This window comes from Temnothorax longispinosus, chromosome 3 (genome assembly GCF_030848805.1).
Source record: "Temnothorax longispinosus isolate EJ_2023e chromosome 3, Tlon_JGU_v1, whole genome shotgun sequence".
Taxonomy (NCBI): Eukaryota; Metazoa; Arthropoda; class Insecta; order Hymenoptera; family Formicidae; genus Temnothorax; species Temnothorax longispinosus.
The window spans coordinates 7,292,581-7,749,281 of record NC_092360.1 but is presented as its reverse complement, the minus strand read 5'-3'; the positions used below and the strand labels follow the sequence as shown (position 1 = coordinate 7,749,281).

The following is a 456,701-nucleotide window of genomic DNA, read 5'->3' as shown; positions in this document are numbered from 1 at the left end:
TTAACGAAAATATATCTGTATTTAAGTTTTTAGACTGGAAACTGAAGATTGCTAATTGATGTCGTATTTTGGCTAAAGAAAGTATGTATGCTGTATTTTTGTTATTAACATGGTATTTGCATATCGTGTACTCTCCAAAGAGCGACAGTATTAAAATTGTTAAAGTGGTAAATGATAATAAAATAGTAATAATATCATCTTTTTTCTCATTTTACTTCACCTTCTATAGTTTCCCAAATATTCATCTTCAATCGCGTAATATTCGTCATTAAAGGAAGATGTTAATGTTTTGTATTAGCGTAACATTTATAAAACATAAAATATTAACGTACTAAAATATTAACTAAAATGATAAATTTAATGAAGTAATTATTGGAAGAGCACTGCAAAATGTTTGTATAACTTTTTTACTTTAAAACTTTGAAACTTTTCATGAAATATTAAGCTTATTTTCCGTAAAGTCGGCCGTAAAGTTACTTCGGGCAAAGCGGTTAAAGGAAGATACTGTGAGCGACAGAGGCACTTTTCTCATATTTCTGAACGTTTCTTGACTGAACGTGTTTTTTTTTATGTCGTAGGTTTGATTTACTAGAAATGGAAGGAATCAAGAACGAAGGCATTCGGGGTCCCCATGCATTCTTTATCGAGACATCTCCAAGTATCGCCGAGATAATCAACACGGAGAGCAGTAAAGAAAACAGGAATGTAGTGAGACGCCTGCATTACGCCTGCGACGTTTGCTCGTTCCCCTGTCGGACGAAGGGAAACTTAAGAAAGCACATGCAGCTTCACAAGTACACGTGCAGAACCTGCAACGAGCGGTTCGCCTCGTCGGAGAAGCTGGAACTTCACATGGTCGTGCATCACGGCGAGCCCAAGTACACCTGCAAACTGTGCTACTCCGTCGTGTGGAACAAGCCGGACATGAAGAAGCACTTCCTCGTGAGCCACTTGGATCCTTTCTGCAACACGTGCACCGCCTGCAACAAGGTGTTCCAATCGAAGTACGCTATAGAGAGGCACATGTACAGCCAGCACACGAAACTCTCGGTGGCGTGCACCATTTGCAGACGCGTCTACAACAGTTACCACGCGCTCAAGGCGCACACCAAGCTCATTCACCTGAAGACCGGCTACCAGTGCGAGATCTGCAAGCGGCGTCTCCTCTCCGCGGATTCTCTCGAGGCGCACCTACGACGGCACGAGGGCACGCGAAACATGGACAGCTACATCTGCACAACGTGCGGCGAGACCTTTCTCACGAAAAACAAGCTGAACAAACACGTGACCATCCACGGCGAGATCAATCCCTACGTCTGCCCGGTCTGCCAGAAAGCCTTCGAGAAACGGGCGAATCAGGTGCAACATATTCTGACGCACATGAGTAACGTTTACGCGTGCGACATATGCGGGTTGAGGTACTCGCGAAGGGCTGCCCTGATATGGCACAGGAAAATGCATCCTGGACCGCTCGGTAAACTGCCAGTTATACCCGTGATAGGCATTGTGAGCGAGTTTGTTAAGAATTATATTAGCAAAACGAAAAACTTACCAAACACTTAATCCAAGTCCGAAACCGTTAAATCTAGAAAGTACTATAATCATTTGTTTAAACGTTATCTTTTCCTTTATAGAGATAGGATTTTTCTAAAGATAAATTTTTATCAAGCGCGTGATATTTCTATATCTTCAGTAATTGCAATTATAGGATAAGACGTTTGTTATTTTTTTCCCCGGGTATATTGCAAGTTTCTGTTAAATGATGTTACGATGCTATATTTTGTAATAAACGCAGTTAGATTTATATATGATTACTTCGTACATGTACAGCGAATATTTACTTGAATATATATATATATATGAACGATTAATCCAAATCGCTTTTCCTTCAAATTGTTTTCGATTAATCTATTCTTCGACAATTATATTCTGATCTGTAGATTTTACTTACTCGTCGTCAGGTAAGTTATACCATTTGCCATTAATTAATTATGCCGCATAATTAATTATGGTACTGATACGCACTCTTTTTTTAGGTGATCCAAGAGTTTTGCGTTGCATATATGAAAAGCCGATATTTAATCCTCTTTCGCAAATCTCTGCAGACTTCTAATCACCCTTTAAGGAAGGTAACTTGAAGAACGATGGCAATAAAGCATCCAAATGTTTATTAAACCGCCTCCAATAATTATTGTAAACCGTTCCCAACTACCTCCTCCTCGTTTTTATCAAACTCTCAATGATTTTTCTCGACAGGCACATAAGCAATCGTTCCTTCGAGTTATAGCTGTTGGTAACGCGAACTTTTGTCTTTTTATGTTTTAGAGTGGATCCGTTGAATGTTGAATCCAATGTCCAGAAACCATTTGTCGGAATCGAATGTGAATGGACGAAAGGAAAAAAATCGTTAACAGAACATGAAAGACGACCATCGGAAAAGATGAGTGCAAGTCTAACGAGAGAAAAGCTTGGTTCGCGGATCGTAACCGAGGAAAATCGACCGACTAGAAAGAAGACGACGTGCGTGGAGTGCGATCACTGCCGCCGCAAGTTCTTGAAGAAGAGCAACCTCGCCGAGCATCTGAAGCAGCATAGGCACAAATGCGCCGACTGCCCGAAGACCTTCAGCCTTCGGCGTTATCTGGTCTCCCACGTCGAGAAGAATCATCGGCAACAGATGTACGAGTGTAGCGTGTGCAAGTACAAAAGCAACAACAAAGGTACCCTGAAGAATCACTACATCCGGCTGCACACGAGTAACTACGATTACGCGTGTGACACGTGCGGCAAGCAGTTCAAGATAAAGAAGGCCCTGAATCACCACGTGAAGCAGAATCACAGCGAGGCTCCGCCGATCGTGTGTGACGTCTGCGGTCACTTCAGTAAGAATCTCCACGCCCTCAAGGCTCACATGAAGTACAGGCATTACAAGCCGGAGTTTGTCTGCCGGATATGTCGACGGGGTATGACGACACAGGAGAACTTGGAGCAGCATCTTACGTGGCACGAAACCAGGGAAAAGGTACTCTGTCCGACTTGCGGCAAGAGATTCCGGGGACGCGACCTGGACTCGCACATGAGAGTGCACACCGGGGTGAAGCCGTTCCCCTGCCCTGTCTGCGGAAAGACTTTTCGACGGCAAACTGCTCAAGAGCAGCACGTGTTGATCCACACCGGAAAGAGACCGTACATTTGCGATATTTGCGGTCAAGCGTTCGCTCAAAAACCCGGTTTAATCTGCCACAGGAAGAGACATCCTGGCCCGCTGCCCCCGCTACCTGTAGTCTCCATCAAGAACATTGTCACGGAATTTACGAAAGAATACGCGACGAAAAACGCAGTCATAAAGATTGAATAAGATGTACAAGTTTGTAGTATTTTTAGTGGATACCTCTACACCTGACGAAATTAATTGTGGATTAAATGCTTCACGATTACATAGAGAATAATTAAAAATTTGATATAAAAAGAGCCATGGTCAAAAAACAAAAATCTCAGAAAGTTGCTTATTTAAATAGTACTTTTTATCTATATAGAAGAAATGCATATTTCTTTTACATATTTTGTAGATATAAATGTGTGATATTTGTATAGATCTTATAAATATTCTTACAAAAATTAATATTTTTTATTGATACTTTTTATTCATACATATATAAACTTTTTGAGCAATATTATATACATGTATATGTATACATATATGCACACTTTTTTATATCAAATTTTGAAATATGAATGTCTTTTGCAATTTTCTACTGTATTTTGTATGTAGTTTATAATAAAAATTACAATTTTTATCAATTTTGTATATATTCATTGATTTCCTTTGTGCAACACAATGAAGTAAGACACGAGAGAATTAAAGAATACATAATATTCTATTTACTTAAGATAAATATGATATCGATACAATATTGTTTGTTTAACAAATACATAAACACGTAATTAACTAGTCTTTATTTAAATCATAATATTAATCGTCCAGAGTATATTATTTTCTTTCATTTAAAAATATTTTCGGCAATGATATTCGGCAATGAAATTTTTGGTAAATATAGATTAATTTCATTGTTATAAAAGAATCAAAATTTTTATTAAGTAAATGTTATTGTTAAATAATTATTTAATCATTTTTTAATAGTCTTGGAATACTACATTTAAAAATATTTTATGTTACATTAATTAATTACGATCTATATTTGGGATTTAACTTAATGTAATCTTTATATTTCTCGCAGTCTCTTTGTAGATTAAAAATATTTTCGTGTAAAAAAAAAACTGGAAATCATTCAACAATCTTAATATCCCAAGTAAGTAAGCTCAATATCCAGCGATAGATCCTGCATATCGTGTGTAATAAAATTTAATTCGTTCGTAATTTATGTTTTAGTGATTCACCCGTGGATCCTCTGAACATCGTGGACGCGGAAAGCATAGAATGCGTGCCCGAATACGACTTATTATCAAATAGAATTAAACGGCACATCGCCAGGAAAAGAAAAATGAGAGAAGATACGAGAAAGCAGAACTTGAATCGGGACAAAGTTGACAAGAAGAAACCTAAATTTTCCTTGGAGTGCGCCACGTGCGGCCAACGTTTCAGCCAGAAAGCAACCATGGTAGTACATATGAGCCTGCACAAGTATCAGTGCGAAACCTGCTGCCAGAGCTTTAGTCTGAAGCGAGAGCTAAAGCGCCACGTCATGAACGTTCACGGACCTCTTCTGTATCCCTGCAGCATCTGCGAGTACAAGAGCAACAACAAGTGTACCCTGAAGGATCATTTCATACGGAAACATACCAGCGGCTTCCAGCACTCCTGTACGGTCTGCAAGAAGGAGTTCAAAATCAAGAACGATCTGAAGCAACACATGAATCAGGTGCACAGCGGCGAGCCACCCATCATCTGCAGCATCTGCGGACATGCCTGCAAGAACGTGCCCGCCATCAAGGCGCATATGAAGTATCGACACTACAAGCCTGCTTACGAGTGCAAGATATGTAAGCGCGGTCTGACCACGCAGGAGAATCTCGACCAACACCTGATCTGGCACGAGCGAAAGGAGAAGGTCGTCTGTCCCACCTGCGGCAAGACCTTCGGCCAGAAGAGGGACTTGGACCTCCACTTGAGGATCCATCAGGGTATCCGGCCGTTCTCCTGTCCGGTCTGCGGTAAAACCTTCCCTAGAAAGACCGCACAGGAGCAACACATATTAATTCACACCGGGAAAAAACCGTACATCTGCGACATATGCGGACATACCTTCGCGCAGAAACCCGGGCTCATCTGCCACAGGAAGCGGCATCCCGGACCGCTGCCGCCGTTGCCTGTGGTATCCATTAAGAAAATAATCATGGACTTTACCCAGGAATTGGTCTCCTCTACGCAACAAGACAAAATAGATAGCTAAATAGTTATTTGAGAAATTGCTTCAACGTGTATCGACGACGAAATTAATTAAATTCATTTACATTAATCCTGGGATGCACACGATCCCATATGCGCGAAAGCACGTGACATCTGTTATTGTGATTAGTTCACGAATTTTGCAATTTGTTTCTCTGAATAGCGAGGATTGTCTTAACAATTTGATTTAAAAAAAACGCGGAATGTAGTTTGAAATAATCGACACAGAGTTTACCTATTAAAACATTAGTTAAATAATATTGATCCATATGAATTCTAGAATTAAACAAGTTTAATTTAATTTCCTGACTTGTACTATCTAAGTTGTACTATCTATACGACGTTTGCCTCTCTGTCGCGTAAGTCAATTCTAAATAACGTAATTTTTAATTAGATGTATTACCTAATTAAAAAATTACCAAACTAACTGACACGCATTTTACGTAAAAATGGTAAAAAGTAAGATTTTTAATAGAGAAGAATTTTATAAATCATAATTTGTTCGTATCATGTACGTATCAATTTATTCCCGGATTACTCTATTCACCTCACATACTACTTTACTTACAAATTCTCAAACCTATAAACTTTCCAATCGATTTTTTATAAACCTAGACATAGACGGCATCAGAGAATACATACAAGAGAATCAGGAACGAATCCGGAAACGTCGAATCAACTGCTCTCATATTAGGATGTTAATTATCTGATTATATTAGTGATTCTAATTATTTGTTATACAAATTATATTCTGTATATAATTTTTTAGGGAAGCAAATTCAGAAATTAACATTCTCAAAGTTTTTATACACACGAGCGCTCTATCATATTTCAAAAAGTTATATATTTCAGTTTCTCTATTTACGCTACGGTGTATATAAATAATTATGTATTTACTTCTTTTAAATAAAAGAAAGATATTGTCTAGTAACCTTGATATTATTTTTCTGAAATTTACAAAGAAACCATTATTTTTTTTAACTAAAATGCCTTGATGCAATGCTCACAATAATTTGTTATATAGTTATATAGTTATGCGTATTATTGTTGTAAAATTAAAATTAATATCTTTAAATGTAATCTGTCCTCTTTAGTATACATATATTTATAAGAGAATGATTGTCGTTTTTACTTGTTTTACAAGATTGATGCATATTTAATATATCGTAGCTAACACAACAAATTAGTTGTTTTCTCTCAAAAATTTGTTTGAAATTTGCTCGAATAAAATATTTCACATTTATTTACAAAATCTTGTAACTTAATTATCTTGTAACTTAAATAACTTAATTTTGTAACGGTTATGTGATTCCTCCTTATTTATAATTTCTATTTTAATTTTACAAAAACGACTAAATTTTGTAGAATTATTACGTTATTACATTGTTAATGTTTCTCATGTTATCACATCTGAAGACAAGTGGTAGAAAGGGTAGGTAGCGCTCACACAAATTGAAGAAGTAAAAGTAAATCATTCAAGATTCCAACTACAAGTATAGTATAAAAATGTGGCGTTAATTTTTCAATTAAAAATTGTTTCAATTAATTTTTGTTTTTCTGTGAAATTCCGTCATGAGATGCATATTTTATTATCCTTCCCTTCTTTCAGGCAACGACGGGGAGGTAGATTGCGCGCCATGCACCAATGCGTCAAGTGCGGGGCTCGTTTCCGTCACACGCGAAAGCTCGTGGAGCACCTGAAGAACCTGCACAACATCGACCGGGCGTTCAGCTGCGACGAGTGCAACAAGACGTTTCGCAGCCCGATGAACATAGCTCGTCACAAACTGATCCACACGGGGCTGAAAGCGTTCACCTGCGATCTCTGTGAGTACAGCACCAATCAGAAGTCCAATCTGGAGTGCCATCGTCGACGGCACGCGAAGGACTACAGCTTTAAGTGCGAGACGTGCGGCAGAGGCTTTTTCCACAAGGCCGAGTACCTGGACCATCAGAACGCGCACACGAACAAGCGTCTGTATCGTTGCGAGCACTGCTGCAAGAATTATCTGTACAAGAAGAACCTGTCGGTGCACCTGGTGACGCATCACGCCGGCAAACATGCCGCCGCGGTCACGAGGAGCGCGAGGACCAGGCACGCGTGCAAGTTCTGCCCGGAGAGATTCGTGTACAAGAGGCTGCTGGAGAGGCACATGAAAAACCAGCACGGATTCGCGGACGCGCCAGCGAAGCACCTGTGCGATCTGTGCGGCGCGGAACTGTCGTCGATGAGACGACTGCTGGTGCACAAACGCAATCACGCGGGCGAGAGGATCTTCGAGTGCGACACGTGCGACAAGAAGTTCGCCAGCAAGGAGAATCTGAGCATTCACAAGCGGACGCACACCGGCGACAAGCCGCACGTGTGCCAGCAGTGCGGCCGCGGTTTCACGCAGAGAACATCGCTGGTCCTGCATCTGCGGTACCACTCGGATCAGAGGCCTTACCAGTGCTTGGACTGCGGTAAGGGATTCGTGTCCAACACCTTACTCAAGAGGCATCGCAAAGTGCACGAGAAGATCGTGCAGCCGAAGCTGTGAGATGGAACTTCCGACGAATACGACATTTCGATCTCTATCTAATTAGGATTATTTTAATGTTTTTTTTTACAATTGTATATACCTCAAACAATTCTATTATGCTAACAGAAAAATGTTTTAAACACCAAACACTTAAGAATGAAATATTCAACAAGTATTATACATTTATATTTTTGTAATATTTGGAAATTTGTAATTTTAATATTTCAAACGATCACAATTATTTATATTATTATAAATTACCTTCAACAGATCTATAACTTATGTTACTATATTATTTACACTGTATATGTTATTCAATATACAGTGAATATATAGGATTGACTTGTTGACTGCGATTGTAATATTTTGTAATAAATGCAACGTAAATCTGGAATATATAGAATTGATTTTAATTACGTCTTTAAAATGTACCATTGAATCTCGTTCGCCACTTGCGGTTCTTTAACGATGCGATCTGTGAGTTCTCCTCAGCTGTGGAAGCACACTTTACAAAAGCATCGACTTTATCCTAGGTAAACGAATGTTAGTAGAATTTACAGTTACGTTTCGACGAGGCTTTATGTAAATGTGTATCATTATTGCAGCCAGTGGACAAATAATCACGATTTGAAGGTGAAGAATGAGGACCTACCTGATATTGGACAAAAGTGAGTTGCTTATAATTTATATATTAAGAGGTTACAGGACTTTGAACATTTCAAAAAATTAAACACTTTTTTCATTTTCCATTAGTTTAAAATCATACAAATGGAGCTGATGTAGATTAATTGTGAGTAAATTGTTAAAAATTACAAAATTTATGTTCCAAGAGAGAGATTTAAACGCGCTTTTCTCAAAACATTATTTTTGAAAACGATGGCCATGATAACTCAAACACGGTTTATCCGATTAATTTAAAGATTTAAAGTAACACTTAATAATATTTCGCTTTGGTTTTGCAGATACTTTTAATCTTTTTTTTTTTTAAGTTGTAACAAATGTTTTCATTGATACTTATTTGTGATCAGTTTATTGACTCAAATTGTATATCTATTTTCTACGTGACGGCAGTTTGTTTAAAAAATAATTGCGAATATAGATCTGACGGAATCTTACTTATTGTCAGACTTAAGTATCAAGTTGTCGACCCAGGTCTGTAAAGAAAAGAGACCCGTCGAAATGCTTGCTGTTTTGAATGGTTGCAGATTCGAAGGTGGCGAGAAGGTCTGCGAGCTGTGCCAGGCAAAATTTCACTTTGTTACCAGACTGGTCGCGCACCTGAGAATAGCGCACGGCATCCTTCGGCCCTTCAAGTGCGTCACCTGCGACAAGAATTATCCCCAGCAGTTCATGCTTAACGCCCACGTGAAGAAATCGCACACGCCGAAGACCGCGCCGTGTAACCAGTGCAGCTTCATGGGCATCAACGTGACCGACGTGGAGAGGCACAGGCGGCGACGTCACCGAGCCCCGCCGAAATTCACGTGCGAGATTTGCAGCCAGGATTTCGCCGATAAGGACACTCTGATCGCTCACACGACGATGCACGACTTCATGCAGTATCAGCGATGCAACGCGTGCGGTAGCATCTTCAACGATGTGTACAGGTATATCTTCTTGATCGCTTAATCTGCTGTTATATCGCTGGGTTTACTTCTGATCTGACACTAAAACTCAAATGACCCGTACACGTTTAGATTTTTTTCTGAATTCGAAGGAAGTTCAATTTCGATTTCGCAAGTTCCCCGATCGCGTTTTATATTAAAAAATAGATTCTTCCTTTTCTTTGTTAGCTTGATTTGTTTGTCGACAAGCTATACATACTCAATCTGTTCTAGAAAATAAATTATAAAGCTTCCCTGTTTTTCCTTTGGGATTAAAAATAGTATCACACAGTATCTTAAATCAATTAATTCTACGATATCGAGGTGATGTAAATACAGATTGCAAAAGAGTATATTGCGTAGCTTGAAGGAACACAATCGTCTCTACCACTACGATCCTGCGTCGGACGAGAAGTCGTTCGAGGAGCCCAGCGAGAACGAGTCCGAGCACAAATGCGACGTTTGCGGCAGGGCCTACAAGTATAAGTCGATGCTGAAGCAGCACAAGATCAGAGCTCACGGTGACCAGTCGAACCACGAGAGACGCAGGTACCTTTGCGCGCTGTGCGGCAAGGAGTTGAAGACGGCGAAGGGCCTCGAAATCCACAACAGATCGCACACCGGCGAAAAGCCGTATACTTGCGAGGTGTGCGGCAAGTGTTTCGCCTGTGAGACCCTGTTGAGGACCCACAAAGTCACCCACACCGGAGAAAGGAAGTACTCGTGCGACCAATGCGGCAAGGCTTTCACGCAGAGGTCCACTCTGGTTGTTCACAAGCGATATCACACGGGCGAACGACCGTACGTTTGTCCTCGATGCGGTAAGGGTTTTGTCACACGAACTGTCCTTAATACTCACATGAAGTCCTGTCGTTGAGGTGGATTTGTCTTCACGGGATTTATCGAGTCAACGCGAAGGAATAGATATCACCTATATATATCACGAATGCTTAGGAATCCTACAGACGTTTGAAGATGTTATGATGTCTTAAATAATTTTTTACATAATTTTTAATTCAATAACGGAAGACTTGAATATACTGAATCTTTTACATAACTAAAGTTCCGAAGATATTATAATTAGGGATTACACTTTTTTACCTCAGGATGATAGATAAATATATTTTCTAATTTTAGTAATGACTAATGAAGAAACCGTCCGTGATATTAGTGAAAAAGATAATATCCCTTTTTTGTGTTAGTGGGATATCTATTGTTAATTATAAGTTATAAAATAATGCGTAGACTACTGCATAAAGCAAAAGATAGATATATATAAAACATTACAATAAAAATGCTCTTTTTGATATTGTTTTGTTAGACTTGATGAATATAACAAGATAAAAAATACTTAAAAGCATCAATGAGCATTTTCCAACACAATTTAGAATTATTTTTTATACATTTTTTTTACATATTTTTTATATAAAATATTTCTGATTGTGATATATCATGTTATTCGTTATATGCAAACAGTATTTCTTCTATAAAGTATAGATTCTTATAATTGATATGTCATTTTGATGTATATATATTTTTCTATAAATAATTACTGCCATTTTTTATAATCACTGCCATTTTATACTACTATATTTATTCTTTACGAATAATGTAAGGAAACAGAGACAAAATGCAATTTAACGATTTTATGTAAATTTTATATAAATTGATAGCAATTATATATATTGAATAAATAATAAACTTTATAATACTCATATATTATATGTATTATTATGCCCAAACATACACATATAACAGTCACTTAAAATTCGAGTCAAAATTGATTGTTAATCAATTTTAATATTTTTATACATAGTGCTGGTTGCTGTGGTATAGTACAACTATGTATTATTTCGTTCTTGGATAATTTAAAAATTGTTATTTTATCGTTATTTTAATTGTCATTGTGTTATTTGATAAAAAGAAAAATGACGTCGTAAAACATTGGTATCAAAATAGAATTAAATTTTTTTTGCCAAATTGTAAACATTCAAAATTATTGACGAAAGCAAGATAACTCATCAATAAAAGAATAAGATCGAGGTAGGATCTTCAATCCGAAAGTCGACTTCTTGTTCGTGCATTTTGCGATCGTATCGATAATTAATATCGTTCAGTATAGCACGATTATGAATATTGATGTTCCGAGGTTTCACATGTATTGTCCTGAAATCTACGATCACGTTCAATCAGATTTACTGGTGCCGTAAAAAACATTCCTACTCACGGGTTTTGCGTTCGGCCTGAAGCTGACATATCTCGCGTAGAGTCTCGAGGCTTCTTATAATTCCATCATACTGCAATCTCGTCAAGCGCTTGCAACGTATCAGCATGGACACCAACAGATCGTCGAGTGATTCGCGATTGTTCCTAAGCTGCAGCATAACTTCAACTGCAAAAGAAGATATTTTTCCTCATTCTGTTACGATGACAAATTTATAATAACGGACACAGAATTCATTCACCGAAAAGAGCTCGATTTATAATTTATCTTATGAAGTTTATGTAACAAATCCAACAGCATCGAATATTTTATTTTATATCGTTAGGTCTCAAAAATCGATTAGCAAGTAGCAGCTTGTAAAATACCTAACGTATTTGTGTATTGAGTAATTATCAGACCGATCGTGCTCCTGAAGTTCCGTGACCTGCTCTGATCCCATACGTGCCCGCTGAACATGTGGAACTTAGCTAGGGGGATACTAGGCAATAGTAAGTAGTACATGTCCTCATAGTGCGAGATGTTCACTGAAAATCAAACTTGAAAAGCTGAATGGTGCAATAATTCTCAATAAGAAATAAAAATCAAGCCTATTTTTATTAAAATAAATTTTTGCACTTAAATATTACTTACAAAGTCCCTAATAATAAAAAATAAAAATAAAAAAGATTTGAAAATTATTTATCTAATTACATTTAATCGAACTACGAAGACCATAGAACGAGCTTGAAAAGAAATAGAGACGGATTCAAAGATGGATTCTATATACTTTTTAGTGAAGGAGGCAATCTTAGATTATGTTGTTTAGCAACATTTTGTTATAGTGTTATACCTATAGTATAGGACACTGTCAAATCAGGGCAAGCTAACACCAAATTGCGCCAGGCAACGTCCGCTACCATGTGCTGCCTAGAGTCCGAGTCCCTTACGGATATGTACAGGTACTTTAGCGTTTTCGATGCTCCATTTGCAAGAGCGTCGAGAGCGTGATTTGATAAAGCCGGATAATCCAATTTCAACAGAGTTAGCGCGTGAAAACGACCCAGTAGGCGCAAGTATCTAAAACAATGATGTTGTGTGTTAATCACGGTTCATACAGAATTGCCGCAAATAAATTCTGAAGTTGCGAAAGCACTTGAGATTTTTGTTTAACAATTTACTTTTATTTGTGTATACATATATATACATTTTTTAAAATGAGATATAAAGATACTAAAAAAATATTGTGTTATTACATTTATAAATATATAATATTTTCTAACGTCTTTATATACCTCGGATTGTCATGAGGAGCTTGCCACTCTCTGAAAGCACCGCGGAGATCCAGCGAGACTAGATGTTCACCGGACCCTTTGACAACCGTTCCCAGCAGTCGCAAGACGTCCGTCACGCCGAAGTCCGCGTTTAATAAGCTCAGGATCTCCAGGCTGCGTTGACCGCTGCAATACAAGAAAAAGGATCAGCTCGTAAATTCTGTTAAAATCGGTATAAGAACGGGAGATCACCGTAGAAAGTTTGCCAGGGCACAGAGCAGCGTTCCCCGATTGCCCCATTTGTAGCCGAACACCCAGTTTGTCAATATCAGTCGCCGCAGCTGCACATCCTTCGCGCGTACGATCGCCAGAAAATCGGCGCCCGCCTCGGCCTGAGTGTTGCGCCTGATCCTGATCTGTCTCGGCGAAATGTACGGCCGCGAAAAAGCGAGCTCCAGGCTGCGCATATGCTGTCCATATTTCGCCTGTCAATATGATGAATCGAGCATTTATATCGTTAGCACAATTAATGAAAATATGATATACGACAAAATCTCTATTCAGGATCATCTTTTAACCCTCCGAGAACACACCTATTTTTTCATTCACGGAGAACACTCTGGGTCAATCTGACCCTACACACACTTTAATCGTCCACCATTTTAAATTGACGAGTGCGATCAGCTGGAAAAAATTTCCAGATGTACTTAGAACATTGTTAAATCAATTGATATAAATAAAAAGTGGCACTTGATTTAACAATGTTCCAAGTACATATGAAAATTTTTTCGCAAGTTGATCGCACTCGTCAATTTAAAATGGTGGACGATCAAAGTGTGTGTAGGGTCAGATTGACCCATGAGTGTTTTTTTGAAAAAAAAAAAAAAAAAAGAAACGTAATTTACGAAAAAAATCTTATTTTTTTTTATTTTTAATATTTCTGGCTAAAATTTTTTCTGGCAAAAAAAAGGGTCAAATTGGCAAGGATTCTTCGACAAAATTTAAGAGAACTTAATAACTTCATAAAATAGTCATGTAGTGAGTTTTTTTTCTCTACCGAAATATTTATTTCTGTCCTTTTTTTTGCCTATTTTCCAAAGTGAATCAGTTCCTTAATTCTTGAACTATATATAATATTTTTCTTCAAATTCACGATTTCGATTTCGCTTGATTATCAATTCTACGATAGATTTAATTAAATTCACCGGGAAGAATCTCATCGGATGGCGGGGGAAAAAAAATCTCTTACGGCGAGTTCTCCTGCCAGTGGGAAGTCGCCGCGCAGATCGCGATCGATGAGAACCGTGACGGATCGCCAGAGCACGGGTGAGGACAACGTGCGATTCCATGACCGGCAGACCTGGCTGACGCTGGCGCGATCCGCGCGATCGAGATGGCCGAATATCTGCGTCAATATCAGCTCAGGTAGCTGATCCCACATCTCCCGGCTTCAGCTTGGCCCGTCCTCATCTCTCCTAAAAGGCGGTCGTTGGTCTAAATTACCGTTGGTCGTTTTATTTCCCGAAGTCCCGTTGTCGAGCTTCGTCGATTGCTCTTGTCAAAAACGATCGATCACGAAGAACTGGATTGAAGTGAATTACATATAGCGAAAAAAAGTATCTTGAAGTTCTTTTATAAATATTGATATCAACGTTCCGCTTGTGTTATCGATATAATGCCAATATTATAATAATATTAATTTTCACTAATTTCTTGGAGATAGAAATGCGTATTACATTATACATATAAAATATATATTTCAATTAAATATGAATATTAATTATTAATTATTGATTCATGTTTTTTTTCACATTAACATTTTGAAAACAAACATTTTAATAATTAAATTGTAAATTTTTATTTTAAACAATTTTATATTTTAAAATTTTATCGATTTTACGATTATCGACGGTTCGATATATCGAAAACCGAACGACGTACGGACGTAGTCGATATATTCCACAAAACACGTGTGTAGGTTGTAGGACGCCATAGGACGCGTGTTTAAACTTTAAACGCGAATCTAATCTCATTGAAGAAAGTAAAAGGAGGAAGAAGAGAAAGAAGTCATTAACGTGTGATTCGTATGATCTTGCATGCTGTTACCTATCGAAAGAAGATTCCTGTTACCTGACGTAGCTGGAATTCAACAAAATCCTACATCCTAATTTTTTAGTGAAAGCTACATCAAAACTATTTATATTCTCAGAAGTGTAAACTGTTGTGGAAGACATTTATAGCGTGAAAACAATGCATTCTCTAAGGAAATTGTCCGGTTCGTTTAGTCGTACGCTGAGAAATAACGTACGACGAACCCTAACCTCTCAGCCTGCGGCGAATGCGAGTGTCGACGACAAAGGTAATGTATTTGAAATATCACGAAAAGTATAACAAATAAATATAAGGTATCGGCACACATATGTTTCATTTCAGAAAAACCGATACTGGTGAAGCAGATGGGTAAGGTGACTGCTATCGGTATTAATCGTCCAGAAAAGAGGAACTGCCTAGACGTTGCAACCGCGCATCTACTGTCCGAAACGCTGGATGCATTTGAGAATAATGAAGAGTCGTTAGTGGGAGTGTTATACGGAGTGGGAGGCAATTTCTGTGCCGGTTACGATCTCAAAGAAATCGCGGACTATAACGGCGAAAACGAGGAAAGCATACCACATTTTGGACCGCTGGTACAGCCGCACTTGCAATCTCAAATTACGAAACGGCACATTTGTTCAGTATACTAACGGGTCTCTTTGATTCTTTATAGGCGAATAGAACTGAATTGTCTAAGAAGCCGTTGGTCGCAGCTTTGAGCGGGTATGCGGTTGGAATAGGATTCGAGCTTGCTCTGATGTGCGACTTGAGGGTTATAGAGGATACAGCGGTGGTGGGCTTCTTAAACCGACGTTTTGGCGTTCCAATTTTATGCGGAGGCACCGTCCGTTTGCCTGCCATGATCGGATATTCCAGAGCTATGGATCTTATACTGACCGGAAGGGCGCTTACTGCACAGGATGCATTCAATTGGGGAATTACGCACAGATACACATCTTGCGGTTCAGGTACAATAAAGATTCTTTTGAATTTATTTTAAATCTCGTAAGAGAAGACATTACGAGATATGTAAAATTCCTAACTGTTCTTAGTTTATAAAATAAAATAAGTCAAGATAACGATTGTACAGTTTTTTTTCTCATATATTTATACATATTATTATTTCAAGCCATTTGATCATATAAAATCATTAATAATAACGTGTGTCTATCTTTTTAATCTTTTCCAGCTCTGGGTACAGCGATGAACTTGGCGAATTCTCTTGTAAAATTCCCGCAGAAAAGTATGCTGGCGGATCGTGCGTCAACATATTTTGCCATGTTTTCGCCGAAGCATATAGAAGAGGCGCTGCAGTTCGAGAAGGATAACTCTTCGCACTTAATATTAGAGGAGGGTGTTCCAGGCGCCAAGAAATTCGCCGATCACAAAATTGGAAGGCACGGGAAGTTTCATGATATCACTGTAAGAGATGAGAGCATTCGAGAGTTAGATGAAAATTTATTATAAAGAACTTCTAGCGCGTGTATGTGTATGTATATATATATAATGTACATAATGTACTTTTAGAATAGCTCTCTCTAAATAAGCCTAATAAACTTCATAATTTTCATAATGTATTTTTGTCAGATAAATTGTACATATTAAAAATATCATTTAATATATCCATGTCTAGTCTCTCGTGGATTAACGCTATCATACGCACATACTTTACAATACAGCTGCAATTGTAAAGTAATTTATTCATTAGATTTATTGTACGTTGTTATGCTTTTTGAGCGTAGATTTAACAGAATTTTTTCGCGATGGTCTTTGGATCTTCGATAGAATGTCGCAATATTTTTTGGCTGCTTTGCCAGTTAGAAGCGGTGTGAGGTTTATCATCTGTCCGTTCTCATCCCCTGAAAAATATTACCTGTAATTCTAATAAATAAAATAGTCGTACATTATTATTTACGTTCGAAGGTGACGATAAAGTATGTTAAATCTGATTGAAGAATATCTGTTCCATTTGTACAGGGTTCATAAAAAGAAACATTTTTCAGTTGACAATTTACTTCATCGCACAAATCGAATTCGCCTGAAAGAAATTGTTTTCTATGAGATTTTAATGCTGATTTTAGTTAACTAAAAGGCTACGTGTTGTAATTTATCAAAATCGAAATTGTACGCTATATGAGCAATAAAGTTAATACTTTTATATAATTAATAGATATATTTAAAGATTTTTATTTCATTTCACTTTTATTTACATGTATTGCTGACACGTGCAATTTTTCTTATGTAATTGAGTATCATCCTAATCGGACAATTTACGTTCACCAACACTTCTCTGTCTACAGACATAGTTTCTGAATGTCCAGCGTCATCGCTATTCGACAAATATTCTGTAATTATAATTATAATCTTATACCATTAGTATGACTCACTTTATAAGAAAATAATCATGATTTCATACCAATGTATTTAACCCTTATCATAGTCGTCATATCTGATGTCTGTCTAACATTATAAAATGTGACAAAATAAATTGCGCGTTCTTTTTTTTTTAAATGCATCTTTATCCATGGATGTGCGGTTATAAGCAATAACATAAATTTGTACTCTAATATTGTGAAACGCGCTCATTTCTTTGCTATAATTCTTGCTGCACAGATTTTTGAAAAAAAGATTGTATTTTCTAAGAGAAACCTTTTTTTTTCCTTTTTTTATCTCAGAAATGTGGATATATATTTCAGCGTAAGATATCTGGATCAAAGAGGTCTTTGATCTGGATATTTAACATATAAGGATAGAGGATAGAATGAAGGACATTCGGAACATTTGAGAGGCGCCAACTTCTGATCTTGCATGAGTGAACTTCGAGCCACACATGCGTAATCTTTTGGATTTATTGCACCTTGTTGAGTTTATTTATTACAATTGCTTATTACTTTCACTTTTTTACTATTGTGGCTGTTACTAGCCCGGGAATCGCTCCCGTAATTTGCGCAGTCCGCTTAGAACAATCGATAATAATGATCGGTACTTGCGTTCATTACCAGTTTCCCCTTTCATTACGATATCCTTTGCTTGTCGAGTTGTATGCAATCTCGTTCACCGTGCACTGCACGCGGTTTTACTTTTACTATGTTCCAACTGCCCTTATAATGCAATTTTAGTGATCTTGCTGCACTAATTGCTAGTTCCCTGACTTCCCCACGTTATCACTCGTCGTGCACTTTTTTCTGACTCTCTATCTATTGATCTCCATTGATTCTCTTCGCGCTCTCATTCACTCCGCGGTATGTCCGGATGGATGGTGAAAAGATACAATCTAATGCAAAAGGATTTCGTTTATTGCTGTCAAGCACATAATATACGTTCGTTTTATTAAATCCTTTAATATTATCTTGGTATTTTTTTATTACTCATTCTGACATACTATACTCTCGTGATACGCTTGAGGACCCCTGCCGCCTTCATGCCCGTGGAAGCACTTCTCTTGGAATCTCGAGTCATTCTAGAACCTCATATTCGCGGATCAAGCTACCGCGCGGGCTTAATTAGCGAAAATAATGAGAGTCGACCGACGCAAACATCACCGTCAAGCCTGTTTAAAACCGTCGCGAGGTGACGAAACGGAGTGTTTAAAGCTGATGTATTATTTTATGGAAACTAATAAGGAATTGAGAATCCTGGCTTAATTTTTAATAGTTTTTGGTGATCGTCTCCGTTTGTCCTGAGGCATTTTTGTGCTTTAATGACCAGAACCATATATATATTTGTCCAACTTATAAAGAATTATAAAACTATTAAAAAGAAAGCCAGAATTCTCAACTTTGAGTTTCCACAAAATGATACGTATATGCCAGCTTCACACACACACACACACGCGCGCGACGAGACGAGTGCAGGTGTATTGTTGTAATTTCCCCTTCTCTGTCGTTTCTCTTGTAATTAGTATAAATGTAATTAGTAACCAAGCGTCAGAATCGAAAGTCCATCGCAGAATAAATCCGGAAGTAAGCCGCCCACACCAGGAAAGCTCTCCCTCCTAGTAGACATTCCCGGCGAACGTTCCATCTGCTTCATGGGCTCTTTTCTCTCATGAGGCTCTCCTCTCTTATGCCTGCCGTTATCCCTCGCGTCTCTCTCTCTCCCTCCTGGTCTTCCGTTGCCGCCCCCGGTTCCTTTGCTCTTGACAGGTACTCACGACGGTAATGCGTCAACCGCGAGGTACCCTTTTGTCCCTCGGTACTCGTAACCGCTTGAAAAAGCGACGTAAGATGATTTATGTCCTGAACAGAGCATGCCCCTATCCCATTTCGCGCTAAACGCAAAGGTACCAACGCGGAACGCGGTACATGGAAGCGCGGAATCGCCTGATCTGTCTCTCTCTCTCTCGGACACGACTTTCGAAGACGACTCCAAAGGGCTCCTTTTGAAGCAAAGTCGGCGGCGAATTGGTCTGAAACTTAGTCAAACGCAAATACCAAACGTAATGAGCGAACGGAATCGATCCGCGAATCCGCTTCGCTCCATAACTTCGTGTTCTAAGGGACACAGGGCTTGCATACAAAGCGACAGTATACATATCCTAGATCGCCGCAGAATACTTTATAGGAATACAAAGCGCACGCTGTTGCGCGTTTCGCGCCGTTGTTTATGCGTAGACGTCTCCCCCGTTCCCTTCTTTCCCTCTTGGCGATCCACCGGTTCGCTAAATTCTTGGCACACGGTTGCGCGTTGTCCTCGCCGTTGCAACGACCTATATGTCTAAAAGAAGAACGGCCGGCCGTACGCGAAATCGTTAACGAGGCAATTCCCGGAGAGGCGCATTCGTCATCCGCCCGTCCGGCTGTCGAGAGACTCGCGAGCGCTCGTTCCTGTGTACAGTTTCTTTGTGATCGGCCTGCGCTTAATACATGGCATTTAAGACAAACGCGGAGGCGCCTTTCACGAATCGCCATTGTGCGCTCTCTCGACGATCTGTTATTATTAACGGCTCGAGCCGGCGCGGCGCGGCCGCGGCGGAGGAAAAGTTCTGCCTTATGTGCGAGAGAACCACAACTACCACAAGAATGCATTCTTCGCCAAACGGGGCGTTTTACGTGTACGTTGCGCGTTGCGGAAACCGCGCAGATGTATCTCGATGCACGACCTCGTTCGGGTCCTCCCCGCATCCGTGGAGAGTCCGTCTTCGAGATGGTTCAGATAGTTCAATCCTATTCTGTTCGCCTCGTTCTTATTTGTTCTTATTCTGTTCACGAAATACGGAGGAAATCCGTATTTTATCAACGCGTCGAGAAAGAAAGCGAAGAAAGAGTTGGCTCGCGTTAACAAACGCGCTTTATTTTTCCATCTCCTTCCCTTTCTTCCCGTTTGGGAATATTCGGTTTCACTCGCGTAAAGGACCCCGCACACATCACAGGGAAAATTGGCCCTCCCGTCGAATTTGCTGAAATTGTAGTATGATGTAGTTCATGTCGTCCTGATCAAAAGTCATAATGGGTCTGAGGTCAAAAAATGGACAGTTCCCGAGATATGGAAGGTCAAAGGTCGATAATAGTGCCTTATTCGAAAATTCTATTCTTTGTACACATATGTATGTGTATTTGTACGTGAACGTAGCTTCGTAGGTCGAGTCGTCGAGAATCATACTACAATTTCAGCAAAATCGACGAGAGGCCAATTTTCCCTGTGATGTATGCGAGGTCCTTTGCTGACATCGAAATAGAACATGTTACAAATACGCAGCTACATGACTGCTTATACATGCAATCAGTTGACGCAATTTCAAGAGCAAACGGTCCGCAATATTGGTACGTTGTCTGCAACATATGTCGTGCTATCACAAATCCCTCACAAATTGATGCTGTCACGTTGCAATCAATTTGCTGTTAATAGAAATATAATTCATATGAGTTCAACCCGACAAGCATAATGCTGTCTCACCTTGTCCCGAGTTTGTCAAAATTAGTTGCATTAACGATTGTTGGCAACATGGCAGAAAACTCACAGCATTTTGGCTATCTGGGAATGTTTTTAATCGTTTAATAGGCTATGGAAAACATTTGGAATTACGCCTGGATTTGTAGGATATAGCTGCACGGATTCAATGAAATGAAAAGGAGGCGGATGGAAAGACCAGACGATGAAAAGACGTAAGGAAAAAGAAGCGAAAGATTGAGCCGAAACCGTGAGAAATACTTTGAATAATATATCAATTCAAAGTCCGTGAGAAAATAAATTGTGCCAGCCAGTCGGTCTAGTTTTCTTTATTCGTATATACACATATACAGACGAGAGAGCGACGAACGCATTTGTGAGACGCGCGAAAATATTCCATCTTATTCACACGATAAATGCTTAATTAATTGACAACGCTACGAAGAAGTGAAAAAACAGCTTTGACATTTTGTAATACATTTACAATTTCAAATACGCATGTATATCAGAATCACGCTAATTTAATCTAATAATAATGCTCATTCTTCATTCAACAAAATTGTACTTTTACAATCAGGTTTTCGATTTCTTATAAGAATTATAAAAATTGGAAAACAATGACAAGTTTACAATGCCATTAAGAAATGTCGCGACAGAAAAATATTTCACACTCATATTACCGCAGTTAAGTATGAAACCTTGCGAACTGCCCACCGTTATGAATGCTATTTGTGCCTGTTTTAATAAAAGCAATATTTAATATCAACAAGTATATCGACAAATTAAATTCAGAGCTTACCATTTGTATAAGAGTAATCCACTTCTTGAATGGTAGAAGTATTCGTTGCATATTTGATCCAAAAGTGCTCAGACAATAATAGGAATACATTATCACGTGTATAGAACAATTGAGTGCTATGATAGTCATGAGGAAACTGTGCGGAGAGTATCTGAGCGTCGTCCAAGCATAGATAACCGTGGAAATATGATGGTACGTGTGTAAAAATGAGACCTGACGATCTTTTTTCCTCAATACAAATATTATGGTTTCAATGAGATCAATTATTTTAAGCAACAGTGTCCACCATATAATTTCAAGTTGCTGCAATATTAAAATTATATCTATCTGCGAAATCGTTATTATCTCAATTCTGTTAATTCTTACAGAGTTATATCTATTCTCCAAATTTACACGTTGAAATTTATCAATATTATTGCGTATGTCGTATGAGTAACAATTATTTATTATATAATTCTCAAATATTTAAAGTGTACTAATTTAAATCCATGCAAATTATTTCTTATTTTTGACAATTTAAAAGGTTAACATACCTTTTCACTGTTACGACTGCAAATTTTATCGAGTGACTCGCAATATCTCCACACGGCAGTGAACGGTCTACCATCTGTCATGACGTTAAACACTAGCCAAAAATTTGCACCAATTTGAAAAAGATTGTAACATTGTATAAACCTTTTCAACGAATACGGTTTTCTGTTTTCCATAAATTGCGGTCCAATAAAGTAGACGACGTATAAATAAGCCAGCAATATAAAAATAATTGGCATCGGCGAAGATAACAATAGCCATTCCATCGTTCGTGCATCTATGAAATCTATATAATATGAGTTAACACATAATTTTGAGGAAAAATAATAAGAAGGATTTTTGTAGTGTCCCTTCTAAAAGAACTTTTAAATCTTTAACATTTCTTTGATATATATATATATATATATATATATATATATATATATATATATATATTTAGAACTTACTAGCCATTATTTCCGAATTATAATGTTTAGATTCCAGTTGAGCCACAGTTTCACTTTAAGTATGTTTCTCCTAGCAATCCCAAAATAAAACTGAGTGGTTCCGAAGAGAGACCGCAATTTAAAAACTACTGATGTTATTTTTATTCACACTTTTACATATTCATAGCTGTTATATATTACGCATATATATGTGTATTTGTATGTGAACGTAGTTTCGTAGGTTGATTCGAGTCGTCGAGAATCGGGTCGCTTAATTATTTGAGGCCGAATCTCACTTCGGCGAGTTTCGGCTCTGGCTACACCGATTGTCTTCCTTATATAGCTATTACCAATCTTGAAACTCTACCATTGTGTCAAACCAGAGAGTACGAGATCAGATGGCAATATAACGTCAGTGAGGGTAATATGGCCACTCACGGTACGCATGCTTAAATAAAAATAAAACCCTTTTTCGACGGTGAACATGCTGGTCAAGTTTGATCTCGATCCGTGCATTAGTTTCGTAGGTGGCCATATTGCGAACGCCCTATATTACTATATTGCCATGTATCAAACCAGGCTACGCTCACAGAATGGCACATACGCACACAACAACGCTGCTCACGTGCGGATATACACAAAAAATAGAATTTTCGAATAAGGCACTATTATTGACCTTTGACCTCCCGTATCTCGGGAACTGTTCATTCTTTGACCTCGGGCCCATTATGATTCTTGATCAAGGCATGAACTACATCATATTACAATTTCAGCAAATTCGACGGGAGGCAAATTTTCCCTGTGATGTGTGCGGGGTCCTTTCTTTTTTTACGTTTACCGCGTTATAATTGTCTTCAACCGTTCGTATAATTGCACGGTTATAGCTACAGGTCAAGACGCTAATAAGATTCATAAGGTGTCATAACGTGACTAACGACCATGACGGAGTTATAGCCCTCAAACCCTCCCGACGCGTTAAAGCAAGGCGGCATGATCTTAGAATGGGAATTAAAAGCATTGTGCAATATTATAGCGTATCACGCAACGAGTTGAACGAGTGGAAATCGGTGCTGCTGCGCCGAGAATTTTACGAGAGAGAGAGCTCGAGCAAGGGAAAATCTCAACGGTGATCTCGCGGATGGAATCTCCCCCGGAAGTCGTACTGTTAATAGCGACGCGATTATTCGTACATTATTTGTGGGGATAATCGCGAATATCCAGAGATCCAAAGTTGAGCAAAATCCACTGTCAAACAAGATCCGCCGTTGACAAGATATCGATACCTCTTTCATATCCAATGTGACAGACAGAAACTTCTTTGAAATTAAATATGATATTATCCAGCATTGATTTAGATTTTAGATATATGGAAGCTAATTATAATAAAGTCGCATCATCAAAAGGAAACAAGTGCATAATTCGTTGGACATATAATACGATATTCCTGATTGTGACAAAAATAAAAATGTACTAAAAAATTGATCAATTAAACACACCACGCGATAGGTCATCAAGTCGAGAGGAAAATAACGTGCCAATATGGAAATTAAAGTATATTATTTTTACTCGTTCGCTTCAGTCTCAAGAGCGCGCAGACCTGAACATAACTCGTTCGCCGCTGAGAAATGTATAAAAAGTGAAAAAGGTCCGCGACCTTCTGAACGTGAGGACTCCGATCGTCCAAAGGTCTCGACAACAGCCTTTCGTCAAAGGACAAAGATGACGACGTCGCGGAGCACGTCGTTCGCGGACCCGCGGATGCGTAATGAGAGTCCTAGAGAAAAAGAAAAAGAAGACACGATCATCCTTTACATGGTTGGGTGTGACATGTCGGCATTCTCGCCCATTCTGTCGTACCTCGTACCGATCGTATCTGCATCGCACTCAACCATTGGGTTTTACGAGAGAGGTGGATGGATATATAAAATACCATCTCTTTCCCTTCTTCTCTACGTCGTTACTCCCGACAGCAACAGGTTATACCGTCTCGTTCTATTCGACGACGACGACGACGATGATGACGGCGACGACGACGATGACAACGAGGAGGAACAACATTTTCTCCCCTCCTTCGCGTACGCGCAAACAGAACCTGATGCGTCTCATATATCCGCGAAATTTATTACCAACGCCCGCAGCATCACGCGATAGCATCCTGTTTGCGATCGCGACGATATAAAATTATAAAATGTAGTGTCTCTCACTCAGCTACGAGTCGAATGGAAATTCGGAAATGGGGCGTAAGGACTTAGGACAGAATACACGAAAAATAACCCGGCACATATTTCTGCCATCATATAAGAAGATATAAATTGTATTTATATATATTGTGTAACACAGAATAAATATTTTCAGGTAGGATTTTATGCCTAATAATCATTTTTGTGAGTTTTATGAATTTCGCGTTTATGCTTTTGATTACTATTCAGGCTTGAAACACAGTTTTATGTTAGAAATGTAATTTTTTACATTATTAAATTGATACACAATTTAATATATATATATATGTATATATATATATATATATATATATATTATTGATGTCAACGAGCATTTTATAAAGACTATTGCAAAAAATATTATCCCAGCCAGAATACAATAATTATATTTTACAAATGCTTTTATACAATTGTATTTATAAAATAAAATTATATATAAATCCCGAATAAAATATCGTCGCCTTATCTTCTTTTCTTCTACTTTTCTTAACTCTTTTCTCATAAATCTTTTTTGTAACCTTCTTTTTAATTATAAATGTAATAACAGACTGTACAAAAGCGATTACCAGGTTATTACCTGGAAATTTTATCGATCTTAATATTTTCCTTCTATCTTCTTTATTAATTTCGAGTGACACATTATGAAGTTAATAAATAAACAATTTGAGTCTTAATCGATAACTAAAGGGAAAACAGAAAAATTGTATATACATAGAAAAAAGTGTCTCAACTCAACACTGATATACTCGTATATACGCAACAATGTATAATCTTGAAATGAGATTATATTGAGTTAAACGAAGAAAACTTGCTTGAATAAAGTCATTTATATAGTTAAACGAAGTTTTATATATAGTTCAACCAACCAAAAAAAGGAAGTTTAAATAAAAAGTTGAAATTCTTATAAACTTACAAGCATTTGCGATTAATTAAAATGCTTGAAGTAAATTGATGCAACTATGCATAATTAAATTAATATTAATAATCGATTGCGTTTACATTCTTGCATGGATCACGTAATCTTCGGAAGAAGATCACGTTGCAAAATTCAATAACTAATGTGGTTTGAAATACAAAGGGAATGTATTTGTCTTATACACCAATATATTTATATCTCACAAAATTAGCCGAGTTCTGATCAACAATATGCCATGCAGAGGCTAGCGAGCAGTAGTTTTGCTCTGATAGCAAATGTGTGTATTTGCTATAAGAATACATTATTTTGCTTCAATAGCAAAACGCGATTCTAAACACAAATACACTCAACTAATTTTTTCTATTTTCGCAACAAAACAAATTTTACTCTAATGACGAATAATTCGTAAAATTAGTTGCGTTAACTAAATTTTGTTGCTGTCACTACGAATATACAATAGAATGAAGATTTTGCTACACAGTAGAATTATTTTTTCCATGAGATTATTATATATTTCTGCGTATATATACGAGTATATCAGTGTTAATTTGACACTTCTTTCTTTTCTGTATATATTATTCGACATACAAAAATTTCTTCCCAAAGAAAATGATCCATTCTACAGTAGAGATATATTAACCTGTACCAGAAAAACTTGGGAAAACCTGTTACGAACAGTTCGATTGCAGCCTAAAATGAATCGTTAACGATAATGTTTGCGAGACGCGGAATTTATCTCGAAGCGAATTTTATCCTGGAGGTCTGCGGAGGGCACTCGCTCGAACACGCGCGTATGTCTATCCGCGAGCGCAATAACGGTGTCTATTGAGAGTTCTGTGCACGAAACGAGATCTGATTATATTTCAGCTTAGAAATTTGCAGAAAGCCGCGTACCTGCCTCGTTCTGGAAAATATCTCGTGTACATAACTGCGCGAAACACGTAAACATATGAAGAAGTGTGTATGATTATTACACACCGCCTCATGTATGATTAGTACACACTCTCTTATCACAAGAAACGCTACATCAGAAATATTTTTATTAGCTATAATACTGATTACTATATTGGCATTTGCACGTGCATTCTCGTTGCGTGACACGCGACCAGATTACCATAAGCTCTAGGTACACACGCTTCTGTTATTTATAACGGCAGATTACATCCGTAAATTTTTGCATAAAGACGATAGTTCTCATATCTCGTATTTTTGAATAATGAAATTTTCCCAGCAAATGTATTTTGAAGAAAAAGTAATTGGGTTCTTGCCCAATTTTCTTTTTAAATTATCACAGAGCTTAATACATATATCGGTATTTATTTCACTTCAATGCCATCCGGCTCTCTCTCAAACACTACCAACCATTCATTAATGAAATCGATTAACGAAATCAATTAATATAAGAAAGAACATAAGAAATTACATTTAACCCTCAATTAGCACACATGTGCTAATTCGCACCACTTTTTTTTCGCGTTCAGCACTTTATATATTTCAATTTTTTATATAAAAATCATTTCTTTTTCCTAAAATAAAGTGCACTACTCGATTGCCAGGGAAATTTTACATAAATTTTTATTAAAAATGACTGAGATACGACAGTTAAAAATTGTCAAAATCTCAAGTCGCACTAGTGTGGCATTTGAGGTGGCCCAACCGAGGTGTGCTAATTGAGGGTTAACTACATTATCATCAAGAATTGATACATTTTTATCTTGACCTTTAAATTTCCACGGGGTCTCTGCGTACATATTTTTCTTTTTCAACATTTTGCTACCGAGCCTCTATCTTTCTCGTCCACATCTGTTTGCCTTAGTCTTCTCCGTGACGTGAAAAGAAGCGAGCGTATAATATATTGAATCGATTGGAACGATTATTAGATTTCCATTTATCAAACTTTTTATTTATCCGTTTTTTTTATGGAGTAGATTACATCACGCGTTTTTTCGTTCCATTTCTTTTTTATTGCAGATTACGCTTTAAGTAAGCGCAAGCTCTCGTGTACCCCTATTCTATAATTCTTAACGACAGCGTCGTTATCGTTAGATATATTGTCGTCACGCACACAGCTTTTACCATATATTACACCTGCGCAACGATAACGACACTGTCGTTAAGAGTTACAGAATCAGAGCCCCGGTCAACGGCGTCACGAACGCGTAACGTCCGTGTACAGGTATACCTATACATATACTTGGCTTGGCTGCCTCTGCTTTCGAAGTTACACGCCTCGAGGAAGTTCGCTGCAAAGTGAACAAAGACTCTCCCAACGTTTTCACCGACTGCTTTTGAGATTGGTGGTCAGATAAACGCGGATAAATGGCAGAATGATGCTTTATAGAACGGGTCATTAAAATCCGCTCGATCTTCCCTATAAGTGCGCTTATATAATGCGCATACCTATAATTCATAAGCTGCCATCATAACAATAAAGCGGATAAGATCTGCCTTGAGAGCCCGTCGACGATTGCATGCTTCAGTTCCGCTGAGGATGCGTGCCGAAGACAACGTGGTTGATGTCAATATATTTATCAATTTATCGCGATTTAAGTAGCAGTTATCGCGCAGCTGCGATCTTCGCCGCTTAACACACAGAGAGAAATATTGTTAGTATACAAAATTTTCAACTTGTATTAATGTTACATTCACACTGAAGACAGGAGGTTGGTGTTAATATATTATGCATCAATTTATTTTGATTAAGTAACAGTAATGTATTAATTTATCGCGATAAAATAGCAGTTATCGCGCAGCGTTGATCTTTGCTGCGTAACACTCAAAGAAATATTGTTAGGATACAAAGTTTTCAACGCGTATGTTAATGTCACGTTAGTACTGAAGATAGCGAAGTCAACGTCAAAATATTATGCGTCAATCTGTCGCGATTAAATAGTAGTAATCGCGCAACATTGATCTTTATTGTGTAACACTTTATTGTCAGAAATATCATTAGGGTACAAAATTTTCAACTCGCGTAATGACGTTAGATCGATGCTAAAGATAATGAAGACAGAGAAGGTTGATGTCAATATATTATGCATCGATTTATCGCAATTAAGCAAATTATCGTTGATCGTTGATCTTCGCTGTGCAACACATAAGAGAATATCGTCAGGATACAAAATTTTCAACGCGCACGTTAATGTCACGATTGTCACGTTAATGCTGATAAAAACAGCGAAATTGACGTCAATATATTAATCAACTGTCGCGTCAATTTGTCGCGATTAAATAGTAGTAATCGCGCAACATTGATCTTTATTGTGTAACACTTATTGTCAGAAATATCGTTAGGGTACAAAATTTTCAACTCGCGTAATAACGTTAGATCGATACTGAAGATAATGAAGACAGTAATGTTACGTTAATGCTGATGAAAACAGCGAAGTTGACGTCAATATATTAATCAACTGTCGCGTCAATTTGTCGCGATTATATAGTAGTTATCACGCAAGATTGATCCTTGCCGTGTAAGACTGTCAGAGGAATATCGTCAGAGTACAAAATTCTCAAACTCGTTAGATTGATGCTGAAGATAGAGGGGTTGACGTCAATATACAATATATTATACATTGATTTATCGCGCGCATCAAGTAAGTTGATCTTTGCCGCGTAACACGCAGGGAAATATCATTGCAGGAATACAAAATTTTCAACGCGCGTGTAACATAATTAATGTTATGCTAACGCGTTCATTTGCATTTTATTGTTATCTCTTTCTCCCGTTCAGAGGCGGCCGGCGCGGCGGCAGATGTCAGGGGTCGAAGCCGGCATATTTATTATGCCGTAAAATCAAATATCGTCGAAGGAGTGAACTCCTTGTTTGCACGTGGTAATGGAAACCAATGGAAAGGACTCGTTTAACGACTCGTTTTATCAGTATCGTTGGAATTTTCACCGAAATCGCACCGACGACGTCGATCCTCGCTCGGTCAAAAAGCACAAATATTTGAATCAGAACGTAACGTTCGGGACGAAAGGGCGAAAGAGATCGAGCACCTACTATTGTCATCTTTTTTTCCTTTCGCGCAAATTCGCGATGAATGCACGACTGGTGTGTAGGTGAAGAAACGCCTCAGGTCACGTAACAGCTTGCATTTTATTTCGCTGCACTTTTACTACATAGTACGTCGAGTACGCGTGGTGCGAGGCCGTGGGGAGTGGTCTTGATGTGGTTTGAATATCTCGAGTTCTCCGTCGTCGAGACCTTTTCCATCGTCGCACCATCGTACCGTACCGTATTATTTCATTATATATCCAACGTTTAATTGACGATATTTTAGAAAATGGCGTTGATCGATGTGCTGTTCACTCAATGACTTGATGCGACCCGGTACGTCCCTTCACAGCGGCATCCGAAGGACGAAGGTCAGGCGATATATACCTGCGATCTACAGCAATGTTTCGATCCTAAGTAGTAAAGCTGCGGCGAGCTTTCGCCACGAAAAAAATAAGACGTCTTCTCACAAGAATTATGCTTCGATTTTACCGCAACATGCGAGACGATAGCAAGCTTTGTTTTGGGAAGAAGAATGTAAAAGTACACGTATAGTTTTAACAGTTTGTCTCTCTTTTTATATTTTTCTTTACTATTATTTCAATTATTTAATAATAGATTTTTCTTATGTAATATTTGTTCTTTTTTAAATAGTACAAATAATTACTAATTATTGTAAAAAATTTTGAAATAAAAGAATGAGAATTATAGTATTTTAGAGCGTTATGTTATGTAAGTAAAAAGTTACCTGTAAATGGCGTACTGTTGCACAATGCACAATTTAATATTGATATACTGTAATTAGCGAAACGTTATTAATATAAATCAGGAAGAAATAACGACTCCCTCCATACAAGAAGAACCATAACAAAACGTAGCCGCAGTTCCCTTCATTCTGTTCTCCGTGGTATAGTGCCGAAATAAAATATTGAGTGAAAAGTTCACGTGTAGTTTAATAGCCGGCTACTTTGCCCGTTTTCTCGGCTTGTAAGTACGATAATTAGTACCGCGTGCAGTAGATTAATTTCGCGTATCTCTATATCCGTATACCGGTACGACCCATAAACAAGCGTGTTTTTCTCCAATGGATTTTCTTAACTGGCACACGATTACTCAAAAAATACAAACGGGGCGAGTACGTATAAGCATGCATTTAATTAAGGCCGACGTATCTCGTACAGGGGGACGACGTAAAAGTATCCAGAAAAGGTAAGGATTAATAAGCTGAGCCGTGTCACATTTTTATCGCCGATCAATTCCGTTACAAGATCAAAACCCCAATGAATTCGAAACGAAAGCGAAAATCCAATTAAAGCCTCCGAGTTTTTTTTTTATCCGAGCCGGTATACGTGTATGTCCAAGGATAAACCGCTGGTAGAGACGATGCGGGCAAATTTAATTGTCGAACAGATGTAACTTTCAAATATGATTTGTCTAATGAACGTGATGAATTTTCCCCCATTCTCTTTTCGAATAGCAGCAGAAGTGATTGAATTATTTTGATCTATATGAACGCGGAATTTATAAAAGATGATATAAAATGTGTAATTCATAAAAAAACACCGCCTTACACATTTATCTGCGGACCATTGGCCATGATGGAATAATATTTTCTCTAAAATGACAAAAATAATTATAACGCTCGACGGCACAGATGTTTTTTTTATACCTTACATAACATCAAGCCAGAATTACGTCGCGGCGGTATTATACTTGTAAATGAATTTATCCAATGAGAAGCGGAGAGTCCCCATCAATATCCTTCAACTATCGGGTGTTTTCGATAGTCACAGATTCTTCGAATTTAGAGTGTGGTTTTCTTGTTTTCTTCCTTAATATCGAAGGTGAAGAATGTTGAAGGCGTTCATCGTCGACAACAAGATGTTAACAAGGCGTTTAAACCGTTTTTTTCCGTTAAGTTACGAGGATGGGTACGTCATGTTGATGTGTGAAGAATCTCTTGCCCCAGCCATGGAAGTAAATTGTATGCGAACTTTTTAATTGGATTTCGCTTTTATTTTTTTCGTCGACATTTCGCTTCTGCGACGGAATTGATCGGCGATAAAAATGTCACGTGGCGTGGCTTATTATTCCTTGGCCTCTTCGGGATACTCTTACATTGTCCCTGGTACAAGAACAGCGCCGCGGTCTCATTACGAATGCGGGTATCGCGCCGGCGGCGAACCATACTCTCAATTTCCGACTGTTTTTAACGTGCCGGTAGCGACGGAATTTCACCTGTCGCGCTATTAATTACACGCCGATCTGCGATGCAAATCTTCGGTCGCTCCTCCCATCCGTCAATGCGAGCTGTTGAAATATGTCTTTCTAAATACCGGGGAGAAAGGAGAGAACCGTTGTAATAAGAACGCGAATCAATTATTTCGATATTTTCTTATAAGTATAAGTATAATTCATCGCGAGGTAGGTGGACCCATAAGCAATCGCCCACCGGTGATGACCTGTTAATTTTTAATCATCAATCGCAGTGATTCGTTACTCGATCCCAACACGCAGGCCTCACCTTGGTGTTCTCCTTTTGCCATCAATTTTAAACGGTGTAATTTCTCTGCTGACAGTGCTTGAAAATTAAAGCCGCATTAATATGCGAAGAGAACAAAGGGGCGTGATGCGAAAAATGATGTCTTCATTTATCGAGCGATCAGGCAATCGTGTGATGATATTATATTTATTCCTTTGTTTATTCCATAATTAACATACTCACCGCCATGACGGTCATTGGTGACCGACACCAAGTTTTTTATTTACATTTTGTCGATTATCAGCGACTGTCAAATAAATATCATATCAATATTTTTGTACTACTCAATACATTAAATTCAACACCATAAAGTGTTTTATTGTTCTTTTTAATAAAAAATTATTTAATCCAGCGTGAATGGAAAATAGCTAAAGTATGCTTGGTGAATGTGTTCTACCGAGACGGTAGCCGATTTTTCAGCATAACTGTGCAGGATTTCGTGCGGAACTTCTCAGGAATTTCTCTCTCGTCTTGTGCCTCTTTACTCGAGATAGCACGTAGCAAAATTGCATCGACGTCGTCGTCCGTTAACTGTGATGCCATTCTCACGGCGCAAGTCGTCGTCATTGTCATCGTCGTCATCGGACAGCCGGAATAGCAATTTGCTAACTTTTTTACCTGTCGTGGATTTTCACTTTTTTCGACATTGCAATGTCGCTCCAGTGCACCGTAGCCGGCCGTCGGCGTCGCTGGTTCGCCGGGTGGTCGATCTTTCGACAGCCCGTAACACCGAAATCGGCAAATCGCGAACCGATCGATAATCAACGCTCTCTTATTAACGCAATTAATTCAGCAAATTATACGCGCCATGTCGCATTAAACGTTTTAATGTCGTAACGCTGGTCGAACGTAATCAGTTGTAAAATATTTCGCGACGTTTTTTACCACATAAAAGCTGAAGTGACTCTTTCAATCTCTCTCGCGTGACTTACTTCAATTCGACGCAAGTGAAATTCAAGAAGAAAGAGAGAGGAGACGTCAATATCATATATTCAAAATCCTTCGAAAAGCTTCACACTGCGTAAAATTATGTATTCGAAATGTTCACTCACGTCAGAATGACCACAAAAATTCCACGTTATTACATAAATATGTATAACCATTTTATGATATATAAATATTAATAAAGAATTTAAATTTTTCAATTTTAGTTATAATAAAGTTAAATTATTTATATAATAAAGAACATATAATTAAAAAAATATATAGTATATACACACATGTACCTACATACACACTTTCACTTAAATGCTCTTAGAAAAGAAGACAATAATTAGAGATAAGAGAAATGAGATGTTTAATGAAAAACATTTGATTACACATTGTGAATTTTATATTTCCTATCTCTTGTTACAAACTATATAATTAACAATGTAAACTTCAAGTCTCGTGTCATTAAGACATCGCTAATCGCGTTAAATGATTAAGATCTATCAATCAACTAAGACTTTTCTGCGCTAATGGAATATCTAATAGAATTGCTGTGCGACTCATCAGGATACACGATATCTCGTACTATGTACTTTAATCCTGTAAAAACTGACTGAGAAAGAAAAAGAGAAACATGGTTTATTAATAGGGTAAACGTTTATAAATTGACACAACTGAACGTCCTCGACTGGAGATACACTCGAGCCGCTGTAACTGACCGAGCGCAACGGAAAGGAGCGTGCGTCGCTCAAAACACTGATTATCGCCGGTATTAATGACGCCCACCGTGTTAGACCCCAACGCGTCGCATTGAGAAATTATCCCGGTGTCAACGGCGAAGTGCATCAGCTTGTTATCTGCGATCTTGCCGAGCCAATGGGCGCTTCGCGATCAATTTATCTTCGATCGACTGTTGCCGCCGTCGCGGTGTGTGTCCTCGCGACAAAGAAGCGGCGTGTGATTTATCGGCAATTATACGAACAAATATTTTAGCATTGCGCGCGCGACGAGGTTCCGCTCTTCTACGATCGATCGATCTTAAAGAGGAGATTTCGTCGGGTTATCAACAGAGGTTTGTCCCGGCTACCACCAGCCGCTTCAAAGTCCAATTTTGACACTCCGCCGCGCGGCTGATAATCCCTGCCAAGCACGTGCTCCCCCCGAACTCGATCGGGATTTTGCAGCTCCGAGATGCTTATCGCAATAACAGAGTTATAGGTCAGGTGCGAATAATCGACCGAAGAACATAGTGTCGAGAGGATTCAATTCAATGGTTTCGCTAAATAAAAGTGTCCTTTTTTTCATTGCAGTGCACTTTCTATTAAACTTTAGCCTGTTCAGCAATTGACTGGGAACTAATAATATCTGATTATCACTTTGTGTGTGTGGTCTTTGATTCGATTTCCAGAATTCGATAGTAAACGAGAAGGTGTTGACTTCATTTGATCTGTCATTAAAAAAGAATACTGAATATCTACATTGTTTTACTACGCACGCTCTTCCCTTAAATTCAGGTTGGCTAGAATTTCAATCAATTACATTGTGATCCTACTAATTTAAATTTCATTTAATTTAATAAAATTTGAATTTTTGAATTTCTTTATGTACGGAATAAATAAATAAAGTCTATTAAATAGATAATAATTGGCTCGTCTGTAGATGAATGATTAAAAATCTGTTACGTAGCTTTATGCTAGAAGAATATTATTTAATTTATTTGAATAATTCCGGAGGAAAGAATTGCATGTTTTAAAATAGATCTGGATAGTATTAGAATGCTCATTATTATTATTATTAAAGACAGAATACAGCAATTTTTAATAATTTACTAAAATCTTACCGAGTATTAAGTCTATACTGTTCCAAAAGCTAAAAAAAAACTATAGTAAATAACAAACTCTTTTTTTGTCCGTCTCGAAATCACTGTATACTTTTTTCAGCATAATTCACATGTTAAAACGACGTCATCACAATCACATTTACCTTCTGTCTAACTGACATTTGCATAATCTTGTCGCTCCTGTGTTTGATTTTAACTGCCGATTTTAATTATCTACGATTTTATCCCTCCATTTCATAAAGGGAGAGGAGTCAGGTGGGACCTCAAGGTTGAAGGAAGGTTCCAAATCGCGCACGGATATATCCACGGCACGTTTTCCTTGCCGACGGATCTTGCTAAACCAGTCTGCGCGTCGCGCCGCAATCCGGCAGTTAAAGTCAGATTACGACCAATCTCGGGGACCGAGGCGAGGGACCTGCGATTTCCAGGAATCCCGGATCTCCGCGGCCCCTCCTGCCTTGACCTCGCGGGGCTTTCTTCTTTCCGCGTGGACGCGAAGCACGCGATGTTCACCGCGCGCTTCCATTACCTTCACCTTCGGTGCTGGCTGAACTTCTTCGCGCTAAAGCGACTTCTCTCTCGTGCACTCGTTTAGCCGGAGGAAGCTCCGAGAAACTGTCGAGCTGATCGTATTCTCCAGTTACGATGCGTATACAACGTTAATTTGCTGAAGCTACGACTTTATAATGAACTTACCCTGATGAATGCCCCAGAGACGACGGTCAGTCGACGTGTGCGCGAGGAGGATATGTTTCAAGCATCTAGTATCTAGACACATCTCTGGCGCTCGTTAAATTATGCCACTGTATCCGCGAAAAGTATTTTGCATTACATTTGCAAAATGACATGCAATGATTACGGTTCTCTCGAAAGATGGATGAAATACATTTCTTCGCTGGCGAGACTGATCTCGATAATAGCGTGTCGGATGGAACGGGTTTAAGAGCCACAAGTGAGTCCAAGTGAATTCTATCAACTTATCGAAATAAAGTCACAACATTTTTTAAGTTTAAGTAAGAGCGGTAGAGAGATAAATATTTCTCTCTCGTGAATATTCGAGAAACTCGAAGAGTCGCTCGAGCCTAGCGTGTGGCAAGGCGACGAAAGCCGGTTCTCCATTGTGCGCTTGGTAATTTCTAGCGATTTCTATTTATATCAATATCTCGTATATCGCTGATTGAAATGTCGTAACTTTATATACATATATGCGATGAACGATCGCGTTCGAGGCGGGAAGTTAAATCGCGGCGAGAAAAACCGGAGTACGCGCGTGTTTCTTTTTTTTTTCCTTCTTTTTCTCCTTTTTTTTCTCGTTTTCAAGCGGCACGTTTGCTGTAATCATAAATAATCGATTGTTACCGGTACGCAAATACTGTAATTAATACCGTCGGAATAATTGTATACACTTGTCGCAAATGGCATCGACGCGCCGAGCACTTTTATTAGGCCGGCCGGTAAAAGGCGCGAAATACACACGCACATGCGTTTATAATTACAGCACGCCAAGCCGGAGCGTGCACGCGCGCGCGCACGCGGAATTATACACCTCGTTATTCCCGCTTATAACATATTACGACACCGCGCGCTGCCCGCGCGCGGGCAGCGCCGTGTAACGCGAAATACTTCTTAATATTTCCAAATAATTGGTAATAACCGATAATGACGGAAGAAGTTCGTTACGCGCGGGGAAAGTGCGCGCGCGCTCGCTCGCTCGCTCGCTCGCGCGCGCGAGCCGCATCAGATTTGGATTCCACGCTTCATTCCATGGTTTTACGGTTGCTCCTCTCGAAGGGAAAGAGAGGGAGAGGGGGGGTTCTTTTTTTTTCTCTCTTTTATTATCCTCCTATGCGCCGCGCGATACTTTTCCCCAGGATCGTTCCAGCGACGCGGGGCAATAATTATAAGCTCCATATCGAGCACTGAAATATTACACCTATTATTATCCTGTGATTGATTTAACAACTCGTTGCTTCTCTCGTTTCGTAATTTCCCGATTGGACTCCACCGTGCGTCCGGCAAAGCGCATTTTCCCGCGTCACAATAAATGGCTACTTTTGTTATGCAAGAAGGTGAGAATGGGGAACGCAATTATTTATATTATGCAAACCCGATTTGAAATATACTCGTAACATCTCATACTCCCGTATAAGTTTTAAATAAAATATATGTATAGATATTATAAAATTGAATTCCGATTTATGAATTATAAAAGTTCTCAGGCCCGATTGCACCAACGTCGCATAATATTCAACTTTAGCTTAACTCACTCTTCATCTCTCTCTAACTGTCCCTTTAGAAAGAGACGAAGAATGAGTTAAGCTAAGGTCAAATATTATGCGACATTGGTGTAACCGGGCCTTAGTTATACAGCGCGATGATTTTCAAAATTTTGCGCAATTACTTACTTCATACAAATGAGTGATCAAGATAATCGATTCCCATGTTTGATTAAAGATTTTCTATTGTATTGATTATTTTAAAGAAACTGGTATCTTCTTCTTCACGTGCAAGTTGACTTCCAGCATCGAGAACTAATTGGACTCGCATCCTCCTGGATTATTGAGACATCCAGGCCGGTCAGGCCGCCGTACTGTCGGTCTATGTCGACGAATTCTAACGCACTATGATCCAATAATAACAGCAATGGGATCGGCATCGTATCCGCCTTGTCCTCCACACCCTTGGCTTCGATTCCATTCCGCTTGCGTCGTAACTCTATCAACGATCTCATTTGCGGATTAACCTCCCCCCTCTCTCCCTTCTCTCTCTCTCTCTCTCTCTCTTTCTTGCTCTCACTCTTTCTTTTTCTCTCCTTCTCTTTCTATCTCTCATTGTCGTCATCAGTTTCTCTCTTTACAGGTACCTGACTGCACTGTCTCTGTCCTTCGCTCCACATCCTCTCGCTACGTCTCTCTCTCCCCGCGTTTCTTTAACTCGCTATCCCTCGTTATTCTCGCCATCTATTCGTCTCTGTCTCGATATTCTGCTGTCTAGTTCTAGTCGACTTACGATCCCACAGTGGTAACCTCGCTGCTGCGATCCGGGTTCAAAATAAATTTCACGTCGGATGATTACGCGCTAACGGAACTGCCTCGGATCAGCTGTTCCAGTGTTTACGTTTGCGGATGTCGCGATTCAAGCGAATGTAGAGATCGCATCGGATTACGGCGGATCTCACGAGCCCGTCGGCTTCGTTAACAATGATAAATATATAAGCCGATATATCCTTACATATATATAATATATTATGTGTGTGTGTGTGTGTGTGTGTGTGAGTATAAATACAAATTACAATATTACATATGTATATAAATTATATAATTATATTTATTTTTAAATATATTGTACATATTTATATTATTTATAATATATTAATATAAAGCTAGTGTGTGTATTTCAGATATTTAAAAAATATTTAAAAAATATGTTCTTTGATATATTCATAGTCAATTTTGTTTAAACGAAAGTTTCCAAGAAAATTCTACATGCAAGGATAGATTCATATCAAAACTTAAAAGATTTTAATAAAATACAATTATACACATATATTAAAAAACGATGAAATAGTATATTGTGCATCAAGGGGAAAAAGCAGCGTTTTTTAGACGAGTGTGAAGTTTGCCGCCTGAGCCGAATGCGAACTCGCCTTCGGTTCGGGCGACAAATCGCACGTATGAGTCTGAAAAAGCTTTCGACCCGAGGTGCACACGATATTTTTCACAACACCTTTAAGGAAATGTTCGACTTTTGAATGCTTGTAGAGTATGTGCGTTTGGTGTTCCATTCGTACAGTTTATATGCGCGTATCGTTAAATAGAAAGAGAAAAATAGAGTGATGCGGGGTTCAGGAACGAAGCCCCTGGTGAGGGGTGTGGGGGGCAAAGCTTCCCACATAACACAAATTAAAATAATAAAATTTCAAAAAGAAATATAAATAATTTTAATTATTGCACTAAATCTGATTGATTTGGGATTTTATTTAGGGATATTATCTATAAATATATAATTAATTATCTCATTATTTAGTGATATTATTAAGAAAAAACAATTCCAAATCAGTAGTTTTAATACAAGTAATTTTTGAAATAGTAATTATTTTTTCATTTATTGAAATTAATATAATTTTTACAAAGAAAAAGTCTTATTAGTTAGTGAATTTAATATTTACATTACAATTTTCAAATTGAAAGATTGCTTTCGCCCCTCTCCACAGGCATGGAAAGTCGGACTTTCCGTGGAGGTGTTGTGAAAAATGATTTGACGACGGGTCTTACAATTAGACTCATCACATCACAAACTCCACAAAGTGGCAAAGTAGAGCGGCATTTCTGGGGCATCCTGCATGATCTACTAAGTTACATAATTGCAAAGATATCTGTTTACACACACGCACACGTGAAATTAGAACGTAATCCGCTTCGTAACTAACTCCGTCGCGTTTAATTTTGCCGGATTCAATCACCGTCGCGCGACCAGATGAATCCGTGATGAGTGATGAACCTAGCCGGTGTACACCGGCGACAAAACAAATAGAGAAACGATTCCGCAATAAATGAGACAGTTCGCGAGAGCGCGCTCGATTCGATTAGCTTACACGCGCGTATCACCGGCGCGGCGTTCTGGCAGAGAAACTGCAAAGGTTGTGCAAGACTACGGGTGCGCGCGGCCACACGTCCCCGAGTTATCTTTAATTTAATGGAGGACCATTAAACGTAATCTTGAGTGATGTGACATGCCCCGGCTAGAGAAATCTTTAATCTAAAAATTTTTTTATCAAGGACGCGGCGCGCACGCGGCGCGACGAGACCGCGCTTTCACTTTTGCGCGAAGTTCGAAACTGCGCTCGCGTGGCCGCTTCTGCAAAATGTGCACAGGTCAAACGAATTATATCATGTCGAACCGGGAATGCACCATTCAGTCATTTCTCTCTCTTTCTCTCTCTCTCTCTTAAATCTGCCGTCATACGGGACATATTAGAGATATACTTTTCCTCGACAGATCATTGTTCGAAATGTAAAAATAATTTATACCCAGCATAACTTGAGAAAATATCAATTTTATTCGCAATATTGAACTATCCCTGAACAGGGAGTGTTCAAATTAAGATACCATTATATACTTAAATTTATTTAAAATTGCGTATCATATTAATATTTAACCATTAACCCGCAAACATTTTTTGGCACCTTTATGCCGCAAACCTGGGTTCTGACTTTTTTTTTTAAGTGTTAAAGGGCTGCAAAAAATCTGAAAAAATTCATGAAGGTGTTTCAAAGCTTCACTTTGAAATATCAATCATAAAATTATAAACAATTTAATTTTTTCACATAATTTGTATTCAAAAGTTACACCTACATTTGATTTTCGCCCGGACAAAAACGACCCAGGTTTGCGGGTTAAGGGTTAATATATTTATATAACATTATGTGAACATATTAAAGAAGAAATATTTAAATATACATATTAGGGATTAACATAAATGTGAGAAAATAGAGAAGAGCACTTTAGCATTGACGCTGTTCATCTCTTATTCGAAAACTCGAGGAGAAAACATACACCGTACGTGTGGCTTGGTGACTCGGTGGCGCAAAGTCGATCAGCGACATGTAAAGCAAAGAGAAATATATTAACCATGGCTGAAGTGAGATTTTATTTTCGCTGGGAATTATAAAAAATTCAGGGCGACCCGTCATATGCCGGGCATTATAGCTTCTTCGTGCAGTTACCCGCGCGCGTTTTATGTAACCCCCCCGCCCCTCCCCCGGCGCGCGACGGCAAGGACGGTCGTAGGAATAATTCCGCGTCAGTGTAAAATTAATTCGATGCCTCTATAAATATTAATAGATCCGCCGCCGCGGATCGGGATTCATGGATTTTCCCAGCGCAGCTTTGCGGCGCGCGGCGCTCCGCCCGGAGCTAGCCGAGGCACCGTTTGAATAATCGATACACTTATGACTGTCGCAACGTTACTCTATACGTCCTTGCGCTCACTTATAACGCGCATTGTCACTCTCCGCATCCGCCTCGGGTATCCGCACTTTTATGCCTCAGCGGATTGATTGTCGGGGCGACCGACACGAGACGAACGACCGTAAAAACGTTTACGTGGCAGGATATTTTGACCCGATTTTAAAATGTCATACTGGGCTTTCGGTGTCGATGATCATCGCGTTTCAATGGGTCTGAAAACGTAGAAAAATTCGAAATATGGAGAAAATTGTAAATATACTTATATAATATATTTAATTAATATATGCTTAACGATGAGACGCATACATAAAAAATGAATATATTTGTACGTGCGTTAACACAAAACTACTGGAAGACTTAAGAGTATCAATATTGTATAATAATACTTCTATACTATAAATATTCTAAAATAATCTAAAAATATAAAACTGAATAATAAATCGTTGCTATAGAATAGATAAGGAATTTGCACATATATTAACACAATAAATCCCCATAAAAGCGGTAAAGAACAAAATTAGTCCGACATTAGTTAAGTAAGTTTTAAACCATGAATTATAGATATTTCTTGTCGAATAACTGCTGACGAATAATCGCGATTATTTCAATAAGCTACTTTGTTCCATTATCCGCATGAGTATCCGAACAATTTATCGATTAACCAATTAATCGCTACTTTAAAACGCAATTCAATATCCGGATCGGTTTCGTAATTGAGATACTTTTAAAATAGTGCATTTTTGGTTCGTTGATGTTAACGAATTTATTAAAATATGGCGTACCGCGGTTTATTCTCTTTCTCTCTCTCTCTGTTTTCTTCCTCTCTTTCTCTCTCGCCCATGCGCCTTCAATTTATCTCCATTATGTACTCGATCAATTTAATTCATAGCGCTACCCCGTTCGTTGACTTCTCAATTCGCTCATAAATCATATCGAAAGATCCATGATTTACCCGATAATTAGGTTGATATTTCGCCGACTTGAATATAAGTTTATTTTTTTTATAGAAGCTCAAATTATATGATAAAAGATAACATCAATACATGTCACTAGTTTTTCGAGTTTTTCGAGTCACATTGAAGACTATAGTGTATAATTGACATTAATTACATTAGCCTTCGAGAAAGCAGAGAATAAACACTTCCTTAGCTGTTTTATCAAGCCTTTGTTTTAACAGATTTTTAATTAAATGGTATCGCTTTTTTTACTCTTACAATTAGTTATTAAGTTATCATTATAAGTAGTAATAATCCTAATCATATGATAGATTCCATCATTACTGAATCAGTAAACATCCCAAGTACAATTTTTAAAATTTTTAAAGTCATAAAGTTCGATGTCAATTGCGCATCAAAATTTTATTGTAATCGAGGGGAATTATAAGAAAATCGCGGTTGACACTCTAAAATACAAATAAAAATAATTTTTCTTTTTTTTTTAATAGTAACGATCGCAACTTGTGCTTACAACTTCCGCCATGCATCGGTGCATCCGGCGCACAAAAAACGCGGTTGCCGCAACCTCGGCGAAGTACACGGTTTTCTCTGCTGCACAAACGTGCGACTCGTTTGTCGAAAAAATAATACGAAACCCGCGTCGAAAGTTCAGACCGCAGAGGTATCAGAGCGGCTTACGTGTGCAACCGCTGCCAGGAATACCGATGCGAATGTCGCTCGAAAGAAAAGGAGAAGAATGAGAGCAAAAGGCGCCCGATGCATCTCTCTCGGACGCGCGAGCGCATCCGATCGCAAAGCGCATAATAAAATCGCGCAAGAAGAGGAGTGTTATCCGAGAGAGAGAGGGAGAGAGCAATGGGATCCTCATCTAAACAGCAGATGATGCGTTCCACGTTGACGGGGACGGAACTGCTTCACTCGCAAGCCGGAAAATTGCGACTCTTCCCTGAAGATCGAGCTTTTAAATCCGGAGCCGGAAAGAATCCGGTTTCCTTCGCCTGATCTATCGATGTAACACGCCGACAAAATGTATATGTGTGCGGTCGTGTGTGTGCGCGCGCGCGCGGACGCTAGGGAGACCTTTACGAGCGTGGAGAAATTGCTGCTGGAGAGATCATCCGGACGAGTTATGGAGGTGCAAGTATAAAGGCATGAAGCAAAAATGAGAGCGAAAGAAAGAAAGAGAGAGGGAAGGGGGGATAAGTAATGCAATCACGCAGCAGTGGAATCGCTCAAGCAAAGGGCAGCTTTATTCTTCGTATTTAAGTTAACAACGCCGCAGCATATTAAATCTAAAATAAACCAGACAATTATATAATGAAAATGTATCAAATATAGATAATAAAAAGAAATGTAAATATAAATTATAAAGATAGATTATAGGAAAATGTAAAAATAGCTATAAAGAATTTAGATTATTTTTGGATTATATAAGAAAAACGGCGAATATTTCTGCCTCCGTCAAATAAAAGTTAAAATAATTCCTCTTTCTGTATTCGCATGCAAAGAAATATCGCGTATATGCTTAACTTTGATTTTGCAAAATAGTTCATGACCAGTGTTTTTATTTAAACTTATTATGTCACAACTTTTTGATTTTTGATACTTAATAGCTTCATAACTAAGAGATCCAAAGAAGAATGAAGCTCGCTTATCTAATTCCGGAATGTTTTCTATATTTAGTTGATTGTAATTGAAAGAGTATCGCGATATGATACCTTAGAACTTAGTGTGTTTGAACTTTGCTTTGTAATTTTCTTAATAAACCTACCATATTAATTCGGTATAAATAAGCTCTGTATATTACTTTAAAAAATTAACATTGCAAAAACGAAAAATAGCTGATTAGAGATTATACGTGGCTGGCTGGGTAACGGAGTTAACCACCACGCAATTTGCAGGTAGCAATCGCTGGAAAAAAGAAACGTCATAGGGTCACAAATAAAAGTAAAACCGGCGTATCGCTGACGGAAACGAAACGAGGGTGTAAAAATTGACGGGGCGCGTTGATAGGAGCGCGGAATTCGCGCTCCGGGTGCATCTGCCGATTCGCGTTCCGATCGGTGTACGCGCGGCGGTTAGAAATTTCAAGGAGGCATCGGTCATAAATCCGCTTCGCTTATCCCCTATTGCGCCATGTAGAAAGGGAGAAAGGGAAAGAGCGAGAAAGAGAGAGAAAGAGAGAGAAGAAAAAAAACGGAGATCAGAGAAAGGCAGGAGGGTGATAGTAAAAGTAAGCGTTGCGCGAAGATAACCGGTAACAGTAACCGGCAAAAGCGATGCACTCTCGAAGCATCGACCTGCGTGCGCTTGTGCATTATCTAACGCGTATCGCACGGCTGCATGTAGTATTTTTCTCGGGACGGGGATGGGAGACAGGAGATTTCGCTGTATGCGCATAAGCCGCTTTTATCTCGGCATAAATTCAAGAATGCGAGAAAACGATCTCTCTCTCACGTGGGTACCTATACTAAGGTACGAGATTGTATCGAAATTAATTACCGTAATAATATCCTTAACGCAGGAACGACGAAAAATGTATGTAACAGGAAATGGCTTTGCTCATACGCGCGCGAGGATCTAAAGGTTTTTACAACGCAGAGGAACGTTTCTAGTCGTAAAGACTAAATTTATTAATATATATAGGATTCTCATTCGCGAACAAATGACGTATATATGCGACACAGTCGGTTACAGTTAAAAATCTCTCTCAGATCTTTTTTCCGATTTCACAAAGGTTAATATATGTAGGTACACAACATTCGGAAGAGCGGGCGTGCTACCTCAACGTCGTTAAATTCTTCGCACAAAAACGGATTTACGAAGGCAAAGCAACGCCGCCGGTCAATTCACGCGAATGGAAGATATTCGCGGAGTTCGCCTCGGGGCGAATTAAGTCTCGGGGCATCTTTATGGAAGCGACACAAGCGCGCCCGGCGTCTAAAAAAAATCCTTCAGCTTCATAAATTATAGGGGATTTAGATAAGAGATTCAGATAAAAATCGTGCGCGATGCGGGTGATTATCTAGTCGGGGGAAAAAAAATTAAATGCGGAGGGGCGATCGATCGATACGACACGCCGAACGTAATCCGGATGGAAATGAACGAACGCGAGAACGCGCGCGCGTCGCTTATCGGTCGTCGACGTAATTTGGTGGAAATTAAAGCCGATTGATCAATCATTAATAATTAAAGCCGTTTGATCAATCATTGATACTTCGCGGACGCGCGAGAAGCGTTAATAAGTATGTCTGCCGCGATTGAATCAATTCAGATTGTTCGTCGATTTCCCAGGTAATTAATCATCTCTCTTAAGTTCTCTTGTTAAGAGAGTTAATTTTGTGCCATTGTCCATTCTTTCGATATCAGAACGTGATAATGACAGGTCGGACACATGGGTTTTTCCAGATCTGTGTCTTTATTAGCGACAGATCCAGATGGAATTTTGCTTATTACATGATCAATACGCATACCTATTCTTTATAGAAAGAATCTTATAAAATTCATCCGACTGTGAAATAATTTTCTTTTGTTTTTAATACAGCCCTTTAGATTATTTGCGACTCAAATTATCTGTAATTTTTTCTATCGAATATTGTAACAAAATAAAATAAATCATAAGGTGAAATGTATAATATAATATGAAATAAAATATATAACAATATAATATATATATACAATATAAAATCGTATACGTAATACAATGAAACGTAATACAATAAAACGTAAGGGAGATGTACATGTATTTTCTCTCGCCGAATCTCTTTAACGGGTCGCCTTTATCGATGGCGTTTTATCAGTTTCTCTCGACAGTGCGGTCACCGTATACTTAAATCTTCTTGGTGACCACGCGAAATCCACTCTCGCGATAGTACCTCACCCGTAGCGATGCCGCTCGTTACTTGCGCGAATGTATTCATGGACGCGCGTGAAAAGCGTATATTTCGGAGCGCGCGATCCCGCGCGGACGCATTCCGCGGGTCAACTGACCGCGACGACCAAGAAGAATTCAGCCTATTGCGATCTCGCAACGCCAGCTGAAACTTTTCGTCGACCTTGCGTAATTGCGGTCGCGCGTTCCGCGCAGCCGAATTGATCGGCGATCGACCGGGTAATCAACCTGAAGATCGCTCATGACCGCAAATTACGGAAATAAATATTTACATCAATTACGTCATGATTTGCATCACCGCGAATGAAATCAAGGATTATTTTTTCGTGTTCTTATTCCGAATACTGCACCAAAAATAAACCGGCTCCATCGCTGATTAATATTATTACGCGTAAAAATACTTCGTATTTCTTGTTCACCATGACTGACCGCCGCTAAACAAGCGATCAAGAAACCAAAGAATGCTTGCATTGTGAAAGATTAGATCTACTGAAGAGAAAAAGCTGCTGCATATATATATATATATATATATATATATATATATATATATATAAAATATATATATATATATATATATGTGTGTATGTGTGTGTGTGTGTGTGTGTGTGCAATATTACATGCATGTGATACGTAAAAAGTCAGATTTCACATAGTGGATAATTTCGATTAGATAACAACATTGAGAGCGCATAAATATCACATTAATTAGAGATATAATTTAGAATCTAATTTGTATTTTGTATAATATAACTGACTGCGTGAGAGATTCTTCTGTAAATATTTAACTTTATGCATTAAGTCAACTTCTCAGTTTTATATACTAAAAGATTTATATAATCATTTATTTCTATTCTCTTCTCTCTTTATTTTATTTTCTCTTCTCTTTCACCGGACCTCTTTTTTCATTTGCATTACAAAGGATTTTTCTTCGCTAAATTTGTCAAATGTATTTATAACAATATCACATACACTTATGAATGTTGCAGTAACGTAATTAATTTGATTATTGTCCAATGGAAATGAGAAGCGAACAAAAACATTAGTTTCTACATCAAAACAACAAAAACGATTGATTTGTTATTATTTTGTTATTTGCATTGGTAATTTATTTAACTGATAGGAATACAGGAAATACATTTTGCAGAATGTATTTGCTTATATTATATTAATAATTAAATTATAAATTTCGTAAAACAAAATGGCATTCTAATAAACATATTAAATAATATCTTTTAATTCTTTAAATTTGTACTGATCCATTTTAAATCGGATACTCTTGTGAAAATCTTTAAACGTGATTCGTACGAGTCGTACGTCGGTGCAGAAAGTTCATCAGGGAGTTTGCGGCTTAAGATTCCAATTAGATTTCCATTGGCTACTAAAGGGCTACCAGGATGATACTAAAACAAAAATTTTTCGCTTATTAATAATAAAACATTAATATTATAAATAACAATAAATTATTTACTATTGCAAATTATTGCTATAATAATTTCAGTATTAAGCTATAATTAAAATCGGCTGTATAATAAATATTATTAGATGCTATTAATATAATGTTTTATATTATAAATATTCTTTCGGTGTTGTAACATAAACATATATGTATCAATTTGTTTTATAATATTAATAATTGACAGTTTACTTGTAACGCAAGTTCTTTTTCTCCTGTCAAAGCACGAAATTGAGTAGTCGCCAAGTCTTCCTGATTATCCCAAACTATCAACTCAACTTCTTGCAAGGAATCAACAACGACTTGAAAAGCCTAAAAAGGATAAATATTATTTGAAATCGGATAAATGACATTCGAAGGAAATGACGAACAATAAATAATTATTACAAAATCTTTTCACTTGTTACTTTTCATTTGTTATATTATATATAAGAAGAAAATAATGAGTTTTTCTAAAAGAGTGCCTCATTCTTAGACATTAAACTAGAAAATTCCTGTATCATGATGAGTTCGATATTACCCCTCTACTTCCCCATCCAGTTAGTGTGCACGGATTGCCAAAGAGATCTTTATCGGTTGTCATAAGATTTATCGGTTGTACTAGCTTGTTGTATTCGATAGGAGTTTTAAGGTGAATTAAGGCGATATCATAATCCTCAGTGGTATTATTATATTTTTCGTGGATGGTAACATTGGCTACGTCATAAATATCTCCTGGCACGGTAAAGAAGTTTGTTCCGACATGAGCTTTTAGCTTATCCAGCTCATCAAGGCTAACGAGATAAAACGAGCATATATATAAGTATGTATATGTATATATATTTACATATTATGTCTAGTTTTACATAATATGTGTAGTTTTACATATAATGTTCATTTGACTTATTAAAAAACTAGTTTTATATAATTATATTTCATTAATACGATATTGACATAGATTCAAAATGTGTAACATACTTGATACAAAATGCTGAGGTTAATATGTTACGATTATTGAGAATAGATCCACCGCAATCGATCCCAGGACCGGAGATGTTCTCATATCTCAAAATAACTTGATATGGAAATTTGCCGATTGGAGCATCTCTGCTCCCCAGGGGACCTTTATAAAGGTCCGGATTTCCTTATTGGAAAAATAAATAAATAATGTTAATATACGAGCGAACTAATATCTGTTACATTACGACATATACTTTTATTTAACAATAACGATAAAACAATTGTGGCAATTTTACGGCTAACAAAATAAATGAGCTGCAGTTCGGGTAAGTTATAGATTTATTTTGAATAGAAATCTTTTATTAAGGAAAAAATTGTATCGTTCTCGTCACATTAGTTTTTCATTTTAAAGTTATACGTATTTAGAGAATATAGAAAATGTACGTATTATTTTACATCTGTTTACATAAATAATTAATTAGCGACAAAAGTTGTTGATATTTGAAAATTAAGATTTAAGAAATATGATTAATTATTTCTAGAAGTATGTATATATTAAATATATACGTACATTGATATTTACAGAAGCTATAAATGCTATACAATAGATATTAATGACATTATTAATAATTTTGCTTATGTTGGAAAATAATTGCGCTTCATATATTATCAAAAAAACACGTGTTTTTTCATTTCTTTATATATATATATATATATATATATATATATATATATATATATATGTGTGTGTGTGTGTGTGTGTGTGTGTGTGTGTGTGTGTGTGTGTGTGTGTATGTGTGTGTGTATCTACTTATCTTTATCTTTTTATTATAATAAAATATTTATATAAATAATTTATAAATTCGTACCTCGAATGGCGTGTGCCAGAGCGATAAATACAAGACAAGCTAACGCACGCATCTTTACTTGTAGATTTGATGACTGGAAATGAAGTAAACAGGGGTTTTTATATTATGTTTCTAAAGTAGTTGAAATAAAAATATTTATCATGTTTGTGACACTTTTATAAATTCTGCTCAACTCGGTCTCGCTATAAAATACTGATATTTACAATTTACATTATGCATTTCTTAAAAGAATTTGTATTTACGTCCATTTATCTGGTGGTAGCCTCATGATTAATTTCCTCTCTTATCGATTACTTATATTTCGATTACTATATTCGAGTCTACAGTATCTTAGAAGCTTATATCTTAGAAGCTTAGTATCTTAGAAGCTAAGCTTAGAAGTCAATGTGAATCTTGCAAAGAGAATCTTATAAATAAGACCTACAAATCCGTCTGGTCAGAATCGTATTTATAGAAGAAGAATGTATTTACTTTAACCCTTTGGACCAACGGTTTAACGTCTCTTTCTAGTATTTATAGAATCGTATTCTTATAGATATAAGAAAAGAAATTTTATTTGTAAATAAGAAATACATTTTTAATAGAATCTCGAATACAAGCTGTTTGCATGTTAAGGGAATAAATATCATTTAATGAGTATTGTATCTAAACTTTGACTACCATGTCACTCATGTTTGTTGCGTGAATTTTTGCAAGGGTCCCACAAACTTCTGTAAATACTGTGGTATATGTATATTTTATATAAACATATATATACTTCTAAAAATAATTAATTATTTAAACATATTTTTTTACAGAAATTTTACAATATAACCAGCACCATAGAGTTTTTCAATTTTAACATTCTTAATTTTTCTGTAAAAAAAAAATTGATATTTTACAGCTATATTTTCGTATCATTTCAACATTTATACCATGAGAACCCGATTCATTATTCTTAATCATACGTCAAGAGACTCTACACACAGAAAGGTTTAATCCAGACACTGTGGTATTAATTCTATATGAACGATATATATACATGACTTGCGAATTTTTATAATCTGACCATATTTCACCGGCTTAGTTTGTAAGTGACGGTTTTTGTTTAGTGCGCTGAAGATGACCTTATTACAGGTCGAAACGTCCATTACATTATTATTATTCTAAAGTAATATATTATTAGCACGTTCACCTTGCTTAGTTCGTTGGCCCCTTTTATCTCCTTTATTTTAAAATTTTCTTTTTATCTACCAGGGTCGTTCAATAAGTCAAAATGTTTTACATTAGAAGACAAAGGAATTGCACCAACCTTCAAAAGGACACATTAGATCTTTGTGACGATTGTTCTTCGATTATCGAGTGACTTCCACACAACTGACATCCTTTGTCTGTTTTATTTATTGACTAGCTTTATTTCTTTTACATATACTGTACCTTGTGTACAGTGTTTTCAATTTTGCATGAAAAATTTTCTAAGAACTTATTGAACGATCCTCGTATTATTACAATATACCAGATTTATTAATTTTTGCTTCCTCATAAAAAAAGCTTTGTTTTCGTGAAAAAAAATTTTTAGATATCTTTGGCAACGGTTTAGAATGTCCTAAAACGTCGAAAAATCACTTTTGTACAAAATGTCCGTGTGTATGTATGTATGTATGTCTGTATGTTTGTGTGTGGGTATTGTTGTCCGTATGTGCTCTAACTTCCGTAATTTTTGAGATATCGGGATGTTTTTTTTTAATCGATAGAGTATCATGTAAGGAAGGTTGGTATTGAATTTGGCGATGATCGGTAAAGGGGTTTTTTTTTTTTTAATTTTGAATTTTTTTAGAAATGTCCGTGGTTGCTCTAACTTCCGCAAATTTGGAAATATCGATCTATTTCTAATTGTATTATATTTTTCAGTCTTTTCTATCCCTATTTTATTATAATTTTTTAAGATTTAGTTGATTAGCTTTATACGCGATCAAAGGTCTATAATTTTGATTGCATATAAAGCTAAGTCTAATCAACCAAATTTAAAAGAATTATATATGAAATAGGGGTAGAAAAGACCGAAGTAAAAATTGTTTTTTGAGTTTTCGATGCCAATGTGTTGCTTATGTTCGAAAACGTCGAAAAATCGTAGAATATCATTAAAGGTAGGTTAATTGATGTTGAATTATCTTTTTTTTGTTTATGGTATAACTTCCGCAATTTTTGAGATATTGGGATGTTTTTTTCTTAATCGATAGAGTATCATTCAAGGCCAAGTGCAAATTTCTAATTTGCACAATTTTTTAGTTTTAAATGTTTTGTCAGTAAAGAGTAAACAATCCCAATAATAATAAAGAAAAAATAAATTTAATTAATGAAAAATAAAACCACTTTTTGCTTAAGAAAAAATCGATTCGATCGAAATTGTAACGGAGCGGAAACGACGTGCACTTTTCTAGGCAAACAAAGCAAACTTGATAAAATGTTCGAATGGCGGAAGGAGCGGTGTTCCATAAGAGTTACTCACACGCCGGTTCGGATTTATAACACGCGATAGTCAATTTATTCTAAGATGATTCTTATTACCCTGTGGTTTCTATTTTCTACAAATTAAATACCTTTACACTTTAAACAAAACATACAACTTTATTAAAACATTAATAATAAAATTAAGCAAAAAAAATTACAAACAATTTTGAGCATTTATTATAATTTTAAAGTCCTGTTTAAAGATGCTTAATTTGTATACCGATTTGTAGCTGCTTAATGTTTTCAAAAAAATTTCAGGAACTTTTGTGTCACCCTGTATTTTTTCAGATGATTTTATCTGAATGATTATATATTTAAAACAAATGTACTTAAAAAATATAAATCTCTGCTTTGTACTTACGACTAGCAGACACGTAGCAAGCAAGATAGCCTTTATATTCTGCTCTATTCTTTAAATATTCTCCTTACAAGAAGTATTTATAAAAGTTGCGACAAATTTTCTCTATATATATACCTCGGCAACGTATTTATTCTGAAAATAAATTGAATTATGTTTAGCCGTCATTAATTTTGTTTATTTTCACTACTGTTATCAGAGACGGTGACAGACTTATAACTAATTGGTACCGGAAACCCACCTTTTCGGGACGATATATTAATTATTACAGAAAAAGCAGAGAGATAGCAGAGATGTTTTTCATTAGGAGACACGGCGACACGATAAATATGCAAAAAGATACGGAAAATTTGAATGCATTATATGATTCAGTGATAGCTGCTATATAACGTCTGCCTTTATTTATTTCATATGTCTTTATTCATTTCACATTTTATTTATTTTCATATTTCTTTATTTATTTCACATTCTATTTATTTCCATATTTCTTTATTTATTAGCCTTTATTTATTACCTTTTGTTTCTTTTTCACATGAATTATTTATTTCCGTATATCTTTATTATTGCAAATTAATGTCATTGCTGTTATTGTTAATTTGTTTACTGTAACCACACCGTTGTCTCGATAACTTATTTCTCCGTTCGCCAGTTGCTCTTTTGGAACCACGGTGGCTACTTGCTACCTTGCTTAAGTAATGTAATATGTGACACCATGGCAACTCATTACATTAAATTAGGAAGGCTTATGACTCACTTTATTTTGTCTTTTCACATGTGACTTTTATCGATGTAACCGAGGTACTTTCTATTTTTAATTTAAAGAGAGGAAAAAAGACCTCTAGAGTGAGCGAGAGAGAGATTGATTGATTGATGTTTATTTATGCCATAGTCAAGACTTTAGGCAAATAATGAGTTATACAAAGATACAAATGTGATATAAACAAAAGCGAAATATAGCGGACAGAAGTTGGTGTGAGTTTAAACCAAAATAGATGCAAGACGGAGTGTAATCGCTACCAATGAAGCAGTAAGTAAAAATGGAAATAATCAAGATAGTATCGACAAGCGGTGATACACCCCCGGCTGAGGACGCGACATAGGTATAAAGGAAAGAAATTAAAAAGATGAAATACTCAAGATAAAGGATGCTACTCGCTCCTCCGCGAAGGGTGCCATAAGGAAGCGGTAAACTATTACTAATTTCGCAAAAAAGAAACTAATCGCAGGAATAATAACATAAGAACTTAAAACTAGATTAGATTTTTGAAGTCAACAACAGTATATATACAATGACTATATCACACTTAAACTAAATTATACTTAAACTAAATATCACAATTAAACTACATTATACTTAAACGGTAGATAGCCCCACGGTAGAACCATGAACAGAACTCAGCTCGAGCGAAAAAAGATGGTCTTGGAGCTTTCCCTTAAATTCATTGACAGACGATAAAGACACTACATCGATAGGAAGCGAGTTCCAAAGATAAATTCCCGCAAGGTGGAAGGAATTGTGGTAAGTTTCAGTTCTATGAATGGGGATTTGGAAGGTCTGTGATGACGCCAATCGTGAGAATCGCCTTACCAAGGAGACATTCCGTTGGATTAATATAAAATTATCGTTAATCGTTTGGGCAGATGTGCACTCCGACGCGACGATGCTTAGGAACGTGTCGGAATGCACATCTACCCAAACGATTAACGATGACTCGATGTTTGCGGTGTAGAAGGTTTTATATAGTCCTACATTTATGTTGAATTTACTGTTATACAATGCGCTGAGGAGGACCCCAAAAAAGAGTCGAAACGTTCGTAATTCTGATCACATGTATTTTATAATAAATTTGAGCGGTAAAACGGCACGCTTGGCTCTTATATTGCCCATATTTAAGTTTTAATTTTTTTAATTATAAAGTCTTTACATAGCTACAAAAAAGTAACTTTAATATAAATATAAAAACAAATTATAAACGTATCTGTTTTAAGGTTTAGACTCTATTCAATGTAACATTTAATAATCTGGTTATAATTTTAAAACTAATCAACAATATATAAATAAAAGAAAATTGTAATTATGTTCTTAAATTAGCGGTTGGCGGTGTAGTTGTTAAAAAAGTTGAACTTATTGTATATCACATAACTGACTGCTGTCGTTTGAATAAAAAGAGATCATGGAATTAGCTAAGAAATTTCACGGCTCACAGGTTTTTCGTAATAATGTATAGTTCACTCACCAAATTCACAGTCAATCTCGTGACAGTCACCAGAGTCTGTGTTCTATAACGAGACGATCGAGGAGACGATCCTTTCGAGCCAAGATCAGCGCATCGACTAAACACTTATTGTTAGATTCAATTACAAAGGTGAAATGGATACAGAACAACATCACGAAGCATCGTATGTAAAAGAAATAAAGCTAGTCAATAAATAAAACAGACAAAGGATGTCAGTTGTGGTGAAAGTCACTCGATAATCGAAGAACAATCGTCACAAAGATCTAATGTGTCCTTTTGAAGGTTGGTGCCATTCCTTTGTCTTCTAATGTAAAACATTTTGGAGATACTCCTTTTAATGTATGTAATGATTTCTCCATATTTAGGATTTTAATGTTATCCCAATCAAATTTATGTCCGTTCAATCTGTGTATAGAAACTACGGAATAGTCTGTAATATTTTTTTGACATTAATTTAAAAATTATTGACGAAATTATCGAAAATGATTGGTTTCACAAGTCAACTTTCTCAGGGAGATATATCTTAGTATCTTTTCGCATCATCCTTGTTGTCAGAATGAGAGTGCATAGTTATCTCTTTTTGCTTCTATCTCCGTTCCATTACACAGCTATTACTTCTTTCCTCTCTTCCTCCCATCTTTGTAAATATCATCATGTTGGAATTTTCGCGCTTAAAGTTAAGTTTCTTCTTTCAAAAAATCTTGTAAAGCTTCTCAGCATTTTTCCCCTTATCTAGTCCGCATTCCTCGGCCTGTTCTAGATCATGTTTGCGTTTCCGATAAAATCTTCCTTTCTTCTACTTCTTTTTTTAATGTTTTTTTTTAAATTATAGCGTAAATTTTTTATGCTGTGTTAAGCAGCGTAATTCCTCAATAATTTGATGTTTTATCTTTATATCTTTTCTTAAATATAGGGACAATCACTTCTTTTCTCCAACTTTTTGGAAACCATTCCCTATTTCATACTCTTTCAATGATCGGGAAAGAGCTGCCTCTCAAAATGCCGGGTATATAGTTTCGCGCGTTAAAATGCGCGAAATATTCGCGGAGATTGTTAATCTACACTTTTAAACGAAGGAATTCGGAGTAATTAGCCGAACTCGGGGGGGATAGTAGCGAAATACGCGATCATAAATTACAAGAATTTCAGTAATTACGAGTTCTTGTCGAACGTTTTTACATCGCGGAATGCCGATCGCGTCTCGAACTATGCATCGATAGATCTTTTCGAACCGCTGCCGATTCGCGTTGCTAATTTAGCGTCCGCGAGTTCTTAAGTCGAGACGAAGCGTTAATCGCGAAATCGGGGGAATATTCCTGGGCCCATTAACATACCCGATACGTTTCTTATGAAATTCATGCATCCGCTTTGTTAATTCGCATTCTTCGGCGACGATCGAGCATCGAGCTAAGAATCCGAGAATTTCGCGAGAGCGCTTAAAAAAAAAAACGCTTAAAAAGTACAATTCAAAAATGCGAGATGCATAATGGAATATAAATACATTCTGCTGATCGAACCGATAAAGCGTTCGATCGTTCGTTCCGCCGATCTGTCTCCGATCTCGCGGAGTCTATCATTGATCGATCGAGTGCGGAATTCCACGAGCGACAATGATGCAACATTGTTGCAACTATAACACACAAAAAAACTATTCCTGCCTAAAAACTGGCTATAGCGGCTGAAATATTGACTTTTATTTTTAACCACCAGAACCACGTAAATATTTTTTTTTTCTTCAATAAGTAAATAGATAGACCGGTATTTATGCAAATATTTTTTGCACAATGTATATATAATGTGTGTAATATATGCATAACGTATTTTTTTTTCTCTGAAAGCTAAACCTCCGCGCCGATGTGCGTAACGTATAAATGTGTGTCGAAATATCAATCTGCATTTTTAACCGCAGAGTGCCCGGCATGAAAGGGGAAAAACGCTCGCTTGCGACAAGCGAGTCCCCCGGCCCCGTCGTCGCCGTCGCGACGAATAAAGCGCGGCCCGCAATTAGCGACGAGGATATCCGAAGGGATTCGGAATAGCGATGGCTTTTCGAGGAATTTATACGTTTCCAAGAGAAAACGAAAGTAAACAAGCAAAGCGATTTAGCGTTTCGACACTATTGCATTCGAAATTTTGCGGCGCGCTTACGCAATATAACCGGCACGAGCGCGGCGCGGCGCGGCATTCGGGAAATCGTGGGTGCAAAGGAGAAATTTATTCGACGTCGTTGCGTCACGACCGCCGGAGTGTTTTATTCTATCGGATGGCCTCTAGGACACGTGCACGCATGCGACACTCGTATCGCGCGTATACTCGCGCGGGCGCGCAGGAGGCGTTATGCCGGAGCGGATATGACAATTCATATTGAAATTAATTGCTGCCGCGAAACGCCGCGATTACGAGACTGTCGCGAGTGAATGTCACGACACGATTGTACTTTCGATCGATCTGAATTCATAATTGCCACCGCCGCCGCCACCGCCGCACGAGAAAACGAGTTTAATTACACGCTACCGTAACGGGTTATGATAAAACGGGATTTCGTTTTCGAATACCGGTTTAGTAGTCGACTTACCTCATACAGCTGCACTAGCAGCTCGCGCAGCTGCAACGCCGCGAAATACGCGCCGCTAAAGCCGGAGCGGGCTCGCGGCGGAAAAATGACAACGATATACGCATGCCGAATCTGGGCGACTAAAATCGAATATCGCCACTAAAAGCGGCCGTGACCAATCGAGCAGAAACATCGTGATAGGAACGTTAAATTGTGATTTCGAGTTCGGGCTGAAATTTCGTAAATCGGAGGACCGGACAATGCCTGCAGCGACGTTGGCAGATAGTTGCAGAGATCGGCGGAAGTGCGTGGAATCCCGTCTCTGCTGCCCTCGATGATTTCGACGAAATTTCACAATGCCGCGTCGATTCGTCCTTTAAATTGCCACGCGAAATTCATCCGAGAAATATAATGATATGCACATTCCAGATCCACCGGATATCCTGTTAATCATACGTAGAGATACCGCGGGCCGAATCAAAAAGAATAGCTGCTGTTTCAATGTCGGGCGATGATAATTGCGAAATTATTTAATCGTTCTCAATCAAAGGTTTTTTTCTCTACAATTCTCGACACAATGTCGACTGCACAATTGTATATTCTGAATTGAATTATTGTAATATACTCGTAAATATATTTTGTGTATAATGTATATAAATAAATGGTCTTGCAACTATTTTTATGCAGCTTAAGAAACATTTTCCTTACGAATTTTCCATACAGAAAGTATTAAAATTTAACGTTATTAAACGTTATTAAAAAGAATCTTTATAAAAAATTAATTTATTGTCTTCGTTTAATTTTTGAATTCTTTAACTTTAGAATTAAGTTTAAGTTTCTAAATAATTGAGCGCGTTAAAGGTTTAAATCAAATTTACTTTGTGTGAGAGAGAAATCAAGAATTAAAAAAGGGAATTTTTTAATCTGTTCTCGCAGAGAATTTTAATCGACGAAGTTTAATCTAATTAAATATTTATTATGTGATACGCCTTTGAGGTGAAAATAGTCGTGTACGTTCTGTATAAATCTCTCACAGCATAGATATTATATTATATTAATCTCTGCGTGCAACTTTTACTTCTTCGTCCTACATAAATGTGAAAAAGAAAATCAGCTGTTGCGCGAAATTAAATTATACGTAACTTTCAAACACGTTAGAAACGGATGAAGATAATGAATTAAGTGTTTAATCCTCTTACGCACGCAGTGCACCTTTAATGTTTGAATTATGCTTTGTATATCTCATATTACAAATTAGCATAAAAGAAATGATTAACACACTCGATACTTACTCAAAAAAAGATAATACATGCAAAGATAAGAAGAAAGGGAATAAATGACGATATATCACTCGATTTGTATTCTCGGGGTTTACATATTTATTTTCACTTTTTATAGGTATTCTTATAACATTTTTATATATGGGAATATATAATCATGGGCAAGTCAAAGAAATAAAAAAAGAAATTTACCAGATCAGTGCCCATACTTATGCATTCGTAAATCGCACGAAATAGATAGCTCGCTCTTTCTCTCTCTTTCTTTCACTTGTTTTCTTTCGCATTCTCTCTCTCTCTCTCTCTCTTTCTCTCTCTCACTTTCATTAACTCCCTTCATTTTATCTTCTTAAAATACAAACGGGGATAATGTTAACTTTAATATTACAATTATTATTACCAGTAAATCATTCATTAACAATAATCATCGTAAATTCCGTACGCGCGATGTGCGTGCGTCGTTGTTTTTAGGTTTTTCTCGCGTGTACATGTGTATATGTGTATATGGGGTATCGGTTTATTTAAATGTATTATATGCGTTTATTGTTCACGCAAAGTGCGTTTGATCATATCTATCGCAAGCACGTACACACGCACGCACGCGCGCGTCTATGTGGTGTGTGTGTGTGTGTGTGTGTGAACTTAGGATCGAGCTTTCGACTCGCTGTCATCGCGAGAATCCAAAGAGAAGAAGATGGCGAGAACTGACAATTAAACGACTGAACGAGGAACGAAGAGGAACATTTGAGAAAAGAGGATATCGCGGGAAAAGGGAAAGCGCGAGGATAAGAGAAAAAACAGGAAGAAAGGAATAGGAAAGCGCTCCTGGCACGACGGCTTCGCGATCGCTCTAATCGGTCGCCGGAAGTCGGCTCGATCTCGATCTCGAGAGAGCGACCGGCGGAACTTCCGGCATCGCTCGATCCGCGCGCGAAATCACGCGAGGGTGATCTTCATCTCCTGAATCACGCGCCGATCCGCGCGGGATCTTCCGGGTTGAACGGGGCGGGAAGATCGTGCATCGGGAGGAAGACACGCGTGACACACGTGAGATGTGTGCGCGCTCTCGATTTCGAAAGAAAAATTGCGGCGAAGGGCTACAACGATATTTTCTCGTTACAGCGCTGCGTAATGCTCTTTCTCTCTTTCTCTCTGCGCGTCCTACCATTATGATATTGCTATGTCACTACATATCGCAGCAACCGTGGGCTTACACATACATACGACACGTATACATACATACACACACACGGCCAACGCGGTCACTATACTCATTAGCCGCTACTAGAGAGTAATGGCTACTACAGCCATTAATCAGTGTAATAACTTAATTGTAATGGATGGTCGAAGGGACGAGATCTCTTTTCTGACGCGCCGCGGACAATTATGAAATATCGTTGTAGCCGAAATTTCCCATTCGCCATATTCGTAATTCACGAGCGTATGAATTATTAATGCGACGGTCGCGACCGACGTATCGCGCGATCCACCTCCCGTATATATGCAAGATGGAAAGGCGGAAGAGCGGGCTTCTCGCGTGATCTTCACAGACCACTCGTTAATCACTCCTCCTACTTCCCGCGAGATGTTCCGTTGATCGACGTTCGATCGGAATCGGGCGATTGCGATTCGACCGCGATCTCGATCGGAGAATCCTCGACGCCGTACTATACAACAGAGATCATTGTATAGAGATATAATAAATAGAAGACGAGAAAAAAATGATTTTAATTTACAGTACAGTCCGACAGAATTGCACACGGCGATGCGCCGAGTTTTACTTGATTGTTTCGATCGAACGGGACCGTAATGCCGAGCAGGAACAACGAGAACCCGAAGGGTCCAGTAATTCTCGAGCCGATTGTCTCGGAGCGACCGGAAACAACGTGCACTTCCAGAGGATCGGGCCGTTTAACTTCCTCGTTAGTGATGCCAGATCAGGAGGCGTGCCATTATCCTCGACTCGACTTTTCGCTTGCCTTGAGGAGAAGTCAGAAGACAGAAGAAGAAGAAGAAAATCTATCGTGTAAATATCCGAGAAAAATATCCCTTTTTGTACGTAAGTTTCGTTCCCTTTGCATATTCTTTTTTCTTCTACTCTCTCTCTCTCTCTCGATGAAACCCTTCCCTTGGATTCGCCGCGAGGGAAACGTTTGATTCGGCTCGCAAAAGAAAAAATATCTGAAGGGCATCTGGCATCACCGAAAGATACGTAACGAACAGAAAATCATCGTCGTTTCCGCCGTTGAGACGCGCGTCTCGCGCTTCTCATGTCACATTAATCTTGCATACAGCGTTAGATTTGTTGGGATCTTCCTCTCTTATAGACATTTTAGAAGTTCGTTATTATCCGATAATTATCTTCGAAGACTCGGTATCGTGTACGATGCTTTAGAATTACGCTCGTAATCGGACTAGCGCGCCGGAGATATCTCTCGTTGTCCCAATAAGAGAGAGTGCATGTAATCCGTGTGAAATTCGATCGGCAATCAAAGATAAAGAAACAATCGTCCGAGTGTAGTCTTATCGTGATCCGCGTTAGTATCAGAGTTGAACGATGGCAATCACTGGCGCAAGCTCGACAAAAGGAACATTGTGTATATTTCCCTGATTTACACGTGCGAATCATTGTTGAGCAAAAATATTCAGAAAAGCTAATTTTGCTAAAGATTAATCCATCGAAGTCTCGTAATTAAAATATCTTTATGACTGCATAATAAAAAAAAGGGATAGGTCTCTGATACGCTTCAGAAACAATATCGATCTTCAATGTTATTTCTTTCGTGTGACAGGTGTAACTTTAAGAATGCCAGCTGGTTAAAATTCTCCACTTTATTGCGTATTTATTAGATCGCGTTCCACAAACAATATTAACATTTAGTTATCGCTTCTACAATGTGATAATTTCTCGACAATTCGAAGATTGAATACTGCATCGGAAAGTTAATGCAAATTACTGAGGTTGATATGAACGCTATCACTTAAATCGTTTTTGACAAGAACTGCGATATACTACGCCATCGAAGAGACAATTAATTTTGCCGTTGAACAAAGTATGTTGTATCATTGTTATTAACGATTTTTACGAACATTATCGTAGCGCGATCCTCGCGTATTCCGAAATTCTTCGAGCAAATAAAATCACAACGACGTTCAGATCGCAATCGCCTTTACACGGTATGACGTTTTTTTGTCACGACCGACGCGTGATTATCGTGTTCGATGGATCGGGCATGAGGGGATCAAGAGCGCGCAATGCAACTTGATAATTAATCTTATTTGATAAGATCCGCGCGAGCATTCGGGAAGCGAGTAGCGCTAAATATTCGATATATTATCAAGACTGACAAATCCGAGGAGAATATATGAAAACTAGAGATCAGAAGCCGAAACGTCAATTAGCATTGCATCACAAACAAGTCGGTTCACTTCATTACAGACGGTAGTTGCGTGATAAGAGCCGCTGTTAAATAAACAAATCTATAAATCGATGTCATTAACATAAACAAATTCCTCCGGTATTTTCGCAAATTAAATTCATGTTAATTTTTTGAAGAACTCATGTATAATTATGTTAAAACCGGATGTAAGAAGCAACCGACTTATTTCTATGCGGATTAGCTCTTTAGCTCTTTTGCCGAGAAATAAACAGCTGAATAAATTTTGGATTATTTACCATCTCGATCGCCCGGGTGCTCGCTAGACCAATTAGCGCGAGTGATTAAAACCGATCAGCCGAGGGACGCTCGCGCCGAACGTATATGTATTGTATTTTTCCCCGACAATTTACCGTAGCAATTATCTAATTAGCTACGCGGTTCCGCGCTAAATAACGTACGCTACATATAACGACTCACTGGGGGTTTTCATCCTGTAACCTGTTCAAAATTAAAGCGGTTCATTCGCAAGGCAATCTCGATTCGTTCGCCGCTCACGCGTCTAAAAAGGAGCTAATCGCTAACTACGAATCGTTACATACTTATTCGCGTCGTCAGTTAAATCCGCGCAAATTCACACGCATGTGTTCATCAAGCGACGTTAAGCGTTTCAACGCGATCGGTTCCGATTAGGATCAGTAATTGGCCGATCGTCGTTGTCCTCATCACGATCGTAGAGCAGCGACGCCGTACAAGAAAAAACGATTAGATTTATAGATATATAGATCTTTCCTCGCAAAAAATTTAATAATTATATCTTAATATGTATATCAACTACTCTCGACTATATGTAGATCGATAGAATTTAGTTTCCATAAAACTTCTCTCTCCTTCCATTTACTTTACGCCTTAATCTAGCCACAAAAAATAGCGTTGCCTTTACTATACACATACTTTATTATACGAGTCTTATGATTTTCACGAAGTATCTGAGTCCAGACGTACAATCACCGTCCGAAATCAGAAAACTCCACAGGCTTCCGGTTAACGGACGAGGCAAGAATATTATTTATCTCGAGGCCTTATTATTATTGTTATTCATTATTATTATTTATCTGTCGCGAATCCAGTCAAGTCGACGTCGCTGTGTTAATCAGCGTCTTAATTGCTAATTCATTATCTTATCCTTATTACACAAAAGTCTAACGTTAAGAAAATCGACATCAATTTTTTATATTTGCAATTTTAATAACTTTTCATTTTTTTATCCGTTTAATCTATATTTATTTATTTGCTTACGATGTATATATTTATATATATATATATATTAATTTAGTTATCCGATGATAATTAACACAGTCAGAGGCTAACACTATATACAATCACAACCAATTCAAAAATTATTTCGAAGCCTTACTTTAAAATCGTTTCGTGATAGATCGACCTTATCAGTAACTGCAATAACACATCCTTTCAATATTTCCAAACGTTTTATCTCAATTTTTATCGCTGTATATAATATCTATGCGATCCCAGTTCTACATAGAGCACGAGCTCGCAAAAGCCGGTCGATTCTATCTCTCATAGATTCTCAAGCGACGTCGATTCGAAAGATCCTCGAAAGTGTGTGTGTGTGTGTGTGTGTGTGTGTATGTGTATGTATGTATGTATGTGTGTATTACATACATTTACACACATATAAATATATGTATATGTATTTATATAAGTATATACATAAATATATATATACATATATTTACACAAGCATATGTATGTACGCGCTATTTTCTTTTTGCAGTTTGGACGCACACTTCGTCGGGATTATTCTAATAAAGACGCAAAAGGGCCCGCACAGTTCTCTCCTCTCTCTCTCTTTTCTTTTCGCAGCTGATTCGCGTGTAACGTAAACGCGGCAACACGTTTACCTTAAGGTATGGACGAGGATGCGTGGGCACGCACACACGCATACACACACATGTGCACGACGTGCGAACGCGTCCAGCGGCGAGTCGAGTCTCGTGCCTCGTAAAAAGTTAAAAAAAAAGAGAGAAAAAGAAAAAAGAACGCACACACAAAGACGCATGGATATGCGACGAACGAAATTAGAGAAATGTTCATCATGGAAAAGGCGGACTGACCGCGATTTCCCTCGATTATTTTCGGTCCCTCGTTCCCCCCCTCCCACCCCCCTTTGTCGTTAGGACGAATTGAGATTACCCCGGCCACGGGCCCGTTACTCGTCTCTGGACGTAATTATACATATACATATATATCTTTATTTCTATCGACATGTACGTGAAGTATGTATGTACATATATATCCGTTTTCCGCGATCATTCTGTCGTTTCTAAGTCCCTCGGCACCCACCTATTGTCTTTCCCTCTCTTTCTCGCTCGCTCGCATGTAGTAGGTCTTACTAAAGGATTAAAAATCGTAACGGGTAATCTATTAAACACTAAGGACGATAATAGCGTTCTTTAAATACATCTCATCTCTCCTTTCTGCGGCTGTGTGCTATGTTTCCTTTAATTGTAATTACGTTATAGCGTCCCATTACACATATTAATAGAAAGATAAATTCATTAGTGTCGTATTTCCTGTAGTAAAATATATAAACGGTAATGTAACATGAGCGTATGTGTCCTCCGCAATACCTTTCGCAAGAGATATATGTATATATATGTATAGTACATAGTTACGTATCAACCCTGGACCTTAAAGCGCTTAGTGAAAAATCAGAGGGCCTGTCTCGATCGACTAAAGACGAAAGACAATTGCTACGAGAGAACGATGTTATTGATCGACGATCGGGATCTCGAGAGGACGAAGAACTCGGCTTCTGCTTTCGTTCGATTCGTAGGACCCGAGGTGAAGGATCAATCGCGCAAACCGCAAACAACAGCATCGAAGCTTGTATTTTAAGAAGAACTGATATATCATTTTGCAAATTAGATCCGGGTCCGTTTTTTACCGTGCGAATATAATGATTTTCTTATTAACACAATCTTTTTTTTTGTGCACAAGCTCTTACGCAATTTTCTCTCGCATCGCAAAATTCGATAGGTTCTAGATTCTTTTTAAGATACCTCGGTCACCCGATGAAATCATCGAATAAAGAGATCAAAGCGGAAGCCTTTCTACCTACGTTCAGCCTTTTGCGCGTCGTCATGTGAACACTCAGAATTTATGTATCGCGCTTACAACACGTTTTAAAAATACGTGCGACATTCCCGCTTTGATCCTTCCCCTTCGCTCGGGTGTCATCAGTTCATTGGCGTGTCTCGCTACATAAATGCATCTTTATCAATGTGTGGATGAAGATGCATCTACGTTGCTCGGTTTTCTGAAACGTATCGATGCCTCTTCGCTCTTACGACGGTAATGATAACATTATGCAGCCTGAAGATCGCGGCACGGCCTTTTGGTTATTATGTACTTGAGAAAAATTTTCATCCTACACATTACGCAAAAAAAAATATATATATACATATATATTTAAATACATATACATGTACGATTTATATACATACACATATACGTGTACATATGTATATGTATATATACTTCCATGTTTCAATTTTATATCATTTTCAATTTTCATTCGACTTAACGTACGAGTTACTAAAATGCTGCCGACATGGAAGCAAAAAAAAATATCATTCGACTCACATTTCTCGTACTCGTTTTTTTGCTTCTTCTCTCTCACGCTGATATATTAAATTTTGATTTAACGCACAATCTATAAACAAACAAGCTTTCACGTTGATTAACTAGGCAAGCTCGTCGAGATTACTCCCGAGACGCACGCAGAACGCATGTATTATGTAAACTTGTACATTATTATTTTTACTATTTTAGACGTAATTGTATTCGACGACCTATACAAGTTGCAATTAACGTTTATCGCCGAGTAATTAACGTAATCAATGTGTCGTTGATAATGGCAACTAATTCCGAGACTTAACGTATAGACACGGTTAATTATTTCAATAAGTTGGCACCTGTTCCGGCCATCCGCGTGAATTTCTCTTTCGTAATTAGGCGCACGGTTTAAACCTACATAAATACAATCATTAATAACAAAATGCGCTCCGGGACATGCTAGATTCGCTATTCGAAATCTCCAATTCACAAGACGAAGACGTGCGCGTGATAGACAAATAATTTTTTTCGCTCATTATTTTTTAACGAGAGATGCACATATATAAATCACGTATAAAAAAAACAACGCAACAAAATTTGAACAACATATTAATGCTAAAAATGTACGCTGGTTCCGATTTTGTAATTTCCGATTACTATCAGCCTCGCTTCTTACTACCACCACGCTTCTGGATATTTTCGGCGGGCTGCCAGTTGCGATTTGTAGTTATAATTCTATCATTAAGTATCCTCAGATGACTACATTTTCTTCTTCCTTTTTAGCAATATACACTGACGTTAACTTTTGGCATGGCGCCAAAGTAACGGGTGACAGTATAAAAATCGTTCACAAGATGTTCAAGTCGAAATTCTGAAATAAGTCACCATACAAATCAATATTTGTTACGTATAAAACAAATGTTAATTCGAAAGAAAGGAATAGCCTACTTAAAAAAAAAAGAAAAAAGAAAAATGCCTGTATCCGCTGAATTCATTGTTCGCGTCGCCATTTAAATAAAAGAGGTGGAAAGCGACGAGGAGGAAAGCGAAATGAGCTCGCTGCCTTTTATAGATAACGGAAGGCTTAATTCCGCCGACGGTCGACTCATCTCAGGCTCATCTCTGGTAGATTAATTTGTCGATCGATGAGCGCCGCGAGTGGCTCGGATGTGACGCGAAGGGGTAGATAGGGAGTACGACGCTCGACTCTTACTTAAGAATATCATTAAAGCTCGATTGTAGGAATTCGCCACGATTCGCGAAGTGACGAGTCGGCGTTAATATTTTTTTTTTTCAACGCGAGACACGCCGAATCGTTAATGTTAATAACAAGTGTTTTCTCAGTTTTCTGTTAATCGAAATTGCGATGCGGTAAAAAGACTCTAAAGAACAGGTCTCGACGAATCATACCGAAATTTAGATTTACATCTCTCATCATCTTTTCAATTACTTTATTACACCTCAAACATGTACAGAGTATCTGACTATATATAACAATAACATTTCTATATATCCATCAATCTCTCTTATCCTACGTTGCACAATACCCTAGCATATAGGATTTCGTCAAGATTTAGAATTGGATCGAATGAAAATCCGCCACGACGCGGCATGTCGAATGTGATCCAATAGCGAATTTCGCGAACGTCCGATCGACGGATAATTTAAGCTCCCCGTTTATGCCAGGGGGGGATGCCGTTTCCCCGTTTGCGGAAATTCATCGTTCTATAATCGAACGGGCCACGGAGATACGCGAGATACGCGAGAGAGGCGTCTGGGAAGAAGGAGAAGGGACGTGACGGTGGAACAGGCGGTGGTAGTAGAGCGATAGGCGATAGGCCGGCAATAGAGGCACTCCGGCCGCGCCGGCGGCTGGATCTCCTTAGCATTAACACGCGATATACCTGAAAAACCAGTTTGCGGGCTTTTTATTAGGCCTTTACTTTCGCTCGCGAACTGAAAGTAAGAGTGAGCGAGCGAGCGAGGCAAACGAGGCCTGTTAGCGAGCGAGCTAACTAATGGGGTCACCAGTCGATACGGATACGCACGTAAACGGAGACGGAGACACACATACGTACACACACGCACGCTCGCACGCACCCGTATACACGCGCACACGCAGAGACGGACACGTACGCGCGCGGATCTACACGGAGAAAGACATAAGGAAAAGAGGAGAAGATAGAGAAGCGTACGTAAAAGTACGCACATATTTTGCACGTGCACATGTACAACTTGCGCGTATACATGTGTCCACTTACGCGCACGCGAGACCCCGAGCGCCACGTCCGCCGCTGCCTCCGCGTATGTATAACGCGCGGATACACACGCGGATGCATGCGCGCGCGCGCTTGCTACTAAATGTTTACGATGTCTAATAAAGAAAAATGCGGGCTCAGTCGCCGCGCCACGAAAGAGAGAAAGAGAGACCGGGTCTGTTACGTCGTGCCGATCAGCCGCGATTCGTGATATTACCCCCTTTGTTCGACGCAAATCGCGTTCCGTTCATACACGGAGGGCGAAGTAGTTTTGCATTCCCTTGTTCTCTCACTTCTATCTCATCCTCTTTTTCTTTCGCTCGGTCTCTGTCTCGTGTCCCTATCTCCAATCGCCATCCTTTTCTTTCTTTTCTTCGAACGTGTGTGCGCGCCGCGAGTTTCAGGCTGCAGAAATGTGCCACCTTCCAAAACGAATGTTCAGAGGACCCGTGATTAATTTCTCCGCGCGCGGGACGTCGCGCCGACAACCGTAGTTTCTTTTAACGATAGATAATACGTGAGTAAATAAAGAGGAAAAAAAATAACGTGATAGATGCGGTGGTTTTCCGATGGGAGTGGACCAAAGTCTTCGCTCGGCGCGCGCGCGCGCGCGCGCACACGCGGGAATGTGACGCAGATTTCGGACGAGTTACGGCGCGATATGCGATTGTCGAGACAATGGCACTGGATGACAGCGTTATAGTAGAATTAGAAACGTATCGACGTGTTCTGACACAATACAGCATATTACGACAAACATTACGAAAAACGGTTTTCAAATACTCCTCGCTCATCCTCGACATATCTCGCCGTGACTCGAATTACGCTGCACGGTTTTCCTTCTCGTCACGCGGGGTGCATATATTTCGCTCTCGTAGGGAGAGAGAGGTCTAATCATCCCCCATTAAAATGCGGTTGCAGCCACAATTTCCTTTTTAGCGCCGTGTGCCGCTTCGGCCACTCATGTAGTATTTATCGCCCAAGAAAAGCACGGTCGGTCGGACACGTCCGGTGTACGTGGATATGTGAATACACGCGTCTGTGTGTATGTGTGTGTATATATTTGTATATTTGTATCGTATTTACGCTCGCTCGCAGAAATGAAAGAAAGAAACGCGGCTCGGAAGCGTTTCCCTCTCGAGTCGCGCGCATTGCCCGTGCTTGTTCCCTTTCCGGCGTGCCGGCCGTGCTACCCCGCTAACATCATCTTCCCGAGTTAAATCTTATCACGTTATACACAGTATCTAAATGAAATGTGTTCACAGCCACACATTAATTATTTATACATAAATTTATACATATATCTGTATATATTTAAATATATTTATATTTATATATATATATGTATATATCTTTTCGTATCCCTCAACGTGTTTCCTCCCTCACCAAAAATACCCCTTTCCATTCCTTCCTTCGCTTTCTGTCTCTCGCCCCCTGTTGTCCGGCACGCGATCGACTCCGCGATAGAAACGGAAAGCAAACGAAAGATCGAAACAGGGGGGGATTGCGTCTCGCACGAGCTGTCCGTTCATTCGACCACTCTCTCCTGTCTTCCCTGTTTGTACGAAGTTCCGCCGTGGTATATTCCGCCTCGCGTCCACCTTCGACTGTTTCTTCTTCGTTTCCGCTTCCTTCCTGACATGGCCTCGTCCAGAATTCGCTGTACGCAACGTCGAGGTCCGTTCCGTCGACAAACGCTCGTTCCGGGACGATGCCGTCATCTGTTCTCCAAAAATTCGTGTTTAGTCAATAAAAGCGGCGCTCGTTCCATTAATCTAAGACCGTTCTTGCTCTTTAACTTTTACGGTTTTATGTCCGTCCTTTTGTTATAACTCATTCGGAGGAACCGTCTTTTCCATCTTCCTAGTCTTCTCCGATCTCTCTTTTTTTTATTTTTATTTTTAGGCACAACACATCGTTTCTGGAGTCTTTATAGTCTTTTTTTTTTTTGTTGCTTCACACTGCAACTGTAGCCGGTATACCAGTGGTTCGGTCCTAACTTCGCTGCAGCGATTGCCACCGAGTTTATGTTTACGAATGCCTATATAGAAAGAGCAGCACTCGCGATGGCGGAGACTTGCGATAAGAATACTCCGCGCCCCGTACTTGCCTACCGCTTCTCACATCATCGACGATATCATACGTTCGTCGTCCGAGCACGCCGCCTTTTCGATCCACGATTTTGTTGTTGCCGCGTTTGCCGACTATCATCCTCGATGCCGAAGAGATGACGTCTTTCGTATACCGCTTCTGTATCCAAGCATCCCGCATCACCCCGACGAACGTCAACTGAGGAGTTTAGATTCTTTGACGTTGGACACGGAATGATCGATGTTCGCCTCCGCGTTCTTTGGCACCTCGCAAGGACCACAAGCGCAGCAAAAGTCCCCGGAATCTTCCAGAGGGCAATAGAGGCCGTAAGAGCAGAGGTAACAGAATCCGCACTCGTATCTCTGATTGTACCAATGATTGTAAGAATCGACGTGATTGAGTCGGTTAAAGCAGCAACAATCAACGATCGTGGTGGCGTTAGTGATGGAATCGGTGGTAGCGGTGGCGACGTCTACGGATACGACGTTATCGCCGATATCGTCGCATCACGAGGAGCACGCCATCCAGTTGCAGGTGCACGTGTAGCACGCCGTCGTGGGTATCACCGGCGCGTAGTAATAGCCATTGGCGTAAACGTAGGTGGCAGGCGGACCTTGCGGTGCCTGCTGATGACTCGTCAGCCGCTGCTGCTGCTCCTGGCAGAGCACTTGGTAGGCAAGGTTCTGGATCAGGGCGAGTGTCTGCCGTCGCTCGTGGCCCATCAGGCAAACGGTCGACTCTTCAACGACGCTGTGCAGCAGCATCAGGTACTGATACTTGAGGGCCTCCTCCTCGGGCCCGACGAAATGGTTCCACAGGTAGTTCTCAAGTTTGGAGCGCTGCTGTCCTATGTCCGGGAAATCGATGAAGAATCTCGAACACATGTATCGTTCGAGAGTCTTGATGTAATCTGGTTGAGACGGTTTGTACATTTTTACCAATAGGTTGCAGTATTTGAGCAGACCGCCGCCGCGTATCTCCTCGGGATGCCTCGTCGAGATGAGCTTCTTGTGCAGATGGTAGAGCGCCTCCTGGAAATCACCGTAGACGGACTCGCCCACCACGGTCGGGTAAAAGTTCTCAGCGATCGGCAGCTTGCTGCACTCGTAGAACAGCAGCAGGGAATCGAGAACGATTTGGAAGGAGTCGACGGAGAACTCGAATTGCCGTCTCATCGAATCAACGAATTTGAGCTCGACATTTCGATGGCCCCGGGAGTTGCCGAGGGAGATCAGGGACCATCGGTCGCCGTCGTTGTTCACCTTCACCATTTTGCTCACGTAAGCCTCCTTCAGACTGCAGGTAGTGATGCGTTTGCGGCTCACACCTTCCGGCAGCAAGTCGAACAGGGACCCGAGCACCGCGGCCTTGACCTTGTCGTAGTTACGGCCGCTGGACAGTTCGACCGCGAAGATAAGGTCCAGGTCGTTATAGGGCTGGGACTCGGTGGCCAGCACGTGGGAGGCGGCGCCGCCGTTCAGCCGAATGTCACGTACCCTCATGCCGGCGCCCCCGTTGCTCGGATCGGTCTCTAGCTTGCTGCGCACCACCGTCACGAGATCCCTCAGTCGGACCTCCAAGGTGGGGAAGTTCCCTCGGCCGTGAATGCTGACGACTTCGTTCATCACATCGTTGAGGCGGCGGACCTGCTCGAAACTCAGCACCGCCAACCTCTGCTGAGGATCTGGGCAATCGGTGGCGTTGCTGTTGTTGTTGTTGTTGTTGTTATTGTTATTATTGTTATTGTTGTGGGTATTGTTATTATTGTTCGTGTTGTTATTGTTGGTCTCGTTGCTAACATCTCCATTGCTGATGCCGTTGGTTTTGCTGCCGTTTACCTGGCAGAGCGACTCCATCATAGCGACCCGACGCTGGCGTTCCTCGTCGATCTCCAGAGAGCCACACTGCAACAATCAATAAAAGACCAGACTTTTACGAGATTCTCTCTTGCAAGCAATAATTAAAAAAACCGAACATTATAAACGTTCACATTTTCTTTGATTAATTTTATAAATTTTTCAATAAGAAAATGTAACCCCAAGATTTTTTATTTTTATTTTTTGTGAAGGATTTCGTATCATTTATATGAGTTATTTATAAAGAGTAAAGAATATAAAAAATATTTATTTTCCTGTACGACTTCGATATAAATATCTTTAAAAACAATCTTTCCTGAGATTCTGATCTCTCTTCGGTAAACAGATTGTTGTTTCTGTAAAATTATGATATTATTCTTTAAATTATTATCATATTATTCGCATCGTAATCTTTTTAATGGCAGTAATAAATCTTGAACACGCATGCATTTTTCTAAACTGTTGTGTGCATCTGTGCATCACATAAAAACAATGTGCGTATGCATATGCAGATATGCAAATTTACGTTATTACGGAAAATTGTAACTTTTTGATAAATGTGAACCGCGATAATAAAGGTCTTCGTATGCTAATGCTTTCAAAACTCGCGTGATGTTATACAATGTCACACTTTGACCCACGTGCGGAATTAAAGGTCAGATTAAAGGTGAAAAAAAGGCGTTCGTTTTTAGTGCCGTTTATCGTGCATCGCGCGAATTTCCCCGACGAGTGCATCGCCGAGCGCGCGCGCGCGCGCCCTTCGGCGAGTATCTATGTCATGGTGGCTCAAAGTGTACGGGTGCACGACAGAGAAATGCCACGAGGTTACGTCCGGGTACGCGCGACGTATGCGAGCCAGTCAGCATTCAAAGTCCTCCCGGCTATTGGCTTTCGTGCGCGGGTGCCGTTCAGAAAAGCGCAACAAGTCGAAGCGCCGGTACTCCCGGCCCTCCCGGCGTTAACGCGAATATCCTCTTAACTTGGAACTTCAATCGCGCGATGCTCATTCATGCGTCTTTTTAAATTATATCGAAAGTATACACGTAGGGATCTAGCGAAATATAGCTCGGGACATTGAATCCTTTGGCACAGGATCGGGCCCCGATATTTCCCATCTCGGTAAAAATACTGATAAAAGATAGTATCCGCTGTTACGAGGAGTGACGTCATCCGTAACGAATTCTAGTTCGTAATTGGCATTCCAGTTCCCGATTGCCGCGCAAGAGCTTTCATGCGGCGCCGATCTGTCGCCAGAAATCAGCCTATCGGTTATTATCTGACTTCTATGTGTGCTGTACGTGTTTTTAGATAATAGGTGTACTTCTTTGAAAGCAATTATGTCACGAACCAGATTTGTAGCAAGACGTCATGAGAGATACGACCGGGAGTTACAGTCTTTAATCTCGAGCAGCTTTTAGAAACGCGACGTGAAGTCTAGATACGCTAAATGATCGCGCAGATAAATATTCAATGTCAACAGGTTGCGAAAAAAAAAAGATGACCATCAGTCAAAACTTTATTAGAAGTATCGCAGCTGATCGAGGATCGCGGATGAAAGGAGTCGACGGAGACGAGAGGAGGCGCCGCGAGAGTTCTAGAACGTCCCGTGTATACCGCCGAGAAAGCTGGCGTCGAAACTTAGCGAAGGTCGCGCGTCTCGGGACGACCCGAGAAGTCCAAACTGAACTTCGGACTTGCATTAAACTGCTGAAATTAGTTCTGATTGAGTGTCACAAACGAGAATTGATTAGATAAAGTAACGGCGATAAAATGCATTTCCGGCACGTCTCTCTCTTTCGCATCATTTGCCGGAGGATTATTCAGCAACTGTCAATGAACACGCGTCATGTTTACGGATATATAAAAAAAAAGTCGATTTATCGCTCCAGGCTCTACAATCCCCCTTTATTCGGCCCCCATGACTGACACCGCTTCGAAACAACAAAGCAGCGAGCTGTCACTTCTCTGTCAGATACTATACGCACAATCAAGATCATGGATATGCCTTTGACGCACACAAAGTAAACCGCTATTACCACTTATTGACACGGGAGTGCTGTAATGCGGAAGAACGTGACCTTTTCGAACACATCTGTTTGACACTTTCGTCTATTATTGACAGAGCGTGCACCGAGGATCAGCCCGCATTTTTCAAAACCGTCATTCGCCTCGAGCTACAATCTCGCGCTGCTCAAATCTTGGGTTTCGATCCGTAGATCGAATTTTAGCGATTGATAGATCGGGCTTTTCCGCTCGTCAGTTTTCAATGCCGTTGTTTCGTGTATTATATTACTTTCAAAACAACGAGTTTATTACGCTGATGGGTTAGCAGTCCTAACTCGCATGTAAGACAACAACTTCAGCGAGACGACTTCGCACGCTTGTCAGACGTGCCGTCATAAACAAAAGGGTTAATTACTCACGGTAAACCGCCGTATTTCCCGAACGCTATATTATTTGCTTATTCTCGTACGACCCGCGAAAAGAAAACGAGCCAGCGAATCTTCAACCGGCACGCACCTCCTTTTGAAACTCCGACACGACAACAACAGAGAGAAAGCACTCGTAGCGGATTTGGAACGCACGCCGGATACGCTATCACCGCGGTCGTAATGCCTCTCCACGGTATTGTTCCCTTAACGTTGGCACACGATAGCGTAAAGAGAGGCAGCTTCGTAAAAGAAGTCCTCTCTCGTAGACGAGAATTGTGCAGATAAATCACTTTTCCGGAGCTTGCTTCACCTCCGAGAACCGTACATCGACCACTCTTGAAGCGGGGTTCAACGAGCGACGCGCGTTCCTCAGATCGACGCTCTTCAGCGGGCTGCGTGAAACGCAAGAATGACGAAGAAACTGGTATCCGCGGATCTATAGATGCGACGCGAACAAACGCGTTTTCCGAAAAGCGTAGTAACGTCCCGAGAGGGACGTCAAGGAGACGTAACAAAGGACACAAGGTATAACTACCTACAAAAAATACACGTCGGACTGAACAGGTATCACAACGTTGGGCTGGTTGCGTCGTTCGAAGAGACCCGCAGCTGATGAGGGACACCAGCGAACTGAGGCCCGCGCGAGTGAAAGGCGGAGGAGCGGCTGGACTGGTGGTGGCAGCAGCGGCAGCAACGGCAGCAACAGCAACCGCAACCGCAGCGGCAGCGGCAGCGGCGGCAACAGCAATAGCAGCGACACTCGGGGGGTGTAGGAGGGCAAAGCCAGTACGAAGCCCTCTACTACCGCTACTACTGCCGTCACCACCGCGCTACCACCACTATCATCGCCTGCTACCATTAGCAGACGTAATCCTGGACCGTAGACGTAGATCGTGTGCGCGCATCCTCGATCGTTTCGTCTTTGTCTCTCTTATTCCACTCCGCTCCGCCTATCGCACGCGCGCGCGCGGGGGTAGTGAATGCTCGCCGGTGCTCTCTATGACGTCACGTGGAAGAACGCGGGGGTGGCTCTGAATGAAGTTTGTAGATTCGCAAGGATAGATTCGATCCAGTTTTCTCCCTCTTGGACAAGGAGCGTAGGTATCGGGGGTGTCGATAATTAGGGGTTCAATTCGCTGGGCAATTGTGAAAAACCGTGGTCGTGGTCGTGATCAGTCGAGTTCGGTGATCTGAGCCTAATGCGGTGAAACGAAACGAAATCTCGCTTTTTCTTTCGTACGACTAACAAATATCTATCTTTGCGGTTTGATTTGAATCGATTTAATTTCGCAAAAACGCGTAAATTCTCGTTAGACCCCGTTGGGGGTTGTAAAAAAGAGCAACTTCTACCCTTTTCGCAGTAAACATAGATTGGAATACCGAGATATTTTTCATGTAGAATTGAGTCGCTTGCTCCTTTTTCACACGAAATATGTGGCGGAATGCGAAGCAATATGTGATATTAACTTATAAATTATTTCGAACTCAAACGCGCGCCTGGAACACAACATTTTTCCCGAAACGCGCCATTTGTCTAAATTAAAAGGTAAACCCATCTTTCTGCGAAATATCGGAGAAACATTTTTCTCATAGTGAATTGCAAACTTTGTCACAGCGAGTCTCGCGCGCTGAATGAAAAAATTATTCGAAAATGAGAGAGAATCGTCTCCTTCTAACGCTTCTCGTTATTAGATAGACGTTATTAGATTCGTGAAGTGATTTTTCGCGAGAAAATTAAATCCCGTGTAACATGGGATACCGGTGCGAAACGAAATAGGATGCAATTGTTCATTCCGGCAGCAAATGAAAGTACATCAGAGGATTGAATTGCTCCGCGGCACGGAAAGAATCTGGCGAGGCAGGGCTCGCTCTCGGTCGCCAAGTGCCGCAAAGAGGAACGGGACGTCCGGAACACCCGGTGTTACCTCGGGAACGGCGTACCGAATGCGGGGAGCCAGAGACACGCGTCACAGACAGATATAGGTATAAACCTGTATATATTTCTGGACGCCCACGCGCCTCGCGTCGGGGAGATGGCCTGGACCAACAAGGCGGCGACTCGCCAAGTACTATCGATTTTACCCCGACACCCGCCAGTCGTCAACCCACGTCAAAACCGGTCGGGGCCGTCGGGGGTGTCGCGTTTACGTTACGCGCTCGCGCTATTTCGCACCGCGTAACGAGAGTACCCCCGCCCCCTGCCTCTTCCGCATTTCCCCGGTCCTCCTCGGCTGATTTGATCGCGAGGGAGAGAAATATTCACCGAGTGTTACCGCCGAGTTCCAGGTGCCGGCGCGCGGCGTTTCGAACCGGCGGTTCTCCGCCGCGGCTCCGGCGCGGTTCCACGCCGTTTCGTTCCGCGCAGACGCGATGACATTACGAACGTCGCGCAGCGAACTTTTTCCCCTCCCTTCCCTTTTCCTTTTCATTTTCCCCCGATATCACAGATTGCGAAATAACACCCGCCTCGCCGAGATTTGCGGCGCATCGACACGGAATTCACGCCTTATTTACCTTCCGGCTGCGAGAGGCGAAGAGCCGATTATCTGCGATAAAGCTATAGCGCTCTTTTCTTTTAACGTAACAGGAACGCACGTATACAATACTTTTGTTATCACCGCGTACTTTTGATCGTGAAATTCTCAACGTTCGCCGGCCGTATATCGCGCATCTTTTGAGAACAGTTGTAACTTTTCGCGGAATGTGTTTCTCTCCGTATATGTTAAGTCGTTTATTTTTAATGTTCCTCGTAAATAAAGCAATAAATACATTTTCAGCTAAAGGATTAAATTGGAATAATTAAGTATACGTATCAACAGCTGTGAAATTACTCGATCGTTCGTTAAAAATATTTCGCTCGATTGGTCCGCACAGGATCGCGCGGCGCGCCGGATATTCATTACGTTACATCCCGCATTTTAATCTCCCCGTTGAAATGCGCATTACCAGAGGCGGAAAAACGGCGACGACGCAGTGAAATGACATTTCGCGGCGCGCCGCGGAACAACCTGCGGAACAAACTTCAAATTCACGTTTAATCACGTTACAAAGGTCAGCCGTTGACAAATTACCCACGTGAGGAGATTGGAAAGTGACGGATGCGAAGATTACTGCAGCCAATCAGACGCGCATCGACGCGCGATGGCGGCTCACTACGGGGATCCAAATAGTCGCGCTCGCAAATTGCATCCGCGCTGCAAAACGCCGCGCGGCATTCCTCGGTCGCGACGTGCCGCGCGCTGGAGAGTCAACTCTCCATGCGGCCGGGAGAGGACTTCGGACCTCGCGAAGGCGAGTAATCGTGACGCGACGTGAAAACGCGGAAAGAGACGTGCGTGCGCGCGCGCGCATCCGGAAACGCGTGCCTGCAAACGACGACACTCCGTAACTCCGTCCTCGCTGAGAAATACCGTGTTGCGCGGGGTCAACGAATTAGCGCGGCGAGAGATATCTCCCATGCGATCGCACCATTACAAGTCGTAATGCGGGATTACAGATCTCCTCCGCGCGCCCCTGGAATCTGTCTCTTGTGCCGGTTTGGAACGTTAAACGGCGCGATGTAACTCGAAATGCTAAAATACACAAAGAAAATATTGTAAAAATTATATAAAAAGTATATTTTCTTTTACAACGTTTTTTGCTCGTTAAAACTGGGATATAAAGACATTATGTTTATTATTATAAATTACTATATAACTATGTAATTTATTATCTTTCGCTAATAAAAATTAACAATGCGTATTGTAGAAAATATGCATTGTTAATGAAAAATATGTAAGTTTTTTAATCTATGGACATTGTAAAAACTTATATAATAATTTCGGTTATGATCAACGTTTTGATGTTGGCATCTAAAATAAGTATGTTAATATTGTAATTTTCACTGCATATAATAAAACGTACAATTTGTATAAAAACAACTACACTCAGGTTATATATATATATAAGATTTCTATCTCACTTTAATAAAATCCGCTTTATATGACATATTAATATACGAGTAATTACAATCATCCCTTTGTAAAATACAAAATAACATTTATAAATATCATACTTTTCGTCATATACCTCAGGATAAAAACTTTATTTCAATTTTTATTACATTTTCTTCGTCCGTCTTCCTATATTAACCACATAAAACGTTCATTTAGATAATTTACACAAAGAGTGTAGAGTTTAAAAAAGTAACGCGAAAAAATGTCTATTGAGCGTATACGTGATGGAGTTTTAAATATAAAGTCGTAGCTTCGAGGTATGTAATCTTCGATGTGTAATCAAATGAAATCGAGAAGAGAGCGACAAAATAGCGGAGAGCTATTTATATCGAAAGAGCACAAAGCAGATAAAAACTGTCATACGATAAATTGAAAGTTGTTGTAAATATCCGTTCTGATCTCCGATATTAAAGCGGGTATTTTCATTGCATATTTAAATGCGACTGCTCAATCTGCATTTTATATCAACAATTAATGCGATCTTTATTAATTTGAATATTTATCGATTGCTCTCTACGGGAATACGAGTTCTGATTACGTAACATAAACGATTGTAATATTTAATATCCACATCGATCGAGTAACCCCTTTTCCAAAGGCGGCTGCTTTAATTCAGTTCTCCTGAACTTTAATTCAGTTTTCCTGAAACGTTGCGTGCACCCGGCTACGCATTCCACTCCCGTAATTATCTCGCAGCAGGCTAAACGAGTTCGGGTAGGAGCAGGTTTAATTGATAATACATTTTCATTCAACGTAACGTAACGATCACGGCATAGTAATGGGGCCATCGATCGATAACGCTGCTTAGACAATAACATCGTAACTCGTAAATCTTAAAACAATAAAATCGTTAAAGCCGCGTTTAACGAGACGAATGAGGCGAGTCATGATCGAGTAGTTACGAGTGCTGACATTAAAAACGCTAACAGACTATACTTGTCAAAAATGACATAGCAGATATGTATATGTGTTCGAAGAAACAGGTGTACTTCAAAAAAATATACAGGACGTCTTAAACTCATTTTATATATTAGTTACCGTCTATTTGATACCCTTTGATTAATTTTATGTTTTTTTCCACACCGAAAATTTGGTTAGACGCCACGCTTTTTTGTTTTCCTTTTTAACTTTCAGTAATTTCAACTTTATTTTTGTCGAATAAATATCGCGATTCCTTCAATCGGAATAATTTTTAATGAAAAGAGGGTGGTGAATATGGAAGATGCAAAGTATCATCGTTACATTATTATCATTGTACGTTCTAGACTAAAATTATCCGCAAAATAACTGGTATAGTCATAACGTATATAACAGTGAAATAATTTGATCCCCTTGTTCGCACAGGTATGAATTTTAAAGTGAAACATCCTGTATAGCATTGCGAATGCTCACAATAAACGTACAATGCTGATTCACGTTCCTCTAGAATCTAGAATATATTCACAGCTTTTAATTCACGTTAGAGAGATATATTTTACTATAGTAATCGTGATTCCGTTGCGCGCGCGGTAAATTCATAAAGCCATAAAATCGGGGATTGAAACGCATTATTTCCAGCGAGTTGTTCGTATGTACGTGTATTATGATCGCGATCGCAATTACGAGTATTACGTGGCGTGTCTGACTCGTCGTGTCGTCGCCACAGAATAACCAATCCTCTCTCTCCTCCCCTGCAATATTCTCTCGCACGCTCCATCGTAATAGCCGGCACCCACGTTGAATACCACAGCTGTGCGCAGATTAAAATTCTATTAAAATGTACCATCCACTTTGAATAGAATGAGATTAAACAATTGTGTGTATTATCCACTTGTCATTTTGAAGATTAATTCCTTAAAATTTGCAATAATCTCGATCTTTTTATAATTGCAGCGTCGGTATGTCATTTTTATTAAAAATAAATTAACTATCACATATGTGCATACGTACATTTATCTTCCAAAAATTCTTCAGGTGTATGTGCGCGTGTAATATAATATTTATATAATATTTTTTATATTTATATTATATATATTTTTACTATTACGTTTTTTTATCTTATACATTTTTTATATAAGAACATATACATAGATGCATATTCTTTACTTCCATCTTACATATTCTATACACGCACAAACTTTCCTTCTGTCTTTATCTCTCTATTATGTCGTGACTCAATCTCTATCCGGCGATATGTATCAACGCGCAGGCAATGAGTAAGTACGTACATCGTCTTACATCGCCGCAATATGTGCGAGCGACGCGATATGCGCAACGGCATTACATGCTTGTTGACAAGGGCGCGATGGCAGTTAGGGAGATACGGTTGTCCGAGAGAGACTCGACATATATCTCTGCCTCGGAGAGACGTCAGAGCGCGCATCGTTTCCGCGTGATTCAGATTCTGGCAGGCCGTGCCAGGCACTCGTGCGCACACCAGCAATGCACTATGCCACGAAGGTTTCCCGGTGTAATAATTCGAGACATTACCGCGCGTGACTCGGGCGAGCGCGGGGACTCGCGGGGCAAACTCGCCGTCCGGGTCCGAATCTCTCCGCGCGTCGTTGCGCTATTGAGCGAGCGCTGCGCGTTATCGATCGCGACTCCTAATGGAGTTCAATTATGGTGAAAAGGGCACGAGCCCGATATGAAAGATACGTTTATAATAGACCGAGGTTATCGACTGCGAAGTTCAATCGATGCTCGTACGTTAGCATTATCTAATATCTGCACACAGGCCACCCGCGCGTACGAGCCAATTCCGCCAAACAATATCGCATTACTAGATTATGGATAGCATATTGGGATATACGCGTTCGGAGAAATCACGCGTTTTCTCTGACCCAGGGTGCTTTGCGGGTCAGTCAATCACAACGCTCCCGCACCTTCGAAATCATTGATCGAATAAACATCGTTAACGGACCCGCCGGTTTTTTTTTCTCGCAATTTCGACCCCTAACCTTTGGCCTTCCTTGCTATTTTCGCGCAGGAAAGTGGAGTGGCGTTCGACCAGCCGAGAGAATAAATACTCAGGGTGGATCAACGATCGTGAAAGACGCGGCGAGGAGCCAATGATTCGCCGGACGACTTCATCGGTGCGAGGTGCTTATAGCATACGCCGCTATCGAATCGCTACCGGCGGATCTATAGACGCGCGGCGAGGAGCTGATAAATAATTAATCGCGCATCGACATGTTAAAGAATTTAAAAGGCGTATCTGTCGCGGATGTGCGCGCTACGCTGTCAATCCGTTTTCGCGCGAAACGTCATTCGCTGGCCTACATCGCCTCCCGGGGACGTGAACGCCGCGCGCGGCTTGGGAAAAATTGCCCCTACCGAGCCATCATCCGACACACGTGCCCGGGGCACACGAGGCCTCTCTTTTACATACGTGCAGGCGGTAAATCCCGCGCGTCCACGACAGGTGAGAGACGATTTAATGTCGAGTGCGCGTCGCACTCGATGCCTCGCGATGTGCTCACCCGCGATCGATCTGCATCCGTGTACCTATATCCTATGTGGATAGGGAAAGAAGTTGAATTTCAGCGCGACGTTTCAGTCGAGAGAAAATGGGAGAAAACAAACCGGTTAAAACGAACTCTGATCCTCGACGCGGAAGAGACGCGACGAGACACGATTTTGTCGAGTGGATTATAAATATTTGATCGAGGTCGGAATTTTTATTTAGCAAAGAGATCTAATTATATCCAAACACGTATTATCGGATTACAGGATTTATTTCGCGTCGGTGAGAAGGAAAGAGATATCGACTCGTACACATGTACACATAGGTTTAGAATCATGTAAAAAAACAAATTCTTACTCTCTTTAAAGGCCTACAATAGGTCCACAATACGTGGAGTAATCCTGGAGTAAGGAGTAAGAGTAGGCAGGATTAAGCTTTATAGCCTGTTGGGTCTTGATTGGTCGAGCGTAAGTGTAAGAGTAAGAGTAGGAGTAAGATATAAAATTAATTTATTTCGCTTACGCCCTTACGCCAGCTCTCTTAAACCGAAAATAGCCCTCTTATGCCTACTCTTACTCCTTACTCCACGCTTACTCCGTGTATTGTATTCGACGCTTAATAGATCGAATTTATCAGGGTACATGTGACGGTAGACTATGAAAACTATGAAAAAGAAGAAAAATACTAGGGAAGACTGAAGAGCAACGTGCCACAAGATGCATATCGGAAGATAGATTTACTAAGTATGGTGTAACTCGCACAAAATTAGATGTAAAAAGAAACTGGATTACACGCGCAATAAAAATTAACAAGCACGCAAACAGCGGGAGGGGGTGGAGAGGAAGATACGAGCAGACTCGTGCAGTAACTATATCTCACGGAAGATTGTGAGATATAGTTACTGCGACTGTAGAATCTACGACGGCACACGAGCTAAATGATGTGCTATAGCGTATAGTTACTACAAACGTTGCGTGATTTATGTATCACTAACGACGGCGTAGTTTACAGAAACTTTCCCATTTGTAACGTCAAGCCGGTCGCTGCGCCACGATACTGTGTGGGATAAAAAGTAAACGTACCTAGCAATGAAATATAGCTGCTCGAGGGAAACGTCAGAAGTCAAAGTTAGAGGAACCGGCGATAAATACAAGCCCCTCCTTTTCTCGGTTTATGTCGTTCTTCCGTCTACTTTGTTTACCTTCGTCTTAATGGAGACACAATGTTGAAGCAGGATTCGGCGGGATTCACGTCGGACACGCGAAGCGCAGTTACCATCGTGTTTAACGCGGTTGCATATAGGCGACGTATGACTGCACGTTGCCAGACGCGCGATTCGCGTGTCCCGAGAGCCGCCCAATCCAGATAACACTCTACCGAGTGTGGGTGCACTTTCGCGTGCAACGAAATAGCGTGCTACCAGTTGCGCGCATATCCGTTTTTCCCGAATCTGCCGAGCGAGCGTTCTGAAGCCTGACCAAACAAACGAGTGTGAATGAACGAATCTGTTTCAATGAACGCTCCGGATGGTACCGCGAGCACGAACAAGTTAACAACGTTCCATCTCCTGTCGGTGCATCAAAGGAAAAGAGACACGCTCGTTCGAGCTCATCGTTTCGACGTTTCGAAATTTTTTTCCTGCAACGCGTATTTTAAAATCCTCCAACAACCCTTAAGAGCTAAAAATAAATCCCTTAAATTTTCTCCCAATAATTAAAAGTTAATTCCAAGTTGAGATTAGCGGTAAAGGGAGGCTACATACACTTTGGCTACTTCCGCGTTGTTCAGATATATTCGATTTTATGAAAATACGTGACATAAAAAGACGTAATTAAATGTATCATAACATATACCACAACACATACTTATACAAACAAAAAAGCAAACAGTTGGGGGCCAAATTATTCCAAGTCAGACCGAACGAGCCAATGTAATCTACTGTGTAGCGGGTAAATAAGATTTTAATATAGATACATATAACAAGAAGGTAAATATTCATAATAAATATAATAAAAAAGCTTAATTTATATTATTATAAATTAAATCAATACAATTCTCAACAATATTACAAATCTTTGCATTTTCTTCCCAAAAAATTCCTTAAAATTTCTTCTAAACTTTTTATTCCCTCCGTAAAAATAAAAAAACTCCAAATTTGAGAAAAAAATTTAATAACAATGATATCTCGTCTCTTCGTGATCATTCATCCCTAGCTCGGTCCGAATTTATTCACGATCGTGGATTTTTTTACACAATTTCTTCTCTTTTATTTTTATTTTTGCATGTGAAAGCGCGATCGCGGATCGTATATGAATCGAATCTCGAGTTCGGGATGTTCAAACGTTTTATCGTTTCGCAGTCAATAACGAATCTATTACTAACGCAATTGATTTGTTAATTGGAAATAGAATTCGATCTAGAAATTCTACACTGTACAGAGTGTACATCAGAGCGTACCACCTAGGGTTCTTGTATTTTTCATCCGATAAACTTCATATTTTACAATGATTTTCAGTACAGCCTGAGCAGATTCTCAAAAGGTATCACCAAAGTTTGGTAATACCTTTCGAGAATACTTAATTTTTTAGTCATGATTCGCCAAAAAACCTATATAATTAGACGAAATGTATGTTCGAGACCCTCTTCACGTCATCGACGAGTTTTTCGTAGAAAATCGCTAACTGTCGCGTGACGTCAAACGACGTTGATCAGTGCTAATAATCGACCTCGGACGGCAGAACCCCGATCTATTATCGTTCGAGTCATCTGCCGGCCACTGCTCGATATATACCGAAAGAGAGCAAATATAACGATGCGGAAATACTATCGAGGGTGAACGCCGGTTTCACCATGACGCCGGTAGCCTGAATCAACTGAAGGACGTGCAGGTAACAGCCGACAAGAAAAGGAAGGACGTCTCGACAGTTGTGCCGACAGCTGTGTTGGCTTGACCTGTCGCGTCGAAAGTATGAGTCGACCTACACAAGTACCCGGTAATTCGCCCACTTTCTCTTGACTGAATGGCCACTTGTCACGCACTTAGACAATTTGAAACCTTTCGTAGGAAAGACGTAATTGAATATTCTATCTTTCTCGCATCTTAGACATGTTTAACGTCAAGCATACTATATAGCCGCGAGGAAAACTGAACGAACCGTGAACGGTTTAAAAGCTTAGATTTACGTACAAATATAAGAATATGTATAGTTGAATTTCAAGTTCGTAAAATTTCTTTGACTTTTTTGTTTTCGAGACCGTTGGAAATATTAAAATTGTCAGAAAGTTCGTTTTATTTTGTGCACTGAAATGATTAATTCAAAATGAGACTAAAATCAATTGATAAAGGAAGAGTAAAAATGTAACGCTTACGATGAATTGATAGCGAAACTTTTAACTTATTATGCATTATCGAGCGTAATTCTATATATAAGAAAAATGAGTTTTTTTAAATAACTAAATAGAAATTCTCTGTATTGATATTATATGAGGTACTTAGTTAGTTACATTAAATAAAAATAAATCACATTTCATAAATTCACAAGGAAACATTTCTGTTCGCTGAATTTCTCTCCTCTTAATCCCAAATTAAAACGCGATATTCGTTATTCATAATATTAATTTGCAAAAAGCTTTAAATCTACAATTTTAGATATCTTTGTAGTTAAATTTAAATTTTAAAACTCAGTAAATAAAAATCAAATCTATATGTAGAATCCGATTAACGATTACATTGAAGTGTGCGCCTCTAATTAACGCATCAGAAAAAAACTTTATTGTTCACGCTAGTAAAAGCCTTGCCGTTCACGCTGATAAAGACTTCGTCGCTCGCCGTTTAGTATGCCGACGGGGCGACGTTTCGAATCGCGCTCGGGGCACCCCGCGACTTCCGCTTACGCGTCGGGTGAGAGGTGGCCAAGGAGAATGAAAATCGAAATGAATATTCGGCCTTCGTTCGAACGGGACGCGCGGTACGGTCGTAGGGTCGTCGTCGTCGTCGTCGTCGTAACTGGAAAACGGGGTCACCGTGTATACGCGAGTAGGGACGACGTCGTAGAAGAGCCGAGGATGTCCCAGTTTCGTGCCGCGAGGGTCGTTGCACCCGACCACCGTCAGCCGGTGCCGCATCGGGTGCATCGTCGGTTATGTACGCCGGTTGCGGAACGGGGGGGGGGGGCAAAGGGAGAGGCAAAGGCGGGGGGGGGGAGAGAGAAAAGTTCGATTTCGCGATCGCGCGCGCATCCGGGAATCCCCGACTCGTCATTGTTTTCATCACTTGACGTATGGACAGCGCTGAAATGCGAGTCGAAAAATGAAAATAAAATGAACGAGGAACAAAATGAAATGTACATACGATAATTCAAAGGATAAAATGTTGCGACTGAAATAGAGAACAAAGAGGCATGGTTGGGAATTTTGAGATATTAGAAGCTGCTTGAGATTAAAATATTATCTTATCTTGAATAAGATTTCCCACATTTTTCAACCTCCCGGTTAAAAAAAAAAGGAAGATACTGTGCCATACACGTACCACACAAAACTCTGTATATCAGATTACCGTATAGATTTCAATTTATCTTTTGCTTTATTTTACGTTTTATTTTCTTCTTTTGTTCCTTTATTATCGTGCTACGGCATGTTTCGTATAATCGTATGTTGTAATAGAAAACAAGACGCTGCAATCATGTCGAAAACGTTAAGTAAAGTGCGTCAGATTGAATGATAGAAAGACAATGCGGCACGGAGTTTCCCTCGCGCTGCACGCAATTCACGAATTTGCAGAAAATTAATTTATACATCAGATACAGATGTTCGTAATTGAAACATATACGGTCGTCTGAAAGGAAGAAACATAAAATAAACGATGTAGAAACTATTTCATAGCTATTCAGATTTGTAGATATTCTGTATATTTATGATTATAATCGCGATGTAATAATATAATGATAAATTTCCTTTTCGAGTCCGCGACGTCTACATAAATAAAGGTACTTAACATCTTAAAAATACTACGCTTGGAATAAAACCAAGGGGAAACTCAATCTATATACTTGACCCATTCTAACGTCTTTCAGCTTCAAATTCCTTTCTCTCGATATTGGTATCTGCCGAGTTTATGCCGTTGAGCACTTTGAGTATCTCACTTATCGATAACCCAGGATGCGAACAAGAATCGTCGTGCCGTTAAAGCTGACGCTGTCTTTGAAGTAGCGAAAGGAAAATATTGTGCGGGATGACTGCACCGCGGCGACAGACTTTTCATCTGAAGTTGAAGAGAGACGCGATAAGTCCGAGATAACCGGAATAACGAGACATCACGTCTCTAATCTCGTGGAGCGAGTTGAAAAAGAAAAATTTAATCCGCGACTTCTTTCATATACATAAGCCTGAAGCCTCTCCCTGGATATCTCATGCACGCTTTTATTGTTTGTGCATAGAGATGGGCCCGGGGCTGGTATGAAATAATAGTTTAGATAATCTACGCGTAGATTACACATATAAACGGGACCAGGATTGCTGTAGACTATATAATTCACGTGGTTTCTCTACGTGGGAATATCGTGCATAATGAGAATATCAACGTGCACTTCTTTCTCATATAAAATGTAAACTACGAGAAAGGAAGGAGGGGAGCAGAGGGGGGGGGGAGACGACTAGGAAATTAGCGCGAACCGCTCCTATAATTTCCACTCTTTACAATTACATACATACGTAAGAGATACACCTGTTAAATGTATCATGTTCATAAATATATCACGTGATTTATGAATAAAAAGAACTGTTTAAAAATAAAGGAAAATGGAATAATTATCATTGATCTTAATACAAGATGTTACGATAACTAAGCTATCTCTCACTGCGTGAAAATAAAATATTCAGACGAAAATTCATTGGTAAAAGATATTCATTTTCTCGAAATTAAAAACCGGGTTCTTCTTATATAGATCATACAAGAATAGTTCTCTCGCAGATGACGTAAGGAAACATGCACAATAGAAGAGACGATGAGAGAAAGATAGCGAGAGAGTCGAGCTAAAAAGCGCAAAGAGAAACACGAGAGCTCGCTGATAGCGAAATGGCAGTATCTGACGCGGTTTGAGGGGGAAAAAAAAGGATGCTCGAGAGACGAAACGAGGCACCTCTCTCGTATATAAATTTACTACCGCGATATAGGCGTACGCGGCTGGCGTGTGTGGATGATCCTGGGGTGCGCGCGTGGTGTGCGGTAACGCGAGCGGTTACGTGCGCGAGCAACGCGAACCAACCGTGTGACGTCATTGGTCATTGATCTTCGGTGCGTTGACTAGCGTCCGCGCTGATAGGTACGTCCCACTCCCGCATCACGTGTCGTACTCTTCCCTCCCTCCCCGACCCTCAATCCCGATTCTTGCGGGCAGCTTATCGCGCGGGCTCTGCCGTAATTTTTCCACGTATATAACTATCTCTCCAACTGGATAATTCCCCGGTCGTAAACACGTCCTGATTCGCCGAGGAGTCGCGCATTTAAAAGTAAAACGCGCGCGCGCGCGCGCATCCGTTTCGCTATCACGAACGTGGATACACATTGCACAAATCCGTTTGCCTACTTTTCCCTTAATAGAATTGCCAGAGGATTCGACATTAAAATTTCACGCGAATTGCGCGAGAGGCTCTCCCGCGTGTGAAATTTGGAAGGGAGAAATCAACTCTTGGATCTGCCACTGTTACGCAATCGTTTTGTACAGAGATCTCGTCTTACGTTTACATACGCGACACACACGTATATGCGCTCATCGAATATACACGTCCTATTTTTAGAGATCGGAATTTGCAAAACTCTTTTATGCAAAACTGGTTTTATAATTACGTGACAGTCGCGCAGCTGCGAGGCACAGACGTTGCGACATTCATCGAAGTCCTTGAACTTCATTTTATTAGATCTTCGTGATGCAACGCGATTCGCATAATCGACAACAGTTATAATATTAAATACGATTATCATAAATTAGCATACAACTTTTAACCCGTACACACATGCCGAAGTAGGTATTTCACCGTGATATACAATCAGAGATCAAGACTGAAGTTATAAACAATTTTCTCGATATTCTCTGTTATAAGATACCGGAGATAAGATACCGGGAATTTGATCTCTTCATCTGTCACCTGTTAAATAAATTAACACAGCCAGCATATAAAGTACACTTTTCTATATACAGCAGTATTGACATGGCAAAATAATATTCTTTTTTTGTTAACGCAATATTTTATCCCATATATTATTATTTTATCTCTAAAAATAGTAATCATACTTCTAATCTCACGCAAAAATATTACATTTGTAAGAAAAAAAACATATATGGCATTTTACTTTAATTTTAAAGAAATTTAGATTGCGATATCAACCGCAATGTTATATCTGAGGTATTAATTGTCTCATAAAAAAGCACAATCATTTCCATCGCCTAAATAGGAATGTAATCAGGCTAAATTTATAAACGAGATGTGTTGTACTTTCGTTATCTAGCGCTTTTGGAAGTCTGAAAATGTTCCTTCAAAAATGGAAAATTTCTGTCGTCGCCACGAGTTCCAGAGAATTTCGTGCGTAGGATCCGTTCCTAAATAAAAATACAGCGTTGAAAGCAAAAGCAAAAGCAGAAGAGAAGATCAGATTCGTTGGTCGCATAGGGAGGGAAGTCAGTTGAGATCCAAACGGCCGTTAAATTAATAATTAACCGTCACCGAATCATTGACGTCACGTTGGACCGGGGTCACCTCTGTTATTTTCGCAAAATACGACTGAGCTGATGCGATGGCGCAGGGAGAGAAGGGATGTGATAGGGGAAAGAAAGAGGACAGAGGAAAAACGACATCGTATCGACTGATTTGGCGAGGGCCGGGCGGCAAGGAGAAAGGAAGCGAAAAGGGACGGGGCGCGCGAACGCGTGGGGGACGAGAAAAAGGAGGATAATAGAGGGAGAAACCCGAGGGGGTTTCGCCAGGAAACGCGGCGACCTTGCCGAGGTTAAGCAAACCCTTGATGGTTACGTCGACCAAGTTCGCGGCGGCTTCAAACGCGATTCAACTACCGGAGTACTCTCTCGGTCATCATCGTTGCAAGATCATGGGGCAGAACATTATCCTGTTAACGATGATGATAGAAATTTTCCGCTACTCGTTTCGCCGAAGCGGTAAAGAAACTCTTATCAGGCTTCCAAACGTGCCGAACAACAAAGGCGGAGAGTATTGCTTTCAAATTAGTTTGAATGGATTCCTGTTTATCGAAAAGCCGACGGAGACGGTCACGTATAACGAAGCGAGTTATCCTATATAGGTATTCATGTAGTTAGCTTTCAACTAACGTGAGATTATCTCTTGACGATTAAATTTGCAGTACGGTTTAACTATTAAGTACGCAGAGACGTGCGATTCAGTTAAATTGCGTTTATTAGGAGAGCATACATCACTGGCGTAGCGTTTACGCTACTTGGAATAATTTCGCGAAATTATGTGCGTTCCTTGCGTTAAATAATTTATTATAATCGCGTAATGCAGACAAAAATTACTTCTAGTATTAACGACTTTTTGAATATAAAGGAAAATAATCTCAAATGTTGAACAAATATAAATCTTATTTATAGCAATTTGTGACGTTTCGAACTCCAAACAATTGTGACACCATATAAATATGTAACATATGTACAAAGGATAAATATGCTACATAAAATATATGCTGCACAGTGGAATGATAATTTATTTCGCGATTGCATAACGACTGGAAACGATTGGATCGCTCGGAGCGCAAAGTATCGAGACATCTCGAGGGCCCGTTAAGCCTCGCGCGACGAGAAAGTGTCGCGGATAAGTACGTTTGTACGTGTCATCGACGGACGAGCGCGAGCGGCGTAATTCGCGGGTAAATCTGTTCTTTATCCGCGCCGGCCGCGCGAGAGCACGATGAGAGCGCCGCGCTATTATAATTCTCCCATTTTCGTGCCATTAAGTAACTCCATTTATGCATAACAATGCAGCGTGCGTTTTACATTGGTACGGCGACAAAGCCACGTGTGAATTAATCGCGCGAACATCGTTAACATCGCGCAATGCAACGCAACGAATGCGCTTTCGTCGTAAGCATCCCCACATTTCCCGCTCGGCGGATTGTTTCGTTGAGCATTATAATCGTTGAACGTTAAAACGCTAAAAGCTCTGCGCGCCACACCTTAAGACTTCGGCTTTAAAAGAGCCGAGTTCAATAATACGTATAATACTTAAAGAGCTTTGCCAGGATCGCACTTTCGACCTCTCGTTCCCTCACAAATCTTCTCCTTCTATCTACATGCGCACGTAGAATCCCGTCACGTGAGTAGGAATGCACGTGAAGCTATGCGAAAGAATGATGATATGTTGAAAATTTATCGGCATCTACACTAGCAGAGTTTGGAATGTCATAAATATATAATATTACATATAAATACAGTTTCGAAGTGAAGCACGGATTTTTTTTAACGTCAATGATTGAAACTTAAAGACACAAAAATTAAATGTGGAGATTATAATCTTAATGTTCTAAGAATTTCAGTCGAAATTATACCTGTCTCGATTCACTTATCAGTAGATATAATATAATTCATTCATTAAGATAATTAATATTATTTATATCGGTGATAACTGAGTTTGATATTTGCGTATGATTAAAAAAAATTCTTTTGTATTATAGAGAGCTCTTAATATTTGATATTATTTAATATTTGATTTACGTAATCTCTCTAAATTAGAATCTTTTTTTTATATCTTAATATTGGATAAGTGCCATCTTCAGCAAGATTTTGATGGGAGAATCTCATTAATCTTGCAACTATTTATATTTCAATATTAATAGCGTAAATCTGAGTAAAACATTACCATTATCTGCCTTGAATTAACTTTTTATTAAAATAAAATCGTACATGTGGTAAATAAACACGTATTATAGATAAGATTATTTATCGAATATTTTCATACCCATTATCTCGTTGTTCATTACATTGTAACTTACTTAAAGGATATAACATTATCGCGACCCGTGATATTTCACCTTTGACTTCTGCTAATTGTAAGCCAGTTACTACCTAACGTCAACCCCGATACCTTATAAAATACGATTCTATAATGTCTACGTAAAAGAATCATCCTCGTACACAGCACAATATGGAGCAAGAGTCGCTTTTCAAAGCGTATAGAACATCGACTTTTCCTGATTTCATATTCTAGCAATTCAAATCGTTGATATTAATAATATGCAGTTTCATGAAATACCAGTTATACGTGCAATTACGGCTGCATTTGTCACACAGATTTTATATAGAGTAATCAGAAAGTGTAGCTCGCACGATTTATCGTTGTTGTTTCATGTTAACAAATAACATTACGATACCATTAACAACCTTTGGGCTGTTTGCTCTTTATCGAAAATATATAACCTCGGTATATCAGGTCAAATACGGCAACAATGTAATTAACGAACATTTAAACATTCATTAATTTTGAAAGATTGGTGATATTGTTGTTATTCACGAGCACGATTTTTCTCTCGGTCGTCTGCGCAAGTGATGCAAGCTATTTACGACTTCAGAAGTCTGGAATTGTAGACGATTAAGCATCGTGTGCAATTGCAGTAATTACATTATCTTTAATATTATTATGCATTATAAAAACTTTCTTATTGTTTGAGTATAATTTAAAAAATATTATGTATATTTTTTAACGAAACTATTCGAACGTCGTTGGATCGAAATGATTATTACTGAGCTATTTAATATTTTATTGTGTAAGTTTTTTAACTTCTATAAATAGCGTGCGAGTTGCGCGCGCGTCGCTCTTATTATCTAATCGCATAAATACAAAAAGTTGGAATTAATAATTTCTTGGTAAAAATTTGTCGTATTTTTTGAACTTTTTTTTGCGTAAAGTATTTTAAATATTTCGAACTTGAGTGATTATCCGAAAAGCTTTCAAGTGAAAATCGGTTATCGCATGAGTCTCGCAAAAATTTAAGGTTTTTTAAATTTATGATTTTCGTGCCGAATACTCACGATGATACAGACCCATACGTATCGATACAAAATATTTACGCTTTGTCTGCCGATTTTCACATTGTAGATATCTTTTTCTAAACATTGTTACGAAATATCGGAAAGAACCTATCGCATCCTGTGTCAAAGGGTCAAAGGGACCAAGGGTCAAAAGTTAACAACGGGATCAACATGTTTCTTTAATCTCTTATGCAGTTCTTCTAGCGATTACGTTTCTCCAAAAATAGTCGCCGTGCATATTATATCAGGCCAACGCGGCTCAAGCGTGCAACGATATCGGCGCAGAATACGATTATCGCAAGTTGCAATTATCTCAGCGACATTGTGTGCTTGTTTTTTTTTAAATAAGTTCCTTGAATCCAATCACATTCCTCACGATATCTTTAAGGATATTTTTTATGAGCAATTACATCTTGTATTATTTTTTTGGATTAATTATACGTCTCTCTACGATTAAACTCTTTCAAACGTTTGACTTGTCCAATTTACAAAACAATTTTAATATAATATCAAGTGCAAAAAGATATTCAAGAAACTATGTGATCACTTAAGAGCAATTTTGGAAATAGAAAAATTAATAAATCAGAAAACAACATGATGTCCATCATAGTGGAGTTAAATTATAGAAGATTTTAAATTTACAATTATTTTCCGAAATTTATAATAAATTTCAATTATAATGAATCTTTAAAAGATTAGTCAATTTTTTTCATATATGATTAAAAAATTGTCTCTAATTCGATCATTATAACTAAACTTGAAAGAAAAATAATAAAAAGCGCACAAGAGATCGGACTGTATGAAAAAAAATTAGGAGAAAAAGCAGATAAATGTAGGTTCTTTTGATCCAAGAATAGATTAAAATAGTTCACAAGATAGATTCTATGGTTCGCCTCGGAGCTGTTAAAACCAAGCTGAAGAAAATTACTCGACAACCAATTAACGAGTCTCCTCCTCGTATTAATAACGAGTCGAAGAGAAAGAAGGAGAGCGAGAGAGAGAATCCAGTTTGTAAGAGGGCAGCCTTGTACAACCTCATCGTCACCATCCCTTTTACGAGACGGAGTAGATGCATCTGACCGAGGTTGATCGGCGACCTTTCGGAGGAAAGGGAAGCCCATGATCGAACTCTCGCGCGAAGAGAGAGGTACGGCCAAGGACAGGAAACGGCGAGAGAGAAGGAGCGGTATCCGTATTCGAAGGATCAAGTGGCGTTTCTCGTTTCTGCGAGAACGGCGCGCGGCAGCGCGTATATTACCCAACCGGATAAATTTACATTCACGAAGCGCCTGGCTAACGACTGACGTCTGGCAAACAAACTATAAAATAAGCCGCAATTTTTTGCGGCCGAGCTCATTAGGTACACGCAAATTAATTTCACAATCAAGTCCGCGCGTGGAATAATACCCGCTCGTCCGATCGATGCACGTAGACAAAAGATTCACTTTTTATTGCTTAAATTGTTCCAATTATTGGAATAATTTCGGATGAAGAATTGAAAGTGCACTGGTCTGAGATTCATGTTTTTAAAATCGAGCGTTGTCCACAGTGTGATATGTACCTTCAAGTTACTGCTGATTAATTGCTATTTCCATTGGAAATAGCAATTAGTCAGCAGTAAAACTTTCAATTCGACGATAATTTTCTGTGATAACAAACGGCGGTATCGCGCATGAAAGATAGAACTTTATTCATTATACTGCAACTTATTATGTGATTAACGATAGTGCGAAATCATAAAGTTAGACCGGACTATGATCGGTAGATTAATATTTAATCTCGGCTGATATCTGTGATCTTTTAAGTACTATTATCTCTCTTCTTAGAGATTAACAGTACCCTAAGCTCTTCTGCGCTTCTCTATCTTTCCCTTTAAACAATTTCTTTAAGAAGTAGAAACTCCCAATCTGCTAAACAGATACTTGTAAAATATTCAAACGTAATGTTACGAGTAGAGCAAAGTAAGAATACAATTTCAACGAGTTTCTCTCCGGAAGTGTTACCTTATGAATTAAGAATACGCTGTAACATAAACCTCGAAAATGCGAGAGGGTGCTCGATTCCGCTTCGTTTTCACGTCGGATGGAATTTCGTGACAAACATAAATCCCGAAAATGCGAGAGGATACTTGATTCCGCTCTGTTTTCGCGTCGGATGGAATTCTGTGACAGACACCGAGAAGCTACAGCAAAAGGGTCTGTGGAACATTCCTGCGGATCATCGACCGCTTTTCGCTCGTCACACATGCACACGCTTCGGCATTTCTTCACGGTTGACACCTCCTCCGTTTCGGAGGGTCGTTCGATCACACGTTCTGTGTGTGCACCGCGAGAAAACGCGTTCTCACGAGATAAGGTGACCCACTGACACACACGGAAATGTCGCTAATGTCTAAAATTATCGTAGCGCGTCCTCCATCTGTTCCACGAGCCAATCCGTAAACGCAGTGGGCGAAAATCGTCGCGTATCGGAATACTCCGACGCGCATCAACCTCCTATGTCGTTTGGTGTCACGTCTGCGTTAGGGACTTCGATCTTTAAAGTTAAAGCGGAAAGAGTGCCGGCCGATTATGAGTAAGTATCAAAGAATCCACGATAATCGGAACACACCATATACTCGTATACTCGGAAGATATCCGTCATTCATAAAAACGTGTCGTCTCGCTGAGAAAAAAACCTCGTCGAGACATGAAAAATCCCAATATAGAATTGATATAGTCACGATTGTATCACGTAATAAAGATTCTGCGAATTCGAAATCTTCATTGCATAATATTTCATGTGAAAAAAAAACTCCCTGATGTAGACTTTTATTGACAATATTCAAATAGCCACATTACTTGGTATAGTCAATCGCGATTATAACTTCCCGAAAGAAACGCAAATATCGCGGCGTGAATCGTTAAACGCATAAAGTTCATTACTGCTACATTATTTGTCATTTAAATTATTATCTAACAATTTTCGCAGGATATACAAATTGACGACTGTAAATTACACAGTAGCTTGTGGATTTTTTTAAACATAGTTCTTAAACGACTTGGCAAGAAAGCATCAATGGAGAGAACTTCTAATTAAAATACTCGTGCGTCACTATTTATCCGATCAGCGCGATGTAAGAAACGGCCGCAAACATGTATATTTGATTATCGATTTAGCCCGAAGCCTCGTAGTTATCCGGAGGTCCAGTCTCTACGGTTGAAAACTTCAGCTTGCGTAACTGCGGCGCACACAAGCGCATGAATGTTGTTGACGCATATGCGATTATCAGACTTCCGTCCAAGCGAGCTTGGCAATCGGTATCCAGAAAGAAAAAAAAACCGACGACTAGTCGTGGGCAATAAGTTTCGACGTGGCACAAAACAAACGTGGCGTAAAATAAATGTCGCAAGATTTATGCCGTTAAGAAACAATGTACGTATAATGTGTAAAGCATAATTTCTAACTAAAGGAGAGGGAGGGGAAAGAGAGAGAGAGAGAGAGAGAGAGAGAGAGAGAGAGAGAAAGGGGAAATTTGAATTCTTATCCGTATAATTTATGCAGAAAATTATCTCTTCGTAAAATGGACTGATTGTTATTTACTAGAAATCTTTTTCGAAGTAAAATTTACATTTAAATTCAACATTTGAATACAGTATTTCTGTGTTTTTTTTTCCACCAGACGATGTCTAATATTCTTCCTGAAAGTTACGTAATATCATTTCAGTTTCTTCAAGTCAAAGCAACATTAATCATAGTAATTTTCACTGGAAGTCTTTCCAATATTCATCTTCAGGACTGCCAAAGGCATTCACAGTCACTCGTGCACTTTTTTTATAAGAAGAAGAAAGTTAAATATCTCTGTTTAATGATAACATATTTTGATAAAACGATTGATAATAATGTATTATTTTACAAAAATATGCACTGATCAAAGTGTGTTTCCTTTCATTCGAAATATTATCGTTATTACCGTTATTATCGTTCCTCAATCAAGAAATAACGGGAATAATAAATTATTTCATGCAAATTTGTGTTGGAATCACGCACACATATGTCTTCCTTCGGTTGCTTCCTTTTAAACGAACACGAGGCACGCACACGCGCGAATTGGTAATAGCCCAATTTTGCTGGTGGGGAGATGACTAATGGTGGAAACGTAACGTCGCAATAAAGCGACGCTGCGGCACCGAGGCGAGAGACACAAACGTGTTTCTGGCAACGAGGAAGTCCCGAAGTGAAACAATGGCACCCGGTGCACGTGCATCGTGGAATCTCTAAATGCAACAGGATGAAAGCTGGCTCAGAGACAAAAGCTACTTCCGTCCCCGAGACTTCTTTTGGTTTTTCTCTCTTTCTCTATATCTCTCTTGCTACTCGCTTCCCGTGTATCTCGTGGTAGTCTGCCATCAGGAAACTTTCGGTAACAATCGAAGCACGGCGCCATTTTGCACGGTGCAACCTTCGCCGCGACCGTCTTGTAAAATACGTGCAAAAATCACCGCCGTCGCGCGAAATTGTGACGGCTTTATGGATCCTGCGAGACCCGTGCAATTTACTCTCCCCCCCCCCCAATTTATCCTGGCTATATAAGCGTAACCGAATTGTGCCGCGGCGCCAAGCGACGTGCCGAAATGTAAAATGCGTATAATTGCAAGGAACATTATAGGGTACGTCTAACATGATAACGGCGTTTCTTGTGCGCCGACATAATCTGCATATTTTGAATCGCTCGCGTTTATCGCGTTTGTTTTAGTTGCATAATTCGACGTCATGATAACGTGAACGACATGCAAAATGTATGTCAAATCCTTCCAAAAACAGTGATTTTTTTATAAATTATCTAACTTTCTGCAATTATTATAGACTGGAATACAGAATGTATTACAGAATATATTTTTATAGATTAATATATAAAACAAGTTAATCATTATTTATCAGCGATAATACACGTATCCTATAATTAGTTATTAAGTAAAGTAAACATTACGTGATCCAACAAATTTTGTAATATTATTATTGCATATTTGACGTAATATTATATAAATAGATATTTTATTTCATTTTACATTAAAAAAATTTTTTAATCGTATTTTCTAAACTTATATGTCTATTTCTAAATTAGTAGAATTATTATCTCATTGTTTGTCGGTATAACTGCGTCAAGTTATAAAGACGGTGAAGTATATTGCGCATTATGATTGAAAATGCACCTTAAAACGTAAAAGCAGTAATCAGTTAAGTTTCATTCAAACTACGAAGCGTAGCCGTAACAGAATCAGATTGCCTGCCCCGTAAACAACGTGTCAAAGTAAGACGACGTCTTGTTCCACTACCGTAAACACCTCCGTGAAAGGCGACTCCTTGAGTTTCATTTTGCTTGTCATCGTACGTGACGGGACGATTTCGATGTACGACCTCTGGTGCAACAGCCTCGATCTTCAACAAGTAGCACGATGCGCGTAATAAAAGATCGTGCGACTCTATTATGTCGAATGCTGCACTTTAACTTTTAACATATTGATACACGAATCAAATAACATCTTTTCAATGTAATCGAAACTGTGTACTTGTGTCAATAGATGAAGCTATGCAGAACAAAAATTATGCGTTGTATTAACAGCATTAGTTAACAGCATTAAATTAACAAGATTATTTTCAATTAGATTTCTGTTAGCTAATACTGTTACTATAACTATAACATCATTTGTTTCCCGTATATTTTTGAAAATATTATCTATTGTCTATTATTTTCAGGATATTAAATATTGTCACTTTGCAAATAATGTTTTACGTTGTTCAATAATTAACCAAAAAGTAACACAAAATTTTTTATAAAATTAATTGAATAAATAATAATTGTTTACAGAAAAATATATTTATAGAAAAACTAGGCAATAAAATTTTGTACATATATGTTCACAGACTTTACCCCAACTTAGGCACGTAAAACATTCAATCAAGCATTAACATATTGCAGTCAATTATAATCTTGTAATTTTCGTCAAGAAATAATTACGGGCATGCAGAAACCCGTTATTGGCGAAGCCGATTGAAAACAATTGAGGCAACTTACGAAATCGTTTGTATTCGACAAACACGCGGTCGGGAAACTATAATGTAAATTCACAACAGCTGCTCCGTAAATATGTTTATAAATACAAAAGTTTCGGAATTCTTGATTGGACATAAAATATATAATACCACATTTCAAAATAGATGTTAGGTATCTCAGAAATGCGTATGCCGTTGCACTAAACTCGTCGACACAAGTCTCCTCGTTCTAAGAGCATGCATTATTTTTACTGATAAATATTTACTGATACATATAGTTGTAGAAGAGTGACGCAGTCGAGTCAATCACGCACAACGCTTCGCAACAATTTATCATAAGTACACGTTGTTCTCTTATCGGAGCCGCAGGAAAGAAAGAAAAAACTCGTTCGTAACTCACTCACGGGCCGTGCCTGCTGTCCATTAGTCCGAAATGGCTAAATAAACGAACAGTAACGTCGCCAAAAATGGAGCTAACTAAAGCCGATCGGAATTAAAACACTCCGGGAGCTCAACCTAATTAGCTCCGGTGATCATTACGACGCACGTAGCAACGTTGCACAAAAGCTATCGGAGACTTACGTGAATGCACGTCCTCGGCGCGGCACGCGAACCCGCCGGTTTGTCGACGATACGAGTTGCGCGAGATACCGTCGGGAATCGGAATCCCACGAACGACAACGATTTGTCCATTAGCATAGCTTCGCGTCGTTATCAATTTGTCGATCGATCGTGCACTCGAAATCGCACGCTCGCGACCCGTTTCTACTGTGATATATTTTTTTTTATTTCGACCATTACGTCGCGCGACCTATGTTCTATAGCCTTTAGCGGCGGTATAGCGACTCTACATGCGAAACTTCTCCGTTCAATACGTGAGAGAGAGGCTTCTCTCTATCCTTGTAACAGCTTTAACTTTTTTTTTTTCAATGCAAATTGTATCAGAACAACGTGCGAACTTGCGGAGATTCGGAATAGAATAAGTTGAAATTTGCGGGATTTTCGGATTAACGTAGCACCGTTCGTAAGATTATAAAAATACATTTACATAACGAAAAGATTCATAAGCTAAAAATTTTATATTTGTATTATATTTCATATTTTTATATAGTTACATTTTCCGATAATTACGTAAAATAAAGACGTATTCGCTTCTGTTAATAAATGATAACGCTTTTATTTGAGCATTTCTTCATTATACTACCTTACTGACAATGTACGTACATTTCTTAGGGGGGAGGGGCGGCAAACGAGGAAAAAAACCCTTAGTTTTTACGTGGCTCGACTGAATGACATTAATGACAACATATCGAGTATCGCATCACCAGTCGAGTCATGACAAACCACGTTACGAGCGCTTATGCAACCGACCGCGAATCTTGATAATAGCCTGTACACAGGCCGATACGAATATAATTGCTCAATTATCTCGAACAAAACTCTCTTACATTATTTGCATTGCAGCATGACTTTGTTACGTGCGCGACTCTCTCATTCATAACGATATCGATTCGTCGGAGCGTCGACCAAACGTTGAAAATTAACAGAGGACAGTGAAACATGTATATTAAGTTAATTCCCCGCGTTCGCGAAATCATTAGGTATTCGCGGCGTGAACTAACGCTCGATTTTGTTCGCGAACAAGGCAGCGTGCCAAAGGCGTAATCGCACGAGGAGGTAAACACCGAGAGCGTCAAGCGGCGAGAGAATTTCGCGAGGACGAGCGCGACGGCATGGCAGCGGCACGTCGCTCCTTCTGTCATCGCTGTCATTATTGTCATTAATGCCATCCTGGGAAAGAATGCCATGGAAGATTGATTCGCGCGGCAAGAGAGCGCCGGCGGAGCGTCTTCTGCAAATGCCTTGGCTATTCTAAATACCAGAAAAAGGTCACGTTCGCGGTAAGCATCGGGTTCTGGCGCTTGGCGCGCAGCCCCGTAATACCTACTGCAACATTGTCGGTCAGATAAACTAGGCTCGTACTTTCACGCGATGAGCGCTCGAATGCGCGCGCGCGCGCGCGCGCGCGCGAGCCGGTCTTTTTCCCGCCTCGCACACAGATTTCGCTCTCAAACGAAACAAAGAAAGCGAACGTTATAGCAACCAGGAAGTGGATCTCCCCTTCGCCTCGCGGCGACGGCGGCGGCTCCACTCGCTTCGCTTTCGATATTAAGAGAGAAAGAGACTTGATAATTTCATTTGACACACGAGGATACGATATGTATGTGAATGTTAATCCTTAATCCTGTTACGGCGATCTTTTATTATGCAACTATTGCGTCGAATCGACGTGACTTTTGATTTGTAACGGTATCTCGAAGATCAAAATCTATAATTGAAATCGTGTAACTGAGAAATTTTATTTACTCAATTTTAGAAAGTTCAATTATATTTCATATAATATATTATTATATGAAATAAATGATTTTATTCTCATCAGGATATCGACACATTAAAACTAAAAGATGAAACACTTAAAAGAATTTTCTCTCTTTCAAGATTAAAAAGAACAAATGCGTTTCTGTTCGCGCGCTGTTATTGACATGGTCCGTTTTTAAAAAAATGTTGTGGATTTGATTCGAGTTTTTGAATGGGAGGTAAATATCGCGAATCTGGAAGTAAGAGAATATAATGCCGCACGTTCCAGAGCGTGCTACAATGGTACATTGTGACTGACTGCCTATAATCCTCTTTTATTCGCATTCCGCACTGTTTCAAACGCAATTCTTCCTAGCTGCTTAGAATTATCATTAAAAAGAAGTGTAATTCGACATTTTATGCGACGCATTAAAAGCATATCAAAGAGAGAAATAATGAGTAGAAAGTACAGAATGGAAAATACTGAGATTATTCGAAAAGTTAAAAATTCCGCGAGACCAAACAATAATGAGTATGACAAAAGGTTTTTTTTAACTTATTTGTAACGTTTTTTAATGCCATGTGTTACATCTGACCTCTTTTTTAAATCATAAATTTAAGTATACTTTAATAAATTGTTAGGAGATATTTAAGTAATAAAAACCGGTGCAATGATAATGGTAATAAATGACTTAATAATTATATATGTTGATGATTAATTTTGATCGGACAATAGTTCGAAGGCCAAGTTCCCTTAGTCCAAGTTTACATTTCATTGGTGTAAAAAAGACACGATTATAATTGACAGATTTTAGTGGTTCAATATTTGCTCACCGATCGCGGTATTTAAAAACAATTTTTTTGTAATTGCGTAACAAACGCGCTTGTGATGCTTGTAATGACCGACTTATATCTGGTTCAATAGACCCCTATCATTTTTTATAACGTTCCCTCATAAAGCTTCGGAATTTTCTCGATTTTACTTTTCGTTTGTTCTTACGCTACGAGCTGACGTTTGATTGCCAACAGAAACAATCCAATGCGAGTGAATGTTCCTGTGGAGCCAATCGCGGGTCGTGCCTGCGTGAAATATCTCCGGCTCTATCGGCGAGAAAGATACGGGACATAAAACTAACGCGAGATCCGAGCGCGCGTTCGCCATTTCCATATAATCCGATATAATAAAATCGATCCCGACTGGTTTTATAAAATCGTTTCATAAACCACGATTGTAAAATTGTAGACGTCGAAAAAGCGAGAAACAATTATTTATGATTAGACGGAATTAAGAAACATCAACAACTTACTTAATACTTTCACTGCCGTTTAACGTTTGCACAACGACTGTTTTTGTCACCGGTGATACGTTGCAAGCGTGAAAGCGTTAAATAATATCACGAGGCCATTTTCACGCTTCCAAAAATGTTTAACGCGGAATGTATCGTTCATGTTGACAAATGTTGAAATGCTTGCGTAGAACAGGATTTTTTAATTAATCGCCGCTGTTTCATTTAAATGTGTAAACATTCTATAAATTTGCCAAGTTACGTAATATGCATAAATATATACATGTATTTATAACTTTAGATAAATAACACGGAGTAATTATGTCAATGAGAATTCAATAACAGTGTCCTTGTGGAATAAAATTCTGTGTATTATACATTTTAAATTTATACATGTAATATTAATTTACATTAAATTTGTAAATTTAATTCGTGCATTAAATTTGTGGTGTTTTTCCAGCAAAAAAAATATAAAGAATCGAATAAGCGGCATCGAGCAGTCGAAACAAATCGAATCTGCTCGTTAACGTTACATTTATCACCGACGATCATGTAATAATTTTCGAGAGATTTGACATTTACGTTGTATCCTCGCGAGAGGTTAATAGCTTCTCTCGGGACTCGTTGACTCGTAAGAGTAGTTAATGAGTGGCGTGCACGCAGAGTCAACACTCGATGAGTAGGTGCGTTTCACCTGCGAATGAGAGTGCGAAGTGTAGAACAATGTCGTCCGTCGTGTCGAAACGGTATTTTCTCACGTTAAGCCACGATGGGTTTTATAAAGGCGTCGCGAATTTGTCGTCAAGCTTGTAGATTAGTTCTCTCCTTACGGGGATCAAGTAAAGGAAAAACAGAGTATCACGATAAAGTCCGCGCCGCGGACGGACAGAGTCAGCGCATCCACGACGTTTTACGCAACCACGCGATGCCACGCCGGCATTTAATTATCGCACTCGCGATTAATCATCGGCGCTGTTATCGAAATCTAACTCTACGGTCTATGAGTTGCGGAGATTTTTCAATAATGCATGAAGACAATGTTAACACAGCAGTTATAGCGCCACGTCAGTACGAATAAACTCGTTTTATATAACCCGACGAGGATCACTTTTTGCGACGGACACTCGCGCTGCATAATGGACGTAATCGCGTATCTATAATAGGCAACGCGCCGACTTATTTGCGGACGCGCGCGAGCGGGGTTCCGCCTACAAATCCGCTCGAAAACGATACGGGGGAAAGAGGTTTTATCACTTGGCCGCGTCCCGTGGTCCATTTCTTCGCGCCTATCTCCGTCGCCATTTATTTATTATCATCACGGTCGCCACGCTGCGAGCTCAGATTATACGGTTGCGGCGCTGCGCGATACTCCGTACAACACCAAAGAAACGAAGGTTTGGAGCGGATAAATATAGCCCTCCGATACCTCTTCATGCACAAGGTACAATGGGATGTAAGAACGTGAGTGAGAAACCTGATAAAGAATCCGACCACATCAAAAGACATATCGGTGCGCAACCCGCGTATATATTTGTATATACTCCTCTTGTATTTTATTTCAATGCGTGACGTCGAAACGTATTTCCACGCCATTCGATATAAATAGAATCATTCTACTTACTTTTATTCGATTATTTTACCAATATACTTGCCATACAAAATAAATTGCACCGAATTTGACAATTAATTTGGCGATAATTTCAGCTCAGGAAATTGTAAACACTTTTTTCAGTCTTCCGCGTACATGCTACTATATCTTATTCGAAGAGATTCTATTTCGGAGGCAACGACAAAAGATACGTCAAGTTTTTTATCGCACTTCAGATAAGAGCCGATATTCTTTGTTCCTAGAGTTCTCACTCGATCACGCTTAAGCAATAAGCGAGAGTGAAAATGGATCTCGGCGATTCGACGTTCTCCGAGCGTCCGAGCTGTTGAGAACGCGCGAATCATTGCACTCTCACCGCCTCGCGATACGAATTCAATCGCTACGTTTGTAACGAGCAAATAAATGGGCAATGGATATCCGTACAATAGAATTGAATCCGTAGGCAAAGGAAGGAGCCTGTATAGCGTTCTTTAAAATTTTCGATACATATAAAGCGATGTATATTCTTATTACGTATGCTAAATACAAGGTAAAAATGTGAAACAGAGCACGAGATCTCTCCTTCCCCATAAGCTTCTCAAACGAAACATTGTCATTTAAAATAGGCGATTCTTTCCAGATGTTACAGCATTTTGTTGTTACGTTTGCAGTTACGTTTGATACTACAACGAATGTTTATTTTTCAGCTCCATTAAGATTGGCAAGACGCGGATCATTAATTAAACATTTATACGCTAACTTTTAATGAGTCTAATGTGAATGACACAATGCCCAATTAACGTATTATCAGTATTACTAAATAGTTCTGCAATATTTTTGCAAACAATTTTTCAGCTAAAATTTTCCTCATAATGCATAAGCACACGGTAAAAAATAATGTATATAAATAACAGCATTAGTGTAATTGGAAATAATCTTGTTAATTTAATACGTTAATATTTTTGTTTTAATAAAACAAATAACTGTTTCATTAATATTGTTATTGTATTAACAGGATTTCCAATTAGATGTAATGCAATATTATTTTTTTCCGTGTATATTCAAAGATTTATATCTTTGCTTTTAGCAGTATCTGTTAATTTTCAAGCTTTTTGCTTACAAAAATCGCATGTAGGATTAACCGATAAAACGTGAGTAAAGATAACAAAACTGATAAATCCATCATATAACGATCAGTGCATTCCCGTGTATATAGATTAAATCTTTATAGGTTTAATTTAAGCAAGAGTGACCGACCTTTGATCTATGAAACAGATGACCGAGACAGGTATCATCAAATGCCTGACAACATCGTTGAGGAAGTTCAGCTCGAGTCGACGTCACGCCGATAAACCGGACACTGACAAATGGAGCTCCGCTGCACATGTATAATAAAAGGATCGCGCCGATCAGTGTGTTACAAAAATAGCACTGATAAGAACGACATCATTGTTTTACGTCCGTTGTTGACGTCAAAAACTCATATAACTACGATAAACGAACGAATTACATATATGATATTCAATATCAAAATGTATAATACAGGAATTATATCGAACCGAAGTACAAAATAAAAGGCAAGCTTATTAATTGACTTTATATAAACGTGTTGGCTACGTTCTTCGCTGAGCAGAAGTTTACACGCCATTTCTGAGGCTCTACGGAAAAGTCGATTCAGTGAAAAATTAATTTTCGGCGTTACCCAGTCTCAGGGAAAGGCTTTTTCGTCTAATCGGACGTTCGCGTTACGCGTATCGCATTCCTTTCGCATTCCGAGTCGCGCGACTTTCACGATGAGCGATCATAGATCGGCGTCGCCATCCGCGGGTAGTACGACCTCGCGGATCCACCGATGTGGGACACCTCGATAAGAATATACGCGGAGGGCCTTGACAGAGACGCGACCGCTCCTCCTACGAGTGGCCAAGAGAGAACGCGATCTCTTGAGCTCGGCGTCTTTCCGCGCGGTCGGCCGCCTGCCCTGGCTCGGCCTGATCGAAACGAATTTCCCAGACGCTCGAGCGGTCTCGCGCGCGGATTTCAACAGCGAGGGGAACGCGCTGCAATCGTGCGCGCGCGCGCGCTTCGTGACGCAACCCGCGACGCTTGCGAAATAACCGTAAAATAGATGCAGAAAGGGACAGTAACACTTTAACGACGCGCCGCGCAAGCAGGTGAGAGCGCGAACGCCGCTTGATCCGTCGAGGAATTTCTGTTCATCTCGGCGGGAAAGAGGCGCGGGGCTCTCTTCTCGGACCGCAACGTGATTTTAAACAATTCCCGGCGAATTCAAAGGGAATCTGTTCTCGGAAGAAATTTTTAAGAGTTAATTATGCGAACGCTTAAGCGTGCGAAAAGATTTCGTAAAATCAGGTTTCTATTTTACGTTATAGTTTTTCATTTTATTTTAATAACTGAAAGAAGACGCAAAGTAAAGCTAATATCTGTTGCTTACGCTTTATGGATTCAAAAGAAAAATAGATAAAGCCTTCCGTCACGTAGCACGACGAGAGAAAAATAACGCGGACAGAGCGGGAAGAGGAAGAGAAAAAAACTACGCGACCGAGGAGAAAACGCTGCAGCATGCGAAGCAACGCTCACGCACTCGATTTGCCAATCATAACGAGATCGGTTATTGCTCAGTGCTAGTACGAGCGTTTCCACGTGCATACCACGTCCTGGTACGTGCCGGCAAACCTTGAAAACCAGCCACACGTTCCTTTTGCAGGGCTAAACCGGAGCGTTCTCGGCATTTAAAGCGCGGTGACGTCGAGAGAACGAAGCGGACTGTGATCGGCGAAACCGTCGCTCGGCGCGGCGGTTCGCGCGGCGACGTTTATCGATCAGCTCGCAACGCTCCACTTCTCTGCGAATCTTACAGCGAAGCTACGAACCGCCGCGCACCGGCCGTACAAAAGGCTACGAAGACTGTTAAACGAGCACGACTTCTATGACTTCTACATTCAACATCTAAGTTCTGCGTAGTATACATTTTTGCCGACTTCCTATTCACGATTGATATAATTTTATTTAAATGCAGATATATCTGGGGAAATCGTTGCGTCTTTAACTTAGGGTTGTACTTCAAATTGGTTATCTCAAGTCATATGAGCCGATTGGTGAATTTCAAGTAGCTCTTAATTTCATGTATTATACCTTACGCAATATCGCTTTATAATATGTAATTTTGCGGGATTTATTACGTTACACATATGTATATTATGTATTACCCCCTTTAACGCACGCCAACATTTCGCTACGACGGACACCGTAATAATACGCTATGAGTAGTGGCACGCTGTGTTTATATTAATAAATTTCATATTACACATATCCGGACGTATATGTATAATCGAGTATCCTTCGTTGAAGTCAATAGTAAAAAAGTTGTAGAAAAGTTGTAGAAAAGTTAATAGGAATATCTGTACATTATCAGTAATAACACTTTAAAAATTTTGTAATTATAATATCTTGATAACTTGAACCGTCATATTACGCCATATTTTTGTATATTTAAAAATTGCTCGAAACAATATAACTTTAATACTCGCCCGCAATTCTTATTGCCGTCAAGGCAAAGTCGATTTCAAGCTTCGCAAAAGAACATTCTTACTTCTGCCTTTCCATATAATTCTGGAGCTGGCTTCCACCGACCGTACCACGATGCACGCTCCAATTCTGCGTTACGGAAAGGAAAAGAGGAAAAAAAGAAGAAATGCATAAATGCGAGGAGGAGACATGTTTTACACGCGTGAGACACGTGATCATCGTCGATGGCGAAATCGTGACGGTTAAAGAAAAATAACTGGGCATCAAGGCCGGGTAGAGAGTTGATCGAGAAAGAAGATATAAGATGGAAGGCGCGAAGTGACAGGAGCGGAACGGAGAGAGAGAGAGAGAGAGAGAGAAAGAGAGAGAGGAAGAGAGGGAGCGAAGGAGAAAATATATTTGCGGTAACGCAATTCAGCCTGACCACTTTCGGGGCCGTTTTTCGCCACGCCCGACATTCGCCGGCCTCTAATTGGCCGCACGACGAAGTCAGAGCGCCCGAGGTAAAGTCTTTCGCCCGCCGTATTTAGACGAACATTAATTATGCACTTTTACCTTAGACGGCCGTCACCTGTTTCGAACGCCCGTGCACACGCACGGCTTTACGTCTTACTTCAACGCGGGCGCTCCAAATATACAGGGTGTCTCGGACCATAGAGCGTTGCATTGCAGATTTGTCGATTTGGAGACGGAAAGACTCAGCAGTGAATCGCCGATTGTGCAAATTTTAAATGAGCGTAAATTTCTGTCGAGTTAAATTGACGTTTATTGACGCATTTATGCAAATTTATGCAAATGACATCAGTTTTCTCAAATTAAATTCATTTCAGGCAACGAACCATAATTATCTTTATATCTTTTCCATTTCATTATGAGATATAATCTACAGAGTAGGAGAAATTAAGATATTTTCTTTCAACAAACGACCTTCGCCAACTTGATTTACCAGTTTTGAACACCTTTCGATTAAGTAGTTACTATTTAACCTCGACATTTTGGAATCATTCCAAGAATCTATCGTAACAAAATTATACGATGATGTAGATATGAGCCACTCATATGAGTACACACAGACTCATCGAGTGTACAAGTATAACGAGATGAAACGTCGAAAGACAATAGTTCGAAAAGCCTATAGCTTTCTACCGCTCCTGAAGATTGATTTCCGCTATGTTCGCTACAGCCGAAGTGAAAATGTCTGCCGGAACTGATCGCGAAAGCCATGTATTTGCTCTCAATTGGCATGACTACAATTGCTATAGCTAATTTTCTCTCAAGCTTTATTAACGTGAACGATCCGTGAAAGATACTAATAGTATCTCGCTGGTATACATCACGATTATATACGCATTGATCGAATAGAATTATATTAAAAGGTGAATCTAATTACGGTAAAAAAAATTGCCTTTCAAAAAAAAAAGACTACAACTGCTTCTTGGCAGTCAGGATCTTTTAACAGCAGAGTAAGCTAACAAGTAAAATAAATAAATAGACGAGATTTGAAATCAACGCTTACGCTAGAAAATATTCAAACTAAACTTATCAGAAAAGACTTGAAAAGAATAAAATCTTTTGAAGGATATAATATTGAATATCACGATATTCTATTTCGCATTTGATCCTAAGGATCGCGTGTTGCATGATTAATTAATACCATACCATGAATGTTAATTATGGTGAGACGCAATTTGCGTGCATGAATGCTTCTATATCTTGAGTAGAGTTTGGATCGCATGCGACGTATAGATAAGGAATTTAGCTGTAAATGCCAAGTAAAATAAAGATTATGTAGAAGCATATAGTATTTATACCAAGATTACGCCAATTATCGTAAAAATATTATCGTAATAACATAAACGGTTAAAGGTCTATTATAAAATTAGACGGTTGGTTAAACATCGTCCGTCATGAACCTCTCGATAAAAAATCTCGCGCGCGCGAATATTTATCAGCAAAAATTATACTCGATGTCAACAGCAATATTCTTCATAATTATTTTATAACTACGCTAGGCGGTACTTAATAACCGCATTTATATTGCGTAACAAACGATTCTAACTTTAGTTCTTCAGTTAATGGCGCAGAAAGTAATTCGAATATAAAGACTATAATCTTTTCCGATAAGACGTACGTTACGTATCATATAATATACGTTTATATATCTCTATATCATAATGAATATTTTCATAGATGGAAACTTAATTGGGTCAATTAATTTAATTAATGATCAATTAAACATCGTAAACGTTCAAACTAGTTAAGGCCAATAAAATTAATAACAGAACGTCACTGTTATTATTTTATTAATCTGCATATATTATATCAACTCAAGGTTTTGGCACAATTTGTGAAAGTATTTTGTTCGAACCGGATACGGCGACGTCTTGTTTTATTCGAGTAACGCATGGAGGCAATCATCCTGTTGGTGCACTAAGAAGAGAGGATCAGAAAATAAAGTTTTGAGTGATAAAAAATAACAAGGGACACGACAGGCGGAGCAACGGATATAAAACGGATATAAAACAAGAAGGCGTGGTTGCATGACCGAATAGTGGTTCGCAAAGAAGCGAACAAAAAGCCAACGGGAACGAATGAGAATGTGTGGCGATACCACACTTTGTGCGAATAATGAAAGAAAATAAATATCGACGAAATATATGCGTAATGATACTCGTATCCGCACTTGACCCAATGGACAGCGAACGTATGATATTCGACCATGGAAAATAAAAGGGAGATCGCCGCAGATGTGACGCATTAAACGCCGTGTAACATCGCGGGAATGAAAGAAAAACGTTGCGATCGTAAACAAGAAGCGTGCAAGGTGTACGCCTTATTCCATTAATAACATTCGATCGCGGGCAAGATAAAGAAAATGCCGCAATGCGCGACATTGTATGTCCGGCGAGTAATGCATCAAAACGGACGTCGATAGGTGCCATGATAAATATGCGCGTGTTGCTCCGGGACAATTGCCAGAGATCGATCTTCCGTCCGCTTGGAATTGACAATCTCCCATAAACAAAAATTTAATTGGCATTTTCACCATTTCTGAATGTGCAATCTTAAATAGCTCGGTAATTAAGCTTTAGGTGAAAAATCTGTGAGAACAGGCTTCGGAGGTAATAAATCAACGTTAAGCTGTTCAACCGTCCTTTGCCTGAAGAGGCAAAAAGAGGCCGTTCTGCAAAAATGCGTCGGTCAACGTAACTTGAGCGCGGTGCACTCGCACCGATAAAACACTCGACTCGTATACGTGAGAATGAGAAGACGCGAACCAGTTTATACGAAGTCATGCGAAATCAAGGAAAAAGAAACATGAGAGCGCGCGAGAGTGACGAAAGAAGAATGCAAAATTAGGCAACGCGTTCGATTTGCAAATGCACGCGGCAAAACGTGTCGTTGCTCAATACGAATATTGATAATTATTTCATAATATTTTCCATTATTTATAATATTTCGTAATATTATTTTATTATCCGTATCGTAATTCTTAAAGTAATAAATAAAGAAAATAAAGAAGGATATTCCGTTGTAATAAATTCTGGTAACGTACGTGTATCCTTTATTTACTTTTACTTCTGATTCTCTCCTACTAAATATAAAAGTGCGTATATTTAAAACTACGAGTGCTTATTGCGTTTATTTGCCATCGTAATTTGGCAATGACGGCGAATAACGGAATAATTTTTCATAATGCCGAAGGGCGCACTTGACTCGTCGCCGCCCACATTGTATAGCGATTACGAACGATAAGGAGGAAGAAGAAAGATAGAAGAACGGCGAGGGAAGATGATCAGGGAAGAAGAAAGAGAGAACGGTGGGCGGGAGGATATTACGCTTTCACGATGGAACGCATGTAAGTGTACATTTTAATGTCAAGGAAGACGTGCGCACGCGCGCCCGTTTTGCAACAATGCGAACGTGGGCTTACCACGGTAAATACACAGTAGCGAATACGTCTTACTCACAACGCACGCTGAAACGACCTAGAAAGAATTAACCCTTTATAACCGCGTCGTTCTATATCTCATCCTACTTTCGTCGAAGTCGCCAGCTCGGCGGTCTCGTTCATTGTATCTTAATTGTATCTTAATATAATGTCCGACATGTAAGTAATTAATGCAACAGAGTCAATTTGATTCGGTTAATTAAGATACCGTTTTTGTTTCTGGCAAACCGAGTTCTCAGTTTCGAAGATATATTACGTGTTTTGCTAGACTTTCCGGTTAGTTCGCGTTTAAACAGGAATTTAATGCGCGCATATTGAATGCCGGAGTAATCTTAAGAATTTAAAACAATTCGGTTTACAGTTTACAGTTATGTTACATACATAGCTATCTAAATTTGCAAAATTCGAATCCAACGAGGTCACGTATGAATTTTCATCAGGCTCTACGCATTTACTATAACCGTCTCCTTACTCAACAACCACTCAATCATACGAATTCCGAAACCTGACCTTCAACAAGCCGAACGATATCTCGTGTACAAGTTGTTTGGAATTATCGAAATAAAAGGTAAACACAGGGGGAACGAGAGATCAAAGACGACAGGATTATGTGTCGAAATTAATACTTGCGACTGGAATGTCTGCGAATTCCCGGGACTTGTCCAATTAATAATCCACGCGACACGATAAAATTTTATTAAAGGCATTAAATCTTAATATATCAGCCCAACTTTACTTAATGTTTTCTTTCCCACATTAAGATTCGGCCATGTCCCTTTTACGTTAAATCAATTTCGATTTTAATAGGTATTTCATTCACCTTGTGAAAGAGATTGTTAGAATATTTGCTTATTAACTTACAGTGGCGCATATTCGCGCGGATTTAAATATGGGACGAAGGTATTCGCGAGGATAATAAAAGCGATGACATCCAGTCACGGGGAATCGGCACATGTTGCAAATAGAGCCGTTGCACAATCGCAGATCGCGGCTGATATTTTCGAGAAACATAACTTCAGAACATAATTTCTGCATCTGATGAAATTAAATTATGTATTAAAAAAAGATTGGTTACAGTTCTTAAAAAAAATGAAGGATACCAACAGTTTGTGACAGATGTAGAACGTATTCCTCCTATTTTCAAGTATGCCCCACTTACTTCATGTGACGTGGAACGAAGTTTTTCAAAATATAAATCCATTTTATCGTCTAATAGAAGAAGTTTTAAATTTCAAAATCTAAAACACCTTCTTATAGTAAACTGTTTTCATAATTTATAATTAATTAATTTACATTTAAAGAAATATTCCTATTTACTTTTAATTTCAGAAAAATAAATGTTAAAAATAAATTAAAATATAATATATCTTTAAAAATAAAAATAAAAATAATAAAAGACGGGAAAATTAAAAAAAAAATAAAAATAAAGTTTAAAAAAATAAAAACAAAAAAATAAAAACAAAAACTAAAAAAAAAAGGCAAATGGAACCGGCTCTCCACCACGTCCTCGTTCGTGGTTCTGGTGTAACTAAGCGTGGAGAATCTTAACTTATTTTCTTTTTTAAATTAAAAAAAAAGAACCCCTTTACCGATCATTGCCAAATTAAATACCAACCTTCCTTGAATGATACTCTATCGATAAAAAAAAAAACAGCCCGATATCTCAATATTTACGAAAGTTAGAGCAACCACGGACATCAAATCTGCACATACATACATACGGACATGCGATTTTAATGCGATATTTTGACATTTTAGAACACTGTGAACATATTGGCATCAAAAACTCAAAAACCAATCTCTTCGTTTTAAATTTGATTGACTAGGCTCAACTTTATACGCAATCAAAGGTTCATATACGAAATTCACGAAAACAAAGCTTCCTCTATGAGAAAGCAAAAGGTATTAACTAACTACTAAAAGTACTTTAAATATTTCTTTAAATGTAAATTAATTAATTATAAATTATGAAAACAATTAATGATGAGAACTTCATTTTTTCTCAGAACTGTGAACAATCTTTTTTAAATCCATAATCTAATTCCGTCAGATGCAGAAATCATATTCTGAATATTTTGTACTTCGTTGATTGCGTCGAGTATAGGAAGAGTCTGATTTTCTAGTTTTTTAATTGCAATCACCAGGCATTCGAAATTTGTATGAATCAATTCAAACTCTTCCTGGATCTTTGTCGACTTAAATAGTTTCTTAGCTGTTTTAATAGCGGCGGAATCATTTGGCAAAGCCTCAATGACAGATCTTATTTCCAAAAAATGCTTCTTAGTTCTTATAGTAACTTGCTGCTTCGATCCAAGTACCCTAACGAGTTGTAATTGCCGTAATTGGCGATGGCGGTAAAGGAACATTGGGAAGCATTTCTTTCAACAAGTCGACTCTATGTGGAGCTTTGTAAAATATTTTTTTTGCTTTCCGAAATGATCCAGTTTGCTTTTTTATATGTACACCTAACTTCTTCGGCTACACGGTGTAATCCGGGCAAGACAAGTTACGTGGATCAATTTCGGAAACATACGCCTACGTCAATATACAGCCGCGCGGCGCGGCGTAGCAACAAATGACCCGCTTGATCAAACGGACATCTCGTACCATTGTTTGGCGTAATATAATCGGCCGTTCTGGAACACTCGCCGTGAGCATTGTCGCCTGCCGCGTCGGATTTATTAAGCTTAATATGCAGGAGAAAGGTTATGCGCGCCGGCGCATGGCTGATCTATTAATAATGATGAATAACGGGTGTTGGAATTATGAATAAGAGAAACGCGGGGAAGATGCTGCGGCTACTGAATCTCGGTCGCGAACGAGACGTGAAATGATATGTGTAAAAAAGACGATACACAAAGGCGCCCCAGATTTCCCTTTCTCTTCTTCTTTAACCGAAATCCGATCTGGATTTGTATTCGATTTTAATAAAACTTTAATGTTTTCATAATTAGCTATTTTAGACAACTGAAAAAAACGTAGTATATTGCATTGTCAACAATCTTGTAAATTACCGTCACGTATCACGTTTAATCGTCACGCATTAGTTACAAAAACACCGATAAATTCGAGTGCAAAGTACGTTTCGAAAGTTCGAAGTTCGATTAGTGATTAAGCGGATGGCACCGCGAGGAAACGCGGCGCGCCAGCCCGCCGCGATTTCCTCGAGATTTTAACGCCGATTTATAAAAACGCAAGTTCCGCGCGTGGATGCGCGCGGCTGGCGGAAAATTGACGGGCCGATAAAAACGACATGCCGCGAATGTAACGTCGAATTACGCGAATTTACTGCATAAGTGTAGGAATAAATACCGTCAGCGTCGTCACGCGGAGATACACCAGTCGTAAAGTTGTCCATCTTGGAAAATATTGGCAGACCTCTTGACCTTTCCGCGAATAAAGCGACGATTGCGCGACAGGTTTCAACGCGATTTCGGTGCGAAACTTCGGAAGAAAGTCGTCGCTTCTCGCTTCGTGACATATCGGCCGATTCTCTTTCGGGATTTTTACGGGTTGTGTGTCTTCTGCGTTGATGGAGATGCGACACAAATCGCGCGCAAGATTCTACACTCGATAAAGATGCGAGATATAACGTGAGAGAATGACAAAGAGAGGAAGAAGTGGTACGTGAAGTTTAATGTCCCAATAAACTCCTGGTTATTGTCGTATCGACATATTTAGGGTCACTTTACGTTAACCGATACGTGAGATGAAATTCATGAAGTCCCGTAAAAGAAGTACTCTCAGATACCGAGAAGTGCAATTCGAAAAAAGTAACAGCAAAAAGAGAATTATAGAAGAGAAAATTAGCATTAATCAATGTAATGCAAGGAAATGACAATGTTGCAAGTTGTTCCCATATTGCGTTATCAGCCTGTAAACGTAAATAAATTAAAATCGAGCAGATAAATTCGTTTGACGTTTATCGTGTCGCAATATCGTGAGAAAATATGGGCTCGAGAAACAAACTGTCACATTACCGTTAAAAGCCATCTGCTGTAACACCTATAAAGACCATTCCAACACAGAAGTTTAGCGCGAGCGAACTATATTTATGACTTTACATGGGCGGCGCCGTAATTTAATTGGTTAACGTACACCGGAAACTCGAAAAAAAACTTCGCGCAAGCGGAGAATGGCGGAGTGTGAAAAAATCCCGAAAGAAAGGAGGAAGTACTCGCGGGAGTGAAAGGCGGGATCGGGTCGTTTAAGTGATTACTATGAAGATTACTATCCCTCCCCCCGGTCGACTGACGAGCACGTCACGTTCGAAATAGACGGCGGGCGCACCATTGTGTGTCGACGAAAAGAAAATCAATAATCGCGACGATTTGCCGATGCGTCGTTACAATGCGAAAAGAACTGCCTGGCATACCGAAGGCGGAAATTGGGTGGTAGATCGAATTGAGTGAAAGGTATCTCTCTATACGGAGCGCGCGATAACACGGATCCAACGCGTGTCGTGTACGTCGCGCGTCGTTACGCTTGCGAGCCACGAGCGCGATATCTTCGACCGGAAATTCGGGTGAGAAGCAGGGTCAGGAAAACGTCAGGAATGCATCATATTGCGATCCCGCGAGGAGATTCGCGAAGAAAGGAGGAAGTGGCCGCCGAGTGAGTGAAAGGATGCGGGATCAAAAAATTCAACCGAGAGATTATAACACGATCTCTCGACGCACGTGTACGTCGTATCTCTCTTCCTCTCTCTTTCTCTCCTTTTTTTTTCTTCGCTCTTTCTGTTTTCGCATACGTAACACATTGGTATCTCGCTATCGCTCTTTAATAGGAATCATAATACAGCGCGACCGGAATAAAGCCGGTTCCGCGGACGCGTTTGTTCGTCAAATACAGTATATCGCAACAAATAGGATGAATGCGACAATACAATAACGGTACATGGCTACAGCGCATTTGCGTACATTCAACGTTTCAATATTTAGCGAATAAATGCGCTCTCTTTGCTTTGGTTCGCAACACAATGCATATATTTAAATAAAGATTCAATAATGCGTGTTGCTCATCGACAGCTAGTTTATTTATTTATTTATACATTAGCGACGTGGTGAAATTATCGCGTTGTTATCAGATCGATTTGCTACTCGGAAAAAATAAAAATGTCCTAATTAGAGCTCATTTCCATCAGCGCTAATAACGCTATTATAAAAATTGTCTGGAAATTTAGGAAATAATAAAATAAATAAAAAGATACGATTTACGATTAATTAGTGGTTGATTTATGAATGTAGATTCGTAGATGTAATAAAAAATGTCGTATCTCTATACGTAAAATAATTTTTATACGAGTCTTCGAATACTGTTTTCCAGCCTCCTATCTAGCAATCGGTTGTTAAACTGTTCCAATATTAATTATGATCGCAATATGCAAACAAGTAATTAAGACAAACAAGTTTTCGCTCCCGCGAGGCGAGCACGCAGCTGCACGGAGATCCGTAGGTGTCGCGCACCCGCCAACGAACAAACGCATGGCACGTCACTCGAGTTAAACGAGCTTTTGTTCTTGCGCGAGTAAAGAAACAACCTGTTGGCTGTGTAATCAACAACGGTGAGCGCGTTATTTGCACACGCGTCGCATCGCGCCGCGTATTAGGGTCTTGGCAAATCTGCTTAAGATTCCATTGACACCTCCCTCAAACAGCTGACATAAATCGGCGGATTATCTATCTTCGTGCGAACAATGTTAAAACGATTAAGAGGCAAGATCGTGCGGACGGGGGGAGCCGAACGAGCGTTCCGAAACCCGTCTGGCGTAATAATTTCCCCGCGCGAATTATTCCACTCGCGCCGTTCGGCTGGCATTCGCGAAACTCTGAAAAGAAAGAGGGGGAAAAGAAGAAAACGAGGAAAATACCTTGACCCCTTGCGAGCGAGTTTATCTTTAGCTCGACGTTTCCGACGCGCGATTAGGGTGATGTCACTACTTAGGTATTCGGGTAGTATTTCGGGAATATTCTGGTATTTTGGAGTCTGCCTCGAATAGCACGTGGCACATCGAATAAATCAATTTGTTAGGGAACGACCATGTTTACACGGCGACTTGTAATCCGGTTTGGTCACTATACCGTATACTCTATCCGATCCAAAATTTGTCTTCTTTTCATCATAACGAATATAACGATCATTTAAATATGAACCTATTTTGATACTCTAAACATTTGAAACAATCTTTATTATATATTTTGTATATCAAAAGTTGTAGTTTAAATATCGAAAAGGCTCATATCTAAACGATCATTATGATCAAAGGAAGAAAAATTTTGGATCGGATAGTATGCGGTAGAGTTATTAAACCGGATTACATCAAGCCGCCGTGCAAACGTAGTCAATGTCTTATTGCTCGACCGCTTTCGCGACATCATCTGACATCATCCGCCGCGATCGAAAGGTGAAATGAGAAATGACCGTCGCTTTCGCAAGCGCGGAAAAATTATCTTTCGCGCCGACGAAACATCGGCCGTATCTCTCTCTCTCTCTCTCTCTCTTTCTCTTTCTCTATTTCTTTCTTTCTTCGTCTCGAGGAGCGCACTGCAAGCGGAAATGCAGCACAATGTAATTTAATCCGTGCTAATGCTAAGATCGTGAGACGGAGCTTGTTTTGCCAGCTTGTCATTAGTCATTTTATTCAGACGATTAACTGTTAAGTCATAGAAACTTCCCGTATACGCGAAAATACGCTCGTTGTTGCACTACCGAGAGTGGAGCGTATATAAAATTTCAAATATTTCTCGCGCGTGCTTTATCACTCCCGCTGGATTTAAATATCGCAATGGAATAAAGCTTCGAGATAAAACCGCTTTCGCTCTCCATTATACACGCCATAAACGGATATATCGCAGAAAGGCATAAACATTTATCGCATATATATTTCCTTTTCATATGTATCGATGTATCGTTTTCACGCGCAAATAAATCGGACAATTCGATAGACGCCCGCTGATCTGCTTTGCGTAATCCCGATATTCTCCCCCGTTCCCTTCGCGCTTTTCGCGCCGCGACGTAATAATTATTTCACCATATTGCCAAGACTGCTCGTTAAAGACACGGTAAACAAGTCGGCGGCGGCTTTTAATATACCGCTCGCGCGTGATCGCACGTAACGGATGAATTAACGTAACGTACGTACATTAAGGCATTCGTGCCGGCGCGCGGCGGCGCGGCGATCCGACCGTGCGTTGCGTGCGCGCGAGTATATCTGTGTATGTCGCGATTTGTTGCAAGCAAGATATCCCGACCTTGACTACTAATCTATTCCCGCAAAACAGTCGATTCCTCAGAGTATCACGTGTACACAATGACATAATTGCGCGGCGCTCGTAATTTCAATTTCCTCACCTTACGTTGTAGTTGAAAACGAATCGAGCCGCGAATCAAGAGCGTATCTCCGGAGATTTCCCGTTTCTGCTCATTAATCATTTACGCTATATATATATATTTTTTTTAAGATTTACGGCAGTAAGTTGTGCCCTTTATATATACGTGAATTTATTTACGCGAGTTGCAATTTTAAATATATCTTGGAAAACTAGCCACGCGTCACGAAAATAAAAGAATTGTGCGCTACTACTGTTACTTTCTCGATTTTAGCATCGAGATCATCGCGAAAGTAGGAAACAAATCTTTTTTACATTCGTTCATCATTTTACCAGAATTAGGTGTACATTCGACGTGTTAAAAGGCGCATTACTCTAATCTTCGCGTTTTCAAGGATTAATCAGTTCCGCGTTTGAGAAACGCAGTAGTCATAAAGTAATTTAAATTGCAGAGTGAAAGTGAACCGCGCAAAATGAACCACTAGCCTATAATTATACCAGAACAAGGAAGAACGAGTTATTTTCGCACACAATGTCTCGAGTAGACGCACCGGCCGCGGCGAATGATCGATAGTCATCAGCGGACAGCTGTCGACTTCGCTTCCGCCACTTACAATTGCACAAAATCAAGTAAACATCGTTTGCGAAAAGCCACCGTGAATGCAATTCGTAAATTAGCGCGCAGTCGTCAAATAAAATCGTTTATCAGAGTTGATTCATTAACGATCCCAATATCTCCGCCTCTCTACCATAATGCCGCGTGAAGTTAGCAGCGTTCGAAATTCAAATGCTGATCGCAGACGAGACTTGAAAAGCAAGCGCGATTGATTGATATTTAATTACTAATTAGTATCCCGTGTCGCGGAGAAGTTCCTCGACCGATCGCACCGGTGCGTTTACCCTCGGCATCGGGGGTGCATCGACATCACGCGGGGAGCCCGTCGCGCAAAAAGTTCCGCCTGAACTCGGCGAGAGAGGCAGGAGAGGATCCGAGAAAGGTCGCGCGCGTGCGCGCGCGCACCGCGACGTTTCTAGAAAGAGCGCGATCGCTCGCAGAGACGCGAATGGGAATGCGTACTGATGTGTATACGCACGGGGATGCGAGTGGCGGGTTTTTCAAGCCGAAGCGCGAAGAAGGAGAATTCGAAAAGAGCCGAGTAAGAGCGACTCCGAAGTCACTCTGAATTCCCGAGGGACTTCGGAGTTTTCAATTGGCTAAACGCCAATTCACATCAGGAACGATTCTGCCTTGACTCGAATCGAGACGGAACACCGTGAAGTTCGCGCCGTTAATTTCTAAATACGAATTGAACGACTATGGACTACTATGGAGACAGGGTGATAATCGGCTATATTCTCGCTCCTTATTCTCGCAAATCTTCTGTCTCGTCGCCGAGCTCGCGAGGAACGAGCACGAAGGGCTAACATATGGCGAACGAGATTTAATAACACAGTCGGATACTTACAATGCGTACAAGCCTTCTGCTCCTTGTCGTCGTCGGGACACTAGGTCACGGCACGTTTCACTGATCTCTCGCGAGGTCGGGGTGTGTTGTCACGTACAAGGTACGCAGAGACAATAACATCCGGTCCGAGAGAGTTTCGCTTCTTAATCAACGCCTCTCTCAATTGCGGATAAACGCCGCTCGGTGGCCCGCGCACTTAAGTGTGTGCCCGTTTTCTTCTCGTACACCTCGATGTGTATATTTACGATAGAACTCGTCGTTCAACGTGGAGTATAGCGAGGAGCGCGGCGTTCCGCGCCGTTTCCCGAACCGATCGAGCTCGTTGCGCCACCCCAGAAAGTCGAATATCGCACGTCGCGTAAGAGAACTTGGCGCCTTTCGCGTTTGCGTCCGTATACGAAGAGAATCAGCCGTGTGTCGTCTCTCTCTATCTCTCTCTCTCTCTCTCGCCGCCCGTCCGCGTCGACGGGCAGGCCGGTCTCGTGTAGTCGCGAGAGCCGCCGCTCCGTTCTCGCGCCCGCTCGCCGGAGGAACCGGGAAAAACGTACGTTTTACTCGGCCGTGGGCAAGACGCGCGCAAAGGGGAAACCGTGTATACGTGTACGACCAGAACGAGGAGGTTCAAGCGTGAACACGTCTACGACACCACCAGTCACCGCGGCGAATCAACTGACACTGACAGCGACGCGTACGCTCCGAGCGCGCACGCACCCGCGTCGCCCCACCACCGCCCGGCGACGAGTCCCCCTCCCGCCTCGTGCTCTCCCGGCTCCCCACCCCCTGCCCCACTCGCGACGACTCCGGACTCCGGAGTCCGGCCGGCCGCGGTGTCCTCGTCGCCGTCCCCGCGTGACGCCGCGCGCCCACACACGCTCGCGGACTTCGCGGAGTCGCAGCGCGAGCGCGACCCGAGATCGCCGATCTCCGGGAGTTTATTATACAACGCGGAGACCGCCGCGGCGACACATGCGCGCAATGCGAGCCGGCGCGGTGCGCGGAAACGCGCGGGTAACCGGCGAAACGACGAATCTCTAGCGAAGGGAATTTTTTTTGTAGCTTTCGAGCAAACTCGGCTTTTGCGTCTCTCGCTGTCCTAATTGCTGCGCGCTTTTCATCATTCCGTCGATTTTTCCTCTCACACGCAGCGCGTAACGCAAGGCTCGGTTTTCTCTCTCTTTCACGCGCGCGCGCGCGTGACTCTTCGCCGCTCCGCGCTCGTGGGATCGCGGATGGTGCCCGAAAGAGAGAGTAGGCCACGACGCGCGAGTAGTGGCGTGTGTTGCGCGATCGATCGGTGCGCCGAGACTTCCGCGATTTTCCGGTATTGTCCGAGACGTTAGTCGTCTCTTTATTTTCTGAAATTTTGCAGCCTGTCACAATCCTGCACGCCTGACGATTTAAAAAGCGTTTTAAGTTTCTTAATGTCTGCGTCCTACGTTTCAGGGGAATTACGAAACTATTTTGACGAAATGCACTTGTAAAGAATTAGACAGGAGCTCGGCTACACTCGCCACGGTAAATTATGCATGCAAAATTCTTTGTGTAAAAGTTTTCGCTATAAGCTGCAGGAATTGTTCGCGTACGTTTATTTTGAAAGAAATTGCAGGCTGATGTGATGCGCTTAAAAATGTTCAGATATTGTGAAATCCGAAATTATGAGACAGAATTAATTAATAGATTCTATTTGGTTGGCTCGTAATAGATAATTTCAAGTCGTGCCTAAGGCGCGAATTAATGTTTTTTTTTTTTTTCAATCTTTAAAATGGTTGCTTTTAATTATACTCACTATGTGTAACGATATACTTTTCAAATTTGCATGGCTTAGAATATAAATTAAAATTATGTACAAAGATATACGCGAAGAACGCCGAGGAATCCTACAGACTTCCGCTTAAAGTCTTCCCGCGCACTTCCGTAAAACGGTAATAATAATCAAACACGCTGCGTACTACATTATAATAATCCTGAGAGGCGAGGCGAGCATTATGCGCCGCGAGAGACAACGTTGCGACGTTCCTCTATCCCAAGTCTTACGTAATAGCCGGATCAATTACTTCTGCCTATAAGTGGGACGACTTCGAGACGTTACGCGGCCTTGTTTGCGCTCTTTATCTTCGAAATTGTTGCAATTTTCAAATAGCGTCGTTCTTTTTTTTTTCCTCGATCTTACGTCCACATTCCAGCGCGGCGGTTCCTCCGCGCGCGGAGGTATACGCGCATTCGAACGTTTCTAACAGCTTCTAGAAACGGCGAACTATAGACATCGATGTCAGATAAGAGCTTATAGCCGTCTGTTTCTCGTAACCTATAGGCTAAATACGTCCTTCCGCGCACCAAGAGTTACCGTCCTACTTTACGCTCCATCGCGTTTTCCGGATTCCCTTCGAACTGTCGTTCCGTGCAGTTCTTTAATCACGACGACCTCACCTAAGCGGAAACCATAGAACACGGGAGATAGTTAACATCAAACGCCTGATAGCGATCAATTTGACGTAATTAGTATTGAATCGATATTTCGACGTACGTGTCTTTTCATATGACAAGAGAAATGGGTTAATATTTTTACACAAAGCTATATAAAGACGTGAAAAATGCAGAAATCAAATGAGATTAGACATTAGATTAGATATTTGTTATTTTTAAAGATATACAAAAACTCTCAAAACAAAGTAAAAACATATCGATAATATAATTTCTTTGTATTGTTGCACACGTGACTGTTATCTTCATTTCTTGAAATGGAAAATATTAAAACTAATACTATAAAAATCAATTTTCGATTTTATATTCAATAAAAAAATTATATTTTATATTCTATATTCAATATAATAATATTTTTAATTCCACTTTTGTGAATAAATGTCTCTTCAAAAAGAATTATTAATCACGTTGTCAATAACACGCCAGTATCGATAAAGTTCAAAAATATTACCTCGACGTTTATGAATTCGTATAATGAATGGATAAAAAACGGATGAAAAAATCTTTTGTTTCAATCGTATCGTACGAAAAGCTCGCAATAAATTTAACGTAGGCAATGAGTAGTATGAATAAAACGTAGACTGAACTTAGAAGTACTTGGACAGCGAGTATTTACTTTGATATTAAACTCTGGTTGTGGAAGTTTGATATTAAAATTTATACGTCATTAAACGCGCAGTACGAATGCCGGGGAATTTATATTTACAACAAGGGTATATACTTCCGTATCTAGATCCTACATAGACTCGCCCTTCCATCCGCAGAAATTCTCAGTGCAGAAACACAATGGAAGTCGAGATATCATTTGAAGCAGATTAAAATCTGCAATCCCATGTTTTCTTTCATTAATCCGTTTTTTTTCTCTTTATATATATACGTTTTTCTTTTGCATAACAGAGTATCTATCGTGAGTGCATTAAATATGTTGGACGTGTTTTCTCAAATATCAAAGCGATACTTGCTGCTCATGTAATCTCACGCACGTTAGATACTGATTATCTCACTAAGAAAAATTCTGGATTTCCCGAACGCGAGCTTGTATTCATTTTTACTCATATATGCTATTCATACCGTGTGGCGGGTGATTCTTCCGTGTATTGTCTTCCGAGGCTAATAAGTGCGAATGGATATTTATGATCGAGGAAAGAACGCACAGGAAAGGAACTGCGTTTAGACGGACGACGCGAGTAGAGCATCAGGACGTATCTGTGGGAACGAATTGTGGTCGTGTTATCGTGATATATAAAACGCGCAAACGATATCAAATTTAACAAGTCGACGAAACTACGCCTCATTAATATATTTCAGAACTGACTGATTTAAAAGCGTGAAAGACAATCGTCGCGGCAGGTCGAGCGTCGCGGGTTCCGAGCTGCCCGCGGAAAAAAAACCTCTTCCAGGGTTCCAAAGACAATTTTAGGTCAAACAGTTATTGCAGGTTATTGACTCGACATCAGATCGTTACTTTCACGTCATAGTGTTGGTCGTGCTTTTAAATCGAAGCGGCGGTTAATCTATTCTCGGACGCGCTATACCGCCGATGTAACAATCCTGCCATTCATCGTTAGGCAAAGAATGTAAGGAAGCGATGATAAATTTTTTAGATGTTCACAAGTCGATGGTAATGTTTCAGCACGCGTCTTCTCCCATATGAAAGAGGGATTTGTAAAAAAGATATCCGGGGATGCGGGGATTCCCATTAAATGTTCGCGATCGTTGACATTTGAACATAGATCACATCACACGAATATCGTCCAACTATTGCAGACAATTCTACTTGAAAAGTCTGTCTAAGTTTCTTTAGCTCTCGAGCTTGCAATAATTTCAAGATATTTCAATTCCTCTACATGCGAGTAAAGACGTTTCGTATTATAAAACTCAACAACTATGTTTTTCTTCCATATTAAAAAGTGGATGGAATTTTATATTATTTATTTTCACCTAAAATTTATTCTGTAAAATTCTTTAGGTTTCTTGTCGCTTTACTCAAAAATAATTTACGGTATAACATTGATTTCTCTAGTTGTGAAACATCCTAAAGTATATGCATTCGTGCATATGTCTATAAATAAAGTAAAAATAAATAAAATTAATTTCACTGAATTAATTCGTAATATCTAACAGATCTAGCAAATAATTTAGCACAATCCAAAGCTGCTGTAAAATCGGTTCTCTTATCCTGTTCGAGTTAAGTCGCTGCGCACGTATTCAATTTGTAATTTACACGATGCCAGAGCATACGAGATAGGATTACACACCTACGACGGTAACTTTGCACCGTGACTAATAAAGCTTTCAGAACCGGGTAATGTAATGTCCGAGAAAGTAGCTTCAGTTAAGCCGTAAGCTTTAATTTCTGTATACATACGAGCCTTGTTGATATTAGATGGGTCTGCAATTTTCTCTTCTCTTAAACAAAGAGCATCGCCGTTATCATTTTACTTTGTCTTGCAGATAATGTTAAATCTAAAAATATATCCTGAAAGAAACATTTTAAGGTAAATGTACCAATGCCGGGACACTTAAGATCTACATATGTCTGGACACCTTTATCATTTTAGTTTTTAAACAAGTATATAACGCGAATTAAAATCAAAAATAAAAATACAATACAAAAAAATATTTTTATCTTTGATTCTTTGATTTTAATTCGCGTTATAATTTATTTAAGAACTAAAATGATAAAAATGTCCAGACATTATTAGTACACTTACTTTAAGTAGCATACATTGAGGAACAGTGAGTTTCACAATAAATTAATTTTTTCTTAAAAATAATTTTTTTTTTAATTAAGCAAAGCGACAAATCCAGTCGTTAGACTTTTTGAAATGTATTTCAAAGCAACTCTTTTTCGATTGTAGCTTAAACTTTGCAAGAGATCATAGAAAAATACGACAAGATGGTGATATCCGTTAAATTCCAATGTGTCGCTTTAACGGAAAGATGAAAGGGTTAAATTCAAGCAACGATCGCGAAACTAACGACGCTAATTCTAAGACCCGCGACGGTGTGGTGGGGACACGAACGCAGGCCGAGAGACGACGAGAGATCGCGTCGTCGCGCTCGGACAGCGCGAGCGAAGTGAAGGTGTTGATGACGTAATGTGCGCACGGCAGCAACCGCGTGCGTGGTAAAGTGGAGAGTTGCTCGTGACTTGCGGTGTGCATTAAGAGAGAGAGAGAGAGAGACAGAGAGAGAAAGGAGAAGAGAGAGAGAGAGAGAGAGAGAGAGAGAAAGATAACAAGAGAAAGAGTGAGATACGAAGAGAGGAGCGGAGCGTAGAAGTTGCGCACAAGCGCAACGACGTGCAACGCTGCGCTGCGCTGCGCTGTCGCCGTCGCTACAGCGACCGTCAAGGACGTTTGCGCTCGGTTTGCCACGCCGAGAGAAAGAAAATGTTGAAGTGAGACGCAGAAAGACGGAACGGCGGTAACCGAGAGGGAACGTGACGGAAAGGTAGATGAGGAAAGGAGAGGGCCACGGGAGAGGCAGAGCGAGAGAGAGAGAGAAAGAGGGACTGAGAGAGACAGGCGTAGACGCGAAAGAGAAGAACGCGCACGGACGCACGTTTCTCGGGAGAGTTCCTTCTCTCTATATCACGCGCCCGCGAGATCGACGCGACGAATTCGAGCCTCTCGATCCGGCCTCGAGTGGCCTTGAATACGTCGCTGGCGACTCTTGCAGGGTGTGTGGAGAGCGAGAGATCAATCTCCAGGGCATTTTCCGTCGCTACGGGCATTGCGACTCGCGGTGTGCGTGGTGTTTAATTATCGGTTCTATATATAGGCTAACGTAATTTTAAAGTAACGTACTGTATTATTAGAAGGTAGAGTTTTATTACTTTTCTTTCAGCAATGTATAAAAAATTTAGGTTAAAAAAATGAGTTTGATCTACGTAGAGATTTATAGAAGTATTTTAAATGCTTACATATGTCGATTCCGATTTTAATCTGATTTTAAAAGCAATTCTTATATATATGATACATATTTTATCTATCCTTTACATAAAACACATAAAATTTATAAAATATAATATATATTAAATATGATAAATATCGTTTAAAAAAGTTATGCTTAAAAAAATTGTAAACGTTAAGTAAAAAATTTCATTTCTCGTTCCATTGAACTTTTCGCTACATCATTCATCCATCTTTCTCCGCCCATCGCGCGTTACGCAACGGCTATTGTATCGAAATGTGCGCAACACGCGAGCGCTTCTTCTGTAAACATTATTCGTCATTCGCGAACAACTTCTGGTACAGGAGAGATAAACTCGATCGCTCGCAGAAACGCCGTTTGTTTTCGCTCGTTAAACAGTCGGACAGCGACAGAATTACACTTGCCGCGATCCGCCGCGCCGCAGACATGCCGTCGGCGACATGTAATTTCTTAAAACCTCTACGAAAGGTGGCCTCCCTCCCGCCTGGCGTTCTCGCCCGGCTCACAGTCCACTTTTACTTTGTTAGAAAAGTCTGGCGCGTATATCAAGGCCATCAGGTTTATCGATCAGAGCCGCGCGCGGGCTTCTCTAATAACACGAAAAAAAAGAGCGATCCCTCTCATCAAACCGATTGAAATTGTAACTCGATATACGTCACCGGTCCCTGCCTCGCTTATACGTTTTCCGCGTAATGCAAGGTTCTCTCGAGGTACTTGCACCAAAAATCTTAAAACCTTGAATACAATACAGACAATAGGAACAGGGAATAAGCCAGGCAACAAAAATAACCCTAACTTCAACTTATAATAAAACTGAAGTACTGTGATTGTTTAGATATAGGCAATAAATAGATAATAGAAATCCAACCGAAATTCTGTTCCTATTGCCTATTAAGGCCCTATTTCATATTTCATTGCGTTAATACCCAGTTTTTGATAAGTTGAAATGTGGTTATTGCCTGTCTTATTCCCCGTTCCTATTGCCTGTATTGTGTGATAGGCTTAATACCTCGATACTTCAGAAATTGTCGCCAACTCCCTTTGCTAAAGATTCCACGCGCAATCGATATTCGGGAATCCCAGCACGAAAATCCTTCGTCAATCCGTAATCTTTTTTGAAGTAGCTAATCAACTCGATGGCCAGTGCACAATATTTCTGATACATCGCGTTGGGTATCGCGTGGAGAAGTTACATTTTGGTAAACGCTGTTGCGAGAAGTACCTATAGCCGCGCGAATGTTTGTCTCGCGAAGTTAACTTCTGGAACTTCCTTCCCAAGGGTTAAAGACTTCATTTATTTTTGTCCGACGCGCGCGTGGGCAGCGTAAAACCGTGTAAATCCACCGCGCAATTTCGTTTCATCGGCGAATCTGTCGCGCGGGAATCACGGAACCTCTGGAACAGCCTGTACACGACACCGACCGCCGTTCGATAAACTGCCGAGTGCGGGAGAGGCGATTGTAACACTCGTGCATAGGTCAATCGGTTATGAGTATGCCGTAAAATGATCGATGCGGCACTTTTCCGCGGGATTGTGTTACCAACCAACGTGTCTCGGCCGGCGACTCGTAATAACAACGAGATCTCAGCCGTATCGTAATTCGCACCGGCTGATAAACGAATGCGGCAGAAATCGACGAATTATGCCGGGGGTAATTAAATGTCGAAACAACGATGACGGCAGCGACGACGGCGACCGTGTGCTCTTATGTTGTGCTCGCAATTACGTTTTCGCAAGCGAAGCGCCGCGCCGCGCCGCGCCGCATTGTGTAGACCGGCGCGGCGCTCCGTTCCGGAGTGTTCGTTTGCAACACGGAGTTTTTAGCGGTTGTGTCGTGGTGCCGCGCCAGGCAGGAACGCGGAGAGAGATCGCGGTGGTTTTCGCAGGAACGCGAGGAACGCTTATCCAATCGGCAACGGCAACGGATAAACGTAACGCGAGTCGGTCGGTTCGGTTGGGAAAAAGTTTTGCATAATGTATATAACAGCCGGTGCTACTTCTCGCGGGTATACGAGCGCGGTCGTCAGCTAAATCAATGACCCGCGGCCAGCCTGATCGAGCGTTTCATCGTCCGCAGAATTTATATCGTTTCAACAACTACATCGTGTCACTGGAGTAACTTATACAGAGCGTTCCAATATAAACATTGTGTATGTGTATATTTGTACGTGTATAATTTAATATAATATTCAGTATTATATTAAATATATAATTTAAAATTAAATCATAGTGAATATTTTATACATGTATAAACATCGACAATCATATTTAAAGCGACAATTATATTAGTGAACCTAAAAAGCGAACGTTTTTATGGATACCCAATTTTGGATACCTCAAACTAGAAAAGAAGATCAAAGAAATTTTTTAAAATTTCATAATGCTTGTTATATATTCGCATCGCGTACGACGTCCTCTGTGACTTCATAGATCTTTAAGCACAGTTATCTGACTTTGACTAATGTTCATATACCGAAATCTCTCTCAATTCAGCAACCTTCACCACAACCGTTTCACACGTGCTACCTTGCTAACTTGCGCTACCTTGCGTAAGATAATCCTGTAAATCGCGAGCGTTACGGTAGGTGAGACAATCTTGCACAACCGTACCAACGTACCAACGTTAGCGGGAATGCAATCGATGATAAGCGAGTGCGTGTATTTCACTTCGTTTAAAGCGCGGCTAGGCCGCTACTTTCATAGATAATGCCGAGCGTTGGAAATATTAGAAAAAAAAATTCCCATTGCGAAACGGTGAAACGTATGTCCGTATTTTTATGCTTGCGTTATTACAATAAGTAACGATATATGGACGATAAAAGCACGCACGTAACGAGTAATTGATCGGTGGGTTTACGTCAGCAACGTAAAATTCCAACAATTAGATTCGTTACCTAAAAAGCTTTCCTCATCGCGAAATTGCTGGGTATTCTTGAACTGCTCCGTATAAGGATGAATATTCCATGTACCTACATTGTTTCGGTAGCATTAATCGTCACGTCTTCTCGTAACGAAGAGAAATCGGACGATTAAGGGCTTTGGCACATAGAAATATTTAAGCAGTAAAACTTAAGCAGTATTAAGAAATCAACGGTATGGATTCGTTACCGCTTAGGGCCGTGCCTTAAGTTCTTGACTGTGATTGGTCGATTTGCTTACTGCTTGAGTTTTACTGCTTAAGTTTTTCTATGTGCCTTAATGCTACCGAAACAATGTACGATTATCGAAAACGTATCATAATGTATAACTATGTGTCTTTGTGTGCGGGAACATTGAAGTAAGTTCAGAACAGCAAATAATTATTCATTATTATTCATATATACACCCGTAAGCTGTTATAAATACATAAGCTGTTTAGTTTGAAAGTGATGTAAATCCGGTTTTCTGGAACTTCATAAATTTTAATCAAGCGTAAACTGATTAAATTAAAATATAAACTGGAACTTTTATCGTCATCAATAAGTATAAATACCTTACATAAAAAATAGTGCTACTTCTGAATCGTAAACATTTTTGTTCGAATTTTCTTCCATCATTCAAGAAACAGTGTATGTAATCAATTTTAGCAAATGCTTATGTATTATTATGAGCTTACAATAAAATTCATTAAGGTTACGAGACACAGTTTCGCATAAATGTGGTCCCGTTACATCAAAAGCAAATAGCATCTTCATAAGTTAATGAAAAACACATGATATATTTAATCTAAATGCATTAAATCGTATTTAATTTGTATGCAAAAAGTTATTTAAATTATTCTCCGAATATAACTTTTACTTGATGTTGACATTTATTACCTTTCTCCTAACGTTCGCTTCTTTCTCCAAAGTAAAGCGCCCGAAAAACGTAATGCGCAACAAGCTCTTACAATGTCCACTTCATCGTAGTTACCGGAGAAACAAGGACTATGACCTTTCTTCAGAATGTCACTCGCGATCGGTTAAATATATATTGTTCGCGCGCGAACTTTTACGAAGTCGAGATATGCGACGAAGAATTTTCAGATTCCGGTATGAAGAGTGCGTGCAATATTTTTAAGTAAACCGATAAGAGGTGCGATAGTTTTAAATCACGCGCAGGTTTTTTAACGTCAATTTTTAAACTGATAATTATTCTCATGTTATCAAGTGCACCTTAAGTGTATTTTGACGCTATACTTTCAAAAATTAGCGTGTAACATTATTAGAAAACATAACGGCGTAAGTGATATAAATAAAATAGTAAATAATATGTAAATAGAGTATAATAGAATAAAAATAGAATTTTTTACATATCCTGATATGACAAAGTTATAAATACTCTGTTTGATCCGATATAAAAATATAATATAAAACTGATAAATAATAAAGATGCAAATGTATAATAGCTGTGAATTTTATATTTTGTACATTCAAACAAGCTCTTTCGCATCTTAACCGCACAAGTCGAAGATTAAGTCTAGCCAGATTCGTATACATTTATACGCGCGATCTCGCTTGAAATCCTAATTTTCTATTCACCCGTAAGATTCTCTCAAGTTCACTGCGGTACGGTAACGATCCTCGCGAAGGTTGAAGAGATTTCGAGTAAACTCGAGCGCGGTAAAATGATACGGGACTCGGTGTCTCAAGGATATCATTGAAACCCTCGACAAACTCATTGCCGCCGGCACCGACATCACCTTCTCTCTTATCTCTCGCTCTTATAAGATCTGTTCGACGCGTTATCCTACTAGCGACTGAATACCAAGACCCCGTTGCTATTGCTACTTAAATTGACCTTTACACCGTAGTAACGTCGACTGCAGATATCATTCGCTATGTGCATACAGACGGTTTAGTTACGGGAAGTAACAAACATGTGGCTAACACCATGGTTTGAGTGGAACATAAATTACTCGGTTACGCGCAACATCCTATCAGAAACGTCAAAACCACCTTAAATCTGCGTACAACATAGATGATAAGCAAATAAAATAAATAAAGCTTGAGTAAAAGAACATTTAATATTCAATGGGGCGACATAAGTTAATAAAGAAGCTTTATATCGTAAATATCTTACATCAAAGTATCGTGAGTTTTGTACGAAATCAAGAGTCAGTGTGAGCGAATAATGAAATCATTTCTTACTCTCATACACTAACTCTTGTCTTATGAAATCTCTTCTATGGCCGAATGAATTTATAGAACAAAGAGTAGAATTTATATAATGTTAAAGACTCTAGAACCTTTTTAGAGTAGAACAAAAAAGAAAAGAAAGTATATAGTGTTTAAAATATCCCGTTTTGGAACATTTTTCCTAAATTTGTTTGCAATCTTTGACGATAAAAATTAATCATGGAAAAATTATAAGTTTTACAAAAAAAGCGTAAACCATAAGAAAATATTAGATCTTACAATTAAATAAAACAGAATGGCCATCTAAGAAAATTATCACCGACAAAATTTTATAAAATATTTATAAAATATGTAATAATATTTGTGTTAATAGTCAAAATAATAAAAGTTTGAAAAATAATAATAGAAAAGAGACGCAGTCTTTCAATTCACGTTAGATTTGCTAACAATCTCTCGTTGAAATTTAATCAAGCGATAATGCGACATCTCGTATAGTCTCCGAAAAGACTAGCTTAGTTTATCTGTATCGATCTACCGAGAGACGTGTCCGAGCAGGTAATACGAAAAAATTTTGCTGATCAGCAGCTCGAGCCAAGTGACGGGTCAACAAACGTACGATACGTCGAAATTCTACACGCGCTTTCGCTTTCGTGATCCCTACGATCGATTTACCTGCACCGCGAGTTTTCATACGACACCTGTTGCTGATTACGCGGTTGCTGCTTTCCAGAGAACGGACGCCAACCCGTCATTCGTCGTTAAACGATAACTTGAGCAGCCGCGATCGAATCGCCCTTTTGGGAAGCGTGATCCTATGCATCACGTATTGATCTCGATACTATCAGTATCTTTTGTTCTATATGATCAGTGCAGAACTTCTACTTCATGCAAGACGACCTTCTCATTTTTCTTTTCCTTCGCGTCCTGTTGTTGTTTCCCTGTTATAATTCCTATTTATTGCAATTATTAACGAAACACGAAATTCGATATAAAAACACAGTAAACTCGACACGCAAAGTGGGACACTGCATAATGCAACAGCATTATAATCAAATTAATGATAAACGTTCGGTTGCCTCCGCGTCCGATTAAATTTGTAATTCAATTAATAATAACATTCGCTTCCAGATATTATTATTGGAACTTCGCCGGACGTATAGAAATTATAATGTACAATATTTCATTCTCGATACGATGAAAATTTCTAAACGTTTATCAATAAAGTTATCACTTTTTACCACGAAATATTATATTATGCCATCGCATTTTGCAGCAACAGCAATAAACAACTTCTGTGATTGCATCGTAGATTTTTTATAGACTGATATAATGTTGTGCAATTAAAAAACGGAATAACATCGTGGTCAAGCCACTGCGACTGATAATTCTATTCTAGACATTGAGACAGAAAGGAAGACGCTAACTTCCTGACTCGATAAAGTAGGTATGTGTGAGATGAACTTCCTGAGAGAATTTAGAGCATGTATAATACAATATCTTTTTTAGATTTAGGATTATCTCGGATTATGCACAGTTATGTCGATTCTAGTTGTATCGACTTGTTGATTTATATAAAAATGATATCGCACAAAACGTAGTTTTATATAGTATTGATGAATTTTTTACAGTGAAGATTTATTACCTTCGAGATATTCAAAAATGCATGACTTCGCAATTTATTCACATACTATTGTATGTTACATATTAAGTAAAATAATGTCTGTAAATTTTTAAATTAAAACATAATATTAGCCAGAAATAAAAATGCTATTTTTGAAAATTGTTGAAAGTATTCGAAAAACATGGCTTAGTAAACATATGTAATAAACATTTCTAATAATTTCGAAACTCAATATAACGTTTTTTCGTGTGTTATTTCACGTTTTATTATTTCGCTATACAGGGTGCAATCACAAGAAAATCAGTTTTTCTTATAAAAAGTGCGCCAACTAAATGTCAACGTGGGTTTACCAATATTATATTGCGTGAGAGAATGGCGAGCACTAGTATTACGCAGCTTACTGATATGAATATAGTTGCTAAGCTGACCACATTAAAGTCGTTAAAGTAATAATATCTTATTTCGTTAAAAGTCGCAGAGCCGTTATAAACTATTTAAGCGTATCAATTGCAACCAGATTTTCAAGAAACCAATAGACTCGTTAACCGAAGTCGTAGATAAAATAATAGTACGCATGCAAATTTATGTACATGTATTTGCCTTATAATTATAATTTACATATGTAATTTATAAGTAAATGATATATATTTATATACATATATACAAAGATATTTTGTTCTATCGTATATTCAATAAAACGACACATGTCAAGCTGTGTGCTATTTCACTAACGATAAATGTTGCGATGCGAATGAATTCAGCGCTACAAAAACAGTAAAAAAAAAAAAGAGAGAAAGAGAGAGAGAGATAATGAAATTATCGACGTGACGTGACGAAAAATAAAAATCGATTTTCCTGTCACTTGCGGCCTTCCAGTGTTTGAAACTGGTGAAAACCGAGCTCTCGGCTTTTGCATCCAGAATCAGGGTGTGGTAGGTAACGCACAAGGTTGACTACATTCACGCTGGCGCCATTATCTACCCGCTCTCGAACGAATTGTTGAAGGAACAGGTCTTAAAATTGTCCCCGTTCCTATCGAAAGTCGCGCTCTCGACACTTTGCCGACACGTGTACCTCCCACAATTCGTTTTACTACAGCGAAACTTATACGATTGCAGAAGAAATGCTGTTTATAACGATAAATCGATCCGTATTAATTAATTCAAGACAATAGTGAATTCTATAATAAATAAGCAGCATTCAATTCTTTAAGGAAGAACGTGTTGAGGGATATTTTTATAAAATATCCCTCAAAATATGGTTAATTATATCAAAGATTATATCAACAACAATAAGACAGACTGTATTGCAATATAAAATCTTTGTACTATTTAATATATAAAAAATAAAAATTGTTTTAGCTTTAGATTACTAAATCCGTATTCCATCAGATTTAGTCTTAATGCAGTATCGAACTATGTTTACTTATTTATCATTTTGTGCATATCGTGATAAAATACACTTTTAACAGTCTGTGACTTCTCTTGAAAGTAAATTTTTCTCGTTTGAAAGTAAATTCAAACTATCGTATACGACTACAACTGTCGCAGAACAACTTATAAGTTTTTCTCATAAGAGTTGACTATTTTTCACACGATCGACTTCGTCGTAGATTATAAAAAAAAAGTGCGTTAGTAGGCCTCGTTTCGCAAAAGATGCGTGGAAGATGTAAGACGGATAATTGGAAAAGAATGCGAAACGCGGTTTCGCAATATCGCGAACCGGGACGGTAACCTTGTCTTACTAGCGCAGGATCGATGGGGACTCTTAAAAAATTAAGCGCCACATCTCGTGGGGATTTATCGTGCGCCGTCACCTGGGTGTAATTGCGTTTCTTGAGTATAATAGCGGGACAAAATAAACATCAATCGATACCTTCTAAGGAAACCTGGATAAATGTTTCAAGGAAAAAAAACGCTACGATCGATTTTTCGTGCATTACACCTAGCGACGCGGTTCTGCTCGTTAGAACCAGAAGAGGACGCAGAGTGGATCGAATGCAGATTACATGATGTAGCCAGCTTAGCGCGAGAGTCTCTTCTATAAAACACGCCGTAGGCGATCTCTCATATAGCTCGACTATAAAAGGAATGCATTAATGAACCCTGACAAGCTTTGTTTCATCGTATCAAGTAGTTTGACAACATAATTACGGGTTATAACGTCTATTGTACTCAATGCATCGAGGCATTGATAGTCTTGTACTAGTTCGTAGCTGTACTTAACACAGTACGCGAAAAAAAAATCCATCTGATAATTCTTTTACACTCGCCAGAGAGAGATTTTTATAAAATTCTCACAAATTAAATATATTATTACCTAACGCGAACTTTTCTGTCTTTCGGAAAAAAAAGGACGAAAGACATCTAGTCAAGCCTCAATGTTTCGTCACCGTGCATGGCAATCGAGGTAATTTAGCTGGGCGACCGTCATTCATCAGAATCAGTGTGCATCGAGTGACGAGGCTTCGCCAAATATTACGTTATACGTTAAGTATGTCCATCGGCGTTACGAAAATGCCTCGGGCTGTCGAGTCCGAGCAAGAGCCACGCCAAGCGGAGGAGCGAATCGCCGAAGCGCGCGCGGATGATGTTACTATAATGTCAAGAGCAACCGGTATATCACACTCAGCGACTCAGCATACGCGCTTAGCGCGTAGCTGCGCGACAGCCGTCCACCGCTGTTCCTCTGCGTATTTAGGATACGGCTGCTAACGCGTCCGCGACATACGAATGCGGTTTTCTACGTGCGAGGAATTGCGTGCTTACATACTCACGCGTCGCGTCGCGTTGCGTTACGTTGCGTTGCACACACAGGGACCCTGACTGCTAATCACGTATCTCATTGACGAGACGCAAGAAAAGCGGAAGAGTCGCGATGAAGAAAGATAACAATTACAGAATGACCCGAAATGGGAGGCAGCAATTTGTTTTCGTCAAGCGTGATAGAAGACATCACGGATTCGACGCGACGCGCGAGCTATTAATTAATTTGCGGTGATTAAGCGCGTTTGCGGAATTGTAAAAACTTTCGCTGCACTATCGATCACTAATGTGAGCGCTACATAATATACGTGCTAATTTATGTATCCTGATAAACAGTCCATCTGCATCTTCAGTCATTTCCTTTTGTTATGTAAGTGCTATCAAAATGCTATTTCTTGATTATGTATACACATATAGTCTCGAAAAAATTATCGTTATTTTTTCAAAGATGGGTATATAACTATAAAAAAATCTGAGGAAAGTATAGGGCTAAAAAGCATTAAGCGGAAGTTAATGATTTTACATATTAAAAGATGCAAATGAATAATTCTAATATTCTAAAAAATCTATAATTTTTGTTCTATCCAATTTAACATCAATTTAAATTCAATTTCAGTTTTTAATTACATTTTTGAAACGAGAAATTTTTTTTTAAATTTTTAAAAATCTTGAAAAAATTTTCTCGTTTCAAAAATGTAATTAAAGACTAAAATTGAATTTAAATTGATGTATGTATATACATACATGTATATACTTATCTATTGCTAAATCCAAGTGCCCGTAGGCAATAAATTAACGATAATGAAGCATTTTGTTAACGATAATGTCACGACAGCTGTGCGTACAGTAATTTGATAAAAATATTGACGCGAACATCATGTTATTCCACTGTCGTGCACTGACAGAAATCATTGAGTAGGATAAACAGAATATTGAGTAAATCGGAGATCGACGTCAGTACCATTTTCGATAACGAACATATTGTAATAACACCTGTGCGTGCGCACGCCGTGCGCAATTGATCCAAATAAATATCCTCTGAAATATATTGCTCAATTGACGTAAAACCTACGTTACGCACTATGCGTTAAGATAAAAAAAGATTTTAAAAAAACGATAAATATAGATCTGGATAAATATTGTCTTATTTATATCATATTAAATCTGGATAAGTTCAATGAACTTCGTCATATTGTCAAGTTAAGCTCATTATATCGCAATTTCGTTTTATGTTTTATTCTTATTAGAATCTTACTACGTATTTTAATAATAATAATAAATAACTATATAGTTATATTTAATGCTCCATCCACAGAAGAGCAATTTTATTACATTCTATTTATATGGAATTTAGGATATTTACAGCAATAAATCTTTTCCTTATAACATTTACATCATAATAAATCACGCGCTTATATCTTGTTTATACGTAAGCTTTGAGATGTAGATCAAACAAGTTCTTTTTCTGCATTTCGTACACTAAGCAAAAACTTTATAATTAAACCTTAGAACGCGTTTCACCTCACGTACGTTTTTAGCTAAAATACTTTCGAACATTTTTTCGCGATGCCGCAGAAGCGGCATCCGTGACCGGCATTTCCGACCTAATTCTATTCGGAGTGGCCGACGTTATCATTTTCTGGCACATAACGACATCCTGACGGTATTGTCGTAGCTTCCTGACGTAGCCGACGACGCGCCATGCTTTTCACATTAGCGGGCGCCGATGGCCATCATCGGGACGTGTTGTCTCACAGAGTGTTACGTAAAGATATATTAACGTACGGAAGCAACATGTTAAGTGACACTCGGTTAAGTTGCACAGACATAACTACATCGTTTTGCAGGAATTGCAAGACTGCAGAAAAGAAAATAGAAAAAGAAGGTTGACACACGAGGTAGTCATCGCAAATATACGGCAAAGATCTCCCAAAAAGTGAAATTCGAGAAGTCAAATAATTACAGAAGTTTATTGAAAGAAAAATGTACTGGTATAACTTGACGAGTTATCACGTAAAGTTAATACACTTATTTAAAAATAGTCATCGTTGTGTGGAGATCAACTTTGTTGAGCAAGAGTGCAGACATTACTCTTGAAAGAAGATATTACTACGTAAAAAAAGATAAAAAAGATATCACGCACAGCTTCTGTCACCGCGCGAATTTCAATGGTATTTTATCGATCGAGAGCGGGAACGCGGCGATTATATCTGCGAGAACGTAACAATTACGACATAGAATTCCTTTCAAGGATTCGCTTCATGATTCATGCCGGGTATACAGAACGAGCGTTGCGCACATCTCTCACCGCGAAAGCTTAGCAGAACCGAAAGAAAGCGCTTTCCAAGAAAATATTTGTATAAGAAACGCATAGTTGATCATCTGTTTCAATTTTGTGCACTTCTCACAATCAGTCATCTTAAATTATACGTAAATAAGTTACTCAAAATTTTACGTACGTCATTTCTGATGAACTGCATATCGTTGATCTTTTTTTTGATCAATATCATTATTCAAATAATAATAATTAACTGAGGACTCAATAATGAAATTAAACAATTTAAATTACAAATTAAAAGACATTGAGTACTATGCGGTTACCACCAGTGTGTTTAGTTATTCATATAAAACATTCATTAATTAGCAATACAAAACATATAATTAAACATCGATCGTTTCGGCTCTGTTTTGAGCCATCTTCAATATTAAAACATTTATTAGTTACAGATTACATGTTAAAAACATGTTTTTAAATATGATAGAGTACTTATCGATGCTAAGAGCATCCTTTATTTTGATTAATTTCCTATTTTCTCTACACAAATAAATTTATCGTGCTTATTTCTCTTATACGTCACCCACGTATCTATAATTGCAACGTAGCTTTTCTAACATAAGCTCATCCCATTTGGAATCATTTTCTTTAGCATTTTACTCGTTTGGCATTTCGTGTCCTATATTTAACAGTGGAAATCCGACCATCGCGGCATCGTAACTGTTAGAAAGCAACGACTACTCACAGATTGCGATTAATCAAAAAAACATGGTGAAAAAAGTGGATTCGTGTACGAGACATTTATCTAACCAACGAGTTTAATCCGCGCCGAACAAGCTAAAGTAATTATCCGGGGAAGCAACGTTCCGTATAGACCAATGCGGGATGCGGAACACGCGGAAGCGAGAACATTTATTACAATAATTGCAAAGCAATCGATTTCCCGCATCCGTCTCGTTGCTAGCATTGCTTACTTCGCTTCCTCGCGCAAACTGTCGACATTTTAATTTTTGTAGTAAAAAAATGTTGATTAAATACAATTTCATTCGTTTGATAAAAATCCTATTATATTCTTATGTACTGATAGTTATTAACTCAGTTTATCGTAATAACCAATTTTAATAATGTATAGTTCTTATCATACAGATGCAGAAAACCTAAGTTATTAATTAATTAATTTATAATAATTTGCATGTGTGTGTATATGCCATTTCTCGAGAATATTTCAAATAATATTAAATCGTAATAAATAACTATGGCGACTTCACACAAGAACTCGACCAGAAAATCCGGCCGATTAAGGCTCAATGACGTCACAGCGTTGACGTCACAGTGTCAATGACTCGGCATAGTAATCCGCTTAAACTTCTAATACTAGGGAAGTATATTAATAATTAACTTGTTGGAGACAAGTTAAAATATCATAGAATTATTAATGTATAACGTAGTCGATTGAAAATATTAATGATCTGCTCTTCGTAACTTAAATCGACTAAAGTTAAGTATGAAACTTTTCCTATACGTGGTATATTAAGACTTCCAAATAAATAAATAGAGCAAACGTTAAACAAAATTATTCGAATAATTTCTTATATTATACATTTTTTAAATATTCAAGCATTTGTTATATGTATATTGCGCATTTCATAACAGTTCAATAATTAGCGGACAATACGCTGTAATCGTAATCATTAAACGAATTGTAAATTATGTCATTGTCATTAAGATAATATAATAAATGGAAGAGCATAATAAAGAATAGTTTTAATAATCCTGGTCATACCAGCGTAAAATATCGATTCCATTCTTGCGGAAAGAGACAAGCTGAACCAAAGAGATTTATCTCGCGTAATATTTCACCGCAACATTTCTTGACAATACCGAGGAAATGGAGAATCGATTAAAAGAAATGCAGGGCATAAAGAACGAAACTTAATATCTTGCGTTGGAGCAAGGATTAAAAGTTCAAGAGTTAATTCGAGCTTCAATTTCATTCAGAAGTAGGGTAATGAGTAAAACTGAGACGCGGGAAAGATAAGTGTATGGATAAATAAATAGAGTGATGTATTTCCTTAAAAAAGTTGAATCGTCTCGATAAACTATCGCATTCTCGCGCTATACAATCGATTCGATAGTGACTATTTAAATTGTACTTCAAATTCATTAATTCACGCTATATTCTATTGAGACTTTTATTGTAGGGTAAATTCGGGTAAGATGGCCATACAGGAAAGATGACCAACCCATGTTCATTCGATGTTTCATGGTGAGCTTAGATTGAAAGAACATAGGTTGGCCATCTTTCCTGTATGGCCATCTTACCCGAGTTTACCCTAATCAAAATTGATGGAGCCTAAGGATATTATTACAAAGTTATAAAAATTTTAAAGATTTTCTGCTGTTCTTTCCGTTTATCGTCAAGAATTAAAATCGATATATTTTCAATGAATTCAAATTTGTCACATATCGTATATTGAGCGTGACAATTGATGGATTATTTTATCATACCCAAATATGAAAGATTAAACTCATTCATATTTTAATTCACGCTATATATTCTGTCACGAGACTTTTAATTGTACTCAAAGCTGATCTAAAAATATTATAACAAAGTCTTATAAAAATTAAAAAAAATTCCTGCTATTCTCTCTTTCTCAAATCTTTATAACACTAAGAATGGAAGCCGATATATCTTCGATAAATTCAAATCTCTTATAGACGCGAGAATTATCGTATATTTACTCGTGATAAGTGACAGAATGAAAGGTTGAACTCATCCCAGATTATAACGGTTTTAACGCCCCCCCTTCGTTGCCCATCTCTTTCGTTCTTTTTCGTTAAACCCGCAAATTATCATCCCCTTTGACTGTTCGAACCCTAAGGCCTCCTGGGCGACAACGAGACGCCCCCAGGGCAACTTTGTTCGCAGGGGGACAATCGTGTTCGCGACCGACACCCAACTATCTAGGTCAATCGGTTGCTTGGCAACGGTTCAGTAAGCTCTTCCTACGCTTTATCTTCGACCAACTACGTTATACGTAAGTAATGCTGGGTCGCACCGTCGTCGCTTTTTTTATCGCGTAGGAGATACGCGTATTCCTGTACATTGTGACTACGAGACGCCGACGTCCCTAGACACCCCTGTAGCGAGCATATTAAAATTCTTGTAGCCGTGCGAGCGTGATGTCTTGCCTAACCATGCGCCGTTAAAAAAGAAAAAAAGAAACACAAATTACGTAGATCTACTCGACAGAAAAGCTGACGGATACTTACATTATCTATATTCCAATTTTCAGTATTAAAATATCTCGGCAATAAAGCTTTCACTTGAATTGAAAATTAAAATGTATTCCAAGTGTTTGCAGGATCGACGAATTTTCAATCATTCTTCATTCTTTTGGCGGACTATCCATCTTTCTATCGGTCAACAGATGACACGATCAGAGACAGTGAATAAATACTGATGGCGCCCGGCTTGACTTCCTGTTTGTATCCCTCAAGTTTCGAGCGACGCCGGCGCCCATGCTTCGCATCAGCTACGCTAGACTGTTGCGTCGCAACAGAATTTGTGTGGGTGCAACGCGAAATCGCGTGGGTGATGGGCGGAATGGATGGATGGATGATCGCCGTTGTAAGCGGGCACGCGCACTCATCCGAGTACCCGCGTGAATCAGTGCTCCCCAAGCCCCGAGACGTCGAGATTCCATAACGCAAAAATAGATGCCCGGTGATGCCCGCGCGCTCTCAGTTCGCTATCTTCTGATGAATTTTATTAAGCGTCGCGTACACAAGCGCGCGGCTACGATCTTCTACAGCTATTACGTAATCGCAAGTTAATTTGCATTACGTAATTGGATTACTTTATTGGCGCTAGATTACTCGCTCGGCTTTTCATCACTCCGACCTTTCCGATTTAAACAGCACGTTCTTCGCGTAAAGTTAACAGCGTTCGAGAATCTGCTTGATCGATACCCCAATCAAGGAACGAAAAGTTAATAAACGAATGGAAAATAACATTTTTAATTCTTAACACGAGATTCGCGTCGTCTCTCTCGTCCATCCTCTATACACAAGTTCCCTCTCTATCCTTATAAAATTACAGTTGGGAGACACTGACGCACGCACGATGTGCGTAGTACAGGCGACGTGCTACACGTTGATGGTGACTACTATGTCATTACCCCGTTATGCGGACGGCGCGACACGCGGCGTCGCCCGATATCATTCGGCGTCGATAGCAGGGATGAGTTTTGCGAGGGTGGACGGTGGGGGCGAGCGACGGAGATGGAAATGACAGACGATCGACTTGCCGCGTTGTCCCGATTCGACGCGCGGTTAACGCTTCGACGTTGACGTCATTCACCACGGCGCGGCGGCCGCTGTATATATATACGAGCCTCAATAAACGAGAATGCTACATCAATGAGAACGTCGGAGCACGTCGAAAGACATCGAGCTGGAATTCCGGTACGCGTCTGCGAACGTTTTCGCGGCTAGACGGTGCGATGCGGCATACTAAAGTGTTAAATACCTTTTCTCTTTCTCAATTCATAATTCATAATAATTCATAAACATATGTATAACACTAATACTCATTTGCTACTGTAACGTTAGTGTCATTGTTTCGCACTATAGCTTTCTTAAATTATTAATATTATGATATTCTGCTTTCTCATTTCGAGAACGAGTGTCCTCGCATGAAAATAATGATTTTTCCTTAAGTAGCTAACGAAAGATCAATGTTGAGAAAAAAATCGGTATATCCCTCTTTCTAATTTTTTTTTCAGATGTGTGAGAGGATACACATATAATACAATGAGATACAACGGCACAACTAAACTTGAGAGTTTATTGAATCGTACAATCTTGGATAACTATTATTCAAGGCAGAAATATATGATAACAAAGTCGTAACACCGGATATCGCGTTATCGCGTATTTCGTAACGCACTTGCCAGCAATATAGATAAACGTTCGCTTGTTTAAAAGAACTCGAGTTAATTGATGATAATGCTGGCGTTATGGCATTGACATTGAATACATTGTTAGAATAATATCCCTGTTTGCCTCGTAGTCGGACATTCACGGGGAAACACATGTATACGTTCACGGTATGTTCCTTAGTATTGTGGTATTATACTACTTACTGTATTTTACTTATCTTCCGTAATTTATAGACGCAATTTTTGAATGGATGACAACAAAATTGATCGTATGGCATTGACATTAAATACATTGTTAGAATAATATCCCTGTTTGCCTCGTAGTCGGACATTCACGGGGAAACACATGTATATACGTTCACGGTATGTTCCTTAGTATTGTGGTATTATACTACTTACTGTATTTTACTTATCTTCCGTAATTTATAGACGCAATTTTTGAATGGATGACAACAAAATTGATCGTTTTTCGAAAAATAAAAAAAATATAAAAACGAACATTTTAATGCACAAAAAGGTATTCACAAGGTATTAGCAGGGGTAGAAATAGAGATAGGAGAGGGAGAGATAGATAGATAGATAGAGAGGGAAAAATATTCGAGAGAAATATTACAATTGTCATGAATTTAAAAAACTGATATTTGCTACAGTAAAAATATTTCTCGATAACATTATCGATATCGGCGATATACGATATCAACGTATGATCGTAAAAGACTTTCATTATTTCTGTCGCGTACAATATGTAATATGATTTATTTATTTAATATAAAATTTAATATGAAATTTTTGTAATCTTCTCATATTTGACAAATTATATTTTTGAATATGAAAAATATAGATTAAAATGTATTTTATGTACTGATGCAACTTAACGACCTTATTCCTCTCTCGTTCTTCTTTCAAGCCATTTTTCAAAACTGCAAAGTCGTATATCAGGATTTGTTCAGCTGAGTAAAATATTGTTACACTGTTGTATGATGATCCATTATGCGACCGGAAATGCAACGTAGGCGTGTAATCGATGAGTTGCGAAATGGTAATGACGCAAATACATAGGTTATTAATTAGTTCGGATCTGGTATCAGTTTTCCCAGCAACATCCCCGTCGTAACTCAATTCCCTCTCTGTTAATATTTACACAATGTACGACGTCGGTCGATCAACCGAATTTATTTACAGACGCTTATACACGCAACTGAGCTGTACTTTATACGTGAGAATAACTCGAATACAATCAAATATTGTAATTAAATATTTTCCTACAATATTATTGCTATTGTTATAATTCTTATCTCTTTTTTTACATTTTTGTTTTAATTCCGATTTCTTTTCCGACTGTTATTTCCTTCCTATTTTCCGTCATAAAAATATCACATTAATATTATATCAATCTAAGATTTTTATTTATTTATATACATTTAAGCAAATGATAAAAAATTTTTAATTTTATATATACATATATACAAAATACAACTGAAACCACATACTTGGCACTTGAAAGGCGACATCAACACAATTTCAGTAAAAATCATCATATGCGAATATATATGGATATATGTATATGTACACCGTTGCACGATTCTTGCCGAACTTGTATTGATGTCGCTTTTCAAGAGCCAAGTATAGTGGTCTCTGGCATATGTCCACGACCTTTAAACGACTGCCGATCGTATCGACGAGGAAGTGAGCAAATTTCCTACAACATTGCAGCTGGCTTTACGATGCATGAAGCCGGCCAGATTAGTACATGACAAAATTCCGAAAATCATCTGGCGCGTAACAAAATCAGGTTATTTAGTTTAAGTATATATATAAAAAGTAGATATATATAGTCAATTTTCATTATATTACTTTATCATATTACTTTTCCATTAACAGATTTTCAATAATTCAGCTATCAAAGTATTTAACAAAATGTACCAGATATATTCATTTCAAGTGAATAAAATAAATTAAAAGCAAAAGTAATCAATAATTAACAATTGTTAATTAAATAAAAAAATAATTCAAAATTGATCGAAATATCTCTCTGCCAACAGAATAAATAGCGTACTTTCTTTTTAAGGAATTAGTATACTTTGTTGAAAAATTTATACATATACTTATATAAAAAAAAAAACAATGTCCTTTTGTGCAAGACAAACGAGATTATAGCGTAACAATATAAAGCATAACAATTATTACATATAGGAATGTAATAATTGATTAATAGTTGACACAAGAACCGTTATTAATTAGCAAGTGTGTCAAATCGCCGCATTATTATTATGCGCAAATCCAATAATTATTATTATTAACCGCGACGCGTAATATTACGTTATTGTCGACACCCGCGCTAAAATGCGTAAATGCGCTAAATGCCTTGGCCGAGGCGTTCAAAAGCGAAGCGCGGATTATAAATAGGCGGAATTTGTTCCGACTTGTTTGTATCGTGCCATTGGCGAAACATTGGAGAACGTGGGAAAATGGGAACTATGTTTTCACTATCGAACGACAGCGTCACAACTTCGAGAAATAAAGCAAAATCAATGGCAAAAGCTGTTTACATTCCGCACAGTTGGATATTAAGTAAAGAATGAATTTATAAATATATGTATACATATGTAGAGTGTCGTAGAACTTCTTCTACCGACGGATGATTCGACCAATATAAAGTAAAATCTTCTGTAATCGAAAATTTAATTAGATATATCGATCTTTCTCATAACTCTCAAGTCCTTGAGATTCAATATCGTGACTAAATGTAAGTCTGAAATTAGGTTTCTCTTAAAGTGCTCTTGAAAGTAACTGAGAATAAAATCTCATTATTTGTTCGCGCTTTGGAATTAAGTCACCAAAAATTGCGTTTTAATTATTCACAAGTTGAAAATAAATGGCATACCAAATTCAACTGATATCAAAAACCTGCATTAACTTTGATTTGTCTTCAGTGCTTAATAATCAAAAGTTGCGAGGATATTTCCACTCTACGTAATTTTATATCAGAACAAAATCATATTTTTACCTCGATTTTCACCAACCGCAAATTGAAATAAAACGTTCTGTCACATGATTATTTAGAAACCAATTACTGCGTATATTAAAATGAGAAATGTATTGTATGTGCGAAGTTGGTGTATTATTTTGTGGAAACTTATAAAGTATTGCCAGTTCTGGCTTTATTTTTAATAGTTCCATAATTCTCTATAGATTAGAAAAGTCCCTATTTCTAGAACTTGGTGTAGAATCACTAAATCTTTCTTAAAATCTAGGAATAAATATTAAAAGAGAATTCCCGTGGGACAAAGTGAGACGCTGCATGAACCTGGCGTCTCAGTTTGTTCTGATTTTTTGTGCTTTAATAATCAGAACTATTTGTCTAATCTATAGAGAACTAATAAAATTAAGTTATTAAAAATAAAGTCAGAACTCTCAATACTTTATAAATTCCCACAAAATAATACGCCAGCTTTACACACATAAATATATTGTATTATAGGTATTTAATGTAATGCATCCGTAATTTTAGACTATAACCTAGAAAATAGATATGATAAAATAATAAATAAAGAACAGGCTCGTATGTATATAACAAAGAGATAAAGGTTACCGGCCAATAACGAGCAACAAGAATGTTGAAATTTAAAAATACATATTATTAACAATGTTAAAATGGGACGTTTCGGCATGATTCATTCCCATTGTCGACTGAGAAATGAATCATGGACCCTTTCCAACTTTTAAGCAAGTTTTTTAAAAATGCGCTTCAATTCCGGTTTTTTTCGTTTAACAATATCACGATAATCCTCGTTTACTCATCTTTGGACTAAAGACATTAGACATTGGACTAAAGTATTTGTACAGCAATTGCAACTTATATTCGGGTGTTGCCGAAACGTCCCATTTTAACATTGTTAATAATATATATTTTTAAATTTCAACATTCTTATTGTTCGTTATTGGCCGGTAACCTTTATATCTTTGTTATGATAAAATAATTTATTTTTAGATGTCTAATGATTCTTCCAATTTCGCTTATGTTCGATATTCGATAACGCCTGCAGTTATTAAGGCAATAGGTCGTTGCAATATTATAGCAACAAGTGGCAGCGAACGTTGAAGAGGGAGCTTTCTTTACACTCGGTGTTTCTTATCATCTACATTGCGGATATACGCTCCCTTATATCAATCCCGCCTGACATGTCGCTATGCTACGCCACTTCCAGGAAACTAATCTGTTGTTTTGTGTGTGCGACCGAAACAACACATTTTAAATACAGCAGACAGATATCTTAACATAACAAACATTATTATTACTCCGCGTATCTCGAGTCGTGGCACAACTTTTCACGATAAAAGTGATCGGAACAACGAAACGGAAAACTACCGACTCCGAGAGAGAAATTTTTACCACAGGTAAAAAAAAAACCAAAAAAACGACGAATTTTATACGATTTAAATATCTGCGAATTAAACAAAGATTAATAAACGAAAGTTAAAAACGATGTTTGTATACAAAATCGATAAATAATACAGACCAATCAGAAGCGTTGTGAAAATTTATATTATGTGTCGATATTACACGTAAAAAAATAAAACAAATTAAAAATAACAGTGGAACATATGGCTATATCTAATTTGTGATATCATCTAATTCAACGCGATAGCCATGCAGGAATCATTGTGTCGAGCTTGTTGCCTTTTTATCTCAGCATATATGTATTATATATGTACAAAATAATGAATTCTAATTTAGGTCTAGTAATGTTTTTGTGCGTACGCCGCGAGCTACGAGATAATGTAAAAGAGCATAAACAAGTGCAGTATATAAAGTGCGTCTATTTAAAAACGCGCAAACTGATAAGTAGATAAATCGTATCTGATGTCATCGTCATAATTACGCATCTGTAATCACGAACGAATACCGTTAATTTCGCGGCCAGAAGTTTAATTTTTATGATGCGCGTATTCATTCCCGTTGACCAAAATATTGGATCCGTTTCTTGATTATAAAGAATCTTTTAACAAAATTATTTATGAAAAACTGGAGAAATACAAATTATTTAACATTTTATCAATTGTATATATAACTCAATTACAGACACATTGACATCAATTTTATTTAGTAATATATGTATTTTTATCTAGAGTAATATATTATTATCACGTTTTAGCTATATCCTTTGTCGCACGTATCACTAAAAAACTAATAAAATAAATAACATATTTCTGCGGCTATATGTTACGCGACAACATCGTGATAATATCATGTCAGTAGTTTGCTCGCGCGTAGCTCTATATTGTGTTGAGAGGAATTACCCTTTCACATTACATATTTGTAAATCGATGATAATAACATATTGTAGAGAGGATTGTGTGATTTTAGTATCGCAAAGATAGCATTGATAAAACTATGGCAATAATTCTAAAAGTTGACATTTTTTACTAAAGTACTTAAACTTTTGAACATAAATTAAATACAAAAAATTATTGAACAAAATGTTAAAGAAATATTTAAGATAAAGAAAGCTTTTTGTCATTTTAAGAAATTCAGCACTTCCAAATCACGCGCTTTTATTTCTATAACTTTCTATTTATTATTTCTATAACTTCTCGCAGTCTTTCGGTGCAGAACGAAAGAGAAATATGAAAAATGCAAAAACACAACTAATGAACGTATACGCGAAGGATTTCTCGCACTAATAACCGCGGTACTGCTTCCATTGTTCGTACTGATTATTTTTTTCCTAGCGCCACGCAACCTTGCAGATTACTCGCTGTCAAGCACGATGTGCACGTTGAAGGCGAAGGACGCCGTGATTTATTATTCCGTGCGTCCATTTTACCCAATCGTGAAAAATAATAATCTTCTCTTGTACCGTCATTCTTTTTATTCGCGGATTTTTTCAACCGAAAAATCTAACAGTTCGTGAATCAATTTACAAAATAGATTTTTTTAAATAGAAGTAAAGCTCAAGACTCGATTATGTATATTAAGAGCAACAAAAATGTGAGTGACTAATATATTCCATTGCTATATCGTCTAGTATTACAAACCAGTTCTATGAAACTGTGCCGATACACTTTTATCAGTTAGACAGCTGTCGTTGAATTAAGTAAGCCATGTTAAATCTCGCTGTGCATCTTAGAAATGATATTAGAATATATACAATTGAAAGCCACACGCGTAAAACCGGATAGAGCAAAGTTTGTGCGGTTTGATCAAATGACATGCCGTCTAATCGTTCGCTCGGGGCCTTTCTGCTTTTGCGTAACCGCGCGCGTGAAGGTGTGATTAAAATGAAATACAATGTTCAATCCAGAATCGACTTAGCTAAAGAGCGAGTAGACATCAGTATTAGTCGAGGTATTAGTATAAACAACAATAATATAAAGCATATATCTTTCATGTGTTTACGTGTTTTCGTGTAGAGCAATTATCTTTTTACTACGTAATCTAGTCGTACTAAAGAGATAAATAATGACTGCTACACGCGCGTTTCTATATAAAATGTTCAATCATTATTCATCATTATAAATAAATTTAACGTATATTACAACTTGCTTGTACCGTAAAATAGTAGAATAAAACACGTCCATTCATTTTCTGCGTAGTTTAAGTACTTGGCAGCTTAGGTAAGAAGAAAGTTCAAGCAATAATTTCTAAACGCAAAACAGCGACGGTAACTGTCGTAGGACAATAATCAAATCGCAGACCAATGAAGCGTATATAGCAGTCGCAAAATTACAGCAGCCACGACGAGATTGGAATCCCGAAGAGCTTTCGCGACGTATACCCGCAGGTGCGTCACAAGTAACGATTCCAGGAGTAAGAATATAGACAAGCGCCGTAGATGCGACCGTAATCGAGAGGAGCGATAATCATCTACAGCGACATAGATGAGTAACGACGTCAAGACATCAGTTCTCTTTTACTCGCTTTTTCTCCCGCGGCTGCGGCGGCGATTTCCTCGTCATTAAAATCCGCTCGAGCCGCTCAGAATTGATACTCGGACGTTCACGAGAGGATACGTGCATTAATTAGCGATTATCGCGACGGCCGTTGCCTTCTTTTTACGATTACCTTGCGCAATGAACCCGATAATATAACGCGGTTGAGCGAACTAACCACGGCATCGCTTCTCATGCGAGATCCTCGGAGCTCCGGTTTCTCCGTGTTCGGTCGACCGAACTGTCATTGTGGAAGTGCTCCGTCGTTGTGCACCGATATTAGAAGTCCGTAATCGTATCTTTAAACCGCCGCGCCGCTCCGCCGTGTTATCGCTTGCGTATTGCGGTATTGCGAGGCGAGAATAACAGCAATTAGTTTGACTATAATGTTTCTGCTTTCAGAAAAAACATAAAAAAATAATTATCCTAGAACGTTTTTTTTGTTGTACTTTCATCTTAAAGCAAATGGTTTTTATCAAGAGGCGCGCGTGAGAAAATACATCAATAATAGTAAAAATTATCTAATTATACTTAAAATCAAAATATGATAGAAAAAACGGCCGAGATGTGACGAATTTAATTCGTAATTAAACTAATAATCAATCTATTGCAATAGAAGAGACAGATGATAGAAATGTAGTTTTTGTTAAGCTAAAACACATGGGGAATGAAAAATAATAATAAGTAATGACTGTTTTTTTTTTCTTGTTTTTCTCGACTCTCATTCACAAAGATTTATGTTTTCCTCCTACAACATCTTATCTTTACAAGAGCCACGCTGTGACGCATGGCATTCATTATATCAATACGTATCTGGTCAATATATATATGTATTTCACTTTAATGATTGCGGAGCTATTAGCGAATTTCATTCTGATGCACGAGAAGAGGCTAAAAATACCCGATGAGGTAACTTCAGTTTATTGGAAATGAGATACAAGCGCTATACATTATAAAGTCGTTGTCTGCAGAGTATCAAGCGTGTCGCAACTTTTACTCGAGTTTTTAAAGAGCATTAAATAAAATGCTATTGTATATTTGACACCCTCCACCGCGTAATCTGTTGCTCGTGGCTCAAGAAAAAAAAGAGATACGTCTCATGTCATTCTAAAGTTAACAAAGTTAAGAGATATGAATTAAAAGAATAGAAATAATAGAGAAGATATAAATACCGAGTATACGGTAAAAAAATGTTCGGAGTTAATTCGCGGTGATGCTGTCATCGACCGATCTCATGAATATTGTCGATTATACCGATACTGTCTTCGTTCGGATCGGCCGTAAGAAAAAAAGGAGGAAAAAAGGAACGATCATTGTAAACGCACGTTCGGACTTATCGGTTCGTCGAGCGCATGCTTAAGTAACATTGCATAAGCGATCGGAGACAAAGTTATTCCGTTCAATGATCAATTTGTCGCGGCGGCAGAGAACGCAGGCACTGCCCCCGTGCTCGGCTGCAACCATGTACGGGGTTCAAGTGGTCTCGAAATGATGCTCGATAACGACGAGGGATCAACGATTTTCTGATCTAACCGTTTAATCGCGCCGACGGACTTTACGTAAACCGTATACGGAGCGACTATTACGTTTAGTTACGATTAGTTTCAACTTTTAATGGACGTGAAAGATATCTATAGTATATACATATAAGCATGTTTGTACGCTTTGCACATCGTGACAGGCGCTTTTCTCCCGACTAACATTTATTCTGGGAGGACATTCCTTTTTTCGCGCGTCGGTTTATTTTCCTCTTTTTTCCACGTATTCAATCGCCCGTCCGTTCGTTCACCGTATGTTCCGGAGCGACAACGGCGACTCTTTCGACACATCTAGTTTATCGCATAGTGACCGATCGCCAAACATCGATTTCAATTAGCGTTTCTTTCGGCAGCACTAACCATCGCTGTTTGCAGCAACGCATTTGACATTTCGCCTAAAAGGGTCGCGATACTTCAAAGGTAGTCTTTCCTTCTTGAAACAGAAGTTAAATGGATCAACCTCACTTTTTATATAAAGTTCTTATTTTTAGTACCAGAATTCATGATTACTATTTCACAAATTTTTTCAACTATTTACCTCATAAAGGTAAGACATAAATCACATACGTCGTATTTGTAACTTTTCGTTGCGACCATTTGTAAATGGCTCGACGAACGTAAGGTTACCCATGACGATATACATATATAATAATTTTTGTCGTAAATATTACAATCTCAAAATCTCTCGATCTGACCAAATCCTGCTCGAGGAAAATACGAACGATGCGCTAATCGCCGTAAAAGTAATCGAAGAAGGTATCGACTTATCCTGACAAATTAGTCAGCAATTAGCCTCGCGCCCGTAAAAATTCGCAACGTATTGCCACAGATTAGCGCGCGGAGTGCAATTATTACGCTCCAACGAGAGATCTTTCATTTTTCTCCCTCCCCTCCCCGGTTCGATCCGCGCGCTGTATATAATTAATCGCGGTCAAACGGGTTTGATTGTTTTTTCCGCGCGCGTTTTCGCGCTGCCGGTTTTCATACGCTGCCGCGTGACGTGACCTCACGACAGACGCGTGTGCGTGACGTTGCTGTCACGCGTGTACACTTATCGCGGCGTACACTTTTGTCCAACAGGCCTTCGGCGATCGCGCGGTGGACAGCGGGGCGCACGGAGAAACGGGTAGGCAGATACCGGGAGTTGAAACCAGGCCTGTCCCGGGGAAATAATTCTCAAAGCTTATTACACGAAATATCAAGGTCTTGCCTTTCTACGGTACGTACGTGCACAAACACGCGCAGCGCAGCGCAGAGCCGAGCGCAGCACGTCTCCGCGAAACACGCGTGCGGCACGTTCGTGATCGGCGAAATTTCCTCAACTGATGACCGACGCGACGAGACGAGGTTCGTTCGGCTGCGTTCTCCTCGCTTAGCTAATTGTAAGTAAAGAGCAAACGAAGGATCGCTCGCAACGCCGAGCGATTTTAAAATTAAAATGTATTTAAAATGAGGGAATTGCGTTTATACCCAGTCGCACACCCCAGTCCCCGCATTCTCGACGTAAATTCAGCGTTAAATGAAGCGACTAGTTTGCACTCGTCTCGTATTAATCTGTCGAGCAGAGAAACAATTTAAGCTTGAATTTAAAATCGTTAAAATAATGGCTTAATAATGACGAATTCGTTCTTCGCTAAGGTTCAACATGCGCAATGAAATTTGTTGGACGAATTACATTAAAATATCATCTTTCATCTTTTTGTCCTTTAAAATTTATTTAAGTGTGCGTATTTGAAAAAACGTGCACATTTATCGTGTGTCCCTTATTTAAATTTCAAATAGCATGTTTTCAGGCGCGCGACATTCACAAACTAAAATGCCCAGTCGATAATCTTGTTTCGCGCCAAGCTAATAAATTTACTAAGTAGAAATATATTAAGTGTACGACATATATAATTCTTTCTACTTTAAATAAAATAATTTGCTTTAAAAGAATTTGCCTGAAGTATATAGAAAATGATCGATTATATCAACGCGTATAGCATTTAATCGAACGTGACTAAAACGATAATTTTCATGACTGCAGGGGTTTTGCAATCAGGATCGTTTGTAATGCTACATTTACTATGAATACATGCATAGAAATGATATTATAAATGTTATGATGTTATAAATGTAATATTGAAGATAATGGTCGATAATAAAATATACGACCAATTTAATCACGCGCTTCAATATCTTTTATTATTACTAGGAATACGGCGCCTATGCAGACATATGCGTGAACTTTGTAAATTACGCAGCGCACGTTCCAATGATTCAATTTTAACAAAATTTAATATCAACAGTTTAATTTCAGCAAAATGTTATCTCAGGCTGTTGCGTATAATTGATCGATTATATTTATAAATGTAATTATCTGATAGCTATAAATCACAGATTTTTGTATAATAGATTTCGTAATGCAAATAAAAGATGCTCCTCTTTGGTTGTTTATGGAATTAAAAAAGAGTCTGGTATCAAATATTGCCCGCAAGAAACCGTCACACTCGACACAACATAGAGATAATTGAGAAAGAGAACGGCATTGGCCGCCGACAGCTGGCTAGCTTCCTGCGACTTATGACCTATGTATCGGGATAAGAGCGTAGCTTTATATCTCAAATCATATCTCACGATGGTGATAGTATTTCACGATAACTTAAGGAAAAATTACGACGGTTTTTTTTATCGCGAAAGCACTCATTCCGTTTTTACACGCTATCTTTTTAACCGAGTTACTCAAATTCGCAACTCAACTGAAAGTATTAAAATACGTAAAAAATAATTTTGTAACGCGTAATATTTATTATGTTTTGTATTCTTCATTACATAAGTCTTGTACACGCCGCGCCGTGTGTTTTACGATCAAGTTCTAACAAATAACATGCTAAAAGTGGGAATTTCTTTTCATGCAACGATCGTCAGGCATTCCCTCCCCCATACCTCGTGACTTCATTTATTGTTTAATAAACACAGACGAGCGATAAAGCGAGTTGGCCAGGTGAATGTGTGTTGGATGAAGACCAACAGGTGAGCCGCCTGACGTATTAAAATAATCGCGATAAGTCGCATGTTGGAAATACCAAAGTTTATCGTTGCGTGGTAATTAATCTGCTTGTCATAACTGCTCGATGGTTGCAGTTCTTGTCTATCACATGGCTCATATATGCTAATGCATCAAATCTCGTCCTCCTTGTTTTTCGTCTTCCATCATTTAATCAATTTTTTATAGAAACATTAAAACAATCTAGTCATTGTAATTCCTTCGCCAACAAAATTAAGCTTTCTTAATAACTATATATATACGCTTCGAATTAAACACTTAAAATAAACTGCAGATATTAGAAACAATTCTGTCTCTTATTTATAAGCCATTTAGTGAAGCTTAATATCTACTTTGAATCTCCCTATACGTCAAGAAAGAATATGTATTAAGGGTACAAAACCGGTAATTTGTTATTAATTGTTACGTAGCCTAATGTTTCCACGATAGAAGGCAAATGTACGCTAATTTTCTATTATCAAGGAAAACATTAAACGTAGGATTAAATATAATTTGCCAGTAGACTAAATGTAACGTTTGTACATGTACATTACAACATATTATATACCGCGACCTATACGTAATTTGCATTTAATCATGATAAATCACACTTAAATTACACTTAAGTACAATGTGAGTAACAGGTAACTCGTGATGCTTGGCATCTTATCCAGGACTCCGCGCCTCAAATGTTCTTATATCGAGAATTATCTATAAAAATCATCTATAAGCCATTTATAAAAATCATTTAAATCTTAACTGTTTTAATATCATTTTAAATATCACTATATTGCTCGCGAAAGTATCTGTGAATAAAAGTATTTTCTTAATAATTTAATCGGACATACATTTAAGTTATAAATTATTTCTCGCATTAATGTGCATATTTTCTTTAATAAAGCATATTAAAGCATAAAATAAAGTAATTGCAAAAAAATCAAAGTAACTCTCGCCATTGAGAGTAGCAGAAATCTTTTGATGAAGCGATCGCACGTATTAGAGCTTAAACTTTTACTTGTATCAGTTCCTCTCTCTCTCGCAACTGCATGATCTTATATATATTTCTTTTTCCGTACTCCTACGGTTTATCCAAATATTTTTCTGAGTGACGATGAATCTCATTACGAGCGAATCTCCCATCCAGGAGAGAAGATCGTAACGAGACTCAATCTTTTTCAGCAGCTTTCTTTGTGCTCGTCCCGCCGTCGTGTTGGCTATTTCAAAACCTGGTCGTGCAAAAAAAAATCGTCTCTTATTACTCAATCTGATCGTGCAACCTTTCACGAATGCATGCCGAGAGTGATGAATCCGGTGGGTTAGAAACCGGCCGACCCACGAACGGACGGTGTCCGACCGTCGCGTCGGCCATGTGTTATACATATCCGTGTGTGCGTACGCATCATGAATCGAGTATTGAGTGGATATCATCTTCGATGGTAGATTAGTTGATCATTATGTAACGAACGAGAGGAACACGTCGTGTTGCGTGTTAGTTCGATTACTCTCCGACTTGCTTCCACGCATGCCAACTCTTACGTCGAATCGCCGATCGCCGATCGCCGATCGCCGTGTCGAAGATCACGTGCCGATATGCATATAATTAAAGAGTTCTCAATTAAAATAACTTGGCATCGTACTTCTTTGCCCGCGGGCGAGAGAAATCGATTCGCGTCCGCGCGCGGCGAAAACGCCGCGGCGTCAAAAGTCATCCCACACGGTTTGCGCAAAGCGAAATACATGTTTTCGATAACGACGCGACACTCCGGTCACGTTAAAATACGCAATCCGCAAATACATCGCAGCTTGAATTACTTGAATTGCGCTGAGTAATTGGGATTCCGTGTTGTTCTCATATTGAACGATGTAACGATCATAATGAAAGTAACTCTCTTCTTGCAACAGTGCTCAATTGGTCTTTAAATATCATATACTCCGCTTTATCTTAACCTGTTTATATATACACTTAATTCCGGCTAACGATATCTCCACACTCACGTTACGCTTTTCACCAGACATCTTACTGGCTACACTTAAAATTCCGCGACAGTTTGCGCAAGTAGTGAAAAGGAATAACGAGATACGGCATATGGATCCGCGGTATTGTTACGAAATTTCTGTTGATCGCATTTAGCAGCTGCTAAATGTCGGATCCCAATGCCACGTCGCGGCACCTTATTAGTTGTTATTACTTTGGATCACGAGGCGTCTCGTGTAAATAATAATGAAAAGAAATAATGAGATATGACGTACATGAATAGTCATTTAAAGTGTTGTTAAGAAATTTCTATCGATTACGGGCGACGAGAGACTGTACGTTTGGTCTCGCACGCAAATCGCGTCGATCATTGATGATTTTCGTATAACTGTAACTCATGAAGCGTGCGGGTAACGCTGTGAATAAATCTGATAGATAACAGTCGTTTCGAGAAATTTGTGATCGAGAATTGTTATATATATATATATATATATATATTGCAAGATAACTGCAAAATATGCTATTTTCATTTTATTTTGTCATATCTTGAACTTTTAATTTAAAAAAAGATTAAAAGCACTCATTTTGAAAATACCTAAACTAAATAAATTATATATATATATATTCTCCGTTGTCTTTCAATGCATTGATAGGTATATGAGAAATATATAAAAAATATCGCAGAATTTAAAAAATCAATTACCAATTCAAACACAAACAAATAAACATCCTAATTTTCGTTATAAAAATTTAATTTAAAAAAGTGTGAATTGATACGTTAATATAATAACGTGATTTGCAAAAACATATGTTAACACCAGTGTAAAATTATTTAATAATAGTTTCATACGCTCGAGACCAAATTAGAATGAGGAAAAGTAGTTAACTGGAATAGCGCGTTGAACAGGTGTGTCGAAATCGAAACTGTTTAGCATACACATGTGTATGTGCGCGCGCGCGCAGAAGTATACGTGCGCACATGTGCCGTCCGTGAACGCAATCACGTTTCGCGCACACCATCCATCGGTCCGTCGAAATTCGATTGCTCGCAGATCTGACGAGATTTCGTCCCGCCGACCGAACAAGGTTGATACATTTATCACGAGTGTCCGCCAAAACGATCGTAATAATACCTTGTGACTTTGTTCACCGTGTATCGTCGAGACAGTTCCCGTCGTTAACGGCGTTTCTGGTCGGCTTTGAAAATCCGGTTTTCTTGAATACGTTTCACATGTGTTTGTTTTTCTACCACGCAAATTGACACAAGTGTAAGATTAATTTGGTGTGATGAAGGTTTTAAAAAACATAAATTTTAGTTCTAATATCATATTTATCCCCTTATTTTTTATTTAAAGTTTCTAATTTTCTAGTTTCTAACTTTAAAGTTTAAATTTAGGAAAATAACTATCACTTTTTTTATGTAATAAGAGAAAGAGAGAAAGAGAAAGAGAGAGAGTTCTTCAGTGTATGCTGGTTCGTTAATTTAATTGCATCTATACAATGCATATGGTCTGTGTATAAAGTAAGAAATTTTGTACAGTTTGCAACGTATCATCACAGTAATTTGCTCTTTCACGTTTCGTTAAGCATATGTTTAAATAAAATGCGAGATGACTATTTCGTTAATTACTTAATTTGCTATTTAACTTCCTCGAGAATTGTTTGTGTAAAGTTAACCCGTAGCATAATTAAGCACTCTTGCGTTTGTTTTCGGTAATTGTGAGAAGAGCAAGTATATAATATTCAATTTTCTTGTTAGTAATAATGCAGTTCAAGAAAAAAAGATTTCCTGTCATTAAATTTACAATAGAAATTAGTATAGCGTTGAAATATATAAAAATTTATATAGTAGTATTAAATTCATAGGCGCAACGCAAATATATTTTTGCGACCTTTTCTTTAAAGAGATATTTACAGTCGTTAATGAATCTCGTATCAAAAAGCGTGATATTTAGGCGAGATATTTAGAACAAAGTTTTATCTTGAAATACAGATAGTTCACATTTTGATTAAACAACGACTGATTGTGAGAGTATACTCGACTGATCGTGAAAAACGGCACAATTACTCTCGTGAAACCTGACGCGATTGAAGTATTGTATGATTATTGTGGAATATTCCGTACAAATATTAGAATACGCGATGAGATGGCTATTAGAAATAGCACATAACATCTAATGACTAATAAAATCTAATATTACATAAGAGTTACTCATCAGATGAGTCATCATACACATAAACATATCAATCATGAAATTTAATAACTATCTTATCTAGTAATATAAAGTCAAATTATTAATAAAAAATAAAAATGGATAAGTTATGAACAAATGCAAAAAAAATAAAACAATATCTAGAAGACTAACTGTTATCCATAAGTAAAATAATTGTAAATAAACAATACTGTGAATAAGGAGTAAAATAAAAAAATAATAATTTGCTCACTTCATGGTTTGCCGTCGCCTGATACCTCCCAGGCTTCGTCTTTCTCTCAAATTCGTTCGTGTAACACAACATTCGCGAAAACATGGCTAATTATGACCGTGCGTGCCAACCATTAAAATAGAATAATCACACGGCATTTTGGACGACACTCTCGACGTTAATCACACACGACACGCACTTTACTACTGTATACTGCAACGAAATTCAATTAAAACGCGATCGTGAAAACGCTCTTTAAAAAGATATGAAGCTCTATTGATCTTTCGACTGCACTCGCAACTCGAATCTCGCAAATTAACACATGAAACGACATGTCAAATAATCAAGGGTTTTGATAAATCACGATATATATATTTATGCCGTGCGATTGACAAATATCAAAATACGAGCTTAATTACGAACGTACTTATTAATTAAATATATACAGTGAGATATACATATTAGTAGTAATAAATAATCGATATATTAATTGTTCATCATTTTAATTAACTAGACACCACAGACGCTTCGCGCGCGCTATTTAGCTTTAACATTATGCTATTACTATATTAACTCCTTGATGCACACAACTGTCAAAATATACGATGACAGCTGCAAATGAAGTAATCGGCATCGCGGAAAAACGACAACAATAAACTTCGATATAGATTCGAGTACTCATCGACTTTACATCTCTTTTTTAGGTGTGGATTCACGCTGTCCATCCAATTGTGACAAGCAAATTACGTTCAGATAAAAAAAATCAAAGTGTTCCATTGTAAAACACATTCAAACTTGATAATTAAAAAATTATTATTGCCTGCGATAAAACGATATCGCAATAAAACAATATTTTATAATCTCCATTCCCTATCGCTTCGAATCCACGAAATAAACAAGTTGCGCGAAGTACTCTTGCTTCGAAAAACAGTCAATGCACTTACAATCGTTAATCGTGGGAGTTAATTAATTGCGCGGGCGGATAGTAATTAAATTGTTCGTAAGAAATAATCGTGTTCGGTGTCTTCTCTCAATACGATCGCGTTTCGGTGAGCAGTGCAACAAAACGTAGAACGATACGCGTCACTTACTTGCCGACTCGAATCTCATCAAACAAGTAACAAACACGGCGCGCAGCGGCTTTGCAAATCAACAAACAAAGGCCGTGTGCCGACCAGCTTTACAGATATAAAAATATTTAACGTATTTATATATGAGAGATAAAGGTACGAGATATTCTGTGCTACTTCCGCTTTAAATTATAAATATATAATCGCAGCATTTTGTTATCTCGAATGACTCGATCTAGGAACTCGAATATTATATTCCACGTTATCGATCTCAAAAATGCCAGTTAAATTATATTTAGATTATAAAAGTTTAAAGCACGATACGAGATATATCCGAAGCTAAGCATCGTTAAGAAGATAATTGTTGCCTGTTAAGTATAGCGAAACAATAATTTATATAATCTCTCCACCGTTCTTATCCTACTACTCCAGATAAATAAATCATGTAAATATTTGCTTCGATACCTTTGTAAATTCTTACTAACGTGAACTAATAATTGTTTACTGTACAATTATGAGATCATAGATACGAAATAAATGCTGAACATATTAGATATATTCTTTACGTCTAGAAAAATGTTACAAGATTTAAGAATTATAAACGTACATACGCATATGATCTTTTGTCAAAAATCGAATCGCGAGAGATAAAACTCGGACTGTGTCTCCAGATGATCTTCATCCGAGTTCCTCGATTAAATCGCAATTGCAAATACAAATAAAAAATGGCCGGTAACCTTTATCTCTTTGACAAATAAAAAAACTGATTCTCAAGATCCATTTATTAGAATGTATTACGTCTCTCAAAACTGCCTTTATTTAGTTTTCCAGTAGAATTATAACTATTAAATGCATGCCTAAGAAATGTATTTTAATCTACAAATCAAAGGTAGATGTAACATATATTTTAAGACCTTATCTGATCAGAATTCGTCGACATTCTCGTTGACACAGGCCACAATGAACAACTATTAAATATTGCCACGTCACATCCATGTGATAAATGACGTTTATCAACGTTTATCAACTCGGGCATCGTATAAAAAATAATTAACCGCAGGCGCGCTTTGGCCTCATTTAAAAATCATGTTGATGTAATTAATATTACATGCTTTCACTCGATTATTATCAGAACCTCATTGTAAGACGCTGCCAGGATATTAAATGACAAGAAGTAAAGGATCATAGTATAGACCAAGCCTTATATAATTTATGCGGAACATAGTAAACATCGTAAAAACATGAAAAATCCATTTGTAGCGGAAAACTTTTCAATATTCTTTTATCTAATGATTTACGACTTTACATAGTCGCTGTTAATGCGGCATTTATAATTATAATTATAAATCTTGAAAGCATTAATATTCCTTGTATTGTCAGAATAAAATTATAACGACAAACATAACGGAAATTTGAAAAAACTATTGTTACGGATAAGGCAAGAGAAATGTATAAGAAAATCACTTAAAAATTAGAAAGAAATAGAAAAATCTGGTTGTCTCCTTTTTCATTATAAGACGATAATGTCCACATAGAACGGACTCGTTGTTATTTCTTCATAAATTCTAGAATATCTCTGCACGTATCATCACGTAGCTCGTAAGAATATCTTTAAAAAAGTACTAGATTCCATATAAAGAAAATCAAAATGTATAGCACGCTACTAAGAGTTAATTTAAAAAAAAAAAGTTTCGTGCAGCAGATTTCTCGTTTCCAACTTTTTTTTTAATTTACTCTTAAGGGCATGCTATAAATTTCAATTAGAAATAAGACGATAACTCGCTGGAAATTGCACGGCGTAGAGTGGAATTTACCTTGTGCCCCAGTCAGCACGGTCCAGATTCTCCCGCGGGATCAATGGGTCGTTGCTCCTATGCCTGCGACGACCAGTATAGGAGTAGCGACCGAGGCTGCGTTTACAAGAAACAACGACGTTTAAACGTCAACGCGTTTATTGTTTCTTGCATAATACATGCGCGTAAATGTTAGCAGTTTGCCTGATTCACTGAAGCGGCATGCAAGCACACGACATATGTGTGAAAACATTTTGTTTCAATTCAATAAGAATAAATATATTCTGGATTGCACGTTAAAAGAACGGAGAGAAAATATTTGTTCCTTTTTATATACAGCCTTCAATTTATATTTATCGTGCTCCAAAAGATCGGCCGGCTTGATCGATTTCTCGAGGAAATCGTTATATCCTTCTTTAAGACTTCTTTAAGATGTTTTTAATCATAATATTTTCAGAGCGAAGACGAGTATTTCTCGACAAGGGAAAGTACATTGCGGACGATCGTCTTTTTCATCGAGCGCGATAATAATTCCGTTATAAGTCCCGATTTCGTTACGCCTGTCCCTCTTTCTCTCACACTCTCCTTCGTCAGGGAAGACGATATTTATCGCGGCCTTCGGGGAGAGATATATCGCCGATCGAATCGAGCGATCCTACATGGCCTACGTACACCACAGCAGCATCGACGCCACGGAGATTGGAAAAACTTTCCCTGCATGGCTTAAGCACCGTCTTTGACAATACGGAAGAGGGCAATTTACGAGAAGATTCCATCGGGTGCACCGTGCGGCGTGTTGGCTAAGGAATGCGAGCCAAGGAAAAGGAAAAAGAAAAAAGAAGCGCCGTACGATCGCCCGGTAAAATGGATTTTATATCCCGCGGAGACTTTCTCTAAAACATAGACGGTCACGCGGATCACCACTTCGCGCGCGCGGCGAGACTTCATCTACGAGCAATATCCGATAACTCGGAATTTACGCGTGGCTGTCATCATCGAAACTCATCTCGATATTCCCCCATTATCTCTGCGCGCTGCGCCTTCTCTCAATATTCTCTCCCCTCGCCGTATTGATTGCATCTTGATATCTTGCGTTGCGCCATCACCTTTTGTAATATACGTCCGAGGAATGTTTCTGTATATATATATGTACGGTGAAAAACAATCAAGGCACATAGGGTTTCATTAAAATTGAAGGTAAATTAATCCAAAATACACACCAAAAAGAGCTGTTAATTTGTCGATAGGACGTATATTGAAAATTCAGCGCGTAAGTATATACTTTCACGTATACATAAACTGTCCTCGCTGTAAGTACTTCCATTTATTTCATTATTATTACTCCCATTATCATTTTATAATAGTCGAAAATGGCACGTAATCAAATATTCTAAAGCGCTCGGCTAATAATAGAAAACTATGCACCAGAAATTTCAAGGTAGTAAGTATCTCCAACGGCCGCGGACAGCTGTTCCAGCTTTAATTTTCATATCAACAATGCCACTGTTTCGCGACCATATCTCGGTGTGACCGCACGGACTTACGAATCGCCTGCGAATTGGGCACATCCTTCCTTCCGTACTTCCTGCATAATACGTTTATCGCTTGGCCACGAAAGATTATACAGTAGGTTAACATACATACATATACATACATACATATATACATACATATACATACATATACATTACATACATATATATGTATGTGTGTGTGTGTGTGTGTGTGTGTGTGTGTGTGTGTGTGTGTGTGTGTGTGTGTGTGTGTATATATATATATATATATATATATATCACGGATATTTAATGTAACAGACCGAGGACCTCGTATCTTTCAGTAGACCCGCTTTTCGCCATTCTCGCTATCTGAGCCACGCACTTCCGTTCGATACAGCCCGCGTTAATTACGGGCGCATACACGTTTCTTTGTCGCGTTGAAGCGGGAAAGGGATAATTGCATTTTAATGAAGGCTGAAAAGTGAGCGGCCCATCGCGTCGATGTCGTTTCCTTTAAATGGCTATAATTAGAGAGCGGATCGTCATTCCGCGGTAATGTTACTCACGGTCGGATAAACAAATCGTTTTGGTTTGTCGATGCGCGTTAACGAGAGCCCGCGACTTAATTATCTCGCCAAGCAAATCGGGACGAATAACGTATACTCGTGCGTTAACATATGTGACGAGCTGCCGTGCCGTACGGCACGTATTAATAGACAACACTCGCATCGTGTGCATGCGCGTCGTGTACACCAATGTTAAATGTCTGTCGAATGCCGGAAAACCGCGCGTACCAACGTATCGTGTCTGAAATGACGCTCGCCTTGATTGATGAACGCAAATAAACGACGACAAAGCTGTATCCGCCGTATCAACGTCTGCGAATGCGTGAAATCAAACGTGAGACCGGGTCACATATTCGCACCTGCAGAATGCGACTAACATTTTTAAAACGCCTTAAAAATCATCAGAGAAGTTGTGGCATTAAACGCTTTCTGAGGTAATCTCTCTTGAGAATTATGTTGGAGAAAATTGCGATACTTGAAATAAAGAACGCTTGAAAGAAAAAAAGTTAATCGTGTTAATTAATATTTTCTAAAATACAACAGGTAACGTCTTGTTCCAGTTACTAGCACTAATATTTTTTTTTAGTTAGATAAGACTTATTTCAAAGTTGTAATATCTGTTTTTTTAGGTCTTTATAAATACTTAGTAAAAGCATTCTTAACCGGATAAATAGAACCGTTATCTAACAATAAGTAGGTAACGGGATTCTCGTGGAAACTCACGCGTTATCCAAATATGGGTAATGTAACAATCAAAGTGTTAAATTAGCATAAAATCAAAACAACTGTCTAGATACCAAATAAAAGAACTTCTATGATAAACTTCGAATAGAAGTTCTACAAGTTTATATATAAACTACGAATTGCAAGAATAAATTTTATTTTACCGTTATGAAATCGTAGATCAAAGAAAAAGAGAGATAATTCCAACAGATCTTATATATATGCGTTCAAATATATTAAAAAGCGAGAGAGTTAATACCATTAAAAAATTTACAAAAAATTCAGAAAAAGTATTGTTTCCGCGACGTATATTACATCATTATGCTTGTTTTTTTTTTTTTTTTTTTTTTAATATGCAGGTATGATGGATAATAATAAAGCAGTCAACATTAATGCTACTTATCGCATTAGCCAATGAGCTTTTTATAATCGCCCGTAAATTGGATAATATCGCGCGTATTATACACGTTTTTGTCGTGCGTCAGTCGTCAAGAAATTACCCTTTCTCGGTGCGCTTACTGATTTCTATATTACTCGCGCGAATTATAGCGCGTAAGAAGACTGGGATTTACGTAAAATCGCAGGCGCAGGCACATTTATGTCGCAACTATCGTCCACTTCTTAATGCTAGCGGGATTCACGCGCCGCGCCGGCCAGTACCTGTATCGATGGAGCATTACATCCGACGCGGTATGCGTTTCTCCGTTTACGCAACGGTTGCCCTCCAGCGTTTTGCGCGAAGGATGAAGGATTTGCATGCGAACTATGTGGGCATTACGGTTTCATAAGGTCATCCGCCGACAGAGACTCCTCGCACTCTCAACGGAACTCGGTCGATCTTTTTCCTCTCGTGCAGCGAAGTCGCGGTGTACAACTGCTCGTACAGACCCTGTCCACGCTTTCGCAAAATCGATTCGCGATTATCGCGGTGGTGCACGAGCGAGGCTAATTAAAAATTTTAAAAATTAACGAGTGCGCATAAAGCGCGACGCGACGCGAAGTTAAATATTTCGGTTACGTAAAAGGTTCAAGCGTTTTATAAATCTCGCCATAAATAATTGTTGTGATATAAAGTTTGCTATGGCTTAACGCATACGTGGCACGTACATTTTTCTGTTAATTTATCGCTCTTCCCGGTACATTATGATCTCCCGTGCAAAGTAACGAATAGTGCCGACTCATTAACCCATCCGCCTGCCATTCCGAACGTTGTAAACGTAGCAATAAATTACCTCTTACCTACAAATTTTTAAAATAACATAATCATGCTATCATAGTTTAAAGCACCTGCTCGTATATGTCCTAATTAATAAAAATAATAGTTTCTCTAATAATTTCTTCCTCATAATAAAAGCTCTTCACTCGTAAATCACGTGGAAAATTAATCAGTATTATACAAAAATAATTAAACATTATATAAATATAATCTCTCTCTCTCTCTCTCTCTCTCTCTCTCTCTCTCTCTCTCTCTCTCTCTCTCTCAACATTCGTTTCTATTTAAAAATTGATTTATACCACATATATGAGAACGATTACTTGATAACTGAACAATTATTTGATATCCACGGTATATTGTAAAATTAATATTATATCACTTATATCTAATGATGGCTGCAATTATCACTAAGCGATTGTTAAATTCGGTCAATAAATTACGCGATGCATTTAATGCTGTTGTTGAATAAATGACGATTAAATTAGAGCCTACAAACTTTCCAATTTGAAGCAAGACAAATAACTGCTGTATATATAGAGAGAAGTAAAGTCTATACACCCTTTTCATTAAAATCGGATTACAAACCTCTTTTATCGAGCTTTCAAAATTATTTTTTATGCATATACACTGCGTTACTCATACTCACAGAATTTCTTCCAAACATAACTATTGATTTTATAAAATTTAAAAATTTATAAAAGGAGCAAAGACATTATCGCTGTACCATCAAATCTTTTTTAAATTAACCTCGCAAAAACTAAACATCCGTTAATTAAAAAAACTAACCGCGTTGTCTTTGAAAACATTAGCGGACTTTTTTCATAAATATTTATAATACTTCAAGCATTTTTAATTAGCAGCTCGTCTCGATAAAACATTTTCGATAATTATTTATTTTTAAAGCAAAGTACGACAGATCTTATCCAATCTTGATAAATAAGTCGTTAAAATTTATAGGAACGAATTTATGAAATCATTCAAATCAATAAATTTATATAAAAGGTTAAGGCTTTCAATATACGATCGTTCGAATATACCAAATCAGTTATACCCTTCTTCACATCCTTTCACGTACGATTATCGACCTTTGACTCCCGCCGACGAAAGCCGATTCTATTTAAGGATCCTCAGCGGTGGTGTGTCACCGCGACTAATCTCGTTGCCTTATGTACGAGAGAAAGACAATCACTCCGTAACGGTCGTGACGTAAGACGCGCGAAATCTTCGGGTTTCTATGCGCAAAACTCCGATAAGATCGTCCGCTTTGTTACACACGAGGGAGAGTCATTCATTATCGCGTGCACGCAGTCGATTATGGTGTTCTGCGCCGGAATGTCGCGAATGAGTTTTCACCAGGGAGAGTGCTGCTGGATGGACTTCCGATGACGCGTCGACGCCTTTCCAGAGAGGCAGACGCGCTTTTGAATCGATAATATCGGGGTGAGAGAGAACACTTCCGGCGCGCGACGGGCCTCGTCGATTTTCAATCGGGCACGACCACGAGAGAATCGTGTCGGCCGGATTGGCGCCGGGATAAGTAATTTTAAAGTCGGAAGCGTGGGATTATCATCGGGGAAACCTGATTGTCGTTGTTACATAACGCGAGCCCCGCGCGATAGGCGTAATTTATTGCGTTTGCACGCGCAGAGTTTTATTCCCTCTACCCGTTATCATCGCTATAATGAAACATAAATTTTAGATACACGAGGAGGTGCTAGTGCCCGCCTTGGCTTATTCAGGCCATTTACGCAATTTTTCCATACTGTAAAAATAAGTACTATATCTCGGAAACGAATCAAACTTCCTTCGGGCGGCTCGATTTGTCCGAGTTAGATCTTTAAGATTAGATAGAAGATAAAAAAACTTAATATGCGCAGCTTATTTTTATTTTATAGTTAATATTAACTGTAGCTCGATATGATCGAAATATCACAATATGGTAATTGATCATGAAAATAAACTTAATGCACAGATATCTCCTGATAGTATCTAAAATATAATATTTAGTAATTAATCTTAGAAATCAATTATGTAAGCTGAACAGTTTTACTATCTCTCGGCAAATCTTGCAAAGTTTTGTTTGTTACAACCATTACTTTCTCATTTATTGAAACATTTAATCTGGATGACATTTAATAAATCTACTTGGGTAAAAATCACAAAATGATTCTAAATATAACTTGTGCGCGAACTATCAAATAAAAAAATTTCGAGCAGCCAAAACATATCTGTCAAAATAGCGAACGTATCCAGCTTGTTACGAGAGTTGAGAGGGAAAGAGAGAAAGAGCGGTACGCGTGTGATATTCACTTAAATATTCTTGAAAAATTATTTACATTGAGATAAGCAAGCAAATTATCGTGTTGAATCGAGTCACGATAAGAAGAAATCTGCATTACGTATTTAGAAGCTTAAACTCTCATCAAGTGCGTGAATCTTTCAATCAAACAAACAAGCTCGCTTAATTATCCTCCGAAAGATAATGCCGCTCGTGCGATGTGTACTCAATTGCCCAAAATACGATAAACAATGTTGCGTTATCAACGCTGCGTAATGGAAATATCGTAAAGCGAGGAGTATACCCGTGCCAAAACAACGCGTGGGTCTGTTAATCAAAAGATTAAGATTATTCTATTTTCGTCGATCAAATTAAACTCATCCGATTTCCAAGCGCCGCAATATTATGTTTTTTTTTTCGCAGGAGATAGTGCATGCTATTCGCTATGAAAGTTACGAAAGTGACAAATGCGAAAAAGAGTCACGATTTTAATGTCTGCAATAACGCGGGAACTTTAATAAAAACGAGACATAAATATACTTTTATCTTTTTGCATTAAATGTATTTTCTCTGTAATTTTATTTTATGTATATCGGATTACAGACTTCACCTTTGTTACTTGACTCCGAAAGTCGAGATGTTATTAATGAGTTTCAAGCAATGAAAAATGAAAGATAAACCCGCAGAAGGGAGAAAAATTGAGTTTTCATAACAACTTTTCAAGTCTCATCATTTTTAGATATTATTATCTCGGTACCGATCTATTTCTAAACGAGCATTAAAATTCTTTTTTTTAATCTTATAAAAAATTTCAACAGAAATAACATGTATCACGTTAAAATTAAAAATCGAAAGTTGTTACATTAAAATGCACATTAAAAATATTTAATAATTCATAAATTAAATAATGCAGACAATTAATTGTGAAATAAATACTACATGTTCATAAAGTTTTATTCCTTTATACAAGAATGTGTTTATAAAATCTTTATGTTCGTCACAATCTTGATATCGCACCTTGGTTTCATCAACAAGGTATATGGCAAACATAAATATTGCAATGTTCGTAGAAACACACGAAACACGTGTGATGGATAAGAAAACTCATAAAATGTGCTAAATAATCTCCAAAACACATGCTATATAAATTCTTAACAACAATCACTTATTTGACAAGCTGCTAAGAATTGGATCGCGTTGCGCGGGCACGCCGCCTAATTTTCGACAAGAAGTCACTGCACTCGAGAATGGAGGCACGTAGACGAACGCACATTGACGGGCTCCTTTCGCGGTCTATCGACCGCTCCGCGTCTATACGTCATCGTCGTGGTTGCAATTTAAATCTGCGAATCCACGAGTCACCTTTTACGCGAACCGCACACGTTGTATATCAGAGCCGGTCGAGCCGTGTGTCTGGCGGGATTAATTACTGTAGCAGGAGGTCTAAAAGCACATCTCATCTTCACCGCGAGCATTTTCGATTTATGACATACGTAAGTATGTACGTCCGATCCTTAACGCATTAACCTTTCGAGCGAGAGCGAAAGAGACGAAAGAAAGAGAGAGAGAGAGAGAGAGAGAGATACCGTTAGCCGACTCTCGTTTCACTTTCGCGACACTTGTAACGTTACACGGGCGCGCGACCTTCTTCTGGTATTTTCGGGTAAATAAGAGATGCCGCACTCGGGTTGGCAACGTCAGAGGATCGTGCGTGTGTCTGTGCAATATTCTCCCGCGGAATATTACACATACACACGAACACATACACACGCAAAAATAACATCGACAAAAAATACAAACGCCGACTTCAGTCGACGTTACGAAAATCTCGTTGTAACTTTAGCCTCGGCCTCGGCCTCGAAATAGGCCATGTATCGGGCCCCCAACGTATCTCCGAAATAAACTTTCCATCAATAATTGCGATTGCGCAAATTAATACTTTGAAAGTAAATTTAAAAAAAATCTTTCACGTTTGCTATCATTAATATTAAAATTCATGCGACTAATCAAATTTTATAGTATGTACAAATAATTATACTTATATATCGATGCAAATTCTAAAATCAGTTTCGATCTCTACTATGTAAGATCCTTTGGAGCGGAGTGCTCTTCTTCATTTGCGATTAAAAATTCGAAAATTCGAAACAACTCTCGATCTTAAGTGTTATCTCTACGAAAAAAGTAAAAACAAAATGCGGTTGGAAATTCACTTTCAGTATATAGGAAATATATGGAATACGACGTGAATCGTAGATGTCGACGTTCTTTATTTGACACGCTCAGATTATGCTTATTATATTTAGATTATGCATATCATTGGACGAGATCCCACGCATGCTAAAATTACCCGTACTTTTCCTTCGATATTTTCGTTACTTATCGTCGACTAATGGTACAAACATCTTCGGAATCTATGTCACTGGTCGATCGATCGTTAGTTTGCGTTAATGTAATTTTATACAAATCTGTATAGATAAACTTTGCCTTTCGTATCTAAAAAAATTATGTTCGGCCGCTGTTATCGTTCGTACATTAGCGAGTTAGATGACGATTGCAATCCGGCAAGAAAATACACCATTCAAGAAAGTTCGATCTTCAATACGTCGGCAATAATCTTATTTGTCGCGATTCAAAAACAGTCATCGTCCATTCCTCCTCTCCGGTATCATCTCCCCAATCTCATTTATCGCGTGTATGCTCCACATCTGCACGAATCACGAGATTTTCAGTATTGCATAATACGCGGTAAACATGTTTGGCACATTTAAACACGATTAAGGATCCATTAAAGCATCGACATTTTAATCATTTACGCACTTGCCGAATATTGCGAAGCAACCGACAGAACCGACAGCCTGCAGCGTCGCAGATGACATAATCTCGGAGAGAAGCGTTTACAAAAAAAAAAAGTAAATTAACAGAAGCGCAACGCGAGAACGCGAGTAATTTCGATGTAAAAATGCACATTCCAAAATTTATTAGAGATTCTTATGCAGTAATGTAGCATTGTTCAGCTCCCCGGTATTTCTTCCCTGTAACGCTGCCTTTCTCAGGTCACGAAAGTATTTATTATCTTGAGAGCAATAGTATCGATAACACTTTTCAATCAAAATATTATGTAAGTAACTCTACGTTTATCACACTGTGGCCTGACCAATCGATAACCGTGCCATTGCTCTGGGAGCAATCTCGTTGTTCGGAGGTGCAGAGAAGATGACGTCATTGCAGACGCAAATGATCGTTCGAAGAACGGAGGAGTGATGCGTGGGAGTGCGATACAAGAGTATTAAAAAGCTCACGCTAGGCAACGACGACCACAATTAAGGTGAAATGAAACAGTTAAAAAGTATTTATGTGAAGAAAAAGCAACTCGTATAGATACGAGAGAAATCACTTTCTTATTCGGTTACGAAGTTTCGGTGTTTACGTCCAAATTTTGATTAAAAACGAGTTTTCAGCAATCGGCTAATCTCATCTCTTCGTAATCACGTGCCAATAGATATTATCCAATTTTCTTCTTTTTTTCTCTGTTACATCTTGTATTAAACTTTTTTCTTTTATATATTGATATCAATTTTTAAGACAATAAAATTTAACCCTAATCCCTCCAACCAGGAACTTTCGTGTCCCACGCGTTTCTAACGTCGTTTTGTTCCGGTCGTTTGTTCCGGAAAACCAACGGCCGTGGGATAATCCCCCCTATCTATAAAAAAATTGTTATAGTAGGGAACATCAGGTGGAAATTTCAGAGCCCTAGCTTATTTACTTTCGAAACGGCAAACAGTCAAAATCTCGTTAATTAAATGGCGGAAAAAAACGTTGGAGGGATTATGGTTAATTTTTAGCAAGTTTTAACCAATTTTAGCCAAAAATTGCTAAAAAAATATTTCTGAAAATAGATTTTAGTGAAAATAGATTGTCATACGATATTACACCGTGACATTCTTAGATACAGATAAAATTATTATTATTAAAAATTAACTATTTCAGAGATCTCGTTCGCCAACAAACTTTTCACGATCTCTGATCTAACGAGCATGTAATGATAAATTATTTTTTATCCAATGTTCATTAGCGTGATGATTTATTAAACTACTTTGTATGCTTAAATTATTAAAAATGAATGAATCGTCAGTTTAAAATCGTCAATGCATATTTCAAAAATGTTAATGATATCATTGATTACTTTGTATTTATTCTCACTACGTAAGTAAATAATTATCTTATCACGCGTGACCCTTTTCTCAACCGCGGTGGAAAATATTTCTGCCATATGCGCGCATCGAGGGCATATGATAAAATTTCCGGAATGTATAGAAGTCGTGATATCAATGTCATTCGTATTTTGATCGTTTGTAATACATGTTGAATAGCATTTTTATTAGAGACTTATCTTTATGCTACACTATGGAAAGTAACGCAAGTTAGAATGCGTAAGAAGGCAGGATTGCGTAACTTTGTACTCATGTTAGAAAATTTTTTTAAGAATATGATTTTCTCTATACATCGATATTTCCATTTCATGCCTACGTAAAGAAAGAAAGGCATATGAGCAGTATTTCGTTACGTAAATTTAGTCAGAAAAACCGTGTATGCTCTGTATACACATCACATACATCCGAATGCAGAAACAATTTAAACTTCGCTAAAGTATTAATTAAGTTTCGTTTGAGGTGCGCATTACTTGACGCTATAATAAATACAGTACATATACAAATATCATCAAAGTGAGCATCCGTGCATGCTTTCATAAATTTTAATAACGGTCGGGAAAATTTTGTCGCACACAGATATCCCACGTATCACATATTTATCACAATGTCATTTAATATGTGCTTCAAGCAAAATTTCAAACTTTAAGTAAAATTTAAATTATTTCTCTATTCGAATGTGTTTATGTAAAAAGATACTTTGCATTAAATTATATGTTTTTATTATGTATTTATTTGTATTATATATTTTTTTACGTACTTTATTTTACATATATGTATATATATATAATAAAAATAAATATATAATAAAAACATAGATATAATTTAATGCAAAGTGTCTTGCGACGAAGCAGACAATGCCGCGCGGCGAGCCACGTGATCAATATCACCTTTCATTGAAACTGCGACCGGTAAATTAATACATACCGCGGCACTGATTGGCCAACGCCACCGTCGATCGTGGCCAGCCGCGAACACCCGTTATGCAAATTTAATAATTGTCGTTCCTTATAAATTCTGCCCTTTCCATTCGTTTCCCTTCTCGCCGTGTGGCGATCAAATCGGAGCGCAGTTGCGTTCGGTACACGCGGCACACGCACTTAAGCGGAAAAACGGCATTTAAATGGGAATGCTCTTTATCCACGCCCACGATCAATCAAATAGCGCGAAATCACCTATCGACGGATCATTCCGCGATATTTCGTAAAACGGTATCACACTGAAGTAACCGAATTCTCGACAGAATGTTCCAAGTGCTGGAATAGAGTCTCCGTCGTCGAATGTTTCGTGAAAGATCCGGTAATAGATTACAAGACTGTTTCACTCTAAAGACAAATAAGTTGCGGAATTGTATTAAAAATGATTAACTCAAAATATCGCCATCGATATTTTCAGGGTGTGAAAAATTCTACAGATATCTTCTTGTCCTTTTTGAGCTCGCCAATGAAAGAAAATAAAGTATTTCATGCACTTTCTTTCTCATTGAAACTTCTAGGGCAATTTAAAAGTTTGGAAACACGGACAATTCAATTGAATCTGTACTCGCGCGAGTAATTAACTCGATCGAAGATCAGCGATCTCCGATTGCTCGAATGCGCGCGATTCTTAAAGAGATTCCTCCAATTTCACTTATCTAATCGCCATTATCTTTTTCACGCACGAATTCTCTTGCACATGCAATAAAGATTCCGATTTGATAACGCGCAAGGAAGCACGTTTCCTCGAAGCCCGCAATCTCGGAAATAACGAAAGACGAACTGTTTAGATTTAGAGAGATTGACGTATCGCGTGTGTGACTCCGGATAATAAATAACGCAAGCGAACGACAACGCGGATGTATATACGGAAAATATCATCCTTGTAACCTACAAATTCTTTGGCTTTGAAGAGGATCTTCTCGATAACTCGATAACGGCGAAGGAGAACTATTTTACTTGAGTTCATTTTTAGACACGCTAATTTTCAATATTAAATATCTTGGTAGATTTAATTTAAAATTCCACTAAGATAACTAAGATAAGATGATCACTTAAAATCAACTGATAAATAAATTGTTATATATAATTCCAAAAATTCTACAATTTTATTCAACTCTTTAAAAAAAAAATGATTTAGTATTAAAATTGTTAAAGAATCTAGAAATAAAAAATCTTGAGACTGTCTTTAGAAAGTAAAAATACAATCGAAAAAAATTCTATGAAGCTACAGCTGTTCTAAATTACTTGTTGCTAAATATATATATCTATGTATTATTTCATTATATTATTTCAGTTCATAATTATGTATCATGATTTTTGAGAGAGAAGTCTTACACGTGTGTTCAATTTATCATAATTTATACTTAAAGAGGTATTAAATAAGATAAGTAATTAAATTGAAATGTTACTTGTTTTTAAATCTGTTTTTATATACTTCATTAGGTATACGATATTTATGAAGGGGGCTAGATATTTCGTCAAAAAGACAAGTTTTTTAGAATTAAAACTCTCGATTTAGGAAACAAGTTTTCAATGCAAATCGTAAATCGAAAATATTCGTATTTTTAATTTACAATTTGCATCGAAAACTTGTTTCCTACATCGAGATTTTTAATTCGCTTTCTTTTTATATTCGGTCTTCTTTTTATTCAAATTGGAGCCACAATATACTTCATATCTGTTAATCTGAGAAATAGCCACTCTGAGAAATAGACGACAAAATAAATTATCCTTTTTTAATAGCTATGTAAATTATAAGAAATAAAATATTAAAGATAAATCAATAAAAGTAGCTCTTTTTTCGATCACGTTAATTCACTGGCACAAAATTAATGGCAATCCGAATCTAAATAATTGAAACGAGGAAGAATCATGCTACTACAAATCGTGTAGAATCTATCGAATTCCAAGCACGTTATTTGTCAGTCTACTATCTCGTTGACCCTCACAATCAGTTACTCGCGTGGGTTGTAAAACACACTCCAGTCTCAGAAATCAACTAAATTCACAAAGTAAAATTTTATCGATCGAATGCAGCATAATTTGTTTCACAAAAATAAAGAACTTCCGCACTTGTCTTTATCTAACAAATATACAGAATATTATTAATCTTCCTGAGAGCGTTTTTCCCGATTCTATTATTAACCTTTATCTAATTGTAAATCATTAAAGAGAACGATGAAAATTGAGATGTAACGGGGTGTTATAAATACACCTCTCGCGCGAGTAATTACCGAGAAAAAACCACGCGATTGACGTTGGGTTACGAAGAATTACAATCGCAGATTATAAAAGTGGGAAAAAAGATATAAATCGGACAAGTTAGAGACACGCGTCAATGTTGTGTTCCAAGCGTCAGACAGATTCGGAGCGACCGCACGTCTCCGGCAACGAAACAATATATTTATACTAAAGTCAATGTAGGACGCGAGCAAACACGCGAAGGACAGAGGCGAGGTAAACAGTGGTACGTGCGCGCGAGGGGAGCAAAAAAAAACAACCCGCGCGCGTTGACGTTTCGCGGCTTTCAGATTTGCGTACCGGAACCCGGAACGCGAGGAGAATCGTCCCGAGTTGCCGGGGAATCGATCGCGGGGATCGATCGTATATGCGCCGGCGAACGCGCGGGGTGTCGACCTCCCCGCCGCAGTCTCCGGCCCGCGAGAGGGTTGAACGACTTGGTCGCTGAGTCTCGCAGCCCCTCTCGCCCTCCCTCGTCCCCGGCCGTCGGCGCTTGGCGCGCCGCAAATGGGCCGAGAGGCGAGGTTCGCTTGCTTCGCCTCGCACCGCATATACGCGCCGATGTGTGTATATATATATATGTACGACTTGAAGCATTACGTAAGACGTAAGAGCTTACCTGCATCAGCGGCACTTGGACGAGATCGGCGGGTCTGGCTGACGGCTTCCCGGAGGTTACCGTTTCGTATCTCGCAGGGACAATGACGGCGGGGACCTCGGTCCGCGCGGCTTTCGGCTTGGTCGAACGCGGCGCGTCGCTGCAGGCTCCGGCCTCCATAGTCGCTTCCAGGACGATTCTCGTCTCCGTCGGGTTACGATGACAACGACGACGGCGGCGACGAGACACGAGAAATTCCAACGGATGGAAACGGGGGACACCTTCGGGTTGCGCGCCGATCGCGGATCGATTTGCCGGCGCGACGCGACGCGAATCGGGAGATCCGTAGAAGGCGACGCCGACGGTGTCGATATTCGAGATCGCACAGATCACGCCGCGCGAGGCGCGAGGGGGCGAGCGGAGTAAGCGGACTTCCGACTCCGAATTCGGTTACGCGCGCGCGCGCGCACGCCCGATTTTCAGCGGCGCGAATATCACGTGATTTCGATTCGCGAGCGCGTAAACTGACGCGCGCGAGAGAGAGAGAGACGACTGCGTCGTCTCTTCTTCGGTCGATTCTTCTAAATTCTTCTGATAAGGCGGCAAAAAGTCGGGTGGTGGATCGTCGCACAGGGGAGTCGCGCGCGCGAGGCACACAGACAAGTCGAGGCACAAACACGCTCGATCGCGGACACCTTCACGCTTGTACTCCGGCCGCGGCGGCAGCGGCGGCGGCGAACGGCCCGAAGTCAGGCACAGGTACTTACCGCGGTATTAACGTGAACGGTATTATTACGCGATTATTATTACAAGGTCGAGAGAGATGCGGAAGATACGGAAGAGCGACGAGACAATTGCGTGGCGAACGACGGGGTTCGGCACTGCGAGAATCTCTCGTCGCAGTCGTCGCCTCGGCCGGTCCCGGCTCGCCGCCGTCGCCCCACCCGAACGCAGCCGAATGCCGAGCAACAGCCTCCCCCCCGCCTCCGCCCCGCCCGCCTACCGTCTTCTCGCTTCTCGCTCTCCCCGCGCCACCCTTGCGACTAACCGTCTGCCGTCTGCCCGAAATTACCCGAGAGAGAGAAAGAGAGAGAGAGAGAGAGAGAGAGAGAGAGAGAGAGAGAGAGAGAGAGAGAGAGCTTCTACCGCCGTCGCGTCGTCGTGTGTCGTCGCGGTGTTGACCGTCGACGTTCGCGTCGTTCCCGACGTCGTGGCCCGTTGTCTGAAAGCCGAGCGAGGTTCGACGACGACGAGGAGCGACGAGGAAGATGGTTAGCTCGGCTCACCAACCGCAATTAGCCAACGCTGGCGCGAACGCGGAACGCTTCTCGCGACTCGCCGACCCTTCTCTTAATGCGGATTACGTTCGCACGCATTGGTACTTTGGGGTTGGTTTAGAACTATTGCGAATATTATCTTAATCGCGATATCCATATTGTTTCAAAATCACGGTGAAAACGAGTGTCAACTCGATTTTATAATCCAAGTGTTTAATTTGAAGTTATAAAGTTATAATTGTATATCAAATTATCCCTTTGACAAGCTTTTAAATACTTGGGTTATAAAATCAAGTTGACACTCATTTTTACTGTGATTTTGGAACTACATGGATTAAGATATATGTATATGTATAAATCCGAAATTATTATATAATTTATATATACAATCTAAAAAAAGTCTACAATGTAATCTTATAAACTCAGTTTCGTAAAATATCTGGATTGCACATACGCATGTGTGTGTTTTATTATTCAGTTATTAAAAATATTTACCGTAATTTGAAAAAAAATCTAAGTGAAAGATACAGCGATAATACGCACATTAAAGTATGAGAATTTTCAGAAATTAGATTTACGTAGAAAGCAAGTTTTGAAATTCACGAGAATTACAATAAGTAGCATGGTGATATCATAAATAGTTGAACATTTTGCAACACATCCTATGTTTTGCCATAATTAATGAAAGAACGAGCGTAATGAGAAATTTTACTTTATTTCCTCATCTCTATGTTTCAGATAAACGCAGATAATCTTATCCTGTTTCTGCAACCAGATCTGTGTTTCTACAGCCGCGTCGTCGTATTGTCTTGGCAGGATGTACTCTCGAAAGGTAACGCGTCAAATTAATAATATTTAAGAGCTTCAGTAGGCATCGCCGTTAATTGTTCTGTGAGACCTAATACATACATCGTGTGAGAACTCTAAAATAACAGCTGGGAGGTGACCGTGACGGTTGCGAAGCCGCAAAAATATTTGTTTACACGTGGCTGACAAACGTGTCGAGCGAAATATCTAGCAGTTATACGAGATCACGTAAATAGGAAAGGAAATGAGAGAAAACAGATGGGAGATGTACTTCCAGTTTATAATAATGTCTCGAAAAGTTTCTATCCGTGATTGACGCGAAGTTAAATTAAACTCCCTCTTGCTTGTTAAGAGAATTTAATTTTAAAAGTTTTCTCTTAATAACATTAATCTATTTTAATTGCTTCTAAATTTGATTTTAAATACATTGTACTTTTAGTGTGCTTATATAATAGTATATATGTATTCATTTCTAGTAAAAGAGAAATAAAGCAAACGAATTTTCTTAATCTCAAATACGATTCGATTTCAAATCAAATCGGCCTGACCTTAATCTTAATCACAAGGCAAAATTTATAGTAATCAACACGGACACTAACACATTGCAAATTTATTCGGATAATAAAATTCAGTTAAATCTTTAAGAGTACTTCAAAATAGAGAACTTACGTGTAAATTTTAGATTTTTGAACAGTCAAAGATAAGAACATTTAGGTAATCGCAGATAAAAATATTACTTCTTTTCTCGTTAACGGTCAGTAACTTTTGGTCGCACCTTATCGAATTAGTTTTTTACATCGTCTAATTAATATTTCCACGCTCTAGAAACTCGCCAGTATTCTTTTTTTTACGTAACTCCTCCAGTATTGCGCTATATTATTCTACATTGTATTATATGTCGGAAGTAATAACTCGCAAACGTGCAAATACGTGCGTTAAACGTTGATTAGATTCGCGGATAGCCTCGCTGAAAGATCGTTTATAGACAATTAAGTAACTTTCCTTTTCGAAGCAACGCTTGAGCAATGCAATAATTCGCGCGTATCCGCCTCATCGCGCCTTTTAACTATTCGACAAGGTAAAAGATATCGGGACTTATCGGCGCGATCAGATTCTTGAAGCATTATCGATATCGATTTATCGTAGCTCGCTCTCATTGATAAAAATATCGTATCTTGTAGCTATCTTACGAACATACGAAATGATTCGCTTTGTTCCATTCCCTCTGCAGATCGAGTTATCTCTTTTAACGATTTTTGATATCAGCAAACGGGTTTTCGTCGATCAACGAGACGGACAGGGTATAAGTATTCATACCTGCAAATGAGATAATCCGATCGGCGGATTATTACTGCACTTGTGCACTGCTGCAGGATCGAAAATACAGTCGACCGTACATGTCGTATATGTCGACGATCAAGAATGGAAAGCCGTCCGAAATCAGCCCGGACGTTGGTAAAGATCGGCCGGTGGATGTAAAGCGAATTAATTTGCCGCTTTCTTAAGAAAGAATGTGTGTGGCACAATAATTATTGCATCGCGGCGCATCGGTGCGTCGGATTGACCGTGTTCGCCGCGCGCATCGCGTGCATCGGTCGGCTGGCCGCCGCGTCGCGCCGCAGCCGCGCCGGCCGGCTGCAGGCCGTCTTTTTCCCCATTCGTTTTTCCTAATGAGCGCGCGCCGGTTACGCTCGACGTGCGTATATATGTACACGTAAACATCTCGCATCTCGTCGAGAAGGAAGCAATTTGCAGGTAAAAGCGGTCAATCGAGATGAGACCGAGAGCTGGCGAGGAAGCCGCGACGCGAAGCCGCGCCTGCCTCGCCTGCCCGGCCTACCCACCTTGCCTATCTTGCGTGATTACCTATCCGACGTACGTAAGTCAACAACCTTTAATTCTCACAGGCAACGAACTACGTGCGCTAAACGTAGCGTTCATCTCGATTTTGCGTGTCTTCAGATACAAACCGGTGCTCATTTAATTCTCAGAACGTCCCTCTCGCTTTCAATGAGCTTCCTCCGCCTCCATTCATGTGCCTGCAAGCTTAATTAAAATCTTAAGCGAGTAATATAATTTAAAAATTCATATAGTTCGGCTTGAATACGAGGCACTTTCGGATTCCTTTATTGCGAAGAGATATTTTTTTAATTAAACAAGTTTAAGAGTAATAATTTAGGTAATAAGTTTTAATTTTAATTAATTTTTAAATTTTTGTACTCATTAAAATGCACTCCCTACATTGGCGCAATTATTTCCATAATTTATTTGTAATGAATGTGATTGACACCGATTTAAAAAACGTTTAAAAAAATTGATCGTTTAAAAAATATATGTTAATATTTTATTAATGAGTTTTAATAGATTTTAAACAGTTTAGTTATATTTGCAAAACTTTTATATATTTATTTACATCAGAAATTCAACTTGGTTCTTCACATCGCTAGTTTTTACGCGATTGCTTTGTATGTGTTAATGCTTATCATTCTTTGCTAAAAGAATGCCCAGCTAAAAATAATTCTTTTATCATTCATTAAATATCTAAAAGTTTTAAAATTTGCACAATTATTTCTTTATTTCACATAAATATTTCAAAACAGTGAATAACAAAATAATGATATATAAGAAAAAAAGAGAAAATATAATAAAAGATTTATTTGCTTATTACATAAATAGATAGCAGAACAAATATGGACTGTTCGGTACTCATATTTGTGTCTTAAACTTGAAGCGAAAGATGTACAGAAACGCGCATAAATTGGAATTGTGCTCTACATTTATGTAACTCATTCTCAACGATTGCAAAACGTGACAGCGAGTTGTCTCTACGGCATTCACTTCTCAGAAGAAGTTACGTCCGTGTTAACGGCCTAACAAAATTGCAAAGAGAACGTAATCTGCCTATCAGTTTAGCCAATTAACATTACAATAAATCTATCCGAGCGCGCGTATTTGCGATAAAAAAAAAGAAATGCATAATTTATGAACGTTTCTTTGCGACGGAACCGCAATCCGAATAATTACGCGTGTAACGCGTGTGCGCCACTGTAAATGTAGATCAGCGATTAGTTTATCGTAAGACTTATTTGTCGGTGCACATTATCGTTGACGTTTTTTTTATGCGCATATCTAATCACTATTGATTTTTGCAAGAAATGCACGGATAGAGCGAAGGGATCCACATTCACCATGGTCGACCATGAAACGATACAAAATTGCGAAATTTATCGCACGTCATATAATGAACTCAAATCATTATTCCGTCGATAAACAAATCGTCGTTAGATATCCAAATATATCGTAATGTTAGCTATCTGAAAAAATATTTTAAAACGGAGTAGTATCACATCGGTGCGGAAATAGTTTTGCGTCGTGAAGACATTACTAAAGATATGTATTACTTGAAATATCTGAGAAATATTTAAATAATATTATAAATTATGCCGCATGAACTGAATAATCAGAATAATGTTTATGCAAATGATTGTATTATAATATGCATATATAAGCGCGGCCGCAAAATCATTTTTTTCTTTATCGTATTAATCGCGCTGATGTAACCTCGTCTTAAATTATTTTAGCACGTCGAACAATTTCCCGCGCTCGGGATGGACGCGTGCTATTTATTATCTACCGATTGTCAGCATTAGTCAGGATAATTCGGACGTGGCAAACGCGATACGCCAAATATTTAGAGCGGTCGAGCGGCGCTTTAATTGCGGTTGCAACTCACTTGCGTCGCGTGTACGCTCATAAAGGAAGCAGCCCTCGGGGTGTTGAACCAGAAACTGCGTCGTACTTGACTAGAACGAGATGTATGTAACACAAATTATATGAACATTAGTTATCCGATCGGGTGGTAATCTTATATACGCTCGTGAGTGTTACACCTTGCTCAAGCGTAAAATAATATTTTTTTAACAATCTTGCAAGAAATTGTCTCGTAAAATCTCATATACTGCATTTTTCTTCCCCTAATAGAAATGGGAAAGATAAAAAAATTAACTTACGTGAGTATTATTTAATTTCCTACGATTAAGGAAACAAATAAAATAATTATTGGGGGACAGGTCTTTTCTCGTTTAATAAATATGTGGATGTTGCGGGAGCGAGAATGGTGAAAAAATACGCGGGCGCGTTGCTAATGGTATAGAGATGAAGACACGTGAGGATCCTGGCCGCGATCCTTTCAAGATCCATCGGTTCCTCGTTTTAATTTTCTTCGCGGCTTGATTTCACCCTCACTGCGATCTCGACACCAATCCGAAATATCAACCCCCCCCCCAAGAGCGGAGCAGCCGCGGAGATTTCTGACTGCGACGGGACCCACCCCAACGTGATCTCTCAAGAAGTGTAAAGTCTCGGCATCCTCGGTTTAAAAAATTGATCCGATATCGCGCCGTGTTGGTTCCGCAATCCCATGGGGACTGAAAGGGACAATGCCGCGAGACGAAATACGAAGAAGGGAGGAGGGGTTCGTGTCGACGAGAAAAGGAAAAAGCGTATATATATATAAACGGGATTTTCCTTCGCGTAAACGAGATTTTGTAGTAACTTACGATAATTTACTCTTCGTAAACGAGTGATATATCGTAAGTTACTACAGAAGTAACGCTCGCGTAAACGTAGTAACATATACACACACTATCTGTCACGTACTACGTTTACGCGAGCGTTACTTATAGTAAGGGCCAAAGCTGACGCGAGACACTACTGTGTCTCATCTTGATTGCACGAACTTTCTCTCGTATGTTTTTATATATTTTACGTATTAAGTGATGTGTCTATGAGTAGCAGCCTATTAGCTGTCAGCTATTAATGTCGCGTTTTCTACTTGGAGTTCCGTTGATATTATTGCACGACGGTAATTAACGACTGTTTGGTAATTAATCGTTGTAAATTAAAAATCGCTGCAAAATCATTTGTTGCAAGAATACACCGAATCTTTTCCTTTCGCGCGTTAACGATCTTCTTGAAACATTAGCGCACTTTCATCCGTTTAATCTCCGTTGGAGACGAATAATATTATTTAAGATAAGATAAAAGCACAGCTGCGTGTTAATTTCGCGATCAGTAAATATGTTGTGTTCCAATCGGACCAATGGAAACTTTCATCCCTGGCTACTTTACGCCGTTGTAAATATGTATGTTCCGTGTTGCCTCGTATAAATCGAGATAACAGGCTGCTGTTTTTAATTTGGCCCGAAGAATGCTTTCTCTGACACTTGCGTGACATTGACACGTGGGAGAAGAGCGCGATATTTGATCCCAATCGATCGTAAGAAGAGATCGAGCGCGAACAAAAACAAACTGCTGAGCCATATGATATGGTATAAATAGGATTTATGTAACAGCGCATATGTAATTCCTCGTATACTTAACGAGCGGCAGTTGCAAATAATTTCGTAGCATAAATGTTTTGACTTTGCGTGCGTTTTCTGCGCGACACACTGAAACAGGCATCAGATAAACCGCAGCGCGGTTTTATTAATTTAATTTTTAATTTTTTACGACAATGGAACGCTAATTATTAAATAACAATAAGTTAATTCTAACATTGTATTAAAATTCTATCTGAGAACTTGTATTAAAGGTCGAGGCACACTGTTTAAATATTTAATGTAGGAATAATAAACGAAACTAAATCGATTTTTACAAAAAAATGTACACGAGAACGAAAGCAAATTTATATTTTTTCGCCAAAAAAAATTGTATCATTTCAAGATGGAAATTATATTCAGAATTGAGAAGTTCTAATAAGTCATAAAGAAGCTGAATCAATTTTTACAAAATATTTTTACGAAAGCGAATATCTTTATCGACTACTTTTCTCGACAAAGAAAATCGCTGCTTGTCATTTCAATATGGAGCCATTATTGAGAATTAACAGATTCTAGTAAGTCGTGAAAAGCTTAATCGATTTTTACAAAAAGTATTTTTACGGAAAGGATTTTTTATTGACTACTTTTCTTGACAAAAAAAATTGCTGATTGTCATATTTCAACAGGGAACCGTTGTTGAGAATAGGGAGATTCTAATAATTCGTATTTCTTCATATTTCTGGAGTATCAATTCATAATCACTGTCGAAGAGAGTGAGACTCTCTCAACTTTCGATGTCTGCGGGCGCATCGGCGCCATATGTTAGCGTGTAAAAGCCGTTGGTCTATTCTCGCAAAAATCGACCAATAAAAAGGTAACTCGTCGACCTTCGATATAGTCTACGCTTCGCGGCGACTGGTTCTCCATCTCTCTTCCACTGCTACCAGGTCTCTCTACCTTCTCTCTCTGTCTCTGTCTCTCTCAGCTGATTTTCTTCTCTCTCTTTCTCTCTTTGCGCTCTGTCTTCGTATGTGTATGTATGTACGCCGCTCTGCCAACTTTCACGTATCATAATATACAGTAAAAGAATGTGGTTTCCCTTTCAAATTACAAAATATGCCACGAGCGTGCAGTTCAGTACACTTCCTTTTCTTTAATTTCGTTTTTTTCTAAATGTTATCTCGATAAGTTTTTAGATTTTTTTTTCAATCGCCTACTTTTGAAAGTAACGCGCAATTGACAGTAACAATAGATATTTCTAAATCAGATATTAAGTAAATGAAAAAGATTTGAAATAATCAAATATATTAATCCCAAAAATGACAGAAATGTCAGTACTAGCAATGTGAATGGGAGCAAGATATACTTAGATTATATATAGTTTTTACCTCATAATTATAAATATATGATATTATAATGCATTTTAACATATGCTAAAAAAGCAAATATCATTTTCCATATTTTTTGTCTTCCTTCAGAGAGAAAATATGACATCCCATTATCAACCTTTACATTTACATTGGGAGAGTTGTAGTCGATATCCCTATGTCGGCAGAATAAGGAGAGGAGAATCGTGTTAACTATGTTGACTACATTTATCAATTTGTGAAGAAAAGATTTCTGCAACTGCATTCTCTTTCAAGAATTCGTTTAAAAATAGATCTCCTGTGCTTATACTTTTTCTGGCTACAGTTTTTTTTTAAACAGGTTTCTGTGAAGTTTGTGGTAAAAATTTATTTTTATAAAAAATATCGGAATTTTGCGTTTACGTTGTCTCTATCGCTGTGTCTCTGTATTCTTACGTTTCTTTTTTTCAATTTAAAACTCAAACCCTTCTCCAGTATTTTTTTACGCCTTTATTCGATCGAAAGTGTACATCCTGTTGACAAGCGGAACATGACGATCTAAAGGTTTAGACTGGAAAGGACAGCGCCTGGGACTGAAACCTTGATTGAAATATTACATTGCCACGGCGCGCACAATCGGTGCGTAGTTTTATTATTAAAGAAGGACTTGACCCAGATTTTATCGGTAAGAAAAAAAAAGGATACCTAGACGATCCATCCTGACTGTCTATCTGACGTCTTCGTCAGAGCGACGCGTTATTGCCGCCGGCGACGATTTGTATCATCTTTCATGTTATTAATTTAGACAAGAGGGATGGATTTATGTGGGTTGCGACAAACTGGGTCAGGGACACGGGTTTGCATGCGCGTGATGTGCGCGCTAGGCAGGTCATCCGGATTCATATATCCATGCTCGGCGATGAATGATACATGTAATATGCTTTATTTATTCCAGATAAACAATCGTTTTCTAGCAAGACCAAATTAATAATTCACACTGCTTAAACATCTTATATGTTTCACAAATACGAGCAATTACGTGCGAGTTGCGTTGTGAGCGGTAATTTGTTCATACAATATATAAACGACGAAGTAAATATGTAAAGTGCATACGCGTGAATTAAAACGCGTTATAAACTTCAAGCGGCTATTATTATATCTTTTTTTTCTCCACTTTCTTGGGTCGTGTAATCCTTCGAATACTCGGCAGAGGAAAAGGAGGTAAAATTATTATGTAAATTATTATGTAAAATATATAGAATATCGTGTCTTACAAATTTTAAACGTTTTATTCATAATAAAAACAGTAAAAAAATATTTTTAACATAATTAGCGATCATTTCGTGATCAACAGGTTCCCTTAGGGGAGTTCCCTCTTTTTTACTGCGACGTACTGCAGCAGCCATTGTGTATGTAGCCACCCTTTGTCGTGATCTCATTGTCAGTATACGAGGACGTCTCGGACAGCTGCGAAGCAACGCCACTTGTCCGGTAGGTAAAACGGCTCGAAGACGTGCGGGAAGGGACTGTCCCATCCCGTGACCCTTTGAACCGGCGCTTCCAGGTACAGGAAACACTCCGCCTGCATAATGATTTGACAACGCTCCGTCAGGGCGACTCAGTGATTCACAATTAGTCCGCGATTAGCCCGGATTAGTTTTACAGCCTTTCCGTCGCGCGCGCAACCGACTTTCTAATTTATAAGAACCGATCGGTCGGTATCGATTAATCGCCGGCAACAAATGCGGATTTGAGAAACAAGACCGGCTAATCGGCCACCGTTAAAAACCGGTTTAGAGGACTATTACGCGTGTATAACATTACCATCCCGCGCGTCATTTTATAGCTCGGACGTCGAAGACTTCCGACTTGGGCACCAATTCGCAACGCGCTACATTAGGGTAATTCACGCTAATAAAATCTGGCTGTTAGGTATCTGATTTGCGTTAGGTATAATCTTTCCGTTTGCGTAATCCCAATATTCATTGTTGCCGCGAAGAGTCCGAGGATTCGACGCCGACGGTGTGGACCTTACCTGGACGGTCGCGGCTATTTCCGCCCCAAATCCATTCGTCATCGGCGCTTCGTGGGCGATGATGACGCGTCCGGTTTTCTTCACCGACTGCAACATTCGAATACACGATATCACCGCATATACGGTAATTTATTATCGGTCGCCGGCTGGCGGGTTTAATTCGCGCGTGATTTACGTCTCGTCCCACATTTGCGGTACAATAATAACTTCACATGCACGGCCGATGCGCTAAGCGGGCGCATTAACGACGGCACGATGACGGCACGCGGGCCGTTTTGTAACGGCTATCAAATACGGGTCTACGACGTGATCGACGTTAGAGAAATACACGCCGGGAACGACCGGCGCGATCGGGATATACGTAGGCACACCTGTGCCTCCATGTACGCGTGTATATGTGTGTGCGTCCGTCCTGTTGTAAATCATTGACAAAGGTAGCTAGATAAGCGTGACTGAATACGCTGGATACAGGTTCCTATGACATTTTCGACTCAAACCGTCCTTCCCGGCAACTTTCAGGAGTTACAATCTTTCGTTACGGATACACCCCACAGAAAGCCTACATCTCTATATTTATCGGATTGATATTTATGAGTTTCTGTATGTCCACTATTAACCTTTATTAACGGCCGCCTTGCTGTCACGATAAACGTTTGAATTATTGCCCACCTTCCTCGTAATGTTCGATCCCTTTCAAACGCCTAAGGAGAATTAAAAATTAACGTTAATTAACTTCGCGTTTATGTTTAAAGGAATAAAGTCGACAACGCTATTAATTGTATCACACCCTTTTACTTTTAATTTTATTTGTAATAGATATTAAGAGAAAGACACTTTTATTATATATAATCTAGTTTGACGTAATGCATTATGCAATACTATATGCAGCTTGTTAAATCTTTTAAAAAAGCTGAGCTTTTTTTCTTGGTTGTTAGTAAGAAAAAGTACCAACTGCTATTGAAGACTAAACATTCTAATTGAAGCGATTTGAATTAATAATTAACCGCGCTATTCAGTGTTTCATAATTTTTGTGTTCATGAGTTGTCTGTTTTTAACGAACTTAATCGATATATGTTATTCTTCCTGCTTCGTGCAAGCCGGAGGCGGTTTCTCGCCGAAGCGACGCATCAGAATTTTGTTTTGCGCGAGCAGTTCATCTCGTTGCGAAACCGTGCGGCGTTTCGCAGGCAGGCATGTCGGAGAGTAGACAAGACGGCGAATCCGCGACTGTATCGAAATTGCGGCGAAACGGGTTTTCAATTACGATCACCTCGTCATGTGTGTGTGCGCGCGCGCGTGTGTATATATAATATAGCGGCGGTTTGCGAGCCGCGAGTGGATACCGCGGTACGATCGAGCATATCATTAAGCGACCAGCGATCGATTAGCATAAATCAGCGCGATATTAGCGTCTATGGAAATCCGTATGCTATCGTAATCTGACAGGGCATGCGAGCGGTCGACTTCGCTCGACATCACGACCGCTTCTCGTTTTTGCTACGGCGGCGCATCCGCCTCTCTGTCGTCAGCGACACGACACAGGACGTCACGTCACGCTCGTCGCGCAAGATCGAATCGCGGCATCGAGTGCTCGACTCCTCGTGCGACTGTGGGCTATACACGCGCGACGATGAATCCTCGCGCGGTCGAAAAGGAAGCAGGCGAGGGTGGACGGGCGGGTCTTCTTTTCGCGCTAACCCGATGTTCCGCGACGTTTCACACAGAAAGAAAGAATATTCTTGATTTAAAAATGTCTTTAATTTTAACGTGGAAATCTCGAAATGAGATTATATTGCGTTAATCGAAGAAAACTTGCTTGATTAATAATAAAGTCATATTTTATATAGTTCAAAAAAATTGAAATAAATATAAATACAAATGGTGCGAAAGGCACTTTAATTGCAGCTCTCGTGCCCGGCAATTTTCTGCGTCGAAATGTGCGTTTCGGAATTCACGGTCACGACGCGTTTGTCTTACCAAACGTCTCAGAGCTTTGAATTAAATTCCGGAACCGGAGCAGGAAGGAGATTCCGCGCGATCTCTCGGCCCTTGAAATTCGGCGTCAATGGGGAACGAGCAACGAAAAAAAAAAAACGCGAGCGAGAAGGGTATACACATCTCTCTCTCTCTCTCTGTCTCTCAAGGAAACGGCCGGAATAACGACGGCCGTTATTGCCCACCTTGCACACGAGTTCCGCGTCCCAAGGTAGAATGGAGACGAGGTCTATCACCTCGCAGGACGCGCCAAGTTTCTTCTGGACCAGGTCGGCCACCTCCAGCAGTACGTGCACCTGAGTGCCCCAGCCCACGAGTGTCACGGCGTCACCTATGCGACAAAAGAACCACAGATGCATTCATGTGTACGCGAGTACGCACATCAGGGATTAATCGCTCTCTGGACGTCTATATATATATATAGGGATTTATATATATATATATATATATATATATATATAACTACCTATACGATAAAAGCGCGCGTTTCTTCTCGCGTATCCTGTTTCAGGACCGGTCACATCGGACGAGATCGCCGCTCCGCTCTGGCGATATAATGGAAGGACGCGATCACACACTCTCGGTAAATTATATTTACCTCTCGCGCTCGAGAGTGCGAATAGTTACTTTCTACGACTTCAAACAACGCCTTCCGAGGCATTATTTTCGTTGGACGGCGCACGTTCCGCGGTGAATATAATGTAAAGGTAAAGAGCGAAGAACCGGTCGTTACGCTCTGAACATTTCTCCGAAGAATGACTCTACAACCGCAAATATTTATTCATAGTGCATAATCATTTCCACGTAGCCCGAAGATCCAAGAACTTCTAATAATACTAATTATAAATACGTCACATAATAAACTCGCAGGTGGAAACTCTCAATCAATGTCGTTAAAATCGGATTAATGAAATACTGTCAATTATCGCTATTATAATAGTTTTGAAGGCCGAGAAAAAGCAGCAATTTTCATTAAGTTATATAAAGCAAGAAACGTATAGAATATATACTTCTTCATACAAATTGCATGTATAAATTACGCATATAAATTACATATTCGAAAAGTATCGTACACAAATTATCCATTCACGATATTGGTGCTGTCCAAACAATGTCAAATATTTAAGTATCCGATTATTTTCTCTTCCCAAATTTTCTCTTGTTTATCCTTTTCTTTCTCTGCATACATTATTGTACTTATTTTTCATTCTGTATGTTATCCATTTGTTATCTTACTTATTTGGTAATCCTACTAAAGGGATTTATATCCCGTCAAATAAAAATAAATAAATTTCTGAACTGACCGCTTCTTACAATCTCGGCCTTGCCGATTTCGATTTTGTAATGTCCCATAGGCACCTCGTCGACCGCTGTACGATAAAGAACTTTAGGCTCGAATAAGATGCAGGGATCCGGCTCGTCGATGCAGCTCAGCAGGAGACCCTTCGCGTGCGTCGCTCCACGAGGCACGACGATCTAAAAAAGAAAAAGAAAGGTGAGCTTGTTCAAAAACGTGAATCGCATCCTCCGTGATCCCTCTCGCGATAATTGACAGCTCTTCGACAAGCTCAAAAACAAGCGTGAAATCGATCGACTCCAGGTCGTCGATATTACGCCGTTCCTCTCGTAATCACGGTGTACAACAACGGCGGTCGCACGCATTAGTGTGCGGGCAAAACTTTCTTCATGCATACGTAGATCGTATACCCCGTACAATATTCATGGAATTTGTTGAGGAAAGTTGTGAGCTCACGACTCTACGGCTGACGCGGGACATAGCGAGGGCTATACCCGAAGAATGTTCCCGACAATAAAAATTCGGTGGCGAAGCTCACCTCGCCAAACCATTCGATCAGGTAAACGCGTCGATTTTTGGAAATGAGATCCTACGTCCCAATCGTCACGTAGCCGTTACGCGTCATGAGCTCTCTCGTGGAGCGGTATAGACCTTGTTGTTCAGCATTGTAGCAATAGCCGTCAGATGTTTACAAATACTGAGGCGCGGCCTTTTACGACCTTATTACGAAATCGCTTATCTCGATAAGGAACTTGTCTTTTCGCTCGGCTATTAAGAGAGGTACCTAAGATTAGCCTTAAGATACACTCAAGAGGAGCCGAGCCTTCTGCGTGTTACGTTCGATTGTTCGATAAATAAAATAAAATAAAAAGTTGAGATAAAAATTTCTACTAACCTTCAAGCCGGGAGTGTGTGCGAAATAGGCTTCAGGGCTCTGAGAGTGATAAAGACCGCCGTGCCCGACGGCTCCGCAAGGCGCACGAATCGTAAGTTTGCCGCAGTCAAACATATTGCCGCTTCGATACCTCATCTTGGCCGCTTCGTTTACCAACTATAAGGGAAAGGTATACACATACAGAGTCTCGTTAATAGTCTGAGGTAATTAATATTTACCTATTTAATAATTTGCGTGACGAACGGAATACGCATTCCGTGTTATTTAATCTGATCCGCTCGCGAAGTTTTCAAGCTATAGAAAAATAAAGTTTTCACGCTCCCTACATTTTTAAGCAAATTTCTATTTTTATAGTTTTGTTTATACTTTTTCATTCTTTGAATAATTAAATCTTGTTAAATCTTTGAATCTCTTCTTACAGTCTCGATATAAAATTATTATAAAATTATATTATTATAAAATAATAATTATCAATCGATCTATATTATATTCATATGTACTGGTTGAATAATGTGGCACCTGATCGAAAGCGGGAAATATGTAATCCGCAAATTGTATTTCGGCAATCGCCGATATTCCCGCGTTAGCTAAACCGATTCCGAAGCCGGCAATTCCTTGCTCGCAGAGAGGCGTGTTAAAGACACGATCGGCACCGAAACGTTTCTTCAAGTCCATCGTGCAACGAAAGACACCTCCGAATGCCACGTCCTCGCCGAACACCACTAAAATTAAAAAAAAAAAAAGAACCGTTAGCAATACTTCTTATTTAAAAAAATGCAAATATTGTTAAAGATTAAGTTGAAGTTTTAAAATTTTCAATGAGAAATTTAGGTTCTCGTGTAATTCTATTGATTTTTTAGATAGTTCAAATAATTTTCTCGAGAGTTTAATTAATATTCTAAATATTTCGAAAGTATTGAAAAGTTGACAATATTATTAAATTAAACATAGAGAAAAATGCTTTAATATATTTACTTAATATGTATATAGGTGAATATCCCAATTAAAGGAACAAGTGTAACAAAATCCTTACCTGAACGTGGATCGTTTTCCAATGCGATACTAAGTCCATGATTTATGGCTTGATACATATTCAGCTTTTGTGTCTCACCTGAAAGCACGACTCTTTTACGTAATCACATGAATAATGCTTAAGCGTAAAATAACTTTAAAATGAGTAAAACCTAATAGACTGGTGCAATAATTGAATTAAAAAACAATTTCTTGGGGATATTGTAGGAAATTTGAAAATCTTAAGAAAAGGACACAAATTCCATAAAATATAATGTGTAATAAAATCTATAATAAAAACCTGAATCACTTTTGTTATGACGTTATCTCGAACGTATTTCAAAACGATAATTCTCATTATAGCAAGCATGACAAAAAATCATTAATTATCGTTGCGTTATATCCGTCAGTTTAATTTATGTTAAAACCGAATTCATTCTTGACTTACTATTGACTTAATATATTCTTGCATATGAAAGAAAGACGATCACCTTCGACAGAGATACGAATATTTTAATCCGTATATCTGAATACTCGAATATGTTTAGAATTTAAATTTGTTTTGTTTTTTACTTTCATGGAAGGAAATATATAGGTAATCAATTTATTCGAAAAAGAGAGAGGGACGATGAGGAAGCAAACGGGGAAGAAGAGAGTCTCGATAAACTCTCGAGTTTCGATAGACCTAAATAATCTCTTTATTCTTACTTGCTGTAAATTCTTTTTATCACACTACTTTTCTATTATGCCAATTTAAATACATGTTAAATTACATTCTGAATTTTAAACTCATCACACTCGCTTACGTATAAGCGCATCTTTAAATCAACTGGCTGATGAGTAAAACTGCTTTTATCAACCGACACATCGCCTCGCATATGTATATACATACACTGACCGGCAGGAATCAGGAATGCCTGGACATTTCGATATGTATAATAATATGACACGTATATGTATTAGAATCGTATACATATATGTCCCGTATGTATGGTATATGTCCAGGCATTCTGCCGGTTCAGTATGTACACGTGTGCTGCTGCTGTTGATTTCCTATACGTGAATTCATCAGGACTTGACGCAGAAGATTCTTCTGGAAAATGATTAACATGTCCGAGTGGCATCCACTTACCGACGATCTCACGCGGCTTCTTACACGGGAAATACGTAAAGTGCGCCTCTCTGACATGGCACTGATGAGTGGTGGAATAGGCGGAAATCTCGCCACAGCTCAAAAGCAGCTTCTTTCCAGTGTGCCGCAGTCTCGCGCTCAACTTGCCGAGCATCATTTCTCTCTCTTTCTCCCTCTCTCTATCTATCTATCTAGCTCTCTCTCTCTTTCTCTCTCTCTTTCGTTTCGGCTCGTCCGAGCAGCAAACCGTTCGCCAAGAGGTCGTCGCGAATGGTCTTACGTCTTATCTCTATTTTGCACACAATACCGATATTCCACGGAGGTTCTCTCGACCCCACGTGGGATTTCGAAAGAGCCTCCAGTCGAGGTCGAGCGAGAGTGCGCGCTCGCGCGCGCGCACACACGCCCGTGATCGGCGATCGGCGTGATCGAACGATCGGACGATCGACGCGTTGCTGATCGTAGACGCGCGAACGAAAACTGGTTTCTCACGATGTACATACAACATGGAGCCTCGGGAACGCGAGCGTGACTCGACCGAAAAGGGGATAAGAATTTTCCCGGAGTGGGAGAGCAGGGGAATCGCGATAAGTCGCTGACGACATTTAGTAATATGCTTTATCGCTCGGTGTGCGACATATATGGTGTGCGATAAGTTCGGAGTTGACTTTGATTTTCCGATTTAATCTCGGATCTCGAGCGACGCTTGACGTCAACTCGGCGGCGCGCGGCGCGGTCAGAGGGATGGCGAGCACTTTGAAATCATTTAAACGCGTTGTCATAAAACATTGGCCGTCTCAAAAGAATTTGTTTTTTTCGCATCGCGTTTCGTCGACCGCCGCGCCGATCCAATGGCAGATTCCAACGACTGGACGATTGACAAAAACGGTAAATAACTATTTACGTCAACATAAACGAATGAGAATAAATAAATGTCATATTTTTTAATTTGATTCTCGCGCAATTTTTGTGCTTTGTGCAGCTCGCGTGCAACGAAATCGGAATTTCTTTCTATGCCTTCAGTCGACTTCATTTTCCCGACCGATGGTTACGAAGAACACTTTTAAACGTATCATCAGCAGGCGATCTACTTTAACGACTGTAGATTTAAATTAATATGAACTGTCAAAAGTACCGACAGGAACCTATTACCTACGATCGATGAAACTCCGCGGCGTGAGACCAGACCGCAGTCTGCCGCCACGGTCGCGATCCTCGGCGGGATCGGCGGGAGATCATCAACTGGGTGCGCGCTGGGCGCGTGCACGTCGTCGGCCATTACAGATTCGTTCTCACAGACGCGTCGTTGTGACTTCGAGGTGCGTTTTTTTGACAAGTATCCCGTAACGCGTGGGAACCAAGGGCATCGTCGAGACCGATCGAACGAACATCCGGATCCCGTTGAACATGGACATGGACAGATCGAGCAACGGCGAGTACAAGTATCAGAGGGACGATGATGCCGACGATAAACCCAGGTCGTTGGACGAGTCTGAGGAGAAGGACGACCAGCAGGTCGACAAGGCCGGCGAGTACATGCACGAGCTCTTGCAGGAGAAGATCGACCTGGACGCCCAGAAATGGCCCAACGCAATCCGCTTGCTGGACCAAGGTGAGTTGACCCGAGATAACCCCCAAGTAAATATATATATATATACTTTTTCGCCGATCTCAGATCTCGGAGACGAGTCTCCGTCGCGTTCGCGACGAGAAACCGCCGCGATGTCCGTGGACCGTGATTTTCAATGAAATTGGATTGAGTGCGCGCGATCCTGGATCAGTAGAGTTTTATGATGCAACAAAATTCAGCTTGAAGGCAATATGGTCCGTTTGAATTTTATTGGGAGATAATTTTAGATCAATTATATCAATTCCTCAAAATTCTTCGGTTCTCAGTTAATTTTAGATATCTGGGTTGTTGAAGTGTCTGTTATCTTCTGTTTAGTTTGATTTCTGATATAGATAATTTACATCCAACACCAAGCGTAACTGTAGGGATCGCTTTGGATTTTAATCCAATAATTTTGATACGTATCATTGATGCAAGTATAAAGAAGGAAAAAAGAATAAATTAGTTGTTAACAAAACTGTTTTTAACAAAAGGAGGAATATTTCTTTAATTCTTTTGAAATTCCAGATACACATATGCGCCATTAAATTTAAATTCAGGACTAAAGTTTAAAACAAAAAAAAAAGGAAAAATACACAAAAACTAAGAACTTTTTAATTTTTTTTGTGAACATTCTTTTTGCATATGTCTAATGGTTCGTATAAGTACTACAATAGTTATTTGTGTAACAAGTGCGGGAAGATGGAAATTCACGGGTGCGGAGTGGACGCACGAGCCGAAGGCGAGTGAATTTTCAACTTCACGCACGTGTTACACACCCTATTTTATATTACAAGTGCGTGGAAAGTGGTCTATCACGCGCGTGTCACGCGCGTAATGTGCCACTTTCCACGCACTTGTAATATAAAACAGGGTGTGTAACACGTGTGTTAAGTTGAAAATTGGACGTGCGGGTCCTATAACTATTAATGGTGCATATAAGTATCACCATTCACATTATCTCTTTGACTTTTTTTCAATATGTTTTAGCATAAGAGTAAATATTGATTTATAGAACTAAAAACAAAAAACTTTCCTACTGTCCTAGATTAATACTATTTTGAAAGGTTAAAGAATATAATAGAAATATTTCTCACAGATGCCCTGTGTGTATATCTATTGAGATAAAAAATTAATGTAATAAATATGAAAATACATTAAATTAAGATTTAATATAATAAATTATAACTACTTTGTTACACTCCCGTGTTTTATAGAGATACAAAAAACGGAAACTATGCGAAGACCAATGAGAGAGTCGAAATATGTGGATATTTACCGTGAAAAGCATGTTCGTGTCTCTGTCAAAGTTTTGATACCTATCCGTGAACATCCTAAGGTAAGTATCGCTATTTACAGCAATCTGAATTACAAATAAATTTGAGATGAATTTGGGTTATGTTTTGCCTGTTGTAGTTTAATTTCGTTGGGAAATTGCTGGGCCCGAAAGGCAATTCCATGAAACGGCTGCAAGAAGAGACGATGTGTAAGATGGCAGTGTTAGGCAGAGGATCGATGAAAGATAAACAGAAAGTAGGTGACAAAGGAATAATCTTACTTTCTTTTTTACTCTTTATTCTGAAAAAGAATTGACGCATATTTTCCGGGTGGATCTTTTAATTTTAGGAAGAAGAACTTCGTGCTTCCTTGAATTTGAAATATGCACATCTTTCCGACGATCTACATGTGGAGATTACGGCTATTGCCCCACCGGCGGAAGCTTACGCTCGCATTGCTTTTGCGCTCGCCGAAGTACGGAAATACTTGATTCCCGATAACAATGATAATATACGTCAAGAACAGATGCGCGAAATGGAGATGACCATGACTGACGATCCTGTCTCTAATGATCGGAGAGGACCTTCAATGAGAGGACCTTCGAATCTTGGCGTTGGTAATGTACCAAGACCCGCTGCAAGACAGGCATTACCTAGAGGAACGTCTAGAGGTTGGTTACATCTCTATTATAAAAATTATATGATATGTAAAAGTATGCAAAAGATTAAAAAATGTTGCGATCTATTTGATATTTGTTATTATAAACTTTTGTTGAATGTGACGGATGTTTATCATATCGCGATAAATGTACTTAAATCTTTTATGTGTACACAAGATATTAAAATGTATATATTAAAAAAATATGTATATATTTGAGTTATGTATATATAAAAGATATATATGAATTGCTTATTTTTTTTTTAGCTATTCTTCCTCCACCACCTGTAAATCGTGGGCCACCTAATCGACCTGCACCGTCGAAATCGAAGGTGTTCTCAATATTGGATCGTGCAAGGGCTGCTATGGATCAAAGTTATAAGTGAGTCTACATTATACACAGACATAATATAACCAAATCGCTTTATGAAAATTAAATATGTTGAGTATTCGAATTTTTTCGTTTTTGTAGCTATGATACCCAGACTCCTCCGCCAGCGAACCGGACTGGATCGCATCATGATTACGATTATCACGGATCATCAGGTAGTAACGCTCGATACGGCGATCGTTACCCATCGAATTCTGGGTATGTATTATAAATTATAATGTTAATTTATGATAATAAAAATAAAATAGGAAATAATATAAAGTGAAAAATAAGGTTTTCCTATATATATAGATATATACGCATTAAAATTTTAACGTACATGAAAGTTGATGTAATATAATAAAAAAAATTTTTTTATAGAAATGCAATTATTTTTTCTGCATACGTGATGTTCTTATATAATTATTTATTATGTGCTAGACTTTATATCTGTTTAATAAATATGACATGTATCCTTCTTCAAGATACACAACTTACGAGTACGATGATGACTCTGCACCACATTCTTCACGCGATTATTACGAATCTTCGGACTATCCAGGTAAGCTATTATATTTATATATTTGCTTGATTATATTAAATAAAAAAATTTTTTACATGAACTTTTTATGATCGTATTTTAATAATAAAAAATTTTTATATTAGATTGTATATTTATATGGGTATTAATTCTTTTAATTCTTTTACTAAATGATGTAAATCCTTTATTATGCTTACGCAGGGTTTATTATCACGTACGAATCTTATAAAATTTTGTAATATAAATATTTATAAATAAACATTCGAGAAATTATTTATATTTATAATTATTGATATAAACTGAAATTATTACAATTATTGAGGAAACATCATTAATAAAGTATATAATGTTTATATGTTTAAAACGAATCTATTGAAAGCTTCCATGGGAATGCATTAAATACTAAAATTGTTAATTATATATAATAATTTTTAATTGTATATTTATAAATTTAAATTCCTATGTCGTAAAAGAAATAACTTTAGACTAATAATTATAAACATCCTTTCTATTAAATATTGACTATTTTTTAAGCCCCTAATAATGATCAATTACCAAATGAATAAATCTCAGAACCAAATAATGCCTTTATATGATTCTATAAAGATTAATAATATTTAAGAAATTTTAAATAAAAACTTTTATGGAAATTAATTTTAATGTAACTTAATATAAATGTTGCCTTTTATTTAAATCAGTTTAGTTTACCCCCCCATAAGAGAGAATTACGTAGATAATATACAATAATTTACATTGAAAGCAGATAATGTATTATAATTTACATTATTTCCCAAATTTATGAATCGTGCAATTCCAATTGAAGCATTGTAGGCGTAACTTAAATCCGCTGTAATAATGAAATTTAAACCCTGCCGTAAACTATACAAATATGCATGACGTTGATGTCGCATGGTGATACATCAACACGTTGATATCTTTGAGAATTTGAATATCTCACTAAACTAAGGAACTGCCATCGTGTTCTGCCTAAATAATTAAAGCGCATCAATCCATGTAATTCGCAGAGGATTCGTCGAGCCGCGCTTGGAAATCTTACAAGACCACAACGACGTCAGGCGCAGCCTCGCGCTACCGCACCACCCCATATACACGACCTTCAAAGTAAAGACTTAGAAAAAAAAAATCATCCGCTAAATTTTCTTTTATCTCAATTATCCATACTCCTCTAAATATTACTTTTTTTTTTTATATTATTATTTCATAGCGTTGTTACTAATCCGTTGGTGGCTAATCTTCCTAATGCACGGCGGCCTATGATGCCCACTATGCAGAAACCGGTAAACGAAAGAAATCGTCCTTAATCGATCGACGACATGAAGGCTAACACGGTAATAATGCCCAAATATTATTCCCTCTTGACGATTACTAAACACTAACGTTAATACAAATTTCCTATTCTAAGGGAGATTTATTTATCATTAAATTTCCTTTCTTATAAAAAGCTAATAAATCTTTAACGAAATAAAAGGCTCATGCTGTCTATCGCACTCTATTCGTATCTTTTTCTCATTCATAAATGTTTAATTTTAATTTTATTTTATATTAATTTTTTTATAATGGATTCAATAATTTTCAGATTATTTTTCGCGGCCACTGGATAAACAGGAACATATAAACTAACCCATAATTAAAATACATCCAATATAGAATTTACACAGCCAAAATTCAATATTCATCATATTAAATTCAATATTCTTGACCATGAACGCGATAAATTTATTCCTTTGAAAGTTCTCCTCAATCCTCAATTGCTTCGTAGTATAATTTTAATTCAATCACTTCATAATATAATTTTAATTCAATGTATCTAGTTTGCTATAAAACATTAATTCCGTTTCCTCAGTCCTATTCCTAAAATTTTTGACTATAAATGGATTTAATTATTGACAAGAAGTAAAGGACCAAGAGGATAGATGGGATAATTTACAGTAAAAGATTCAAAGTAAAACTTTGAATAAGCGATTAATATTCCATAAAGTGAAACGAAAATTATTAATTTCATAATTATATACTCAATATTACATGTATAAGTTAAGTGTGAATTAGAGGCTAAAGGATCCTCAATATCTTCTTTTTTGTACTTAATGTCTTTTATGATTTGAAAAAAAGTTAAATAAGACATTAAAAGATAACAAATCTAATCTGACTTATGATCAAATTATGTATTAACATTACTCTTCCACTCGCTCGAACGAGATGTAAGTCGAATGTACGTATTGAAATATTTGAAATATCAAAATAATATTGCATTGTAAATAGAATAAATTATTAAAAGATTTAAATTATATACAATGCAAACTACAATTATAAATTGATATGAATTTTTTATTATTAATATAATATGACACCATGTTACTTACTTAACGCACACAGCCTCTATTCATTAAAATTAAACTGGATAATATGTAGATTACAAAAAAAAATATTAACAACTTGTATTCTCTATTATGTAGAAGAATAGAAGATTAAGATAAATCATAGTGTTATATATATATATATATAAATAATTTCCAATATATGAATATTTAAAAACATGTAGACTGTAATTCATAAATCGTTAAAAATATATGTAACATGTAACCTTCAAAAATTGAAATAAACATGAAGTAATAATATCAAACGTTTGTTTTGAAAGATGCCAAAATAAATTTCCCAACCAACGATAAAGCTAATTGTAAGATTCTAATAATAATTTTGAACAAAAATACTCTCGTGTATGTAGTTTTACTCCCAATAAATATTGTAAATTTTTAAAATCATATATTACGTATGAAAACTTACTATTATTTTATAAATAATTGTTATTAAAATACTTTCATAAATGTTCACGGTTTAAATATTTTTAATATAATAACATATTATATTGAAAAATTTTCATAAAAGGTATAAAATATAATTTTGATTGAATGTATAAATTAAATTAATAAAATGTACGAGAGATATCCTCTTTACCAAATAACTGAATAATTTTATATATCTATAATTTTATAGCACGCGAAATAAAGTTAATAAATATAAAATACTTGACAAAAGGGAGTCTTGATTTAAAAAATCGTTTCATAGAAATGTCATGAAAAACCATTTCGAGTTTTATTTTATTCTAATATTCTTATTCATATATTTCACATAGGTGGGTAAAAGATGATGAAGATCTTTGATCATGAAGATTAATATAATGGGAATCACATTAATCATGATGATGGACTTTGAAGTGCCATGAGTTTAACACGACGTGAGTATACTTATGCTTTATTTACAATTATCTGCTACAAACATAAAAATCAGATGTAAAATAAGTCTGCTTTAACGATCTCTTTCCTTTTTATTTTTTATGCTTGCATAAGATTGAGTAAATATCTTAGAATAAAAATCCAAGAATAACAGTTGTAAGAATTTAATTGAAAGAGTAAACGGAGTATTCAGTTTATTAGAAAAAATAGTATAATAACTTATTTATAGGATATTTTTATAGGATATTGAGAAAATTACTTATCCGAGTATTTTTTATGAATATACATCCATTTATGCAAAGTTAGCTAGTGAAAGTACAATTTTTTAATAAATAAACGTAAGTATAATTAAAATAGCAATTATTTTATATCTACTGTATTTTATCTTCTATGCATTATTATTTTATTATTTATTATTTTAATATGTTCAGCTATTTGTCATGTATGATTTACGTAAGATGAAATCAGCAATTAATGCTTTCAATAAATTAAAAAATTATTACAATCCAATCTTTTATGATAAATGGTTAGTTTTTATAAATATGACAAAAATATTAAAAGGATCGAAAATAATGTTACATATTTAATGATTCTTTTATTATTTATAGCTATAAAACATAGTTGGCGTTTATTCTAGAAAGAAATATAAACGAAATCAGAGATTTTTCTTAAAAAGATATCATTACTACACACAAAATGTATTCGATATTTTTTTGCTTGTGCTTTAATCTGTTACAAAACTCACTCTCTCAACATATTGATTATATTATAGCAAAGCAAATTATAAAACCGTCGGCAATTCTTGTAATTACTATCATAATATAACAGGTAGTCATTTTATCACGAGGGATTGCTTAGAAACAATATTCTTATTTATTTATCACACACCAATATACAAAAATGAACTGTATAATCAATATCAGAATATAATATACTACGAAATTCAAATATATTTAATAAAGATATATCTGAGTATCTTACAAGATTAGAATGATGCTTCAACTTGAAACAAAAAAATCATCTACAACATTCTTTGCAGTTGGCACAGAAATTCTGGTAGAAAAACGTATTTCTACGGCCGTCCTAAGGATTATAAATAAGTATTAATTTATGGGAATCCTTAGCTTCTAACAAGTCGCATCTAAGTAGTTGTGAGTGAAAATAAGGTGCCGAGTTTTTCTTTTCCCTAACTTTTTCCCTAACTAATCCCTCTGCATATGAACCGGGGAGCCGTAAAAGATGCTTCGTTCGTTATATTCGTTCGCTTAAAGTGCAACCGAGGGCTGCGTTGAAGCGTCCACGCATCTTGTATCTGTTGAAACGCATGCTGATTTTCGCCGTACTCTTCGCATAATAATTACACCATTATTATGTTACTTATCTCGTATGCGTCATTTTATTTAGAACGATGTCACAATACTAAATTGTTTCTAACGTGCATTGATGTTTCGGTACATCAGGCGATGATCAGCAGAGCGATCTTTGATTTATACTCGCTAACGCAAAATTTCTTCCTGCCGTGCAATCACATATATAGCTAAGATAAAAAAGCGCGCGTGATAAAGATGACGCTGCTGATCACTCACAATAGATGTCTTCTGAATTAATAAACGTGCTATATTATTGATGAAGAATTGCATTATTTGCAAAATATGGCGTATAAATGTGAAATTATGTAACAAGTACGGAAGTACGGAATACGGGGAGACGCCAGATTTAAAGATTTTATTTAATGCGTTTTAACATTTACAAAACTGTCTTACGCTTTGCGTAGTGCAGAGGCGGCTCCACTGTAAGGACAAGCTACGCGAGAAGCTATACAAGTCCCATATGAGTATTCGAGGAATTCGCTTACACGATAAATCTTCGTAAGGTATCCAAGAACTCGTGTAAAATGTAAGAATGTGAATATAAAGAGGTGAGATCCTTTCGAGAAGACCTCATCCTCAGTGTGAAGAATGTCACATTAGATCTGGCAGCACAGCAGTATGAGTTTTTTTTTTTTCCCTAAAAGCTTTGCCAGTCCTAGAGCCGCCTCTAACACCAAGAGAAGACGTGTGTCTTCGTGGTATGGTTCCTACGGCAACGAGCCAGTCTCTCATGCTGCGCGACCACCCTGCTAATACTTCACTTCTATGAAAAAACATGGAATGTATAGTGTATTTTTTTTTTATCGGTTTACACCTTAGTAATGTGTACGATTATATCACAAGAAAGATTCAAATATTCTGTACATAATCCGCGACGACGCGAGACGCCTGGTGTTCAAGGTCGCCTCTTCTTCCTCTTTCTTCTCTTGATTCTCGTCTTCCTCGTCTTTCCCGCTTTATTTAATCTTACATTTATATATATATATTTATATATACGCCTAAGATTTAATTACAAAGTTAGATATGTCTCAGGTTCACCTGGTATTGTACTTCATACAATTTCTCGTGACTGGCGAGTCACGACGGCGAAATGCGGCCAACGAGCGTGTTCGCGCGTCGCTCCCGAGGAGACTTCCGTTTCGTTACGCGCGCGTGTCATTCGCGTGCTCGAGGAAGCGCTTTTTCGTCGCGCTGTTACCGCTTTCCCTCTGCGTCCGGTTTCCTTAGCCGCCAGTCGCTTACGTTAATAACTCGATATCGATAATTGGCACATCTTTTTAATGGCAAGTTTCGCATTGGCACGATAATGGCCCTGGGGAATAGCCTTGAGTGCAGTCTCTTCGGAGGAGAATTTAATCGTTGACAAGCGTGATGCTGATGGTTCTTATTTTTAAACGATAATAATTCTTTCTGTCGAGTAATAAATAGAACAAATATATTTGCCAAAATAGAACAAAAATATTGTAGAAAAATTTGCAAATAATTCGTTGAATTAATGACATTACTCATTTTTCGATGAAACGTTTAGGGAAGGATATAATCTCGTCAGAAGGACTTCAATTTTGGCGATTCCCTGGACTTAACGTCGTTCCTGACTATCACGCGAGTGTGCACCTATCAAAGGCAGAATCCTCGCTTGTGGCTAATCGCACGATGTCCCATTATGATTAATATCAGTAGAGGTGACTAAACTGATACATTGGTTACCGAGGACTAAGTTGCACTTTGATACTCGTACACGACCGCTTCTGATTACACGGCAAAGAATTGTTGGTCCAGGTAAGTCTCATTGATGGAAGCACAGCTTTACTAATAAAAAAAGTTATCTAAAATTATTCCATAAATCATAAAATAATCCAAAATATATATTAAAAGAGAAAGAAGTAAATCTCGATTGTTTTTGTTCTTTCTTAATTAATGTTTTTTTTTTTATAATTTAAAACGATCTGCGAATTTTATCTTTCTTGCGGATTGCTTATTAATAATTATAAATTGTAGATGATTGGATTACAAGTTACAGGAGACAGTAATACTAATAATTTGTTGAATTAATATTAATGATTGCACTAAGTTTTTCGCATTTTTCGACTATCATAAATATTTCACGATTATCCGATCTCTCCACAAATCACAAATTTTCTTGTGTGAAATTTTCAATAAAAACGAAGAATAACGGCGCAAGGGAATCAATTAGGATCTCATATGTTCGTATCTGTCGCACTTTTTTATCACACCCGTTACTATGTCGTGTTACAGTTTCTGTACAAATAATAATTTCGTATAATTTCAAATTTACTAACCGAATAAGGAAAACAAAGATTTTTATTCACATCATCCTGTTATTTAATAAAATTAGAGTGATTAAATACATGCGATAAAGATGAAGAGCTAAAGTAGAAGGTGAGCACCTTCGTTATCGTTAGTTATCCGTTTAATGAACTTTATTAACCTTTCTTCTCAGTGAACTTCACTGGCCTCATGTTCAAAAGCACGCGAAACGATGACTTGATGTGACGGATGTGATTTACGCATTATCGAATCGCAGCTCTTTAAAAAATTTGATCTGTCATATTTGCGGCGAATCGGTGGGATAACGGGCGGATTATATAAATGTTTGCGAAAAATCGTAGCTGTATACCTTTGATTCTGATTTCGCGGAATGCCTTCTTTAAGAAGACGGTAAATTATTTGTATTTTTAATGTTCGTCCCAAGTAAAATTATCGTACACTGTATTGAACTAGATAAAGTTTTTGGAATAATACTTTTTTTTTTTTTGTAGAAGATCTAGATGCAAAAGTATACAATCTTAATGTATTTCCATATAACACAAATATCCAACAGATATTCTCAGATATCTTTTTTCCTGTGATATTCGTGTTTTTAAATATTGATTAACACGATTTTTTACTGTATTTCTATCGTAAAGAGATTGCTTATAAACACAAATTATATATCAAAATTTCGATACAACATTTCTAAGAGAGAAAAAAATCAAGAATCATCAATTATAGAATATATTAATTGCACTTTAAAGAATATGTGTACTATTTTCTTGAGAATGTTTAAGAATATCTATTGGACATTCATAAGATATGTAAATTTGACTTCTTTTGTTCTATGGCGTGATGCATATTTAAAACAAATATATATTCACTGCATACAGAAACTATTTCCAACTTTTTGTAAGATCGTATCGATAATAATTTAATCGCGCAGATGCAGGTTGACGAGGGAAGGTCCTGAAGATTTTCATAGGCAGAAAGGTCTCCGAGACATTCTTACAATTAGACATTTTCAAGATAACGTACAAAACGAATAGAATCTATACCAAAGGCGACCAGCGACAAAGAGTTGAGCCCGTCGGTATTCGGCTTCCCGGGGCTCAGTTACGAAATGAGAATTTTCCTCTCCTCCCGTTTTCTATTCATCGACTATCCCTGATTGCACATTTTTCGCACGTATCACGCAGCCTGCGTGTGGAATTGCCTACGGAAGCTTACGACCAGCCAACCTCGGCGTACACGGTGGGCACGCGGCACGTCGCACGCGAGTGCCAGCAGCGAGTGCGACGCGTCCGCGAGCGCGTGTATGCGCGTACGCGTTTCTCAGTGGTCCACTGCGAGCTTTCCGCAAGAGCGATGGACGCACGGAAGCTCAGTTGTATGGCCAGGAGTGCCTGATAGACGTGACCACGTTCGAGGTAGGCGGGTCTTCTGTGCGTCACTTCTTCATGTCGTTCATCATCGCGCCGTCCTTGCTCTTCGAGTCGAGATTCGACTGTTGACTGCTCGTCACGCTGCTACCGTTCCCGGGATACATCTTCTCCAGATGATTCAAAGACTCGCTTAGGAACTTCTGCAAGGGGAACCGTAAAAGCTTTCAGTGGAGCCGTATTTTTAGGTGAGAATCTTTAGAGAAGAGACTTCAATTTCTTCTCATATAGATGCTTGAAATCGCAAGAAGAGAAAAAACGGTGGTATAGACAAAAAATAACTTCTCATCGTCTCATTACCTGTATAGCCGTTAAAGCGGCCACGATCGCAGGACTTCCGAATCCGTGTGATATGAGAGAAAAATGGGTGAGATGTCTCTGTATACTGGGATCGAGGATATGTTGCGGCCGCGTATTGCAGAGCGGCGATCTGTCCTGGTTCAGAAGATCCATCAGCTCTTTGGTGATTTGTCTGGAAACAGCGAAGTCGCAAAAGTCAATCGCGCGGTTCTTGCCGTGACAATGCGAGGAATGTGCTTTTTGTCGAAACCGATATTATTGATATTTAATAAATATTAATACTTAAATGAATTACTAATTATTATATGACTAATTATCATATCGATGCTAGAATAGCGTCGGATGACGTGTCGTACTTCAAATAAGAGTTTCGACACTTTGTTAGACAATTTTTTATGACCCACCATTTTAGACTAGTGAAAAAATTTTATTATTATTTATTTTACAGATTCACTTATAGTAATAATATTTAATGCTCTTGAAGAGCGCAGCGTAGTTAACTTTAAAAATGACGGACGGTTCAAACTCTTACTCTTGAGGAGAGTGTCTAGTGTTTATGCTTACTTGGTGGCATGAAGAAGTTCTTTTCTCCTGTAGGAGTCTTGCGGTTCGCAATGCTGCCGACTGAGGTACTCGGCGACTTGCTTCGCGGGGAATTCGGTTTCGCAAACGTAACCGAAGTCTCTGGCAAGGTGAATGGCTTCTCCTGAAAAGAATAAAATATTCACGTGTAATATGCGCGTGATGCCATTATGTAAACTCGCTACGCACGAGTATGCATAACGGACGATGAAAACGATCGCGGAGTTTTATTTGACTTGCGAAACGCTGTCCATCGTATTTCCGAATAGTTCAACTCGAGTTTATGATGGGCGTCTTGCCAAATTCGCAAGTAGGAAGTTTCAGAGAATCTCGTCTCACATTCGATGATAGGTCCTCAGATTTACAGACTTATAATTGTCGATAATCCATAAAATATACTTTTTATGAACAACACGCTGTTCCTTTTGCTTTATAAAAATTTATTTTAATAGAATTTCAACTTGAATTCCTACCCGCCTTGACCATGACTTTCTAATTGGTTTCCTAACATATTTAACATTGAAATTCCAAACTTGCAATATAATCCTCCATAAAATGTTGGCTATTAAAACGATCACGACGTTTTATTTGATTTCCGAAACACTGTCCATCATATTTCAATTTTATGATAGGCATCTTGCCAAATTCACAAGCAGGCAGATTTATAGAATCCCGTCACTCAATAATAGATCTCCAGATTTACAGATTTACAATTATCGATAATTTGATGAAAGCTCTCTCTATATAGTTTGATCAGATTATTTTTCGCAAAAGACGCAAGCTAAACGCTAAACATGGAGTCCATTCAAAAAAATCCATTAAGAAATTATGAGCGGATTCATTGGAATGAATCTTCGGATGTCCTCGATGCTACAGGCAAAGCGAAATTAACTAATTACAGTTAATGAAACACGCATTATCTTCAACGTGCACGCCGCCCTCCCCTTTTTCGACCACCCCTCTGTAGCGCATTCCTCGCAACTTCTCTCTCTCTCTCTCTCTCTCTCTCTCTCTCTCTCTCTCTCTCAGTGTGATGGAAGGTAATTAGGTAGCTACATGTATGTATATGTGTGTATGCAAGTACGGTCTCTCATGCACAAGCTGGAAGTAGACCTGCTGGGCGTTATTATCGATAAACCAAGCTAAGCCACCCGCAGGTATACCGCGGCCGTGTATCACCCACGAGATCGGAAACGCGGACTTACAAACGGACAAAGCCACCTGCAGTTAACGAATTATCCAATTTCGCAATCCTGCCCACGCCTCCTTTTCCTCTTCATAACCGAAAACAGAAATACTTGTACGCGGAGATAAGCGCACACCTCGTGCTCGTTTGGAGAACGTGAAGAACTGGCGAAATTCTGTTGCAACTTTGTTAATAGCAATTAAATAATTTTTATATGAAAACTTAACATTCTAAAGTCAACTAGAAATTGTCTTTTTTTTTTTTAAATAAGAACGAGAGTTGGGTTCTTTTTAGTTTCAAATTTGTATTCGCGATTTGATTTCACGATGTTTGATATCAATTTACACTGAATATATTCAATTTACACTGAAAAAATCTAAACTGGTTCAAAATTAATGAATTGCAATGCGATGCACCGTTAGGGACGTCCCCTACAGGGACACCTGCGAACGTGCGAGATTTCAAGTTGTCGCTTAATTCAGACTTTGAAGAAGCAAAGGTTTCGCACGCGAGGATCCTTACACGCGCGAATTCTTTGTTACACGAGCGACGGCCGACACGTGAACGGTCGCAGTTAGCAATGGTCCTGCATATTTGCGGAAATTCTCACATATTAATAGCCATCTAATGGCGTTCTAAGTGCCGGCCCAATTTCGAATGCGGGAAATAATGGGATTTTAGCAAGACCGTCGTACATGATTGACAGCCTTCTAATTTCGATGTAATGGCCGCGCGCAGGATTGTTGCTCGCGCAAGGATCTTGCACGCGCCGTAGCCCTGGGCAACCACCTAGATCACCGCAGAAGTCGTATTTGGAATATTCTCTTATTTTTTTTCGTTTTAATGCGTTACACTTAGGTTGCGCGACAACACGATTGAAAATACCATGGATCTCATAAAATTTAATCGTCGTATCGGTACATGTGAAAGTATGCGATGTTTATTGCCTTCAGTCGTACAGATTGTAACTATATCAGCCGTTCTACTGGTAGAACAAGTGGAAGCTCATTTGTAACGACGTAAAATGAATTTAATTGTATCTGGGGATTTTTATGATTACGTATATATATCTATTAGGACGGAACAAAGTACGATAGACAGTAATGGAACAGCGAGTTCTCGAGAGTAACGAAGTTTCAGTTCTTTAGGAGACATATATAATGCTTGCCTCGTTATAGCTTCACGATTATAGCGTAAATAAATCTGCTCTGGAATAAAAAATATATGTCCTATGATTCTTATTTTATTATCACAGGAACGAGATAAAAAATATAAATGAATTACACATGTTTAAGCCGGGATGCTCATCTTCCAACACGTACATCGCATCTTGCTATATTTATAATTATTATTTACGTTTTCGTAATGCGTTTGAATACGTCCGTTTAATACGCGAAAGAGGTGAGTGCGCCGTAATTGTTTTCAACGACAGCATATGCAGATTTCGAATGTCGGGCCGCTGCTACATATATATAATTTGGACTGCACTTTGCGTATACGTCGTTGTTCTATTTTATGTGACATAAATTACAGTTCGTGCGGTCGCAACCATCGTTATTTTAATAGACCGCGCGCCATTGATCCTACGTGTTTATGCCGGACCTGTCGTAATGCTTTGTGTAGTAAAGTTTTTACTGCGGTCGCGACGAGAGAGAGAGGGAAAGAGAGAGAGAGAGAGAAAGAAAAAAAATGCGTAGCGAGCAGACGCATTAAGCGAAACGAGATACTGCTAACGCAGCTATGAAAAGCATGTAAGTAGTTTGAAATTGTCGATGTTTTGCGTTGTTTAACGTTACACAATGTTGCATATGTAACGTTGTTGCCGCTCGCACTGATTTTACGTAATCCCACATGTCTTCGCTCAATGTATTCAATAAGAACGGATGCACGCGTAAGGCGGAACGAGTAAAAGAAGTAACATTTTTATTTTCCATCGAAATTGCAAATCGCTCGGTTACTCGTGTCTGATACATCTAATCACTTAACCGTGGTGTGACAGACGCACTTGGCGAATTAATGTAGCGAAGAGTATAGAGCTTATAATAAGGATATTTACATGTTTTGAGAACTGTTATCGTAGATGACTGACATAAATTTGCGTTCCGGTTTAGTGACATGAAAAAGAAAAGAAAAAAAGGGAGGCGTGATTGAAAACTTCTGACGCACGCATCGTTAGCTATCGGAAAGATGCATGACTTTGTTGAAACTTTATCTTCGTTTTGCATTAGACGGATTTATCTAAACTCAAAGGTGGCAAAATATCTGATTTTTTCACCTTAATACTTACTTCGTTGCGACGCAATGCAGACTTTGTATTCGAAATAATCGAGAAAATTTTCTGTAAGAGAAGATCTCTCTTGATTCCCTATTTTGATCTCAATCACTTTGTCGATGCAAACTCGATAGAATAAAAAAAACCCCCCGGCGAAGCTAGAAAGGAGACTATCTGCTCCTAGGCAAAGAAAGGATCTTTTCAGCTAGAAACGAGTATCCCACGATGTGGGACGTCGAGCGGGTATAATATTATAGTTTCGTGCGATATTTATCGACGTGGATGCCACGTGTGTTTTCGCCGTTTTCTACGGAATTCTCGTATTAGGCGCGCAAAACCGACAGTAAGTTAACTATCGGCGATCTTATCGACATCGTCGGACGTGGTGCAAATTTCCATCCCCCCTCGCCCCTCTACCCTCTTGCGCGAGGTGCAACAGGTCGTTTCGGCTACGCTTTAGCCTGCCACGGGCAGCTCTTCCGCGCGGATTTGCATATCTCCCCTCCCCCCCCCCGTGTCGTATCTCTCCTTCTTCTAATCTCTTTTAAGTAAATTAGCGTGTCTGTACCTTACCAATATGCATGCGCTGCGAAACGTTTACGATTATGATCGCAAATGCGAATGTATGTCTTGCATTTTATCACATTGGTACATTGAACTTCTTTGAGAGATTCTCTTGGCAAGCAGACAGCTGTCCAACTGCAATGTCGGCTTGGCGCGGAATGTTAATGACACTTTAATCAATTTTCGTAAATTTTATCCCGTATTAAGTATGTCATAAATTTTATCCTGTATTAATTAATCCCTGATAGACTAAAAGAAAGCGAGTGTCAAGTATCATAAGATATAAAAAGCTAATCATTTTATATATGTCACTTGAACTAATCATATATAATGGCACACGTGCTGCTTCAATATATGTAGAACAAACTTTACAAAAATCTATTAATTAGAAATTCATTAACATTTTGTCATTGACGTAACATAAATTACGCAATGCAAAGTTATCGTTATGTTGCCGAAGTAAAATATTACAGCGCACAGTGCTTTAACATTATCGTTAATCGCACCCGAATCGGCGACGCGACGCGAAGGAATGTCCGGCTTATCGAGTACGAGGGAATATGACTCAATAAAACGAAGGGACTCGCAGACCGCACGCCGCAGATTGCCGCTAAGGGAGCTCGCTCAGATGGGAGATCCAGATTGGCGGTGCGCGAGTAAACGAGAACGAGAACGAGCGGGTAACGTGACTCGCGCGAATTGTGCGTGATGAACGGCCGGTGCTGCCTGACGACTTCACCGTGTCGGTCGCGAATCAATAGATAGCCGATCAAAAGCTGTGCAATTGACGCGCGATGGCGCAGCAAGAAGATCGGTCGAGAAAATGCGCTTAATTACATGGCTGAATAATTACATCTTTTATTTCTTGCCAGCAGCACGTGCTGGCGTATATGATTATGCTCGAATCTGTCCGATTTTGTTGATTGATTCAGTAAAATTTTTATTGGCAACGCCAATTCATAAAGTTCTGAAAAAAAGATGAGAGAAACTGCTGTCGAACGAGAGAATTTTTGTTAAACTTCTCCTCTCACACATTGAATATCTTATCCGTCCTTACTGCGAAGAAGAAATAATATTCTTTTAAAGCTACAAAGTGCAAAAAATTAACGTGGATTGTAAAAACTGCTCTTGATATTTAATAATATTATAAATAAAGTTAAGAAGGAATGCACTGATCTCGCGCTTGGCGCAACCTGATTTCTCTATTTTCGCTTGTAAGTAAATATTCTTCCATAACGAGTTCTCATCGAACGATCGTTCGACTCGTCGGGGCGATGGTCGTAGAAATTTGCTTGCCGTTCCGAAGCAGGGCCAGTGCGGCGATAGAACAGCCTTATTCGTCTCTGAGCTCTGTTACAACGATAGCCAATATGATGCGCTCCATCTCGGCCTTCGAGACCGCAAATCACGTTCCATTATACGTGCTGATAATCGAACCTGCGAGAAGGATTTCGGGAATTCTCTTCCGCGTACCACGAGATCGTCGTGTTCCGATATACCCCTTGCGGTTTCTCATACCGGTTAAAACTTCGCAACGAGTCGGCTGCGGTCGACGTATACAGGCGTATAACGCGTTTAAAATACGCATTCCTCGACCCCCGTGTACGTTATACTGATGTAACTCTGAATTACACGTTGCCCTAGCCTTCTAAAATTTTGCACTATACGTTATATTACCGGAGATCAACCGATTAACGACGCGGAGATCCTCCGGACGTAAAACGTAACTGTACAATTATATTAAACACAAAATCAAATCAAGCTATCAAATATAAAATTAAGTAAACATGATGGCCAAATTAAATATGAATAATTATAATAAATATCTAACGGTAATTTTATATACGTAATTAAGTAATCTCAATGATGATCAATTTAGAATATTTCAATCTAGGATAATCTCGTTTTTTATAAGGATAATAGAAGTCCGAAATTAGATACTTTGCCCGTTTTATTATTATTTTATGTTTATTTTTACTGTTGAATGTTTACCTAAAGTATGCCATTACCTACTTTTCGGATATACTATTTGGAGCCGCAGTAAATGTCTCGTCTCTTTTATTTTTACAGCCTTTAAGAGACTCGCTTATACCTCTTTGAGCATGAGAGCTCAAGTTGTGTCACCGCGACGATCGGGCGCGAATTTACGTATGAATTACGCAGCCATAGGCGACAGATATACGTACGAACATGAGTATACTACACACCTACGTGCGTCGCGCAAAATTTCCCACACTTTCGCCTTTTACTCTGTAAGCGTCTTTGACAACATTCCCCGTACGCACGCATCGGTATTCTTTCAGTTGAAGAATGAGGTTCTTCTAATTAGACGAATCGTTGCGTATAGCAATTGTCACGTTAACAGGAATTATATTTATTTATTTCGAGATATATCACATTTTTTGCGCGTGTTATGACAGTTTTCTCACTTTACTCTATACGCAAATATATAATTAGAATAACGCAAAAACCGCGAAGCACATGTATATCCAATCATCTTTTTCACACAGATCGGCTAGCAGACTCTAAGGTATAGGAATCGGCGTTGCAACAGTGATTTGCAAATAGAGAATTGACGTAAGCAGAACGAGAAATAAGAAAATACACTCTAGAATCCATTAACCTGATTTATTGGTTCACTATATATCGGTCAGAGTTTATTCTTTTTATCTCAAGCAATTATTATCACTTTACGCGATATGGACGGGAATATTAAATACGAAAGATATATTGGTTCTTGCGACGGATAAGGACGATAAAATATAAATAACTGTGACTCTCCATCGCGCAGCCATGCATGCGACTTAATTAAATTAGAAATCATCTCTGTTTTTTTTTTTTCCAAATCAATTAATGTTGCAAATTTTCAATGTATAAATTGTAAAAAAATGATGTAACGAAAAAAGCGACTATTTTTCTCTTTGATCGAATTTTATAATGTGAATTGTTTTTAATGTATAATACGTATCGAAATCGATACTTTTAATCTATCTGTTTTTTTTGTCACACGCGATAGATTACGAATTAGAGTAAATGAACTGTATAAACAGTATTGTTCATAGAACATTGCTCATTGGTCTTACGTGTAAACCTAAAACACGAGACTCTCGCGTCGAGTTGATGTACCGCGCACTAGATCGCGTAAAAAGAATATCGCGAGCGTTGTCGTTAGTTCATTACTATCGTTGAGAAATCTTCCCTGTCATTAAAGCGCGATAGAGGCCCAGGTACCAATTAAGAAACGGTATCGCCGCAAAGCTGTCGCAAATTTATATGTTTACGGTTACATTACGCGTGATTTTCGATCGCTTAATAACAGCGATCATCCTAATCTCCCGGCAGGCTCGCACACGAAATTATCCGTATATGCAAATGGTAATTATACGCGTATTTGAGGTTCTTCCTCGGCGCGGTCAACTGAAATATTAATCAAAAAGACGAGATTAACGAGCCACGTCGATGGACGCGATAAATTAGCTTTTTCTATTTTATTTTTTTATACTTTTTACTCTTTTTAAATACGGAAACGCTTGGTATGATGGGAATTCGGGGAATGGTCATTCAGTTTTGCTTTATCGCGGCTGTTATTAATTTCCAATCCGCGAGATAAATGCGCTGCGACATCATTAAAACGTGTATCGATAATGTTTAGTTTGTTCGACAGCTAATGATAGGTATCAATCGACAAGTCGACTTACGCTTACTTTACCACAACAATACGTTACGACAACAACACGGCCGCCGGCACGACAGATACAACGAAACAATATGATTTATTATCTTGCAACGATCTTGAATTTATACATCGCAAAATGCTAATCGACTCGCTGCATCGAGTTTCATATTTACTGGAGATTTAGATACGTCGTATCTTTATTCGAGATATAAATATTCATGTTGCGCAAGATTCGCGGTTCGGGCGATATATGAAGTGCCAAATATATTTTTTCCAAATACATGCTTGTGAATATATCGAAAAGATTTTAAAAAGATAATTAAAAAGTCGTATGAAAAATTGCTCGAGAAACCAGAGTTAATAACCGCCATAAGTTATCGGGTAATAAAATAGGTGTGTGAATTGCTTCGATGTAAGAAAGTAGCACAATTGGTCAAGGTGTTTGTTCCAGATATGAGAATCTCATTACTATGTATACATATGTAATAAACGAAGACGAAGATTTCTCAAGTTCCCATAAGCTAATAACTTTGTTTAAATTTGGTATTTTTTGGAGAGAACAATTCCGACATTTTTTTAAGAATTTTGAACGTGTTTTGATCGTTGCATCCTGACAAAGTGTACCCTCGAATCTCTCTGGGTTCTCTCCAGTCAAGGAGTTACAGTCGCGCGTGGCCGCTCGTCTCACGCCGCGCCTCGGAAAGAAAAGCACGGCCGATGTTTTATGGAAGCCCCGCCGACCATAAATTATAATCAACGTCCGTGCCAACACTCTAACAAACTTCCAGGCGCGTCATTAGGGCGCTGTTGGCGGAGGTGCGGGATGGCGATTGTACGCGCGCATACGCATTTGTTGCGCGCTCGTTATTAAGCGCTCTCTCGCGCAGATGGGATATCCCGTAGGAGTTCCTCCCTCTTTCTCCTCCTCTCTTTCTTTCTCTGATTAGAGAACCGCATGTCCTGTATCCGGTGCAAAGAGCTTACTCTCGTTGTTACTGTCATAACGCGGAAGAACGAATGCCATGTCTCTAAAGCTGAGTTTACGCGGTTCGCTCTTGGTAATCATTTGAGAGAATCATTCAGAAATGAAAGCGCGATGAATCAGATGGAAAAGGCAAGAAGGTATGGTACTGCTTCTCTAGTTTCGTTCTCAGAATTAACACTAAAGAAAGACTAACTTAGAACAAAGCAGTCAAAATAATTATTAATTAAAAAATATACTTAAAATTTATGACGGTGCATTTTCTCAAATTTTCCGTGACTTATGTTGCAATATTTAAATTATTAAGTTGATTACTTTACTTTTTCCCTTCATTCTTTTTTCAATTTATAATATTCAATATATGTATTTCAATATATGTAATTCAATATATGTATTTACTTCAAGTAATCAAACATCAATACTTAAATAGTAGAAATTAATCATCGGTATAGTTCTAGTGTTAATCATTATAATCGAAAGCTGAATGATTGCAAAGACAATTAACAAATAAGATTTACTCTTTAATGAATTAAATATAAGTAAAATACTATATAACGCAGACAAAAATAAAGTCTCTCGAATTAAACGTTCGCACTAAATGTGAGATACAGATGATGGATCCTTAAAGTTTATTTTCTTGTAGTACTTTGTTTGCAGGGTTGTTCGGTCTTGCGAGGCTTTGGGATCGGTGCCGCGTGTCTAAACAAAAATCCATTCAGCCGTTTAAATGACTCATTCAGGACGATCATCAAGCGTAGACCGTGTAAATTCGCCTTGATGCGCGCACGTTATTCCGAAGAGATGATTTCATCACTATGCCCTACGAGACAAGTGGGCGTCGCGAGGAATGTAATTCTTCGGAGTCACGGCGGAGGAGGGAGGTAAAAGCAACGACGTGAGTGTGCGAAGAGGTAACCTTCTGCAAATTACGGCGGCAGTAAATCGGAAAGCGTTACATTTATCGCTCGCGATAAATCGCTGGGAAAACGCGTGATTACGGTTACAATCGCTAATGCGTCGTCCGCCCGTCATCGATTCTAATTAGTAATTTAAAGAATCCCGCGAAAACACAACACACAATACATATGTTTTATTTATATAATCTAACTGAGCTAAATAAATTAAAAGTGTGATTTCTATTAATTTGCAATGAAAAATACATTAATAATATAACTAAATGGATAACGATATTAATTTAATATTAAGATACTTTTTGCATTTCAAGTGACTCTGTCAATATTTAAAAACTTTTTATACTTTCGCAAATATGTCATAACGCATACAAATGTTCAATAAAATCTCGTTTTTTTTTATAATTTGAAAAAAATTCACATTACTGCGTCTCTTAAATTATCAAGCTGTTACAAATAAAATAATATTCACCCACTAAACTTTTACTACGAAAAAAATTAATCTTAAATTCATCAAAGGATGCATTTTACAATATCTTCATATTTTTTCTTTGAAATATATAGCAAGTTAATTGACAAAAGTATGTTCTGCCACATGAACGTTTCCAATATTCTTTTTGCAAAAATGTTACCGATATCCCTAGCTTATCGTTACACGGATATTAATGCATGGAATGTACAAATTGCGTATAAATATTGCGACCGTATTGTGGCACTAGGATACCTTACCTATGAAGCTTTTCGTCTGATTGTACGTTTTTGCCGTTCGTACAGGATATGATCAATGTTGCTAATGAGGAAAACGATTACCGGTGAAGAAAAAGGACACATCCACCATTACCGTGTAGGAAAGAGGTTTTACGTTCGCGTTATTTCACAGAGATGATTTCATCAGGGCGCTTTATGGGACGAGCGTATGCTGTACCTGCTCTAAGATGTAATAGACTTTATGAGGATGTTGTGTAGTTCACAAGCAACCTTAATACTGCTTTGCCTGACAAACGTAATGTCTGTCAACTTACAATATATAGGTAATAGGAAGTAATTTGCACCGGTCACTATTTTAAACATATACAAGCTGTTCTGGAAAAGTGCGCTTTCTCTTAAGCGCAGCGATTCGTGTTTAACGATTTAAACGCAATTTTTCTGTGGTCAAGAAATCTCGTTTGGACGGCGTTCTTCTTATAACGTAATATCTATTAAATTATTATTCGGATCAGTGTACCGTTAAAAGTTAAGGTCAAGATGAAGTTAAATGAAGATTCAAATATATCTCAGCCTTTTTTTACGAATAAAATTCTAATTCCATTTCAAGCGAAAGAATCTTCATTTTGACCACATTAGTAAAAGCGGCAGTTTGTACATAAAATTCGTATGTAAAGTAACGTTGAAAACTTGAAAATCAGGAATAGAAACGATCATGTATAATGTATGTATATATACCCGCGATCATATCTATCTGCTTAGCAAAGTCATTAATCATAGCAATATATTAATATTTAATTATTACTAGACTATTAAGTCTGTAATACATATTATGTTTTAGATTTATCGGTTCCTAACGTTACATGTTTTTTAAATGAATTTTTTAATTAGTTTGTTCGTTAGGACTTTTGGAATAAATGAGAGCACTCACCTTCCACTAAAGATGTTAAGAGCGTGACGTTGGCGGCCTTCCTTCTACCGGCTGGCAGATTCAAACCAATTTTTTCCAGCTTTTCCCTAAGCAGACGCCCGCCGTTTTTGGATTTCGCCCTGCAAAATATATTTTTGCATGAAACCATTCATATTTTCGTAACAATATCAATGTCATTTAATTAGCATCATTTTATCGATGAAAAATTCATGGCATTATTACAAGCATAATTGCAAGTGTCATCTAAATATTTCGACTCTCATGTGTTTGTGTACAATTTTTTCAAATATTTGTACAATTATCTTTTGTATTTTCCCATTACTTGGAAGAATAATTATACATATTGCATTTACATTTCATGTAATTAACATTTGATGTAAATCGTAGAACTCGGCCAAAAGTTAAAGCTCTCGTGTAGTGACATCGTAGCCCAAACCGACACGATTACGTCAGCGAGACGATTATTAATTTGATTTATTCTCGTGCGTGAATTTTACGTATGCCGCGAAACAAGAGATTCATCGGTCCATCGTCATATTTATCGATCAATTATTTCTCTACCGTTCTCCACCAAATACTTGTTCAGACACACGGCGAACGCCCACGTCTCGACTCGTGATCGTTCCGGCGCGTGAGAATTTCGAAACGGAACTCCTCCATTAATCATTTCGCCGTGATCTCTAAAAAGATGAAATCGTGGCGCGACGAGAGGGGACGGCGGCAACGAGAGGGAAATACGGTAGGATTAGCATAATCCGCGGACTACGTGTGTCATCGGCGATTGAGCAAGCTCGACGCGAGCTCGAGGATGCGCTCGTACCGTTCATGCACGTGCGTTTTGCGGAATAGGATCGAGCCTGAAAGAAAGAAGCACTGTGTTCTTCGCACAGAGTGTGCTATTCAAGCAAAAGCGTGAGCACATCAGGCGAATAGAATTTTTATCAATACTTTTATGGTCTCCTCCGACACATGTATCTGGGTTAATCATTGGGCGACGTAGCGACCCGTGTGCGATCGTAAAGCTGAAACGTTTATGTTTCACGATTAATTAAAGAAGTAAAAGACTTTTTCGCTGTAATCGTGATTTCGATTAATTAGATGTGCCGTTCATTCGTTGTTTCAAAGAGCGTTTGATGGCGATTAACATTAATTGTAAGACTAAAATCGTAATTCAAGTTATACAAATGAGAATAATTGGCAAATTTCCATGTTAAATACCTTTAGAAATAGCTTCATTAAAGGATACAAGGACAATGTGTACGTCCTTTCGATATTGAATAACGCAAGTAGCTTGATTAATATATCGTATCGAATAAATACATATTTTTATATAAATTTTATAAAGAATAAACAACTTTTATTAATTAAATATATGCTTCTATATACTAAAAATTTCAATCGTCCTCTTTTTCTTCATACTGAGTTGTGTATCGGATATGTCTCACGTGTTCTTTCAGACGAAGTCTATCGAGACATCATCAAGAATTGCGTTTTAATCCTTTTACAAACCGGACAGCGACTTTGTGTCGTTAATCCACCGGCGAAGTAAGAAGCTGCGAAGTAAATTTTTTTTCGTGGAACATCAACGGGAACGCGATAGTAGCAGGGACTTTTTTCTTAACACACCCTGTCCATCCATCATCTTGGCCTGTTATAACGGTAACGCGTATCGCCTACCTTTGTTCGGTTCGGCTGCCCGGTCCGCCCGGTAATCTTTCGTCTCGCTCGGCAATTAATACATTTTACCGCTACAGGTTTTTAATATCGGCTCCACCAGTCCTCCGAATTTACGTTCTACATTTCGCTCGTTTTATTTTCTCTGAATCGCACTGTGCCGTGTTATTATTTGGCGATATTGTATACATTTTCAGACAGAATTGAAAAGAGAGCGATTAATTATCTGTATATTAATTACCTCTGCGACTAAGATCGTATTTTTATGTACTTTTTATCTGAAAGATGTGGGAACGCATAAAAGTTTAGCATCCTTATCTTAAGAGTACGTTGTAATATATATTACACAACATATAAATCGTCACATTGTATTCTTTTATTTATTTGTTAAATGTGGATAAAGCTTTGTAATATGTTAAAACATCTTAATAATTGTTAAAAATTTAATTAATTTAAATTATATTATTAACGGTCATTCGAACAAACGTCATGTTTCATAATTTTTCTCCTTCTAATTTATACCATCACATTACAATAAAAAACTCAAGATTGGATATTAAACTGCCAGAACTGCGCTGAAAGTTTTCAACATGCGCTCTATAGTTTCCGTCTATAGTTCCGTTCGTCGCAATTTATATAAAGTAATTCACACCTTATAATCGAACTATACATATATCGATGCATGCAGATTTCGAAATTGGTTTCAAGCGACATGATAATCGTCATTGATTACATACGATCGAGCAGACACGGGCTGATTCCGCAATGTTCCGACGCAGACCGGAAGAATTTCGACGAATCAGACGAATGTAATTGACCGCGCGGTCGTGTGACCGGATCGAATTCTCGATACTTAACGATCGCTGTCGTTCCTCGGTACGTGACGAAAACGATGCTGCGACTCATTACCGGAGATTTGTCCCGAGAAGAATCCTCGTCCCATTCAAACGCATCGTTCTCCTTTACGTGAGGGTTTCCGCGAGAGATTCGCAACCCTCGGCGTCCTCGGCGACTCCACCGATAGGAAGATCTTGAATGGTGGGATCCCTTGCTCCCTCTGATTGCTCGAGACGTCCTCGAACGCCTAGCATCGTTAATCGTCTACTGACGCCACGCGACGTCAGAAAACCAAAGGACTTGATGATCAAGGATCATTCAAATATCGTCGTTCGTTTCGCGAGAATAAAGCGGACGGTAAAGAATAACGCATTCATATATGCGAGCGGAATGTTGCACGTAATTTACTGAAATATTCAAGGTTTCCAATACTTCCTTGCTGATTTTATATTTAATATATTAAAATAAACATTTAAACAATATATATTTAAAAATATATATTTACAAGATATATTTATTTCAATATTGTTAATATTATATCGTTACGTTATTAACTTTCTAGAACTCTTCATTAACTTAAAATTAACATAGATTATATGTCATATGTCTCTCATAGATTTGGAATAATGAATAGTAAAAATTAATATTAATAGTAAAATACTAATTATATTATATTTTTAGATTTTTCTCTTTTTCTATGATGAAAACCAAATAACTAAACTTTACTTTATAATTTATAAAATAGCTCGAATTGGTCACGCTAAGATAATATCTGAATAGAACATTCTGACGTGATTCAAAAAACTGTTTTGTACTTCTTTTTATCGACGCCTTTTAGTCAATCGAGGAAGTGATACTGAAATGTTGCTCGCGCAAATAAATTAGATCGACAAATTGATTGATCGACCGACGCTATATTTCTACAATTAACAGATTTAATGAGAGTCGCGCCGAGAGAATATGCGATAGATTCTCTACGCCATCATTAGTTTTTTGTCGCAAAAGTGAAACTTAACTACTATATTAGCATGACTATAGCTCATAATAATCAATGTACGCATAATGTCTTTTTTAATCTGAATACATTGCAGTAAAGAAAAACAGACAAATAAATTCTAGATCAATAGAACTTTTGTCCTACGGCGGAAGTCAGCCTTGTTCTCAAGCTTGATCGACCTTGCGCGTGATTTTCAGACTTCCAAGCAGATGGTGATCAATCGTGGAAGTCTACTGTCCGACAGTAATTTACGGAGCAGGTGAGAGTTTTGCTAATCTCAGGTAAATTTCAGATTCGATAGAACGCCCAAAGGCTGTTTCGCGTCGAAGTTTGAAAGTCGAACATCCCAGGATATATTAAACACGAAAAAATTACGAAAGAATGCATCCAAAGCATATAATGTGCATTTTTTTACTATAATAACTTGCAAAAGATAATACATTTGCAAATTGAGTAAAATTCAATTCTTTTCGTGACCCTCCGTATATTTTGATATCATCGATTTAGATGTAATATTATTTCGACAAGTTTCTTGCTTTCCTTTTGTCGTAATATAACTCGTATATTTATCTTTGCTTTATATTTACCTGTGTTGCCTATATCCCGCCTCGTAACAAAGAAGTCAATTGACAGTGCTATCGACTCGCTTATTCGAATCTTTTGATCGCGAGTCCACGATATTCCTAGTAGACGTTACCAATTGGCACCAGGACGCTGGTACCTGATTTGTACAAGTCCGACGCGCGTACGTACAATGAGATAAAATTAAATAGAGCGCACACTTGTGCGCGTGAGAAAGCGTGCGTTGCGAAACACGGTGCTCAGGGCGATCAAAAATCGGTCAGTGTGAAAACAAAAACGGGAGGCGCGGACCTTCGACAAAAACGCTCGCGCGTACACACGTGCGTGGCAAGGGCAACGATACGGTGCGATCGATCTTCGCGAGATGATCTCTCGCGGCGTATTGCGAGCGACGATCCTGGACCTCTCATGGACGCGAATCGCCGCGAACGAGACCGAGGACCTAGGTGGGAGAGACAAAAGGGAGGATACGGGGAGAGGAGAGAAAGAGAGAGAATCTGTGGTGGCGAGTCTCGGACCAACGCGCGTGTAATTATCGGTCAGATCGCTATGCGAACGGATGAATTATAACGTCGCGACCGGTGCGAGATGCCGCGCGCTCGCCTCGAGGCGCGCTCGCTCGCTCGCACGCCGAGGAATTGACACTCGCAGCCGCACGGGTTATTAATGTCTCATTTGCATCGGCGGTATAGATCGGTCCGCTTTATTAGCGGTCCGCTCCGCGAACAAGAAAGATTTGCCGCGCTCCGTCACTCTGGCGAAACGGTTCGTGGGATATGCGAAATGCGTGTGTTAGGCAACATTTATTTCGCGAAAGGTGTGCTCTTTCCTTTAAACGTGCATTTTATGACTGATAATGCAGAATTACACAGAAAAAAAGGAATATTCTTGATTTGAAAATATCTTTAGTTTCAACGTTGGAAAAGTTGGAAATCTTGAAATGAGATTATATTGCGTTAAACGAAGAAAATTTTTTTGAATGAAGTCATTATATAGTTCAACCAAGAAAAAGAATGTTGAAATAAAAAGTTGAAATTCTTATAAGAAGGTGTAGATTGTTTCGTATATACGCAAGATTACTATAATCTTCTTATAAGAATTTCAACATTTTATTTCAACATTCTTTTTCTTGGTTGAACTATATAATGACTTCATTCAAGAAAATTTTCTTCGTTTAACGCAATATAATCTCATTTCAAGATTATATATTCTTGCGTATATATGAGTGTAAACAGTGTTGATTTAACACTTCTTTTTTTTCTGTGTAGCACTGACCCAACGAAGCTTATTAAACAGTTATTCGTAATTTTTTTTCTAATCGTTAATGATAATTTTAATTATGTTTTATGCAAATTTCTTGTAGGATTATTATTCTTTAATCGGGTATATTCAACGTCTAGCAAATCAGGATGCTGTATGACAAATTTGTTGAGCTTTTTCCGCAAGCTTATTTGCAACATTATGAATTTTCTCGGGAGAATGCGTATTTTCCCGGAAGACCGCAAAGTAATGAAGCGAGGCGCACGCGATTTCGCGATGCCTCAACGGTAATTTCGTAATGCCTGTTGCGAGAGAGGGATCCAGTCCGCGAAAAGTCTTGCAGAGTGCGTGGAAGTGTATCTGGCCGCTTGCACGGCGATTTATCCATGCCTTTGGTGATAAAGCATTGCGCAATGAGCGCGGTGCTCTAGAGTCTAGCCGGATAAAACGGCGAATCAGATAAAGGCGGGGTGCTCTCGCATGTGAGAGGAGCGTCTGTAAATCAGGTGGCTGTCTGTGCCCGCGGTTGGGCACATGAGAGGGCCGGATGAGCTGAACGCGCGCGGGTTTATTAATTAGTCCCGCGGATAAAGCCGTGTAACAGCGTGCATCTCGCGATCTTTTATACGCGCGCCCGCATTGTCCCGATCGCGCCCCGTGTCAGTTATACCGATTATCTCGAAACGGTGGCCGGAAATGTCGGCGGTAATGTGCAACGCGCCGTGCGTTTCGTATTTCATTTCTTACCGCGCGGCCGCAACAACCGCGGCGGCGAGCCGTAACAGAGCGCGATACATATATCCGGGACCGCGGATTGTTGCGTCTTCAATGCGCCTCCGCTCCGTAGGAAGCGGGATGCTGCACCGGTTATCTCGCGTGTCGCCTCGGCGCGCGACGGAATATATCTATTCATGAGAAATCGCGATCGAGCCCCATATTTTCATTCCGCGCGCATACGATCGACTTAAAGTATAAGAAGCCCGCAAGCGAACGCGCAAGAGATTTATATCATCATATCGATGCACGCAGACTGGATGCCTCTCATATTTCTTTTAGGTCCGCAAATTTCTTGATATCCCATTGACACGGAATTTTCTTTGGTAAAAATTTTAATTTTAGATAGTTTAAATTTTGGCATTTTTTTTCTACAATTTCTACGATTTTTTTAGACAACGGTATCGGCCACCTATGTCGATCTCCATTTTGTGAAAGCCGCGCTGATTCTCATGGCAACGACATTTAATCTCTCGCGTGTAATGCCAAATTATTCTAACGGTTTGCTTATGGATCGCCGAGAGCCCGAGCGCTCGAAGCGTGCGTGATTAAAAACGGATGAATGAACCGCTCCTTCTCTGTCTATCTTTATCGAGAGAACTCTGCTGGGGAAAAAAAGTGAAAAGGGACAAGAGAGTTATTGCACCCATGCGAATCGACGAATCTCGACTTATCGCGAACGGGGAAACATGACAGGGAAACGCGAGCGATCGATGTATTTATTTTTGCGCGCGAGATTTATTTGTGCGCAATAAAAAATCGCTTTGAAATCGGTCTCTTACCTTCGTAACACGCCACCGAGGAGACTCGCGTTCAAACATTCCGGCGGCGACAGTCGTCTTTGTACCTCCGCTACCGTAACTTTGTACTTGCTGGTGCTGCTTAGTAACGATAATCGTCCTGGGACCGAACAGAATACGTCCGACGGTTGCGCGTTTCCGGACAACATAGCCTTCTCGCTCCTGTCCGAAGGTTTCATATCTGCAAAATTTAAAATGTAACGGTTAGAGCCTTAAGATTCTATCAAGAATATCAAAATATCTATTTGGCATATATCGTACTTTAAGCATAAAGCGGACCCTTCGTAAGAAATGAGAAAATAGAAATAAAATAAAACAAGGAACTGTCTATCAACAAGAGAGCAAAATGTCAAAATGCGTTAAAAATCTCGGAACGTCAATAAAATAGCAAATAATACGTATAAGATATTTCATACATATATAATTGCGTATAATAAAGAAAAATAAAATCTGTACCTTAATACACTTAATTATCTTATTCAGTAGACCTTTGGTGTATGTTAATTGAATATGTTGTAAGAATATTAAAATTAGGATCATCAAAGAACTGTCTACGCACAAGATTAATGCGTTGATAAAATTTTAAGACGCGTCAATAAAATAGCAGATGATATGTATGAGATATTTAATGGATATAATTGCTTATAATAAAGAAAGATAAAATTTCGACAAACTACCTTTCGTGTACTACTTAATTATCTTATTTAGTAGATGTTTGGTGTATGCTAATCGAATATATTACGTTCGACATATTGCGCATGGATCGCAAGATCGCTGGAATATCTCGGCAAATGAATGAATACCTTGGCATTACTCATAGCTGAAATACATTGATAGATTTTCAGTTCGCACAGCCGGTGCGACCGTTACGATCTCCTCCCATCGATAAGTTACATCATCGATAAGCAATCGGTGTAATGGCGCGACTTAATAGCTCTAATGAGTCGAGGAAAGATTTACCCGGAGTTATCGGGGGCCCAGCTCAACTTTTTCATCTAACGAGCGTCCAAACGAGTTTTATTAATGGAGTTCGTTATACTTCGGGAATGAGAAATGAATTCCGGCGAGGCGATATCGCGATCGATGTCGCGTATAGATCTCGCGAGATTTCTCACGATTTATCCCGATATCCCGTTTTCGTTCCCGTCGACAGAACGATAATAATCAGTTTCGTCCAGCGGGCGAAGGAATGTAATAATCCAGTTAAGACTGCCGTATAGTCCATTCTCGTAGGTCAAAGTGAGAGATTCGCAACTCGGTGGAGCAAGAAATACCGGAACCAAAGATCCCGATCCGAAATTATGTTATACAGCCTCTCTCCCTCCCTTTTTCTCTTCTCTCTTTCTCTCTCTCTCTCTCTCTTTCTGTATGTGTTGTATACGTGTATTTACGTGATCGGGGCAATATCTTCGGCGAATATTTTAAATTCGCCCGTACCGTTCCTGTTTTAGCTCCTATGCATCGGCCAGCCCCGCATTATTGCATCGTTGCCCTGGAATGCTTAATATCGTGTCTTGGGGCCCGTACAAAGCGCGTTATTACATGGCAAAGAGATGGTCAACTTATAACTCGCCGGGGCTCTTCATCTTCGCCAACGCACGAGGGATGTATCTTGCGTTAAAATTTTACGTTTCGCGATACAAGGAAACTGCTGAAGACGAGAGACATTTCACGCGGACGAAATCCTGACCTCGTCTTTTACTAATCAAGAGAAACGCAAATTCCCCGTGATACAAGAACCTCTATTTAAAGGAAAGTTTCCTGCTGCAAATGTACAGGAAACGTAATGCGATATGTAACTTAAATGGCATGACGAAAAGAAAAATACAGTCCTGCCTTGCGAACGGAGAAATTCACCGTGGAATATTTATTGTCTTAATACCAACTATCGCCGCGTTTCGCTTGATACATCGCCGAGGCTTCGACTAAACGCACCGTCATTCAGCGAGTTAATGTCAGCCTGTTATGACAGATACACGAGGACGGCTCTATAAATCTAACCGATAGATATCTCATGGCATTTTTGCCGAGCGTACCATTCCCGTTCCTATCGCTCCTGCGGCGCGACGCGACGCGACGCGTTCGTCTCGTTACTCGTCGAAACGTAAAGGGCGATTGCGACGTGCCGAGTTGTACGCCGAGGGCGTACGTCGCCTCGAAAATACAGAGCTTGATATTCAAGCACGGCAAACGTCGAAGTCGTCGTTCAGGTCCTCGCCGCGGCTGCGGCCGTGCCGAGCATCGCGGGCGAGCGAAGGGGAGAAAGTAAACAAGTTGTCCGTATTATCTATGACTGCCGGTATCGATCCCTGTCGATGTCTCGATCCGGCCGGTCAAACGAATAATCAATTTCCGTGCGCACCAAATAGGTCGACTTGTCGAGCTTATAAATTATAACGTTCGAGAGGAAGCCGCGGTAGAAAGAGAGAAAGAGAGAAAGAGAGAGAGAGAGAGAGAGAAGGAACGGATGCGTAACGGTTCTGGCAGCCGGCGTTGGTCGAACAATTTGGTAACATCGAAATGATGTCGGAGAGAGGAACGGAGAGGAGGGAGGATGGGAAGAAAGGAAGAAACGACGGGTGTCGGCGGGTACACGATCTCCGTGACTCGCCGCCGTCAAGCGTGCGTTCCCTCCTCGTTCTTTCCCGGGCCTGATATTAGCGGACACGTTAAGTACGGGTTTTATACGAGTTACATTAAGACAAGTATCGTCCCTTTTTTTTCCTCTCAACGTATACTTTGGCACTTAGGAATATCGGGGGGGACGTTAATATTATCTACTTTTTGCTCCCTTCGCACGATGATATATCTCTTTCTTTCCTGTTTTCACCCGATCGCGCTTGGCTATTCCTACCGGAAGTATTCGCTGTCGACCGACCTCAAGCATTGTTATTTGTGGATGATTTTAATCTTCCTCGTTCAAGATTCGAGTATGCTTTGTACTATATTACTATACCTATATATTCTTGTATCATGCATGGATCGCAGCTGATTGCAACGCGTTGTTTTGCTCGATCCTTGCATAAACAGATTCATCGTAATTCGTAGATGATACTCATTTAAAATTGAACGCAGTTCTGCAATGCGAAACCAACTAAATTTACGCGGACATTACGAATGGTGGAATAATCCGAAGTATAGCTGCCCTGTTTTCATTGCTGTCGCAATCCGAGACTTGACGTATATCCGCCGAATTTATGGTCGCGTTTAATTGAAATCTTGCAAAATCTATCGCGAAACGCGTAGTTTTCGAAAGACAGTTGTGATTCAGTTCGTCAAGTACCAACGGCGGCACGTACGCGTCGTTAGAGAACATCATTTAGAGAACGCCTAAGTGCTGCGAGCATTTCTAACCGTCCGATGTTGCTATCTCGAACACTTATCTCGATTCTAGTAACGGTTTACGAACGTATTATTAATTTATTTAATGAGAATAGCTCAGGCTTCGCTTATTTTATCCGTCGGGTCGGCATCTATAGTGCAAAGCATATAATTATTGTGAGCTGCCGTAACCTTTTGCCGTGTGAATTGCAAAACCGTCTCACTCATCGGACGGATGCCACTATCTCTCTATCGCCGCTTAATTACTCACTTCTATGTCGGGTAATTCGATAACCGTGGCAGGAATAAGCGGATTCGTATAAGAACTTGATTCGAGATTCGTCTCCAATAAATCATGATTGATCTCGTTGTCATGCTTACTCTTAATTCTTGCGTAATATATTGATGTAGCATTAACCCTCAATTAGCACACCTCGGTTGGGCCACCTCAAATGCCACACTAGTGCGATTTGAGATTTTGACAACTTTTAACTGTCGTATCTCAGTCATTTTTAATAAAAATTTATGTAAAATTTCCCTGGCAATCGAGTAGTGCACTTTATTTTACGAAAAAGAAATGATTTTTATATGAAAAATTGAAATATATAAGTGCTGAACGAAAAAAAAGTGGTGCGAATTAGCACATGTGTGCTAATTGAGGGTTAAATATAATATATATTGTATATTTATACATTATATGTATATAAATATATAGTTATATAATATTTATATATTATACAAAACTGAGATATCTTCTCTTTCGTCCCAGGATTTCGGAAACACTGAGAAATAGAATTCCAACAAATGATAATAATTTTGAATGTATTCAGCAGCGAACTGTGTCTACGAATGCGCGAGTTATCGAGATAACAATCGCGAGCGTCGTATACACGCTCCGAGATGTGCTCCGCTTCTCTTCGAACAACAACGCACTCGTGACACGCACTTGAGTCTCTTTCTCATGAAATTGCCGTCGTCGTATTTCAGACCTTTAGATAGTGCTCGGGAAAATAACGCTAGATAATTTGTCAATGCGCTAAGGCTATACGGCTATCGCAGATTCAGCCTGCGAGCGCAGCGCGTCGCGGAACGAAACGTCGTGCGGTTTGTCCCTCGATTAATAATTGCAGATCGGCTCGATAACTCGTATACGAAACGCGCGTTAGGATCTATAATATTCAAGTTTGTTCGCGCATAGTTTGTACATATATCGTTCGCAACCGTTTATACCGTCTGGAGTCTCTCGATTACACAGCAGCCTGAATCACGCGCGACCATGACACAGGAAACACTTTACGTTCTTACGTCTTCGCGTTCTTGCGCGTCTGTTCCGAGAAATATCTCCGAAGAAACCTATGAGAAGAGACTCGGCTCGTAACACGAGCTTTTCTCCTGTCTCGAATCGTGCCCGAAGCATCGAGCGGAATAAGTGAATAAAAATTACTTCGAGTGCATTGGTCTTTTCCGCATTTATATTGTAAAATGACACAGAATTTTAGATTTCTCCGTTTAGAGAAATATAAAAAGAGCTGAAAAGATATACTGCTAAAGTGTTGTAACATAATTGAATTTAAATAATTTTATAAATTTTCTTGTATCTTTTAAGAAATGATTGATGATGATTTAAAAATTTCAATTTTTCTCTATTAGACATTATTGAAAATGATACAAAAGATACATAAAATATGCTTAAATTTATAAAAAGATTTATTTATCTGAATGATATTTGTGATAATGTGTTTGAAGTAAACCTATATGTACATATGGATTTCCAACATTAATTTAATAAAATGCTAACTAGGAGAATAAATCTTATTACTTTAACATACGTATATTCACAGATTTACATTCTAAGAAAATGTTGCATTTGCAATTATAGTACTAACGTAGAGTAGTAATTTTGTGAATTATGAGATTACTAAAATAACGTGTGATCCAGTTTTTAACTTTTCGCAGACTAAATTATCGTTCAATGAACGATCAAAAGTTGCTGTCTCATTGTACATGCCATTATTAAAAATGTCAATCCACGCTAGAATACGGAGCTTATGTTTTCCATTGTATCGCCTAACGCATTCAATTATTACGTAATACAAAAGAATTCGATCGGTATAATTCCTTATTCCTCTGAATGCGTCGAGGTGTTACACATATATCTAGTTAAAATAAAAGTTTTTATAGCGTGCCGAAATTACGAATATTAAGTAATTTTCAATCAAATTTCTGGCATAACTTGATCGTATGTCATTAAAAACAGGTTGCAGACTGATTAAACAACATCATTAGAAAAATTTCTAATAGCTCGATAATAGACGATATTACAATCTTATTACGTATGGATCTTAAGCACGCTTAGCATCGTTGTCCGTCATCTTTATTACACAGGTAGTTGAGAATATTATGAATTCTGATAACGTCAAGAAAATTGCAACGTGATTTTTATCGGAATGGATAAGGATGAGAGACAGTTTCAACGAGCGAGTAAACGGTACCGCTAGAGTAAAGCCTATAGGAATTATTTATAGTCTTAACGAGCGCAACTAGGCGGCGTGTGCAAGACCGCGGTAAGCAAATCTCCATTTGCATAATCGTTTCTATTTAATCCTAATTAGGAGTCGCCTCAAACGCGTGTGTGCGCGAGAGGGTTATTGGGAAATGCGGCGCGGCGACTAGAGCTATACGCTTCATCGACGAGCGGCTCGTAAAACCATCGACCGCGCGAGTCGTGAGCCGTGGGCGGCTTAATTAAATTCCACTTCGAAGTCGATAGCGTGGAAAAGTGATAAATCGATGCAGCCGCGCGGATCAGCTGCTCATCTCATCGCCGTCGGCTGCTGAGCAACGGGCCGACAGACAGGTAGTTTGCCGTAAAAGGCGAAGCTGTCGCGCAAGCTAGGCGCTAGCGTTCGAACAACATATTGCAGCTTTACAACCGTCTCTAAGTGCAGTAACATTGTCGAGAGTCAAAGGTGATGACAATAAGCGGCCGCTTAACCATCAAGAGTCTCTCTCGGCGGCATGAGAGCCGCTCGCCGTTTCTATTTTATGACACGCACGAGTGGGGGATCTTGTTAAATAAGATAAATACGATCCGCAAGGTGAAATCGGTGCGGAAAGGTTTCGTCGTCCGCGTCAGCGCGATAAATGCGCGTCTATTTGTATGACTTGGTTCATCGGGATTGTTGGCTAATCGGCGCTCGTTTCGTTGAAACGAGGTTGAATGGAAACGTCGAGATGGTATATCATTGCGTCAGTAATACATTTCGAGCTCTGCTCGAAAATTCGTCTTGAAAATCGTACCGCTTGTCGCGCGAGACCCTTATTAAAATCTCAAATTAAGTTTTTATAAGCAAAAATCTATCTATAGCTGATCCGAAAAATGAGTTCCGATGGGAGAATGATAATTGAGATCTGTAGGTATTCGCTAAAACCGACAATCACGGTAATAAATAAGAGAATCGCTTGTAAAGGGGAGAGGAAACATCGAAGATGAATGTACCGACGCGTCGGCGATCTTGACAAAAGATGCGATACTCGCGAGATTAGATTCGCCGCTCGCTCGCGAACCACGGGGTTCGATCAAAGAAAGATCTCAGTCGGCGGTTAAGTAACGCAAACTTACGTTCCGCACAACGCGTTGCACAACAACGCGCGCCGGCCGGTTTTGATCCCGGCCAGGTATTCCCCGTCATAGAGCCGCGGTTCATAGAATGTCTAACGAGATAGATCATAAACAACAATGGTCTAAGACGATACGAAGGCGGAGATTCGCTCGCCTCGCTCGCTCAGAGAACCCGTCTGTTCTCCGCTCGCATCCACCATTCAGCCGACCGTCGTCGATTTTGCCTTCCCCCTTATCTCGCTATGGGATTTCTTTCGCGTTACAAGGAGTCACAACAACCGCGACTACGCGATAGCCAAGGAAGAAATTAATCGTTCGCGCGCGGGAAAATACACGTCGCCGTTGCAGGAGGAAATGTAGCAACGCAAATGTGAAGCTAAAAGCTATGCCCGGCGACGCGCCGCATTTATTACAGAGACTCCGTGTTATAAATCGTTGTCGCTTTTTCTTCTCGTTCTCTCTCTCTCTCTCTCTCTTTATCTTTCCGCCTCATGAAACTCAGTCAGATTCGTAGAAGAGTGACATTAACAAGGCAACATTCTCGACACCGCCACTATATGATTGCGACGAACTTTGGATACGTCGCAATCTAGGTGTTTGTGTCCAGCTATTTAACTGCATTGTGCTTGTCTCCGGATGATTTCATTGCGTTTTCACTCCCGTCCTGGTGGACGAGCCGTTATTTCCAGCGCTTGAGGAAAAGTCTGGGCAGGCACGTATATGTGCGACTCGCGTCGTTCGCCGGCACGGTAGCAGCGTTCCGCAGGCGTATCCTCGGCGGCTAATAGCGATTGCAGGTCGGGCCGGTGTAATTTTCATTCCAATGGAAGCGATCGAGAGGAGGCTACCAAGGCGGTTGTGAGGAACACATTGGCCATCAATGTAACAACTGCGACGGTGGCGAAACGCGACAATTTCGCCGTAGGTGGGCATGCACGCGTTCTCTTGGTTTTCTTGGAAAACCGGTGTGGTCGTGAGAACCACATGCAGACATGATAATATGCAGAATCCATGTTCGGTAGAGTGGGGAGTTAAGGAAGTTACCGCGATTGCACATCAAAATTAATAAAAGCTGAGCACAATACCATCCATTAAAGTCGCATATAGAGTCCATTAGACGTACAGACGTTGCATGGTTATTATCGAGTATGCCATGTAGATAATAGGCAATGATAAATCCATTTTTCTATTTTGAGTTATTAACGTTATTAATAAATACGATGTATTAGATATAATTTCATTGCGTCTTATATCTTGATAGCTGAATGTTTATGATGTTCTCCTGTTTAAGTAAATAGATATATTTATTGGCTAATAAAAACGACAGCTGTCGATGTTAGAGGTTAGTTCTGCTTATTATTTAAGTTACAGTTCTTCTGTATTTATTTAGTTCATAAATTGTATTAAGTGTTAAATTGTAGTTGAGCAACAAAAACCTAACCTAACCAGCGAACACAATTATTCTATTTACATTTATTCCAATTCACATTTTGTTCGTCTGTCTCGCTAGAGCGGCTAGAGCAATATATCTTCCGATTTCTGATTGAACACTTGCATTCGTTATTTGTTCTTGTTTGTGTGCTCAGTGAATATCTAGCCACTTTAGTATTGTCTTTTATTGTGTGTTTCTTTTCATTCATTGCCAGACTGTTTCACAGATAATGGCTGAAGCCAATAATACAAAAGAGTTTGTATCTAAAAACTTCAAGAATGGGGATTTGGAGGATTTTATAGACAATTTTCGTCGTAAGTGTTTATAAAATCTTTTTAAGCAGCATCAGTGGTTTTGGAAATTGCAATAATTTTATGCAATTATAGATTATTACTAGTATTGCTGTCATAAGGAATTTTTTTAAATGTAATTGTCCATGTTCCCATATTTTTACTGGTACATTCTAGGATTAGCTGTGTGCGATATCATGTATTATACTACATGATCAAATAAATTATTTTAGTTATGATATTCCTTATAATTAATTTCTTTTAAACAGGCGAACAAATCGATCAAGATTCATTTAAATTGTTAGACATGATACAATAAAGGTTCTTATTCCACCAGCCGGTCCACGATTGAAGTTCGCAAAACTATTAGCTGAATACAAGTCATCACTAGAGGAAATGCTATTCGACATAACAATACCTGTTTCTTCTGCTACCAGTGACAGTATTGATCTGACAAGAATATCTGACTCAACTTCATGTAGTTCATTTGCCTCATCTGAACATTCTTTTGCTCCGTTTGCACATACATCTTCTAATTTAGTTGATCTTGATTTGAGACAAATATTGCAAAAGAAGTATCCAACCATTTTATCCCTGCTAATAGAAAAGAAACAAATTGGTTGGTGTGACAAGCAACGACTTAATCGATTATTCGTTTCGGCATTCACTGATAAATATGGGCCTTTTCCTAGTACAGCACAAAAGGCCAGTTTGGCACAGCTAATCATACAAGAATTTCCATCTTTGACAGGTCACGAAGGAAGAGGCTATGTAAGCTATATAAACCTTATGGATTTTTAATTTATTGTAGCCAACTAAATTAAAATTTGTATAGGAACAGTGGTTCTGTGAAGGGCGGAACGGAAGTGCGTCATCTGGACTTATTGAAGATCGAATCAGAAACTGGAGGAAACGTCTCAGTCCCGGGGATAAAGCAGCGTTTAAAGTACAATCACGCAAGAAGAAAGCAACTGATGATTGTAATAAAAGAGACAACAATAAGACACTCTGGAAAAAATACAGAAATTAGCCAAGAAGTATTACAAATGCAGCAGTGGTTAAAGGAAAACTCGACACCAAAATCTATTGTAATTGAACGTATGCGTGATACTGCAGCTGCAAGAGACGTCTTTATTTTTGACGAGAAGCATACTCTTACGGAAATTCTTGACGCATGGCCTCGTTTGTTAGAGCCAGAAATTGTAAATATACACATAGTAATTTGTATTAATGTTATTTAAACATGAAAAAAATATTAGCAAAAGATACTTATATATTATCTTTTGATCATATTATATTTTATAGATAGACGCAGAATTTGTACGACGATATTCACAACAACAGGGAGATGCTCTTTGTAGTGAGTTTGGATTACTCTCAGAAAGAATAATCTTTCAAGCCAAAAACTGTGGTCGCACAGGTGCTGAAAAATTTGCACAAGAATTAAGTGCGCAAGGTTAATAAAATGCATTTTATTATCTTAGATTGTAAAATAATTTTGATTTTAAAGTGATTGTTTTAAATAGACTTTGACCGGAGCTTAACTGCATTGCGACTGCTTCCATTTCTTCTCCCTCAAACGGTTGTTTTATTCAAAGAACAAGGTAAAAAGGAAACGGTTAGGATCAAACCAACTTCGCAAGTTTCTAAGTTGCATTTCATTGATGTTGTTCCTGTGAGTACTGGATTTCAGTTTATATGAGAATTATTTTACATAATTTATATAATTACAAACTGTATTGGCATCTTATCCATTATACTTTTCTCAGAAAGTACACAAGTAGCATATTTGACAGTGTAACTGATACAATACACTATTCTCATTATTAGCAAAAGTTACTCACGTTATTTAGTTTTAGTATTGGTAAATCTATATTTTTTCTCTAGGAAACAACAAATTTGGATTACTACCTCGCTAATGACCGTTTAGGACCAGATAAGCGTCGAAAGCAACCATTTATTCTGCTCACTGGAGAAGAGTCTCGACCAACACAAGTATTTATCATCGTAGAAAATCATGCCATTAATGCGCCGACTGTTTTTGAAAGGTGTAGACTTATGTTTTAAATTACACTTTATCTGTGATTTAGATTACTCTGAATTCTGCAAGAATGTGTGGTATTTTTAGATGTTGTATTTATAAAACTGTACCCTTACTGATAGCATATCCCAGCTTCTGTACAGAATTGAAAGCACAACTATTTTGTCACGTTTCAGAACAGTCATGAAATGTCCCAAGTGTGAAAAATATTTTATCAAACCGAGATGTTGCGTAGACCATATTCGTTTATTCACGGCATTAGAGATGGTGATTATTGTGTGCACTGAACACAATTGTTCCCAGATCTTTTATGAAAGTTTTAATTTTTATTCGCCATTGTAAACTATTATATAAGTTTACGAAACAAAGTATGTTCGACTAAAGATATATAATACGCATTAATCTAAAAACTTGGTGTAATATTTTTTTTAATGGTTTGTACTTCCCTTAAGGATATTTTTTTATTTCTGTACAATTGCAAAAAATTAAATATATGTGCACCACTGATTCCTGTTTTTATTTAAAATTGCATTAAACTGTGCTTGTATGATTTAGTAAATATAACTAAAATATGAGTCTAATTTTAATTATCACTGTGTGTTTAGAATAACAATAAAAATAGTAATATTTAACCTAAAGTCTGAGTATCTTTTGACACATTGTAGGTAGTAAGTTACAAATCAATATTAAGTCATTTTTTACTACATTACAGGTTTAAATTAACATATACATCTAGTAGATAATAAACTAAATTTGAGTCAAATTTAATACATTTCTTGAGTTATATTATTTAACTCCATTGTTTTAGTTAATTAACTCAATATTGAGTAGGAGCAGTGGCGACCTACAGGAGTGTTCAAAAATGACTCAAATTAAGTAGAATTTGACACTATGAATTTAACAGTATAATCCTTAAAATAAACTGAGAAAAGATTCCTTCGTTTGTGTCGAAAGATAGTACACTCAAGATACAATTGAATACGTAATAAAATATTCACAAGGCGCATGGTTAGTTAATTCAATTGAGTCGTCTAGGGTGAAGCTGAAGACTGAATACAGTATTTTAATTGAATTCGATAAGAGAGATAATAAGATAATATAGTGTAATGATATTTTAAGGCAAAGTTGTGCTCCAATTTAATCGCTAACCTATCGACGAATGAGCGCAGTCGTACGAGCCTTTCATTATAAAATCATGGATTGAAAAAAAAGAAAAGGAAACGAAAACATCTCTTTCGATCCAGTTACTTTCTCATGTTGCCTAAGTTTCGTCCCGTCGACATGTTTCTTCGAACAGAGCGCCGTCTTTCGAGATGCGCGCTCCATTGATCTCTCATGTCGTTCTCTACGAGCCAATTCTTAAGATAAAGGTGGTTCTTGTTATCTGCATAAAGAGCATTAGCGAAAGCAATGTACAAAAGGCAAGTGTATAACATTTAAAAAGACAGCGATTATAATTTAATAGGGCGTCGTTCAATCGATTTATTATATAAGAACGACGATAGTCTTTCTTTCAATTGCCCTTGAAAACTCGGAAACAAGATTAATAATCACGTTATTAGAAGCGCGATTATTATTACATTAATAAAAAAAGAAAGGAAATCTTATGATAGCGATATTAGAAATTTTTATGGATACAACATGAATAAGGCGTGTGTTCAAGGTCCTTGATGAGACGTATACACCGACATATAATTTCTGGACGTATAATTGCCGGCTCATTATATATAGAAAGTTATTTAAATCGAGTTAATAATATTGTCTAACGTAATAACAGCTTATGTAATGTCTTGTATAAATGTCATTTCTAACTGTTGAAGAAATAACGATATCATTAATATTATCAAATAGCGATACCTCATTGACTAATTGTAATAAATTCATTATAATAAAGTATTAATGACGGGGAAGTTATTTGCCTCGTGGGTTTTTTCCCAAATTATTAAAAGAAGAATATGACAAATGAAAAGTATGTCAATTAGAAGATGGACTGACGAAATGCCTCTACAATCAATATACACGCTCGATGATTGAGCAATGACGTAGCTGGAAATGTTCATTTAGATGTACAGATAGCAAATTGATATATGTTCATGACTTGCAGATAGTACGCATTAAAATTGGCGCATGTCACGTGCGACGCCAGGGTTCATTAATATTACATAAAAACGATCATTTCTCTCTCTCCCTCCCTCCCTCCTCCTTTTCTTTTTTTTCGTTAAATTATTAATTGCAATTCTCCATTCCTAGCAATTGCTCAAGATGCACTTCACATTCATACATTACGTGTAGTGAATCCTCTCTTTAACAATCATGAATAACGATTAGATCTAATGCAAAAATTTATCCAACTGAAAACTAAATATTAATTAAAAATTCTGGGAAACGTTGCCGTGCGTGTCAAAGCAATCGACAGCATTTCTCATATTCTATTATCTAATCACAAAAACACGTAAAGAAATAAATGATCGCGAAAGAACCTTAATTACGACATTAAAACTTCGTCACGCCTTATTTTATAGATTTTAAATCGTTTACGACAAACATATGTTTTTGCACCTATCAATCATGAGAATAAATTCTCATGACAAGAATTACTTTTATCAAGTTCGAGCTTTAAGTTTGAGATTGCTAAGTAAAGGGACGGAAAGCAAAGAAAGAGAGAGAGAGGGAACCCGAACAACGATGGAGGAAGCAGAAGGAAGAAGAAAGCAAGCTGACGACAAACACAAACGAGCTGAAGACAGATAGGCTCGCCGATGCTCGTCGTTAATTCATCCGTGTCGTAAAGTTAGAGAAAAGAAACTCTCGTCGATGCCGGTCTGGCGATTCGCTATTATCCACAGCCGCGGGCTGTTTGGAGAAATCATTTCGTGCACGAGCGATGCAACCGTCCCGCCGCGTCCGTGATTCTAATGAGAGGCACACTCTCGGCGGCGCGCGCACCTACGTATGATTTATGACGTGATTATATAATATCGATTATTACGACGGTGTATCGATACACTATAAATTGATATAGCATTCACGGAGTACCGACAGGCGATGCGCAATTATTGCATCCGCGTGGATTTTGCAAACAGGTGCAAACAGTGCAATCGCCTACAAAGTTTCATCTCGTCGAGGATAGCATCAAGGCTGGACCGGCAATCTTGTGTGATTTTTAAATTAAAAAAAGCTTTTCCTAGATCAATGGATAACGCATGATTTTCGTTCCATTTTGAGCTTTTCAGAGTCACAGAAAATATCCACGGCTGATCCATAGCTGATTTACACGTTTCGAATCGCGCTGCTTTTGCGCAACTGTCCATTCACAGGCCGCATATACTATCAAAAGGTATACTATGTGATTGACTATTCTACATTCAAATATTAAACGGCATGAATGGAAAGTTTAGCGTGGACCACCGGTGGTCGGCACGGAATGTGTCAAGAGAACATTTCATATTTCATTCTCGACGGTAATAACGATCATCTTGAAATCGCGTGTAACGTTTAGAGATTGCGTGTGAGACGTTACGACAAGCGCTATTTATTACATCGCATTTCGTTCGTAAGCGTTTGTGGTGAACGTATACGACGCTTACGTTGCGTTTCGGGCGCGAAATTAAATCCGGCTTCGGGGACTCGCTGGACTCGCGATCATGATCTACGTCAACTCACGTCGATGCGCGCCACTTAACGTGTCCTGTAGCGACAAAACGACGACTTCGAACAAAGCTCGGAGCGGCAGCACGAGCATCAGTGTGAAACAATTACCGCCATCATACGTGACTGCCACTATGGGAAATATCTCCATCTGCGAATAGCCTTGAGGCCTGGGCCACGCTCAACACGTGCGTCCTGGACACGCACAAAATAATTTCCTGGGCAATCAACGCGCCGGAAACTTAACCAATCGACGCGTACCAAACGACTTCGCTTACTTCTCGACCTTGATTGGTTAGCTGGTGTGACTGGGGTGTGACTTTTCGGCCTTCGTGAAGGGGCTCTGCGCCGAGGGGGTTTCCGCCACCAGGCAGGGATCCACCTGGCCCCCGGGGCAACTACGAGCAACGTGGCGATCGTTAATTTCATTAGGGATTGATTTTAGGAGTTTAGCTGCCTTTATTCAAAGATGGTGGGCGCCCTCCATTCGGGGGGGGACCGTGCGCGAAACGGTCCCGCCTGCTGAACAATGTAAGAAAGGCACTCACACCTCTTCGACACTCGAAATTTGGAATCGATCAGCGTATACTTCTCCCTCGGCGTTGCGTCGCCGTGATTTAGATTTAAATTAAACTCATTTTCACGAGCGTATGTTTAATAAGAGACATATTTCCGGTAAATGCAAAGAGTGAAGATTATTATCGTAATTTACTAATCTGCCATCGCAAGTAGAATCAATGGGAATAAAGAACGCGATAATCAACATCCGCTGGCTTGCGAGAAGCGGCAAAGTGGAGATATTGAATAGCGCGAATAGAAGAGAACCATTAAAGCCGCACGATTGTGTCGTTGGTTGGCCTTCTTTGAATGATTAATTACTTTTGATTCTTCTCATGTGGCTGTACTGTGTGAATAATAAATTAATCCGTGTAAATTTGTATTGTAGAACACGTGTTGTCTTAAGTAAATTAGCTAATACGTAATGAAAAGATCTGTACCTTCGAATACATATCCCTATATCACAAGTAATAATTTTTAAATTATAATAGAAGTACATAATTTCTTTTTTTACAACCTGGACTGTTAGTCTTGGTCTTTCTCTTTGGAACTACACAGCTGTACGGTTCGCGAAATCCTTTTCTTCTCGAAAACAGATATCGGTTTTCGAATTGTTTTCGGCCACAAAATTGCACGCGCGATCGATCGCTTTTCAAGGTATGTAATTAAACGTACGTAAATAAAACGATGGATTCGTAGATCGAAAATTCGTTGCCAATTGCTTCAACTGGTATATACAGCTATACGATAGAAATTTCGTAGAGCGTCGTCGCTAGCGAAAGAATCCGTTCGTCCTCGATACTTCGTAGTGGAGCTAAACTGGAGCACGTCGTCGTCGAGTGACGGAGCCAAGGTAAGCCGCGATAATTGTATAACCGGCTTCCGAGAAGCGAAACGCGCTTAGATATATGTCTTGGATATATATATATATATATATACTATATTTTATATATTGTCGTTATTACAATTACCGTTTTGGAACAATACGCGACTGATTGTGAGAGCAAATGTAAGACATTTACATCCTGTCACCTATATAGACAATTATTATAAATATGTTTTTAGATAAATCCGATCCAACAGAAACATCGAAGATATTTTCAATTGAGTCAAAGTCAAAAGAAGTAACAAATTACAACGTTACCCTTCGATATAAATCGTTACACAAGAATCGCAATCCAAATGTATGTTTAATATAATATTCATTTTAGATGTTTAAATAACATTGTATCCGATTCATGTTGCATCTCACGCGTATTCGTACCGGTTTCAGAAAAAAATGAAAAGATTCACGGGGAGGAAAAGAAGAACGTGCGAGACGCGAAAAGAGAGAAAGAGAGAGAGAGAGGGGGGAGGGATGGTTGCGAAGAGCGAGAAGAAAGAAGCGGAATAGAAAAAGAACGGCCAAATAAGCCGTCGCAGGACGAGTAACGAGGCATATAATAACCCTCGGTGACATTCGAACAAACAGCCATCTGTAGGTAATACCCCTGTGGTGAGGAACGCCCCGAAAACTACACCCCGCCAAGAAATTACAATGACAATGAACGAAATCCGATCCGCCCGCGGGCACGCACTGTATTTCTTTTTTTCATCTCTTTTTTTTCCTCTCTCCTTCACACCTCCTCTCGCAGTGCGTACACGCACGATTCCACGCGCTCCGGTAGGTTCTCCGGCCATTGTGCGACGCGACGATCCGAAGAGACGAGAAGAATTAAATCGTTGAAAACGAGGGTCGCCGCGTAATACGTTTGTGGGCCGTGCCCGTATGTGGGCTCTAAAAGTCGTTGTTTCCTACAATCACACGTTTCCTAAATGACACCAGCTAAATCGCTATATCGACGTAACTAGATCTCCGTACGCTCCACGGAGTTTAACACTAGAATTATCAAAATGACTGATTTGTAATTTTTTATCTATAACAGTGCATTTTCTGAAATTTTTCGTGACTTTTGTTGCAATATATAAATGACTTAATTGATCAATTTACTTTCTCCTTAAAAAAATATATACAGCATATTTTAATAGTAGAAATAAATATACGTTATAATCTCGTATTAATCGTAAGTCGGTATTAATATTCATGCATGTGACGATCGCGGAGCTTAAAGTCATCAATTGATTGATTGATTGATTTTTGTTGCGGTTTCACGATCACGGCACCTTCGTCATGAAGTTTATTTAAAAATTGGGGCGCGTCAGGGTGAAATTAAATCACGTTCCTCTCACTTTGGTTTCTATAACGTGCGCGTTCGGGAGAAAGCGCGCGGCACTTTTGACGTACTCCCGGCTAAAGCGACGAAAATTACCGCTACCATATCGGGCGGCGGTAACGCGGTACGATTTCGTAATTAATTCATAGATCGAAAGTTACATATATTTCAAGCCATAGGTGTAACCTCCACGACAAACTCTCGGGAGTCCTCTCCGTTCAGTTCGTTGATCGGATACGATCGGTCTTGGGTGAGCGTGATACTTTCGCAAGACGCTGGCCGCGATTCGATCTCGCATTGACACGAGCCGACGAGAGGCGTATCGCTCGCGGAATTGGGCATGATGCAAGTTTCCTTATAATCTGCCTCCACCGCGATCCATAATACATCCTCCTTCGCCGCGTAACTCGCTCGAAATTACGCAATCGCGAAGTCGCACATCGCGGAATATTACGCGTGAATGTTATTCGCGCGGTGTGTCATCACACTGAATCGCTTATTCGGGAGATAAATTTAAATCAGAATAAATTCATTCACCACGGGTGTAGTCTCGCGAAGATCGAGAAGACCATTTTGTTCAAACGTAAATGCACAGAGCAAACAAGAAATTATTTTATTACATAGTATTAGACAATATTTTGCAACGTAGATTAGACACAAAAATTAGACACAAAGCTCGATATTTTTTCAGATTTATATCTTGACGATTAATCTTTACAGGTATGTACATATATAGAGTGTAATCTTATTATATAGAGAACTTTCCAGGAAAGAAGCTAAACCGGGAGTTAAACTTGACCGTGCACGCAAACCAAATAATTCATCGCGTTGCGACTCAATGCGACGCTCTTCGATAATTCTGCCATTTACAGGTTCTTACGATTTCTTTCAACGATCGGTATTACGAGAGGAACGGTCGCTCGCTCGCATAAAAGCCCACCGTCACATCACTTTTACATACGCAATGGGAGAGAGATAGAGCCGTAGGTTTATTTTCACAAACGGTTAGAAATCTGATCGCCTGCCCTTGACACGACGGAGAGCAAGAGAGAGATAAATTCTAATTAAGGGCGACAAGTCCCGCCGGTGCGGTTACTTTATATTTCCGGTCGCGCAGTGGCCGTTTTGTGTCGGGATTATCGCCGGCGCCTCGCTATTTCGAGGTGGCGCGCGTTGCACATTTTATGCAACGCGTAAATTTACGGAATAAATTCCGAATCGAACGATCCCACGATCGCGGGGCTTTGTGTTACGCGCGGCGTAAAATTACGGGTCGAAATTCGAACGACATCTCTGCAAGAGGATGACTGTATCGTGAGATATGCGTCTGCATAAAACAGCATCAGACCTCTTGTCTCCTAAACTTTCGACACGATCGCTGATAATTTCGCGACTGCACGCATTTCTGTTTCTGTCAAAATTTATAGAATAAGATACTGATAAGTATTTTCGCAATTACTTACTTTTTAATAGTGGCAGGTCGTTCATGAACCCTCCATCGTCCACATTTGTGTTCTAAAACAAAAAAAAATAATTCATATTAAATCTAATATCAAACTTACTAAAATTTCATCTAATATGAATAAATTTTAATAAATTGAAGTAATTTTTTATAATAAAAACGTGAATGAAACTCGTATATTATTTTTATATAAACTTAAACATTTTAACATGGTATTAAATCGTTTTATAATGTATATAATGATAAGTAATTATGCCATACAATTTTAAAAAGAAAAGTTTACCTATAAAATTGATGAGTTTATATTTAGTTCTAGTATCTAATTTAATTTCTCAAAATTCTTCTATTAAATCCCTTAACAACATTATTTATTTAGCATTGAACTAAGAATAAAAAAAAATTTGATCGTTAATATCTGTAATTCAGGAAAAGTGCACGGTTCAAAAATCAAAAGTAGATATAAAAGTGTTTAACATTACTGAAAGAATTCTCGAGAAATATTATCAGTTAATTCTTTTTCATAAATATTTTTGCGTACAATAAATCGACTACCCGCTACCTGCTTGTTTAACCCAAGGAAAAATGTTTTCGACCACAGCAAAGAACGGTATGTTTCGCAGCATTCCGTCCCGCATTGTAACAAGCGTCTGACGTTTTATTTAACGGACGCTGAAACTTTTGATGTTAACATAACTGCTTTTGTACTTTCTGCAAAAAAGCAGACTAATCCAAAAAGGAATCGACGAACGTTTATTCCACGGAATTAACCACGAGAGATTATTTGAAAAGCTAAAGGACATTCAGCTTTTTCTCCTCTATTTTCTTCAATCTTGTAACTAACAATAAGTTTAAATTCTGTCAAAATAAATTCCGCTTGAAGTTAAAAAACAAAGGAATACGATGTTTATGCTTATCGTTTCGTTTCGTTAATTATTATCTGTATCCCCAAAGTCTCCCACGAGAGACTGACGCTTCAAACATCCTGCGCACGGGTCTGTGGTCAAAAACCACCCCGCACAAAATGCACGCAATTTTGGAGCAGATCTCCAGCAATCGTAGGGTGTCCGTTTGCAGAGACATCACGCGGTTTATCCTCGGCGGACGAGAACGTCGTCGTCGGAGACGCGTCGAGGGATGATAATAGAGAAAATATGTTGCGATTACGTACATCGTCGCTCACCTGGGGGTCGTCAACGAGGCTGCTGTGCAGAACGAGGTCGGTCTGGTCGAGACCCGGAGGCGGTAGGAGGGCGTCAGGACGACGTACGGCGCCATACTCGACGCCCCTTCCACCACCGCCACCACCGCCGCCGCCGCCGCCTCCACCACCGCCGCCTCCGCCACTACTGCGTCCGCCGTCGTACGGGAACGACGCGTGCATGTTCGTCTGAAAAATCAGAAACGACGTTTTAATCAGCATGATACTGGATTGCCGGCCTAGCGTTCTTTTAACCCCCTTCACGGTCCAAATTATTTCTCGCAAATAAGCGAGAACAAAGTATCTCGTCCTCGATCTCATCTAATTGGCGAGTCTAACGGTAATCAAAGAATTTTTGTTATTTAGAGGAATTTATGAAGTTCCAAAAGTACAATGCACTAATTATAAATCTCGCACTGATTTGAATACTTAGAATACTATATGCGGATAGATTACCGCGAAGCATTAAGTTCAACGCGTGGGAGGGTTGAACTTTCAGTAAAACATTCAAAGAGTTAAATCTTTAGCTGAAATTATCTCGTATAGAAGAATATTATAAAAAAGTGCTGATTTTTTTCTCCAGTTTCGTACGCACATATTTTGGAAACAACGTAAAAATTGTCCGTTTAAATTGCAGGCATGAACGCGAACGGCACCATGTATTGAATCTTTTGGGTCGCGAGATGTATTCGATCTTAGATTTCTGAGATTCTCTTTACGTCGAATTAAAGTTTGAAATGATGTCAATTGGTTTCAATCGTTCGCGAAAAAACGATTGTTTCAAAGACGTACAATAGTTCACTTAGAACGATTTATTTCAGAAATTTGTTTCGAAGTGTGACATCTTCAAAACGTGACTGAAGGCTGAAGATACAACTGAAGTTGAAGCTAAAGCTGAAGTCTAGTTAGATGTAAACTGATGCGGAGCGATTGTAATCGCTATTATGCAACGTATATTTGTATAATATGGAGATAATAAAAGCGTGTGAGAGAAAGCTAAAACTGAACGTGGTTGGGATCTGATTCGATAGCCGTTAATTTGGTATCGCGGGGGAGGGGGGGGGCTGCACGACGCGGTGATAGCTGGTAAATAGGTAAAGGCCGGAGGTCGGCAACGAAGTAAAAGGTTGCCGTGTCCACGAGGAGAAAAATTGCCTCGATTACCGGTACATAACGGATCCGTGACGGGTAGGAATCCTCGACATCCTGCGTGATGATTTTGTACTGTATTTAGGATGATAATAATGAGAGGAAAACAGTGAGCCATAACTGCGCCGCCATTAGCGAAACATCATCCGTAATTAGCTCCTAGGCACGGCGTATATAAATTACACGTCTATTGAATATTTACATTCTTATTCATATTTATTATTGAATGATGCGCAGTCATATTTCTGCATAATGCCCGCGTAACAGTTAGTAGTAATAACGAGGCGTGCGTAACTCTACTATTTGGTTTTTGTTGCACGACACGAAGTGTGATCATTTATTTTGATTACGCGCATGTACACAACCCATATAAAATTATAAAAATAACTGCCGTTAATGTAAAGAATAATAATATACGCGACATTGCGTGAATCAATGGCTTTCCATTGGTTTACGTTATATTGTCAAACATATTAGTCCCAACAATGCTATTTGTGTAATGATATTTTACAACTGTATCATATTTTTTTCTGCAAGAGATAATCCGCGAGATAAAAATCGAATTTAAAAACTGCAATTGTTTTATTTATTTAAATGTATTTCTTTATAGTATAATAATAAGCGGATATTTTGCAAAGGTTATCATAAAAAATATCAATTTCGAGGAATATCAGGCAAATGTCGACGAATTAAGGACTACCTTACCGCAAGTTATCTTAATGCTCCCGTCGTAGAGAAGTCCGGTCAGTTTGGTATGATAAAAGTGAATAACAGCATTAAAATCGCATTTTACAGATTTATAAGGTCGGCGTTGTTTCGCTGTTGGAATAACAGGAAGATATTAATCTACCCTTTCAGGTAACGGAATTACTATCCCGTACGTATTTCAACATTCGCTGCTTATTCTCGTCAAGGAGAGGCGGATGACGATGACTTGTCGAAACCGCGCGCGTACACGTATTGCACGTACGCCGTATTGTCGCCTTTCAGCTTCGCGAGCTCGACGTGTGCTCCATTAAACGGTACCCACGGTGAAAATGATCGGCGATATCGCGGAACCTCTGTCGCACGTGTCGGCAAATTACGAACAAGCGGTGGATCTCCGATCCGGGAAGATTCCATCTCTAGGCTTCGCAGCGCGAATTCTTCATCGGTCTTCATTTGTAGCTCTCGTCCCGTAAAGCAGGCGCAATTTACCTCGCGCCGCGTCGCGTCGCGCCGCACCAGGTCGGCATGTAACAGGGTCTTCAAATGAGAGGCGAGGGGATAGTCGTGAGGCGAACGCGCGTAAAGGATGACGGCAGGAATCCTCGCGCTATAAAAGTTCTCTTATGTCATCGATAAAGACGAGCGCGAGGCTTTAATGGATCCCGCCGATCGCGTAATTACTCGCGTTATTCTCCGCGATGAACACGGGCGGCTGTTTAAAGTTACTTCTTAAAGCAGATACGCCTATGTACGACAGGCGTGTGGAAAGTGCTTCAAAAGAAGTCGCGAGCCTCCTTTCGACTTCGAGGCGATGTTTCCTATATGCATAGCAACTTGATTGGATGGAGTTTTTCTGCATAGTTCACATCTTCGATACTGATTGTGTTCCATTAAAAAGGCTAAACTTTTTGTATCTCTTTTATTTCTTATGTATATCAACATTTGTTTCTTATATGATAACTTGATTAAACAGTTGTCTTCATTTTTAGCATTGTCTTCCGTTAAATTGGCTACATTTTTGGTCTCTTTTCCTTTTTATATAATTACAAGAAATTTGAAAGTATTCAGATAATTCCAAATTTTATAAGGAATCATAAATACTTTCGTCAAAACACAACTTACAATACTTTTGTTTCCTATGGCAATTTATAGAAATCCTAAATGTAAAAATAGAAATTTCAATTGAGAGATTCCGTTTCAGAGCAAACGAGGGCAAATAATTCCTTTTTATTTAACGATATGTTATAGAGATTTCTTTTGATATATAAACGTGTGTGTGCATGACACGAGGAACGATAAGCGGATACGGTGGGACCAAGTGCGAGTGTTCTAGGAAATCGAGAACAAGGCGGATATATGCTCGGAATCTTAATCACGATCGCCAGGGGGGGAAAAACTGGCGATTTTATCCAGACCGCGAGTCGCACCGTGTCACAAATACGGTTATATCACGAGCCCTTGCCATTATTGTTCTACATCTTTCCTGCGCGAGCGTCGCGGAGCAGAAGAAATTACCGCGAGCGAGTTTCTCCGATTTCTTTGCTAGATTGTTCTTCCCGCCCTTCCGCCCTTCTTGTTGTTGCAATCCTCCGCCCTGTCACGATCGTTTAGATCGACGTGCGACATATATACGATAAATAAGGAAAGGAAAAAAGCTCACGAACGGTACTGAATTCCTCGATCGATGGACGATCAACATTTCTCGCGTCGCACTACTTCAGTGTGCTTACGTCCGTTATACATTGCGTGCATTCTGCCACTCGGTGTGTAATGTATGTCCTATAAATTATGACTAGCTAATTTAAGGAACTTCGATACGCGCGGCGTGAAAAATATTGATATAACTGCAGCATGTAAATATAATACAGTTGCCGAGAGAAATGGCCATTATTTGATGATTATCGTCCACAGGAACTTTAACTTCTTCCTCTTTACGAGATTAGCGGATTTCGCTTGATTGAAAATTGATGCCCGGAACGTTGCAGCGCACCGTTGTGACTCGAATCCGCTGGATTATAATCCAGGAGAAGCGGGACACATCTCGGCGCAATCACTGCGCTTGCTTTTTAAACGCTGACCGCGTCAGGCCGAACGGATCAATTTTAAACCATCATCGGGAAGAAGGTGGCCGTCGCGCGGCTTCGTTTTAGGTCTGCCGTTTTCACGAGATCGAGGCTACTCGATCGATTCATCATTCCTAACGTATACGGGGGAATGTTGCGTGTGAGGATTAGCAAATATGCCTAATGAGCTCGATATGATCGATAGCGTCGCTATTTTGCGTTCGCGCGGTGGGAAATCGTTCGGCAGATGCGAGAGAGAGCATTAAGGTCATGACTGTCCGAATCCGAGTCCGAGTGATTAGGAGGTCGAAAATTATACGCTTTATGTCGCGTCCATGGCGGCCGGCTCCATCCAGGAACTTTCACGGGAACGAAAAAAGGCGCGCGGCGCTAATTAACGTGCTTGGAACTTGGAACCGCTTTCTGGGCTTATATTGACGAGTTCGCGATAGTTATACATTGATGTAACCGTGCCGTGCCGGCTAATGAGATGAAATGTGATCGCCTTTCTCTCGTTAAACGCTCTGGTGAAATAAAATCACGTATCGCCGTCGCGGTAACGTCGATACTGATAAATGATGGCGTATATCGGATCGAGAGCCACAACGGAACGGACAACGGCGATAATATGCGCTCGCCTGCATTCTTGTATGGCAATATATCTCTTATTACGTAATTCCTTCGCATTGCGGAGTACCGGGATACAGTTATAAATGTATATTATTTACGTCAGGGGAACGTAAGAAGCGCGTTCGCAATTGTGGGGATATTTATACACGTTTGCCCCGAAGAGAGCAGAACGTATTGTAAAAATGTAAAATGATAATTAGAAGCGTGGTAAAATGAGAAACGTGGAAATCGAATACTTTTTTCGGATCCTGTTGTCATATTTGTAAAGGACGCGCGACATTATAATGAGATACCATAAAAATAAATGGAATTTTTTTTCTGTGCTGCGCAGAGATTTGTCGACGCCGCTAGTAATTGCCCCTTCAAGTCATTCGGGGCAAAGAGCGGACGATTCGATGCAAAGAAAAATCCTTGTGGCGATTACGAAAACGATTTTCATCATTTAATGTAAGAAGTGTAAAGTAGTTTTATTCTCGCAATATGAGGAACAGAATTCTGTTCTAAATCAATTAGTGGCATTACATGAATATAAAACAGTATTTCACGGTTTTTTTTTCGTCAATTTTTACAAGTCATCAGCTTTAATATGTCAATTATTATTATTAGACGTGAGCTAATGGACGAAATAGCTAAGGATCTAAAGATTTAATTGTATAAGAGAAAGAACTCCAAAAATTTAAAAATTCTTTTGACATTTTGTACATCGTGCATCGCTTAGCGTGTAGCTACTTTTAGGGTATTTAAAATTCGATTGATTCGCGTCTATTTCTCGTACTTATTGTTAGAGCAACGTAAATTCACCCCGTACAATTCTAATTCGACTCCGTTTTGTTCGCGTCGGCCGACTAAACAGTACAGCCCTTATTAATTCTTTCTAGCAGCGAAGGCGCAACAATGGTGCCGATTTTTCGAATCCGAACCCCTTTAGCCAAAAGGCTGTCACAAACGCTACTCTCTCAAGCATAAATGCTAAAGGACGCTAAAGGGGCCCCGAATTGCGTACAATAAAACGCAAGGGAAGGGACACGACGGAGCATCACGTTCTCAAGGATAAAGCTATTGGAATCGGTCGATCCACTCGGTTGATTATTGGCATTGTGGTCGCTTCCAGAAGCGCTCTCGTTTTGTCCATGTCGCACTGAGAATGAAACGGAAAAAGACTGAAGAGATCCGTGAGTACATTTTTTTTTGGAATCTATATATGACTCTGTAATACTCTTCTTGTAAAAAAAGTAATACGATTTTTCACTTTTATATTAATTCCATTTGTAAAAGTTGCGGTTAAATATCTCTATAGGTTGTTTAAAATAGACGTATATAATTTAAATATATGTAAAAAGATTTGTATTGTGACATCATTGTATTGGAATATCGAACGTTTTGTTGCAGATTTATGAGAAATATTTGTACAAAATACTTTTATAAAAATATTATAAAAATATTATAAAAATATTTCCACATATATTTCATATATGTCGTGACAAATAAAAATATTTGGACGAGTCGAATTTATCGATACCGTCAACTTTGAATGAGAATTTTATTCGCGTACAAAATATCATCTGCAATTTGCTAATAACGCAAGAAGCGAGTTTGTTCACCCTTTAGGGATACCTTTGGCATCATCTTAGGCATCGCACTGCTTAGCATATTTGCTTCAAAGCAAACGTCCCTGGCATTCTCCCCGAGGGAATGCCAAAGGTCAGCCCAAAATTTAATAAGTAAATTACTAAACGGGGTGCACAGCGAAGCATCGCACAAGGGGGAGTTTATTTCGTAGAGATATTGCAAAATTTTGCGAAATTATCGAATCTCTGCAAAAACTTGTCTTGCAAAGTACAGAACGGTCTTTAGCTGCAAACTAAATCAATTAAGACCGTAATATTGATTGTTTTATACTTAGCTAGCTTTTAAAATAGCCGCAGTAAATCATCATAGGATATTACTGGCACAAACAAGTTTAATTTTACAAAATTAATATGTATTATCGCATTAATATTGTTATTTTACATAATTACTTAGCGCGTGCTCATGTCGTAAAACATTAAATGTACCTATAGTAACGAATAAGAATTTATTGTGTAAAAAAAAGAGACGCAGAATTGAACTTCGCGTTCAGAAAAATGCGCGACAGAAAAAAAGGCAAGAAAACGAAAAAAATATCAATAGTGCAAAGTTGCATTGCGTCGATTGCATCACTATTTACATCTAATTGCGACCGCTCATTAATCGCGTGATCTAATCCATGGATCTAATCGGTGATCCTAATGAAGTTGGCTGTTATGCGGCGCGAGTCACACCGGAACAACGCGTATTTTGACGCACAATAGGTGGTAATATATTGTAGCTATCGGTGCCGATTGCAGTAGTAATGCGCGGAAATTTCGCTTGCCCGGATTGTCGCGCGGATTTGCTCCTCGCATCGTCGATCTAGTTCTCGCGTTATATATATAGTATTAACGACGAGACACGAGCGACCCTGGAAAGACGCGCGGACGCGCTTAACACTCGAGAACGCCCAAGTTTCCCTAACTATGGCGAACTATGCAAAGGCGCCGTACGGCTGTGTAGTTTGGCTTTGGGGCGCCAAGACTTCGCGTCCCGCCCGAATAACCCGAGTGTCTTCTTGCCTCCGAGCGCATCCGAAAGTCACGTCTTACGACGACGGGCACGGAGCGATCCGTGAATCTTCGCATTCCCCGTCGTTAAAGACCCAGGCGCTGGCTTTCCCCGCCACGATAAACCGCGCCTCTACTCTATTCATTGTCGCATCTATCCGTCGCGAGCGTCGCGTTTGTCCGTACAGTTTCATTTCCACAGCCGTTCGTCGCTTCCCCCAACCCCGAGAGACGCTTATCGAGGTATCTCGTCGGTTAGATTCAAAATATTATTTTTTTTATAACGCTTACACACACACATAATTGTACAGGAGCTCTCTGACGCAGTTTATTAATTTTTGCATAAACGCTAATTGAAAATTCTATTCTAAAATTCGCAATCTTAACGAGCTACTTAATGAGCAAACATTTAAATACGATATATTTAAATAATTAAAAATTATTTTAAATTTCTTTTTACCGAAATTTACTGATTTTTAGTATCAAGTAAACATCATGAAGACATATTGACATTTATGATAAGATCAATATTTAAAATATTTAAAAGGTCGCCATAAAAAATGCTGACTTTTTTACGCACTACAAATTATATCTTTTAGTTATCGAATTGATCTTAAATTTAGCAGAGATACGATACATCTCAAGTGTCAGTTATGACACTACTTTGATGCGTTGATTTATCCGCAATTGTAAGCAATCGATTAATTACGCGCTATACTAATAAGTACTGCGCTAACAAGTTCATGAATAAAAGTATTGATACTCTAGATATCAATTCATGCAACCGTCAACATTTCGTAATATAGTAATTGTATTACTTGTGACGCAAAAGGTCTTTTATACCTTTTTTCTTGATCTTCAAAGTTGCCGATATTATCTCTTTTCAACGCGTAATGATAGCAAATTTTTTCACTTTTTTGTAACCTGGCTGGCGACCCTCGTTCAGGCTGATTAATTATTACTGACTTCATGCATTAAAGAATTATGGTAAATGAAAATGGCCATTAAGAACTCGCGCGGCTTATTTACACCTGTTTGCGATATGTACATTTTTTGCTGGCTGTTAAGTAAGCTTTTCTCAATATCCTCTTGCAAGTCAATTTCTCAGAATTAAAACTTGTGCAAGTAACATTATATGCTCGCGTTAGCTTCCGTATGAGGAAGGGGGGGAGGAGGAGAAATAAACTATGCAAACAATGTAAAAGTGTGTTATTCCGTAACCTAATTCAATATCGTAGGAAATCGGGAGTATGGCGTTCTGAGATTTCATTAAAATTGAAGATATCTTCCCTACGTACAGGAATGCCCGTCGGCTAGAAAGAAATAGCATCGAAGGGGTGCGATGTTTGGGATAATCGATAACGCACATTTGATCGCGGGAGGGTAGAACGTTTTCAAAGCCGTCCTTGTAGTATACGGCAAGCAGTTACACGACTGAAACACTTTTCATCCAAAGTATATTAAGTATACAATATAATTCGTTTCGATTAATTCGCTGTCTTCTTGATTATTAACATTAAATATCTAAATAACCGTACAATTTTGTATATAAATTCGAAGTAAAATCCATTTAAAAGATAAGACATTTCGTCTGTTTACATATCTAAAAATTAATTCGTGAAACACCAGTTATCTGTAATCACTTGAGCCCTGGAAACTGTCGAAACGACTTCGTCAAATTTTAAATAAATTCGACGATTTAAAAAAAAATTTTTTTAACTTTGCTGCGTCCGCGTGCACGCGCCGCACACGATGTGTTTTTGTTGGCGCGTTCATTGGGCAACTCGTTCGACGTACGAATTACAGTAGCAATATACACGGCGTCGCACGTCCGGCCCTCAATCAGCCGGACGGAAAATAATATCACGGTCCTCGATAAAACGCCGTCTCGGCAACTCGAGCCTGCATATGGCGCGGACAGATGCTCTCTGCCGCAACAAACCGCTCTTCCGCACCGCTCTCAACTCCGTGGCTGGCGCGCGAAACGGACACGGGGCCCCCGAGCCGAGAATGCCGCACACCTCCGAGCTCCGTGTCGAATTTCGCCGAACGTATTTCCCTTTTTTTCCCTCCCCCCGCGCCGTCACACGACACCTTTGGAAATCGGGCACGAATGCAATCCGGCGATAGAAATGACGGTGGTAGCGTGTGCCGACGCGGTAATTAGGGTGGTGCCTTCGTGAATACCGAGAGCGTGCAAGGTGGACCACAAATACTATTGCTATATAATGATCGTTGGGATCTCAATGCCGATCGCACCCGACGTCTGGGTGTAGCGTTGCCGTAATATACGAGATCGTGCACAAAATCGACCGGGTTTTTAAACAATGATATACTTCCGTTATATCTTAGATTTGCTTATACCTAACTTCATAAAACGCTATGTCTATATATATTTTATCGTAGGTATATAGCTTTGTTTTAAAAAAGGGTATAATTTTAGGATCATCCAATCCCTGTTATATGAAGTGTTCGAAAAAACCTATGATTTTTTAAGCAAATAAAAAAACAAGTTACGGCAGCCTGCATTTTCTATATTTTTTCACTATATTTTCTATATTTTTCTATATTCTTTATTTATTATCATTATTATTCTGTTAAAGAATATATATTCTTTACACGAGTACAGGTCGAAAATGAATTACTCAGTAAATATACATTACAAATGAAAAAATGTCATCTAACAAATGAAATTAATTCTCCGTGGTGCATGCGACAATTGATCCGAGTGTCTCCGAAGAGCAAAGTAGGTATACAGCGTTTATCGTTCTGTTACAATTTACAGAACGCGAGAGGGACTCGAAGGACGTATAGGTAGGTAGGTTTATGAAGGCCGGGATTCGCCCGGCCACGATTTCCAGCCACGTAGCTCGCATTACACGGGGCGGACGACTCCGCGCACCGTGGCAAATGCAAATGTCGCGCGGTCCGCGAAGTCCCGATCCCCCTTCATGCTCGCGGGAGATCGACGATCGCAATCACCGATGTTACGGAGACGACGACGACTTATTGGCCGCGACTGCCCTGATAGATCGATACCATGCCCGTCATTACGTCCACCCCGCGAACGTCGCGGAGATACGCCGCGCACGCGGCGGCCTACAAATAACACGCCAGGTGCTTTGCTAATGAGGTATCCGACCGGCCGGATACCGACGATACACGTGACCGGATCTCCGCCCGTTTTCATTCCTATCCCTCCTCCGCGAACATGTGGTACCGACCACGTACGCGTACGGTGCCACGATTTCCATGCTTCCGCGCGCGCGGTATCTGCAGGAGATACCTCCCGGGATCCACCGGGAGAGGACCGCGCAATCTAAGACTACATGCCGTTTACGCTCTGCGTTTGTTAAAGACACGAGCTTCCTTCGCGGTAATGATCGGTTACGGTTAAGCCTTGACGAAGCCGACGATTAAAATTTAATTACGTATATTTACATACATGTATAAAGGAACTATGTTGGGACTCGTATGTAATGATGAAGAAGCAAACTTCTTAATTCTTTTAAATTGCTCCGGAATATATATTTGAATAAAACAGAAATACAGTAAGAGATTAGAATTATGTGCATTATATACGTAATTACGTCTGAGATGCATAAATATAATTCATTAATGAAGCAGTGCGTGTTGTATTGAATACTTCAAATATCGTATCTTTACGTACAGCAAATTGAGTTCTAGTTTATATACCGCTTGCAATCTTTCTTTTTCCGTATTAAATACCAGCATTGCGGATAATATCTAAATAAATTCGTCGTTAAATTTACAGCGTCGTTAGCACGGTGATCGTTATTTCAATTAACCGACATAGATCTGAATATTACATAAATCGGGTTCTTGTCACGTTAGTCAGCAATGCGCACGAGAAATCTGGCCTTCTTACCGCGTGCATTTCTAAGTGCGTTTAGTTGCTCTCTGTTCTGATGCTCGCCGTTCCCGATGCGTGGGTTTCTAACTTGTAATACGGAGTGTTTGTAAAGTATATGTATTATAATTGTAATATATACTAATTGTAAGTTCGGGAAAACTTACAATCCCAAATTGAGATCTCTTTTTTGTCTGCGTCCGGATCTACACTATCAGCAGCGTTGCGAACTTTATTAGGATACGCCATCAAAGGATAATTAGCAAATGATTTCTTTAATTTTTTGGAAAAAAACATGAAACCCTCTTTTTTTTTCTATAACAAATGTATTAATTACACGCAAGTTCTTTCCAGCACGATCGAGACTTCGTTGACGAAGTCGCAACAAAAAGTATAATAGATATCTAATTTTTTAAGGCAGAAGGACACTCGCTTGTATACAGCTATACGGCGTATTGGCAATGAGCGAAACTGTCGCGATCCTTGCACCACGGAACGACGAAAAAAATACAAAAAGGATACAGACATGTAAACGCAAAAAAACTCAACTCTCGAATGTATGTAATGTAAACGCATGACATTGGCATCTGTCGGAAGAGCGCGTAAGATTGATTATATACGGATTACGTAAGTCGCTGAACAATAGTTATGGAGGGTCAAAGGATTAAAGAACATAAAACTCACATGTGAATCGCGTATATTGATCGACTGTACAATTCTTTTTTGCGGTTGACTATATTTTAGAGTTAATTATACCGGCAGCCTTGTAGCGCGTGCTTCATTAGACGTTAAGTTACTCATACTGACAATGAGTAGTTAGACATTATTGAGTGATTAATTCATGCGCGAAACACATTGCGCTTGTTTCATATAAAATGTTTTCAATCTTACATGGACAATACCTTCCTTTTTATAAGATATATACCATTCCCTATCGTAGCGATTTTTCTGTCAGATTCGCGTGACACGCTCTTTACAATTTTAAAATGTACATCCCATATGATTGCATATTTTTTTGTTTTATCTTTAATCCTACATTACTCGCGTGGAGTATAAAATACACCCCAGCCTTAGAAATATACTAAGTTAACTAAGTTCAGAAGAAAATATTTTTATCAATCGAATGCTGCACAAATTATTTGTAATTAAAAAAGGACTTCTGCATTTATTTTTATCTAAAAGATATATAGGTAGAATATTACCAACTCTTATTTAATTGTAAATCAAAGAGAACAATAAAAATTGAAATATAATGTTAAAGTGTAAAATATACTTTATCACTTAATGCAAGTATAATTACTTTTTTCAAAATATAAAAGATAACTCTTAGAAAGTTTTGACGAATTTCAAGTTTTTCTAAACCACGCCAAATGTATTATTAGAATGTTACGTGGCTATTATAAAGCAGGGATGTAATAATCGATTTCCGCGGAATCCTTTTTATCCTTGACGCATTCTCTGCGGGAAGACATATTTTCGTACTTACCACATGAATCCCCTCGGTGTCTCTCCTGAGATCGCCGCTCCTTTGGCCCGCGGTGACGGCAGCGCTCAGGTGATTGTAGTGGTGCTGGTGCAACGTGTTGAGCGTTTGCGTATAAGGATCGCCGACGAGGTAATCCAGGTGTTGCGGTTGGCCGAGACCAGGATGCTGGGGGCTAGCGGGCGCGTGGTGATGCGAGGGAAACGGGGGTGGAAAGTAAGGGGGTTGGAAGTCGGAGGCGGTCGGCAGCGAAGCGCCCCCGTGGTGGGGCATGCCGCCCCCGTTTCCGTTTCCCCGGTGTCCGTGGTGATGGGCACCGGAATAGGGCGACGAATTCCCGCCGCCCAGCGAGGAGATGCCCCCATGACCAGTCAGACGGTCCTACAAAGAAATAAAGAACAAAAACGTTAAACTTAATTGTCGCATGGAACACAATTATCGAGTGGATGCGTCTTATTTTTTTTTTAATCTTATTGAAGGTACAATTAATATCTTCATGCGGTAAAGATAACTATTGTGATTTTATTAAGTGTTAAAAGAGTGTTTGAAAAGTTAAGAATATACAATATATGGAGGAACGAGGAAGCTTTAATTTCATGAGTATTAATCCACCAGATTGCATGTGCTGATTGCATCTGATTGAAGCTTCTTCAGATGAGCATTATACTCTAAATCTTCGAAACTTTTTCTTACAACCTACTGCACGGTTCGCTGGTAGAGAGATAAGCATTTTGTCACGGACATTTACGATTCTAAATAAATAAATATCGCTTGTTTTTTTTTAAGTCGGAATACCTTGTAGAAACGTCGGTATTCGACGAGACTTTCTCATTTAGCGCAAAAGATACCTAGCGTGAGTTTTCATTCCTGTTTATAAGTGTACTAAAATAGGTTGTAATATCATGTTAAGTTTTGCTACTAGAAGAGCCCAAAAGGTTAATCAATTAGCTTCGGTGAAACAGAAGAAAATGAATCTCCTTCCATTTACAACATCCACGCACAGTCGCCCGGCGAAGGATTCACTTCTCATGGCGGTAATTACAGACTATGTACAACGTACATCTGATCCATCCGAGATAAGAGATACGTCACACACATCACGTGTTGCATCTGACGCGAAAGGGTTAAGCATCGCGCGCATTAGCCAGAGCGGACCGAAATTACATGGTAACCAACATAGCAACAGCAACAGACACAGTAACGCACGGAAATTTCCTCTATCGGATTGAATCTATACACGTAATCTGTGACTCATTTAGAAAACACCTGTTTCGATAATTTTGGGTAGCTTCCAGATTATCTTCCTGGCTTTCGTTATGATGTAGACTGTAGACTATGTAATAATCAAATAAAATAATCATCAATAAATGGATTTACTTTAGACTTTCTTGCCTAATAATGGCAATTAAGATATAAAAAAAACATTAAGCAGTCAAAAAAGTTCAAGTATGAAATATATATTTATTTAACATAACGGTTATTAACATTCCATTAACACATTATTAGTACAATATATAATATAATTATATCATTAGTATTACTAACAGTATTATGAAACCAATAATAGCTGTAATAAAAACTACAACTGAATTGCAATTCTTGCAATTTATATATATATATATATTTATGTTTATCTATTCTACTAATAAATCAGCCCTAATAACGGTTTCCAATAATTCTAATGAGTATAGTGTAATCGGGATAAGCCGGTCCTAAAATTTGTAACGCAACAACAAGGATTATTATAGCCGAAAGAGGCAAACATAAGCGGGCGGAAACTATGCAAATCTCACAGTAATCGGCGCGTGCATAAACAGCTTATAAAGAAAATGCAAGTCCTGACAGTTCAGCGGATCGAGGAAGTTAGAAATCGTGTCGCCGCAGCCGATAGCTCGATAAGAAATAAAATCAGAGGTTGGAAAGCTTGCGAGATTTTGCTCAAATTATTTATTATAACACATCTCTATTTTTTTCTAATCTTTATTATTTAAATTTCTGACAGAAATAGATAATTTTATAGTTGCAGCTACTTATTATTTAGCATTTTGATCCTGTTTACTCCTTGAATAACGTTCATTTTTCCCGTCTTTTACTTACTAGTTATGTTTAGAATTTTTTTATATTTTAATTATTTTTATAATTGTATATACGATAATTTTCTATAGTTAAATATATTTTATACATTTTTGAAAGTTTTAATAATTATATATATATTTGCATAAAATAATATTTATATTAGTAACATTTACGATCCATACTTTGTCTTTCTCTTGTATCTTTCTAAAATTTATATTGTTTTACATATTGTAGTCCCATTTTGTATTTAAAAAAAAATCGCGTGTATAAAACTGGACGAAAACGCTCCCAGTACTTCGACAGGAAAGCAAACTCGGTGAAAAAGTTATTTTAGAGATCTGGACATCATTCGACAGAGTAAAGAAAGCTCGACGATATCTTCCGGTAACTTAACTCAAGTTTCGCGCATAAGATCGAGATCCGTAGATCTCGATTTACCAGTCTCCATCGACACCTCGCGCGCGGTCCAACGATGCCGCGCAATCTGGCCCGCGTGATCTCGCGATACCGCGAGCTCTCGATTGCACGGTGTTATTCACGTATAGATAGTATCACTCGGGGTGTATGTCTGGATATCGGGGAGGCTTTTTGCCGCGGCGCGGCATCACCTCGCGTGAGCCATTAGGTCTTCGCTTCGTCGCGATACGATCTCGAACAACTCTATAGACCGCGAAACGGCCGGAGACTGCTAGTCTCATCCCACGTGTATTACCTAAAGGGCGCGTGCGGCGCGGCGCGGCGCGGCGCGGCGCCCAGCGCGTCGAATTCCTTCGAATTTGTTAGAAACATACGAGCGTGAACTCTCGTACTTCCGTAGAGAATCGAATCCCTCGGAATTGGTCGAGGATGATGGAACTCGGAGATACGTTGCATCTATCCTTTCCGATTGACCTTTGAATACCGCCGCGGAACCGAACGCCCGCCGTAGGGCCCGGTCGTGATCTCTCGGCGTGACTAATGCTCGAAAACAGATTTTTCGTAAACGTCCCGGTCCCCGCAGCTACACGCTTGCCGACGAAAGTTGAAGGATAAAGAGCGACGAATTATTCTACATGTTTTATGTTTTATCGATTCACTTATGCACGTGATAATTGATTATGAGAGATACTAGAAATATATGCCAAAAATGAAAGAAGATATTCTAAATTGATATTAATCTTTTGTATAGGTATATGTGTAAACATGAACGAAATGTGTCAAAATAAAACTTGAAAAACGTCCCTTTCGCAAAATAATCTTCTATATTTTCATCATTTGTCGCATTTATATTTATTAGAACAAGAATATATTCTGTTGTTGTACGAGCTTTATATCTGCTTCATTCTATGTGTGCGGTGTGTCAGTCCGTGTTGTACATTAATATATATGTAGCTGTCATATAATTTAACTCGTCATTTATTGACCATAAGTCCCGCGCGAACGATATGCTTTCACTAATTTCGTAAAATTTCCAGAAATGTATATACCACGCTGTAAAAATTTTCGAGTTTCGTCTTCCAAGGCAAACACGTAACTTCTAATCAACAAGAAGTAAAATTTATCATTGCTATTCGATCGTCTCCTGAATTAGACTTTCGAAATCATAGCTTGAAACTTCAGCACAACATTATTATGAAGGATGTACGCTTATATAAAACAGTTGATTACATACACGTCAAAAGATATAAATCGCAACTGCGTGCGTTTGCTTTTACATACATTGTTCCTGACAGTCAAAATGTATTAAAAGAGCACTGTCACCACATATGTACCAAGAAGAAATGGCACACACTCGCTTTGCAATTTTTTAATAACTTTTTGCATCACGAAAAATACATTGCTTTGGACGAAGGTTGCAGGCATCAAAAGACTTGAAATTTTCAACAGGTAAATTTTATATATTCTAAGACGCGAGAATGCAAATTATAATAAATCGTAGGCGGTTATAGAGATATATATAATTATTTGTATGCTGCGCGCATATATGGCGCGGATGAGGACTCGTGATTGAAGACAAACATAAGGATAGGAAGAGGAAAGTCGAGAGTCGAAAACGCGTATTTTAAATGTCGGATATGTATTTGTCTTGTATTACTCGCTCTCTTAATCAGGTGTGCCGAATCCTTGCCGAATCGTTGCCGAACGAGACACGCACTCTCTTACGCCTACAAAGTTGAAGCGCTGTAACGTGCGCTCCCGGGAGATCATTGCCAAATAAACCGATACCAATCGTAACGCTGTTGCGCGAAAGGAGAAGAGAGAGGAGGAGAAATCGCTGATGTATGAGCATGACGTGGGAATTCTGTATCGGTGATATCGGTAACGGGCGTATGTGATATTTTAAGCTGAACAATCCGCAAAAGCGGCAGCCCCCTTCACAAAGAGCACGGGCCGAACTTTCCTGCCGAGATCACCCGTTGATAAGATTGGAGAAAGCGTCGCTACACACGCATACACGACACGTACGATTAATAACCAATAAGCCGGCCTCGCGCATGGCGAAGTTGCGCGATGGGAGATTAGGCATAAATAATTTCGAAGAAAAATATACAAGGTGTACGGTCACGGACAACGTCCCCAACGATCGACGTGCTTAAATTAATGGCCGCTATATACGTGTCGACACAAAGTATCTCGAAAATGTGATCACGCGAAGTTTACAGCGTCAGTTATCAAACGTAGCGGTATTGAAAGCGTAATAAAATAAATATTATATTAACGCGTGTGTGTCACGCGTGTGATGATTTTGCTATCCTTAAATGTTCGTCCTAAATCTAAAAAGTCAGTGTTTATCTTAATTCGTTAATAAAAGATTTGTTTTCGTCAGAGAAATAAAATTTATCTCGGACATGTTAAATTAAATTATATTACACGTGCTGAAGATATGCGATGGCAGTTAAATCTAAACGAGATTTTCTGCTTTCGTATGTGTTGAAATCGTCGATCATTGGCACGTTGTTGCAAATTTAACATCACACAGAACTATCAACGATTAATATGTACCTATTTCTGTCATTTAAATATATAAATATGTCTTTAAAAAAAAGATAAAGAACGAAAGAGCAAATTAACTATTTATATGTTGCAATGAAAACCACGGCAAACCTCAGAAAATATACCGTTATAAGTTATAAATTTGTTAAAAAAATACGAATCATTCATTTCGACACTGCTTTGGTAATTATAATATTAAAAAGATAATATTGGCATAAGCTGCACATAACTGTAATCGCATGTGTTGGGGCGATGTGTGACGGATGAGAATTATTATTATTCCTCTTCTTATTGTGAATATTATTGTGAGAATTATATAAAAGATAAAAATGCGCACTGCTGCGGAGGTGTAAATTCCGCTGTTCCTGCATGAAAGATGAGTATAAAGACACAAGTTGGAAATTACATAAAGTAATTGTGTCGCGGATTTGACGGATGTGTAAATTATTTTATACGGGACAAGTACTCGCGAGAAGTAACGTGAGGCAAGTAAAGGGAGAAAGAAATTAATGGCGAAATACCCTCAAGAAAGAGCACACAATAATTGCCGCTAACTTTGCATTAATATAAGTTAAAGTTTGACAGGGTACCTATTAACGTTGAATGCGCGTACGATTAAAAATACATAACCGCCGTAGCTGCATAGTCGCCATAGTGAAGAGGTAATTGCTGCATACGTTTACGCACTTTGACCCATATTCGCGCAACACCCATTATACGGTAACCGGTAAAGAACTTTTCGTAAGTTAGTACACGTAAACGCGCACGTAGATGACGAAATCTTCCCCTCGTTTAATTTCGAGCGGAGTTTGCTCCGGCAGGATCGTGCAAGTCGCGTAGTTACACGAAACACGCAACGCTCGTAATCGAGAAATACTTCGAAGACAGGGAGGCAGGAGTAATCCCGCGAGTCAGGAATGCGATAAAACGGGGAACGTCGCACCTCGACCTCGATGACCGTGGCCATGTCGACGTGGGGCGCGTAGCAGAACGTCAGCTTGTCGGCTGTCGGCGCCTCCGTGCGCGGCGGGAACATCCCCAGGATCTCCAGTTTGCCGGCTCCGTGAGACAACGGCGATGCACGATCGGCACTCTCCGCGTGGAAATTCGCGCGTCTCGGGAGCCACCTCAACTCGGATCCTTCTTCTTCGTCGTCGTACACATGACACAACCGCGGGCCCGTCCGGTCGCGCTACACCCGCTTCCTCGTCGGCCGTCGCATTCGCGCGCGCAATAATACACTGCACACCACGTCGGGATGGGCACATCAAGTCACACTAATGACGGAGAGAGCACCACCGTTTTTGCTCGCGAGACTACGAGGCGGGTTTTCGGGATTGAGAGGCCGCGGGAAGTGAAAGGTGGAGATGACGGATTGCCAAGAAGTTCTTCGAAGAAAGAACGTTTCTCTATGCGTGGGACTTACAATTTGAAGTAAATTCTAGTAAAATTTTAGTGGAAAGCAGATAAAAAAAGATAGAGAGAGAGAGATCATTTAAAAATTAAAAAAAGATATTAAAAAATGGCGATGTTATAAACAGAACGAGTCGACACATCGACCAATCATTGCTCCTGTAGTTCACGCAATATCGTGATAGTCTGGCGGCCACAATATTCCTTCAGCGTTATTTTTCATATTTCCCAGACACATATCTCCAACTATCACACTTAAATTTATTTTATCAGATTGTGATTGTATTAACCGATCTGCCCCGTGTTTCTTGCAGATAAATAAAATGAGAGATCAATCGATCAATCTCGATCCTAGGGGCTGCAGTGACTCAAGGACCTGTTCCTCGGGACGTGCTATCCGAAAACTATCTACGCGTCTTCCACCCCGGGTGGCGGTTCGTCCGGAAATTTGGGGAAAACGACGGATGAAGGGGACGGAGGAGGAAAGTCGAAAGGGATAATCGAGGACGGTGCGGCGTTCACACGATCCTTCGACGAGGCCGCAGCGTAACAGCTGATCGTGGCCCCCGTGTCGCGGCAGACCGACTGAGCGACGGGGACGTCGGCGAGACGTACGAAAGTAAAGCCTAAGAGCCGTGTGGCCGCGGACGAAACGGGAGGTGCTACGATGCGCTCTTACCGAGAGCTACTACTACTACTACCACCACCGCGATACACCACCTTAGTATCCTTGCCCTACCATCCGGCCGGGTGTCCCGGCAAACGTCGGCGAAGGAGCGACGAAGCGAGACAGAAGGAGGTACGCACAGGGAGGAGAGAAGGTGCGCCCGGTGGTGGATGGAGCGGGAGAGAGAGATCTCTCGTTTGTGCACGCTTGCTGACGACGACCGAAATTTCGCCCCGGGGTACGCGCCACCACGTGGCACCTAGACCTAGCACCAGCGACCCCCCACCAGCCGATGGACGATGGGACGTCCCACGATCGAGCGAATAGGAGTAATGGAGCGGTGCTGTACGACGCTCGCCGACCCTCGCCGAGCCGGCGAACGCGCGCGGCCTCGTGCCCGCGCCTTGCGCTCGTGTGCGTGCTGCTCGTAGGGATGCCTGAGCAGGGATGCTGGGTCCTCTTATCCCCCGAAAGCGCAGAGAGCGATCTTGGAATATAACGGATGTTAACGCGGCAGAATTAATTCGATCGTTAGATCCTTGACGACTTTAATGGCAGACTGCCGAAAAATGTGCGATGAAATTGATTTGATAAATATTTAATTGAATGCACATATATTTTTACTTTTGACAATAAAACTCCGAGATTAAATTCTCGTTAAAGTCCACTTGAAATTAGTTAAAAAGTGCGATCTCGTTGTTTGCTGTCTACTTTCGACGATCTAGTTTCCGAGACGTTTTAATTTTCGTCCTGTATATATTGTCAGATATAAATGATATATTCGGACCTATATAATGATATATAGGGCCATATTTTTAAGGTACAGAATAAAATGTGCATCTAATTATCGCGGACGTCTATATTTGTAAAGAATAAAGTGGCGAGATTTCAGATAACTGGTTTATTAGCCCGTCATCCGCCGCTGAAAATTAAAGGTGCCGAGACTCCGAGTTCTCAAACCTGTCGAGTTTCGAGATCCCTGTCGCTCGCCATATCGAGATTAGCATGACTCGCGTTTGGTCAATTTCCGTATGCGAGTACGTCGCCGCATTATTTCACGTGATGGCTCATTAACACATCATTTCGAGTGGCGGTCGTTCACTACAACCAGATGGCACGTTACGCAATATTGCAACAAGAAAAAAAAGTTGTCCATTTTTGGACAACTTATAATTCGTGTCGAAATAAAAAACAGGAGCCTAATATTTATAATTTTAAGTGCCGTGTAATAACATTTAAAGAATCAGAGAATACGTATATAAAATATACACCAAAGTACACATTAAAATATACCTACAACGTATAAAACACAATGAATAATATTCTATCCTGAAATCTGACACGAATTATAGATCGCTTAAGGTGAGCTTAATAACATTACGTTAACATTGCAATCGGATGTAGATCATAAAGTCATTTTTTTTACTTTGTCAAACACGTCGAGAACTCGCTTAAGAATTCACAAGGTGGTAAATGCGACTAAAAAAAACAAAAGTTGCGTATCGACTGTGAACGTTGCATAATGTTTCCCGAACTGCGTATTTGCATTGCGGAGCATTTGCAGAAATGCGCTATTTTTTTCACCCCGCGCGTATTACCACTAATAAATTTGTTTATTAAATCACCTTGTGCCAACAATATTAATGGCATGTCGTGCGAGATAAGAAACGCAAACCCTTATCCGCGCGATCGTTGCCGCTCGTTATCGTGTAAACGTCACATTTATTAACGCGTAGCGAAAGGTGGAATTGGAGCGGGCGCTGCCAATACCGCTGTTTATTAGATTCAAGATTAATGTTCGCCACCGAACGAATTATTTAAATTGATGGCTCGCGCGAATGAACGATCGTGCGATTCGGAGGCGCGCAAAAATGTCCCGTTGACGCTCATTCACGTCCGCGCGACGAGAGGAGAAGAGAGCGCGGGCGCGAGAGAAGGAAGAGAGAAACAGAGAAAGAGAAAGAGATAAAAGCGGAATAAAGAGCGAGAAGAGAGGGCCTCGCGGTAGGAGTCGCTATTAATTTGCAAGGTGAAAACGGCCGTCAACGTTGGGGTACGGCGTTGCTCGCCGGGTCGTCGACACACTGGGCGTAATTTATGCCGGCGTAAATTCTGCAGCGTAATTACGGGGCGATGCGCCATTCACACGATGTTATACGCCGAAGTTAAACGTCCGACGAGCGGTGCGTCGCGTTCTTTCTGCGCGAAACCCGGATGCTCCTCGCGGCATCTGAGAAGAATATCCGCGCGAATCTGTGGACCCGTCGCGTCTCTCGCGGCAATCGTCGAGGGGTGTCCGTAACAGTGTTTGAAGTTCTCGACACGGATCACACCTCAGATACGCGAGTATATATACACGAATGAAGATACTTTTCGTATCTATGTTCCGACAAATTCTTTCGGAAATACATCTATCCGTCTCGCAACACTGTGATGAATGGTCATCGTTATTTATATCTACGAAGCAGAGTAATCGAGAGCTGTATGTAATTTCGATGATGTATCTTCTCATCGGCGCGATAGGAAAGAAATGCATCTCATATTAATTATGATACATTCATATCGTTGTGCGAATCCCTTTCCTTCCCCCCCCCACTCCCCGCGAGTCTTATTTTTTCGTAATTGAAAGATAGAAACTCGATACTTCTATCGGCAGTTAATCACCGAACGATCGCTGATGGGTATTCGATTTGACGTACGGCCGCTCTCGATTAATCACCGCCTTTCGTTTCGGCGGCTAAAAAGTCATGAATATAAATCAGTAACGAAAAGAAACGCGCCTCTCGCGCGCGAGCGCGCGGTCGAACGGCGAAACGTCGTAATATCGATAGACTGTCAGTGCGGAGTCGTGATCGAACGTACAGTGTTGTCGTTCGATACAAAAATGTCTTCCTGGAGCACTTGGAACCAGTTTGTCCGGCGAGTTTCCGTAAGAAATTATTTTTTTTCCCTTCATTTTTCATTCCGACCGATGGACTCCGGATATCGCATAAGCAGACCAATAAGCAGATCAATAAATCAATCGAATAGGGCGTTTCTGGGAATCCTCTCGTGGATGTAGAAACATAATTCGGGACTTTTTAATTATGTTTGTTCAGCTCGAGCAATCGTAACCAGTTTGTCCAGCGAGTTTCTGCAGGAGTAGTAGCTGAAATGACTGTCCGATTATTACACGTCATTAATGACGGTTTAAACTACAAATTAGACTTGCCGTTCATTGCGAGATAATGATATAGAATTATGATAGATCAATAACGACAAAAGTGATCTTGTTTAAATTTACGTAATTAATGTAGAGCAAAATCGTACAAAATTTAAGTTGTCTTCTAATTATCTAATTGAAAAATAAAAGACTGATGGGAACGCAAAAAGCCTTGACGCATCTATGTCGCTTTCGATATCGATATTACCTACATTCTACCGTTTATTATAAATTTATAGGCCACCATAGGCGGTTGTCGTACGCGCCGATTTTTCATCCCAGTTTCGCCGATAACGATCGCGGAGTTTATCCCGCTCTATTACGAACTTTCGATAATCGCTCGCGCTCGAGGCCTTTCTCGAGGAAATTTCTAGATGGGCGTGTTCGCGCGTTTCTAATCGCTACACCCTCCGAACGACAAAAGATTTCCATAGAGAGATTAATGTCTCTCTGTGCCATTTTTGCACCTTCACCCGAACTTTCCTTCCTCATCGGGAATTAACAACGGGACTTGTTACGCATATTAATCGAGAATCCGAGATCCGCGAGCCGCGCGTTGCAATAATTTATTGAACAAACAAAACGATATTGCACTCGATCGTTAAGTGACAGAGATTGTAAAGTGCTTTCTAGATGACTCGCGAGTAAAAATATTTAACGTGAAATTTTCTGCAAGGACATAAATTTCAGGAGGAACGCCCTGATTAATTACTGTCAGCGAATAAAGTCGGACATCGTTGCGCCGAAGCTTTGATCGGGGGGAGGAGGGTCGGAACTTGGACGACGATCGGCGACCGCAAGAGTACGCACTCGCGCGTGCAAGTATGAAAGACACGCGAGAGAGAAAGAAAAGGAGCAGGGAGAGAAGGTGAAAAGAGAAAGGGAGAGAAAGAAAGAAGGGAGAGAGAAAGAGAGCCCTGGATGATCACGGTGGGAGAGGAAAGTCGCTAAACGGCATTCCAAGCGGACCATCCAACGCCACCCAACGGTAACCAACGCATGACGCCCTTATCTTACCACGCGTTACCGCGCTTTTCCTCGCCTCTACCTCAGTTAACGGATCGTCTACGAATGACGAGGATGGTGTCGCGCGAGGCTACCGCGCCGCCAAACTGTCGCTCGTTCGGCATCTCGCCTTTATGGCGGATATAAATGAGTAACACCTCGTGTGGATTTTATATCCCCCTTAAACGCACGAAATCTTTTTTCCGCGTGAATATTTTTCTGCCGCGAAACCGGAATTATTCTAACGTCCGTCGTTAGATGAAAAGCAAAGATTTTAGATTTTACATGACAAATGTGACGCCAACGGACAAATTTGTAACAGTTAAGTTAATGCTGCAGTAGGTATATTTGTAGTATGCGAGGCCCCACGTGATTGCACTGTAGTCCTTATCAATTCATTCGACGGTTAATAAAATATTTAATCGAGTTAAGCCAATTTAGAAAGGACAGTATTCAAGGGAAACAATACACGCTCCATGTTAACTTTTAATTAGGATTTTATTGAAACCCATGCTTATCACGATTGTATCGAAAGATTTTTCTCATTTTTGAAAAGTAAAATTCCGCCTATTGTTTCTTTGTGATTCTTCTAGATTCAAAAAGGCTCTAAATTCGTGCCTTCGCTGATTAATTGGCGTTTCAATCGCCGAAACAGTATTTCGATTACAGGTATGCCTATTAGTGAAGTTTTGCACGTGCACGCGGGCTTCGATCATTCTTCACGGCATTCAACAATGATATTCACCGTTAATTCGATGACGACGTTAATGGACAACGTCGAACGTGTGCGCGCACGTGTTTACGTGTGTACGTGTCCGTTTTTTCGCGGCACTATATACACGCGCGTATTAAACTCGCGTGTATGCGGCAGGAGGCAGAGGCAGGAGTCCGGTCCAGAGGGTTCAAGCTAACGGGACTAAAGTCGATTGTGATTACACCTGTGTGAGTGCTCACACGAACACGTGAGACACACCTGAGTGTGAGACACACGTGAATCATGAGCGAGCCTGCGAGTCTCGTCAATTCTTAAAAAAAAAAAAATACTTGTTCAGAAATTCTTAACATATCTGTCGTACTCGATGTACTTACGAAGCTCTTCTACTGAAAATGTGACAAAGTATTGAACATATCTGCAAAACTTGTCGGATGCGTCGCATTAGCGGAAGAAACAATAAAAATAATGACAGTAAAAACGGAATTGAGCGATCCTAACAAAACATGATATATATATATATATAAACAATTATATTTGTTTATAATAAAATATTATTCAACACGATTACATCAGCCTATTGTTTTAGTTCTAATAAATGACGTTTATAAATTTTTCGGTACTGCAAAAGTGTTCTTCTGTGCGCAATATTTCACGCGACATATAAAACGTAATTATACCTTTCTATGACGAGTGCGTTAGCTTTGAATTTGTCGAGATGCATGAGAATGCAAATTTACTAGTGGCTTGGCATTTAACAATTGATGCATATAAGTGCACAAGCGTGATATCGTAACGTGTCGTAGTAAACTGTTGCGTCGTAGTGGTCGTTAGACATCACAGTACAATTGTGGTAAGACCAAACGTTGTCTCACACCGACGCGATGTCGCAATCCATCGATCTCGAAATAACATAAAATTATTTGTTAATTTTTCGGAAGGTAAAAATTTCGGATAAGTATAGAATCTCCAAAATACACATACAAAATAAAGGTAATTTCTCGCAATTATTGTGGCTTTTCAAGTTTATGGAATTCTTAGATATCAACCCTATATCCTATAATTGAAATCCTAATACCGTCTCGACGAACGCGGCATATATTAATTACGATTGACATCGATACAATTTAAGTAAAGTGTGTGCCTCGCCGTTTTATTTTACAAAAAAAAACAGACGGTAATATACCGCTATGAGCACATTGGCAAAAACAAGACCGCTGTTATTTACAATTAGATATATAGACAGCAAGTCTGTCGGACGCGCGTGGTCCAGTTCCTTCAGTCGATTTTATCGTCTATCTGGTATTGATTCGTAGCGCGTAGACAAGTTTCTCGATGGCGTGGTTGGTTTTGTCGATGCTTTCATTGGCAATGTTCCTCAGCGATTTCTCAACCGCTAATTAGATCGTGTTATGTTAATGCCCACTTGTTCGATCGCGTAGTGCGCGATCGTAGTGCGAGAAAAGAACGAGAGAAAAAGAAAGAGAAAGTACAGTCATTTAATCTTCACGGAGCGGTCATCGTCGGTATAATTGTTAACGGGATTATTTTAAATAGTCGATAACAATCTGCCAACGTTCGATGACATAGTTTTAATAATTCTTAATCCTCGATTAAACTAATTTCGTTATCGTTCTTAAACATTCTGATCTCTTGCCGACTAATATTAAAACAGGAATTTTAATAAAAAATTGTAATATGTATATAATAGATATTTGCTTTGACGTCCAAAATGTAATAATAAACATGTTCAATCTTCTTATATTATCTATTATGTTTTAAAAAAGATATTTTACGCATGAGAATTTACAGATCTATAAATAGAAAGATCAATAAGTCTATAAATCAATATCACTTTCCTGGATTATTTCCACTCTGCAATTCAAAATATAATCATGCACGCGAACAATTATATACGTTCACGAAGTCGCGCGGGTACATATACCTGACTTCAATCTACAGAACGTTGTAGCAAGAGCCAACCGGGTAAAGTCGCATAATTCGACCGGCATCAATTAGATCGTGTTATGCTAATATCGTCCGTACATACGTACTGGCGACCAATCATATCGCAGTTACGGGATCTTGTAGGCGGCCGACTACCATAATCCGGGGTGGACGGCTGCTTGGAACGAGAGACGAAACGAGAGAGTGAGTGAGTGAGAGCGAGAGCGAGAGAGAGAGAGAGAGAGAGAGAGAGAGAGAGAGAGAGGTGGCGCAGGTGCACTACGGTCTGTGGATCTGCATGCAGCGAGTAACATTGTTATGAGGATTAGCGATTCGCATTTGAATCCCTGCCGGATGCAGTTTGGACGATCCGGTACTTTATCGCCGCGCGCAGATAACTCAGACGTAGTTTGATAAAGTTAACAGATATAAGCATTACCCAAGTCCGCTAAATATTTGCGTAAAATTACAGTTGCTACTCGTATACAATAATAACGTATTTTTAAGTTAGACAAGATGAAATGAGTAAACTTGACAAGCTGTATAAGACTGTTGTTAGAATATCGAACTAATCGGGATTTCCTACTCGAAACAGATAACTTTACTCCAGATTGGGAATAAATTATTCAAGAATAATTCACTGTCGTAAAAGATTTGTATCTGTTATAAAAAACACAAGTAATTAGTAATTTTGATTGATAATATCAATCAGAGCACGCAGAAAAATTACAGACTTTGATTACACACCCTGTTCGTTCGTTCGCGAAGTAATTTTGTAATAATCAAAGATACGTCTAGAGTCTAGAACGATAGAAGGTCTCATCTAAGCTTTTCCAAGATGCTTTCGCCGGTGTCGATCTTGACTGTCGACTCACCGGCCGGGAGAGCTATCGGCGATCAGGACGGACGCGAGAGAACTCCGCTCGCTGTCAAGATGAATATCGAAGGAGGAGCGGGATGGGCGAAAGTTCACGGCTGGCGCTTTTTCTTTTAATCGTGATAACGTTCGCGGAATACCGTTGCGAAATGCCAGCGGGGCCCGCAACGCAAGCGCCCTCGTGTTTAAAGCACGCGCCGCGTACGGACGTGCGAGATTAATCGCGCCCGACGATAAATTAATTCGTTCGCGCTATTTATTAATTCTCTGGATATTATCGCGCGGACGATTAATTAAGTCGCCGGGCGTGCCTCTTTGCGCGCTCGGTTTCTGTTACACCGATCGCGCCGTGATCGATGCCTTATTAATAACGATCGCGGAAACCGGCGCTTCGCGCGTTCACTTCCGCGGTTCACCACGTCAAGCAAATGAGTTAACATACTCAAGAAGCACGTGTGTATATATATTAGGAAGGAAGAAACAGGAAAACAGGATTACGTTGCAAAAATCGGATTGAAGGACGTGCGCAGGAACTGCGTACTAACAAAGTATGCTAATAAAGTCGATCGCGCTCCGGCATAATATCACTCGATCGTACACGGCACGTTTCTGGTTTGCATCGGTAATTCAGGTGTTCTAACCATGGCGCGATCGACGGGAGAGCGCATCGGAATGTGCAAATATATAGCACCTATAATTTGCGGACGGGACCAAGTATCTCGGATATAATCGTTAACATATTTCAGATCGATATAATGTTGTAGAATCGCTTTCGCACTCTCGTCCCCGTTACTTTATCGCAATGCCGTTTCAGCAAATACGCGATCGACCAGAGATGACCGTAATCACAGAGACAAATGAAACAATATGCCGAAAAAAAAAGATCGCTATCCTCCTCGGCGAACGATCGACAATGATCGAAATTGCGCTCGATTCTTCGTGTCGGCGCGAGTGCTCGAGTCACATCGATAATTGAATCGCTCCGGACGGCGTTTTATATGCAGCGCGGAAATATTTATTGAACTTGGTGAATAATTTATGTGTCACGCCAATTAATTAAGCACGCGTCGTTCGATAGCCGGATAGTGTATCAACGTAATAAAATTTCCTTTAAATTTGATTATCTCGACGACGCATTTATGCAACTGTAAAAAGAACATTGTTACTGTTTGTAAGAACCGCACATTCGTAAGAAACGATGTATATTTGTAATAATACCAAATATCTGCATTCTCTCAGTGTCATTTAAGAAACGAAAAAGCGATCGATGGAACGTCAGAGATTTTCACAAGATTCTTACTTTATATTTCTCTGTAATTTTATAATCATATTTCTAGCTATCGCTATTTCGCATACCATACGCAGTTGACAGGATAGCATAAATTCACACGGAATTTCTTGAACCAAACTCCTCTCCTGCAATAAAATTCATTGTTCTTATCTTCCTCTTTAAATAATATTTATTAGAAGATCTACGTCGGGTCGCGTGTTGTTGGCTGCAACAATTTTTCCTAAATTCCGCATTCCGCAATAATAGTCGAACATTCCGTGAAACGCCAACGTCTCGGACTTTGCAATATGAGTTAAATCGAATCGGCGGATGTGTTCTCGAACGGCGCGGACTGTTACGGCTGCATATTCATCTCCGCGATATTGCGGAAGTACAGCGGAGAGGCGCGTATTGTTAAATCGAAGAACGGATCGCGGAGTGCATCAATATTTCTTACCGCTGACCAGTCACGCTTGATTCCGTCCGTCCCGAATAATAACGCCTCGCCGCGCCGGCTAAAAGTAATTTCGTACTAACGTAAGAAGCGAGGTGAGGAAAGGGAACGCGGGTAAAAAAGAAATATCAGGTAGTGTGAGAACGCGGCGATGAGAAATTATAGATTAGACGAGAAATAGCCGTACGCTTTGCACGACTACATTTTTAATCATTATCTTATTCTGTAAGTGTAAATCATAAGTAAACAATCAATGAGTGGTGGAACAAACGTTCAAAAGTATGCATCTTCCTACTTAAAGTGTAACGCGAGCTCCTTCGGAAGGAGGCGACTGAATTAATCGTCGGGTCAGGCCTGGTTAAAGCAAATTATTCGAATTAAATTGAGTTGATTTCAGTCAAATTAGCGTGTACGCGAGCCGCACGCGAAATCACACGTTGCAACGCCTCAGTCGAAGGCCTCGATCGATCGTCCGGTCGATCGGTTTTGATCGACGCGGAGAACCCGCATCGAACCCGCCCACTCAAACCGGTAACAGGTTCCGCGCGTCCCGTCATATGACGCAGCGAGCAATATTTAAACATTCACGCGCCTGATTGTGTTTCGCTGCCGAACGTGTATACGCGCACATGGACGCGACGCACGAGGACAAGCCTCATGTTTAAATACATGCGGCGAAACATAGACAGGTTATCTACGTAACATGCCGACGGGTATAGGCCGACTTGCGCAGGTGCTTTCCTGCAAGTGCTCGCGGCGATATATCGGCGTAAAGCGCGAGGCACGGCGAGGCACCCTCGAAGGTGAAGGAGCCAAGCGCCTTTCGGAGCGGGCGCGGGCGGCGCGCAGGCTTCTGTCGCGGCTTCCGCATTACGGACGAGACCAACGATACGATCGCGCGAATCTGTCGTCAGACGTTAAAAGACTCAAAAGTCAGTTTGGGCAAATCCGATCCGCCGTACGTCCCACGTTATAATTATATCACGCGAACGTAATCTAAATAAAATAAGCAAACATGCTTAATCAGCTTAATATAATATGAACATATTGCTCGCGGAATGAGGAAATGAGGATAGTAGATAAGTAATGGATATTAATGATTGGAATTAATTTCTCTTTCTTTCTCTCTTTACCTTTCCTCGATTTCTGATAAAATCTTAAGCTAAAATTGGGTCAAAACATTGAACTAAAATTTAAGGTCGTGGAGAAAGCATAGCATCTGTACCGCCAGTTGAATTTTACGATATATCAAAGATATATCAAATCCATTCTTTCTCTCTCTCTCTCGTACGCGCCACGCTCGTTGGTTTCGTGAATTTATGCGCAAGGCCCGACGTATATTGGAGCTACTTAAATTCGCGCGGTGCGTAATACGCCGACGGGTATGTACGCCGACAACCGCAGGTGCCTTTCAGGCGCTTGCAGCAACGCATAAAATATATCAGCGAGACACTCCCGAAGGTGAAAGAGCATTTTTTTTTTCGGGGCAAGCGGGACACCTCTCGGAACTTCCGTGTGAACGTGACACGCGCGTTCGTACGATACGTCACGTTTTATATAGAGATTCTTTCATCCGCGGGGTTTTTAATCAGCCAGGGAGCTAATTTTTCCCTTAACCGTTTCCGTGATCATCCTGAAAAGTCTTTTAATATTCCGATGGTATGTCGTATATTCCGCGGTTTCTGTATTTCTACTTCCATACTGCCTTGTTATAAATGTCATTTGTAAAAAGACGTCACCGCCTTCTGCATTGAAAATCGTTAGAATTGCGCGATTTCTGGCTTTGTTGTACTTTCAGTGCCTTTACATCGCACTTTCTCTCCCTATCTGTACAATCTCTATCTCTTTACCGTTTTCTCTCTTCCTTCGTCGTCTTGAAAAATATTGTCTTAACTGTCTGAACGGTAATTTTGTAGGCTCTCACGAGAATCCTCTCGCGATTTATAATTCATATTACTCACACGAATCTATGAGTCATGTTCGGGACGCACACATCTCCCTGTACAATCCTCGCGGTCGAAGTAGGACGTCAAAAGGTTAACGGTTGTATCCGCGTGTATAAGTTGGATTTTATCGATACTCGAATTGAGAATCCGTCTGAAACAATACCTGTCTGTTCAAGGCTAAACGAAGTACGAAACTGTAGTGAAACTGATTCAATGCCAGCCGTGCAACGGCGTATAAGTCGAACGGTGAATTCGCCAAACTGTCGTTAAAGAAACGCGTATAGAAATTACGGATTATATCAGATAATCGCAAAATGAATTTTAAAAAACTTCACAGAGGCAACAGTTCGCGATCATTAATTCGATATTTAACTTTATATGAAGTATTTAAAGCTTATAAGCTTAATATCTCTCTCAATAGCGCTCTTAATAATGAGCCTTTGAAAAAATTGAATCCAGTCACATGGAATACATCAAATGAGATAGGATTGAATTGGACTCATCGCGATCCAAGACATCGAGTCTCAACGTGGCAGTAAGAATAATCGCAACATAACACTTGCATATGTACATGACAAGTATGAATCGCGGTTATAGCACTTGGTCAAAACTTGAAACGTGATACACGAGAGTTAATTTTTCATTAGCAATTCAAACTGCAACACGATCTTCAACTTATCCTGAAGATATCGAAGATATTATAATACAATTACATAATATTTCAGTGAGTAACGAGTTAAAATAACGCCTGCCGTTGTATCTCACCAGAAAGAAATGTGACTTTGCAATTTTTAACTTATTAATGCTCGCGGAGGTTTATTATTGTTCCGCGCCTCGGTGCGCTCATTATCCGAACGCGTTGTCAGGCGCCCGTCTTTTCTTTGACGGCTCGCTACGCAGGTAATTTGGATCCAGAAAACTTAGTAATTACTATGTAAATCGGCCCTCGCTTTATTAAGGTCGTAATGTATGCGTCTTATTTCGTGCTTGTTACCGCATACCGCTGCAGCATGAATGTGTCCGCCAAATTGGTTCGTACGTGTGGGTGTAATTTGCAAGTTATTGGGAGTGGCCCTTTGGAATTATGGTACAGTGACGGTAAATAAAGTTAGTCGTTTGTCAAAAAATTGATAGTGTTTTGACAAATATTGATGAGCAGTGGAAAATTATGGGGCAAAATGATTCTTGACGCGAAGAGGGTACCAAGAAGATTAAATAACGCTGAAGAAAATGTCGTTTCTGTGACATTTCTCTTCCGGCAGGCTTTTAATCTGGCAATCTTTATATATTTTAAGAGAACGTGTTGTCGCCGATACCTTTATGCGTGAATTGGTTAAATAATATGATAACGTCATAAATTTTAAGAAATATTGCAAATTAACTAGAATAGTGTGTGTGCGCAGGAATTATGAATTATCAAGCACTCTATCGCTTACAATTAATAATCAATTACAAAAATTATTCTCATTTCTTCGTTTTTCCTGATTTTCTTTTTATGATAACAAAGAATGGAATATTTCCACTATATAATATTCGTTCTCCGTAATACAAAATTAATTCCGTTATAAATTAAGAATTCGCAAAGTATAGTATAATCTTTCATAGTGGTATAATCTTGAAATGCAAAAAAATTGGGAAGACCATATTTCGCCAAGCACTGCAAGTTAAGCGCTTAGGAGACAAGCACGTCATCATGGTGAAAACCTCGGCTGCTTAAAACCTCATAGTAAACATAGCCTTTTTTGTTCCACGCCGCCCACGGAATTTTTATAAGTCAATACCGCAACGCCTTGCCACTTTGCCGAATATATTTAACAAAAACTCTTAAGACGTTTCGACATACTTAACCGGAGTGGTAAAACTTGACGACTAAACGAATGCTACAACAGTATGCAAGTAGCAAAACTTTTGTTGAACTTACTTTAAGAAGTCGATGCAAGAAACGATTTGAAAATTAGAAAAGAAAGAAAGATATTTTTCGCGTGATTTGCATATCAAAGGCGCGGGATCGCGGTAGCCACAGAAGTAATCGCTTTGCTGTTTTACAGCCAAAAACAGGCGAGCCAGTTTATCGCGCGCTTCAACTCGCTTGTCCCATTTTAACAGAGCCTTCACTCCCTCGTAAACACGAGTGTCAGTCGCGTGCTCTCGTTTCGCACCGCGGAATGCAAAAAGTACGGACTATGCCGGCGTTTCGACAAGGATGGAGGGCAAAGCGCAAACGCGCTAATAAAATGACCGCAGCGGCGGCGGTGGCGGGACGGCGAAGAAACGTATAGGACTACAAGAAAGATTTTACGACGACTCTTACCCACGTTTATTATCCTCCACTCGCGCATACTTCAGCGGCCGAAGCTACGTCTGGTTAAAACTCCCCGCGCGGTTGCGGACCGAGCGGTTGCAATCGCTCGGTCTGCAAAACGGCGGAATATCTTTCATATGCACGCGCAACGACGGCCGAGAGATTCAAGAAACTCCCTAAAGATCATGCGAAGTTAAACGGGTAACCTTTTCGCTGCCACCCATCAAGCTGCCCCCCTCGGGGAAATAAAACGAAAATCCACGGCTATTTCGACGCGTCGCCTGTTACTTATTCGCTACATGAGCTAACATTCAAAAACTGGACGGTAGAATCCACGTGTAATCGATGCAAATCCCTCGCATCGATAAACATCGGATTATCTCACTCGCTTTCCGCTAAGGCAAAAAAATTCGCCTTAGTCTCGACTGCCTTTTGTATTTCTGCGAGGGGGTCTTTAAACGGGAACGGATATATATTCCGCGGCTACTCCGCGGTCGCTTCGCTCTCTAACCCGCGAGCGTGAACTGGTAATATAAGCGACAGATGCCGTATCGCGACGTATTTTACGTTTCGTTAATATCCCCTCAGTGCTTAGAAACGGCGCGCTCCGGTTTCGCCAAGCGGAACGAGATGCGCATCATACGGAATATATCGCCGCTCTTCCTCTTCATTTATCTTCGCTGCCGCCGCCGCCGCTTCTTCCACATGTGTACCTAATTCCGTCCGTAGATCCTACCGCGAATGTAATATAAGCGACACGCGCTGCAATCACCGCGTATTTTATTGTACGTCCGCGTTACGTTTAACTGATGCTGCGGTTGCGGACGGAACGGCCGCGGTCGCGGTCGACGAGCGATACCGGATATAACGACAAGATGCAGAATGCAACTGGGTTTTTCACAGATGGGCGAGCTATTGTTATATCAATGAGAAACCTATGGGATCACTGTATTTTATGTACGTACAGTACGTAATGCAAAAAAAGACATTCCTTTCCAAAAGTTTTAAAAACCGGTTTAAGTATTTATGATTAGAAATGAATAATTTATGTGTATTGCATTCTCCCTATATTATACCCATCTTGAGACGGATGTTGATTCATGCTAAACGATTCATTCGTTTGATGATACGTGAAGAGTGTCAGTAAATAACGGCTCTTTATTACCGCGCTTTGTGTTAGGTTTAAATGTAGATTTAAAGATGGGAACTGTAGCACATTGAATTAATATATAAAATCATCATTATAAATTATAAATTGAAATATATGTACATGCATAATATAATTTTTCATTTGCAAGAATTGTTAGAGAAACTTGTCAAGTTTGGAAATTAATTTTATTTCTTTATATTAATATATTTTATTATATATTTTATAATTATATTGTATATATAATAAATAATTTAATGATAAAATGGTAATATGTGTGAGAAAATAAAAATATAATTTCGAAACTTGAGAAGTTTCTTTAAAAATTCTCGATAGCTATCTGTCCCAGCAATGAAGGAGAAATAACTGAGAGAGAGACTTGCCCGGCAACACAGAATCTTAATGGCATCTCAACATCAATGTAAGCGTTAGGTTCCTGACTTGGTTGGCATTAAGGCGACAGATCCTAATGCGTAGCTCGAAACTGCTACCCTTATCGTAGATAACCGTGCTCGTCGTATTTCAAACGCGGAGGATTAAAATTCATCTTGCGCTATCAAAATTCACTATCGAGAGATAAACAGCGGCCAACCGTGTGTTTCTCTCGCTGGTTTAAGCAAGCGCAAAAAGGCGAGCCAAGTGGAGCAGCCGGACTCTATAGCTACCGGACTCTAACGCGCAACCGTGGCGGAGATAAACCGACGATCGTAATAATATATGGCGCCGGAGTAAAACGCCTGTTACGCGAATAAATTTGCCGGCCGCGCGTAGTCGTTTATTGGGTTCGCCGGAGGTTACCGAGCCGCGGATGTGTTTGCGCGCCCTACGCGAACTGGGATTTAATCCAGATCTTTATTGCCTCGCGGGGAGAAGAAACCTATCTCCAGATATGCGGGGGCGGAGAGATGCACACCGGGTACGACAGAGAGTCGCGTTAAGAACGCACCGTGTCTTTTCGAACGCCGATACCCCTTTCTCCCCCTCAACGCTGCCAAACGAAACGCGCTCGATATACTCCGACGTTTTTTTTCCCCTCGGATTCTAAGAGGATTTGCGGGAATCCACACCGTTCGAGAGCCGCGCGAAATATTCAGCTAAACAGCTAAATCAGCTGGTCGCTTTGGATTATCTGACATCGTACGCGTTGGAACGGATTAGGACTTAGGGTGTTACTGTGCATTATCTATGGTGGCAAGAAATAATTGTCGACAAAATTTCAGAATGGACGAAGAAAACTCAGTTCGAGTAAAATTCGAAAGTTATACATATGTACTACTTATTAATTAATTATATACATGTCTAATTTTTTTGTAAAGAAATGCAAGTGTCTTTTAACAAATCGCGTATCTACGTTTTCTTTATGTAACAAAAGAATTTGTGTTCTTTCTCTCATATATTTACATATTTTGCATGCATTTTTTTTCCATGCAAAAAGTACTTTTATTGTAAATAGAACGCAAAGCATGAGTTCGATTTCCAATAGCGTGCCGGTAAAATACGATACGATCCTTAGCGTCATCGAGGGTATCAGGCCTGCGGAAAGAATCCTTTAGTAGCGAAAACCAACCGATGATTATGCACTTTTTATTATCGCCTATAAGTTATATAGTGTTTCCCCCTCAGCAAGTTTCCTGGTTGCCACGTGAGAAGTTGAACGCAACGCGGCAATTTCGATAATCGCCCGCAATAACCGCTGGCACACCATTCTCCTTGTATACATAAAGCTGAAATTGCGATAATTCACGCAGGGCTTTAAAAGTATTATTAAACAAGCATCTCTGATCCTGCGTAGATATTCATCTATAACTTCATTGTTGCCTTCGTGATGCGTATCTGCATCGGCAAAAGACTTTGTGTAATAACTCAATCCTCGCTATGGGAAAGAATTTATAAGTATATGCGCGCGGCGATACCTTTGCATAGATTATTTCAAAGGTTGAGGTAATTGAAAAAAATAAAATTATATAAAAAAAAACCAATACTGTTACCTGTTGCATTATAAAGAATACATTCACGTATTATCATGAAAATATGTAATATATATATGTACACGGAGAGAATTTTCTCTTAAAATTTACCCTGAAATCATGGTAGTTATGGGACATGTATACCACCAAGAATTTTATGCGAGCTATTCCGATTAATATCTACCATAATAAAAAATGTTAGTATCTATTACATTAAAATATAAAATATGTTTGATTAATTTTACTAAAATACATCTAGGAAATTTCAATAATTTTTCAAAATTTATCAATCTGCTTGGTAATTTTTATCACGTTGTTTTTAAAATGACTTTTGTATACTTTAAAAATTCCTTGGTTGCCAAGTTGTCCCAAGTTTGTAGTAAATTTAAAAGTAAAATTTAAAAAAAAATTATCTCCGTGTATATATATGTAATACATTAAAAAGTCTAAAATTAAAATGGATTTATTAATTCAATAAATATTAACAATAAGGAAAGATAAATAAAAATTCACAAAGACGAAGATAGATCGATCGGCAACAAATAATTTTATGAATCACAGAAACAATATAAATTTTCCGCTAATAAATGCGAAAATTCTCAGACTGATTGTGAGATATCGCACGTGTATATGATGTACGGGGAAGATTTCATATTCGACTGATTGTGAGTAATAATGGTGGTTCTCGGTTAAATGATTTACAAAAAAAGATCGTAGCGTATGGGACGTTGCGATATGGGATATTAATTTTGTCAGGATTCGCCGTCTGTATACACGGAGTTCGCTTCGTCGGAAATCGCAGATCACAGCCGCGGTGGGATGAAAAGATGAATTAACGGAGATGAAGCCTTGTGACCTTGTCTACGGTGATAGGTATGTGACGCGCCTACAAATAAAAATTCATTACGCATAGATAAAGTCACGAGTCTCACGATTCCCGACGTTATGTCATAATCATGGATAATTCACCGCATTCTAATACAGTATATTGAAATAGAAATTGTGCACGAGACGATGTGCGACATACTCGTATTCGCCCATTTCAAAGATTATTTTAATTTTCACTCTGGTCATACACGTGAAACAAAACTATATAATAACATTATACTATAAAACGTATGTAAACAAAGTTATGTAAATGACACTTAGCCTGGGACGCGCATTATACGATGAATTATGTTGCAAGAAAGATCACGTGAATATCGAGATAAGGTTACAGACAACCGCATCGGAAAGCGCGTAATGAAAAATCAAAGCTTGGCTATTACGTCGCAATCATAAGGGTCAGACCGGTGCAGGTGTAACAAAGCTTCTTCAAGAGTTGTTCGTTACGTAAGCGTTACGCAAGGCCGGCAAATTGTGTTTTTGCCAACAAATATCAAGGCAAGGATTATCGTAGCGGCGTCCGTTTTTTTTTCTCTCCTCCGGTCGACTTTGATGCGCGCCCACGAGACGCGAGCGACGTCAATAACCGGAAGCCCGTAATTTCGCTGATCGATCGCCTTTTCAGTGGCGTTACCGTAACCGTCTATCCCCGGGTAGATCGCACCGGAAATCGCACGCGCATCGGCGCGGCGGCGGCACGCCGGATTATCACTCACCGGGGATTTCAAGCGCTATCTTCAAGAAGTTGCGAACAATATATCACGGTGCGCGATGCGAGCGATCGTCTTGCACCACCTATCATTATCCGCGCGATGGCCGGGGATGATTTATCTCGCGGTCTTTAAACTACCGCGTTTCGTGCTTGAATTCTTTCCGCAGACGGTCATTATGCTGCGCGAGACGAAAGTTCGCGGCGACAGTCGTCGCGCGAAACGTTTAAGACTTCACGAAGATTGATCTTTAATTTTAAGTGGCTTTTGAGGAAGAATCCCGGCACTTGACCCACCGCACGCGGAGTACATACACAGAGTGTCCCGAGATCTACGACCTCAATCTCAACGACGATCCTCGGAGCTTTCCTCAAATGAGACGTCGCGCTAATAATTTCAAATTGTGAACCCTAAAAGCCGTAACGAATGCCTTCTTCATCCTTTACTCTCAAAAAAAGTTGATTTTGTATTTGTCGAAAGTTCTAAACGTGTAGTCCGAAGCACCCTGTACTCGTGGATGCGTAGATAATTATCGCAGGAAATTGGGACGCACGATAATGTGAAACGTGACATGCTGAAGATCAACGGCATGTTTATTATAATGTACATTACGAGAGAATGTCCAATTTTAATTTTATAGTTTGCGTTGTGGACGATGTTATGCGGCGGTTTCTCCTCTTAATGGAACAAGATAACGGCACTCTCCTGTGGCCATTATAATCGGTAGCTGGTAATAATATCCAGGGAATAAAAAAAGTAGCGGAGACGCGCAGCGCACATAATATTTTAAAAAGTTTACATTAGATTGGAAGAGTATATTTTCTGATGATCTCGAGACAATCTTTTCTCAGTGGCAACTCGAACAAAATCTGTATTTTGATAATTTTAATAGGCTTTTAACGTTAAACAACGATAATTAAATATAAAGTTAAGATTTCGTTAAAATTGAATTGGATTTAACCGAAGAGCAAAATAAACCTTTTTATCTATACAGCTCTTCACCCAAATTTTTTCTTCTTTGACACTAATTGCCACGTATAATTATGCTTATGAATCTTTGCAAAGAGAGAATCGAATCCAGCTTGGTTAAAAAGCAAATCGGGTACGGATACAGAACGCATTGCTAATATGGACTACTTTTCTCCAGAATTATTTATTAAATTGTTTATTAAATCAGGGAGATTACGAGCTCGTGATATTAAATACCAGCAATTAATTAAAACTTTTAATCGTATACCGATGTCGATAATTACGTTGATTATCACTCATTTATATTCGGTGCTTAATGTATATATTTACCATTGCGATAGAAAACATCGTTACTGAAATGTTCTTTTTTTTCCTCCGCGCGGCGCAATTATAAAACGAAGTAGATAAATAAAAACGTGTAAACGCACGATAATTGTCTTAATGTACACGCTATTATCCAACAAAACTCGGAGTGAACCCCGCTGAATTATTTGCCCGAGCGTATTAATTACCGTTGCACGAGATCCCGCCTTGGGATCTAGTCGCAAAGGTATGAATTATTGAAATTTTATTGCGCGCGGCCGTGTTCCTTGTTTCTCGCGAATTAAAGTGGCATCTCGTTGCGAGAGGTTGCGAGGTTCGACCCATCATGAGAGAGGGTCGCGCATACACACGTACACACAGAAAAGACTGTTCGCCGCATCGTAACACACCTTCGCTGTACTTGCGCCTTCATGGTACGTGAAAGGCGCATTAGCCTCACCTTTAATCGCTCGCAAGTCGTCGACGCGAAGGCGATTACCTGCAGGCCATTAAAACTGTCATACGAGGGATCTTTCGGCGATCAATTGCGGTGTTTACTGGCCTCTTAACGAGACGACATTATCCACGTTCAGCGAGCACGGGGCTCGACGGGCCTCGATTTTAGCGCGCTGTACTTTTCGGTGCTTTCACCTCCTACGTGTCCCGTCAACGTTCGCAACAACGCAAAATTGAAATGATTTGCGTGTTTTAGAGGCTGCGATAACCGATGATCGATGCGCTCGCCGTTACGTCATTACTCGCGAAATTCGATGCGACAGCTTTCTCGACACACGTCCGCGCATATAATTTCCTTATTGACGATTACTTTTGTTATTTTCTGTCTCAGGGAAAATTTATTAACTATTTATTAAAAATAAATAATTATACAATACTGTATAATTCTCTCAATGGCACATCATGTCGAGTTACACTGGCGCGATGGTGGCCTAATCGTACGAATCTGCATTATTTCACTATATGTTATTAATCTTGCTGTCCAATTATATTATTAACTATGATTTATCATTATGGTTATACCTTTGCGCATGCTGGCATTAAGATTGCGCGATAGCGCTACGTTGCTACGTCGAATTATCAAAGTTTAAGTAAAGTTGGTTACATTTAAGAACTCCAGTACGACGTGAGCGAAGAAATTTATCGTTGATAATTTGTCAATATATAACGTATTTATGTATTATTGCTTCTTCGTGTAGTAATCAATAGGAAAAATATTAACATTTCACGGGATGACTTTCCCTTTCCTAATACGTGATCTGTACAAGATTTTAATTTAATTGATTTTCTAGTATAAATCTTATATTAATTAGATTAATTAAGATTAATTTAGATTAATTCATATTGATTTAGTAGATTAATTTAGAATTTTAGATTTAGATCAAAGGCACAATTACTTTCCTAAGTATAGATAACTCGATATATCGATTTCCACCCGCAAAAGGTTAACGGTGATCATTAAAACTAGACGCTGGAATTCCCTACCCCGAGAAAAGAGACTATTTCCCAAACGTCGTCGGTCACGAAATGTTCGCCGAAAGAACGTCGAGCTAATCTTCCCTCATCACGTGCACGAGAAGCGTGAAGCTACCTAAGGTAACTCACGGCATCGTTAGACACCGCGAAAGCGCCGATTCCGAGGATATAATTAACGACACGAGCCCGAGTCGGTAGCGAAGGATAATTTTTTTCGCTCGCGCGGCTGCGCGCCGCCGCCGCCGCATCGACTCGCAAACGCGGTTAATGGAATACCCGATGCTGCGCTCCACGGACGGACGGTGGGATCATCGGCGTAGCCACCACGTGCTACATCGAACGCGCCGCAATACGCCGGCACCCGTCACGTCTCAGGATCGCGCACTCGGATTTTTCCCGAAACCCGTTTCGCGCGGCGCGGCATCGCGACCTCGCGTCAGGCTCATGTCCTACGACGTTGCCTACGCGGCTTGTCATACAAGCCGACCCGCTCGTTCTCATTCTCAGGTTGATCCTTTGGCAAGGGAAGGATCATAATAGCGAACGAAGAGCGAAAGACGAGCGGTGTACTCGGAACGATCGTCCGACGCAACTTGTAACAATCGAGGATTGTACCGAGGATCTCCATCGAAATGATAATAATCTTTCGACGATCATTTTTAAGATGATGATCGTCCGTTACCTATAACGAATACACCAGTGCAGCAATCCCTGTCATATTTATGTATTACAAATTAAAATAATTCATTCTGAGATGTATAAATAATAAATCAAAAGCTCTTGACATTCGACAGCAGTGATGGTTAATTTATTAAGCGCTCGGTCATTCCTGCTCAGAGATTTTGTATTCCTTTTAAGATCATAGTCAACGTTATTGATTAACGACATTAGACGCGCAATTAAAATACTAGCTATCTTTCAGCCTGATAAATACAACTCTCCTTTTGATAGCGGTACCTACTCTGTAGAACACGGAACGACTGTACATAGACAATAAAGTCATTAAATTTATAGCGCCGAGAGAAAAGCTTAGGCAAACAGTAGAAATGCGCATCGCGTTTTGAATCACGTCAAGACTTCACAATGGGAATATGTAATGCGAATAATAATCGCTCGAGAAGGGCACAACCGGCGATGCAGATCTCCTAAAGCGCGAAAGAGCACGCATTAATAGCCGCTGTATTATTATAGCCGTGGATCCGAGCATCTGATTTGTTGCCGAGTGTCAGAATAGGATACGTTCGCGGACTCTGAAACAGGTATAACCGTTGCGTAGGCGGGCACGTCACTCGACAGCTGCTCTCTCTCTCCTACCACGTGAGAATTCCGTCTCCGTGCAGCATGGTTGGAAATCTGTTCGCCAATGTGACGATAAGGTATATCAATATAAGATACAAGTATCGAAAAAGGAAAAAATACATTTCTGCGCAGACAGGTTAAAAAAATGAGAAAAAAACGAGAGCATGGTTAAAAATATCGGTGGACTGTATAAATATCGGTGATACCTGTCGGTGAACTATATACTTAAAATAATAGTCACATAAATATGGTATGTTATGCAATATTTAATTTCCAATCTAATCTTCGTATCTTAAGGTACGAATATTTAAATGTTTGAGCTCATTTTCCGTCAATTCCGCAAATACTATAAAGTAAATAAAGAAATAACGTTTAATGACACTGTTAATGCATACCATTGGAAATATTTTTTACACCAGGCATGTAAAAATACCAACGAGAGTTATTTTTGCGATTGCGACATCTAATTATATCATCGTCAATTCGGAATTCCATTCGGCGTGCGATTCGATATCGCTAAAAGAAAAAGACAGACTCACGTCGTCCCTATCCTCCCGGAGGTCGTCGTCGGGACTTCCCTCGAGGACGAACCCGACCTCATTGTTGTTTCTCGTGAGCGACGGCAGCTTCCTCGGCGTCAGCTCCTCGCCGTCCGTGTCTCTCTTGCGTTTGCCGTGCTCGTTAAGCGCGGCCTCGTGCTCGTCCAACATGTCGGTGACCATCAGTTCCGACTCGACGCTAGTCGGGGATACGACCTCGTCCAACGGTGACATCGTCGTCGTCCGGTCGGGTTCGCCGGCCTCCAAGACGGACATGGTGGACTCCGGGGTCCGTCGATGATGCCCGCTACCTCGCTCGCCGGGACTCGCGCAGATCCGACGAGATAGTCGCCGGCCGCCGATAGGTAACAGCGAGACACCGACACTGGCCAAGTGAGTACGGACGCGGGCACATAGAGCCTCCTTTCGCCTTAAAATCTCGTTCGTTCCGCGACTAATTATCGGAAGTCACCAGAGATATCTGTTACTTAATCCTGGAATTTCAATGAGCACGCCATCGTCAATTAGAGAAAAATCCAGAGGTCGAACCTGTGCCAGTTTGTCGTTGCTAATTCCGACGACAATGATGTAAGGATGGTTCAATAATGAGACATGAGAGCCTCGTGTATACACTTCGTGTTAAACTTCAATTCGTTCGATACATCTCATGTGTATCTGTTTGTCGTTACGGTCGGCGAACAACGCGTATCATCCGGTAATGATTGTTTAATGAAAGAGGAATGCGCATAAATCCGCTATCGCCGTTAAACTTTGGCCAATTACGAAGATCCGATTGTCAGTAATATCCACGTATACGTTTGTTGGGTCGCATCGTCGGCGGCAATCTCCTCTGATTATTCCTTGATGGCATAATGATCGTCCATTAACCGGATAAACTTGGTTTATTTAAGAGAAATATCAACAAGCGCTCGCGCGGTTCAAACCGCAGAGTTGCGCGTCGTTAGCGAAACGTCGTTCCTAAGGACGTCTCTTTTTCAATTGGGTTTCGCCTTGACTCCACGATTAAATTTCCATACACGATCCAGGCATTAAAACTGCCATTAATCGTGGTGATGCGCTTCTTGCGATCATCGCTGTTTGATGATGTCTAATTTCAGTCGCGAACAAAACCATTATACGCGGTTTGCTCATACGCCAGTTTTACAATAAGTGGCACAAATCGGTGGCGCGCTTCACGCCGTGAAACGCACACGTGCGCAACGCCTTCCTAAAGAAAAATTGTCGCAAATGGAATTCTAGTGTACCACTGCTATGGCAAGAAGCTTCGGAGTATCCATAGTGACGAGCTACAATGGCACTGCTGCTATAATTGTATGCAAATTCGCTGTCAAACGTAACTTTCACTATCGCTGAAGAGCCATCTCAGGAGGAGACTACGCTGTTCTACCGACGCGCGTTATGTCCCACTCAATTAAGAGAGCTCAAACGTCAACGTTATTTGCGAACAGCTGTCAGCGCGCCGTTCGCCGGACGCTTCGACATCTCGATCGCGCGAGGAATCGCTTTTACGCGGTCGTTTTAGCAAGACTTCGATAACGCAACGGAGCAATGCGAGGCAAGATTCGTGCTGTGCGAGCGCATGTCAATCACGCGCGCAGCGCGATAATAATCTGCAGGATATTATTGCAATTTTGACCAAAACAAAGTCGCGGAATCTTGTCGCGTTCGTTACGCGACAATCTGTCGCTCGTATGAAATTTTGTCGCGTTAAAATACGCGGGGGACAGTTCAATGCCTCAGATCTTGCGTCACCGATCGCCTCCGGATCGCGTCTCGCGTTCACGCGATGCGTCAGCTTTCGAACGAGTTTCGACGAGGCTCGTTTCGAGACGATCGTCGAGGGGGACGACCTCGCGCCTGCCTGTGCGCGCATTCAACTCTCCGGCTCCGCGCGCGATACGCGCGATCTCTCCCGTTCCGCGTTTTTCCGCTAAAGCAGCTACGATCGCTCGATCGGATACGTCGACGCGTAATTAAGCGGCATCCCGTCATCAAGCACGGATTTTCCTCGGATGTAGTCACGTCGCGCCGTCATTCAGGCCTTCTTTTTCCTTTTCGCCGTCAACAGAATGACTAATGAATTTGAGAATACGTCGGAGGATCAACGACGCGATCTACTTGCGAGTCCCCTTCGATGTATCTTCGGTACCTTCTTGGAAATTATTGGCGTCTCCCAACGGCATCCAGTGGCGTACGCTCGCGTGTATCGAACGACGCAGAAGCCGCGGGCAGCCACCGAAAGTCACGTGGCAGGCCGGTTTCCGCGGTGCGAGTCGGTGCCGGCTTACCGTTCTCACAATCGACAACCTGGCCGCTCGACCCGGCCCGATTTCACCGCGGAATCAAGACGCGGACGGTGGTCGGTGACGAGATTGCCGTCCTCGATCGATCAACGCGCGCGGCACGCAGGCATGCCGATATCCTCTCTCGGCTTATACGTGAGGCCGATCGTGCTATTCGATCCTGCGTGATGAATCACGCGCATCACGCGAATCTTCAAATTCTTCGTCGCGCGAGGCTCCCACCTTCGCCGGCAATCGTGAGATTCGAGCCTCGAAAATCTTCGGCGCTAATGGTGGCTGATTCACGCATTACGCACGAATCTTTATCGTTACATAAGGCTTACATAATTCGCCGTTCCGAAAGCACTGCAATCACCACTTTCCGGAATCTGTCTCATTTTGTAGCGGGAGACGTTGGCATCCGGCGAGGGCTCGATCGATCAATCGTAGACCACGTGGTCGTGCACTGTCACGTGGGGGCGGAGAGAAGGAGACGACGACGACCACGACGATGATGACGACGACGACGACGAAGATGATGATGATGTGACGCTGACGATTAATGAGAATCCGTACGGCAGCGGAAGGGGGTAGTCGCGGGAAGGGAGCACCGAATCAACCCGCGTTCTGTGAGGTCACTTTCGGAAAAGTCACCCGGTGGAAAGCTCGCGATACGCACTCTTTCAAACGCCCGTGTATTGGTCGAAGGTCGACGAGGACCGATCGGGCGACACCGCGTTGGCGCGCGCGCCTCTCGAGAATGGCCTAGAGGCGAAAAGAGGAAAGGATCTCCTCGAGTGGCGCCGCCCGCGGCAGGAGGGGGCAAGTGTCTCTCTCTCTCGCTCTCTCTCTCCTTCTCTCCTTCCCTCGCTCCCTCGTGCGTGGAGCAAGTGTTGAAGCTGTGCTCCACACGATATGCCCGGTGGACCACCACCATCACCATCGCCGGCGACCAACACCATCGCACGCTACCATCGCGAGTCGCTGGTAGTGCTGGTACCGGTGCGTCCGCAGGCACCAACACCATCAACGACGCCAGCTGTCGCGCTCTCCGTCTCGCTTCATCGCGATCTCGTGGCCTCGTCGACGCTGCTTCCGCGCCGACGAACGCCTCTCGAAGTCTCGAGCTCTCGTCCTCCCGCTCTGCCCTGCCAGGCCCCTTCCGCGTCGTTTCCTCCACCGCGGTGTTCCTCCTCTTCGATCTCGAGCGTTATCTCCGTTCGACCGTAGTCGGAGACTAGACCGCTCGGTGTCTCTCCCTCTCTCGCGTCTCTCGCGTCTCTCGTCGGACGAGAATACGCGGTGTATGTCCCCGAGAGTTGCGGATCGAGAAAGATCGTCGCGCAACTTGAGCGAGACGGACGGAGGGAGGACGTGCATGGATTTAACATTTTCCTTTCGGTGGGACGTTTGATGTTTCCTCCCGTTCATCTCGTTGCTTCTCTCTTCTTCCTGGTCGCCGGGATCATCGGGAGGGAAACGATCCCGCGGGGACGTGCTTGTCAATGAACTCGAGTGTATACTTATCTCGGTCCACGCTTTGTCGCTTCCTTCGCGGATGACGGCCGAGGCTGCGTGCGAGCAGGGCACGCCGATATCTAGCTAGATCAATTTATCGGATATCCGAATCTTTTTGGATTTGTTGGACTGGTTCTATAAGTAAAAGATATCTTCTTTTTTCTGCCCAGCATCTAATTATCAACGCATGTAATTCACAGGCAAAGTCCTTTTATTACACGCTGCATACATCGCGCGGTGGAAATAAGCGTATATAATTACCATGATTATTATTACGTTCAACTATAAGCTTAGTACAAGATCAATTCTGTGCTGCATTTAAACTAATCCGATAGTACTTAACATTACAATTTTATGTAAGTTTCAATAAATTCTATTTTTTTTACAGAAACCGTCATTAATTCTACTTCTCATGTCTTGCAAAAGAACATTGCGGAAGATGTTTTAAATTTGAACCGTCCATGTCTTCAATCGTCTTTTTTTTCAAACAAAGATAAATAAACATTCAACTTATGCGCCATTTATAATTTTTCAAGTGTATCCCACAATGCCAATCTTCTTTTATTACGCTGCAATAAATCTCGCCTGGTCACAACTAAATTCTTTCTCACGATACCGAATGGTCACTTCACTTCTCCATATTATACGACAGGTATTCGTAACGTTATCCTTCCTTTTATTTCTTCTCCCTCTCTTTTTCGTTGGCGCGCCGAGATATTTTCGTTCTGCGTGTCATCAGTTTACGGCGGCGCGTATCTTCACTATCTTCGTAAGAGGTATCGGCTCCTTGTCTTTCCACCGTCGCAGATCGTTACCGCAGCGATGTATGATCTGTCAGGTGCTCTCGAGCGATCCACGCCGATCCGATCTAACGCTAGATCACTTTAGACCGGTCTCTCTCTTTCTCTCTCGCTACCTTCGTTACCTGCTCTATTAATTAGCTTCGCGCACGTAATGCACGCACGGTTCTCGATGCTGTGCGAACGAAAGAGTTAACTAACTGCCGAGCCTAAATCTAATGGCGTCGTAGCTATAGACATAATTTAGTAATCGATTTATTTTCGAGATTGACTGTCGAGAAGTCTCTTGAAGTAAACGAGTTAAGTTAAATAACGACAAAATTAAGAAAAACTCGGAAGTTTATTACGCATTTATCCAATAAAGTGAACGATTGAGTACATGACGTTGAAAGCAAAATAAATATATCATATATATGTACGGTATGTCATAACGGTATGTACTGCCAACTATTGAAAATTAAAGATGAAGATAAAGAAATAAAACTGATGTATGTGTGCGTAATTGATAGGCGCAACTGTAATTAGAGGAAGGTAATAAGTGTGCAATCAGTCATATTCTCGGCATCGTCCGGCTTCTTTCCAGTATCGAAACTGACGCACGTGACGTCTCTGCTCTGCGTGTTTCAAGGTGCAATCGATAAAATGCGATTACACAGCGCGTCAAGCGTGACTTATGCGCGACCCGCACCATAGAAGGATCGGCTCGCTCCATCCCCATATACCACACCTTCCACCGGTGACTGATTATTTATACGCGAGTCGGTAAGATAATTGATTCCGATTGATACCGGGTCATTAAGAGCACGTTTAAATCAATGGCGGTCAATATAATAAAGCTGGGCAGGCTGGATCGCGTCGATCGGCATCGTTAAGCCGATCCAATCGGATCAATTTAGCGGCAAATGTCAACGGGATTATCCACGCGAATGTGCGCGAACGCACGCGTAGACGAGAATGCGGGACGCAGCTCTCTCGCGTGCATGAATTGTGAGCATTCTTCCATATATTGGCCCAAATGTGAGCGGCAACGAGGAAGAAATGAGACGCTCATTAGGAAAGAATGCGACGGCGATATGAATAGCGCTATATAATTCTAAATAACTGCAATAAACTCATCTGGAACACACTGCATGGTCCCTTCGCGCGAACTCACGTTGGGCTCGCGTGATCGAACACAAAAAGTGAGAACAGCTGAATAATAATGCTCCCTAAATTTTCTCATTAAAAAAAAAATAGAAATATAATATGCTATTCTATATATAATCTGCAAGATAGATGATGAGTGATATGGAAAAGATTCTGTAAGGTTTTCAATTTAAAACATAACTTTATTCGCCTCGATTACGAAAAAATTAGTTTTATTTTTATTAATTGAGATAATGATTTCTTAGTGACATCCTATGAGTAACGTCTAAAAAATAATATACTTTGAATAATATGACCTGTAAAAATGACGCCGGTGGTTTTAAAGCACGATTTGTCGTTAGTATACAGATCGATCGTAATCGATTACGAGAAGAGTATCGACGATTCAATTAATTCGATATTGTATTATCAAAATTTAATTAGTGGGAAATCAGTAACATGAGAAAAGTGTTTTTAGCCGAGCATATAAGCTGGACGCATATTCATAAATAATAAAGTTTTCGATTAATCCATTTTTATTTCCATATTCTTATTATATGCGCAATGAACTAATCACATTCTGCGTTTAAACATTTTCTGTGCATTTCAATTTCAACAATTTGCTATCGATTCGATTGGACTTTGTCATCATACGGATGACCTTTTAATTAACGACTTGTCGCTCGTTTAACGTTTCCTTTAACGCTGCTTTTACTTGAGTCTTTTTATCGTTAGAAATCGCTTGAATATTTACTCGCTACTCGGTTTTACGTTTTACGACTTCGCTCGTTTTTGCTACTTGCTACGTTCGCTTTTAAAAGCGAGGAGATTAAAAGTTGTCGATGGACGAGTTGGATGGGACAAATTCCATAAAAGCGTATCCGCGTTGAGTAAGTTGCGCAACCGTGTCGATTGCGTCACGCCGACGAAAGCACCGACGCGCCAATTTCTATAATCGCGCTGTAATTACGCGGAATTCGTTGCGGCGATTAATATCGCTTTAACCGAACGAAAATATTCGGGTCAGGTGAGGAGCGATCGGCGACAACGGGTCCGACGGGTGATACCGACGATTCACGAGAGACTGGCCCCCTCGGCATACCAAGACAGATCATTTCTTCCTCCTTCCTTCTCCCCCGCTCTCCTTTGCTGCCATGTATAAGCACCTGTCCTGACTGAGTGGACGATATTCTGAGCTTGGGTTCATGCATGTAAACCTGATGACTCTTTTCTTCTTCAAGTCGAACGTGCGAAAGACGAGTCGCGCGCGATTATTTTCCTCAAAAATATATTATTCTTCAGCAGTATGATTGTCGTAATTTATAATATTTCTATGAAGTCGTAAGAAAACCTCGATTAGTAAAAACTAAGTGTGAACATAAGTTGTACATAGAATACATATTCTACATACAAATTTCTATATTAAAGAGTATTAATTTGTAATAAGAAAATTTACGAAAATTTTTGTATATTATTTAACTTCACGATTATAAGATTAAGATTTAAATTGCATCATTATCTGACAATCTAAAACAAATTGGAATTTTTTAAAGTAATTAAAATAAGATTTATATTTCGTCGTTAAAGAAGTAGTCATTAATAGCAACGATAATACAATTTATGAAGTTTCTACAAACATATTTCTCATACAAGATGCAAATTACCGAAATCCTACGCTTGTTTCGTAAATAATCCTCGATAATCCCCTTCCTCTCTCTCTATTTTTCTGTTTCTCTCTTTTTATCTTCTGTCTATCTATCTTATATTTTTATCTCTTTCTCCATTCACCAGTTTCTTCTGGAGGAGCCGAATCCTTATCGCCGTATATACTAAGAATTCCTTGCTGCCACCCACGTGTTCAGAAGATCACTACCGAGAACAGCTACGATCGTCGACCACGTGCGAAAAAAGCCTCGTGAGGGATAGAGAGAAGGGGGGGAAAAAGCGCCCCGTCAAGTTATCCGGCGCGAGGCAGGGGCGAGGAGGAAGATACATTTTTCAGATTATAACCGACCCGTTCTCGATAATGCGAGTACGTCAGTGACGCCGAAAGGGACGACGAACGACTAGGAGCCTGGTAACAGTGCCTGGCATTCCCGAGAGAAATCTTTGAGCATATTTTCACGTCTATTCTGAGGGCGCGTCTCTGCCGGATGCAGATAGCGGCGGCCGTGTCGCGGGATATGTGGCCACGTATGGGTGGCGCACAATATCCCCCTGATGGTAAAGGCCATCCAACCTGCACGATACGACGTAATACACTCGCCGGGATAATATATTGCTGTACAAATGGCGCTACGCCCCGTCGCGTCCCGCGCGCCGCACGTATACCTGTGCTCGTCCTCCGCTTATCTCCGCTCGATTTTCGCGCCGAGAACGGCGACGGCAGCGGCGTGTCGTCGTCCTCGCCAGAGCGACGTCGGCGACGTGTCGTTATCGTGGGCGGCCGTCTCTCCGAACGAAAGCAAAATTAACGCGGGGCGCGAAATTGCGAACGGAGGAACGAATCGCTAAAGATCGATGCGCGTATCTCACGCCGGGAAAATATTCTTTATCTAAAATAGGAATTGCCGCGGTTCGTTTTCCGACGCAACAAGGGTACTTCGTGTCGTTAGGTTCGAAAGGCGTAATAACGCATATATAGCTATTGAGTAACGTGCCGCGTTGCACTTGCGTCATGTTGTTAAATTCATTAATATGATTTCTTGGAAGGCTGTCAGGATTCACCGGCGCGCCAGACAACCTGTCGAGTTTGTAGAAATAGGGCACCGGACTCTCCCTTTACGCTACGAATTACGAACAGATGAGATTCTATGAATTAAAGGAGGCAGCATGGCGCGCTCAAATGGGGAGCGATAGATAGGCCGAGATAAACGCGAGCGTCGACTACTAGAAATTGCACTGCCAATTGCGTGTCGTTGCCATCGACGTCGCGATCGCAATCAGCGGCGACGGGCCGCTCCGCGTGCTCCGTCCATACCTATTTCGCTCCTTATCCCGCAAGCTCGGCCAATGATAATGGCAGATAGGCGTGGCCTGTTGAGAGATTTGTTATTACAATCGCGTCTTCGATCACGCGATTTGGACCCGTGCTCGAGAGCACCGGGCCGCCACTCGCCACTACCGCGACGATTGCGTCAATTGCGAAATCGGCGGTGACGCGGTTCACGTTGTTGTGCCTGGCCGGTCGACTTATCGCCGGTTGTCTCGCGGAACGAGCAGTCGCGTTTATTTCCGTTACGGTCGACTTACAATTTCCTCTGAGGTGCTGTCAAAACAAACTGAGATTGATTGTTTTCCCCTTCACTATTCGACAGGCTTTCTGTCGGACATTATTAAGTTCATGTATTACTTATTGATAAAGAAACAAATAATAAAATCGTATTTTTTCGTGATCTCTAAAGTGTTCTCCAACATTTCTATTTGACCATTCTACGTGGATTTTTACTAAACATATCCTAAACACCGATGCACTAATTACAATTTTGCGAATTGTTTCTCAAGCTACAAAAAAAATCCGTAATGATACATTCTTTCTCGCGTATTCGTTGTTATTTAATTATTACAAAACGTTTACTACGCGATTTCAATTTATTTTATATAAAAATTTCTTTTAATAATTCTCTTAATAATTCTTCGGAGACTCTTCGATACAGACATGTTTTATTTTTTTTATAGACAATTATTGATGTTGAGAAGAAAATAGTTGAATCTAAGCACTGAAAAATCCTTGAGAGCCGCGGCGGAGATATAGAGAAGTAGCATCTAAGGAAGCAGTGAGAGAGCTAAAGGCTGCTGCGGCGGCTTCAGCCGCGCTCTCGGCAATATACTACTGCGTGTTAACATAACGAGACCAGTCACGCGATCGATACTATGTATGTAAAATGTGTCCCTCAGAACATCCATTTACATTCCAGATTCCATGAGGAACGACACAAATTGCCAGCACTATATCTCGCGCAATTAGATCGCGCACGCTAATCGTTATTAACTCTATCGTGTTATACTTCTTCGTGTTGTTAACGTTTGTTGCGCTCGCAAAACGCGCTCGCTGTCGTCCACGCTGACGCGTCGCAAAAACGAAATATTAAATCACAGCCGGGGATTGAATTTTCATTAACCGGTTTATAATATCGCTCTCGCGACGATCGGGATCACCTCTGCACGAGGCCGTTGTCGCGTATAATTGAATCCAGAAGACTTTTATCCGTTTTAAGTGACATTTTACATTTGTAATATTACTTGATTATTCCCGATGTCGCATCTAAACACTTCTTTTCTAAATCTGATACCCGATTGATGAATTCAAAGCTCGCTGTTTTCAAATGGGGAAATTTTGCAATTTTAATACAAAAAAAAGCACATTAATTCCGAAAAACAAGTGAACTTAAATAATGAACTTTCAGAGTCTCCAATGTTTATGAATTTTTCTATCTTATCAAAACTCGTTATTCTGCTTCGAGGTAATATTTTATATTTATAACGATATTTCGTATGTGACGATCTAGCACAGGCGCGTTAAAAAACGACAAATACACTCGGAATACACTCGGGCCATTACGGCGAGCAGCATCGTCCAAGATCGAAATCCATCCCGAATGGACCGTTTGCGGTTTCGCGAGCGAGAATAACGATATCAAGCGCTCGCTCGTGACGCATCCCTCGTTTTCTTGTTATTATCAGTAACTCTCTTTGCATTTCAATGTAATCGCTTGTACGTGCACGAACCTCGATAGTCTCCGCTTTAAGACGGACCAGCAAATCGATCGGTAGACGTAAAAACGAATCTGCCATTGGAGATGATCCACGATAGAGAATATCACAATGTCGCAAGAGCTCGTCCACTTCTCGATTTGCATGGGGAGTCCGTCGAGATCTCGCGGTCGTTGACCGCCGCGACCTATTTCATAAAGCTTGATAGGTCGACGATCAGGCGTGACGAATGTGTGACAGGTACGTATTTGCAAGTTATTAAACATGACGTATGTCTCCTTTTCAGGAACATAATAATAATAACAAGAAAGTGCCTGTCATCGTGATAGAACGGAACTCATTGACGCACGAAATTTCATCTGCCGTATACACCAACGGAATATGCTAAAACTTGTAACAGGTACAAGAGGGGAACGATTTTTGTACGGGCGCAGGGCGCAGCAATCAATCCAACGGATAGAATCTCTATTATTAATTTTAGATTAATTTCAGACAAAACCTGGCACATCATGTCTCTCATATAAGAATTCATATTATTGTTATTATTCTTAAAATATTATACTTATTTCAATGTAAGAATAAAGCAACTTAGATGGTATGGATATACGTGCAATAAATGAGAAATGAAAAAACTACCTAAACAAATATTATTATGAATATCTAAAAGGCGAAGGAAAGAAAGATGACCGCAGAAACTAAATGGAGGGAATACAGAAATACAAAAAAAGGGAATACAGAGGAAGAAAGGTTTAATGGAGGACTAATGTAACGACAGAAAACAGCGACGATTGAGAATCGGAAGATATCGGTGAATGTTATAAACTGATTGTATAATAAAATATTGAATTTACCTGTGAAAGAATTAGCTAGTAAATAAAATATGCGATTTAAAGCTTTATAGCGGCCTTTACAATAATATACCGTTGCATCTCGGATGCCATAGCGCTTAGATGAGTGCCTCTTAATTACAGTATGCAACACCGAAGGTGCTATAATTCACATGTGTGTTATGACTCAGATCGCATACGCGTACTCGTCATTTTATTTCCAACATCAATATTTGCGGTGACTCGCGGCACCTGCCGATGCAGAAGCAACCGCCGCGGCGTCGGTGTGGTTTATTCCGCGTTAATTCCTCGATAAACGCGCCGCGCCCTTCACATCGTTTTCATTTGCGTGCGCCAGGACGAGGTAAAATAAATTGCGGGGCGGCGCGATGAGCGCAAAACTTATTGTCGGAGCCATCTCGAGCACCCGAGTGCGCGCGTTGCGCTCCAGGAGGATGGCGGAACGACAGGACAAACATTAACCGACGCACGGTGAATGCGGTATGTCCGGTTACGTGCTAATGCGATTTTACAACGCGGATAGCTTCTTACGGGTATACGCGACTCCGCGTGCGACCCAGCAGAGGCAATTGCCATCGCTGTTTTCAGCGATAAAGCAAAACGAAGCCTGTCGTGCTTTCAGAAAGGAAAAAAGAAGGCAGCGGTAAAAATGTCGATGGCGTTTCCGGACGCGATTTGTCCGTAAACAATGAGATTTTCTGATCTGGTTATTGTTAAACGTACAATTGTTACAATTTTTTAAAAATTGCCATTTAGCCTAAAATGTCCAAGATATATAAATTGTTTAATTAATTCAGAATAGATTTTTTTAAATAATCACGTGCATTTAATTCCTCATATTCGCCAATATCTTTTCTGTTTCTCTTATCTTTTCATTTATTTGCTCACAATAGTTCTTCGATCACTTGACATAACTTAAAAAACAGCCTTTAACATTAATCTACAATTGACAATAAAAAAATAACGAGGAAAAATGCACGCGATAGTAATCATTTGTAAAATTTCGCATGTAAATATGCCGTGTGCAGCACGATCGCTTCGATCGCTATCTTCCTCAATTAATTATCTTCCTCGTGCTGCGCCTTCGCTCGCGTAACACAGTCTCTCCGAGAAATATTTCCTAGTGTTTATCAGCATTTTTATTTTTCGCACGTTTCAAGCGCCTTTCCCCGTCTACCCTTCCGCGTGTCCACTCGCAAGCGTCGCACAAATAAGCTTCCACGTACCTACTCGGGTTTTTCTTTTTCTTTCCGTGTATAATACCGATCCTCTTTTACTCGATCCTCTTTCTCTCCCTCTCTCTCTCTCTCTCTCTCTCTCTCTCTCTCTCTCTTCCCCTCTCTCTCTCTCTTTCTTTCCCTTCTTTCCCCGTCCGCGTTGATCCGTCCCTTCCACCCCGCGCCGAGATTCCGCTCGACTCGCGCTCGTTTGGTCCGGCCCAGCATCAGGTCAACGCCCTAGTGACCAACGCACCTTGTTCCTACGCGTTCTGTCCGTTCATAACGCGTGCGTGTGGATCGTTCCCGGTGCGAGCGTGTGCGTGATCTTGCGCCTCGGCGTGCGTACGTGCGTGCGTATGTACGACGATGCGTGTATCGCGCGTACGAGGGCTCGATCTAGGGCAAGCGAGCAGATGCCGGAGAGCGCGGCTTTTTCTTCATCTACCTGCGGCATCGGACACCGAACGAGGTCCCGATCGAAAAAGTCGAGCGTAGCCGCCCGAAGTACGAGGTGGATCGTCGAAGATTTATGAATCCGTAGCCGACTCGTCCGGTCAACGCTGTCGACCGGTACTTCCCAGTCGGCCAAGCTCAATTAAACATGCAAATTTAATAAGAGCTATGCGGGATTGTCGCCGGAATTGAGTTCTCATGATGCCCGCCTATTTTTAAGTAATCGCGCGGTGATGAAAATAGAATATTTTTACTTGTATTAATTCCTTGGTACAAGAAGTTGTCATCGTTTTGCTCTCATCGATTTTATCTTTGATATTACTTTGACTGTACGTACATGTCAAGTTTGTGTATTATGCATTTTAAATATAATACTGTATTATATTATACCGTAAAATAATCTGTTTTTAAATATTTCGTGAATACACATTTCTTTTCTTCGTATTCCGAGTGACTCACAACTTGATAACAACGTTTTAAATGTATGCCATACGCGTGTTGGAAATATTTCTTCCCTAATTATAAACTACTTCGTTATTTACAGCAATTTATTGGAGGACGGTTCCGCGTGTAATGGTGTAATGATGCATTCTGTAATGGTGCGTGCTGTATGAAACGTGGATTTACATGTAATCATTTCTGCTCAGACGGTCGCATTGCAAAACGAGTAACGAAGCAACGTCGCGTACCGCGCTCGCCCCTCATTTTCTTCGTGCATATCTCGCTGTCCGATGCTCCACGACGACTGTCGTGCACCGTCCCGGACGCATTTGCGCGCCGAAAGAAGGATTGTGCACGACGACGCGACGTGGTGAAAAATGGATAATCGGTAATTGCCCCCGTGATCGTGCGGGACGAGAGGACGACGGCGCAGCTTCGTGCGAGCAGTTGACTGTCTGCCAGAGTTCTCGCTGTTCTCAATATCGTACTTTTCGTAAAGATCCACGAAAAGTGGGAATTTATGCTTCAATGAATTTACATACAGGGTCTTATTTCTATTTAGTCAAAATTTACATGAAAGCTTAATTACGAAATTGATGAAAAAAACTTAAACTGATTTGACGAATATAGCGTCAATAATGTAGCTTCAAATGTATCGAAGTTTAATTCAGCAATCAATTTCAAGCGAAAATTATAATTTAATTTATGCAGGATTTTTTGTACGGAAATAAACTCGATTTTTAAACAGGTTTATTTCATAGATGTTCACACATCCATTTTTCCAAGATTTGAATATGCTATTTGTTATTTTAACAGGTTAATAAGAAAATATAATGATCAACACGTTTGATTACAACGAATAATTCGCCGTTTCAATCGAAAAGAACATTTGCATAAGAAATAAGATGTCGTATATCATATTTTCTTTTAATCGTAATGAGCGCGTATATCATTCTTATATTCCTTATTGCCTAACTGGCAATAAGATTTTAAGTAGCTAGCACATAACACGCTGGCTATCTACAGCCGTAACTTATTAATCACATTTCGGTTGATCATACTACTCCTCCGTATAAGAGCAAAGATCCTATTGCGTTGTTTTTATCGACATTATGTAGGAATTGTAGATTAGGGTCGAAAGACTAGAGAGAGTGGTGCAGAAGCACGTCATTATATACGTGAATATTACCTTGTCCAGCCACGCTTGCCAGGACACGGCATAATATTATATGATGAGCCCTGAGTAACACGCGAATGCGGTAGCAGCACTAAAACTTCATAGTCTCGCAAGAATGTGTATATAATTTTTTTTAATTATTGCCCTTTTCGCTGCATTTTAAACGAGGTGAAGACAGAGAATCTATTTCTCTGCGTATATCGCTTATCACGAAGTATACTCATGATTATATTAATGACTCGTAAAAAAAGGTATAGGTATACACTCTGCAAAAAGTGTTCGCAAAAATGTGCAAAATCTTTCAGGCTGAATCGCATGCATTCTTAGCGCCGATCGGATGCACAATCGGGTAGATCATGTGAATAATCGCGTGGGATTTACCGTGGCACTACACGATTACAAGATCACGGTCTCACCCCGTCGATGACACACAAGGCCGTGAGGGGGAGGGAGGGGAGAGGGGAAGAACAGAAATTACGCCGTTTGGTGCCCGCGCGAGTCTTGCTCCCTCAAGGCTTTTAATTTCAACGGTATGCCGCGTCTGCTCCCCCGCGATCTCGAGATATCTGCGCGGGGATCCGTCCCGTCCCGTCGCGTACTCCGACCGATTACTTCCCGGCGTTATTAGGGCCACCCCACGCGTCTGAGGTCCGGCGAGCGGAAAAAAGGGAACGTTATGGTTAGGGAAATTATGGTATGCATTGTGTCGGGGCATGTCTGCGTCGTGTATATAAGTGGGTGGTATTATGAATGAGTGCGAGTATAAGCTCAGAAAATCTGCAAGGTCTCAACTCAAAGTGCATATCGATGAAATAGCGTAACACCAATATTATATACACTGTCTTGCTCTGTGCTGACATGTATTTTTAAATATTAAAAGAAATTAATTAATAATTAAAAGAGAGAACAAATAAATATATTGTACCCGCATAAAATTTATTTTATCAATTTCACCAACGTTAAATCATAGATTATTGAATTGCACCCTTTCTCTTTATTTCTCTGTACTATACGCTTCTTAATTAAATATAATTTCTCGACGTGAGTTTATATCCATTTTACGTACCACACACATACACATTCTCTCTCTCTTTCTCTAAGTATATAAATATTAGTTTAATAACCTTACAGAACTCACTAAAGCACTATTCTTTCGTTTTACACATGTCACCAATCTCTGTAGGAAAAAAGTATCTCTTTCGCGGTCTTTCTTGTCATGTCTCTTTACCTCATTTTTTTTGGATGTATGAAAAAGCGGGCTTGATACAATTAATATTCCATTACTATATGTTTTTATTGCAATTAAACGGACGTTCACAAAGCCCCTTGAAATCTGAACTCTCGAATAAAGTGTAAAGAGTTGTTATGAAAACGGCTTAATTATTTGCATGACATTTAATTACGCCGCGAATAGCCCGAGGACCGCTTTTATTTTCTTTGACAATTATTAATAAAGTTCCGCGCAGCCTGGAAATAGCTCGCCGATCTTTTGTATCCTTCAGTACTCCAAATCAGATTTATTCGTTTGCCTCTCGCAAATTTAGATGCGTCCAATTTCATAGCTCCTTCAAAGTTTAAAATTATACATAGGCGTTCAAACAAATATGTAACAACCGCAAATTTTTATATTACGTTTTACACAAAAAAAAGTGTCATATTCAAACAATTTTTAAATTGTTAATAATTAATTACTTTAAAAAATTCACAATGTATTCAATGCTGCAATCCAATTTTATCTCTATGCTCACAATCAGATAATGACGGTATCCCTGCTCGAAGAGTGCTTTCTTAAGCTCGGAGGCGGCGCATCGCGTTATGTGGGTCATGATGAATACGGATCGGAGTTGCCAATGATATCCGTTGCGAAAATACTACAACGTTCGAGAAGCGACTAGCATTGCTACGTGTGCAGATTCGTCGACAGATGCGTCCTCCCGATCATCGCCTGTCCCCTCGTTGATTGAGAAACCACTCTTGCAGTTGTGCCCGTGTAGCCCGAGTGACGAGGAGCATCGGTTCTCGAGGGCTTTACATCCGCGGCATTGCACGGCAATCATAGCGGGACGTTCAATGAGCCCGACGAAACTCGGTTTGCTCATAACGCGGTAGCCATTGAAATTGTACGTCGTCGGTGAATCGCGCGAGCACGCATGATTAATGCATGAGAGACATTTTTGAAGACTGACGCCGCGCACTCGGTAGACAGGCAGGGACTTTCTAACCGACTGACAACGTGAAATATTTGATTGTACGCGCTCCTTTTTAAGATCGGTGATCGACGACAAAATCTCGACACGTCGAGAGAGAAAGAGAGCTAGCGAGGAAGAGAAAAGAAAAAGAGAGCGCTCAACTTGCGCTGGCAACCTTAATTCGCCGCTGCCCACAAACGGGACAGTCCGAATTTATTTCGCCTCCTTTCTGCTTCATCTCGAGCTACTAGTCCCTACTTTGTTCAAGACAGGACAAAAACATATAACATATAATTGTGAGAACTATACGGAAAACAAATGTTAATATGGAGTTTTAAGAAATTAATGGTATCTATAGAATATCATATCATTTTTTAATATTTGTATTTGTATAATCTAAATTTAATAAATTTTTACGCTGAACACACATCACGTTAGCGATAGATTTATTTATTTATCGCTGTAGAAGAAACTTTACTCTTACTGAAAGCAAATCGCGCGAAGAGGTCGAAGTGGAATGCATTTTCTTTGTAATGTAATTCTTCGAGCGCCGATATCCTGCGTTGCAAGTAATATGAGTATTTCGCAAGTAGCACACCACACGAAGTTCATAAATCTCATATCATCAGGCCGGATGGATTAATTATCGGGCTGCGGCGTTCGAGTGCCAGAGATCATCAAGGATCAGTGGTCACGCCATTAAGTGCAAATCAACACTCGTTGATTGCATCTCGCATCCCCCTCCCCCTTCCTCTCGTGCTTCCTATAATGACGTGCCGTGCCATCGCCGGTATTGCCTGCCCGTAAGTCCCGATGCGTTCTTATAATTGGAGGTAGTCGGTATCCTCGTAAAAGTTCTCCACGGTGGGAATTTAAGTAAATTAGTTTTGTACTTTCCGTCCTCTTTATGCACGCAACGAGAAGCGGAACGTTCACATTCGCTCGATCCGTTCGGGTATATGAATTAATTGAAAATTATGCGGCTCTTCGTTATATTTAACAGCACGTGAGTATGATAACGTCAAAAACGATTGCGCGCCCTCGTTTTACGCGCAATAATACGAGTTAACTTATTCAGCGTTATTGACGTGAAATACCCCTTAAATGATCTGATGGAAAGACGTGATAATTGCCGAAGTGTACTTCGATTTAGCGGTTTATTCTTAGATCCTAAATAAACCCCAGAAGAAACTGTTAATAATTTTATACACAAACATATGACAGGTGTGTCATATGTTTATGTACGTTCCAGTATAGATGTCGAGTCAAACCGCTGAAATCGTACGCGGAAAACACGTAAGCCAATTCGAGCTGGTTTCCGGTTCGAAGAAATTTCGTGCTCGTCGCGCGATGTGAATGTCATTACGTCAAATCCGGTTCTTGCGCACCCTCGAACCTGCCGAGCAGGCGGGTGAGCACGTAAACGCGCGAAATTTTATTTTCAATCCGCGAACGCTCGTAAAAACACAGTTCCAACCGTGAAATCGTTTTCAACTTAAATATTCCGTAGAGGTACCTTTAAGAATTAATTATTACCGAAAAGACATGATTATAGCGTCGTCGAATGTCAGAATGAGAGCGTCATCATTCCTCCAGCGAGGAATCATTTAATTTAAATAATTCTTTTAATTCTGTTTTGCGGATTTAAGAATATCGATTTAAGAATATGATTAAGATCTTATGCGTCGATACGACGCATATGCTCGAATGTAGAGGAGATTTTACCGCTTGACGTAAATACTCGGCATGTAACGTTCGCGGCGTAACATCGCCAGATCATAATTACACGACAAGATTTAATCGAAGCGTTCCGGGCTAATTAAAAATTCCTCGCTCCGCGCGCGGTCTCTATCAATAAAGAGATAACATCGCTGCGTTAACGGTAGAAAATGTCTTTGCCCTTATCGCGACGCGCGCGGAAAAAAAGGTCCAAGGAAGAAAAGGTGCTTGCGTCCGGTATCTGCAAATCTCTCTTTCTCTCTCTTTCTCTCTGTCCGGCACGACGTTAGTCGCCAATGCGACTAACAATTGGCCATTCTTCGGTGCATCGGTACGCCAGTAAGGGGTGCAACTCAATCCACGTTGTGTTGGCCATTGTACGCACCGAAGAATCCGCCGTGAGGTACGAAGAGAGGGAGCCCTTTCCTTCCTAGATAGGGAACACAATGCAACGAGGGGTCCCGAGATATAGGTTCGTGTAATCTGTACGACTACGATATACATATACAAGCCGATACGTCATGTGTATCTATGTATACGGGATGTATCCCAAAGCTAACGTCGTTTATCTCGAATAACGCGCTCGTAGGTGCTTTAGTTTGGAAAAAAAAATGATTTGTCAACGAAAGGATGACATTTACGATACATTATATACGTGCGATGTACGTTTTTGCATAATAAATAAAAAAATCCAATCAAGGTTTAGAAAGCGCAGTTCGAAACTACGTACAATTTGTGTATATAAGCTTAGAATTAATTTTCGTCATTCCTCATATGCGACCTGTAAGATGATTATCATGATTTTCCGACACTAATTTTTCGAAAAGATTTCTCTTTCGCGGTTCGAGAACAAAGGAACGACCACCTGGTTTAGACGCAAAGAAAGAAGTACAGAACTTAATTCCCGTGCGATAATTAATGAACTTCGCTTGAACGAAGATGTATGGAGAGAAAGACGCTAGATCGACATATATGTATAATTGCTCTTATCGTTCCGTCTTGCGAGACGCGCGATGCACAGTGAATTGCCTCATTAAATGTTTTGCCTCTTAACTTCGCATGTATCTCTCTCCGCCGATCGACCATCGTTGCCGCGCGGTCATATAAAAATTGTGATATCTCACTTCATCTGTATTAGTAACTGCGTCCGACGATAAAAGAAACGACGACGGATTACAAAGAGGTACAATAGTCACGAGAGTGATTTGCATGTTAAGCACCTTACTGCTGATGTAGTAATCGTAGATTACTAATAGCGCGCAGGCCGTGTAATGCGCTTAATCAGGAATCAATCGGATTCATTATTACAGTTTTACTGGAGATTAGCCGCTCGCAACAATTCCGAGATCCTGATAACCGGTTTACTTTAATATATAATTGCATTTTATAATTTATGTTAAACGTTTGCACTCGATAAATTTTTGTCACAATAATATTTTAAATAAATAATTTGCAAGTTAAATTAAAAATATTAATTTACAAATTCGATTTGATTCAAAGAATTAAATTAATCTCATTGATGTAATACATTCATTAACAACTTTTCCATTACTTTTAGTAGATAAAGTTATAGTCTTCGTAGAAACTTAAAGTATAAGTGTAAATAAATATAAGACAAATCTATGATTAATATAAGATTATAAAATTGATATAAAGACATGTTGTAATCTACATATTTACAATACGTTTGATTTAGAAAAAACCTATATTGTTTACAATATTAAAATGTACCAAAAATTTTTAATAAATATAAAAAATTCTTACTAAAGCTTAAAGAAGAAATGATTAATAAAAATTTATATGTGAAATAATGTGCGATGTACTTTTGAGTGAAAAAATATTTGTATTTATGTTGCAACCGTAAACGTACTATATCAAAACCCGAAAGAAATATCCGCGTCTATTTTATCAATGTAAGAATAAGTATATTATAAATCGAAAGTCTCGCGCGCGTTGATGTCTCCTTATAATATAATCGATAAAGATAGCTTCGACTACTACTACGCTGCATCGCTGCAGCAGATGCTGGAGTCACCTGCTGGGAAATATCTGGATGCATAATATCTCTTGTTACCGTTGAATCTTCCTATACTGTACAGAGACCTCGCTTACCGACTATATTACCGACTACTAAGGATCATTCGGTAAGTTTCGGAGAGATCGACGTGAAGATATAGAGTTCTTCTATTATCTTCAACGTCTGAATTATCTAGCGGGCGGATGGATAATGGATACTGGATACAGCATTTATCCGGAAATAAGAAATGTACTCAAAAATAATAATTACTAAAATTAATCAAACATGTTTATCCTAGGTTGATAGTAGCATATATGTATAAATGTCTCATGAAGCTAAAAGTTAAATATAACACTATAATTTTGAAAAGAAAAGTTTTTTATGAGATCGTTAGTGATATTTAGAAAAAAATATGTGTTTCTTCCTTATATCATACTTATATCTTCTTTTTCTGCTTTAATTAGAAAGTTAATAAATTTTTAATGTTTTAGTATATACGATTTTTATAACTTTATTAGGAATCAGGTCGTTATATTGAAGTTCACCGTGCTTTCCTCATAAATGAAACTCACTAGAGAAAATCGACTTTCCAACGAGAACTGGATATCTATCATGTGAGAACCGGTTCGAGCTTTCCCAGTGTTTTATCGTCATCTCAAACCGGATCTATGATTTAATATCGTTTCCGAGAACTTTACTATGACTCCGACCATTATAAAAGACATCGCGGGAAATCGCAACTACATGTACGATGATGCGCATCATCTCGTCATTTATCTTTGGATTAATAAATAATTTTAGAGAAAGCTGTATTTCAGTGACTACGCTAAGATATATAGCAAATATAGTAAAATATCTCTCATTTCCTCTCACGTTATACTTTCACATTTGTGTAACTTCGTAATTTTTTTGCTTATCATTGAAAACAAACGAGTTGATATTAAAACCGTTTAAACTGTAACATTTAACATTAAAACGGATTGCAACAATATACATTCAGGTATCTCCTTACCATTTCAGATAATTTGAAAAAAGGTTTCAAGATGATGCTGTACTCTTGCGTGAGAGTAAAAACGTGATTTAATGTAGTTGTAATGCGCAAGAACAATACTAAACATAGCAAAAAATGTCAAGTTTTTGTTTTCTCTATTTGTCTGCATGCATAACAAGAAAAAAGAAAATTACATACGATGGTTAATGTAGACATTGTAGACTATTATATAGCGAGCGATGCCTTCCGCGGTAACGCTTTTGCTTTTAAGTAATATAATTTTAGTTTACCAATGTAAACAGTTAAGCTTACATTTGTGAGATGTTATTATATCGATTTAAAATTAACTCGACATTTTTAACCTTGTCTGCTAAATCAGGACCACAGAAAGACTTAATACGTATCAAAAGTGTAAATGCATAATAAACTTTCAAAATAACTTGCAAAATCTGTACGTTCTATCTTATGTTCTATTAAAGATAGTTCATAAAATGTATATTTTTTACGAAAATCCGAAAAATAACAAAATATTTATAACAAATTTTAGTTTTCTTAATTTGTATACATCCAAGAATAATAAGATATGAGACTGATGATGTATAATTTTCGTATTATAAATTAATAAATTAATGTTATAATTTATATAAAAATAAATATTCTTTTAATATATTTTGCATGATCACAAATCAACATAAATAATTAAAAGAGAGACCGTTTAACAGACCACGAAGGAAGATCGTCACGATAATCAGATTCATCTCGTTTCGATTTGGACTGTTCGATTTGATTAGCATCGAGCGGAGTGGCACTCGCAATTTTGTTATTTCGGGCAGAATATAAATCGACGAGAATTCGAAGCGCGTGTTAGATGCCGTCAAGGTTGCGGAATGCCACATTACCTCACTTAAATCTATAGAAGTTGTAGGCCATGAAGTCGCAATAACCTATAATTTGTGGTTATTAAGCAAAATGAATGAGCCGTTCGATCCTGCGCGAACGGGCTCTTATAAAGACTTTTGTTAATGATTGTTGCGCGCAGATCTTTCGAAACCGCTTAATGCGCTCCTCACGAGAGCCTCGCTTTGTAGCGTGCCGTAATTACTATTATTTCTGTCTTTCTGTCTATCAATCGCTATGATCTCTCGATAACTTGCGATGAAGACGAAAAAATTGTGCACACGTGGCAGAAGGGTTTAAGTTAGTATTTGTCAGAAATTATGTATTCCTGGGGAATATAAAATTTTCAATCCAAACTCTGTAAATTTATCTCTATCTTTTCTGTTAAAGATCAATAATAATTAAAAATATATTAGAGTCACGATCGCCTCGTATATTTAGTAAAATGATGTTTATTTTATATCTTTACTAGATACAATCTTTATTTGAAAAAAAAAAAAAAACACACAAGATCAATCAGCGGTAATCATATGCAATAACCAACATCTTAATAAAAAAAATGTTCTTTAATAATGTCCACGTTCGCACGACAAATAAGACAAGTTGTTCGATCTCCGACACTTCCAACACGCAATGTTTTAAAAAAGAGAAAAATAAAAAAATTGTTTTATTTGTGCACATTTGAAAATTGAGATGGACGATAACTAACAATGTAACCATCACTCTAGCGATAATAAAGAAATAATATTATTCGTGCAAAACAAATGGAACCTATTTGCCTGTAGGAAATACTCTGGAGTCCCAACGGAGTGTGTTCTCGGTCTCATGGCGTGTTCGTACCAATTCGTATAAACAGACGCGGATCGAGGAGGCGCACCAAGGCGCACGAATGCCCGAAAGTGGCCCGCCGCCCGCGGTTTTTCGACCTTTCGGAACGTGTAATTACGCAAATTCCGCATCCATCTCAATTAGCAAGTGCGCGCAAGGCGAAAGCAACGACGCGCGTGTAGAAGAGCCTGGGCTGTCACCTTCGCGAGTGAGGCCGCCGCAGCGAACGACCACCACGCGTCTGCTCGCGACAGAAGCTAAAGGTTTTCCGTTTCTCACGTGGAGAGGCAGAAAATGCCAGGAGTATCTGGCAAACTGATCGTTAATTCGATTTAGCGCGGCAGTCGCTGCCATTACGATCGTGCAGAAAACTCTTTTTGCGATACGCCATCGATTCGTCATTATTCATTTTCTTGGAGAGGAAATAATTTCGCCGACGATGATTTCAATAATATGAGATTGCTCGTCGATATTTGATTGGCGTGACTTGTTTAAATATAATTGATTGATTCTCCATTCTAATCTCTAATCGACAATATTGTATCAACGAATCGATAACTGTATTTGTGATTTCGTATACTTATATATTTAAATTTTTTATTTCTTACATATATAATTTATATATATGTATATTTTATATATATTATATACAAAAATATATATATTTATATCCTATTTTGAATTATAAGTTTTAAAAATTTATGATTCTGCGAAATAGTAACTTTAGCACGTTTCGTTAATCTATCGCTTTGACGCTTGAGTGCAAATAATTAAATCACGTTACGTACACTGAAAATTTAATCGCTCGGAGCTGTTGCAGTTCACGCAACAGAATAAATATAAATCGGTTAAATATTAATTTATAGGCCGTTATCTGATCGCCTTTTTAGCAAATTGAAATGGATTTCATCCATGATTTAAATGTCACTTCAAGATCGATGATTTTGATTTTGATCTCTTTGCTCTGCCAAGGTACTATTGTAATCAAATATTCGTTAATTTTATTACTCATTCGCTTGTTGTTGGCGACTGTAAAAATATCAGAGTGAAATATAGCTGGACAACTATAGCGTCAACAGCAAAAGTAAATAACAATACGTTGCTTGCTGACCAAGAGTTAATAGCAATTAGAGAAATAGAAACGATTTGAGATGTCCACGATTTTACGATTCGACGGTCGGTTTCCGGACGTACTCATTTGAATTACGCGACGCCTCTGCACGTTCCTACGGGCTCATCAACGTCGGGCACCGCAAATTTCGAAACGTTGAGTCGAGTCGTCGAGTCGAGTCAAGTCGCGGGGGTGCGTCGCCGCGCGCGGAGTACGAGAGCGATCGTTAATAATGCGGTTTATCCGGAGTGAGCCGGCATCGGCGACTCTCGCGAGGTAGGAGGTTGAGAACCCGAAGGTGGCTCGTGCTCGAGGATGACCTCTGACCGTGAAGACCGAAGAGTGAGACGAGGCCATGCCTGGGCACGCGAGGCCCAAGACTTCGCCCCGAGGCACGCGCAGGCTTCACTCCCTCCTCGTTCGCGTCCCTCTCCTCCCCTTCGTCCTCTTTTTCCCCCTTGTTCTCCTCCCTCGAGAGGGAGGAGGGGACCCTCGCGCCCTTCCGCCCTTCTCGCTCGCTCTCGCCACGTAATTCTGCGCGATTGGCTGGTGTCATGCCCGCGCGCAGCTCTCTCTGCCTGTACGCCGCATGATGTACCGCGTTAAGTGGCGGACGGAGAGACGAACAGTGGTTGTGCTTTGCATCCACTTTGCTTTCCTACTCCCCTCGTCGCTCCCCTGGCTGGAACGACCAGGATCTGCCTATGATCTTTAATGCAGGGTCGGCAACGTCGGCGGGGCCGCATATCGGAGTTGCTTGACGCGCCTCGTCCGAGAGATCACGGCCGAAACGCATATTACGCTCATATTAGATTATTACCGAAGCTCTTCGCTGTGTTCTTCTGCACGCGAAGCTGTCGCGATCTCATGACCCGAGATAGCAGTTCCTTGGAATCTTGCGTTTCAATCTGACTCGAGATTCGGCAATCTCGGTCCTCGAAATTTAGAACTCTCCTCTCCTCTCCTCCTCTGTCATTGTGAATCATTAATTCCTCCAATCTGAACCGTCGTCAAATTTGTAATGGACATATCATAAAATCTTGATACGTCGCTATTTCTTCGAACATTTAAAATTTCTCGTTATTTGAATAATTAAACCTTCCTCGCTCTCTGAGATGCCCAGATGCTTAGATGGGCCGTACAAGCGTATATAAAATATGCAGAAAAATTCCGCAAAATGACGTAGCTGCGCAGCGAGACTGCCCCGAGCGCCACACTCGCGTCTTGACGTTATTTAATAATACAGCAATAATACTAATGTAGCCTGGCGTGTCCGTATACATACGCGCTCTCGTACACACGCACACACGCGTGCCCACAAGCGGGTCCAAGTGGATATCAAGGTGAAGGATGCACACGCCAGGTATATATCCACAACGAACTTTCGAAGGGGGCGGTGTGAAGGGCGTAGCCCGCTAATTATAATTATACCACGAGAGTATTAGCAGCGTGAAATGCAACGTAAATTCTGGTGAAATACTCGCCGCCCCTCGGGGTCCCGGACGGCTCGTTTGCCAGCGAGAGCGCTTTGTTTCACGGCCGTACGAGTCGGAGATCGACTCTTGCACTGTCGCAGCAGCGTGTACACAAACGGTCGCAAACGCCTCACAAAGCCGAGCCGTTTCGCCAAAGGAGAAACAAGGGCGAGCCGCGGCTTTTCCTTTACCCGGACGCGCCGCGCTGCGGTCTCTGCCGTGCTGTGCCGCAATTCGTTTTTGTCGCGGAAAAACATTAATGAGCACATGTGAATGCGCATCAACGGGTTTGCCATCCAGAAAGAATTTTGCGAGGTTATACTTGTTTTCCCCTTAATTAACCCGATAATTCGCAAGGTGTAATTTGCACCACGGTAAGCTAAAAGTTGCACTATCTCTGCACATTCTTCTACAATTCACCGAAATTATTAATAAGATATTTGCTTGCTGGTTAATTAAAGTGATGGAATTATTCGAAATATTACGCGTACATTTGTGGACCGATGTCGAATACGAGAGAAATAATTGTGTGGTGGTAAAAATAATAATTTATAAATAAAAAATAATATGTATTTTTTACAAATACATTTATTATGAAAAAAAAGGTTTATTCCCAGAATTATTAATATTGATAATTGAATCCGATCCATCGTTATCAATTAATATTAATTTCAATTATATCGATTATTCAATTTTCGTAGCTCGCAATCGGACACAATTAATTGATAAAGTTTGAAAGTATCGCGGAACATTGTGGCTATTTGCTTGCCCGGAAATGCGATACAAGTAACGTTATCTCGTGTTATTTAGTGCGTGCTTTGAACACTATAGTAAACATTAGCAATATATTGGAATTAATACGCACACACATAAATCATTTCCATCTATTTTATTCTGTGTTGTAACTGCAGATTCTTGTATGTTTATCTTTGAAATTTGCAAACTTAAATGATGCTATTCACACAAACTTTGTAGTTTTTACATTGTTTAATTTAAATCCATAAGAAAAATTAAATTGCTTTAAGGCTGGTTCATAATCCGTTCTTATTTCAAGATCGTTTTAAGTAAAGTTTTAAGATGCTAATACGGCTCTGTGATTGGTTTATGACATCTTATTCAGATTTCAGAAAAGTCTTATAGGAACATTTAAAAGTGATCTTTCAAACTTAAGATTTCGAGATAAACTTTAGGTTCTCTAGTTAACGATTCAAAAATCTCTCTGCAGCACCGATAGCGCTTATAATTTGTCTAATTTGTGAGAGCACATTCATAACAAACAATAGGTAAAATATTCACATCGTTGTACATGATCTGTTGTCTCGACGCAACGTTCCATTTCTTTATTTGCCCTTAAAACACCGCATTTTGAACGATAATTATACACATGAATCACTTGAATAGAGCTGCTTTGGTAAATTATGGCATACACACGCATTCGTATTTGTCAATGACGATTTGTTATTGTTATAGCACGCAGTGACGGCGGTGGCGGCGCGACGCGATGGTCAGGCGTCGCGTTTCGAGTCGCGGTCGGGACGGGGAGGCGGGCGGATTCTTCTAGTGCACTAATAACATAGTGGCGACCTGATAATTAATAATGAAACTCGTGGGGGAGAACCAGGGCCGGCCCCGTTACGTTGAAAGGATCGCGGCGGAGTGGGTGGGACTCCCCCTTATATCTCGTAATTGCAAGGTGTGGACGCGCTGTTTTACGTGCGATTCGCCCGAGCCGCGGCGAATGGTGGATGCAAAGGTGAGGAACTGGAGGAACGACAGAAGGAACGATCGAACCGGCGCGGCGGCGAACGGGGAATGGTTAGCAGAGATACCCGCGTGCAGCAAACTGAAACTTGTGGCTTGGCCATTCATTAGCGTGCTGGAACGCGGCGTGGTTACGCCTCGCCGCGGTCGGGGCCGCGACGTCCAAGGCACGCTCGCTGATGATCTAATCTGAAAGCGCGATCTTGCACGCGACTCGAAATTTCTCGCGTTACCCTTGCGCGGACCTTTCTTTCTTTTTTGGCTCGATCCTTTTTTAACTGCGTGCACTTTATAATTGAATATCGTCCGACAGGACAGTCGCATATATACGGATCTCAATGATCAAACGTGTAAATACGCTTTTTGCAAACGAGAGACTATTTTTTCAGAGTCTATATGACTTCCATAGATTGAAGGATTGAATAAATCTCGCTGATAAAATCGGCTAATAGCCAGGGAAATTTGCTTAAAAAAGGGGGAGAGGTGTAATCTTTGCATTTGTTACAAAAAATACCATATATATGTACATTGTTAGATAGTAAAAGGCTTGTAAATTGTATCTCAGTGATTTTATAATGCGAAAGAAATGATTAAAGGAAAACTTATACTTATTGAGATTTATAACATGATATATTAGATTTTATTTTCTTTTAATAATGTCAATGTATCCTGTATCCTGAGCAGATACATCATTAGAATGGTAGAGAATTGCGAGACCTATTAAAATATAATTTAAAGTTGTCATTTCTCGACGTTTCCCATGCTAATCGAATAAAAACATTGTCGTTTCCTCCAAGATTAGATTCGTTCTTCAGAGGAAAGAGCTCGAAGCGAAATACCGTCCGCTCAAGTTTCATAAAAATTAAGTGAGGAATAACCATTATAATATTACTCATAACAATCGAAAAGAATGAATAAACATAAAAAAATGTTCACAATTGAGGTAAAGATTGTATGCAGATAATATCAGGCGTGTTTAACGTTCTTAAAATATTAGGGTGAAGGAATCTTGCCTATATGTAAAACGTACGCTTCGATTTAAATACATTCGCGAGCCGAAGAAAGAATGAAGCGGAAAGGACGATCCGCCGTGGGTGATAACGCCTTGTTTGCTTTGAAAATTAAAATCGACTGCATGATTGTTTTGAGACGAAACAATCTCTCTTGCGGAGACGAACACGAACGAGACGGAAACTAGAAACGAAGGAGGAAGCAAGCGCGACCAATTTATCAAAAAAAATATATGTATAAAGGGCCCGCTCGAAATCTCGGCGAAATCCGCAAGTTTGCTGGTTACGAAGCGATGAAAAATCCCTTCGCTGCATAATTAACGATCCGCGCGTCATTCCGTGAAAATTGGACGTCAAAATTCATGCGGCTACATTGGATCGGCACTTTTGTGCTGCCCGTTTTGTAATAAGCGATTGGCATACGGGGGGTATATTGGTTAGCCCCTCGCTGGGTGAATGAAACTAATATAATAACGATCATTTGTATTGCGAATCACACGACGTCCTGGCGCGCAGATCGACAATTCATCTTCCTAACGTAGCGTAACGCAACGCGTCAATACGCGATTTACACCAACGATTTATACCAACGATTTCAGCCTAATACAATTTCGACGAGAAGTCTTACTTTAAAAACACGAGGAGAAAATGTACTCTATGCTAGTTTTTGTCGCGAACGAACGATATAAGAAGCGAATCTTACCGTAATACTTTATGCTTTAGATATTCTTGAGATTTCCGCCTTGAAATCGCTCTTTCCGAAATAAAATGCGGGATGAAGCGGAAAGTCGGAGCGTTAGTATAACGATTTTTTTTTCTTTCCTTTATTCCATCGTCACTCTCCGTCGGTGACTTCCTCGCTTCTTTTTCTATTCTCTCTTTTACTCCCATCGCGCGAATCCTTCTTCTTACGCTCTTTTTTCCCCTTCCTCCACCCACTCTCTTTTTTTTTTACCCCGACATCGTTTCTACCGTCGACGAGCTTGGACTTTGCCGGGGACTAAAACGAGACTTCAACACAAATAAGATAATTTCCATTATAAACTCGGGGGTAGGGTAAGTAAACGACGAGGAGTTATTTACTTGTCTCGGAAAGAGGGGAGAAAGGGAACAAAGTAATAACAATGGAATGAGAATAAGAAGGAAGGTTCGGATCCGCCGCCGGTGCGGTACCAAGTTTGAAGTCGCGTAGGCGCATTAAAGGGGGGCTCGCGCCGCGTTATTACCCAAAGCAAATGGCCTCCGCCGTCAACGTTTCTCCTCCGATTCCGCGAGAAAACCGGAATACGCGTTCGCGGCCATCGAAGTTCCCAACGTCGTTAAGCGCCATGCGATACGTTCCACGTATCAATTCATCGCGGTGCGGCGGTCACGCGTTCGTTCGCGACTACGACAATCCGAGGACGCGAGATCACCCGAAAGGTTCGTACCTTTCTATCAATCTCGCATCCGCGTTACACGTCACAAATCGTAGACCAGAAAAGGAGGAGCAGATGGAGGGAATCGCTGTTTACGTCGGGGTCGGGATGCGTATAAAAACTCGTTCTCGATTTTCGACGAAACATACGAGACGTTGTTTGTCGCGCGTTTGTTTTAAAACGCCGTTTAGTAATTAACCCTTTCGCAGCTCGGTATACCGTTTCCGCGCTTCCGACAACTGCCCAGCAATTTCCGTTGTTGTTATAACATCAGATCGATGTTATTTCTTTATAAATCAGTCCAGAGAGTTCGAAGAGAGCTTGAATTCACGCGAGAGAATAATATAATCGATACGTCTAGACGTACTAAACTTTGTAGCGCGAATTCGTATACGTAAGTTCGCGCTCTTCCGCCACGATTTTGCAGATATTTCCCATAAGAACACACACACGCCTAGAAATACATTTAAACCAATACGCACCGGTTCTCATCCCCGCTTCCCATTTGGTAATGCTTCTCGCGAAATGATATTCGAGCTATTTTTCGTTATCGTCATATCATTTAAGTATATAAGATCGAAATTTGCGTTATCAGTGATTTAAAATTAACGAAGGATTGAAATCTTATAATTCACGTCATATCTCATGAATTCTAAAAAGATTTAACGTCGGTAATCTCGAAGCTATTATGTCAATGTTGTTCGATCCACTACTGCGACAAGTTTCAAAAAATAATTCTATGAACAATTATGATGCTGTTATATATCAAAAGAATATAATTGAGTCATACATTACCTGAGCGCGTTGCAACTTGTAAAAATAGTTAAATTGCGCCATTTTTTTTGACAGTATATATAATATTTGCCATACAATTACGAATTGACGGTGATATTAATTGGTGGCGACTTTTTAAGAAACCAAATGTTTGTGTGCCCAAGAGGCGCAGTTTTTCGAGAGCTATAACGAGCTATAAAATTAACGTATCATCGTGAGTCATTAAAAATACAAAAGGTGCTTCCATTACGCTGGCCATTCGCTGGTAATTAAATAATTTACATTTCCGGCATGATTAAAAAAGTTTCGATGTGTGAGCAGAGAGTTTTCTGATAACAGAAACTCTGGTATCGTCGGACACGTAAAAATATATCGCTACGCATTTCAGAGGAAATCTCGATAAAATTACGAAGGCCCGATACGCCAAGCCGGTAGCAACGCTTTGAAACACTTGACAGACTATTAATTGAATAAAAACGAACGCCCGCGCAAATATCGTCGATACGAGTCCTTTGTATCACGTGCGGTTTATCGGCATTCGGCGTTTGGCACGCCACGCGGACAGGGAGGGTGGGGGAGACGGCGACGAAGACGTCAAAGAGCGTTGAAACCAGCGGAATATATCGACGCGGAGCGCCAAGTATTTCGTGCATCCGCAGAAGAAGGGTCATCAGGCGCGCATTTGCGCGACTTGCACGTGAGTGCCTGCGATTGCGGCAACGACTCGCGTCCTTACGTAAACGCGACGCACTTACCCAAGATGCGCCGCAGTCGCCGCCTCCGAGGGTCTGAAAGGCCGGCATGCATCTAAACGTCATTCTGAGCTCTACCGCCGAATTATTATCCAAAGGTCGATTGCGGTTCCCCGGTCACAACTTACCTAGAACAAAGCGAAACACTTAGTTAGCGATCAAATAGCTCTTGCTAATCAGTACTATCGTGTAGTACTATAGTACAATCTCATATAAGTTACAATCGAGAGAAAATAGTTTGTCTTCAGCTTTAAAATTCTCGTTTCTCTTCTTTTATCGCGAGATACTATTGGCCCTATCCTTCGCGCCAGAGAAATTGTTCCATATATTACGACGCATATATAACGCGTATGCGATGCTTCTTCACGTTTCCGATCCTTTCAAGACCCTACACGCGTAATCCACATCCCGCGAGACGCGTCGCTCGCCGATTATCTCCTGGCGTGGCAAATCTGCATAACCCCGGGATGCAGATGCCTCAGAATACACGTACGTATAATCGCGGAGCGAAGAGTATCTGCCAGAGTATCGGCGCGACCGCCCTTCGCGATTGCGTTCGCAGATAGCGAAAAGATCTCGACGATAAGCGAGGGGTGCGTCGTGGAAGGGCGCGCGACGATTATCCGAGGCTCATTAGGCGCGCGAACGCGCGTGTCCTTTGAGCGAGCGCCCTTGCATTTACGAAGTAAATTGAGATTATTGCGGGACATTACGAGCGGCTGCGCGATCATTGGCGATACCTCGTTCAGCGGCACGCGATATATTACCGTCGCGCAAGAAATTGTAGAGCTTGCGCGTTTAACTGGATCTCTGATTTCCTTGTATTAACGTGCATTTTTTTCACACGTTAACAATACAAATAAACCGTGAAAAATAAGCCCAAAAAGTGGTGATTATTGCTTTTCATAGTCGAAATATACCAATAGTTGCGATATTGTGTTATTATAATTTTGTGTTATTATATGAGTATTTAACATTGGAAAATTTTGACGAGCATTAAATAATGTGAGATGTGTGATATTATCATAATTTTGCTTTAACAGTTTAATTCAAAAGTTTAGCGTTGTTGAGCGGTGATATTTTTGACGTTGGGAATTAAAAGTGAAACAATGACGAGTCGATTTGAATGAAAAAAAATCCGAGGATAAAAAAAACATAAATTCCGAAACGTTCGACATTGTCTGGGACGATTCGTATCCACGCATCATCATTCATCGATAAAACGATGACGTCGATTCGCGATTCCGCCATCGACCGTTTGAAATGTCAGTAATCCAGGAGCAATCGAGATCCGGCGGGAGACCACGACGCGTTTCGCGCGGTCAGGAATTCCAAAAATCCGGCCACAGACTGTTGCGTAAGCGGAGCTCGCCCCCCGCCCCTTTCGAAGGGGTTATTAGGCCGAGCGCAGCGCATTCTTTCGCGCGTCCGAATAAAACCACGAGGAATACCCGAAGGAACCAAAAGAATGAAAAGGAGATGTAAAAGAAGAAGAAGAAGACGAAGAAGAGGAGGATGTCGACAGAGAGGAGGATAGGCCTGGGTGAGCCTATATGGGAGGAAGTAGAGGAGACCGTATAGAAGAAGATGCAAGGCGCGCCGATGAGGCTCGACAAGAGAGAGAAAAAGAGAGAGAAAAAAGAGAGCCGGGGAGGCCAGTTCTATACACTCTTTTTACATTTCAACCGACAAAACTTATCCGACTTTCCTAAAACTTCTGGAGATAATATTAAGACTTCTTTTACTTTTGTGTTTGCACAATTTACTTTAATATATACAAAGTAAATAAGTTGCCCTAACTGTGGCGCAATTTTGGGGCAAATTAAACAACCGTTCTCGCTAAAGCAACTAGGCAAAACTCTCAGAAGTCTCAGAAATTTTCATACTTGAAGATTATCAGAGCCTGTCGCGATTCCTCGTTCATTCGAACCGCCTCGCCCCGTATTTTCGCCGGAAAGCGAGGTCGAGATTAAAAAAAAAAAGGAATATCGGGAAAGCGAATCTCCGCCCGTTTCACTGTCCGTCAATTCGTTCTCCGCGCCCGGCCCGATTTTGGCGCGGAAACCGCGAGCCCGGGCCAATGTCGCTCCGCGGGAATGAATAATGGATTTGAGCGCGGCCATGCCGAGTATATCCGGTTGAATATTCATAATGCATCTCTACGCCGTTCGCGCATGAGGATCCACGAATACGGTCCACGAGTTTTGGTCTCGGCGTATGTATGCGCGCGCGCGCGCTCGCGCGGAGCGGAGCGGCTGCAACGTTCTTGTATCTTGCACGCGTGGCTCGTGCGCTTGCAAGCGTAACCGAGTCGAGCCGAGACTCCCGAGAGCACGGCGCATCCGCCAACGGATCGCCGACAGTCAGAGAGACGCTTAAATTAATTAGCGCTTTTATGTATTCAATGTCGAACACTACGAAACGGTTACGTTACTCGAAAATACGCTCGCCGTGGTGTGGCCTTCAACCACATAGTAACTTCAAAAATTTCGTAGTTCTCGTATTCCGTCAGACATTCAAAACAATAAATGAACGAGATTTGAGGTGAGGCCCCTAAACTGAATAATTACCAAATGAACGTAACCTGCAAACTACGCGTCGCGATTCCCCGAGTGATATATATCTCGCATCGATTCCTGCAATAGTCTCTTCTTAAAGTATAGCTAAGAATTTCTTTGCTCGCTTTGATATACCCTCGTTTCTTTCTCTTCTTATTTTTTCATGTACCTCTCGTGTCACGTTTATGTACCGATGTCAATCTCGAGCGTCGTTGCTCCGACAATGTCGGCCGGTCGGCCGGGTGCGGGTCGGCGTACTGCGACTAGTGCGACTGCGAGCTTAATGTCGCAGACGCAGCGAGCGCCATTCGGAATACGCGGCGGCTACCTGCTGGAATACGAAATGAGCCGCGCGTTACTCGCTCCAACGAGTATCAAATGCATACGTCGAGCGCGAATGCGGAACGCCTGACACGCATGCGTGCGCGTACGCTGGACGTGCGTTTCCATCCGATTCCCGAAAATTGGCCCACCAGATTGGAACTGTCGCCTATCCCTCTTTCGCGGGAAGGGCCAACGTGCCATTTGGGAGAGGATAGAGGGAAGGGGAACGCAGGAGAGGACGCGTCCCGGGTCTCCTCGTCGTGCTCGCTCATCCCTCGCGAAAGCCTCGTTTCGCCGACGAGCACGAAGACACGAGGGTGCCGCCCCTCGTCGTCTCCCATGTTACCGGCGACGCGACGGTGTGTAATCGTCGAAGCTATATACGACGGGTTTAATCTGGGATGCGTTTGAAGTGCGGAGAATTTTTGCGCTGGCTCTCGGATTTAAGCCGACTGCGCCGAGAGATGGGATTTTTCAATCTAAGATTCGCATTTTCGTCGTCTCTTTCCCTCGTTCGAATGTACTTTATCGCCTACCATGTGGCGGAATAAAATCTAACTTCGGAAATATAGTTTAGAGTAAGGAAAACTACGCAACCTCGTTTTTCTAAACTCCGTGTAATAGTTATTAGTAAATTGCTATATTTTCTGCATTTATTATGAATAAAAGTCACGAAAATTAAGAATGTATTACTTCTTAATCTGTTGATATAAACGATGTAAGAATATACGTATAATATTAATATTTTGCAATATTACAAACCATTTTACTCAAAATATATTTTCTTCGCGTTTGAATGTATTTTATCGCGGACTTCCACGTAGCGGAATAATCCGAAATCTAATTCCGATGAAGACATAATTTAGAATGAGTGCAAATACGGCGACCTTTCTTCTCTAAACTCTGTGTAATTTGCGTGCAATTTAATGTATGACTGTTTTCTGCATTTGTTAATAAAGTAATGAAAATTAAGAATGTTCTACTTCTTAATCTGTTGATGCAAATGATGTAAGAACACGCGTATATTATGTCTTGTAACATTATGAACCAATTTCTACAGAGATATACGTGTGCTTAAAAATTTAACATGACGAAATATATTTGAAAGGGTATATGTTACATGATCGCATCCCTTTGAAATACATCTTGCAATTCCGAAATTACTGTAACCTCGCCACGAGCTATGCAACGAAGATTGGAATTCATCGATTGAGATGCAAATACATACCGTTACAGCATCATCTTGACTATACGAAATAGTCAATTGTAACATATAAATTCATCTTGATGCAGTGCAGATACAATACACAGCAATATGGGACTGTGAAACAATTGTTTCTAATTTCGAATAATAATGCTTATATATATATGTATATATGTAATAATAAACCTCATATTCTGCAGTTTACTTTCCCCTTGCATTACGTAAAATGCTTATTTCATTTATTTCACTAATTATCTTACAATTAGTTATAGAAGACTTTTGACCCCATCGTCAAATGACATTTTGCAACACAAATTAAATTAAAAAACGTCTGTAATCTGTATCTTCGTTTGTATTGAAGTTACTTTTTTGTATTTTATACCTCTCGCAATAACAACGACGTTTTCCTCTTATTTGCCTTATGTTTTGAATTTGATTGTAACAAATTAAATTTGTTGCACACTTTATAATTATGTCCAAAAGACCAATTAATCGCGATCAATTTTGATACTACAGAATTTCACCTACCGATCTTCCGGATGATAGAAATTAAAGTTCTTAAAGTCTTTCCTTTTCTTTCTAGTGCAAAGTTACCCCCGCTGATGCAATCAATTCCACGTTAAAGTACTGTGCTCGATGTAGATGCCTCGCCGTAAGCATAACGCCCCGGCAACGGTGCCGCACGCGAGCAACAACAATTAAGGAGAACGGAGTTAACTGAGTTATATCGGGACCGAAATGAGGAGTTTTACGCCGGCAATCTTCAGCGTTATCGCCCTTTATAGGCATCGCGCGCGCGCGCGCGCGCGCGTGGGTCCGGGAGAACCGTAAGGCACAATAACATGGTCGCGTCCCGATTCCCTCCCGAGCCGTTAACGATTCCCCGTATCCCAAATTCCGAGTGCACCACCTTTTTTTATGGTCACCAGCGCCCCGGCGTCCACGGCGTATACGACTGCTAACGACGTGCCATTAAATCGAGTTAACGAGGGTAGCCGCGCTATTTGCCGAGCTATTTCCTAGCCGCCGCGATCATTTCGCCCCGCCATCGGTAAACCACAAACGGCGCGGCATTCTAAGGAAACGGCGACGTTTCCGCGGACGCTTTCGCGACGGTCACCATCCTCCATCCAGTCGGCTCGGCTGCAACGAGAACATTGGATGTTCCGTTTTTGTTTTTTCGAGTCGCAATGTCGCGCTCCTCGCGCTAATTCACCGAAGCCCCGTAAAGCTCGATGCCGCGACCGATCCTTTCGGTCGTTAAGCGTCTTAACGGTTCATTCTCGATAATCATCTCGGACGAATCATTTAAAACGAGGGTTCGTCTCCAATGAAGCGAATCTTCTCGTTCAACGTGTCCTCGAAAGTGACAGCCAATATGATCTATCCTGATGACTTCTTTAAGGATTTCAATGAATTCATCACGTCTTCTTTTACCTCAAAATTAAAAATTATTATCTACGAACCAAAATTATCTGTACAATTTCATCCGCGACTGTCTTTAAACAAGACGATTGATACCGAAATCTTAATGATGCTCCGAAACCTTCAAATATATTCATCTGTTACGATTAAATTCATGTTATTAATGAAGGAATATTCTTACTCTGCATAAACCTACCGCAAAGCAAGCATAATGTCGACAGGCATATAAATATTCAAGATCGAATAATTATTATAGCGGCGTAACTGAGCGTCACGCGGATGCGAAATTCATTTGGCGCGCAGTGTCAATTTAGCGCGGCGAAGCATAAACCGTTCATTATCAGATAAATTCCTTCCATTCGCGCTGGCCCGGCGATTTATGAAGGCTAAGTGGACATCGTAACAAATCATAGAAAGCCACTCGATTATTTAACGATGATAATAAGCAAACGCGCATTTCACCGATATGTTTTATAGCTCGTTGATACCATCGTCGTATCGCGAGACGCTGATTTATGAGTCCGATGAAAGGGACGATTACATTCCGCCATTATACCGGGCTTCGTTTAATGCGCGGAACCCTATACCTTTTCTATTACTTATTCATTCGGTACACTACCATCCTCTTATTTCAGGCGCATAATTACAGACGGCGCGGGGTTATCCGATCGCAACGCCGAATTAATCTCACTTTTTCCCTTTGTATATTATATCGTCTTGCCAAGAAACGCGCAAATAAGAGCGCTTCAGACATCGCCATAAAAGTTTAATGTCTCTGTCGTTGTTGTTAAAAAAATATTCAAGAATATATTACAGAAATATGTATTTCAGAGTGTTATACAGAAAAATTAATGGAAGGACGAAACGCTTTTGAGATTTTGGACAGCATTGACTATAGTATATTGAAGGAGAAAGCTGCTAAAACAAGTCGTAACGTAATAATATTAATAATAACTTCATTGCGTATATACAAGATTGATTTATAACAAATCGGATAATTACAAAAAATGAAAAGAGAGATATATATGCAAAGGGTAAGGCAATAATTATCATGTTTCTACCTGCAATAAAAACACGTTGATCAAAGCGCATGGATAGATCATAAAACTAAAACGCGGTGAATAAAACAAAAAAATATGATACACGTGAGAAAATCTGGTAATAAGGAGAATGGATTCCTGACACTTCTTTGCTTCAATAGGAAATTAATTAAAAGCGCGCACAATCAAAAATTTATATTCAAACCAGGATATATCGCCAGACTCTCGAATGTTGCTTCTTCTCGATCGCGCGGTTACACTTTCAAAAACAGATAACGAGAATAAAGTTATGTTTACTTATCAGGTAACATCTCGTGCAACTGCTGTGCAGAAAACAAAGAGAAGGAAGAAGATCAGAATTGTTGCGTTCGAGTGCGATGCGTGCTCGCGAGCGATCACGGGGTAATCTTTCCGTGATAGTTACGTTGCGGCGTCGTCGTTATTGCTTTTAATTAGCGCATGATTCACGCGACCGGTGGCGCGCGTCGCGATCCCGCGTGCTGTTGCACGCGCATTAGCCCGTCGCGATTCTCTCTCGCCCGCTTATTCTGCCGTACTTTATTGCGTACGAGAGAGCGGCGACAATTTCGCCGCGGTATATTGAATATCGAATAGGCGACTGGAGTGGTTCAGCTTGTAGGAGCGTAACGCCGCGTCGCACCGGTTATACGCCCCCAAGGCGCTTCTAAATCGACCGGCTGAACTACATCGGGTGCTCCCTACTTCTGTCCGATATGGCGTGGACCTAGTTTACTTCTGGCCCGATTATTACTTGGAGTACCCCGAGCGTCGAGCGTCCGGGGGGTGGGGGGGGGGAATCTCCGCCTGGGGTATTGGGTTCCTAAACTTTTAAGGCAGCCTGCGATGGGGGCAAAGGAACACATTTCCCGAAACGATGGCGCATATTACTGCTAGAGCGAAATTACACGAAGAACAATCGCGATAACAATTGTTTCGCGAATAACTTTATAGTAAGTAGATGTTATCATAAGTATCGTCATCTAAATAACGCCTTCCTTTCCCCTCTCCGCTCGTTATCCAAATCTGCCTTTCAAGCCTTTATCGATAATTTCTTAAGGCCTACTTATTAAGAAGGATTAATGTTAGAAACTGAAAAGTTATCACAAACAACGTTCTTTCTTTCCCCTAATATTTTTGCTGCAGAAAAAAATCACAATTGCCAAAGGATAATAATAATAATAATAATATTTATTGCTAAAGTACAAAATCGATAAGTTTCATAGCTACAAAAAAAATGAAAAAGATGTGAAATATTTTTAAATCAATTTCAAGCACCGTGCAATAATATACTCTTCGTTTTACTGTTATCCGGCCACACAAGCTTTCCACGTGCGGCGCATCACAAATAGTAATGTATGAACATCGAGATGCGATGGGGAATCGTAATCATATGTCTAAAAAAAATCAAATTCACAACGGGCTCGATAATGGCGGACAAAGGAATGGAAAAGGAAAAAAAAAAGACGCGCAAGACCGAGATCGGTGGGATGCTCGGACGAGTTTACCGGGACCGACTCCGACTCCGACTCCTAAAGAGCGAACGCGCAACATTCCGATCCATTACAATTACCAAATAATTCCAATGTTGGCCCGTATTGAAGGAAAGGAACCCGAAATTAGGTTGATTAGAGGCTACCGTTCGTCAGGGATAGCCACTACCGGAATTTAACCAGTTATTATATAGATACGGCCGCTCTACGAGAGAGCCGTATGGGCGCGTTAAGAGAAAACGTGCCCCATGAAATTAGGTTCCCGACCGGCATGCGTTGCATGGGAAGCGTCCCAGGGCGCAGGTCAATAATTATGTCATAGAGAATCAAAGTTTGCACGCTGCTCACGTAATTTTACGGTTTCCCGCGCCAGTGTGCGACGCGCAAATAGACCATCGATTCTTCAGCTTTAATCCAATTCTGAAATCTGAGGAGATTCCAGATAGTGTCTCGCGCGTCTCTCCATCACGTGACACGCGAGGAAAAAGGCAGAGGCACGAACAGAGAGCGTTCGTTATACTCATTGTCAGAACAGGCGGAATCAAAACGACAAATTGTAATGGCGCTAATTTCGGCCGCGACATCAACGCTCGTAATCACCGTCGGCGGACGGTGATATTGATCCACTTGTTTGCGAAGTAATTAAATCATTTTGTTAACGGGGGTAAACGGCGAGCCGTTCTGTCGAAATTATTCGCCCCGCTGCTTGTGCACCCGATTATTAAAGCAAAAACGTTGAGACCGCGCGATCCACGTTAACTATAAAGTAAATGCCGTGCGTGATTTATCTGATCGCGTGAACCACGGCCCGTGGACGAAATTCATTTTCGCTTCCCTTGTAATCGCGTACGATCCACTTCCCTGACGTGTACGCTAATGAAATAACTTCATTAACGGTACGACCTTAGTATCAACGTGTATCAACATGAAAGTTTTGCGGGCTAAAAAGATAAGACGGAATGTTCCATTGGCTTAAAAGTCGAAGAAAAATATTTGGTAATATTTTCTCTCTGTTTCTCTCTGTTAAGTAGAAAGATAAGACTTCTCATTTCATTGGTTACTCGATGACGACTATCGGATGATAAAATACGCTCCCTTTATTTAATCGGTGTTACACTTACTTATATATCGTACGCATTAAACGCATTCGTCGGGGAAAACAATTTCTCGTACCATGACGGCAGATATATTGAACACGATGAATGACGCGCAATTCGTTGCAGAATGCGACGGGAGTCGCGCGTCGAAATTCATCTACCGAAAAGCGTTTTATCAATGACACGAGGCAACGCGAGGATGAACGTAACGAGAAAAATAAGACAAAAGAGAGAAAACCGATACACCGGACCGTGAATAACTACTGTCTCTCCAATTTCGCTGATAATTAATGTCCGACGATATAATTTCATTAAAGACAATAGACTCGCGCGGTGTTTGTTTGAATTATGATGCCCGCGGTGATAAATTGCGCGCTTTAATAGCTACCATGCCGGAGCAATTATTGTTGTGCCAAGTTTGCTTGGTTGCGCGATGCGTTGGCTGCCCACGCAGAAAGCGAGAACGCTCGATCGGGAACGCGCTCAAATGGATAATATAAGATATTATAACGCGTTACATTCGTGCAGCGTGAAAAACGCGGAAAGAAAACTGAAACGCCGAGAGCGATACCAGCCTAAAACCTTAAGCGATAAATTTTATATAGCAAAGTAATAAGAAAATAAAATAGCACGAATAAGAGCTTTTCTAAATTAAAAAAGAGCTAATTTAACTATATCTAATAAACAGATCCATCTAATAGATCCGTGTAATAGATGGTTCATTTTTTAGTAAAAAATAATTTGATCGATAATTTGAAACAGTCACATTACAGCGTTACATCTAATATATCGACAAAAACAGATTATTACAAATTCATTATAATATATAATATCATATAATAACATTCACGATATTGAGGAAAAAATATGTACAATGAGAAAAAAAATTCGAAAGTTTTATAATTCAAATGTGAGGGCAATTGCCATTCTATCTGGACAATGGCTACTTTTAAACCGTGTGTGTATGTATGTGTATGCGTGTCAATATACTATAGTTCTCTGATAAAACTACTGTATTGACTCGCTTTTGTTAAGAGCGCGGTTTAGGTCCGCATCACATTCTCGACGCTTGAAATGCGAGCAAGCGCGTTCCGTTGCCACGGCAATATCGCGGCCGAAAAAAAAAAAAAAATTGTAATGGCTTACCCGCGACGACGGTGCCCCGCGCGCGGAGATTTACATTTTCATTTTCCCCGATATCAATTTTTGAAGTTTGTTTTCATACGTGGGGAACGGCGCCGTTCTGCCAACTCGGAAACGCCAGATTCGGCGATATCGAATACGCGATATTGAAAAAAATATGCGAGCGAGATACCAACGAAGCATATGCACGCGCGTTTGTTTGCGCCGAATCTTTCCTCGAAAAATATTATAAAAGAAAATGCATCCTGCGCGCAGCGATGCGCGAATAATTACACTGTACCGTATACTCTACGATTGAATATGGTTTACACGAGGGTTTGCATTATATTTATGTTTATATTTATACTATTATGTTTGTAGCATTTAAAAATATTTAAAAGTACCAATTTATAAATGATTCCATCGAATGATAATTTGATGTGATTTTATTTTTCAATTGAAAAATAGAAATATTATTAACCTCAAACAACTAAAATAATATGGAATGAAGAGTTATCGGTGCGTTTACCGTCGCGAAAATTCAGACGTAATATAGATTTGTAAATCTCGGGCGTCTTCCCGCGCGCATTTCCGACCTAGCGTTTCCACCTACGCGGTTATGCCGCGTTACACTCCGCGGATATTCTTTAATACCGAAATAGGCTTGAAACCGTTTCGTTTCAGGGGTTAACCAGGGTCCCTCGAGTACACGTCTGGCAGTTCTGCCGTCTGAATGGCTAGTTAGCGCGAAGATTGGTTTTCTCCGCATTATTCGTCCCTTCTCTTCGAGCGGCGTTATTGGGATCACCCAAACACACGGCAGTAAAATCAGCTAAGCTGGCGGTTATTTATTGCTCGCGGTGGCACAGGTGAAAGAAACGGGCCTCACTCACGCTCTGCCATCCTCCGCACGATCCCTCCTCTCTCACCTACTTTTTCTATGTCTCTTTTTTAATCTCTCCCTCTAAAAAAGCGCGTAACGTGCCGGGATTCTTACTGCCTAGTGTGCCTGACTCCGGAGGAATGTCTTCGTGCTAAGAGGAATCACGAGTAAATATTATTACCAGATGCAATAACCGAAACCGTTCGCGCAAGAGCTATCAATTTTTATAGGCGCATCGCTATGTATTTTACGACTTCCAATGTCATCGTCGTTGTCGCCATTGTTTCCAAAATTAATATTATACAAGAGGTCTGTACATCTCCTTTATCACGCTTGCAAAATTTAACGTGACTGTATAATATATGATCTTAAATATCCAATGCGATCAATCATTGCAGATGTTCAAGAACTGGCGTTAGAAGTTTTGACCGATGTGTTTTAGCATAAACTTTCTTAAAACTGAAGAATTCCGTGAGAAAACCGGCATGTCTAGTATTGAAGTCGATTAGTGCAACATAGTGTTTAGAAAATTATGTGTTTCACGCCCTAATCTGCTAGAATTATGCATCTCCTTATTAATAAATATAAGTTTATATACGTGAACTATAATCTATCTATTGAGGCATATATACCTGTAAAATATTTTTATTTATCCACCATGTATAATAGAACATATAAATATTACAATCATACTTTATATGTACATATGTTGTTTAATTTTTAATCTCAAAAATAATCTATCCTGTCTTACAATATCGCTAAAACAATTATTACGTATTTTACAATACTTCGTCGTTGCAGAATTGGAGAAGAGAGGGAATGATAATAGGGCACCCGTTCTTACTGCCCGTTTGTATTATTGTACGTTGTGTTGCATGATTTACGCGACCTGGTTGAATTTCATTTGCATGCCCCCGTTATAATCTGCGCGCCTTATAATTTCCGAGAACATTCTATCCAGATCACGGGGATACAGGCTGGAGGAAACGGGCTTAATAGCGATGACAACGTGGCCTACCATCGATCTTATTTCTTACCGGCCTCTACCCCCCGTGCGCCGCCGCCAATATCGCGGTCTGTTAACGAGCGTTGCATCATTTTCAATGGAACCTGCTCGCGAACGGCTATCGGCCTTTAATTTATAGCTGTTTAATAACGCGGGCCAATCAGGAAAGACTGCGACATTTCCGTTTTTCGCTTCGGCGCGCAGCGACGCACCGTCGTCCGGGAATGAATAAGTTAATCTTGATTAGAGCCCGAGCCCGATGATATACGCGCGAGCAGATTGCGAAATGTGTTTTCACGACAAACTGCGCGGATTTCATTTAATTATACACGGTCCGCCTGTTTTAATCTCTCGCGTAGGTTGACGTGGATGACTTCAGGGGTGGCACGTGTACCACTCCTTTGTGACGCGCTTGATGGAGTTGGCGAAATCAATCCGCGTTTAATACCGACTCCTTATTCATGTTGGAATAAATGAAAAAACGTCTCGATCAATCTTTCTAACATCGATGCCGTTTGAACATGACTTTGCGTTAATTTCATCAATTAAGTGGTTTTTGGATTCTAAGAACATCACACGTGTAGACTAAGATTGCGAGAATCATTCGAAATTTGCCGGTGAAATCATCGAGAAATTACGAATTCGAGGAAAAAAAATCGGATTCGATTCAGTGGAATCGAAAAGCTTAGAGAAAAATCAAGTCGAAATACGGCTGGTTGTGATAGTTATAGAATAACAAATGGTCACTATTTAAATGATAATTAATGTTTTCTGATTATCCTTCTCTTTCGGCTTATCTGCCTGTAGCAGCTTTGAAAAAGACTATTCTGTTTCTTTCATTATATGGTTGATTACAAAGCGGAAGTGCGTCATTATCCTTTGTAGAGAGAATGTTATTCGGAGTACGACATCTTCGACGCGAGCAGCAAAGCCGTTGTTGACCGTAAAGAAAAATGCTGCGTGCAACAAAGGTCGGGGGAGCAAAAGACGAGGCGCGGTTGATTGAAACGTCAGCTAAGAGGAGTTATGTGCCTGTACTATGGTTCCCGTCTACTCCCGAATGCACGATGCAAAAGTTACATGCACGCACGTGCAATATCTATACGCTTAGATGCGTGCCGTCGCGTATTAGTTCGCTTCGATCGCAGCCACGTATATGTGTGCATGTACATGTACAGGATGCTTCAAGTTTCAAATTTATATAGAATTATACAGTTTTTAATTGTGCAAAATTCTACGTGCTTTATACAGAATATACATAATACTTATCTTGTGCCCGATTGCAAACAAAAGAGCCTGTTTAAATAAAAATCTTATAGAAAAGGAAAGCAAAAGAACGTGTTTTGTTAAGTGGCGGAAGAGTTATCGGCACGGTCACTGTGAAAATTTATGAAGAGTGTATCTACCAAACTGGATTAATTGGCAGTTGTTCTTCGATCCCTTCTTTCTTTCAATCTTATTTTAATTTCGAAACTATACCGAGTATTATATCCTGCACCTTTCGAGCGATCTTTCCGCGAGGAATCACCTGCCGCGTCTCACGTTCTCCGATTTTGGCCAATCCCGTGAAAGCACGCGGTGGACCGACGTCCGTGCGTGCGCGTGCACACGCGCGCGAGCGCGCGCGCAATCTTGGCTACAATACACGCCGGAGTAATTGGCGATCGTAAAGCATCGAGGGCGCTAACAGGAACAGCGGAAATGTTGCAGGCGAGTCTACACCTCCGCCCGCGGACGTGTGACGATTAACAACCTAATAAGAATTCCGCCTCGGCTCGCAGCTTTCGATCGCAGTCAATGCGAAGAGTATGCACGCTAATAAATTCAATTACAACATATGCGTGTGTGTATGCATGTGTACGGTAAAAGAAAAATTTAATATATTTGACATAAAAGTTTCCTCGAAAAAAATAAAAGAAAATATAATTATTATATGTTGATGAATCTAGACTTTGATTTCTTCGCGAGAGAATTCAATAGATGGCGGGTATCGCAAAACTTTAATCTTCGATATTAAATATTTGAGTTAAATGTTAACTTAAGTTCTCTCATTATTATCAACAGAAGTTCTTGTTTCTACATATTCTTGTTGTCTTGATTATATTTTCTTTCAAAGAAACGTGCGTCTCCCTTTCTTCTCGCGTAGCAGACTACTTATTTTTTAAAGTGTACCCGAAGGACCGTAAGTATACGCGTTTGTAGAATCGCATCGCGATATTACAGCCAAGGTAAATTTGTTAAATTTACAGCATTTAATGGCTGGTTTGTGGTAATAGCATTACATTTCGCTTTGTCAATATTGAAGCCGCTAGTCGATCGGACTTGTTAATTTGATATCAAACATTTAACTTCAGTTGGGAACGCGGGCCTATTTTGCTTCCATATTTACAATAAGATTTAATACACAATCGGAACTACACGTGTAACAGAAGATACAATTAGTACAAACTCAAAAGATTTGAATTATTTACTCCAAATAAATAATGAGAGGAAAAACTTCTTCTTGGTAACATTTTTTTCATAGTAAATCAGGATTAAATAAGTTGATACATAGTATCAACGTACATTCTATTAATTTTAAAATACATAAAAACATTAATTCTTCCTTTTAGTTTGATTATATTTATTTATATTGAATTATATATTTTTTATATACTTTTAATTACCAATTAAATAAAAAATTACCTGATCAATTAATTTTAAGCTAACTTTCAAATTAATTATCTAATTTCAGCTTAATTTTCTCTCAAAGCACTCAAAGTGTTTATTGACTCGTCAAATTAGGCAGTTCTTTTTTACTTAGAGAAACTATACGGATTATAAAATCATACGATACAAAAACTGAAAAATCACAGATTGTATCTATCATTTTTTTTACGTCAAAGTTGCTCTGTCTAAAAAAACAGCAAAAAAAGCAAAAGTTGCACATGTTCAAAATTAAATCCAATATTTTGCTACATTAATTGCGGATAGAAAAGGATGCTTTTCGTCGTATAGATAATTCCATTCGTAGTCGCGGGAATTGGGACGTGCAGTGTTTGCCATTTGCCAACGGTCTGCCAACAATCGCACGCAGTGAAAACGCGGCGAGAACGCAACCAACATCGCGGAATAATTCCATTGTACCAAGATTTTACGAGTCGCTCTTAAAGCCTGTCATTACGGCGGCGCGTATTCCCGCGCGCGCGCGCGCCCGCACGTGGTACGTCCCAAAGAAATCTTCAATGATTTACCGCTCAATTTTATGAACTTATATTCCTTAAGGACTCTGAGACGTATCTATTTCACTTAAACGCGTCCTCAGGGCGCGTGACGAATTGCGTGACGCAACGTCACTGTTAGCCGTTCATTATCCGCGGCCAGGTATACGTTTCAGATTTAAGATAGTGCCAACTATATCTTGTAGGTGGACTCCATATAATTCAACGCTATCTCTAAGTGTACCTTAGTCATTAGACTCAATCGTTGGAGTGTGATCTCAGGTGTAGGAAGATGTTATCTTAAAACTGGAATTCCGTTCTCACATTTGACGTAAGTGCAGGCGCGTACAAATTTTACAAGTGTTTTGGATTAAAGAGCTCCGAATGTAATATTGATCGTTACGGACAAGTTCATGCTGCGCATGAATAAAACATAATTGCATTATCTTTTTTTAGTTACTTTGACTCACTACGTTATGATATTAACAATTACGAATTAAACTTTGAATTTACCTAAACTCGTGACTCACAATCAGTCTCAGACCATCGGAGTAAAAGATCCAAGATTTTCTCTCAGCGTTGATCATAACAATTCTATTATAGTTATTCGCCATACTTTTCGCAATCATTACGAACGATCGGTAAAACTAACGGCTAAGTATATTTTGAAAAGAGTTTACCATTTGATGCATTCTCGCGGTGTTGTAGTAGTCTAGGTTCGGCATTCGGTCGCTTCGTATGAGGCACGTCTACGATAAATCAAACTTCCGACGATCGACCCACCTGGTCCACGAACGCGATTTCGATCGACCCGCTCCGAGTCTCCTACGATCGCTCGAAGCGCGAGAGCTGTCCGCCGCGAAAGCACTCGATGACACCACTGTACATGTACCACTCTCAGAATCCAACAGGTACTTGGCACCAGCGTGAGATGCGAGTCATTGGAACCTCGCGTTCACCGACGACGAGACGGCGGCATCCCGACGGATCGGTCCAGCATCCAACACCGTGAAGATCCGTCACAATCGCACGTCGCGCGGGCTCCCCCGAGACGAGGGCGGTCGGCGGCGAGTTAAGCCTGCCGAAAACGATGCAGCACGTGGAACCGGAACCCGATCACTGTGCACAGATCATCTCGTAACTCGGCGGCGGGTCTCGATTCTTGGTCTCTATGTAAATTCGCGGTTTCGGCGGACTATCGGGGTGCTCCGAGCACCCCCGGGTTCGGCGACCGTTCGCCGGTAAAAGACGGGAAGGGAGATGAAGTAATGAGAGTAGGTACGCAAAAGAGGAAGACGAGAAAGGAAAAGAATAAAGAGCAGAAAGAGAGAGAGAGAGAGAGAAAGAGAGATAGATGAGTAGGATGGGCGAGCCCGAGATATATCGAGTTACCGGCACCGCGCGCGGATATTGTTTTCCGATATCTCGACCTTTGTATAGGTATTCGCCTTAAACCGTCGTACACGCAGGAGGACTCGAGGGTTACTGCGCCCGCGGGGCCTTAGCTACCAGATAGACGCGCCAACGAAGCGGTCGAGGTAGGAGCTGGGACGGGCCTGAAGGCCCGGTTTACTTCCCGCCTCGGCCGCATTGGCTCCTCGCAGCCGGTCTGGGCCCAATAGAATCGCGCTGAATGCCTCTGAACGCGAGGGACGGGACGCCCAGACCGGCTCGGATTGGCCCGCGCCCGGCACCAGCTTGCGCGCGGCAACTCTCGCGTATAAACTGCCGGATAATGTCGTGGAGATTTTATTTCTCGAATAAAGGATGGGTCGTCTAAAGGATGGGCTATCGCGGGCATCTGCCCCGTGCGCTCCGCCTGCATCACGATCGCCGGCCGATACACGAGGATCTCGCCGCGCGATCGCAATCGCGATCGCAATGAAATTTCGACGTACGGTCGGAATTTCGATCTATTACCGTAATTTAAAACTTTTCTTTAATTTCATCAATAAAACATATATTGCAGCATGAAAGATTGGCGTATCTTCCAAGTTTCATTCATAAATCATTTGATCGGTTATGATTATATTGTACACATATAATATTATTCTTTTAATGTACATATTGGCGCAGTTTTATTCTATTAATATGCTAATACATATGTATACATTATTTTTCTCCATCACCGATATCTTTTTTTGTGTAGAATAATTCTGCTAGATAATATTGTAAAGACTTTATTTTCTAAATAAAATAATTTTTACTGAAACTTTTTGAATTTTACTATATTCTCTTTTAGATTTTTTTAGATAAACTTGATGGTCTCTGCAAAATTACTTAAACAGAACACTCTTCTTTCACATGATTGTACTTTTATAGATAATGTCAATCACATTAATACGAAAATCGACAACATGCAATGAATTTAAAACATTAAATGTAAATTTAATCCATTATCACTAAATTATATAAATGTTACATTATTCCTTAAGAACACTATTTAAGCATGAGACACATAAAAATTCGTCATAATAATTCTATTAATATAATTTATCTCGCTGACCTATAATAATTTATAATTAGAGATTTTAATTTTTTCACAATAGTAATATATCCTAGCTTATAATGTCTCTTTTATCACAATTGAGTATTACTAACAATTTTGAAACAAATGACAATGTGTTGAAATATATACACTCAAGAAAAAACACGATAATGCTAGACAACGTTGCTATAACAGGTACGCTAATGACATTAATACGGCAATAAATTTGTCGCGTCGATATTTCTGGAAAGTGGTCCTCGCATCGTTTCACTAATTACACGACCGCATAGCTTCGATCCACGCGCTGACCACGCAAACACACCGAATGTGACCAGACCATCATTCTGGTCGACGACCCGGTTTCAGCCGAGGGCAGTCTCTGAGGGTAGATTTTTGATCAGCTACCTGAGCAATGAACGAATGAATGGAATTCCTTTGGCAGTCTCCCGTAGGACATGCCCTTCCCGTTTTTAACTTTTGACCTAAGCCCTTGGCATCCTAGACGCTCGATGACGTTAATGAAGACGCCCGGATGACTTCTTTTTGTAGTTTTAATTAACCTTAAAGTCAGGCCCTCGAAGAATTAGGGGTCTTCTCACTATTAGAACAGTTCAGCTCTATTTTTTACGAGAATGGGGAGTGATAACTAAGTTTGCCAATAATTCATAAATTCTCACTTTTGTAAAGAACGCTTTCCTTTGTTTCGCATTATTTTTCAGAAATTATCTGTTGTTTATTTTTCAATAACAACAAAGATTTTCTTATTCCAATAATATATTAACAAATTATTTTAGAATTGATGCTTACTTAACATTTTTATAATTTTTGTAATTTTATTTTTCTATTAATTCAATTTTTCTATTAATTTAAACAATGCGTCTGGAAAGAATTAACTTTTTCGTTTGTTATAATTTTTGTTTTCGACAAATGTTACGTAAACAGTAGCATACAGATAATCGTAATTTCAAATTGTGTACTTAGACTAAATGTTTTAAACTTAAATTGATGCTATCTTTACTCGCTCTGTTTTTGCATACAGTATCGGTGATAAACAAGTCATCAGAAATGTGGAAATTATATGCACAATCAGTAGGCAGTCAGACTTCTTGCTTTTCCACTCTCTATAACTTGCATCGAAACGATAACTGTAAAAACAACTTCTAATATCTGTCTTCCGCTGTCGTCCGCCTGTTTTTATTCGTATATTCCGCGCCAACAGCATATCGTGTAATTCCTATGCGATCGGGACTCGTCACTTCATAGACACGTAAGGAAGATTAAGACGCTCTTTACGGGCTCGAGCGGCTCGAGGTACGAGTGGTATGCGTACGAGGGGCAGCAGGAATTCCAAAGATGAAATTACCTTACGAGGAATTCCTGAATCGGTTATACGAACGCGGCAGTTAGGTCCGAATCGTGACAGCCCAGGGCATGCACGCGAGCTTAGCAAGAAAAATTTCAGATCGACCTAGCAAAATTGGAAGGGAGGCCTTTTAACGAGATACGGTCATCGTTGCGGTCCGACGTGTGGTCATCTTTTTGCGATCATTTTTTTCGACGCGTGCATTCACTATCCGTCCCTACCTCCCGCCTCTTTCTCTCTCTCTTTCTGTCTGTCTCTCTCTCCCTCTCCTTCTCCCTTACCCCGCGTCCGACCGACCGATTGTAATTACTTTTGCGATACTTCATCTCCGCGGCTTTTCAATTGCGCACCCGCTATCGCGCGACCGGCGCTTGCAATTTTTTCTCTCGCTATGCTTCACACGTACACCCATTTGCAGAGACTTTGTTTGTAACGTATCGCATCTATGTAATGCAGTTCGTGTATTTTCGCGAATGCACTATGCGCGATGGAAAATTGTTGTTCACGTTTAATGGGTCACAAACAAACCCGCGTATATTTTCTGCGAGTACCATATCGTGTTCCCCAAGAGTATACGGCTGTATATGAGTAACGGCTGACATGGAAAATGTTACGCATCGCAAATCGCGAATAATAAGCGTATTGTTGTTGTCATACGGAAGAACCCGAAAATTCGGGATCGAGTTGTTTGCCATCAAAATGAACGAACCAAAAATGAGAAACAAAGATATTACTTCGTTAAACTTAATTAAGTACGTTCATAGCATATATACTTAGCATATACTTTTACACTAATGATAAAATATTACTGATAAAGTAGTACTGTTTTAAGCTTGTTACTATATTCTTTTTATTATTTAAACTATTTGCGTTTTTAAGTTTAACTCTACTGAGAATATTAATACACAATAAAATTACTTTAAGGAATAAAGTATTATATATTGTAAAATTCTTTTTATCTAAATGATAAAACGCGATAACATGCTTTATTATAATACCGATATACCGATTTATGGTCGTCTCTAAGAAATTTCGCAAAAAATTCTTTCAAGGTACAATCACACTATATAAAACCGAGTGGAAATTCTTCCAGCCGTCGCAGTTCCAGAGAGCTCCTCGTGAAATATATTTTTGGCCATCGTTCTGGGATTTCACGCTTACTTTATACGCCAAATAATATTGTACAAGCCGATCGTCGGCGAAGACGGAAACGGGAACGTCGTTTCGCTTTGGTACCCGACTTGCTGCGGGACGCGCGGTGCGCGCCTCGGCTACAGTATATACAGTATATGTATACATATAGTTCCTGCTCGCGAATTTAAACCGACGACGGTATATCTCAGGGCGTAACCAAAGAGGTAGGTAGGTTGGTAGGTAGGTATAAGGGGGATCTTATTGATCTGGTAGCCCGGGGCGTGTCATCCTGGGCTGTTGGCCGCAGGGAGGACCGCGGCTAACCCTAAAGCAAAGGGGGATCCCCGTGGCGTCGCGCATGCGCCCGCGAAACCATTTTCTCTGCCCAGAGGGCTAACTTACACCAATCACCAGAAGCTAGAAACCCTTTTCGCCGAGGGGCCCTGTAAGAACTTCCCTCTTGGAAGGGGAGAAAAACTATATATTTGCCGTTTCACCCCCCCCTCTCTCCCTCTCTCTCTCTCTCTCTCTCTCTCGCTATTTCTCTCCGCTCCCTCGCTCTCTTCTGCCCTCTACTCCAAATCCACCGCTGTTCAAATATCTCGCCCCATGAAATTTCCCGAAGGTGAAGCGAATGTGAATCAACGAGAAACTCTTCCGCAAGAGCTTTTGGCAGATCTTATTGTCTACAAATTATTGCTATGTCGGGAGTGTCGCGTACTCATTGTACGCGTCGCGACTTTTGTACAAAATTATTTAAGCTGTAACAGCCACGTTTGGAAACGACGACTGAGAGACTCTGCCTGATGTATCAATCTCAATCGCGAGAACCTACAAGAAATATAGCATGATTGTAACATGATACATGCGTTATTAACTTCAGTAATATGTATTCCCCCTTCTTTCTCTTTCCGGACGGAATAACATTGGATTAATAAATTTCGATAAAACGCTAGTGCAAACAGCGTTAGCTAATGCCGTGTCGCGAAGTTAAATAGAACACACAGGATTCGAAATGCGCATCGCCTACGACTCTAAACCAGTTTCTTCACGCGCCGCGCGGCTTATGAAGATATCCCGGCCGTAACATCGTAATTACGGCTGTCAGAATAGTCGTAATTTTACCGAATGTATTCTTACGCTCGCAGAACCGTGGGGGCCGCACGTCGTATCGACGTGCAGAAGTGTTAAATGGCGCAAGTTTATTGTAGGTAATCGATACCGACGAGTGTGCATACCAGGTGCAAGACCGCGCTCACGTGCATAGAAAAGAGATTGTCGACGGGAACGTATATTCTCTAAGTCCCTGGGTATTTATCATCGTGACAAGGTCCAGGAGTGAGTTATTGCGAATTTACATTACGCATATTTATATCCCTCCCGATGCGCAGAATTATTTCACGTCAGCGCGATACTCGCTGGGAGTTATCGCATAATTTGCGCGAAGCGTTATTTCGCGAATACCAATTCATTATCGCTGCGTGCCACTTCCGCATTCGCGGACGCGATAAACAGGCCGCATAATCGCTCATGGTCGGCGGATTGCCATTTCTTTGGAGATACACCGAGAGATCCGATGAAGAAGCCAACTGAAGAATCATAGCAGTATATTTATTCAAAATAAAGTCAATAACAAGATAAAATTTCACAAAAATACTTTTAGAGATTTAACAATCCTGAACCATTCCTGCAAAATCAACTACAAGCCGTTGTGTACAATTAATGCTTCCGAAGGTTAAATCGAAGTCCCATTGCCTCATTCGCAAAGAACGCAACGTTGTCTTCATTTAAAGCCCGAAGACACGACCCTCGACTCGGGCATGCACGTACGCACGCACGCACGAATGCACGAACGCATGCACGCGCGTGTACAGGGGTTAACGTAGCGATAACGTTACGGGCTATTAAAGGGACGTCATCCGCGAAGCGAAGCGCGAGCGGATGGCACGAGGGCGTGAGTGCCGATATTTAACGAGCACGCTAACTATTGGTACTTATCCGCCGCGGTGTTTACACGCACCGCGTTATAGACTTCTTTCGAGAGCTGTTCCTTCTTGCTTCTCCGCCTCCGGAGAAACGTCGGCCCACGGCGCGCGCGGCAGTCGTAAATCACCGTGGAAGTCGGCGTTGCGCTTCCACCGGTCGTGCATGTATACAGGATGCGCCTATCGCGAGGTATCGACCGGAGCTCCGCTCCGCTCCGAACGAAACAGCTCAAAACAGATCGTATATATTGGTAGAAGGATTTTATTCTCGGGAGAGAGTATATGGCAAATAAGAGTTGGGTCTTGAGAAACTCGGACAAGATCAAACAACAGATGATCGTGTAACGCTGGAGCTTTTTCAAGTCGCAAAATTTCTTCAATTTCCTCACGTTCACGTTATTAAAGTTTAAAATCAGATATCTCGTGTATGAGATAAGTTCCTCTAAATTTGATGGATTTATATTGGTGTGGAAATCAATAATTGATCTCCGTGAAAAAAGTTACAAAGTAAAAATTTGTATTTGAAAGGAAATAGTATAATCTATGCAAAAGTATCAAAATACAGATTTGAAGTTTATGTATACTGTTTCATATAAAATAAAATGTATTGACTCATTCATTAGCAAAGCGTGCATTACTTGCAATTGCATAATATAAAATATCAATCTGATTTTATCTAAAATTAGACTTGGAAATTGATTTAAATTATTTGACCAGACAATCAGTGTCTTTAAAAGGCAGATGTACCTTTATGAAAATGTAGCACACGTATTCACGTATTCAAATTTGATCGCCTTCGTTCTGCATAATTATCTAAATATGTATCAGCCACCCAGTATTTATTTTCGCACGGTTGCTTATTAAATTTAAGATCGTGCACTGCTAAATACACGATGATAGCACGGTACGCTAATACGAATTCCAATGCAAATCGTCCGCAAAGATCGTCCCGATCGAGTGACGCTGTGTAACTACCGAACCTAGTTTCGATGTAAACCTACTGAAATACGGTTTTGGTAAATATCGACTTCGATTCCGGCAGTTCGGTTGCCGTGTGTGCCGAACTCGGTTTCGGTAAATACACTGGGCGCAGTTAATCGAAAATTTCCGCTATCGATGTCTATTATGACATGCCTACGTTAACTTAGTCAAATTATACAAACTGCAGTTTACTGTGTTGTAAAGTGTGAGTATAAAAACGTAATCCATTGCTGAAATAGGATGTATTACGCTTTTCTATATAATTTTTCAGAGATATTTCTTTGAAGCTAATAAAAATCAAACAATGTTAAAAAAGTTACGTAAGAGCAAAGTTTAAGATTTGAAATTTGCGTAAAAGATAGGAAAAATTAAATCCAAATTTGCAAGAAATACAGGCTTATCTTTTCCACTTTATATTCTTGCAAATGTAAAAAGAGCTTATATTATAAGAATTGGATGAATCTTCGAGAAAAAGAGTGTTAAATTATAAAAGCTATAAATAAAATATTTTAATAAATAAAATCGCACCGACGTCATAAGACGCGGATCGAACAGATTTTGCTGGGTGTTTTTAGAAATATGTAGCCGTCACTCGCTCGTATACGCAAGGAGAAACCCCTAGTCTTGCCTACGGCGTTCTAAACTCTTTCCCTCTCTGTTTCTCTCTGGCGATCGTTATCGTATCTCGATAAATCGGGCGCGGTTTATCGTTAGATACAAGTGTGAAGATAAGCGTCGAGAGCCATCGTACTCGGTGCGCGTACAGATTGCCATGATAAAAGAAAGCGGAAGATATTGTGCATAGAGGCAGGTTGTAATTCGCGTCGAGGTGTTTCAAGAAAAGGAATCAACGGCGCGAACGACAGCGAAACTGACTAACGATGGAAGCTGCAAATAATTATTAGATCTCCAGCATAATGCTGAAGTTAGTGAAGCAAAACGTTCCATGCCTTACTTTCGAGTAAGAAATATTTCATTGCGTAGGAAGTTTTGACGACCACGATAATTTATCAGCGTCTGTCAAATAAACTTTTCGGCAACCAACGAGCTTAATATTAAAGTAAACAAAGAAATCTCTGAGTAAACCGACATGAGCAAACGACCGAGGAATTTCAATTTAAAATACGAATCATCTCTTCCTCCCCTCTATTTGATTTAGTTCCTCACGTGACGGAGATTGACGTTAAACAATCGACGCTATCGCTATGTCATTTCTGGAATTCAGAGTTCATAAGCGGAAGGAGGAGATGGGTGGGAAGGCAACGCCGCTCGTCGTTACGTCCGACACAATCTGTGCGCCGAATCTTCGTGACCCACGAGGTAAGAACCGAGCTGCGGCGAAAAAGATAAGTCGCGATACCCACTCTCGAAAATTCACAACGGATCCCCGTAGACACCCTCATCAGGAGAGAGGAAAAAGAAGGGAAGAAGGAGAGGAAGAAGCACCGACGTTCATCGCACCCTTCCTCCCTTCGGCGTAATCCACTTCGTGTATCCTCCAGTTGCTATATAATGCGTTGTTCGCGATTTCCTCTCGAAGCATGAAGAACGGAGAGGTGTGCGAGAACGACGAGAAGAAGAACGAAACGACGGAACGACGAAGACGACGACGACGACGGCGGGCTGCGAAGAGCGAAAGCGTAGAAGGGGCGGTCGACCGCGGAGGGAAGGAGAAGGAGTTAGACGTCGGTGCATAATCGATGATCACAGTCATAATAAATGAAGTATGTCTTGGTAGGAGGTGGGTAAGGGTGTAGGGTACCTGACGACGGCCTCGGGCGTCCGCAGGAAGATCATCTTCTCCGGCCGTAATCCGAGGTGTGCGTCGCGTATCGCGTATCCGATCGGAATCTCCGGCGCTCCCCGGGACCGGACCGAAAGTAGCTAATCATAATAACGTGCCGGTACCCTAGTACCCAGGTGCGTGCACGCCCCGCTACGATTACCCGGCATTATAAATTTCAGTTGCCCTCGAACGGACGCGCATACGCTCCTCGCGCTCGCCGTCTCCCTCCGCCCTCCTGCGAAGATGCGAAAGAAGTGCACAGCTTCTCTGTTTCTCTTTCTCTCTTTCTCTTGCTCGCTTGCCGCTTTAGCCTTTTTCACGGTCATCGTGACGGAAATGATCGTTGGACGACTAGTAGATTATTCGGTATTATCGCGCCGTCAAATTTCGACAATAGATATACAAATTCCAGAACAAACAATTGTAAAGCATTAAGCGCAGCTTAACTAAAGAAAGTTTTGTACACAAAAAGTATTACATTAATGTATATTTTGGACGAGTAATAAAGAGAGCTTTGAAACAAGATTCTAGGAACAAATAATTCACCAGCGCGCAGCGTCTGTTATAGCGATCCGTGTCTGAGAGCTGCGCACTCTTTCACACTTCTATTATTAAAGGAAGTAATGAAATTACCCCAGAGCAATTTATGTGCTCGACTACGATTTATGCGATCCCGCGGCGTCCCCTTACAGCTTTGCAAAACATGTAAAGTCGTATTTATTAAAATGGACGTATCGTATTCGCGTCTCTTTAGTACCACAGCCATCTTTGGCTAAAAGTATTGTATTTTTTTACGCACGTCTATATACAAACCCGCGCATCCGAAAGCGAAATACAACAGGGGAGGTCCTTATATTTTAGTTACACCGCATGAATGCTAAAAATCCATCGCAAAAAAACCGGAATGTATTTACATAACTGTAAATAAAATTTGTATAAAACTGGTTATTATGTAAATTAAAATAAAGATCGCGTTGTAGTCTTATAAACTAATTGTAAGTATTCACGATATTGAATAATTTTGTATTTATTAAAAAAACAATCACCATTTTTTTTAGTTTACTCTATAGTATCTATGGATAAAAACATTCGATGGTTTTAAGAAATCTTGCTTCATACGTCATTCAACCTGTTTCCTATGCAAAGCAGTGCCTGACGAGTTTCTGGATCAAATGAATCAAAGATAGGGAGTCGAACACGGACAACGGGGGAAGAGGAGAGAGGACTGAAGTACGTACGGAAGGTAGAGAGGTAAAAAGATGAGAGATATTCCGCCGAGACACAAGGGGACGATGGGACATATGGACAAAGGCGCAGGATGTATAAGACCGGAGCGCGGAAGGGAGAGTTGAGCGGAAAGAAAGAGAAGCGGAAAAGCGTATACGAAGCGAGGAGACGGGCCCCTCGACGAGAGAAGAAGGATCCTCGACGGAGGAGAGGGAGAATCGAGTTGGAGAGGCACCGAAGTTGGAATTGATCGGAGGAGGAAGGATTGCAGGGACGAACGCGGAGGGTCGCCCGCAGCGCAAGCGCCCCTCAGGCGACGTCACATTGATTCCTCCGGGAAGAGCTTACAAAATGGCCGCCGGCGTTCCATTCCTTCCTTGCTATTCGTACGGGGTAGGCTTCCGTCTATCTAGGTCTCTTTGTCTGACGAGGGTGGTATGTATGCGCGGATACGGGGCGGCTGCCGTGGCGTCGAGCGCGAGGGCGGTGTGAGGAAATCGATGCACCTTGGAGGCACTACGAACTGCCGTTTCTCTCTCGTATAATCTCGCTAGCTCCAGCCTAGAAGAGACGACGACCGGATGGCTGGCTGGTTGGTTGGCTGGCTGGATGGGCGAACGAAGGAGAGTTACCAGCGCGGAGGGAATTGAATTATCAACCGAGGCGGAAGGTGCAACCTCTAAAGATAAACTGCCTGCCTAAAGTGAATCTTAATCTGATACTGACGATGTAACCGTTTATCGGATACCACCGGCAAATAAGGTTGCCGTGGCCCACCCGGGGTTAGACGACACAGTAGAATGCACAGCTCTCTGTTCGTCGATCGGCAGCAACGCTGCCGATTGCGGAGCTATGTTGCACAATGCCGTCTGTCTGAGCTGTTCTTGATTGACAATTAAGTATAACAACGTGTCGTAACTACGATGAATAATACGTACAAAGCGAAATTTGTATCAGTTGTCGATCGCCAAAGTTTGGAAATTTAACTAGTCGCATGCAAAGAGATCAAATTTTAGTAAGCAAATTTAGGTCTCGTTGAAGAAAATACAATTTCATATTGGAGATAATTTAGAGAAAAAATTTGAAAGTGTCTGTAACAGGGCAATATACAGTGCTCTTAAACCAAGCGCGACATTGATTTTCAAGAGTGACATATAAATCTCTCTCTCCCCCTCTCTCTATCTCTCCTCTGTTCGAAGTTATTTTATGTCTTCGTGAATCTCGTTTTTGTTCTCTTCGAAGAAATAAAGACACCGTTCAAAGCGACATTAAATTCGTATCAAAACCCAACCGGACAAATCCGCTTCCTCGACTCTCCCGATCCAATTCGAGTTGCAAATTTCATCGATTACGAAGCGTGTCTGCCACAATGCCTCGAGAGCAGCCTCACGGTGCTCTCGCATCGCCCATGGCCTCCGCACGCACACGCACACACATACACACATACACACACGCGCGCGCGCGCGCGGTCGAACCGGAACGTCGATATCCCGTCGCGCCATAAATATTAAGAAACCCTATAAACAAAGTCGCCGATTATAATAAGACGAGCGGTAATGTCGTGCATCAGGTACGCGCACCTGACGCGAAGTCACGGTCAGCATTATCCTATGAAGGCAGGATAATTGAGCTTATAAATATCGCTGCGATCGTGCTGGAGCGCGAGGCGGGCATTCGGTGATTCGGTGATCATCAATGAAGACGGGCGCGTTTTGTTTTACAACCGGAACGCGAGTACTTCGGCTCTCTCTATCTCTCTCTCTCTCTCTTCATGAGTGCAAGAAAAAAAACAAAGCTTCCTCTATGAGAAAGCAAAAGAGAAAGAAACAGAAAAAAAAACGGAAATGCGGAACGCATGCATTGCGAGCTCTATCATTGCACGCGGAAATTTCAGTTATGTTCGCATCCTATTGACATGTACATCTCACGATTGTACGTATTTGTCAGCGAGATTATAACATTAGGAGAATATCGATGATAATTACACATGTTCACACGGCTGATATTATGGACGATCAATGCAAATACGTTCGAAACGTGTTCGATGAAGTTTACGACGTTATAATTTGCTGTTGCTATCGCGACACCTAAACGCGATGAGATATAGTCACAGAAAAATATATTAGTTTCGTTTTATGACCTTTCATCTTTTAAAGTTCTTAAAAAAGACAGTAATTCGTTCCTCATTATTAATATTATTTCTTGAAATATAGCAAGAGATTACGCGATCGATGTGTAAAATACGCGCTACAATTTATTATAATGTAAGATGTACAAAAAAATATTCAGTAAAAGAAAAAATTAAGTGTTTGCAATTATCTTGCAACAGGTATGTTACTGCGCGTATTATTATAAAGTAATTGAATGTGGAAATTAGTGGAGGAATTATTGGAACGATTTTGTGCGATCGTTATTATGACGCGCAAAAAAGTAGAATAAAGCAAACATATTCGATAGATACCTGCACACTTCCAGTACAATTTACACATCGATCGGGTCACGATTTAAAAATTATCTGTAATTACACTATAAATATATAGCGTACGCCGATATTTATACATGTATCACATGTATCTCTCGTCGGCTTGCGCTGTTAACATATCATAAAAAGTGGCGAAACGTGTCGAAATTAATTCAAAAATTTCGCATCTAATAATTTCACAAATGCCATTGACGTTAATAATTCTAGCTGTAGCAATACACGATAATTGAAAGTAAATCCCTATGGATTTTTTTTAGCGATAAATGAACGTGTACTCATTCGTAAATATTTTCCTTGAAATTGCAACGCGATTCTTCAGCTACGTATAATAACCGCGCGAACTGTTAAAACTTGTTTTCATATGGAAAAAAGGCCCTTCTGCTTATTATCGCATCACGACAAGCGAATTGCTAGGTATTCGCAATGATTGCCCGGTATTACGATATCATGATCCACATGTGTATCCGTAAGATAGAGAACATTACGTATATTATGTCATAAAATGATTTTTGCGGATTATGTCATAAAATGCTTGATTTTTTCGTATTTTCGATATTAGCGGGTATAGTTATTTAAAAAAAATAATGTCTTCGAGATGTGTCGAGTGCCGATCATTTTAACACGTGTTTGACATATAAATAGTATCTTTATAAATGTACGATCCTGCGAAATAGTGATAAATAAAATATAGCTGTTTATTCACGTAATTGTTTGTAAATAAAAACATCAGCCTTACCATTTTCAATCAGAACGTTCCCGATATTATGTGCGCGCACGTCTGTTTTTATATTTATTGGAAACGAGCTCGCTCGTGGCTTCTACCTGCAATTACGAACACTTGCAACACACGAAAAATTATATAACGCCTCTAATTAATGTGGCAGAGTACAAAAGATGGCGACGCACTCTCGCCTTTTCTTTCAACCACCGTCCGTCAAACGCCAAATCGTTTGAACGTTCCACACGATCGCGTGCTGATACGCGTCGTTACCGGCATACCCAGCGAGAACCCACCCTCAAGTGGGGACTTTCAGTCTGCGGTGACCATGAAATGACGCTTCAATATGCATGCGGTGCGCCAACGTTCTTTCACCCCTTTCGTTCACCGCGATGTCCCTTTTCCTCTCTCGGTTTCCCTCGCTCGCTTACCCGTCTCTTTCTCTCTATATTCCCCTTTTTTTCTCCATTCCTCTCCCTCCCTCTCTCTCTCTCTCTCTCTCTCTCTCTCTCTCTCTCTCTCTCTCTCTCCCCTCTCTCTCTGTCTCTGTCTCTCTCGCTTTTCGCTTTGGATATGCTCTTCAGTAGGGTGGTTGCTACTAATGTCGGCTGGATCATTATCCATTCTCTCTCCCCTCGTTCAAACCACCCTCGATCCCTCTCGCTCCTTCCTTTGCCATCCGTTCTCTCTCTCTCTCTCTCTCTCTCTCTCTCTCTCTCTCTCTCTCTGTCTCTGTCTCTGTCTCTGTCCCTCTCTCTCTGCTTTGTCCTGTTCATAGTGTCTCCTCTCTCTGGCTACCCGGCAATCGTGATTTTCCGTCCCCGCACCGGCGCCCAACGTAAACCGAGATCCGCCGCCGCATGAGAGCGGGCCAGATGTGACTACATTCCACTTTGTGTCCCGCGGGTTAGCGAAATTCCCGCGCGAGCAAGCGAGAGAGCTCGCTCGCCGCTGTCGATGGTGTATCGCTGTGCATTCCCCGCATGATTCTCCCTCTATTTCTCCTGCCCTCTTACTCCCCCCACTCGGTGCATCTGCATTTCTGCCTCGTTTCCTGGTCGCGTCTTTCATTGGCCATCTATTCTATTCTACAACGATCCCAAAAATGGCTCGCGTCGTTGCAAAAACGACTCGTCTACTATGGAACTCAATTCTAACTCAATTTTAAGATCTAATAATAAGTCTAATTTTTAGAATAAATTAGGAGTAAATCTATTATATATTTTTAAATGTATTGTGCTTTGTGTATATAAATTATATAGGTAAATATAGGTAATAAAATAGAAATAATAAAAATTATTATTAATATTTAATGATAAGACACATATTCAAAATATTGTTCATGTATCACTATAAATAAATAAATAAAATAAATTATTAATTTTACGTCATAATTTTTATCTTAACATTATTATTATTATTATTTCAACAATTAACTTATTTATCGAACTTTGATATTCGAATTGTTTTCATGTAAATTTTAATTTGTTTTTTTATCGTTACATGTTTCTTTCTCGAAAGTGAAACATTCGATACGTATCATACGATATCAAAGAAATACATATCTATGATTGTAATAAAAAAAAAAGCAGATCATTATAAAATTATATATATGTATATCATAAAGTATATACGAGACCATACATATATATACGCGAGACCATATATATATATGTATATATATATTATATATATTATATATATTTATATATATACATATATATTAAATTCTGATATTGTTACATGGTAATATATGCATTGTTATCACAATGTATCGCATAACGAACGACGTTATTATATTGTAAAGTTGTTGCACGCGCACACAAATACTCGTAGTCCCATTTGTGCATCTAAAATTAATATCGGCGTCGACGAACAAACATCGAACACGGCTAGGTTTTCGTACCTTTGAGTCTACTGATCATCGAGCTGCTTAATCATTGGTATACATGTGCCCACGATGTAATATCTAATAAAGCAGAAATGATTAAACAAAGGAACAGTACACACCGTCGTTCCCTCAGGCAACGTATACATTGTAGTTCGGTACGCAGCTGACACAGCTATTGCAATTTCAAAGCAATAATAATACAGTTCGTAAACACGGGCAATTACTAAATTCGGAGGATTACGTTTAGAACATTAATTTGGCGTTCAGAAGATTATCATTGAGCTAATATCCTTTACGTGTTCTGGAACTGTAAATTTCGCCGGTAGAACTGCAACGTTAGTAAACTTCGAGTGCCCTTGCGCATGTTTGCATGCCAATGTGTTAAATGTAATGTAACATAATTAATTGGACATCTCATACATAATCGATGTGATATACATATACATACATTACAAACTCATATTGCGAATATATTAAACCTTAGTATCTTTCAATTTGTTAATATAATATCAAAGTATTACGCGATGATAATAAGATAGAATTATGTCTTATGGTCTGCTTTTTAATCAGTACATAATAAAATATTTAAGATCAAAGCTTGTAATTATTTTTTAAAATAGGAATATAATTTGGAATTATTAATATAATTTTATCAATAAACAGTTATAAGGTTATTTACTATCTATCCTTATTTACTTCCTGACTATTAATTTCAAAAACAATGATTTTATACTTTAATATTTTTCTTTCAGAATTTAGAAATAAAAAATATTTTAAAAGAAGCTTTTTACGCGAGACCAATAGTATTAAAAAATCTACATTTTGAAATTTGATCTCTGAAGAATTATGAAATATATAATTAAATATACAACAATATTAATATCTTTATTTATTTTTTTTTAGCAAAAAGTTGAATTTTCTAAAATAACGTTTTTTAATTATTTTACTGGTGCACCAAGCCTAGATACTTATTAGAATTCCGATAAAAAATAAAATTTCGCCGTTCGCGCATTTATCTTTCTCTTAGCTTTGCCTTCTCCATTCAAACGTTCTAAACAATACAGTTTTCTCACGGAAATCACGGAATCATACGCAAATACTTGTCGAAGAAATAACCGCGGGTAAATCCGCGCGTAAACATATACGCATAGCCACGTGCCGAGAGGTCGTGCGGCACTCACTTCCGCCGCGGCCGTCGAAATCCAGCCATGTTAGCGCCGAGAGCGGCAAGATTGATGTGCCAGGTGTCAGAAACGTAATTGAATGAGTGGCTGGTACCTGCGTCGGTGCCCGTGGCAAACGCCGCCGCTGTCCTCGCTCTTAATTCCGCCGCTCGCGGGTACGCAGGGGTTTAGGACCCTAAACCTGCGATCAATTAACGGCGGCGAACACCTGGGACGCACGTCCGCACGTCAGCCTCGGAATCCCCGAACGTTTCCTCATCGATGCGAGCCTCCCATCCCACGGGGGTCATTACACGTTTCTGCTGATTCGGACGACGGCGATTACATGCCGATAAAACGAACTGTCCGACGGAGATCCTATTTCGTACACCTTCTATTTCGTGGATCGCAAACTCCCTACTCTTTATACAATTTCACGATTCTACAGATCGTCATTTAAATTTTTGCGTTCGTATTGAGATTCAATGATAATAGGCATTCTTCTTTTCAGAGTTGTTGTCATATATTTTTCCTCCAGAAATTATTTGGCTAACGTAAAGCGGATCTTTTGCCATTATATCTGTTTTGATCATTAACTAGTTGAGTAAGCACTTAACATGTACGGAACATTCTACATATGATATGAATTCCATAGTGTCGGGTAGTTTAGTCCAATTGTGAATACAGTTTACACGAAATTATGCCATTTAGTACACCGGAAGCGATAATTCCGATTACATTTAGCAATGATTCAGGTCGTAAGTTGAATCAAAATGTGTTAACAAAGTTTAGGAATTTGGTGAATTTATACGTCTCTACGTGGATTAGAAGATATCTTTTATGTTAGAAATGTACTTCAAACTTTAATGCTTTCAGATTTTATTTTACATCAGTAAATTTTTTAATATCTATTTTAAAAAACCTTGTGTTTCAAAATTTAATAAAATTTAAGATACTACATGGAAATAATTTAAAAGTGAAATATTCAAAATGTAGGTAGATAAAATTAGCCAAAATAAGCCTTCACAGAATTTTTTTCTGATTGATAATACCGGAGGCTAATGTCAAAAATCGGTTACTTTGCAAAAAAAACCTTTCTGCGGAGTGGTGAAAAACATAACGAGGAAGCTCGTATACCTTTGGCGGCTCACGAGTTGATTCTCGTGTTAAATGACATGCTTGTACGAGGCTCGGATTCGTCAAAGCAAACGTAACCGGTCGCTCACCGTGCCCTATTTCTCTTCTAATTCTACAAGCACGTGAAGCTATTTCAATTACCGCGCTGGGCGGCAATTTTTCTTTGATCGGGGAACATTTAAATAAAAGATCACTCGGTTTGAGCGCGCGCGTGCAAAAGAAAGAGGGAGAGTACCTATGTATGTTCTTCGCATTTTCTTGCGAACGTCGTTCACTGTGTCCCTCAAGCGGACCCTTTTATACGTTCACCTGACCTACAATCTCAGTGGCGTTATTCTTAGACGGCTTTAAAAAACTTCGTCGTATAAATGTCTTGAAGAGTGCACCGCGTGCCGCTGTGTTTCACCCTATATCCCGCTTTTTAACGAGCAGTTCGTTTTTGCAAAAAGGAAACAAAGTGAACAGAGTTACCGGAAGCTTGCGAGGCTGCTCCTGTGTGCTTTCGATCGTCATCAGTCAGTGCAAGTAATTGATTCCGTTTACGTTACAGTTACTATTAGCGCCAGGGCAATTATCGTCGCGTTTGTTTAGCAAACATGTATGTAGTTGCGCCTAAGCGCTATCGTTCATTTGCAATTCGTCCACTATACGTAGAAACTCGGTCAGATTTTATAAATGAAGCTTTCACAACAAATTCACAAACAAGAGTTTGATTGCTCTTGTTTCTTTTTTTTTAGTCCGAGCTTAAATCGTTGTTTACGATTTTTTATGATTGTGAATATCCGTTATTTTTTCCATCATATTTTTTTCGAAAGCATCATAAAATTCAGGATAACATTTTGACATAGTTTGATTAATTTAAACATTAAAAATATTATTGAATGATAATAAGAAAAATACAAACTCCGAGGTCAAATAGATAGTCTTTATACCGCGCGTACTTTAACTCGAGGAAGTTAAAGGGATACGCAGTGTGGGAATCTCACGTACGCCACGAAGGAATGTGTGGAATGGAGGGCACGAGTGGGCTAACCACCCATTAAGAGGAGCTCTAATCTCTAATTATTTAATAAAAATATGTTTACGACGTGGCGTATCGTACGCCCCCTTCGAGCTCGTCTTGCACCTTTTGCTCGTTTCGTAGAACGTGGTGGGGATCGGGGTCTTCAAAGGGGTCGGAGGTCGATCTAACGAGCCGACGAAGATACGAAGGGCCGAAAAGAAAAGAAGTCATGCACGCGCGAATATGTGCCAAATTTACGATTTGATTGGGTAAAGACCCACGGCAAACTTTAACATACTTGCGAAAGATATTTCCAGCCACCTTGATTTACGGACTGTTTAATCTTTTCATTTAGAAACAATTTATAATAACAGATCGACGATACATAATTCCATGTTAATCTTTCTTATCAAAAATGTGTAATAAAGTTTTATTATATTATATGTGCCATCGTAAACGTAACGAGATAATTCCGTTAATAATGTATATATATTTCATCTATTTAACAAATTTTACTACGTCGCACACGTCGAGGATTATTCGAGACGACGAATATCCCAATCTATATACTTTTTTAAAATATACGTAAGCGGGGGAGGGAATGCCCGGCGAAACATTTGCCTCATCACGGATCGCCGCGTATCTGAATTGGAGAAGCCCGGTGTGCTCTTCTGTTCAAACACGCCAAGGTGCCGTGTGCATATTGGTTTCGTTCACACACGTCTTTCCGTCTACACACGTACAGACGTATGTACATATACATATGTGTATATATACATATATACGTATTCTCCACCACTCGCAAAGGGGTTCCTAATATCGTACTCCGCTTTGTCGCACTCTTGTTTACTTTGGACCATTCTTGTCGGTATCGATCTTGTCCGCAACTCGGCGGAAGATCGAGGATAAGAAAGAAGAGAGAGATAGACGGATAGAGAGGACGGGGCGAGATTTTCCACGGCGTTGTCCCCATTTGCCTTTTGCATCAGAAAACGAGAAATTTGAAGAGAAATCTTCACTAGATCGCAAACCAATATACCGCTGCGAATGCAATTCTGATGATACATTAAAAGCAACGCGCGTGCATCGCGCTTATATACGCGCCAATTTTATACAAGCACAACGTAACTCCTTCACCTGCTGTATACATGAGAGATTGAGATGAAAAGAAAAGCTGATCACCGGCTCGAATCAAAGCAACGGACGCATCCTCGCTAGCGAGTTTTCCTAGAAATCTCATCCTCTCACAATGTTTCACTGCTGGTCGTGAAATTCTCCCACAAGGATATTGTAGATTCCAAGAGAATCGCATCTCTCGGAAAGCGAGGGAGGCACAGAGAGAGAAAAAGAAGGAGAAAGAAACGACGCGGGGGAGAGGTAGGGGAACGGTTGCCTAGCCGAAACAGCCGAAAACTGTGGTTATGCTCTTCAAGAGCCACTAAAAGGGTGCCTACCTGCCAGAACCATTGATTACCGAAACGCTTCCCACACAGTCTCGCACAGTCGGAACAAGTCAAACTCGGTTAAAAAGCGCTAACGGAGTTCACGAGGCACGGTAAGTATATCCTTGCGCCACTTAGAGACCACTGTAATTTCCATTAGGGATTTCGGCGTGTACTCTTCACTGGCTGCACGAAGAATAGTCTCGGCCCGCGATTTCTCTACGCCCCGGAATGCCATTACGCGGAACCGCGAATTCGCGATACAAATTGGAAGTTCTCCCATGCTGCTCAAAGGAAAGTGAGAATGCAAAAAACGACCTTAAAATATTAAGGAAAAAAAACATACACGTTTGCAAAGCGGAGATATAACATCATACGGAAGATAAGCGAAGCGGCGACGTGCTAAATTACATAACATTTAATGGGGGATAACTAATATTTTTACTCGTACTTGTAATCAATACAAGAAACTCCTACTTTTCCTAAGATGAATGGATTAAGAAATAGTGCAAAAGCTAGTAAGAGGAAAAAAATATCTATAATCGCTGAAAATATTCTAAAACTTATAAATTTTTTTAACTGCTTATTAATCTTTACTGACACAACTTATTATTACTCCCCGCAATATTCACGTTATAATAATAATGATATTTTTCCTCAGTTATAATAATATTGTTATTTTTCCTAGTTTTCTATAATTATATTTGACATATGGAATTAATAGGAGAGTATTCCTTGTGTAGAATATAATCAGTAGAAATTGATTGCACAATATCGGTAAGTGGTGTTTATCTAGAAGCGTCGTCATTAGAAGCAACGATTATCCCATATTTGTGGCTACGAGACGGGAGAAGCGAGAAGTTTTACTCGCGCGAAGCCATGATTCAGTATCGGATAATGTAAAGGACGATCGGAGGTGCTTCAAGAGGTGACGTAAATAAGAAATTACAGCGATACGTATCTGAAGAATCGTGACGAAGGATTAATCGACGATTAGCCTCGCTTAAGTCAGTCTGCATATTTGCAATAATTCCATAAAATTCAATTGAATGATAATCGCGATTCCCTAATTATAATATTATTCTAGTATTTCTGCAAACTTTTTTGTTAAGGAAAGTGATTGCTCCTTCTGCTACCATAATTTTAAAAACATGTTAATATCGATCTACATTCGTGTGTATTATTATTAGCGTTTCTATGTAATATATAATATATATCTGTGAAAATATGAGCTTTAATACAGTTATTGCTTACAAATAATGACAACCATTGGTTCACGAAAATAATTAGGCTTATTATCTATCTGTTGTCTATTTGTTATATACACATAATTTTACGATTTCATGTAAAGCCTATTCCAGAAATCAAAGCTACTGCTTTCATGTCTAATAAAACGATTCTCATATAAATAAAATTTGAATTATTAATCTGATAATAAATACAATGCAACTAAAACTTTTCCAAAATTTTTTACGATATCAAAGAGATGAGAAATCACGTCCCTCCCTCTTTCCCCTTATCTTTCACATGAATACGGACGAGCGCAAGCGACGATGCAGCACAAAAGTTAAATAAAACGTCTCGACTGGCGGTTGTAAAGATTCTAACATAAAGATAGGAATCTAGGAGCGTCTACGTGGGAGGTGAATTTGAACGTACCACGCCATTTCCTCGATCGGCGGAGCGGTGATTCGCGGAAACCCGAGACTCCGCGGCGAAATTTCTCATGAGCTAGATTAGCGGTGTTCCTTTCGTTTCGGATCTCTCTTTTTCCCCTTTCTGTCTCTCGCGGCAAGTAGACGTATACCCGGGGCCAAGGGGGATCCCCGGCTAGAGAAGAAGGAGGCGCCAGGGCGTTCTGGCGGGGTCAACTAACCTTTTCATTAGCTAACCCCGTGCAGGCCGCATCAACCGCGGCCTATAAAGTCCTAAAACATTGACGCGAGCACCGGCGATCCCCTACGGGACCAGCCGGCGTAGCCACGGACAAGTATATAATTACCAGCGTGCCGCGGATAAGCCTAATAATTTGGTGGCGCCATGGAACACACGGGCGTTTGGAGACACGCGAGCGGTAATTATCACCTAAACCAGATGGAGGGATCCCGTCCCGATCTCTCGTTCTTCATCGCGTCTCATCTCCACCCACGCGCCGGCTGGCGATTAAAGCCGCCCTGAATTATTAACGTCGCGATCAGTTCGATTGTTCGCATTAATCATCTTCCAGACGATCGAAAATTCAAAATCATTATTCAAAATCTCGACAATTCTGCGTATTCTTTTATCGTTCGTGGAAAGTAAAAATATCGAATAGCGAAAATTATGATATGTCCTGTAGCACATTACACATATGTATAACGTCATTCAAATTACTTATTCAGTCATAAATATTTAAACGTACGCCCACGCTATCTTTATTCCACGAACGCAAATACTGGGCTAATTCTCATTCCCTGAAGACTTTTTTTTTAATAGGATTAGATTTCGCGCGAATTCCATTCACTTGTAGATTTATTCGTCACGTATCTACAAAGTGCAATACGCAAATCGTTTCTCTTCTCTAATATCGAGCAATTATCCCCATAATGTTTAAGGCCTCGTTAGCTAATATTACTGTTATATTGGCTTGTCTATACATTGACTTAAATCCATTTCAGATCTTATCGTAGATAAGTCGTGCGATTACTTAACGCATGCACGCTTAAATGCTCGGAGACACGCGAAAGATAATTATCCTGTGCACCAGAACGAGCTTTGCTCCGATTCTTTTCGCAAGATAATATGTCACCTTCGCGTAATACCAAGATACTTATCTTGCTATGTTTACGTTCCTTTATGTTATATAATTTATTTCACGAGACATTGCCAGAACGAAAAGGAATCACTGCGAGACTATTTAGTAGTGGGCGTAAATCAGAATTTAATTGATTACTAATATAGAGCTTCGTGAAATTTAATTTACAATCCTAAAATCATATACTTTTCCTCTGTGTCTGTATTTTGCAAAATGTAATTTTGACTAATTATATAAGCAGACATCAATTAATTCCATAAATTTTGAAGTTCCGACATCGAAGTATATATTTAACTTAATTTACAGTGCTGGAACAACGTGACAACGCGATAATAAGCGCCTTCAATGTAGAAATACGTCTCTGTTAAAGAGCTACACGACCCGCGTTTATGCATAATCGTCCAGTAATGCGTGCGAGCTTAACTAGTAATGATCCGGTGCTTGGTCACAATAAGAAGTTCGCCTTGGCCACAAGCGAGACGCTTAAAAAGCGATGACGATGCAATTTCCGCCGCTTATAAATTGATTGCGAGCAAATCACGCGAGCGACATGTTCACCTTTTCGCGATCAATTACGAAATCCATTTGCTTTGCGAGCGAGCATGAAAGAGATACGCCCGTATTCCAATAACATGTTCGCATAAACCCCGGAGTAAACCTAACTTCCGCCGAAGTTTTAACACTTCTTAAAGTCGTATCTACACCGTGTTGCATTAACGCGTAAGCGGTTTTCACTGTTACGCTTAGCTTGTCGTCGCTACGTTTAGTTCTCTCGCGGATTTGCGACGTTACATGGACGTATACGTGTGCCGGAAAACGTTCTCCAGCATCGAACGTAAAACAGCGGTTCGCGGGGTGTGTCGCATCAGCAACAGATAACTATAATTAAAGGGGCCACGGAGGCACGCATCTTTGCAACCAACAATTGTTATTAAGTGTATCCGTTTGTGCAACGTAGCCATAAGTAGACAAGTTAACAGACAGACAAACAGCAGACAGACAAGCCCTTGGCCCGAGGCAACGCGATGTGGAGCTGACTATCTACTAGATCCAATTGCTCTCTGTCATTTATGCACGCAGAAATTCGCATTGAAATTCGATTTACCTAACATACGCTGTGTTAAGATACATTGACTGATTTTTACTTTCAGCTGTACTCGTACTTTAATCAAGAATATCGCGGAGTCGTGTCATTAAGCGGAAGCGCTTTAATTAAACTTGATGAACAATTCGACGTACGATATAATCATACCAAATTTTCTGTGTTTATTCATAATAATTTCAGAATAAAATTATGATACACTTGTAAAGTCATACTAAGATTTATATTCAAAGAAATTTATCAAAATTGAAATTTATATTCGAATCATCAATATGCGAAGATAAAATAATGCGCAAAACGTTTGTATATTGCATAAATAAACTATACTTTAACAAACACTAACACATATGACGGTAAAAAAATGTTTTTTATATAAAATGACTTATATAATTCAATTTCCTACATTATAATTATCTGTACTATGTAGCTAAATATGCTCAAAATCCAAATTTCTCTTCGATTTTTTTTTTTTAAATTTTCCGTCGAAAGATTTTACAATTGCAGAAAACGGATGTCGCAAGAATTGAGACAAAAATTAAGCAAATATTCCTCTCGCAACTGGGTATAGAAATAGATTATATCCGTAGCAATAAAATATCGCGGGTCTCTAATCTCCCGCGCGGCATATCCGTATCGTCCGTCGCAAATGAAGCGTCGCTTGATTTTCTTGAAATGGAGCGAGAGCACGCGCATACGCGAAGCACCTAACTGCTCCTACATGTACGTATCCGCGCAAATTGCCAGATCCTGTATCGGCAAGCCCTAAGGATATGCACGTTCTTCGTTCTAGCAAGAGCAGCGGCAAAGGACGAAGCCGACGGAACGGACGGACGGACGGATCGGACGCTTGGACGGACAGACGAACGGATGAACGGATAAAGGTACAGAATGCGCGTGCGTGGGCGGTGCTACGTCTTACACGTGTTTCCACGTAGAACCCCAAGGTTGGAGAACGAGTGGCAGTTGGCTAAGGATAAACCACTGAAACCTGCAATGCTGAACGTCGCTTGAAGTCGAAAGTCTTGACGATCGCGGAAAAGCGCCGATATTTCTACAGCGCGTATCTTCCCTCCCGATAAGTACAAAATTGTCTTATTATTTTACATGTAAGACATCCACGTTCGACTATCTGTAATTCGCGTCAGGATTCAGGATAAAACTTTCTGTATAATTTTATGCGACGTGTACGTAATACGAAAATCACTTGAAGAATCAGAAAGACTGCATATGTACGTAAAACGTCAAAATATACACAGCGTATAAAATTGTAAGTACAATTTTATTCTAAAATATGATTGATACGAGTTATAGGTCGTCAAGTTCGATTTTAATATGTCAAATAATATGTTACCGAAAGATACAAAACGATGCAAGAAAACATTATTTTGTATACACACAATAATACATAACGCATTATAGTCATCAAGAAATGCGACGCAAGTCGTAAATTAATTTCAGAAATAAATTTTCAATGGTTTTCAATGCGATGCTAATCGTAACCTCAGTAAAATAAAGGCAAGAAAAGAAGATAAAAGTATCTTAAACGAAATTACTCTTTAAATGCTGGCGGGTAAAAGTGTAGGAGCAAACGTTTAAATCGGAATGCCGCGATGAAGGGTTTCGGTATCTCTTAGACACAAAGTTGCCTTTTCCCCAAAAACTTTCTGCGCTTTTGCCCAAGTGATTTACCGTCACCGATGATTTATACGCCATTCAAGCCGCGGCGGAGGTAAAGGGAGACGAGGTAATGCCCAACAAAAGGCCAAAGTGGAAGATTAGAGGCGATTATCGTGGATCAGGTGCGCGCATATTCGACCGTAACTCAAACCAAGCCGATGCGTGGGTGGCTTACCTGTGACCAGATGATAAAACAAGAACTTCCTTATGCAAGTTCTGGCATTCAGCTTTCAAAAGTCAACTCTTTAAAAAGTTCTAATCGATCGTGTATAGTCGCCCATGCGAATAATCGTTTGAAAACCACGTCCGTGAAAAAAAAACATTTTTTAAAACTCCTCTCACGCGCTATTCAATTTTCTTTTCATTCAAAAGATAATACAACTGATTGCAAAGATCATCACTTTTAGTAATCGAATATATAATAGCAAGCAAGTATAGTAAGCTCACTAATCAATTTAGTAACCATGATATAAAATAAAAATCTTAAGATACTAAAACTTTGACACATGTAGTATAAAAACTATATAATGTATATGGAGGTTATTTCGATATCCATCACAAGAGCAAGCATTAATTTATACTGTGTGCCTTATGTATTATTATTGCATAACTGTTACGTTACTTTGTTATAATATGGACGGGCACAGCCATCAACAAACAATTCACGTGGTCTTGTTTCGAGCCTTCGATCGAACTATAAATTTCCTATAATCGATAACCTCTCTAGATATCCGCCCCCTAATTGGGGTTTTCGGAAGGACGATTTTAAAACACCTGACCGTTTATAGACTTATGGTTGTCAGTCTGGACTAAAATCTAGAATCGATCAATCGTACAAATTATATCTGTGATTTCGAAAGTCACGTAAAGTCGGATATTAAGCGTGTGGCCTTAATTAATAGTAACGTCGGCGGAATAAAGACAGAATTATAAGCGGCGGGTCTACGCGCCGGATTTCAATCGTAATTCTAGTTTTAGAGATTCGTTTAATTCGGGGCATTTTGATTGGAATTATAAAACGCAAACGGTCGTGGGAATACCTGATGCGCCTTTCCTTTCTCCGACTAAAAACATTTTTACACATGTTACTTTTATAACATTTAGATATTAAGATGTAACATTTACATATTAAGAGTAAATTATATACTTATACTATATAAGTTTCATGACAAATATATAATTATCGTTAACACTATTACTTGTTTAATAAAAACTATTTGTATCTAAAAATTTAGTGATATGCATTAATTTATTCGAATCTATATTTGTTATTAACAATTTAACTCTTGATTTAACTGCACTTTCTAATATAGTATAACCATAATCTGTCTTCAATGTAAATTCTAGTAAATAAAGCAATGAAAAATTTACCAGTTGTGAAATAAATTGCTATCTGATTTTATTCTTAGCTTTTAATTTCCTTTCTCTACCATATTACATAATAAATATTTTTTTATATATAGTTTGACACAATATAAAAAGAATAGGGGGCCCATTAGTTAAAAGAAGTTAGATAAAAAAACAATTAGGCGCCATTAAAGCCCATATAATCGCGAGCATAAAGGGCTTCTCTGGTGCATCTCTCAGCTTCTCGGTGACTCCAGGCTCGATATAAAAGAGCCGATATAAAACAGCCCGGATTAGAATTGCGGAATGGCACCCGCGAGAATACGAAATGATCCTAGCCGAAAATTCGTACAGGTATCATCCGTAGGTGGAGATTCGAATCTCTCTCTCTCTCTCGGTGGATCCTTCGCAGGGTCGAGGTGGGGACTGTATCATTTGGCAGATTAGCATAATGACCGGGGGTTTTATATTGCGCGTCTTCGCGAAAAGGGCGCGCTGGTAGCAAACGCGCCGAATGAAATAATGAATAGCACAGTTTCTGGTATTCGATGATTATACGCATCGAAACGGGCAAATTATGGTATTGTAGTTTCGACTGTGCGTTTCCTCCGCTACCCAGGCCAAGCCTCGTCGCATCAAATCGAGAAGTGGGAGGGAGAAAGCATGAGAAGCGTATAGCAGAGAAAGAAAAACGCGCGATAGGTAGGACTGTAATGTCTGTAAAAATAAGGGAAACCAATAACTATAAAAACATTATAAGAACTGTACGATTTAATGTTTATCATAAATATAAAGCTCAAAGAAATAAAGAAAAAGAAAGTGTATATTGTGCAAATTAAAAAATTGTTTAGAGATATTTGCGGTTTATTTATATTAATTATTATATTAGCAATAGGCAATGTTAATAATTATAACCAATATCTAGTAATAGTAATGGTAATAGCCGTATTTTAAAAAGGAATTTTGAGAGAAATATATCACAATGGAAAAAAGGAAACCGGAAAAACTTGTATCTAAGAAAATAGTCAAGACGGAATAGTCCAGGACGGAAATAGCGATATCTGTTTAAATAAGAAAACGGATAAAGTAAGGTAGAAAAAACGGATTTTAAAAAACGGATCTGTATCCGTCAAGAATTTAAAGTATGAACGCGGCGAAGACATTTGCGCGAGTAGAAGAGGATAAAGGAGATCGGAGGAAGACAAATAAGAAGAAAAGAAGAGGAAGAATATCGCGGGGAGAGGGGGGACGCAGGCGGAGTTTCTTACCACCCCGCGGAACGAGTAAGAACGTCGTTACTACCGAGGAGAAAACAAAAACGCTGCTTTGCTCCGACGTACACAAGTTGCCGGGCGCACCGGAGCGCTTTATATATGATCTGTTAATTATATTTTCCATGAATTGCTTCCACGTTGTTCCATATCGTTTACGCCATTGCCGGCGGTATGATTTCTCGGTGATACCACCGAGTTTGTAACATATCGTCGACGGCACAATCATAAAAACAGTCGAATGATAGTAGAAACGATTCATTAATTCGGTCTGAAATTTACTAGATTACGCCAGAGAGTAGGTAGCACTTGGCATTTAATTTATTTTCAGTTTGTTTTTATTTCACCGTCTTTTGTACAAAGAACAGAAAAATACCGCGCAATAATTTTTTTCTATTTACGACAGATATAAAAAATTGATTGCAAAAGTAAATTTAACGTTATTATAACGTTATAATATTATAAATATGATATTAATGTAAAGAATTGTTGAACGATGGTTGTACCAGTTAGCGTGGCAGGAAATATTTGGGGGCAAAAACGTTTCGAAATTACGTGGTTCCTGAAAGAGGAAAGAAGAAAGAGAAATAAAAGAGGGGAGGGGTGAAAAGGGTAATGTGGACCATACTACTGAAATAGGAGGCGAAATGACAAAACAAGGGAAGGATGCAGAGAAATACCAGGTATTAAGCGTGAATCTCAGAAAATAAGTGTTTATGGCTCTTATATGCCGTAATTATTATCGAATAAAGAGTCGTTTATGAGGGCTGCCCGCAAATGACACACGAACTTTATAACCGGTAATTCTAGACTTGTTTTCTGGACTGCAGTGCTTTAAACTTCGCAGGATTCACGCTCGATCATGTCACGTTATACAATAAAGTTTCTCGTGTTTTATTTTTCCTCTAGAATCCACACGTATCATCTTATTAATTTAATTTAATCTTAAATGTAATTAAATAATTGCGTGTTGATAATTTAATTTATGCATTTTTTAACAAATCGATTTAGAAATTGTTATCTATTTTAAACAGCATATTTAATCTCAGAAAGGATAGAGTTGCTTTCTGTCATGCTAATGATGAAAATTAATGGCGCTCGGAGATACACATGTTAATCAATGCGCAGCTATCCTCCCGTACAAAGATATAGCAATCAGCATTATTTTCCGCGCGGCGATAAGTGGAGCGTGCATTAAGATTCAGCGAAAAAATTAGCGTGCGTAACGATAAACACGTTTTTGTAATGCCGCGGCCATTACGCGTTTCTGCGTCCAAACGCACGCGGTCGTGATAAGTTCCACGAAGAATTCACGATTTCATCTTGCGGTGCGAAGGTTGAGAAGGTTCCTTCTAGTATGTCTCATTGTTAGTGTCAGCCCAACGGCGGAAGATGAGGGCGGACTGTTAGAAAATTATCGGCAAAACGAAATTGGAAAATTATAGGCGCGACCGGGGGTGGGAAATTATTCTCTCGGTCGATTCGTCTAAGGTATTTCGTAATAGTTGCGAAGTTCCGAACGATACAGCACGGTGCCAATGCCGTGACTAACTCTTGGGAACAGGTGGGTTCGCCTAGGCCAATTATACGCCGGACTATTATTAAACCCGAGCAACGAAAACGCACGATGGCCTGTCCACTCGCTCGTCGCTCAGTACCGCTATCGAGTTTTTTCCGCGACGCTTCGTTCCGCGACGATAATTAGAGTATATCACGTAAACATAAACTGTATAGCTGTATATATTACGTACGATCATCACTTTTAGATTTTATTAATGCTTGTAATAAGCGTTTATGAAAGCAAAATATTAGATCTATAACATTTAAATCTATCAAGTCAGAAGATTTTAATATGATAAAGATCAAATCTTTCAATATATAATATAAAAGCTTTATTTTTTCCGAAGTAACATATAGTCTTTGTAATTATAAAAGCTGTCAATTTTGCACATCAAGAAGAAAAGAAAAGTCCGAGGTCTCCGAAATTCATTGTAACGCCTGGACGAGTGCTTTAATAACAATTGGCAAAATGTCGCGAGCCGTCATTTTCTCCTCGTATGGAGCGAAAAGTTTTTGTCAGGGCAGCTGGATATTGCTTATTGTTCCACTTGCTGGCGAATGAGACCTATCACCTTCGCTCGGCTTACCGGTGATCGGATTATGCCGGTAATACGCTTGATTACCTTGACGTCCATCTTTGCCAAGTCCGCCATTGGCTATCTCTTAAGAGGCTTTTAAGGTGACGCGAGTAAGCGAAGTAATATCTTTGTGCGTGCTATTGTTAATAGAAGCTGAAATCGCAAATTTTATAATGACAGTAGATTTGCATCTATTTTTTCACTTATGCAATAAATGGGAACGGCCCATTAAATACCGGAAATACTGAACTAATAGTAAGTAGTATATTAGAATGGATAGGTATGAGAATGTTAAACATATTAAACAATCAAAAAATAATGAAGGATATCAAATTTTGCTAATGCAAATGTATATAAGCATATTATTTCCTTTTATTATATTAAAAGATTTAAAGCTCAAATCTTTGAATCGATTGTTACACAAAAAACACAATTTTGTATCATATTATAAAAATAAAATTATGTGCAGTAAATATTAGAAGTAAATGCAATATAAAATGTGTGTATAATGCAAAACATACAAATTACAGTATTATAAATATAAGTAAATTATATTAAATAAGAAATCGATGTGATTGTGAAAAATGTAAAATTATAAGACAAGTGTGTATATATTTATATATATATATATATATATATATACACTTTACATCATATTGCTGATGCCTCACCTTTTGAGGTGCTGCTCTCTAATACTTTATCTTTATGTAAAATATCTCTTGCACTTTAATAAAATTATTATTATTAATATTTATATATATTTCTATTTCTAATTAGAGATCATGTTGTATACAAATTAAAAAAAAAACGCCTTTAATCGTATATCTCGTTACGCAAAATTAGCGTGCAACACGGTTATCTCCGGCACTAGCATCTTTCGTATCTTACATTGTCATCCATGACTACAAAAGTCGGCGATTCATTCGCGATCGGATACGGACTGCGCGGGCGACGGGGCCCGAGGAAACCGCGGCATCCAGTAGGGGGAGAGCCAGTATGGGCAGGGGGACTGATGGACCGACCGACGGACCGACTGAGCGCCAGCTCGGCGAAGTGGGGCCGGAGGGGGTGGTGTGTAAGAGGGGCCTGACACGCGATGCCTGCCTCGGGGAAGCAATCACGCGGCGGGCGGCGGGGGCGGCCCTCGAGAGGGGGACCACGTTGGCTCTTCCACCCTGTCCGCCAACACCCCTCCCACACCTCCGCGATCCCCCTTCCCGCGCAGCCTCCCCGTCCCCCGATAACCCCCTCAAACATGCACCGAAGTCCCCCTCCGGTGGCGTCGAGCCGCCTCGACGACTCAACCTGCCAGCCAGCGCCTCCAACTCCACCTTGTCAGGCCCCCCTTTCTCCTCTCTGTTTCTCTCTCTCTCTCTTTCTTTCTGCTTGCTCCATCTCGATAGGCAGCATCTCCCTCGCCCCCTTCTATTGCACGCTGCAGAGAAAAAAAAGGGGCACAAAGAAAAAAAATAATCCCCCTATCTCTCTCCCGTGGCCGACGCCGCCGCCGACGCGGCCGCGGCCGAGCAACCCCTCGATCCACCCTGCCTCATCCCTTGCCCTGCCGCCGTGGGTTACTCAAGGCCCCGGCGTGCACCGCTACGGGGCACTGTGATTACGCCGCGTAGAGGTACGACCACCGCCGACAAAACGAAACGCGAAGCGAAGCGAAGCGAGGCGAGGCGAGACGCGGTGCATTGCGTTGCGTCTGGCCACTCGCGCTCCCTCGTCCGTTCGCGTAATGAGCATCGCCTAAGTGCTGTTGGGGGCGTATTGCGACGTCCGGCAGGATTTGTCGCTCTCCTTCCCGTACGCCGATGCGCCACACTGACACCCCACCGCTGATCGTCCCCAGCCGGTGAGAAATCGGTGATTTGCATCGACCGACTGGTCGACATGTTTATCGTTTAAGCGCGGTACCCGGCGACGTAACGTTCGCGGAATAGCCGCGGCGAAATGGGGGCAACGTGAGTACCCGCCCACGAATGGAATTAGCTGGCGCAATTAGCGAGCTGTTACCCGCGTGTGATTTGCTTCACCGTTCCCCGAAGTTCCTCGTAGAAATAGCGAAAGGCTGCCGCTTCGTTATATTCGAACAACTTCGGTATTCGCCAGGGTATATTAGTTACGTTGTCTCATTCGGCGAACCGGTACTTCCATTCTCATGACGAATGTATCTACGCAGACGGTTACGAACAGAACCACCGGCCTCGATTACACGCATCGGGGTGTCTCCTATTGCGTCCAGTTTATATCCCGAGGCGTGCTGTCCCGTTCGGCGGGATTTGTTAGTTAACTCATCTTATCGGCACGCCCATAGAGATTGGAATTGATTTATACATCTTCGAGTGTGTCTTCGCATAGTTTCGTTACAGGCGACTGTTGACTGGAGTATGGAAGCAGCGCTTACGCACACTCGTCCTGAGATCTCAACTATACGATAACGGAGAAGCTTTTAAATAACTCACTTATGACTCCAATCGGGGTCATAAATTTACTTGCAAATCTACACGAATTTCAAAGCAATAAAGACTACATGAATTAAAAAGTGTTTCATATAACCAGCTCAACCACGAGACAATTAAGTTAAGCTATATTAGAGAAATTAATCTGTATATGAGAAAATTTTCTGTAAGTTTTTACAAAAACGTTTTAAATACAGTTTTTTATAATATTAAAACTATTTGAGATAACTGTATTTTTATATTATTCAACAAAATTATATTTTAATAGAAAATAACTCATATATTAAAATATATCTTGCATATGAAAACATTTTCGAGCGAATTTTATATGCAGAAAATAAATAGTAGTAACTAGAAACAGAGAACAGATTAATATTCTCACGCTAAACTTTGATATATATGCAATTTAGCCTCATTTCCTTAAACATATCCAAGCACTTCGCGGAAATTCTTCAAGGTAGCAATGCGAGTAACAATTCACCCTTAGCCCGGAAAACTATAATCATGCAATGAATGTCGGAATAAATGCAGCAAAGTTAGAGTTGCCAGGAGTGTCAAGTGACAGAAAAAAACGAGAAACCGAAGAAGTAGAAAAACAATAAGAAAAAAAGAACAAAAAGAAGGGGAGAAGGAGAAGAAGAAGAAGAAGAAGACAGAGAAGAAGGCAACGAAGGTAAGAAGGTAGAAAGTGGGGGAGGGCATCTGCAGCTCCGGGGCTAACTATGTAAATGAGAACGGAGAACGGATCGCCTCGGTTCAATAGACCTTCGACCCTTGAGTCCGGATAATTTGTTTATGAGCAACGCACGCGGCTATCCTCCGTATCCGCCGCGGGGTAAGAAGCCGCACGGTCCATCTCGCTGCAGATTCTATACGGGGCCCCCTTCATCCAGGCGGTCGCGCGACCAGGACGGGAGAGATCTGCTATACGATTTACATACGATTACCGGGCAAAGTGAAGGCACGCACACCCACGCCACGCAAACGAAAAGAAGGGAGCACCGGACCGGACCAGCAGTCAGAGAAGCGGAGCCCGAGGTAAGGAACACCGGTGACGGGGCGGCGGGGGAGAGTAATGGAGAAAGAGAGAATTCGAGACGAGCTACAGGGGGAGAAAGAGGGTTACTCGCGGTGCTGGAGAAGATGGTGGTACGAAAGGTGGAGGAAGCTCCAGAAGAAGAAGAAGAAGAAGAAGAAGAAGAAGAAGCACGAAGGACGGGTCCGAACATGGGGAGGATCGCGAAGAGCCGTTCTGGATTTGAGTCCCGGGGCTGTCGGGATGTCGATGAGCGGCAGTCGGCGTGGGCCGCTCAGTAGGACGCCAGCAACCTGAAGAAGCCCGCACCCTTCGGGCGAACTCGCTCGGAAACAATGCCCACAACCTGCGGGACATTGCACACCTACCCTGGTCGAGGCCACCTGATTTTACTTTGTAGGAAAGGAGACTTTAACGGGCGCCTTAGAAACATGCAACATTAAATGTCGTCTAAAGGTGTATTCTATACTTGTATATCACGCACTATATCAAACCACGTGCACCTATAATATGATGAAAGATTTACGGGTAAACGCGATTAAATAAAAAATTATTATGCCCAAAAATATTAATTATTATACGTTACATATAATTAGCGTGGAATTTCATTGTTAATCATATTCGACAACTTGACTCTCCGTGCGAACCAAAAAATGATTTTTAATTGCACAAGTTATCACGACTTTTCGGAATTAATTATTTTAATATGTGGCTTTATATAACCCTTTGACTGTAATTGAAAAATCGCAGAAACTCCCCATAGGATTTAAAATAATTCCATAAAGTGTTAATAAAAAGCAAAAAGCTTTCATGCGTTTTTACATGCAATTTAAATATGCATAATCGACAATTGAAAAAATCCGCATACGACAAATTAATAAGTAAAATATATTGACAACAAATTAATGGAAATCGATCTATTATACAATCAATCTATAATGCACTGTGAAAACATTTTCTATAACCGAACATTTTTTAATATTATGAAGACACCGTTCACATTTTACTTGATTAATCTTGTGATTTTCGATATATTACTTCCGGGCGAATTACCCGCGCGATGAATAAATTTCTCTCGCGCATTTTGCTCTTCTCATTCGGTAGAAAATCTGTCGAATATGCATTCATACATATGCATGCCCGCATATACATATTAGAGCTCTCTTGTCTCATCACTATTCATCCGCATATCTATTTGTTCCTGGTTCCCGTAGGAAAGCAAGAGATTCTGTATTTTCGACTACCATAGCAACCATCTCTCATAAATTCCCTCAGCTGCCTTTATCGACTATATAAAAAAAAATGTAGAATTTTTAAATATTTGATATTAATAGATAATAAATATTCTAGAAAAAAAAGAATAACGATGATATATTTATGGAAAGAATTTGTGCTTTATGTGTCGGATAAATAATTTCCTTATCAATTATATCATTACTTTATCTTCAATACAAAAAATTAAATTAACGCTTTTAAAGAATTTTCATAAAAAATTCTATAAAATTTATAATTCTCAGGATGCAATTTTTATACGCTTATTCGTTTATAAAGATAATATATTACAAAATATAACAATCTTTTTATAAAAATAAATATTAAATATCTGTATTATTTAATAATTATTAAATAATTTTTAAATATCGATATATACAAAATAAATTCCTATTTTCAAACATTATATAGCATTATATAAATTCCGAACAGAGTTCTAAAAATAGTAGAATAAATCATAAATTAAAAATACAAATAATGGTACTTGTATTCTGATTGTGTTTCTGATTTAAATATTTATATCTGCAGAGAAATATATTTAAAAATTAATACATTAATAAAATTTGTTTTAAACACACTAATTTTATTTGTGCCTGAATCGACTGGTTAAATATGGTTAAGTGTCAATGGTGTACTTGTTACGGTTGTATCCGTAATTCTAGCTGACGAGGCTTACGGTCAACTGTGACATTAATCAAATTCACATTTTCCAAAGTGCATTAAAAAATTAAAATGAATCCTACCGCTCATTTTTTATGAATAATGGCGAGTCTTCCATAACACCGGATTAGAGTACTTAGAACGGCAGCGTACTTTCACTCAGTGATTCACGAAAGTTCAAATGTCAGGTAGGGAGTACGGTAACATTTACACACCATTACTTGATCATTAGTCCTCAAGCTTCCTTGTTCAATTAAATCGTGAATGTCTGCGTGATGAAACACGCAATTTTCAATCAAAATATAATAGTAAAATGTGTTAAATTCGATCATTTACGGACCCCTTACATCTGTAAATTAATAATTGAAGTCGATTTTGCTTCCTCGAAAAAGAATTTTAAAAGTAATACATCCGTGTTTCAAATAATTTTAAAAGTTTTGTGACGCTTTTTCCTTCGACTCTAATGTATACATATTTCTTTTAAATGGTTATAAGATATATTTATCTTTTTTTTATACTATCAATTTACTATGATAGAATAACGAATCGATTGATTAATTATTTTTCAAGCTATCAGGGGTTTACTTTGTAAACGAAAATAATTATTGAAACTTAATATATAGTATAATTCTGTTCAACCTATAATGTGATGCCTGATAAAATACACTTAGAATTAAAGGCCAACAATATGCGCAAAGTTTTCCTCGAATGAGAAGTGACTCGTCGCGATATTCCGTTTGTTTTATGCCAATTGAACGTAACAAGAGGTGCTGTATCGCGTACAATTATCTTGCACCGTAAGATGCAACACGTGCTTCAAGACATTGTAACACCAAAGTCGCGGAACTTTTAATTACCGAGAGCGCGTTAAGAGTACACCCACGAAAAGAAAGTAATCCTTTTCGCGAAGTCGCTTACGCCCAGGCGAAAGGACAAACGAGTCGGCGAGCAACGGTAGACGCGCACACGGCCTCATATCGCATAAGTTCTACGGACGCCATGTAGTCGCGCCCGCCATCTTGTAATTAGGGGATCAAGGAGGCATCGCTTTAATGAGCCGCGGGCTCGGCTGGCTGGCAATGCGCGGAGCGTGCAAGAGAGCGAAACTCGTAATATAAAAGCGCGCGGCCAACCGCGGGCGCAGAAGCAAAAAGGTGTGCTCGAGCAAAGTATTTCATACACCGGGACAGAGACAGAGTCAGGAGGAGAGAGGAAGAGAGGGAAAGACACCGAGAGGCGAGGACGGTAGAAACGTGTACCGCGAGGGACCAGCGAGAAAGAGAGAGACGAGGAGCCGAGAAGAAACAAGCGAAGACGCAGCGTTCAAGAGATACAGAACTTCGTGGCACGAAGAAGAAGAAGAAGAAGAAGAGGAAGAAATAGAAGGGTGGAGAAGGAGAAAGAGATAGAAGTAAAGAAGATAGAAGAGAAGAAGCAGATATGGTAGGAAGCGGATGAGGAACGACGAGAGAAGCGGCGAGCGCAACACGCGGAAAGAATACGCCGGAGAGGAAAAAAGAGATAAGCAAAGTCACTCCGGCGAAAGAGGACGGAGCGGAGGGATAAAGAGAGAGGCTGGAGGGAGGGGGCAGGGGACCGAGGGATTCAATTGCAATAAAAGCACCGTGTCCGTAATCTTAGACGGCGAGGTGTAGGAGAAGGAGAAAGGGTAGGTCTGGTAGGTCGAGCCACCGCACGAGTTACGTATGAGGAATCCGCCACGGGCGTGGCCACATCAACGAGCGCGCGAGCGAAGCTCTCCTCTTTCCTGTCTTGCGAATTTTTTTCAGCCGCGCGCGCGGCATTGCACGCGGGGATGCAACAGAGAGAGTCGGGAGGAAAGTACCTATAGCGATACGTTTTAACCATTACGAGAGATCGAATGTAACTGTAGGTCGACGCGTCGTCGACGACGCTTTTTCGCGTAGACGATTTATCAATCGAGACGTATTGAAGCAAATCTTTAAGTATTGCGAGCTTTCGATTGTTACAAAGATATTGTTACGCGATATTTTACACAAAGAATTTATTGCGATTTCGACGAATGTACTGTTAAATTCGTAGTGTCAAATTATACTCAATGTGATTTTTAATCATTCCTGTAAGTCGCCAATGCTCCTACTCAATATGTCATTAATTTAATTAAAATAATGTTAATTTAACTAAACCAATGGAGTTAAAATAATACTGTTTTGTGTTAAAATAATAAATTTCGACACACATGGTTATAGTTAAAAATAAATAAATGTTATTTAACTCAAGGTATTGATTTAAATTTCATCCATTAATATTTAACAGTGTATCGTAGATCTTGGTATGAGCGAAAGCGATCGAGCCAGAAATATCAAATGACAAAGAGCACCGAGAGAGAAACGCCGATACCAAATAAAGTATCGATATTTTTCTCTACACTTCTAACTGCACGCCATGATAATGATGCAGCGATATATATATAGCGACGATATGGCACCCTGGCATTGAGACTCGATTGTAATGAAGGAGTCGAGTTGTGCATAGACAATCGGGTACCTACGAAGCCGCCAGCCGGTCGTGCACATACGCATAATACTCCGTCAGATATCGAGCTGTCGATGCGTGTGTGCGCGATCGCTGATTTGTGGAGTCAGCTAACAGGGCGGGTTCCAGTTGTATCTAGCATTACGTACTCCAGAGTCGTGTATAATATACTATAAGGTATCCACATTTGGCCTTGAATGTGACTACATAAATCGGAGTCCATGAAAATACAGAGAGGGAGAGAGAGAATGAGAAAGAGAGAAATATACATGGTAAATACTTCTGACCCCAATTACTGAAACAACTACTTTGAAAAAAATATGTAGATGAAGATATTAAAATACTTACAATAAAACAGATCGTTTATAGTTCTTAATTTATACGTTTTTCAGCAAACATTATCTTTTAATTAATCTTTTAATTAATATAACTGTATATAGATTACCTTTATGGTTATTAGGTTTTTGACTGAAAAGAGCAACAGCTTTAAGCTTTCTTTGTACATATTAACTTCAGAATAGAAAAACAAAAAATAAGAAACAAAAATAATTGTGTGCATATTAAATCGCCGCTAAACAATTGGAAAAGCATGATTATCGTTAGCATATTGTTCATCGAAGATTACAAATTTTCAGTGCTATAAGACACTACGGCCGGTTGTAAAGTCCTATATACTGGTCTGTCTCGCACATGCACGCAAGCTCGCCACGGGTTTCGCTACGGGGCAGGTTACAAGTTACGTCCGAGGATACTGCGTATTCACCGATCCTGTGCGTCGTTCGCATCCAGACAGCGAGATTAGACGTGATCTATCGTATTTGCAACAAAATCTCGCATGTTACGTATCCCACCGATTACACGATCTGCCGCGACCCAAGGCGTTATCGAGACGTGCAATTGCGCCCATTTCCAGCTGCAATTTACATGCAACCTATCCACCAATCTGCACCTTGTTCGAGGCGATTGGATTAGAAATAATCTCCTCGGACTGTCGTAGACGCGGCGAGTCGGGGAAACCTATCGATCTGTCGATCATCCATGTCTCTCTATATGACGTAGGTAACATTGAATGGCAATCGCTCTGCCAATCGTGTTGCAGTTATACTTCGCAATTCAGCTGCGCGAGTCTACGCCCCGCCGATCAGCGAAAATTGATACAAGTGCGACTGAGAATTGCCTCAATAAAGCGCTATAATAAACTATCGGACAATCTAAATCGCCGTAATTTATCCTAGTACCATTTCCTACGCGTGATCAAAGTTAATAAGTACATAAACGTGGTATTGATTAATCCATTAAATTATTAAATATTATTCCTTGAATATTCGTTATATGTTTATTATATGTTTATAGCCTAAAATGTTTAGGACAGTTTATCCCCTTTTTGTCGTACACAATCAATAACGCACACGCAATATTTATATATCTCGTCCGGTTGAAACGCATAATAATAATGTACAATATGTAAAGTTCGACACGTGTATCACGCAGCGATAAACATTTGCCGATAAAACAATTGAACAAGCGAGCGATAATATTCGTAACTGATTTAGCAGGCACTAATTATTGATGGACCTAATAAACGCGCCAACACCTCCCAATAAACGCATTTCTTTGCAATGTTTTTATCCTTCATTATTTTTCCGTCAGCCATTTCTACGTGTAATTTATACTTCTTGTTAATCTCTACGAGCATTCATATTGCAAAATCACAATGTTGCAGGTGACAATTAAGTATGTGCCGCCGTTGTTGCAAAGAGCGGGCGCGTATAGGTATGATTTTGCAATAATCGCAGCTGTCAGTTTCCTTCCTGCGGTACGCCCATTGCAATTACATTGTATCTTACGCTATTCGCCTATTTAATGTGCACGCGATATTAATGATCGGGAGGACATACCCTAATATCAGCCACGCAGGAATGCAGATGAGGACATAATCGCGAGAAGATAACCGTGTAAATTATATGGTTAATTATCCTCTTCGGCAACCACCCGCTGATGAATTTATCGAAGTTTCTCTCCGCGAATTCCGAGATATCGTGGACAAAGATCTTATCGGGCTACCCGATCGCGAAACAATAAAGGCTACATTTGCCGTATTAACATGTTATTCCGACAATATGTCGTGTCCCTCCCACACTTTGCAGCGCGAACATTACCGCTACGGGGTTAAATGATATGCCGCTCGGTGGCCACGCCGTTCCCGGTTGCAACGCCCAAGGAAAGTACGTTACACACGAACACGCGGTTCGTAATTTTCTGTTTTCGAGGATATTGCGGCAACAAAGAAGCGTAATTGAGCCACGCAGATGTCGAAGTCACGAATCGCTCCTCATCATCTGCTTATAACGTGAACGTTTCGATGGAATCGACGCGATTATCACCCTCGATGGCTGAACTTCGAATATTCCGAAGTTGAAGGAAAAACATTGAACAGTAAGGAATGTATTTCACCGTGGATTTGATTGCGAATCAATTTCGAATTGCCGTGATAACGTGGGACTAAGTAAGTCCATGAATCTTATCGAACAAAATAAAACAGTTAACTTTTAAGATTTTGAACATAAAAATATAAATTATATTTATACATGTATAAAACTTAGAAAATTTGCACAGACGTGTACGTTCGATACTCAATGACGTAAAAATCTGGGTTCTAAAAATATATGCAAAAGAATTTCGCAATGTGTTGCAAAAATTTGGGTAAAAAACTAGTTTATTGTTTAATAATGAAAATAAATGTAATAATGAAAATAAAAGCTTTTGGAATTAAAGTAACTTTTTCGTTCGCAGTTTCACGTATTAACAATCTTGCACGAAAGAAATGAGATGATTCGCACAAAAGATTAATACAAACTTTTCAAAGATGATAATGCTTAGGGGAAGAGAGTATTTCAACAGAGATAGTTCGTTGAAAGTTCACGCAGAGAACGACGGGGCGACGAAGCGGATAGAGGAGAACAAGAGCGCGTTCGAGATGTATATAGTTAGCGCGGAGAGTAGAGTTTAGTTACGTCACAGTCGGGATGTAACGAGCGGAGCTCGTGTATATCAGGTCACCCGGAGCCGTCGTCCGCCTTCGCCGTGTTATTAGCGAATTCCGACGAATCCGTGCCCGACGAAATCGATCGAGCGCGGGCGGTCGGACGGACGGAGTTATCGAGAGATCCGGCGTTTGGATCTCGGGGCCCGCGCGCGAAAGAGACCCGTATAGGAGGCCCCGCGCGCACGAGGTCCAGGGTCCAGGGAGACGAGAGATAACGGACGTTTTGCAACGGGTATAACCTTTGGGATACACTTTGGGCTATTCAAACGAAACGTCGCGCTCGTCGTGTGTTATTTGTCTGGTCTAGGATATAGGGTGCAACCCCGGCGTAGATATCGCCAATACCGTGCGGTGGTATAGAAACGTGCTCTTAGCGTTGAAAAAGTTACTCCGTTTACGCCAGCTTCACCTCGTGAATCAGATACAGGTATCTGCAGCATAATATATCACACAAGAACGTTTGGCTCGAGCCCCTCGGGACATGCGGGTGTATAATCTTTGGCCGGCCGAGCGGAGCTAAGAGTTTGGGCCCAATTACAGGGCCAGTACCACCGAGCGGACGGACGGACCAACGCTCGGACGCTCGGACGAACGGACGGACGGACGAACGAACGAAGGAACGAAGGAACGAAAGAAAGAACGAGCGAACCAACGAATGAACACACGTCTCCACCTTCGAAACTTACGAAGCGAGGTATCGCGATTGCGGCGACGGTGTGTGTGCATATACGCGCGAACGTAAGAATGCATATTCACTGTCGTTTCACGATGCTGCAACGATGAACGATGAACAGGAATTTGTAAAGAGAACCCGTCGGGTCGGGAGAGAATAAACGATAATAGCCTTCGACGAAATTTGAGTCGCTCATGTCGCTCTTACGACCTAATCGCTGTTATCCTCCGTGTAGAACAAGCAGATAAAGAGATTTGCAAACTTCTTCACGAAAAAATCAAGTGTGAGATAAAGCCTTACTTGAAATTTCAAGAGATTTTTGCAATTCGCTTTCGTTTAAACAAACATTGATCCCTCAATTAATGACTGCTTTCTAATTTCGTCGTTTTTTAATTTGCCGTTTTATAAATGTTACAAAATATTAAAATATTAAAATATTAAAAGACAATTGTACATAGAAGAATGATAATTCGCTGTTGCATATATGTCACTAAACAAAAGAGTTATATATAAAAAGGCGTTATGACAATGAGATACAGCAGTTTTATCGTTTAAATTCTCCATTAAATTTGATTGCTACGTCTGGAAACTATTTCACCAGTCAAAAATTTGCTGAATAACATTCTGTCTATTTTCGTAAAACATTATTTACCGTAAGCTCGTTAAACGTATTAATTAATGCATTATATGATACGGAAAATCACGTGACACGGTGCAACGAACGTTAGAAGGAGATCATTTAGTGGGCGAAAGTGAAATTGTAATTTTGGCGAGACATTAAATGTGTTATTGGATGAAACAGATTCACGACGAGAGGAGCCAATTAATATACCGGCGCTAAAAAGTGTTAAACACGGATAGCGTTTCTGTAATTGCGAGCAAATGAGGTAGGTAATCAACATACATTATAATCGAACTGCGTTATAATTGTGTAAATTAACCGTGGGAGGTGCCATACCCGTAGCAATTATCGAAATATTAACAAATATTAACGATTTTATAAGAGTATTTGGAATATTCGCGCGGAAATGATAGCCGTTTCGCGAATGACGGTGCCGATAATATTAAAGTGCTTCTATCACGGAATAATGTGTGCGCCACAAACTGAAGGTAGAAAGGATTTATACAGCGCGATATCTGCGCAAAGTGAAATAAACAAGACAACAAAGTTAAATAAATAGAATAATGTTTTTCGATGTTAAACAATTGGTTATTATGATCTGAATTAATCAAAAAGGGAAACTTATGCTTTTTTTTTTTAATTAAAACAAAGTTAAGACCTTTTCTCTATGTGGCGAACTCCCTAGAGAAAATTTTGTGTTTTATAATATTTAAATATATGATTAAACGATACGTTTGAAGCAATATTTATGCTATCTACACAGATTCGCTTCGCGATTAAATGTTTCATACATCAATTTGTCTTCCTTTCGAGATTTTCCCCAGACAAATTTATCGCAATGCATGTCCGTTCGTCGAACCACAATTATATGTCGTTATATGCCGCGGCATTTTTACGAAATCTATATGAAGCGACTTTATTGTCAATGGGTGGTCGCGAGCGATACGGCGAAGACCAAAGGGCGAACGTAAGGAAGGGCTTCTCTTCCTGGCCAGACGAAGCCAGAACTTCTCGGGCACATAATTAGCCAACATCTATCAGCCCGGAGCTATCAGCTCTGTATCCAAACCACCCTCGAGACAACGTTGTGCATATGGCATTTGTGTCTTCTTATAACGGGAAGTTATCTATCAGGTGAAGGAAAAATGCTCGTAATGCTTTCAACGAAACAAACGTATCTCTCCCGCGAGGTTTCGATGTCACTGTACGCAACAACATAATATGAAGTTTCTATGAAACTTCAAAGGTTCCTCTTTCAAAGATAAAAATGGAAATATTGACGCAATAAATATATTACGCATAGATGTAAAATAATAAACATATTAGATATATATCTCATATAAAGAACATATATCCTCCTCCTCTCCTATACCCCGAAATGTATCAGTCTCAAATCAGAACGTCATTGCATTAGGCTGTAAAGGCTAATGTGCCATGTTCACAAATATTTACCATGCACCTACGGTTATTTGTAATTTAATATATTTTTAAAATTATAAATTAATTGATAATAGAAAATTCTTTATGATACATAATAATTCACAAATTTATCAATCAATCAAATGTACTTTGATTATCAAATACATTTTTTAATTTCAAGCAAGTCTTGATAAAAACAATATTATTATTTTTTTAACTAAATACCTATTTGTATTGTAACGCTTCAGTTCAGAGTTAATCTTACAAAATTATGTAAGGTGTTTATTACGTAATAAGAAGATTTCGTGACACTCGAGGTTTAAATGCCCGGCATTTCGTACATGTAACGATCTAACTCTAACATTATCTCTCATTATCGCTCCACTCGATGCACGTAATTGATAATGTACACGTTAAAGGGAGCGTGCTAATTGCGAGAGATGCGGTTGGCCTGCGCTCGCCGGCAGGTGCGTAGAGCACGCTTTTTTCTCGTCGAAAATTCCGCCACACGCGATTTTGACAAACAAAACCTCTCCCGTGCGCGCGGCGAACTTCCGAAACTAATTATTTTGTCAGTTACATTTCGACGAGCCGTAGCCAGAATCGACAGTTGAACACTGGAGCCGATTTCTCATCCGTCAAACGATCCGTCCCTCGAAATATTGAATTCACCGTTTAACGAAGCTCCGCTCTCCGCGTTACGGATATTAATTTTCATCTATTGTCTACTATTGACATGTCTCGGCGCTGAAAACCTTGCCAATCATCGACTGTTGATATTACGAGAGGTATCCGATTGTTTACATGCGCGCGTGCAGAGAATTGCAAGTTAAGAAGCATTTTTAACGCAAGGACACTAACGTCGCTTCAAAATAGTTACTTTACAAATATACGAGTACAAGGATAACCGTACTTTATAACGGTAGATCGAGATTATCTTAGCGTAATCGAGACTATCTTTTCAAGCGTTACATGAAAATTCAATACCTAAGCGTAAATGGACTTTTATTGTTTCAACAAACTAATATCAAATATCCAGGGCGCTATAAAAGCCATCTTTTCTGGTAAATCGATTGACCCTAAAATATTCTGATATAAAAGCATATGTAGAATTTGCGTAAATATTAAATTGTTTAAATTCTATACTGTGACAAGAGGTACAGGAAAAAATGTTGCAATGTATATTAAACAATTAAACAATATCTTCCACCGTAAAAAAATAGCTCCGAGCGTAAAGGCGCTTTAAAATTTTTAATTATTATCGTTTACATTTAGACTGGGCGGGACGGGTGTTTGGAAAAACGGTCGATTATCGACAGCGTCATTTGATGTTCGAAAGTGTAACATTGTTGATTATCTGCTTATCGAACATACGCAACGAATTTCCCTGAAGCGGTGGGTACCTTTCACGTCAATGGAGACACCTGCGTGCTGGTTGTGGGAGCGAAAACCATATAAAAAAATATATATGTACATTGGCGACGTTAAAATTTCTAAAAGAAAATTTCAGATTGGAATCTTAAGTTGCATCTTAAAGTGGCACGTGCTACATTATATTAATTATTCGTGGCGTGTACGGTACACTCTCTCTGTCTCTTATCCGCACTATTATGAATATATTTCTATACCGCGGAAATCATTATCCCAGTTTCTGCTAACTTATCAGATGGCATGATGTACAATGCGTAATAAGAGCCCTGAAACGACCAGCTATTGCACCTGCAGCCAATCATCCGTAAAAAAAATATTATATACCTGGCCGTCTCTTCTGCTGTTGCACATTGTGCTCAATCTCGAATTTAAGATATCCACAAAGCAATTTTATTTTATAGATAAAAAGTTTCACCGAACGCCGAAAGTCTAAAAACGAATGTGTATCCAGGCATTGCAATTGTTTCATTTAAGAAAATTATGAAGTTTAAAAATTCCTTTGATAATATTAAGTAATTATTAAATTAATAAAGTTTAAAAATACAAAAACAATAGAGCAACTTATAAAATGTTGAAGTTACAATATATCTTTGTATTAAACTATAAGTAACTAAAAAAATTTCAGAGTTTAAAAATCACCAAGGACGAAAGAGTATAATTTTATATAGGCAATATTGCACTCCTTTTTAGATATTCACATTGCTTCTGCTTAATCTCTTTCTGTTATGTGAGACGTGCCGGCTACAAAAGTAATAAGAACATACGTTACATACGAAATGGTGAAATATATACCCATACGTGCGCCGTGGTGTGTAATTTTAGCGAAAAATATTAGTTAACCTTAGAGGCCGATTGATCTCCCGGACGATTATGCAAATTATGTATATTACGGCAATAACATTGTTGGTTATCTGGCGAATCGCGCGAGGGCACGCACGTAGTTACCTTTTGCGACGCTTGACACATCCGCACGATACGAGGAACACCTGCGGGCAAACCGCATGCAAAAATTCGCCCGGTATTAACATTCGCGCTGCCAGGCACATCTGGCCACTGGCAACGGACAGACAAAATCTTAAAAGAAAGTGAAAGCCCCATGTACATTCATCGTGTGACTTCCGTGACCACGGTTAACATTAATTTTCATAATTAAAATTCCACGAATGCTTGCGTCGCACGGACTGACAGACTAAATAATATTTCTAAATTCCTTTTAGCAAAACTCTGAGCCGAGTTCTCACATTATGCATTTATTGTACATATTACCGAATCAGAAACAACCATATACTGACACATTCTTTGGAGTATATTTTTGATTATATAAAATGTTAAGTGTCGCAAGTATTTAATATTAATTTTCAGTATTTAATGTTAAACGCAGAGACACTTGTGATTAGTAAACTTTTTCCGTTGACACTGTCTCTCAATCTTTTCTAAATTAACGCACGTTCAAATTATCAATAATTCAACCGTTCTTCCAATGACATTGTCCGCCGATTCGAGTGATTACACTGACAATAGCGACTCGCGATTCACTCTTAAAACAATCCGCTCTGAGAGAAACGGAAAGCGACACCTGCGACTCCCGATGCAAAAATGCACGCCGATATATATTCGGCGCGCCGCGGGCGACGCCAGGATCCGTAACCCGCGTGTGCTTTCGTACATATATGCGCGATGCCCTGGACGATCCCTTTCGGTCCGGTCCGCGAGCGTTTACCATAATTCATGTTAATTGTCCTCAGCACGCGCGCAGCTGTTCCAAATCCCACGCGCCGTGATTGCATTTCGCTGCGGGACAAACATTTCGAATAGTTTCGGAGTCTGTACTTAGGCGTACCTCGGCGCGCGGACCCAACGGGACATTAGCGTCTCCGCACGATAACGCCAACCCCCTTTGTGTCCGCGGGATATGTTTTTTCTGCATCGTGCATTTCGTCGAATCTCATTGGATCTTCGCGAATCTAACGGCGTCATTACGGTTTCGCGCGTGTGGAATGTAATGTGATTAACAAGAACGAAAGAAATGGCAAGAGAAAAATTGAAGAACGAATTTACTCCTACATTGCTTACAATTAGATAAAGTCCTACTTTAAAAGATATGCTTTTCGTTTTCGGAACTAAATGGCGAATTCTCTTCTTTCAGAATAATCTATAACGTAATTTCGTTGTAACGCAACGTCAATATCTTTATTCGTTATTTGAAACTGCATAAATTTTCAAAGGTAATAAAAATGGAAAATTATTAAAATTAGTATTTTAATCATTTCATTAATAGGTCGTTTATAATTACAAATCTATCAATGCCGCCTCATCAAGTTTCATTCTTATATTTCGCGATTTCAATTTCACAATACGCAAATTTTTCTTCCGCGAGTCAAGAACGAAGCGATTACAGAGCGTAAAATTTATCTATCGAAAATATTCGCGCCTCAAGATTCATGATTAGATGCATAAAGCGGGTTGTTAAAGTTTCGCAATTAATTACTCGTTCAACGTGAAACCCTGTGTATATGAAGCTGCCGTAAATCGACGCTCGGCAATTTCATTATTTAATCTTACCGGGCGATAATGGGCACTCTCCGTTGTCGAAGCGCGATGAATTTAATTGGTCGATCGTACCATCGCATCGCTCGGTTGAGGCTTTTATATATTCACGGATGAATGTCCATCGCCAGATCAACTATATTATTATACATTCGCGGACACGCGCGATGCGTCCCGTCGATATACAATTTTGACAGTTTATTGACGCACGCAATTCTCATTCACTTGTGTCCCTTCATTGGTGTACTATAAACCCCAAATATACACATCCATGATATAGCAATTAATGTGTAAATTTGATTTTTAGAACAGATAGGACACTCGATCCCAAAAACAGTGCAATAATAAATAATATAAATTTACAGTGATTTAAAACGCTGAAAAATCTCCGCCTAGAATTTATATATATTTTTATTTGCTGATATTTTTCAATCAATATTAAATTGTACGTTTATATCTCTTTTTTGTATACTTTTTTTTTAAATCGTTCATGATGCGTGCTGTGCGCATAATAGTGCGCAAGTATTAGTGGCGGTAATCTGAACAGTTATCGCTACTACACAAGAAAACCCTTGACAAGAGGAGACCACGAGAGTATCGTCGGGAGAGCGAGCGCAGAACGGCGCGCGGTGTAAATCGGTGCGCGACGATTTCATTATTTAATCTCACGGGGCGATAATGGCCGCCCTTTGCTCCGGCAGGATCGTGCCGGGCGCTCGTTCGTCCGCGAACGCTTCTCGTCCTAACGCGGGGCAGGAGGGAAACGATGGCCGGGCATATCGGTAACACTAACTCGGCCCCACACGAGCCGTGAGTCGGTTGCTCGTTTCCTCTTCATCGGGGTCGGCGGTGAAGCCACGTGGCGGCGCGTGCCGCAAACTAAAAAAGACCCTTCGTGCTCTCGAGTCCAAGTTCAGTTCGCGGGACGAATATAATTAACCATCAGTTTTGGGTTTCTTCGGAGGAACAACACCCGTGGCGGCGCGCACACACTCGTGCGGCTGCGAGTTCTATTCAAAAGAGGGTAGAACGGAGACGGTCGATCGGGAAGAGCGGGAGAGAGCGAGGAAAAGCGATGAACGTGAGCAAAGAGAATGGCGTAGATGAAGAACGGAGGGGGGGGGAAATCGGTAGGAGAGACACGAGCAGCTAGAAAGGTGGAATATATTTCGCAGGTCGGAACGCAGCTCGAACATAAACGAGATCAGTGAAACGAGAGAAGAGATCGGTCGAAGAGCCGCGGAAAAATTGGTTGTTGTGCGTTTAGTAGAAGTGGGAGATCCTACCGGCCGAACGTATGCAAATAATTACTTGAAACTTAATCCTTGCCTATCTCCCTCGAAACAATAATTAACATATGAGACGCTTAAGCTTTGGGACGCTCCTTCTAAACGCAATTTTGTAATGACGTTGTATGTTCCATCAATTATCAAAAATATTATGATATTATACGTTCTTCAAAAATTAATATATCGAAAATTCTAAAATGTTCTCATAATTGGTTTGCTAGCCAAGTATATACTTTCTCAACTTGTTACTCTTTTTAAACACAAAATCAACTCTGTTTTCCACGACGCGATGTAACCTAAAAACTCGCTATAATTAAACAGAATATACTTAAACAATCTATATGTACTCGGAAAAAAGAGAGAGGAACGATTCAAGAAACATCTGGTTACAGAAGCGATCTTGATTTAATTAACAAAGTAATTGCAGGGTCGAATCTTTCGATATAGCTCAAGGGGACGTTGACGGGGCTTGATTGAAACGTTAGTTGAAAAAATAAATAAATAATCCAATTTGGCCAAGGCGGTCGTTATAACGCTAATTACGTATAATCTCAAACCCTAGAGCTATATCCGTCGAACCAAGTAATAGTCGTAAAACTACCGAGACTTTCGAGTCTTGAGAAGTACCGAGAAGCCACAGATCTAATTTCTTAATTGTATTACTGAAATACAATTCTATTTTTACCCGTATGCATGGGAGGAACGTATATTATTATAATAAATAATATAATATATATAAAATAAATGATATAATAAATTTTGTATTATGTAGCCTTGTTTGCATGCACTATAAATCAACGAGTAATTGTCCCAGGATTAAATAACTAGTTTTATTCTGTTTTAACCAGTTCATCCAATTCAAAATAATGGGTTTTTGGTAGCTCACATTTATATTTATATTTTTATTGTACGTATATTTATATTTATATATACGTTGATATTTATATTACATATATGTTATTAACTTAATACATGCACATATTTATATACATCGTACATATACATCTGATACAATTGTCACAGATCCATTATCTCAAAATAAAACATGATCACTCATCGATACGATGCGTAGTGACTAGTGACAGAGTTGTGATACGTAAGTGTTACGCGTCAAATTATAAAATAAAAATATACTCAAATTAATTTAAATATGTATTGATATAACAAACAATGTTCAGAAAAATTAATATTTCAAGATAATGCATACAGTAATTATCTAATTATCAATAATTATTCTACAAGTAATATGAATAATATAATAAAAATATAAATTATTTACCCCATGGCTTCTTCGTTATCGCCCAACGTTTCCCTGGGCTTCTTGCCTCCTTTATGACACACACTCACACACTCACTCACGAAAAAAAATTAATTACAGTCAATCTAATCGTTAGAATACGATAATTACACTTTGCACGGTACTCCAGACATTAATCGCACGCAACACGCATTTTGCTTTATTGCGACAGAAAAATAACGCAAAAGAATATATCGGAATATAACGGATCGCGAAGATACGATTCGTTTAAAACGCGACATTTCACAAATGGATGAATCTCGAACGTCAAAAGATTTTAACAAATGGCAAACTTATGTGACTGTAAAATATCAATATACAGAGTTAATGGTGGTTGACTTATTAATTAAATACAGCGTGATGCTATTCATAATCAATTTATTTTATATCAGCGGCGTTTCGTTAATAATAGGAAAACTTAGATATATCATCGTCAATTTCACCTTGATACGATGCAAGTGATGAGATTGAGGCTAATTCAAACGCGACAGATCGAAAATATCGGAATTCAACATTGTACGCATAATATTTCGAACGCGTAAATTCTGCAAATTACAAATATTATTATAATAAATAATAATAAATAATAAATAAACGATAAACATATCAATTTTCCCGTTATTTAAAATTAATCGATCCGGCGATTCCCTCGCTCGCAATCCGAAAAGAGCAAATTATATTTACATCCTCCGATAGAAAATCAAAGCGCGATACGAGATATATTCTGATGATGCATAAGGACTTATACATCACTAAAGGAACAATTGTCGCCTGCGTAGATATTTATGATTTTTGTCGCTTTACTTTCTATCGTCACAGTTTTTAACTTCGAATAAATAGAGCGAAATATCTGTCCCGATAAGTGATCGTTGCCTATACAGTTACGAGTTGTTAATCTCGTGTTAATGTCCCGCGATCGCTAATTGTAGTGAATATAAGGTATAGTTGGCATTTCTGTGGCATCTTCTGATCGCGATCGCGTTCCCATGGATGAATACGACGCGTACGGAGCGACACGCACCGCTATGCTATCTGCCCGCTCGAGGCTCGATGCGCGAATGACAACACGAGTTGGCCTTGCGTACGCACGGTGGTCTTCGCACGTTTGTACGCCGCAAAAACAAACACCAAGGCCATACACCAGACGGTTTCGTCACCTCGAAATATTTAACGTATTGTAAAACGAGTTTGTGCCGCTTCGTGTCAGCCGGTACCGTTCTTCGCGCTCCGAATCAGTTTTGACGAATAATTCCGTCCATCGGATCTAATACGTTTATTTGAAAAATAAACTTTGTGTCAGAATAATATGTTAAGGCCCCGGACACACACTTTTTCGTAACAGTAACAGTAGGATTTCGACCAATCGTGTTACTCGATTCGGGAACGTATGGCCGTACGTTTTCGAATCGAGCAACGCGATTGGTCGAAATCCTACTGTTACGTTCTACGGAAAGTGTGTGTGGCCAGCTTAATACATTGGTACATTATTCGTTGAATTCTTGTGTTGTGAAGAAGTAAATGTGTGTGATTTCAATAAATAAAAAAAATTAAATTAAATTGCCGCCAAAATGTGACAATTTGTTGTGATTTATCAGAATTATAATTTTATTTATCTCAGAACATAAAAATGTTTGGAAGATGGTGATTGGTGATAATAATTTTAATATCAATAAATCAATTTTTATTTTTTCGGTCACGCAAAACAAAGATAAATTTCTTCAAAAATTCAATTTTGATTAAACTTAATTATTCCTTTCAAGTAAAGTATTTATAATTAATCACTTATTTTTATTTTTATTTAAAAGAAGAATTAAATAATTTACGTGTAACAGTAACGAAACTATCGTGATCTCGACATTTCGGTATTGAGATTTTAGGCTCTAATTAATCTCCATAATACGCTATTAACATATTATGCAACATAATGTTCTTGAATATTAATAACATTATTTATAATATTATTTAGGAATAACGTTCCTATAACAAAGACTTCTGATATACTATACATACACCTATTCGTAGTCGTTCAACATACAGCCCATCAATTATTACATCCGATTAATTAATCAAAAGGTAGGGTTCGTTGATTAGAAGAGATACGTGTGTCGTCGAGCCCACTTCTGGTCTCAAATCGGTGAACGCTCGTGGAAGAAGCACTCGAATTCGAATACCTCTTGGCACGAGCTTAGTAGCGCCGCCCAATAAACAACGGGGTTCTCTAGTGCTCTTCGCTTAGCAAACATAACGCTGGACACGTGCTAAGCTAAAATCATGATACTGTGCGCTCCGCTTTTGTTACAGCCGACCCCTAGTCGAAACTATCATGCCTCGAGTAGATACGCCAACATTAAAGCGACGTCTAAAAAGAACTTTGTCCGAATAAATTTAACGAAAAGCCGATTCCGAAAATTAAGATCGAAAGTAAGCAATATTATATGTATATAATACTACTAATAAATTTAACAATACTAATCACTGTCACGCGTCGATTCGATAAATTAGAAGAAATTGTCCATTTTAGTTGGAAGTTATTGCGAAAAAAACCAATTTTCTGTGCAAATCATTTTAGTCATTAAAAATAATATTTAGTTCAAAATTTTCTAAATCTTCAGCATAACATTATTTAAGAAAGTTGTTAAATCAATCTGCACCTGAGATATATAAACATTATAATTTGTATTAAATTTATTAGTTATTCAATTATATTATAATAGAAGAGAAATCAGTACGCGTCAAGAAACGCGTGTCCAGATTCGATTTCTTGCTTCCGGCTTCCGGATTGCGTTCGACGGCCGGCCGGAGGCGGCCGTAGAGAAAGCCTCGGGGCTCTTGCGGGCCCAAAAATAACCAATAAGTGCCCAATAAAAGCGGACCGTTAAACGACCGGAGTTACGCTCTCGCGAGTAAAGGAGCTACCGGTTAATTACAGGTCTAACCCTACACCGTACCCCGAGAAGAAGCTTAATAGATCCGTCTTTCGCTCGCGCCTTCGCAATCTCTGCGCCGCGCGCGCGCGCGCACGTGCAATTTTCGACGACGATTAAACGCGAGCGCACGAATTACAAAGCTGCATGCGCGCGGCCGGCGAATGTGTAATTAAGTAAAGGGCCTGTGTTACGTGGCGAAATACGATCCTGACCCGCTTTTTTCACACAGACGCGCCTGACGTTATCCCGAGAGAAGGAGCCGATAATCTCTTTAATCCCCTTACATAATAACAACACTACCATAACTGCATCGCGCAATAGCGCGTGCAATTTCGCGTTTCCGTGAGAACATTCGCAATTAAATAAATGTCGCAATTTGCATCAATATAAAATTTCATGACCAAGAAATCTTTCGTCGCAGAAAGGTCGATAAATATCCTGATCAATAAAATATTAAAATCTTTTCAAAATAATATTTTGAGAAAACTAAAATTGCGCGTAAAAAGATGACCTTTCTAATTTCTGGAATCTTTGTGTTTTACTAATGATTGTTTGATGTTGTATTTTATCAATCAATATTAATAATCTGTGATGAGAAAACTGACAATATGCTATTTTCTCTCTTCCGAGTTATTTTCCAAGTAAATTAATTACACAGGTATTTCAAATTACTTTGAATTTGGATAAGCTGTCCTTGTGCATGTTTCTGTCTTAACCATTAATTATACTTTTTTTTTCGGTCATGCCGTAAATTAGCAACGACACTCGCGCGCGATTATTTCCAGACATTCGCCGCAATATTATACTACAAATCAATCGGGGAGTAAAGCCGCACGCGTACTCCACAAACCCGAACGCCCGACCGACCGCAAAACGCAAACACCGATATATCCGGTCAGCGAAAGTAATATATTGGCACCTAATAATGGCCGCAATCTATAATCTCTTTCAAGCCTCGTTCTTCATCAATTTCGACCGCCGACTCGGAGCACTCGGTCGACAGGTTGACTCCGGTGGACGAGGAGGCGCGATTCCCAAACGGAGGCTCTTTCGGGAGTCGTGTGCTCGCAACGGGGGTCGTATCCCGCAGGGCCTTAACACCGACACCTTCTGCCTCTGTCTCTCTTTCCCTTTCGCCATCCCTCTCCGAGATGGCTCCCTCGCCCCTCCCGCCCCTACTTAAAACGCATGACGCGGGACGCTCCCGCTCGATAGAGCTGCCTTCGAATCGCGAATATCTCCGTCGTCATCCTGTGAGATCTCCATTTGCTCGCGACGGCTGCGACGCCACGTCGAAATTTAACGGAAATTCCACATCGGCGCGTCTTTCTTTCTTTTCTTCGATAACAAACATCGCTGTTGCATTATACATTTGAGTGTAATCATTTAAATAATACATTAATGCTGCATGTGATAACGCACGATAAAACATCATTGTTCGGTATCAACATTGCACCATTATGTTAAATAATATCAAAATTATGCGGCTTTTAATATCAAATCTAAAACTGTTCAAAGTGCGCAAATTACAATGCCGTTTCTACTATTGATATCACCGGATAATTAATGTAAATGTTATGTTATTTAAATGTAAACATTATTCAATGCTTCACTAATGTCACAATATGTCAATTTTATTAGGTATAAATATTCATAAGTGACTATTTCTCGAATGTTTTATGCCTTCTTATAATATACATCACTGCGTATACATATGGATAATATTTATTTCCACACAATCTGATACTAAAATAAAAAATTCTCGTTTCAAGTAGACGCGTAAGAAAAATCGTGCAAAAAAATCGGAGAGATCCAAATTATATCAACGGGGAACGAAGAGCGAAATATTCAAATGATATCGCGATAAATTTTGGAGAGCAAACGCATTTACATCCACGCGCTCGATATCTCGCGCGCGATGATACATATCCGCTGCAATTAATTAAAAACTAGCAAGCTATATTATATTCTCGCGAGGACATTTTTAGTGAAAACGTAAGCTGATCGAATATTGGAACTGGCCCGGCAGCGGTAGCGAGCGAAACGCACGAAAAAGCTATCTACGCGCGGCGTTAATGAATTGATTAAAACACAAAATGAATCACGGCCTGGTGAAACCACCGCCACTAAAAACTCATTAAGCTAAAGATTCCGTCGGTGATTTATCGTGGATTACCGTATCCACTACCTGCACCGTAGACACAGCATTAAGCCGCGCGCGATATAAATTAGCGGCCGGATGATACCGCGTTGGAAAAACAATCGCCAATTGAGAGGTCGAACGAATTGCTATTCGACTGCGCGCGGTAAAATGATTCGTCTCGAATATCTGAACAACTTTCTTTCATAATTATATCTGATGATATCGCTAATAATGTTAATCACGGCGCGCTTTACATCAAAAATTAATTTTTTTTATGATGTAAACAAATATTTATTGTTGTTATGCAAACAATAAATATTTTATTTATACTTTTTATTAAATATTATGCAGCATGGTTAACGAAGCGCGTAACTGGTGATAAAATATTTATCGATCGCTGCACTTCCGGCAGGCAAAAATATTAATGTAAAGATAAAAGATTAAAATTTAACTATCATCAATGCTGATAAATTCTCTAAAAATTGATTAGTTTTTTCCTACATAATTCACATAATTTCGAAACGTGGATATATACAGTTTATATCGTAATGTATTTATAATTTTTCATTAGTTGACAATAAATATGGTCCTTATAGTCGATAATTATGCTGACCAAAACGGTTATATATTGCTACCAGTCGACATACCGATTTTTTATTACTGTAATAAATGTTTTCAACGAAAAAAAATACTTATAAAGTAGCATATCTTACAGCAATGACACATGACCATGTTTATGTTTCATTGAGATACATCGTGGTATCAAACAAAAAATATATATACATTTTATTTTTTTTTGCCATAATCATATATATTTACTTTTTATTAACTAAAATTATTTAATTATTTTATTTTATCGTAGCTAAATTCCAGTAATGTGTCACGATATCACGTATCTCTACAAGACTCCCTGTCGATAAACGTAAATAATAAATTAATCTACGAAGATTAATAAATTTTAATTTATCGTCTTTTGGAACGCACTTGGGAGATATACATACGTATTTTATAAAAAGATATAGCAACAACGAAATTTACACACGCATACATATACGGACTTGAGTGAATAAGATCATATAGATATTTTATATAGATATGCAAAACTGCTTTATATTATATCCCCGTGCAGTTAATTAGAATCGGTGGTAGTCGGGACATGTGTTGGAATGCACGGATCGAGCTCCTATTAAATCCAGCCAGCCAATAAATCCTCGCCGTTTCTTCGCACAATCGAAACACGGGTGCGGCTTAGAAAAATCGCGGCTTATTTCGTTTTGCATGGCACGGATGCAACCCCGTCCCGTCGAAGAAAGAGACTGGTGACCTCCGCGCCAGGTATATCCGTTAAACGACTCGTTAATTGTATTTTTAGGGGGCTTCCTGCAAGAGAGAGAGAGAGAGAGAGAGAAAGGTCTCTCTCAGTTCCTAATTTACCGACTCGGCCGTTTGGTTTATAGGGGGCCCCGATGTACCCCGTTTATAGTATAACCGACACCACACCTCGTTAAATCAAAGGACCGGAATATGCTTATAGCTTATACGTTCACTAAGAATTATAACCGTAGGAGAGGAGCGTCTCCTCTCTCTACGTCTCGATCGGGCCCGGGACGCAGACGCTATTTCCATTTTCTCCGTAACGAGTCTGAGTCGGCATCGATTTTACCACCGTTCCTGCGTATACGAGATTGCCTAGGCTGGCGAGATACAGACTCGGGTTACTCTCGCGATCGGAAGCAGCGTAATCGCGAATATAATCTCGAGGAAGTACAGTTCGTCGAAATCCAATTTGTACGTCGTTCGAACCCCGTTCGCGTTTAGTCATCGTTCGGTAAATATCGGGCTAAAGTAAAACAGTGCATGAAGAATTTTGAGATCTTGATGCAACACACATTTTTTCGAAGGGCCGCGCGGACGTAAATTTTCTCTCGCAATTAATATAGTACGCTGTCTGTTAATTTTTTCATCGAGCTAGGAAGCCTCGAGTGGTATTTTGCCTAGGGCCCAAGTGCTCCAAAAGTGAGTCCCAACTTTATCAGGTCACCCTGTACAGAAGTTCGCGAGCCGGCAGGACGACCGGACGCGGTAGAGGCAGCCCGAAGAAAAAGAAGAAAGCGACGAGGGACGATGGGGGCGACGGGTGCAACAGGAGGGGGAGAGGGCGTCAGCCATATGGACTTATCCAGCAACGTAGCCCGAAAATAATAAATCTCTGAGCGTGCTGCGGGATTATTAAAAGAGTCCCTAGCTCGTTCCCCTTCGGGAGTGGAGAGCGTGGTGAAAGAGAAACAAAACGCATTAGCGTTTCTTAATGAAGCTGAGGGATACGAACGAGCCGAGGCAACGAACGAACTGTGCAAACGGCAACCACGGACGGACGGATGGACGGACGGCCGTACGAACGGACGGACGGATGGACGGATGGACGGACGGACAGACAGTCCGACGTTCAGAACTAATTGGAGCCACGAGATATTAGGAGAGCCGAAGAAGGACAGAGCAGCGCTTTTGCGGAAGGAAGACGGAGAAGTGCGAACGACGACGACGTGGCGAACGGCGAGAGAAAGGACTGGGGTTCAAGTGGTTTAAGGGAGGAAGAGAAGGTGTCCGGGAGAATACTTAGATGGGTGTACACGGATTACACAACACAACCCACCGATACCCACATTAACAGCTAGTTTGTCCACGTTATATGAGTTTGTTTAACGATATTGCGTCGAGACGCCTGGCACGGCGCACAAACGTGAAACGGTGTCGTCGGGTTAAATGATGAGCCTCCGGATGAGCCGCGTGTTTATTTGCCCGGGTTTCGCGCGCGCATGTTAACACACGCTCGGTGCGACAGAATTGCGCAGCGCCGACCGAATTCAGATCTCGTTCTGTATAGAGACGCGAAGGACCCAGTTCACCTCGAGTGCCGCAGTTTGTAATTGCCTGTTTTACTGATTATCGATTCTGAATAAACCAAACGTAAAGTAAGCTTGACCGCTTATTTTGAATTCAATTCACAAAGGAAACTAAATGTCTGTTAATTGTTCACGGATTCGAGAAAGATTAAAGAACTAATCATCTGGCTAATAATTCCTTATTATTATGTGGAATTATGTATAACAGTTAATTATAATTTAAACATAATGGCTATATACGCGTAAAAATGACGTGTTCAACTTAAAACGCCTTATCTGGCAGCGATATATAGCGTCCCATAAATCTTGTTCCGCCACGAAAATATTGAATAGATGAAATGTTAGAAAATAGATAATATTCATTGCCGAGATTGCATTCTCATAATGATCAGCGGTACGGAGGCCAAGAAGACAAATATGCAGCCATCATTACCATTACGAAGTGTGAGTTGACAATGAAAACGACCGCCCTGTCTTCTTGATACTCGGAAACGGTCTATGATGATATTTTAATACCTATTTTTACGCTCTCGCAAATTATAGTGATCTCGGGTTACGACAAAATCTGAATTAGCATGCCTTTATGATAAAATCCGTGCCCTCGTATCATTATCGAATTATGCTACGCCGAAGATCGTAATCAGACTAAAACGATTCGCCTAGGAGTAACCCTACGTTGTAACGGTACCTCCCCTTTTTTCGTTTTCGCAGCGAGAACGTAGTGATGCAGATGGCTCCTACTTTCTATGCGAAGATTGTATCGAGAGAAGCAGACAAAATGATTGTAGTGAACAAAAACACATTAAATAAATCTTGCATAAAACCATGAAAACGAAAGAATAAAAAAGTACACTATATTATATTTCTTCGTGTTCATTCATATATATTATATATAATGGTTTTGTTTCCGTTCGCGAATAAATAACCTAACAGTAAAGAAAATTAGAATCGTATTTAAGATCAACTTGCGATAAATAGATTTTGTGTGCATAAAAAATTGCGATAAAACTTAAAAAATCTAGAGAACACATTTAGAAATAAAACATCGTTCGGAAAATTGATAAGTACTAATGTATTATATTCATGAGATGCACGAAAACGAGTAGAAGAAATTAAAGACTCCCACGACATATAGCAATTTGAAGACACTCTATTTGAAACGACACTAAAAAAAGTTGTGATTACCAACGTACGCGGTCAGGAGGTCCACGATGTTCGTCACTTGAAAACGTATATTCCTTCAATTTTCTAGTCGAGTAAGCGTCGTTTGAAGGGCCCTTGTGCGTCTGGCAAAGCGTGCACTATCCTGTTACGCGATCTCTCCCAGCCCGCAATCAAAATTCAAATCACACTTTTACAGCCGAACATAAAATCAATATTCGCCCTTTGGACGCGCCCCTAAATTCCGTCGAAAACAAATCAATGTTCTTTTGACAGTTAAAGTCGACGTCTCGATACGACAATCCGAAAAAAATCTCCATCTTGATGATGACGATTATTTTATTTAATTCGTGGTATAATATTTCTAAAATTAATTCAAAATAATTATCATAAAGTTTCAAACAGAACAGTTCGTTAATCCGAAAATATTATTATCACGAGATACAGTAACGTCTTGCGCGCTACATATATGTAAATACTCCATCTTTCATAAAGTATCCTATGTAATGTTGTTAACTGTTAAAGTACTGTTAAAGAAATAATCAGAACAATATGTATAATATTTCTTACATAAAAGTTGCCCTAATTAACAAACTAATTCTCAATAAATAAGCATTGAAAAATATATATATTTTTTTATTTTAATTGATATATTCAATTTTGTGAACAATCAATTCGTATAAATATTGAAAATGCGTAGGTGTCGATGTAATTCGCGATATATTTGTATATGTAATACAATTACCTACATTTCCCTCGCATATTGAAAAATTTCATACAATATCGTAATAACCGTGAAACAGGGATCATTGTACATGCTGGTATGTACCTGTTGGCATAAAAAAAATAGATCGCCTGATGGTTGCGAAGTCCAAAGTGTAGCAAAAGGAAAAGAAGTTGCTTAGGCATCCGGAATAGTGCCCTTATAAATGGTTTTTCTATATTGCCTCGTGTCTGGCTCACGTTGGACATGGACATGGGTTACCGGTTCATTTAAATAAGTTAAGGGTCTCGCTTAGTGCCTTAGCGGGTCCATTACAGCTGGGCAAAAGCGGCTAATTACCTGCCTGACGTGAGTTATAAACCCCTCTTCGGCCATCGCTCCCTCCTTTGAATATTTTTAACCGGTATCTCGATTTTTACAATGAAAACGTCGTGCGTCTGCGTTCCAGCGTTGCGAGTCGGCGGGTGCAGCTATCGCGTGCAAAATATATATCTGCACGCCCTTTCAAAAAATTTTCACTTACAGATCGCGGTTTGACTTTTGTGGCTTTATATTATATTACATTATACCATATTACATGGTTTAATAATCAAATTTACTTCATTATGTCTATTTTCCACGTTAATTAAATTACATTGAATTTTAAAACATCAGCCATGTACTCGCATTTTTTTTCAAACAATGTTAATATAATTTTAACGGTAATATATATTTTTTACATTTTATTTCGAGAAATGTGTATATGCGATGTAAACGGCTCTGTTGCTCGAATTAGCTCGAGCGACAGAGCCGTCCAGCGTTATACCTCTGCCGATCGTAATGATGTTCCTCAAACGCGGCGAATTAAATGCCAATTTCCGAAACATGTTGCTGACCGCGATAAAGTAACGGCTGACAGTTGAAATTTCGTAACAAACGATCGCGAAGGCGGTACCTTTTGGACAGAAAATTAATCTAGTTTGTCATAACGTGGGCGGGTTAGTTCAAAGTGCCGCTAATGAGAAAAAGGCCGACCCGCGTCTTTCTTATTTGTCAATGGGATCATCGTACCCATGAATCACAGCCGGGAGACGCTCGCCTCGAATCTCGCATGCTGTAGGTGGAATTCGCTCGAGAATGAACGGACGATACGGCACATGGCAGTTCATTCTTGCACAGATTAACAGCGTGCAACAGGAAATAAAATTATTTTTTTATAATCTAAAGATAATGGATACTTTATTAAATGATACTAAAAACTCATACGTCATTATAGGCGGCATTGATAAATGTAAAGTTCTATTCTTCACACTAGATGTATGACTCTCTCTTATCAATTTATCCATATAACGTAATTATACATCCAGCAGAGAATAATGAGGTTTTTAATTCGAAATTCAGTCGGCTACTCCGCTAAAGCAAAATTTTGTATGTATTAATTCAGAATTAATAAATAATCATATAGTGATCGAGAACAATGTACTTCCGTGAGAATGAATAGTAATATTTGTAATTATAACTATATACAATATATATAGCACAATATATTACTATTAATAATACTCTTTACAATAATATTACAACATTCGTAGTACAAATATTTTTGTAGACTTCATCTGACGTTAATTCCGTTTGTTCAAGCAAACAAACTCAAACTTTAATTGATACACACATGGTAATGTGTGTAGCTGTATAAATCAAACTCTGATCAATTAATTAAATAGTACGCATGAACGTTCAGTAGAGCACATTGTCGAGTGCTATTATAACGCTAAAAGTTTTTTTTACGAACTTTAGACATTTTAGACATATCGTGGTTTTCCCGCGTTCAGCGATGGTCGCGTTTCCTTTGGAGGCAAAGGTTCAATTTTGTGTGCAGTGGCCCTAAAAGGGCCTACGGGACTGGTTAGCTTTGGTTAGTGGTCCTGGAACGATGCGAACGACACGAGCGGCTGACGAGATAGACAGACACTAGGGAGGGAGTCTATTTCATGGTTAATTTGGCTAACTCGATTTCACCACCACCAACGTGACCAGCCCACCACTGCACTGCCACCACCACTACCACCACCGCCGCCGCCGCCACCCTCGAAAGACCAGGGCCACTAAACTACGTACAGGGTGAATTCGTCGGCCACCCTCCCGTTAACGCATTGCTCGCGAATTTTTGTCTACAAGAGTGGTCGAATCGCACGGGTTATTCGAGGGGTTGGAAAAATAATTTGCAACTTCGTACGTGTCTTCCGACGGGATTTCGGTAGAATAAGTGCGGAATAATGAAAATTAATTCATACACGCGAACACAGTTATATCTTTAAATAAGTACGTGTCAATATTCATTCGAAAAGGCGCGTTTATTAGAATAACAAGAGTTTATTAAAGTTTACTAGTGCGCGTATGTGTGTTTATGTATGTAAATGTTAAGGTTCAAATACAATTTATAATTATTTCAAAAAACCCCTACATACATGTGTGAAAGAGAAAGAAAGAAAGAAAGAGAGAGAGAATATTTAATTGTGTACATATGTAAGTGTGTATTGCTTTTTTATTTGTATAAAATGATGTTGATGAAAACTGAGCTGTAATAAAAAAATAGTATGGCATTTCGCAATTTTATTTGTACCGAAGGCAGATAACAACGGCCGGCGCCACTTCCAATAAATTGCAATCGATGGTAAGCAATAAATGCGAAACAGTAGATCTAATGAAAATCCCAGTGATGGAATATACCGTTAAAATATTTAAACTCCGAATAGCCACATGCACGTGCAGAAGAAGAAATACTCGGCTATAAAAATATGCGCCCCTCTCCCCTCCCTGCCGTACTTAATATATTCCAATAAACGTGAAAAATAAAATGGAATAATGTGCAAAATATAATGAAATATAATACTCGTATATTCAGCGACCATCCATTATGCAAATTAATATCGCTCTCTCGTAAAGTGAATTTGATCAAAATATTCAGACGTGTACGAGATACGTACTCGTGATTCATATTTAATGATGTTAAAAAAATATGTGCGCGAAATATGATAACGACGTCGCCGAGAAAACTGTTCATGTTAATAGTAAAAAATAGGAAAATCCTATATATATATATATATATATATATATATATATATATTTTTGTACATATTTTTGTACATACGTACGCCGCGCTATGCTATCTTCTGAGTCGAGGAAAAATGTCAGGCAATGTACAAGTATCAGGTACTCGCTTTTATGCGTGAACGCGTAAGACGACAAAGAGACACCTTAAGCACTGGTTTATTCCACAACTGCGAGATATCTTTCCGCATTTGAAGCTGGCAGAATCGCGTCTCCTCTCTCTTCGACAAACGCGTTCGCCGTCCTGTCCGTGTCGTCTACCGGCGCACGTTCTCCACCGGCAAAGGGAAACGCGCATACACTACCGGGAAAAAATCTCAGGGAAAAGTTAGACGCAAATATTAGTTGAACGCCGGACTAGTCATTATTTCTCTTTGTGCTCGCAAATGCCACTCGCTACTCCGGTATCTTTCGCAAAAGGCCGGAACAAAGGAGCGTGTCATCGCGCGGCGCTCTACCCCTGCCTCCTCGACTCCCTGTCCCACCCTTCCTACCTCTAATCTAACCCGGCCCCGATCTCCCCTAACCACCCACGGCTCGGTCGTCTTCCTCTCTTTTTTTTTAAGCTCGAGTCTTAATTACTGGAAGCAGAACGGGTTAAGGACTAAAACACAAGCCGACGTCGGCTGACTGATCATGGTGCGTCCCGACTGACGGCCATGCCAAATGAAAAACGGTCTAGAAAAATTATTATCGCGGAAGATACGTGGCACCTGCTATCCCTCTCTCCCTCCTATCCCCTTTCTTTATTTTACACATTCCCCTTCGCATCTTTTCCCTCCTGTTTTTCATTGTTGCCAGAATCTCGCCGAGATCTTATCAGATTTTTCCGGGTTGGCGTATGATCAATATTTGCTATCAGGGGCATTTCACAAAAGTTGCGTTACAGTTGACAATTTTCAGATATAATTAAGATTTATAGATTTTCAGCGAATTAAAACAGTGGAAATTAAAAGAATCTGTATTTAAATACCTAATGAGCTCGTGTTTTATTTATTATTAATACATTTTGTTTGAATATATCGTTTCTAATATGTTTAACATTCATCTTTTTATAAGCTTCCGTTGATCAATAAAAATTTTGAGCAAGAAAACGTACTTTCGACAGTCATATCCTGTTCTTGGCAATAGCAACTACACATACTTAATGTCTTGGTATCGCAAGCGTTAACGTGACACTGCAGGGCGAAAGGTCGCAGAACCCGAATGTATATCGTTTGCATTACCTATGCAGAAATGTGTCGTGCGACACGCACGGCATGTAGACACGTATGAACAAAGTGCCGCGGCCCCTTTTGTGCAGTACCCGGGGGTGACAATGGGCCTTGCTCTCAGCATTGTCACATGGGTTAACCAACGTTACCGAGGGGGCTATCGTCGATGTTTGGCATCGTCCTGCTCGCCGACAGCCACCGTCTTTTATTCAACGCCCTGCGTACCGCGGCCTAACTGTAATTGCAGCGCATTAGATACACACTTTTACATGATTAACTCGCGCCGCCATAGTAAAACGGCAACCTCGACTGTTACCCGCTACAATCGCCTCGCGTTCGGTTTCTGTGTATTTGAACAGACGAAGGTTTGACTCCGGTCAATAACTGCTCTATTTACCTGCTCTATCGACGGGAACAAATAATGAGTTTACAGGGCTTGAAGCCAATAATTTTCCAAGACTGTCGGCAGAATGGATAAACACAGTTGTCGGATCGAAAGTAAAGCGTCTCTTATTATTTTATCTTCTGTACAATATGGTAACTAAACATATAAATAAACATTCCTTTGGGTAAAATCACTTTCCGAGACCATTTTGAAAATCGTGAAAAAATAAAGGTCAAGTTTTATTAGTTTTCATTTAAATCCACTCCGATCTATCAATAACCCTCTTCCGCAAAGTCCTCTGCACAAAGTAAAACAATTGGCTAAAAATTAGTTTTTAATTCATGCGTAAATAGTAATGACACGCGATCGGAGAGACCTGAGATTTTATAATAGGGGAGCTATATGATTGATTCATAAATAAGTTCCGCTGTATATAATTACTCAATCACTTTTTTAAAGAAATTATTACTCACGATATCCAATTATTTTATCTGCTGCAAATAGTTAAGAGTTAAGAGTATATCATTTACGAATCAATACTTGTAGTGTCACACATACTGTTTATTAAATCTAAAAATTTAATTTGTTAAGTAAAACGGAACTTATTTATAAGTCGACCCAATATTACTACGAAACTATAATTCATGTTTGTTGAACATGATATACCAATAACCACATTATTGATTAATCCTTACTTTTGAAGATAAATATTTTATAGCTGCTACACGTTAACGAGAATATTATCATAAACACGTTTCACGCTAAATAACGTAATTTCCTCGATGCAATGATAATGTCGATTTGCGATTAGCATTAAATTATATTGTATATACATGACAAGAGCAAAATAACGGAGCGTAGCGTTATTTGAAGGAAAACGATCCCATTCATTGATCGAGTAAACAATTTCGACCGCACGACCGATTCATTCTTTTTTTTTTCTTTCTTACGACCACGATTTCCTCATTCTCTGTGATGACGGTCATCTCCGCGCGAAATGAAATCGAAACGCAATTTGTCGTTCCCCACGTCGCCCTCTCGCGTTGCCGCGTATCTCCCTCGCAAAACCATCACACGATTACGCTAATTCGGGTATCATTTATTTTTCGTTCACCCTTCTTCGTCTTTCTTCTGCTGCCCTCCCCATCTCGTCGCGCAAACGAAGCTCTACCCTCCACCGTCAACGAGGCCGCGCTCGATTCTACGAACTTTGAAGTGCTTTGAAAAGCCCGGTGGGTTTTTGATGTAGCCACCAACTGTTCCCGCCATGCAAAATAGTGAATCACGCATTAAGCGGAGATAAAGCGGCAAATAACTCGACTATATTGAACGTAACGCTCGGTTACACCGAGAACAAAACCGATGCGCGTTGATACCCCAGAAAAATGTTTTCTTTCGGTACGGCAAATCGAGCGGCGTGGGGCGACGATCGGACAATTTAAGTCAGTCAAATGCACGGTGACATTTATCAATAAAGATGTGTGCGTGAAACGGATCAAGAATCATTGGTCAGCAATTTGAATAAAAGTATCCTATGAAAGAAATATAACACTCTCCAAAGAGTTTAGCCAAAGAATTTTTTATTTAATTTATTATTTATCATTTAATTTAATCATATTCCAATGATTGTTGACCCATAGTAGTTCTCTCTCCACTCTACATTTCTCCAATTTGAACAAATCAAGTTTCATTCAAAAATAAATTTAACTTTTGTCTAAATAGAATTTGGAAGTACTACCTGAAAGTTTGCGTCGAAAGATTAGGAAATTAACGAGTAACAAGGAAAAATAACTTAATAAGGTCCTTCTACGAGAGAAAGAACCATCTTAAGCTCAGTTCTCATCAGTAACTCGTATAGCGAACGAATCTTTTTGATTTATTGTCAACACATTATTGTACTGCCGCCTGAATAAAGCTTAGTAAAAAAAAACAGTGTTCTATCCTTCTCAATATTTTGAAATATTGCAGTGTGTAATGTTCATACAAATAATGTATAACATATAACGAAATATCGCGAGGCACATATTATTTGCAGGACGCGTCGTGGTTTCCCCGTCAATACGTATTCACGGCGAGATTAACGAAAAAAGAAAAAAGAGAGAGAAAGGAAGAAGGGGGGGAAGCACGAAAGACACGAGAGTGATCTTCGGCAAAGATGGCACGTGAGAGCAAAGTATTAACTCTCTCCTGCGTGGTGGGTATCGCACCCTTGTTATTCCAGCCACAAAGACACAACTCGCCACTCGGCTCTGCCACGTGACCAGATCATACTTTATTGGAAAATGTGCAAATACTCGTCACTCACCAGCCGCGTTCCCGCATTTTGACGACTTCCTTTCTATCGTCGTGTATTATTATTCCCTCCCCCGTATTTTTCGGTTACGAAGCTATTTTCAATATCCGGCAGTTTTGCAGCGGCAGAACTGGTCCAATGAAGTAGTATTTTGATATATTTTGTTTTGTCAAAACCCGTATTTCCCGTGTGTAAACAAAAACGGTAAAACTGAATTTCACTACAATAATTATTTTTGTAGAAAAGAAATGGCATTCTCTCTCTGTTTGGCCAGTGGTCGTTAACCTAGCACAGTGGCTGCATGCACAAATCACCATTTCGACAATATTTTTATACTCTGTTCACGTTAATCTACGTCGTATCTCAAAATTGATATAATTCAATGGTAAAAAATTTTTGTTGTTTTACTCGCTGTATAAAAATTATCTCAGGCATATATAAATATATAATAAGCATGGTATTTTTTACATAACATTCTGTCAATTGAAAAAAAAGGGTTATTTATAAAATAACTGTACAATGTTCAGACAAAAGAACGGTAAGAATTCGTATCTAAAAAAAGTTCATTCGCATATTACGAAATACGAGAAGTGTAAAAATATGAATGATCCTCATGTGCGGCTTATATTCTTTATATTTCCGATCGAAATGTAACGTCCTTAGCAGCACGTTAAACGCAATCTCAGAATTTGAATAAATAATTGAAGACCGAGAAAGCACTCGGGGTACTTGTTATCAGTGGAACAAATTAAAGCGTTAGGAGGTAAGGGTTGAGAGAACAAGTACTAGTCGACCGCTGCAGGATTGCCTTTCAGACAACATAGGCACAGCTAGCGAGAACTCGGCTAACAACATAATTCAATACGGGGCTACTACCTAAACGTGTTTCCGCTATCCGCCATTCTCGAGAACTTACATTTCCTGCTGTTACTATATGATTTCCGTGACCGCCGTGAAGGGGAGAACTGATGCGCGCCATACCGTGTCCAAAACGCAGTGACGATACGGCTCTTTTTTATCCGATCGAAGATTTTTTTTCGCCCGTCTCCTCTCCATTTGTTCGCGCAAGTTTTTTTTTTGTGTCGTCTGAACGACCGACTCTGCCAATGGCATATGCGGCTCACCAAAACGTAATAACTCCCAAAGTGGTAAAATGTACATTTGGTGCGTGTTAATGACCCCCCGATGCTATATTTTATCGTAATGCAATTAGACTGCAAAAAGATACGTGCGAGTTACTGCTTTGCAGTTTCGCACAGATATTTAAAAAATGCCTAATTCTACACAAAACTTATTAGGGAGAAGAAAAGGCAAGAGATACAAGAAAAACGACGATTACGTGAAAACGATGTCTGTTTACAGACATCGAACGTCGCGTAATAAACTGTTGCGTGAATTGTTAAACAAAAAATTGTTTAAACGAGGAATAAATCGAACGATGTCACGCACCGCGTGCAATTACACGCGAACAGTAGAGAAGTCATATATACTTCAAATAGTTTTCCGAGTGGAGCGACAATTCTCCCCCGGCGTATCCTAGATCTCAATTATCATCGTCGTAAGTACGTAAGAACTGTGTGTGTACACAAGAACTCTCCGCGCCGTTTACGAACACTCTTTTCTAGATAACGACGTAGCTCGCGGTAGACCACGCGGGGACCCACGCGAGCCCGTTGCACGTAGGACCGAGAGGGGTTCTCTTCTGTCCGGCTTCAGGACTTCAGGATCGTCTTTTTACCTACGGTACGGCATCGCGATCGCGTGCGCGCATTACTTAACCCAACGGCATCATTCCTCAGCGCGGTACGCGCGCGCGTAATCGCGCAAACTCGTTCCACGCATCGCATGCGAAACGCCAGTACCGCGTGGATCGGTCATCGCTAATTTGCGTCGGTAATGACCGCGTCTACGAGGGGGAGAATTAGCCGGCGAGGAGAGGGATGCAGGGGTCTCCCGCGATCCGTATCTGACGTCTGGTTGGCTGGTTTATGAATGGGGTGGGCCCGCGCGCCGATCGCCGCACGATCGCGGAAGAAGATTGATCTGTCCTCGGTGATCTACGATTATCAGAAACGCCTCACGGTAAATAGGGCCCGTTTAGCTCGCTTCGCTGGCGGCGTCGCGCGGCCGTTTTACGGTGGGTTGTACGCGGAAGTGGTTATAAGGCGGTTAAGGTATGCAGGAAGTCCAATCGACTGCTAACGCGGTATTTTTATACGCTTTTTCGATAATCCGACGGAATGTTAAGAGAAGATCCTTTTTTAAGCGTGCGTGAGATGCAACAATTTTGCAGAGCGAATAATCCTTTGGACACCTTTGTTCTTCTCGTACTCAGGCGTGTCGCGTGCCTATATCGTTTAATTAATACACGTGTAATAATTTATACGTGTATTACAAACGTATAATAATCACATGAATTTTTTAACTGTGAAAATATAGCGTTTCAATTTTAAGTTTGGCCAGTCTGTGATTCGGGTGCGGATACAAAGCGAACCGTTTATCGATGTTCGCCAATCGGACGAATTTTTCAGTTAAACAGTTTTCGTCCGCAGACGCCTCGTTAGAATTACATATTCGAAATAATAAAATAATGAGAGAGCGCAGCTTCCGCGGGCGGGACAATGAAATGTTCATGCGCGACGATAGCTCTCTCTCTGTGCCGCGTATAAATATTCATGTCACACACAGCAGCCGGGAGCTTGGATATCCAGGATATATTCACGAGGATAATGTGTTTACTGCGGCGACGTGTCTTGATACCTCGGCTAAGGTAACGCGAGCTTCAAATTCAATATTTCCATCCGCGCCGCTGTCGCGAAAATTACACGGAGATATACATTCCGGTATTCTTACGGTCATATTAGAATGACTGAGGTAGATACCCTAAATAATGTGTAAATCTTTTTTGCGCCCGAAGCTAAAATTCAATTACGCGAGAAGATATCTGAGAATTTATAATATCATCATTCGGAATCGGTTTATAAATCCCGTACGTAATATCTGCTTTAAAATATAACTTTTTTTCCACGTCTTCCATTTTCCATTTAGTGCAAAATACATAGCATGTTTATTTCACCGTCATAAAAATGTTAGAGTTGAAGAATTTCCCTCCAAAATTTAGAATCACATTTTAAGATAGCATTTCTCGACTGTAATCCGCAAAATAAAAAAATATGTGCGACACATACAGAGAAAATTAAATATGTACAACCGCGATACAGAGAGAATTTAATTTGTAAAAAAAAATATTATTTTTATCAAAAAGTGCATTATTCAAAAAAATCTAAATAACCTTGTTAATTAAATACGTATTTGCATTGTAATTTGATGTCCCGTCGGCAGAATGGTATTCAAAAGTGTTAGAAACTACCGTTAACTATTCGCCGATTGCGTATAAAAAAAATATTTAACAGTTATTTATAATATTTCCAGGCTGTATTCCTAAGTCTCACAGAACGCGGCAATTTGACTAAACGCCGACGTTCATTCCAGCGTGAAAGCCGATATATAAAGTCGGCATGACAGATGTAACACTTACCTGCCAGGCGTTGGAGTCCAGAGCGAGGTAAGACATGTTGTTCTTACTGTCCTCCGTGATTGAAAAATTTGTGGGGTACCCGGAAACTCCTCGCCAATCGGCACGCTACCAATATCCAGCTTGTCACTCACGTTCCGAGATGATCGGCAGGCGGCATCTTCCGTCGGCAGCTTCGTGAAGAAGCGAGCTGTACTGGAAAAAAAACAGATGTGTTATATTCGAGCGAATATAAATATTAAATAGAATAAAAAGTATCTCAAATAACGAGTTTGTCGAAAATTGGTAGATGAATCGATTTAAAGTCAAATTCACATATTAAAAAGAAATTATCATAATATTAACCGGTGGAAATAATCGTTTCCCTTAAAAACATTAATAAAGTAAATTCAGATACATGTGACTTACAATTAGTGAAATAATTTTTTAAATCTGAACTTTCATTCATTTGTCATTACTACGTTTCAACTATAAAGGAAAATTATTAAATTACTTAATTACAAAAGAAAATTATTTGATGAGAACTAATTGGATTTGAAAAACCTATGCGCATGCAGTGAAATTGCTTTCTCAAAGAAAATTTTAAGGAATTTTCGCACGATCCTTTTTTTGCACGCGAACTATACACGAGGCGGAAATATCGAGTAAGATTTGGCGAAAATTTCCTGCGGTGAGTAACAAAAATGCGAATTACTTTCGTCGGCCGGAATCCCTGGGGCGTCGCGTCAACGGATCGGGAACTTAGTTAAGCAAAGTTAAATACGGCTCCCCGAGGTGGCACGACCGCTTTTTAATTGCAAACACTTTCACAAAACGAGAAGATATCCCAAGACGCTCGACAAGCGGGGATTACAGCCCTAGCTTCTTTTTCGCTATTGAAATGTCTACGAGTATAAATATCTGCAGTTCCCAAGGTATTTACAAGTACAATCAGACACTTCATGGAAATGCTTAGCATCAACTTGCGGTATCTCGGAAAGTTCACCACAACGGTGTTTAAAGATTTATTTTACTATAAACATAGACTTAAGTACGAGTAAGAATACGTCGTACAATGCTAAGATTAAAAATTACGTGAAATTCAGAGAAGAGGCTTTCCATATTCTGATCAATTAACGAATAAAACAATAACAATGCCGAAACAGTCTCAGTGCTAAACGCAATAAAAATCACATCCCTTCAATTCGCATGCAGAAAAATATATCCATATATAAATAAAAAATATATAAGCTAACAAAAAAACATAACCATTCAATTATATAAAAAGATTTATATTGGACGGAAAAATATGTGTATTTGAATGAACACTGTTTTAATCGCTTGACAAATCTTGTCAATAATAGTGAAATTGTAACGAAACTGTAGTGAAACTTTAGATAATGATTTATTACTGAAATCTCTTTCTCTCTCTTTCTCTCTCATCAACATTATATTCATAAAGAGCTATTGAACGCAATTATACCCGGTTCTCGCTTTCAAAATTAAAACACATATATAATAACACCACACATCTTTCAATATATCCGTGATTTATGCAAATCCGTGCAAAGCAAAGGATATCATTATTAAATTGAAATGTAGGAAATATAACATATTTTCTGCATAGTACTGTTTCTACCACAGAATCCTCACGGAGTCCCTCTTTCCCCTTCCTTTCACCGTATTTAAATCAAACGGTGATCAAATAGCGGCGGCACCGTCGACTTTATTATTTAACATCACAAAGTTCCATGCAACGAGTCAATCTGACCAACAAATTACTGCCTCTCTGTATTGTTTATTGTTATATCCGACTTACGTACCGTCCTCTCGCAGACACAAGCTTAAATTAAATCAGACGTTTACGAGCGAAATGATTAACCTTACGTTACGCCGATAGGATATTATTTATGCACATTGTGCACTTTTTGTGCACAATGACGTCTATTGAACCCGCGAACTTGCATCTCCGAAGTAAAAGAACTGTTTGTTTATTCTCGAGAATCACTTTTTGCGAATAACATATTTTACTTGCATTCTAAACATTTTTCTTACATTTTTTGCTTGTATTTACTTTTCTTGAAAGAACAAAAAACACATTTGTAGTAATAAATATTATGCATATGTAAAAAATTGCTAAAAAGTTTAACACTAAATTGGAAAATGTATTCACGCACCACTTCATCACACCGCAATAAAAATAACATTTCTATCATTTCATTTCTGTTCCCTTCATTTCTTGTTTTTACTGTGTTTAGTGAACCATAATTTTTCTATTCTCAAAGGTTTTTTTACATTCACCGGAATTTATGATAGAAATTTTCGAAAACAAAGCGTAATGTTTGAAACACTATGTGCCACGTTTGTTAAACAAAAGAAATTTAATCTGTCAATCGTTTTCGAGAATCAAAGTCGCTTTATTTACGTAATCCCAAATATATGTGACTGTTCTCGCACACGTACACACAGAGAAGAAAAGTTCCTCTTTCTTTATATTTTTAAAATAAGACGCGATGACGGTATTCTAATGAACTCCTGGCTGTTGGAAAAAAAAAACATTAATCGCAGACTGTGTCCAAGTGGCTTTTGCCTACACCGCAGCTACATCGTTAAATCTCTTCCGGCAGCTATTTGGCTTCGCGATTGCTCCAAGGACTCCACGTTAAAAAGAAACAGTCCAAGGTCACCGCCGCGCCGCATTTCGCACAGCGTTCGCGGCGATCACTCGCGCGAGGCACGTTACGTCCTCGTCGTTACTTTCCGGAGCACACTCGATTCGTCGCTGGTGCAAAAGTTAAAGCCGGACCGCGACGTCCAGGAGATACACGTCGCAAACTCACCTCCTCGTCTCGATCTCGCGGCCGAATCACCGACGGGCGGACAGCGGCGACGGCATCCGCGACGGTCACCGATCGCGTTTTCGCGTCAGACTCGCGATAAAAAGATGAAAATGCGCTCCCGCGATATCTGTCGCGAGCGAGATGACGCGCGCACGTACGTACACGCGTGTCCTTCGTAACTTAATCCGCAAGCGGATTATCGGAGGCTAATTCGAAACGCAGTCAGACCATCCCTCTCTTTCTTTCTCTCACTCTCTCTCTCTCTCACTCTCGCGCTCCTACCGACCGGCGACCGGCTCGCTCCCTTCCTTCTCTCCCTTCCGTGATCTTTCTTTTTCTTACCCCCTCTCCACCCCCGCTCGCTCGTTCTCCGCGCTCGCGAACGGTCTACGTGTCTTCCTCTGTCTTTCTTTCTCTCTCTTTCTTTCTCCCCCTCTTGCAAGTACTGCTGGGCAGTATGCAGTATGTGTACTTGATCGCACCTTGGAATCACTCGGTGGCACGTCGAAGATGGCAGGCGGACCGGCGTGGCGGCGTGGCGCGACGACTCCGAGGACGCGCGCCACGCGAGAAAATGCACGAAAGCAGATGAGAGGACAGTGATGTTGCCGGAGCGAAGGTGTAGCTTCCGGTCGCGTCGCGCCGCGTCACGCTGCGTCGCGTCGCGTCGCGTAGCGTTGCGTTACGTTACGTTTTCTGTATCTCGTGCCGTGTGTCCCGGATGTGTATTGGCCCACCGCACGTGGCGCCTCGCGACGTCGCACTGCGCTCCAGGCAAGAGAGGCGCCGCGGCGCCCCCCTCCTGCCCCTCCAAGCCGCCACCCCTGCCGCCCCGTAAAAGCCACCCCTGCCGCGGCAACGATGCGCCTCCGCCACCACCCGCGGCGCGGTACTATCGCCTGCCCCCGCGGGGGTGTGGTGCCTCCGCCTACAGTCACACGACGGACCCTGCGCGGCCCTGTTCCATATACCTGCCTGTACCGGAGCCGGAGAGGGATGACGACGGGCTAACCTAACCCTAACCCTTAACCCCCGAGCGCGACGCGATGCGACGCGTCGCGTCGCGTCGCGAAGTAACTTACGCAGACCGAGCCGCGTCGAGAGATGTAGTGTAGATTTACGAGAGAGACGCCGGTGAATGAGTTACCGCCGATATTTGGACAGATGAGGATGGGGGATGAAACGAGATGCCAACGAACCATCTCGTTGTCAATGAACGATTGATCGAAATCGAACCATCGAACGATCGAACGCCAAGAGATCTACTTTCATTCGTCTCAAACCTATTTTTTCGAATCTACTCAGAAGTTTAAATTTATCCTTAAACGTCAGATTTAACGTATTCGAAATCATTCGTGATAATCTGAAATTGGTAGGCCGAGATAAACAACATATTTTAACGTGATATATTTATATAAATTCAGAATTGCCTGTATGTGCTTAAAATGTAGGTACTTAATTTGAGAAACAATGAAGGTTTTGAAAGATGATTTTTATTTTTATTTCTTATTGTTAAAAAAAGAATTAACATTTTTAATCAATTTATAAGAAAGATTGCACGTATGTTTGTGATCGAACAAAACTTTTATTGAGCCAAATATCGCGACATGAATGCCAGTATTATTCTGCTCCGCTAGAGAATTTACAAGATAAATAATACTTGCCAAATAACCATTATAGAGTGTAGAACAGTACGAAATAGTACAGCAATTATAAATGTGAGATTCAAAAGATTAAACGGAGCAAACTCTGTTTAAACACTTGCCTAAAGTCAAACAAGTTCAATAAAACTTACAAAAAGTTTACAAAATTAAAATCGTCCTGAAATAACCAAGAATTAAAATAATTGGTAGAATTTTCAAAGATATATTTTAAGTCAATTCTTGTAATAAATTGTTGTAATAAATTGTTGTAATAAATTGTTGTAAATTTATAGATACAAAAGATCAGGTCAATTGCATAAACCTCTTATCCAAATCAATGTCTAATATTTTATAATAGATAAAAAAAAGCAATGCAGAAACTACCTAGTTTACGAAATCTTTCTCCTTTGCTTTTGTTTCAGAAGAGATATTCCCTTTTCCGAGGAACCCGCGTAATTTGTCCAGCAGAGAATTTGAATCCGCCCGAAAAGTCCTCGGCGCGTATATCGGGTGGCGGATACGTACGACGAGGTAAGAAAAAACCGGTGGAGGGTGAGAAGGGACGAAACCGCCGACTCGTCGGCACGGGACGCAGACGGATATCGGATGCGTCTGCCAGCTTGGGACTCGTACGCGACGTTACCGCATCCCTGCTATCTCTCCCGGCAGCCAGCGTCGCGCAATCCACGGCTACATTGGCGCGCGCGACGTATACAGGCGGCGGAAACGACGACGGGCACCTAGCGCAATCTGCGCATGACCGATATCGATGTCCCCCTCGTTTCCCCCCTCCGGCGAGTATGCTCCTTGGGTATACTGCCACTACCGTACGCCGGTCCACCCTTGTCACCCTCCCTACCCCTGTTATCCCCCACTATGCTGTTGTGTGCACAGCGCGCTGCGAGTTACCACGCTGCAGCCCCTTTCTTCGTACGCCCCTGTCGTCGCTCTGCCCCGACTCCTCTCGCCCGTCCCACTCGTGCTTTTGCCCCCGTCAAGGAGAAAACGGGAGCGGCGCAGGAGGAACAAGAGGTTGGAGGAGGTAACGATGAAAGAGGAAGAGGAGGAGGAGGAAGAGGAGAAGCGGGAAAAAGTGGAGGGAAAGAGAGGTGCCTATGAACAGGCCAAGACGACGCAGCTTCTGTTTTCCCTCCTACCCCCCCCCCCCGGAGATTTCGGCGAATTTTCACGCCGGCGTTATTACGCCCTCTTCTTCCTTCCTCCCTTCGCTAGTAGAGTCGACTACTCTTTTCTTCTTTCTCTTTTTTCTCCTCTCTCTTTCCCTCCTTCTCTCTTTCCCGTGCGACGTTTGGTCTCGTATCCCATGTTGAACCTCGTTTGCTTCCTACGCGCGACGAAAGGGTAGGCGTGTGGTGACGAGCGTCGCTGATTTTAGGTTGGAATGCAGCCATTTGGAAAGTGTGTTTTCGTGTACGGGGTCGGTCGATATTTTCTCACAGCAGACGATCAGTCTCTCGGAATTTTTCGCGGTTTTCAGACAAACCCGAAATTTCTCACTTGGTTCTTTTATTAGAGAATGTGCTCGGAAATTAGTGTCGTTCAATCGTCCCTTATTTTTTATTTTTTTAGTTTGTAGTATATCTCATTCACATTGCTTTGCGAAAATATGACACAAATTGTTAGCTAGATTTTAAACACGAATTAATAATTTATATATTTTTTATACAACAATTGAACAATAATTTATCAAAGTTAATGAAAAATCAATCTCAGTTATTACTTTTATTTACGCGATTATATATACTCTAAGCGCGGACGCGATGGATTACAATATGAGAGAAAGTTATACGCTGAAAAATCACAATTTCCATGATGAGTCACAATTGTTTTAGCGTAAGAATTTACCGCTCATCGTTCAATTCTGGACCGTCAGGACGAAACGTAATGAAGGTCTCGGAACAATCAGTTTCAATCATCCTCTCGAAACAATTATTAACGGTCCGTAGTTGTCTAGCATTGTCGAGTACGTCACGTCCTGCCACATTCAGGAGGCCTTATATGGATCAATCAGCCGTATATCAGCACGCATATTAGATTCATCTTTAATAATCACCAGGCACAATATAACGCGGTTTATCATCAGGCCAGCGCCTATACCTGACGACATTAAATACTGATTATTTCGAATAAATAGCGGTGTATATTAGCGCCGCATGTATGTCAGATTCATTTCGATGTAATTCTCTCTTCACTCGGGACCACGAATGTCATGACAGTTTCATGCAACGCGCGCGGTCCTCCAATGCGGTACCCTTGGGCGCCATGTCGCTCGCCGATCCATTTGTGCGCGCCCGCGACTGGCCATTCAAGCGATTCAATGCAAATTTGAATCAACCGTTATTATTAAAATTAATTGTTTCTTTTACGGGATTTAATGTCAAAATATAAAATATAATTCTCGCGGAACGAAGCCGTTCATGTGTTTGTCGTATCTTTTTCACTTTGAACACTTAACCGGCATTGGAAACGCCCGTTTTACCGTAATAAAATAAATTCTAAATTTTGTCTTAATTATAGTGAATAGTAAATTTATTAATTGATCCGTGTGTTAACGTATTATATACCTTTGACTCGGTATGTATCGTGCGAGTAGTTAAAGTTAAAACATTAAAAGCACTGCCCGCAGTTAAGCTCCGATCGGCGACACAAGAAAGCGATTTCACGGGCGGATGACGGCGAATCGCCGTTCGTAGACCTCGATCGTGGCGTCCAGCCGATCGGAGTTTACGTTAAGTTACGAGAGAGGTCAAGCCGTCCATCTTCTTGCTGGAAAGCGATGCGCACCACGCCTATGTTAAATCGTGACTCGATCGGGAAGGAGGAAGAAGAGGCGCCGGTGTTATATTAGCGCCCGTGGAACAACCTGATGCGATCCCCGTCGGTATTCATCGGCGGGTCGTTCGTGAATCGCCCGTGGAGCGAAAGGGGCGACTGGCGAGAGAAGCGAGATCGGCAAACAACGGAGGGCCGCGTTGCACAATTAACGAGACCCGCCGATTCGACTCGAGTCGAGTACGGATCGAGTGGTGAGGTCGAGTGGGGTCAAGTCGAGTGCAGTCGCGTGGTACGAGTCGTCACTCGTGCCACACGATACCGGCACGATATATCCCGGGCGCAATTGCGATTCGCCTACAGATGGAGAATAACGCGAATTACCGCCTCTTTGGCTGTGCTTCGCGGTAACGCTTAGAAGGGAGGAGGCGGAGTTCGCTCGCCATTCTTCGCCACGACAATCGACCGCGACTTTAGTATCTAAGAGGTCTCCCTTTAGCATAATAAAAAATAAACATTATCTCTCTCTCTCTCTCCCTCTTTCCCCCTCTCCCCCCCCCTCTCTCTCTCTCTCTCTCTCTCTCTTTCCCTCTCTCCCCCCTCACTCTCCTTATCATGGATATTATATGACGAACGTTGAGTTGCTGACACGATTACCGAATATACGATAGAATATCGCAGTTTCACAACTAGTTTTGTGCAACTTTTTCAGATTAAATGTCTTAAATCAAAAATAGAGATCAAAAAAGAATCGAATATTGAAAAATCGATTTCGAAATTAAAAAACATAATATGAATCAAAGGAAAAAATATTAGAGCAAGTGTTTTCAATACTAAAATTTCTAATCGGCTCCAACTTATTTATGATATTTCTTTATATTTTTCAGAGAAAAATAAAAATTACAATTCCAATAGGTAGTATGTATGTATATAGTATCTATTTTTCACGCATTATTTATATTTAATTTAGTAATAATAACATTCCTCTTTATTTTCGAGACTTTGATATTGACATTTTTAAATATTTAATATTTAATTTTCAAAATTGTTATAAATTGTTTCATTAATAATATAAAAGTGTTTTGAATAAATTCTTTTACTAGGATTTATGATAATATTAATGTAATGTTCTGAAACTTTTTAACAACTTATATTTTTTGTCAAAATTATATTGCTCTAATTCAGAAAAGGGAATAGTATCTTTTAAAGCAATATTCAACCTGTCATAGAAGATATTTCTCAAGAAATTCACTGTAACCTATTTTGTTTTAGGGGACGTGACGTTATAACGCCGCAACTCGTTCGTGTGATGCAATTTAACTACCACGTCATTACTCCCGAAGTTAAGCCGGTGTAAGTTCGAAATTACTAGTTAAATTGCATATATCTATGCGAGAGCCGAGAGCGCCGTGTAATCTGCCCATGTGTTTATCCATCGGTAGGTAGTCGTGCATATACCGTGCCTCTCCATCATCGGGATGGTCACCGGGACCATCTTAGCCTAATTACCTAATAATTCGAGGCGGTAACTTCGACTCCGTCTAAGTGGTTTGCGCCCGTCGCGAGAAGACCGATATATCTATAACTGCTAAATTGCGATTGAACGATCCTCGTATACACACCCAAATCCAACAAGCTTCCTCGTTGCTCGTAATTCATAGAATAAAATGTATATTGTGCATTATATGGTTATTTACATCACGTAATATTTTCGCATTGATGACGCAGAAACCTTTGAAGTTGCCGGTATAAAATGCGTATTTACATTTACGACTTTAACGACAAAAAGTATTTATATAATCTTTATGAAACATATAGATATTTTCTATAATATTATTATATTCGATATTAATTCAATATTAAAACAACATTCCACGTTACATTCACGAAACGCGTGCGGCAAAAAAAAACATTTCAAAAACGGAAAGATAAACATAAATATGGACAAAAGAGCAATTTCTCGAAAACACATCACTGATTTATATTATTTCGGCGGACAAATGATGCTTTGATCGAAGGGACGTTCTCAATCCTCGGCTTGATAGCCGAATCCTTCTATGCGCTGAAGTGCTTCGGTAAAAAGAACGAGCGATCAATAGGACGTCCGATCAATAAATCCCCGGTGATCCCCCCGCGATGTAAAGGGATACACCCCAAATCGATCGCCTATTGATTTTGCGGGGACCGCAAACGGGGCGCGCATCTTCCCTTCCGAGTATCCTTTCACATCGCGAGCGCTTCGGGCTGTCAGGTGCCAGCCGCCAGGGCCATTCTTGTCCCGAAAACGTGAGGATCGCGAGCTGATTTTTCTATAAACACGTCCGTACACAAACTCCAGATCACGTTGCGTAGCCCCCGCGCGCCGCCTCCCTCTGTCTGCCAATCCCTATAAGCGCGACGTTAGCGCTTGTTGACTCAAACGCGTGGCAAATTCGTGGGCCCTTTCAAACGTCTCGCTCTTCTCGTCTCTCGACACGCATCGACGGGATTACACCTCACGTAATACGTCTCGCGGTAATTCGCCTCATTGTTACGTCAATCCACTCGTCTCCCCGTACGGATCGAAATCGTCGTCCTCGAAATAGCGCGAGATTCCGCCGCGGGCCGGATTGTCGGGCGACGCGAGACGACGCGACGGGGAATCGCGTTTGCTTTGGGACGATTTTTTTTTCTCTCCCTCGCGGTCGCGACGGCAACAACGGCGGCGACGAATAAATATTTACCACTACGAAAAAGAGAAAGAGAAAGAAGCGCGCGCGCGTAATCGGTATTTATTCAAACGTCCATTTCCCGGCGCGCGCGTTCACCGCGCGACTCCATTTTCTTATATTCTTCCGAAACTTCGTTTCGCGAAGTCCGCGCGAAGGGCGGCGGACAAAGGAAACGCCCGCGCGGCAAGGGCGAGCCGGGAGCCCAAACTTTCGTAATTACAATAAACAAGTCTTTCGCGCGCGCGGGGCAAAACGCCAACGCCCCCGCTCTCCCCCCTCCTCCTTCTCCTGTTCCTCTTCCTGCCTTGTCTCCCGGCCCCCGCCCGAAAATACAAACGCCTCGCGGTAATAACATGCAAATTGCCGGCTTACCTAACGTCTGGACTTTGTGAGGTCTTTTTGAAATGTGATTTCTTGCTACTTTGAATCCGCGAACGGCGTACGACGCGCCCTTTGAAGTCCCCGGCGTACTTTTATAAGAGGGTCAAAAGCTTGCGCCGCGCCGTCCGCAAGCGGAATATCGATGACGGCTTTTTATCGCAGATTTATTTCGCGGCGGCTTTCGAGGAGTAGCGGCATCTGCACGTTTACGTGACGCTGAACGTCTTCGCGTCACTTGTTGCGGCAATTGCGTGATAGAACGATTATCAATAATTTATAATTATGTGGACGTAAACTATCTCCAGTATATAAGTATAAATATAGAATAATTGTAATAAGATACAGTATAGGGATTGCGTGCAATAATGCAGTGTGTAGATTTGGGAACTATATACACATATACGTATAGGGGGAGGGGGAATTATATATATTATATAATTATACATAATTGCATAATTCTCATAATATAATTATATCATTTTATATAAAAAGTATTATATTTTGATGAATCTTCTCTAAACAAAGATCTCTAAGCAAAAATTTGTATCTAGCTTGAATTTTAGGACTTCTAATTAAATTTCAACGTATGTGCAGAAATGACTCATAAAGGAACACGCTTCTGCTTTTGCCACAATATTATAAGGGCCAAAGCGCATATGACAGTCGTAGTCGTGGACGTAAGTAACGCACAAGCTCTGGCGTATCCTGATCTGTCAGGTCGGGGAGTACGACCGTATATCGCTACGTCATGTTATGTGCTTTGGCCCTATGTTGTATTCGTCGCGTATGCGTCAATCCTTGTGCGTAGGCCCTAAGCCTTTATAAAACGCTGCACAATTCACGGTAAATTATTTACTTCTTCTCGCTTCGCGTTTCATAAAACGCGTATCTTCATTAACTCATAATTACTACGACTAACCATGAGTCGTAACGCGAATATTAAGTTTAATTTCGTTAAATGATCGGTCACAAAATAACAAAGTGAAATAAAGTCGAGTAAGTATGTGGATTGTATCCCAGGGTTTCTCTCTCTCTCTCTCTCTCTCTCTCTCTCGATATCCGCGCCGGTTAAAAGACTAGACGCGACCTCGCCACGGCACTCGAAGGTCAATCTCCAACGCGACCGAGATTCCATTCGAGTGCGCGCGCACGTAATGCAAGAATAATAAATACGACTCACCTCGGATGATAATTCGATTCCATCCCGTTCGGCCCTTCCAGCGATGCCGAACCTGATGTATGTTTCGAATTAGCCGCTATCCCGCGAAGTGGAACGTGGAAACGGTGGGCGAGCGCGCTCTCGCCTCTCCTGCCCGCGCCCGCGCCTGCCCTAACCGAGGGCGATTCTAATAGCGGTACGCCGTACGTTGTGGTCTCTCGGCCGTGCCACGCACGGTACGACCCGACCTCACGGACTCCTCGCAGTCCTCGCCCCGATCATCTCCCCGCGTCCCCGCGACCGCGTCGTAGGACAAGGCAAAACTCGTCGCCGGCAGCGCGCGGTTGCGTGGCGCGCGCGATCCGGTAGCGTTTGAAAAGGGAACAAAAGAAACATGGCGGTCCGAGCCGCGACTGCGGAGTGCGGGCGCGTTCGCCCCGCGCGGCCGCGCATCGTACTGATAATCACGCTAATGACCGCGTGTCAATCCCCCGACAATTTCGCGATTCCGCCGTGGGATGTAGGGGGCGGGAGAACAGCCTACGCTCGAGCGTGATATACCTGCCTCCGTCTCTCTCTCTCTCTTTCTCTCTCTCTCTCTCCCGTCTCTCGTTCGTATCGCCCGTGGTCAGAGCGTGGCGTGATCAAGTAGCGTTTGAAAGCCGACGCCGATGCGCCGTTGCGCCGTCCTCGCGCGAATTCCAACGTCGTCGTCCGGACACGAAACGAGCGGGCGGGACGGGACCCGCGCGCCCAACCGCGGCGTACCCGTCGGCTCTTATAATTCGCGATAAAACATTGGTTCGGTCCGTTATTGAGGGTTAGGGGCGGGGGGGGGTAGACCCGGATCGTGCACCCACCGCGCGAACACGCTCCCGACTCCCGACTGTTCCCCGCGCGGCCCGCGTACCGCGGACCGGAATTTAGAAACGGACCGGAACGGGGATCAATTATATTGATTAATCTACCACGCGCGTATCCCGCGTGACGCACGATCTCGCCGTCTCGCGCGGTTATTTCGAATTTATATCACGCGGCCGGCGGACAACTTATCTTTAATACGACGCGACGTTTAAACGATATAATTTACCGGTTTCTTCAGTTCTTTTTTGTTTCGAACGAATTTAGAGATATCCGTATTAAAAAGAGCCAGAGATCGTTCGTTGATTTATCGCGTTGGTGATTTAGAATTAATCTTTACGATTACGACAAGATTATGCGAGATTAGTCACCACAACGACATATGTTTTCTTTTGGTGAAACTCGATACTCGATAGCAACTTTTAGAAAATAACGAAATAGACAGATTGTTTATAGAATTTTTATGTATATAACTACAGGGCGACCCATTTGCCCGCGCTATCAAAAATGGTATTTTCTCGTTTCTAATTTCCTCCACTGCGGATATCTCTTTGTCTTCGTAACATGTTGCGGCTATAAACTTCGGCCAATGGACAAACTGGGTTATTGCAAATAGCAAACACACACCGTGGAGCTTCTTCAGCCCGTCGCTTCCGCGATCCATTCTATTCACGCTCTACCTGCGCTGTCAGGAGAGCACTCTCATAAACAATACGGTACAATGCGTTTCGTTTGATCATAACTTTCTCGGTGGTTGGCGCTATAAGGGATTTATACTTTCATGACCGCACGACGTTACATGATCGTAATTTATGAGAGAAGTAGAGAGACGAGTGTATCTAATAAAATATCAACAAAATATATCTTTTATGTTATAATTGTAACTTTGAATAAAACAACGACAATGTTAATAATATAAATATCATGAGTGCGTCTCCAAGTGAATTCAAATTAAGTTCAATTAATTTTGAAATTATCACAACATGTATTTCATATTTATAAAAATGTAGAGAAATATTGGGAAACAAGTAAAATATTCTTCCGTTCGACTCTCAATAACTTTCCCGTAGAAAATGTAAATTCCAAACCTTAAATTAGCGCAAATTCGTAAATATCAAGCGTTTCTCTCGCGATTTAAAAGCGTCATGATCACCTCCCTCTCTCCCTTTCTCTTTCTCTCGCTTGCGCATACCTTCTCCTCTACTACGCTATCATTATTCTTGAGGCGCGCAGTGACTTGCGCGGGACTTACGGTCCTTAAGGGGTTAAATTCGCTCTGCTCACGAAAACAGCGGCGGTGCCCCTGAAGAAGGAGCGAGGGCATCTTCTCGTAGTGGTCTCGACGGAAACGATTCGGGCGTTAGTATGGAACGGGCAAGAGAGCTGGAGACTTTATCATCGCGTTCGCTCGTCTCTCTCATTAGTTGGCTGGCACGCCGCCCCCGGGGCCGGACTGTGCGTGAGTTTAATCTGTGCGGGCCGCAGGCGCGTGTGCGTGAACGTTCTCTCCCTCTCATTCTCTCTCACTCACTCACTCACTCACTCACTCACTTACATCCTTGTTTCGTATAGTCGTACGTACGTGTCGGCGCGCGCGCACGCATATAACGTGTGTGCATATGCATATACGAGATGCAGCGTGGGCGGCGCGCACACGCTACGAAGGTATTCCGAAGGGGGGCATGCGGGACGCGAAAAGCGGCACGAAAGCCGCGTAATATGGGAATGCGAGGCGGTTCGATTTTAAGTGGAGAGAACAAATATCCCTTTCCTTATACTCTTGCCGGCTAGACCTCAATTATCAAAGAATCCCGCGGTGATGGTGGTGTGGTGGCGGACGGCGGGACGACCGGCGGAATACCGGCGGGGGCGGGATAAATTCGAGGTTTAGAATCGCGCGCAACCGAGGGGGCTACGTATCGATGCTCGCCGACATGCCGACGAGCGGCCTCACGCAGAAGGGGAAGCAATTTGAATAATCGTAAACTGACGAGTTTCTCTCTTTTCCTTAATGTAGACATGGAGGAACTACGAACAATCGTCTAGATACGTTTATACAAATTTTTCTGCTTATCCATTTTTAATTGTATTATTACCAATTTGTTCAAAAGTTCTTAATTTATTTATATAAAAAATGCATCTCGTAGGCTACGTATCAAAATAATCTTCATTGCAAACTTTTTACTCTATAAAGACGCACATTTTATAGCCGACCAGTATTTATTATCGATATGATATACATATTGAAAATTTTCTCATATTCATGAAAGTATCTTCCCACAGTTAACACAAGTCTTGATAAATCAACGATTATAGTGCAGCAAAAAATCTCTCTACAAGAATTTATGTAATAAATAAAAATATGAATGTATTAAATTCCTGCAACATTGTTAGTCTTCACACATAAGGGCTCAGACACAATGACAAAAATAAGGAATAAGATAAAGGAATAAGGAATAAGGGAATGTCGCATCTCACTTCAGTACACGTACATTAAAGTGAGATGCAACATGCCTTATTCCTTATTTCTTTATCTTATTCCTTATTTTTCTCATTGTGTCTGAGCCCTAACTGTTAACAAAGAAATATAGGATAATATCGAAAATTCTATGGTAATTGTTACAATCAAACAAAGTAACCGCGATGCTTATTTTAATTAGCTAATTTCACGTAATCACGAATCTTTTGTAAACGAGTGTGTATAATCATGTATAATAAATTTACAATTTATAAAATCGAGGAAAGGAAGACTCTCCGCATTAGGGTACAAATTAGAAGCAAGAAAACGGAAATACAATGAGCGTCTAAAAAAAAGGGCCTTTTCTAAAAGCTCTAACTTTGTGGATAAGTGGGTATCTCCAGCCATTATGCCATCGAATACGCCAATTTTTCACTTGAGCGTTCTCGCGTGACTTTCGTTAAGGGTCTCTCGATGGCGCGTTAGAACGGCGTTCTTCTATCCGCATGCGAGCGACGCGCGCGTCATTATTCGGACTATGTGACGAAACGAAACGAAAAGGAGTATCTGCGGCATTTACGACGCGGCTCGCAGGATCGTCGCGCGGATGCGACACAGGATCGATCGATCGGCGTTCGTGGTGTGTCACGGGAACAACCCTAGCGGCGTGCAACCCGAGCAATTCTCGTTCTTCAAACAACGCCAATATGTTGGTTCGTGGGTCACTGCCTTGGCATGAAACTCGTACACACATGGCGGCGACAGGCAGGGCGGCGCGGCGGGAGGACACGGAGAGGAAGGGAGGGCAAACGGACGATGCGAGGTGGCGGAAGGGTGCTCTCTCTCTCTCTCTCTCTCTCTCGCGCGCGCGCGCGCGCTCTTGCTCTCGCTCTCGCGATAATATGGGGTGAAATTCAGTGCTGAATGTAAGGGACCCTCCCGAGAGCCTGGCCTAAGGCGGGGTTTACAGCCCTCCTTGTGAATCTGGCCGTGTGCGCATACATTTTCAAAACTCACTTCGATCCATCAGGTTGGAAGGGACCGCATTGTAAGAGACAACTCTCTTATTCTGACTGGATCGCGCGTCGTCTATCGCCGACCGGCTTACGTGACTTTGAGAAACGAAGTACGTAACGTAGCTTCTATACCTTCTTAGGGAGTCACCCTGCGCCCTGCTCGAGGATCACGCCCTTGAAGGGGAACGTCCCATTTCTTACCCTTTTCCTCGTAGCTCTTGACAACCGGTGACACTGCAGACAAGGCGGTTAACATTTAGTATAATTTTTGCTTGGTGACCGAACAAATCTCGCGAGAGTTATTTGGAACTTGCTAACTTTCGTTTGTCGAATCGTAATGCTATCAGTGCATGAATTATAGAAGAAATAACATCCTGCTCGGTATTGCAATTGCAGCACATTAAATGTAAGCGACAACTAAAGATTTTTTACTCTTATAAGAATGTCAAACACATTTGCTTAAGATAATAATCGTTAACGGACGCTTCAGATCGATCGAGTGCGAATGATTTAAACAATTTTCCAATTACATTTTATTTTAATTATGAATTTGAGATGACACGTGGGTGAGTCTTCGATCTAATCGAATTATAATATTGCAATGAGTAATTGGAAATATATGCATTTGTCCATTGCTTATAATAATAATAATAATAATTTTGAAATTGCGTTGTTGCTAGCAACACGGTTGGGTTTCGCTCAAGCTATATTCAGATAAACATCAGAAATTCTCATTCACGTGCTTTATGCTCAATTTCTCGCAACACGTTCGCTCTCCGAAGCGCTCTCAAACTGCGCCAAAAGGAAAACGATCAAAACGCGAACTCTCCCCTGCGTGTCGCGGGTGTTGAAAAATTTTTTTCGACGAACGATTCAGCCGGCCGCGTCTATACGCGAGCGTATGTGCGTGAGTGAACGCAGTATGCAACGCGCGCGATCCTCCAAAAATCTGTTTATCAGAGGTCCCAGGTATACTCTCGACGTGACGTCCCAGCGCGTACAATCCGCAAAAATACGAACCGAAGAGAGAGTTACGAGGAGGGAGGCATATCGAGCTCACCCATTGCGATCACGCGTGCACATGTACGCACCAGACACGATATCCTGGCGCTGCGGCCAACCCCTTCACCGTCCTTTCGCCCCTCGTCGCCAAGCCCGATCATCTTCTCCCTGAAACGCGCGCGCTTCCTGCCCGAAAAGCGATCGCGACACGCATACGCCTATACCCTCGTCAAACACGCACGTATACGCGCAAAATATGCATAGAGCGATTCGTGAGAAATGCGCATAGCGTCAGAAGTCGATCGTCCGGATGAGGAAGCTCATAAATTCGATTTAGGACAATCACGGTCCGATTTTGGGCAAGTTATCGATAATGCTGCATGTTACATTTGCCTTTATTCCGTATTATATTTAATTACATTCAGATGTTTAAAATTTGATATTATATATGAGTTTTGATATTTTTTCATAGTCGTTCATAGTTCACGTTCGTCCTCGTTTTTTTTTTTATCGAACGTATCTTTATATGAATCATTTTTATCACAGAGATCTTGAACGAGTGGATCCTATAAATTGCAGATTTATCTTAAATTATTCTGTTTATTTATGTACTCCTGTAAGGCGCGATTTACAACTGCAAATCTTTTTATTTTATGAAGCCATTTTAAATAAAATATGTTATGTGATTATGCATAAAATCTTCGCGGAGTTTCGCACATTTTCTTGCCGTAACAAAGTTTATTTATCTTTTTATATGTTCTCAAATAGATCATAAATATGTTCTTCCATTTAATACAAATAAAATTTTATTTGGACAAAATCTCGATGTTTGATAGAAACGAAATTTGACATTGAATTTCTAAGCTGTAAGAAGATTGCATGTTTTTTTGTTTTATTTTGAATAGATTTTCTAAAGTAAAACTGACTCTCTTTTCATTATTAGACACAAATTCCATCAAACTTTGATCATACGAATTACATAATTTTATTCTGAAAATTAGTTACAAAGTTGCCTAATATTTATCCTTCGAAAATTATACTTGAGAATGGCTGTCAAGCTAATTTTCTACGATTCCAAGTTGTGACCGACGAATTCCTTAGCGAACGAAATCGCAGTGAACACTCGGGACACCCTGTAGATCTTAGAGGCGCTTCGGAGAGCCCCGCGGGCGGTCCCCGAAAGTTTGCCGATTTAAGGATCGCGAGGAACATAAATTGAAAGTAATGGCGCGGCGTATGCATCGGCGTCAGGTCGGATGTCGGCCGCGGCATCGGGCCTCGGTTGACCGCTCGCAGCGGCCGTCCTGACCCTACGGCGCAAACGTTGTCCTATCACGAAAGCTGCCGCGCGAGAGGAATCTTTTTTTCCCCTCTCCCGGCGATGTCCGCGCGTGTCGACTAATACGCGCGGTACGATCTTCCAGCACGGCAGCTTGTACGGCAATATCGTCTCGTGAACGTGCATGAACTGTCAGAACCTGGCAGATATAGAGAAATATGGACGGAGAAAGAAAAACTATACCACTTAACACGCACGATCTCAAGAAAAATTGCAGATTTTCTTCCGAATGTTGTAAACCCAAAATCTTGCACACAAAAATATAAAAAAAGCCAGAACGAAACCATTTACTTTTTTGGAATATTTAGAAATTTTTAAAGTTCTGTACGCGGCAATGATATATAAATACTATATTTAAGACGTATATTGTAATGACGCAATGTAAACTTATGATAACATTGATAAAAGCGGTCCTAATTGCCTCTTTAAAAACGGAAAAGCTGACATTTGGTGTCATCGTTCTATGCAGAAAATAAGTATCTCGACAGTGAGACGAATTTTTTAACCACATTACATTAAATAATTTTACACAAATAAAGTATTATTCATATAGTCACGATATTAGGCGAAAGAAGACCAGAACTGCTGTTACTCGCGGGAAGAAAGAAGACCAGAGGGGGTAGGGTGTAGTAGCCGTGGGCGCGATAAGGTGTTTCGAGCCCCAGGTGGTGGCCAACCACCTACTGGGACTTAAGGACTCTAAATTACGCGCGGACATGGGTTTACGTCTTCATCGGTTACAGCCAACGACCGATGTCGGAGCAACTGACGTTAAAGTTACTCTCGTATCTTTATTATTGATATTTCTCGCTTTTTTGCAAATCCCGCCGGTTACGCGGGCCATATCCGTGAAATATAGGCCCGTCGGTCGGTTGCTTTCGAGGAATGCTCGGATAATTAGTTAGGCAAGATGAACGCGAACGTACAGTTGGTTTTGCAATATTTTTTTTAACTGTCTAACTCGCACTTTGGCAGTCGAGGAATTTCTTTATTAAATGGTTGCGTATAATCGCTTTCATTCAACTCTAAATTTATTACAAAGCGATTTTTATTGTCGCTTATTCGAGATATCAAACTGAAAAACGATTTGTCTAGAGCACGAATTTATTTTGCATTTGTATTACGCTAAAATTTTTTAATTGTATCATGCGCAAAACTGTTAAATATGTTGAAAGTTAATTTAAAAAAATACCATGACTACTATAAACATTTGTTCTTCTAATTTTTTTTTTACTTTACAAAAATATCACAAACATGAATTGTTCCTTTTTCTTGAAAAAAGAAAATTATTTTATCACAGATATTTATATAAAAATTTCATTATTATTTATGTTTGACAAGAATTTCTGTTATGTGACACGAAGAGAAGGAAAATTCGGGGAAGTACTAAAATGGTTCAGAGATTCGGTTGCAATCGCCCTGAGCCAGCAGGATCTCTCGATCGTAGGTCCGTGAGGACCTTACACACATTTTTCTTAGAGAGGGAGACGCCTTTAACATAACTTAATATCCTAACGCGGTTCAGTCATTTCCTGGTGGCCATATAGCCATCCCTAAAGAGGGTCCCTTGGGAGAATTTTGTCAAAGGATCTTTATTCTACGTGGACGTATAATACACTGTAGCGCCTCGGGCGGAAAGGAAATGTGATACGGAGTGAGTGTCGCACCGCAGAATTTCGGTTACGTACGATTGCATCGTGAACAAGTCGCCCGAACATCTTCGCGTCGCTCACGAAATAAAGTAAAAGCGAGACGAACAAATAAAAAGGAAAATTCCAGAAAAATTTCCGAGAAATTTGCGTTAAATACTTACTTAGCAGAAATTTTTTAAGATTCAGTCACGATTACTTTTACGATTATTTCATATTGTGGATATTAATATCAATTAAAAGGAATCGACGAAGTAAGTTTAAATATTTGCAAACCAAAATTTGATTCTCGATCGCAACGGAAGCTCTAAACATCACCATGTATTTCTTCTCCGTACATTTTATTCGATGAGTTTTGCATCAATTGTTAAAGTTACAGTAAATAACTCTCGATAGTGTTTTAAATAGCTCTCCGCCAGATTTGCACGTTCATCGAACGCGTGCTTTTAAATCTAAAATAAAAACTTGAAACTTTTGAAATAGAGGCGAACGGACTGAAATTTCGACATCCTGCATCCGCGAGATATTCTGTCTATCCGGGGAAACGCAACAACGGAATACCATCAGAACAGATTGCAGAAACTGCATTTTTCCAGATTCACAGTCCGTAACGTGTGCGAGCTCTTTTTTTATCTATCACACGCATAAAAAGTAGGCGCCGCAAAAATATGCTTTTGCGATATAAAGCGGGTCGTATCGGTGGTTTACCTTGTTTAAACAAAGTCAAATAGTATGCGAGTAAAAAAAACGTAACAGTCTTTGGTCAACATATTTTTCCAGATTTGAAAGAGTTAAAAGCAATAACATGTTTGGTCAACATCGGATTTCATGTATCTCGCAATTTACTCTATAACGATAGACGTTGATTACTTAGTCCTTTCGACTTATATCTTAGGTACCTTTGATCGGCAAAGGTGAAGAATAACTCAATGAAACGAAAATCGTCTGAAAAACGAAAGACTGGTTCCGTTATTTCGTGCCTCGATATTTGCTTTACCTATATACGTCCATCTTTCCATTGGAAAGACTGCGCGAGAATAATTAGCAAGTATCTCAAATTGGAGATTGACATTTCTCGTGGTCCAGAAAGTAGACAGAAATGTTTTTTCTGTCTTAAGTAAAGAATGTTTAAAAAATCGATTTTTGAAACGTTTAATTAATTAGCATCTTAGACATTCTTATTGGCTCATTATTATAGATCTGAGATTTTTATCAACTCTGATAAAAAAACTTTTTGTATTACAATTAATTTTGACTTCATATATAAATTTTAGATAATTAAAAAGTATTTCAGATTTATTTTTACAATTTCTGAAAAAAAAACCATTTATTTATATATTGCCCCTAAAAAAGTAAATAGAAAGAACGTGGTCAAAGTATTGCACAATATTCTTTATTAAATCGAATCGATTTTTATTAACCATTACCAGATGGCGAATCGAAAAGCTGCACTACCATGCACCACCTTCGCTAAAATTGAACAAGAAATGATGTTTGTTCATCAAGTTATACAAATATATTTAACAACTCCTTCAATCGCCAGTTCAAACTGTATTAATGCCACGACATTGAAACAGATGACACGGTTCTTTAGTTTAGCCTCCAGTATCTATGATCGAGAGAAAGTACGCAATGCCTGGGGCACCCTTCCATGTGTGATATTATCTTCGTCTTGGCACAACTTTGATTGATGTTACTCGGACAGCAAAAATCTAACATGATATTAAGGTAATAGGTTCATGTTGGCATAATGTTTACAGTTTCAATGGCCGTCGGCGCGCGACATCGTCTTTTTCTTCTCGTTGAATAGATATAGTTATATGTTCTCTGCACTATCTCTTTAGAGTTCTTGAAACGGGAAGACCGCGGAAGACGATTTTCGCGTTGTTGCTCGTTAAATAATGTCGAAGGGTTCGCGATCGTAAAGAGGGAGGAGGGAAAGGAAAGGATCGGAGAGGCAACTTGCGAGAGCCGGATCCTTTCGGAGGCTCTCCCGCTTGATAATTACGAGGAGCAAAAACAATGGGTCCAATCACACGGCGGAACAATAGCGAAATACAACAATTGCGTATGGGACCCCCCATGAAGATACGCGCCCAACTGGTAATTGGACGCCGGCTCGCGGGGAGCCCTACGTGCCAAGTGCTCAAAATCCTCCCCCTACCCCGCCACGTTCGTCGTTAGATACTTGCATTGTTTATGCTCGCCCGCCGCGCGGTTCTACGTGCGCATCGTGCGCAGTTACATCGAGCCGCACACCCGCGCGATACGTAATTAAGAACAAGCGTTTCTGGTAACCCGGCCATTGTTCCGCGAAAGAAGCACGAACCGCCATTATTTCATTTGCCACGTCATACGAGCTTCATTACGTTTCGCAGTTTTACGGCGGAAAATACGAAAAAGACGAGAGAGATCGGACGTTTCGCTTGCACGCAATCATTTGTTACGTTATTTGATATCTTTCCCCCAGTTTTATTTTATTTTATTTGATTATTTAACCCCCCCCCCTCTCTCTCTCTCTCTCTCTCTCTGTTCCTAAATTCTTGTTACCTAATTGTCAGAGCGGCACACATGATACTTCACTGTGTTTCATATATAAAAAAAAAAGAATCAAGTCTGGCCTGAGGCGTTTATCGAAATAACGTTCACAATCTCACAATTTGATTCGTCATGATTGAAATTGACGGTTCGACTTGCCACATGTGAATCGTGGTTGACGACGCTGCCAATTTTCATCATAAATAAAAATCTGTACTTCCCTCCGACTGTATATCGCATGTCGATCGATTACTCGACACACTCGTGGAATACACTTCGAGCGCGATACAGCATTACGCGCATGTTACAGCGAAAGAAATTTTATCGGCATTAGAAAAAAAAAAAGATTGATTGTATTAGCTCGCAGGTTCCAAGGATTTCTGTGCCGCTTGCTTTCTCTCTCACTCTCTCACTCTCTTCTCTCGGAAGTCATTATATTTACTACGAAAGAGATAATATCTTATTAAAATGGATATTCGTGACTGACGATTTTTACCCATATATACGCTATTACGCGCATGCGAATTGTGTAATAACAGCTCGAATCGGCATATAAAAGCGTGCCCCGTTTCAATTAAAATTTTGCAAGCTGGCATCCACACACGTGTGCCTCTCCGCGTACCTTTTATTTGCACTTAATACTCGGTAACCGGTAATTCGATGTAGATATCTTACGTCCGACATCGGCAACGCGCTAATTCCAAGTAAGTGCCTACCGGGCCTCTTTCGATTTATCGCTAACTCAGCTAAACCTGTTCCGCGAGGCTACGTATTACCGTTTATTAATACCCCACGACGGGTAGCCTAAACACTGGAATTATTACGTGTCACAACATCCCCGATAATGGGCAAAAATATTTCGATAAGCACAGTAAGGGCGGCGCGTAATGACGCAAAGCCCCGGCTCGCCCCGCGAGATCACTCTCGCTAATTTCGTTTATCGAGTTTCGCGAGAGATCCGCTTCGCCCACGACTGCGAGCCCGGTCAACTTTCGCGCCCGCGCCCGCGCTAGCGCGTCGGATTTATATACGCGCGTTCCGTGCCCCGCGCGTATATACGATTTAATCCCGACCATTAGAACGCTAAAACAACGCTTTTCATCGTCCTAATAGCGAACTTTCTCAAAGCTTGGATAACCGGTATTTTTCTTCCTCGTCCGTCTCGGACGAACGTTTATTTCTCGACGAGACGAGACGAGCCGAGACGAGATGAGGCGGTGGCGAGGCAAGGCGAGACGGAACGCCGGAGCGCTGCTTAAAAGGAAAAAGTTTTAAACTGCGGGAGCGTAAGAAAAACGCTTTTCTTTTAATTCCGGATAAATACGTTGGCAAAAGGGCGGCGGAGAGTGCCGCTCTTTGTCTTCGGTCGAGTGGATTTGTAAAACTTTGCTGGTAATTGAGTACTATTCTGTGCGTTAAATGAAGAAAGATTCCGAAGAGCGGCAAACGCGGAAGAAAAAAATCTCGGCAACACTTACGGCGGTTCTTCTTTCAATTTAATGTTTCGTGACTTACGTCATCCTTTTGCCTCGAATACCTCGATACGTGTAACTCCTCGTGCTTGGGACGGGACTTTCTTAACGTTACACCTTAACCACTATCATTTTACTCTTTCATCAAACTGTTATTACTATTTACGTGTTTATCGTCGTTATTACCGTCGCCGCTATCATAAGTAAAAGCTACAATCCGTACGTTTAATACTCGAGACTTGAACCTACCTATAGATTAATTTCCCTACGTCAGGTAATAATTTTCGCTTTATCACAAGTAAAAGAACATATTCGCAAACAGATTTCTCTTCTTTCCAAAATATTAAGTAATACAGATAGCGCAACGAAATTTAGCTCCTATCGCAATCGCGTGCGAGATCTAATTTGCGAGAATATATCGTACACGTAGGGAGCCCGGGCGAAATACGTCGAGTGCGGGCAGCTCCGGAAGTCTTCAAGGTAACGCGGACACATGCGCCGGTTGTGTAACTCGTTTAATAAATGAATAAATAAGTAACGCTCGCGTGTGGTGGAGATAGGTACGCGGCAAACGCGAGAAGCATGTTACGATGTACGGAGGGTGATGGCGAAGGAGATCGGGGGTTGAAAGGGGGACTGCCGGGGTGTTTCGGAAATTTCGAGCTGCTACGATTCACGGGTCCAAAAAAACAAAGTGGAGTACTCGGAGCGCAACTTTTCCATCGGCGGTACGCCCCGGGGGCGTAAAATCGTGAGGTCGGGCGCGCTTCCCCCCCCCGTTTCCCCCAATCCACCCCGGCCGCCCCCGCTGCCCACGTATTCACGGCCTGAGGTCTGAGATTCGAGCCATCTGTCGGAATCCTGATTTTACATTCTCCTTCTCCTCTTCGTAAATAAATCGAGAGATCCGTCTCACATACACACACGCACGCACACGCGCACGCACGCACACACACACACACACACACACACACACACACACACACACACACACACACACACACACATATACACACATGAGAGTAAGCGGGCAGCGTCAAATTCGAGTAGCGCGTTTTACTCCGCGCGCGATCTGGCCGCACCGGTGCTATTGATTCGCCAAATGCTTAATTGCTCCTCTCCCTCTCCCCTGCCTCCTTCCCTTCGAACCTCGCTCGCTCGACGACGAATCGTTCGAGATCGCGCAACGTCATTCACGAAGCAACAATCCGATCCTCGCCTCGATGCCTTCTCTATCGCAAAATGTTTTGCATGTTCATTAAGAGCGGGCCGAACTGTCGTATTATATTACGTAACGTAGGTTCTCACGTCCCTCCGATCTAACTTTCGTATTCTCGTAATCAAGGAGAAGATAGACATGATAGGATGGAAATCAGAAATATCGATATATACGACGTATAAAGTTTCTTCGGGAAAATATAAAAATTTTATTGAATCGCTCATGGAATACAGAACGTAAACACACGAGACCGTTACGTTAGAGGCTTCGGAGTAAATCAAACGTCCCCTCTCCCGAAGAGAGAGAATCGGAGAGAAGACCCCTCCGCCGAACGTTTCACCTTCCTTGCAGGGAAACTCCCGCGTCTTCCACATAGCCACTGAGCTCGTTTTTGCCGAGCTTGTGCGTATCGAGACGTGTATCGAGACTTTCTCCTTACGTAAAGATCAAGACGAGATCTCGCGCTACCGTGGATACGCTCGAGTCGGCAACGTTCTTCCTCTGGCGGTCCACGGCGATCTCTAGCGTGGCGGCGGCGGCGGCGGCGGCGGCGGTGGAGTTACAACAGGTAATAATTACGTAGCCGAAAATCGTGGGAGTTTTCGCGCACGCAATTTTGATGGAGAGATCTGTTACCGGCACTGATGCTGCGCCCCGCCGCCGTTCTCCTACGTTCCTTCATTGTCTTTCTCTCTCTTCCTCCCTCTCTTGCTCTCCCTCCTGCTCCTTCTCTCTCTCTCTCTCTCTCTCTCTCTCTCTCTCTCTCTCTCTCTCTCTCTCTCTCTCTCTCTCTCACTCACTCTCGTAGCTTTGTCCGCTGAAGCGAATGGCGCCCACGAAATGTCTGAGGCACCATAGCCTCCGAACTTCGGTAATCACACGGTCCGGTGCACCGCAAAGCGAACCTACGCGCCGTAATCTCCGCTTCGTGGAAGACCGTTATTTGATAATTTGAAACAATAAATTAATAGCTCGTCAAACTCTGTTCTACGTTGCCTGGCGCTACGCTGGTGTTGTCGGCGGATTTAATGCGCTGTGAGCTGTGAGATATACCTGCACGGTGCCCGCAGAGACGGCTTGAATTAAAGCGCTGCGTACCGAGCTGCGTACCCTTAACGGGGAGGGTAGACCAAGCCATATCGCGTTCTACTGTCATTCGCGTTCTCGGAGCCTGACTGAAGTACAGCGGGTCCAAGTTACTCCTTATGATTCATTGGACATATTCCAGTAGTTCGAAAATAATCTAACATTCTTCTTCTCTTCGCGCTTCGAGTCGAATTTTATTGATATTCATATATTACTTTCTAGGAGAGAGAGAGAGAGAGAGAGAGAGAGAGAGAATTATTCTTTTGACAAATCTTAAGATGTACGTAACGCACAAATATAATAAAATTGTTTTTTCAACAACATTTGACTTTTGAAATTAGTTGGAAATTAATTTCAATCAAGTTTGTGGTAAAAGTTAGTGACTAAAAGCGCATGAATGTTTAGACGACACAGGAATTAGAGGTACAGGGACAGGAACGAATGGTTTTTCCCTGCGCGATAAATGATACGAAAATCAATTCTATTCTTTTAAATAAATCCGGGCGAGATGCGACAGACTCTTTCCCGCACGATGTCAAGATCGTCGCGACCACAATCAGTCAGCGTGTCCCTCTCGGTTACAGCGCTCATACGTTCCATGAGAAACCCCCTTACTTCCGCCATGACGGAAGGATTAACGGAGCTCTCTGCGAAATATAATAGATTAATACGCGCGGTTCTCTGTTCTCTGATATTGTACGCGGATATACGATCACAGATACGACATCGTTGCTCCAATAATTATGAATTATGCGATGGCGCGTATATGTTCAAGATACCAACAAGATTACGGAACTTATTGTTAGACAAAAATTGTTTACGCGACGCAGGAGTTATCATCATCTTCCAAAGAAGGTGATGATTACTCCTGCGTTGTCCATGGCGTACGTTGTCCAGTGTGAGGATGACGCGGGAGTGATCGTTCGGGGGGCCGTTTCTCGCGTGTTATACTCGGTTATAGTAACGTGAAGTGAAAAGATCATCGAATGCGCAATATTTTAACCGCTTCTCGACAAGTCGCGTACGCGGGGAAAAGCGTATCCAAACCCAGCCGAGTATCGATCACGCATTGTTATACGCAAAAGAGAGAGAGAGAGAGAGAGAGAGAGAGAGAGGGAGGAGGGAGGGAGGGAGGGAGGAAGGGAGAGAGGGAGTGAGATATCAATATGACGGCTACATGGATAATAGCGCGCGCTATGCCGCGTGACGACTCCTGTCCGACAGAAATCGTCTGGTATTGACACGTCGCTCGAAAAGTAACGAACGACCGCACACTGCATACACGAACGCAGCCGCCGAATCCGTTGTTCAAAATATCGTAATTCTGAGCGCGTTGCCGAGACCAGTCCAGGCCAGCTTTGACCTTTGTGCCGGTGCTCGGAGTCTGTTACAACGATGAATTATACCCTCCAACCACTGTCGCGCAACAACAAAGCGCCCGGTTTCACTCGGTTTTTGTTCTATCTGTTGCTCTCTTCTCGTGCCTCCGTCTCTCTCTCTCTCTCTCTCTCTCTCTCTCTCTCTCTCTCTCTCTCTCTCTCTCTCTTTTCCTTCCTTCCTCTCTCTTTCGCTACGGTTCGCCGATTCGTTATGTCTTCTGAAAATAGATGAAAAACAAGTTAATATCTTGCTAGGAATGAAAACATGATTTTATCACACACGTATTATTAAAAGCAGCCGCGTAGCGAATAAACGTCTCGATCGGTGAGACGCTCGATGTAAGAACTATCGCGCAATTTGCGCGAAAGGATAAAAAAACGCGAATCAAGCGTATGGACGAATGGAAGAAACCGCTCAATATGAAAAGAAACTGAAGAAACAAAAAGATTTATACATAAATGCAAACATAGGGAAGAGCACTCTTGGCTCACGCGCAATATCGAAACGAAACTTTAGTTCGAAATCAGATGGAAAAATATTGGTCTATCAATATCCATAATATTACGCCACAAGTCACCGCGTCTCTAAAAAATTAAATGTAAAAATCGAATTAGTTGGCAATAATTTTGCATTCATACTTACGCTTTAACATTAATGCGAATCTCTCGTGATACTAATTTTATTCGAAAACTCATTTCCAACGACCAACCTGATTACAAGGGGGATTTTTAATTCTCACTAATAAAATTACCGCGTAAAATGGGAAACGTTCTTTTTTTTAGCTCGAATATTGTAAACGATGGTACATTCCAGCTTCTGTATTTGTATAAATACCTCTTAATTGGCGCATTTTTGTTATATCTTTTTTTTTCCCCCCCAAGAAAGACTTCTCGGGAGTCGTGCGATTAAAATCTTTTAACCAGTCGCTTTTGCAATTTAAGGATACTCATGTCTCCGGTCCTCGAGTAAAAACGAGCATCGAGCGCGAGCCGGGAAGCGTCGTTAAATCGGTGGTACGCGCGACGAGTCGACGGTTAGCGAAATGCGTTTCAGCGAAAGTCTAGACTTCGGTTCTGCCGCCATTCGAGTCCACCCTCGCTTTTAACCACACGTAAGCGGTAACGATAACCTAGCATTTTATACGCAAGATCTATAGAGCCTAGGCAATAACGTTTAGCGATAATTCTAGGGTGCCCGGTCCGCGACCTCAAGCCTTACGGATGACTTATGCTCGCTGGAGTTATTTGGACTCCTCAGTGCATCACGCGGCAAACCGTCATCGTACCCAATTTTGTGTCGCTCTCTGTGTCAGCATGATACAGTGCAACTTCTGTGATTCAAACTAACTGTAGTGCAAGTGCACGTTTCAACTGTTCATTGGTTTGGAACATTAAATTGTACGTAAATAATCATGTCTGCAATGCATGTCTTAAGAAACTAATGTATAAGAAGATATGTGTGCTTTTGCGGCAAACGTTGAAAATTTATATAATTATATTTACATTATTTATTTAATTATATATATGTTTTATTTTATTAAAAAGAATGTGTGATTATTAAGTATAACGTAGTGTATGAAACATATGGATACGAATGTTGTAACCGACTTTTACACTCTACGGCCTACGCGAATAACATTCCTATAACAACAGACCGAAAAATTTCGAAATTATAAATCTCGGTAAGGTATAACTAACAATAATGGTATATTAATTCCTCTTAGTGAGAGTGTCTCACAGCATTTTCAAGATAAACAGCGTGATTTACCAAGAAAATAAACATATTACGTAAGTTACACGTTACGTAAACTCACGATAAAGAGTGTAGTTATTAGATATTAAATTTACAAATGTCACGCAACGCAGCTGGTATACTTGGATTTTCTACACGTAGAAACAACATGATGTGAGAATGAGTTCCTCATTGCTTTGAAGATTATAAACGCCTCTTTCTAGTACACGTAATTACCGGCAGCTGTGCTCCACCTTCATTCTTCTCCGCCTTCATTCCGTCTACCGTTCGTTTCGAGTAGTATCATTCGCCGACTATAATTTGACGTCCAAGGTTCTAAACTAGACGCGCTTTAATATTTGCATGTCGGGTGCAACAGGAAGACGGCGATGATCACGACAATGGCCGCGACTCTCGCGTTAAACGTGAACGCGCTCGTTTATTCGATTCGCGGCGCGTCATAATCTTATCAATCAAGCGAGCGATGGAAAAGAATAGGAGGCAGAAAGGCTTAAAAGCAATTTACCACTTCCGCCGACTCGAGGAGAGAACTCCGACGCGCTCCTATACGGCCCGCGACACCGGAGGCCACCGCGCGCCGGCAGAGGATCGCTTCTCGCGCGCGCGCACGCTCCGATCCGAAAATCATCAGCCTCGTTATTTTGTAGCGTCGGGACAGAGATGGAGCTCGAGCGCGAGCGCGCTCGCAATAAAGGTAATTGCAATTTAATCCAGGGATCGTCGGACAGGGGCCACAAAGTACGACGAAGGAAGGAACAATCTCTCGCAGCTAGAGGAGAGCCTGATCAAGCCGTGGGCGCGCGCGCGTACAGCTGTGACGAGCGATGCGGAGGGACCGAGAGAAAAAGAGATAAAGAGAGGGATAGCAATAGAGGGAGGATGAGGGAAAGAGAAAGAGAATAGAGAGACAGAGACAGAGAGAGAGAGAGAGAGAGAGAGAGAGGGAGGGAGAGAGAGGGAGGCAGGGGGAACGTCAGGGAGAAACGGAGATACGGAAAGAGAGAGTTCATTGGGTTCTCCAGCCCCCTGGCGCAGTCCCGCTGGATGACAAGACGGGGATAGAGGACAGGTGCTACTGGCAAGCCTTTGATCTCTTCCGCGTTACACGCTCACAAAAAAGGGAATTATCAAAATATCCCGGCTGGTCGTGACTATCGCTTCGGAAGGATCGATGCAATTTCGGAGGCGACGACACAGCGTCCGTGTAGCGCGCTATATCAAATAGCGTTGATCCTCTCAACGTAATTATAATGGGTCTCAATAATATTCTGAAACAGACCGGTCCATTATTCTTAATCGTGAATACAAGGAAAAATATAAATAAATCTGTTTTTATTGTGCGAGGAATAAAGCTTTAGGTATATTCTTTTAAAAGCATAAATATATTATTGGCTCTATATAATCGGTCTGTGCAATCAGAAGAATCCTGCTGCTTCATTTGCGAACGTAAATTTATAAATACTTTTGTTTATCGTATTAGTGCTGCAGGAATTCGTTATTGCATTATTGATTATAAAACGTGAGTTTGCAGCTTGCTGAAAATTGCGCGTTTATATAGCATATACTTGTGCGTGAGTAAAACTAAACAAATATTTATTGATAACATTTATTGATATTATTGTTACCCACATTTTGTTATTATTATTCATCTGTCTTTTAAATCATGCAGATTATACGTACTTTTTATATTATACCATTTCTCTTTATCACTTTAACCACTTTGATTTTATGACAAACTTTTTAGGAATTAATAACGTAACGAATCGCGCGTGCGTTGCCCCAACACGGTCAGGTTATTTTTAAACATCTTGAATAAATCATCTTTTCAACTGTCCCGACTGTCCGACATAATACGGCTCGAATCGAATCGAAGACATCGCGTTTGTCGAGTGACCGCGGACTAATAAGTGCCTGAGGCTGCGTCTCCGCCATTTTGCAGCGTCCCTGGTGGCCGTAATGTTCTCCCAGGCACGCCTTCCTTCTTTTTTATTTCTGAGTTCGCACCGTGTCACTTCCATCCGTGTTATTTGCACGATGACCCAATTTCGATTTCTTGCGTCGCGTGACACTACAATCGAAAGACGAGAATTTTTACATGCGTGTCTTGCATATTTTGAGCGAGACGGTAATTTGCGATTCTGACAGGTTTATCCTTCATATATCGGGCGCACGATAAAATTATAAGACGGAATTTAAAAGCGGACTTATGAGGTAATTAACGAAAGTTAATCTTCAGCCCCCAACTGTCGAAGAACGCCGAAGTAATAATTTCATTCGGAAATAAAGCAACGTGTACAATATTTTAATATATATTATATCTATATACATATTTTATTTATAAGAAAGAGAAAAATAGAACAAGGATACGACGCTTGTTGAAGATCCCAAAAATATTAACTTCAAGTTTTAGAAAATCATCATTTGTTCCTAGACTTTGCATGAATCCGTTTTCGTCGCATCTCATATTTATAATCATGAAATAAGTTACATTACAAGAAAAACTACATTTGCACAAAACGCCAGTAAAGAAATGTATATTTGCATTGCGTTGCTGTTAAAAGCCAAAGGGTTTAATGGACATCAATGTTGTGAAATGTTAATTAAAAGCAAGGTGCAAGGAAGAAATAATGAATACTTATCATCTAATGGTCTATTTTTATTCGCACATTAAATATGCGCAACATGTAGCTGCCGCTGCATCAGTACCAATTTTTCACGCAGAAATTTTTTCTTAAATTGTTAAATGTATGAATACACAAAAATCAGATATTCGTACATTCTTTATTTTATTAGCAATCAGTTTCAAATAGACATAAGTCTATGTTCACATAGCGGTAAACACTAGTTCTCGAAATTTCAGTTTTATTTATTTAATTCATATATAAAGACTGGGCGATGTTAAACCAGGCTAATAGCCAAACGATCAAGTTTCACGCTAAATTTGATGTAAAAGTACTATCGTAATGATTTCGCCGTGCAGGTATAAGCAACTCCGGAGCAATGGTAAATGGTAGATGTACACATGTTGTTCCCGCGAAGTAAAATCATGCAGCGAGATTCCCAATGGACTCGAAAGCTGTTGACGACAAATCGAGGGTTAAAATGCTATCGGTAAATAGTGACTAGGCCGAGGGGGAACGTTATATCAGATGGCTAGGGGATTATAACCCTAATTTGAGCATCACTCGCGTGACGTCGTCCTTTAAATGAAGAAGGAGCATCCTCGCTCCCATGTCTGACAACGATCAATCCCAGTTTAGGAAATGGACGATAAAAGGGCTGACGGATTTATTCGTAAATCCGCCGAGAACTCGAACGCCGAGTCCTTTAAAAAGGGATAATGGATATCAATTCGACTGATTGATATGTCTTCTAATTAATTGCGTATAACACTGCGATGGAAGAAGATACAGATTTTCATTTATACTATAAATAAAATATTTAAAAAAAAAGAATATTATCTTTGCTCATCATTGATTTCGTATCATATAAAATTAAATTCCATTAGTTTGACATTAATGTATCTTTCTGTTGTAATTATACGCTTGAATATCACTTTTTAATTAATACGTATTTAATCAAATTTAAAATATAATGTGATATGCGGTATAAAATTGTGAGATATCACGAAATATCACTGAAATATCACGAAACGCTCGCTTTGATGATAGGCTCCAGAGATAAAGGTGAGATAATTCGACTTAGAACCGAGGCTCGAACTACGATATGCCTTCATTTAAAACTAATTTCTTCTCTGAAATCACAAACGATATTACTCACGCGATAATTCTTGCAATTTTCATTAATTGCAGATAAATAACGTGGGGTTGATTTGATCAAATCACCGTGACCGAGATTGCCGTTGCACCGGTCGAAATAGTTTCCAGCTCGGGCAAGAAATCCTTCATAAATCACTTTGCACGAACATCCGAAATTCTTCTATAATGTGGGGAAGCAGCCTCGGAAGATACTCGAAAATGTTTAGCAGCGTTCTGTCTTCGTCGATGATCAATCTATCCGTAAAGCGGAACATACTGGCGCGAGAAAAAAGAAACTCGCCGGCAAAAAATAGTATCGACACGAGATGTAGGAAAATAAAATGTTTCAACGGACGATATAATCAGTTTCTCATTTCTCCCGAACGGGCTATTCGAATAATGTTTAAAAAAAGGGTCTTTCTATTAAAACACCGTCATTCTAGTTTCAATTTGCTAATTTTGTTGCTTCTTTTCCGATATAATACGAATGGTTGCAGTAGATTTTAATAGTTGAATTTGCCGATTCGGCAAGGAATCCAAATAAAAAAATCAGTTGCTCGAATAAAGGATCAGTTTGAGTGGAGGATCATTGTAGATCTCACGTAGATACACCGTACATATTTGAGTAATCGAAAATGACCTTTACTTGACGAAATCGCGGCTGTTAGCTTCGGCAATTTCGCTAAACTTTTTACAGAAGATCGAAGCTAGATTCATCGTGGTCCGATCGTAAGGGAAGGAGGCAGACGTCCCGGCGGGCGCAACCGCGCTGAAGGTCGGCTTCTCGCGCGCACCTACTCGCTGCATACCGCGCATAGCCTAAAGGATAATTATAGTTTCGCGATCGACTTAAAAATTTCCGAGATCCTCGCGTCGGCGGAACCGTTCGTTCCCCGCTGAAAAGTATCGCCGCCGCGGCGCGGCGCGGGTGTGGGTGAGAAGGTGCCCCGAAAGGGTGATGCCTCCAGCGGCTGCGTGGCGAAGAAGGCAGGAAGAGAGCCGGGAGGAAGACGGAAGGAGTGCGGGAGGGAGGGAAGGGTGCCAAAGTGAAGGGTTCGCCGAACAGAGATTAGCGGACTGCTCCGAGACTTTCGTGTTTCTTGGATCCCCGAACCCGTAGATCATGATAATTGTGAGAACAATTCATCGGGTAAATTTCACGCTAAGCGCTCCTCGATTCGTCGGCACGTAGAGATCCTGTCCGACCCGCTTCTCCATTAATCACGATCTACGACTCGCCGCTGCGACCCTTCCGGATACGCGTAAATACGTCCGTGTCCGTCCTTGAAATTTTGGAGCTAGACGAAAAAGGATGGTAACTAATTGCAAGATCGTTACGTTGACCGGAAACCACTCGGCGATGTATTCTATAAGACATACATATATCTGTCTGTTTCTTTTTTCTTTTTTTTTAGTATTTTTCCACCTTTTATTTGCAATTACTTTTGCTTACTTATACCACTTTGGAAAACTACATCAGACTAATATGCGAACATCATTTTTATAAAAACTTTTATATACATGGCACAAGATCATATAGAAAAGATATTTGATCTAATCTTTCGTGCGTTAATGGTTATGCGAACACATGTCTTGGATCACACGTTATGATATTATAAAAGAGGTCCAATTGAATATTACCTCATTTAAATTAATAAAATGCCGTTTAAAGAGATGAATCGCGAATCAATGTTCCGGCATATTATTGAATACGGTAAATTGATTAAATATGCATATTAAACATATAATAATTACGCTCTTACAACATAGTGAGGGACAGTCAACTGCGTTCAATATTTACATTTAATGATATCAACAAATTATAGTGTTGTTTGCGTAATTGATGCTGAAAACTGCTAATCCAACATTAATTAATTGATGAAATCTGAGGGATGATCCGTATTTGCGTAAATAATAAACAGTCGCAGCACACAATATCGTGACAGTCGCAAATGTATTGAAATTTATATCAGTATAATGAACCAGACATTATCTATTGACTAATGTAATAGCTAATGTAAATTAATTTTTCTATTAATCTTACATGATGTTGAAAATATTAAAGTGATAAAATAAAAACTTATATAATAAGATAGTTATATAAAAATATTAATCCTGTGTCTAACTGAAGCTCTCGAAAAATTTGTTCTTTTTCTCATTGTACAACTTATCGTACAATTATATTGAAGCAATTATAGTAAAGCAATATTTACGTGATGTTGTATTTACGTGACGTATGTTAATCTGCATCATTTTTCACATGGAATTGCTTAGTATTTTCAATACGATTATCTACGGTCACGAATATTCATCATTGTTTACCGCACCCATTTGAAAATTTAAATATAGCAACGATGTATACAGGAAGTAGCAGGACGCGAAAAGGAGTTTCAGAAACGTCGATTCGCCGTTGGGGATGGATTCGCGCGTTTCCTGACAGTGAAAGCCCACGAGTGACCTAATGAACTCTAAAACAAAGCTTAAGTTCATGTAAGACAAAGAGCCGTCACGCGCTGATGTCTTCTTCGCGGCTCAAGTACTCAATTTACCGATACTTTCTTCGAACGCTTATGGTGGAAATCACTTACGGGCCATAAGCGGAGGAGAGCCCGACGGTAATACGTGTCCGTACTAATAATAGGTCCTTCGTAAGTACAGGGTAGCTCGTACACTAATAATTATCATCGTATACCGCGTGGCAGCGTCTCGCGACGCGTCCTACGCGCGCGTTTATCGATAACGCCACTATCTAACCGAAGATAACGGATATTGAGATATATCGGATCTCTCAGGCATTGAGGAAATTTTCGGCGGGTCATCAAAAAGTGTAATTCGTGGAAGCCGTTTATTATCTGGACATGTCGCGTACGATTTTATCGGCTATGATGAGACACGTGATGTCCTCAAGCGTATATGTCATGTAAATATTATCTTTTCGCGAAATTTACATGCGATAAAACAAATTAATTTGTATATGATATATCTGTATCTGCTGCGGGTAAAGATAAACGACTTATACACAAAACAGAACACCTTTCACTTTTCGAAGAAATTGATTTGACACGCGCACTATCAAGTAGTTGTTTTGTACTTTATATTGTCAGTCGTGATCATAACCATAAATTATAACTTTATTTCGCACTTTTTGATAAGCTTAATTTATAATAATATTAACATTAATTTATAATTTATGTACCATCTTATTCTACTAATTTAGTAATTTGTTTTACATACTATTTTAATATCTTGGCAAGATATTAAAATAGTAGGTATATATAAAATAAATACCAAATTAATAAAGTAAAATAATACATAAATTATAAAACAATGCGTTTAAAAATAATAAAAATGCGCTAATATCAAATATTTTCTACTCTTGACGCTTATGATTATCTAAAAAGATTAATGAACTTTAAATTAGTAACATTATATCGGGGATAACACTATTTTTATATCCGGAGGTAGGCCAAGTTTTAAAAAATATTCTAATATTCAATTATCAACTAATTAGAAAAAACCGACTTTATTCCGACAATGACAGAATTCACGCCGTTCGCGTATTCTATATGTAATATATAATTCTAATCACAAGTATAATTCTAATCAGAAGAATTTTGATTTGCTTTCCATCACATAAAATTTTCCTTCAATGCTATAATTTCATAATATCGAAATCGCGTGCTTTAACAATCGCATATTCGGCGGTATTTCCGAAATGATAAACTTTCCGTGCTTCGGATCCCGTCATTTCAAAATTGATTTCTCGGGGTACGCGTGACCTCCGAGTGTTCGCGAAACATTGTTCAGTTTTTTTGTCGATCATAAATGCATTAAATGCATGTATCGGGCCGCTCGCGATTGTCCGACGACGGACATCGCAGTCGCGCAGATTATCGTGGGAGAAGCGCGCGAAAACGCCTGCGAGTCGCCGCCACCGCTCCGGGCGCTCTAAATGTAACCCTAAAACTCGCAGCCTCCCGGCCAAAGGAATGTATAATTACGGGGCATAAAAGTAACTATCGCCCACTCTCAAAAGGCACTTTCCTGGCTGCGCTCGCGCACGGCGTTTTTCGGGGGTCGTCGCACCCACGACTCGCAAATTCCCATCGATCTCCCGGGTCGGTTCGAGATGTTCGGCAATTCTTTCTTTCCCCGTTTTGTTTCTTTTTTTTCCTTCAAATGCGGCGATTACGCGGAGAACGCGCCCGCCTCGACCCGAACCCCCCTTTCCTTCTGGCCCCCCTCCGACATTAAAACCGTCGTAAAGTATACGCCGTCGAGCGCGGAACACTGGAATCGGGTGGACACTGGAAAAAGGAGTCGGAGAAACGGGCCCGGCCCGCGTCGTGCCCGTTTCGAGGATTCCGACGTGACTCGGGGGTGGAGGTTAATCTCGCTGATCGTTTCCGAAAGCGGTAATCTTCGAAACGATTCCGTTTCAGCCGTGACGCTCGCGGGCGTTCTTTGCACCTTTTTTTCCAGCGCGCGATTAACGGGTTTCCTTACGACTTGCAACAAAATTCGTATTCCGCCGTGAGGAATCCGCGTGCGTGAAGATTTATACGTTTCAGCTGTACGTATACGTGTATATGTGTGATTGATCGATTAAAGGATACTTTTGGGCAGTGCGACATTCTTGCGAACGTTATTTTCGCAAAAACGTCGCGCTGCTTCGGACTTGGCGCATCACAATACCGAAACCCACATCGAGAAATATGTCATCGAAGAGCGTTTGCCGAGGTCAGACACCGTTCGCATTGGCAACGCGGTATCGAATCGGATGCGGTATGCACGAAACACCATCTGTCATATCGGATTGTTAACTCGGTTATAGCTCACGCATATCAAATCGTTCGGGGCGCAGCTTAGCCCGGAATGGGCAGCGCGGTAATGCGATTTGGATATATAGAGAGTCCTGTGGGATATTACCGGCGTTGGAGCCTTTTCCCTAGTGATACGATAAATGATATGCATATGTAAATATCGTGACCGCGCGCAATGCAAGTCACCCTAACGGAATATAGACGTCCGACCGGTAAAAAAAAGTCTCTTGGAACTGATCGCTTCCCGTCGGAACGCATCTTAACAAACTGTAATTGCACGAAATTTCACTTTCCATATAGCGCTTATTTATTTTTTGCAATAAATCACGTTACGTTTGTCCGAATTATATATAGCTGCCGGTAATAATAATAAAAAAAACTCTATCGTTAAGTGACTTTTGATCAATTTTGCGAAGGAATTAACTTGCACGACAAGCAACAAATTCATTCTGCGCTTGTTTGATCGAACCGTCGAGATAATATCCGTGCAACGCGACGAGAAATCCAAATGCGCCTAATTTTCTCTCACGGTCTCATCGACGATGCCAGGATGATCCCGTTAACAGGATCAAGACTCGCGCTAGACGAAGGGTTCTTGTTATTCGCAATCGCCTCTTCGCACCCGATCCTTGGGGAGCGCAGATCCCCCGTATTTATTTCCCGCTACGCCATGAGAATCATCCTAAAGAGTATAGGATGTTCATTTGCGGCTGCACAATAAAAGAAATTATTTACTTCTGCTGGAGTGAGATTTTATCACGGAATATAATATGTAGTTGCAATCATGTTTTATTTAAATAATATAGTTTGCGATACATCATTGCATAAATATTAAACTAAAAACGAACTAAAATTCAATTTAAAATTAACTATTGTGCAAAAAGATACAGTTATTAAGCGTTTCAAGTAGTATATCGTGCGGAAAGACCTATTATAATTTAATTAAAGATGGAATATATTTGTACATTACATACATACATCAATTATATTATTTATACTATATCTTGTATTTTCTCTCGAAAAGTTTTTATGTAGTACATTATAAATTTATCGTTAATTTTACTTTCATACCTAATATTAATTAAAGACAAAGAAAACATATTATTTAGGATTCACAAATTCATTTTCGTGTTTATTAATTATATTATTTATTCTGTATCTTGTAATCTCTTTCGAAAATTTGTATTGTAGTACATTATAAAGTTATATCGTTAATTTTATTTTCACATTTATAATATTGATTAAGAACAGAGAAAAAATAAGAACATTATTATTCAAGATTCATAAATTCAAATGACGACCAATTATATCTTATTTATTCTATATCTTGTGTTCTCTCTCCAACATTTTTGTACATATGATACATTATAAACTTATCGTTAATTTTATTTTCACACCTAATGTTAATTAAATGGAAATTGGATAAACGGAGGTGAGCGTAATGAATTATACGACGGAGCGACGTGCTCACTTCTACGAAGCTCGGACTTTTGTTTTTCCCTCTAGAATGTAATTTAAAATTTTCATCTCGGGAGAGATCTCGTTAAAACATTCATCCGCCGTCTGACGTAAAAAATAATCTACATTCTTTCGAGTTCTTATGCAGATCGAGGAAAAGTTCTCGCTCGGCGATTATGTCTCTCATAGCGCGCGGTTGCGCGACGTTATAATTTTACGAGGCGCGCGATGAAACGTTGGGCCTAAATTGTCAAAGCTATTTCGCAATTCGCTCGTTCTCTCTTATAGATATCAAGTTGGAGAGACTTCCGCCTCTTCATCTCGAGCGCGCCTTTATCGTCAGACTAATGATTTGCAAACAGTGTCTTTCAGCTCGTTCCCGCTCTCGTTACGAAGTTTTCAGCGGGCGTGTCGGTACGTGAACAAGACAGACATCTTGAGACTTTCGAAAGGTAAAAGACAAGAGTAAAGGAAATCCTCACCTACAATAAGCTCCGTTTATGCCATTGTCCGAATTTTATTTGCACAAGTGCTTTCTTAAATGTACTGCAAACAGAGAGCAAATTACTAAAATTATATAACGAATATAATCTAACGAACTATGAAGAGTTTAAACATATTGTATCTCTCATTGTATCACATCTATTTCTTTGTATTGTGAACAAAAATTTTTTTTATTTTATTTATTTTTATAAACATATTGTATAGCTTTTATATTAAGAAGTTTATTCAGAAATTTTTATTGCAAAAGTTTTGATTTTATTTTAAATCTTTCTCCAAATTTAGAAATAAACAGTCAGTGTATAATTCAATAAATTAAATAATATTTTTCATGACGAAGATCAATAAATATATAAGATATTTTTTAGGATACCTATTTTTAAATTATTAATATATATAAAATATTATTTACTATACTGCAATATTGAATTTTTTTTTAAAGAGTCCTTGAATTTATAAAAAAAAGATCACATACAATACAATTTAATCTACAAAATTAAAATTTTTATAAGCAATGTTAATGTTTTTAGAAGCAATGTGTAATCAATTAAATTATGTAAATTATAAATTGTGTGTAAAAATATCTTTTTATATATAGTCAATATGTTTTTATATAGTCCTTATTTATATTTATTTTTACTTTTTACTGGACCTTTTCACTTATTCCTTCATTATGCAGCTGTATAACTATACACAATGGCGCCATCTTTTGAGAAAATAAATGATCTTGTGCCCTAACGTAGGGAGCAATGATAGTGGTTTACTCAAAGGGAATATGTACCATCCCAGGGTTAATAGAAAACGGATGATCCTAATATCCATACAGGATAGCCTACCATAAGAGTAACTTCTTCTATTAAACTATCCTGCTTTGCTATTGTCGAAAATTTCAAAATGTTTTATCGATATAGGATTTAATAATTTGAAGACAATTGCATCTGTAACATTTAAGTATTTTTATAATCAAGAATGTATCTTTTTTCTTTTAGTATCTGTAATTGTAAATAAGCCAAAAATCTTATCTTTGAGACGAAAATAATGCTTTAACATGCGTAAATCGTAAAATATGAATTTTCATTTTTTTCATTGTTCGTAAGAACATTTTATAGTATTATATTTTATTATGTATTTTTAATAAAGACCCTCCTTTTTTTGATAATTACTCGAAAAAAAATTTTTGATATACTTTTTTATATATAAAATAATTTTAAAAATAATAAAAATAATTAGAAAGAACTTTTGCATTTTTTTTACAACAAGTAAAATTGCGATTAGATTATACAATATTTTATATAGAGATTATATTTTATATATGATTAATAGATATATTTATATATGTGGACAATTTTTTTTATTTTCTTAACTCCACTTTTTGTAAAACAAAACAATGCAAAAATTATCCTTTTAATTATTTTTTATTCAATACTTATTATTATTTCCCTTGTATATATACAAACAAAGATTATACAAGAGAAAGGAAACATATAATGTGAACATATTTTATATACCTACGTATACGAAAAATGTTTTCTCGAGTATAGCTTCTATTCATTTGCTGTCAAACGTATCATTTTGTTTATTATTCTTCGTAATAATTGAAGTAATTTTATTTGATCTTAATTATGATATAAAATGATTGTCAGATTGCCAGTGTAGATGATATCAAACCTCATTTATGATTAAAAATCGCACACGGAAATCTTCTTCTAGATAACACGCTGGAAAACCCGCTTGACTATGACAGATAGGATTAGATAAGAAACGGGAGCGAGAGATATTAATCAATCGATGCCGATAAATGATAACATTGTGTTTAACAATATTCTTTATCAATATTTGTCTGGTGTACAATGTTCACGACATATAAATGTACATCTAAATTTTTGATAATTATGCAAAAATATCATCAGAAACACTAGATATAGGGAAAGCCCGGTCATCAGAGCGAATGTGTTAGAGGGCCATATAATTCTCAATTATACAGATAAAGAAGAAGAACATTTAATATTTTCAGCCTCGTTTAAAATTGCGTATATTTATTTCTGTGAAAAAGAATATTAAACTTATTCAAAATAAAAAATTGCCAACTTGTTGTAAAAATATTGGGTTGGCCAATAAGTCCGCGTGCGGTTTATTACTTATAAATTTTACTTATAAAAAACCGCACGGACTTATTGGCCAACCCTATATATATTTAATTGTCTTAAAATACATATACATAGACTTATTTATTTAGAGTGCTGTATAATGATAATAAACACTTGAAATATCTAATTTTATTTTGAATCAAAAAGTTTATTATTTCCTGGTAAGTGAATATTATTAAAAAACAAAAATACTTTCGCATCTTGTGATTTTTTAATTTGAAGTTGATAGATTGTAGATTGGATAATGGTGATAAAGAGATTATAAAAGGCTGCTAATAGACACTGTAGCCATTTGTTAGGCATAGTATCTTTCAGCAATCATGTACACGGCAATTACTTTCTTTCTTATCGCTTTAGCTACAGTCCACGGTAATCTATTCTCTCGTTACATTTAAAGAACTATTATATTAACGAATTAGATTTATTCAAATAAAATTGATAAAAGAATCTCTTTTATCTATAATTAAAAGAACATTTTATAATCATTTAATATTCAACATTTGACAGTTTTTAATCTTTTATATTTTAATATTCTTATAATTCTTAAAGCTTAACATAACGAAATAATTGGTTTAGAATAAAAATAAAGAATAGAAAATTGTAAAATGTGTATGTGTGTGCGTAAGTGATGATTAAATTCATAAAGTATACATATTCTTTTAAATTTTTTATACGGTTTTAGTTATAAATTTTTAACTAAATAATTTTATACAAAAGTGATTAACATTTAAATAAATTATATATATATATATATATATATAATAATATATATTCTTTGTTCATAAGGTTTGCCGGCGTCGCATATCATCGGTGGTGCGGACGCTCCGCTCGGCAAGTATCCACATCATGTAGCCCTGAAATATCAAGGCAGATTTCGTTGTGGAGGATCGATTATTAACAAACGTTATATTCTCACTGCGGCTCATTGTGTAAATGAGTAAGTGTCCCCGCAATTTGTGTTAACCATCCACATTTTGACATTTTCTAGCAACTAATTACAGGATTTGATCTGAATATTTAATAACTAAACTAAAATAATTACTTTTTAAAGATATCGATAAAATATTATATACATATATTCTGTAAGAAAAATATTATAATATTATTGAATTATATTGTGTTAATTCCCTTTAATTTCTAGTGCCGTTTATAAATTTTCAAATTTTTTATAAATTCTTTGAAAGTTAGAGATATTTTATTAATATAAGAATGTGTGCGTATATATTGCATCGAAAATTAAAAGATATGTCTTGCATTCTAACGAAATGACTTTTCCTAAGTATCACCAATGCCAAGCAAGTTATGGTTCACGCGGGTACTATTTACTTAAACGAGACGGGTGATGCTTATCAAGCGGAGAGCGTGACATGGCATCCTGGTTTCGACGATTACAAACTTAATCACGACGTCGGTCTCGTTCGATTAAACCGGGACATCGTGTACACTAACGTTGCAAAACCCATTCCGCTTGCACAGAATGACATCGCTGTCGCAGATCTCCCTTGCGCTGTATCTGGTTGGGGCAGAACTTCAGTAAGTTTTTATTGAAATATTTAATATTACCTAAGAATTAGCATTAAGACACACAATCCAAATATTTCACCAATTAGTCATAATCTTTTTAAGCCTTTTTGAATCTTTAATGATATATAAATGACGTATGTTAATATATGTGGGTATAATAATATATAAATAATACATCGTAATGCTCATAGGTGAAATTGCACGATTGTTACTATTCAGTAATCTCATATAATAGTCACTGTTTTCTTTTTTTTTTGTATTTTTTTTTAAGATTTCAAAAAATTTTATATTAGCCGTGATATGATAGCCATATATTAGTCACACATGGTCAAGTCTTGACTTTTATCGCGTCGTTGCCATGTATGATATCGAAATGTTTACTTATTAACATGAAATATTCTTTCAGGTTAACGGACCTACACCCAACACCTTACAAGAGATCACCCTGAAAGTTTACTCCCACGAGAAATGTAAGCTGGTGTCTTGGAGAATAACTGACAATCACGTCTGCACTCTCACAAAAGTCGGCGAGGGAGTGTGCTATGTAAGACACATAGGTTTACTATTACCTTTAAATAAATTTATGGTTTATATTTATTGAGAAAGGAAAATAATTGTAAATTAATCAGTTTGCTTATAATAATTTTAAATAATGTTGCAGGGTGACTCAGGTAGCGCTCTTCTCGCCAAAGGCGTTCAAATTGGAATTGCATCCTTCGTGGTTCCATGTGCTTTAGGAGTACCCGATACGTTTGTTAAGGTGTCCGCGTACCAAGATTGGATCAAGGAGCATATGGTTGGCGTTGATTAACAATTAAATAAAATTTAATGCGTTTGTATTGTGTTACTATATTTGTATTGTATAATATATGCCGAATAAATTTGAAATAAATATTTACTTATGATATAAAATTTGATATAGGTTAAATATTTTTATTATTTTATCCTTTCATCTCTTATTACAATTTATGTGATAGTAGATACTTGAAGAAAGAATAAGTCACTTTTTTTTCTTGCATTAAAGTACGTTTTTACTGAAATTAATTTATATTCTTTCGTGTATAGATACAAAGTGCGTTAATACAATCAAACTTATATAATCCGAAAGAATATAGTATTATAAAATCCCCTGTTTTGTTTTTAATATATCTATTATATCTCTAATACCAATAAAGATATAAAATAACACATTCTTCAAAAAAAACTTATTAACATAACGCGCAATGCAATAAAAACCTAAAGATAATTGTCTTTATAAAATTTTTATTTTAAAGAAAATGTAGCAAAAAGTATATCTCAATAATAACTTGTTGAATAATATATAAGACTATACAAAACTGCAATAAATATTTTTAAGGTGTAAATAATTAATATAAAAAATTATATATATAATATATAACTACATATGAATAAAAATTTAAAAAGAATATGCTATATTGAATAGAACATTTCTAAAAAAAGTTTAAATAATATATTCCTGAAAATTATTAATAAAAAAATTCTTTTTATACGCGCTGCTATTTTATATGTGAGTTGGCGTACTTACAATTAGTTTATTGTAATATTTTTGTAACTGAACGAGCCAAAAAGCGCGTTGAAAAATTACTCTCAAAAATACTGAATTCTCAGACGTAGTCCATAAATAATGCTTGACATTACAATGTGTAAGAAAAACATATGTATGTATCAATGGAATAATGCAATCTAAATTTTAAATATGTTATCAAAAAACATATTAAAGTAATTAATTATTAAAAAGTAAAATGATATATTAATCTTTAGAGAACGGGAAACTTATTTATAGGTTTCAAACTATTTATGCGCTAAAATATCATATATAAGGGTTTTTTGGGTCGCTGTGTTCCGTAATTCCGGGAATCTAAGGAAAACAAATGAGAATGGCCAATGCGTAGTACAGTATGTTCAAAGTTCAAAAAAAAATATTCGTCGAAGACCAAAAGTGTCGTGAGTGCGATATGCCTCTGTGTGTTGTACTTTACTTCGAAATAAATCATACAAAACAACATTACTATATAAATGTATCCATAAACATAAATACAAAGTCCTTATAAATTTGTTTGCATTTTCTAGCTCTAAATTTCAAATATAAAAGTTATAAATAAAAATTATAAAAGTCATTAAAAAACCCCTGTCCGTCTTCTAAAGGTTAAATATATATTATATTTTATATGTAATATACATATTTATTTTCAATTTTAACACAGTTTACCAATCATTTATAACTCACAACTTATTTGCTAGCTTTAATAAGTGATTTTCTGATAATTTCATCAATTATCAGAAAATTGTAGCGCAATAGATACACGAATTCCATACATTATCAAAAAATTTTAATTTCCGCTTCTAAAATAGCTCGATGAAGTGCACCGCAATTTTGAAATCATCATATCGATTGCATCACGCATTTCAGATAAAGATTTCGAAATAAATTTTTCACCAGACGATAGCGATCTTCGTAGACACACAGTTCGATCTCACGTTTAATCGCTTAGCATAAGTTATCGAAATTATTTCGATGGAATTTAATGATTAAATCTGTCAGATTAAATAGATTTCATTTTTACGTCACACACATATACATTCCAAAGTATGTTCTTCTGGTGAAGTACTCAAAACGGCCTATATAAACGTGCGATGGAGTTTCATTATTACCAGTGCCACGCTTTCAATATGCACGCGTTCTTTGTCTTGATAGTCGCCTGCTTGGCGGTAGCCGCTTATGGTAAGCGAGAATAAAGCCCCTTGCACAATAGGCAATAGCGATAGCGATTATAGCGACAACGACAAGGTTCCCGACAAAGCTATACCTTTGTCGGCAACTTTGTCGCTGTCGCTATCGCTATCGCTATCGCCTATTGTGCAAGGGGCTTAAACATGATACATTTTGATTATGGTTTTATTTAATTTTTACGAGCTACGAATTAAAATAACGAAGCTACACTTTGAATCTTAAATGACAAAATTAAAACCGCAAAATGTATACGTTACTTTGTAGAAAATTTATTATTATTTTTTAATTAATTTTTTATTAATAATTCTTTAATAAAATAATTAATTATGTTTTAATTTTGTATGTGTCAAAAAGAATAGAAATACGTAGAATAGCATAGAAATGGATTATTTTAAGATAATAATTATCAAATAATAATAAAATCACATTTTTTATAATAATTTAATATAAAAATAAATTGTATACAATTGTGATGTGTACACATTTCTCAAACTCTAACAAAAATGTAGTATGCATAGTATATATTTATTAATAGTAACAATTTATAAATAAAATAGACTATTATAATAACCGTAATTAATTAAAGGCAAAAAAACAAATTGTGTCTAACATCTGATTTATATATTCTGTTTTATTGCACCTTCTTATATAGGCTACCCAAACATTCATATTGTTGGTGGAAGCGATGCTCCGCCCGGCAAGTTCCCATATCAAGTATCTCTGAGAAAGAACGGAAGGCATTCCTGCGGCGGATCCATCATCAATAAGTATACTATTCTCACCGCTGCTCATTGTATAACAAGGTATGTTCCTTATTCTCTTGTTTTATATTATTTAAGGTGATCCTAAAGCCGTGATTCTAGCCGGTTTTTTTCGGTTTTTTTCTTAGCACTAATCTTTTAATTGGCTTTATAGAAATGCAAAATTCTTGTCTAGAATTAAAGTACGCATCAAAATCTAGGTCATGGTGGTCGAATTTATATGTGGTGGTCGTCACGTATAACAAAAAATATTAATTTTTTTTCGTTTTCGATATAAATTCGACCACCATGACCTAGATTTTGATGCGTACTTTAATTCTAGACAAGAATTTTGCATTTCTATAAAGCCAATTAAAAGATTAGTGCTAAGAAAAAAACCGAAAAAAACCGGCTAGAATCACGGCTTTAGGATCACCTTAAGGCTGAATTACGATGAACTTCGTAACGGAACGCGACGGGACACATTGTTTTTATATGCATATAAACACATTGTTTTTATATGCGGCTGATTACGATTGACTTTACGTAACGTGACGTGAAGTATCAAAAAACAATGTGTTTAGGTTTCACGTTACTTCGCGTCTCGTCGCGTTCCGTTACGTTAAGTTCAGCTGCGGTCCACTTGACGCTACAAATGCTTTGGAGCGTTCTTCTTCTCCTTCTATCTTTATTGAAAGAAAAGAGAAGAGGAATGCTTCGCAGCATTTGTAGCGTCAAGTGGACCGCAGCCTTATACATGCACACATGAATAGAATAAAATTCTTTTTATTCGTAAAAGAAAGATGTTTAAAACTATCTGAAAAGGTGAAAAGCGAAAAGTAATCGACCAAAATTTATCTCTTTAACAGCTACAGGAACCCTGGCGCTCTGAGAAGTTTAACTGTTCACGCTGGCACAAATCTGTTAAGCGAGAGTGGTTCCGTTTACAGAGTAAAACAAGCCATCTCTCACAGTAATTTTGATTCTATTGGATTGTCCAATGACATCGGCGTACTTATTCTGACAACTCCTATCGAATACACCCAATATATACAACCCATACCGCTTGCAACTAGCGACGTTGCTCCCGAGGGTACCACCTGCACTTTATCCGGATGGGGAAGAACCTCGGTAAGCATCAAACAGAAATTATTTTGAAAGCAGCTTGTAATGAAAGCAGCTTTGTCTTTACATAATATTTATCACATTTTATTTATAAAGTTTAACAAAATATAAAAATTTATGTTTTAAAATTGTATTTCCTTGATACTAACAATAAGAAATAATTACTCTATTTCTGTGTTATGATTAAACATAATCCACAATAAATAGAAAAAGTTCTTGAAATTATTTACATAAAAGAAAAAATATTATATTACGCAGTCTGCTCATCTTGTAAAATTTCAAATTCTTACTTTTTCTCAAATTTATATAAAAATGTAATACACATACACACACATGCGCGCGCGCGCGCACACACAAAACTGCACGGTAAAAAACATTTTGTATTTGAATAAATTTCTACCAGTGTAGAAATTTTGTGTTAAATTTTTAACATACACTTGGTGTTAACATAATATTAATATTCACTGTTTCTAAGAGTTAAAATAGCACAATTTATATGTAAATGCACAAATTTTTGCTGACATTTTATATGTTAAAATGACCACTTAAGTTATGTTACTCTTTTCTCTATGAGAATTTTCATCTGATAAAGCGACATGTTTTACGTTATATATTATAAAGAGATATCGTCTTCTGTTTTCTGTAAGAAAAAGAGAAAAAAAATAACATTTTATTTTAATTAAATTTTAATTAACATTATAAATATGTTAATTTAACTTAAACTTCTCCAGATAGCATGTGTTACAATTTTGTCTCAATTTTTCACATATTACTTGTGTTATTTATTCACATATTTGCCTTCTGTTAAATTAATATAAAAATTACAATGAATAAACTGTGACATGTAAAATGTGTTAAATTTAACATAAAATGTTTTACTGTATAACGTTATGTTTTAAAAAATTCTTCATGAGCACGTGAATTCATAGGTAATATTTTTTTTAATCTTAGCTTAATGGTCGCGTCCCTAACAATTTACAAGAGATCGAGTTGAGCGTTCACAGTCAAGCCAAATGCAGACAAAGGCACCGGAACGTACTCTCTTCTCACATTTGTACGCTTACGAGAGCAGGCGAAGGCGCGTGCCACGTAAGTATTGGATTTAACAATTTTATTATCTTAAATATCGCTGCATAAATATAGACGAGAAAAGTACGCGTACCCCATTATTTATTTTAGTGATGCAAACACATAGAGATTTTAGATTCTAATACAGATTATAAGCACCAAAAAATATCTAAATTGAATGTTATATTTCAAATTTATTTACAATACGATAAAATTATTAATTTTGAAAATATTTATTCAATCTATTTATTTAAAATTAAATATAATAAAAATAGACATCTACAAAATTTAGAACTGGAACAAGCAATATCTTTTGCTTAATAATTATGACAGTAATTTACAAATATGACGAGTAAATTAAATTAAATTAAATATTAACTTAGCAAATAACTAATCGTCGTTTTTATTAAATTTTTAGGGTGATTCCGGTGGTCCTCTCGTTGCTAGAGGTGTTCAGATCGGTGTTGTCTCCTTTGGCCTACCATGCGCTCGTGGATCTCCCGACGTATTCACTAGAGTATCCTCTTTCACTACTTGGATCCGAAGAAACAGTGTTGAATAAGAGGATAAAACAAAATATATCTTATATACACACACGTTATTATTTAAATATATTAATATTCTTTTATATATACATTTATTTCATGTATATTCAATACGTTTTGTTATGAAATGTTTAACAAGTTTAATATATGATAAATAATAACTGCAATTGTGTATGCGAAAAACGACTTGATATAATTGTTTGATAATGACTGATTGTGTAAATAATTTTTATCTGCGCTTAAATTCTTGTATTAGTCTAAACCTAATGTGTTTGTTTAAATGCTGTAATTATTTGAATATAAACATTAATTAAATAAAATTTGATTTAATACTTTTACTGTTAAACTGATTTTGACATGAACTCTGAGAGACCGAATATTGAGAAGTGCGCAACTGTTTATAAAATATCTAGAGTTAAAAGGTATCGTCAAGACCAAAGTGTGTCGTGGGTGCGATATGCCTCTGTGTGTTGTACCTTACTTCGAAATAAATCATACAAAACAACATTATACTAAATGTATGCATAGACATCATAAATACAAATTTTTTTCTTACAAAGTCCTTATATATAAATTTGTTTGCATTTTTTAGCTATAAATTTCAAATGTAAAAGTTATAAGTAAAAATTATAAAAAGTCATAAAAAAAACCCCTGTCCGTCTTCTAAAGATTAAATATATATATTATATATTTATATGTTATATACATATTTATTTTCAATTTTAACACAGTTTACCAATCATTTATAACTCACAACTTATTTGCTAGCTTTAATAAGTGATTTTCTGATAATTTCATCAATTATCATGAAAATGTAG

The 456,701-nt window shown here is 39.6% G+C and overlaps 13 protein-coding genes and 1 long non-coding RNA gene across 36 annotated transcripts; 8 read left to right on the top strand and 6 right to left on the bottom strand.

Moving 5' to 3' along the window:
• Positions 1 to 1,558: 1,558 nt before the first annotated feature.
• On the top strand, positions 1,559 to 3,746 carry LOC139810158 (uncharacterized). The gene is made up of 2 exons (XM_071773479.1): positions 1,559 to 2,129; positions 2,326 to 3,746. The coding sequence occupies exon 2, from the start codon at positions 2,441 to 2,443 to the stop codon at positions 3,356 to 3,358; it is 918 nt and encodes a 305-aa protein (XP_071629580.1). The 5' UTR covers positions 1,559 to 2,129; positions 2,326 to 2,440; the 3' UTR covers positions 3,359 to 3,746.
• Positions 3,747 to 8,730: 4,984 nt separating this feature from the next.
• On the top strand, positions 8,731 to 11,187 carry LOC139810157 (zinc finger and BTB domain-containing protein 41-like). The gene is made up of 2 exons (XM_071773478.1): positions 8,731 to 9,536; positions 9,897 to 11,187. Exons 1-2 carry the CDS (start codon positions 9,109 to 9,111, stop codon positions 10,408 to 10,410), a joined length of 942 nt encoding a protein of 313 aa, XP_071629579.1. The 5' UTR covers positions 8,731 to 9,108; the 3' UTR covers positions 10,411 to 11,187.
• A 90-nt stretch (positions 11,188 to 11,277) lies between these two features.
• LOC139810273 (F-box only protein 39) lies at positions 11,278 to 14,655 on the bottom strand. The gene is made up of 7 exons (XM_071773685.1): positions 14,257 to 14,655; positions 13,260 to 13,492; positions 13,029 to 13,193; positions 12,587 to 12,813; positions 12,123 to 12,281; positions 11,761 to 11,925; positions 11,278 to 11,706 (listed from the first exon to the last, which is right to left on the bottom strand). Exons 1-7 carry the CDS (start codon positions 14,446 to 14,448, stop codon positions 11,555 to 11,557), a joined length of 1,293 nt encoding a protein of 430 aa, XP_071629786.1. The 5' UTR covers positions 14,449 to 14,655; the 3' UTR covers positions 11,278 to 11,554.
• Positions 14,656 to 14,969: 314 nt separating this feature from the next.
• On the top strand, positions 14,970 to 17,268 carry LOC139810024 (carnitinyl-CoA dehydratase). Its single transcript, XM_071773364.1, has 4 exons — positions 14,970 to 15,366; positions 15,441 to 15,694; positions 15,775 to 16,069; positions 16,291 to 17,268. The coding sequence occupies exons 1-4, from the start codon at positions 15,258 to 15,260 to the stop codon at positions 16,566 to 16,568; spliced, it is 936 nt and encodes a 311-aa protein (XP_071629465.1). The 5' UTR covers positions 14,970 to 15,257; the 3' UTR covers positions 16,569 to 17,268.
• LOC139809540 (very long chain fatty acid elongase 1-like) lies at positions 16,812 to 22,773 on the bottom strand. Its single transcript, XM_071772478.1, has 6 exons — positions 22,767 to 22,773; positions 22,323 to 22,606; positions 21,790 to 22,116; positions 21,671 to 21,725; positions 17,312 to 17,446; positions 16,812 to 16,960 (listed from the first exon to the last, which is right to left on the bottom strand). Exons 1-6 carry the CDS (start codon positions 22,771 to 22,773, stop codon positions 16,812 to 16,814), a joined length of 957 nt encoding a protein of 318 aa, XP_071628579.1.
• A 24,214-nt stretch (positions 22,774 to 46,987) lies between these two features.
• Positions 46,988 to 52,209, bottom strand: LOC139810215 (chymotrypsin-1-like). Its single transcript, XM_071773594.1, has 6 exons — positions 52,120 to 52,209; positions 49,269 to 49,341; positions 48,418 to 48,583; positions 47,981 to 48,233; positions 47,653 to 47,772; positions 46,988 to 47,407 (listed from the first exon to the last, which is right to left on the bottom strand). The coding sequence occupies exons 2-6, from the start codon at positions 49,318 to 49,320 to the stop codon at positions 47,240 to 47,242; spliced, it is 759 nt and encodes a 252-aa protein (XP_071629695.1). The 5' UTR covers positions 49,321 to 49,341; positions 52,120 to 52,209; the 3' UTR covers positions 46,988 to 47,239.
• A 550-nt stretch (positions 52,210 to 52,759) lies between these two features.
• LOC139810548 (uncharacterized) lies at positions 52,760 to 57,527 on the top strand. Its single transcript, XR_011731427.1, has 4 exons — positions 52,760 to 52,914; positions 53,006 to 53,301; positions 53,482 to 53,635; positions 54,365 to 57,527. It is a non-coding gene; the product is annotated as an uncharacterized lncRNA (long non-coding RNA).
• A 735-nt stretch (positions 57,528 to 58,262) lies between these two features.
• LOC139809286 (terminal nucleotidyltransferase 5C) lies at positions 58,263 to 176,628 on the bottom strand. 4 transcript variants are annotated; one of them, XM_071772060.1, is made up of 2 exons: positions 176,098 to 176,628; positions 58,263 to 71,456 (listed from the first exon to the last, which is right to left on the bottom strand). In XM_071772060.1, exons 1-2 carry the CDS (start codon positions 176,254 to 176,256, stop codon positions 70,059 to 70,061), a joined length of 1,557 nt encoding a protein of 518 aa, XP_071628161.1. In that variant the 5' UTR covers positions 176,257 to 176,628; the 3' UTR covers positions 58,263 to 70,058. The 4 variants fall into 4 exon arrangements, with proteins under 4 accessions (XP_071628161.1, XP_071628162.1, XP_071628163.1 ...); XM_071772061.1 differs by lacking the exon at positions 176,098 to 176,628 and adding an exon at positions 119,892 to 120,565; XM_071772062.1 differs by lacking the exon at positions 176,098 to 176,628 and adding an exon at positions 74,380 to 74,509.
• A 9,590-nt stretch (positions 176,629 to 186,218) lies between these two features.
• Positions 186,219 to 193,713, bottom strand: Bckdhb (Branched chain keto acid dehydrogenase E1 subunit beta). The gene is made up of 8 exons (XM_071772113.1): positions 193,194 to 193,713; positions 192,084 to 192,161; positions 191,570 to 191,772; positions 191,051 to 191,206; positions 190,163 to 190,334; positions 189,044 to 189,189; positions 186,863 to 186,949; positions 186,219 to 186,409 (listed from the first exon to the last, which is right to left on the bottom strand). Exons 1-8 carry the CDS (start codon positions 193,348 to 193,350, stop codon positions 186,269 to 186,271), a joined length of 1,140 nt encoding a protein of 379 aa, XP_071628214.1. The 5' UTR covers positions 193,351 to 193,713; the 3' UTR covers positions 186,219 to 186,268.
• A 614-nt stretch (positions 193,714 to 194,327) lies between these two features.
• LOC139809310 (KH domain-containing, RNA-binding, signal transduction-associated protein 2) lies at positions 194,328 to 201,882 on the top strand. 11 transcript variants are annotated; one of them, XR_011731078.1, is made up of 11 exons: positions 194,329 to 194,805; positions 196,020 to 196,141; positions 196,219 to 196,335; positions 196,429 to 196,750; positions 197,005 to 197,119; positions 197,210 to 197,326; positions 197,593 to 197,669; positions 198,674 to 198,770; positions 200,800 to 200,901; positions 201,142 to 201,237; positions 201,508 to 201,882. XR_011731078.1 is itself a non-coding variant. In XM_071772110.1 (10 exons), the coding sequence occupies exons 1-9, from the start codon at positions 194,601 to 194,603 to the stop codon at positions 198,968 to 198,970; spliced, it is 1,269 nt and encodes a 422-aa protein (XP_071628211.1). In that variant the 5' UTR covers positions 194,328 to 194,600; the 3' UTR covers positions 198,971 to 198,997; positions 199,246 to 200,289. The 11 variants fall into 11 exon arrangements, 4 of the variants coding, with proteins under 4 accessions (XP_071628211.1, XP_071628210.1, XP_071628212.1 ...); XM_071772110.1 differs by lacking the exons at positions 200,800 to 200,901; positions 201,142 to 201,237; positions 201,508 to 201,882 and adding exons at positions 198,874 to 198,997; positions 199,246 to 200,289 and having other exon boundaries at positions 194,328 to 194,805; XR_011731076.1 differs by having other exon boundaries at positions 201,142 to 201,882.
• On the bottom strand, positions 201,750 to 409,692 carry Tfap-2 (transcription factor AP-2). Of its 7 annotated transcripts, none has more exons than XM_071772104.1 (11): positions 409,466 to 409,692; positions 406,168 to 406,359; positions 319,020 to 319,139; positions 257,326 to 257,703; positions 244,771 to 244,989; positions 243,604 to 243,655; positions 224,998 to 225,196; positions 218,092 to 218,210; positions 206,847 to 206,988; positions 206,283 to 206,454; positions 201,750 to 206,125 (listed from the first exon to the last, which is right to left on the bottom strand). In XM_071772104.1, the coding sequence occupies exons 3-11, from the start codon at positions 319,080 to 319,082 to the stop codon at positions 205,991 to 205,993; spliced, it is 1,479 nt and encodes a 492-aa protein (XP_071628205.1). In that variant the 5' UTR covers positions 319,083 to 319,139; positions 406,168 to 406,359; positions 409,466 to 409,692; the 3' UTR covers positions 201,750 to 205,990. The 7 variants fall into 7 exon arrangements, with proteins under 7 accessions (XP_071628205.1, XP_071628207.1, XP_071628206.1 ...); XM_071772106.1 differs by having other exon boundaries at positions 406,168 to 406,354; XM_071772105.1 differs by lacking the exon at positions 409,466 to 409,692 and adding an exon at positions 408,984 to 409,117.
• Positions 234,026 to 235,800, top strand: LOC139809738 (uncharacterized). 4 transcript variants are annotated; one of them, XM_071772883.1, is made up of 6 exons: positions 234,076 to 234,158; positions 234,285 to 234,451; positions 234,516 to 234,882; positions 234,986 to 235,136; positions 235,207 to 235,355; positions 235,568 to 235,800. In XM_071772883.1, coding segments are annotated over exons 2-6 (849 nt in total). In that variant the 5' UTR covers positions 234,076 to 234,158; positions 234,285 to 234,449; the 3' UTR covers positions 235,748 to 235,800. The 4 variants fall into 4 exon arrangements, 3 of the variants coding, with proteins under 3 accessions (XP_071628982.1, XP_071628983.1, XP_071628984.1); XM_071772881.1 differs by having other exon boundaries at positions 234,026 to 234,451; positions 234,535 to 234,882; XR_011731164.1 differs by having other exon boundaries at positions 234,031 to 234,451; positions 234,522 to 234,882.
• A 38,699-nt stretch (positions 409,693 to 448,391) lies between the features above and the next one.
• Positions 448,392 to 450,570, top strand: LOC139809942 (chymotrypsin-1-like). The gene is made up of 5 exons (XM_071773240.1): positions 448,392 to 448,498; positions 448,916 to 449,066; positions 449,410 to 449,662; positions 450,060 to 450,197; positions 450,315 to 450,570. The coding sequence occupies exons 1-5, from the start codon at positions 448,450 to 448,452 to the stop codon at positions 450,462 to 450,464; spliced, it is 741 nt and encodes a 246-aa protein (XP_071629341.1). The 5' UTR covers positions 448,392 to 448,449; the 3' UTR covers positions 450,465 to 450,570.
• Positions 450,571 to 452,255: 1,685 nt separating this feature from the next.
• Positions 452,256 to 456,064, top strand: LOC139809943 (chymotrypsin-1-like). Its single transcript, XM_071773242.1, has 5 exons — positions 452,256 to 452,396; positions 453,058 to 453,208; positions 454,015 to 454,276; positions 455,222 to 455,359; positions 455,757 to 456,064. Exons 1-5 carry the CDS (start codon positions 452,309 to 452,311, stop codon positions 455,898 to 455,900), a joined length of 783 nt encoding a protein of 260 aa, XP_071629343.1. The 5' UTR covers positions 452,256 to 452,308; the 3' UTR covers positions 455,901 to 456,064.
• Positions 456,065 to 456,701: the final 637 nt, after the last annotated feature.

What these genes read in the sequence shown, in the direction of transcription:
- LOC139810158 (XM_071773479.1), top strand. Translation starts at nt 2,441, where the DNA reads ATGAGTGCAAGTCTAACGAGAGAAAAGCTTGGTTCGCGGATCGTAACC.
- Bckdhb (XM_071772113.1), bottom strand. Translation starts at nt 193,350, where the DNA reads ATGATGCTCGGCAAGTTGAGCGCGAGACTGCGGCACACTGGAAAGAAG. An exon ending in CACACACTCCCGGCTTGAAG is followed by an intron (nt 190,335 to 191,050) that starts GTTAGTAGAAAT and finishes TTTCTTTTTTAG; the next exon opens with ATCGTCGTGCCTCGTGGAGC. An exon ending in AAATAGCCGCGACCGTCCAG is followed by an intron (nt 186,410 to 186,862) that starts GTAAGGTCCACA and finishes ATCATTATGCAG; the next exon opens with GCGGAGTGTTTCCTGTACCT.
- LOC139810157 (XM_071773478.1), top strand. Translation starts at nt 9,109, where the DNA reads ATGCTTGCTGTTTTGAATGGTTGCAGATTCGAAGGTGGCGAGAAGGTC. An exon ending in ATCTTCAACGATGTGTACAG is followed by an intron (nt 9,537 to 9,896) that starts GTATATCTTCTT and finishes TATATTGCGTAG; the next exon opens with CTTGAAGGAACACAATCGTC.
- LOC139809738 (XM_071772881.1), top strand. Translation starts at nt 234,077, where the DNA reads ATGCTATTCGACATAACAATACCTGTTTCTTCTGCTACCAGTGACAGT. An exon ending in ACAAGAATTAAGTGCGCAAG is followed by an intron (nt 235,137 to 235,206) that starts GTTAATAAAATG and finishes TGTTTTAAATAG; the next exon opens with ACTTTGACCGGAGCTTAACT. An exon ending in ATTTCATTGATGTTGTTCCT is followed by an intron (nt 235,356 to 235,567) that starts GTGAGTACTGGA and finishes TTTTTTCTCTAG; the next exon opens with GAAACAACAAATTTGGATTA.
- Tfap-2 (XM_071772102.1), bottom strand. Translation starts at nt 287,752, where the DNA reads ATGTCCGTCTTGGAGGCCGGCGAACCCGACCGGACGACGACGATGTCA. An exon ending in ACCCCCAGGTGAGCGACGAT is followed by an intron (nt 243,656 to 244,770) that starts GTACGTAATCGC and finishes TTTTTGTTTTAG; the next exon opens with AACACAAATGTGGACGATGG. An exon ending in CCGCTTTAACGGCTATACAG is followed by an intron (nt 206,126 to 206,282) that starts GTAATGAGACGA and finishes TTCCCCTTGCAG; the next exon opens with AAGTTCCTAAGCGAGTCTTT.
- LOC139809540 (XM_071772478.1), bottom strand. An exon ending in GGATTACTCTTATACAAATG is followed by an intron (nt 21,726 to 21,789) that starts GTAAGCTCTGAA and finishes TTATTAAAACAG; the next exon opens with GCACAAATAGCATTCATAAC. An exon ending in AGGTTTCATACTTAACTGCG is followed by an intron (nt 17,447 to 21,670) that starts GTAATATGAGTG and finishes TTATAATTACAG; the next exon opens with AATATTTGTCGAATAGCGAT.
- LOC139809943 (XM_071773242.1), top strand. Translation starts at nt 452,309, where the DNA reads ATGGAGTTTCATTATTACCAGTGCCACGCTTTCAATATGCACGCGTTC. An exon ending in CTTGGCGGTAGCCGCTTATG is followed by an intron (nt 452,397 to 453,057) that starts GTAAGCGAGAAT and finishes CTTCTTATATAG; the next exon opens with GCTACCCAAACATTCATATT. An exon ending in CCGGATGGGGAAGAACCTCG is followed by an intron (nt 454,277 to 455,221) that starts GTAAGCATCAAA and finishes TTTTAATCTTAG; the next exon opens with CTTAATGGTCGCGTCCCTAA.
- LOC139810215 (XM_071773594.1), bottom strand. Translation starts at nt 49,320, where the DNA reads ATGCGTGCGTTAGCTTGTCTTGTATTTATCGCTCTGGCACACGCCATT. An exon ending in TCTGGCACACGCCATTCGAG is followed by an intron (nt 48,584 to 49,268) that starts GTACGAATTTAT and finishes TTTTCCAATAAG; the next exon opens with GAAATCCGGACCTTTATAAA. An exon ending in CTGGATGGGGAAGTAGAGGG is followed by an intron (nt 47,773 to 47,980) that starts GTAATATCGAAC and finishes TATCCTTTTTAG; the next exon opens with GCTTTTCAAGTCGTTGTTGA.
- LOC139809286 (XM_071772060.1), bottom strand. Translation starts at nt 176,256, where the DNA reads ATGGAGGCCGGAGCCTGCAGCGACGCGCCGCGTTCGACCAAGCCGAAA. An exon ending in TCCAAGTGCCGCTGATGCAG is followed by an intron (nt 71,457 to 176,097) that starts GTAAGCTCTTAC and finishes TGATTGTTGCAG; the next exon opens with TGTGGCTCTCTGGAGATCGA.
- LOC139809310 (XM_071772110.1), top strand. Translation starts at nt 194,601, where the DNA reads ATGGACATGGACAGATCGAGCAACGGCGAGTACAAGTATCAGAGGGAC. An exon ending in GCTATGGATCAAAGTTATAA is followed by an intron (nt 197,120 to 197,209) that starts GTGAGTCTACAT and finishes TCGTTTTTGTAG; the next exon opens with CTATGATACCCAGACTCCTC. An exon ending in CGAATCTTCGGACTATCCAG is followed by an intron (nt 197,670 to 198,673) that starts GTAAGCTATTAT and finishes TGTAATTCGCAG; the next exon opens with AGGATTCGTCGAGCCGCGCT.
- LOC139809942 (XM_071773240.1), top strand. Translation starts at nt 448,450, where the DNA reads ATGTACACGGCAATTACTTTCTTTCTTATCGCTTTAGCTACAGTCCAC. An exon ending in CGCTTTAGCTACAGTCCACG is followed by an intron (nt 448,499 to 448,915) that starts GTAATCTATTCT and finishes TTTGTTCATAAG; the next exon opens with GTTTGCCGGCGTCGCATATC. An exon ending in TCGGCGAGGGAGTGTGCTAT is followed by an intron (nt 450,198 to 450,314) that starts GTAAGACACATA and finishes ATAATGTTGCAG; the next exon opens with GGTGACTCAGGTAGCGCTCT.
- LOC139810024 (XM_071773364.1), top strand. Translation starts at nt 15,258, where the DNA reads ATGCATTCTCTAAGGAAATTGTCCGGTTCGTTTAGTCGTACGCTGAGA. An exon ending in TGCGAGTGTCGACGACAAAG is followed by an intron (nt 15,367 to 15,440) that starts GTAATGTATTTG and finishes GTTTCATTTCAG; the next exon opens with AAAAACCGATACTGGTGAAG. An exon ending in TACCACATTTTGGACCGCTG is followed by an intron (nt 15,695 to 15,774) that starts GTACAGCCGCAC and finishes GATTCTTTATAG; the next exon opens with GCGAATAGAACTGAATTGTC.
- LOC139810273 (XM_071773685.1), bottom strand. Translation starts at nt 14,448, where the DNA reads ATGTGGGATCAGCTACCTGAGCTGATATTGACGCAGATATTCGGCCAT. An exon ending in GCCCTGGCAAACTTTCTACG is followed by an intron (nt 13,194 to 13,259) that starts GTGATCTCCCGT and finishes CTTGTATTGCAG; the next exon opens with CGGTCAACGCAGCCTGGAGA. An exon ending in TCAATACACAAATACGTTAG is followed by an intron (nt 11,926 to 12,122) that starts GTATTTTACAAG and finishes CTTCTTTTGCAG; the next exon opens with TTGAAGTTATGCTGCAGCTT.